Source organism: Talpa occidentalis, unplaced genomic scaffold, assembly GCF_014898055.3.
Source record: "Talpa occidentalis isolate TD23 unplaced genomic scaffold, MPIMG_talOcc4v2.1 talOcc4.12, whole genome shotgun sequence".
NCBI classification, from domain to species: Eukaryota; Metazoa; Chordata; class Mammalia; order Eulipotyphla; family Talpidae; genus Talpa; species Talpa occidentalis.
The window spans coordinates 5,343,842-5,893,326 of record NW_023601212.1 but is presented as its reverse complement, the minus strand read 5'-3'; the positions used below and the strand labels follow the sequence as shown (position 1 = coordinate 5,893,326).

At 56.1% G+C, this 549,485-nt stretch overlaps 27 protein-coding genes, 2 long non-coding RNA genes and 1 other non-coding gene across 68 annotated transcripts in view; 17 read left to right on the top strand and 13 right to left on the bottom strand.

The window, feature by feature from the left end:
• BSG (basigin (Ok blood group)) overlaps positions 1 to 1,858 on the bottom strand; it is an 8,881-nt gene extending 7,023 nt beyond the window's left edge. Inside the window, exon 1 of the mRNA XM_037504887.2 lies at positions 1,770 to 1,858. Coding sequence (XP_037360784.1) covers positions 1,770 to 1,836 — 67 coding nt within the window. The 5' untranslated portion in view covers positions 1,837 to 1,858. The remainder of the gene's footprint in view (positions 1 to 1,769) is intronic.
• Positions 1,859 to 2,081: 223 nt separating this feature from the next.
• On the top strand, positions 2,082 to 5,191 carry LOC129145451 (uncharacterized). The gene is made up of 3 exons (XR_008550995.1): positions 2,082 to 2,116; positions 4,361 to 4,506; positions 5,063 to 5,191. It is a non-coding gene; the product is annotated as an uncharacterized LOC129145451 (long non-coding RNA).
• Positions 5,192 to 17,553: 12,362 nt separating this feature from the next.
• Positions 17,554 to 25,046, bottom strand: CDC34 (cell division cycle 34, ubiqiutin conjugating enzyme). Its single transcript, XM_037504885.1, has 5 exons — positions 24,667 to 25,046; positions 22,178 to 22,264; positions 21,986 to 22,083; positions 21,143 to 21,277; positions 17,554 to 17,805 (listed from the first exon to the last, which is right to left on the bottom strand). The coding sequence occupies exons 1-5, from the start codon at positions 24,841 to 24,843 to the stop codon at positions 17,592 to 17,594; spliced, it is 711 nt and encodes a 236-aa protein (XP_037360782.1). The 5' UTR covers positions 24,844 to 25,046; the 3' UTR covers positions 17,554 to 17,591.
• A 4,390-nt stretch (positions 25,047 to 29,436) lies between these two features.
• TPGS1 (tubulin polyglutamylase complex subunit 1) lies at positions 29,437 to 33,252 on the bottom strand. Its single transcript, XM_037504884.2, has 2 exons — positions 32,879 to 33,252; positions 29,437 to 30,247 (listed from the first exon to the last, which is right to left on the bottom strand). The coding sequence occupies exons 1-2, from the start codon at positions 33,250 to 33,252 to the stop codon at positions 29,710 to 29,712; spliced, it is 912 nt and encodes a 303-aa protein (XP_037360781.1). The 3' UTR covers positions 29,437 to 29,709.
• Positions 33,253 to 34,328: 1,076 nt separating this feature from the next.
• MADCAM1 (mucosal vascular addressin cell adhesion molecule 1) lies at positions 34,329 to 38,634 on the bottom strand. Its single transcript, XM_037504703.2, has 5 exons — positions 38,565 to 38,634; positions 38,063 to 38,329; positions 37,276 to 37,599; positions 35,409 to 35,819; positions 34,329 to 34,707 (listed from the first exon to the last, which is right to left on the bottom strand). The coding sequence occupies exons 1-5, from the start codon at positions 38,632 to 38,634 to the stop codon at positions 34,598 to 34,600; spliced, it is 1,182 nt and encodes a 393-aa protein (XP_037360600.1). The 3' UTR covers positions 34,329 to 34,597.
• Positions 38,635 to 49,867: 11,233 nt separating this feature from the next.
• ODF3L2 (outer dense fiber of sperm tails 3 like 2) lies at positions 49,868 to 54,821 on the top strand. Its single transcript, XM_037504702.2, is given in 5 exon segments — positions 49,868 to 49,988; positions 50,906 to 51,013; positions 52,046 to 52,159; positions 54,286 to 54,510; positions 54,513 to 54,821. Coding segments are annotated over 5 exon segments (822 nt in total). The 3' UTR covers positions 54,767 to 54,821.
• Positions 54,822 to 59,511: 4,690 nt separating this feature from the next.
• Positions 59,512 to 88,934, top strand: SHC2 (SHC adaptor protein 2). Its single transcript, XM_037504883.1, has 13 exons — positions 59,512 to 59,973; positions 68,459 to 68,529; positions 70,017 to 70,077; positions 70,237 to 70,356; positions 72,095 to 72,148; positions 72,271 to 72,322; positions 72,416 to 72,542; positions 73,748 to 73,901; positions 74,478 to 74,535; positions 82,260 to 82,403; positions 83,166 to 83,470; positions 85,454 to 85,587; positions 86,969 to 88,934. The coding sequence occupies exons 1-12, from the start codon at positions 59,512 to 59,514 to the stop codon at positions 85,580 to 85,582; spliced, it is 1,737 nt and encodes a 578-aa protein (XP_037360780.1). The 3' UTR covers positions 85,583 to 85,587; positions 86,969 to 88,934.
• Positions 88,935 to 92,123: 3,189 nt separating this feature from the next.
• On the top strand, positions 92,124 to 95,771 carry C2CD4C (C2 calcium dependent domain containing 4C). Of its 2 annotated transcripts, none has more exons than XM_037504226.2 (2): positions 92,124 to 92,156; positions 92,726 to 95,771. In XM_037504226.2, exon 2 carries the CDS (start codon positions 92,764 to 92,766, stop codon positions 94,027 to 94,029), a length of 1,266 nt encoding a protein of 421 aa, XP_037360123.1. In that variant the 5' UTR covers positions 92,124 to 92,156; positions 92,726 to 92,763; the 3' UTR covers positions 94,030 to 95,771. The 2 variants fall into 2 exon arrangements, with proteins under 2 accessions (XP_037360123.1, XP_037360124.1); XM_037504227.2 differs by lacking the exon at positions 92,124 to 92,156 and adding an exon at positions 92,317 to 92,341.
• A 12,195-nt stretch (positions 95,772 to 107,966) lies between these two features.
• On the top strand, positions 107,967 to 115,791 carry THEG (theg spermatid protein). Of its 6 annotated transcripts, none has more exons than XM_037504876.2 (10): positions 107,967 to 108,341; positions 108,766 to 108,879; positions 109,109 to 109,131; positions 109,560 to 109,621; positions 110,386 to 110,516; positions 111,478 to 111,595; positions 112,700 to 112,859; positions 113,020 to 113,098; positions 114,308 to 114,414; positions 115,424 to 115,791. In XM_037504876.2, the coding sequence occupies exons 1-10, from the start codon at positions 108,016 to 108,018 to the stop codon at positions 115,660 to 115,662; spliced, it is 1,359 nt and encodes a 452-aa protein (XP_037360773.1). In that variant the 5' UTR covers positions 107,967 to 108,015; the 3' UTR covers positions 115,663 to 115,791. The 6 variants fall into 6 exon arrangements, with proteins under 6 accessions (XP_037360773.1, XP_037360774.1, XP_037360775.1 ...); XM_037504877.2 differs by having other exon boundaries at positions 109,060 to 109,131; positions 110,386 to 110,455; XM_037504878.2 differs by lacking the exon at positions 109,109 to 109,131 and having other exon boundaries at positions 110,386 to 110,455.
• A 12,137-nt stretch (positions 115,792 to 127,928) lies between these two features.
• On the top strand, positions 127,929 to 148,675 carry MIER2 (MIER family member 2). Of its 2 annotated transcripts, XM_037504873.2 has the most exons (14): positions 127,929 to 127,957; positions 136,093 to 136,183; positions 137,196 to 137,338; positions 139,187 to 139,312; positions 139,827 to 139,947; positions 140,442 to 140,533; positions 140,901 to 140,970; positions 144,344 to 144,492; positions 144,794 to 144,875; positions 144,945 to 145,039; positions 145,604 to 145,728; positions 145,951 to 146,078; positions 146,788 to 147,217; positions 147,649 to 148,675. In XM_037504873.2, exons 1-14 carry the CDS (start codon positions 127,949 to 127,951, stop codon positions 147,668 to 147,670), a joined length of 1,683 nt encoding a protein of 560 aa, XP_037360770.1. In that variant the 5' UTR covers positions 127,929 to 127,948; the 3' UTR covers positions 147,671 to 148,675. The 2 variants fall into 2 exon arrangements, with proteins under 2 accessions (XP_037360770.1, XP_037360768.1); XM_037504871.2 differs by lacking the exon at positions 127,929 to 127,957 and having other exon boundaries at positions 137,217 to 137,338.
• Positions 148,676 to 151,713: 3,038 nt separating this feature from the next.
• Positions 151,714 to 159,319, top strand: PLPP2 (phospholipid phosphatase 2). Of its 2 annotated transcripts, none has more exons than XM_037504870.2 (6): positions 151,714 to 151,766; positions 154,613 to 154,764; positions 155,036 to 155,313; positions 158,257 to 158,314; positions 158,533 to 158,709; positions 158,911 to 159,319. In XM_037504870.2, the coding sequence occupies exons 2-6, from the start codon at positions 154,729 to 154,731 to the stop codon at positions 159,058 to 159,060; spliced, it is 699 nt and encodes a 232-aa protein (XP_037360767.1). In that variant the 5' UTR covers positions 151,714 to 151,766; positions 154,613 to 154,728; the 3' UTR covers positions 159,061 to 159,319. The 2 variants fall into 2 exon arrangements, with proteins under 2 accessions (XP_037360767.1, XP_037360766.1); XM_037504869.2 differs by having other exon boundaries at positions 151,726 to 151,807.
• A 4,882-nt stretch (positions 159,320 to 164,201) lies between these two features.
• On the top strand, positions 164,202 to 165,591 carry ACTL9 (actin like 9). Its single transcript, XM_037504225.2, has one exon. It carries the CDS (start codon positions 164,212 to 164,214, stop codon positions 165,559 to 165,561), a length of 1,350 nt encoding a protein of 449 aa, XP_037360122.1. The 5' UTR covers positions 164,202 to 164,211; the 3' UTR covers positions 165,562 to 165,591.
• A 19,959-nt stretch (positions 165,592 to 185,550) lies between these two features.
• Positions 185,551 to 186,420, bottom strand: NFILZ (NFIL3 like basic leucine zipper). The gene has a single exon (XM_037504224.1). The coding sequence runs from the start codon at positions 186,418 to 186,420 to the stop codon at positions 185,551 to 185,553; it is 870 nt and encodes a 289-aa protein (XP_037360121.1).
• A 28,834-nt stretch (positions 186,421 to 215,254) lies between these two features.
• ADAMTS10 (ADAM metallopeptidase with thrombospondin type 1 motif 10) lies at positions 215,255 to 232,663 on the top strand. Of its 4 annotated transcripts, XM_037504868.2 has the most exons (27): positions 215,255 to 215,307; positions 216,611 to 216,674; positions 216,972 to 217,058; positions 218,302 to 218,487; positions 218,735 to 219,081; positions 219,392 to 219,548; positions 220,373 to 220,590; positions 221,428 to 221,511; positions 221,592 to 221,737; positions 222,077 to 222,120; positions 222,231 to 222,336; positions 222,415 to 222,561; positions 222,705 to 222,846; positions 225,520 to 225,627; positions 225,921 to 226,066; positions 226,149 to 226,212; positions 227,078 to 227,180; positions 227,377 to 227,510; positions 227,576 to 227,699; positions 228,899 to 228,979; positions 229,051 to 229,214; positions 229,320 to 229,446; positions 229,538 to 229,667; positions 229,981 to 230,185; positions 230,417 to 230,593; positions 230,668 to 230,827; positions 231,861 to 232,662. In XM_037504868.2, exons 4-27 carry the CDS (start codon positions 218,400 to 218,402, stop codon positions 231,968 to 231,970), a joined length of 3,312 nt encoding a protein of 1,103 aa, XP_037360765.1. In that variant the 5' UTR covers positions 215,255 to 215,307; positions 216,611 to 216,674; positions 216,972 to 217,058; positions 218,302 to 218,399; the 3' UTR covers positions 231,971 to 232,662. The 4 variants fall into 4 exon arrangements, with proteins under 4 accessions (XP_037360765.1, XP_037360763.1, XP_037360761.1 ...); XM_037504866.2 differs by having other exon boundaries at positions 229,051 to 229,437; positions 231,861 to 232,663; XM_037504864.2 differs by having other exon boundaries at positions 229,051 to 229,446; positions 231,861 to 232,663.
• Positions 232,664 to 233,858: 1,195 nt separating this feature from the next.
• MYO1F (myosin IF) lies at positions 233,859 to 262,535 on the top strand. The gene is made up of 28 exons (XM_037504863.2): positions 233,859 to 234,029; positions 242,266 to 242,403; positions 242,732 to 242,821; positions 242,901 to 242,995; positions 243,328 to 243,415; positions 243,517 to 243,606; positions 245,407 to 245,538; positions 245,670 to 245,804; positions 246,003 to 246,135; positions 246,276 to 246,472; positions 246,893 to 246,973; positions 247,070 to 247,156; positions 247,954 to 248,040; positions 248,520 to 248,687; positions 249,687 to 249,772; positions 251,890 to 251,971; positions 252,728 to 252,834; positions 253,286 to 253,384; positions 253,472 to 253,616; positions 257,581 to 257,695; positions 257,787 to 257,956; positions 258,563 to 258,708; positions 259,003 to 259,149; positions 259,319 to 259,467; positions 259,891 to 259,974; positions 260,920 to 261,115; positions 261,207 to 261,376; positions 261,866 to 262,535. The coding sequence occupies exons 1-28, from the start codon at positions 234,027 to 234,029 to the stop codon at positions 261,940 to 261,942; spliced, it is 3,297 nt and encodes a 1,098-aa protein (XP_037360760.1). The 5' UTR covers positions 233,859 to 234,026; the 3' UTR covers positions 261,943 to 262,535.
• A 3,367-nt stretch (positions 262,536 to 265,902) lies between these two features.
• On the top strand, positions 265,903 to 269,335 carry ZNF414 (zinc finger protein 414). The gene is made up of 8 exons (XM_037504862.1): positions 265,903 to 266,024; positions 266,691 to 267,003; positions 267,266 to 267,373; positions 267,482 to 267,587; positions 268,002 to 268,345; positions 268,425 to 268,475; positions 268,899 to 269,078; positions 269,160 to 269,335. The coding sequence occupies exons 1-8, from the start codon at positions 266,022 to 266,024 to the stop codon at positions 269,231 to 269,233; spliced, it is 1,179 nt and encodes a 392-aa protein (XP_037360759.1). The 5' UTR covers positions 265,903 to 266,021; the 3' UTR covers positions 269,234 to 269,335.
• Positions 269,336 to 273,734: 4,399 nt separating this feature from the next.
• On the top strand, positions 273,735 to 280,605 carry PRAM1 (PML-RARA regulated adaptor molecule 1; the record flags this gene model as incomplete). The annotated part of the gene is made up of 10 exons (XM_054692997.1): positions 273,735 to 273,794; positions 275,471 to 276,884; positions 276,966 to 277,032; positions 277,109 to 277,185; positions 279,424 to 279,478; positions 279,565 to 279,673; positions 279,807 to 279,969; positions 280,050 to 280,083; positions 280,189 to 280,223; positions 280,357 to 280,605. Coding segments are annotated over 10 exons (2,052 nt in total), but the record flags the coding sequence as incomplete, so codon positions are not given.
• Positions 280,606 to 281,724: 1,119 nt separating this feature from the next.
• HNRNPM (heterogeneous nuclear ribonucleoprotein M) lies at positions 281,725 to 545,074 on the bottom strand. Of its 11 annotated transcripts, XM_037504861.2 has the most exons (17): positions 319,479 to 319,620; positions 311,078 to 311,247; positions 303,951 to 304,003; positions 303,029 to 303,036; positions 302,850 to 302,943; positions 302,033 to 302,071; positions 301,880 to 301,915; positions 301,125 to 301,278; positions 300,335 to 300,384; positions 299,488 to 299,548; positions 296,903 to 297,004; positions 295,602 to 295,646; positions 295,058 to 295,135; positions 287,353 to 287,406; positions 284,593 to 285,395; positions 284,024 to 284,075; positions 281,725 to 282,149 (listed from the first exon to the last, which is right to left on the bottom strand). In XM_037504861.2, exons 1-17 carry the CDS (start codon positions 319,589 to 319,591, stop codon positions 281,986 to 281,988), a joined length of 2,076 nt encoding a protein of 691 aa, XP_037360758.1. In that variant the 5' UTR covers positions 319,592 to 319,620; the 3' UTR covers positions 281,725 to 281,985. The 11 variants fall into 11 exon arrangements, with proteins under 11 accessions (XP_037360758.1, XP_037360755.1, XP_054548966.1 ...); XM_037504858.1 differs by having other exon boundaries at positions 301,880 to 302,071; positions 319,479 to 319,625; XM_054692991.1 differs by lacking the exons at positions 303,029 to 303,036; positions 303,951 to 304,003; positions 311,078 to 311,247; positions 319,479 to 319,620 and adding exons at positions 291,087 to 291,185; positions 545,069 to 545,074.
• Positions 322,276 to 336,522, bottom strand: MARCHF2 (membrane associated ring-CH-type finger 2). Of its 3 annotated transcripts, XR_008550992.1 has the most exons (6): positions 336,474 to 336,522; positions 331,304 to 331,622; positions 326,698 to 326,893; positions 325,137 to 325,346; positions 323,505 to 323,755; positions 323,386 to 323,423 (listed from the first exon to the last, which is right to left on the bottom strand). XR_008550992.1 is itself a non-coding variant. In XM_037504856.2 (5 exons), the coding sequence occupies exons 2-5, from the start codon at positions 331,477 to 331,479 to the stop codon at positions 322,449 to 322,451; spliced, it is 720 nt and encodes a 239-aa protein (XP_037360753.1). In that variant the 5' UTR covers positions 331,480 to 331,622; positions 336,474 to 336,522; the 3' UTR covers positions 322,276 to 322,448. The 3 variants fall into 3 exon arrangements, 2 of the variants coding, with proteins under 2 accessions (XP_037360753.1, XP_037360752.1); XM_037504856.2 differs by lacking the exons at positions 323,386 to 323,423; positions 323,505 to 323,755 and adding an exon at positions 322,276 to 322,586; XM_037504855.2 differs by lacking the exon at positions 323,505 to 323,755 and having other exon boundaries at positions 322,639 to 323,423.
• RAB11B (RAB11B, member RAS oncogene family) lies at positions 339,950 to 352,154 on the bottom strand. The gene is made up of 5 exons (XM_037504854.2): positions 352,014 to 352,154; positions 344,400 to 344,595; positions 343,683 to 343,876; positions 343,289 to 343,369; positions 339,950 to 342,719 (listed from the first exon to the last, which is right to left on the bottom strand). Exons 1-5 carry the CDS (start codon positions 352,051 to 352,053, stop codon positions 342,574 to 342,576), a joined length of 657 nt encoding a protein of 218 aa, XP_037360751.1. The 5' UTR covers positions 352,054 to 352,154; the 3' UTR covers positions 339,950 to 342,573.
• On the bottom strand, positions 362,301 to 367,582 carry ANGPTL4 (angiopoietin like 4). Its single transcript, XM_037504852.2, has 7 exons — positions 367,189 to 367,582; positions 366,869 to 366,979; positions 366,630 to 366,747; positions 364,511 to 364,624; positions 364,311 to 364,406; positions 363,925 to 364,206; positions 362,301 to 363,227 (listed from the first exon to the last, which is right to left on the bottom strand). Exons 1-7 carry the CDS (start codon positions 367,453 to 367,455, stop codon positions 363,046 to 363,048), a joined length of 1,170 nt encoding a protein of 389 aa, XP_037360749.1. The 5' UTR covers positions 367,456 to 367,582; the 3' UTR covers positions 362,301 to 363,045.
• On the top strand, positions 383,564 to 394,925 carry KANK3 (KN motif and ankyrin repeat domains 3). Of its 2 annotated transcripts, XM_037504850.1 has the most exons (11): positions 383,564 to 383,592; positions 386,599 to 386,660; positions 387,450 to 388,721; positions 388,802 to 388,901; positions 389,418 to 389,624; positions 389,717 to 389,801; positions 390,282 to 390,498; positions 393,117 to 393,262; positions 393,384 to 393,584; positions 393,661 to 393,759; positions 394,468 to 394,925. In XM_037504850.1, exons 2-11 carry the CDS (start codon positions 386,627 to 386,629, stop codon positions 394,543 to 394,545), a joined length of 2,439 nt encoding a protein of 812 aa, XP_037360747.1. In that variant the 5' UTR covers positions 383,564 to 383,592; positions 386,599 to 386,626; the 3' UTR covers positions 394,546 to 394,925. The 2 variants fall into 2 exon arrangements, with proteins under 2 accessions (XP_037360747.1, XP_054548961.1); XM_054692986.1 differs by lacking the exon at positions 383,564 to 383,592 and having other exon boundaries at positions 386,053 to 386,660; positions 393,661 to 393,768.
• Positions 394,902 to 395,998, bottom strand: RPS28 (ribosomal protein S28). Its single transcript, XM_037504851.2, has 4 exons — positions 395,918 to 395,998; positions 395,783 to 395,830; positions 395,181 to 395,314; positions 394,902 to 395,009 (listed from the first exon to the last, which is right to left on the bottom strand). Exons 1-3 carry the CDS (start codon positions 395,954 to 395,956, stop codon positions 395,192 to 395,194), a joined length of 210 nt encoding a protein of 69 aa, XP_037360748.1. The 5' UTR covers positions 395,957 to 395,998; the 3' UTR covers positions 394,902 to 395,009; positions 395,181 to 395,191.
• NDUFA7 (NADH:ubiquinone oxidoreductase subunit A7) lies at positions 396,081 to 400,872 on the top strand. Its single transcript, XM_037504849.2, has 4 exons — positions 396,081 to 396,170; positions 396,581 to 396,630; positions 399,286 to 399,435; positions 400,618 to 400,872. Exons 1-4 carry the CDS (start codon positions 396,120 to 396,122, stop codon positions 400,706 to 400,708), a joined length of 342 nt encoding a protein of 113 aa, XP_037360746.1. The 5' UTR covers positions 396,081 to 396,119; the 3' UTR covers positions 400,709 to 400,872.
• On the top strand, positions 401,797 to 406,857 carry CD320 (CD320 molecule). Its single transcript, XM_037504700.2, has 6 exons — positions 401,797 to 401,993; positions 402,589 to 402,824; positions 404,998 to 405,123; positions 405,498 to 405,728; positions 406,029 to 406,181; positions 406,312 to 406,857. The coding sequence occupies exons 1-6, from the start codon at positions 401,797 to 401,799 to the stop codon at positions 406,452 to 406,454; spliced, it is 1,086 nt and encodes a 361-aa protein (XP_037360597.1). The 3' UTR covers positions 406,455 to 406,857.
• LOC129145450 (uncharacterized) lies at positions 408,643 to 424,717 on the top strand. Of its 2 annotated transcripts, none has more exons than XR_008550993.1 (3): positions 408,643 to 409,038; positions 422,095 to 422,669; positions 423,866 to 424,717. It is a non-coding gene; the product is annotated as an uncharacterized LOC129145450 (long non-coding RNA). The 2 variants fall into 2 exon arrangements; XR_008550994.1 differs by lacking the exon at positions 408,643 to 409,038 and adding an exon at positions 410,336 to 410,404.
• Positions 422,810 to 450,396, bottom strand: CERS4 (ceramide synthase 4). Of its 3 annotated transcripts, none has more exons than XM_037504847.2 (11): positions 450,343 to 450,396; positions 432,147 to 432,320; positions 429,932 to 430,049; positions 429,142 to 429,260; positions 428,991 to 429,048; positions 428,747 to 428,797; positions 428,330 to 428,422; positions 427,990 to 428,118; positions 427,377 to 427,483; positions 425,733 to 425,895; positions 422,810 to 425,610 (listed from the first exon to the last, which is right to left on the bottom strand). In XM_037504847.2, the coding sequence occupies exons 2-11, from the start codon at positions 432,317 to 432,319 to the stop codon at positions 425,434 to 425,436; spliced, it is 1,188 nt and encodes a 395-aa protein (XP_037360744.1). In that variant the 5' UTR covers position 432,320; positions 450,343 to 450,396; the 3' UTR covers positions 422,810 to 425,433. The 3 variants fall into 3 exon arrangements, with proteins under 3 accessions (XP_037360744.1, XP_037360745.1, XP_054548971.1); XM_037504848.2 differs by lacking the exon at positions 450,343 to 450,396 and adding an exon at positions 436,533 to 436,679; XM_054692996.1 differs by lacking the exon at positions 450,343 to 450,396 and adding an exon at positions 435,852 to 436,515.
• Positions 465,540 to 465,698, bottom strand: LOC119242487 (U1 spliceosomal RNA). Its single transcript, XR_005124495.2, has one exon. It is a non-coding gene; the product is annotated as a U1 spliceosomal RNA (small nuclear RNA).
• On the top strand, positions 487,891 to 535,189 carry FBN3 (fibrillin 3). 11 transcript variants are annotated; one of them, XM_037504839.2, is made up of 63 exons: positions 487,891 to 487,923; positions 490,171 to 490,378; positions 490,521 to 490,603; positions 491,049 to 491,147; positions 491,328 to 491,423; positions 491,666 to 491,761; positions 493,522 to 493,719; positions 493,830 to 493,955; positions 494,070 to 494,195; positions 496,245 to 496,397; positions 496,502 to 496,684; positions 497,039 to 497,182; positions 497,443 to 497,568; positions 499,187 to 499,309; positions 499,437 to 499,709; positions 500,548 to 500,601; positions 501,952 to 502,077; positions 503,280 to 503,399; positions 503,526 to 503,663; positions 503,808 to 503,864; positions 504,058 to 504,183; positions 505,415 to 505,639; positions 505,731 to 505,856; positions 506,160 to 506,288; positions 507,095 to 507,220; positions 508,000 to 508,125; positions 508,251 to 508,373; positions 508,537 to 508,662; positions 509,404 to 509,529; positions 510,724 to 510,846; positions 510,998 to 511,120; positions 511,535 to 511,660; positions 511,749 to 511,871; positions 512,588 to 512,710; positions 513,062 to 513,223; positions 513,990 to 514,058; positions 514,699 to 514,824; positions 515,414 to 515,539; positions 515,906 to 516,055; positions 517,308 to 517,379; positions 518,082 to 518,207; positions 518,452 to 518,577; positions 518,893 to 519,018; positions 519,356 to 519,472; positions 520,567 to 520,695; positions 521,155 to 521,274; positions 522,171 to 522,296; positions 523,159 to 523,311; positions 523,520 to 523,585; positions 523,772 to 523,897; positions 524,372 to 524,485; positions 524,613 to 524,735; positions 525,404 to 525,538; positions 525,695 to 525,820; positions 526,656 to 526,862; positions 527,590 to 527,715; positions 528,300 to 528,422; positions 528,609 to 528,725; positions 529,391 to 529,519; positions 529,617 to 529,736; positions 530,204 to 530,438; positions 531,090 to 531,234; positions 533,563 to 535,189. In XM_037504839.2, the coding sequence occupies exons 2-63, from the start codon at positions 490,218 to 490,220 to the stop codon at positions 533,905 to 533,907; spliced, it is 8,298 nt and encodes a 2,765-aa protein (XP_037360736.1). In that variant the 5' UTR covers positions 487,891 to 487,923; positions 490,171 to 490,217; the 3' UTR covers positions 533,908 to 535,189. The 11 variants fall into 11 exon arrangements, with proteins under 11 accessions (XP_037360736.1, XP_037360735.1, XP_054548958.1 ...); XM_037504838.2 differs by having other exon boundaries at positions 524,372 to 524,491; XM_054692983.1 differs by lacking the exon at positions 533,563 to 535,189 and adding an exon at positions 533,002 to 533,554 and having other exon boundaries at positions 524,372 to 524,491.
• CCL25 (C-C motif chemokine ligand 25) lies at positions 536,064 to 539,470 on the bottom strand. Of its 2 annotated transcripts, XM_037504223.2 has the most exons (6): positions 539,385 to 539,470; positions 539,152 to 539,250; positions 537,354 to 537,471; positions 537,141 to 537,268; positions 536,749 to 536,835; positions 536,064 to 536,496 (listed from the first exon to the last, which is right to left on the bottom strand). In XM_037504223.2, the coding sequence occupies exons 2-6, from the start codon at positions 539,219 to 539,221 to the stop codon at positions 536,489 to 536,491; spliced, it is 411 nt and encodes a 136-aa protein (XP_037360120.1). In that variant the 5' UTR covers positions 539,222 to 539,250; positions 539,385 to 539,470; the 3' UTR covers positions 536,064 to 536,488. The 2 variants fall into 2 exon arrangements, with proteins under 2 accessions (XP_037360120.1, XP_037360119.1); XM_037504222.2 differs by having other exon boundaries at positions 536,064 to 536,835.
• Positions 545,075 to 549,485: the final 4,411 nt, after the last annotated feature.

Below are 549,485 nucleotides of genomic sequence, written 5' to 3'. Positions count from 1 at the left end.
ACCTGTGCGGGCAGGCGGGCGGCAGTCAACAGCTCAGGCTGTTTTGATTATAATGAGGAGAGGACAGACTGACTAAGGTCTTCAAGTGGGTTAGGAGTAACAGGGGCCCTACAGGACAACCATCTGCTTCCTGCTTAGAAATGCACTCTCGCCTTCCCAGAAGAGACCCCAGCTCTTCTGCTCTGCACTTTGTCCCCCATATGCTGATCACTATAAATCTTTAACCCAGAAATGTCCCTTTAGCAGGCAAAAAAGACCCAAAACCCAAACAACAAACACAGCTATGCTGCTTTCTCTTAGAATAACACACCTTAATCCATGAGTATTCTCTAAACCGCTGTATTGAGAGAACTCTCTAAACTCCAAGCTGCGGGCCTCCCCGGTGGCGCAGCGGTTGAGCGCTGGGTTGCGAAGCTGCCCGCGGCCTCTGCGGCGCCGGTTCGATCCCCGGCTGCTCCCCGGCCACCGGAGGAGGGTCCCACATGGCGCGCAGACCTCTCCTGCCGCCCGCTGCTCCCCTCAGCAGTGTACTTCGGTCCTTCTGCCTGCTCTGCTCCCCGCTCTGGCTCTGGTGAGTCCTCTCACCCTCCCGCGCTTCTGACTGTACCCAGTGCATGTATAAACCAAAAACAAACAAATAAATAAATAAATAAAACATGCCTCTATTAAAAAAAAAAATAATAAAAAAAAAATAAACCCCAAGCTGCAGTCCACTTCCATAAAGAGCTCTGAACATGGGAGGCTATTTGAATTGTACAACCCACCTTTCTCATACTCCCCCCAGTTCCTGCTCTGAACTGGTAAGAGGGCCTCGGATCACCCCCCTGCCCCAGGCCTCAGTTTCCACCTCGGTAAAATGAGGCGGGTAGAATATACCATTTCATTCTATGCCCTGATGTCCGCGACAGCAAAACTGAGGGAATATGCTGAGCTCCTACACGGCCTTAAGTGTTTGGGGAACACCAAAAGGGAGGTGCATAACCAGACTGCAGACCCAAATCCAAGGAAGAATGGCAATCAATCCCCTTCAGGTCCTGAGGTCACTCACGTGCACTTGGGGCAGTGCCCCACTTTCACAATGAGCGCCCAGGGCAGGGACGTCAGGCAGGATGGTGGGGAGTCCGTGAGTCTGGGATCTCTCACTGCACCCCTTGCCCTACAAGGCGGGGGAGGGCAGGGAGGGGAGGAAAAACCCTGCCACCAAATCCAAAGGGTGTCCTAGAGTAGCGCCGTCTGGAAAATCAGCTCAGGCCCCTGGGACCAAAAGGGACCAAAGGCCAAAAGGGACCGACAGACACGAGACCAGCCTCCCTTCCCCTGGAGGGGGGGGAGGGGGCTTCCTTCAACCATCAGACCAGCCGACCCAGGTTCCCAAAACTCAGGGCTTCATGTCCAGTACCGCCCTGGCCAGAACCCGCCGACCGCCCCCACCGCCCCGGCCCCCCAGGGTCGCGCTGCGCTCGCACGCACCACCGCGGGGGCCGCGCGGGGGCCGCGCGGGTCGTCCGCGGCCTCAGGCGCCGCCGGCCCAGCATTCCGGGTGCCCTCTCACCCCAGACACCGTCCCTGCCGCGGGCCCCCGGCGCCCCTCACCCCACACACCACCTCGCCCCCACCCCGTCTCCTCCAAGTCGCCCCTTCGCCCCCACCCGCTCGTCCTCCCCGGGCGCCCAAGGTCCCCGCACACACCACCTCGTCTCCCTCCCCCGCGTTCCGGGGCCCCCTCAGCCCCCCACACTCGACACCCGCCGCCGCGCCCCGCTCCTTACCCGCCCCGGAGCCGCCCCGCGCGCCCAGCAGCGCCAGCCCCGCCAGGAACACCGCCGCGGCCGCCATGTCTCCGACCTCGCCGCCCGCTGCCGCGGCACTGGAGCCAGGCCCGGCGGGGAGCGCGCACGGCGACGTTGCGGGGGCGCGCGGAAGCGACGCTCGCGCGGACGCCCCTGCACATGCGCACGCCCGGCGGGACCGCGCGGAGGAAACGCGGCGGCACCACGTGACCGCCGGGGTGGGGCGGCTCGGCGTTGCTAAGAGACGGGCAAGAAGTGGGCGGGGCGTCGCCTGCCGGCTGTCAGAAAGTGCTGACACTGCCCCCTCCGCGGCTATGAAATGAAATGTGAGTTTTGCCACAATACAAAAGAGAAAAAAGGCATTAAGGGAGGCGATGGGGTTCGTCTCTACACAGGGAGAATGTGTTCCCCGGCGGGTCTGCCCGATTTAGCAAATAAAAATTCCTGGGTGCTAGTTAAATTTTAATTTCATACAGAAAACAAGTAAGTTCTTGGTATAGCTAGTCCGTGCACTATTCGGCTGTTGTTATGCCAGGAAATCATTTGCTTTTTACCCGAACTGCAAATTCAGCTGGTTGTCCTGTATTCAGATTGGGATACCTCCCTCAGTGTCCCCATGTTTTACAGCAAATATTTTTTAAAATGATTAACTTCAATCACAATCAGGATCATGTGACATTACTGACCGTGGATCAGACAATGATTTCTTTTACATGAAACCAAAATCACAAGCAACAAAAGAAAAATAGATAAAAGACTTCATCAAAATTAAAAACTTCAATTATTTTAATTCTGGGTGTTATATTTTTCTTGCACCACAAGTCCACATGTTTCAGTCACTCTCTACCAGACTGTCACCGGCCTCTCCACTGTGACTGGGTTTGACGGCCTTGGTGGCTGGGTATGAGGGCCAGCCCATGGCACTGCCCGCCAGCTCAGAAATACCTCAGCATAGTCCTGGGCTGCACCATGTCACCCCCCAGGCCGGCATGGCAGCTCCAACAGCAGTGGCACCGGAGACCCACTGCTCCTTGTTCTTCACTGAGGGCAACTCCAGCTGAGGGTCCCCTGAGCCTGTGGCCTTAGTGAGCCTGCCCACTTCTGCCACTATTTCATGTTTCACAGCTGTGTAATATTCCATTGAGTATATATATATTCCATAATTGTTTAAAAAGATTTATTTATGCATACAAGAGCTGGGGTGTAGGCCAGAGGCCCTTTACCTCCTATGTTACATTAACTCCCAGGTATTTCATTCTTTTTGGTGTGATAGCAAATGGGATCGTATTCCTTATTTTCCTTTCTTCTGACACATTGTTTTCCTATAGAAGTGCAACTGATTTTTGTATATCGGCTTTGTATCCTGCCACTTTACTGTATTCATCTATGATTTTTTGTAGTTTTTGGACTGGTTAAGCTGTCTATTTCATCTTGATTCAGTCTTGGGATGTTGTATGGGTCTAAAAATTTGTCTATTTCTTCTGGGTTGTCCAGTTTGTTTGCATAGAGACTTTTGTAATAGGGTCTTATGGTGGTATGTATCTCTGCAATATCTGTTGTGATGATTTCACCACTTCATTTCTGATTCTATTGATTTGGTTTTCTTCTCTTCTTTGCTTCATAAGCCTAGTTAATGGTTTGTCAATTTTGTTTATTTTTTTACAAAGAACTAACTCGTGATTTCACTGATCCTTTGGACTGTCATTCTGTTTTCTATTCCATTTATTTTTGTTCAAAATTTTACTATTTATTTCCTTCTATTGGTTTTTGGATGCTTTTGTTTTTCATTTTCTAGTTTCTTCAGCTGCAGAGTTTGATTGTTTCATATTTTTCTTATTTTCTTTTTTTAATGTGGGCCTGTATTCCTATAAACTTTTCATGTAGAATTGTTTTCAGAGCCTCCCATAGGATCTAGTAGCTTGTCTTTCCGTTTTCATTAGTCTCTGGATATTTCTTTTAAAAGATTTATTTATTTATGCATACAAGAGCTGGGGTACAGGCCAGAGATGGGGGGGGTAATGAGAGGATTCACCAGAGACAGAGTGGGGAACAGAACAGGCAGACTGACTGAAATACACTGCTGAGAGGAGCAGCGGGGAGACAGGAGAGGTCTGCTGCACCATGTGGGTTGCTCCCTGGCCGGGGATCGAACTCGTGCTGTGGAGGCTGTGGAGGCTTAACCCCTTGCACCACCAGGGAGGCCTCTGGATATTTTTTTGATCTCTTCTTTGACCAAGGAGTTGTTCAGAAGCATTTTGTTTAGTCTCCACTGTCTTGGTTTATCCCAGGATTCTTTTTGTGTTTGATTTCTAACTTTATAGCATTGTGGTCTGTGAAGATGCTTGATATAATTTCTATTTTTGTATATTTCCTGAGACATGTTTTATGTCCTAGTATATGAACTATTCTTGAGAATCTCCATGTGCACTGGAGAAGGAAGTATATTCACTTCTTTAGGGATGGAAAGCTCTATAAATGTCCAATAAATCCATCTGTTCTAACACTTCACTTAAGGTCTTTAACTTGAATTTGTTTCAAAAGTCACTCAGAAAGTAAGTAATGCCTTACAGATTTATTGGAAGCTACATGCTGCCTGGAGGCCACAATTTTCAGGACAAACGGAAAATGAATCACATCCTAAAGAAAACCATTGGTGAAACTATGCCAAGAATGCCATCTGCACTGGGATCAGGTCTTGTCCATCACCCTCCTTCAGGTAAGAGTGGCCCCTAAATCAAATACTATCCAAATTATTAAAAAAATAAAGCTTTTGTGCTACTTATATCCTAAAACAAACAAACAAAAAAAAACCCAACAACAAAAAGGGGTTCCCTTGAAATTGTTTTTGAAGACCATTCCAAACTTGAGTTGAACACCACGCCACAGAACAAGAGCACAGGATCAAACAGCATGTAAAACACACCCAGGAAATACTAGCTGTAACTCATAATTTTGCTCTCTTTAGGGCCTCTATGCTCCAGATGAATCATTGCATACCTTCCCACGTGGTGACCAGGTCCTCTTCAAGACCTGAAGGATGCATGCCCAGGCCCCACTGCCAAAGAAATGACCTGGTCACTATGAAATATGCTGACCCGCACACTTCTCGAGAAAACCTACAGACACAAAAGTCTGGGTGCATTTCTCCAGAGTGAAGAAAGTCTCAGAAGGCAATGACCCACAGACCAAAATCCCATGATCTTGTGAACCTGTCAAAGACATGAGATATTTGTTTAAAAGACAAAAACTTAAATGTTATCCTTTTCTTTCAGCTACTATTGCAAGATGCGATTGGACTGATTTCCTAATGAACACTGGAACCTGAGGTCATAAGCTGCACAAGACCACAAGGAAAGGGTGAGAACTATGTGCCTGTGGAATGAGGAAGGAAGATGGCAGCTGCCTTCAAAGCTCCTCTGTCCCGGGCGGAATTCCTGCCCCACTGAACTGAATCAGGAAACCTTTGTCTTTGTACAAAACACAGCTGCTGGTGCCTCCCTGGTGGTGCGGGGTTAAGTCTCTGCACTATGAAGCTATCCACAGCCAACGCAGCATGAGTCCGATCCTCGGCCAGGGAGCTACCCACATGGCACAGCAGACCTCTCCTGTCTCCCCTCTGCTCCCCTCAGCAGTGGATTTCAGTAGATCCACCTGTTCTGCTCCTGACTCTGTCTCTGGTGAATCCTCTCACCCCCTGCACCTCTGGCCTACACCCCAGCTCTTGTATGCATAAATAAATTTAAAAAAACAGAAATCTTTTAAAAACAAAATACAGGTGCTGTGACTCCTCCAAGGCCCTGTTTTTTGGTGCCATCTCTGCTCTTCTCACCCTGTGCCAGGAGGGTCCCTTGCTGTCCCCTTCCACTTCCCAGGAGATGCCACTCAGGACCCCTTATCAGCCAGGTTCAGCAAATGAAAATACAGTACTCCAAGTTAAAGTTTAATTTCAGATTTGAAAAAAAATCAGTCATGTTTTTAGTGTTAACTCTCTCATGTAGTAGCTGGGATAAATTTGTACTGAAACATCTCTGCTGTAATTCTGGAATTCACATTTAGCTGGGTGTCCTGTGTTCCATCTGGCCAGGCTCACCCTCTTTGTATCGCCCTCATCTGGGTCACTCTCTGTCCTGTATCCACTCCATATTCCTGACTGCTATATGCTGCCTGGGCATGATAACAGGGATAGCCCGGCCCTGCGCACCTGGCAGGTGTGAGCCTGTGACCAAGAACAGGGAGACTTGTTCAGGATCTCACTTGCTCTTCCACCCTGTCCCCGAGGCCTAGCAGGCCCCTTTGAGAGGGGTCAAGATTTCAAATGTGGGTGTCTTCCTCACACCACCAGCCAAGGAAAGCGGCACCCTTCCTGCGCCTGTCTCCAGTTTTGCTCTGCACGGCGGCCACACCCCTGGTGCTGGAGCCAGCAACACAGAGGAGTGGCTGCTTTTCACTTTCATTCTTTTGCAGTAAAAGACAACCCCTCCCAGCAGACCTCAGGTCCAGTTGGTACCTTGGACCTCAGCACCCTCATCTCCTCCACACCTGAGGCCCAACCTCACTGGCGCACTTTCCTGGCTCCAGTCTTTGCCTGGACCATGCTGCAGGCAGCTGTCCCTGCCCAGGGCGCTGTCTGGCTGTTTCCCTACATCCTGAAGCTTTTCCTGCAGAGACCTCTCCTGGCCATCCTGTCTCGACACCTCACCGTCCCATCACAGTTTCTGTGCTTTGATTTATGCTTTTTTTTTAAATACAATTTTTCAGACTCACAGACAAGCGGAAAGAAAATGACATAGGATAATGGATGTTTTCATTCCTTGTCACAACCATCCATCTCTAAATGTTCCAGTTTAATTCTTTATGTGCATTTTCTGAGGATGAAGCTTTGAAATCCAATATATCTCCAGGTCATGACAGAGAGGAAAGAGTAGATTTTATTCTCAGGATGTGAGGGAGCAAGGAAGGATTTGAGCAAGGAAAGGGCTATCTTGGGGCACGTGTAGAAACATCTCGGTTCCTGAGGGGTGCAGGACCTGGGAGGTAGGGAGTGGACCCAGATAGCAGGAGGGGTGGTGCAGTGGGTTGAATGGTGGCCTCAGAACCTGTGAATGGGAACTTATTTGGGAAAAGTAACTTTGAGATTTAATCAAGTTAAGGTCTTGAGATAAATTCATCCTGGCCTCCAAGTGACTCTGAATTCAATGACAGGTAGCCTTACAAAAGACAGAAAAGGAGACACAGGTACACAGGAGAGGCCATATGGACACAGGGCTGGAGACTGGGTAGGCTAGGAGCCCTGAGAAGCTGAAGGAGGCAGGATGAACTGTCTGGAGCCTCAAGAGGGAGCATGGCCCTGGACAACTTGACCTTGGCTTCTGATCCTCCGTGGGGATGACATTCCTATAGCTCTGAGCCTCCTGGTTGGTTCGTTACAGCAGCTCCTGGAGTCACCACTTATGAAACTAGAAAACCTCAATGGAAGATAGAAAACAACAAAAGAGTAAAGATAAAGAAAATATAATTAGAAACGAGAGCTAAGAAACACTATAGCTGATTTAACAAATACAACTGAGGGCCTCTCAGCAGACAAACAGAAGATGTGGAGAGAATGAATGGGCTCAAAAACTGAGTTGGAGAACAATGTAGAGGGGAAAAAGGAATAAATAATGAAAATAGTGTGAGAGCCCTTTGGGACGACTTAAAGAGAAACAACATCTATATCATGAAGTCCCAGAAGGAGAAGAGAAAGACAAAGGCACAGAAAATTTATTGAAAGAAATAATTGCTGAAAAGCATCTCAATCTGGGGAACGAACCAAACATTGCAATCTGAAAGCCCCAGAGAGTTCCAAACAAAATAATACCAGAAGACACACCCCAGACACCTGATAATAAAGCATGACACTAAAGATGGAGCTTCCATATGACCCAGCAATTCCACTCCTAGGTATTTACCCAAAGGACACAGAATCATTAATTCAAAAGGGCAACTGCACCCCTATGCTGATAGCAGCACTATTTACAATAGCTAAGCTTTGGAAACAACCCAAATGCCCAAAAATAGATGACTGGATCAAGAAGATGTGGTACATATACACCATGGAATATTACTCAGCATTCAAAAAAGATAAACACATGCAATTTGCAGCAACATGGATGGCGCTGGAAGGGATCATGCTCAGCGAAATAAGCCAGAAAGAAAGAGAAAAATGCCGGATGGTCTCACTCATAGCAGGAATCTAGAAAACCTAAATATGGACCAGGAAAAAGACTAATTATAATAAAGTTAAAATCAAAATCAACAAGCAACTATAAGCCAGAGACACACTATGGGGCGCGGGGTGGGGGGGTGGAGGGATTAGGGTCAAAATAAGGGGGGTGGGAATTGTATGGGGACTATAACCAAGATGAAAATGCAGACATTGTACAAAAATGAAAAATGATGTAAAAAATATATAAAACAAATAAATAAAGCATGTCAAGGACAAAATATTAAACACGTCAAGAGAAAAAGGGGTGACCAATAACGAACGCCAGTCAGTGTCACTGACTTCAGGGAAAACATCACCAGCGTGAAGGCACTGGCAGCAGGTATTTAAAGGACTTAGAGAAAACAAACGCTCCAACTAGAATGCCTAATCCTGCGAGATTAACGCTAAGATAGAAGGATGAGTAAGGAGCTTTACTGAAAAGCAAAAGCGAAAAGAATTTATCAACACCAAACTGTACATGAAAGAAATTCTAAATGGATTATTATAAAGCAACAGAATAATAAATATCGTAGCAACAGACAGCTACGTCACTTGGCATGAGAAGAGGAGGAGCCACAGAAGGGGTCAGAGTTCAAGTCATTTGATGGGTCTCTACTAACCTCAGCACAGTCCTAAGGCAGTAATTAATTGAAATAACAGCTGAGACAATGGAAATGCAAACGTGGACGCCCTCAAAATAAAAGACCTAAGCCTGGGCCTCCCTTGTGGCCTAGAGGTTGAGTCTCAGCACTGTTATAGCAGCGGCCTGAGTTCAATTGCCGGCCAGGGAGCTACCCACATGGTGCAGCAGACCTCTCCTGCCTCCCCGCTGCTCCCCTCAGCAGTGGATTTCAGTGGATTCGCCTGTTCTGCTCCCCACTCTATCCCTGGTGAATCCTCTCACCCCTGCACCTCTAGACTACATCCCAGTTCTTCTACATAAAAAATAAAAATCGTACAATAAAGGAATAATTCTTTAAAAATAAATAAACACCATGAGCACTCTGAGGTTGCGGGGGTGGGGCGCATAGGAAAGGACAAAGGGATAAATAAAAAATGAAGGGAGATGCTCTAATGGTCTGTATTTCGAAAAGGCTGTCTTGTTTTTTCTCTTTCTTCTCTTCCCGTGGGCAATATGCTGCTGTCTCCCAGAGTTGTACAGTCCAGAGAGTGGTTAGATTTGCAACTTCAAGGCACAAAGTGCGCCTTTCTTAGGGGTTTCAGGCGTGTGTTTCTAGTATTTCCTCATTCCTAGGGATTTCACTCCGAGCGTCCTGATCAGGTTTTGTCATAGGGCGTGAACCTTAGTCCACAGATTGTCTTTTCCCACCCTTGCAAAAACAGTATGCCAGGGCCTTCCATTTTTTAACTCTTCTTTAAGCTTCCTAACTCAAGCTTTCAACTCAAGCTGAGCATCTGGGCTCGGCAGGTGGCCCACAGGAGAGGCAGCCCGTTGAGGAAGCCATTTGTTTTCCCTCCTGGCCACAGAGAAACTCATTTATGAGGCTTTATCTTGGGCAGCTGCAGGATGAGTTGTTCTCCTGATCCTAATGTTTTCGGGGGGACTTGTTCTATTCAGTCATGTATGCAGCCCAGATAGTCAAAATGACATACATATCACAATTTACTTTTCTCAAGGTTCCATCCTAAGCACTTCTGAGAACACACTTTTGGGGAGGGGAAGAAAAATTCAGATTTTCTGAGTAATTTAGGTCAAATGTTCCTCCGCTCATCTTCCCCACATTCTGTCTCTCCCGACCTACTTTGTCTGTGATATGTACTGAGGGGTCAGCGAGAGGTTTACTATAGTTTACTATAGCGGTTTACTATAGACAGGGACGGCTGGTTTGGCAATGAACTGGCAGTGCTGGATGCAGATACCAAAAACCAGACAAGCACAGGCAATAGCTAAGACATGTCCCCCAAACCAGTGCAAGTTTTCTATTAAGAGCCTCATGATTCAGGGCCTCCCTGGTGGTGCAGGGGTAAAGTCTCAGCACTGTGAAGTTATTGGTAGCCACTGCAGCAGGAGTTCAATCTACGGCCAGGGAGATACCCACATGGAGCAGCAGACCTCTCCTCTCTCCCCACTGCTCCCTTCAGAGGGTATTTCAGTCAATCCGCCTATTCTGCTCCCTACTCTGTCTCTGGTGAATCCTCTCACCCCCCTGTACCTCTGGCCTGCACCCCAGTTCTTGCATCCATGCATAAATAAATCCTTAGGGAAAAAAAGAGCCTCATGATTCAGACTACTGATTTATGAATTCCTCTAGGTTAGGGGTTGAATCATTCAGGCATTTATTTCCGTCCTCATTTGATTTAACAAGGATGATACATGATCAAATTCATTCTGTTTGGATAATGGCATCAGTGTCTCAACTGTGAAGCAGGAATAATGCCTAAGGCCATTCTATTTTTGGAGGATAATTTTTGGGAGGGCAGATTCTAAGGGATCTTCAAAGGCATTAGAAAATTCCTTTAGAATAGTCTGTAATTCAGTTTTAGTCCAATGGACATAAGAAATGAATCAGTTTATCATTAAAAAAAAAGAAGCAGCTTCAGAAATCTTTCCAGTTTAGACAGTCTCTGAGAAAGATCACAGTCTCAAGAAAGCCCAGAGTTATCTTCTCTTTAGGCAGCAAGTTTTAACTCATATAACCACGTGGAGGTCTTCAAATTTGAATGAGTTATTCATTTGTTTAACTCTTTTTTTTAAAGATTTATTTATTTATGCAAACAAGAACTGGGGTACAGGCCAGAGGTGTGTGGGGTGAGAGGATTCACCAGAGAGAAAGCGGGGAGCAGAACAGGCAGATTGAAATCCACTGCTAAGGGGAGCAGGGGTGAGACAGGAGAGGCCTGCTGCGCCATGTGGGTCAGCTCCCTGGCCGGGGATCGAACTCAGGCCAAATCGGTGGTAGCGCTGAGACTTAACCCCTAGGCCACCAGGGAAGCCCTTTTCTTGTTTTAAAGTCTCAATTCCCATGGCTGAACTTAGTTTTACTCAAAGGAAAGTGACTTTCCTTTTGTTAAGGACCCAAGTGGGCTGCTTCTGACCTTGCTTACCTCAGCGTGACCTGAGGGCTGGTGCAGCCTTCTGTGTGCCTCGGTTTACCCAACAACTGTTAATGGCCATCATAGGGGTTTAGGATAAAGAGGCTCAACCTGTATCTCAGCCCTGGATGAGCACAGGTACGTGGAAAAGCTTTCCTGGTGGAACTGTCACCTGCCACGAGATGTAGTCTCAGCCCCTATGCCAGGTTTCTGGTCACACAAAGACGCCAAAGGCATCAGGGAGGGAGCATCTGTCCTTTTTCTTTGAAGAGAGCTGAATCTGCTCTCATACATTGATTGTGAATTTTGAGTAAACCTTCTTGTCTTAGCCAATTAAAAGGAATGCCCACTCCAGCCGTTAGCCCTTGCCAGAGACTGGATTTCCCAACTGGAGACTGGGACTCACCACCTGCCCTTGCAGAGGCTTCCTGTCCTGTCCAGGACAAATACAATTATTTAAAAACCTTAAGGACTATCGACCAAGCCCGGAGGTCCGAGACCTAGGAGTACTCACCAATCTGGATTTCTGAACAGCTGGATGGGCTCCAGGGGCCCTTGCTGAGACCACAGCTCCAGGTCTGCTCAATACTCCATGCCGGCTCAGGTGAAGTCCCTGGGTCCCATAAGTCTGCTTAAATAAATTGAGGCAATCAAAACTGAGTGTTAAAGAACCGAGAGCGAGGATGCTACTGAGCAAAGGAGTTCTGTACCCAACGTGCATGGATCTGACAACACCTTGTAGTCAAAGCTGAGGGGCACTTGCCATCACTGCTTCCTCTCCCCTCTCTCTCTGGGGTCCTTCTCTTGCCCCTGCTCAAACCCCCACCCCTGGGTTCACTCCATCCCAGACTTCAGCCCAGTCCTAGCCATAGGCAGGGAGCTGTGTGTCCCTAAATACAATCCCACCCCCAGCCTGAGGCTCCTTCAGGGGTTTCCAGCCTCATCCAATGCATGGTTATGACTCAACCTTAGTGGCTTACCAGAAGCTGCATGTGACCTAGGCTGGGCCTATCAGAACCAACCATCAAAGCTTTGTTTTTTTTTGTTTTTTTTTTTTCAAGTCCAAGCTATTGTAAATAGTGCTGTCAAAGCTTTGTGTAAACTAGCAAACTAGCTCTTTCTGCAGGACTTAAAGAAACTGATCGTGCCACTTTCTGAGAAAGTCTTCCTGATAATGTAGTAGATGATAAGCCAGCAGCCTCCTGAATAGCTCATGTGAGCACCTGAATCAAGCTATGCCTGAAGCCTAACCTTCTAGACTTTTCATATACATGAACCAAAAGGTTCCTTTGTTACTTTAACTAATTTGTTCCGGGGTCTTTATTACTGGTCAGAAGAGGTAGGGAAACTCCAGGACATGTTTATTTGGTGCCTTTGCAATGACATCGAGGTTCCTTCCTGTGTTGTTCTGCCACCTTCCGCAGGCCAGCTCTACACCCACAGACCCAGCTGGGAGATGCATTCCTGGGTATGACAGAAGCCCAGCTCCATCAATTGGAAGGTGCTTTATTGTAGCAAGTAAATTTTCCTCAGATATTCCCATAGCCTAATGTCACATGCAATTGCGTAAGGTCATTATCACTTACATGTGCCTACCACAGCTTTAAATCTTCAGAAATCCTATCTGGTGAGGACAGCAGCCTATGACGGACCCCAAGGAACTCCTGGGGTGGAAGGTTGGCCAGAGCAGTGTCACTCACGACTAGTCAGGCGCTGCGGCTGCTGTCATTTACTGTGGGTTGCACGAAGAAGCCCCCACAGATGGGCTCCTACTTTCTGCAGGGGAACCAAGTATGTGTGGGAGTGGGGGCTGCCTCTTGACTCCCGGTGGTGTGGGCTCAAATGTGTTGCCTTCTAGGGAGGAGCCACGTTAGGGTTGGGTGCCCCCACTCCCCCACAAGCACCTCCCACTATGTTCTGAGGCCTTGGGTCCCTAACATGTCCTTTCTGCTCCCTGAGATGCTTAGGTGGACAGGTGCCACTCCCTGTCCTGAGCTCCAGTCACCAGCAAGTGACACCTGCACTCCATCCCTTCCTCTGGCCCCCCCTGAACCTCCTCTGGGCACCAGCATAGCCCCTACTCTGTAGTCACGGAAGCTGGACCCTCACACCTGCAGGCTGGAACGTGAGGTGGTGCGGCTGCTGTGGAAATGGTCAGGCTTGAACGGAATTATTGCTCAGCCCAGCAATTCTGCTCCAAGAGCAATGAAGACACACGTCTGGACAAAACTTGTACACACACACGTCACAACAGCCCAAAGGTGGAAATAGTCTAGCCATGCACGGGAGCATCACTGGCCGGGAAAAGGGGGGCAGCTCTGACACTCGTGACCACAGGGAGGGCCCTGAACACACGACACTCAGGGAGAGAAGCCAGACACCCGAGGCCACACGGTGTGAGTCCACTGATGAGAAACGTCCATGTGCCACAGGCAGAGAGTGGTGCCAGGGGCTGGAGGGAAAGGGTTTTTTGGGGTGATAGAACATTCTGGCATTAGATATGATGGTGGTAGTTGTACAACTCTGAATATTCACAAATTCGCTGAATTGTACACTTTAAATGGGTAAACTGTGCAATATGTGAATTACATCTCAAGAAAGCAGTTGAAAGAATTAAAAAAGAAAGACAATCATGGGTTTAAAAGAATTGACTGATGAGATGCACATCCACCGACGCTGCCAACCTCCTTCACGCTCCCTCCCACCCACTCCAGCCAGATGTCCGCTGCCCTCATGCCCACCTCAGGGCCTCTGCGTGTGCTCTCTCAGAAGCCTCGCGTTCCTCCTCCCCAGACATTCCCAAGTCTGACTCCCTCACTGGGTATGTGCTCAAGGGTTTCCTCAGCGATCCCCGCCCCCAACAACTTCCTCAATGCAACCCGGCCCCCGGCTATCTCTGCTATTCCCTTGGTGGCATGCCTCCCTCTGATACTGCACCACACAGACTCACTCGCTGCCCAATCGGCCCCCTCACCAGTCTTATCATCAACACAAGGGAAGGCCTAGGACAGCGTGTGCTCGGCAGAGGTGGGCAGGTTGGATGCATGGGTGGGTGGATCGTGGGTGGGGATAGAAAAGGATGAATTGGGAGGTAGATGGAGGATGATAGATGAAAGGATGCATAAATGGATGCACAACTTGAACCCCATCTCAGGCCACAGCTGACAGGTCTGCACCCAGGGGGAGAAGGGTAGCCGCCCAGGGTGGAGCAGCCAGAGAGCACTCTGTGCTGGGTGTCTGTCCCCACAAAGGAGGTTACTGGGACAATCAGCACGCTCTGAGTAAGGCCTGGGAAGGAGGCAACAGCACGCAGGAATGCACGAACATCGAGAAGCACACTAAAGCCGTGTGACTTCCTTATTTGCAGAAAACACACACCCAAGTGTCTCTGGGTAAGGGGCAGAATGTCAGCGACTCACTCTCAGCTCAGAAAACCTAATAAGCTACACACGCAGCAGGGGGTAGAGGCGATGGTGGTGACAGGGCAACTATCAAGATGCTTCCAACTGAGGAAGCCAGGAGGACGGGAGTGACGTGTAGGATTCTTGTGCCTTCTGTGTGAGATTATGTCAAAATTAAAAAAATTTCACGAGTGCCATAAAGTGACTTGCCTGACCCCACCGCCCTGCTTGGACATGGTCACACAGCAGCTGTGTTCGCTTGCCCCGATGTTCACCCGTGTTTACAGCTCAGCGGTGTGCCCCGCACCCCAGCTGGCTCCAGAGCTTTCCAGAGCCCCAGAAGAAACCCCATGCCCATCAGCAGCCCTCTCCACACCTTCCTCACCCGTCCCCATCCCCTAGTTTCTCTCAAGAGATACCCTAGCCCATCTGTCACTGGCTCCCTTCTGGGGACAGTGGGGTTGTCTCCAATCTCTTCTGAGATGGGCTCCATCTACCACCCCTGGAAAAGCTCAGGGCTGTTTCCCCTCTGACCCCACTCCACTCACCTGCCTCCAGGACTCCCAGGGCCAGCAGCAGCAGCAGTGGGTTTGAGGGGCCCCCACCCCTCCTTGCCAGGGGCAGTGATGCAGCCCTGCACATGCTCCCCCCCACTGTAACTCACACAAGACATCTCGGAGTGTTTCTAAAAGATACAGTCTCTTCAGACAAAAACAGGGAACCATTTATCACATCCCAAAAGTTAACAAAAACTCCTCATTCAACATTCCACCAAGTTCAGAACCCCATCTTATAGATGGTTCTTTTTTTTTTTTTTGTCATTTTCATGTGATTCTTTGCCCCCTTTTCTTGTTGTGGATACACATGCAAACAAAATGTACCACCTTGGCCATTTTTCAGTGCTCAGCTCAGGGGCAGTAAGCGCATTCACAGTTTTGCAGCCACCCCCATTCTCCAGTTCCAGAACTTTCTCACCTTCCCAAACTGGAACTCTTATCTCCATTAAACACCCGTCCCTCTCCCAGCCCCGGGCACCCACCATCCACTTCCCGTCTTCACGATGTGGCTCCTCTAGGGTCCTCGTGTGAGTGGGTCACAGTGTTTGTCCTTTTGTCTGGCTATTTTCACTCGGGGTCCTGCCCTCCAGGTCCATCCATGCGGCAGAACATCATTCCCTTTTAAGGCTGAAGAACACTGTAGTGGGTGGATGGAGCACATGTTGTCTATCTGGTCATCTGTCAATGAGTATTTGTTTCTAATTTTTGATTGTTATGAATAAAGATCTCACGAACACTTGTGTGCCGTGGGCTCTGGGGACGTGTGTGCACACAAATCTGAGGATCTCAGCGAGGTTCCGGGGCAGAGTGCGGTGACACCCAGGCTGGCAACACCTGCCTGGGTGAGGCAGGAGGGGCAGGGGGCTGGGCCTCCTGGGGCGGTAGCCCTCTACTCCTTCCCAGACCACATGACTCATACTAACTACATGCTCCATTCCAGCTACAGGGCTGATTTAGAGCAAATATTTTTGGCTTTTTATAACAATTACTCAGTTCCAATGCCACATGTCAAAGCAGCCAGACACAGGTGAAGACATGAGCGTGGCTGCCACCCATAGAACGGGCAGTGACAGGTTTGGTTTGTGAAGACACAGGTCTCCTGGGCCCAAAGTCCCTGTGCCCGCAGCCTCCCTGATGTGGTCAATCATTTGTGGGGTTCACAGGAAATGCACCTGCATGACCCACAGTAGCTCCCACTTTGGGTGATGCCCCCTCCTGCTCTCAGGGTGCAGTGGAGCTCAGTTCACTGAGAAAGAGTCCTTGGGCCAGAAAAGGAGGCAGAGGAAACATCCCCAGACCTTGGACACCAGGGAGGCCTGGTCCCATGGAACTCTGGATGCCACAAGGGCCAGGAGCTCCGCCGCACACGCCCGGAGGACAGGGCGTTGGCAGTGGAGGCAGCGACACTGGGAGGAGGGATGACCGTGGAGCTGCCCGGGAGGCCCGCTCCATTCAGACAGGACCCAGGTAAGGGTCAAGAGAGCACGTTCTGTCCAGGGCACTCTCAGGGCCCCACACCAGCCAGCATTCCAAGTTTAAGAGTCAGACATTACGACATCTGTGCACAACCTTCCGTTTTAATACAGGAAAATGCTGTTATAAAGAAATGGAAGGCGAAAGCTTTGTGTGCAGGCCGGAGCTCAGTGGGCACTCAGGGCTAATGGTGCTTTCCTGGGCCCTCGATGGGTTCCCCTGGTTTGTGGCCTCCTGGGGAGAACCTCCTACCCCTTCAGCCCATCTCCACCGGTGGAAGGTCGTCCGGGCTCCAGGCACAGGGACTCGTCAAGGTCAGACCTTGCCCCAGTCTGGTTCACTGTGACCTCAAGCCTCAGGGATCCTCTGAGGGCACTTCAACCCGCTTGTAGCCCGCTCTGGACTTTTCAGTCACACAGCACCCAAGTGACAATGGCTTCCCCTGCCCTGGCAGCAAGGCCCCCAGCACTGGGGAATGTTGGGTGTGACCACATCTGCAGGTGGCCCTGGGAGGTGTCCCATCAACAGGGCCCCGGGGACAGCGGGGCTTCCTTCTGACCAGAACCCCAATCTCTATGGCTCCCTGCCACCGACCTGGCTGGGGAATTTTCAGGCGCGCGAGCACATCTGGTATGGGGACAAAAGCAGGCAGGGCCTGGGACGAGCCGCCCTCTGCAGTCCTTGGGCGGCTCAAGGAGTGGTTGGTTCTCTGGCTTCTCATAAAGTCCTTTTATTTAGATTCCAAACAAACCAAAGCAGAAAGAGGTGACCGAAGTGAGCGTGTCTACTTGAGAGCTGGGACTCCAAGCTCTGGCTCTGGCCAGGGGGCCCTGTGGACCGGCACGCGTCAGGTGACCAGCACAGGAGGGCCAGAGGGACACGTGGCAGCGGCCCCCTCACCGAAGCAGAGGAAAATCCAGAACAAACAGGAAAAGGTGAGAATAAGGAAAGAACCCGAGGGGACCGCACACACACCTCCTGTGAGGTAGTCTTGGCGTCAAGAGCCCCCAAAAGCCCACACAGTCTGGGCCTGGTGAGGTAAAATTTGTAAGTTTATTCGGGGGATGTGGTGTCAGGACTCCTCGTTGCCGGAGTCGTCCTCATCATCCCCGAAGCAGCTGTCGGCCTCGGCCTCGGCCTCGCCATCCTCGTAGTAGTCGTCGTAGAACAGGTCTGAGCCCTCGTCGGGCACCGGGGCCTTGGTCTTCACGCAGTACTCGGCCAGCGTGGTGGGCACCTTCACACCATCCCGCTCCGCATCCACCTTGGTCCCCAGGACCTGCTTCCTGGGGGGACAGATGGGCAGGGACTCAGCACCACAGAGGCCTGTCCCCACGGGGTCTCACAGCAGGTAGGAAGAGCCTGTCGTCCCTCCAATGGGAAGAAGGTGAGCAGGCAGAGCTCTCGGGAGTTGGCACGCAAGGCCGCCAGGACAGGGAGGGGGCATGCTCGGGGCCGCAGGGGGCCCCGCAGGCAGAAGAGCTCTGCACGCAGGGACCCTCCACCGTGATCCTGAGACACGGCATCCCATAGGGCAGGCGCCGCCAGGCTAGGTCCAAGTGCTGCACCAAACGACCATTTAACCTCCCAGACGGGCCGTCGGCAGGGGCGGGCTGCAGTCTGCTACCGCGGACGTGGAGCAGGGCACTTCTCCTTGCCCGCCAGCCCTCCTAACAGGGAAAGCTTGCGCGGGGGTGGCGATGCACAGGGAGGGGCCGAGGAGTGCCCAGGAGCGGGAGAATAGAGTCACACCCAGGAAGCCGCATCAGACGCCCCATTACTGTGTTCCTCAGCCTGCCGCTCTCCGGTGGAGCACACTGCCGTTCGTGAGGGGCTGGCAGGCCAGGAAAGCCTTCTCATGGTGACGGGGAACAGGCAGGGGCACAGAGTAGCAGCTCCTACCGGGGGGCACACACCCAACGTCTCGGCATGAACTATGTCTGAAACTGGAACCTCAAAGTTCCAGCAGGTGCTGAGACCTCTGAGCAGCAGAGGCTCCATCGCCGCAGCAGCAGCACCACGGGAGCACAGCCCCGGGAGTGAGCAGTCAGCACGGCGCTGCCATCGCGCCCGCTCCTGTGGCACATGTGCGCTGGCCCACAGGGAGCGCTGAGGATAAAAATAGACTGGTTTTTATTTTGGTGCCACGTGGGAGGCAGCCAGGAGAACTGGGGCAGGCAGCTGGGCACACGGGTAGGGCCCTCTGGAGGAGCCAAGCAGGTACTCACCCCAGCCCCGCGCCCCCCAAGCCCTGCCGAGGGCCTCCCGCTCAGGAGTGGGAGGGCACATCAGGTAGCAGGGGCACACAGCAGGAGGGGCCGCCCGTCCGCTTACAGCCCCGCCACCTGGTGTGTGTGGGTATGCGGACAAAACGCACAGGACTGACTCTGCGATCTCGATCTCGCCAGGAAACAGCACTGAACTCCGCTTATGTAAACTACCACATACAACCAGGAGAGCCAGGCCACGCCTGTAAGAGGAATTCAAACAACTGTACCTAAGGCTAAAGAAATGGAAATAAACCAGCGTGCGCTGCAAAGCAGGCGGGGCTGAACACTGCAAGGTCGTCAACCCATGAAATCTTGTTAACCCCGTTGACACACACACATGCAAATGGGCAGTAGGTCACCTGTACCATGTGCAAGGCCACCAACCCCACAAAATCCCCCACTTGTCTGGTGTGCACAGGTATACACCTGTCTAGAATGCACGAGCTCACGATGCAGCATCTGAAAGACAAAGGCCAGCTCACCTGCAGGATGTGTGCGAGGTGCTGACCCCAGAAGCCCTCCGGCAGCCTAGCGTGTGCACACTGAGCCTGAGAGCCTGTCTGCACGGGCACAAGTGCTCACGCACACCGCTACAGGTGCACAGACACAGCCACCCGTCAGTGAGCACACATCGCACTCACACATGTTTGGTACATGCACATGTTGTGCTCATATGTGTGTAGAAAACATGGGAACCAGCTTCCCGGGAGGCAGGGGAAGCAGCAGTGCTGCGTGGCTCTAACCAGAGGAATGTCACATGGGGAGAGAAGCAAGCACATGACACCATGTGGACAGAGCTCGGTGGTGAGGCAAAGGAAAGCAGCAGCTACACAGGTGGAGCCTCTGCATTTCCACCATGTTCTAGAAAGACAGTTCTGGGCAAAGGCCAGTGGTGCAGGCTGGGAGCGGCGTGACCGGCAGGGCAGAAGGGACAGTCCAGGTGGACAATGGGAAGGCACACCAAGAGGACACCAGGGTTGTGGGGCTTTTACTCTTATTTACACTTGGGTGCAAATGCACGTTCCCTTCTTAAGAAGCGTTTCTGCAGCATCAGCAACACAACTGCAGTGCTGGTCTGCCCGCGCACACCCAGGGCATAGTCCCCACCAGAGGTGTCTGTACCTTTCAAACTCCCCTCCTGACAGCCATGCCGCCTGAGCTCCCCACATCCCGGATGGCAGTCTGTTCTCCTTCAGCCTGGCTTCCTCTGGCACATACGGTAGAGATGCCGCCATTAGGCAGCCTGACCAGCCCACCCTTCCCAGGCTGATGGACATTTGGGATGTCGCCAGCCTTGGGCGAACCAGAGCTGCTGCAAACATTTGTGTGCAAACTAGTGTGTACTCAAGCCTCCACGTAGTGTAAACACCCAGGTCTGGAACAGCTGTAACTAACTGCTTATTTATTTTCTAATTAATAAGCAAGAGACAACCTAAGAAAGTACATGACAAAACCGTATGAATGGTGCAGTGTGCCACGAAACAAGTCAGGAACGCTGCGCTAGAGTGACACTGGCCGCAGCAGTTCTCAGAACAAAACAAGGAAGAGAAGGCGGTTGAGGGACCAAGCTGAGGCCCAGCGCTGCCAGGTGTGAACAAACCGCCCTGACTGGGCTCCTGGGACCCAAAGATTCGGTGTGTGAAAGGCCCCTTCACGGACGCGCCTGCACAAGGGAGAAGGCCGGAAACAGCTACAATGAGAATGGAGGGCAAATTCAGAGTAACATGTTGCTCTCAGAATCAGGAAAAGTTTTTTCTAGGAAAGACTACTACATGTACTAACTCCACGATGGCTTCTCTGCCTTTAGAAAATGACTCCAGATTTCAAAATTATACACATAAATGGTTCACAGCTGAGATTTATTAATGGAAAAGACGCTACAGAAACATGATCTCAGTAATGTAAGAAAAACATTTCCCTGACAAAACGACACGTGAAACAGAGTGCTCACGGAACAGGACATTTGCACACGCGCTGAGGTGGGGTCACACGGCATTTAAGAGCCAACAGTTGAGCTGCACACCCTAGTTACAGGCAGCGTGAGCAGGAAGGCCTGCTGTCCCGAGGAGGCACTGCCTGCATCGTAACAGGGAGCCAGCTGGGCAGAACAAGGACCAGGAGTCTCTGGTATTTTGGTTACAAAGCAGAGGGACAGGGCATGGCCTTGTCAAGATGTGATGGTGGACACCTGGTATTTACGTGCCCGACTTTCTGCCCATATATGACAACACATATGTGCACACCTAACACACGCATTACATGCGGGCCACTCTGTGCACTATGTGCCTTGAGCCACACACACCATCCCTCGTTGCCCCACCCCGTGGGTTGAGCCCCTCTGTGACCTCCTCACCGGATGATGTCTGTGTACTCCCGATCCCTGCCCTTGCTTTCTTTCCACTTCCTGTACATCACTGAGGCGTCTACGTTGGCCGGAGAGAAGGTGTTAGGCTCGTTGAGGAGGGAGATGACGCTCAGGAGGATGGTCCTGCAGGAGCACGGGGTCAGTGGGCAGAAGGTGTGGGGATGCCACTCTCTGGGAGGCCAGGACTAGCTTGCAGCAAGAAGCAAAGGCATAGCTTGCAGTGGCTGCCACTCACAGGAGCCCAGAACCCGCTGCTCTCAGAGCGAGGAAGCTTCTGGAGACACCCTCACCCACGGGGCACTGACATGGGCCTCTCACCACCACTGGCTGTGCTTTAGGTTCCCAGGACAGGGGGCTGAGCTCTGGCCTCTCCACCTGCCTCCTCCCCCACTCTGTTGCACACCCTGCTTCCAGACATGAAGCGTGTGGGCAGAGAACCAACCTGCCTCCCCCTGAAACCCTCCCACCCCCCGCGTGACTGGGTTCCTTCATGCTACCAAGTTTTACTATGGCCTGGGCTGGACAAAGGACATGTGGACCAGGAGACAGGGTGTCTGCATTCAGGAGCCAGCCTATTCAGGGTGAGGATGCAGGTGGCTGGGCTCTGCGGGGTTAAGGAAAGAGGGAGGCCAGTGAAGTGGAGCCGGGGGCCCCAAAGTATTCTTGGGGAGGCCAGATGCACTATAGAGCACGGTGGCCCTGAGAACCACAAGGTTTGTCTTCCCATGTCTGTGTCTCCAGGCTTGAGGAAACCCCACAGGAACAAGAAGTTCAAGGACACAGGAAGCGGGGTGGGGGGGAGAAGGGGCTGTGTGCCTAGCCCAGCCTCACCTGACATTCTGGGTGGGGTTCCACCGCTCCGAGGGCAGCTCCCCACTCTGGGGGTCATCGACGGGGGGGTGGAGGATAGAGATGCACACGTCCCCTGTCTGTGCGGGACAGGAGGGTCAGTGCCATACTGGGTCCTGTGACCCCAAGTCCCCTGCCCACCCCCACTAGAGGGGTCAGGCGGGGCATGCTCACCTCATAGATGTTGGGGTGCCACATCTTGGTCAGGAACCGGAATGCTGGCGGGGAGTAAGGGTAGTCGATGGGGAACTTGAGGCGTGCCTGTGGGAGTGGGGGAGCAGACAGCAGGGGGCTCAGCTAGGCCAGGCTGCCCACAGATGTGAAAACACGGAGGGACACTGCCTGCTGCCCATACTCCTCACAGGCCCGGGGTGAGGTTCACAACAGGCTGCCCTGGGCTTGTTCAGGATCACCTGAACCGAGCCCGTCCTCCAGTCTGCTGCTGAGGAATCAGTACCGGCCCAGGATCCTGTCCCCAAGACCCCAGGTCCAGGGAGTGTGGCCAGTTCACACCAGCACACAGCAGGACCCAGCACAGGAGCAGATACTCAGACCCAGTCTGAGGCAATGGAGAGGGTTGGAACTGATGCTGTTCCCTGGTGATCACTCCTGAAACCTTCCTGGGCTGCGCCAAGAGAGGAGGCGAGTCGGCTGCTGATGGACGCTCCACTCACAGGGCTCATCGTGAAGGGTGAGGGCACCAGGAAGGGCTGACTACCTGGTGACAAAGCCGGTGAGTCCACAGCAGGCAAGGAGACGCTGCTTGTGTCAGCCCCAATGCCCGTCATCAGGACTCTAGCTGGACTTCAGGCCCTCGGGGCCAAGCGGGGCATTGGGGGACATGGTGGGACACCTTTGCCACCTCTGGAGATTCACCCTCCAAGGCAGGGGGCACGTGGGGTATTTAAGGGAAGTCCCTGAGCTCTCTGGTGAATATGCTGCGTCCTGGGAGGAAAGTAACTTGTCAGCACCACAGAGCAAGCCTAGAACTCAGGTCTCAGAACTCAGCTGGAACTTAGCTTCTAAGTGATGGCCGCAGCTTCCTCAGCGCAGTAGGGGCAGGCTCCTCTGCACCCAGCACCCACCAAGCTCCAAGTCTCCCATTTTCAGAACTTGGAGATGTCTTGATCACGGGGCAATTGAGGCTCAGGGAAGAATAGTACCGGCCCAAGCACACAGCAGGGAGGGAACACTGGCACCTTTCCAGAGCTCTCTGCATTGTCCCCAGGGCATAAAGGAGGAGTTGGGAAGTGATGGTGCCAATCCCCGCATTTTCACATTTCCTGTGGGTCTTCCCCCTACAACTCCCCAACTAACCCAGGGGAAGGAGTTGAAAGTCGGGGTTCAGGATGACCTGGGTCCCTTAATGGCTTCTCTGAGGACAGACCCTATGGCAGATGTGACCCAAGTCTATGGCAGAGCCCCATCCCCAATCCATTCTTCTCTAGAAAAATCAGCATTATCCCTCAGCGCCAGCCTGGGAGGCTCTACTGATACCCCTGGCAACCTACTGAAAGGAAATCACCAGAAAACCGTACCCGTCCTTAAGAGATCTGGCCTGCTCTCAGGTTGGGGCCCTTATCCTGGCTCTGAGCAGCTCCAAGTCTCATACCTCTGCTCCCCAAAGAGGCGACAGGAAGGGGGCTGGTTAAATAATTAGGCTCCCAATCTGTTCTCTGCAAGGGGAGGGATGTTCACACTTATCCTCCATTCCGCCCCAGCAAAGAGGGAATCTCCACCCAGGAATCATCCCCCTGCAGGCCAGGCTGTTCCCTCCAGGCTACTGAGCAGGCACAGCTAAGACATTAGCTCAAAGTGCAAACACAGACATCTGTGCTAGTGGTGATGGGAACCATGCCCTGCCCGCCGAAGTCTGGCCTAGTGGTGCTTTCTACCCCTACCCAGGCAGAACGGAGTATGGCAGAGCTGCTGGGCTCTCTGCAGGCTGATGGGGGCGGGGAGGGGTGTGTGTGGCTAGGCTGAGGGCTTACTCCCCACCTTGTGTACAGGGAGACCGCCTGATTTGTCCTGAGCTCTGCAAGGCTGTAGCTCAGGTCTTGAGGTGCCCAAAGCTGCCCTGATTTTGGTCCGAATCCTTTGCCACACGAGACAGAAACACACCCAGTTCCAGGGAGGGGGCTCTCTGCTACCAGCAACAACAAGGAGCCACTTGGGACGAAACCCCACAGAGTACAGAAGAAACGGCCAGCGTGTGAGATTTGGGCCAGGGGAAGCCAGCTCCACAGCGGAACCTGAAAAAGGTCAGCTGGGGGGAGGCCAGGGCTTCTGAGCCGGGACGCGGGGCCGCTGGCAGGGGCCGGGCCGGCCGGGGGCGGGTGGGCGTGGGCGCCCGGCTTCACCCTCGCGGCAGAGGCCGCCAGAGCCCGGCGCTGGGGGCTGCTGCCGGCAAGGGCTGCCGTTTTCCAAGCGGGCTCAGCCGCCAAGGTCCCGTCTGGGCCCGCGGTGGAACCTGTCCCGGGAGGGCCGCGCCCCCCCGCCGCGGGCGGGCTCCGGGCGTCCCTTTGTCTCCCCGGGCGAGCCGGGACCCCCGCCCAGACACAAAGAGGGTGGAGGGTGGAGCGTGGAGCGTGGAGGGCGGGCGTCCTCTCCCGGAGCCGCGGCGGGCGCGGGCGGGTCTCCGGGCCGGCGGGGCCGCAGCTCACCTTGAAGTAGCCGCCCTCGTAGTAGGTGTTGGGGGGCCCGAAGATGGCCACCTCCCAGTTGTACAGGTCGCCCTCGTCCACCAGGGTCACCCGGAAGCCCTCGACCGGCTCTTCCTGCAGCCCCTTGAGCTCGAGCAGCAGCGCCTTCTGCGAGCTGGGCACCAGCGGCCGGGCCATGGCGGCGGCGGCGGCGGCGGCGGGGCCCGGGGCCGCCGCGAGGGCGCGGGACGGGCCGGGCCGCGGGGCCGCCGCCGGGAGGGCGCCGCCGGGGTCGGGGCCGCCGCCTGGCTCCTCTGCGCCGCCGCTGCCACCGCCGCCGGCGCCGCCGCCCTGGGCCTCCGAGCGCTCCACCCGCCCGGGCGCCGCCTCCCACACCGCGCCGGCCTCAGCCCCGCCCGGCCCGGCCCGGCCCGCGCCGCGCCTGCGCGCTGCCACCGGCCCGCGCCGCGCCTGCGCGCTGCCACCGGCCCGCCCGCGCCTGCGCGCCCGCCCGCGGGGCACGCCGGGACGTGGGGCGTTCCCTCCCCCGCCCCGAGCCCGACCCCCGGAGGGGACCCCCGGAGGGAGGGGGCCGAGCGCGCAGGCGCCTTGGCGCTTCCGACGCGCTTGGAGGCCGCGGCCGCCCGGCTCTGGCGAGCGCCCCGGACGCCTGTGCGCCGGGAGGCGGCAGGGCTGGGCCGCGCCCGCTCCCCGGCCCGCCGGCTTTTGGCCTTTTTTGTGACGTCCACAACGCGGGCGGGGCTGGGGCCGGGAATTGGGGTTGGGGTCAGTCGGGGCGGGGTCCGCGGCGGCGGGCGGGCGGGGCTTCGGCCGTCCCCAGCGGGCGCCTCGGCCCGGTGCCGGGGCCTCGGAGTCCCCGCCCGCGAGAGGCTGAGCCTAGGACCGACCTCTGGGCCTTAAAAAGGCTCCCGGAGGACAGCGAGGGGTCCTAGGGTTCCAGGGGTCGGCCAGAGTACTGTCAGCCCCTTGGAGGCAGGTCTGCAAACCGGCCAGGTCCGCAAACATGAAGCTGGCAAGATGCTCTTCCCCAGAGAAACTGGGGAGATGTCTCCCCTTTCCCTGCTGAGCCCCTAGACTTCCACCCACCCTCAGGTGAGCTCTAGCCTTGGCTGTACCCTTATCTCAGGCTGACCTTTCACGCTGACCTCAATTCTAGGTTCTGTCATGACCTTGGAAATGGCCCTCAAATGCTCAATCAAGCCTCTCTTTATCTGTAAAATGGGCTACATGAGATAATATTTGCAAAACTCAACATAGAAACTTCACTGTAGTGTATTTCTGCAGTTATGCCCTGTTGGGAAGGAAGATAGGCTTTCAGGAAGCAGAGGGGCTGCAGGAGTGAAGCAAAAGTGGATGCATGATGAAGAATGTGGACCCTAAGGGGAGAGGGACATGGAGTCAGAAGACAAGGCTGCCTGGGGGCCAGTGTACTCTGGCGGGCACAGACCCACTGTGGCTTTGCCTCCTCCAGTTCATGCAGATGGGCTTCGTTACTGACAGGTAGGGAATAATGCCTCCCACAGATGTCCATGTCCTAACCTTGGAGTCAGAACATCAGAGAGAGGGCGATGTGATGATGGAAGCAGAGGTTGGAATGATGTGCTTTGAACAGGGAGGAAGGGGCATTTAGCCCAGGATGCAGCCACCTATAGAAGCTGGAAAAGGTAACAAGTTGGGAATAAGCAAGTGACTGCTGGCCAGGGAGATGCGGCTGGCCGTGGGACTTCTGGGGAGGTTGAGCTGGGAAGACCTGGGCTCTGCTGATACTTTGGTTTTAGGATTTCAGAGCTTCAGAACTGTGAAATAATAAATTTGTGTTGTTGTAAGTCACTATCATTGTGGTAATTTGTTACAGTGGCCATAGGAATTGAATACAGTTGCTTCTATGAGTTTCAGGTTCTTCATCAGGAAAACTGACTCATTGATTCCTGGCCTTCCAGCCACGCTCCCAGGTGCTGGGGATAGAGCAGTGCACAGAACAAAAAATTCTTACAAAGAATAACAAGCTTGGTGAGGTGTTAGTAAAAGGACTGGTGCGGGGAGGTTATTTTGGCTTGGGCCAGGGGAGGCGTTTCTCACAAGTAGACATTCGAGCAGAGCCCAAAATGGAATGAAAGACTGGGACGTGCAGGCGTGCAGAGATTGCAAGGTGGGGCCAGGCCGATGTGCCGGGGGCAGAGCATGAGGACAGAGGCAAGAATAGAAACTGGAAGTCTCTTGGCTCAGCTTTCCTGAGCGCTGGCTGTGTTTACAGGCCTCGTGTCATGACATGATCCCATTACCCTGGCTGAGGTCCTCCTGGCTCAACCCTCCCCCCAAAAAAAGAGTCCCAGGCTGTATCTCACTGGCTGGAGGAGTCACATACCTAGGTTCCTGGAGCACTCCCTTGCGGGGTGTCACCCACATCACAGGGATGCTGGCTATACCAAGGGGTGAGCATCAGCTGAGGAACCACGAGAATTTGGGGTCAACTTATGGGGAGGAGGAGGGCAGTCAATCCTAGGCTCTGCCTAGCTGCCAGGAAGGGCCGGGAGCTACATGGAGGAGCCCAGACACTCCAGAGGAACCCCAGGTCTGGCTGCTGCCCACAGGTCTGCCCTCCAGGTTTCGGGCCCAGCAGGCCGTGGTGCTGGGGTGGGGGGAGGGCGGAGGTGCAGGGCCAGTCCACGACGTGACTTTAGAATCTTGGGGGACCAGGCAGCAAGTGAAGCCATAGATGCTAAGACACCAAGCGCAGAGCATTCTAGGGGCAAGGAGAGGCCCTGGAGGAAGGCAGAGAAGCTGGGAAAAGAGGAGACCTTCCTGGGAGGCCTGGGAAGAAGCATCATGGAGGCATGGGCAGGGCGTGCGGAGGCGTGGGACGCCGGGAAGGGGGGTTGCAGAGGGGAGGGCTGCACATTCCGTGTTCATTCTATGCGAGGGGCTTCAGGATAGGTCAGCTGAAGACTGTCGGCCACAGTCCAACTGGGATCATGACAAACGGGACTCTGGGCCCTGGGTCAGGTGTGGTGGTGACTCGGGCAGTGAGGAAGGCGGGGTGCAGGGGAGGTGGTCCTGGCTGGAGCTGGCCTCCGCCTGATGGGATAGAGCCTGGAATGTGAGCTGCCGAGTTCACTCTACCTGAAGCAAGGGGACAGTTTTTTGTACCTGGTCTCTACTCTGGCCACACTGCCGAGGGAGGTATACAGCCTGCAGGGCCACGTGCGCCTCACAGGGCAGCTGGGTGGGGACCGGGGGGCACCCGCAAGACCCAGTACACACTGGTGTCAGTTTCTGATCACCAGGAGGGAGTGATGCCCCTATGGTCCAGTTACCTACAAGGTACTTGGGTCCATGTGTTCTCGGAACCACCTATGCCGGCGACCCTGGCCTGGCCTTCAGGACAGTGGGGCACTTAATGCAGATCTGCCCAGCTGTGGGCTACATGCTGGCAGTGGCTTCAGCCCCCTTTTGTCCAGTGTTGCCAGCCCCATTTAGTGGTCCCCAGACTGTGGGGACCCTGTGCCCACACTTGTACCATCTCCACTGGCGGTCGTTAGAGCTTACACTGGCGAGTGGGGCACTGATCTTTAGTTTCCGGTCACCCTTTGCCGCGTAACAAAGCAACTGGTAGCTAAAACAAGAACATTTCTCTAGCTCAGGAATCTGCAAAGCAGGATCGGTTCCAAGCCTCCTTGTGACAGGCTGAGCCCTGGGCATGTCCCGTGGAGGGGGTTGCCTTTATGACCTTGCCTTGGGCATTGTACAGTGTCACAGAAGTCACGTTCAAGGAGAGGTGACACAGTTTCCACCACTTGCTCTGCCTTTTGACGGGAAGTAGTGAGGTTCTGGAAGAGTCAAACAGAAATGTGTCTTCTGTGGAAGACTCACGGGGTTCTGGGAGTGTCGAATATTGTATTACTTTGTCTACTGTGGAAAACATGAGCTTCTGGAAAAGTGAGCAAATGGAAATTATTGTCGTGGCTGTTGTGAAAACATGTGAGGTTCTGGAAGGGCGTGGGGTCTGGGATGTTGGCTCCTTGCCGGCCCTACACCGAGGCAGGGTGGGAGGTGGGAGGCAAGGTGGCCTGCCATGGTGTACTTAAGAAAGGCCCGGCTAGGGCTGACTCCTGCTCATGGAGGAGGGGACGGGGCGAGGATCACCTGCCAGCCACTGTCCCAGCCCCAGACCTGATCCTGCTCCCCTGGATTTTACATGTAAGGAACGGCCCCACTCCTGAGAGGGGACGTGAGGAGAGAAGGGCCATGGGGTCTTGGTGGGAGGGACTGGACAGATCCGTGTTGGTTCTGCAAAGACTGGACAGCGGGGGCAGTCACAGCATGGGGTGGGTTCTGGAGCGGGGCCTGGGTTGGAATCCTTACTTGGGCCCCTTGCTGACAGCATGACTCTTCACCTCCAGGGCCTCAGTTTCCCCACCTGCCAAACAGGGGAGTAATTTACCTTCCTTATAGGGTAGTGTTGGGCCGTGAACACTGCAGGAGCTGGAAGTGGCTACTCTGCTATTACCTGCCCAGCTGAGCTCTGCCTCTGACAACCTGGAAGCCGCGGGTCAGGCAGGAACTAACTGGGCAGGGCCTGTGGGGGATCCTAGCTCGGGGACTGGTCCTATCCAGAGCCTTCAGGCTGGACCTACTGGGTTTTGGAACTGGTGGGTACAGGGCACTCACTGCTCTCTGCTCCCAGAAAGCTGAACGCAGGGGCACCTGCATGTCCAGGTGTTGTCTGGCAAGTGTGGCAGGTGTGCGGTCTGAGTGGAGGAACATTTTTGTGGACATGGTGTTGGGAAGTGGGGGAGCACACACACCAGGTCAGCCTTGGGGATATACTTTATTATTACTGGGGTCCTGGGCTCCCCACCGAAGGGGCTAGGGCATCATTCCTGGCAGGAAGCTAGGTGTGGGGGAGGCTTCCTGCACTTCCTTTGCATGCAGGGCAGCCGGGTCCTGGCCCCGATCCGTGTTCACCCCGGATCCGGTGAGATAGACCTGTATGCCTACGTCCCCAGTCTGGGCAGAGGGAGCAGGCAAGTGTGAGGAGGGGGTTCAGCCCACCGGCTTGACCTTGGCAATGAAGAGGGTGGCCGCTTTCTCCAGGAACTCCTCCCGCGTCATGGGGTTGCTAGGTCGTCTGGCCACCACAGCACGGTCCATGGCCAGCGCCAGGCTGTCAGGCCCCAGGCGGGAGCCGGCCTCCAGGTAGCGGGCGGGTGCCGTGGCATTGTCGCCGGCCTGCAGGGCTCCCTCCAGGGTGTCCAGCACGGCCTGGCCCACACGGCGGTCAGCCACGGCCAGGGTGGGGTCCTCCAGCAGCTGGTAGAGCGCGCTGGCCCGAGCCACAAACTCCAGCAGCACGAAGCAGGTGAGCATGCCAGTGCGGAAGACATCTAGAGGCACCGCCTCGTGGTCCCGGCACTGGATCTTGCGTAGCAGCGGCGCCACGACTTCCTCGGGGGCCTCCCCGTCCCGGCAGATGCGCTTGAGCAGCTCACTGTAGGTGCGTCCATCCAGCCCTGGCTTCTTCTTGAGCCCACTGGCGCTCAGGCACTCGTAGGCCACGCCCACGTTGTTGTTGAAGGCCGTCCTGCGGGCAGAGGGGCATTGGGCCAGTGCAGAGCCAGCACCACCTGCACGGCTTCCGCCCCCCCCTTGTTCTCCAGCGCACCTGTCGTGGCTGGACAGGGCCCTCGCCCGGCTGTGCCCTCCACCTGGAGTGCCCTTCCTCGGGCTCCCGCGACTGGAGTCTGCTCAAATGCCACCTTTTCAGTGGGGTCTGCCCTGATTCTCTAGCCCCTCCTACATTTTTTCGTAGCAGTCACCGCCTTCTGACTGATTACATGGCGCAGGCCAGCGTGCAGGCCGATCCAGCACACGGGCGCCGCCCAGGCACCACTGCTGTGCTGGGCAGTAACTCCCTGGACTGAAGCCCCTTAGAGAGGAGGAAACCGAGACCCAGAGGTGGGAGTGCAGCTGTCTGGGGTCTCTCTCCCAGAGGGACTCGGTCCTCAGCCCATCTGGCTATAAACCCCTCTCTTTCCCCCCATCTTTGGGCCCTCATTGACACACTGTGGGGGGAGGGGCAGTTGTGGCTCATGAAAGGCCACACTTGCTCCCATCAACACAGTTGCCACCACTCCCCCAGATGCCTCATAACAACCCCGTGGGGGCTTTTATTCACTCTTTTCACCAGAAAAGTAAGTTTGGGATGGTCTGGTGTGAGTCAACAGCAGGCATCTGTGAGGATGCTTACGTTACAATGACCCAGTGGCCTGAAGCAGAACAAGCATCTATCACCTCTCTGTTTCTATGTCAGAGACCTGATGGGAGGCTCTGTCTCTCAGGAGGTTGCAGCCGGAGTATAGCCACACCATGTCAGGCCAGAGCCGGGGCCTCGTGCTCCCCACCTGGGGTCCTGGCCAATCATCAGCAGGGAGCCCCTATACAGAGTGCAGGCACAGCCACTCTCCTTGTGTCTGGGTAGCAAATCTGGTGCCATTGGTTTGCAGACATGGGAGGGGACGGGACGGGGCACGAACACCAGGGCTGGCAGCCATGGAGCCATCAACAATTCTCCACCGGCTCCCCCTACCACAGCCCTCGGGACCCCCAAGTGAGGCTGTGCCCTGAGCTGGCTTCGGCCACTGAGACTCAAGCATAGGACATGAGGTCCCCTCTCAATGGCCATTTTAACAGCATCTGCACTGTCCCCATGGCCTGCTCCCCACTGCCCTGACTGTAAGCTCATGGCAAGATTCTGTGAGCAGAGCCCCTGCTGACTCCTGAGGTATAGGCGAAAAGAGAAACTTCGGTGTGCTGAGGTCAGAGGTTTCAGGGTTGTCTGTAACCATGAGTGACTGCTCATCCTGACGGATACCCAGATGGCCTGCGATCACTGACTGCGCCAAGGCCTCTCTTCTGGAACCTGTTGGCCCGTTTTTGGAATTAGTTCATTCCTTTCTGGAGGCAGCAGTCAGAGCAGCCAAAATTGGGGTCCCTAAGTGTTCATGGAGCACCTCTGTGTATAGCTTTCCCTGGACCTCCCCCCACTTCTTCCAGGGATCCACATGCATGTCAGTCTCTGCCTTCCTCACTGGCACCTCAGGGCTCTTGCAGGACGCAGGCAGGGTGCTTAGGTTGGACACGTCCACTGGTTTAACCAGGGCTGGGATTCAGCCAGGCTGTGCAGATGTTTATTGGATGCTCCTGGCCTTGAGGGGCAGTAAAATGCACAGAGGGGTAATTACAGCCCAGTGAGATCAGAGTCATGAGGGAAGACTGGGCAGAGGCCCAGAGGCTCCGACACCCAGTCTCGAGGTGAGGTCTCACCTCCAAGCCCCAGGGGCTCCCCCGGCCCAGGAGGCTTGTACACTCCCTGTGAAATCATCTGCTGAATCATGGTGGCTACAAGCTCTGCACCTGGCAAGTCCGGGCTCAAATCTTGGCTCCATGGTGGGACCATGGGCTCTGGGCCTCAGTTTCACCATCTGTGATGTAGGCATTAGCTATTTATTGTAGGCGTCATCCGTGTCAGCGCTACACAGAGCAATTAAAAAATATATACATATATATTTATGAATGTGTCCAGAAAGTGACACAGGAGACTTCACTTTAGCGATTCTTGGTGGGGTGGGGTGGGGGGCAGAGGAAGCAACAGGGGAAATCCTGCCCCAAGGTGGACACTGGGCAATGTCTGGGAACGTCTGGGGATCTGTGGTTGTTAAACGGGGGGGGTGGTTCTAGTGTCCAATGAATGGGGCTAGGGATGTGATTCAGTCCCCCTCAGTACCGCGTATAGCCTTCCACAGAGAAGCCCTGATGTCAGCAGTGGGACCTTGAGTGAATGGGCTGCTCCATATCTCCCCAGCCCAGTCCTGTAAATACTCATTTTCTGGCTTAATGGATGCTGGTAAAAAGGCAGCCAGGAGGGTACTGGCTGACAGGACTTGCTCCGCTGCTGACCCTGGACCAAATCCTCCCTGGGCTCCATGATTTTCAAAAGTGGTGAAATTCAGAATTTGCAATAAGGCATCACAGGAGGCAAAGCTGGCTAGAGTTGCAAGCTACCCCGGGTGATGCACGCCCCGCACCCTTGTCTGGGTTCATCCAGCAGCCTAGCAAGCTCCGCGCGTCGGCCCGGGAGCCACGCGGGGCACTGGAGGTTGAAAGCCGGGCCGCAGCCCCCACCCACCCAGCCCGGCCCCGCCCCGCCCCGCACCTCTGGGAGTGATGAGCCAGGCGAAGGTGCCACAGCGCGCGGCCCAGGCGCTGCTGCTGCAGCAGGAGCTGGCCCGGGGGCTCCCCGGCGCCGCCGCTCGCCGGCGAGCGCAGTCCCATGTTCTCGAAGTAGTGCGCCAGGAAAGCGATCGGCTCTTCGGGTCGCGCCTCCAGCACCTTCAGCAGGGCTGTGCGCAGCATCTCCGTCACGCCGACCTGCCGCAGGAAGTCCTCCTCGCTCTCGGCCGTTGCCGTCGCTCGGGACACCGCCGGCCGGCCGCTGTCCGGGAAACTGGCCGCCTGGACCGACGCCGGCCGTCGCTTGTCCACTGCCGCCATCTTCGCTGAGGGCAGCGGGACCGGAAGCGCCGCCATATTTCATAGTGCCGTGGCGCCTCGGCGGCCATCTTGGTTAAGGGCAGGAAGTTCCCAGCTCCCGTGGGCGGGGGAACGCTGAACTGACCGCAGCCGGCCATCCTTTCCCGTAGGTTCTAACAGGAATTCCGAGCTTTCGTTTTCTCCGTTGCGTGCCGGCGGGTTTAGACCCCTAACGTGAGTCTTGCCAGACTCCAAGATGGCTACCTAGGAAGGGCTTAGTTTCTGGCATGAAGCCGCAAAGCAGGCCATCTTGGTAGTGGGCGAGTCCTTTTTTAGAGTGTTTCCCTAGCAACCAGTCTCCCTGGTTACCAGAGAAGCCCCGCGGGGCTGGGGAGGGAAGGTCCGCCCAGACGCCCGGCTGTGCGCCGCTCCCGCCCGCCCCCTTTTGTGATTTTCTTCTGGGTCTTCGCACCCAGCCCGCCCTTCCCCTCGCCCAGCCCGAGTTTATAGCCCGAGTTTGTGGCTCGCCGGGTGGGTGAAGCCCCGCCACCCCCGGCGGGACTGGGGATCTGCTCCGGGTTCCCACACTCGCCATCCCCGAGTGCGTGTTCGCGCGAATGGACCGTCTCCGATTCCGCTGCCCCTCCTGGGCTTGTACTCGTCTTCACCACCAGAGGGATCTTGCTTCGATGGAACCTGCGGTCCCGCGAGCCTCTGCCTCGGCTCCCCAGCGTCCGCGGGCTTCAGTCCCAGGCGTCGAGGGGTCCCCGGGGGCTCCCGCTTGCTCACCTCTGCCCGCTCCCCCGAGCCTACCGCCACCCAAAAGAGATGCAGCTCCCCTTAAAAAGCCGCTTCTCCGCTGTGTCTTTCCCCACCAAATACGTTCCCTGCTTTTTTGAGGACCCCTAGTGACTGCGTAAGCGCCCCTGTCCCCACACCCAGGCACAGGCGCAAGTATTTGTGTCCTCCCGCTCTTGGGCGGAGCAAGCCCCGTCTTACTCCCTCCCCTCCCGGATACCTGGCCGGCGGGGCTAGAGTCTGGCTATCTCCTTTCTGGGAGTCACCAGTACAGAGAATAGGTACACAGAGGATTGCAGCATCTTCAAATCACGACCGGAACCACGGAACTCAGACCAGATACCATTTATTCTCCAGCTCGGCCCTGTTCGGGGGTGTGTCTCCAGGGGCCCCACTGAAGAGAAACAGCCAGCTGAGGAAGCTGCGGGTGCTGGGGCTGTCAGTGCAAGGGTCCCCTGGCAACCCCTTGCCCTGTTCACAACCCTGCAAGGTCCTCTGGTTGCAGCCAAGCAGAAGGAAAGCCAGCCACGTGAGGAGGGGCCACGCCTGTTCCCGCCCTCGGGTCCAGGTGGGGCAGGAGGCCCAGGGGAGCTGGTAGGGGTGGTCAGCGGGCAGGCTGGCAGTGCTTCCTCAGGCGATAGGCGAGGAGTGCTAGGAGGAGCAGCCCCAGCACCAAGCTGCCTGTCCACAGATCTGGGGACGTTGAGGCGTAACCTGGGGAAGAAGCACCAGGTGCCCTGAACCCCTCTGCAGGTTTTGCAGAGAAACCCAGCACAGTTGGCAACGGGCTTCTCAATTCACCTGAAATTTTACAAAGGACTTGACAGTTTACAATTCTACAATTTAACTTTACATTTGTACCATTTGAAATGAGCACACCCCCCCCCCCCCCCCCCGGAAATAGCCACAGGGTTTAGAGCGAATCTTTTGAAATTTACATAAGACCTTCCAGTTAGAAGTGGGTTGTCCACTTCTAACCGCTCGCAGTGCCCGCATTGGAAACGTGGCCAGTCTGAACAGAAGGGGCTGTCAGATCAAACGCAGGGCACACTTTGAAGATTTGTGGGGAAGGTGATGTTGGAGGTATACTGGTTTAATAAAATACATCATCAAACTCAGTTTTACTTTTTCTCTGTGCTACTAGAAAATTCAAAATTAATTAAGTGACCATCCCGTTTCTATCACACAGACTTGTAATCTATAAAACTTAGAGTTTACCAAGTGCTGTGAAATGTGCGTGGCTCCAGTCTACATGGAATTCCACCGTGGTCTTGCCAGGTGACTGTTACAGCGTTGTTGGGATGCCCAGTGGACAATTGGGGAAACTGAGGCAGCACTTCCTTGCTTACAGTTTTATTGTGAGGCTTCCCTCCCTCCCAGCTCCCACCTGTTCCTTCTCAGCCCCTAAAACTCACACATTTCCGGAACCAGATAGAGGTTCGTCTTCCGGCCCCCTGGATCCAGCTGACACTGGAACCAGCCCTCAGGGCTGCACTTAGCCCACTGCACGCTCAGCCAGGCCCGGGTTCCGGCCTTCCGCCACTCATAGGCTGCCAGACCGCCGGGGGCCTGGGTCCAGTGCACGGTCCCCTCTGTGCCACAGGTGGCCTCACACAGCAGCTCCAGACCCCCTGGCACTGGCGACTGGTGGATCTCGAGGTGGCAGGGTCCGGTGGAGCTGTTGTCAGGTGTGAGGCCAGGACTCCAGGGGCTGGAGGGTGGAGGCTGGAGGGTGGAGGCTGGAGGGTGGAGGCTGGAATCCTGCTCCGGGGTGGTCTGCAGGGAGGTTGTAACCAGGGGCTCCTTGGAAGTGGAGATGGGCAGGACTGGAAAAGGGGGTGATTGGTTTTTCTCCTTGCTGCCTTACGCCCCTGTCCTGTCTCAGTCTCTCTATCTGGACCACAGGGCTGGATCAGAACCTCTCCTGGGTCACTTGGGCAAATCGGAGGGCAACCCAGTGGGTCCGAGGAGGCCTGGGGTTAGTCAGGGCTCCCCCACCCCAGCACTTTCCCCAACTGTAAAGGGGGCTGCCTTGGAGAGTGAGGATCAGTGAGTACTGGATTTTATTAGGGGACTGGGAAGTGGGAGAGGGGAGGGTTGGCCCCAGGAGTGAGAAGGTGAGAGAGGTTTTCTGCTCCATCTTGTGGCGCAGATGGGGAGACTGAGGGCGCAGGGGAGGCGGATTTGTATGTCCTACCATAAGACACCTTTCAACTCTGGTGGTTTTCATGGCGGGTCCTCCCACCACAGCCCTCTCTGGCCCCGACCTCTACCCTATTCCCCTGGGAGCTCTCTGCTCCAATCTTCTCAGTGACCTCAAGCACATTTAGGTGAGTTTCAGGGTGCCCTGACAGAGAACGAGAACCCCTGCCTTTCTGGTGTGTGGTTGGCAGGTCTTCATGATGTGGGCACTTCCTGCCCCAGTTCACACACGTGTTGCTTACATTAATCACATCTGGCTTGAACAGAACACCCACTGTGTGCTAAGCACCGGAACACTTCATTTTCTCATCAGAATGTACCTCCTGAGCACCTACTATGTTCAGCGTACCTACTGTGTACCTGGCACAGTTTAGCCACTGGGGATACAGCCATGAACAAGACAGACACAGGGGAGGGAGGCGTAGGCCCATCTCCACTTCCCAGGAGGTGATAGAAATAATAATGAGAACAGATGTTGATCAAAAGTGTCAAGAAACACAGCAGTGTGTTTGTGTACATACATGTACATGTGTGAAAAGGGGTGGTGACCCTTTAGATAGGGAGGTCAGGGGAAGCTTCTGTGGGAAGATGACCTGAGGGAGGTGAGGGGGAGCCAGTGAGAGAGCTGCAGTTAGAACATTCCAAAGGGCACAGCTCATGCAAAGGCCCTGGGGCAGAACCAGCCTGGTGTGATAGACAGTGAGGATCCTTCCGTGACTGGAGGGGGGGGGGGGGGGTGGGAAAGAGGAAAGAGGCGAGGGGGGTGATGGAGGGGCAGGTAATGCAGGGAGGATGTGGGCTCTTCAGTCGAGGGAACTGGGAACCCCAGGGGGCTGTGGGCAGTGGGGGACAGGACCTCATGGGGCCTGGCTCAGGGTCCAGGGTCAGTGCTTGGTCAAGCTGTTGAAATAAGCAAGTGAAGCACCACTCTGGCTTCCCAGAAGGACCCCCAAGGATGGAAGGCCTCTTCCCACCGTTGTGGGGCTCGTGGTCCATCTGATGGAGGCACAGCAGGTGCAGGGTTCCTGAAACTAGGGCCCTGTACCTGAGTCCACCTTTTAGGGAACCCTGTAGACTCACCTGGGATGGGGAGCCGGCGGCTCAGCTCCAAACCAGGCAGCCTCATGGTGGCTTGGCAGTGGAGAGTAGGCAGGATGGGGGGCTCGAAGGGGGGCAGCAGCCAATGCTCTGTCACTCGAAACAGCAAATCCTCACCGTCTTGGGGTTCCTCTTCCTCTTCCCTGCCCAGAACCTGAACTCCCTCCAGTTCCTGGTTCCCCAGGAGCAGGGAAAATGAAAGGGAGCCGGGGTCACAGGGAGTGACGTTGTGGGCTGTGCAGGCCACCTTCTGGTCCCGCCTGGCCACCAGCACTGCTGGGGACACGGTCAGCTGGTCTGGGAAGGCTGTGGATGGAGACAAACGCAGAGAAGGAGAGCTACCCGTAAGTGGGGGACCCACCCACAGAATTCAGGGGCGGGCTGAAACCATAGAGTCAGCCTGGGCCCTGAGGAGGGGTGTGGGGTGAGTGGGGGCTGCTGGTGCACCGGGACTGGGAAGACCCAGTGGTCACCCCCAACCCCCATGTGGCTATGTCCTGAGAAAGGCTCCAGAGCAGCAACAGCAAGGAGTCAGGGATGTGGAATTTGGGGGTGCTGGGGGCCCAGAGAATGAAAGCTGGGAGGCCTGGTGGTGGTAATGCAGAGAAGAGGGGACAGACTTGAGCCACCGAGGAGTAACTGGACTCAGGCTTTGGGGCCGTTGACAATCTGGGAAGGCTTCTGGGAAGAGGTGGCGCAGAGCCAGAGGTAGAGCAGGGCCGCTGGGTGGGCCTGGCCTGAGCAGAGGTGCCTGGAGGGTGGGGCTCACCAAACACTCGGATCATCACGGTCTTTAGGTGGGTGACGTTCCCGCAGGAGCCCTGGCACATCTGCGTGCCCTCGTCTGCCAGGGAGGCGTTGCGCACGGTCAGCACGCTGCTCTCCCCGGCCTGCTCCACGCAGCCCAGGCTGGTGTCCAGGCCCTTCCATGCCACAGAGGCCTTGGCAGGGTCCGAGCAGCTCAGGCGGCAGGTGAGCTGCAGAAACCCGCCCAGGGCCACGGCCGCCTCAGGGGGCTCCACCTCCAGGGACCCACCTGCGGGCAGAGCGCTTTCAGAGAGGCCTGGACCCCCAGGCCCCCCAGGCCCCCCAGACCCCCCAGGCCCCCCAGGCCCCCAGCCCCATTTGCGCGCCAGCCACAGCGCGCTCCTCCCCTGCCCCGCACTGCGCCAGTCCCTCCCCTCAAGCCCCCCCTTTGGCTGAGCCCCCTCTTCGCTGAACCCGCTCCCTGGGGAGCGCCCTCCTCGCTCCTCGGCCTCCCCTCTGGAAACCTCCTCCGTGGCCGCGGCCTGGCTGGAGGAGCCCCACGAGGAGGGGCAGGAGGGCCAGGCCCCGCTCCATGCTGCCGCCTTGCCCCGGCCGGGCCGGCGGGGAGTGGCTTATATAGCGGCGCCCGGGGCTCCTTCCTGGTGCCCCGGGACTCTACCCCCTCCCCGTCCTGCAGCTGCTGGGGGAGGGGGTTTCCAGAGGAGGGTTTCTCCGGCCTGATCCCCCCACTCCCTGGAGAGGGGGGGCTGGGGGCCAGAGATGGGGGGGCGGCAGCGATCAGGAGAATGGGCGGGAAGGTCTGGGCAGAATCCAGGTGTGGGCGCTGGGCATGGGAAGGGCGGGAGGGGGCGGCCCAGGAAGGTGGCTGCGGAGGGACTGGAGTCCCCACCCAGGCCCAGGCTGGTGCAGGGGCCAGCCCAGTGCCGGGGACTCTCCCCTTCACTGCCCAGCAGCCTGGGGGGTGAGTGTAGTCTTGCAGCTCCAGCTGCCCTGCTGGGGGTGTCTCTGGGAGCAGGGTCCTCCGGGGTGAGGGTCTTGGGGGTGAGGTCTCCTTGAGCCACCGGGAGGGGGGATCTTGGGGGTCATATTCTCTTGGAAAGGCTGGTGTCCTTAGGTGACTGAGGCCCACCAGCGCCTGGACTGTCACCTCCTACCTCTGCTCACGTCTCTGCTCTGTCAAGTGGGCACCGTGGTGAGGGCCTGCAGGCCTGGCCATGGGCTCCCTCTGCTCTGTGTTCTGCTTAGGGACCTAGTTTTGGGGCCACAGGAGAGACCCAGGAAGGGACCCTAGCCAGGCCCTCACCATTGCAGCAAGTCCCCTGGGCCCCTCAGCCTGGCCCCATTTCTTGTGTGCCCATTCATGGTGACTCACCCCCCGGCACCCAGAGTGCTTGCAGAGACATCCTTTGAGCACGCTGTCTCCCCACACCTGACGGTAGCCCCAGGGCCTTTGCACGGGCTGTACTTTCACCACACCCAGTGTCTTCCCATGTGTTGCCACCTTAGAGTGCTCCACACCCCCCACCGACCCCTCCTCTGTGCCACTTTCAGTGCATTTTCCTCATAGCCCTTACCGTGGTCATATAGCTGAAGTCCCAGCTCCCCTGAGCGGGGGGGGGGGGGGTGGGGGGGCGGGGGGGGTGTCGTCTGCTCTCTTGCCCCACCCCCACCATTAACCCAGACCCCTTGCCACAACAGGCAAGCAGGCAAGAAAGAACAGATTGGACTGCCCCCAACAACCTCAGGGTGTAGTGTCTGCCTCAGTTTCCCTGACTTTGGACTAAGAAGGGCCAACCAGGTGACGGGCCTCCAGCCCCACCAGCTCCGGCCTCTGTGTCTTCTCTGCTCGGCACCTGTGAGGAGCAGAAGTGAGGTCCAGAGGAGGGGCTGGGAGCAAGGGGGAGGCTGGACCCCTGGCAAAGCAAGGTGAGGGTTCAGGTGTGTGACCCGACTCTTCCTCGGCCCTCCCCCTCCGATGCCGGGAAGGCGGCACAGGAAGGTAGGCTCCAAGATGCTGCATCCCCAGGCCGGAGGTGTGGGGCCTCCTCGGGAAGCTGGGCTCTTAACCCGGGCAGGGGGCAGCAGGCACAGTGAATTGGCAGCGTCCCAGCTTCCTGCTGCTGAGGCCACTTGCAGGGTATGATCCAGCTTTCCCGGCCCTCCTCCCCCACTGCTGCCCCCACACCCTTCCAAGAAACCCCTTCAGAGCACCACCCTTGGGACAACCAGCCTTCACCTCCCACAGCTCTCACTACTCGAAAGTCAGTGTCAAGGAGAACCAGATGGGGTTGGGGGGCCAGGAGGTGGGTGGGACCCTCTCCAGGAGGGGACAGGTGGGCTGGCCAGGGGAAGGTTTTGGGGGGTGGGGGAAGGGGTGGGGGGGGGAGAGACACAGAGAGGGAGGGAGAAGGAGGAGGGAGGGAAAGTGGTCAGGGCCCTGGAAGGAGGGCCTGGACCCTAGGAGGTACAGGGGAACCCCTGGGAGCCAGAGGCTGGCGCTGTTGGGGACCTCCATTTCCTGAACCTCATTTCCTGCCAGCATCTGGCATTCCTGGGAGATGAATACGCTGGAGCTGCTGGGCAGGGAGGGGCTGAGGTCCTCCATCTATCCCCCTACCTAGCCCCCCCATCGGAGCTTCCCATGCACCAGGCTGCCCTTTGACCCCCCCCCTTCCCAGCATCATCCCCACCCAGAGGAAGTCCTCAGTGGCTTGGGCAGGAAGCCTTTTCCCAGGAGGGTCCCAGCCCCTCAAGTCCTGACATTCTGTGCCCTCCCCCCACCACAGCAGGGTACTGCAGGCCTCGGGCCAGGCAGGGGCCAGGAGAGGCTGGGGCCTGTTTCCCAGGAGGATAACTCTCCACACCACTGGCCAGTTTTGGGGGCCTCCTGGCCCTTTGTTTGGGGAGTTCTGGAGCAGTGAGGACAGGGGAGGGCTGTTTGGTTCCCTACTGAACTCCAACACTGGATGCCCCATCCCCCACTCCCTGCCTGTCACTTCCTGCCTCAGGGACAGAGAGAATGAGGGGAGATAGAGGTTGAGTGGCAGCCTAATGACTACACAGAAGCATCTAGATTGGAAGGGGCTGCTCCAGCTCATAGAGCCACCCTTTGCCCAACTATGGCCTGCCCACCCCAGTCCCTCTGCTCATTGTCCACCACGCACCAGTCAGCCAGCCCCTGAATACCCTAGCAGGGGTCACTGACATGTCCATTGTGGCCAAAGCCTGGGGGACTATGTCTGAGGGGGTTACTGCTCCACCACCCCCACTTCATCGTTGGTGGGTCCTGGGCTTCCCATGGGGAGGTGGGCCATTGCCTGGTGCAGAAGTGTTGGCGATGATGTCACAGCCCTGAGGGATTTGCTGTGTGTCACCAACATGGTGCCTGCTGCTCACCCAGGCTGCAGACACCCACAGAATAGGCAGGTCTGGAGCCGGGAGAGGCGTGTGGGGGAGTAGGGGGGTGTCCAGGCTTGGGGGGCTTGGACCCACGGGGCTCTGAGAATCCACAGAGATGAAAAGTGGATGTGCAGTGCCAGGGGCTAGGGGAGGGGGATGCAAAGACTGATAGACACTAGGCGTCCTTCTGGGGTGATGGAATGTTCTAGAACTAGACTGAGGTGCTAGGGACACAATACTGGGGATGCACTTAACACCAAAGAATTGCAGTGCTTAAATGGTTAGCTGTATTTTATGTGAATTAACCCACATTAATAACAGAAGTGATTACAGAAGAAAGGAACCCATTCCCTGTTCTAAAGCAAAGTGTGGTGGTGGTTCCACCTTGTCTATGTTGAATTAGAAAGACAGGCACAGGAAGTGGGGCTAAGGAAGCAGAGGGCACAGCCTGACCCAGGGCCCACCAGCTGGGTCCCTCAATCCCAAGGGGGGCCCACATGCAGCCAGCGCAGGGGGAGCTGCCACTTGCAGAAAGCAGAACCTGTTCACTTTCCTTCTGTGATCTCTAGAGTATCTGTCAACTATCTCGTCTGGAGGAGGGAAACAAAGGGGCAAAAACACCCCTACTTATTTTATTTTATTGTTTTTTTAAGATTTATTTATTTACTTATACAAGAACTGGGTTACAGGCCAGATGCACGGGAGGGTGAGAGGAATCACCAGAGACAGAGAGGGGAGCAGAACAGGCAGACAGACCGAAGACACTGCTGAGGGGAGCAGCGGGCGGGCGAGACAGGAGAGGTCTGCCGTGCCATGTGCGTATCTCCTTGGCTGGCCAGGAATTGAACCCACGTTGCAGAGTCTGTGACAGCTTCACAGCGCTGTGCTCAGGCCGCTGCGCCACCAGGGAGGCCCTCTGCAGACTCTTGAGCAAAAATACTTATATAACGACTGATTTCAAGCCACCAATGTGACATCTACCCGCTCACATAACTGCAAATTTAAGTCAATTCTCACGCGCTCCAGCCCGCGCTGCATCATCTGGTGACTAATGCCGTGGGAGAAGAGAAAAATAAGACGGCCGGGGGTGGCTAGTTGTGGAATTAAATTGGTGGTCAGAGGGCCAGAATTAGCGTCTGTGGGGGACAGGCGGTGCCCGGTGCCAGGCACGGAGAAGAAAGAAGCCCTGAAGCTGGAGCTGCCCCCTCTAGAGAAACGGGGTGAGAGGATCTGTCAGAGAAACAGAGCCAGAGAGGTGTGAACACACAGTGACATTTTCTGGGGTCCCCCACCCCACAGGTGGAGCAGGCAAGAGGACGACCTCGGGTGGCGGTCAGTTAGAACAGCTCCACCTTGTGGCCGCTGCTGGAATTTGCTGCCTGGAGGTAAAAGCGCCTTGTCACACCCGTGGGGTGTCACACTCGGTCACACCTGTTGGGGACCGAGGAGCCAGGAAAAGGTTTTTTTTTTTTAAATAATAAAGTGCATCCCCCAGCCTTAGCATGTCTGCAGGGCTGACTTTAGCAGGAAGAGAGCAAATCCTCTGGCATTGGCCTGTCGTTAGGCTGGGACAACCTAGACCGAGAAGGCCCTCTCCCCAGCGTCAGTCTGTTCCCAGCGTCAGGGTCCGCTTCTAGCTGCATAACGCAAAGCCCAACTTGTGCTCACTGGAACAGCTCCGCAGGGGACAGCCTGGGGGCCGACTTCCCTCACTTTGATTATCTAACAAGCCCATTGTCTGGTTGTCCTTGAGGCTATTTCCAGTTAACAGAGGGGAGAAAGGACTTCAGGGGCTACAAGCAAGCCCCCGGGCCCTCTCCAGCCCTCTCCATGACCTCGATGTCAACCCTTCCTGCTCGGAATCTCAGCCTCCTCATCAGTAAAACGGGGATGCGGCCGGCCGTGCAGCCAGGGACCCGGCCCTGCAGGAGAGTGGGTCTGTGCCGCCCCCTCCTGTGTGGAGAGCCCCACTTTCTGGGGTGGAGGCAGCAGAGGAGCCTGGCAGGTCCGCTGTGTCTCATCCTCAGGAAAGAACAAGGCTTCCTTGTTTGCGTCTCCACCACACAAAGGGGCAGGCGGCCGCGGAGGCGCGTGAGCCTGAGTCAGGGGCTGGCCCTGGACTGAGGACAGGGGTCCCTCGGGAGGTGGGAGGTGACGGAGGGGGGCAGAGCTTGAGCTGATGCTGCGTGGGGGTGGTGTCCCTTGCCAGAATCCCGCCTGATGCCGCTTGGGACAGAAAACAACAGATCACCCTAAAACCCAGCCCCGCGGGGGAACCTGCCCACCCAGTTCTCACCTTCACCCCCAGGCGATTTCAGAAAGGAAGCGGAAGTCGGGGCAGCCACAGCGATCGCGTGGATCCCCACGCCCACCAGCATTTTCCTCAGCCACCGAGTTGTGCCTGCTCCGGCCAGTGATTGGCCCCGCGGGCAGCGGAGGCTCCAGCCTCTTCCTGCGCCGGCTTCAGCGAGGAGCGCGGGAGAGTGGCCGGCACATGGCCCGGGAGCCAGCAGGTTCCTCGTGGACTAAGGTGGAATCTGTCCCGCAGGAGATTCAGGAGATGGACTCGGACCTTCTCGGCTGGTCTTCCCCCTTCCCCCTTCCCGCCCCAGTCTGACATCGTGTGAGTCCCTCGGGACAGGACCAGGCTCTGCCGGCCCCAGATGGCCTCCCAGCACTGCCCAGCTCCAGCCCTGCTGGCGCTCAGCCGGGGAGGTGCCCCCACGCTGCCTACCATCCTTCCTGCCCTTCCCATGCCTCCCAGTGACCAGGGAGCCCATCAAAGCCCCTCGGATGGAGCACGCCCCTCCCCTGCCCGCTGCCCTCCCCCGCGCCTGTGTCACTTGGGGTGAAAGCCTGATTGCTCCTCGAGCCCCCAGGTCCTGCATGACCTGCCCCCATCCCTCATGCCCTGCCCTCACCCCTCGCTCACTCTCTTCAGCTCCACCGGCTTCCTGATGTTGCTCCAACCAGCCAGGCCCTCTCCCCCCTACCAGGGATGTGCCTGGGGCAGGGATGTGCCTTGTCCCCTGCCGGGAACACCCCTCCCTGGGGTTTCTGCACAGTTAGACACCCCTAGGCACCCTCGTTTCCTTCTCATTTTTGTTGACATGATTTTGGATGGGGGGGGCTGTGCTGAGAGAATAAGCAGGATGACAAGGCAGAATCCCCCTCGGCGCCTCTGCTTTATTTGGGGGCTCGGGCTGAGAGGCTGACATCTGAGCTGGGTCCTGGGAGCGGAGGAGCTGGCCAGAGGTCTGGGGATAGTTCTCTGCGGCCCCAAAGAGGTCCCTGCCCTGCTCCTGGGACTTGGAGACATGTCACTTAATGTGGTCGAGGGATTTTTTTTTTTTTTTAAAGATTTATTTATTTATTTATAGAAGCACTGGATACAGTCAGAAGCGCGGGAGGGTGAGAGAATTCACCAGAGCCAGAGCGGGGAGCAGAGCAGGCAGAAGGACCGAAGGACACTGCTGAGGGGAGCAGCGGGTGGCAGGAGAGGTCTGCGCGCCATGTGGGACCCTCCTCTGGTGGCCGGGGAGCAGCCGGGGATCGAACCGGCGCCACAGAGGCTGCGGGCAGCTTCGCAACCCAGCGCTCAACCGCTGCGCCACTGGGGAGGCCCTGGTCGAGGGATTTTGCAGGTGGAATTAAATGGAGGACCTTGGGATGGGGAGCAGCCTGGATTCCCGCTGCCAGTGTCCGAGGGTCCTCACAGAGGGGGGAGGAGGGTCAAGGCAGAGAGCCAGGAAGAGGCCGCTCCCCTGGCTGGGAGGACGGAGGAAGGGCTTGGGCCAAGATTCGGTGCCTCTAGAGGCTGGGACAGGCAGGAGGCGGGCCCTGGAGCCCACCGGGCTTAGCCCCAGAAGCGCCCTTCTGGACTCGTGTCTGACGTCCAGAGAGAAGGTACAGCCCAGCCAAGGTCCTCAGGAAGAAACACGTTCAGTGTTCTGCAAACTTTTTTGTGCTCCACAGTAAGGAATACAGCTTACACCAAGACTAGCTCACACGTACGCCTGCACACACACACACACACACACACGCGCGCGCGCGCGCGCCTACACCCTTACAGTGACAGATAAACGCTGGCCCAGGCCAGCTGGAGGTTGCTAGTGGCTTCTAAAAGGCCTAGTCCTCACTCCTCGTGTACCCAGCAAGCCCGCCCCGTGCTCCCCAAGAGCCACTCCTGTTTGCAGTGCTACGCCCCCAAATGGAGACAACTTCGTGGCTCCCCAGGAGTGACTTCCTCAGGCCAAGCCCCAGGCCTGCGGCCCACGTGCTGGGGCGCTGAAGGTCACTTCCTATTTCTGCTTATCTTGCAAGAACAGCAGGGCAGGCGTGCAACAATGGGACAAAAATATCTCTACCCGTTTTAAACAAGAAAAAAACCCCAAATTTTTCACAAGTTGACAAGTGGAGTTCAGAGCGCAGGCCCACAGGAACGTTCTCTGGTCCTGAAGGTGACTCCTCTCTGCCTGCGCGGAAAATAGGCCCGAAGAGGGAGCGAAGAGGGAGGCCTGGCTGGTGGGCAGCTGGACAACATTGAGAAGGGAGGGGTCCCCTGTTCGTTGCAGTGCTGGACCCCAGTTCGGGTCACTACGCGGTTGAGCACACAGCAGCCCACCTAGCAACGCGCACTTTCTGTATTTGTTCTCCAGCCCCAGGTGAGGGCCCAGAGCCCTGCCGGGAGAGCCCCCAGAGCCCTGCCGGGAGAGCCCCCAGAGCCCTGCCGGGAGAGCCCCCCAGAGCCCTGCCGGGAGAGCCCCCCAGAGCCCTGCCGGGAGAGCCCCGCCTGCAGCCCCCACCCCGGGCCTCGCATTGAATGAATTCTTCTCTCCAAAAGCTGGTGGGAAGGTTTTTGGCTCCTGGGCCACCAGGTGGTGGTTGGGGGGGTTCAGCAACAGTCGTCCCGCCTCTCCTCCCCGCGGCGCCCCAACCAGGACGCCCCGCACCCCAGAGCGAGGGAAGCAGCCGCGGGGGGGCCGCTTCACCAGCGAGGAGGGGGAACCGGCTTCGTGTCCACGTCCTGATGGCGGCTCGGGCAGCGCGGAGGCCGCCGGGCGGGGGTGCTCCTGGGGCCGGGCGCCCCCAGACGGGCCCTCCTGAAACCTGCCCCCCTGCGCCCTCCCTCCAGGCCTTGCAGCCGCACCTGCTCAGGGCCTCGGCTCGGGTCCCCCCAGCCCGGAGGCGCCGCAGCCCGGCCCCCCCGCCCCCCCACCACAGCCAACCTGCGGGCGAGCCTGGCGGCTCCGGTTTAAGCGGACCCAGAATCCACGGGGGCGGGGGTGGGGGTCACCACCCTCCTCCCTCCCCCATCATCCCTCACCCCATCTCCCCCCCTTACCTACCCGCCCTGCTCCCCCACGCTCCCCGCCAGCCCCCCCAACCTTCCACGTGCTGGCCCTGCCCCCTCCACCCCTCGTGGGCCGCCCGTGCCTCCCCCGCGCCGCCCTCCGCCGCCGCCGGCTGCTCCCATCCCCCCCACCCCCGTCGGCCCCCCGCCCCCGTCGGCAGACCCCCGTCGGCAACCCCCGCGTCGGCACCCCCCTGCCCCCCCGTCGGCACCCTCCCTTATCCCCCCGCCCCCCCCCGCCCCCCCCGCCCCCCTGGACCGCCCCGCGCGCGCCTCCCTCCCGCCGCCTCCGCCCGAGGCCGCGGCCCCCGAGGCTGTTCTCGCGGGCGCCGCCAGGGGGCGAGTGTGAGCCGCGGCCGGCGGGTCCTGCTCCGCGCGCGGGGCCCCGCGAGCCCAGGGCCCCCGCCCCGCGCCTGCAGACGGGTCCCCCGCGCCCCTGGCGCTCCCCCCACCCCCGCTCTCCCCCCGCGGCGGCCACACCAGGCTCCCGCCCCGGGGCTGCCGCGCGCGCTGTGCCGGCCGGGCCGCTCGGCTCCCCCCGCCCCCCGCAGCGTTCCTCCTCGCGGGGACCCCCCACCCCCAGTTCAAGCTGCAGACTCCCCGTCGTCCCTCCCCGCCCCTTCTCCACGGCGCTCCTCGCCTTGGAAAGTGGATAATTTCACTAGTTCGCCCACCGCTTCCAGGAAACGCTGAAGGCGACGACGTTTTGTTCCCCGCTGGGTCCCCGGCCCCCCACACCCGGGCTGGCCCCACAGGCGCGGCTCCCTCGGGGGTGACAGGCTGGACGGCGCGGCTGTGCCCCGCCACCAGCCTCTTCCTGCGCTCAGGACCTGGGGCCGGGGCCGGGAGACCCTCCTGGGCGCAGCTGGCGTCGTGCTGGGGGCCCCTCTGCTGCCGGCGCGCGCTCTTTCCTCGTTTTTCCGATCTGCTGTCAATAAATTGGGCTGGTTTAAAAACCGTGGCTCTTGCCTATGTGCTCTGAATAAATTAGCGCCTCATTTGCATGCAATTTACTTGGCGGCTGGTGAAGTCTCTGGGCTAAAAAGTGAAAGTTCACAGAGAGGTGTGGGCTGCAGGGGCTGCAGGGGGCTGCAGGGGGCTGCAGGGGGCTGCAGGGGCTGGAGAAGGCTGGAGGGGGCTGCAAGGGGCAGGAGGGGGCTAGAGAGGACTGCAGAGGGCGTCAGGGGGCTGCAGGGGGCTGAGCTCAGCCTGGTTAGGTGGCTGGGACGTGAGGGTCTTCACAGGCTCAGTGGCTTCTCCCGCCCATGCTAACTTTGGCTCCGTCACATGTCACAAAAGCTATGTCAACCAAGGCCAAGTCCCTGTGAAAGAGTCTCCAGTTGCCGGTGCTCCAGACTGGCACGTAGCCAGGGGTTGGGAGGAGGCACGGGGTGGATGTGTGCGGGCGCAACCTCTGGACAGAAGGCACCCTTGTCTTCTCCTGCCTGCCTGGGTCCCAGAACAAGCCGAGGTGCGGCCCTGGGCTCCCGCACTTCTCGCCAGCTTTTGTCCCTGGACGGCACTGACAGCAGGAGGAGGGAGGGGGGGTATCCTTGCCGCCATCTCTCTCCAGTGCCCCCTCTGTGGCGCCCAAGTGTGTGCTGCTTCTGGAGAGAAGCAAATAGCTTCACCAATGTCAACGGGCCCACAGGCGAGAGGGCAGAGCTGGCCATGGCTGGTTTGTGGACCCCAGAACTCAGGTCAGTAGGTCATGTAGGGACACCCCACACCCTGGGTGCACGGACCAGGTAGAGATCCCAGGTGGAGTGGCTCAGGCGAAGACCCCTTTTCGGGAGAGGTCTGACAGAGACACCCCCGCAGGCTGAATGGCTGGTTTTATGACCTTTTAAACAGACCATGACATTTTGATTTAAAAATTACAAAATTACAGAATGCATTAAATTACATTGCACAGTGAATTGCATGGTATAGGAAATAAAACTCAATAAAGCTGTTAACAAATTACAGCACAAAAGGGCCTGGCAGTGCCGCAGAGCCCGATGGCTCAGCAGGGTTTCACAAGTGCCTTCTCAGAGCTGACACAGGGGAAGTCTCCGGCAGCTCCCCCTCCTTTGGGAACATCAGCTTCGTGTTCCCACAACCCAAACAGGACCTAGTCCATAGTAGGTGCCCAATGAGTGTTTCTGGGTATATATAAGTTCTATGTTTGACTTCTGTAAATCCCTGAAGGCTGCCGGGAGGTGGCGTCTATCCCGGTAAACCATCAGCACCTCCTTGCTGTCCTTGCTCCTGCCCCAGGGCCTTTGCACAGTTATTCTCTTATCCCGACCTTCTCTCACCTTCTCAGTGCAATGGCCTTGTACCCAGCCCAAACATCCAACTGTGCGCACACTGCCGTCTGGATGTCCTTCCCGGCTCTTTGTTTTCCAGCACATGCAGCATCTTCTGTATACTATGTGCTCTTTATCAATTTGCTGTTTACTTTCTTTCTGCCCCCTATTCAGGGAATGTTGGCTATTGATATTTCTCCAGCTGTTCCCATCTTGTATCCACTCACCCAAACTAGCACACAATACGTGCTTAGTTAAGTGCTTATTGGCTGAAGGAAGGAAGGAATGCTTCTAGGTCCAGAGTTGTAACTCCTAGAGTGGCAAACTATAGGCTGTGCCTCAGTTTCCCCAGCTGTAGAAAAGGGACCATGACCTCACCAGTCCTTCCTGCTGCAAGGTTGTGGGTGTCGAGTTTTCTCCAGCTCCCTGGGGCCTACTCTGGCCCCGACTACCCAGCTCAGCCGGCTCCCTGGGGAACCTGGTCTGCTGACATCAGATTCTTTCCTGGACTGTCCAGTCACCTGGTGACACTTGATCCCAGACCCATTTCCAGGCCTCCATCCATTGACCAGCTTGCTCAGGTCAGGGCCCTAAGACTCCATGCCAAGGGACAAGGGGCAGTCTGTGCTCCCAGGGAGGGTGTGGTGAGGCCAGGGCTCAGCCAACACGTGTAGAAGCTGGGCGGAGGGGACAGCGCCAGCACCACGGCCAGAGCTGCTGTGCTTGGGAGACAGCATCAGCCTGCGCTCCTCTCTTGCTCACCATGGGTACCCTCAGCTGCAACCCGGCTCTGCGGCTGACCTCTGCACCCCTGGGCCAGCGCGCCAGCGTGTGCCCGATTCCACAGCCGAGGAAGTCCTGCGGGATTGCTGCCTTGGAGAGTGGTATGGGCACGGGGCAGGGGCCATGGTGCGGGGTCCCTTTTCTGCTCCATTCTCCCACCCCACTGAGCTTTCTGGAATGTTCAGTGAGCTCAGCTGGAGGCTGGAACCTCTGAGGATTTCCTTTCCTTCCCCAAACCTCAGTTTCCTTAAGTTGGATGGCTGTTGGCTCCTGTGTACGCCTCCATCCTAAAATAATGGCCCAGACACCTTTCTGGGTGCTGAGGGTAGAGCAGTGATGCAGGTGGCAAAGGCCTTGTAGGGGAGCTAGGCAAGAGACAAGGTAAATAGGAACTTGTGGTGCAGGAATAGGTGCTCTACATCCGGGGAAAAATCAAGCAGCAGGGAGTGATTGGAAGGTGTGCAGAGTGGCAGACTCTGGCACTCCACGGGGGAGCTGAATTCTGTGGGATCTCAGTCAGGGCCTGGCCCAGGCCTCAGTTTCCCTCCGTGTACAGAACAGCTGCAATCAGGTCCCAGGCTAATTTCCATGGCAGTTATGATACTGCCACTCTTTAGAGGCCACCAAACACTGTAACTGTGACAGCGTGTCTCTGTGCAACTCAGGTCTCAGTTTTTCTACCCATGACGCCAACCTCTGTGTCTGGGTCTCAGTTGTCCCCACCTGTGACCATCTAGCTGTGTCCAGCCTCAGTTTCCCCACCTGCAACCAGCTGTCAGTGTCCCAAGGAGGGAGGAGGCCCTGACCCTGCAGCCCCTCCCTGCTGTGATCACATTTGAATCACAATGCCCGAGCCACTCACTTGGCCCAGGTAGGGAGGAGGCTTTTGCTTTCCTCACCCCTGCCCTTGAGGGTGGCTGGGAGCTCCAGTAGGGCCTCAAGGGCTGGCTCTGGGGCTCCTCACCCCCATCTCTGAGGGTACCGAGGCCCAGGAAGTGATCTGAGGCTTTGGTCCCAGGCTCTGGGCCCGGCTTGTATATGCTGCCGCCCACCATCGGCTATATCAACCACGACTGCACCCGGGTGGCCGGTCCTGCCTACTCATTCCTGCAGAGGCCCAGCGAAGGTAAGGCTGGCAGGCTGGAGGGAAGGGCTCAGGGAGATGGAGGGCAGCTGGGGGGCTTCCTTTGGTCTCTAGCACCCCCAGGGGCATTTCCTCACCCCACTAGATCCAGGCCTAGTCACAGGACACATCTGGGCACAGAGTGGAAGGCAGCCTGGTGGGTCGGGGCAGGAAGGCTGGTTAGTGTAGGCTCTGTTGAATGTACGAGGGGGACTTCTTAGAGGTAGAGGCATGGGTTCTGCGCTTTGTAGGATGAGCAGGAGTTTGGTGGAGTCCCCACGAGAAGGAGGGGACTCCAGGTCGAGCTTGCAGCACAGGCGATCATGGAGGGAGGAGAGGTCACGAGCCAGGAGGTGCTCATCCATTATAAACGAGATTCATGTGTGCACAATGGCACGTGTGCATGCACATGTATGTCGTGTGTAGACCAGCAACCTTTGTCAGGCCTACTAAACAAAGGTGCTTGTGCATTTATAGCTGAAGGTGCTTAGAATGTAGCGGTAGTAATGGTGATCATAGTCATCGGTTCAGTTCTTAGTTGGGTGCACCCCCTTCCATGGAGCCCCTCGTTTTTCAATCTTCTCCTCTTTATGAGGAAAAGGAAGGCTTAGGGTAAATAGCTCCCTAAGGACACAGCTCACTGAGGCCCTGCTGGGATTTGAATGTCCAACTCTCCTGCTCAGAGGCACCCCCCGCCACCAAGTATGTCCTGTACCCACGAGTCTAAGCATCAAGAGTCCCTCTCAAACTCCTCTTCAGAGCCCAGTTACTCTTGTTTATATCAAGTTCTAACCAGGCCACCAGCTGGTTCCCCAGCCCAGCAGGGCAGAGCCTCTCAAGGACAGACACACTCATCCAGACAGGCAAGGCAGAGGCCCAGGGCCCACAGCTAGGGCAGCAGACCTCAGTGGTGTGGGACCCCACTCTCCAGGATGGGTGGCGCTGGGTGTCTGGAGGGTGGAAACACCTTGCGGCTGGCCCGGGGCACTGATGGCCGTCAGATATGTCCACAGGACCTGGGGCTTCTCTCCACAGCAGTGCCTCAGGATGCCAGCCCTGGGCCCATCTACTTCCTGGACCCGAAAGTCACCCGCTTCGGCCGCAGCTGCACTCCTGCTTACTCCATACAGGGCCGGGGCAAGTCTCGGGGTGAGCATTTGATCTGTGCTGCCTGGTAAGGCCCCACCCTCTCAGGGTCAGTGACTCTCCAGACTCTGCCCCACACCTTCCCCCCATCCCTGAGTTCTTAGAAGGAATGAAATCCAAGAGGCTCAGAACAGGGTCCACAACTCAATGTCCACAGCCCTGAGAGAACCTGGAAGGGTGACGCGGTCAGGGTGACGGCGACCAGTGCACATGCGGTGTCGCCAGGGTGGCTAGGCTCGTCCTTGGGAGCAGGAGACAACAGGGAACTCTGGGGACTGTGGCAAACGTGTGAGCTCCTTTCCTCGCTCCAAGCCACTTCCACCTAGAGCACCTCATTTAATTACCCAAACCATCTCCCACGCACACACCCTGTCTTTTGACCTATCACCCATCTGTTGTCTACACACGATCCATCAACTCATCCATCCATTATTTGCCCATCTGTCTGCTTACTATCTAACCCACCCCCTCACTGTTCCTCATTGTTTTATCCTTCCATCAACACATGAATCCATCCATGATCATTCCATCCACCCACCCACCAATCAATTCATTTACGCACACATCCTGCTATCCATATATATAGCTCCATTCATCCACCCATCCATCCATCCACCCACCCATCCATCCACCCATCCATCCATCCATCCATCCACCCACCCATCCATCCACCCATCCATCCATCCGTCTGTCCGTCCATCCATCCATCCACCCATCCACCCACCCATCCATCCACCCACCCATCCGTCCGTCCATCCGTCCATCCATCCATCCACCCATCCATCCATCCATCCATCCACCCACCCTTCCATCCATCCATCCATCCACCCATCCATCCATCCATCCACCTATCCACCCATCCACCCATCCATCCATCCATCCGTCCTTCCGTCCGTCCATCCATCCATCCATCCATCCACCCACCCTTCCATCCATCCATCCACCCACCCATCCATCCACCCATCCATCCGTCCATCCATCCATCCGTCCATCCATCCATCCATCCATCCATCCACCCACCCTTCCATCCATCCATCCATCCATCCATCCATCCATCCATCCATCCATCCATCCACCCATCCACCCATCCACCCATCCACCCATCCATCCATCTACCCATCCACCCATGCACCCATCCATCCATCCATCCATCCATCCATCCATCCATCCACCCATCCATCCATCCATGCATCCATCCATCCACCCACCCATCCATCCTTCATCTACCCAACCATTTATCCATCTTCATTGATGAAATCCACGGATCCACGCATTCACCCATCCCACTCCCCATTCACGGCCCGTTCCCCTACACATACATCTGTTCATGATCCTCCAACCTACACAGGGATCCAGCCACTGATTAACCCACTTATGATCCATCACTCAATCCTCCACCATCCATCTATCCACAGCCCAGCCTTCACCCATCTATTGGTCCACCCTTCCACCAGTAGATGCATTACGTCTCCAACATCTTGTCTGTCTGTCCACCTGTCCCTCCACGACCCATCCACCACCTCCTTGTCCACCCATCAGCGGCCCACCCACGGGGCCACCCATCCACAATCCACCTATTGATCTAGATATGTAAATATCCACGGAGTCCTTCATCTGCTCACCCACTCCAACCCCTAACCTATCCACCTACTCACTTATCTATTCAAACAAGATTTAAGACAAACGCTGGGGTTGACGTACATTTGACATGGCCTTGCTTTTTACGCGGCCCAGTGTGATGGTAGAGGGGAGACCTCAGTGAGACCCATGTGGGGGCCATGTGGGGCCGTGCCTGGAGAGGGGAAGACCCAGGCCAGGGGGTCCCGGGAAGGATCGTGAGTTCTGCTAGGAAGGAGGGAGTGGGAAGCTCGGGGACTTGGGGCTGTCTTAAAGGATGAGAAGCAGCTCCTGAGAGGTGGGAATGGGACTTGGAAGCTATGTCTGGTGGAGGGTTGGGCTTGGCCAAAGGCCTGGACGAGAACAGGCGGTGAAGGGTGGAGGGGGCGGAGGAGAAACGGCTCGAGGCTGCTGGACATGCGTGTGGGCTCCTCGCGCGGAGATGGGAGCCAGGCCAGGTGTTGGAGCAGGTGAGGCCTGTCCGTTATCAACACTTCGGCCCATTCTCACAGGTCATGAGGTGACACCAGGCCCTGGGGCGTACAGCCCGGAGAAAGTAGCCCCTGTGCGCCAGCGGACATCCCCGGCCTTCACCCTGGGCGCCCGCCTCCGCCCGCAGCCGCTGGACAACTCCGTCCCTGCCCCCAACACCTACACCCTGCCCTCCCTCTGGGGCTCCCAGGTCTTCATCAAGCCTAGCAGCCCCAGCTACACGGTGGGGGGCCGCACGCCCCCTGCCCGCCCCCCCAGGACCCCACTGAGACACCAGGCCCGGGCCAGTATGACAGTCCCGACCCCAATGCCTACCGCCAGCGCCGGCCTGCCTTCACCATGCTGGGGCGGCCCCGGGCCCCACGCTCCCCGGAGACGCCTGGCCCTGGCGCCCACAGCCCCGAGCAGGTCACCGTGATCAAAGCCAGGGCCCCAGCGTTTACCATGGGCGTCCGCCACTCCAGATGGGCTGCCACCATGACCGCGGACACCACAGCCTGACGTGGCTGGGGGCACCCGCGGTCCCCGGGCGGAGCCTTCATTTCCTACCCCAGGGAGTGGGGTGTGGGCCTCTCCTGGGCTGGGCTTTGGCTGGGGGTGGGGGACACAGAGATGTGGGAGGGGGAAAGGTGCCTTGGTCCTTTCTGAACTGTCTGAGGTCCTGCTGGGCCACCTGCTCCTCCAGTCCCTGGGGCTGTGACCCTGAGGGCCTGTTCAGGGTGAGCTCCTTCCAGTGCCCCAGTTCTTCTCTCCAGGTCATGCCAGGCCAAGCCAGTCTAGGCAGAGAAAGGAACACCCTGGCCTTTCTCAGTGGCCAGCAGGAGGTGGAGCTTCCTGTGTCCTAGAACTCCGTGTCTGCCCCATCAGGGCTTGGGTCCCCAACTTGGGTTAATGCCAAACCTGGGCGCTTCCTCCCCGCTTCTCATGAAGCACAGCTGCCTGCCGTGGTCCTAGTCCAAACTCCAGCTGGAAGCAGTTCTGATCACCCCCCCCCGCCCCCCATCCCACCTAACAGCCTGCCAATAAATCTCTGTGACGCTGAGAGCCGCCAGCACCACACGGCTTCATTCCTTTAAGCTCATCTGCTCACATCATGCAAAGGAGACCTGAACACTGCTCTCGAGAGCAGACCCGACTCTGCAGCTCCTCTGGGTCTGCGTGGGACCAGCGGGGGATGGAGGCCTGGGAGGGGCAGGGCTCTGAGTGGGGAGCGCTGGGGAGGCTACTTAGAAGGGGGGCAGCGGGACATGGAAGCAGCCTACATAGCTTGGCTCAAGATTTAGTTTATCCACACTATGGAAAACTACTCAGTCACAAGGAAAGATGAAATGCAACCATTTTCAGCAAAATGGAGGGAATGGGAGGGAATGCGTAGTAAAGCAAGTCAGAAAAATAAAAAGTAACACTGGATATTTACACAACAGACAATTAGATCAAGTAAACTACTTGCAAAATCTAGTGGACATTTATATACATTTTGAGGGTTCTGAGGATAAGAGGGAGGCTGGCGGGACAGAGGAACAAGGGGGCAGAAAGGATGGTGGTGGGGAAAGAATTTGGTAAAGAAGGAGAAACATCTACGAATGACTGTGGCTTCATGGAGAACAGGTTGTAGGAGAGAGGGGAAACGTGGAGACAGATAAGGATGCTGCAGCCTCTGGTCGGGTCAGGACAGTAGAGTTGTGAGTGGACAACAAGCAATTTTAGAGAAAGGACCGGTAGAGCTTTGCAGGTAGATTGGATATGAGACATGAGAGAAAGGGTACAAGCCAAGCTTGGGCTTGAGTGAGTAAACAATGGTGCTGTTTACTAACAATAAAAGAGGGGACATTGTAGCTGGGTTTTGAAGGATGTATAGGAGTCTGGTATATTGTGATATCTGCCATCGGTAGGTGTCTACCGTGTTCCAGATATTGATAAAGATCATTTCGGGGCCTCCCCGGTGGCGCAGCGGTTGAGCACTGGGTTGCGAAGCTGCCCGCGGCCTCTGCGGCGCCGGTTCGATCCCCGGCTGCTCCCCGGCCACCGGAGGAGGGTCCCACATGGCGCGCAGACCTCTCCTGCCGCCCGCTGCTCCCCTCAGCAGTGTACTTCGGTCCTTCTGCCTGCTCTGCTCCCCGCTCTGGCTCTGGTGAATTCTCTCACCCTCCCGCGCTTCTGACTGTACCCAGTGCGTGTATAAACAAAACAAACAAACAAACAAATAAATAAAACATGCCTCTAAAAAAAAAAATCATTTAAGTATCACAACAACTCAGGAAGCAGGTGATGTTTAGTGAGAGGACATGGGCGTTAGAGAAATTAAACACTAGTCCCCATGATACTGTAACCAGAAGACTACAGCCAGGGCCACCTGTCACCACCAAATGCCAATAAAGTAGAGACAGGAATTGAATCTTGAAGGTGCACTTTAATCAGACAGCCCGTCGGTGGTCTGGCCAATGGGGAGGTTAACCCCTTAAAGAAGCCACCTTAACATTTCATTTCCAGCTGGCTTTTCATAATGAGTTGAACAAAGATGGTTCAGCAGTAAGCAGGTCTTCACCGGCGCCAAGAGTGATGTCCAGCCTCTCAGGGCTCCTCCTCGTCCTCCTGGATGCGTGGCCTCAAGTGTGTCCTATCCAGGTATGCTCAGTTGGTCTTCTGCTGGCATGCGCTCCCCATATGTCTCCAGATGTGTCCTGCAAAATTTTCTTAGAGTGGCCTTAAGCGACGTGTGTGTGTGCAGATCCTACTACATTGTGCAGTGTCTTACGTGCCCCGCACCCCCCTCGCCCCGATCAAAACTAGGATTTGAATCAGGCCATTGGACTCTGCTCCTGCCACTCTTTCCTCGGAATCGGAAGGAAACACGCGGATGGTGTCACGTGACGGGGCCCTCTATGTGATGACAAACCTTTGATCCAGAAAGACCCTGACCCGGGAGCTTGGAAGGGACAGTCTGTGCCACATGTCTCCATGGGGAGGCGGACCCAGGGGGCAGCACCGCAGGCGGTATGGCGTCTGACGGTCCCGATTCCTCGCCCGGGGACCCAAACTTGAAAACACGCGCATGCATGCGCGCACACACACACAGAGCTGATGGAAAAAGCAGTTACACACGGAACAGGCATTGCTGAAAGTGAAGACAATCTAACCAGAAAGCTTGAATCCTTGGCTAATGTTGAGGCTGAATATGATGACACGTGGGAGGACAGTATTCCTCTCCCTCCTCACTCTCCTTCAACAGAATCCACACCGGCCTCCTCAAAATCCTTCTTAATGGCAGCCATGTCCTCACGGGCACCAGAAAACCCTCCTTCGTCCCCCTCATCCCTGTGCCCCTGGGCTCAGGCACACCCGGCTTCCTAAAAAGCAGGTCGCTCTGGTCCGGCCAAGCGGAGTCAGCAGTGGCCGAGGCTTGCTCAGTGCGCACACTGCTGGCCCTCGGGCCAGGTCTCCGCCACAGTGATCAATGCCAACTTTGAACCCAGTAGGCACCAGTCTAAAACCACATGCTGGGCTTCCCGGTGGCGCAGGTAGTTGAGCGCAGCACTGTGAAGCTGTCTGCAGCCTCTGTAGTGCAGGTTCAATCCTAGCCAGCGGGCGAGAATCCTACATGGCCCAGCAGACCTCTCCTGTCTCGCCCGCTGCTCCCCTCAGCAGTGTATTTCAGTCAGTCTGCCTGTTCTGTTCCCCACTCTGTCTCTGGTGAATCCTCTCACCCCCCCCCACACCTCTGGCCTGTACCCTGGTTCTTGTATGCATGAATAAATAAATCTTATAAAAATATAAAAAAAATAAAACCACATGCTGCACTTGGCTTTGGTGGCAGTGGCAGCACTGATGCCTGGGAACCACGTCACCAGGTACAACAGGCTGCAAACTGTGTAGGTACCCTGGGGTACCCTGGCGAGGGGCACGATTCACCATCTGCCTGGCCCGCTCACAGCACAGACCTCAGAAATCTGCACACACACCCCTTTACCTGACTAAGACCCTTAGCACACACCTGGACCCCCAACCCTCGGACACACACCAAGACTCCTAACACACTTATACACACCTCTGGGCCACTACACACACCTGGCACACCAGGGCTCCCCGCCACACCTGCACGCAAACCCGCGCTCCCTCCCCACGGCCCCGCTTGGTGGCAACTGCACCTTCTCACGCGTGCACCGTCGGCATCTGCGCGCATGTGCGTAGGCGCCAACCGAGACACCCGTGGGGGTTCCCGGCCCACGAAGTCACCCCCACGGGCCCCAAGGCCACGCCCTCCACACGCCGGCCCGGCCCAGGGCGCAGGGACCCCGCCGCGGTCCAGCGTGACGCCCACGCGCCCGGCCCGGCCCCGCCCGGCGCCCGCGGCCGCCGCCAGCCAATCGCCGCCGCGCGCGCCTGCCCCGCGCCGCGCCCGCGCTCCAGCCTCGGATTTATCGATCCGGCTGCAGGCCCCGCGCGGGGCCCGCCCCGCCAGCCCGCGTCTCCCCGCCCCTCTTTTGTTCCCCGGCTGTCGGGCCCGCCGGGGCGAGGCGGGGGGGGGGGGGGGGGGGCTGGCCGGGCCGGGCCCGGGGTGGCCGCGACTCTGTCCCGGCGTGGCGGGAACGGCCCTGCGGGCTGGGAGGGCAGACGAGCCGGGAGTTCGGTTGGGCTGATGCCGGGCAGCGCTTTCCAGAAGCGCATCCCGGGCCGTGCGGGCTGCGCCCGGCTGGCGGCCCCGAGGCCGAGGTCCAGGCGCGCGCGGCGAGGGCGCAGTGTCCGCCCGCGCGGGCCCGTCGGTCCCCCGGGGGGCGGGCGTCGCGTCGGGCCGCAGAGCCGGGTCAGGAGCACAGCGGGGCGCGGTCTTCACGCGCCTCCGCCCGGAAGGGGGGTCGAGGGGGCGGACCTCGGGGTTTGGGGCTCCCCCGCCCTTCTCCAGCCTCACTCTCCCGGCCTGAAGGCGAGACCGCGGGGCGCCTCCCGGCCCCAGCCTGGCGCAGCGGCTCAGCCGCCGGGGAGGGCGCGGCTCGAGGGGTCGCAGCTGGACCTCGGGCTCGACGCGTCGCTCCCCGCGGCCCTGACCCGGCGCCCGGGCCCGGCGGAGCTCAGGCTCCCCGGCTCCGCGCTGGGCGCCGCGCCGGCGGGGGCCGGGGTCCCGGGGGGCGCCCCCCGCGGCTGCGCGCTGGGCCGGGGATGACATCACCGGGGGCGGGGAGGGAGCGGAGGCTCCGGGGCCGCCTCCGCCCGGCTCAGCGCCCGGTCGGGCTCGTCCCGCCGCCGCAGCCATGACGCAGGGTCCCGGCGGGCGCGCGCCCCCCGCGCCCCCCGCGCCCCCGGAGCCCGAGGGGCCCACCACCTTCTGCGCGCTGCTCCCGCGCATGCCGCAGTGGAAGTTCGCGGCGCCCGCCGGCTTCCTGGGCCGCGGCCCCGCGGCGGCACGCGCGGCGGGGGGCTCGGGGACCCCCGACCCCCCGCCCGAGCCGGCGGGCGCGGCCGGCGTCCCCGCGCTGGCCGCCGCGGTCCTGGGCGCCTGCGAGCCGCGCTGCGCCGCGCCCTGCCCCCTGCCCGCGCTCGGCCGCTGCCGCGGGGCCGCGGGGCCGCGGGGGGCGCGGGGGGCGGCCTCGGGCCCCGACGCCGCCGCGGCCGCCGAGTGGGTCCGCAAGGGCAGCTTCATCCACAAGCCGGCGCAGGGCTGGCTGCACCCCGACGCCAGGGTCCTGGGGCCCGGGGTGTCCTACATCGTGCGGGTGAGTGCGCCGGCGGGGCCCCGGGGACGCCCCGGACGCGGGTCCCCCCGCCCGCAGCCTGGGAGCGGGGGCGCGCGCCCACGCCTCTCTCCCGGGCGCGCGGCCCCGGCCGCCGGGCTCCCCGGCCGGCCCCCGCCCGCCGCCGGGACCGCCCCGCCCGGGAGGCGCCGGCCCGGGTTCCCACGGCGTCACGTGGGGGAGGAGCCGGGGAGGGCGCATGCGCAGCCCCGGCGGGAGCGTCTGGGGCGGGGAGATGACTTGGGGGGGCCCCCCTGCCACCCAGACCCCCGCGCTGGAACCCCCTTCGCTGACCTGCGGAGGCCTTAACCTGCGGCGGGGCGCGCCGGGAAGGAGCACCTGGGTAGGAGCCGGCGCCCCACAGGGCCCCAAGATTCCAGAGCCCAGGAACTTCTAATGTGGGGGGAAAAACTGGTCTTTATTGACCCCTGGTTTTTATTATGAACCTTTGAAGCATAGAAAGAAGTTGGACGGACGGATGGCCTGTGTGTCTGCCCCTGCGGACACTTAACCTTCTCTGCTCACTGTTTCTATCTATCCCTATATGTAGTTTTTTTTTTTTTTAAAGAATGTATCTACTGACTTTATAATTTTTGTCACTATCATAAAGTGTCCTTTTTTTTTTTTGAGATTTATTTATTTATTTATACAAGCACCGGGTACAGTCAGAAGGGTGGGAGGGTGAGAGAATTCACCAGAGCCAGAGCGGAGAGCAGAACAGGCAGACTGACAAGTACACTGCTGAGGGGAGCAGTGGGCGGCAGGAGAGGTCTGCGCGCCATGCGTGACCCTCGCCGGCAGCCGGGGATCGAACCGGCGCTGCAGAGGCTGCGGGCAGCTTAGCTGCCCAGCGCTCAACCGCTGCACCACCAGGGGAGGCCCCCCTATATGTAGTTTTTGGTGAACCGTTAAACAGTAAGCAGCCGGTGGGGGCACACTGGCCACTAAGTGCTTCCACACGAGTCTCTCAAGATAGCTCCAGCTCACTGTTCCAGCTGAGAAGACTTCAGGGACGCCAGCTGTCAGGTCCACACCTCAGTCCTCTGGGCCTGGAGGTGTTTGTGTTTGCTTTGGCTTGTTGGGTGACTTTGCTTCCTTTCCAACTCTCCCCACACCACTTACCACCCTGGCCTGGTAGAGGCGTGTTCCTGAAAGAGTCATGTCTGTTGGAAACTGTGAATGTGGGCTTACTGGGGATCGGGCCATTGTAGACATCATCAAGTTAAGACAAGGCTGCGCTCGAGTGAAATGGGCCCTGAGCAATGACAGATGTCCTTCTAAGAAGGGGGACATTTGGGCACTGCACAGAGGAAGACTACCAGGTGATGATGAGGGCAGAAGGTGCAGTCAGCTTCAAGCCAATGGACCCTACGGTGCTGTCCACCCCCAGAACCCGGGAGAGGCGGGAAGGACCCTCCCCAGAGTTTCCGAGTGAACACCATGGGCCCAGACTTTGATCCTCCAGACGGTGAAATAGTAGATTCCTGCTGTTTGTGGTACTTTGTCCTGTGGCACCAGGAAAGTTACGTGTCCCCAGTGGTGCTGACTTTTTGAATGTCCCAGACAGCTGCTCCTGCCTGTGAGCTTCCGGCTGGAGGGTCGTGTCGTTGAGCACCTGTTACGAATGCAGGCCTCCTGCATCAGCCCCACCTGGGGATCCTGTCTGATTTGTCTCTTCTTGTGGGGCCTTTTCTCTTGAGCCTTTGTCCTTTCCTGAACTGTGGCTGTTTGGTCCACAGGTGTAACTGGAGACAGGATTGACTTTGTAGCAAGAATGTCTCATGGGTGATGCTGTGAGGTTTTTTTTTTTTTAAAAGAGATTTATTTATTTATGCATTCAAGAACTGGGATACAGGTCAGAGGTACGGGGTGTGAGAGGATTCACCAGAGACAGAATGGGGAGCAGAACAGGCAGCTCTATTGAAATACACTGCTGAGGGGAGCAACGGAGAGACAGGAGAGGTCTGCTGCGCCATGTGGGTCAGCTCCCTGGCTGGGGATCGAACTCATGCTGCAGTGGCTGCGGCCAGCTTCACAGATTGTGTCTTATCCCCTTGCACCACCAGGGAGGCCAGATGCTGTGAGTTTTATATCACATCCCCGGTAGGACAAGCTGTGCCTGCCCATCAGCTATGGATGTGGGGGTTTAGAAAGCTTGGATTCAGATACTTGAGCTTGCAAGGTGCGGAGTATTAGATTATTGCAATAATCAGGGCCTTTTCACCAATGCAGCAAGTATTTAATGCATCTCTGCCCCTGCAAGGAGCTGATAATACTGCAGGAAATGAGAAAGAGGTGATCACTGCACTCAGCGGGCTTGAGATTCTAGAGGGACAGATCAACAGTAAATGAATAAGAAAGCAAATAAAATGGGAACTGGCAGATACTTGTGAGTGCTAGGCAAACATTTAAAATCAAGGGCCTCCCTGGTGGCGCAAGGGGCTAGGCACCACACTATGAAGCAATATGCAGCCTCTGCAGCACGAGTTTGATCCCTGGCCAGGGAGCAACCCACATGGCACAGCAGACCTCTCCTGTCTCGCCCGCTGCTCCCCTCAGCAGTGGATTTCAGTCAGTCTGCCTGTTCTGTTCCCCACTGCCATTGGTGAGTCCTCTTACCCCCCTGCGTCTCTGGCCTGTACCCCAGCTCTTGTATGCATAAATAAATAAATATTTAATGAAAAAAAATTAAAAATCAAGTGATGTCAGCAAGAGATGGATGGTTGTGGCTGGCATCTTTCGGGAGTTGACTTTTAAACTGACACCTGAAGCCATGGAGGTCCCCAGCTAGTGCAGAGGCCCGGTGCGAGGAATGATCTTGGCATATTTGGGTAATGCCAGAGACCACAGAGATCTGGAGCTATGGAGAGAGAAGAGGGAGAGGACTGACATCTGTTTCCTGTGATACTGGTATTTTTTTAAACAAATTATGTTTATTGTGGTAACACTGATTTACAATACTATACGTTTTAGGGTTATAGGTTCACACCTCAGGTGTGGGTGGTTTTAAGAAGGGGTAGTAGGGAACTTTGGAATTTTAAAAGGATCTTTCTGATGGCCCACTGGACACGGGACGGGGCGGGGCTGGAAGGGCTGCAGAGCGACCCAGGAGGAGGCTGGGCATTGTCAGGACTGGAGAACTGTCTGGGACCAGTGCGACTTGGGGTGAAGAGGGGTGTGTGGACCAGTGCGATTTAGGGTGAAGAGGGGTGTCTGTGTGGGAGTTGGAGCCTTGGGATTTGCTGATGACAGATGAGGGGCCCTGGCCCTGACCGGTCGGAGAAGCCGGCTTTGCTGAGTGTGAACCAGCCTCAGTTCCCCGCACTGTCCCCTGGACACCTCTGTCCTCCTGCACCATGTTACACCAGGTGTAGTAAGAGCCTGGTCGTTCCCTCCCGGTTTTCAGAGAAGTATGAGATCAGGCGGAGAGCAGGCCCATGCCAACCATGCAGGGAGTAGTCTGAGCAGGACTCACCCACACCAGCCCCTGGTTCTCTCAAGAAAAGATGTGCTGTCCCATTTACAGATGGGGAAACTGAAGCACAGAGGGAAAGAGTGGCATCTGAGGTTGTATAGCAAAAATCCAGGACAGTCCTGGAGCTAAGTTTCCTCCCGTGGGGAGCTAGAGCCCAGCGACACGTGTTGCATACCAGGGCGGTTGGCATCTATCGGGAAGACAGATGACGTGTGTCATCTGTGAAGACATCTGCCTGGAAAAGACAGCCGTGTGGAGATGGAGGCATGGATGGAGGGACGCCAAGGGTTGCCAGCTACAACAAAAGCTGGAAGAGGCAGTTGGGCTCCTGGTCTCCAGCCTCCAGAAGGAACCCGTCCTGCCAACACCTGGCTTCAGACTTCTGACCTCCAGAAGCATGAGAGGATACATTTCTGTTGTTGAAGCCACCCAGGTTTTGGAAATTTGTTACAGCAGCTCAGGAATTGGACGCACCACCTTTGACGTGACTTCTCTGTCTGCATCAGTTCTTCTCTGACCCAGAATGGTGGCCACCGGGGAAAAGCCCTCGCCCTGTGAAGTCACGAGTGAGGAATCTTGCCCAGAAACCCCTACCTGACTTCCACTGTGTCCCACTGGCCACACTCCCGTCCCATGACTTTCCCTAAACTGGGTGTGTGATGGGCTCTTTAACTAGAGAATGTTCTAGATTTGTGCTGTCCAATACAGGCTTACACTGAGTCCTTGAAATGTGGTCAGGGCAACTGGGGAAACAAGTTTTAATTTTATGTAGTTTGAAAAGAGAGTCAGGTGGCCACAGGAGGCACATGGCTACTGGACAGCTCAGTTCTAGAGGAATGTTGACCCCTGATCTTTGACCTTAGCTGATGGGGTAGATGTCTGAGCATGCTGGCTTGGCTGTTCTGTCCTGGGAAGAAGCCAGAGCACGTGCTGCTCCACTAGTTCTTGTGCCATCCGGGCCCTTTGAGCGCCTTCCTTCTTGTCCTCACTAGTTCTTCATGAGAGGTGTGCCCAGCTCTCCCGGGGTGCCGTGGGGCGGCAGGACGGTGACAAATGTGGCTGGGGCTGACTGGGGAGTGAAGCTTGAGGCTGGGCTCCGAAGTGACTCTGACTGTGTTGTTCAGTCTTTCCCGGCGTGGGGTTCTCATGTAGCGTGACGTGCGAGGAGGCCTGGTGGGGTCACTGAGTTGAGAAGTTTTTAGCAGCAATTGCAGCTTTTTCCTTGAAGTCAAGGGGTAGGGTGTGCCAGGGGTCGCTTGTCTCTGGGGTGGATTAATCCAGTGGCTTGGCAACATCCCTAAGGAACCAGGTCTTTCTGTCTGCACTGTCACCTTCAACACGCTGGCTTAGCTGCACACGTGGCCACAGAGTGATCTCCGCGACACCAGGCACCCTATGTAGACCCAGCCATGTCCCCTGGAGGAAAAAAAACAGTCTCTCCTTGGGTCTCTTTGTTAAGGACCCCACCTTCCCCCCACTTCATTGGCTAGAAATCGCAAATTCATTCACGACGAGGGAGTTGGGGCCATCAGGTTGGCTGAGACCAAGGATGAACTGGGTGCGATAGGAGCACATCTGGGAACTTGTCAGAAATGCGTTCTCTCGGACCTGCTGATTCAGAATCTCTGCGGTAGGGCAGCAGTTGGCGTTCGATGAGCCTTCCATGTGAGCTGGCATTCACGGCTGAGACCCCCCCCAGCTAAACCAACCGTTGGCAACACTGTAGTATGAATCAGTACTTATTTATAACCGGTATTTTGCAACTCCATCCTGAAATTAACTTCAAGTTTATGTAACACCTACTTGCACATTTGTTCCCCCTAAATCCATACCTTGTAATAAAACAGCGATAGGAAGGAGAAACATAGTGGCAGCAAGTCCTAATAACAGAATAGCTTCCGTGTTTAAATGTGTGGGCTTTTCTGTCCTGGAGGCGGGATGGTGGTGACAGGAGCAGAAGCAGCGTTTGCCTTCAGAAGGCCTCAGTCACGTGACAGCTACGTTGTGATACAGACAGCTGACACCATCACTGGAATTGATGTGGGCGGAGTGATTTTCAAAAATAGTGGACGACTCTTGAAAAAGTCTCCAGGACACAAAATAAAGAGTTCTGTCAATGCACATGACAGTGTCGTTAAATTCAGTGTGAATTAGGACCATTAAAAATCGTCACCATCACAGGGCCTCCCTGGTGGCACAAGGGGTTAAGATGCAACCTATGAAGCTAACCGCAGCCACCACAGCACGAATTCTATCCCTGGCCAGGGAGCAACCCACATGGCACAGCAGACCTCGCCTGACTCTCCCGCTGCTCCCCTCAGCAGTGTATTTCAGTCAATCTGCCTGTTCTGTTCCCCACTCTGTCTCTGGTGGATCCTCTCGCCGCCCGCGTCTCTGGCCTGTACCTACCCCCCGTTCTTGTGTGCATGGATAGATAAATCTTTAAAAAAAATAATCGTCACCATCACTAATATCTAAAGGTTAAACATGGAGTCACCTCTGACCTGCCGCTGGGCTTCTGGGTGTGCAGAAGCAGGTGTAGGTATCTGCACACCTACATTGACAGCAGCACGATTCACAGTCGCCAACAGGTAGAAGCAATCCAGGTGTCGCGGACAGATGGACCATTTGCAGAATGTGTCACCATCCACGGAATGGAATTTTTCTCAGCCTTGAAAAGGAAGGACTTTCTGATCTTCACTAAACATCAGTGGGCCTTGAGGATGCGACGCTCAGTGAAACAAGCCAGACACAAAGGACAAATCCTGTGTGATGCGACTCATAAGAGGTCCCTGGAGGAGTCACTTCCATATAGACCAGGGACTGGGGGAGGGAAGGGGAGTTAATGTTTGAAGGGGACAGAGTGCCAGTTGGTGAAGATGAGAACGTTCTGGGGAGGAAAAGTTTGTACAACAGTGTGAGTGAGCTTGATGCAGCGGAGACGTGCACTTTGGGTGGTGAAGGTGGTGCGCCCTATCTGTTATTATTTACCGTAGCAAAAAAATAAATAAACACATAAAAAATGCCCCCAAAGTCTTATGTTTTGGGTAAAAGAGTCAGTTGGAGGCATGGTCATGGTTACTTTTTACACACACATGAATGCCCAGTGCTGGGAGGTCACCGGAGACTTGCTGCACAGCCAGCCCCCGAGGATGCAGCTCCTACCTGCAGCCTCACCTGACTGTCCACTCACACCTGGGTGCAGGTGTGTGTTTTGGCAGCAAGCACAGAAGGTTGATGGTGTGTCCCCCAACACTAGTGCAGGCACTCAGACCACTTGTTCTGGAGAGAATGTGTCCCCAAGATTCATGTCCACCCGAACCTCAGAGCGGGACTTCATAGAAACACGGCCTCTGCAGGTGTCACCTGGGGGAGATGCGGCTGTCCTAAGTTAGGGAGGCCTAATTATAATGTGCTTGGAGCCCCCATAAAAAAGAGGGGATTTGAACACTGACACCCAGGGAGGCAGCTGTGTGGGGTGGAGGGGGGCAGAGACCGGGTGATGTGTCTGCGAGCCAAGGATTGCTGCCTCCCCCGAGCTGGAAGACTTAGGAAGGAGCCCCTGGGCCCCACCCTGCTCTGAGGCCTTACCTGGAGAGCGGCTCGCCATGCCTTGGCTTTGGACGTCTGGGCTCCAGCGCGGAGAGTAAAATTCCGTTGTTTTAAGCTGCCCGATTTGTGGTGCTTGTTCAGCCCGCCCTGGCACACTCACTTGGTGTCTGGCTTCCCTCCCCGTGCGTGATGTGTTCCAGGGTCCCTGCCTGGTCATGAGTGTCAGAGCTGCCCCCCTTTTCCTGGCCAGTGATGTTCCCGGGGAGGGGGGGACTCACTGTGTTTATTTGAAGGGTATTTGAGTAGTTTTCTGTGGTTTCCTTAAAAGTAAACTCAGTAATATTTTTAAATGGAGTTTACTTAGAATAAAAATAATTGAATTGTGGAGATGAGGCCTGAGGCGCACAGTTGGGGTGGGGAGTCTCCGTCCTGGAGTGGGGGACCTGGGTCTCGCCCTTGTGTGCCTGGCTGTGTGAGCAGAGCCGGCCAACCCCTTGGGCTTCTGCTTCCACAGCTGTGAATCGCTCCTTCCCCTGTGACATCTGAGGCTCTGGGTCGCCTGGGTTTCTGCATGTGCAAAGGACAGTGGGATGCAAAGCCCTGGGGTGCGCTGGCAGTAAACCCCCAGTCGTTGCCCCCCAGCTCCACCCCACTCAGAGCCCTGCGGAGAAGGGTGAGCATGGCCACCCCACGCAGAGACCTGCATACACAGGGCCCCCCCCGGGTTGACGTATCTGTGGGGTGAAGTCCTAGGATTAGAGTCTCAGGGTCGAAGCTTGTGTGTCTTTTTCATTTTTGAAAATTGAGGTAAAAATCACATGACAAAATTAATCATTAATTAATTTAGCACAGTCACTGATGTGTGCAGTCGTTCACATTATTTAGTTCCAGAATATTCCAAACAAGCAGCCTCGTCCCCACCAGTGGGTGCTCCCACCCTCTCAGCCCTGGCAACCACCAGCCCTTTTCTGGTGGTGGATTTGCCTGTTCTGGATGATTCACGCCCGTGGGATCTTCTGATAGAAGCTCCATCTGTGTTTCCCTCCTGGCAGAGCAGGTGGGGAGGCACAGGCCTCTCAGGCCCTCTGGCCCCCACCGCCGCTAAAGGTTGTGCTGTGCTTCAGTGCCCGGGCATGTGCCTGAGTGGGGCTGCTGGACCCCAGAAGGAACCCCTCTGGGAAGGGCCAGGCAGTTTTGGGCTCTGCCGTACACAATCTGTCCTGCATGCCAGGCTCTGTGCTGAGCTGTGTGGGTACCCAAGTGGACAGGACAGTTCAGCACTCCTGTTTTGTGTCCTGGAAGAACGGAGAGCCAGCAGTGGGGTCGAGGGGGGCAATGCCATGGGGCCTGAAGGAAACAGCTCCCTTGGAACAACTTATGTGTGTGTGGGGGACCGTGAGGGGACCCGGGCAGCCCCTAACACTTGCTCTCTCCCCCCAGTACATGGGCTGCATTGAAGTCCTCCGCTCTATGCGCTCCTTGGATTTTAACACCCGCACCCAGGTCACCAGGTGAGCCTTCGCGTGGTTGCTGGGGCCTGGGTCTGTGGGTGGGTGGCCCGGCTCTGTCCTGGCTCTGGGATACTGGGTGAGGGGTGTGGGCAGTGGCTCGGAGCCAGAGTATGGCCGAGGCCAAGGGTGGCGCCTCTGACATGGTGTGTCCTGCCTCCCAGCCAGGGGACAGGTGCTGTGCCGGTGAGGGGGGCCAGGCTGCCCCGGCGCCAAGTCCAGCTCTGTCCCCATGACACGTGCTGCCCGCTTCACAGAGCCTGGGCCTTGCCAGATGTGCGGGTGTGGGTTTCTGGGGAGTGTCAGGGGTGCTGTGTGAAGGGGCTGCAGGTGCTGGCTGGTTTCTCCTGTGGCTCAGAGCACCAGGGGCTGGGAGCCCGTCCAGATTGGGGTGGCACCTCCGTGGTCCCTGTTTTTTGTTGTATTTTTTTCAGCACAGAGAAGACACACGGGTCTCATGTGTTCTGAGCTGTTTGTAAGGGACTTGTGCTCGGTGGGCACAGCCAGGGCATCAGCCAGAGGCCGACATCCTTTGCATGTGACACTGATTTAGTCCAGTCACTGTAGACATAAAAAACCCTCAAACTATTGAGATACAATTCACATACCAAATAATTCACCCACTTAAAGTATACAGTTTTATTTTTCTTTTTGGTATCTTCAGAGTTATGGAACCACTACCTAGTTCCAGAACATTCCATCCCTCCAAAAGGAAACCCCATTTCCATCAGCCATCATCCCTATCTCCTCCCTAACCCCTGGCACCACAAACCCTGCCCGTGGCTGTGCCTGTCCTGGATGTGTCTCGTTGGTGGCCTCACACCGCGTGGCCTTGTGTGTCTGCTTCTCTCCCTGAGCATTGTGTATTCAGCGGCGGTGGTAGCGAGTGTCAGAGCTGCCCCCTTTTTGTGGCCAGTGATGTCCCCATGTGGGGGACACTTTTGTTCACTGATGGACATCTAGGTGGCGTCCACGTCTTGGCCGTTATGGGTTGTGTGAGCTGGTTTTTCAGTGCCCTGGGGCACACGCCAGAGTAGGGCTGCTCCACCCCGTGTTTGAGGAGCTGCACCCCCTTTTTACCCTCCACCCACCAGGATTGAGGCTCTTGTTCCTCCCCAACATTTTGAGAACATGTTGCACAGATGGACCCCTTGGCTGGTGCCCCTGCCAGTGTGCAGAATGTGGGGTCCAGGCTCTGTAGGGTCCAGTCCCTTGAGTCTGACTCCATGTCAGGCACATGCTGGTGACCAAGAAAGACACAGGCAAAGGGAGAAACCGAGGGGGGAGTGCCCTCAGATGCAGATGGAGTGGGGGCTGGGTGAACCAGGAGCACCCATCATGCCTTTGGCTCCCTCCTGGCTCCAGGTATCCTAGCATCCCCCTCCTCTGAGCTCCTCCCCTTCTAGGGCCACTGCACCCTTTGCTCAGCGCCAAGGTCCCTGCTGTGCTGCTGCCCCCTCCCCTCTGACCTTAGACCGTTCCCACCACAGGGAAGCCATCAACCGGCTCCATGAGGCTGTGCCTGGTGTTCGGGGCTCCTGGAAGAAGAAGGTGGGTGAGGAGCTTGTGTCCCCCCAAGGGGTGGTGGGTATGATGGGAGGCTGTGGGAGGACACGAGGGCCAGAGGACCCTCTTCGGCCCCCACCCTCCCCAGTGCCGAGCACCCCACCTTGCAGCGCCCCCTCCCGCTGCCCTCTGCCCCCTCACCAGGCCCCCAACAAGGCGCTGGCGTCTGTCTTGGGCAAGAGCAACCTGCGCTTCGCTGGGATGAGCATAGCCATCAGCATCTCCATTGACGGCCTCAACCTCTCGGTGCCCGCCACTCGCCAGGTGAGCGTTGCCTCCCCACCCAGCCCCCCCCCCACAGGCAGCCCCGAGGACTCCCCCTGGAGGTGGCAGGTAGGTATGCGCACCAGGTGTGGACTGGTGTGACTGTGTGTGTGTAGAGGCCCCGCCCTGAGCCAGGAGCCTAGCGGCCGCCGCCCCCCAAAAACCCTACTGTTGTCATGACTTGGGGTGCTCTTGACATTGAAGGGGCAGGGCCAGTGATGCATCCACAAGCCCAGCGTGGGCCCCCACAGAGAAGGACCACTCCCCGATGTCAGCAATGCCTGGGACAGCCCCTGGTTTGGGATCTTATGTGGAAATAAAGAACCAAAATAGAATCACAGAAATGAGGGAATAATGGCAGACTCTGAGAAGCACTGGGAGGCCAGGAAGGGCCGCGTGGGAGGCCAGAGACTCTACGTGAGCATGCACAGGGCGCTGTGACCTGGCGGGCATCATGGCGGGCTTCCGGGAGGGGATGCTGGTGTGGAGGTGAGGAGCAAGCGTCCCGGGTGGCGGGCTGGTGTCTGAGAGCAGAGGGAGTGGCGCAGGAGAGTTATGGAGAAAAATGGTAAGGGACTGAAATTTGTCCAGGGCGCAAGGGGGAGAGGAGAGCGGAAGCCAGGCCCGGCAGGAGCCGTGGACCCTGGGTGCAGGCTGCGTGTGGCGGTTGCCATGTGTTCACGCCATCTTTGCATGCACTCTGCCAGGCACAGGAGTTGCTCGTCTGTCTGCAGACAGGAGGGCCCTCCCTGACTGGGGAGAGCCCAGAGGATCCTGTCGGGGAGACGGGCCGACCTTTTGGAGGGGAGCAGGAAGGGCCTGGTGCATCAACTCAGCCCTGGCCCTGGCCCTGGGCCTGGGGCGCTCTGAGCTCGTGGAGGAACAGCGGGGCTCAGGACTGCAGTGGGCAGTGTAAATGGGCACAAATGGGCATGCAAATGGGCACATAAACAAGTATGGGGGTGTGTATTTATGCATGCAAATGAGCATGTGACTGCATGTAGGCGAGTATGCAAAAGAGCAAAATAATGTCAGGAGACACGCAAATGAGTCTGTGAACGCAGATGAGCATGTGCAGGAGCCGCTCGAGGGAAACTGGCCTGCAGACGAGCATGCAGGGGCGGCCGGTGCCGCAGCCGGTGCCCGCAGCCCCCTGGAGTCCCCTCCTCATGGCCTCCACAACCATAGAGGCTGTGAGTGTGGTGTGAACCTGTGTGTGCAAGTGGGTGTGTGTGAGGTAGGTGTGCGGGTGTGGGGCTGTGCGGGTGTGCGTGTGCAGGTGTGCACGTCTGTGTGTGCTGCACCTGGGCATCCATGGCAGGCGTGAGGGCCGATGTGTGCTGTGTCGGGTGTGACGGCGGGCGTGGGTGGGTCTGAGCATCCGTGGGAGTGGTTGTCTCTGCATGTGATGTGTGAAAATCTGCACATGGGATTGTGTCTGCCAGTGAGGGGGTGTCTGAGTGTGTGCAGGGTGAGTTTGTGGGAGGATTTTGTTGTTTGTGTGTGTGCATTTCTGTGTCGGGGCGTGGCCACCGACGAGGGGCGCCTCTTCCTCACATGTTGGAGGCCATCGGCCGCTGCACACTGGCCTGGGCTGGGGGCTCCCGTCTGGCTGGACTCTAGGTCACTCCATTGCCCAGATCCTGTTCTTCCCAGTCCCCGCCCCGTGGCCCTGTCCAGCCACTGCCATGAACCCCAGCGTCCCCTCGACCCTGAAATGGGATCTCTTTCCTGCCAGATCATCGCCAACCACCACATGCAGTCCATCTCCTTCGCATCCGGCGGCGACACGGTAAGGCCAGGGCCTGGCGGGGCTCCCCGCCCTCTGTCCGCCCTGCTGGCGGGGCAGCCAGGAAGCCTGGAGGGGTGTTCCGCGCCGGCCCAGCCCCTCCCACCTGCCCGCTCTCTCCCCAGGACATGACCGATTACGTGGCCTATGTCGCCAAGGATCCCATCAATCAGAGAGGTGAGGCGCCGTGGGGGCCGGTGGGGTCCTGCAGGCTGGAGACTCTTGGCTGGCAGGGCCCACCGATCCACATAACGGGGTGCCCCTCCCCAGCCTGCCACATCCTGGAGTGCTGCGAGGGACTGGCGCAGAGCGTCATCAGCACCGTGGGCCAAGCCTTTGAGCTGCGCTTCAAGCAGTACCTGCACAGCCCCCCCAAGGTGGTGGTCCCTCTGGAAAGGTACCAGGCCCCCCCCTTCCCCACCTTCCCTGGGGGGAAGTGTGCCCTGGCCCTCACTCTCCACCTGGGGCTTGGCCTGCCCTCTTCTCTCTGGGTGTGTGGGCTCGCTGCCAGCTGCCAGAGTCCCCATGTCCTTATCAGTAAAGGGGAGTAAAGCAGCCCCCCCACCGCCCCGCATCTACAGAAGGGCATAGGCTATCTCCACTCACCTCCAAAGGGGGGCAGCAGACCCATCCCACAGGGGGGGGTTGGGGTTAAGGGATCCAGCTCCCCTGCCAGGGACATTTCTGTTGGCACCATCTAGACCTGGCCAGGTTGTGCCAGGGCCAGACGGTCCATAATTTCAGTTTTGTGCGTCAGACAACCCGTCTCGGCCACGGGGGCGGGAGCCACTGGAGCACGTCTGACAGGACGGGCAGGCTCTGTGCCAGCAGCCCTATCCAGACACACCAAAATGTGAATCTCGTGTGACTTTCACGTCTTGCCAAATGTTGTCCGTTGGATGTTTTTTTTTAACCATTTAAGAGTTTTATGGCTTAAAAATATGGAAGCCGTTCTTAACTCAAAAGCTGCTGACACGGGTAGTACCAGATGCGCTGGCCCCTGCCCTCGGCTACTGAAATACCTGTTGGTTGTTAAAGATTTGGATTTACACGGAAGGGACTGGAAGACGTGCACACCCCACAGAGCGGCGTGAGTGTGCCCGCTGCCTTTCGGTGGCGCCTGCCCGGGGAATTACTCATGTGGGTTTGCACCTGCCTTCGTCGGGCACCTGCTCTGCCTCGTACGGGCTGCGTGCCTGCCCCTGCGACCATGTCAGAGCCAGGACAGGCAGTGGCACCCGCACAGGGAGCCACACATGCCTGCACAAGCATCTGTAGGGTTTCATGGGGGCATCGCCGGGCCAGGCAGCAAGGGCGTTTACGATGCCACTGTAATCGCTGGCATCAGTTCCGGGTGCAAGCCTGGTGTCGTCCCTGGCAGGGCTAGAGCTAGGCAGGAAGAAGTGGGGTCTAGCTTTCCTGAGGCCCTGCTGTAGCCACTGCAGCAAGTGGACAGGAGGGCATGTCCAGGATCTCTGCCTGACTTGTCCCACTCACCTCAGAGCTCAAGCTGCAAGATTGGGTACCCCCTGGAAAGCCCCTCTTCTCTCTACCCCAAGTGCTGGGGCCCTGCCTGTGCTCCTGCTGTCTGTCTGTCTCCAGGCTGAGTGGGCCCGAGGAGTCAGCCTGGGGGGACGAGGAGGAGATGGAACACAATTACTACAACAGCATCCCGGGGAAGGAGCCGCCCCTGGGTGGGCTGGTGGACTCCAGGCTCGCCCTCACACAGCCCTGCGCCCTCGGGACCCTCGGCCAGGTTCGCCTCTTTCAGTCTTCTGGGACAGGGCCAGTGGCAGGTGCTGCCTCCTTAAACTGACCCCTAACTTTTCCTTTTGCCTCTGTTCTCGAAGCTAGAGGGTGGTCCCTCGCCCCACACCTTTTCCTTCCCTCTTTCCCAAACTGCACAATCCTCTGGACCTGTTCTAGATACTTTCGATTTAGATACTACAGCCCTTCCAAGGAAGGTACTGAGAATGCACTACAGAAGCTGATTGTGGTCAGGAGCACTTCTTTGAGAAGTGCCATTTGGAGTGGGCTCTGATGGGTGAATACAGGTTCCCAGGAGAACAATGCAAGGAATAGCATCCAGGCACAGGGAACAGCATGTGCCAGGTGCAGAAGGCCTTGAGGCTCAGCAGAGGTGGGTGGCGGGCATGCAAGCAGGCCCTAGCGGGCACAGGGACAGCTTGAGACCAAGGGGCAAGGGCAGGATTTAGAGATGAGCTTTCTGACACGTCTATAGCTATGTAGGAGGGTTTGGGTGGGGAGATGGGGTGCTCTGCTGCCAGTTGGGGCATGCACATCTCAGGAGACCTCTTGCTCTGTTTTTCAGGGAGCATTTTCTACTCGAAGAGATGCCCGAGGTCTGCAGTGGGACCTGGGCCCCTCAGGTATGGATAGGAGGCCCTCAGGTTATAGGGGGTGTCCAGCCTCTCCTCACTGGATCCTGGCCCTCTGCTGTGTGCCCTTCTCACTCACAGCACCGCTTCACACGATTGTGTTACTTCTCATATGAGGTTTGAGAATGTCAGTTTCAACAGGGTGTCTTTTCAATCTTGTATTTTCTTTCACCATGTAAGATTTTTTTTTTTTAACTTGAGGTCATCCCAGTTGTTTTTGTTTTCACTTCCCTTGCTCTAGGGGTCCAGGCTCCAAAAACATCTTCATCATTGATGTCATGGAATGTATTACTAATGTTCTCTTCATTTTATTGTTGTAGGTTTTATATCTAATTTTAAAAATCCATTTGGACTTTATTTTTGTGTAGGGAGTTAGCAAATATTTCAACTTCATTCTTTTATAAGTGGTTTTCTAATTTTCCCAGCACCATTTATGAAAGAGGTTGTGTGGCTGTTTGTCATAGAGCAGGTGCTGTTATGTGTATGGATTTATTACGGGGCTTTTGATTCTAGTCCATTGATCCAAATGTCAATTTTGGTGCCAATACCATCTTGTTTTTAGTTAAATTTGCTTTTTAGTTAAATTCAATGTCTGGTAACATGACACTTCTATTTTTCTCTCTTTTTCTCAGGATTGCTTTTGTAGTTTGAGGCCTTTGATTGTTCCATATAAATTTCAATATTTTTTGTCCAACCTCTTTGAAAAATATTGTTGGTATTTTGATGGAGATTGCATTAAATTTACATATAATTTTAGGCAGGATAGTCATTTTGATTATGTTGATTCTCCCCATCCATGAGCATGGGATATCCTTCCATGTCCTTAAGTCACTACCTAAGTCCTTTAATAACATATTATACTTCTTGCTGGATAAGTCCTTTACCACATTAGTTAGGTTAATTTTGAGGTATTTAATTCTTTTTGAAGACATTCTAAGTGGAATTATTATTTTTATTTCTTTTGTTCGTAGTTTGTATATAAAAAAGTGAAGTTTTGTGTATTGATTTGTAACCTGCTACTTTGCTGTATTCTTCTATCATTTCTAATAACTTTTTGATGACATCTGTAGGATTTTCTACATGTAATATCATTATCTATAGATACTGGTAGTTTTACTTCTTTTCCAACTTAGAGTCCCTTCATTTCCTGTTTTTGTCTGGCCTACACCCTTATTACCAAGTGAAACAGGAGTGGTGACACTGGGCATCTTATCTTATTCCTGATCTTAAGGGGGAAATTTTCAGTTTTTCACCTTTAAGTATTATGTTGGTTGTTGGTTTGTGATCTATGGCCTTTCTCATAGTGAAGAAAGGCCCTATCTTATTTAAAGTTGTTTAAAAATCATAAATGAGTGCTGGCTCTTATCCAATGCTTTCTCTGCATCTATTGATATTACCATATTATTACCTTAACTTTAGTTGACATGATGTAGCACATTGATTTATTCACATATATTAAACCATCCTTATATCCTGAAATAAATCCCACTTACTCATGGTATATAATCCTCATGATGTGATGTTGATTTTGATTTTCTCGATTTTTGCATTGATGTTCATTAGTTATGTTGATGTGTTGATGTAATTATCTTGTGCTGTCTTTATCTGGTCTCAGTAGTAGGGTAAGGTTGGCGTGTTGTAAAATGATTAAGGAAACTTCTCTCTGGTATTTTTTTCGTTGAGGCAACATTGGCTTACGGCACTGAATATGATGTAGAGGTACAGGGGCACACCCTTCTGGTGTATGTCCCCACACCACCCCCCGACGAAGGCACCCATAGTCCCCACCATGGCCCATGGTGATCACCCTCCACTCTGTTCCACCCCCACACCCCCCTCCGGCATTTGGATCCATAAATTTCTTCTGCACAAGAGCTGGGAGGAGGAAGGAGCTGCTCAGAGACCATCACTCTTATAGCAGCCCTGGGCACAGCAGGGCACCTTTACAGCTGGATTATGGAGATTTGCTCCCTCTCTAGGGTGAAATATTCCCTTGAGGCCTCAGGGTGCCCCGTGTTGTATTTTTCTGTCTCACCATCTTGTCGCTGTCCAGGTTGCTATTTTTTCCAAGTGTCCCAAGGGTGCAGAGGGTGCTGGATGTTGAGTTGGGTGGGGGTGAGGCCCGGAGGGTCCAGTCCCCGGTGAAACAGTGTGCAGACGTGGCTCGTGTGTGTGGCGCTGCTGGAAGCCCTCCTCTCAGGGGTTCCAGACCCTCGTCTCTGCAGCCTGGGTGGTCCTGCTGTTTTAAGGCTGAATAACAATCCAGCGTGTGGATGGACCACGCTGTGCGTGAGCACCGTGGATCGGTGGTGGGCCCTTGGGTGGCTTCGACCTCTGGCCTGCTGTGATTCATGCCACTGTGAACATGAGTGCTTTCACTTCTCTTGGGCACATACCCAGAAGTGGAATTGCTGGGTCATAGGGTAGTTCTGTGTTTAACCTTCTGAGGACTCTATCTTGATTTTTTGAAGGTGAGTCAGGCTGAAAACACAAAACTGTACTTTCTGCTTGTGTGCTGATCTCAGGCTAGTGGGCCTCTGCTTGTCACTCTACACTCGGTTACCCTCCCAGTCACCCTTTTGCCCTGGTTAGGGCTAGAGTGGGGTGGGGACATGCCCGTCATCCACAGGATATTGGTCTTTGGCTTTCCATCAGCCAGATGCACGCTTACTCACCTCCCCAGGGCCAGGGTCAGGGCCAGGGCCAGGGCTCAACTGGGCTCTTGCTGACCAGCACAATGTTCTTCCTCTCCCCTATATGATTTAGGCAGCTCTTACCTTTATACTGGTTGTCCTGTTCCTTTGTAATAACCCCTTTAAGACTTTCTTTTTTAACACGAGGCTTGATATTGAAAAATTCTTAGTTTTTACTTTTCAGTGATGCTCTTTGCTCTTTTTTAAAAAAAAAGATTTATTTTTATTTATTTATGCATACAAGAACGGGGGTGTAGGCCAGAGGTGTGGGGGTGGGGATCGAATTCAGGCTGCAGTAGCTGGCCATAGCTTGGTAGGCTGAGACTCAACCCCTGCGCCACCAGGGAGGCCCCTAGGCTCCTTATTTTTCTTTCTCTCTTGAGTGTTAATCTTTTTTTTTTTTTTTAAGATTTATTTATTTACTTAAGCATACAAGAACTGGGGTACAGGCCAGAGGTGTGGGGGGTGAGAAGATTCACCAGAGACAGAGTGGGGAACAGAACAGGCAGATCCACTGAAATCCACTGCTGAGGGGAGCAGCGGGGAGACAGGAGAGGTCTGCTGCGCCATGTGGGTAGCTCCCTGGCCAGGGATCAAACTCATCCAGCAGTGGCTGCAGATATCTTCATAGGTTGCTCATAGGTTACGTCTTAACCCCTTGCGCCACCAGGGAGGCCCTCTTGAATGTTAATCATGTAGGTCAAAGGCTTCTAGGTTGGAAATCTTTTTTGCTTTAAGTATTTTAAATATCTCTTGCTAGTCCCTTCATGCTAGTAATGTTTCTGTTGAAAAGGCTGCTGACAGTCTGACCGATGACCCATGTGGGTCACCCTTTTCTCTCTTGAAGTTTTTAGTGTTCTGTCTTTGTCATTGACTTTCAACAGCTTTATGATGGGATTATGTCTTTTTGCTATCTTTGGGCCTCCTGGATCACATCTGCTTCATTTTCCAGAATGAGATGGTTTTCAGCAATTTATTCTTTAAATAAAACGTCTGTGCCTTTGTCTTTCTCGTCTCTTGTCCTTCTGGGATCCCCTCATACGGATGCTATTTCTCTCTAGACTATCCCAAAGGGCTTTGAAACTATTTTCATGTTTAAAATTCTTTTCTTTCTTTGTTCTATTTGTGTGTGCTCTGACAGTGTGCGTTCGAGCTCATTAATTCTCTCCGTTGCCTGCATTTATCTGTTGATCTGTTTATCCGTGGAGGCCTTTTTGTATTTAAAAATTTGATTATAGTATTTCTTAGCTCCATTACTTCTTATTGTAACTGCCTCCTGTTCTCTGCACCCTTGCTCTGCCTGTTTCACAGCCTCCACAAGCCTTGCTGAAACCGCCGCCTTGAACGCCTCCATCATGTCTGGCGGTTCTGCTGGATTGAGATTCCCCTCAGGGCTTGATTTAGTTCTTTCTGCAACATTTATGGTGTGTTGTTCTGTCTCTTCATAAAAAATAGGTGTAATAAGCATAGACTTTCAGACTGTTGTCTTTGTACCTGTTGTAGTAATCGGAGACTCGGTACTGTCAAGAGGCAGTGGGTAAAAACGTCCCGGGGCTATTGGGCACGGAAGGGTCACCTTCAGCGAGTCAGGACTCACCCCCCCCCCCCCCCCGCTCCCCGGACGTGCTGAGGGTAACAGGGCCATGTGGGGAGCCCCAGTGCCCCCTGCTCTGGGCCAGCGCCTCAGTCTGGTGTCTCCTAGTCTTCTGTCTGCTTCCACTTAGGCCACTTTTGAGCACCAGGTCAGGACGGGGGACGGATTATAGCTGATACAGGGTCACAGGCTGGGACTTGTTCTCTTGTCTTTTCCAGCACAGAACCTCATCCTGGAGTTCTTTGCTCTCGGTAACAGGTGCTTTAATTCTGTTTTATGCAAGTGTTTGTTGCTTTGGTTTTAACCCTGAATTGGGGGTGGGGTGCAGGTGTTTTGAATAGCCCAGCCTCGCTTTGGCTTAGCGTAGTAGCCTCTTCTAGGAGGAGATCCAGGTGATCCAACCTGCGTTCCCCACAGTTCCGTCTCCAGATGTTCTATACTGGGAGCCTCAGGCTCAAGCCGGTAACTGTCACTCTGCACCCTGCTCCGGGAGTCCCCACCAGCGCCGCTCTGCCGGTTGCCCATGCACTCCTGAGCAGGCAGCACTGGGCCCCCGCGCTGCGAGTACACGGAGGAGTTGAGCCCAGTGTCTTCATGCTGGCTCTGTCTCACCAGACTCCCTAAATGGCCCTGTGCACTTTTGTTTATTTATTTAAAGATTTTTAATTAATTAATTAATTTATTTTTAAAGATTTATTTATTTGTTTATACAAGCACTGGGTACAGTCAGAAGCGCGGGAGGGTGAGAGAATTCACCAGAGCCAGAACGGGGAGCAGAGCAGGCAGAAGGACCAAAGTACACTGCTGAGGGGAGCAGCGGGCGGCAGGAGAGGTCTGCGCGCCATGTGGGACCCTCGCCTGGCGGCCGGGGATTGAACCGGCGCTGCAGAGGCTGTGGGCAGCTTCTCAATCCAGTGCTCAACCCGCTGCGCCACTGGGAAGGCCCTTAATTTATTTTTGTGTGGAAGAACTGGGTGCAGGCTGGTGGTGGGGGTGGTGAGGTGAGAGGACTCACCAGAGACAGTGGGGAGCAGAACAGGCAGATCTACTGAAATCCACTGCTGACGGGAGCAGAGGGGAGACAGGAGAGGTCTGCTGCGCCATGTGGGTAGCTCCCTGGCCGGGGATTGAACTCAGGCCGAGGCGGTGATAGTGCTGAGACTAACCCCTAGGCCACCAGGAAGGTCCCTGTGCAGGTTTGTTGTAACAGAATGACTGGGTTTTCTGCCCTGAGCACGCGTCCCGTTGTAGGTGGCTGAAGGCGGTTGAGAAGACCCAAGTCCCCTTGCCTCCAGCTCCCTGGCACTCCGCAGCGGCCAGGAGTGCCGCACCCCTGGCACTCTGAGTCTTTCTGCTTCCCCTCTCCTACCCATGGTGGCAGATGCCCCCTTGTGCCAGCACACATCCACCTGTGGAAGCCGAGTCCTGAAGTGCTGAGCAGGGAGCGCAGCCCTTGTCACATCACCAGACGCAGCTGGAACGCGCCTCCATGCGTGCTGCTCCCCCGCCAGCCTCTGCGGTCGTCTGCTCCCTCACAGCCTCGCAGACATCTGCGATGGGCTGTTTTTAGATCTCCCCAAATAATCCAGACATTGCACTGGTAGGCTGGGGCCTGTGCCATCTCTGCATGGAGTGTGAAGCCTGGGCAGGGTACCTCTGCCCTCGCCACTGGCCAGGGCAGGTCGGTGTTGGCGCTCCTGTGAATCATGACTTTGGCAAGTTGGGCTGGCTTTGGCCATGCAATATATAAAAAGATCATTATTTCCCTGCCAACGACTAAAAACAGACATTCATGGCTTCCCTGGTGGCGCAAGGGTTAAATCTCAGCACCATCAAGCTATCTGTGGCCTGAGTTCGATCCCCAGCCAAGGAGCTGACCCATGTGGTGCAGCAACCTCTCCTGCAACCTCTGCTGCTCCCCGCAGCAGTGTATTTCAGTAGATCTGCCTGTTCTGTTCCCCACTCTGTCTCTGGTGAATCTTCTCACCCCCCGCACCTCTGGCCTGCACCCGAGCCCTTACATGCATAAATAAATTGAAAATAAATTTTTTTTTTAAAGCTTGATTACATCTTAATGAATTCTTTTTTTTATTTATTTGTTTGTTTGTTCTGTTTATACAAGCACTGGGTACAGTCAGAAGCGCGGGAGGGTGAGAGAATTCACCAGAGCCAGAGCAGGGAGCAGAGCAGGCAGAGGGCCCGAAGCACACGGCTGAGGGGAGCAGCGGGAGGCAGGAGAGGTCTGCGCGCCATGTGGGACCCTCCTCCGGTGGCCGGGGAGCAGCTGGGGATCAAACCCGCGCCGCAGAGGCCGCGGTCAGCATCGCAACTCAGCGCTCAACCGCTGCGCCACCGGGGAGGCCCTGAAAATAAATTTTAAAACAAACACAACTGAGACATTCAGCAGTGGACAGTTCTGAGAAAGAGATACACAGATGCCCTCTGACTTAGGAGAACATGCACGGCATGCTCAAAATGAAGACCTGGAAATTAAATTACCCCACGTCGTCCCCATGTCACCAGTTCTCACCCCTGGGGCCAGCACATGGTGATGCGGGCTGAGGCGGGGCTGCAGGGGAGGCGTGGATCGGGCCCCGCAGCTTCTCACTGCGCTGGGGAGACGCCTCCTTTCTCAGGCTGCCTTTTGCGTAGTTGTGGCTTTTGAACCATGTAATGCTTTACACATTCAAAAGTAAAATTTGAAAATGAAAGAAAAGGAAACCTTAAAATAGACCGCAAACAGAAGCAAATGACTTATGCATCATGATGATAACATAATTATAGGGAGAACAGATTTAGTATTATATTTTAATGTGGAGATTTAATACAAACATTGGGCTTTCTGGCTTTTCTATTATTTATTTAAGATTATTTATTTATTTATACATGCACTGGGTACAGTCAGAAGTGCGGGAGGGTGAGAGAATTCACCAGAGCCAGAGCGGGGAGCAGAGCAGGCAGAAGGACCGAAGGACACTGCTGAGGGGAGCAGCGGGCGGCAGGAGAGGTCTGCGCACCATGTGGGACCCTCCTCCGGTGGCCGGGGAGCAGCCGGGGATCGAACCGGTGCCACAGAGGCCGCGGGCAGCTTCGCAACCCAGCGCTCAACCGCTGTGCCACCAGGGAGGCCCTTTCTGGCTTCTTTTGAAGCTAGAGCATTTTGGACTGCCTTCCGTCCCGTGGGTACACTGGGTGGGCACTGGCCCCTCCCTGGGTGTGGGCATCTGGTGCCCACAGTCCCTGGTTGGGCTTTTATAGGGTTTTTACTCCTGATGGCTGTGCACATGGGCAGGTGACTTCCTTCCTGGAGGGATGCAGGTGTGGAGGGGGCTCCCAGCTAGGGTCTTGCCCTCTGGGCCGCCTCCATCCCTGTGAGCCCCTTCCCTGGGCTCCCCTACTGACCCCACCATGCCTCCTGCCCTCTCCAGGTTCACTTGGGGACGGCTACGTGCAGGCAGATGCTGGAGGCCCCCAAGACTATGAGGACCACCTGTACGTCAACACGCAGGGTCTAGACGCCCCAGAGCCTCTGCAGCCCGAGGACAGCCCCAAGAAGGACCTGTTTGACATGCGTATGTAGCGGCCAGCCTGAGGGGAGGGCCTTGCCCTGGCCGCCCTGCGCTCTGAGGCCGAGCACCTTTGGGACTCTCCAGGTTGATGGGTGGGGGCGAGGGTAGGTGTTCCTCTGGGACTCCTAGTGTGATGGGGAGCTGGTGGCTCCCCTCCATGGGACACTCTAGTTTCCTGTGGGGAGCACAGTTTCCCTCTATGGGGGTCCACACCCCAGGGAGTCTGAACTGTGTTGCTCCACACCCCCATTTTATCATGAAGGGACTCAGGTGAGTGGTTTATCCGGTGTCCCATGGGTGCCTGTTGGGGCCTCAGAAACCTCCCCCAGCCAGAAGCTATTCAGAGTTTGTAAAGGAAAGGGCTGCCCCCCACCCCATGGAGCCTGGGGCTGGGGAGGGGGCGCTGGCCACTGCCAGGTGACAGAAAGGGAGGCACAAACGCTGGGGAGGCAGCCTGGGTGACAAGACAAGGAAGTGTGCACACAGCACACACACAGCACGCGCGGCACACCCAGCACACGCGCGGCACATGCAGCACAGGCGTGCAGCACAGGCGTGCAGCACAGGCGTGCAGCACAGGCGTGCAGCACAGGCGTGCAGCACAGGCGTGCAGCACAGGCGTGGCACATGCAGCATGCGGCCACACTGCACTGCTGAGGCCTGGCCGGAGGCACTGGCTGAGGTCCGGCAGCCGCTCTGGCTGCTGTTCAGTCCCCAGGGCGCGGCCTCACCGGCCTGCTCCCCGCCCGCCGTCTGCGTCCACAGGCCCCTTCGAGGACGCCCTGCGGCTGCACGAGTGCGCCTTGGCGGCAGGGCCGGCCCCGCCGCCCCCGGAGGACCGGTGGCCCAGTCCCCCCACGCGCCGAGCGCCCGTGGCCCCCACGGAGGAGCAGCTGCGCCGGGAGCCCTGGTACCACGGGCAGATGAGCCGCCGCGCGGCCGAGAAGCTGCTGCGCGCCGACGGGGACTTCCTCGTGCGGGACAGCGTCACCAACCCCGGGCAGTACGTGCTCACGGGCATGCACGCCGGGCAGCCCAAGCACCTGCTGCTGGTGGACCCCGAGGGCGTGGTAAGGGGCCGGGGGGCCGGGGGGGGGGTGTCTGGGGGCCGGGGGGCTGGGGGGGAGGGCAAGGAGGAAGGGGGACACCTCCTCTCCACCTGACCCGGGGACCTTCCCTGCGCCCCCCAGGTGTAGGAAGTGCGTTCCGGATTGAAAGCCTCTGTGTGCTCAGATTCTGTTCATTTTTTCCCCCAAGTATTTTAGAATCACAAAATATTTTGCAGTTTAAGAATCGTAGGGTTTACAAAGGATGTCCCTGTCTGTAAAGCACCCTGGGAGTTACAAAACCCTTTACAATTTCAAGATCTTTCAGGGTTTCCAAAGCACCCTGTTTTATCAGTTGTGAGCAGCACTGTTTTTCACGTTCTGTTTTCACTAATTCATCTTTAAAATAGCGATGTTTTCGAGTGACGAATGTGGTATTTTTGGTCCGGTGTAATTTAGGGTTCATGTTTCAATTTATGAGGATTTTTAGTCTATTGAATTGCTTCTCGTACAGACGTTAATTTGCTCTCCTTTTGACATCGCTGAAATCTGAATTTTTTTTTAACCATCCATTGCATCTTTGCGTCCTTACCTTGGGAGGATTTGTTTCCATCTTCCCATGGTAAATAAAACAGCAGTGCCTTTCACTGTTGCTTTGAGTCCAGCGATTTGGTATTCCCCAGTTCCTAAAGCATTTTAGGGTTTACAAAGCATTTTCCAATTTACAAGCAGATCGAGGCTTTATTGTGCATTTTCCAGCATCCAAGGGCTTTGGGCTTTGCATGTAATTTCTCAAGTGAGAAGGTGCTTGGGGCATTAGAGCCTTCCCAGAATCCACCCAGCCCTTTTATCTGTCCAACCGAATCCTCAGACCATCCTGGCACCGCCATGCTCCTTGTCTCTATGACAGCATGCTGGAGGTGGTGGTGGGGAGCTGCCATATTCTCCCCTGTGTCAAACTGCTGGTCTGACTCTGAGACTAGTCCTCCTGTCTGTTAAAGGGACCTCCAGGATGAGATCAGCAGCCCCTAAACTTGGAAGAGCTTCAGAACTTTCACGAAGGAGATTCCACAAAAAAATCTGATTAAATGCAGATTCCCAGGTCCCATCCCCAGTGCTATGGAATAGGTGATTTTGCCCTCTTGCCATTGGGTCCAGGCGTGTGCATTTTAGCCTGCTCCCCAGGTGGTTTGTGCCTGGGAGCCCAGCACCACCCTGCCCTGTCAGCTGCGGGGCAGAGCCTGCCTGCCCTGCACCCAGCTTTGGTACCTGGTGCTGCTAAGACCTTCTCGTTCTAGGACTCAGATGGTTTTTGGATTTGGGGACTCTGGTTTTCGGGTCTGTCTCCAGGAGCTCATGTGTATATTCATTTCTGGGGCCGCTGAGCTGCATAGCCACAAACTGGGCAGCTTCAAGCCACAGAGAGTGCTTTCCTCACAGGCCCGGTGGTCAGGCATCTGAAATCAAGGTGCCTGTGGCCTTGGGTCCTCTGGAGGCCCTGGTGGAGAATCTCTTCTGCACCTGCTCCCTAGTTCTGCAGGCCCCCCAATACTTGGTTGCTTCCTGCTCTGTTGACATCTCTCTCTAGCCTCCACCCGCTCTTCACAAGCCTCCTCCTGTGTCTTGTGTCCAGGTTTTTCTCTTCTTGTGAGGACGCGAGTCACCGGGTTTAGGGCTGCCTGGGTAATCCAGGATGAACTTGCGTCAGCACCTTCATCTCATCTGCAAGGATGCCTTTTCCAAACAGTCATCTTCGCAGGCGCAGGGACATGCCTTGGGGGCTGCCTTTCCCCCATTGCAGGAAGTGTGTCTCCAGAATCCCGGTGGTTGTGTGTCCATGCGTAGTTCTGGCGTACGAGGCTGACGCTGTCCTGTGGTTCTCTGGCCCAGCGGTTCTCAGGCTTGAGCAGGCATCCTGGTCCCCAGGAGGCCATGCAGATTTCAGGGCCGACTTGGCCTGCCTGCCCCGCCGCGGTGGTGCTGATGCTGGGGCTTCTGGTGCTGCAGGTGCGGACGAAGGACGTGCTGTTCCAGAGCATCAGCCACCTGATTGACTACCACCTGCAGAACGGGCAACCCATCGTGGCGGCGGAGAGCGAGCTGCACCTGCGTGGTGTGGTCAAGCGGGAGCCCTGAGCCAGGTGTGTAGGGGGCCCGTCTGCTCCGCACGCGCCCCTGTGCTGCACTTTTCCCATTTAAACAAATTTTATCTAGAACTCACTGACCATGGAAGTCACCCATGTAAAAGCAGCATCTCAGCAGTTTTTAGGACATTCACACAGTGGGCAACCATCCCCCTATGGAATTCCCAAATATTCCACCTTCCAAAAAAAGCCCCACCCCCATCAACAGTCACCCCTTCCCTCCCCAGCCCCTGGCATTGTGCACCCCCTCTCTGGCTGTGGCCGAGGCTGTCCTGGGCGTCTCTCATCAGTGGCCTCACACTGTGAGGCCTTGTGTGTCTGCTTCTCTCCCTGAGCGTTGTGTGTTCAGGGCCCCTCCCCATGGTCTTGAGGGTCAGAGCTGCCCCCCTTTTTATGCCGAGTGATGTTCCCACTGCGGGGACGGATGTGTTTTATCCATTCATCCTTGATGGACACTGGCTGTCCACGTTCTGGCCCTTGTGAGTGGTGCTTGCGGCCCTCGGTGGGCATGTGCCTGGGAGTGGAATTGCTGGGTGCTGCAGCAGCTGTTTCACTGCTGAAGCACATGGTCCCTGCTGGGAGGTGGGAGTAGTGAGGTATGTGGGGGCGCTGGAGCGGAGTAGGGAGGGTGGGCAGGTCTGTGGACTTAGGGCCTCTCCCTTGACAGGGAGGCTCTGAGGTGAGGAAGAGGGTGGCCAGGCAGGGGAGGGCTGGTGGAGCTGGGGTACAAAGGGGTGGGGGACCTGAGCAGACTGCGGGCTTACACTCTGGACTGGGCTTGGGGAAGGAGGGGCGGCAAGGGGAGCGGAGCTGTGGAATTTCCCCAAGGGCTGAGCCGGAGGAGCTTTTGGACCAGGTTGGGCTGCTCTCCTGTCCCCATGACAACACCTCCTTCCTGCTCCTCCCCCACTTAGGAGACCTGCTCTGGGGGCCAGGCCTCAGGCTGCAGGCAGAGAAGCAGTTCCCAGGGGTGGGGCCAGCTCTGGGACATCTGGAAGAATCTGCAGGATAGAGGGCCTTGTGTCTTACGTGGCAGGGTACAACCTGCCTTTTTTCACCCCCAAAGGGGTTTGCGGCCTGAGAGAGAAGCCTTGGCAGTAGTAATAGCTGCGCACGTCGTCACTGACACCCACAGGTGCTGAGCAGGTGCTGTAATTAGCACTCATTGCATGAAGGAAGAAACAGCACAGAGAGGTTAAGGCGTTAATCTAGGTCACGCAGCGAAACACTAGGAACTGGGACTGAACTGCTGGCCCGACAGCGTGAGGCCCCTTGCTCGACTGCTGTGCGAGTCACCGAGGTCTGGAGCACTGACTGGGGCTCAGTTCCCGGGCTGGTGTCTGGCTGACCCTTGACAGCTTCTTCCTTTCTCTCCCAGGTGATGGTTCTCAGCCCCACTCCTATCCCGCTCCCCAGACGCCCTGTCGTGGCCTTCTCTGGACCCCCGCCAGGTGCTCAGGCCTGAACCACTGCTGTCTCTCCTTCCTCTGCATGGGTCTCCAGAATCTCTTCCTCCAGCCAGCCCTGGCTGGGCTGGTCAGTCAGGCCCGGGTACGGGGCCCAAGACCCTTGCCTGCCTCCACCCTGTGCCTGGAGTGAGGGTGTACATACCAAAGACAGAACCTTTTTTTGCCTTTATGAAAATGTATCAAAAATCAGTCTCTGTCTGGGAGCCCGTGCTGAGGCCCATGATGGGCGAGGAGCCTGGTCCTGGCTGCACCCGGGCTTGGGTCCCGGAGAGCGAAGCCCCAGGCCTGGGCCTGCAGTCGGGGTCCCGTCCTCCCCGGGCTCAGTTCTTCCTCCTGAAACATTGGTGCACAGTTGTCTTTTTTGGGGAGAACTGAGGTGCTCTGGGGTCCTTGGTCCAAGGCCCGCACTGACATTGAAGTGGGGGGCCCACCTGGGGTAATGGGGAACATCCAGGCACCTCCAAGACACTTGGTCTTGGGGGTGGGGGCTGCTGTCCCAGCTGGGAGCCTGGCCTGGAGGTGTGGAGTCTGCTCATATCTAAACCCGGGGTGGCCGTGGGAGAGTGACCCCACCTGCTCATGAAGGGGCCCTCTCGGGCTAGGAGGCCGGGGCCAGTCTCCCAGGAGGAAAACCAAGATGGCAATGGATTTGGCCTCCCTGGCGCTAGAGGGGTGGAGGGCCCAGGGCCTGGAGATAGAGCGGAGGGAGCCTGCCTGGGACGTGCCGTTGGGGGAGCTCGTGGGGGCTCCACTCTCTCCTGAATCCCAACATCTCTTAGATACCTCTGTTTACAGCTAAGATAAAGCACACCCCAACCTCTCTTTGCAAACACCCTAGTTTGTCTCCCAAGTGCTACATGCCTTTCTCTTAAAGATCGCCCAGCATACCTGGCTGAAAACCCATTTTCTTCACCAAATTGCTCCCAACTTAGCCCTAAATGAGCTCCTACTTCTCAGGTACCCCTGCTCTCTTCGACCTCCGACTCCCTCAGAGCCCCTTCTTCTCTCTGATGCCCAGCTCTGTTCTCAAGGACCTGGACCTTCCCTCACGTTATTTCTGAGACTCCTTTTCAGGGAGACCCCACCGCTCCCCAGGAACCTCCTCTGACTCCCCCCAAAAGGGTCTTCTACCCCTGCCAAGGCCCTGCCTGGTCCCCGACTGTCAGGGCTGAGGGCCGAGGCTGTCGGAGGCTGGGGTCCCTGGGATGAGACTGTAGCTTCTCTGCGGTCAGCCTGGTCTACCCCATGACCTGGAGGGGGTGCTGGAAAGGCTGTGGCGAATAAAAGCCACCCTGGCCTGCCTCTAATGAGTGGTGAAGCCATCACAAGGCAGAGCCGGAAGGGGGCTCTGATGTCATGTCTCTTGCTGCAGAGACACGGAGACTGAGAGCCGCGGGTCTGTCCTTCCAAATGCCATGCGCCCGTCCACTTACCCAGCTGTCCACTCGACTACTCCCTCGTCATCCACTACCCGCCCCCATCCGTCCACACTCCCCCGTACTCGCCCCCATCATTCATTCCACGTGCCCACACCTCCCCACTGCAACCTCCTCCAGCATCCTGCTTCCACTCCTCGTGTGTGCCGGGACGCCTGGTGGGAAGTGGGGGTGCAACAGTGGCCACGACAGACCTGCCCTCGCGGAGTTAATAGTCAAGTAACATTAGTCAGCAAGTCACCGCTCAGTGTATGACAAGTGTGCAGAGAGAAGGCTGGAACTCCGCAGTCCCGGAAATCCAGAAGGTTCTCTGTGGGGGTGAGAGAGCGAGCCCTGGGTGAGGAGAACGTTCTGGGCAGAAGGAACTGCACATGCACATGCACTGTGGCGTGCGGGGCACAGCCCGTTGAGGGTACTCGGGAGGGCAGTGTGGCTGAGGTGAGATGGGGGTGGGTGGGGGGCACGGCTGGGGTGAAGCCGTGGGGTCCTACTGGGCCTTTTAGTCGTAGAGGTGATATATTCCCAAGCGGGAAACACAGTGTTGGGGGCAGGGTCGGAATGGGGGCTGGCTTCCAGGGAGTGCCAGATTCCAGAGAATTGCAGGTCCAGAGCTGTACCTAGAAGCACTGCATCATCCGGTGCATTCACGGCCTGGTCCTCCCAGCTAGTGGGGGGGGCCCTCTCACAGTGGGGGGGGGAGGCCCCTACACCTGTCTTCTGGCCCGTTCTATCTTCAGTTGTTCAGCCAAGAAATCCATGGCCGCACCGCCCCCGCCTCCACCCCCCCTCCCACCCCCGAGTGGGTCTGCACAGAGTGTGTGGGCTGGGGTGTCCCTGGGACTCCGCTGGGGCAAGTGGCTGGGCACTGCCCTTGGCAGTTCTCACACACACGTCCACCTGTGCCTCAGCTGGAAAGCAGAGATGAGGCCTCCCCTTCTAGCAAGTTAACCTGTGACTGGTGGGGTCTGGGTCCCTACCGGGAGCCCCACTCTTTTCCAGGGGCGAAGATAGACCTTGAGGGAAAGCCCCCATGCCCAGAGCCGCATAGGCCGTGCGTTTGGAGCTTGAACCTCGGGCCCTTTTACTCTGAGACACTTCCCTGTACGTCGTCTCTCCCAGGGCAAACTAAAGCTCTGGCCCGGCTTCTGGGCGGCACCCTGTCCCGCCCCCCCTCCCTGGCACCCTCCATTTCCCCTCCCAGCGGGTCTCTTGGGGGGGCAGTGGAGGACTCAGGCCACCCAATGTGAGGTGGGGCTACTCAGAGCAGGGGGGCCGGCGAGTACATCCTGGTTGGCCTCCCTGTGGCGGCGGCGCTGCAGCCAGCCTGCCACCTGTGATCCCAGAAGGCCACAGTGCCCGTGGGGGGCTGGCAGTGCCGAGTACAGCAGGAGCTTTTGTTAGCCAGGAGAGGTTCCTGTGCCAGCTGGAAGGCGCCTCCCTGCCTCACCCCTTCCGTGGCCGCGGGGTCAGGCAGGACTCTGAGGTTTGCTTCAAAGCCTGTCAAGTCCCGCCCACCGCAGCCCCTCTCCTGGCTGGCAGCAGTGTCCGTAAGATGACAGGTGACACACCTGCTTTTCAGCTAGTAGCCTGTTGCATCCTCACTCTGACTTGACGCAGGGAGAGTTTTTATGCCCACGGACAGGAGGAGACACACACAAGTCCCCGCAGGAAGTGCTGGCATTAGGGTTTCAACCCAGACAGGCAACCCCAGATTAGTGTCCTGGTTTTCTTAGCCCAGGGACTGGAGGGGACCTCCCACCTCCTCCCAAACCCTACTGGGAGGAGAGGCGCCCCTGCAGCTGCCCTGGGGGAGCGATATGAGCCCCATCCCAGGCCTGGCCTGGGGTCACTCCCCCCACCTCTCAGGCTCAGTGCTCACTCCTCTTTCCTGGGTCCACTGTCCTGCCATGCAATGGAGGAAGGCGCCTGGTGGCCCTCAGCTCCCCCCCCCACCCCATTCCAGGACTCGCCTTCCCTTTATAGTGCTTATCTGTCCATGTGTTTGGCACGTATTTATTAAAGACCCCGCGTCCTGGGGACACTGCAGGGGTCACATCACCGCGACCTTTCCTCTGGGACAAGTAGCTGCTCGAGAATGTTCTTTATGGAACTGATGTGGGGATTCAGGGGACTCTCAGGTTATGATGTGGGCCAGCCCAGGCTTGCAAGTCTGCAAGTTGGGTGGGCTTCCTGCAGGTGGCAGCGAGTGACATGTTCTTTGACATGGGCTTCCCCCGTGCTCTCCACCCCAGTGCTGCCCCCAGGACAGAGAGAGAGGGGCTAGAATCTGCTGGCTGAGCAAAGCTGGGACGGGCCTTTTGGGTGAGTCATGGCCCCCTCTGAGCTGAGCTCTCGCAACTGGACAATGGGACGCTCCACTACGCCTTACTCCTAGTGCAAGAGGAGGGCTTGGAGGGGAGAGGCCTTCCTGGGGCCCACCTCCCCCTTCCCTCTCTCTCTGCTGTTGACCCAGGGGCCACCCCAGACCAGCGCCGTGCCTGATGGGACCATGACAAGGCTCAGGATATTCTCAGAACACAGGAGGCTTGTTGGACAATTGTAATTTCATAAAGCAAGGGGTTGGCCCGCCCCAGGGTAGCCCTGGAGCTACATTATCTTGTTGGCATCTCGCAAACTGAGACTGGATTCAGGGCTGATGGGCTTTGGGTCCCAGAAGGGGAACATTGAGGCTGGGAGGGTAAGCAAGGAGTGAGGGAGCAGGGAGTTGGGGCTGGCAGGATAGGTGGAATAGGGGGACCCCTGTGGAGCTGGGGGATGGGTAGGGCCAGGCCTGGTCTTGCTGCCCTCTGTTCACCTATGAGCCACAGGCTGGCACCTTCTCCCCCATCACATGCTATATTGTCAGGGGAGCCCCACACCTGCAGTGTACCCCCCCCCCCCGCTGGCACCCCTCCGCTGGCGATGCACCACAAGCGGGATGCTGTGTCCCTGGTTGCGGCTGAGCCCTGGAACCCGGATCCGTGTCCCCATCTAGGAGACGCTCCAGGGAGGCAGTGGCCCCTCCTGGCTTTGCTAAGTGGCTGCCCGTTAACCAGCAACCACCTTAGCGCACTTCCAGAAGGGAAGGAAACCATCTGCACAGCGGCCGGGCCAGTGGCACCTGCCCCTTGGTGGTGTGGACTTCAGATATGGGGGAAGGACCTTGAGTCCTGAAAGCGCTCAATAAATTCAGTTGTGGCTGTTACTACCGCTGTGATTTTATTCGTCCTCGCTAGTCGTGAAGGTTGCTCGCCAGGGACGCGGATCTGCGCCCCTCGCCGGGGAACCGAGGCAGAGATTTGGGGTTCCCAGGGGCCCAGCCTCCCGCGACCCTCAGACTTGAATGACAGAGGGGTCGGCAAGCGGCCAAACCCCTGCTTCTCCCCGCCTTCCCCCTCGGTCCCGGGGTCCCCAGGGCCAGCGGGCGCCGCCCCCCAGGACTGCGGGGAGCGGCCGGGCTCGGCGGGGGCGGCGCGGGCGGCAGTACTCGGAGGATTACGGCGGCGGGGCTGGGCGGTTTCCCGCCGCCGCCGGTGAATGAGCCCGACTGCGCGGCGCCGAGTGGAAGCTCCGGCCGCGTCCAGGTGCCGAGACCGCGCGTGTCCGTGTCCACGGGACAGCCCGGCCCGCGCACTCCCGGCGGCGCAGCACCCGCGGGCAGGTGAGTGCAGGCGCCCGCCAGGTTCCGCGAGGGCCACCAGGACCCCGTCTTCACCCCAAGCGGAGCTGGGGGATGGGGGACAGAAGGGGGAGGGGTCAGCTCGCTGGCCTGCCAGCCCCCCACCTCCGCTGCTTTCCCTTCCCCGGCCGGAACGCCGGAGCCCTGTGCCCTGGGAGAAGCCACAGGTGGGTGGGAGCTTGGGGGAGGGCGGAACTGGGACTCTGGGAAGGGGGTCCACCCACCCCCTGGGGTGCCTCCCCTCTGGACCGAGGTAGAAGCCTTTAGAAAGCGCTTTGAGATCCTCAAAAGGTGGATGGGGGCCAGAGGGGCCGCTGTTCCCTGGGGGCCCCCAAGAGTCAGGATGACCCCCCAGCTCCCTAGGCTTTGGTGCAGGGAAGCTAAGGGGACCCCCCTGGGGGGCTAAGCCCACCCCAACCCCATCTGGGGCTACGGGGTGACTCAGCTGGCCTTGTGTCCAGGTAACTTCCATAAACAGGTACGGGGACCTCCTCTTGCCCCCCCCCCAAACATGAGGGCCTGCAGCTGCTGACCCCTGCTTCTCTTCTCAGACGCTGCAGAGGCCCCCTGGCCACCTCCTGCCGCCCCCATGAAGAAAACCAACATGTGGTTCTTGGATCGGCTGCGGGTGTCTGGGGAAAATAGTGCCGCAGGAGGCGAGGGGGGAGACAAGGCCTCCAAGGGGCCCCTGTACAGCAACGTGCTCACCCCGGACAAGATCCCCGACTTCTTCATCCCTCCCAAGCTGCCGGTGGGACCCCCAGAGACGGAGGGGCAGGCCGAGGGGGGTCCATCCGCAGCAGAGCCGGAGCCGGGCCCGGCCCCGGCCTCCCCCCGGCGAGCCCCATGGAGCCCCCGGCTCCCCGCCAAGCTGGCGGCCGAGAGCAAGAACTTGCTGAAGGCCGCGACCCGGCACGTGATCCAGATTGAGAGCGCCGAGGACTGGCCAGCAGAGGAAGCCTCGGCGACCGACTCCCTGGCGGTGGGCGCCATGTCCCTGCCCTCAGTGCCCAAGGCCCAGACGGCCTACGGCTTCGCCACCCTGGCTGAGAGCCCGCACACGCGGCGCAAGGAGTCCCTGTTCCACAGCGAGCACGGGGCCCTGTCCCAGGTCGGCTCCCCGGGTGCTGGGCGCCGCCAGGCGGGCGCCAAGGCCAACGGGGGTGACGGGGCATCCAGAGAGGCCAGCGGGGCGCTCATGAGCCCCAGCCGCTACTTCAGTGGCGGGGAGAGCGACACGGGGTCCTCCGCTGAGTCTTCCCCATTCGGGTCCCCCCTACTCTCACGGTCCATGTCGCTGCTCAAAGGCTTCGCCCAGGACAGCCAGGCCAAGGTGAGCCAGCTCAAGCACTCGGTGGGCCGGCACGGCTCGCTGTCTGCAGATGACAGCACGCCCGACACCAGCCCTGGCACCCGGCGGCGCCTGCCCCGCCGGCCCACCCCAGAGCCAGGCCCCGAGCCGGGCCTGGCGCCCCGCGCGGAGCACGCCGTGCGCATGGGCCTGCGGGGCAGTGTGCGGCTGCTGGCCGAGTATGAGGCGGCCCAGGCCCGCCTGCGGGTGCGGCTGCTGGCCGCCGAGGGCCTGTATGACCGGCTCTGCGACGCGCGCAGCATCAACTGCTGCGTGGGCCTGTGCCTGGTGCCCGGGAAGCTGCAGAAGCAGCGCAGCACCATCATCAAGAACAGCCGCCACCCCGTCTTCAACGAGGACTTCTTCTTCGACGGCCTGGGGCCCGCCAGCGTCCGGAAGCTGGCCCTCAGGATCAAGGTGGTCAACAAGGGCAGCAGCCTCAAGCGGGACACGCTGCTGGCCGAGAAGGAGTTGCCCCTGACTTCCCTGCTCCCCTTCTTGTGAAGCCCTGCCCTCCCTGCGCAAGGAAGACCCCACCTCCCCTCCCCACCTGGGCCCTGACAGCAGGAGGCCCCTGGCCCCTGGCCCGGGGAGGCCCCGGAGGGAGGCGGGGAGGGAGGCCACTGCGCTGCGGCTGGGCCAGGATGCTGCCCTGGAGCTGGCAGTGGATATTGTTTTTCACGGATTGATTTTTTTTCAGGGCAGCCGAGAGGGGCCACCTTGCAGGGCTGTCTCTCTCCCCCCTCCTGCTACCCATCCCTGAGGTCCACACACCTCGATGCCACCCCGTCCCTCTCGGACAGAAGTGTCCGGGAACCCCTGCCAGGGGGCGGCCAGATGGCTGAGAGGCTCCTGAGGAGAGCGGTGCAGGCCTGGCTCCTGCCAGCGGGGCCCGTGGGACTGCAGCCTCCCAGCAGGCTGGCTCTGGGCAGCCCCTGTCCTTCCAGGGTCCAAAGTGGGAGTGGGTAGGGGGGCTGGGGTGCCCAGGGCTGAGGAGGGTTGGGCCCTGGCAGTGGAGGGTCCCAGGAGAGGAAGCAGGGCGATGCTTCCCGTCCCTCCAGGGAGACGGCCCTCCCGCACTTTGCCTCCCACCCTTTCTCAGTTTGCTGTTTCCGGCCAGGCCTGGCAGCCCCCGCACCTGCTGTGACCCCATGGAGGGGGCGGCTGAGAAGAGGCCAGAGAGCTGCCCCTCAGTCTCTTTGCAGCTGGGCCTGCTGCCCCTGTCACCTGCCCTGTGGCGCCCTTGGCAGCTGGATGCCGGGGGTGGAGTGGGAGGGGGGTGGCCCAAATGACCGAGCCTGTGGTGTTTACTCCACGTGTGTAAATAGATTTTGCTTCGGTGGGTGGGGCAGAGGAGCAGGCAGTGGGCACCGCTGGGCTGGGCAGGGCAGCTTTCAGTGTGTGGGTTCTCGAGTGGCTTTTGTGGAGTTTCCCAGCTTCCTGAAATGGATACGCCGCTGGGGGCAGGGGCCAGCCCAGGCCAGCCCCTCCACCTCTCCCGGGTGCCTGCGGGGCAGGGGTGGGCCGGAGAAGTCCACCGGGCCTCGGCGTGCCCCTCCCTGTCCAAGTACTGTCCCTCCTGCGCTCGGTTTCCACATCCCACGGTGGGGTCCACCCCCGCCAGGCAGGGGGAGGCACGTGTCCCCTTCTGCCCGTGCGCATCCGGTGAGAAACCAGCACAACCTGGGGATTGAGGTTGAGGGGCTGGGAGCTGGGGTGCCTTGCTGCACCCTTGCCGGCCTCCATCCTGCTCCTTCTTGCTCCCTGCTCCTGGGGTCTTGGGACTCCTCCTTCACTCTGGAATGGGGGACCAGCCAGGGTCAGGCCTGTGGGCTGGAAGAGGCGTGGATGGCTCCGGGTGGTCTGCGGGCCCCTCTGCTCTCCCACCCGACCTCTCCAGGCCCTGGTGTCCTTCCGGGGCCCACATTTTCTATTCCCTGCACTGTTTGATGTCTTTGTGTTTGAAGTTGACTGTGGGTAAATCTTTAAGAAACCCTCCCCCAAGTGTGTTTGTTTATAAATGCTGTTTTTAGTGCAATAAAGGTGTTTCAAGAACGCGGGGGTGGAGATCTGCCTGCCTTGCTGTTTAATAACAAGAGAAGAATTCTGCCTTGAATTCCAGGAGGATGGCGGGAGCCTTGAGGATGGCAGCGGCCCTCCCCCAACCCTTTGGAGCCCTCCAGCTTGCCCTCCTGCCCGGGGGTGGAGGCAGGGAAGCGAGATTCCAGCAGGTAGTGACGCTGCCCCCGCCCCCCATGACAATGACAGCCCTTGTCAGTAGGCCCGAGGGCATCTGTGCCCCACTCTGAGGGAATCCGGGGCTTCAGAAACTGGCCCCAGATGGCCCAGCTATGGAGAGCCAGGACAGGGGCCAGTGAGGTCCGGTCTGCCCCATTTGAGCTCTAGGTACTTGGAGCCAAGATTGGCCAGGCGGTGCCATCACCGTGGCCTCCCCTCTCTCTCCCGGAGAGCCTGCGCTGCCAGCCGGCCCGGGTCCCCAGGCGGTCGCCCGGCGGGAATCTGAGCCCAAGCGCATCAGCCAGGAGGGGAGCGCCTGCCCTCGTCACAGAACTTGGAGACCCCTGGGCCAGGGCAGCAGCGAGAGTCCTGGAGGCCTCCTGTTCGCAGCCGCTCCGTGGTCAGGGAGAGGAGCCTCTTCCCCGTGCGCCCGTGTCCTCCGGGGCTAGCAGAGCCTCCGGGCTCGGCCTGCACCTGGCACGAGGGTCGGTGCGGGTTTTTCGTGGCTGAAGGTGTCCCTGCCTCCGGCACTGCACCCAGGAGGCCCGGGCCGGCAGGGGAATAAATGGGAGGCCTGGGCGTCTCCATCTCTGGGCTCCCGCGTGGCTTCTGGGGAACCCGGAAGGCAGCCGTGGAGGGCGAGGGTCTCACACGCCTCCTCGCACCCCCACCGGCGCCCGCGTCTTAAGGAACTAGTCTGGCTGCTATTTTCGGTTGCTTTTCTGACCCGGCCTGTTTGCGTTGCCCTGGAGTGGGTGCGGTGAGCCCAGAAGAGCCCTTGACCTGGTGGAGGCAGGCCGGGAGGGGGTGCGCGCTGGGGGGCCCGGTGGCAGGGACCGCCACCTGTGTGAGCAGGAAAGGGCGCTGTGAGGAGGAGGGGGGGCGGGGAGGGGCGGGGGGGGGCTTCCCCCGGGAGTCGGAGCTCGGCCGGCAGGCCCCGTTCCTGCAGATTCAGCTCTGTCTGACAGGCAGGGAAACTGACGCCCGAGAAGTGCGTGCTGCCAGCCTCGCCCTCGCTGGCTTGTTCTACGGGGATGTGTCAGTTCCTCCTCGGTGCCCACTCGGGGGAAAGAGGCAAGGCTGGAAAAGGCAGCAGTTCCCAGGCAACAGTTCCCTCGTCTCCCAGACGGGGACTCTCAGGGACGCTGGGAATCAGGCACAGAATCATGCCATCCGGTCTGGGATGAAATTTCCGCAGCTGGGAAGACACGGAGGAGTCTCTGAGGCGAGTTTGCTCTTCCAGGGCCTGCACGGCCAAAGCCCCGTGGGGCCTTCACTGCACAGTGCCCAAAGCCCGCCCTGGGGCTCTCCCAGCCATAGGCCAGCACCAGCCGTGCAGGGCTGGCAGGACCAGGTGGCCCCTGCTGGACTGGGTAGCCTCCCGGAAGGGCAGACACAGCTGGGTATTTAGTCACTCTGCCGACGGGCATTGATTGAGCTCCTGCTGTATGCCGGAAACAAGACCCCCTTGGAAGCCTCACAAAAGCCCAAACAGGAAGCCCCTAGTCACGGGAGGAGCCAGGCTGGGGGTCTGGACGTAGCCCTACTGTGCACAGCTGCTGTCCCTTGCCTGCGCCTGCCGTTGTCCCCTGGCTTCTGCCTCCCAGCCTCCAGAGTGTGCCTGCTTCATGCCAAGGGGCAGAGGGCACTCAGCAAGGAGCTGGCCTCGAACTCACACCCCAGGATGGGAGTGCGGGCAAGACTGGGTGCTTCCCCTGGGGCCCACACTGTAGCTGGGTTTCTCCAGGACCGTGAATGCCCTGCCCCCCAGGGCAGAGCCTTGTCTCTCCCCAGGGACTCCAGGACTGAGCTGTGTCTCCCCCTCACACATGGCAGGGCAGGGGCCCCCGTTCAGGGCCTGGCTCCTGATCTGACCCGAGCCCGACACCTTCCTTTGTCCTCTTCTCCATGGGGCTTTGGTGGTCGGGGCCCTCAGGAAGCCACCAGGAGGCTTTGTGTGGGGTTGGGGTCCTGCACGACCTTCCAGCCCTGGCAGTCTGCCAGACGAGTTCCGCTAACAAGGCCTGGTCAGGGCCCAGGATGTGTTGCCAGGACAACCGGGCGCCTTCTCACTCCCCCCGTCACTAGCTGCCAGGCGGCCTGAGTGCATGCGGGTCCCGTGTGTGCCTGCACATAACCACGTGCCTCCGTGTGCACGCATGTGTGGGGTTGGTGTGGCTGTGTGTATGAGTGCAGTCGTGTGTGTGTGTGTGTGTGTGTGTGTGTGTGTATCAGTGAGGGCACATCCACACACGAGTGCAAGCATGTAGTATAGAGCATGCGTGGGACACATGCCTGAGTTTCTGGGTGTGCACCCATGTGCCTGCGATCTCACGCTGCCAGGTCTCAGCCTGCAGCCTCTCCTGAGGGCAACCCCTCCCCCACCCCGACAAAATCAGGCCCCTTTTATATTCCCTGCTGGTGTTATATGCCACTTTTCACGTGGATGCAATCAGATTGATCTGTTGCTTGCACCCAAGGCATCCCAGCTGAGGTTGGGTCGTTAGCAAATGAAGGAAGTGCCAGCAATTTCTCCTTCTGGCCCAGATGCCCTCCCTAGTTTCCCTATACTCAGGAGGACCCTGAGCCCACTTATTGTGGGCACCTAACATGGTGCAAATCACAAATTCGTGCTCCTTTCTCAGGCTGGAGCTGGCACAAGGAGCAGCAGTCAAAAATGAGGATTTAGGTGCCTGGTGGCCTGTGGACACCTGGATTCAGCTGTGCCTGAATCCCATGCCATGCACCATTTTAGTTCTGTGCTGTCAGAGAACACTGATACAGCAAGTCTTCAATCTGAGGAGGGAGGAACAGCTAGGGGTGCCCTAGTCTGACACGGAAAAGGGACGACACCTTGAAGGCGTGGGTTTGTGCATGCACAGAACTGGGAAGGTGCCCCGAGTGAGGCTGCAAGCTTCCTGCCAGGGGATTGACCACGATGGGCATTGCAGAGGAGCAGAACCTGAACCACGAGGACACAGGTGGCAGGGACATTCCCAACGTAGAGGGAAGAGGCCCAGGGTCCAGCTGGCTGCAGCCCTCCACCCCAGCCTCAGCCACACGCCGTCCCAGCCTGTCCCTGCCTTCCCCACTACCCTGCCCTGACCTCCTGTGGCTCGCCAGTCCCTTTCCTTGGCATCGGAGGCTCACCTTGGCAACCCATGAGCCTCCCGGGCCCTGGCACAACTACCTCCCTGGCATCTCCATTTCTGAGGCCCTGAATCCCAACCTGCAAGGAGCATCTGTGATGGAATCACAGCCCCGATTGCCCCATGACAGGCATGCCCTGGGGCAGCTTGGCTCCCACACGGAATGGAACGCTGGGCTGGGAGGCTGGGAGCTCCTGCGTGGAAGGGCCCAGTGCACAGCTGTGTTCCCCGAGGCTGAGGCCGCACAGCATAGCGGTGCTAATTAATATAATCACATTAGGGTGATAATTATAGGCTACCCTCAGCCCCACCGAGTCCAGGCGGGTCTCCCTTGGCCTCTCCGGCCTGCACCTGCCCCCCTTCCCCAGAGTGGGATTTAATTAAGCTTTTGTTTTCTTCTCAGCTCCACTGCCAGCCGAGGGCGGGGCGCCCGCTCCGCTGGCAGTCAGAGAAAAATGACTTCAATAAAAAAGGAAGCCTGAGACGGAGCAGGCCTGGGCACACCCCCAGAGAACAGCTGACTCCCCTCTCCCTGCCCCGCGCCCCCGAGGTTAGACTCAGGCACTGGTCTGGCTGCAAAGGCTGGAGCTCTGGCTTGGCTGCTCACAAACAGGCTGGCTACCTGCATCTCTGGGCCTCAGTTTCTCCCTCTGTACCATGGCGATGTTACAGCACTTTTCTCCAGGTGTGAGATGTGAACACACCCTGCAGGGCTGTGTGTTGGGTCCACACTGGGTGAGCAGAAAGGCCCACTAAATCCTCACCAAGACTGTGATCCCATCACAGTTAGGGAAACTGAGGCACAGGCAAGTAAAGTGCCCCCTGCCCCGAGCCCCCCAGCTCGCAGATGACAGGATAGGAAATCAAACAGGGCTAAATGCAGACACCAAGGCCTCAGCCTCAGCATTCTGGGTTCCACAGCCTCTGGCTCCCTAACCCTCGAGAGGCCCTGACTCCCTGCCCTCCAGGGGAGAGTGACCAGACCCTGCCTGGCCACACCATGTAGGGGGAAGTTCCCTTCTTGGTGACTCAGTTTCCCCTCCAGAACCCTGTATGCTAGCCTGTGCTGGTGAGGACGGTTGGGGGCTGACAGTGAGCAGTTTCTTCCCTTCTGACAATGACCCTCACCCAGAGAAGGGTCTAGGAGATGATCTGGGCGCCAGCACACCAGGCTGGCCATCCCAAAAGACCAGGCGGGGGTGGGCTGGGCATGAGCAGAGCTGGAAGTTGGATCAACACATGGGCCATGGTCCCGGTCATGCCTGTGTGGGTCCTCGAGGGAGTCAGCCCGCCAGGGAGATGGGCATATTTCTCCCACGGCCACGCGCTCTCTGTGGCCTGATCTGGAGAGAAGCAGCCCGTGAGTTCTGTAAGTCCCTCCAGGGAATCACAGAGCCAGAGGTGACGCCAACTTGCAGTTGGTATAAAAAGTGGAGGCTGTGGCCTCCAGTCCTCCTGACTCCCACACCCCCACCCCAGCCCCAGCCTTCCCTGGGAGTGCAGGGCCTGGGTTGCCATGGCGACACAAGACGCCTCTTCCCTCCAGGCTGGCTCCCAGGCTCTCTCCTTCTTCTGCCCTCCCTCATCCCAAAGCCCCGGGTCAGGCCCTCTTGCTCTGGCCTCTGACGCCTCCCCTTCCGCTGCCAGGAGGAGAAGTTGGGGAAGACTTGGAAGAGGCAAAGTAGGGGCAGTGAGTGGGTGGGGCCAGGGATGCCCTTAGGCCCCCACAGAGCCCCCAATGGCTGACAGGGTCTGAGCAGGGGGAGAGGAGGCCCTGGCCTGAGGATGGAAGGGCGTGCGGTGGTGTTTTTGCCCCTTTCCATGTCCTGAGTAATTTTCCTGGCATGAGGCTGATGTGTGTGTCCCTGTGAGCTGCCAGGCTTTGCTGGGAGCTGGGGGGCCCAGGGGAGGCCAAGACAGGATTCCTGCTCACCAGACATGGCTTCCGGGAATGCCGCCGGGGTGGGATTTCTGGACCCCCATGTTCCTCCAGAACCGCACCTGTCCCCGGCAGGAGGAGGGTCGGTGTGTCCCCACCAGAAATTTGGGTGGGCTTGTGGCTGCTCAGAGCAGCAGGGAGTGTCTGTGACCGCCAAGGTCAGCACGTAAAGGGTCCAGCCGCTTGGCTTTTGTCTCTGGGGACACACTTGGAAGCCATCTGGGAGGGCGCACGGTCACTTCAGAGGTGCTGGTAGGCGACCCCCAGACTGGGAGAAGGCACCTGACCCTCCCATCTGCTAGTTGACACCCCTGGACACTCGTGCTTGTCCCCGCCCCTGACCCACAGGATCGGCCAGCAGAGGGAGCTGCTGTTTCCCATCCCCAACCTGGGGGTTACCCAGTCCAGTCTACCAGGGGGGCCTCCTGGGGGCTTCAGGGGAGGGTCTGCCCAGACCTCTCTCCCAGGCTCCGGGGGTGCTGTGGCCTTTGGTACCCCCAGCTTGTGTCCGCATCACCCCAATTTCCACCACTGTCCTCCACGGTCTTCTTTTGCTTCTTATAAGAACCACTCACTGGATTTGGGGCCACCTGCTCCAACACGACCTCCTCTTGATTTGGTTGTATTTGCGAACTCCCCATTATCAGCTATGGCAGCATTCATGGGCTGGGGGTTGGGACTTGAACATATCAGGGCAGACAATTCAACCCTTTGTTAGTGGACAGACTGAGGGATCTCAGGGACCCCCAGATGTGCAGGCTCCAAACAGGTTCTGCATCATCCTCATAAAGACAAGCATACTCTTGATGGGAAAGAACTTTAATAGAGAACTGTGTATAGAGAAGGAAGAAGAGAAAGGATATAGTTGTAACAGGGGGGTCCCCAGGAAAGGGGGAGGGTCCAGGTTCCCTATCCCACCCAAGGGAGGGTGGAGCTGAGCAGAGAGAGAAGAGGCTGCAGAGGAGACTGAGGGAGGAAGGAAGCAGGATGGAGCCAGAAGGAGACCTGGAGGAGGCGCATGGAGCCGAGAGACACGTAGAGAAACTGCGCCTGCCTTTTGGTCGTGGACGGGGTGACACAGATGTGGGGGAGACCCGTGGGGAGGTGACCATGGTGGTTTTTGTCTTGCTTTTGATTTTGTTCTTTTTACTCCAGACTTATCTGGTTGTTTCTGACCCTTTTCTGTGGGTCCCCACTGGAAGATGCTTTAGACTGTGGCAGGCTTTGGGGCCTTGCTCTGGGCCGATCCCGTGTGGATGGACTTTTACCCACGAGGGGACGGGTAACTTTGGGCGCTTGATTTAGAAACTAGATTCTTTGCCTTTCCTGTATTGTTTCCTAGTTGTACTAAAGTTCCTTCCCATTAAAATCTCCTATGTTTTGTGTTGATGCGGCGGATGGCAGAACCCATTTAGAGCAGGCAGGTTTGGGGGGCCTGGGCTGCCCCTCTCCCTGCCCTGGAACATAGTTTCCCCATAAACACCCAAAGTTCCCATCCCCTCGTGGGCAAATGCTTGGACACATAGGTTTGGCCCAAAGTGGGGTCACTGAGGCCTGAAAACTTACCACAAGTCAAGGCACCTTCTGGGGGACCTCAGGAAAGGGGCAGAAGGGGCCGGGCAAGCCTGGGATGAAAGGAGCAAAATCAAAGTACAAATCAAAGTATCTGCTGCCATTGTCAGCGCCACCACCGCACCCCCCCACCCACCCCGGGGCTCTCACCCTTATTTCTCCCAAATGTCTCTATGTGTCTCGACTCCGTGTGTCCCCTTCTGTGTCCCCCATGTCCCTGGTACAAGTCCAGGCCTCTGGGCCTCCTCCAGGGCTCCCTGATCTCCTCCCTGCCAGCTCCCCGTCCTCTCTGGCGTTTCCCTCCCTGCCCAGCTCCACCCCTCCCTGGGTGGGCAGGGAACCCGCACCCTCCCTTCCCTGGGGACCGCCCTGGCACGGCCTCGTTGGAAATGTGACGCCTCTTCACCCGCAAACACATCATTACACAGGATGGACGCTTGGAGCAGGAAAATTTAAGATGGAAGTTTCCTGGAACTGGAGGTGGGGCCAGAGAGATGTTCAGGCAGGGGTGGGGGCAGAGGTTTATTGGTTACAGAAAACCAACCCAGCCCAGCCCCAAGGTGATAAACCCCGTGGTCATTTCATCCAGGAAGATGATCCGTGAAGCCCTCGCTCCGGCGAAAGGCAGCTCCTGCCCGCCTGTCTGTGCGGGCGTGTGTCTTCCCTTGCCTTCCTCCTGTAATAAACCTGCCTTGTGCTGATGAACGGGCACATCTGCATTCTTTCTCGGAGGGACCCAAGAGCCCCACGCACCAGACCCAGTCATCCGAGTGCCATCGCGTATGTTCTAAAGCCCAGGATTCTCTTCTCAGCCGTCGCAGCCACCACAACCAGGGGGTTGCAAGGGATGCGATGCTCGTAGCAAACCCACTGTCTGAATTCAAATGTCACCAGCTGCTCCAGTGATGTCCATCTGGGGTGGTGGGGGGTGCCTTGGTACCCAAGCAAGTTGCCATGGCAACACAAGCTGGTGGCCAGGTCAGCAGGCAACAGCTCAGATGAGCTTGGGTCGGGCCTCCTGGGAGCCAGCCCTGGAGAAGGTGCTCCAGAAAGGGGAGGGGGCGAGCCCAGAGGGAGAGCACAGCCAGACCCCACAGGAAGGGAGGGGCAGACCCAGGGGAGGGGTGGGTCCCCAGAGAAGGGCAGGGCTCCCTGGGAAGGGGTAGGCATCCCCACGGGTTTGGAGATGGTACTGGCCCTGGGCAGCGTGAAAGAGGCCACATTGCACTTGCAGGCTAAATTGTCACATGGTGTGAGTTTGTGTTTTCCTTTTTTTTTTTTTTAAAGATTTATTTATGTATACAAGAACTGGGGTACAAGTCAGAGGTGTGGGAGGGTGAGAGGATTCACTAGAGAGAGCCGGGAGCAGAACAGGCAGATGGACCCAAGACACTGCTGCGGGGAGCAGCGGGCGAGGCAGGAGAGGTCTGCCGCGCCATGTGGGTAGCTCCCTGGCCGGCCGGGAATCGAACCCGCGCTGCAGAGGCTGCGGACAGCTTCACTGCACTGCGCTCAACCCGCTGCGCCACCTGGGAGGCCCCATTTGAAGCCCATCTTGCAGGACTCACCTGGGGGAGGCTCACGGGTGGCGATGCCGGCAGCTCCGGGTCCCCGAAAACGCGCCCGCGGGGAGTCCCGATCCTCGTGCGGGGAGCGCCACCTGGCGGGCAGCGCGCGGTGCTGCTGCTCCCTCTGCGCGGGCGGACTCTGGATTCCTTCCTTCCCCAAGTTACTCTCGCTGGTGGAGCTCATAATTTAATGCCTAAAAAGACACTGAGTCTGCTAAAAGTGCAATGGAAAGGAAGATCATGATGCTGTGAAACGACAACAACAAAAATTCCTGTGGATTTAGGTATGGAATCAAGGAAGCCACTTCAGCGCGGGGGTCGGGGAAGCCTTCTAGAAGTGGTATTTCAGGAGAATCATGGAAAGTGAGGGGAGGGAGCTCCCGGATTAGGCTCCTGCAGGCCAACGTGGCACTGTGACAAGCTCAAGCAAGACAGAGGGGGCGGGTTCAGGTTTGCATCATGCATAACAGAGCCCCCGAGTTAGAGGCCTGACGTTGTGAAGGTGATTTTTTTATTTCCCATGATTGCGCATCTGGGCTGAGCCCCGCGGGACAGCGCTCTGCTCTGCGTAGGGCCTGTGCGGATTGGGAGATCCAGAGGGCCCCATCCCTCACTGCTCCGCGGCAGTGCTGGGAGGAAGGGGCGCTGGCTGGGCATCTTCCCTGTGGCAGCCGGGGCTGCTGCTCAGCCTGGTGGGTTCAGCTCTCGGCTTCTTTCCTTGACAACGGGGACCAGTGGGGCTGCACCCCAGGCCTCCCTCCCTCCCGCGCTGTCAGTCAAGCTACTCCTACCGGTTTTTTTTTTTTTTTTTTTTTTTTTTAAATTTTATTTATTTATTTTATAGAGGCATGTTTTTTTTTTTTTTATTTATTTGTTTGTTTGTTTTTTTTTGTTTATACATGCACTGGGTACAGTCAGAAGCACGGGAGGGTGAGAGAATTCACCAGAGCCAGAGCCGGGAGCAGAGCAGGCAGAAGGACCGAAGGACACTGCTGAGGGGAGCAGCGGGCGGCAGGAGAGGTCTGCGCGCCATGCGGGACCCTCCTCCGGTGGCCGGGGAGCAGCCAGGGATCGAACTGGCGCCGCAGAGGCCGCGAGCAGCTTCGCAACCCAGCGCTCAACCGCTGCGCCACCGGGGAAGCCCTACTCCTACCGGTTTTAAAGAAGGATTCTCCTTCTTGTTGGGTGGCACGTCCTGAGAGCGGGCATGGGAGGAGTTGATGGCAGTTAGGTCTAGGGGCCAAATCCCCGGGGATCCAGAAAGTGTGTGAGTGTGGCGGGCAGGGTACCAGGTGCTGGTCCATGCTCTGCCACCTTGGGCCCAGTGATTGATTTGAGCCCAGTGAGACCCATTTTTGACCGCTGCCCTTGAGAACTGTCAGTGCTTGTTACTGCTGTTGGCCTCGAAACGTGTGGTGATTTGTTGTGCAGCAACAGAAAACGAGTCAAGTTGGGATCCAGTGTTATTTCTCGCCATGTGCAGGCCCCGGGTCCCAACACCGTGCAGCGACTCTCCCTTTCAGTTTTGGTTTGGGTTATCTGACAGGGTTTTGTGTGTGGAAGCTCATCTTTGTCTTTTGGGAGATTCTGTGGGTGTACACAGGGGGATCATTTTCAGCCTCTTAGGAATTTTGCTTCTGGGGGGTTTCTTGGGTGTATATTGCAATAGTTTACACAAATTTGCTTTTGGTTCAAGAGCAGGTGAGCCTTCTCGTCCTAGGATTGTGCATCTGGGCTGAGCGCCACAGGACAGCGTAGGGTCTGGCCGGCTCGGCCAGTCTGGCTGATTGGATGAGGTTCCTCTGCCAGCCGGCGTCTCCCGGACAATGGTCTCTCTGCGCAGGAGGAGCAGTGCGGAGCAACCTCCGGGCCAGCAGATGGTGCTCACGGCCAACTGGATGTAGAAGGTGGCGCTTTAGACTCATGCCCTCATGTCAACTTGATGGGAGAAGGTGGAATTTTTCAAACTCCGCCACCTGAGTGGGGCTGATGGGAAACAGGGCAGAGCTGAGCTTTCGGGCAGGTAAACTGCTGGACTCTTGGTAGTTAAACCCCCTGGGCTTTTGGGCAATGAAGCTGCTGGGCTCCGGAAGCAAAGCTGCGGGCGAAGAGTGGTGCCTTTGGAGACTCCTGCCTGAGGGTGCCTGGAACAGCCTGGGTGTGGACCTCGGTCTCTGCTCAGTGTGTTAGGGGGAAAGGATGTCCTAAAGCTAATTCCACACAGGCTTTGTGGACTCCACCCCCACCCTAGGCCGCAACCTGTTCCATATCGGGGCTGCCCTATAACAAGTGGACACTATTGGAGAATAGGACAGACAGCATCTGGCCACACGCCAGCCTGTCAGTTCTCTCCCCCGCAACTCCCCTTTCTGTCTCTCGCACTGTGCTGCTTGGGGCTGTGTCCGGCATTCGAGCGTGCAGGCGAGGACCCCGGACCGGTTGTCCCCTGGGTTTGCTCAGGGTCAGCACGACAGACCGTGTGTGGCCTCACGCCGGCCTGCGAGTCTCTTTCCTCCCTCTCTCCGTGTTTCTGTCGCTGCCTCTCTTTCTCCCCAGGTAAATAAACCCTGTCGTGGTTGTTTTGAAGCAGTGCTTGCCTGCGCGCAACTGCAAGACCACTCAGGGCTCAGGGCTCAACGACATCAGGGTTTAGTTACCAAGGAGAGAGAAGCTGGGAGAAAGGAAAAAGTTAGAGGCAAAAAGTTAGAGGCAACTGTTGCCAGAAGCAGTGGTGACAGTTCTAAGGTCATGAACGACTCAGGTCGGGAAGGTCTCGCGGGTCTCAGCTGAGGTGGCACCACAGCAGCCGGCAACAGCAGTCCAAAGGCCGGGCCGGGCAGCACTGGACAAGGACAGCCACACCAAAGGCATCACAGCAGGGGGTGGTGCCCGGTGCATCAGAGGGACCCGTGTGACCGCGCTCAGGGGTGCTGGGCACAAAGCCCACAGCAGCCAGCTCTTTAGAGATACCTAGGACAGGACAAGTGGTGCCTGTCAGCGGGCAATGCCAGGGGCAGGCTCGGAGCTCAGGCCGGGGAAGGCGTGGTGCCAGCGGACAGGGTTAGTGTTAGAGCCCATCGCGGGCCTTCCCCATGAAGCCACCTCTCCAGCTGCCTCTTCAAGTCCTCTTCAAGCTGGTTGGAGCCTGACTTAAATATGCACCAGGGTGCCCACTTTTGAACCTGTTTGGTCTTTTTAGTTGATTGACACGCATGGGAGCTCCAGTCGGCATTGGGAGGTGTACGGTCCTCTGTTGCACCGCACCAGAAGGGGCTGAGGGTCTGCACTACTCTGCACAACTGCCAAACAGGAGGGGGTTGGTCTTACTGCAGCTCTTTGGTTGGTGCTGGTCAAGCTCCAGTTAAATCGGTCCATTCTGAGGTGCAGCCTGGAGCCTGATACCCCGGGGAAAAGTCCAGCCCCGGCCCAGACTGGACCTGCCTGAGGCCAGGCAGGCGCCGAGGAGCTCAGCGGGTCAGAGGCAACTGTACTGGACATCCCTCGTGGGCCTGGTGCTCATAACTTAGGGGGCCCTGCTTCTGCTTCACACCAGGCCTGCTCTCGGGTCCCGACCTGCTATCAGGCTCCAGGCTGCACCTGCTGCACCTACGCGGGTGAGGGCCGGACCCACCGACTGGGTCAGCCCTGTTTCCCTGGGTGTGTCCCTTTTCACGGGGACACAGGGAGACCTGGGGCTGGGCGCTTTCCTGAGCGGTCAGGGGAGGTGGATCCCACCGAGAAGTGCGGGCAGAGGGCCAGCCAGCACGGAGGCCCGAGGCGGGGGTGCACCGAGGGTGCGTATGGAGCAAGAGGAAGCCAGACAGGAGCGGACAGAGGCAGGGGCCACAGTTAGGGCAGCGATGGCCCCACACACAGCCTCGTTGGGCCCCCACCAGGGTCCTGAGAGTGTGCGGGCAGCGGAACGTGGAGCCGGAACACGGGCGGGACATTCTCGTGTCGCCAGGCGACCGCAGACACACTTGGGTGTGGAGGGAGCGAGGCTGCAGGTCCAGGGGAGCTGCTTATGGCAGACGATCAGCCAGGCTCACTAAGCAACGCCCACAGCGGCTCAGAGACCAAGGCCCCGTCTGAGGGCGGCCAGGAGGATGCCCTGAGCCTCCAGAGGACGGTGTTCGAGAGCCCTGGGTCCAGGGACTCGATCAAGTCCCAGGACCTGGAGGATGCGGAGCTGGGGTACGAGGTCCAAGAGGAAGAGGCCCTCCCGGAGGAGGAGGTGAACGCAGAGGAGTTCCTGGATGACCAGAGCCCAGAAGAGGCCGCTTCGGGGCAGGAGCTGGATCTGGACAAGGATCTGGACAAGGACACGGAGGAGGCCGTGCCTGAGATGAGGTGGGCAGCCGGGGCAGGGGTGAAGTACCAGGGGAGGGAGGCAGGCTTGAGGGGGAGGGGCGGCTGGTGGTGCGGGCGGCCCGGACCCTGGTGCAAAGGCCCTGCTTCCCCCGGTTGGGGGCCCCTGGGGGCGCTCCTTGTAGCCCCCTCTCCTCTGGGGCCGGCCTTGGTATGTGTTGGTGATGAGCAAACCTTGTCTTATTTAATAATCGCAACAATCCCGGGAGGGTTTTTCCCTTTCACGGAGGGGGCTGACCGGGGTCACCTCTGCCTGGTGGTCCAGGTGGGTCTCATCCGGGTCCTTGTGATGGCAGCGCTCTCCCCAGAGAGCTCCCTGGACGGAGAGGTCAGGGGGCGACGGGGTGTGGCAGTCGAGGCCTCTGGGTCTCCGAGGTGGTGACCTTAGCCTCCCGTTCTCCCAAAGCCGGCTGTCCATTTCCCCGGGGGTCCCCAGCATCTCCAAGCCCAGGTGCAGGAGGCGGCGGAGGATCTATGACCTGGCTAAGCCCAAGATCAACTGGCAGGTCCTGAAAAACAGGTGAGGTGGGCGGGGCTGCGGGAGGGAGCGGCCCTTGGCGGTCACCCTGCACCCTCCCCAGGCCACCCACGGCTCCATCTGTCACCCAGACGATGCCCTTGGGGGGGTGCCAAGGGAGGTCGGAGACTGAGGTGGGGCCTGCGGGAGCACGGCGGCTCGTGGGGGCCTGTCTTGCTGCAGGAAGGCCTTCTGCTGTCAGGGGTTCACCTGGGTCTCCCCGCGCATGAAGAGCCTGCAGTTCTGTGTCTACTGGTGAGTCCCGGGGCAGCTCCTCCCCACTCCTGCCATGTGGGGGGGTCCGGTCACTTGATTTATGCTCCTTCTCTCAGGGACAGGGTGGGTGACAGGCTCCCCCCTGGGGGCTCCCTCCCCCTGCGCTCTGGACTCCCCTGCTGGCCCCGCAGTGGGCCTGTGCCCGCCGAGGGCCCTGGCACTCCTCTTAGTTATGCCTTTTTTTCTTTCCAGCTCCCCTTTCTCTGAACATCAGCCCTGCTCAAAATAATCTACACCCCAGCCCCAGAGCTCCTTTGTGCTGCTCTCTCCCACCACCCCTTCCTCCCTCCACCAGCAACCCCGCCCCGCACCACCGTCTTCCTGTCTGTGTTTTGGGGTGCAGAGCAGGGCACGGGAAGTCTGTGCCTGGCTTCCCTCACCCTGAGCCATGCCTGGCTGTATTCCAGGCCGTCCGTGTACTGGACAGAGAAGTTCCTCGAGGACACCACCCTCACGGTCACAGTGCCAGGTAGGCGGAGCCCACCCAGCCCTGCTGGGGCCACCCTGGGTCCTGGGTCGCGCCACCCTGTCTGTCCTGCCGCCCCCGCCTCCTGCCTCACCCCCAACTCACCCACCTGTGCTTGGCTTTAGCGGGAGAGGCCAGGGGATCTCCCCCAACCCTAACTCTCCCAGGAGTCCCTGCAGCTCCTCCCTGCCCCCACATTTCCAGGAGTGTCTGTCCTCCCCCCTGGGGACTGTGCTCCCCAGTCTTCCAGGGTCTCATCCCTGGATTCTGTCTCCTGAGGAGGCTGGCCCTGGAAGCCAGGGCCCTGAGGCGAGCTCTCTAGGGGAAATCCTAACTTCCACGGCAGCTGAAAAGGGGGGTGGTGCTGACTTCACACAAAGTCCCATCCACAATGGCTTCTGCACTTTTGGAGAGCACGGAGGCCCTCCACATGGAACTTTGGAAAACAGCTTATTGTTGGAGAGAAATAACAGGGCAGCTTCCCCCTTGGGGGTTTTAGAGTCTCCCCAACAATGACCAGAGTCCCTGGAAAACTTAAGTGGAGTCGCTGCCTGGCCTGAGCTGCTGCTCCCACCCGCGTGGCCGCGCCAGGGGCTTCGGGCCTGTGGCTGCCGTCTCCACAGTGGGGGCCGTGGCCGGCGCTCCCCGCAGGCTGTCGGGGCCTCATGCCCTGCCTTTGCCCCAACCCGTGGGAAGCTGAATTCAGGAGGCAGGGAACCCTGAGGGTGGGCAGGTTTTAAAGTTGGGGCTGCTCCCACTTTTCACAGTTGTCTCCCGCCGAGTGGAGGAGCTGGCTCGACCGAAGAGGTTCTACTTGGAATATTACAACAACAACAGGCAAGGGCCGGGCGGCCATCTCAGGGCAGCCAGGCGGGAAACTGCTCTTCCCTGACAGCAGGTGGGGGGGTGTCTAGGGCCTGGGGCCAGGTGACCCCCGAGTGGGTGGTAGCGCGGGCAGGTGCACGCCGCCCCTGAGGGGTGCTGGCATCTCACCTCTGCTTTCCCTTATCACTGCGCGGAGTCTGCTGGCTCTGAGAAGTCAGCAATTGCAGGACACATTTTAATTTTATTTATTTTTATAGCAGAATTCTTTCTTACCACTAGAATTTTCACACCTGTCGAAAGTGATCTTTAGAGTTATTTAGACACAGATTTTAATCCCCCGTCCTCATGGATACATGACACGGAATCTATAACTGAAATAAATTAGCTGAAGTTTGTCTGAATGTTTTTGAATCACTTTCAACCCAGACATGTTGCTATGTTCCTCGTGCTGCTGTTAGGCCTGTCGTTGTGAGGAAGACAATTCAAACTGCAATTAGATTTAGCATCTGTAGCACAACAATGCACGTAACTTCATTGCGTTTATTCTGGTGTGAATGGCCACGTCCCAGCACACATCCGGCCGGCAGCGTTTATAAGCTGCGTCCCAGCCTCGGAGACATGAAAATATGAAAAAAAGTCTGCCCGTGGACTCACTGCCGGGGCAGAGGCACGGCTGAGACCTGATTTTAGGAATTGGGGGTCCAGCAAGTTCAGTGAAGTTCACTTTTCCCAGTATTCATGGCAGGATCCCTGGTGTCCAAACCCTGACCCCAGCCTCAGTGATGGGGTGTGGGGAGGAGACCATTGCCACAGAGGGGAACACAGGTGCTTGACCTGAAGGCGGACAGGGACAAGCTGGGAAGCGGCAGCAGCGCCCCGGGCCCTCGGGGCTTCCCTCAGGGGTTCTTGTATGATCCCCTCCTAGAGATGTTTCAAAGCCTCCAGGTCCTAGGCTTCCCTTATCCCCAGAATCAGGGAGGGGGTGAGAAGAGGCGCACCTGGCCCAGCGGGGGTCTGAAATGCCACATCCCTAGGACCACTCCCATCTGGCCCATCCCTCGGTGCACCCTGGAACACCAAGCGTCTGGTCGCCTGAGGGAGCTGGCTACCCCACGGATCCGGAATAACATTTGGAGCATAAACATGACTGAGGTAGGTTTCTGAAACTTTCTGTCCTGAGGGACTGGGGTAAAGGTCCAGGAAGAGAGGAAACTGGCCTCAGAGCAGCAGATACGAGGCTGTTTTACTGAAGGAAAAACTGTCTCTTGCTCTCATGGCCTTGAAACCTGCACAGAGAGCAGCTTCCCGGCCCCGTCAGTCAGATGGGTCTGGGGCACTCTGCTCACACACCCACTGCAGAGATTTAAAAAGTGCAGCCCATTCTGAAACAAAACCCTAATCTAATCCAGTTAAAGGCTGACATGTGACCTGGGGCACCGCCTGTGTCCTCTCCATGCCCACACACCTATAGCTCCCCAGTTCCCCAGGTGAAATTCAGATTCCTGAGCCCAGAATTCAAGGCTCAGCAGAGTTTGGCCCATCTTGAGTGTTCCTCCACCATGTGCCTCCTTGTCAGACCAAAGGCAGATTCCTCAGCCTCCCTTCTGTGTCTAGAACTCTCCCTTCACATCCAGAACCTCTTGCTCCAGAATCCCATTCCCACCACCCGCTGCACCCTAAATTCCCTCAACCCCTCACAATCTCTAGGGAGAGTGTGGCTTCTTCCACCCAGATGGTGGGCAACTAACTGTTTCTGATGGCTTGTCATGACTGCCAGGCTGTGTGAACATCGCCACACTTGTTGCCGTGTGGTCAGGTGTGACAGTGTCTTATGTGGCATCCTCAAGCGCATGCTCAACTTGACTTGAGAGGGACAATTTGCTCTCCAGAGTGTTTGTGCCAGATTACTCTCATCAGTTATGCATGAAGATTTTTCTCCTACATTCTTGCCAAGATGTCATATTTTTGCCGAATTTGTTGGCATAGAGTGTTATATTGTTGTTTAATTTACATTTCCCTGCTCAACAGGGAGGATTATTAGCCATTATGCTTACTCCTATGTGATTTGCCATGGCCGCCATTTTTTGTTGTTGATTTAGAGGAGCTCTTTATGTATGATAGATACTAATCCTTTGCCAAACACATTGCAAACTAAGTTCTTCTCATTCATCTTTAAATGTTTATGGGGTCTTTTTAGTCAGGACCCTATGAGGAATTACAGGCTATTTCATGCTTTTCTTCTAATTCTGTTTCCAGGTATCTCAGGTATCCCGGGCAGCCCAGATGGCTGTTCCTAGTCCGAGGATCCTGTGCTTGGCAAAGCCCAGGGTTCCAGCCACCCTGTTGGAAGAGTGGAACCCCATGCCAAAGCCTAAGCCACATGCGTCAGACTATAATCGTCTCCTTCAGTTGGCCGGTAAGTGGCTCCCCTGGGGCTCTGTTCCTTTTGAGGTCCTAGGCAAAGGGTGGTAGTCAGAAAACTTGAACTTTAGACCCACCTCTGCCAGATTTGTACTTCCCTTTCCCTCATCTCCTTCATAAACTGTAAACCACATCCCTGTGGACAATTCACACAGGCTGCTCCCCCAGGGAAGAGAACAGAAGCCAGAGGGGCTGTTGTGCAGATGCTGTTGCCTGGGGGACTCTTGGGGGCAGGTGGGTGTGCTGCTGATGTTTGACAGTGTCTGTCTGGCCTTAATATCACAAGAGGAATTTAGAGAGCGCGCCAGTCGATGATTCTAGCAGTTTAGTGAGGGTCACCCGACAGGAGAGGGGTGCAGCTGCCAGCCACACTCTCGGCCTGAGAGCGAAGGAGGTCCTGGCTGACCAGCAAGCCGGGTGACTTCTCACTGTGGCTTTCTGGGTGCTCAGCAACAGGAAGGTATCACATCGGGGCCGTGCTCCAGGCACCCTGTGACAGGAGCAGAATAGAAGTTTGGGGTACAGGGCTGGGACTAGGGAGCCATGCTGAGGGGCAGGGCAGCTTTCAACTGGTGTCATCTGCCTTTGTTCCCCTTTGCTTTAAGATAAATGACATTCCTATCCCTGATGACAAAAGCAGCACAAGAGCATATAAAAAAAGCAGCCCCACCTGAAATTTCAGCCATGTGTGTCCCCCCTGGGCGTGCACACAGGCCTCGGGTGCGTGTGTCATGTTCATCCCCCGGGCACACTCCTCCGGCCACACGCGGGCTCTGCCTTTTGCACAAGGCAGACCCTGCCCAGAGTGCACCCCATGGCACCCATGTCTGGTCACAACCCTGCACCACCCTCATGCTGTGCTCCCTGTGCTGCCCCCCACATTCCCTGTGGCAGCCAGAGTCTTGCTGAGCTTAAGCTGGAGTCCATCCTCCTCTGCTTCAACCTGCTGGGGCTACCACCGTGCTCTGTGCACCCTCCCACCCCGTGATGGTCTCCTGGCTTCCCTAGGCTCTCCCGCTGGGCTCGCTTCGCTATGGGCTGCACACTGGCCCTTCCTCTTGCTGAAACACTTGTCCCTGACGCTCACAGGCTCTATCTGCCTGGTGTCGCCTGCCCTCCGGGGAAGGCCCCTCTGAGCACCCTGTTTGGCTCCACACATGGAACCTGCCTTCCCATGTGTCTCTGGGCACCTGAGCTGACCAGGACAGGGGTTCCCAGAGTTGGGAGGTGAGGAGAGAGAATCTGTATGAACTTGTGTCTCTGCCCTTGAGAGGGGTCTGTCCACCTGGCAGCTGCTGACCACATGGTTATGTCACTTAAATAACTCAATTGAATCCATTAAAATTAAATAGAAAAAATCTTGAGCCCAATCCAGGCTTCAAATTCACATGACCAAGTCAGCCGTGCAGTTGCTCCAATGCAGAGGGCCTGGCGGGTTTGCAGGTGTGTTGGCCAGCAAGGCAGGAGCCCAGAGGGATGTGGTGGGAGATCTTTAGCCGACAGGACCCCACCCAGGGGGCAGCCCTACCTGGGTGTGCAGCACCACATAGGTAAGGATACCTCCCTGCCTTCCCCTCACGCAGGGTCAGAGGGGTGGAGGGAGGGCTTTGAAGGGCCTACCTAACCCCTTCTCACGTGGGCCACCAGGGCACTCCTGACCAGTCCCTGAGTGCCCCTCCAGCTCCCCATCTGGAACTTGTGGCCATTTGATTTTTTTTTTTTTTTTTTTTTGTTCTTTACAATTCACCCATTTGAAGCACACAACTCGAAAGTCTGAAAAATATCTTCACTGTGCAACCATCACTATTGCCCTGCGGCCCAAGCCCTGGGGCACGACAGGCTTGGCAGGCAATGCTCTAAGTGAGCAGAGATCCTGGAAGCCTTTGGCAGCAGTTTCCCTGCCCTGCTGCCCTGCGGGCACTGCTCTAAAAGCGCCATGGAGCATGGCAACTGCTGCAGGGGTGGCCGCCAGTCCTCAGAGCAAGCTGCCTGCTTTGGCAGTACCCCTGCCCTCCAGGGCCCCTGCCCCCAAAGCAGCAGCAGCAGCAGCAGCGCTCTTTGCGCCCAGGTTGCCCTGAGAGCAGCGGGCTGGGGCGGCTGCACAGCGGTGGGCATTTTATTGCCCCCATCAGCTTCCAGGGCTGCTGCTTTTAGAGCCTGAGCTTAGAACCCAGTCATGCCTCGGGGCTCTGTCTTCACCACCTCATTTCAGAGCATTAACATGCCCAAAAGAAGCCCCGTCCCCATCAGCAGCCGTCTCCTCACCATCCCCTTCCTGGGCACCACGAGCCTCTCTCTGGGCCTGTCCTGGACGTCTCTCCTCAGTGGCCTCACGTGTCTCCTTCTCTCCCTGAGCATCGTGTGTCCAGGCCCCTCTCCGTGGCAGCGAGTGTCACAGCTGCCTCCCCTTTCCTGGCCACTGGTGTTCCCGTGCGGGGGGACCGTCTCTGTGTTTCCACACTCACCAGCTGCTCACACGCCATCGAACTTGGCGTCTTAACCTAGAAGACCGATCCGTTCGGCATGCCTGAGGCCGTCTCTCTCCCCCGCCCCCTCCAGCGCCCAAGACCCAATCGGACAAGTGTATTCCTGACCGTGACCCGCGCTGGAAGGTGCTGGAGGTCACCAAGAAGGCTGTGGCCAGTCCCCGGATCATCTCCCTGGCCCAGCCCAAAGTGCGCAAGGACCTCAACGAGGGCTACGACCCCTACCACGTCTCCCCCGCTTCCTTGGTGGCGCGGGCCTCCCCACGCCTGTTTGAGCTCGCCACCCCCAAGAGTATCACCAAGAAAATGTGACAGCCAGCCTGCCTGTTCCCAGTAAACACCCAAGTGCATCCTAACCTTGTGTTCTCTGAGCGTTTGGCCTGGAAGAGGGAGGGAGGCTGGAAGGCGGAGGATAAAGACAATAATAATATTTATGTGTGCACCCAACCACATCTGTGCCGTTTTTCTTCCCACATCACTGCTCCCCTCGGTCTCGGGGCTCTTTGCTGTGAGACCCTAGCTTCCCTCAACTTCAGATTTTCCTCAGAAACCCTATGTCCAGACCACCTTATCTGGAGGCGTCTTTCATGTTCTGACTTCACAGTGACCTGGCTGGGGGGTGACTTTCCCCCTTTACAGAGGTGAGGACTGAGGTCAGGGAGCTTGGGGAAGACCACCGTCCCCACAGGCTGCCGGGACAGTCACCACACAGGGGGGCCTAGAACACATGTTTTTCCCTCCAACATTCCTTGAGCCCGGAATCCGACACAGCCCCAACGGGCTAAACCCAGGGAGAATCTAGCTCCTGCCTCTTCCAGCCTCTAGAGGCACCACATCCGGACCCAGGCCCATCCCCCACCCTCACAGCGGTGCAGGGTCTTCCCAACTCTGCCCTGACCCTCCTGCTCCCTGATAAGGCTCCTCGTGGGGACACTGGCCCCTGGGGAATCCAGGATCTTCCCATCTCGGGGGCCTCAACTCATGTCACCCTTTACCACATGAGGCAAGTGCCCCATGTCCAGGCTGGGGAGCTGGTGTTTGACTGACGGCAGTGGGAGAGACCGTGCCTCCCTCCGAAACCCCAGCCTTGTCTCCCGCAGGTTCTGACCCCGCCGAGGCCGTGTCTTGCGGGTATGATGCGCAGCTGACTGGGCCAGAGCATCCAGAGCCGCATAGGTCCCAAGCCCCGGCCTGAGAATCTATAATTATTGCTCAACCCCAAGTTCTCTGAGGATGTTACTCCACTCAGGACTTAGAGATCATCCACTGAGCTCTTACCGGTCCAGTCCTCCGAAGGTGTTCATAAGCGAAAGGCTAGCCAGCCCGCGCCCTTCCTCTCGAAGATGGCCTGAGGGTCCCGATGGACGAGCAGTGATGTTGAAAGAGGCTGGTCCCTCTGCTGGGAGTCTCTGGGCACCAGGAAATGATTCCTGAGGGTGGTGGGCAGGGAGAGCAGCAGGGGCCCCGGGGAGCCCATGGTGAGATCCGCAACGCCTGCTGTGCTGCCCTGGTGGGGGCCCAGGGAGACAGAGCAGCGTCCCCAGTGGCTGCACGGCCCCTGAGACTCACCTCCGAGCTCCAGCCGGGGAGTGTTGGAGTCTGTGATGCTTTGGGGGCATCCCAAATCAGGGCTCCTGTAAGAGGGGCACCCCTCGCTTAGGGGCACAGCAGAGACAGCCCACCCCAGGCAGGTCGGGTTTCATGTGCCACTGGGGTTCGGGGTTTGAAACCTGCACTGGTTTCGAAAATGCATCAAAAGGTTTGAGCCCGTGTCGGCACCAGCGGGGTGTGGAGACTGAAAACACGCCGACGAGGCTGGGAATCAGCACCGCCTTGGGAGCAAGGGGAGGCGCCAAGGGCCCTGGACAGCATGAAAGGCAGGGAAGCTGCGGCCTCTGCCTCGCTGGCCTGTGAACACCTTCACTTCAGAACACAAAGACTCCCTCCGGGGGAGACCAGGTCTCTGACTCAGCAGCGCTCTCTTCTGGGACGACCTTGTTCCCTCTGGGCTCTGACTCAATGCTCTGGAGCTTCAGTTGCTGTTCCTGCCTTGCACGCCCAGCGCTGCCTGCTGGCCTGACCACTCACCTGCGTTCGGCTCCTCTAAGAGCTGTCCTCCGTGGCCTGATCCTGCAGCAATACCTCTGATAGTCGCCCCACCACCTATAGGGCAGCCTCCTGTGGCTGGGTCTCCAGCCTGGGGGCCTGTACCACCTCAGCAGCCCCACCTGTGATCACCCCCAGCTGCCAGCGTGAGTTGGGTCCCAGTCCACTGCTAATAGGTGCGCCACCAGCTCCAGGCTGTAATCGGAGGGACACCAGCATCCTCCACAAGCGGCTTCGGGTTTGGATTGCTGGGCACTGCAGATAATATCTGGGGGAGGGCGAATGGACACTAGTGATTTTAAAAACTTTCCTTTTTCCATCTCTCTCAGTATCCCCGCTGTTGTCATACTCTGTGTCTGAGTTGTGTCTTGCAGTTGTAAGCCCACAGGTGAGGGCTCACCAACCACGGCATCCCCTAGATTTGCAGTTTCAACCCCACAAGGGTCGCATCTGATAATCAGTGTAATAGCCAGGTCCAGGGCCTCCCCGGTGGTGCAGCAGGCTGAGCGCAGCGCTATGAAGCTGTCTGCAGTCTCTGCAGTGAGGGTTCAATTCCCAGCGGGCCAGGGATCTACCCACATGGCACGGCAGACCTCTCCTGTCTCGTCTGCTGCTCCCTTCAGCAGTGTTTTCGATCCGTCTGCCTGTTCTCCTCCCCGCTCTGTCTCTGATGAATCCTCTCACACTCCCCGCACTTCTGGCCTATACCCCAGCTCTTGTATAAATAAATAAAATCTTAAAAAAAAAAAAAGCCATGTATGGTCATGAAGAGCAAGACCTTCATTGCTTGATAAGCAACAAAGAAGGGGAAAACTCAAGTTCAAGGTGTTGTAAGCACGCTCCCTTCGTGGGGCTGGGTGAGGGAGTGCCGGGGGTGCAGCAAGGGAGCTCCTTCTGAAGCAAACAAGTGGGCAGGGTTTTCTCCAGGAGGCCCAGCAGATCCAAGCTGGTTGTGGTTGGCTCTGTGATTAGACGTTTAAAAAGCAGGAGTACCTGCTCCAACAGCGGGACTAATGAGTTTCAAAATTGGCACATTTCAAAGTCCAGACCCCAATGGTGCTTGGAACCTCACCCATGCCAGGCCTACAATCTCACGCCGGGGGAGGGGTGGTCGGCACGGGGTGGGGGTGGAGGGTGCAGCAGAACCAGGCCTGCTCCCTGCACCCCACTGTTGAAAAGGCCTGCAGTGGAGCCAGGCACACTCTGGTACCTCCAAACCAGGAGCCTCAGAGCTTCTCTTACAGAAAGATATTTGGGTTGTGTCCAGTTTGGGGAGACTAAGAAGGAAGCCAGGAGAGATATTTGTATCCAAATTTTAACAGGAATTAAACGGTTGTGTAGTAAGTGTGTGTTTGCCTTAATAAAAAGGCACTCGGTCCTTCCTGGAGGCGCAAGAGGTTAAGATGCAACCTATGAAGCTGTCCACAACCACTGCAACACTAGTTCAATCCCCTAGCCGGCCAGGGAGCTACCCACATGGTGCAGCAGACCTCTCCTGACTCACCCGCTGCTCCCCTCAGCAGTGGATTTCAGTAAATCTGCCTGTTCTGTTCCCCACTCTGTCTCTGGTGAATCCTTTCACCCCCCGCATCTCTGGCCTGTACCCCAGTTCTTGTATGCATAAATAAATAAATCTTTTAAAAAATAAATATATAAATAAAACGGCACTCCTGGAAGCGGTGTATGTGTTCCAGGCATCTCTATCCCGACCAGGCCTTGGTATTGGCAGATTCAAAAATTCTGAATATGAGCCCTTATCAGGTAGATGATTTGCAACATTTCCTACCTGCTTGTGACTTAGCTTTTAATTTTCAAAGTGTCTTTCAGAGAGCGAAAGTGTTTAATTTTGATGAAATTTGACTTATTCTTTTATTTTACGGATCTATCCTTTGGTGTCACATCCAAGAAAATTTTGCCTAATCCAAGGCAAACACATCTGTGATGGATTTTGAGTTCTTTTTGTATGTTGTGATAGTCATCAGTCACGGTTGAGGTTTTTTTTTTTCTTTTTGTACGTGATGTGCAATGGTTACATTTTTGAAAAATAATTTTAAACACTTTGACAACTGAATGTTAACATGCAAACACACTTCAGAGATATTGTGGATTTGGTGCCATGATAAAGCAATGTAGACGATATCACAGTAAAGCAACTGACATGAATTTTGTGATTTCCACCGCATATGAAAGTTATGCATGCATTGTACTATAGTCTACAAATGTGTGATATTAGCATTATATTTAAAGAATAATGTCCATAACTTAAGATATTTTATTGCCAAAAATGCTCACATCACCTGAGCCTTCAGTGAGTTGTAATTGTTTTGCTGGGGGTAGATCTTGTAAAAATACTGTATCTGTGAGGTGTGATAAAGTGAGTTGTGCTTGTACTTGGTTCTGTTGTAGTCCTAAGTATTTTATTCTATGCTTTAAATAACATTGTCAGAAGAGGGATCCACAGACTTCACCAAATGCTAAAAGAGCGTGTGACACAGAAAAGGTTTGGCACCTCCACAGAAGGTCTTTATTTTCCATCCAAGAATAGTCTCAGGGACAAACTTCATGGCTCCTTATCAATACGCTGCTTGTTCTGCTCTCACTGTGGGTGCTGCAACTTTAAATCATGCTCTGATACTTTTGGTCTTTGTTCCACTTTGACAACACAATTAGTGCAGCTTTGTACTGGAAAATATTGTTTTGCATTTGTTTATCATTTGCAGATACATTAATCAGAGCATTAAATGTTCTAGTATTTTCAAACAATGGGTTGAGCTTTCCTGTTTGGGCCTGGCTGGGTGGCTCTTGCAAAGAAGGGAGCTGGGGGAAGGGCCACGCTGCCAGCACCGAGGGAGTGGGCAGCGGTCATGCCAGTTGCTCACAGGCGCCATCCAGAGCGGGCACACTGAGCGTGGAAAGAGATGGGATATTTGTTTATTTTATTTTTATTTATGCAAGAACTGGGGTACAGGCCAGAGGTGCGGGAGGGTAAGAGGATTCACTAGAGATAGAGTGGGGAGCAGAACAGGCAGACCGATGAAATACACTGCTGAGGGGAGCAGTGGGCGAGACAGGAGAGGTCTGCCTCGCCATGTGGGTAGCTCCCTGGCTGGCCGGGAATCTAACCGGCGCCGCAGAGGCTGCTGAAGCTTCACAGTGCTGCGCTCAACTTGCAGCACCACCAGGGAGGCCCGAGATGGGATATTTGTGATGAAGGAAACGCATGCTCCAGGCGAGTGCGCGGAGACCACTCTCAACAGCGCTGCCTGGCCGGGGAGGTAGGGGTGAGCACTATCCCTGTGCCGCTGTCCCGAAAATGTGAGGATGAAGGTTCAGCAAACTGTGTATATTGGCTGCCTGGGCCCATGACCACTTCCAAACATCCACAAATAGCCAGTGGGGATGCAACCAACCACCAACTGTCAAATAGTTAGAAAGTTGCCCCCCAATAAACAGTGCATTAATGTCATTGCTTCGGAGAGCAATTTGGCCAGATACAGAAAAGATAAAAATGTGCCTTCTCTACAAGCCCAGTCCCTTCCGGGTGTCTGTTCCAAAGCAACTGTTGCCCACACATGCAAGGAAACATGGATGCAAATGTTTATTGTGCCCTTATTATTATTTTTTTAAAGATTTATTTATTGTGTGGAAGAACTGTGGTGCAGGCCAGAGGTGCAGGGGGTGAGAGGACTCACCAGAGACAGAGTGGGGAACAGAACAGGCAGATCCACTGAAATACACTGCTGAGGGGAGCAGCGGGGAGACAGGAGAGGTCTGCTGCTCCATGTGGGTCAGCTCCCTGGCCGGGGTCAAACTCAGGCCATAGAGGTGATAGCCTGAGACTCAACACAAAGGAAGCCCTATGGTGCCATTATTTGTAACTGTGGAAAAGTAGGTCGCCATATTGCCGATCAGCAAGAAAAAACAGTGATGTATTCATACAGTGCATATCATTTTCTAGAAGAAGTTAAGAGACATAGAAATGCCTGCATCAATCCTAATCTGGGGCTTGAATGACAATACGTGAGAAAGGACTCTGAGTGAGGGAGGGTTTCTAGGGGTGTGGGAGATGCCCAGAGCTCACGCAGAGCTGGCAGGACCGTCTCCCAGCACCCACCTAAGGGTACAACCAAGCATTCTCTCTTGGCATGTTGGGAGCAAGTGCGTAGGTGTTTTCCCAGATCCAGCTGGACCTGAACCTCAGGTAGCAGGGCTGAATGGGAAACACCACGGGAAGCATATTTGCAGGGAGTGACCTTCTGGCCAACCTGACTCCAGGCTGGGCTGTGCTCAGAGCTGCGGTTGAGCAACCTTGCTCAGAGGAAAGCAGAGGCTAAAACGCTTGTTTTTACAACAACCCCATGTCATAGCAAGTTTCTTCCCATGAGAAGCAAGATCCTGGTCCATCCTAAGACTGGTGGTTTCGGGGACCCCACTTTATGCACAGATGAGTAATGAAAGGATGTAAAGTTAGCACAGAGAAAGTGAAAATTGTAAACAAACATATCACAGCAAATTTAAGTTTAAATGGATCCAACAGTTGTCCAATGCATGAGATCACAAAGCAGGAATACAGAGTTGATGAATGTATGGTTCCCCTTGGAATTCCATAGGGCTCGAGAGCGTTGAAAGTGTCTCTTGTTATGTTAATGAAGATAACTTCTGGAAAACACCTGAGGTTGGGGACCGGTTGCCAGGGAAACCAACCCGAATAGAGGGTGGGACTTTCAGACTCACACCCTGATTTCCTGGAAGGGGAGAGGGCCTAGAGGTGGGGTTTAATTGCCAATCACCAATGACTTAATCGCTCTTGCCTAGGGAATGAAACCGACATAAAAGCCCAAGAGGAAGGGACTTCAGGGAGTTTGGGGTTGGGGACACATGAAGATTTGGGGGAGAATGGCATGCCTCGAGAGGGCATGGACGTTCTGAACCTTTCCTACACATCGCCCTGTACGTTCTCTTCCATTTGGCTATTGATCGTGTCCTTTAGTATCCTCTGTAATAAATTTGTGATCAAGTGAGTAACGGATTTCCTGATTTTTGTGTGAGACTCTGGCAATTTAATAGAATCTGAGATGGGTGTCCTCGCAACTCTGATATAAAATTGTCACTGACCACAACAGGGTAGGCTGTGGTGATTGCTGGTCAGTTACTATCATGACAGCAAAGCAAGAGCAAGAACTTAATTGCTTGATGGCAGCAGGGAAGAGAAAAACTCATGTTCCAAGGCAACTTTCCTACTTGGACTTCCCTATGTGGGGCTGGGAGGAGCAGACCTCTCCTGTCACGCCCGCTGCTCCCCTCAGCAGTGTATTTTGTCAGTCTGCCTGTTCTGTTCCCAGCTCTGTCTCCGATGAATCCTCTCACCCTCCTGCGCACCTGGCCTGTACCCCAGTTCTTGTATAAAAAATAAATAAATCTTTTTTTTTTTAAAAAGGAGCTACTTCTAAAGCAAGCAGGGAGGAAGGATTTTCTTCAGGATTGAGGCTTTACTTGCAACTCACTGATTCTGCAATTTACCTTTAAACAGTAGCAGAGTTGGGCCTCCCTGGTGGCGCAGCGGTTGAGCGCTGGGCTGCGAGTCTGCCCGCGGCCTCTGCGGCGCCGGTTCGATCCCCGGCTGCTCCCCGGCCACCGGAGGAGGGTCCCACATGGCGCGCAGACCTCTCCTGCCGCCCGCTGCTCCCCTCAGCAGTGTCCTTCGGTCCTTCTGCCTGCTCTGCTCCCCGCTCTGGCTCTGGTGAATTCTCTCACCCTCCTGTGCTTCTGACTGTACCCAGTGCTTGTATAAACAAACAGACAAACAAACAAACAAATAAATAAATAATACATGCCTCTTTAAAAAAAAAAAAAAACAGTAGCAGAGTTTACAAAGCTTTCAGCTCCTCCAAAATTTTCAGCTACAACAAAACTACAGCTGGGAGAACATGTAATCAGTGAGATGTTCTGGTTTTATATGGGGATAAAGTTTTGCACGGGGTTTTAGTCTGTTTTAGTCTGTTCTTCATTGTTGAGGTACAGTGGGTACAGCTTGTCTTCTGTAGCTACTTTCTGCTAACAAGAGCCAGTGTCATCACCTGCTGGGTGGTAGAGCTGTTCCCCAGCTTATCTAACTTGTGGTCACCTGGGTTTGCTCCCCTACAGTCTCACCTTTGACTTCTTAAGAAGTTCCACAATTTGGAAGTTGAATTGTTCTTTCTTTTTTTATTTTTCTGTGTAGAAGAACTGGGGTACAGGCTAGAGATGTGGGGGTGCAAGGATTCACCAGAGACTGAGTGGGGAGCAGAACAGGTGGATCTACTGAAATACACTGCTGAGGGGAGCAGGGGGCGAGACAGGAGAGGTCTGCTGTGCCATGTGGGTCAGCTCCCTGTCCAGGGATCGAACTCGTGCTGCAGAGGCTGCCGATAGCTTCATAGTGCTGAGACTTAACCCCTTGTGCCACTAGGGAGGCCCTGATAATAAATTCTTTAATTGTATTGCAATAAGGAGCCAAATGTAGACTGAAAAGTTTTAGAATTTCAGTTAGAATGATCTAGCTATCTCCTGAATTCTCATTTTTAATCTTAGAAACACTTTGATTTACTAAAGAGTTTTGGGAAGCTACCTACGGTGTGGCAAAGGAACAGATTCAAGATGGAGCCCAAGGCTGGCTGGTAGGTGTGGGCAGCCCCGCTTACACCCTCGGGGGAAATCGGACACATTCTCAACCACACAGTTTGAAAGAAGTATGTAAACTGCCTTAATAATTGTTATGGTCAAAGTGCTTGTCTCTCCCCCTTTTATGTGCTGAATCCTCACCTCCAAGGTGGCGGTGATAGGAGGTGGGGGCCTGGGACTTGATTAGGAATCCTTGTGGATGGGATTAACTCCCCCATGGGGTCTCTTCTCCCCAGGCCCTTGGACTTCCAACACCCCAAACCGAGAAATACATTCCTGTTGTTTACAAGTCACCTGGTTTGTGGGATTTGTTATAGCAGCCTGAGTGGTGTAAGAGAATTTTTAATTGATTACAAGTTGAAAAGAGAATATTTAAAAGCTGTGTTGTGTTAAATAAAATGTATCTTACTGTTTTTTTAACATTTTAATATGGTAACTGGAGAATTTTCAAATTCATCACATTCTAACAGTGCTGGTAGGATTAAGTAGCTTATATAAAATTATACTCATGAAGGTAATCGCTAGAATAAAAGTACAAACCACTCCAATTCTCAGAATGAAATACAGAAATGAGAGAGAGTGCCGCGGCTGTCGGGCATCTGGGAGGGGCAGAAGCTGCCTCAGGTGCTCTTCCCAACCCTGCTGGCTGCCTGGCTGGTGCTTGACAGCAGGGGCCCTGCCCAGCGCTCTCGAGGGGGTGATGCCCAGCCCAGCCCAGCTCAGGAAGGCTCTGCCTGCCCGCCTGGCGGTCCCCTTTTCTCCCTGCCCTGCTGACATCCCTTCCTCACAGGCTTTGCTCTTCCGAGCCCTCCCCAGAGAACTTCCAGCGTCCAGATTTTCATCTCAGTGTTTGCTTCCTGGGGAGTTTGGGAAATCGGCCTCTAAAGAGGGATTTTGGAGCCTAGACTCTAGGACTTCACAGAACATGGTAGAACTTCGCAAACCTTCATTTCTGATCTCTGCTTCAAGCTGCCTCCTGACCGCTGCTCCTGCCTCCAACATCACCTGCTGACTGTGCCCACCTGCACTGCGCCTGGTCCTCTGGCACCCGTGGCTTATGCCCGGTATCTCTAAGAGCACTGTGCACTTAAGCCCAGTGTCCAGTAGCCTCTAAGAGCTGTCCACTGCTTCTGACTCTCTGGCACCATTGCCTGGCTACTGTTCCTGCCCATGGAACAACTGGCATCATCTCCTGGTGCTGCTGTGTCTGGCGCTGTCCAGCCTGGCTTTCAGATTCCTGCTTTTGGCTGCTGTGCCATCTCAGCAGCACCACGGGTGACCTCCCCAGCTGCCACTGTGGGCCGAATTCTGGTCCACCACTTACTTGGTGTGCCACCAGCTCCAGGCTGTCTTCAAGGGGACAAAACCATCTTGCACGAGTTGCCTCGGCCAACTGGACGCTATCTGGGGTAGGACTGTTCGCCTTTCTGTCCTTAGAGAGTCTTTCCTTCCTTCAATTTCCTTCTCTCTTTCACCCCTTTGTAAGTAAACCCCGTTGTTTGTTGTGCCCTGAGCCCGAGCGGTGTCTTGCAGTTCTAAGTGCTCGGTGAGGCCCAGTGCTCCGTGACACTCACCAATCTTTGCATCGTTTCATATCGTCATTTATATCTCTTGATAGAATAAATATTTGGTTTTCCTTCTTCTTCCTCCCATTAATATCATACTTTCAACTGGTATCACCTCTCTTGTTTGTTTTTTAAATCGTTCAAAATATGACTCATGTTTTGTGGCAGAGGCTAGGTCCCCTGAAAACAAACTTTGAGACAGATTATGGGCAGGAAGATTACTGGGGACCTCCCTGCGGGCAGCACCTGCCTGGCAGGACTGGACATAAGGAAGAGGCGCCAAAGAGGCAAGGTTCCAGCCCCTCCTCCGGAGCCTGCCCCTGTCAGTCACAGGTGCTCAGATCTCTGCACCCACAACCCCTGTGTATGGGTGGCGTTGGCTGCCAAAGGCAAGAACCAGGAGACTCAGCTGAGGACCACGAGCCGCCAGCACCCCCAGTAGCAGGGAGAACTGAAGTTTGTTCGTGTGTTTGCTCGCAGCAGAGGGTGAGGGTGGGGGTGGGCTGGTTGTGATGGGAGATGTGCCCACCCCCAGTCTGAAGCGCTCAGCTCCATGTGTCCTGGAAACAGTGCCTTCTAGGATCGTGTTCCTTCTGGGCCTCCTTTTCTGGAGGGAAACTTACAGGAAAGAGATAAATGGGGTGAGCCACAGCCCTCACTCTCTGCCTTGGAGCTATAACCCAGACTCATCAGCCCCTGCCTCTCCAGATATCCTCCACCCATTCTCCTTGGCCAGTCTAAGAGGCTGACCTGGTGGGGTGATCCAACTCATCCTGAGGGGCTGTGCCCCTCATCACTATGCCCTGCAGGTGCAAAGGTCAAGCTGAAGTCTGAAGCCCTTTCTCCTTCAGTTCACATCTATTTGATGATTCTCACCAAAGACTATCCTCTTGAGTCAGCCTTTTCTGCCATTCCTGCCACCTGTTATTCACAGAGCCCGACTCTCCTTGTATCTGTGGATGCAGCTCCCTGCATCACTGAACCTCTGGTTTTCCAGTGGGAGGGCTGCAGGGGACAGGTATTCAGATCATTGATGAGTGACTTAATAACCAATTATTCTCTGTACAAGTGACAAAGGGCTTTGAGGCTGGTCTCAGTCACAAAGGTGGGAACCCCCATCCAAATGATGTAAGAAGACACAGGAAGTGGGGAGGGGGATTCACTGACTTATACTGGTAGAGATCAGGATAGACTTTTCAAAGCTGGTTCTTCTCTTTCTGGCTAGAAGGTTCTCAGAGGGCTGGATAATGCTTTTAGATCAGGCATAGAGCATGGTCCATCTTGACTACTCAATATTCTGTTGGTTCGCATCGGGGAAAGGAATGGGGCTCTTGCATCCTCTGCCTCCCCAGTTTTATTCCTCCTGGCCTCAGCACAAACATGCACTCGTTTGTGCAAGCCAGATACCTTCTCCCCGTCTCGTCTGGCCTGCACTCCACCAGGGCATCTTTCTTTCGGAGTCACCTACCCTACTGTCTGCGCGTGTCTGTTCCCACACTGACATCTGTGCTGCCTCCTCCCTGATCTCCCCTACTCCCTCTCTACATCCCCTGCCATGACAGAGTACCTGTCAACCTGAAATTTAAAATGTGGTGAATCTGTTAGGACTGTCTTGTTCAATTTCCCCCTCAGCACCCAGCATAGGTGCACAACGTGCAAACGTTCCGAAAATATTTAATCAACGAATTAAAAAAACACCAATGGTTTTTAGAGTCAAATGACCCTGGGTTCGATCCCCCCCACCTGTTCACCAGTTGGGACGCTGAGTCCCAGTATATGGAGGCCATGTTCCTCAAAGCTCAAGGGGCATTTTTGCAAGCTACCCAGTAGACTCTGGCCCAGATGGACCATCACTGGTGCAAAAGTGCAGAAAGTTGCAGAACCACACCTCCCAGACTCGCTGCTGGCTCCATCACCTACATATTTGAGGCTGTGCCTACGGGCCTCGGTTTCCTCATCTGCACCTCGGGGTCCTGCTGGTGCTCAGCTACGACGTGACGGGAGGAACTAGGCCAGCGTTCCCCACCCGGGCGTGGTTGTCAGGAATCAGCGTTTTTATTTGCAGATGCCCCCAGCCCCGGGGGGCCGAGGCCGAGGTCCCAAGCAACCCCCGAGCGCGCGCCCGCCCCCGGGTCCCCGCGCGTGCACCCACCCGGGCGGCCCGGCCCCGCCCCGCGGCGCCGCCTTCCCCGGCGCTGCAGCCAATCAGGGCGCGGCCCCGCATCCGGGGATCCCGGCGCGGCCCCGCCTCCCGCGCACATACGGCCATGGCGGAGGTGAGTGAGCTGGCCGGGGGAGCCGGCCCCCCGCCCCCGCCCCGCGCTCCCGCCCCGGCCGCGGCCTCGCCGGGCTCTCGGGCCCGGAGACCCCCTCCCCGGGGCTCGGGGGCGCGCGGGTGCGCCGCGTGCTCCCCGGGCCCGAGAGCGCGGGGCTCAGACGGCGGCCGCCCCCGGCCCGGCCCCCCCTCCCGACTGCCACATCGCGGGCTGCACTGCGCATGTGCGGCGCGGGGCGCGCGGGACGGGGGGCGCGAGGTGGGGGGGGCGCGTCGGGGCGCTGCGGCCGACGCGGTGGGGATGCGCGCCCGGTGCGTTCCCCGTCCTGCCGGACCTGGTCCCTGGCCGCGACCCCCAGCCCTCGACCCCGACTCCTGGTCCCCAGAGCGACCCCCGCCCCAGACGCCTGCACTCCGGTCCCCCCAGTTCCCGCCCCTCAACGCCGACCCCAGACCTCGGACCCCGCTTTCCTACGCCCTCCCCGAGCCCCGCGGTCCTTCCCGCTCCCGGAACCCCTGCCTGCCGGGCGTTGGCTAACTTTGCCGGGCGCGCTCTGGGTCGCGGTCGGGGTGCACCGTTTTCGCCCCGTCGGGTCCCCGGGTGGGCCCCGCCCCGCGGCGCGCGAGCCCCCGGCCTGTGGGGTCCCACGCCCGCTGGACCCCTGGCAGAACTCAACTCCGGTTCCGAGCTATCCCCGCGCAAACTCAGCGGAGTTGGACCAGCCTTCATGGGCGGCTTGAGGTTACTCTCGGAGCCTCTTCGCTCAGTCCAGACAGGCCCGAGACTCCTTGATCCAAATACTTGGGGACAGTTGCAGTTTCTTCCGACTTGAGGACCTGTGGGGTTTCCAACTGTGATGCGTGGTTGCACTCACCGAGGACTGTCTGGGATAAAGACAGACGCCAAATCCTTAATGTTGCCGTACACCGGGGTGGTAGAAGGCTGCGGGGGGTGTGGTGGGTTGGGGATGGGGACAGTATTGGGCTCTGGGGACACGCTGCAGGTCTACAGACTCAGCAGTGAGCCTCATCTAAAGGGCAGGGCCGTCGAGGTGCAGAGAGGAGTGGGAAGCCATCCAAGAGGTACAGTGGGCTGGCTGGAGAGTGCCCTGGTTGTGGGGCCGCGCTGAGTGTTCAGGACTTAGCGTGGGTCTGTGTTGCCATCCTTTCCCACCAGTGGCATCTTCAGGAGCAGCAGGAGACCCTGCACTTGTGACTGAGAGGCATCTGTTTGCAAAGCGAGTTGAGATAGCAAGACCTCACCAGCCATTTTCTGCCTTGTCCTGGGTGCTGGGTCCCGGGCTTGTGAGTTAGTTCTCCTTCCTTAGAGACATTTAGGGAAACAGGACTCACACAGGGACTGACTGACCTCGAGGGTCAGAGGCAGTCAGGTTTCCCTGTGATCCAGCAGGGGCCTGGTGGTTGAGTGTGTGCTCCGGCATGGGAGACAGTCTTCCTGGGTGCTGGGTGTCATTTAGGCAGCACTCCTGGCCAGGCAGAGGGTCAGGGCAAACTCCCCAGGAGGAGATCCTCTGTGTTCCTGGCTCTGGGCCAGGCCCTGAGGTCCTGGCGGTGAGCAGAAACCCAATGGTTTTGTCCCAAAGGGTCTTAGAAATCTGGTCAGTGAGGGACCGTTTGTGTGCCGAGCCTGGCCTGGGCCTTGGCCAGCCTCTCCCAAAAGACCATGGCTGCTCTGGTGCCTCCTATTCTGTGTGGCCTGCCAGGCCCCAGAGTAACTCAGAGGCTAGGTTTCCTCATCTCTGAAATGGAAAGGACCTCGAGCCAGAGATCTCACGAGATCTCAGGGTGGAGAAGCTGAACTTTGCAAAATCGCTGTCTCTGACCGGTGAAAAATGGTGATTGTTACTTAGTCAGTGCTTGATCCGTGTTAGCGGCCTGACTTTTGTTGTGGCCACAGTAGCCGTCAGCACCACGAGGGAAGACAGGAGGCTCCGTGTCTGATGGTACAAGATTCGTCTTTGAGAAACCTACCACTGTGCTTAACACCTTCCAGGGCGTCTTGTTCACTTTGGTGTAAAGTGCATCTCCTCCCCACCCCTGGCTGGGTTGTGTGGGCCCTGCTGATCTTGCACCCCCCACCCCAGACCCTGGGCCTCCTGTTTCCTTGTGCACTCTTCACCCTTGGTGGGGCTGGGCTGTTTCACTGCTGGTCAGGCCCCCACCCCATTTTCTCCTTCCAGGACTGTACGTGAGCACTTGTGGTTAAACGTGACCCCAGCTAGACTGGTTAACTTGTGGGTGGAGACAGGTGGAACTTGTTTCTGGTTGATTTCGGAATACCTGCGGGGCCACCTCAGCGGCACCAGCCTGAGTTGGTGCTAATCGTTACTCAGTGGGCGGGGTGAAGTACCTGGTGGTTCAGGGGGCACCATGAAGCTGGGTGTGCCTGAAGGGTTTTCAGGTCAACTGTTGCTGCAAATCTTGTCACCATAAAACTCAACTTTCCAAAACTACAACAGTCATTTTATTGTTCTCTTTCCTGGTTCTGAGGGTTGAAGGGCTCTGCTAGGCAATTTTCACTCTCCGTGGGGTGGATTGTTGGCTGCAGCGGGGTGCAGCCTAGAGAGCTCCACAGCTGGACACATCATGCTCCTCTCCTCGTGGCCGTCGATGCCGGCTATGGCCGGGCACCGTCACATGCTTCTGCGTAGCTTGTGCTTCCTCACAGCATGGCAGCTGGGTTCTGGGCAGGGTTGTTCCAAGATGCCTGGGGAAGCTACTGTGTGCAACTACCCCTGGAGGTCTCGTGGAGCCCCTCCCACCAGCCACAGGGCCAGCCAGATTCCTGGGCAGGCAGGTGTCTCAGCGGCGCGCTGAGCAAGACTGGGGCGGGTGGGCTGCACGAGCACAGCGTCCTGGGGTATGGGATCTGCTCAGTGGCATTTGGGAGTAAGCCTGAGGGTGGTGCGGGGGAAGAGGTGCTTCCTGGGGCGAAGGCTGTTCTGCCTCGCCTTCCCATCATTGTGCTGTGAGCTTGCTGCCCCTCCGCTCTGCCCAGCCTGTGCCTTTGGGACCAAGTCTCTTGAGCTGTGTTCCTGCTCTTCCTGCTTTCCCGTCTGCCCAGGACACTCGTAACCAGCTCCCCATCCTTCTTCTTCCACATAGGCCAGACGAGGGCTTTGCCTCTGATGGAGACATCAGAGTGCTCTGAACAAGGGCCGCAGACCCTGGGGATGCCACTGTGTGGACTGGACTTGGCCTGGTAGTGGTATTGGGGCAGGGACAGGGAAGAATGTCCACGCGGGCTGCATTTCTTGGTAAGTTTTGAGTCACCGGGAAATGAACTTGGGAATCTGAGGCCCCATGGGGAGCAGGCTGCTGGCACCCCCTGGGAGATGCTGCCTTCCTCTTGCTGTTGCTCTTTCTACCATTCCCGGTGGTTTCTTTCTGAGCTCCATGTTGAATGGCAAGTGAGATAAGGACCAAGTCCTCCTCAGCCCGGGCAGGGCCTCAGGCTGCCATGCCTGTGCCTGCGATGCCATGGGCCCCGCACTGAGCAGAGTGCTCGCCTTTGCTCTGGAGAAGGAGCCTCCAACTCTGGCCTCACTGGTGGCCTCCCAGTCAGTGGTTGGTCCACGGTTGGCAAGAGATGGGGAGCCAGCCCCGCCTGAGGCGGGAGGGGAATTGGGAGATGCTGGGAGGGGCTGGGGAGCACGGGCTGGTTTCTGAGGACCTGTGGGATGTGGCTGTGCTGCCGTGCCCTCCTCCCTGCTCTTGGTGCTTCTTGCCAGTCCCGGCCCAGGCGCTGGCTCCTTGTCCCCATCTGCAGGTTGCCTTTTGCCACGTGGGGCTCAGCTTCCTAAAGCTGCTTGGTGGCTCTCCCCACTTAGAACACGGGCGCGCCGGCAGAGGCTGCTCGAGCTACGTTCCTGCCAGGGACTGGGCCCCCCAGGCTCGTGCTCCTCCTCTTGCGCTCGGCCTTGCCTGCCGCCGCCCGCCTTGTCCAGCGCCCGAGGCTGCCTTTGCCTCTGGCTCTTGCTTTTCTGCGCGCTCCTGTGCGTTCACTTGTGCTCGTGGGTGGTGTGAGGGCCGTCAGGGGCTTTGAGGTTCGGAGCCCGAGTTTCATGTGCCGTGTGAGCGGGGAAGTGGCTTGGCCTCTGTCACGTCCGATCCCCTGTTTCGCGTGTGAAGACCATGATGACGTCTCTTGACCAGTGAGTACATCAGCGGGGAACTTCTTGGGAGACTTTTTCTCTGAATTTTTGAACTATTTCATTAAGCATGCCAGTCTTTTCGATTTTTACTTTGCAAAAGCTTTACTGAGGTAAAATTCATGTCCCATAAAGTTCGCTGACTTAAAGCGTACTGTCTTCTGCCTAAGTCACAAGGCCCAGGCTGGAGAAGTCAAGAGGATGGACACCCCAGCACGTGTCACCCTGGCGTAGGGAGTGAGCTGAAGGCAACTGAGACGCGCTCTCTTGCCCCCACCACTGGTGAGCAGGACCTACGCCTGCTGGCGGCGTGCTGCTCCCCGGCTCACCCCAGCCAGGGCGGAGAAGCCACCGACTCACTGAGGCTCACAGAGTCTAGAGCACCAGGGACTGAACGGGGCTTTCTTCTTTCATTGAGCAGTGCCCTGCCCCCGGGGATAGTGAATGTGCGGTTCAGTATTCACAGGCTGGGCAGCGCCGTCAGCTAACTTCAGAACATCTCCAGCTCCCTGAGAGAAGCCTGGCACCCCTTGGTCACGACTCCCCCCACACCCCCTCCTCTGCCACCACGACCCACTTCCTGTCTGCGGCCGGGCCTGCCTTGGACACTTCTCATCGGTGGACTCATTTTGTGTGGCCTCCTGTGTCTGGCTTCTCTCCCTGAGCGTCATGTCTTCCAGATCCTTCCATGTGTTCATGGTAGAGCGGCGCTCCTTTTTCACCGCTGAGTGATGTTCCATTGTTTCATTTGATTTTCTTTTCATCAGCTGGTGGACATGAGGGTTTTCCCACCTTTGGCTGCTGTGAATCATCCTGTTGTGAGCATGGGACTTTTGCTGTGGGTGTTTTTCTCTTGGCAGTTGTAGGGGAGGAAAGTCACTTTTTTTCTCTCCTCTTGACTCCTCCAGCCTGGGCCCTGTGCTTAGACAAAGGACAGCTAGTAGCAGAGTGAGGCTGGCTAGGACACAGGCTTTCCTGGCATCCTGAATGGACACTCATTCTAGGGAAGTGACAGGGCCACGTGGAGGGGTCAGTGCCTGGGGGCCTGGGAAGAAAGCCCCGTTCAGTCCCTGGTGCTCTAGACTCTGTAGCCTCAGTGAGACGGTGGCTTCTCCGTCCTGGCTGGGGTGAGCCGGGGAGCAGCACGCCGCCAGCCAGGCGTAGGTCCTGCTCACCGGCGGTGGGGGCACGAGAGCATCTCACTCCCTGCACCAGGGTGGCACGTGCTGGGGTGTCTTGCTCTCTTCGCCTCCACTGTGAACCTGGGATTGGGGGTGCTGGGTGCAGTGTTAACCCTGTAACTTTGGAAGGAGCGGCTGGACTGTTCCCCCCCAAGGGCCGTGTTCCCACAGACGCGCGTCACCACCTGTCTCGCTGCCAGGGCTGCTGGCTGGCAGGCGGCTCTTTCCCCCGACGCGGAGCAGTTTGTGTGTGTGTCTCTGTGGAGGAATGTCTGTTCTCAGGAGGAAATCTTGAAATTGGGCAGTTTGTGTTTCTATTATTGAGTTCTTCATGCTCAGCACAGGTTCCTGTACAGCTGTGTGACCTGCAGATCATCCCTCCGTTCCGGGGTTGTCTTTTCTCTTCCTGGCGGTGTTCTCTGAAGCACAAAGGATTTTTTTATCTTGACGAAGTTCTGTTTGTCTCTTTTTTTTCTTTTGTTGCTTATACTTTCGGTGTCTTGCCTAAGAAACCGTTGCCTGAGCCAAGGTAACAAAGATTTACCTCCTGTTTTTTTTTTTTTTCCCTAAGAGTTTTAGCTCTTATATTTAAGGTCTTTGATCCATTTAAAATTAATTTTTGTATATGGTGTGAGAAATGTTGAACTGCATCCTTCTGCGTGTGGCAGCTGGTGGTCCCAGTGCTGTTTGTTGGAAAGACTGTTCATTACACTTGGAGTTGTTGAAACAGGCCGGGAAGGTGTGGGTCTGGTCTGTGTCCTCAGATTCTGCTCCTTTGGTCTAAATGTGTATGTAGCCTTACGACAGTGCCACATTGTTTTGGTAGGTTTATGCAATTATGAAATCATGAGGTGCTCTATTCAAGAGTGGTTTTCTCCCCCCAAAGATTTGTTTAATTTATTTATGCACACCAGAACTGTGGTATAGGCCAGAGGTGCGGGGGGTGATAGGATTCACCAGAGACAGAGTGGGGAGCAGTACAGGTGGAGTCACTGAAACACACTGTTGAGGGGAGCAGCGGGGAGACAGGAGAGGTCTGCTGCGCCATGTGGGTAACTCTCTGGCTGGGGATCGAACTCAAGCTGCAGTGGCTGCTGACAACTACATAGTGCTGAGATTTAACCTCTTGCGCCACCAGGGAGGCCCTTCAAAAGTGTTTTGGCGCTTCTGGATTTCTTGAGGTTTCATGATTTTTGGAATCTGTCAGTTTCTACAAAGGAGCCAGCTGAGATCCTGATAATGGGTTGTGTTGATTCGGCACATCAGTGGGGGTAGCGAGGTATTGACACCTGACTATTCGGGCTTTTGAGCTGTGAGTATAGAATGTCTTTCTGTTTATTTAGATTTTTTGTAGATTCTTTCAACATGGCTTGTACTTTTCATAGTATGAGATTTGAACTCATTAAGTTTATTCCTTAGTATTTTGTTTTGATGCGATTATAAATGGAATTGTTTTCTCCATTTCCTTTTTGGATCCTTCATTGCTAACATGTAGGAATAAAATTGATTTTTCATATATTGTTCTGATAGCCTGTATTCTTGCTGAATTCATTTATTACTACAAATAGATTTTTAGTGGATTCTCCAGTATCTTCTATGCCCAAGATCATGTCATTCATGCTCCCCTCTAGCTGGCATTTGCTGAGTAGAAATGGGAAGCAGGTCTCCTCGCTGCACTTGGTGCTGGTGCTGGACTCAGAGCAGCGTGGTCAGCGTTCTTGTCTGTCCCTAGTTGAGTGGTTTTTCCTGAAATGGCGTTGGATTTTGTTAACTACATCTCCTCTATTGAGGTGACTGTGTGGGTTTGTTCTGTATTACGTTGATTGACTTTCAGATGTCAAGCCAATTTTGCATCTCTGTGATAAATCCTTCTTGGTGATGGTTTAAGATCTTTCTTATATAGGGGCCTCCCTGGTGGTGCAGCAGGTTGAATGCCGAGCTGTGAAGCTGTCCGCAGCCTCTGCAGCATGGGTTCGATTCCCAGCTGGCCAGGGAGATTCCCACATGGCGCGGCAGACCTCTCCTGTCTCCCCTTCAGCAGTGTTTTCAGTCGTTCTGCCTGTTCTGTTCCCCGCTCCGTCTCTGTCTCGCCCTCTGGCACCTCTGGCCTATACTCCAATTCTTGTATAAATAAATAAATATATATATATATATTTTTAAAAAGATCTTTCTCATCTGTCCACCTTTGGGCGTCTGAGTTATGCTGCAGTGGACACACGTATATAGACGTCAGGAGGGACATATGTCTTCATTTCTCTTGGGCACATACCTGGAGTAGAATCGTTGGTTACTTGGTAACTCTGTATCTGCTTTTGGAGGAATCCCCACATTTCTCCAAAGCAGCTGATTACCTTGAAGACTGAGTGCCTGGAGGCCGGGCCCCTGCTGAGTTTTGGACTCAGTGGTAGCGGATGCGTTCTGGGTGTGCGTGGCGGGGCTGTGTGCAGGCTGTGCCGGCCTCAGCCACTCTGGGTGCTGTTTCCCCATTTGGAGATGAGGACACCGAAGCTCTAGAGCTGCTGTGTAAGCCAGAGTCTGCACCCTCCACGTGTGAACCTCAAACCCTCGGGGATGCTAAGCAGGTGCTCATTCCCAGTGGCCATGTGCCTGGCTCTGTTCTGGGGTTCTCCCTCTCCAACACACAGTACCTCACAATCACCAGGGAGCACAGTCCCTTGGGAGCTGGCTGTGACCCATGCTTTCTGGTCCGATACGGTACTGTGATGTCTGTGCTGTGGTGGGTTCTGGGCCCCCCAAGTTAACCCCCCTCTCTTCTTTTGCAGGCCTCCTCGCTGGAGAGGCAGAGCCCTGGGGTGGCCTCCTGCCTCACTCGTAGCCTGTGCCCTGGAGAGCCCGGCTTGCAGACGACAGCAGGTACCTCCTTCCCTTCTGCCCAGGCTGTGGGGCCTTTGCCGTTGTGAGACTGGCTGTTCCTGCTAGTCTAGGGGTGGCGCTGCACTGTCTCCCTGTTCTTTGGTGGGATACAGGGCAGCCCTGCCGAGGACCAGGGTGCCTCCTCCCAGTGGTCCTACCTGGCCCTCCTGGCTCTCACTTCGTGGCTGGGTGGCTTCCCGAAGGAGAATGGATGAAGTAGGGGTGAGTGTGGCATGGGCACCCTGGAGCCCTGGGCCATACCTCCTTCTGCCATACCTAGGTCAGCGTTGGCTTCCTCTGCGCCTTGGTGTGGCTGATTGAGCTCTATTCCTTTTTTGTTTGTTTCTTTTAAAACTCAACTTTTTGGATCTCATCATGGAGAGGTAGCGATGAACACACCCTAGTTCTTTAGGGAAAACCCCAAATCTGCTAACGTGCACCACCCGTGGGGGCCTGTGCCTGGCCCTGCTGAGGGAGATGGGATGGGCACTTGCTGCCCTACATGCTGCCCTGCAGTGCTCCCTCCCCCTAGCGACTGTGGAGGTGGGTATAAGCATCACCTCGGCTCTTCTGGAGCCCAGGGCCTCACACTCGCCGCCCAGGTGCCGGAGGCCAGGCATCGCCCTTCTGTTCTTTGCGCCTGTTAACCAGCGCTACCTCTTCCTTGTCCACCTGCTCCCCTGGAACATCACCAGTGCCTGTGGTCAGGGGGCCACGGAGCCTCCCCAGGAGAGCACAGCTCCAAGTACCGGCATGTGCCAGGTGTGCCCTCCCACCAGAATGCATTCCGTGGGGAGTCCCATGGTGGGTTGACCGCACACGGTATGCACACAGCCTCTCACAGCTGCACACACACGTGCACACGCAGCCTCCCTTTTGCACGCACACAGGGCATGAGCTGGGGGTTGGCCCTTTGACCACCCTGTTGCTCCTCTCTGCCCCAGCCTCCTCAGCCTCAGACACAAGGATTGGGGCCGGGGTGTTGGTGTGCTCAGACTGGCCCCCTCCACAGTGGTGTCCATGGGGTCTGCAGGCCACCAGTTCAACCTCGCAGAGATCCTGTCGCAGAACTACGGCATCCGGGAGGAGTGTGAGGAGGCTGCCAGTGGCCTGGAGAAGCCCGAGGAGGAGCTGGAGAAGCATTTCATCACCCAGGTACCGGGTGCCGCAGGTGGGCTTGCCGGGCTGGCCGGACTGGTGTCGGCCTCCGCGTGGCTGCCTCAGTGCCTGAGCCGCGCAGACGCCGGTGACAGCGCTGGTGTGACACGAGCTAAGGCTGTGGGGACGGCCAGCCTGGTCCAGCCTTCGTGGGACATCAGGGCTCTGGATGGCGAGCCCGCTGTTTTTAGACCTTTGGGCCTCAGAACCCGCTTTCATGCTCTTAAAAGTCGAGGCTCTCAAGAGCTTTGTCCACGCAGCAGTCTCATGGTTGAAAGAAACGACGTTTCTCTGAAAACTAAAAAATAACTTTCCCCAAACAAAAAAAAATAGGGAGAAGAGGGTGGCATTTTTCTAAATCTCTAAATAAAGTAGCCGTTACGAGATTCCAGCTGCTGTCTTTTGAGGCCGACGTTGATCAGTTACGATGCGGTCTTTTGGTTGAAGTGGAGATCTGGCCTCGTGCAGTGCTTGGAACAGGGAGGCGTGGTGACAACCCTCTCAGATAGTGGTGGGCATTCTGGAACGCGGCACCACCATTCCCTGCTGGTTTGGGAAGGGTGCTTGCAGAGAGGATCCTGCACCGTGTCCAGAGAACTCTCTGTGCTTGGTTATGTGACAGCCCGTTGGCCGTGAGCTGGGAGTGGGTCTTCATCCCTATGTGCTCTTGTTGTTTTCAAAACATTGGTTCCCTGACATGTTGATCTCCAAGTGTCGATAGAGTTCACAGCATAACATGTCAGCAGCACACAATTGTGAAAACCATGAAGTGGGGGCTTAAACGGTAGAGGTTTAGTTTCTCACAGTTCGGAGGCCAGAAGTCCAAGGCCACGGCCTGGTGGGTGTTTCTGGTGAGAAGCAGGTATTGACCCTCATGCCGTGTCCCCTGCCTCAGCCGCTGCTGGTTCTGTTCCTGGTGCAGACGGGCCATCGTTGCTCAGTAATGAAGGGGTCTGGAGAACTGGGGTCCTTCTTCACTGTATTCACCCCCCAACAAACCTATAAGTAGAAGCTGCTGATTTCCCCCATTGGGTCCTGTGAGAATAAAGAGGAACTTGGCCTGGGGGGGGGGGGCCCTCCTCAGAAGGGGGACAGGGGAATAGGCTGGGTGGTTTCCCACTTGACTTGAGGTCCCCACAGTGAGGGCCCGCTAAGGTGGAAGGTGGAGGGAGTCAATTGCCCACACATTGAGTGGATGAGGGGGTGAGTGTCCAGGAACTAGAAGCCGACAGCAGCGCGCAGGGTCAGTGGAGTGAGAGCGAACGGCACTGGCCTCAGGAGCGTGGTGTGCGGTGGGCTGAGTTGCTGCGTTGAGGGCAGTGGTGGCGAGGAGGGGAGAGAGAATTTTTGCCTTTCTCCCAGTAAGTAAGTGTCTTGTGTCTGTTTCTTGTCATGTTGCATCAGCCCAGGCTCATGGTGCCCTGGAACTCCCTGTCCTGTTGTGCTTGTGGCTACTTGCTGTCGCCCCACTGGCGGGCAGTGACTCCATTGCATGGTGGGGCCTCCGTCTCATTACTTAGTGTGCTGAGGACGTTTTAAAATCAGAAATGGATGTTGGCGTTCACTGGATTCCTTTCTCACCGTTGTCATGAAGCACGTATCTGATGTGTTGACCCATGAGTTGTGTCAGTGGATGTCCGGGTGTTGAACCATGCTTGCTTCCCTGGAATTAAATCTATGCTTGGCTGGTCTGGTCCTCTCCTGGGGTTGGGGGAGTCCTTGTGAGGGATTAGGCCAGGGTCTGGCTGGTGACCTGGCCCTGATTGTGGTGGCTGATGGGGCCCAGGCAGGGCAGGGGGCGGAATCCCCAGAGCAGACCTTCCTGACAGAGCCCTGTTCCCTCAGAACAGTGACATGCCCCTCGACGAGCTGCTTGCCCTCTACGGCTACGAGGCGTCAGACCCCATCTCGGACCGGGAAAGTGAGGGCAGCGAGGCTGCAGTGCACCTCCCGGACATGACCCTGGACAAGGTAAGTGGTCATGGCGGAGGCAGGGGATGGAGGCCTGGGACAGAAATACCCTGACCATGGGCCAAAGGAGGGGCAGAGCAGAGGCTGGCCTGGGGAAATGTAGCTGGGTGGGGGCAAGCCATTGGGCATGCTCCCTGGCCAGGTTCTCAGGTCCTGGCCCCCGGGTGCTGACCTCCGGGTGCTGACCAGGTCACGGGGTGAGTGTCAGGAGGGAGGGCCTTGTCACCGAACTGAATGCACAGTGCAGGATCAGTGATGGGGCTGTGAAGGCAGTCTCAGTGTCCCCTCCCAGACCTCAGAGTGTGGTTTCAGGGGCTGGCCCAGTCTCTGCAGGGTCCCCGACTGGCCCGTACCTGCACCTGGTCTCTGCATCTGCAGAGAGGGAGGAACAACCCACTGGACCCTTTGGGGCTGCCGGAAGGAGGCTCCCCCAGACTGGAGCAGTCATCGTTAGAATTACTAGTGAGACAGATTGTTAAACTGCAAAAATGTTCTTTACTCTCTTTGTTACAAGGAACAAATAGCGAAGGATTTGCTTTCGGGGGAAGAAGAAGAGACACAGTCTTCAGCCGATGACCTCACCCCGTCCGTGACCTCCCACGAGGCCTCTGACCTTTTCCCCAACCAGAGTGGATGTAGGTGTCCTGCCCTTTCCTCTCGTGCTGGCTGAGCCAGCTCTGGTGTGTGGGTGCAGACTTCGGGCTGCTGGGACTGTCCCATGCGGCAGGCCGTGCCCTGATGTGTGAGGAATCCAGGACTTGTCGCTTAGCGACCGCAGCTCTCGGAGGGTCTTCCTGGTCTCACCCACCGTCTGGGCAAGACCTGGGTCACCCTGCTTCTCAGGAGGGGCACAGCACGGGGGTCAGGTGATGGGGAGTGGGGTGGAGGCTGCAGGCAGTGGAGGCCCCGGGGTCCCTTCCTGCGGAAGACGCTGTGAGGAGGCCGCCCCAGGGAGCCAACACATCCCCCCAGTAAAAACTCAGCTCCCAGGCTAGGACTGGGGAGACAGGAGCCCCAGAAAGACTTAGGCTGAGAACGGACACAGGAGCACCCGGTGTCTGCGCATGAATCCTCTCATCTCCTCGCGCAGTGCCCTGGGTATGCCTCACCTGCCCTCCTTTCCCCAAAGCCTGCTTCCTGGTGGATGGAGCCAAAAAGCCCAGCTCCTCTGCCTCGTCCGACACGGAGGAGGACCCCTTGCCTGCCAACAAATGTAAGAAGGTGGGTGTCTTCACCCCGCTGGGTCCTCACCTTGGCCTCCTCTTGGGGCTGGGCCGAGCCTGCCGCGCGCCAGGTGTGATCTGGGCTGGACTCGGCCGCAGTGTTGGCACCTTGAAGTCCTGTTCTCGGAGCTGCTGGGCTGGGTGTGGGGAGCCTGGGTCCTCGGCCCCTGCCCCATCCCACGTGGCTGGCTGCCCTGGACAGATGGATGGGGTGACAGTCGTGCTGCTCCCCCCATCTCCCCATCCTGTCCCATCCTCTGCCTCCTGCCCTTTGACTGCAGGGCTTGGCTTCTCGGGGCAATTTGCACATGCTAAGTAAGCTGTGTCCAGTGGTCTGCCCTGACTCCAGACTTTTGCTTTTGCAGGAGATCATGGTGGGGCCTCAGTTCCAAGCTGACCTCAGTAACCTGCACTTGAACCGCCATTGTGAGAAGAGTAAGTGGCCTGGTGATGGGGCGGGGAGAGCTGGCTACATATGCAGCCAGGGCAGCTCCAGGTCCTCGGAGGGACAGTGAGGGCCCAGTTCGGGCCAGGTGACTGTCCTGCACTGCCCCGAGCAGGGGTGCTGAGCTTGCAGGGTGCTCAGGGCCAAGGCTGGGGTGGGAGGATGTGGAGAGACTTGCCCTCGCTGCCTCTGGGCCCCTCTATGTCCTTGCCCGCAGCTCGTGCTCTGTGGTCTTGCCACCCTGCACAGCCTGCACCCTTTTGCTTCCTTTGGCACCCCCACCCTTATGCTTCCCCCTCTTCATCAGCACCCATTGACCAGGAAGAACTGGCCAGCAGGTCACACCTTGCCCCGGTCCTGTCTCAGCACACACCATCTTGAGTTGATGTCTATTGATGCCATAGAATGTCAACCAGGCCTCTCTCGCCTTTGAGATAGGGATTGTCACCTCCACTTGCAGACAAGGAGTTGGGGCTGGTCCGCCTGGCACAGGAATCTTGCCTAGATGATTCGGCAGCCAGGTTGGGGTGGGAGGGGACAAGGGAGACGGACCCTCAGTAAAGAGATGAACACGTCTCGGAGCCAGGGGGACTTGGGCTTGGGGGATGTTTGCTGCGTCGTAAACACTGTTTTGGTGAAAGATGGCTGACGGGAAGGTGCAGCTAAGCTGGGTCATAGGAGCTGGTGGAATTGGGTCTCTGAGACTGACAACACCCAGGACATTCCTCAGAAACCTCGGCCCCACCTTCACAGGGCTCCAGGGCTGTGCAAACTCAGTCTGGGATCCTGCCTTGGGATCTGTCATCCGTCCTTTGCCTGCCCTGCAGGGAGCAGACGCTTGGGACGCAGAGGGAGAGCCCTCCCGCATCTGTGCTGCGGCTCGCTGTCCCCCATTGGCCATTCCTGCTGCCGGGGTGTCACTGTGATTTGCAGTGCGGGTGTCTTTCGTGGCCAGCCCTCTGTTCTGGACCCACTGTTGGTTTGTGATGCCTGCTCAAGGCTATCCCCACCCTGGGGCTGTCTGTCTTGTCGATTCGAGCCCTTCTGTGACGGAGTCTCCTGGTGCCTTCAGCATGCATTTCTCTGATGAGGAACTGGCACTATTTCTTCGGCGAAGGGCCCGCTCATGGCCGTTCCCACCTACAGTGGGTTCTTTTTCCAGTTCTGGGAGGTTCTGTCTTGGTTTGAGGCCTCAGTTAGCCGCAGCAGAGGTATTTATTCCACTTGTGGTCTTTCATTTCCGTGGAGTCCAACCTGTGATTTCTGCTTTACTGCAACATGTGCGCTCACACACAGCAGCCCGGCGGCCTCCCTGGCGCGGGACATGGCTGCATTTCCCCGTTCCTGCGGCGGAGAGTATCCCGTGTGGCCGCAGCGCACCTTGCCGCGGGCTCCTCTGACAGGCACGCGGGCGTCTCCCCTGCTGGGTGCTGGAGACGGCGCTGTAGGCAGCGCGGTAAAGTGCGAAGGTTTTGGTGTCTGGTCCGGGACTTGTTATTGGGGAGGTTTTTTATTGCCTCTTCAATTTCTATGCTTGTGAAGGTTTCTCAGCTCTTCTGTTTCTTTCTGGTTTAGTTTTAGTAAACTGCCCCTCGGGGGGCTTGTCCAGGGTGATCTCATTCTGCGGCGCAGCGCCGCTTTGTGGTGAGGCCCGGATCCTTCCCGCCTCTGCTCTCTGTGGCCAGTTCTCCTCTTCCGGGTCTGATTCTGTTTATTAGTGTTTTCTCTTCCTTTTTCTTTGTTAGCCTAGAGCTTTGTCTGTTTTGCTTATCTTCTTGAAGAATCAACTGTTAGTTTCATTGATCTTTTATATGGTCTTTTTCAAATCTCTTGTTCATTGTGCTTTTGTTATTCCTCCTGTGAACTTTGAGTTTTGCTTGTTCCTCTTTTTCAGTTTGCATTAGGTGTAGTAAAAATTTGTTTACTTTGGATTTTTTGCTTCTTCATGGGGGCCTGTACTGGGAGTATCTCCCCTCTCAGACTGCTTTGCGGCATCCTGTGGAATATGGTAGCTTGTGTTGTCATTTTCCTTCATCTCGGAGTATTTTTTTATTTCTGCTTTGATTTTCTCTTCTATCCAGTAGCTGTTATGTAGCATATTGTTAGGGCTCTGTTTATGTGGAGCTTTTCCCTATTTTGTTTTCCTACAGTTGGTCTAATGTTAAAGCATTATTGGTTTTATTGACAGTAGACGTGTGTGTCCCAAAAGGCAAGAGTTTGTCTCTTTCTCATAGCTGAGTAGTAGCCCACCGTGTGTTTATTCCCGGCTCGCTCTTCTGTCTCTGGGCCCTCAGCTTGCTTCCACAGCTTGGCTGGTGTGAACGGTGCTGCAGTGAACATAGGAGGGCAGGTTTCCTTTTGAATTGGTGTTTGTGGGTAGATTCCTGGGAGTGGAATTGCTGGGCCATATGGCAGATCCGTCTGTGGCCTCCCGAGGACCCTCCACACAGCTGCCCATCGGGCTGGGCCCGGCTGCCTTCCCGCCCACCACACACGGTGCTCCTTTCTCCACGCCCTCGCCGGCGCTTGTTGCTTCTGGCCTTTTTGACCTGGGCCGTTCTCACGGGTGTGAGCTGGTGTCGCGTTGTGCCTTTGATTGCTTTTCCCTAATCACGGGAGTGGACATTTTTCATGTGCCCGATGACCACCTGTGTGTCTTTGGGGAACTGCCCATTTTTTGACTGGCTTGTTTATTTTCGTTTTGTTGAGTTTTGAGCTCTTTGCAGATCTGCGATAGCAGCCCTGGCAGATGTGTGCGCAGTCAGCAGGGCGTCGCTCCGTGGTGGTTGCTGTTTCGGCCCCGTTCTGCGCCCCTCCCCTGTGGCGCATACGTAGCTTCCACTGTTTAGGATATAGTAGGATATAGTGGTATCTCCAAGCTTCCTTTTGATTTTTCTTTGAATTTTCTCCTTGCTCTCATGAACCACGTCTTCTGTGAGGTGCAGGGGCTGTTCGCGCCGTCGGCGGGCTGGTCAGCTCACTCGCAGGCCCTTCCCGCGGGGCGTGGGATGTGACTTGCCCGCAGGTTCAGCTCTATGCTGAAGTTTTCCATCCAGTCTGTCCCGCCTGGCCTTCGCTAACATATCACTTAGTTACTTTGGGTTCATGAAATCAAGAAAGAAAATTTAAAAAAAGCCAAAATGAAGCTTGAAGATGACGTCGTCGCCTGGGACACTGTTGCATCCTGAACCGTCATCGGGGATCTTCCGAGGCGCGCATGCACGATCTCAGCGGGGCACCCAGGCGCGCGTGCAGGGCCCCCTGACAGCCTGCGGGGAGGGGGGGCACCTGCTGGTGCTGTGGGCGTGTCGGGCGGGGCGCGTCCTTGTGCTGCGTTGTGACCCCAGCCCTCCTTCCACGCAGTCTATGAGAACGAAGACCAGCTGCTCTGGGACCCCAACATGCTCCCCGAGCGGGAGGTGGAGGAGTTCCTGTACCGGGCGGTGAAGCGGAGGTGGCACGAGACGGCTGGGCAGCTCCCGGAGGGGGAGATGGTGAAAGACAGCGAGCAGGTGGGGCTGCCTCGCTGGGGTAGAGGGGTGGGGGCAGCCCTCGGGGCAAGGGATCAGCAGGCCCGAGTGGGGGTGCAGGGAATGGTCCCAGAGTGAGTGGAGTCACACCCTGGCGGTGTAAACCTGCCTCATGTCTCCCAGCCGCGGTGGCTTGAACCCCTCTGAGGTTCCTTCCCTGGGGGTGGTCTGAACATGCCTGCCCCAGCATCCCTGCCCTGGCAGTGGGGTGCCTGCCCCTGCTGTGTGGGGTGCGGGGGCATCGGGAGTGGGGCAGCAGTGGCAGTGGTCTCTGCACCCCTAGGCCCTGTATGAGCTGGTGAAATGCAACTTCAATGTGGAGGAGGCCCTGCGGAGGCTTCGCTTCAACGTGAAGGTGATCCGAGGTGAGTAGCCGGACGACCCCCCACTCCGTAGCTCTTCCTGGGTGCCACTGACACCCCCTCTCCCCCCAGATGGTTTCTGTGCCTGGAGCGAGGAGGAGTGCAGGAACTTCGAGCACGGCATCCGGGTGCACGGGAAGAACTTCCACCTGATCCAGGCCAACAAGGTGAGGCCGGCTGCGCTTCTCCACTGCCGCGCTGGGGCCGTTGGGGCCGGGAGGGGCTCAGAGCTGGCACGGGCCACCCCACGCGAGAGGTCGGGCCTCACTGCTCCAGGCTCCTGGCAGGGTGCACAGGCGGGGCAGACATCTGGTTCTACCTTGGTGCTGTGTGCCCCTGACTGTTGACTGTGGGTGCCTCTGCCTCCTTTGCTGGGCTCTTGTCAGCCCCTGAAAGAAGGTGCCAGTTTGGGAAAGAATTTTCCTAAAGGTGAATTTTAGTAGTCGTGCCTGCCTTCCCGCTGGCATAGGCCCCCTGCCGTTTCTTAGGACCTGGCTTGTGGGGTCAGTGCCCGCTGCTGATCCGTAGCGCTGACCCCTTCTGGGCCTTCTGTGGGGACCAGGAGCTTGTTCTTCAAACCACGGTCACGGTTCTTTTGCCCCCCGTGATGCACGCTCAGGAGGGGCAGGTGCTGCTGCTTTGTCGGGCGTGGTGGGGGCACCTGGGGAGGCAGAGGGAGGGGCTGACGAGTGGGCGTGGGGCCCAGGCCGAGATGGTGCTGCTGTTCTCAGGTCCGCACTCGCTCCGTGGGGGAGTGTGTGGAGTACTACTACCTGTGGAAGAAGTCAGAGCGCTATGACTACTTCTCCCAGCAGACTCGGTTGGGCCGACGAAAGTATGGCCTGTCGGGAACCACGTGCGTGAGCTCCCCGCGGGAACTCGGGGTGGGGGGAGCGGTGGTCCTGGGTCCCCTCCAGAGTGTCGTGTGCTGCCTCTGGCGGGAGTGGGGGTACCAGTGGGAGTTTTGGGGCCTGTCCGGGACCATGTGAGTGCGGCTACCAATGGGAACTGGGGGTGCAAAAACTTGCATCGTGGGAGTTAATGCTCCTGTTTTCCTTCATGGCACCGTCTCCCACAGGGACACAGACCAGGATTTGGACGGTAGTGACCCCGATGGCCCTGGCTGCCCTCGTTCCTCTCTGTCCCTGCCCCCCACTGCCGACGGGCTAGACCCCGACCAGGAACCACTCGCACAGATGCGCACAGGTGAGACTGGGGTGGGCCCCACTGTGGGCACCCCTCCTCACTGGTGGACGCTGGGATTACCCCTTCATCCCCACTAGTTGTCACGCTGCCAAATCACTGAGGCTCGTTGGCTTTCCGTGTGTGGGTCTCACGCCCCGAAATGGGGTCTCCTCTTTGGGCCCCCATGAAGGGGGTGTTCAGCCCCTGCTGCCAAGCAGGAAGATCAGATAGTGTCTGCGCCACTCCAGAGGGCCGCTTGGGAGCAAGACGGCCTGGGCTGGGGCTTCAGTGTCTGAAGGTGACCCGCACTGAGGTCGGGGCCTTTGCTCCCTGGGCCTTTGCTCTCTGGCTCAGGTTACCCACGGTTACCCACGGTTGACCCGGAGGGTGCGGTTCCCGGATGGCCTGTGCACCTGTGCACCAGGGCCGTGGCACCCCCGCACTCGTGCTGTTGGTGCTCAGCGTCACTCTTGAGCTGCTGCGTTCCGACCTCCAAGCGGGAGGCCCAGCCTTCCGGAGCAGTTTCAGCACAGCCACTTCTCGCGTGTCTGTTTTGCGTATCTGTGTGCGGCGGCGTCCTGAGCTGTGCTGGGCCCCCTGAGCAGCAGGAGTCCTGCGAGGCTTGTAGCCTGAAGGCCAAGTGGAGGGTGTGCGCAGCTAGGGTGGCTCGGTCCCAGGATGGCTGGCGTGGCTGTGGGCCTTTGCCTCAGGTGGCATTCTCCCTCCACAGAGCCACTGAGTGTCGACAGCACGGCGGGCAGTCTTGGTGAGCCGCGGGAGGGCTCGCACGGCCTTCCTTCTTTGGAGCCGGGGCTCTGTCCGTTCCAGCAGCTGGACGCGCCCTCTCCTGTGCCCCTGCCCCAGCGGCCCCCGGCCCTGGCCGAGCCGGCCTTCTACCCCCCAGCCACCTCTGCTCTGGAGCCCGGCACGAGCCCGAGAATGGCCGTGGACTTCACCCTGCCCGGGGCCCTCCCTGAGGAGCTGCCCCTCATCTCTAACCACGTGGACATGAATGGAGAACCTGAGGAGGCCGAGGGCCCCGCGCAGGTGGCCTTGTCGGTCACAGAGTTTGGACTCATCGGCATTGGGGACGTGAATCCCTTCCTGGCCACCCACCCAGCGTGCCCGGCTCCTGGGCTGCACTCGGAGCCCCTGTCACAGTGAGTGTGCCCCTGCCCCTGCTGGTGCCCCCCACCTCACGCTGAGCTGGGGGATCGGGAGGGGTTTGCCTGAGGGCCCAAGGATGGCATGGCCCCACCGAGCAGATTCTGTTTGTTTCTTTAGTTTTATTCTCTACTTTTAATTTGGCTTATTTATTTTTTTGACTAGGTAATACATTCATATGGTTCAAAATCCAAACAGGTACAGACGGGCCAGTGCTAGGCTCCTCCCGCCCTGGTCCCCACCACCAGCCCTCCTGGTCAGGGACGGACTTGGCTGCCTGGGGCCTGTCAGGCAGCGAGTGTGAAGGACAGTCCTCGCGGGGGGGCGGGCGGGAGCCGTGTTTTCGGCCACGGCACCCGGCCGTGTGGCCTGCGGCATGGCACTGACCCGCTCTCGGTCTCTTTCTTGGTCTCTCCCACTCCCACAGCTGTAACGTGATGACCTGTTGATCCCTGGCTGCAGGTGGGCGTGTGTGGCCTGGACTGGACTTGGGGTCACCACAGGGCCTGCCTCTGTCAGTCTTTCCGACCCTTCCCCTCCTCATGGGCCTTGGGTATGCCTTCTCTGCTTCAGAACACTTCAAAGACTGGGGTGAACGGTGGCCAGGCTGCTGGCCCTCCCCCTCCCCCCTCACAGACTGGCACCCTCAACCCCCGGCACCACTGCCCAGCTCCAGGCTGCCGCCCCCACATGGGACCCGGGACCGCCAGGCACCTGGGTGCAGAGGTCCCAGCTCCGTCCAGCCAGCAGAGGCAGGAAAGGCGTCCCTGCCACACGTCCGGGGAACGGGAGACAGGGCAGGATGCCACCCCTTACCAGCAGCCTCGCCGGGGCGCCCTTGGCACTCTGCTTGGCTCCATCTCCCCACGGCTGGCAGGGCTGCAGGTTGCTCCAGCCCGGGGGTCGGTAGAAAGCTGCTACTCGGTGCCAAACCCAGTGGGGCACAGAGCCATATACCTCGATGTCGGCCCAGCCCCGCCCTGACCTCTGCCCGCTCTCTCCACTTCAGGAAAAGCCGCACTTTACACCCCACCTGCTTCCCCCCTTCTCCCCAGGGCCCCTCAGCAGCCTTGGGCATGGGTTCAGGAGACAGGTGACTTACACCCCCCTTGGTTCCACGGCCCTGTTGCCTGCAACACTGAGGGACTGGGCTCCAGCTGCTCCCCTGACCCAAAGGTCGTCTTTCTGTTGAAACTCCCCTTGAGATGGTTTGGGGTCCTGGTCCTTATCCTCCTGGCCTCCCTCCTTTTATTTATGCTTCTGTTTACAAATTGGAGTGGGGTCCTCCAGCGGGGCAGGGCGGTGCTCCCTGCCCCCGGGTGTCACCGAGTCAATGGCCGGAACCCATCTGCAGAGCCGGACTCAACCTTCCCTCTCACCCCACCAAGGACCACACTGTGAAGTGACAACTGCCTTGAACTCCTTGCTGTTTTATTTATTAAACTTGATTTGAAGCCCTTGCCTGCCTCATGTGGATCTGATGAGGCGGGCGGGAGGAGCCCTGGTCAAGCGCTGCCCACCATCGGGGGCGGGTGCCGTCCAGTCTCGCTGACAGCGCAGCAGGGCCTCTGGGCCCGAGGCACGTGCAGAAAGGCAGGAAGGGCCGAGTCGGGTGGAACCTGCCACATGCCCACCTCACTGCCCTTTCACTTGGACACAAACTCATCAGCCTGAGGTGGGCCAAGGGCCTGCCGTGCCCAGGAGCTCACTGCTTGGTGGGACACGGGCACCGAGGAGCCAGTCCCATGTCCAGGGGGCAGCCCAGTACCCAGCAGGGGCTCACTTTCCTCTTCAACTCTGTTATCTACAGGTTGGAGAAGCGCGCAGCTGGGCTGCCAGCCATGCCCCAACCCCCGAGCGGGCCTCCTGGCTCAGGTGCATCCTGAAAGCGATGCAGAGTAGATTCCAGGTGTGAAAGCGCCAGGCTAGCAGGAGCCTGACCCCAATCCTAACCCTAATTCTAATCTGTGCTGCTGACTGGTTTAGTCCTGACCTTGCACAGGGTTTTGAGGTCGGCAGGGAGGACTCTAGCTCACGTCTGCCCACAGCCTTGCTGCTCCTGTGGCCCATTGGGATTGGTGGGGCGCCTTCCCACCCATGCTCACCCACCACCCCCTGTGATGAGTCCCTCCCAGCAGCCTCCCTGCCCAGCATGTAGTAGGGACATGTGAGCCACAGATTTAGACTCTAGTATGATGTTGCACTTTCCCTACCCTAGTGAACATGCCTGGCAGGATCACAGAGGTCACAGTGGAAAGTGCAGTGACACCATTGGTGTACTTGTGCCAGGGCTGTGGGCGTGCTGCACAAGTGCCTTGTCCAGTATGCCTCGTGTGAACGAATGAACTACCTATCCCCCGCGCCTGCCCCATGTGCGGGCAGCCCGGGGAAGCCCATGGGTCGAGCCCCAACTTCCATGGCTACCTGCAAGATCAGCTGTGGAAAGGGTCCCTTATGATCGCACTGGCCCTGGTCAAGCGCTGCCCACCACTGGGGGCGGGTGCCGTCTGGTCTTACCAACAGTGCAGCGGGGCCTCTGTGCCCGAGGCACATGCAGAGAGGCCCGGAGTGCCGAGTGAGGTGGAACCTGCCATGTGCCCACCTCACTGCCCCTTTTCTTCACTTGGACACAAACTCATCAGCCTGAGCTGGGCCAACGGCCGTCCATGCCCAGAAGCTCACTGATCGGTGGTGACACGGGCACCGAGGAGCCTGCCAGACACCAGAGTAACCTTCCCTCCAGTGAATCTGATTGTCTAAGTCTCTTGGAGGAAGTGGGGAGGGTCCGGTACGGAGGAAGCTGCCAGCAGGATGTGCCCCTCCAAACTCCTTGAGTGCTGTGCTTCTCGGGAAGTGCTTCCGGCACCTGGCACATTGCAAATGGGAAAACCTGGTCTAGAAGTTTCCATCTAGGATCTTGTCATGTCTTGGGAATGGGCTGAGTTATTTTGAGAGAGAGAGAGTCTGGCAAAGAAAGCCGATATCTTTGCTGCCTTTTTTTTAAAAAAGATTTATTTTTAGTTATTTATGCATACAAGAACCGGGGTACAGGCCAGAGGTCCAGGTGTGAAAGGATTCACCAGAGACAGAGTGGGGAGCAGAACAGGCGGGTTTACTGAGAGACAGTGCTGAGGGGAGCGGCGAGTGAGACAGGTCTGCTGTGCCATGTGGGTCGCTCCCTGGCCCGGGATTGAACTCAGATTGATAGCGCTGAGACTTTAACCCTGTGCCACCAGGGAGGCTCTCTGCTGCCTTTTTAAAAAGTTGTTGGGCTCAGGGAACTTGGCTCAGAGATTACACCCCCAGCCCCACTGTCTAGCAAAGAAGTCGGATCAGCTATGCACTGCCCCCACTTCAACAGTTTCGGTCTTTCTGGGACCCCCACACCCCCCCAAGGGCCTCTTCATCCTCCTGGGAAGCAGGGTGGAGGAGCCAGGGCTCAAGTTAGCTGCTTGATCTGGGGCCATGGGGCAGGGGTTGTGCTCTGGCCATGGCTCCCTCCATTTCTAAAGAGGGCCAAGAAGCACCCTGTGTCTCCGGGTTTTGGGGGTGGGGCCGTGGGTGGGACGGTGACTGTGGTTTGGAGGTCAGGGGCTGTGACCCTGGGGCCAGGTGTACTGGGTTCCAGGCCCAGCCCTGCCACTTCTCTCTGTGCCGCCTGACTCCTGAGTGCCTTTCCAGGCCCAGGCGGGGCTTTTCAGGCGCCACTTCTCAAGGCTTCTCCGAAGGTTCAGCCCAAAGGTGGGTGTCTGAATGGGGCCCAGGGGGCCTCACTTTACACACCTGGGAAAGGTGGCCTTGGCCCTCGGACACCTCCTGGCTCAGTGTCGCGGGGAACTCAGTGTCCTCGGGGAGAGGACGCCGGCCCGACTCAGGGCCTCGGCTGCTCCTGCCTCCTGGCGCCGTCGGACCGAGCGCTCACCAGGAGGAGCCTGGAACAGCCTCCAGGGCAGGAGCCGCGAACTTGATCTTTTAAATGCCTGGGCTTAAGCATTAGAAGGAAAGGGAGAAAAAACTGCAATTAAGCCACGACGTCCCAATCAGTTTGCAAGCACTTCCCGAGCTCGGCGCGGAGCGGAGGCGCGGCCCTCCACGCGCGGGGCCGGGGGCGTCTTCGGGCGCCAGCCCCCCCCACCCGCCCGGCCCCTCACCCGCTCGCCGCCTCCAAGCTCGCGGCCCCCACGCCCCCCCATGACCCGCCGGCTCGGTCTGCGGCCCCAGGGCGCGCCCGCGCGCTCCGGGCGCCCCGGTGCCGTCCGCGACCGCCCGGCGCCCCTGCCCGGCTCGCGCACCCGCCGCCTGCGCGCCCGGCTCGGGCCCCGGGACCCCGGCCGCCCCGCGCGCGACGCCCCACCCCGCACCCCGGCGTCACGGGCGGGGCGGGGGCAGAGTCCACCCCTCCCCGCGCGCCGCCCGCGCCGCCCCGCCCCGCCCCGCCGCTCCCCGGCCGGTCCCCGCTCCCCGCCCGGCCCCGCGCGGCGGCCATGTGACCCGCCGCCGGCGGACGCGACGGGAGGCGCGGGGGTCGCCGAGCATGGAGCGGAGGTGGGTCTTCGTGCTGCTCGACGTGCTGTGCGTGCTGGTCGGTAAGAGCCTCGCGGGCGGCGCGCGGCCGTGCGGGGGCGCCTCCCGGCCCGCGCCCCCGGCCCCCCGGGTGGGCGGGGCGGTGGGGGGAGCCTGCGCCTCCACCCCAGGGCCCGGGAAGGGCTCCCCGCCGCAGACCCGCCTCCGCGCCCCTGCCCGCGCGCTCCCTCCCGCCTCAGTTTCCCCCGCGGCCGGCGGGGGCGGGCGCGGGGCGCGCGGCGGGGCGGGGGCCGCGGGCCCGGGTGGGCGCGGGGAGCCGCGGCGGGGGGCTGCGCGCCTCCCGGCTCCGCCCCGCCGGGCCGCGGCGGTGATTCACCCGGGCGGTGGCCGGACTGGGGCGCGTCGGGGGTGGGGGCGCGGCGTGGGGCACCGCCAGGTGGACTTGCGCGCCCCACTCCGGCACCGGCGTCTCCAGCGGGCGAGGGAGGGCCGAGCCCCGGCCCGGAGCACCGCCGCGTGGGGGGCCCGGAGCCCCGCGGGCGCGGGGAGCGCCGGGGCAGCCCTGCCCCTCGGACCTGAGCGGCGCGGAGAGAAAGGCTGGGCCCGAGGCGCGGTGAACCGGGGCCTCCGGGCTACGCGGACCAAACCTGTCCGGCGAGTTTGCTGGTCAGACTGGGGGAGGGGGCACCCAGAAGTCCCCTCCCGCCGCTTCCCTGGGGTCCGGAAACAAAGACCGAGTGTTTGCTCTGGGGCTGCGCGGACAGCGGCCGCGGGATTGCACCCTGGGCGCGGGGCGGGCCCTCGGGCCTGCGACACCCCCTCCCCACGTCTGGTTTCTGCTCCTCCTGTGGGATCGAGGAGACCGCGGGACAGGGGTCGGCCCTGGTGGACTGCAGAGGCCGGGCCCTTTGCTCATGTCGCAGACAGGCCCTTTGGGTGGGCCAGGTCACGGCAAGAAGTCCCCAGAGGATGTCTGCCGGCCGTCGGCCCTCCTGGGCACGCATATAATTTAAGTATTTGTGTGGCATTTAGTGTGTGTCGGGCACGAAGGGACTGCAAATAATTAAACCTTTAATTCTAAGCAATGTGTGCTGTCATGATCCCCAATTTCAGCCCGGAGGGGTTCAGCTGCCTGCTGGAGTCACACAGCAGTGGGTAGCAAAGCTGAGATCGGGTGGTGTGGTGCTGCTGTGTGTGCCAGCCAGGCCCTCCTGGTCTAGGCATACCGCGCTCACTCCCTTCTAGAATATACGAACAGTTCAGTTTTAGGTGGTGAGAAGGGTCCTGGGAGGAATTTGAGGCCAGGGGCCCTGGAGGTGTCTGCCTGGGACATTTGAAACTGAGCCCCAGAGGGAGGGAAGGGCCCCCAGTCGGGTGCTTTGAGCTCTGCTTTCCAAATCCCAGAAAATAGAAACCCGTTCCACTGGGGGTGGAGCTGGGGGTCTCCTGTGGCAGGGTTTGGAGCTGGGGGACAAGAGTTGAGAGACTGACCTGAGGCCCAGTTGGCCTTCGCAGGCTGCAGACCTGCTTTCTGTCTTCTAGCCTCCCTCCCTCCCGACCCTTGCCAACTCTGGGGTGGCCTCCGAGCCTGTGAGTACGGGCCCCACACTCTGCTGCAAACCCTCGGGTGCCTCCTGCTATGGCACCTTCGCCCTCTTGTTGGGCTCTTAGGAGGAGACCCACCCCTGGGCCTTTGGACTGACTCTTACCCCCGCCTGGCACACCTGCCAGCCCTCCCCAGAGCTTCTGCGTCTACTCCAGGCCCTCTTCTCAGTGGCCTCCCCGGGCCCCTCCTGAGAGCTGCTCCAGGCCTCATGTTCCTGCCTCTACGCTTGTTTCCTCGTTATTCTTCCTCTGCAGCCTCTGACCAGCTCTGGGAGGCCCACCTCGGTTTTCTTCATGGAGTCTGTCCCCAGACTCATCATTGAAGGTGTTTCACAGTGTCCCGAGTCCCAGGCCTCGAATATGGCCTGTGGTGGGGGCAGGGACCATGCCCTCCTCTCCTCGGGTACTCGGAGTGCCCCAGCTTTGCACCTGTCTCCTGCCTCGCAGGGGCAAAGGGCACGCTGCCTGGGGTTGCCTCTGGTCCGATCCTGTGGAGGGGGCTCCGCAGGGCCTTGGGAGCCCAGGGCCTCAGCCACGCCTTTCCTGAATCAGCCGTGACTTGGCTCCTGGATGGCTCTTTAGGCTGAGCGCCGCAGACTCAGGGCTAAGTCCTGTCTTGGTCGCCGCGTGGCTGGCGCAGGGACATGCTGGCATTGCAGCGCCTCCTCTGCTGCGCTGTGTCCCCGAACTCTCAGGCCAGCCCTTGCGTGACTAGCACCGTCGTCCCTTCTTGTAACGGATAGTTATCAAATACTCGCCTTGACCAGCACACTCCAGGAGCGAGCCTAGAACACAGCAGGCGCCCTGGGCGCTCGCGGATGCAAGGGTTGGGGGTACCGCATGTGGTTGCAGACGCACGCACAGGGGCGGGAGATGCGGAGAGTGGAAGTTTCCTTCCAGGAGGGTGACTGCAAGGTGGGTCGGGTGGAGCCGAGACTAGATGAAATCAGAGGCGGTTTGGGCCAAGAAGCACATGTGCAAAGGTCATGGGTGTGTGCTGGTTGGCTTCAAAGGGAAGTGCCGGGGTGTGGGGGGGCTGGCTGATGGGTCTGGGGAGGAGTTTGATGTTCATCTGCAGGTGATGGGGGCTGTGAGGGGATTTTCAGAGGGGACTTACCATGGGAAGAGTTGTTGTGTGGGGTGGAGGTCGGGGACCTGGGGGAGGCCGAGGCAGGTGTCCAAGCACCTGATGAAAGTTGGTCTGTGGGGCCCTGGGCTTGGCTGGTGGGAACACGTGACTCCTGGACTCCTTTCCCATCCAGCCGCTCTGCCCTTCATCATCCTGACGCTCGTGAATGCCCCGTACAAGCGAGGGTTCTACTGTAGAGATGACTCCATCCGGTACCCCTACCGTCCAGACACCATCACCAATGGGCTCATGGCCGGGGTCACCAGCACAGCCATCATCATCCTTGTAAGGCGGGGGAGGGGGGCGCCTTGGAGGATGGGGGTGGGGATGGGGCCCCTGGAGGGCCAAGTTCTGCCCTAGAAGGAATAAAGGGGATCTGGTGGGGTGGGGGTGGAGGCACAGCCCTGCCCGAGAGCTCTGTGTCCTCAGCGAGGCCAGGAATCTGAAACTCCCTTCCAAAGGCTAGAGCAAGACCCGGGGAGCCAGTGGGGCTGGGGGAGGCCCCTCAGTTGCTGCTCCAGCTTGGCCTTTGGTCTCTTGGTTCTTCCCTTTTTAGGTCTCCACGGGGGAGGCCTACCTGGTGTATACTGACCGCCTCTACTCCCGCTCCAAGTTCAACAACTACGTGGCCGCCATCTACAAGGTGCTGGGGACCTTCTTATTCGGGGCTGCCGTGAGCCAGTCGCTGACAGACCTGGCCAAGTACATGATTGGCCGCCTGCGGCCCAGCTTCCTGGCCGTGTGTGACCCTGACTGGAGCCGCATCAACTGCTCGTTCTACGTGCAGGTAGATACGGTGTGCAGGGGCAAGCCTGCTGACGTCACTGAGGCCAGGTAGGTGTGAGAAGCAGTCTTAGGACAGAGGCCTCAAGCCTGGGGCAGGGCTTCGGGCAGGGCTGGGGAAGGGCCCTCAGGTGTTGGGTGTGAGGAACGTGGTGTCCTGTGGAGAAGCACAAAGGGGCTCCTTGTTGGAAAGAAGATGAGGTGGGAGTGAGACCCAGAGACACCATGGGCCTGGGTCCTTCGGCCTGAGGGGAAGTGGGGCCGGTTGACCTTCGGAGCACAGCAGCCACTGTCAGAGGGGGTGACCTCTCTCCCCTGAACAGCAGGCCTCTCTCGTGCTTCTTGCTCTGTCTTCTCACTGTCTCCACTATTAAGCATATTAAACTTTTATTTAATTGACATTTTTCTTCTCCTTTTTAAAATAATGAGATGAAATTCCCTTGGCATAAAATTTACTATACCAGCCATCTTAATCTGTATTATCGTTGCTTTTTAGTACATTCAAAATGGCATCCTGGGGCCTCCCTGGTTGCGCAGGCAGTTGAGCACAGCACTGTGAAGCTGTCCTCAGCCTCTGCAGCGTGGGTTCGATCCGGGCCGGCCAGGGAGGTACCCACATGGGGCGGCGGACCTTGCCTGTCTCGCCCGCTGCTCCCCTCAGCAGTGTATTTCATCAGTCTGCCTGTTCTGCTCCCCACTCTGTCTCTGGTGAATCCTCTTACCCTCCCGCACATCTGGCCTGTACCCCGGTTCTTGTATAAATAAATAAATCTTAAAAAAAAAAGGGCCATCCTCACTGTCTTCCCGCCATCCTCACTGTCTTCCCCTCGCCCATTAGCTGTCATTCTCCCCGCTCTGCTCTCCGGCTGTCTCTGGATTTGCCCGTGTGGACATTTCATACAAATGGAATTATGCACTCTGGCCTTTCCAGCTTGGCTTTAATGTTTCAGAGTTCTCCTATGTTGTAGCTCCTGTCAGTTTTGCCTCATGGATTTTGGTTGCTGTTGTTAGGTGCAAATCTTTTTATTTGTTACATCTTCGTGATGAGTCTTATCACCATGTAGTGTCCTTTGTTTCTCCTAACAATTCTCGTCTTGATGTCTGTTGTCAGCTAGTTCGACCTCTTTTGTTTTCGACACATCTTTTTCTGTTTTTCAATTTTTTCATTACTGCCTTTTCTGTTTAATTGATGTTTATATGCAAAAACTTTATGATCACCTCCCTCCTTAATGATGTTATTGTCATAAATTATGTCTTTATCCATTGTATGCTCATATCAGATTTATGTGTGGTTGTTTTAAGCATGTAGGGAAAAAACAGGAATTCCAAACCTAAAGTACATGAATACTGATGTCTCTATTATATAATTACCTTTATCCTTGGTTTCTATGTCTTTGTGAAATTTGAATTACTGTGTATCATACTTCATTTTTCCTTGAAAGACTCCCTTTAGCATTTCTATAAGGCAGTTGTCCTAGCAGTGAATCCTCGTTAGTTTTTGTTTGTCTGAGAAGGACTAATTTTCTCCTTTATTTTTAGAGGATGCTTGCCATCCTCCAAATTCTTGGTTGATCTCTCTCTCTCTCAGTGCTCTGAATATGCCATCCCACGGCCTTCTGATTCCCATGGTTTCTGATAAGATTGAGGCTTTTTGGACACAATGAGTACCTTTTCTCACTGCTTTCAAGATTTCCTCTGACTTTGAATTTGGGATGTTTGCTTGTGCACCTTTTTAGTTTATCCTATTTGGACTTCATTGGGCTTCTTGGATGTGTAGAATTTCTATTTGGTTCTTTTTAATAAGTTAATATCCTTGTTAAAATTCTCTATTTAGTGAGGCATGGTTCTCACGGCCTCTTAGCTCTTTGAATGGTGGATTAAAAGTTTTGCAAGTCTAGTAGTTTTCTCCCTTCTGTTTTGGCTTCCTCTCCCCATTCCTTGTGATTTTTTTGTTGAAAACCCGGCCCCTTGGAATGTCATAATGTTGCAACTCTGGAAGTCAACTTCTGTTGCTCATGTTTGCTGTAGTTGTCATGAGTTGGTGGTTTAGTCACTTTTCATCACTCGTTTTTGTAAAGTCTCTATTCATCATCATGTGTGGCCGTGAAATTCTGTCCTGTTAGCTGGGTGCTAAGGCAGTGACCAGAGATCTGCCTTGAAACCTGGAAAACATGATCTCTGAGAGCTTGTAGCCACATTCCTTGTGCCGTGCAGGCTTCCCTTGCGGAGCCAGGGCTGGTGCCTTCGCCCTCCCTGCCCGTCTGCATCACAAGCAGCGAGCGCGCACATGGTCCTGGCCTCGACACTCCGGCCTTTCTCTCGCGAGTATCTGGGCCCCGACCTGTCCACCAGGCCGGGTGCTGAGTGTGTTTGTCTCAAGCAGCAGCAGTGCAACTGGTCCACTTGCGGGCCGCCTCTTAGAATGAAATAAAGACGAGTCCTTTCACCCAGGACTCTAGGGAGGCCATCAGAGTTCTTGCCCATGAGGACTCTGTACACCTTGCCGCCGACCGTCGGGTCTAGACTCTTCTTGCCCGTTTTTTCCCTCGCTCTTATGGAGCGTGGTGGACCTGCTCAGCTGTTTTCTCTCTTGTTCGTTGATGCGCTAAAACTCGAATTTATGTAAAAAGAAAATGTGAAACTTGCAGTTGCCACAGATGGGAAGTAATGCTGAAAAGAAACGTAGTGAGAACAAAACCGCGGTGCCCGCTGCTTGCCAGGCGCCGTGGTCCGCCCTGGCCCCTGAGCACGGGCAGGGCCTGCAGCGTCTTGTGGGTGAGGAGTCGAAGACCGCAGCTCCGGCCTGGGATTTCCTGTTGCTCCCTGAGAAAAGCGAGAAGGGAATGCTGGGCTTGTCTGGCGCCCGCCCGGCTTCCCGGCCAAGTCCTCCCGCGGGGTCCCAGCTGGGAACGCGGGGCTGAGACACGAGCGTGCGGGGCCCTGGCTCCCTCGCACACGCGTGGCCCCTGAAACCTGTTGCCCTCCCTGCCCCAGGCTGTCCTTCTACTCGGGACACTCCTCCTTCGGCATGTACTGCATGGTGTTCTTGGCGGTGAGTCTGGCCCCGCGTGACTTGCTGTCTGGGAAACAGCGGCCAAGTTACCGCCCTCAGGGGCCTCCGTTTCTCACCTGTCAGGGGCGGTCGGGAGGGGATGGTGGGTGGGCACCCTGGGTCTCCCTCTGCGATGTGTTCCTGGCCTCTGCTGCCGCCCTTGGGGTGGGCACCGGGTGCCGGGCGGCTGCGGGGCTGACGGCCCCCTCTGGCCCCAGCTGTATGTGCAGGCGCGCCTCTGCTGCAAGTGGGCACGGCTGCTGCGGCCCACGGTGCAGTTCTTCCTGGTGGCCTTTGCTCTCTACGTGGGCTACACGCGCGTGTCTGACCACAAGCACCACTGGAGCGATGTCCTCGTCGGCCTCCTGCAGGGGGCGCTGGTGGCCGTCCTCACTGTGAGCTCCTGGCCCCACCCCGCCGCCCCACTCGGGGATGCCCCCCTTGTCCTGGGACTCTGCTCCTTCCTCCCCCCTCCTCAGGACCCTCATCCTCCCGGTTCTGCTTTCCCATCCCCTACCCCATCATCCTTTCCCTCCCTCCCTCCCCCTTCCCTACCCCTCCGCCCCCCAGTGAGCCTCCTCTCTGCCCACCTCTAGGTCCGGTATATCTCTGACTTCTTCAAACCCCGGCCCGACCAGCACGGCCTGGAGGGGAACCACCCGGAGCAGAAGCCCCGCCTGTCACAGTCGCTGACCCCGAGCGAGGCTGACCACAACCACTATGGATACCAGTCGTCCTCCTCCTGAGGCCGCTGCCTGGTCAGCGACCCCACGGTGCCCGGCTTGGGATGGTGTTTGGGCTCTGCGCAGGTTCCAGGTCCCTCCTGGCTGGCACCTGGAGTGGGTCCTGCACACCCCACTTCCTGCACTGGGCCAGGGTCTGGAGGTACCTGGGGTAGCCCTAACATGGAGAGTCCCGGTCCTCATAGCTCCCCGAGTGCCACCTTTGGACGTTGTTTTTGTAAAATGTCCCGTATGTGTGGATTTCTAGTAAAGTGCAGTGTTTGCTGACGCGTGTGGTGCCTGTGTTCATCGTGGGGGTGCCCACGGCACCGGGGCGTCCCTGTTGGGCTCAGGTGAGCTTGACCGGGTCAAGCCGCGATGCCTGGAACTGCTCTGACAGTGTCTGCAAGGGGGGCGCCATCGGAAGCCTCTTTGCCCAGAGCCAGGGGAAGGGCCAGGTGGATCTGAGTAAAAGGTTTCTGTGTCGTGTGACCCTGATGTGGCAGGACACTGAGGAGTGGAGAAAGTGTCTTCATGGCTCCTTCCTCCCATGACAGGAGGCCTCTGAAGGCTCCGATGGAAGTGATGGGCAGAGGGCCCAGCAAGGGCAAGGAAATTGCCAGAGGCTGGAGTCCTTGCATGTGACCCCTCAACAGGACCCCTGGAGTGACCCGGCTCACACCCCCCCACCCCCACCCCTGCAGCCTCCTCCTGGCCTGGGAAGGCTGACTTAGCTGAAGGTCCCCTGTGCAGGGCCAAGACCAGACTGAAGGGCCTGTGAGCCTGTGGCCTAAAGGTCTGCTCAGGCGCACCAGCTGCTCCCTCTTTTAAAGAAGAAGACAGTCAGCATTGTTGCCACGGCGTGTAAGAGAGCGCCAGCTCCTTTCCCACGAGTCACCTGTGACGCTGGGAGGACGCGCCTTCCATCCCTGGTCCAGAGACAGCCTGGGTAAAAGAACTGGCCAGCTGGTGGGATGAGTTGCCCCAGTCCTGCTTGAGCAGGTCGGCCAAGCCGTGGATTGGAGCGCCCTGTGTGAACAATTCAGCCACCAGCCCAACCATGAAGCTCCATGATGGATTGAAAGCGTTAGATTCTCTTTTTTTTAATGTTTATCCCCCAAATGCTCAGTATTGAGTTGTTTTTTTTTTTTTTAAGATTTATTTATTTATGCATACAAGAGGTGCAGGGGGTGAGAGGATTCACCAGAGACAAAGTGGGGAGCAGAACAGGTGGACCCACTGAAATCCACTGCTGAGGGGAGCAGCGGGGAGACAGGAGAGGTCTCTTGCGCCATGTGGGTAGCTCCCTAGCCAGGGATCGAACTCGTGCTGCAGTGGCTGCAGACAGCTTCATAGGTTGTGTCTTAATCCCCTGTGCCACTAGGGAGGCCTGAGAGCATTAGATTCTGACCAAAGATCAGTTTCCTGGAGGGAGAAAGCCGAGCCGTTGAATGTAACCCACCTGCGCGTGCCCCACGCAGCCCAGAGCAAGCTGTGGGGCTGCCCCCTCCTCCCGCCTCCTGGACATCCCCTTGCAAGGTCTCCTCCTAACCCCCTTGGGGGAGCCAGGTCCCGCTCTCCTTTCCCCAACCGGCTCCCTCGCGCACGTGTCCCGGATAAAGCCTTGCCTGGTCCAGCTGCATCTGGAGACCGCGGGGAGTCCTTTCCCTGGGTGGTGCACCCCCCACCCCGTTCGCTCTGTAGCTGTCCTCGGCGGGTTCTCTCAGTGGGGGTCTGGACCAAATGAGAGAAACCGTGGAGGTGGGTGCGCGGAGGACAAGTATATCCCGTGACGTGACCAGCAAAACCTGTGCTCGAAAGACGCCGTGTCCTAGAGGCGTCTCTGGGCGGGAGCCTTCAGGTGTTGGCATTGTAGGGGTTCAGATGACGGGGTTCAGTGTGTGGAGTTCCTGGGCCCCTCTGAGAAAGAATTCACCAGACTCGGAGAGTGTATCCGGGAGAGGACGAGGAGAAAGCCGCGGGCACGGGCCCGGGCAGGTGGCCTTGGAGAAAAGAGCTGCGTTCGGCCGGAGCAGGGGGTGCTCGCTGATGAAATCGTTGAGCAGGCCGTTGGCCCTCTGTGACTGCTAGCCCTCCCTGACCCCACCTTAGATTGCTGGAAACATCCACAGTAGGATTCAGGTTAAGATGCCTGAGTCATCCGTACCCCGCCCCTGGTGTTTCTCCTCGTGACATTTTCCACCCTAAGTTTCTCTACTCTCGGCTCCCTCGGGCATCTCCGGTCCTTGCCGTCGCCCAGGAAGGTCTGTGAAACTTCCCTCCAGGAAACAGGAAAGGCTGTCGTTGGCAGGGTTCTTATCTCACCGAGGTCTTCATCGTCAAGAAGTTGGTACAAGGCGAGCTGGGCATGCTGACCTGTGCCAAGAGGGAGACCTTCTTAGCTCTCGCCTCCATGCGCCCCCAGGGAGATGCTGTGCAGCCTTAGGACAGGATTAGAAAACTATTTTCTGATAGAGAATGAGTCCGAGGAAATTGTCAAATAGATAAAAGCAAGTTACGTGAAAACAAGAGGCCTAGTAGAGCGCCATGTACTGCAAATCAGCTACACGTGATAAGTGTGCAATTCAGGTGTTTTTGATGTATCCGTGAGGTCAGAACCACAATTCAGATATGATGATGAAATAAGATGTAAGAAATGATCATTTCCGTCCTTTCTGAATGCTTCCTGCACAGTTCTTCCGTCGCGCTGTTACTCAAGCAATGACACCTCAGCTTCCTGTGAGTTTTTGGATTGTTCCCAGTTTTTTGATGATTATGAATAAAGTTGCTGTCAATATTTATAAGTCTTTTCATTCCTTTTGGATAAATACCCAAGAATGCAATGGTTAGGTCTTGTAGTAGGTATATTTAACTTTTAAGAAATTGCCAAAATGTTTCCAAAGGGATTGTATGTCAGCAATATATTAGAATTTTCGTTCCCCGGCCTCCCTGGTGGCGAGGGGTTAAAGTCTCAGTGCTATCAAGCTATCCACAGCCACTGTGGCCTGAGTTCCATCCCCAGCCAAGGAGCTACCCACATGGCACAGCAGACCTCTCCTGTCTCCCCGCTGCTCCCCTCAGCAGTTTTCTTGGTAAGTCTGCCTGTTCTGCTCCCCGCTCTGTCTCTGGTGAATCTTCTCACCCCCTGCACCTCTGGCCTATACCCTAGTTCTTGTATGCATAAATAAATCCTTTTTTTTCTTTTTTTTTAAGATTTATTTATTTATTTATTTGTAGAAGCACTGGGTACAGTCAGAAGCGCGGGAGGGTGAGAGAATTCACCAGAGCCAGAGTGGGGAGCAGAACAGGCAGAAGGACCGAAGTACACTGCTGAGGGGAGCAGCGGGAGCAGCAGGAGAGGTCTGCAAGCCATATGGGACCCTCCTCGGGTGGCCGGGGAGCAGCCAGGGATCGAACCGGTGCTGCAGAGGCTGCAGGCAGCTTCGCAACCCAGCGCTCAACTGCTGCGCCACCGGGGAGGCCCCATAAATAAATCTGAAAGAGAAAGAGAAAAAGAAAACTTCAACTATACCGTGATCCAACAATCTCATTTCTGGGTCTATCAACCAAAGTAAATGAAAACACAATCTCCAAAAGATACCTGCACTCCAATTCATTGCAGCATTATTCACAACAGCCACAGCATGGAAATAATCTAAATCATAAAATAAAATAATAGAGGCTTACAAAAGTCACACACACACATTAAGCTGTGATATTCCTATGACACACTCAGAACTAGTCCTGGTGATCTCTAGCCTCCACACAAACACACAGAAAAAGGTTAATTTTTTTTATTTAGCGGGTGATATCTAACATCACCAACCAAAAATAAGTTTTGAAGCAACTTTTCTGATCCATTGTGTTGTCCTTAGTTGAAACATTGTCCTCCTCTCCCTTTTTATCAATATTGAAGCCCCTTTTTTGTTTTTGTTTTGTTTTTAAAGATTTATTTATTTTTATACAAGAACCGGGGTTTAGGCCAGATGCACAGGAGGGTGAGAGGATTCACCAGAGACAGAGTGGGGAACAGAACAGGCAGACTGATGAAATACACTGCTGAGGGGAGCAGTGGGCGAGACAGGAGAGGTCTGCTTCACCATGTGGGATTCTTGCCAGCCGGCCGGGATCGAACCCGTGCTGCAGAGACTGTGGACAGCTTCATAGTGTGGCGCTCAACTGCCTGCACCACCAGGGAGGCCCTGCATCCCCTTTTTTGTAACTCCTCCACCAAGGTAAAGAAAAGGAAGCTCCTGGTAGACACCCTCTACCGCCAGTATGCAGCACGGAATGGGAAGGGAAATTAGGGAAGGCTTCCAGGAGGCAGTGGTTGCCCTCTGATATTTGAAGAGGCAAATTCCTGCTCAGCAGGAATGGGGCAGGGAGGCTTTTCCAGGCAGTGGGAAGAGCAGAAAAGTCAGAGACCCAAGCATGGTAGTGTCTGTGCCTCTCCTTGGCCCTCACCCAAGCTGACTTCTGTTCCCTCTTAAAAAACAGAACACGGGCCTCCCCAGTGGCGCAGCGGTTGAACGCTGGGTTGCGAAGCTGCTCGCAGCCTCTGCAGTGCCGGTTCGATCCCCGGACACCGGAGAAGGGTCCCATATGGCTTGCAGACCTCTCCTGCTGCGCCCGCTGCTCCCCTCAGCAGTGTACTTCAGTCCTTCTGCCTGCTCTGCTCCCCGCTCTGGCTCTGGTGAATTCTCTCACCCTCCCGCGCTTCTGACTGTACCCAGTGCTTGTATAAATAAATAAATAAATAAATAAATAAATCTTAAAAAAAAAAAGCTGCCAGGTCAGTTCTTATTAAAAAAAAAAAAACAACCAGAACACCATGCTAGCTAAGCTGAAGAGTATCCTCGATGAATGCTGTAAAGTTGGAAGCACTGTGACCGGCTCTCCTATGCCACGTGAAGGCACCTAAGGGCAGGGTTCCTGGGCCTTACTGGGTTCTGGGTCCAGGAACTGTGTCGAAAGACCCTCTCCAGAACTCTCTATCCTCCTCCCTCTCAACATTTAGCACTTGGGGGGAATCCAGAATAAATTAGTATCCTGGGAGCTTTCTGGGGCAGGGACAAAGAGGGACCCCACCCCCACACCACCCTGCATTATGAAATGAAGGGCCCAGCCGGGCAGGGTGATGTCATAGACCACTGCCCAGGCCTACTCCCTCTGCCCATGGCTTCCCCTGGCCAGGTCTCAACTTCTCCCCACAGCCCTGCACCCCACAGGAAAATGGTCAGCCTTGACAAGCAACTCACCTGGCCATTTACAGCCATGGATGCAAATTGCCCCAACCTCCCTGAGCCCAGATCCTACTCAGAGGCCCCCCGGCCTGACCTGAGCTCCAGCTCAATCCAGGTGAACAAAACCCTGCCGCAGAACTCCCCCAGCCTGGCGGGGGACAGGTTGCCACCAAAGACAGGGGCTGTAGTCATCGACATGGGCACAGGCGCCTGTAAGGTGGGCTTCGCGGGCCAGGCCCGGCCCATTTACACAGTGACCACCATCGTGGGCTGTCACCCCAAGAAGGCATCCAACTCCAAGCAGCCGGTGCTGGAGACTTTCATCGGCGAGGCCGCCCGCTCGCGCCCGGAGCTGACGCTGGTGCAGCCCATGCGCCACGGAATCGTGGTGGACTGGGACGCGGCCGAGCTCATCTGGCGCCACATGCTTGAGCACGATCTCCGCGTGGCCACCTGGGACCACCCCCTGCTGTTCTCCGACCCGCCCTTCAGCCCCAGCACCAACCGGGAGAAGCTGGTGGAGGTGGCCTTCGAGTCGCTGCGCTCCCCGGCCATGTACGTGGTGCATCAGTCAGTGCTGTCTGTCTACGCCCACGGACGGGTCAGCGGGCTGGTGGTGGACACGGGCCACGGGGTCACCTACACGGTGCCCGTCTTGCAGGGCTACAACCTGCCCCACGCCACCGAGCGCCTGGACCTGGCGGGCACCCACCTGACGGCCTTCCTGGCGGAGGTGCTGCGCGGGACAGGCTTGCCGCTGGGGCAGCAGGACCTGGACACCGTGGAGGACATCAAGCACCGCTACTGCTACGTGGCCCCCCACTTCCTGAAGCAGCAGGCCCGGCTGGAGCAGGAGTGCCGCAGGACCCTGAAGCTGCCCGACGGCCGGACAGTGACGCTGGGCAAGGAGCTGTTCCAGTGCCCGGAGCTGCTGTTCAGTCCCCCCAAGATGCCGGGACTGTCGCCTGTGGGCGTCCCCGCCATGGCCAGTCAGAGCCTCCACAAGGTTCCCCTGGAGGCGCAGGCTGAGGTGGCCCCGAACGTGCTGCTGTGCGGAGGCTCCTCGCTGTTTGCTGGGTTCGAGGCCCGCTTCCGCACAGAGCTGCTGCATAGCCGGCCGCACCAGGCCCCGGTGGCAGTGGTGGCGCAGCCCAACAGGAACTTTTCTGTGTGGATTGGGGGCTCCATCCTGGCGTCTCTGCGCACCTTCCAGCCCTGCTGGGTCCTGCGGGAGCAGTATGAGGAGCAGGGGCCCCACATTGTGTACCGCAAGTGCTACTGATGGGGAAGGGGGAGCATGGGCAATAAAACCTCTGCTGCCCCATCAGTTCTGTCCTGCCTTCTCCGGGGGCCCACAGGTCCGCTCCTGGATGCACCCAGATTCACCTAGATTCTGACCCCACCCTCACCCACCCTGAGCTCTCTCCCAAGACACCCCTAATTCACCTCCTGACCACTGGGGCTCCTCCTGACTCTAAACCTACCGCCCCCACAATCAACCTCCCACACACCACCACATCCTAACCTTGGCAAACCCAACTCCATGACCCTCACCCCCCAAGACACTCTCAGGTTGGGAAACCCACAAGACCACCCCTGAAATTCCCAGATTCTGACCCCCAAACACCCTCATGATCTGTTGCCTTTGATATAACCCCTTAGGATCCCCATTTCTAACCCACCCCATCCCAATTCATCCCTATGATGTATCCTTCAAGGTCCACCTCCATGCCCTGCTCCTCCCCAAGGATCCTGCACCTGGTGTGCTTCCGCCCCCCTCCCAGTAGCTTCCCACAAGTGTTCACATGTATAGCTGTACCCTCATAGCTGGCCCCAATTTCTAATGCCCTAAAACACACCACCAAGATCCATTTTCCCAGACATCCCCGGTTCTGAGCACTCCAAATCCAGCCCCTCGGTGGTTTCCTTCATGCGATTATCCAAAGTTCTAAACCCTGATATCTGATCATAGCCCCACAAGATCCCCTCAAACATGCACCCCCAAAATCCCTGTTTTGATCCTTAAGCTCCCCTTACACTGGCTCACTAAAAGATTCCTCAGTGTCCAAATACCAGCCCCCAAGTTCCACATTCCTCCCCAGCTTGCTCTTCTGGAATGATTTATTTGCTCCAGATTCCCCTCCATCCAGGTCTCTCCTACCCTCAAAGGATGCCATGTGCTGAGACCCCAAGCCCCAGGATGACCTCCACTGCTCTCAGGCCACCCCCTTACTCGGTGTCCCCCCTAGAAATATTCCCATATGGCCTGTCCCAGTGCACCTCCTGATCCGACTCAGCCTCTCTGACCTCCCAGGAAGCTCTGACCCCAGGACCACCCATGAGGGTTAGGCCCTCCCCTAAACCTTGACTCCCAACTCCCCAGTGATATTATCCAGGGTCACCCCATAATAAAATGCAGGACACTGCACCCCGAGCCCACCTCCAGGACCAGGTCAGGGCTCCATCTCTTTGGTGAAGACACCAGTGGGCCATGGTGTTGCCACGGCTGGCCAGCTCACCGTGGCCCCGGGCAGATGCGAGGTGGGCCCCACCCCCAGATTATTATTTCCTCCTACTCCCTCCATGCTGCATTCCAAGTTCACGCCATTCCCTACATCTCTCAGCCTATTCCTGCCCCACACTGTCCTGCCAGGGTCTGGGTGGGAGTCCCGGCTCTCAGGGCAGCAAGGTGGGCAGGAGCCCCGCAGGGCACCCTAGTCCCCTCTCCTCCCCACCCCTCCCCTGTCCTCATCCTTGGCCTCCCCGGGGCCCTGCTGGAGCCAGGCCCTCTGACTTCATGCCATCCAGCCCAGCCCAGCAAATGTCAGAACCCCCGGCCAGCAGCCTGGACGTGAGTTGTCAGAGCGTGTCCATGTTCACACCGTGTCCTTTCATCCCTCGGTTCAGGGAATCGGTCAGGCGCTGGTTCTTTCCGGTAGCCGGCATGTGTCGGCCACTTCTCGTGGGCTCTCTCTGTCCTTGTCCCTCCCTGAGTGTTTTTTGTTTGCTAGTTTTTATTTGCTCGCTTGATCTCTCTCACTGTCTCTCTCTCTCCCTTGCTCTTGCTCTCTCTCCCTCCCCTCCCACCTTTCTCTCCATTTCCTTTGGTGGTTCGCGGAGCCCACCCCAGTCACGGCAGCCCACGCTGCCATGGAACACGGGCATGGGTGGAGGCCCCAGCGCTCCTTTCACTTTATCCCGGGGACCAGGCAGTAGCTGGTCCTCAGCAGAGGAGGGATCCCCATAGTAGACACTTCGAAATCCCCAGATCACAAAAGGGCTTGCCTGCCCTGCACGGAGATAGCCTCAGACCTGGGCTTTGGTCTCCAGGCCCCAGGTTGCCGTGGTGAAAGGAAACTTCTCATTCTTCCCACCAGAGAGCAGCACCTTCAAGTTCAAGGAGTGAGGGCTGCTTCCAGTTTAGAATCAAGAATTTGAGCAAACCAGGCATGCCAGTCCTCAAGCGGCACCCACCCCTCACCGTGGTGTCAGGGCACTGCCAGTTACACACATACAGAAAGGATGTAGGCAGGCTGATTGCCGGATTCCACAGAAATGGAGGGGACACAAAACCCCCTAACATCCCTGGGCTGCTGGGAAACCCAAAGGACTCTCATTTAGACCAAACTAAGTTTCCCACAACTCCAAACCTTCATTGGCACAGAAATTTTCCCTCTATCCCTCCAGATGTGTCCCATCCACTTGCCCACTCCCAGGAGCAAGCCGTTGTACAGCTCCTACTGGAGCAGAATGAGGAGTAGGGATCCACATCACGTACTGCAAAACTGTGGTTAAGGAGGAACATATGTGTCTAGTTGGACTTGTGATTGTTGACTTTATGTGTCGACTTTGCTATGCTATTTGGGATCGGATGTCACCAATATTTGATCAAATACCATGTTGCCTTGAAGGTATTTTCTATGACATTAACATTTAAATCAGTAGTCTTTGGGTAAAACAGAACCCCTCTCTGCCATAGGTTTGATGGCATTCAAGGTTGGTGAGTGAGACTGTAGGATAATTGACAATCTCTTCCCTTGATGACAATGAAGGACAATGAATGACAATTGCTAAAACCTCTAGGCAGGATAAGCTGCAGTAGATTCATCTCTGGCCCAGTTGTTGCACTTCCAGGAACATGTACTTTAAGATAAAATCACATATGTGCACAATGAACAAATGTAGTAATCCATTGTCTCTTTCCAATATTACATGACCATCCATGAGAATTCATTAAATCAATTGTTTTCAAACAATTTATTATTTGAAATATAGAGGAATACTACATGATTTTTAAAAAATCAAATTTTTGTCACCAACGTGGAATTGTCACCAAGATATATTTTAAATGGAAAAAAAAATCCCAGGACACTGTTATTATTTATGAAAGATAAGAATAAATTGATATGTATATATTTACTTGAAAAGCAAAAACAAAATCCAAAATGTCTGCTATACCCAGGTGATCCATGTGTGCTCTGAAGATAAACATAAGCTAAAAGTAAAAGGTTGGAAAATAATCCTATAAACAGGCTCCTAATAAAGGCAGGGATAGCCATAATTATATCAGAGGAAACAGACTTCCCAATTTAAAAACCACAAGAGATAGGAATAGACGTTATATGCCAATAAAGGGTTCAATTCATCAGGAAGACATAACTCTCATCAGCACATTTGCAACAAAGGAGTAGCAAAATATAGAAGGCAATGACTACCAGACCTAAAAAGAGACATTGACAGCAACACAATAGTAGTAGTGTAATTCAACATTCCTCTTACATCAATGAAAAGAACAACCAGACAGAAAATCAACAAGCAAACAACAGCTCTAAATGAAAACTAGATGAGATGGACTTAATCGATATTTATAGGTACTCCATTCCAAAAAGGTTAAGCACACATGGAAAATTTTTCTCAAGCATACATGGAAAATTCTCAAGGACAGACCACATGCTGGGCTACATAATAAGTGACAACAAATTCATGAAAATTGAAATCATTTCAAGTAGCTTCAGTAATGGCAAGAAGCTAGTAATCAACCACAGAAAGAAAACAAGAAAAAAAAACACTCAATATGTGGGTGACAAACAACATGTTATTGAATAATTATTGTGTTAACAAGGAAATCAAAGGAGATATTTAAAAATACCTGGAAACACATGACGATTAAGACAATACTTATCAGAACCCCTGGGACACAGGAAGGGCAGTGCTGGGAGGGAAATTCTTAGCGATTAGGGTCCACATCAAGTAACAAAAAAGAACTCAAATAAATAATTTACTTGACACCTTAAGGCTCTAGAAAAATAAGAACAAATGGAACTAAAATCCACTAAAAGAAAGGAAATTTTTTCTTAATTAGAGCAGAAACCGATGAAATTATAAGTTAAAAGACAGTACAAAAAGTCAATGAAACCAATAGCTGGCTCCTTGAAAAAAAAAAAAAAAACTAGACAAACCTCTATCTAGACCCACTAAGAAAAAAGAAGAAAACTCTTACAAGTATATTCAGAAATTAAATAAGAAAGGTAGCAACTAACATCTAAGGAATACGGAGGATCATTAGACTTGCCTATGAATACCTTTAGGTGAGCAAACTGGACAATCTAGAAGTTATGGACAAATTCTTAGAAAACTACAACTCTCAGAGACTGAATCAGGAAGGAATAGAAAACTTGAACCGATGAACTATAAGCAAGAACAGGAAACTAATCAAAAATCTCCCAAAAAACAAAAGCCAGGACCAGATGGTTTCACTAGTGAGTTCTAACTAGCCTTCAGAGATGAAGTAATACCCATCCTTCTTCAACTCTTCAACTCTTTCAGATTTGAAGAGGGAAGTCTCCCAAACACATCTTATAAGGCCCACATCACTCTAATACTAAAAGAAGACACGGATGTCACAAAAAATGAAGACTACAGACCAATATCCCTGATGAACATAGATGCAAAAATCCTCAACAAAGTCTTAGTACACCAAATTCAACAGATTAAAACAATCAAACACCATAACCAAGTGGGATTTGTTTCGGGGATGCAAGAATGGTTTAGCATCTGCAAATCAATCATGTAATTCACATGAATAAAGGGAAAGATAGAAGTCATATGATCATATCAATAGATGCAGAAAAAGCTTTTGACAAGATGTAATATGCATTTTTGATAAAAACTCTCAAATGAGGATTGATGGAACATATCTCAACATAATAAAGCCATATATGAATAATCCATAGCTAACATCTTATTAAATGGTGAAAAACTGAAAGTTTTCCTTCTAAGATCAAGTACCAGACTAGGATGTCCACTTTTACCATTACTTTTCAACATAGTATTGAAAGTTGTAGCTAGAGTAATTAGGCAAGAGAAAGTAATAAAAGGAATATAATTTGTGATAGAAGTAAAACTATCATTACTTTCATATGACATGATGATATACATAGAAAACCCTAATATGCCCCCAAAAAACTATTTGAAATAATAAATCAACACAGCAAATTGGCAGGCTAAAAATCAACATACAAAACACAGTTGCATTCCTGTATGCAAACAAGCAACTTAGAAGAAAAAGAAATCAAAGAAACAATTCTATTCATAAAAAGAATTAAGCACCTGGGAATAAATTTAACAAAGGATGTGAAAGATTTGTACAATGAAAACTGAGAGACATTGTTAAAAATACAAAAGTCACAAAGAAATGGAACTATATCCCTTGCTCATGGATTGGAGGAATTAGTGTTAAAATGGCCATGCTACTTAAAGCAATATACAGATTCAATGCAAATACTATCAAAGTTTCAGTGGCATTCTTCAAAGAAATAGTGAAGACATTACTGAAATTCATATGCAACCACAATAGACTATGAGAAGTGAAAGTGACAAAAAAGAGGAAGATTTCATACTTCCAAATTTCAAATTACATTACAAAGCTATGGTAATCAAAACAGTATGGTATTGAAATAAAAACAGACAAGGGTTTGGAGAAAAGGAAACACTTGTGAATTGTTGGTGGAAATGTAGATTGATCCAACCCCTGTGGAAAATAGTATGGAGGTTTCCGAAATTTTTTAAAATAGATCTACCTTATGACTCAGGAATCTGACTCCTATGTATATGCTCAAATGATGAATAAACACTAACTTGAAGAGATATATACACTCCTGTGTTCATTGCAGCACTATTTACAATAGTTAAGTTATGGAAACAACCTAAGTGCCCAAAGACAGAGGAATAGATTTAGAAGAGGTGAGATATACACACAGTGGAATACTATTCAGCCATCAAAAGATGAAATCTTATCATTGTCATTTGCAGCCACATGGATGGGACTGCAGGGGATGATGTTAAGTGAAAAAAAGTCAGAAGGAGGGCCTCCCTGATGGCACAAAGGGTTAAGATGCAACCTATTTGATTCCTGGCCGGCCAGGGAGCAACCGACATGGCGCAGCAGACTTCTCCTGACTTGCCCGCTGCTCCCCTTAGCAGTGTGCTTCAGTCAATCTGCCTGTTCTGCTCCCCACTCTATCTCTGGTGAATCCTCTCACCCACTGCACCTCTGGCCTGTACCCCAGTTCTTATATGCATAAATAAATAAATCTTTAAAAAAAAGTCAGAAGGAGAAAAGCAAACACTGGATCACTTTACTCATATGTGGAATATAGAAAAACGAAACAAAGGAACAGAAAAACAAACCCTGGAAATCTGACTGTAGAACTGAAACTACCAGAGAGGGCTTGTGGAGGAGGGAAGCCAAGGGACCATAGTGGAGGATTACAGGTCTTTTGGCTGTGGACGTGGTGTTGTAACATACATGGAAAGAAGTGCTAACCTACCCCAAATTATATACAGTGTTGTAAATTTTTGTTACCTCAACAAATATAACAATAAAATAAAAAAGGAAAATGCCTGAGATCTCTCTGGAAGGTCTCACAATACACCTGGCAACAGCTATTTCTAGACGGGCTTTATTTCATTGGTATACCCCAAGAAGCCCTTATTCTTAGACATTTTTTTCCTAATTAATCCCCATAAAAGTTTAATACTACAAAATGTAATTTAAAAAACAAGAATAAATAAATTTTTAAAGTTTAATACTACAGATTTATTGTGTGTCTGTTTATATTTTCCACGTATATCTGTGCTTGAGACATAAAAACAAATTTTTGTATAAACCCCCAGAATCAATTTCATCCCCTTGGGCGTAACTGTCCCCCACTGAGGACTGATGCTCTAGTGAAGGAACCAGGACCTGGGCATCAGGTGGGAACATTTCTCACTCTCTACTCTTTCGAACTATTAGATTTTGAATCGTGTGAATCAGTACTTTTTAATATGGATTTTTTTTTAAAGAATCATTTTTTTATCATAAGACTTTCATTTATTTTAGCATAGAAGAGAGTGGGGTCTAGGCCAGCGATGCGGGGGCTGAGAGGACTCACCAGAGGCAGAGTGGGGAACAGAACAGGTGGATCCACTGAAATACACTGCTGAGGGGAGCAGCAGGCAAGTCTGGAGAGGTCTGCTGTGCCATGTGGGTAGCTCCCTGCCCGGGGATCAAACTCGTGCTGCAGTAGCTGGAGAGAGCGCTGAGACTTAACCCCTGCGCCACCAGGGAGGACCCTGGATGTTTATTTTAGGTTCTTTTACCATCCACCCTGGCAGCTCCATTTTCTTTCCGAAATCTCGCCCTCGTGGTGATCACGTGACTTCGGCTGCCTCCCTGTGAGTGACGGGACAGCAGTGAATGGTGTTGCTGCCTCCACTGAGTCTCAGGCGCCCCATCTGCGTCACTCACCCACCCCCCCACCACAATTCTGCCCAACAAGGGTTTGCCAGGCGACTAAAAGTTTTAAATGCCTGCATTAACTGAACAAATGGTCCGCAGCATCGGCTGAGCTTAGAAGGACCCCCCCCTCCACTACAGAGGGCCCCTCGACCTCTCCCCCAAGCCTGGGTTCCAGGCACGCCCCTCACACTGTGTGACCTTCTGACCTAAACTCTCTGAGCCTCACCGAACTCGCCTGCCTGCGAAGTGAGGGTGACCTGCTCACACCAGGGCCCCTCGGAAAGATTAAGATCACAGGCTCCGGGGGCTCCTCCTCCCCTGGCCTCTCTGTGGAGAGCACCTTTCACTGGCCCCCTGCAGACCCCTCTGCTTCACAGGAGAACACCCCGTTGAAATACTTTCTGAAACCTCTGAGGGACGCTAAGTGGAGTCTGGAGCCCCCCTGCAGGGTAATCCAAGTCCTCAGGCCTTCTCCCCGCTCTGTCTCTGGCCTTCAGGGTCCCAGGAGAGAAAGTGTCTGAAAGAGGGGATCCCGCAGACAAGGGCCCAGACCTAGGCATGGTGGACACGTGGGCCCGGAGGGCCCGCAGGGCACGGCCTGTGCATGTGTAAATGCTCACACTGGGCCGGAGAGCACAGAGGCAGCACGGCCAGGAGGCTCGCACTGAGGTGAGACCACAGAGGACATCAGAGGGAGAGGGGACGCAGCGCAAACCAGCAAATTGCGGGAGGCTGGGAGCTCGGTTGCCTCCCAAATTGGGCCTTGGAGGGGAGGGGCCTGCCCGGCGTGCCTGTACCTGGTTTCCCCCCAAATTAAAGTCTATAAAATCCACGAGCGGCCCAGGACCCTCCTTTGCGTCCTCCTGAACCCACAGTGAACCCGCCTGGGCCTGGGATGGTTGCAGGACACTCCCCCAAGAGCCTGGGCGGAGAGACACTCTACCCAGACTGCGGGGCCTTCAGGGTCCCGGGAGGAAGTGTCTGGAGGAGGGGGGCCTGGCGCCAGCCAGGGGTTGGTGAGTATCCCCCTCAGGAAGGGTCGGTGAGGAGCCTGTCTTTCTTTTAAAAATCCGCAGCTTGTTCATCATAGAGTGTTTTGCGTTACTTTTCATTTGAAAACATCACATTGGTGTCAGGGGCTGGGAGAGGTGAGTATGGGGGTGATTGCCAAGGGGTAGGGGGCTTCTGTTCTGGAATCAGACAAAGGTGATGGTCATTCAACCTTGGCAATGCACCGACCGCCTGAATCATGCACTTTCAAAGAGTGAACTGTACACTTTGGGGGACCGTCTCAACCAAAAACATTCACTGGGGGCCTCCCTGGTGGCCGGGGGTTAGTCTCAGCGCTGTCACCACGACAGCCTGAGTTCAGTCCCTGGCCACGGAGCTACCCACAGGGTGCAGCAGGCACCTCCTGTCTCGCCCGCTGCTCCCCTCAGTGTATTTCAGTAAATCTGCCTGTTCTGCTCCCCACTCTGTCTCTAGCCTGCACCCCAATTCATCTACACAGAGATAAAATCTTTTTTAAAAAGCTCATTGAAACATGTACTTTGTAAGCCCTACAGATGGAAGCACAGTTCGTGAACACAGACAATATTGTATCGTAATCATCAAATTGCTGAGACCAGACTTTAGGTATTCCAGTCACTGAAAAGACACCACGGCGCTGTGGTGAAGCTGCGGGGCACACAATCGCATCCACCAGACCAAGGCAGCAAATCAACACATCGTGCGCCTTAAGTGTACCCAACGGCCTAGGTCACATGTACCTCAGTCTAAAAAAGGAAAGAGAAGGAAATATTTGCTTTGATTGACTGAGACTCTGGGATCCTCCCCTTAAATTTGGCCTCGCTAGTCTACCCCAATGCCTGGCCTGGGGATAGCGGCAGCGAGGACCTGAACCTGTTTGCGTGAGGTTGGTCCAGGAAGGAGAGACCGGAAGAGCAGGCTCCCCTGTGACCATGACCGAGGGACCTGTTAAGAGCGAAGCCACAGGGCCTGCTTCCCACGGAAACCAGGAAATCACCGCGACCGCCACCCCCACGCACAGCGGGCACCTGCAGCCTCTGTCCCCCACCCAGGCCATTCCCGGAGCAGGGGGCCCTCAGCCCAGCAGAGGGGAATCAGGACCCAAGCTGGGGGGAGAGTTGACTTCTCAGCACCGGGAGCTGCAGTTTCAGCAGGCCTTCCGCATGGAAACCTCACCCTCGCCGGCACCTGCAGCCTCCGGCACTGCATAGACAGATGTGGCTGCCAGATGTGGGAAAGCAGAGAGGGAGGCCGGGGTCATGGCAGGCTGAGCCCAGTCCACCTGGCTGGGCCCACAGGGGATTGGTCTCACCTCCTGGGCCTCCTTCCACCCCTTCCCCAGCCACACCCTCCCCACCCGGGGCACCCACCCCGACTCTGCCACCACCTCAGAATCTCTTCTGCGCAAAGAACATCTGACCTTGCTCCTCTCCTTCCGTGGCTCCCATGGCCTGGGGGCTAAATGCTCTCCCCCGGCCCCCCTGACGGCTGGCCCCACTGGCCCCACAGCCCCACAGCCCCATAGCTCCCTGCGCCTGAGGCCTCCTCCCACGCCTCTCCCTCCCTCATACTCAGCACCTTCCCTTCCACCTCGGAACCTTCCAGGAGCTGCTCCCTCAACTGGCCACATTCTTCCCACTGTCTTTCCCTCCTTAATGCCTGTCCCTGCTTCAGATCTGGGGGAGCCCTCAGTAATAGCCTCGAGGGCAGGCCCACAGGGCACCCAACCTCCATCCAAACTGACACTTAGCAGGACGCACTTGCCAGCGCCCCCAGAGCCCACTGCGCAGCGGAAGCGACAATAAACACAAGAGGGAAAAACTGCAGGCTGTGAAGTGTCTGGAAGAAACTACACAGGGTTCGGGGACAGGGGGCGGGAGAGCACGGGCCCGCGCCCAGGTGTCTGGCCGTCGCTGTGCGTCGGAAGGGTCTGGCGACACCGCCGTCAGGGCCGGTGGGGGAGACGCAGGCCGCCTGCCGCACGGGCTCGGGCAAGGGCCTGAACTGCATCAAACAACGGAGCTCTCCCAAGTCGGACGGACTCGACCTGCCCGGCGGCCCTTGCCGGACACGGGGGCTGTGTCCCGGCCTTCGGACTTGAACGGAGCCATCGGCCGTTCCCGGGTGTCCAGGTGCCAGCTCGCCCTGCGTGCCTTGGGGCTTCTCCGCCCCCAGAGTGGCGTGGGCCCGTCCCTCACGATCCGTGCAGAGGCCACAGGCGCGTCTCGGGCTCCTGAGCCATAGCGGGTAGATCGGGGATCCGGAGCAGGAGGTGACAGGCCGGCCGGGCCGCAGCGGGCCCGAGGCTCCAGCTCAGCCGTGACAGGCACGAACGCCCATTTTCCTCCCACCCCACAGTGAGCAGCTGGGCTGTCGCCATGGGCGGCCGGCACGAAATGCTTGTTGACTGCGCTCGGGTTAAGCTTTCCTCCTCTGTCCGGGACCCTCCGGAGAACAGGCTGATCTCCCGCCCGTTGAGCTGCCCCCCCGGCCCTGGTTCTCCTGGCCCTGTTCACGCTTCTCCACACAAGAGCCCCTGGCTGCCCCCCCCCCACCCCGCGCGCTCTTGGGAGGCCGAGACCTTGTCCCCAGGAGGTCTCGATGGCATCGCCCCTCGCCCCCTTGCAAACATCCTTCCAAACAGACTCTCCATGCTAAGTGGAGTTTTGTTTCCCTCTGGCGGCTGCACAGAAGATGTGGGCTTGTCCTCGACGCCTCGAGGAGCCCCAGGAGGGCCGAGAGCCAGGAAGAGGGTAGTCAGGAAGCCAGGGGTTCGGGGAAAGTGGGAGCAGGCGAGGCAGCCGCAGGGCTGGGAAGACTGGATCGGCGTCCTGGAGGCCGGTGGGGCGGCGTGTCTGGAGGCCCCAAGCTCCTCCCGCGGGGGTCCCGGAGTTTGCAGTTTGCGACCAGGGCAGCAAGGACGGGGCTTGCCCTGGGAGGAGGAGAAGAGCTGGGGTGGAGGGTGTGGGTGAGGGCCCCATCGGGGGGCTCAGCACCTCAGAACAGCAGTGCCCCGCTGGGGAAACCGAGGCGCGGAGGCCGCAGTGAGGCATGCAGGCCCCCCTGCACGTCTGCAGCAGAGCTGGGATCAGCCCGCCCCCCCCTGCTGCCAGCTCTGCAGCTCGCCAGCGTTTCCCGAGGAACTGGGATCCGAGGCGATGACGTGGAGTGATGCTCGGGTTGAATTCCTGGTCTGAGGAGGGACCAGGGCCGGGTGATCTGGGCGCCAGTGAAGGTGAAGAGGCTGGCGCGGGCGCGGGGCAGGAAGTGGATGATCACAGCAGCCAGCGAGGCCCTCGCTACCTGCCAGACGCTGCTCTAACCCACAGGTGTTACTTCCCTCGTGTCTCCCTCGGGGGTAGGAGCTGCTGCCCCCCCATTCTACAGAGGGGAAAACCGAGGCCTGGAGCACGCGCGCCTCAGCAGCACGCAGGGTCCTCCCCAGAGCGGTCCCCAGCCTCCCTCCGTCCCGCCCCCACCCTCGCCCCTCAACAGGAAGACAGTGGCCAGGACAGCCCTGCTGCAAGGAGGGAGGGGCCAGGCCAAACCACGGACAGGATTTCTCAGAATTTACAGTAAGTTGGGGGAGGGGAGGCCGGGGCTGCCCCCAGGCCTGTGCAGCGGCAGGGAGGGGGTGGGGGCCTGCTCAGACCTGGTCTCCCCTACCCTGGCCTTAGTTGGAGGGAGGGAGATCTGCCTTCTCTTCCACCCCCCACTTCTTGGAAGCTTCAGCCCCCACCACAGTGCATGGGGGCACATATGGGGAGACTGGAGGAGGCCCCTGCACACGCAGGCTGGAGCACACATGTGCCTATGTGTGTCTCATGTCCTCACAAGTATGTGCCCTGAACACACTCATGGGTGTGCATGTGCCCATCGTGTGTGCACACCTGCAGATGTGTGAGTGTGAGCCTGTGTGTCATCCCCTTGAAGCAGGCAGGCCTTGGGGCCCAGTCACACACACACTACAAGCCAGGACTGGTAGGACCCCCTCCTCTGAGCCCCCAAGTGTCCTGTGTCCAGACTGGGACCCCACAGAGGGTCATGTCCCTCGGCCGCCCTTTGCTTCTATACCCAGTTCCCTGATTGCTCTGCACCCGGACACCCACAGTCCTCCGTGCTCCTGGGGCTCATTTTAAATTGAGGTGAAATTCATGTAACATTAAATTAACATGAACTAAATGTCATTTCAGTGGCATTTAGAACATTCACAATGTTGGACAACCCCCACCCTGATCCAGTTCCAAAACCTTTTCATCACTCCCAAGAGGAAACCTTGACCCCATGAGCAGTCACCGCCCCGTCTCTCCCCCAGAGCCCCGGGCCCCCAAAACTTGCTTGCTGGCTCTGTGGATTTATCAATCTGAGTATCTAGTATAAATGGAATCACTCAACATGTGGCCTTTCATAACTGGCTTCTTTTAGTCACTCATGTTTTCCAGTTCTCAGTTCAAATGTCACCTCTTCAGAGGGGCCTTCCCTGATCTGCACCATCTCAAAATGTCCCTGGCTCCTGTTCACAGCGCTCAGCAGCATCTCATAATCCTGTCTTGTTCATTCGAAGGTTCCCAGCTCCTTCTCAAAAGCACAAGCTCCAGAGAGCAAGGAATTGGTTTTAGTCTCTCTGGAAATTTCTGAATGAATGAATGACCCTCTTCCTTGTCTCCCTCTGGCCCATAATGTGGGCTCTGCTTCCTTGCAGACCATCGATGCACTTCCGCAGTGTTTATCACATGCTGCGGTATGACGGTATGACGGGTCCTGCAGACAGTGGAGTTTCTGCAGCAAAGACAATGGACAGTTCCCCCTCCCCGTGACGCCTTTGTCCTTCAAACCTAGCGACACAGAATTTAGCTGCAGTTGAAGTAGTTGCTACTAGGATGATTGGTCGTTCCTGTCAAATCAATTTATTTGTTCAACAGATATATACCGAGCACCTAGTACCTGCAGGGTCATTGTATGTAGCTGGAGTACTTTAGAATGGGTGTCTGGGAGGGAAAAGTTGCACTTCAGTCAAGACCTGAAGATGGAAAAGGAATCATTTAAAGACTCAGGGGGGCCTCCCCTGGTGGCGCAGTGATTGAGTGTTAGGCTGCAAGGCTGCCAGCAGCCTCCACAGCGCCGGTTTGTTCCCCGGCCGCCGGCGAGGGTCCCACAAAAAATAAATAAATAAATAAATAAATAAATAAATAAATAAATAAATAAAATAAAGACTCAGGGAAAAGCATTATGTAGAGGGAACAGCAAATGCGCAAACCTGCGGCAGAAAAAGACTTCAAGGCTGAGAAAGTTGGTTGGTGGGGCCAGTACAGTGATGAGGGAAGAAACAGTGCTTTTGCCAGCAAAATGATGTGATTAGCACTCCCAGCCTCAGTTTCCCCATCTGCTGATGAAGTTAATAGAAAGGAAGCCTTTGCAGACAAAACAAAATCCAGGGCACAAGCACTGGCCCAGACCAGTTGGCCAGGAAACAAGCCCCTCATTTGGTGACAGACCCTCAGGGGTCATGTCTGGGGTAGCGTCACCTTCTATCTCCTTCTCAACACCTGGCCCCGCAGCACCATCTTCCCCGCTGTCACTGGCTGGAGCCACATCACCTCCAACTTACCTGTAACCCTTCCAGTTCCCTGAGCCCTCCACGCAAACTCCACTCTTTCTGGTCACTTCCTTGCTGGCCTCCCCCCAAACTCAACCAGTCCGTTGCATTTCTGACACCCCCCACCCACACGTGTCAGCTGTCACACTTGTTCAAAATAGTTGTTGAGTGGAAGACAACCTTATAAAGAAGAAATGAGAAACCTGTGTATTTCCCTTCCATGACTCCGCCTCATAGTGCAGCTTTAGCTGTCCCACCCCTCACATCTCAGAAAGGGTCAGAAACCTTCTCGGAGCATTTTGGCTCCAAGGGCAGGGGGTGTATGGCTGCCCGTGGGGAGATGAGTCACAGCAACACTGTGGTCAGTCACCCCCTCTCTCAGACATGAACCAACACTCCTGCACTTGTGTGGTGGGTTTATTTATTTTCACTCAGCCTCATACACCACAGGATGGAGTGGGGAGGGGGAAGACAGTTACAGCAGAAATATGCTCAGAACTCCCCAGCACCCCCATATCACTCAGAGAGGAAGCCAGAGTCCTCACCTCGCCCCACAGCCCCTGCATGACCTGTCCTATCACCTCCCTGTCCTCGCCACTTCTCACTCTCCCCCTCACTTACTCTGCTTCTGAAACACAGGCCTCCTCCATGCTTCTCCAAGTGTTCAGGCCCAGGCCTGCCCCGGGCCCTCGCATGGACTATTTCCTCTGCCTAGGGAGCGTCTTCCCCTGATGCCGGCCTGGTTCCTGCTTCACGTCTCTGTTCACACGTCACCTTCTCAACTAAGCCCTCCCGGACCTCCCTATTTCAGTTATTACAAACCAGCCACCCCACCTCTCTCAAGCCCCCTGCTTCTTTCGTCTCCATGACACAGGCCCTGCCATATATTTTTCTTGTTCATTTTTTTAAAAAGACTTATTTATTCATGCTTACAAGAACCCGGGTACAGGCCAGACGTGTTGGGGGTTGAGAGGATTCACCAGAGACAGAGTGGGGAACAGAACAGGCAGATTGACTGAAATACACTGCTGAGGGGAGCAGCGGGCGAGACAGGAGAGGTCTGCAGCGCCATGTGGGCATCTCCCCTGCCAGCCGGGATCAAATCCATGCTGCAGAGGCTGCGGACAGCTTCACAGCACTGCGCTCAACCACCTGCGCCACCAGGGAGGCTCTTTTCTTGTTCATTTTTAAAAATTTATTTCCCCCAATTGGCCACCAGCACAACCAAGGCAGGAGCCACATCTGTTTTGTTCACTGCTCTTTCGCCAGTGCCTGGGACATAAGAGATCATCAATAAATATTAGTTAAGTGAATAAATTAACTTTAAAATGAATTATTATTACTATTATTATTATTATTGACATTAAGTTTAGCCCTGAATTCCTTGGTGGCCAAAGCAAAAAAGGAAAATAGGATTGGTTACATTCTCCATGAGGATAAAGCAATCCAGTTCCCAGGAACAGGTGCTGTGCCAAGTCATTTATATACTTCTCACTTAATTTTCACAAGACATTTCTGTGGGGTGAGTACGTTTGGAACCCCTACTTACAGACAAGCAGGGGAGACTCAATGATATGAAGGAAATCAGCCAGCCAGGAGTAGATGCTGGTCCTGCCCAGTTCTCAAACCCACCTGCTAACTACTAAGCCAGCTTTCCCCACACTGGCCTGATTATAAGAATCACCTGGCTGCTAGTGATTCTACAGATTCCAAGGCCTAGCTCCTGGAAAGTCTGATTCAGGAGCTTCAAATTAAACAAGCATTTTTTTGATCAAGGAAATTTGAGTAATAGCATTTCATACAACAGAGGGAAAGAAAGAGATGAGCTAAAATAACTAAATATGAAAAACAAAACCTGAAGACATCTAGAGGAATATTTAGGAGACTGTCTTTGTGACCTTGAGACATGGAAAGTTTCCTAAACCAGACAAAAATGTACAAATCATAAAAGATTGATAAACATGGCTACATCTGATTTTCTAACTTTTTTAAAAATAATATTTACGTGTTGATCTGCACCTTTTTTTCAAGTATTTTTTTAAAGATCTATTTATTTATTTATACAAGCACTGGGTACAGTCAGAAGCGCGGGAGGGTGAGAGAATTCACCAGAGCCAGAGGGGAGAGCAGAACAGGCAGACTGACGAAGTGCACTGCTGAGGGGAGCAGCGGGCATGGCAGGAGAGCTCTGCACACCATGTGGGACCCTTGCCGGCAGCTGGGGAGGGATCAAACCGGCTGCAGAGCCTGCGGACAGCTTCACAGCCCAGCGCTCAACCGCTGCGCCACCAGGGGAGGCCCCTGATTTTCCAACTTTTATACAACAAAACCCATCAGGAAAACATGAAAAGACAAGTCAGATGAGAAGTCTGTGGTGTTCATACATGATCAAGACTATGCAGAATAAATAAAGAGCTCTACGAAATCAATGAGAAAAAGGTAAATACACAGACAGAACAGGAAATTCATAGAAGAGGAAATCCAAGATTTTGGAAAAAAGGCTCGATGAAAGACTGTATATTAAAACCATTTTGCAAAAAAAAAAAAAAACCATTTTGCACCCATCAGATTGGCCAAAAAAAAAAAGAACCAAACCAAAGCGCTGGAAGAACATAAACTTCCTTTACAAGTACATGGGTATAAACTGGAAATATTGTTCTGCAGAACACTTTGGCAATATCAGGTTTGAAGACCGGCTCCCCAAGGATCTGCCATTCCACACCTGGAAACATAGCACCAACAGACTCCCAAGGCGAATCTGGCCACACCTGTTTCAGGAAATAAAGGTTTATTGAAACACAACTATGGGGACTTGTTCACATGTTGTCTGTGGCTACTTTTACATCACCACAACAGAGCCATCTCTCCCATAAAGCCAAAAACCTGTACTCTCTGGTCCCATACAGGGGCCTGGATCAGGACTCCTCAAACATTAATGTGCATATGGACCTCTGAGAGATCTCATTAAAGTTGAGGTTCTGCTTCAAGCAGTTCTGCAAGGGGCCTGAGGGCCTGCATTTCTATCAAGCTCCCAGGCAATGCTGGTGCAGCTGGTCTGTGGACCACAATTCAAATATTAAGGGTTCAAAAAAAGCAAAAACAAATATTAAGGGTTTAGAGAGCACAGGGTTCTGCCAGGGTGCGCTTGTGAATCCTTGAAGACAATACAGAGAAATTGGCCTCATCAGCATCTTCAATTTTCATCTCTGCCCAGCAATCCCCAATCAAGCAGGTAGAAATTCAGTGTTTATTGTACATTATACGTAGACCAGACACCCCTAAAACAGGAAAGGAATTTCACGCATTCATAGCCCAAAAGGAGGCACTGGCCTTGAAGGATGGGTGGAAAAAGAAACAAATGTGTAGCTGCACAATGTGCTAAATTCAGTGCCCACGTTAATCACGAGTGTGACGGACATAAGCCAGGGGGCCCGTGGATACCCCAGGCTGGGAAGTGGTGCTCGAGTTCTTACAGCGGCAGCTCCCAAGCAGCCACCTGGAAGGCTCCAGCAGCCCATGGGCTCTCAGAGTCCGGCACAGGAGATTAACCGACATCTCTTGGGTGAATGTCCTGAACATCTGTGCAAGTTCCCTCTTGCAGACCCCTCAGTCTGGAGCACGTTTCCCCGGCTCCTGCTTGACACACAGTGGGAGCTCAAAAGTATTTGTTGGGGAAAAACATGTATTTGATGAGGAAGAAATGATTCACAGTTCCAGGAGCCTTCATATATTAATAGCATTAACAACAAACAATAAGAGCCAGGCCAGGGCAACAGGAAAGGGTCTTGAAGAAAGAGAGGACAGCACTACTCTGGGACTGGGAACGTGAGACTTTTCTATAAAGGAATTAACATTTGGTGAGCACCTGTTAAAGATGAAGAGCTCTGCACAGTATCAAGGAGATTTAATCTTTTCAAACCATCTGAGGTAGGTGTGGCGATCTCTACTCAGAGAAGAGGAACAAGAGGTTCCTTCCACCACATCAGCCACCTCCGAGCAGAGGGAGGGAGGCTGGTGGGTGGTCTGACTGGTGTCCTGTGGAAAGCACAGGATCAGTGATGGAAGTTTACAAAAGTGGCGTCTCGCTCTAGAAAGAAGCGGTGATGGGGTTTTGAAGTGAGTTTTCCACCCCAGAGGCATCCAACTTCAGACCGCAGGGCCACTCAGCAGCAGAGGCTCAGGGTCCCTCCTGATGTGGACATTCTGCTTTAGGCAGACGTGAGTTTTTCCAACCAGCACTGGAAGGTTAAGAGGGCTGAGTGACCCTCGGGTGGCTAGCACCCCAGCCACGCCCACGGGGCACAAGTGAGCTGGGACACCTCTGACGCCGTGGACACACCATCGTGGCATCACGGAGAGGAAGCACCAAGCCACCCCCACCTCCCAGCAGCGGGATGTATGCAGCCGCCCCCACTTCCTCCTTCCCTCTCCCTTCACAGTTTTTAAAATTCCTCCAGTCGGCGCCAGGGCTGCATTAAAGGGCCCCTGTGCAGGGTCAGCTGCGGCTGGTGGCATCTTTGTGTTGGGGTTGGCTCCTCCTCATCCCCAGGGTACCCCCTCAAGCCTGTGGCCACTGACTGGAGCAGGATAGGCTAGAGTCACCTCCTCCATGCAGACCTCCTTTCTGCTTCCCCAGGACTTGGTATGTGACCAAGTCCAAAGTGAGGGGGCAGGCATGGCACTGTGGTGGGTAGTGGCACAGGTCCTCAGAGGGGTGAGGCCAGCCAAGCCCCCATGGCTGCTGCAACCAGCAGAGGAGAGGTCTGGCTGGGGCTTTGTTCCCTGCTCCTCCTGCTGGCTGAGCATGGCCCAGGACCAGAGCAAGCGAGCCAGGCAGCGACGTACAAGGCTCCTGTGTTGCCAGGAGGCGCTGGGCCAGGACACACTTGTGACCACGGTAAAGCCAGGTGGTGGAGAACGAGCCCAGCCTCCAGGTGTGGGGAGGGGACCAGCCAGCCTGGGTATCTAGTGCCCCAAGACTGCACTGCCCCAAGGGGCCACCCGTAACTCCCTGTGATTGGAATGGGGGTCTTTTATCCCAAGTCTAAATAAAGCTCTGAAATTAAAAAATAAAAAGAGGGGCCTGGGTGGGCAAGTGAAGAGGGAGGGGGCTTTGGTGGGATCTGGGACCCCAGGGTCCCTGGGGGGCCCTCTCTGCAGAGTCATCCTTTTTTCCATCCACTTGTGAGTATGTCTGGGGCTGATGGGGCCTCAGAGATGGCGAGCAGCCGGGGAGGGAACGTGGCACCACCCCCATATCGCTGACATGTTCTGGGGACTCAAGGCTCTGACCCGAGACAGAGAAAACCATCTGGACAGGGAACATCTAATCCCCAAAGCGGTGGTAAGGAAACCCCCAGAGGGACCCCCCAAAATGAGGATTCAGACATCCGGAGAGGTCACCTCCTCCTTCAGCATGACCCTTATATGTCATGCTGCCCACCCCCAGAATAGGAACCCCAAAGCCAGGAAGGTGAGGGCACACGAGTCACTAAGGGAGGATCCAAAGCTCAAGAGGACAGATGAAGGGACAAGAGCATCATAAATAAATGAGTGAATAAGTGATGACTAAATGAGCGCAGGAACGAGCGATTAAACGAGGCTGGGTGGGTGGAAGGAAGGAAGGAAAGTGACGACCCCAAGCACCGACTCCAGTGGGGACAGAGCCATGGCACGAGCCAGAGGCAGCCCTGTCCCCTCTCCCAGGTGCCGGCCCGGACGCGGAGAAGTGGACACCTGCTCCCAGCCGGGCCCTCCCCTAGGCCCACCTGCCTTGCCTAGTTCTGAAAGACACGTCAAGGCTCAGCCACCTGCCCCCAGACAAACCCGCGGTCAGGCCCCAGCACACCCCTGCCAGGGGAGGCTCAGAGGGGGCCCCGGTCGCCCTCCCAGCCCCGAGGTGCCCTGGCCGAGGCTCGAGACTTAATGCGCAGTTTGTGGGGCAGAGAGGGCTGGACCATGTCCTCCGGGTCAGTCCCTGGGGTGGAGCAGGCCGCCCTGGACGGCAACACCATGGGCTCAGTAGTGGGCGTCAGCAGCACATCCGAGGGGCCTGAGGCCCGACACCCCACGGCCATGGGGGACCACAAGCCCCAACAGGGCCTGAGCTCGTGTCCAGGGCCGCCGTGCCCATCCAGGAGGTGACAGCTGAAGAAGGTGCCCGGGAGGGCAGCCTGCAAGGCCACGTCCATTCTCTTGGGGGTGAGCGGTACAGGGTGCTGGGGCGACCTGGGAGAGGTGGCCAGGCCAGCCCACCGGTGCGCCACCAGGCAGCCCCGGCACCCGGGAACCCCGGCGTCCAGGGAACATGGTCTCAAAAGGCAGCCGGCGGGGTCGGGCAGAGCCGAGAGCGGGTCAGGCCTCGCGCGGGGGTCTCCGGCCCAGGGGGCCTCCCACAGCAGGGCCTGCAGGGGCAGCGTCCGGGGCCCCCCCACGGGCGGCAGGAGGCCGAAGCGGAGCTTGAGCGAGCGCAGCTCGGCCCTGAGCAGCGCGTTCTCCTCCAGCAGCGCCGCCAGCCTGCCCTCCAGCGCCGCGTCGTTCAGCCGCCGCTTCTCCCGGGACCTCTTGGCCGCCTCGTTGTTCTTCCTGCGCTTCTCCCAGTAAACCGTGTCCTTCTTCTCCTCGGGCATGAACTCCCGCTGCCGACGCACCGTCGGGCCCCGGCCCCGCGGGCCCCGCAGGGTCTTGCCACGACCCAGAGGTACGTCTGGCAGGCCCAAGAGGTCCACGTCCATGGCTGCGGGGCGCCTGGGGAGAGGAAAGACAGCTTGAGCTGGAGGCCGGCCGGGGGTTGACAGGGCCTCTGACTCATCCTGGGCCCCCACCGCCGCCAGCAGGGGAGGGGTGCCCGGTGGGGACGCCGGAGCTGGAGACCAGGCGGAGGCAGAGGATGGTGAGCCGGAGAGGGGTTTGATGGCCGGTGGAGAAGAGGCGCCCAGAGAGAGGCCACTGGCCGGGAGGGGCTCAGACGTTCTTGGCCTGCCGGCTGGACCCTCCCCAGGAGGACCCAGGCTCCTTCCCAGTGCGTTCTTACCGCTGAGAAGGTCAGCAGGCAGGCCGCGGGCTCAGTTCGGTCTGAGCTCCGGGATAAGATTCTTGGAGCCCAGAGAGCGCCGTAGGAAGGTGCGCCTAGGAGGAGAGAAGGTGCGTCCATGGAGCTACCCCAGCCCAGCCGGGGCCAGAAAGGAAGCGGCGGCTCAAGCGCACCATGGTTCCCCAGGTTCCCCTGGTCCCCCAGGTCTCCATGACCAGTGACAGGAGTTTTGTCCCTACCCGGCCAGCCAGACTTTTATCAGCGCCTCCGCTCGCCCACCTACTCACCCACCTGCCCGCCTGCCCACCCTCGGCCCACCCCCCCAGCCAGCTCCTGGCGCTGCGTGCAGCGTGCTCCGGCCTCGCTGCCCGCCGGCCACGCAAGCATCCGTGCCCGCCCCTCCAAGGGTCCAGCCGCAGGTCCATCTCCTGCCCACTCCCGCGCCCACCCACTCCCCCTTCACGTGCTGGAAGAGTCACCTACAGAAAACAGAAGCAAAAACAGACGATGGGCCTGCATGAAAGTATTTAAATCGGGGGCATCGCCAGACACCACCCCAAGGGAGAGGGCGGCCCGCAGGGTCGGAGGGAACATTCACAAGCCCCGGAGCCGGAGAGTCCACTTCTGGGCAGAGACCCACGGGAACAGACAGTGGGGTGTCAGCAAGACATCGGCACAGTAACCCGTCTCCGTGTCCACAGCAGACGGGTCACGACAGCCGGGAGGGGACGCGACTGGCGTGTCCGCTGGTGGAGGGCGATCGGCCCCCACGTGCACATGGGGTTGTTCATCCTTGAGAAGACGGGAGCCAGCGCGACAGCCGCTGGGTGACGTGAGCTCGTCACGAGAGCACCACGGGACGCAGGCCGGCGACCAGAGCCGGAGAGACACAGAGCAGACGGCAGGAGCTGGGACGGTGGGGGGTGGGGTGGGGGGGTGGTTAGTCTTTGATGGGGACAGAGTTTCAGTTTTACAAGGTGAAGAGAGTTATGGTGACGACCAGCGGCGACGGTCACACAACCGTGTGATGCTTGGGTGTCACTTTTTCATAAGCCTCCCCAAGACACTCAGGACAGGGCTCCCCAAGACGTTCGGCACAGGGCTCCCCAAGATGCGTCACTCTGGCAGATTATTTCAAGTTGAAGTCAGACAAGAAACCTTCACCACTCCCTGAACTACCTGGAAGCAGGAGGGCCGAGGGCGTTACCCGGTATTGGGGTTATTACCAGAAATCACCTCTGTCTGAACAACGTGTCCACGCAGCGGGGAGCACATCCCACTTCAGGAACACCCGGCCTGGGCCTCGTAAACCACCCTCTCCCTGTCTCCTGAGACCCCTTCTTTCTCCATCACCCACGCCTTAGCTCAGGACCGACGGCCCGTGTTCTCTCTGGCCCTGGAATCTACATCTAGAAGCGCCTGATGTCATTCGATTACTCACCCGGGCCAGGAAGAGCCCGAGGGGTGGGGAAATTTCCCCGCCTCCTGCCACGCTGAGCTGTACATGCAGAAGCGGTTCAGGTGGTCAGTGCTACGCTGCGCGTATTTTACCACAATTAAAAAATGAATAATAATAATGTTGTGTCTTGACTGAGCCCCCATCTTCGTGCTGAGCCCAGGCATGCGGCCTCCGCGCCACGCGCCCCTCAGCCCTCCGGGCGCCTCCCCACAAATCCCCTCCCTCATCTGTGTCTCCCTCCACGGGCCCACCTGCCCGTCACCCAGGCCCCCGCAGACCCCTGAGGCTGCCGCCTGGTCAGGAGCATCTCCCCGCTCTCCCCAAAGGAAACTGAGACCCAGGAGGCCACCGGCCAGCGGGCCTCAGCGGTGCCCAGAGCAAAGCGTCGCCACCAACTCTGACCCCACGGCCGCCGGCGACAGTCCTGGCGCCCCCCTCCACGCCCAGCCCCAGCCCCCCGCGCACTGCACCCACCTTTCCCCTCCTCTCCACGTTTCTGGCCCCAGAGCAGACGTCTCATAGCCCACCTGAGCCCCACTGGCCTCTAACCCGGTACCCCCAAATCCACCATTTCCCCAGAGGAGCCTTGTTAAAACCCTGCTTGCTCTCAGCTGGAAGCCCTCCCCCGGTGCTCGTGCAGGCGTGTCCTAGTCTCCGAAAAACAGGGCTCACGTGCTGCTCCGTTCACCCCCATCTCCAGCCCGGGTCAGGGAATAAAGGAGGAAGAACAACACTGCGTGAGAGATTTTCGGAATGAACCGACGAATGCACGGATGTTTGAATAAATGAAATGAGTGAAACGCAAGTGAATGAATGAGTGAGCAGGTGAAGTCATGTTCAAAAGGTGGGGACGGGGGGGGGGGGCGCGATCAGCCCGAATGGGCCCCCTGCCCTCCCAAAGGGCTGGCCTGGGCCTTTCACCGCCCAGGATACCTCAGCCCCAGGCGGACAAGCCCAGACAGACCCTCGGGGTCCTGTCCCTGCAGCCACATTACTCTCCCGACGCCCCCTGGCCCGCGCCGGGGCCCTCACCACATCCCAACTTCCAGGATGTGAATGGAGCCCAGAATTGACTGCACCTACTTGGGGGTCAAAGGTGCACACCGGGGCCCTGGGAAGCTTCTGGAAGGCATCACCCTGACTCTGGGGGCCAGGTCTGGGAGGCATGCAAATGCATCAGGCCTTCCAACTCAGGGGCCGGCGGGACTGGATGGAGGCACCTGCGAGAAGTCAGAGCCACAGGCCCCAGGAGGGAGGCCAGGCATCAGCTGGCAGCAGGAGGAGAAGGGACGGGGGCGCTCACACCAGCCAGTAAGAGTCCCTCTGCTCTGCGGCCTGGCCCGAGCTCCCCCTAACCACCGCCCCCCACCCCTCCACAGGAACCCAGAGGAGATGGGGCAGCAGATAGCTCAGCTGCCCGAGTTTATTTAGAGAAGACACAGCCAGCGCTGGGCTGGGCCTTCCTGTGGTCACAGAAGACGGGCTGGTGGAGAGTGAAGAGATGGGGGTGCTCCCTGTGAACAGGCCGGGGGGGGGGCAAACAGGAAAGGGGGGTCCCTCAGAGATGGCCCAGGCCAGCTGCAGTCCTGTCTGCCTTCACAGTCTTTCTAGCCAGCGGCAGTCGAAGTCCTGCTGGGTTCCCTTGAGTGATGGGGAGTCCATGCACTGTCAAGGCCACAAGTTTCCTGGGTGGGGCTGAAATCCACCTCACCGGAGCTCTCCCCGTGACTCCTGTGTGTCCATGAAAAACCTCTCCTCCCACATCCCCCTTAAAGACTTTCGGGATTTGACAGATCAGGGCTCACACCCCCACCTTCACTGCACTCTGCTCGGCCCAAGGGACGCAGCGGTGTTTATTGAGCAACTACTGTGCTGAGGCACAGGCAGGATCTCCTCTGCACTCGCCACCACTCAGAGAGGAAAATGTGACTATTATCCCCATTTCACAGACAGGAAATGGAAGTTCTGAGGGGTCAAGTCACCTGCCTGAGGCAGCACAGTCAGATGCCAGGTGTGACAGAGCCAGAGCCCACACCAAATCAAACCTTCCCAGGTGTCCCCACTTGTACCGAGGACACAGTTTTCAGCTCTTTTAGCACCTCTGAAGGGTGGTCAGTGTCCACAGGGAAAAAGGACACAGAAACAGCACCGCCAACAAGGGGCAGGGCTGGGACGAGCAGCCACGCAGCCAGCGTGATGCAGCGGGCGGATGGGGCTGGGGCTGCGGCCTGCTTTAACTGGGTTCAAATCTCCCTTCCAGCTAAATGTGTCTGGGGCACCTCTTTTGCCTCATCCAGAAAATGAGATTGTCAAGAATGAATGGGATCAGGTGTCTTAGGAGCTAAGTGACAGTAAGTAATCCACGAGCCCGTTTTTATTTTGGTGATGTCAGTGTTAGGACCCCCTCCCAGTAGACGTCTACTGCCAGGAACCCTGTGGGTATCTGTGTTGAAAATATCTCCGAGAAGCCTGAGACCGCCCAACACAACCCGATCAATTTGCAGATGATGACACTGAACTTCCATTCAAGATGGTGGACCAGCTATACACTGAGACCGCCCCTTACTCCCCCAAACACTTAGAAATGACAGGAAAATGTGAACTGCAGACCAAAAATGAGGTGTCTGATGACAAAGGTATCGCTGCCCTAAATGAGGTAAAAGCACACACTCTCAAAAGACTCTGACCAGGGAGAAATATCCTGAGCAGATAATGAATTCACAACCACTTCTTGATGGTCCCACAAACTCCCCAAGTGGAAGAATTTACCTCTGAGGAAACAGGACATCAATGCAATCTTAAAAGAGTTTTACAGGGGCCTCCCTGGTGGGGCAGGGGGTTAAGCACAGCACAGTGAAGCTACCCGCAGCCTCTGTAGCACGAGTTTGATCCCCAGCCAGGGAGCTGACCCACAGGGCGCAGCAGACCTCTCCTGTCTAACCCGCTGCTCCCCTCAGCAGTGGATTTAAGTCAATCTGCCTGTTCTGTTCCCTGCTCTGTCTCTGGTGAAACCTCTCACCCCCCGCACCTCTGGCCTGTACCCCAGTTCTTATATGCATAAATAAATAAATCATTTTTTAAAAAGAGTTTTACAATGATTATCAAAAAGAGAAAGAATGGATTAATCGGCATATAACAACAGGAGATTATGACACAAAAACAGGTAGACATTAAGACAGTTAGTTAGAGCTCAGGTATGCAAATGTAGTCGCTAAGATAACTGAAAAGATGGGCTGACTACTAGCAACAAGCCCCAGATCTGGGAAGCGACTTGCCAAGGCCACATAGGTTTTTTTTTTGTTTGTTTGTTTTTTAAGATTTATTTATGTTTGCATACAAGAACTGGGGTACAGGCCAGAGATGCAGGGGGTGAGAGGACTCACCAGACACAGAGTGGGGAGCAGAACAGGCGGATTGACTGAAATCCACTGCTGAGGGGAGCAGCGGGCGAGACAGGAGAGGTCTGCTGTGCCATGTGAGTTGCTCCCTGGCTGGCAGGGATCGAACTCATGCTGCAGAGGCTGCGGATTGCTTCACAGTGCGGTGCTTAACTCCTTGCACCACCAGGGAGGCCCCACATAGGTTTTTAATGCGGAGATGTATAACCTGGAGCCCAGGTTTTAGAAGGCCAGGGCAGAGATCTCACTCAGGAGCTGAGCCTTGAGGCTCCTTGTGGACTTCCCAGAAAGAGGTCTTCTCTCCTTCCTGATATTTTTTTTCCTTCCCTGATGGACAAGGTTGGTGCTTAGCTAGATTCCCTATCTGCCCCCTGATGAGAAACACGGTTTCTATGCCTGACTGGGCAAGGTGGGACAACGGTTATGGAGAATTGGTCAGCCTTCTTCCCCCACAGTAAAGTCTAATTACTGTCAGGAAAGGAGTTAACTGCGTGGAACTGAGAGAATTAGCTAATACCAGCCATGGGATCCTGGGCTGGTGATATAACACCTGCCTGCCCGTCAAATGGGTTCAAATGCAGATGCTTGGAAAATAGCCGTGTGACCGGCTGAGGGGGTTAGTCTCACACAAACACTTTCCTGGGGCTCAGCAAGCCTGTTCTTAGAACCCAAAAGCTATAGTCACTTGGGAACTCAGCCACAACAGAAGAAAGAAATTCAAATCTTTGAAAGGACAGGAAAAAAAAAAAAAGGTGAGAAAAAATTATGAATCAAGGAGGGTAGATGGCCCCGCAAATTCCCCACCCACACGGCCAGAGGGAAGCCCGCCGCCTTCCCTTCGCCAGGAGCCACAGAGAGCAAGAGGAGAGGCGAGCGGAGCTCTCCGGGGGGCGTGGGCTCAGCACTCACAGGCAGCAAGGAGCAGCTGTGCGGCCACTGCACATCTGGAGAAACTGTTCACACCCATCCCTTACAAGGGAAATATTCATTTGTTTTCATTTTTCCGTTTTTCTGGCTGAAATGGGCAAAGATTTCTTAAAATGATAAAACCTAAGACAGCAGAGATGTGGTGAGATAGAAACTTGTGCACCTAGAAGGTGGAGGTGTAAACGTGAATCAAGGTTGGACTCATATCCTGTTTGAGGAATAAAGGTGTTACTTCCCTCCCACCCGGGTCCCTGCTCCAGGCATCCAGCTAGGCCCTTCGTGGCCTTAGCAGCCCCCACCCCTTCTCAGACTCACCGTTCAAACCACTGAGACTCTCTTTCATGTCCTGAAAGCTGTTCTCTGACCTCCACATCCTGTTCCTTCTGCCTGAAATATATCCCTCTTCCCTTCCCGCTTCCCTGTGAAATCTCCACTCGTCCTTCACAACTCAACCTAGATGTTGCCTCTTACAGGAAGCCTCCCAGATTGACCCTCTCGCCTAGACCAGGAGCCCAGCTTCCGCGTACTTTGGATGCCACCATCCCTAGGGTGCTCACTCTGGGGGTGTGTTCCCATGTCCACAGATCTCCAGAACAACAGGCCCTCGATAAATATAGGAGGCTTGAGACGGTTGGAGAAGAGGGTGTATTCTGATGCAGCCCCAGAAAGTCGAGTGAAGACCACAGAGAGGGGTGGAGGTGCAAGTTGAGGCCAGCATCTGAAAGAATTTTCTAAGAATTCCAGCTCACCCGCACAGCAGCGGTAACTCCAAAGGTGATGAGTCGCCCTTCACAGGGGGTGTGAGAAATCGCCCTTCACAGGGGGGTCGGACACTGCTCTCTCTGTCCATCCCTCCGACTCCTCCGCCCCTCCTGCTGCCCTCCTGCCAGGATGCGCCCTGGCTCTCTGACTCAGAACGCTGTCCAGGGAGGGTGGGACGGAGGGAGGTTCCCACGCCTGCGCTGGGCGGCCCAGCCCATTCCTCGGAAGGGAGGCAGAGGCCTGGGAGACCACACTCTCCTGGGGCCCAGGGGTCCCCCCGCACTCTCGCTCTGAGCGAACCTCTGCGTCATGAAAGCCCCAGTGAAACCGAGCTCTAAAACCGAGAACCCTCTGCGGGACTCAGATTTCAAAGGGAAAATGCAAGCGACCCTGGGACTGTGGCCCACCCTGCCTCTGGGCTCCCACCCAGGGACGGAAGCCGTTGGTACCTCTGTGCCCAGCCCAACTGGAGCCCGCTGGGGGGCAGGAAGAGAGTGGAGGCAGGGGACCCCTTCGTGCTGTGCCAAGGACACCGCATGACACGAGACACTGGTCTCCTCCGGTGTCGGTCTTTTCAGCTGTGAACTGGGCACAGGCTCAGGGGTCCCATTCTTGAACTCCATGTACCTCAGACAGGTCCCTAGGGTGCATGGCGTCCAGCCAGTGCACAGGACCAGCCAGTGACAGGACCAGGTTGCGCTGAGTGTTAGCTTCACGGAAATTCACCTCCAAAAATTCCTTTGCAGAATAAAATTCATTCCAGGCCATGAAGCAAGAGCTTGATCCCTGGCTAGAGGGGTCCCTTGCATCCCACCTCGCCCTTCTCCAGACCAAACCAGAACAACCCCCAAATGACAGTACCTCAGACCCACCATGCCCTGACAGACTGCCCTCCCCAGCCCCGAGGGGCATCCCCAGGAAGAGACAGGAGCAGCTGGCCCAGTCACCACTCAGAGGGAAGGAAGCTCAGAGGCGGCCCATGTCCTGCCCAAGCCAGACCCATCTCCCTCCCAGGGCGCTCCAGACGCCTGAGCTCCCCTGTCGCCGAGCAGGTGGCCAGTCCTCACAGGCTCCACTCTATTCCCTCAACATGCAGCTCCGTCCTGCCCCAGGGCCTTTGCACGTGCTGTTCCCTCCTCCTGGAATGCTGTTCTCCCAGATGCTCACGTGGCCTCTTCCTCACCTCCTTTAGGTCTCAGCAACTCAGCAGGACTTGTCCTGACCCCTGGGCTGAACAGGCCCCTGGTGCCACCCGTGCCCTCCCCGACCCACCTTCTCTTCTTATCCACCTTCCTTTACCCAGGTCAGGGCATTTATCACTCCCTCCCTTTTTAATCTCTGGCTGATGCGCTTGGTGTCGGTCTCTGCTACCAGAATGCCAGCCCCTGAGTGTGGGACAACTCCCTGTGCCCCAGTGCCTGCAACAGCACCTGGCACACAGTAGGCACTTAATAACCACTGGTTGACTATTTGTTGAGTGAATGAACATGAACAATGTTGAATTCTTGCAGCTTCCCTGGGAGGCAGGTTTCCCTCTTTTGCTACAGAGACTCAGAGAAGGGCAGGGTCCTCCTGCCCGGGGTCCCAAGGTAAGTTTGAAAGCTGGACCCCAGAGCCCAGCCCCTCGAAACCTGAGGTCCCCCCAGAGGTGCTCTCTCTGCTCTCTCTCGGGGTAGGCCCCACGAGGGCCCGGCCGCGGCTGTTCAGCCGAGGGCTCGTGAGAGGGCCGATTCCAAAGGCGCCTTGAAGCCAGGGCCCCTCCCGGCTCAGGACTTGGTGCCCATGGAGCCCGGGGCCTCAGTCTCGCTCCTGGGAACGAGCCAGGTATCCACTGACAGAAGCCACTTCCGGCCCAGCCGCCATCCCTCCCGGCCTCGTGCCCCTCCCCCCCCCCAAACTGCACCCAAAGCAGAGCCCGCTCCCTTTCCCAGCCCCGCCCAAGCCCGGGAACAGCCCTGGTTCCCAAGAGGGGCCAGAGCTGTGTCCCTGGTGACCCGGGGGAGAAGGGGCGGGGGCTGGCCCTGGGACTGCCATGGGAGCCTGGACACCCACTGGCGTCATCTGCGCCCTTTCTGGGCGCCCAGCCCTGCCTGCGCTGAGCACTTCACAGGCTATCTGGCAGGGTGATCTTTTCACCACACAAATCAGATGATGCCACTTTCCAAATTAAAATCCTCAACTGATTATCAAGAACACCCTGCCCGCCCCTCCTCCCGGGCCCTGCCCCGCCACGTGTCGTGTCGCCAGCTCTGGCCTCCCGGCCAAGACCAGCACTCACCCCGGGGCCTTTACATAGGCGGCCCTGCTCCCCGGAAGCTTCTCTCCCCTCTTCTATTTCCCCCTCCTCATACTTTAATTGCAACTTCCCCACAAAGACCTCCCTGACCTCCCAGGCCCTCCTGTGCGCTCACTGAACACCAAGTGTTTCTGCTTCTCAGCCTTCGTGACCACAGACCCTTCCCGGTCACGCGTGTATTTAATTGACAGCAGCTCTTTACCCCAAGACACCGGGACCCAGGTTTCCTCTCCCTAGTGAACTGCCACCCCAGGCCTGGCACGAAGTAGGTGCTGGATAAGTACTTGTTGGATGAGTGGGCGCCACCCCAGACTTCCACTCTGCGGGCGAGGAGACGGAGGCAGCTCCAGAGCTCCTGACGCCCTGCAGCAGGACCCCCCCAAACCAACACCCCCCCCAGGCTGCTCCCACCCATCTATAGCTTAAGGACAGTGATTCTAAATCCAGGGGGCGCTCGTCAATGTCTGCAGGCAGTTGGCGTCACAACAAGGGGAGCCGGTACTGCTGCCCAGTTTTCGGAGGCCAGGGACACTGCCCAACACCCACAACGCACAGGACGGCCCGCCGGACAGAGGGCCAGTGAGCCCCAGACGCCAAGAGTGTGTTGTGAAGAAACCCTGCCTTCGGGGAAGGGCCCTCTTTAAGTCCAGCCTGATTTATAGAGACGCGCACCCAGGGGTGACGTGGCAGGACACTGGCTACCGTCGCCGCACCAGATCCGCGGGGTAGGCCCCACGAGGGCCCGGCCTCGCCTGTTCAGGTCAAAAGACACTTTCCACAAAGTCAAAGAAACCCGCCGAGCGGGAGAGAATATTGCAGATCACATGCCGGGAAGGGTCGGCACCCAGAACGTCGAAAGAACGAAACCTCAAGACCCCGATTCAGAAATGAGCAAAGGGCTGGGCTGGACCTCGATCCCGCTGGACGCCGGCGGCCGAGGGCCCGTGAGGACGAGCGTCCTCTCTAGGGAAAGCCCCGCAGGTTCACGAGCTTTGCCTCCACCCTGGGGCGCTGCCGCCCAAGGAGCAGGAAACAAACGGGGCTGGTGAGGACGCGGCTGGACCCCGGCGCACGGCGGGGGGCACAAAACGCTGCGGCTGCTCCAGTCCTGGCAGAGACCCCGGAGAACGGAGCAGGGTCTCCAGAGACACTTGCGCCCCGACGGCCACGGCAGCACGAGCCAGAGCCGCCAGAACAGGAGAGCGGCAGGGGCCTCCGAGCAGACCCAGGACGTGGCTTCCCTGTCGCTCATCTTGGAGCAGAACCTACTGCTCGCCCTGAGGGCCCCGAGCCTCACCGAGGCCCGGACTCCGCCCGGCCACACGGGGTTCTGAGCGCTGGCGCTTGGCCCCGCCACATGGGACATCCCCGCCAGAGCCCCGCGCCTCTCCCGCGAGGACCAGGACGCCGCCCGCCCGAGGGAAAACGCGGCTGCCAGAAGTCTGAGGACGCCACGTCGAGTGAAACAGGCCAGAGACAGAAACGCAAGCACCGCATGGGTCATGTGAGGGAGGTCCCGAGGGGGTCACGTCCACAGAGACGGGAGCGGGTGGTGGGGGCCCAGGCCGGGGAGCAGGGGGGGAGTAGCGTCTATGGACGGTGGGGTCGGCGGCACCACAGCGTGACGGAGCTGCAGGCCGCCGAGCTGTGCACGGAAAACGAGGAGACGGCAGTGTGTGCATCATGCATCTTCTACCACAATAAAAAGTTTTTTAAAAAGTGGGGTGCACCATGGTGGTGGCCATGTCTTGGACAGGGGCTGCTGTCTGCGGGGCCCCACATAAGTCCAGCCCCAGTGGTCCTGCCTCCCTCAGGGTAAGAGCCCAAGTCTGCCCCGAGGCCCACAGAGCCCCGCCTGACCTGCTCGGTCACCTCCCTGCCCTCACCTCCTCCCTCTACCCCTCGCTCTGCCCCAGCCACCAGGGCCTCCCACATGCCAGCCCTGGTCCTGCCCCAGGCCCCTTGCACTGGCTGTTCCCTCTGCCTGGAACGTTCTTTCACTCCAGTGTCCTCACAACTGCTGGCCCCTCTCTCAATACCTGCAGCCCGTCCCGTGTCCCCGGGAGTGTCCCTGCGCCCACCCAAGCCCTTCCAGCTCAGACTGGAAATTCAGATGACAAGGCCTGGCCAGGCGGTGGGGTGGGGAGGCGTCTCTGAGACACACACACGTCCAGCCCTTTTGCCCCAAGTGGACCAGAGATTGCCACTGCCCGTGTCACCATGGGCGGGGGGCGGGGGGTCCCACCTCACATCTGAGCAGGGCCCAGGGCCAGGACACCCGCGGCAGCCAGGTGGTAGGGGCACCGCTCCAATGAAGTGGTGATAGAGACACAGAAAAAGACAGGCGGGGATGGAGAGCCAAGAGGACAGAGAGGGCAAGGAGAGAGAGCTGAGCGGGGAGGGCAGAGCGGAGGGAGGGAGGGAGGCAGAGCGCGCCAGTGCCCAGGCCCCCACCCACAGCCAGCGCCCACGCGGGGCGCCCCGGGCCAGCGGCTGAGCTCCGGAAGCACGAGCTGCCTGGCCGCGCGCGTCCCATCCACCGCAGCCCTGGCGCCTCACACCAAGCCTGACACCTCCAAACCTCCACAATAGCTGGGTCCCCCCAGGAGACCCCACAACAGATGACCCCCAAGAACACGCACCCAGAGAACTCGCCTGGCAGCGGCACTCACCCACCTGCCAGCCACCAGATCCCGGACGCGGCTGGATTCCACGGCGACACAGCCAGCCCCCCACAAAACCAGAAGCCCCCTAACAGCCAGCGCCCCAGGCCCAGAGCACCTGCCACCGCACACACCCATACGAACGGGGTGGTGACCCTTAAGAGCCAGCGCTGCTTGGGCCTCTGTGGACGACCTCAGAACCCGCCTTGCTCAGGCCATTCGCGGACAGGGTGACAGCGGCTGGACGTCAGCAGGGGTGACCCCAGAGGATGCGGGGGTGTCAGAAGCCGGGTGACATAGAGACGGAGGAGAGAGAGAGGAGGCGGGTGGTGGGGAGACGGGGTGAAAAGGTGCTTGGGGAGAGGGAGGCTTTGGGGAAAAGGTGGGCTGGGGGGAAAGAAGGGCTTTAAGGGAAGGTGACTGCAGAAGGGCCCCCCAAAATGGAGGTCAATGCTGGGCTTGAAGCTGACGCTCAAAGCTCAGGGGAGCAGAGGGCCAGGAGGTGCCCCCGGGTATGGAAGCCTGTCCTCACCCCTTCACCCCCTCCTGGACATTCCCACTGACAATGACACAGAGGGACAAAAAGTGACGCGTATTAGGGTGACACAGAGAAAATCCCGAAGAGTCAGCACCCCAGAGAGAGAGGGCCTGGGAGGCAGAGCTGGGCACAGATAGAGAGTGGGGGGCTCAGAGACGCCCCCAAGAGAGAAGGGGCGTCTGGAAAGGGAGCAGAGACAGGCTGAGTCGGGCGGGGGAGGTGGTGCTGGGCGGGGGGGGGGGGTCCTGAGGACCCCACGCCCCGCAAGATGGCGGCGCGGCGGCGCCTCCACCTGCCCCGGGCTCACCTCCGCTTCCCCGGTGAGTCTTGCTTGAGCCACATCAGCCCCGGGCCTCCAGCTCCCCGGTGCAGGGAGACACCCCCTTCCGCCACGGTGACACCCCAGCCCCCAGCCTGCGCCCGCGCTCGCCCGCTGGGCTGTCCCCACCTGGTGCCTGCCGGGAGCAGGTGCCGTGGCCGGCCCAGGTCGCCGTGGCGCAGAGGGGCGCAGAGGGGCGCGGGGGGGTTGGGGGGCCTCCTGCCGGTCCCGGGGGCCCAGCGGTGGGGAGGGGTGTCTGGACGGCCCGAGCTCGCGTCAACCCCCCAGGCCCCTCTAGAAAGACCGGGGGAAGGAAAGGGGCCCCTCTCCTTCCACCTGAGGACACTCCTGCTCCAGCTCTGCGGGGTCTCGAGCCCCTCGCCCGGACGTGCGCCCCGCGGGCCCCCCGCCATAGGACGGGGCTGCGGCCCCTGAGTGACCGCCCGGGAGCGCGCCCCCCCCCCCCAGTGGACAGCAGGGCGTGGGGGGGGGCTCAGCACGCGGCCATGGGCCTGGAGGGGTGAGGGGCGCGGCCAGAGCGGCCTGTGGGAAGCCCCGCGTGCGGCGCGGGGTGGACGCGCTGGGGCAGGTGGACGCGCTGGGGCAGGTGGACGGCTCCGGGCGGGGCGAGGCCAGACCCCGCGCTCAGGGCCTGGACCTGGGACAGCGGCGCCTGCTGGTCGCTCCTGGAACTGCAGCCCCCGCGTTTCCGCTCTGGCGCGGGGACCAGGTCGGGGCCCGGGGTGGGGGCGCGGGCAGCTCCCCGCTCCCCCGAAGTTCGCGCATCTTCAGCAACAGCCACGAGGTAAAACACATATTGACAATGTCCAAAAAAGAAAGCAGCGAAACCTCATTGTTTCATATAATATTTGATGTGAAAATTGTCCAGGAACCAGTGAATTTTAATAAACCTGAAATAGCTGCAGGCAGCGCGAGCTGGGAGGCAGAGTCAGCAGGGATGTGCCGTTTGCTTCTCTTTTTTAAAATTTTTTTATTTTATCTATTTTTTACATCACTTTTCATTTTTGCACGATGTATGCATTTTCCTCTTGGTTCTATTCCCCGTACAACTGCACCCCCCCTTATTTTAAGCCTAACCCTTCCTCTGCTCTCCACAGTGTGTCTCTGGTTTACAGTTGCTTGTTGATTTCGTTTTATTTTCTTGATCCGTTGTTTAGCATTAAAACAAGGAACCATTTTAAAAGAAAGTTTAATACACTTCATGGCTTACAATTTGTCAATCATACTTCAATAAAATTGAAGAATAAGATAAAAATAAAAGAATAATTTTCCATTTTAAAGATGGCGTTGAAATTCAGCACAACAGTTCACGTATGAATATTTATTTACACTTGTCAATGAGAAATACTGTTTCATGGTTTGTAATGATTTGCTGTTTAAATAAACACAAAATTTCCCATAATGATTCGTTGTTTAAATAAACACAAAGTGGTCCCATAAAAGTAGAGCATTATTATTATTATTATTATTATTATTATTATTACCCAAGTGGACATTAATATCCAGCACTACTTTAAGCATTTTACATATAATAACCTCCTTTACTCCCTGGGCAAACTTGTGAAGCAGATCCTATTATTACCCCATTTTACAGATGAGGAGCACAGAGAGAAGGTAAAGGCCCAAGGTCAAGGCAGCCAGGAGGTGACGGGAGGGATCTGGCCAGGGCTGACTGCCCACAGGACCTGAGCTCCTGGCACCCGCGCCTGCCCGCCTGTCCTCACCAGTCCCTAGCGCTGCCACCAGAGGGCGCATGTGACCACCAGCCTCAGGTCCAGCTGTTTCTCCACCCATGGCCCTGCTGCCTCATGGTGGGGGGCGGGCGATTCTCAGCCCCCAAGGACCTGTATGGCATGCCCCCTTCACCTCCCTGTCCTGCCTGCCGCCCTCTCCCCACTCCCTCTGTTCCAGGGCACAGGCCTCTTGCTATTACTCCAGGACACCAGGCCCCGCCCTGCCCCAGGGCCTTTGCTCCAGCTGCTCCCTCTGCCTGGAATTTTCTTAGCCCAGATGCCATCATGGCTCCCTCCCCACTCACCTTCTCTCCTTGTCCTCCCCAGTGTTCATCCTCCTCACTGCCTCCTCCGTGTCACTGACTGATGCATCTGTGTCGTGTCTGTGTCTGCCTCTGGTGGGAGGGAATGACCCTCTCCGTGCCCCACCTCCAGACAGACCCAGTTGCGCGCATCGGATCTGTCCCCACCCCTGCCAGGGCAGGCCTCACCTCCTCCGTGAAGTGGAGACAATCGGCCCAGTCAGTGATTCAAGCCGCGCACATGGTGGGCTTGAAAGGCAACTAGCAAACAGTGGGTGCTCAATAAGTACACTCCTCTGCTGGGTACCGTGCTGTGTCTGTCAGCATCATCCAGAGGTGCGCACACAGGCAGGCGTGCAACTGTGTGTCTCCACACCTGTGTCTCCTCCCGCAGACATGCTATTCACACGGGTGGGGGGGGAGACGGAGTCAACTCTGCAGGCCCCCTTGCCCTCCCACTACAGACTCAGTGCCCCGGGACTCCGTTCCCAACCTGACTCTGTTCCCAACCTGACGTGCCCCCCACACCCCACCTCCGCCAGCCCACCCGGCCGGGGGTGGGTTCTCCATTTTGGCTGAGGGTGTCTGCCAGTCTGAGGCCAAAGGTGATGGGGTCCACGAAAGCCCAGCTGGAGGGTCCCCTGCTGTTCCCATGGGGTCCACGTTCTTTGTCCACGGGGGCCGTACTGGGGAGATGCCCTTCAGTTCCCCGTAGACCCCTCAGTGTGGAGTCAGGATCTAGCTCCAACTCACCCAGCTCCATCCCTGAGGCCTGCCTCTGAGAGTGGACGCCATGGACAAATGCGTCACAGAACACCCGGGCAGGTGAGGCCCCACTGCCTCACCCTCACCTGGAGCACTAGCGCTGGGCAGGCCTCCACCCTCTGTGCAGGAAATCAGAAAGAAGGTTCCTGCCCCCTAGCTGGGCACCCAGCACTGGGCAGGCAGACATCACCAGACTCCATCCCTCGAGCGCCCTGAGCCCACCTGATCCTGGCTGGTGAGATTTTCCCACAGACCAGAGACAGCCCCTGGGCCCTGGCCCTGTCGGGGTGTTACCACACCTCTCCAGTGCCTCCCAAGGCCTCCGTGTCTCAAACGCACCCCAGGCTGCTGACCCTCCTATGGGCCCTGCGGCTCACCTCCCCGGCTCCCCCTCTCTCCACCACAGGCCCCCAGCCAGCCCCTTCCTCCACGTAGTGGGTCAGACTTGCCTCACCAAGCCTCAGGAGCCCAAGCGCGGGCTCCTGCTTGGGCTCGGGTCTGCACCGCACAGGCACCGCCTGGGGCAGACAGACCGCACAGGCTACAGCCCCCTCCCAGTTGCCCTTTGCTCACTCCCCGTGTAAACACATTTTGCTGTTGTTTCTCCCCGTGTGTCTACTTTTGAGCCGTGGCCTGCAGTTGTCAGCCTGTGGGTGAGGCCCCGCCTTCCCCCACCGCTCCCGTTTGCTCCATTCCCGGGACAGTGGGTCCGAGACGGTCTCTAGATTGGGCGAGGCTCCCACGCGTATCTGTGACCCAGAAAAGGTTAAAAGACATCGGACAAGTGAACACTCCAGGGGTCTAGTTTCTCTCCAAGTGGCCACCAGAGTCCACGTTATGATTATGCAGAGCCAAGCAAGCCTTTACCATGGGACGCAACCAGCCCACGTCCCAGCAGGCCGGCGGGAAGCGAGAGCATGGCCCCGGCTTCGAGTCCCAAACTGCGCGGAGCGCATCTGCTGACACAGCCTGCTCCCTTGTCTTGGAACTAGACCGGTTCTGGGTTAGTCCCGGGTGTCTCGGCCCAAGAGGCTCCTCTCCCCCGACCCCATGCAGGTTCTGTTATTACAGCTTGGCCCTCTGAGCCTGCCCATGCACGCCCTGACCGGGCGGTGAGTGGTTATTACAACTGCCAAAAGACGGCAGCAGAGGCCGCCGCAGCAGTGCTGGCCTCGCTCGCCAGGGTCTGGCTCGCTGCAAATGTTTCTGGTGTCTCAGAGCTTCCCGGGGAGTTGTGGCCTCTCACGGTGCGGCTGCCTCAAGGCTCACCGTAGGCCTCGCTGTCCGGGCTGCACCAGCCTCTGATCTGGCCTCGCCTTCTGCCTTCTGCCTCCAAGTCTTCAAGCCAGCCTGACATCAAAGGCGCCTGCGGCTCCTCCTTGGAGCCCCCCTGCAGTGTCCTGTTTGCACAGCGGCCCTGCTAATTCTAAGCCCATCAAGCTGTGCTGTGTTGTGCAAGAAGTGTGCAAATATTGCCTGGGGTGCTGGAATTTGTGACGGGGAAACTCGGAAGCTCGATGGTAAAGTCATCTGAGCCGCAATCAGGTACGTAGGCAAACACGGCCCTGGGTGGTCTGGAAGAAACCAAGAAAACAGGGTCGTCCCCCCAAAGGGGTGGCTGCGGGAAGGTGGGTGAGAAGGAGGGCTCAGCAGGCAGAACTCGGGCCAAGAAGCAGCCATGAGAACACAAATGTCTCGCAGACATTTCGGGAAGGGCCCTGGGCTTCCAGCAGGTCATGGGAGTGAGGCAGGCGCCAAATCTCTGAGGCAGCTTGAGTGACCCCAGCTGACATCTGGATAACATCTGTTATACAAGAGCCTGCCCCAGCCAGAAGCAGTCACCCTGGCAGGGCTTTTTAAATAGCTTTAGGGAGGTTCTTCAGCAACAACAAACTCTCTAATAGTCACCCTGCTCAGCTGCAGCTCAGCCAGACCCGCAACACACATGTGTGCCACACCAGGATAGCCCAGAGCTTGCTGCACGCTTGGCACATGCCAGACACTGTGCCACATGTTAGTTCTCACAAGTCCGCGGTGTAAATGATATTATCACGTGCACAGCAGCCTGAGAGAGCTGCTTCAACACCTCCCCAGGGAAAACGCCTAAGTCCCCTCCCACCCAGGCCCACAAGACCCTGCATGGCTTGTCCCCCCACTTCCCTGCCCTCATCTCCTGCCACGATCTCCTTTACTCATTTTGCTCTAGTCTCCTGGGCTTCCAGCCACATGGTCTCCTTGCTGTTCCCTGAACACACCAGTGAATCCCTGCCTCAGGGCCTTTGCACAGCTGCTTCTCTCTGCCCAAAGTACCGTGACCCCTCAGCACCCCCACCCCTGCACTGCACAGCTCACTTGTCACCGCCTTCCACCCCTTCCCCAAATGTCCGCAGACGTCACCTTCTCGGGGCGGTCTCCCCATCTGAAACTGCATCGTCCCCACATGAACACCACAGCCCTTCCCACCACCTGACAATTTCCTCATCTTTATCGTCAGCCTGGCCCACCAGAGCGGGCCTGGGCAGCACCTGGCCCACAGCGGGCGCTCAGGAGACACCTGCCAGACACACCATGAAAAGAGCCGGCAGAGAAGGTGCGACTGGCCCTAGGACCAAGGCCTAAGAGGCGAAGCCAGACTCAGCCTCCACAGGCTTCCTGACCACTGCGCTGGCGCACCCACAGACCACCCAACAGGTAACACAGACACATGCTCAAGGACACACCCCGCTGCCAGCAGTAAGACCCGGGGTCTGCAGACACACCCTCTTACCTGCCCTCCTCAGCTGCGCCCCAGCTCTCACTTTCTCAAGGCTCCAAGCCCCCGCGCCCCAGGCAGTTTCTGGCTTGGTCTGCACCCCTGAGGCACATGCACTGCCTCCTCATAGTCAGGCTGGTGGCGCTGCTGGAGGACATCGGTGGCCCGGAGCCTCTCCCGGCGGGGGAAGGTCAGGGCAGAGGTCAGTGTGGCCTAAGGTCCTTCCACACAAACCCCCTTGCAGTTCCCCAGACCCCTCAGGCCCCCACATCCCCACAGCAGCTGCAGTCGAGCAGCTCATAGCCAGCTGATGCAGCCTGTGGAGGGCGGCCTTCCTAGTCCCCACGGCCGCGCCCCACCTCGCAGGCCCATGCCCCAGCGGACGCCCCGGGCCTCCTCCAGCTTCCAGGCCTGATCACCTCAACACCACACAAGGCAAGGCACAAATGAACACAACCTCCCCTCACCGCCCCTTCCGCCTTTGCCTCCCGGGCCCCCTTAGGCCCCTGAGATCCGCTCAGGCTCTGATCATACCCCAAAACCTGCTCCTGGGCCCCAGCACACCTCCATCTCCCAGGCGTGGTGCACACAATCACCCCGAGGCAGGAGATATTTTGTTCAGACTTTGTTAGAAAACCCCCACCTCCCCGCTCCCAACCGGTCCCTTTGGAGACCACGTCCACTAGGGGGTTGCTCCCAGGCCTGGCCCAATTCTCCAAGGGGGGACCCAACCCCACGGACCTCCCCTCCCCACCCCGCCCCCACCCCTTATCACAGCTTCCAAGCACAAGCACGAGCTCACACTGCAGTGTGGAGGAGCCTGGGCACTTCCGAGTGCCCAGACTCCCTGGGTTTCTTCTGCCCCTCGACTGCTCTTCCCCTCTCAGGCCCTGCCCCTGCCAGCCTTGCCCATTCGCTGGCACCTCTGTGTACCGTCGGCTGGCGCGGAGCGGAGTCCCGTCTGGGTGGTGGGTTGCGGTGGGGCTGGTGCCCATCGTGCCCGTGTTATAGAGCAGCCCCGATATTGAATGGGTTCCTGGCTGTGGGTCCTCACCCGCGCGCTTGAAAGGGACTTATGAATACTCCACGACAGACACACACAAAAGGTTCATACAAGGTTTATTTACAAGGGAAAAGGAAAGAAGGAAAATGGACAACTCAGGGAGAAAATAGGGAAATAAAGTCTTTCATGCGTCCTACCCGATCCGCCGACCTGGAAACCCAAAGTCACTCTCTGAGCTGGCCGGATGCTGCGAGCTGGCGGAGAGCCACAATGGGGGACCCCCCCAAAGCCCACGTGTCTGGCTTTATACCAACCCTCAGGTCCCAGCCACCTTCCCTTTGGTGGTGATGGGATTTGGAGTTCCCAGTGTCTTTGGCTTTGGCCTGGGGTGGGGGTGGAGTCCACAGAGCCTGTATGGAATTAGCTTTAGGACAGCCTTTTCCCCCTAACACCCGCACACGATCTCTAAGCGCGGGGGGCGCAGCGGTCTTGTTCTCCAACTCAGGTGCTCCTGCGCCCCCCCCCCCATCAAAGCAACAGAGAAAGAGGGACCAGAGCGAGTCCCGTGCGGAGGGCCGGAGGGGCTTTGAGTAACGTCGAGCCCAGAACCCCAGCTGCTGGGAGCCAGAAGCAGCCGGCCATGCAGCAGAGCTCGGCCTGAAGCCAGAGTTTATTTGGAGAGGAGCCCCAGCGGGGGCCCCCGCCCCACCTCTGGCTGTTCAGAGACCTCGTGGAGATGGCCCAGACACCCCCACTAGGCCCAGGACCCCAGCACCTAGAACCACCTATTCCTCGCGAATGCGTGTTGAACTCTTGCCTGCTCTAGCCCTGGCGCAGGGAGTGCAGGGTGAAGGCGTGATCACGGGCCTGCCCTCTGGAAACGCCACTCCAGGGCACCCAGGGGACTGTGAGGACGCGGGAAGAGACAAAGATGACGACGGAGTGAGGAAGTTGCCATAAAGACGCTGAGAGGAGACTCCTGGGAGGTGGCTTTGAGCTCGGAGCTCGAGGCCAGTGGTCAGAGGAGGCCTGAAGCAGAGGGCGCTGCAGGGGCTGGGCTGGAGGGGCTCTGCCCACGGCGGGAGGGGGCGAGGGGGCTTCCTCCTCGGTGTCCCTCCTTCCCCTCGCTGACTCTTCCCCAACAGCCTTAGAAATCCTTCATCTCCTGCAAATCCCTTCCCTGCCCTCCCCCCGCCCCCACACAAAGCTCAGCAAGAGTGAATGCCCGTCAACAGGGGAAAGAGGTGTGTGTTTGAGGTTGGCAGTGGAACATGACCACAGCTATTTCTAGAAGAAAAAACAGGAATTTTGTTTGGTTCTATTTGCCAGGGAGATGGCTAAATGTTCTTGGGTATCTAAACAGGCGGTGCAGGGGGTTAAGACGCAACCTATGAAGCTGTCTGCAGCCACTGCAGCGCGAGTTTGATCCTCGGCCAGGGAGCTACCCACATGGCGCTGCAGACCTCTCCTGTCTCCCCGCTGCTCCCCTCAGCAGTGGATTTCAGTAGATCTGCCTGTTCTGCTCCCCGCTCTGTCTCTGGTGAATCCTCTCACACACACACACCCCACCTCTGGCCTGTACCCCAGCTCTTGTATGCATAAATAAATAAATCTTAAAAAAAAATAAATAGATACTTAGCAGGGCAGATGATTCCAGTGATCGGCTTCCACTTCTGGAAAGGTGGCGGGTGAAGCTGGGTACACAAGTGCCCACAGGTCTTGCAATTCAGGGATATACACAGAAGACATGTCTGCTTCTAGTAGACAAATCCCCCCTACCCTAGTAGCAAATATAAAATAGTAAGCTCTAAGTAGCGGTGTGTGGGGGTGATGGACAGTGATGACTACATTAAAAAAAATAACATGAATGGGTGGGTGGCTGGGCAGGGGCGGAATGGATTGGAGGCAAAGCAACTACAGCGGCGTGTTCCCAGAGCCCCGGCGCTGGCGAGCCAGGGGGAATTCTAACCATTGTTCTGTGTTTGAAAGTCTTTTCAATGTTGAGAAAATGCGTGTCCTCACAGCCGCTGCCAGTCACTTCTTCATTAAAGTAGGTTCAGCAAGGCCACCCTGGACAGACCTGTTTTGGGAAGGGTCCTGGGGGGGGTCTTCTTAGTTCTCCAAGTGTGAGTACGGGAAGAGAGCGCTGAGTGTGGGCACAGGGGTGCCGCTGGGGCGAGGGACACACAGGCAGGGGTCGGGGAGGTCTGCTGAGGAGGGACCAGGTCTCCATCCCAAGCAGATCCACCAGCGTTCAGGTGGGCAAAGGGTCTGAAGAGACATTTCTCCAGAGAAGACAGACAGATAGTGGCAGTGAAGAGGCTCAACAGCACTGGCCATTAGGGAAATGCGAATTAAGATCACGAGGAGGTATTGCCTCACGTCCACTAGGATGGTTAGAATCAAAGTCACAAGTCTCGGGGCCTCCCTGGTGGCACAAGGAGTTAAGCACCGCACTATGAACCTGTCTGCAGCCTCTGCAGCACGAGTTTGATCCCTGGCCAGGGAGCTACCCACATGGCACAGCAGACCTCTCCTGTCTCCCCGCTGCTCCCCTCAGCTGTGGATTTCAGTCAATCTGCCTGTTCTGTTCCCCACTCTGTCTCTGGTGAGTCCTCTCAGCACCTCTGGCCTGAATGGGAAAGGGGCCCTCCAAGCTCTCCAGATCCATGTCTTTCCTCCCATTCACTCTCTCGTTTACCTCCGTCCGTCTCCACTGAGCCCTGTTCCCTTGACTGGCTGAGAACCAGAAATGGCGAGGTCAGCTTCCCCCCTCTCCCTTCTTGTTAATGGGTCATGCGAGCAGTGGATCTTGAGGCACACTTTCTCCTGCTCGACACGCCTAGCCCCCCTCGGGACCCTTATGCCCAGCTTGCTCCCTTGCCTCTTTCTCCCACCTCTGCCTCCTCCATTTCTGATGGCCCCGGGCCCGTTCCCTGGCTACCCTGTCTGTGAATGCACAGGCTGCCAACAAGCCAACCAAATCCATCTCTCACCAACACCCAGGTCTTTCTCTAGAGGCCAACTGATATTGCCATCACCTCCTTGGCTGTCCACGAGCTATTTCTATTAATATGACTGGGATTCGGATATGACTCATGCTGTGGTTGGCTGAAGCCCCAGTCTGTTTCCCCATGACCTGGTCTCAAGACACTTTTCTTGCTCAAGAACCTATCATGTGATCAAAGACCAAACTCTCAAACTACAAAACTCTTAGAAGAAACATCAGGCAAGAGATTTATGACACTGAATTTGGCAATGATTTCATGGATAGAACAAAAAAGCAGAGACAGCAAAAGACAAAATAGATGAGTTGTGCTTCATCAAATTGAAGAACTTGTGTCCATCCAAGGACACTCTCAAGAGAGCAAAAAGACAAGTGAGAGAAAAGGAGAAAATGTTATAGATCTAGAATATAGAACAAAGAGCAAGCAAATGATTAGCCTGTTTCAGAGCTGGGCAAAGAAGCAGCCATTTCTCCAAAGAAGATACGCAAATGGCCGATGCACACACACAAAAATGTGTGACACAGCTAGTCATAGGGAAACGCAGCTCAAAGCCACAGTGAGATACGTGTCGCATCTACTGGGATGCTTAGAAAAGGAATTGAAAATAACAGGTGCCCATGAGGATGTGGAGCTCTCAGAATCCTGTGCCTGGCGGGCGGGGCTGTGAGGTGGTACGGCTGCTGTGGGAGACAGGTTGGTGGCGCTTCAGAAACATTTGACTTAGGGTCCCCCTATGACCCAGACACTCCAGCCATCCCAGGTATGTCCCCCAAAGAATTGAAAGCAGGAACTGGGGCAGGTGTTTGCACGCAACTGTGCACAGGAGCATTGCTCACAACAGCCAGCAAGGTGGGGTCAACCCACTGTCCACCAACAAAGAGGCAAACAGGATGTGGTCAGCGCCCGACACAGACTGGGCAGGCTTTGAAAAAGTAGAATTCTGCTCCGTGCCACCGTGCGGCTAAAACCTGAAAATATGTGACGTGAAGAAACCAGATGCGAAAGGACCTGCCGCGCATGATTCCACTTAGGGTCTTCAGAGGACTCGAATTCACCGAGGCCGAAAGGAGAAAGGGGGCTCTCAGGGGCAGGGGGCGGGAGGGGGAGCTAGTGTTTCAGGGGACAGAGTCCAGTCTGAGAAGATGAAGGCCTGGAGACGGTCCCCACCACTTGGGATTACCACCACCCCGGCTGCTGCAGGCCCGTTAGGACGCGACTCTCCCGTTACCACAACTGAAAGCAAAACACCAGCCTGTCCTGAGTCCTCTCGCCCCCTTCGTAGAATCTAAACGTCTCCGGCCTCTGCTTCTTCTAACACACTCCCGGCTTTCACCCACGCTGTGCCCCCCACTCCGCTCCGACACCCCAAATCTGCCATTTGGCACCAGGGCAAGGCACTAAGGGGCGGACTTGTCCCGGGACAAGAGAAACACTGAGGTCCCCTAAGGGGGGCGGGAGGCCAGAGGGGGTGGCAGGCGAGGGCCCAAGGTCCCGGCTGCTCCAGCGCCCCGTCTGGCCCGCAGTAACCACGGCGATGGCGACGATGACCTCAGGCGGGCTGGGCTGTCCCATCAGCAACACGCAAGGGACAGGGCCTGGAGTGACCGAGCCCTGGGCCCCCAAGCCAGAGCTGCTGGGAGTGGCCAGAGGAGGTGGACGATGAAAGGCCGGGGGCGGAGGGGGGGGGCCGGAGCCGCCTCAGTAGGGGCTGGGGAGCCGCCTCAGAAGGGGCTGGAGAGCCGCCTCAGAAGGGGCTGGGGAGCCGCCTCAGTAGGGGCTGGGGAGCCGCCTCAGTAGGGGCTGGGGAGCCGCCTCAGTAGGGGCTGGGGAGCCGCCTCAGAAGGGGCTGGGGAGCCGCCTCAGTAGGGGCTGGGGAGCCGCCTCAGAAGGGGCTGGGGAGCCGCCTCAGTAGGGGCTGGGGAGCCGCCTCAGAAGGGGCTGGGGAGCCGCCTCAGTAGGGGCTGGGGAGCCGCCTCAGTAGGGGCTGGGGAGCCGCCTGAGAAGGGGCCGGCCGGCGGGAGGGCGGGCGAAGCCGGCCAGCGCCCTGTGTTTACTCTCGGAAGAGCAGGACCAGCCTTCGGCCTCCCACTGTGACCCTGGACCAGGGGCCTGGAGGGCTCAGATGTTTCTCTCCTGAGTTAACTCCGGGCTTCGTCCCAGGGGACTCCACAGACTTCCCAGAAGACACTCCCACTTTGAGAACCCCCGGAGGTCAAGAGGTGTCATCCAGCTCGAGAAGCCTGAGTCTCTGTCCCCATTAGCCGGTCACTCCTACCAGCCCGGCCCCCAGGGGCCGTCCCGCCTTCCTAACTGGGCCGCCAGAATCCGCAGCCCCACAGGCCGCGCCAGAGCGGGACCCCAGCCTCGCTCCGTGCCCAGGTCCCGGGAAGGGGAGGGGGGGAAGCTTTGATGCTTGGCCAGGCGGCTCTGGCCCGAAATTCCACCACTCAAGTTTCCCCTCTGTGTGAGGCGGTGTTCCTTTTATCTGTTCCAGAAACCCCGCGCACCCCAAAAATGCTTGAGAGGGGAAAAAATGTCCAGGAAACAAATAAGTTCTGGAAAGCCATACAAGGCACTGGAGCCTGTGAAACGCTCGGAGAGAAATGCAGCCGGCCCTTCTCCCCCCTGGATCCTCACACTTGGCCACACCCGTGGCACAGACTCTGGAACTCTGCGCACCCCAGGCCCCAGCTAAATGGGTACTAGGAGCGCCCAGAGGGACTGCAGCTGGGGAGGGGCCCTGCAGGCCGCCTTCCGCCAGAGACCAGGGATGGCCGTGCCCAGGCAGGGCCCTTGCTGCCACCCGCCCTCTCCCCCTCCAGCTCCTGCCCTCTGACCAGACCCCGCCTCCCTCCCAGGCCTCACATTCTCCCAGAGCCGCATTTCCTGCTTTTCACACAGGCCATGGTGGGGGCACGTTTGAAATTTACATTAAACCTCAAAGTGCTGGGCCCCAAGAAAATCACTGGTCACTTGTTTTAGGGGTGACAGAGGGGGCAGGCTGAGTCGTGGCTGCCCCAGCAGCAGAGGGGAAAGTGGGGCCAGCCGACAGCAGGGGAGGGGCCCCTGTGGGTGCTGCAGCGGCGGGGTGACGTGGGAGAGGGGGGGTCTCCAGGGGGGACGGTAGGAGGGTGGTGTTGCCTCTGCCCCCCAGTTCCGCAGTGTTAGGTGCACGACCGTGTTGATTGGACACACCGACGTATTGTGAGATGATCACCTCCTTGCAGGGAGTTAACACCTCCCCGTGGCCTGCTGACCACTTCTTTTTTGTGGCGAGAACACCAGAGCGCTTTTCTCGCTAGCTGCCTTGTACACAACACAGCTTTGCCAGCCGTGATCACAGACGGCGCCTGGAGCCCCGACTTGCTTAATTTTATAACTGAAAGTTAGACCCACACCTCCCCATGTTGCCCACCCTACCCCCAGGCCTGTAACCCCAATTCTATCACATATCCGTGAGCTCAGAGCATTTGTCTTTGACGCAGCCGCTGCAGTTTGAATAAATATTCACTCCAGGCACAGGCGTCCCAGAGGGAGCTGAGCACATGCCCTTCCCGCTCCACCTCCAGGCCTCTGCCCAGTGGCCTCCGCCTGACTCTCCCTGCCTCTTCAACTGCTCAACTCCTACTCATGCGCAGACCTCCATGACTTCCTCTGGGAAGTCCTCCCTGACTGACTGACTGCAAGAGGGAAGGAGACCAGATCACGTGACCGTGAGCAGCACAACCTCTCCCAGCATTTAAGGGGACACCAGATCTGCTGGGGAAAACATCTGACCGGGCCTAGAGATAGGGGTTCCAGCCCCCAGGAAAGGGGTCCCCTTCCTTGGCACAGCAACCCCAGGATCTCTCAGGGATCCCCTCCCTCTCAGCGGGTGCGGAGGGTTCTTCTGCTTCACAGCTCACTGCCTTCCCTCCAGGTGGTCAGATAACCCTGACTTTTATCTTGAATGTTCTGTTGTGGTGCTGCCCCTCCTAGCTGAGCGAGCCTGAGCAACTTACTCACCCCCTCTGTGCCTCAGTCTTCTCAGTGAGGAATGGGTACATAACGGGGCGTGCCTCAGAGGGCTGCTGTGAGGATGGACAGGCCTCAAAAACAAGCGTTCCTTCGGGCCGTCCTTATTAACATCCTTCCAGCACCCACTCCCACAGCCCAGGCCAATAGTGAGGGTCCGCTGCGCCCTCCCGTGGCAGTACTGAGTACTGCACCCCTCCAGCACCCCTTAAATGCTTGGACTCTAAACTTCGGCTCAAGTTACCAAAAAAATTGTCTTAAATCCAAGCTGGGTTAAATAAAAAGAGAATGTGCTGGTCATAGTCGCTTTTACACTTACTGTGCCCTCTTCGTAGAATGCCCTCACCCCTGCTGCCTTGTCAGCATTCAAACCAGAATGTCCATGCTGCCCAGGGAGCTCTTTGTCCCCTCCCTATTATTCAGTGCTGACCCCCCCACTGTGTAACCCCCACCCCGCTGCTCTAGGCTACAGGCACTGCTGGGGACCACACCGGCGAAAGCCCCCTCCCTCAGACCCGACGTTCTAGCGAGGGAGACAGAATCAACAAAAGCAGGTATTCCATGGAGTGTGTCGGCGGTGACTCACGCTAGGAGTCACATAATCCAGAGAATGGGAGAGGAGAGAGAGTAGCCCTCACTGGGGGGTGATGCTGGGGACTTGGAGATTGGGAGGAAGCCAGCCATGGGAATTTCAGGGGGGATCAGTGCAGAGGGAACAGACGCTATGAAAGCCCAGAGGCAGAGCAGTGACCTCTGGAGGGTGAGGATTACTGTTATTCCTGCTGTGTCTCCAATGCCTAGATCAGTGCCTGGCTCAAGACTGGTCAGTACAGAGTGCATGAAGAAAAACCGTGCCGTGGGCTTCAGGAACAGCTTGCTCAGGGCTGAATCAAAGGCCCTGGGGCCACTACCCTCCTCCACCTAGAGGCTTGGTCCCTGAAAGAGGCCTCTCCCTGTTGCCTAAGATGGAAACTCAGCTTCGCATGCTACCGGAGAGGCAAATGTCTGCTTCCCAGGGCTCCAGTCAATAACTTATTGCCTGAGGGCTGGTTACATCAAATCCCTCCTCTGAAGCAGGAGATGAGATGGCAAGTGACCGGGGGTGAAGCCACAGGCCACGGTGAGAGGGGACACGGAGATCCGCAGGGACATGTGGGGCTGTCGCATGGCACTAAGGAGGGGGGTGGATGCAAAAGAACCACGTTCTTTTGGTACCACAGTTGTGGTTTTACAGCTACTAAGTGGCAGCGCCTGGGAGCACCTGGCTCAAAGCAGCCCTGACGTGCCCAGTGCTGTCTGCCACCCAGGACTAGACTGAGGACTGGGCCGCTGATGGTGGGAGCAGCAGCATACGGGCAACCTGAGAAGTCAGAGGAGCCAGCTCTTGGATGCCGAGAAGGCAGCTCTCCGCAGGCTCCCCAGGAGCCCACGGGTGACGGAGGCACGGCTGGCAGAGGCAGAGCTGTTTACTTAGGCTGTTCCTCAATCGGGAGCTCAAGAGGCCCTGGGAGAGAGGGTAGGAAAGGCAAGGCTGGGGACGGCTGCAGGAGCCTGGGGTTTATAAACTACCTGCTATACGCGTGAGCCCCGACTTGCCATCCCCAGTTCAGGAGAAACAAAAGTGGTGATTGCTGTGGAATGACCTCCCTGCCCAGTGACCCTGGGAAGCTGTTATTATCCGCCCCCACCCAGCCCGCAGACGGGGAAACAGACTCCGCGAGGGCCCAGGGTCTGCCTTGCTCCTTGGGGTCAGGAAAACGCCTACAATTGCAGGTCCGGGGTCACCAGCCTGCCCAGTTCTGGAGCCCCCAGAGGCCCGCAGGGCAGCTGGGCGCGCTGGGCTGGAATCTCAGCCCGTCCCTACCGTCCAGGTCGCCCCACGTGTGCCAGCACCACCTCTCAGCACCCACCGGAGGCGGCCGGAATCCGCAGGGTCTCCCCTCCCGAGGAGCTCTGAACCCTCCCCGCAGGCCTCAGTGTTTTCTCCTGCGAATGGGGCGTCGGGGCCCAGGACAGGTCAGACTCCCCGAGGGACGCTCTCGCAGGGCGGGGGCGCTTGGGGCTAATTCAGCCTCCCGGGCACGACGCCGGGCACACGGGAGGCGCCCAATAAATGTCTGTTGAGCGACGAGCCCTCAATAAATACCAGCTGTTGTGGATACTGCCCATGCGGCGGGGAGGGGCTGCCCCGCCCCCCGCCCCCCCCCCCCCCCGCCCGCCGGGCTTCTCCCCCTCCCCCAGCCTCACCCCTTCCCCCTTTTCCGGTCAAGTCGCCCCGCCCCCCTGCACCCCACTCCTCTTTCCTCCTTTCCCCTCGCCCCCCTTAACGCTCCCTCCCCCCCGCCGGCCCCGCCCCGCCCCGCCCCCGCGCCCCCCCAGCCCCCGGGGGCGCCGGTCGGGGCGGGCCGCGCTCGCAGGTCCTGGCGCGGGGCCAGCCCGCGGCCCTGGCCGGGCGGCGACGGGCCGGGCGGGGTTTCTGGCCGCGCGCGGTTTGGGGGTTTTTTATAACCCTGGCAGGCGGCTCAGGAAGTGCCTCCCGCGCCCCCTCCCCCGGCCACGCCGCCCGCTCCCGCCCTTCCTGCGCGGCCAGACGGCGGGGACCGCAGAGGAGGCCGCGGGCGGCCGCAGGTAGGGCGGGCGGCGGCGGCGCGGGCGGGGCCGCGTTTCCGGGGGCGCCGGGGTCCCCGCGGGGGCCGCGCCGCCCGCAGCCGGGGCCGCCGGGCGCGATCGCGGCGCCGGGGCCGGGCCGGGCGCGGGGCTCCCGCGGGCCGGGCAGCTTTGTCTCCGGGTGTGTCTGCGCGGGGCGAGTGTGCAACGTGTGTAAGTGCTCCAGGGCGTGTGTCAGGTTCGGGGACTCTGAAAGCCCCCGCCGGCCGGGTGTGCGCGCGCGGGGGAGTGTGCCCGTGGCTGCGCCGTGGCTGCGCCGTGGCTGCGCCCGCTGCGCCGTGGCTGCGCCGTGGCTGCGCCGTGGCTGCGCCGCACCCGCGCGTCTCGTGCGCGCGTGTCTGGTGTGCGCACCGGTGCGTGTGCGGGGCTCCCTTTGTGGGTGTGCGGGGTCCAGTGGTGGGTCCAGCAGGGGGTCCCCATCTTCACAGGTGTGGTCGCCCCTCCCCCGCTGCCTCTGTGTGTGTGTCTGTCTGTCTGGTAACGGGAGCGGCAGCCCAGTCCAGTCCCCGAGCAGTCAGCAGGGCTGCTGTGGGGGCCTCCAGCCCTTGGGGCCCTCCAGGGCCTTTAGCAATCTGCCTGTTGGAGGACGGGGTGGGGTGCTGGCCCCTTCCTCCTGCTGCCTGGGGGGGTCCTTTGTCTGCACTCCTAGGGTCTGCCCTGCCTGCCCTGCCCGGCCAGATGTGCAGTGCCGGGGGCTGCCTGGGCGGAGGGAGGAGGCCTTGGGTGGTCCGCGTGTGGAGCGGGTCCCCCCAGGATCTGGGGGGGGGGGGTGGGAGGGAGCCTGTTTCCGAGGGCATTTCCTCCACCCCGTGGGTGCCCTCCCCCACACTGGCCGCCTCCCGCCGGGCCAGAGAGGTTGCCTGGGAATGGCCAGGCCTGGGTAGGGTACGCACACAGGATCACACATGAAAAACACCTACGTTCACATGCATACAGTCACACACTCACATACACCCGGTCACGGTCCTGAACCAACTTCCAGCGGAGTATAGACTCCAGCTGATATCCCCGCCTCCAGCCAGGCCTGGACCCTTCCCAGCTGGAGCCCCCGGTGGCACCCCCAGCCTCATCTACCCCAGACCCGCCTACCTCTTCATGGTCCCCCCAGAGCCCTGGGCAGGTCACACCTCCCACCTCCACAGAGGCTGGGCGCGTCCCCCTGCCTTGCCCCGGCCCAGGCCTGGGTGCCCTCTGCAGACTTCTCTCTGCCCACCCGCCATTCGGTGCACAGGTGACTTCCCTCTCCCTGTCCCCAACGCCCTAGGCCAGTCCTAACTGCCAGAGGGTGTGAGGTCCTTGGAGGAGGGACCCAGCCTCAGAGAAGAGTGGTGAGTACATGGGGGGGGGGGACAGCAGAAAGCAGGGTTGGGGAGCCCAACCAGGAAAGGCTTTGACCTGGAGCTAGCTTAGGCCTCTGAGGATGGATTCGGGGAGAGGAAGCAAGGTGAGGTGGTGGGGAGAAGCGAGTTTGGAGGAGGTGATTAGGAATGGAGTGAGGATGAAATCCAAGAAGAGGTTGGCCAGGGACAGTGGGGAGAAGGGCAGGATTTCCCCTGGAGCCTGCACACCAGAAGCTGCCCGGTGCCGAGGACCAGCCCAGTCCTCACCGCCCCCTCCCTGCCCAGGCTCCCGAGAAGAGGCAGCCGAGACCCCGAGGCCCCGGCAGGCAGGAAGGATCCGCACGGGGTGGCACTGACTGAAGCCCCCAAAAGGTAAAAAGGAAAATAACCAGGGTTAGACAGCAGCGCAGCTGAAGGGAGCGGCCGGGTCGTAGAGTGTCAAGGAGTAAGCTCCCCGTCACTGGAGGGGTCCAAGGAAAAGTGGGGAATGTTGGCTTGAAGAAGCAGGGAATGTTGGCTTCTAAGTCGGCATCTTGTTGAAACCTGGCTCCATCCCCCAGGAGCTGAACTGCCCTGTTTGGGGATCAACTCTCAGACTTGGCCCGGCCGCAAAGAAAACAAGACAGTGTGTGATTAAGGGGGGAACTGCGTGGAGGGGGAGGAGGGCTAAGCTGGAGGGTGGAGGGCCTGGCACACGGCGTGGCCCGAAGCGGTGTCTGCAACAGGCTGGTCTGGGGCAGAGGCGGCCGCCACAGCGCTGCCAGGTAGTCCTGGCACTTCAAGGTGGGAGCACCCTAGAAGAGAGGACGTAGGACAGGGCCCTGCTGGAGGTGTGAGGGAGAGGCCGCAGGACTGAGGTGTCCCGCCTGGGGTGGGGGGGGAGGGTGAACAGTGCCGCCCAGGGTAGGAGGTGGAGGCCGGGGATGGTGGGGTGACAGCTGGGGCACCCACCTGGCTTAGCCTGGCTTGGAAATTCATCCTGACCAACCAGCCTGTGCATGCGGCCCCTGCAAGCCCCCTGGCTGACCCCCCGGCCCCCCATGTTGGTCTTGGGGTCCTGGGCTTCCCCCCGCTATTCTTCTCCTGTGTTTTCAAGCGATTGCTTTCTTCTCACCCATGGACCTCTGCTTTGGAGCCCCCCTCTGCGCCTCCCAAGAGCTCATCCTATCCAGCCTCCCCACATGCACCTCCCTCTGCGGCCACCTGCGCTTGGGGGGCCGCCCCACTCCGTGCCTCGCAGTGCTGAGCGCCCAGCGTGCGGGCCTGGCACCGCGCTCTCACTTCATGACCTTAGGCCACTCCCGTGGTGTCCGCATCCAGTTCTCACCTGTGCAAGGAGACGCGTGAACATGACCTCTCCGGGTCATTGCAGAAATAAAGGGGAACGTAGTGAACATGCCCTAGCCAGTGGCACACTGGGTGCTCACAGAGAAGGTCCTCGTGTCCCAAGAGCATAGGGGTGGGGGGTGGCAGGGGCAGAGGCTGTGAGTGAGGAGAGGCATCGCGCATCCTCGAGCCGGGAGCGCGGGGCTGCAGGGCCCGTCAGCCTGGCAGGGCCTCGGCTTGACTGTCGGGCAGCGGGACCAGGCCCCACCTGACCAGCTCCCCCTCCCAGGAGCCTGGTGATGCTGCCCGGGCTGTGAACAGGGGAGGCGGCGCTGCGGGGGCTGCCAGCAGCCGGAGCTGGGAGAGACATGTGGACACGTGGCCTCTATGGCTCCCGCCTGCCAGATCCTCCGCTGGGCCCTCACCCTGGGGCTGGGCCTCGCGTTCGAGGCCACACATGCCTTCCGGTCTCAAGGTAGGGCTGGTTCCGGGTCAGTGTTGGGGAGGGAGTGAGGAGCTGGGGAAGCCGGTTGGGTCCCCAAATAAGATGGGTCAGCGGGGCTGGGGCTGTGGTCACTGGGAGGAAGTCCCTGGGCGAGTGAAGCGGGTCTTGAAGCCAGTGGCCTGTGCATTGGTGCCGGGACCAGCGTGGCCTGGCCTGCAGCCCAGCGGCTGGGAGGCAGAGGGGGTGCCCAGGCCAGCACAGACCGTGCCGCCCACAGAGGAGTTCCTGGCCAGTCTGGAGAGCTATGAGGTCGCCTTCCCTACCCGAGTGGACCACAACGGGGCACTGCTGGCCTTTGCGCCCCCCACCACCCGGAGGCAGCGGCGGGGCACAGGATCCACCGCAGAGGCCCGCCTGTTCTATAAGGTGGCGGCACCCAGCACCCACTTCCTGCTGAACCTCACCCGCAGCCCCCGCCTCCTGGCAGGGCACGTCTCTGTGGAGTACTGGACTCGGGAGGGCCTGGCCTGGCAGAGGGCCGCCCGGCCCCACTGCCTCTACGCCGGCCACCTACAGGGCCAGGCCAGCAGCTCCCGTGTGGCCATCAGCACCTGTGGGGGCCTGGTGAGTGGGGCTGGGGAGGTGCTCACAACTGCAGGAGCCAAAAACTTGTTAAAATAGGTCAGGAATCAAAGCGGAAATGGGTTAAGTATTCTAAGCTAATCAGTACGTTTGGGATGCAGCTAGCGCAGTGCTTGGAGGAAAATGTATTGCCTTGGCTCAAGCTGAAAGTTAATGAGCGAATGTCCGTCTCGAGATTTAGAGAAGTAGCAGCAACATAAATCCAGAAGATGGAGGAATGGAGGAATCATAGAGACGGGTCCCGGGGGTCCTGGGATCTGATCCAAGCCAGTGTGCCCTTCCCAACCCCCAGCATGGCCTGATTGTGGCAGATGAAGAAGAATACTTGATCGAGCCCCTGCAAGGTGGGCCCAAGGGAGCTCGGGGTCCAGAGGAGAGTGGCCCCCACGTGGTGTACAAGCGTTCCTCCCTGCGCCACCCCCACCTGGACACAGCCTGTGGAGTGAGAGGTACACCCGCCCGCCGGGGTGGGCACGGGGCTACGCGTCATCCTTGAGGCAGAGATCGGCAGGCCTGAGGACGGCAGCAGTCAGGCAGAGGCAGCAGGGCAGCCCAGCCGTGGCCACAGTCAGGAGGCCTGGTGGCGAGTGGGGTGGGCTGTGGACGGCCAGGCAGGTGTCTGGTGAGGACCCTCCTCCCTCCGGATGACCTTCTGGGCATACCTCTAAGCAGCGGGTGACCGTAGGAGACACAGTCACACAGTGGACACGCTGGGCAGCGAAGAGCTCGCCCACGTCAGGTCAGGTCTGCAGCCGGACTTGCAGGGTCAGCCACAGGGGGGCAGGGGAGGAGGGGGCAGAGGGCGCGTGATCCCGGGACGACCTCCGGGCAGAAAGCCGCGCTGCCCGTGGGGGCCGCACAAAGGCCCGTGCGCGGGCTGCCTGCTCCGAGAGTTGGGGAGCAGGACTCACACCAGTCACTTGTACAGACACAAAGATGGGTCAGTGGGACGGTCAGACTGGAGGGCGGGCAGGCACCGTCTAGAAAGTTGGAGTCAGCGAGCGGCCAGGAAGTCACCCCAGCGCCCGTCCGGGCAGGGAGGCAAATGCATACAGATTCGCTCAGGCGGTGGGCTGGTCAGGGAGCTGTGCGGTCGGGCTGGCTGGAGGGGGACCCTGGGCAGCTGTCAGGCCTCCCCGTCTGGCAGAGCCACACGTCACATGGCCAGGACCCCCGGCAGCGGACAGCAAGGTGGTCCACAGACCGTAGCCGGGGTGGCCGCCAGACAGGCGCTGCACGCCGCCAGCAGGGTGACCAGACACTGTTTACCCAGACGAGAAACCCTGGAAAGGGCGGCCGTGGTGGCTGCGCACCCTGAAGCCGCCCCCTGCCAGGCCCCTGGCCAACGAGACAGAGCGCAGCCAGCCGGGCCTGAAGCGCTCGGTCAGCCGGGAGCGCTATGTGGAGACCCTGGTGGTGGCCGACAAGATGATGGTGTCCTACCACGGGCGGCGCGACGTGGAGCAGTACGTGCTGGCCATCATGAACATTGTAAGTGCCTCCCCCTACCTGGCGCAGCGCCCAGCACCGAGGCCCCCTGGGGCTTCCAGAGTTGGCTGAAACCTGCTGGGGTTGCTGCGGTTTCCACATCGAAGGATGATGGCCCAGAGCTACAGGATCACCGGGGCCCGCTCAGTCCCACTGGCCACCGCCTCCAGAGCGTCCTGCCCCCTCAGTCCACCTTCCTGTGGTGACGCTCAAATTGGTACCTTCAAGTAGCTGTCAAGAAAGCCAGACATGCTCACCCTCAGGCCACCGCAGGGCAGATGCTTGAGGCACCCAGAGGGTACAGGGCGGGGGGTGAGCCAGCCGGCCAGTGGGGCGTCGGAGCACGCGTGTGGCAGGCCAGCAGTCCCTGCCGGCCTGTGCCTCAGTTTGCTCGTCTGAAATGGGCACAATCACGCTCCCCGCCCTTGAGCAGTAAACACACGGCCTTAGCGTGAGGCCCAGCACCCCACGGTACTCGGTAAAGTAAGCTGTTGCCGTCTCGTTTTTTGTCTTCTGGGCTCCCCCCTTTTTTTTTAAAGATTCATCTATTTATGCATACAAGAACGGGGGCAAAGGCCAGAGGTGAGGGAGGTGAGCTGATTCACCAGAGGCAGAGCGGGGAGCAGAACAGGCAGACTGACCGAAAGACACTGCTGAGGGAGCAGTGGGGAGACAGGAGAGGTCTGCTGGGCCACGTGGGTAGCTCCCTGGCCGGGGATGGAACTTGTGCTGCAGAGGCTGCGGGTAGCTTCACAGGCTGCGTCTTAACCCCTGCACCACCAGGGAGGCCCATTCGGGGCCCCTCTTAAGACTCGTTCTCTCTTGTTTCTTGGAGGTCAGGTTGCCAAACTGTTCCAGGACTCAAGTCTGGGAAACATCGTCAACATCCTCGTGACGCGCCTCATCCTGCTCACAGAGGACCAGGTACAGGGCCTCGCCTCCCCCACACTCGGCTGCCTTCCCCGGGGTGCCCAGCACCCATGCCCTCCCCTGCCCATCCTCAGCCCACCCTGGAGATCACCCATCACGCCGGGAAGTCCCTGGACAGCTTCTGCAAGTGGCAGAAGTCCATCGTGAACCGCAGCGGCCACGGCAACGCCATCCCGGAGAACGGCGTGGCCGACCACGACACCGCGGTGCTCATCACACGGTGAGGCCGGCGGGCTTCTGGCGCGGGGAGGGACAGCGCCCCACGGGCCACCCGGGCCAAGCGGTAGTCATCTCGGCCGGGAGACCGTGCAGCCACCTGCCCCCTTAGCAGGGAGCCGGGTGACGGAGGAGCTGCTGGACCCCGAGACAGGGAGAGGGGAGGTGTGGGCCATCAGGCACTGACGTTCGCTCAGTCAGTCGTGCAACCCCAGCGTCCCGCAGCCACCCGACTGACTCAGTGGGGGGCAGGGCGTAAGCCTCGGTGACCCCGATATGGGCCATGGGGTCAGCAGGGCTGAGGGAGGCGGGCAGCCCCTCACTGCCCGCTCCCCCCTCGCAGCTACGACATCTGCATCTACAAGAACAAGCCCTGTGGCACTCTAGGTACTCACGCCCGGGGGTCGCCTAACTCTGGTTGGGGGAGACCCTGCAGGGGCACGGGGCCGGTGTCCGCAGCCCTGAGCCCCTGGCCCACACCATGCGCCCGTCCCCAGGCCTGGCCCCCGTGGGTGGGATGTGCGAGCGGGAGAGGAGCTGCAGCATCAATGAGGACATCGGCCTGGCCACCGCATTCACCATCGCCCACGAGATCGGACACACGTGAGGCCAGGCCCGGGGGCGGGCAGGAGGCTCCGGCCAGGTCCCCCTGCACCGGCAGAACCACCCTCGTCTCCCCAGGTTCGGCATGAACCACGATGGCGTGGGGAACAGCTGCGGCGCCCGTGGCCAGGACCCCGCGAAGCTCATGGCCGCCCACATCACCATGAAGACCAACCCGTTCGTGTGGTCGTCCTGCAGCCGCGACTACATCACCAGCTTCCTGGAGTGAGGACGTGCCCCCCCCCCCGTTTGCTCAGAGGCCCACGTTGGTGTTGGAGGGGGTGCCCGGGAAGTCGGTGCTGTTCCGGGTCCCCCGGCTCCTGGGCCTGCAGCCCCCCAGCGTGACAGCTGCTTTTCTCTGGCCACAGCTCGGGCCTGGGGCTCTGCCTGAACAACCGGCCCCCCAGACAGGACTTCGTGTACCCGACAGTGGCGCCTGGCCAGGCCTACGACGCGGATGAGCAGTGCCGCTTCCAGCATGGAGTCAAATCGCGTCAGTGTAAATACGGGGTAGAGAGAGCCTTCCTGCTTTCCTTCCTGGGAGGGGAGGGGCCGACACCACCAGGGGGTGGAAACTGCGCACGGGCACCCCACCCCGGCAGTGGAGGCGGGAGAGCCAGGAAGGGGCTGAGCCCCCAGTGGGGGCGCCTGACAGAGGTGCTCGGGTGCGCGCGTGTCCCGGCAGTCAGGCTGGAGTAAGGATGGGGTCTCCTGGGTCTCCAGACCCTTGACTCGGGAGCTGGGTTGGGCTGAGGAAAGCCTGAGGTTGGGAGGCCTTTTGCTGCAGGAGAACTTATATCCCCAGGCCCCTTGTGGGCACTTCTTAACCAGCCGTCCCGATTTGGTATCAAGAGTGCCCCGGGATGAACCATCTTCCCCATGCAGCAAAGGGCCAGCCAGAGCCCCGACCGCAAGGCCTAGGCTCAGTGTCTAGAGCCTCATGCGCACACAGGGCAGCGAGTCTGGGCCCCACGCCCGGCTCCCCTCCTTTAGGAAGCTGAAGGCCTCTCAGCTTCCTGCTTCAGGGGCCACCAGCTCAGCTGGGGTAGCCCCTCCACTGCCACCTCCCGTGAACCCCTAGACACACTACCCCGTCTCACAGCCTCGGCCCTGGTAACCAGTGCCAGTCCCAGGCCGGCACACCCTTGAGACGCGAGGTCAGTTTGCCTGGTGTGGTGTGGCCAGCGTCCTGAACGTGACAAGGGAAACAGCCGCCCAGGGTGCCCTCACTTCCCTTCATGCAAACCAGGGAGACTCCTCTAACCCTGGAGCAACCTGTATGTGACTCGCTCTTTCTTACACGTACCCCCAAATTCACCTTCTAATGAATTTCTAAAGAACCCAGAAGCTACCTGTGAGTGTCTGCTGTGGCCCAGGTGTCTTCACGACGATGCGCGCAGCTGCCGTTGAGCGCGCTGTATGCCAAGCACGTGCCCTGCATTATCTCATTTGAATGCTGGACAGTCCTCTTAAGACCCGCGGACTGAGGCGCAGGAAGGGTGCTCTTCTAGCATCACAATTTGACAACACGGAGGAGCTGGCATTTGAACCCAGCTCTCCCTGTATAAAGGCACGTGGGGCAGAGGGAGTGCCAGGGTATAGACCTTGGACGGCACCAACTGTTTGAACTGACACTTCCTTTTATTTTTCAAAGGAACATCTTTCTCGCCCTCCTGGCAAAGGAGGGGATTGTTAGCTGCATGGAAATTGGTCAATATGTGTAACGGGCCGGGCCTTCTGCCTGGCGGGGTAGCTGTGGCCGGTGTTAGCCTCTAACAGGGTGTTTTTGTAACCCTCTCCTGTCTACCCTGTCACGGGCCTCTAGGCTTTTGACATAGGCAAGGCCCACCTTGTAGATGAGGAAACTGAGGCCTAGAGAGGGGAAGTGTGTTGCACGTCAGCGACAGTACTGAAGTGCCCCTGCGTGGCCCAGAACGTGTGTCCATATGGCAGCTCCTTGTGGAGAGGAGGGAAAACAGGCTGGAACAGGCCGCTCTTTATGAGGTGTCAGAATGGGATTGGGGCATGTGATCTTCTTACCAATGTTGGGTATAAGCCAAGCGAAGCCAAAAAATCAGCCTGATGCTTAGCTAAGAGCCCTCTGACGGGGAAGCGGCGGGGACCCCAAAGGTGTCTGAGCGCCCACCCTCGGGGAAGAGGTGTGAAGACTCCTCGAGTGTCCCCTGTGTGTGCGGGTGTTTCAGAGGTTGAGCTCGGGAAAGTCTGTTCCTACCATCACTACGTAATTTAATTCCAGACATTGAGAGCTTGGAAGGATTAGGTTCGGAGAGGAAATTGCATGTGATTATAAAAAGGAACAGAAAGCTCCACTTCTCAGAGGCAAGAGCCGGGGCGTAGGGCAGGGTCGAGATGCAGCCGCATCGGAAACACGTCCTTGCAGCCTGTCCGGGCACATGGACGTGAGCCTAACGGGTCAGAACGACTCCCTAAGACCCGTCCTGCTTTCTGCTATCCGTAGAAGCTGCCGCCCGGGCGTGGACAGCCCGAGCAGGGGTCAGCTAGGAAGAGGCTGGGCTGATTTTTCCCGTGGCAGGTGAGGTGAGGCCCAGCCCACCCAGGCCCAGCCTCGCCTTTCCCGCCCTGACCTCCTGTAGCCTAAAGGCCTTGGGAGCGTCCTCAGTTTTTGTTTTTGGTTTTTTTTGGGGGGGGGCGGGGGAGAACCACCAGCTGGAAGAAATTAGAGGTGGGGCCCTTGACCTGACCCATCTTCCCCGCCTGGTTCTTCTGAACTGTTGCACCTCCGTGGGCTGCTCTCCCACCCCCAGAGGACCCCAGAATCCTCCATCCCTCGGTGGAGCCCAGGATTCCTTCTAGAATCTCAGGAGGCATCAAGGGCTGAATTTCAGAATGATTAGATCCCAGGCTCTGCCATCAAAGTTCTGGACTAAAATCCATGCTGCCCCTTAGGAGCTGTGTCACCTCCAGGAGTGACCTCACGAGCCGACCTTGGTTTTCTCAGTGAAGTACAGATAAGAGGGCTGCGGTGTCCAAGCACCCCAGGGGGTAGAGTGTAGCTAGAGGCCGAGAGGAGGTCTCAGCCCGGCAGTGACACCTGTGAAGGGAGCCGGGGCCCCATGAGGCCGGCCGGTTGCTGGGTCCTGCCTTGCCCCAGGCTGCCCAGGCAGGAGGTGGGGCGAGCCTGAGCCGGTGCTTGGTCCTCAGGAGGTCTGCAGCGAGCTGTGGTGTCTGAGCAAGAGCAACCGGTGCATCACCAACAGCATCCCGGCCGCCGAGGGCACCCTGTGCCAGACGCACACCATCGACAAGGGGGTGAGCGTGAGCCCGGCCCCCCAGGCTTGCCTGCCCGCATCACGCCCGGGGCCCCGCCTTGGCCTCTGCTGCAGCCACGCCCTGTGCCAGCCCCGGGGAGTCTCAGCTGCGCCATGACCTGCTCAGACCAGGCCCCTCCGTGGGCAGCGTGCAGGCTCCTGGACAGGCCCGGGCCTTGCCTAGGTCTCAGCCCACACCTTTGTCCTCCTGCTTCCACCTGTGGGGGTGCAGGGAGGAAGACCTGGGGGGGCAGGAGACTGCAGCACCGGACTCACCTCTCTGTCCCCCTACAGTGGTGCTACAAGCGGGTGTGCGTCCCCTTTGGGTCGCGGCCGGAGGGCGTGGACGGGGCGTGGGGCCCCTGGACCCCGTGGGGCGACTGCAGCCGGACCTGCGGCGGCGGCGTCTCCTCCTCCAGCCGCCACTGTGACAGCCCCAGGTAAGCCCTCAGCCCCTGGCCGGGAGAGGGGCGGCCTGCGCCCCCATACCCCCATGCTCACCTGTGCCCTCACCCCTTCCAGGCCAACCATCGGCGGCAAATACTGCCTGGGCGAGAGGCGGCGGCACCGCTCCTGCAGCACCGAGGTGGGTGCCTGCCCCGCCCAGCGCTGGGCCCGGCCTGGGAGGAGCAGGGCCGCTTCCAGCAGCCTCGTCTGCACGTGCTCCCTGCACCTGTGGCGGCCCCCCCGCCCCCCCCAGCCCTGCCCAGGACTCCCTGGGGCCACCCCCACCCCTCCAAGGGGCTGGCTCCTGTTTTCTGAGGCCCCAGCCCCCGCCCTGAGATAACAGCTGGGCCCTGCACTGCCGCCACTGTGCTGCGCTCTCCCTCCGCAGCCGCTCTCCCCCTACCAAACCCAGCGACCCCCCAGTCAGTGCTTGTGCCCCCGTGACCCTCCCGCCCCAGACCCTCACACCCCACTGCCCGCATCTCCGGCACCGGCACGCCCGGCTCCTCTCGTACCGCTCCCATCGCCTCCTCCCTACTCCTTTGCCGACCCCCTTTTTTGTTAAAGTTGGGGTTCCCCATGGTGTCCGTGAGTCTGTGCACACGCCCGATTGGCACTGGGCTTACTGGAGGGGGTGCTCCCAAAAGGGGAGAACTGCTGAGGGGGGTGTGGCCTGCCCAACCCCGCACTGGGCGCGTGCCTGCTTCCAGGACTCCACCTGCATCTCCCTCACCGTGCCCCAAGTTTGCCTGGCTCTTCCCTGGGCCCTCACTCTCAGGAGGACACGTGGTCTGAGCCAGAGGCTGGGTCGCGCTTACTCCAGCCCTTGGATGCATCTCCCAGCCCCGCCTCAGAGCACCTGCCCCTGCACCCCACTGCCTGGGTGGCCTCGGCCCCCCACCCCACCTCACTGGACATCCTCGGCCCTCCCGGCCACCCACTCACCCGCCCTGCTCTGGGTCTCTGCCCTGACCCCCTCCACCCGCCTGCCTCCCTCTGCCCAGGACTGTCCCCCCGGCTCCCAGGACTTCCGGGAAATGCAGTGTTCTGAATTTGACAGCGTCCCCTTCCGTGGAAAGTTCTACACGTGGAAGACGTACCGAGGCGGTGAGTGGGGGCCCCGGAGGCTGTGGCATGGCCAGGGTAGCCCCGGGCAGCTGGGCTTCCCCAGGTCAGCCGGGCCCCCCTCCGCCCAGCCTGTCCATCTGGAGGGGCCCGGGGCCTGCCCCTCTAGGCCTCCCCTCCCCAGGGAGTGACGAGGCAGCCCAGGCAGCCCCCATCTGACAGGCCGTGCCCCCTCCAGGGGGCGTGAAGGCCTGCTCGCTCACGTGCCTAGCGGAAGGCTTCAACTTCTACACGGAGAGGGCCGCGGCCGTGGTGGATGGGACGCCCTGCCGCCCGGACACGGTGGACATCTGCGTCAGCGGCGAGTGCAAGGTGGGGGGCCTCCGGGGACAGGGGAGGGGGTGGGAGGGGCCCCGCTGACACCCCGCCCCCCCCAGCACGTGGGCTGCGACCGTGTCCTGGGCTCCGACCTGCGTGAGGACAAGTGTCGGGTGTGCGGGGGCGACGGCAGCGCCTGCGAGACCATCGAGGGGGTCTTCGGCCCAGACCTGCCCGGGGCCGGTAAGACCTCCGTTTCCCTCCCACACCCCACTTAGTCCAGGTGGATGGGGCAGGGCAACCCTATCACCGCAGCCAGATAGCTTCTCAGACCCAGAGGCTCTGTGGGGTGTTGGGGATCCCCAAAAAGTCCTGGAGCACAGTGATGCCCCAGATAAGGGCCAGGACTGACCGGGGCCCTGGCGCCTAAGCCTTGGTAACTTGAGCGTCCAGGAAGTGGGGACCTAAGTCTCGCCCCTCCCCCTGCCTGGGGGCCTCGGGGGTGCGCCAGCCACTAGAGCCCGGGGGTGGTGAACTGGAACCTGCTTACCAGCCTTGGGCCGATGGAGAGAGACCCCAAGGAAGGGGGGTTGGTGGGGCCTGGGAAATATGAGGACATTGGAGGGATTCCTACCAACGGGGAGGTGTGGCTGGGGGGGGCAAGAGGGTTGCCAAAGAACCAGCTCTCAGCCACCAGAAGCGGGGTACAAAGTGTGGGCCCCCTCCCATCCCCTGGGCAGGGTCCAGCGGGGTAGTGTCCAGTGAGAGAGGGGTGATCTAGAGTCAGGAGGGGGCTTTGAACCTCGAATCAAGATCAATGTCAAGACACAGGAAGTTAAGGATTTCAAGGGGGAATTGGGGTGAATGACTGTGGCTCTAGGAGAGAGGGGTGAGCAGAAGATGGAGGCCGGGGCTCCTCAGGACTGATTCTGACCCTGTGATTTCCCAGAGCCGCTCACCCCTGCCCTGGGGATAAGGGGTGCGTTAGAATGGGTGGGGTGCAGGGATCTGGCAGAGGGAGAAGCTCGGTTTAAGCAACAAACATACAGTGAGGCCCAGGTTGGAGGTTCCGAGGACAGTATGGGGGTCCAGGCAGGTGAGCCAGGGCTTACGGGGAGCACAGGCGGGCAGTGATGGTTCACAGGCCCTGTAGTCAGTGGTGGGCCCCGCTCCGCGCACTGAAACGCCACACGTGGCTGGGGCCTCCGGATGCGCCTGTCTCTGGCCAAGCCCGGACCACTGGGGTAGTACAGAGGCAGGAAGGCTTGGGTTTAAACCCCAGCCACCCTCTTCCAAGCTGTCGCATCTGAGCCCCGCACTGCCATCTGTCACCCCGGCTGGGGGCACGGGCGTGGTCAGCCGCCATCAGCAGGAGCCCCGGGTGGGGGGCAGGCAGGCGTGGGGGCTGGCGCAAATGCGTGACATCGGACTTCACCGCCCAGGCTACGAGGAGGTCGTCTGGATCCCCAAGGGCTCCGTCCACATCTTCCTGCAGGACCTGAACCTCTCCCTCAGCCACCTGGGTGAGCGCGGCCGGGAGGGCGAGGACTGGGGCCGGTGGGGCTGGCTTCTGACCCCAGCACTGTCCCCCCAGCCCTCAAGGGGGACCAGGAATCTCTGCTGCTGGAGGGGCTGCCTGGGACACCCCAGCCCCACCGCCTGCCCCTGGCTGGGACCACCTTTCAGCTGCGACAAGGACCAGACCAGACCCAGAGCCTAGAAGCCCTGGGCCCCATTAATGCGTCTCTGGTTGTCATGGTAACGGGGGGCTGGGGGCAAGGTATCGGAGGACACGAGGGTCCCATGGGGCTCGGGCTCGACTGGAGATGCCGGCCGACCTTCCATCTGATGCCCCCCGCCCAGGTGCTAGCCCACACAGAGCTGCCTGCCCTCCGCTACCGCTTCAACGCGCCCGTCGCCCGGGATGCGCTGCCTCCCTACTCCTGGCACTACGCACTCTGGACCAAGTGCTCGGCCCAGTGTGCGGGTGGTGAGGCCCGGGTGGGGCTGGGGAGCGGGTGCCGGTCACCTAGCCGGACGCTGGGCCAGGCGGCGCTGAGCCGGCCTCTCCCCCACGCCAGGCAGCCAGGTGCAGGCCGTCGAGTGCCGAAACCAGCTGGACAGCTCGGCCGTGGCCCCCCACCACTGCAGCGCCCACAGCAAGCTGCCCAAGAGGCAGCGTGCCTGCAACACGGAGCCCTGCCCACCCGAGTGAGTGCCCGCCGGGGACAGGTGACCGTCGCTCCTGAGATCAGAGGGGCTAGTGCCTGCAGCTTGGGGGCGACAGTCCTCCCCAAAGTGGGATTGAGGCTCTTCTGGAGCCCGAAAGATGGTGCTCTGTGGTCAGGTCCAGATAATCATCTCCCATGGGCTGGTGAACCTGCTGGCTCCAGGGTGGATACAAGTGGGGGAGTTTGGGGTGCTTTCTGGAGGAGCCCGGTGTTGGGGAGCTAGTGCTCGGGGTATGCTAGTGCTCGGGGCCGGGTGCCCTGCCCTGCTGTCTCAGACCCCGACGCCTCCACAGCTGGGTTGTAGGGAACTGGTCGCGCTGCAGCCGGAGCTGTGACGCCGGCGTGCGCAGCCGCTCAGTGGTGTGCCAGCGCCGCGTGTCGGCGGCGGAGGAGAAGGCCCTGGATGACAGCGCATGCCCGCAGCCGCGCCCACCCGTTCTGGAGGCCTGCCACGGGCCCACCTGCCCTCCAGAGTGGGCCACCCTTGACTGGTCGGAGGTCAGCTCCCTCTTCCCACCTGCCATCTGTGCAGAGCCGGGCGGGACCAGGGTGCCATGTGGGGTGCGCGCCAGAACACCTCTCTGCAGCTACAGTGCCCTCCTGCTGCCCCAGCCGGCTGCCCTCGCTTGTCCAAAGTTAGCTGTCCCCTCCCTAGCTCTTACGGGCCAGCACCGTCCCCAGTCCCTGTGTGCGCCCCCACTGAGCATGAAACACCCCCTCCAACTACAGTGCACCCCCAGCTGCGGGCCGGGCCTCCGCCACCGTGTCGTCCTCTGCAAGAGTGCGGACCACCGCGCCACGCTGCCGCACGCACACTGTCCCCCGGCGGCCAAACCGCCGGCCACCATGCGCTGCAACCTGCGCCGCTGCCCCCCAGCCCGCTGGGTGGCTGGCGAGTGGGGTGAGGTAGGCGGGGCGCCCTGGGGGCTGGTAGGGTGGGGGGACGTGGGGGGGCGGGGCTCAGCGACGCCTCCCCACAGTGCTCCACCCAGTGCGGTGTGGGGCAGCAACAGCGCACCGTGCGCTGCACCAGCCACACCGGCCAGCCGTCCCGGGAGTGCACTGAGACGCCGCAGCCGCCCACCACGCAGCAGTGCGAGGCCAAGTGTGACAGCCCGCCCGCCGGGGACGGCCCCGAAGGTAGGTGGCCTAGGAGAGCAGAGGCCCCAAGAGGTCCCTGGCCGGGGATACGCGGAGAGCGCGGGGTCCGGACTGCTGGCCCCAGAGCTTCACAGGCAGCTCAGTGCCTTTCTCGGGGCTCCGCCACACCCTCCCTGGCTGGCATTTTAGGCACTGGGTCCTTCTGTGAGCCCAGACTTTCACCCTCACCCCCTCTGCGGCCTGCACTCTATTTCTTGCCGCTTGTAGTAGCAGCCGCTGGTCGTCTTCCTTTAAATCAGGCTCTCCGTCTCAGGCACTGGCAGTGCTTTGCTCCTGTGGCCCCTCGGCCCAAGGGCTACCTCCTGGGACGTCCAGCCACATCCCTGAGCTCCCCTGCCAGATGCCAGTAGCCTCCCCCTTATAGTGGTGACACCTGACATGTCTCCAGGCAGAGAGAGGTGTCCCCTTCGGCCACAGCTATCCACCTGACACCCACTGCTTTAAATATCCCCATTTTATTTTCTTACCTAAGTTTATTTTCACAGAGCAATAGATTCCCTTCTCTAGGCACTGGATTCACCGTCCACGTCTGTGCCTCTGGTAGCTCAGCTGCAAGGAGTGCACGTGGTATCTCACTTGAAGGGGTGCGCACTAGGGAAACGCAGTAAGATCATGCATGTGGGTCCCTGGTTAGCACCAGGCCTCGTCCGTACATCACTGACGCCACACGGGAGCCAGGCCACCCGCTGTCGTGGACCACGGTCCATCCCCTACACAAACACACCGAAAAGGCCGAGCACGAGTGACTGCGCTGCAGCTTCGGGTCCAGCCTGTTAAACAGGACCCGAGCAAATGCGTTGAAAGGGGAGACTATTGGCTATTTAATACTGCGGCCAGGTCGCAGACCCTGCATCCTCTCTCGCAGAGGAAACCCAGTGACAGCGTATCCCGGGAGGCAGCCGGGGAGCAGCCAGGGAGCACGGTGCAGGCAGCCGCTCGCCCCGCCCCGCCCTGCCCCACCCCGCGGGGACAGAGTGCTGAGACCTGCTTTCCCTTCCCTTTGCCCCCCCAGAATGCAAGGATGTGAACAAGGTCGCCTACTGTCCCCTGGTGCTCAAGTTCCAGTTCTGCAGCCGAGCCTACTTCCGCCAGATGTGCTGCAAGACCTGCCAGGGCCGCTAGGGGGCGCGGCACCTGGCCCCGCAGTGGGGCGCCGGCTGGGGAGGCTGGGGAAGGGGCCGCCCTCCTGAAGGAGCCCCGGGTGACGGGGCCTGAACGTGAAGGGTGAGACGGAGCTGGAAGTTATTTATTGGGAACCCCTGGCTGAGGGGTAGAGAGGGGCTGGCGACGCCCAGGGCACCTGCTCGGCCCCTGTGCCAGTTCAGAGGGAAGCCCCTTCCCGGAGGGCTCGGAAGAGGGAACAGCTGGTCACCTGTCGCCCTTGCACCCACGCTCGGGAGCCTCCAGCACGCCCACCCCCTTTGATTGGAATATGTACTGTGACAAGTGGGGGTGGGGAGGGGGTCTGCCGGTGCTGTCACCCCAGCACTGCCCTGTCTCTCTCCTCTGAGCTGGGGGTGCGGGGCCTGCGGCTGCCTTGGAAAAAGAGGCCTGCACACCTCGCTGAGGCGCCCCGCCCGCCCGGAGTGCTGCAGGAGCGGGGCAGAGATGGGAAGAACTACCCCGGCCTCCACCCTGCCGGCCCCAGGGACCCCCCCGTCCAGGCTGCCCCCACCATGGTGCTACAGGCGCTGCCTGGGCCCCCGCTCGCCAGGAAGCCCTGCATCAATAAAGTCATCTTGTGTAGATCCCGCGTGCGGCTGTCGCTGCGGCCGGGGCCGCTCAGCAGAGGCCTCAGACGGGAAGTGGCCACGGCCCTCACGGTCATGTCAGCGGCCGGGGGTGGAGGGGCGGGGGCTGCCCCCGCAGGCGAGGGCCCAGTGATTCGGGGACAAAAACAGCTCGCGGAGGTCTTCAAAGTCGCAGGTCCCGGTGCCTGCCACCTTGGCCGCCACTCCGGGCCGCCCGCTCCAGCACCCGCATCCCTGGAAGTCACCCAGTCTCCCACCTTTTCCCATGTCGGTGCCTTTGCTAAGAGCTGTTTCTTCGGCCGGGTGTCCCCTCCCCACCCCGCTTCACCTGGTTCACCCCAACTCAGCCTTCGGTCTCAGCATGAAATCACCTCCTCCCAGAAGCCTCCCCTGATGCCTGCCCCCGGCGGGGTGGAGGGGAGGCCGTCCTGCTCGGCACTCACTCGGCCTGTGAGATGGAGGTTTGCCGCCAGCCCCTCAGCGGAGCAAACCTGAGCAGGAATTTCGGGGAGAAGCGAGCCAGTCCCGATGTGGCCGCTAGGGGCGCCGCCCACAGAAGAGCCTGTGCTGGGCCTGGACTTGGGGCATGGCAGGACACACCCTCCCGCCCCTTTCCTGAAGTTCCTCACGGGGGGGTGGTGGGGTGGGGTGGGGTGGGGTGGGGTGGGGTGGGGTGGGGTGTGGCAACCCCGGAATTGGCATTTACTCAATTGTAGGGCCACTAGCACGCGGCCCCCTGGTCTCCCAAGTGTGGGGGCACAGGCTGACACTGGATTCTGGGTGTTCATGGGAGGGCCCGTGGCCCCATTGAAAATGGGGAGACCCCAGAGGTGGCAGAGGCGAGGCTGTTACATCCACACCTGTCTCCAGTGTCCGGGAGCCCCCAGGTGCACGTGGCTCCGGGCACCCTCTGACATGCCGCTGCCCCTGCCGCGCACACAGCCCCAGGGCGGCTCAGGAGGAAGGACCAGCAGGGCAGCCGCGGAGGACCGGGGTGCCCAGAGCGCTTGCAAGACACCTGCCTCCCGCCGGAGCGTCCCAGGGCTGCCCGGAAGGGGACGCCCGCCCCCAACATCTGACCTCCTGCGTAGGCCGCAGCCCCTCCCGGGGCATGGAGAGGAGGCCCCGGGGACAAGCGGCCCCGTCCACCCCTGGACTCTCGCTAGGCTCGGCCCCGAGCCGCGGGCTACGGGGAGTCCCAGCTGCTGGAGGCTCTCTCCGCCCCCGGCCGGCTTCTCTCCCCACCCAGTAGCAAACAGCCCCTCCCGCAAAGGAAGTGAGAGGGGCTATTGCAAGAGGAACTACAGGGCTGGGAGTCCAGTGCGAGTCGAGCGGGCCATGTCCAAGCCGCCCCCCAGAGCCCCGTGAGCCTGCAACTCCACCACGACCCATTTGGACCCTCTAGGGTCCAGGCGACAGCCCCCACCATGGTAAGTCCTCCCCCGGTGGGCTCTGAGGGGCAGGGACGGGGAGCAGCAGCCAGGAGACGCCGCCCTGAGCCCACCATCAGGAAGTGGGGCACGGGGGAGGGGCACGGCGGAGCCTCTGAGGGTCCCTGGGTGCTGCGCAGGTGCCCCAGGTGTCTCCACCAGGAGCTGAACCAAACTCCCACTGGGCGGGGATAGGATGCCAGGTGGGGGCGCCAGGATGGAGCAGGCGCCCTGAGGAGTCACTTTCTGTGGTGACATGAGCACCCCCCCTTCCTGGGGCTCAGGGGACCCGGGTTCCAGTCAAGCTTGGTCCTCATCCTCCCGTGTGGCCTTGGCTAAGTCACTTCCCCTGTCGCGACCTCAGTTCCCACAACTGTCACATCTGGAAGCTGGTCAGGAGAGAGCCTGCTCTTCCGGGACTTACTGGACTTGGGATTTCCAAGAGGGTCCTGGCCGCCCTGGGCCCCCGCAGAGGGGGCTGCGTCGAGTGGGGGGACAGTGTGCCTGTGCCAGGGACGGGCGGTCTGGCCGTGACCACCACAGACGCCTGCCCGCCACCGTGGCCCCTTCCAGGCCAGGCCCCAGAGGCGTCCCGACCGCCGTGCTGGGGGCTGGGGCTGGTGACAGGCCTGGGGAGCTGTCACCGCCCGGGAGCCTCAACCTGGCAGCATCGCAGCACGCACATTAAGGGGGCGCCCGTGGCCTCAGCGCCGCGGTCTGCAAGCTTTCGTTTTTCCTCTATCAATGAGCGCGTGTGGCGGGGGCAGGGACAACCGCTGGGCCGGGCCGGGGCCGCGGCCGCTGACCAGGGTGGAGGCAGGTGCGCGAAGCAGGAGGCGGGCGTGTGTCCCGCCGAGGGAGAAGGGCTCTTTTTCTAGAAAGCTCACGCCAAATTGAGTGCCTGTGGCCGCGGGCCCCGCCGGTGATGCACAGTCTCACCATCCCACGGGGCTCCGGGTGTGGGCTGGGGGAGCCCCGCCACGGAGCCGAGCCAGGGGGACTCGGGGCTCCGATGGGCCGAGCACACAGGAGGCGTCCTGCCACTGCGGAGAAGCAGCCCCTCCCCGGGCGGCTCCGTGACATGCCGGCCGGCGTCGGGGGGGCCGGCGGCACCCGGCCTCTGGGGAAAGGGAGAGACTCCCACCGGGAGCACAGAGGAAGATGCGAGAGGCGGCCCTCCGGGAGGCCAACACTTTGTCTCGGGGTGCTGACACCCCCCGGGGGAGCCGGGCGTCAGGAGGGCTGGGGGCCAGCAGAGCCCAAGGCACTCTCAGAACAGCCGCCCCCGCGGGTGATGGCTGGGGTGACAGCCGTGGTGGCTGCAGAGGGGTCGCCGCTGAGTGGTCGCTGGGCTGCTGGCGCCCCTGGTCACGAGGGTGGCCCCGGGGTGAGCTGGCGGCGGTGCCCCTTGGCGGCGGGTGGCTGGAGCGTCAGCTGAAGCGTGGCCCGCGCGGGCGGGCGGCCCCGGCGGTGTTCGCCTGCTCCGGGCCCTTCCTTGGAGGGCTTGGCGCTGGTGCCCAGGAACAGCGGGCGTGCAGTGTCTGCTGAAAGGGGTCGTGGGGGGTGGCGTCAGTGGCGACTGGGTGTGCGTGGCTGTTGGTGGCGTCACGGTGTGGCGTGGCTGTCGAGGGAGGCGGGTTGCGACGGCCGCTGCGGCTGGGGCCGGGCGAGGTGGAGGGGGTGGCGATGGCTCTTTCTGTTGGACATTGGCCTGCGCTGCGGGCACTGGGGCAGCAGCAGTTTCTGTTGGCCTCGGGGGGGTGTAAGGGTGAAGGCAGCAGCTGGTCGTTCTCCGTGGGTGATGGTGTTTTGAAAGCTCAACATGAAGCGGGGAGAACGTGATGTGGCCCCTGGGCTCAGGCAGCAGCCACGGAGGGGACAGGAGAGGCTGGCGCGGACAAGGCCAGAGGGAGACGCCGCGAGGCCCGCAGCTGGCTGGGAGTGGGGGCCAGAGAAGAACAAGGTGTCGGGCACGGACAGTCTTCTCCGGGCTTCAGGGGGCCCAACGAGCGGAGAAGGGCAAAGTCACAGGCTTGGGCAGGCTCCGCGGCAGCCAGGGCCACTGCTCCCCAGCGCGGCCCTGCCTGGGGCGCAGGAGGGAGGACCGACAGCACCCAGTGACTAAACAGACGAGCAGGACTTGACACAGCAAAAGGCAACCGAGCGCCCCACCCTTAATGAAGCGGGAGTTGCAGGGAGCCGTGCATTGACAATTTTTGTCTTCACAGGCTAGGGGTGCAGGGTGTAGCCCCAGCAACCTCTTTGAGTGGGAAGGGCAGGACACAGGCTCCAGGGGCACACCAGGGGGCAGGCAGGGCAGGCCCAGGGGGCCCGGGGTGGGGGGTCGCTGCAGCAGCAGCTCCGCTTTCCTCCAAGCTGGCAACCACAGGACCGGGCGAGGAAGGAAGTGGCTGTTTCGCTGCTCTCGCCAGTCTCGGGCTCTGCTAGCCGCAGCCAGGAGCAGGGAGCCAGAGCTATTGGCAAATTGCAAAAATTCCCTCACCCGGCGCTTCCTCCTGGCCCTGCACTCCGTGTGCACCGCTGGCCTGTCCGTGGGGCTGCCACCCTCGGTACTCCCATGTTCTAGAAGCCGAAACTGAGGCGGGAGATGGAGTGAGCTGCACATCCCCAGAGTGGCAGAGGATCTCAACTCACTAACTCCTAAGGTCACTCTTTCAACATCTACCTTGATCTCTAACTTCCCTCTCCTCCTACAGGGTGGGGGGCCACCCACGTACCCCAGGCTACCCATTCCTCCTGCCTCATTTGGACCTGGGCTCTCAGTTCCAAAGAAACTAGAATCCTGGTGTCCCTTGCGCACCCAAGGGCTTCCTGACCCATGGCTCTATGGCCTCTGTCTGAGAAGTTCAAGGCCTGCCTCCTACAGGAAGCCCTCACTGATTACCGTACCGCTTCTCAGCAGTGTCTTTGCTGGCCCACAATCTCCCTTGGACAACTCACTTCACCCACTCAGGGTGCACGGAACTCCCCAAGAGTAGGTTCTGGGTCTGGGCTCCATCTCCTGCCGTGCTCAGTAGGGGCGCAGTGTTTTGACTTCAGGGCTCCAAAGCTTAGCCCCACAGGAGTCATCACCTTGGTGGCGAACAGCCCCTTCTAGCCCCTTCTGCCTCCAGCACCAGGGAAGCCCCACCCTCCACGCCCTGTGCCTCAGGTCAGGGGAGCCTCTTTGAAGAGCTGAAGTCAGGAGCTACCTGCCCCCTGCGCTGAGCACTGCCTTTCACAAGAGCGGGGTAGGTTGAGTCATACCCGGCTGTGGTCCCATGACACCACAAACTCTTTGGTGCACCCTCACCCAAAAGGAAGGGACTTAGGAACAAACAGTTTCAACTTGATCTATGGAGAATGGGGGGCCACAGAGAGGGATACTCATGACACAGAGCAGTGAGCCGCCTCATCCCAAGCGGATGTGTCCATTCAACAAGCGCATGTTGACCCACTCCACTGCTACTCTCAGGCTGCCATTCCCCGGGGCCGCCCAGCGCGTCTCTGCTCGGGGCTGGCTCATTTACCCCTGTCAGTGAGCCCTTGGAGGAAATGCCTATGGAATTCATTTGGCAGTTGGGGAAACTAAAGCTTCCCCAGGATTGTAGAGTCAGTCAACAACCAAGCCACGCCCGACACACACCCCCAGCCCAAAATTCTTGACTGTCCTCCCTCACGCCGCACCCACTGGAGTTAAACCCTCTCTCCCTTGTCGTCAGGCAGCCCACGTTTCGGTGACCCCAAAGCTGGGAGTGGGTCTGGGGCCTGGGGGCCTGAGGTGGGACAGAGACGAGAGAGGCAGAGGCGACTCAGCTGGAAGGGGAAGTGGATGAGGCACAGGAAGAGGAACTGAGTCCTCGGGGTCAGGAGAGTCGGCCAGATACAGCCACTTTGGGGCCTCTCACCCTCAGAGGAAGAGGCCTCAAGTCTCAGCTCAGCCTGAGGAGCCCGGAGCGCGGAGCCTGGTCAGTGCCAGTGCAAGCCCTGCACAGACCAGTCTTGCGCCCGCTCCTCTGCAGATGACCTAGCGCCGGAGTCCTCCCTGGACCCTCCCTCCCTGCTGTGTGGCCTTGGGAAGGACACCTAACCTCTCTGTGCCACAGGATTCTCGAAGTGAGACTAATCGCGGCACAAACCTCAACCAGTGCTGAGAGGACTGAATAAGGTGGTTCCCAGGCAGAGCCGAGACCGGAGGCTGGCGGAGTGCGTGCCCATGGCCTTAGCTGCTGTCCCTGCTGCCAGCTGCCATCCCTGCCTTCCAAGGCTGCAGCCCTCCAGCTCTTCAGAGGAAGAATCCACTTCCTGTCCACCCCCACCCCCACCCGGCTCAGGAAGAGCACACCCCCACCCCACGCCACCCCACCCCGGCCGCTGGGGGCCCCTGGGGGCCCACTTGTGATGCCACTTCACTCCCGAGTTTCAGTGTCTCTTCTCATCACTACACTTGGTTCCCTGTCTTGAAAACAGGAAACACGGCCCCCACTTCTCCACTCAGCCTCTCTCTCTCTTCCCCTTCCTGACTAGACAGCCCGAGAGGCCTGCTCATGACCAGTCCCTGCCTCCTGACCGTCCAGCCTGCCTTCTGCGCCTGCGTCCCAGCACTGTCCGTGGGCCATGGGGCTGCCAAGCTCAGGCGCCCCCCCTTGTAGCTCGGGTTTCTGTCCAGGCTCCGCACCCCACCTAGCCCTTCCCACCTGCGGCCCAGGTCCAGGCTTCCTCCAGCCTCTGAGCTAAGCCGGCTGTCTCTCCAGCCCACCTTGTTCTCTTCCCACAACCCTCCCGCCCTCCCTGCTGCACCCCAGGTATCCGAGTGTGTCACCCCAGCATCCCCTTCTTGTAACAAACATCTAGCAGGACCCTTAATACGCTGAAATGATGCTCACACTCTGATGTGTGCTTGAAGATGGTGGGCTCAGGCCAGCAGCCCACAGAAGCCCAGGCCTCCAGGTGGCTCGCCTGACCACACATGCCACATGTGTGCACACATGCATGCACACACCACACACATGCAGGCACGTCCCCGTGAGCTCAACACCACCCCCCACAGGAAGGCTATGCCAAGTAGGTGCCTAGTCATTTAACAGCAAGAGCAGTGCAAGCTCCAAAACGCTAAAGAGCTCTTAGTCAAATCAAAATAAAACAAAAATCTCCCTGATACAGCCGGAAAACACAACGTGTATCAGTGATGCCAAAGGGCACAGATTTTCCCTTTAAAAAAAAAAATTGGGGCCTCCCTGGTGGTGCAGGCGGTTGAGCGCAGCGCTGTGAAGCTGTCCACAGCCTCTGCAGCGTGGGTTTGATCCCGACTAGCCGCAGAGATACCCACGTGGCGTGGCAGACCTCTCCTGTCTCGGCTGCTGCTCCCCTCAGCAGTGTATTTCGTCAGTCTGCCTGTTCTGTTCCCCGCTCTGTCCCTGGTGAATCCTCTCACCCTCCCGTGCCTGGCTTGTACCCCAGGTCTTGTATAAATAAATAAATCTTTAAAAAAAAATTAAGGGCCTCCCTGTTGGTGCAGGCAGTTGAGCGCCGCACTGGGAAGCTGTCCGCAGCCTCTGCAGCACGGGTTTGATCCCAGCCGGCCAGTGAGAATCCCACATGGCGAGCAGACCTCTCCTGTCTCGCCCGCTGCTCCCCTCAGCAGTGTATTTTTTTATTCTGCCTGTTCTGTTCCCCGCTCTGTCTCTGGTGAATCCTTTCACCTTCCCATGCATCTGGCGTGTACCCCGGTTCTTGTATAAAAAAAAATAAATCTTTAAAAAATAAAAAAAAATTTAAATTTTTAAAAGATTTATTTATGCATACAAGAGCTGGGGTGTAGGCCAAAAGTGCAGGGGGGTTGGGTGAAAGGATTCACCAGAGACAGAATGGGGAGAAGAACAAACAAATCCAGTGAAATCCACTGCTGAGGGGAGCTGCAGGCGCAACAGGAGAGGTCTGCTGCGCCCTGTGGGTCAGCTCCCTGGCCGGCTGGGGATCCAATTCGTGCTGCAGAGGCTGCGGACAGCTTCGCAGTGCTGAGACTTAACCCCTTGCACAACCAGGGAGGCCCCATAGATTTTCCTTTGTGCATAAAGTAGAACCTGGTTCTCTGTGCCGGTGATTATGAGCCGGCTCCTTGAGCACCAGCGGGGATGGAGTGGGGGCTGGCGGGCCCTGAAATGCCTGCTGCGTCCCATCCCTATGACAACCCGAAGCACAGCGCTTCCGGGCAGTGTCCCCAAGGGCAGGCGCCGCCGCCCGCAGGCTCTGCGAGCCACTGACAGTCAGACCCCTGGGCACTGCCCCCCACGCCTTCACTCACACATTTCCTCTTTCCTGCACTCATTCATGCCTTGTTCAGCCAGGGGAGCCCCTGCCCTGGGGGCTGGAGCCTGGGGAGAGGAGGCTAAGGTGGGATATTCCAGAACACTGGTGGTGAACAGCAGGAAGCCTCTGAAGCTCTGCAGCATGGACACCCGGGGGCGTGAGGCGTCTCTGTGGAATGGTGGGGAAATGCAAACATGCTGTCAGAGATGAGACCAGACTCATTATTTGAGGGGTTCAAGCCCTAGCTCCCCACATTCTCCCCACCGCTTGCTCTTCCCACATGCCGCACCTCTGCCCCTTTGCCCAGGCAGTCCCCTCTCTTTTCATCCAAACGCTTGCTGGTTTTCCAGTGCACCCCAAGCACCCCCAGCCCCAGGCACCCCTGTGTGGAGCGTTAAGGGCCCGCTGTTTGCTGTCAGATGGACCCAGTCCCACATCCCACACTTTGGAAACCACCTGGCTGTGTCCCTCGCCAACTGTCAAGTGGCTGCCCCTCTTGAGCCTCAGTTTCCCCGCTAACTTACACTCCACTGAGGTGCCGTGAGGACTGGCGATACGGTGCCTCGCAGCCATCGTCGGGCCCATGTGGGGCCTTGGTAAACGTCCACTCTGGCCATCGTCCCCCTACCCAAGTGCGTCCTTGTAACCCTCAGCCAAGGACGAGCACCAGCCACCTCCTTTCTGTCGCCCGCCCACGCACACGCACGGAGTCACCTCAGCCCTGGGGAGCCAGGCGGCGTCTCTGCTCTGCCTCTGACCTCGTCTGCTCAGGAAGTGCAGCTGCCTGCTCTGGCCCTGCTGCCATGACCCCTGCCTGACTCTCTCCTGCCCAGCGGGCCCATCTCCAAGCCCTGGCACCCGCCTGGCAGACACTGGTCCTCTTTGAAGACTCAGCTTCAATTTCTAGAATCCTTGCTCTAGGGTTTCCTCTGAAGCTGGGGGGCCTCTTTGCATTCGTCTCTTGCTCACTGGTCGGGCCCTTCCTGCTAAGGCGGAGAAAGGATGCTAAGGGGCCTCCTCGGGGAGGGCCGGCTTGTGTGAGCCAGAGAGCGCCAGACCAGAGAGCCCGGGCAGCTGTCCCCCCTGCCTGCCCACCCTCCTACAGTGAGGTGTGGGGCACACGGGGGCTGGGAGAGCCATGTTCGTGAAAGGCACTGGATGCTTTCAGTTGGGCTAATAGGAGAAAATATCCTGGAGCTTTGGGGAAGCCAAAGGGCTTTGGGGGCAATCCTGTGTCTGAGTCTCCTTTGGGGGCACTCAGGGAGGTGACATCTTACGAGAAAGGAAATGAGAAGGGCTGGTGGGAGCCTTGGAAGGTGCTGGAACTGGCAAGGGGCACAGAGAAGGCTCTGACTGTGGCAGGTGGGCGAGGCTGCGGGGTGGGGAGCAAGGCCACAGCCACACGGTGACTAAGAGCTTCTCAGGGTCGCGGGGCTGCGCGGCCCGAGAGAGGAGGAAGGGAGTGGAGCACGGAGGCCGTCTGCAGGTGGAGGGGTGGACGGGGGTCAGATGCTGCAGAGGCCGGGACTGTTGCCACGTGGGGGCAGGAGAGGGGTCAGGAGTGGGGACCAGGGAGCCTGAGAGCAAAGTGGGGCAGAGCAAGTGGGTGCTCCGTCAAGCCTGCCCTGGTGCCCTCCCCTCCCCCTGAGCCCAAGCACACGCTGGGGCTGGCATCGGGGCCCCCATGGCAGGGACACCTGATGGAGGAATGGGAGACTCAAGTAGAGGGTGAGGGTCTGGCCCCCTCCCTGGGGCCACAGAGCTTGGATTTCACCTTCCCGGCCTCCCCTGGTGCCCCGAGATGAGGACGGAGGGTGAAGATGGCTGAGGGGCGCAATCAGCAGCTGGCGAGGATGGTGAGCGGGTGGGGGTGCGAGGCTGCGGGCCGCTGTCTCCTGGGGGCTCACACCCCCTGTCCACTCCCCAGGGCAGCAAGGAGCGCTTCCACTGGCAGAGCCACAACGTGAAGCAGAGCGGCGTGGACGACATGGTGCTGCTGCCGCAGATCACCGAGGACGCCATCGTGAGCAACCTCCGCAAGCGCTTCATGGACGACTACATCTTCGTACCCGCTAGCGGGCGGAGGCGAGGGCTGCACAAGGAAGGGGCAGAGGGATGGGGGAGGGACGGGCGCCCAGAAGTAGGTCAGGTCAGGGGAACAGCAGGGCGACAGGAGGCCGGTTGGGGAGGCTGCAGCCCGGCGCCCTCTGCCCTGGGGTAGGTCAGCCACAGAATGTCCCATTGTCCCCTCTTATTAAGACCGTGGTCACATCTGAGCATCCACCTCTTTGTGGGGCTCTAAGAGGTTCCCTGGGGAGCAAGATAAGGGGGCTGGGGCCTTTGAGGGACAAAGCCAAGCAAGACACCACTTGGCCCTTAACAACCGCCCGCAGACCTACATCGGCTCTGTGCTCATCTCCGTAAACCCCTTCAAGCAGATGCCCTACTTCACTGACCGTGAGATCGACCTCTACCAGGGCGCGGTGAGGCCGGGCGAAACAGGGAGGCCACCCCAGGACCCCCAGCCCCTGGCCCCAGACTGAAACCCCACCTCCCCACCAGGCCCAATACGAGAACCCCCCCCACATCTACGCCCTCACGGATAACATGTACCGGAACATGCTCATCGACTGTGAGAACCAGTGCGTCATCATCAGGTGAGGTGGGCCCGGCAGCCCTGCCCGGGCCCTCTCCAGCACCGCCTCCTCTAGGGAGGTCTGCTCAGAAGTCTGGCCCCAAACGCAGCCCTGCCATTCCGCTCCGCCCCGCCCGCCTTGTCCACTGCCCTTGTCACCATCTGCTCCTTTCATCCTGTTTTGTCCTCACGTCCCTTGCAAATGGGGGTGGGGGGCGGAGTCTTATCTGCCATGTTTGCTGTTGTGTCCCCAGTGCCTGCCGTGCCTGGCCCGCAGGTGCCCCACACACAGTGGCCCGAGGTCAGGCACTGGGAGAGGCACTTCCTCCACCCTGACCGCTGATCCCCCCACAGTGGAGAGAGCGGGGCAGGGAAGACGGTGGCCGCCAAATACATCATGGGCTACATCTCCAAGGTGTCCGGAGGGGGCGAGAAGGTCCAGGTGAGGCAAGAACGGGACGGGCTGGATCTCCCCCACAGCAGGGCCAGGCCCCCACCTCAGCCTGACCGCTTCCCGCCACCCGCCACCCGCCTCTGCCCCAGAACGTGAAGGACGTCATCCTGCAGTCCAACCCGCTGCTGGAGGCCTTCGGAAACGCCAAGACCGTGCGCAACAACAACTCCAGCCGCTTCGTGAGTGTCCTTGGCCCGCCAGCCCTGGCCTGCGCGCCCGCACACACGGCACACCAGACACACTGCACACACCACCACACACACCAGACATACACACACCAGACATACACACATACCCCCTACACCACACACACCCCATATACCACACATGAACACCCCCACAGACACCCCCCCCGACACACATACACACACACCGTGCACACCCCATACACCACACAGACAAGAAAACAAGAAACACCTCCCTGCTCCAACATGGGAGATGCACTTCTTGCTTGTGGCCCCTCTGAAAACTAGTCCCCCCTGGCAGAACCGTAGCGCCCCCACGGCTGGGTGACATTCTGAAGTGCTCCCCCGGCTGCACCAGGCTAAGTCTGTTCCTAGTCACGTGAGAGACAATTTACTCCTTCCTTTTTCCTTTCAGCAAATACCTCTTGCGCTCCTTTGAGTCAAGTGCTGTGCTGGGTGGGCCTAATGGAAGCAGCTCTGGATTTGTGGGCTGCTTCTGTGACTACATGGGTGCGTGGCTTAGACAAAACCACGTCAGCTCCTGAGATGCCTCTGTTTTCTCATCCACAAAGGGGGATGATTTTAACACCCCTCTCCCGGACCCCCACGATGGGCCTGTGTGTGGCCGCGGCCTGATACAATCTGTGTGTCCATAAGATTTCTTCCCTAGATATTATAAATTATATTTTTATTTTTTTATATAATAATATTTTAAGTATTCCCCAGCAGGTTGTTACAAAAACTTTCAAATGCACAGAAAAATTGGAAGACTATGAGTGTGAGCACCTGTCTCCATGTACCACAACATTTTTCTATATACTTGCTTTACTGTCCGTCCATCCATCCGTCCGTCTGTCCATCCATCCATTTTTTCTTCTGATATCCTGCACAGTAAGCTGCAGGCACCAGACCTTTCCCTCCAAATACTTCACCAAGAAGATCATTAATTATAGTCCAATAGAAATTGCAGGTCTTGTCTAGCTCTTTGACAGAGCAGCTTGCACACCACGAAGCACATAACCCTGAAGAAGAGCATTTGCCGCTTTTGGACACACGCCTGGTAGCCCACACCCTGTCAGCAGATACAACCATCCCTCGCCCTCACTCCAGAGAGTTCCCTCACCCCTTCCTATTCAAGTTCTGTCCCCACCCTACCCAGAAGCTGCCACACCTCTGGCCTTTTTCACTCCAGATTCGTTTCTGCTGTCCTAGGACTTCATATAAGCGGAATTACACAGTATTTATTTGCAAACTACTGACAAACACAAAAACATGGATGACCCTGGAAACATACCGTGACCTTTAATTTCATACGATGCTATTGTACAACAGAACAAGCCGTGTCCTACATGACAGGTGCTTGGCCGTGTGCTGCGCTTGCGTTGTTATTGGGTGGAGGTGGCAGAGAGAAGGAAGGGGGCTGGGCTGCCCTCTAACCTCTGGCCGGAGCAGAGCCCAGATGGTGTCAGAGAGCAAAGACGGGGCCTGTGGAGCCCTTGCTCCGCCTCAGGGATGGCGTCCAGGGACGCTGGAACCAGTACGGGCCAGACACGTGGAGGCCTCTGCCGTAGTGGAAACCCCGGGCAACTGGTCGATGAAATGGGATGGATACCCCGGGACTGGAGTCAGGAGGGACGGCGGAAACCAGGTTTAAGCAAAGGACAAGCCAGTAGGGGGTTGTGGGGAGAGAAAAGCAAATGGGTCACTTGGGGAAAAAGAAGCCAGATTCCTAAGACCCACCCCCAGTCTTTGCCCAGGGGACCTAGGGGAGCTGACGGGACTCTCCCTGTTTAGGGCAAGTACTTTGAGATCCAGTTCAGCCGCGGTGGGGAGCCAGATGGGGGCAAGATCTCCAACTTCTTGTTGGAGAAATCGCGCGTGGTCATGCAGAACGAAAACGAGAGGAACTTCCACATCTATTACCAGGTTCAAGGACGGGGCGGCCTGGGCATGGGGCGGGGGGACCGCCTCCTGGAGCCCACGGGGGAGAGTGGGAGGGCCGGTGTCGAGGGCTAGGCCATCCCAGCACCAGACGCACGAGCGTCGCTCCCCTCCAGCTGCTAGAAGGGGCATCGCAGGAGCAGCGGCAGAACCTGGGGCTCATGACCCCCGACTACTATTACTACCTCAACCAGTCGGACACCTACAAGGTAGACGGCACTGACGACAGGAGCGACTTCCAGGAGACACTGGTGAGCACCGCCACTCCAGCCCCTGCCAGCCCGGGGACCCTCTCACAGCACACATCAGAGAGATGCCGGCGCTTGGCCAGGGTCAGGCGGCGAGCAGGTGGAAGAGCCACGCCATGGAGCCGGGCGGCCTGGCTGCCGGCCTCTGTGCTGTGGCCCGGCAGGGACTCGGGCGCAGCTCTGACTCCCCTGCACCCGCAGAGCGCCATGCAGGTCATCGGGATCCCGCCCAACGTCCAGCAGCTGGTCCTGCAGCTCGTGGCAGGGATCTTGCACTTGGGAAACATCAGCTTCCGCGAAGACGGGAACTACGCCCGGGTGGAGAATGCGGACCGTGAGTGTGCGCTGGGGGCCGTGTGGGCGGCCCCCCTCGTTGGAGCCCGAGGCGCCAACCCCTGATGACAGATGGAGAGAGGGGAAGCGCCCCCCAAGGCCCGACAGCCCAACCCACCGCCCCCTTCTCTCCCACCGCAGTGCTGGCGTTTCCCGCCTACCTGCTGGGCATTGACAGCGGGCGGCTGCAGGAGAAGCTGACCAGCCGCAAGATGGACAGCCGCTGGGGCGGCCGCAGCGAGTCCATCGACGTGACCCTCAATGTGGAGCAGGCGGCCTACACCCGGGATGCCCTGGCCAAGGGCCTCTATGCCCGTCTATTTGACTTCCTGGTGGAGGTGAGTGGCCCGGGGCTGGGGAGCGGCTCGGCGTCCCCTGGGCCACACCAGTTCCCAGCCTGGGCACAGCCACGGGGGGTCCGACTTGACTCTCGTATCCTCACCAGTTCCCGGTAGTGGGAGGCATTCAGCGGGGGCCTTATTTCATTAGAGACGTCCCTATAAGGTAGTTGCTATTATTAGCCCATTTTAAAGATGAGAAAACAGAGGCGCAGGGGCGCTTCCGTATGGTCAAAGGGCAGGAACCTAGATGCTGGAACACCCGGGTTTCCCATAGGTGCAGCTGATTGGGAGGGCGGCCCGGAGCTGGGAGGGGAGGAGAGAAGCTGGTGCGAGGGCACAGACGCTGCCACGGTGGCTGGGTGCGTGAGAGGCCCATGGCGGGTCGGTCCTCACCTCGCGCCCCCACCTGCCTCGCAGGCCATCAACCGCGCCATGCAGAAGCCCCAGGATGAATACAGTATCGGGGTTCTTGACATCTATGGCTTTGAGATCTTCCAGGTACAGCCCCTGCCCCAGCCCACACCCTGTCCTCTCTGTGCCCCTGGGGTGGCCCAGCGCAGCCCCCGTGAACGCTCCCTCTCCCTCCCTCGGCAGAAAAACGGCTTTGAGCAGTTCTGCATCAACTTTGTCAACGAGAAGCTGCAGCAGATCTTTATCGAACTCACCCTGAAAGCAGAGCAGGTGGGCAGGGGCAGCCTCGGGCCACAGGCAGGGCAACCTGGGCGCGGGGGCAGCAGGACCGTGGGGGTGGCTGAGCAGCCAGGGTCGCCCCAGCCCGTCTGTGCACACCTCTCTCTGTGGCGTCTTCGGGCCCCCCGGGGGAGCGCCTTCCAAAGAGCTTAGCTGCCTCTGCAGCGTGGACCAGGACGGGACGTAGCCGCCTTGTTCGTTCATTCAACGGCTATTTATTGAGCACCTGCTGCTGCCAGGCACTGTTTGCAAAGCTAAGGACACAGCTGTGAACAGATGGACACAGCTCCCTGCTGAGTTTTTCCAGCCCCTCCAGCAAAAGCCTGAGGGAAGAATTCAGGCCAAATATCAGGAGAGGAATGGAGAAGTGAGGGATCTAAGAAGAGCAGGAATAGGGCGTGGGAGGAGCAGGTTACACTGTGGCTAACTTGGGCCCAATTCTACTAGGCCCTGGGGGAACCTCAGAGAGCAAACTTTGGAGGTGACCCACCAAGGAGGAGTGAGGGCCTGGGGTACTCACCCGCCAGCTCCCCCCTCTCTGTAGTGTGGACTCCTGGACTCTGGGAGTTGCACTTCCAGGCTGCCCCCCTACCCCGCACTTCCAGGCTGCCCCCCACAGGGGATGGGTTCTGTTACCTCCTAAGTGATGCGCTGGGACAGGAGCAGGGCAGCGGATAGAGCGGGGACGCAGCCCTCCCTCTTGCCCCCGCCCTGCGGAGTGTGCATTCTGGAAGCTCACATGCCTTTGCCCGGACACCTGTGTCCACCCCTGCCCCTCCCTCCCCCAGGAGGAGTACGTGCAGGAAGGCATCCGCTGGACCCCCATCCAGTTCTTCAACAACAAAATTGTCTGTGATCTCATAGAAAACAAGCTGGTAAGGGCCAGACCGGCGCTGGGGCAGGGGGGAGGGGGCTTCCCTGGGCCTGGAGCAGGCCAGAGCCCCCACTGGCCCTTCGCTACCCTCATGCTCCCACCTGGCCAGATGGAGCACAACGGAAGTATCCGGTCAGCCCGATCCATTCACGCTGCCCCAATGATCACCTTTCATTTATTCACTCAACAAACATTCCCCAGGTAGTGCTGCTCAGGGACAGGAGAGTCAATGCCGACACGTCCCCCGCCGGGCGATCTCTGTCTAGGAAAGGGAAAGAAGCAAGAATTTATGGGGTCCCTCACGCAATCCTGCACCCAACTGAGCTTCCATGGCAGCCCCCCACCACTACCATCTTTTGATCTTGTATTAGGAACATCCACCGCCCTGCCCTCTTGACAGCTCTGGGGGAGTAGGTGGGGGGGTATAGGGCACGGCTGGGTTGCATCAAGCCATCTCCCCCACCTGTCCTGCTCCTGCAGAACCCCCCGGGCATCATGAGCGTGCTGGACGACGTGTGCGCCACCATGCACGCCACGGGCGGCGGGGCTGACCAGACGCTGCTGCAGAAGCTGCAGGCGGCTGTGGGCACCCACGAGCACTTCAACAGCTGGAGCTCCGGTTTCATCATCCACCACTACGCTGGCAAGGTGCGTACCTACCCCTAGGTCCCCAGAAGCACCTCCCGCAGACCCCAGGGCCTCCCTGCTACAGCCTCCCAACCCCCAAACTGGAAGGAGCTCACAGACGCCTCAGCCGGTGCTGCAGGCCTGTCCCATCCCTCTCTGGACCAGAGGCTGCAAACCCCCCCACCAGGGGCCTCCCCACTTGCCTTTAGCCTCCCCCCATGTTCCTTCAGCAGAGGCTGCGGAAACCCACCAGCCCCTGATCAAGGCCACAGCTCCCCCTAATAGAACAGAAACTCCTTCTATTCCAAAATTAGGCTGGCCCAAACCCCAACCTGAGCTGTGAGCCTGACTCACCCTGTCCTGTGACGCAGCCCCAAGATCACAGCCTGGTACTGCAAACCACCACCGACTGAAATGGGCCAGAACCCCTGCAAGCCCCTGTCCAAGGCCTCTGAGCCCCCTCAGCCCCTCCAGCTCGCAGGGGGCTACACTCTCCACCCACCTCGCTGGGACGGGTCACACCCTTGGGGTCCCTGCTTTGCCATATAGCCCACAAATCCCAAAATTGCACTGGAGCCCCCATGTTCCCTCAGCCCAGAAGACCCCCCAGCCAGGACTCTGGACAGCCCCCACCTCAGATGGCAGATGCAGCCCACAAACCTGGCTGCAGCCCCCCCCCCCCCGTGACTCTCCCAGCCCCCCAGTGCTCTGATTGCCCCTGGCGGAAATACTGAGTCAGACCTTCTGACTCCAGATTAAGTAGCAGACCCCAGACTGGCAGGCCACAGTCTCCCCAGATCTGCTCTGCAGCTGTCTCTGCTCCTCCCCTCACCCGGGCTGCAGCCTCCGCCCACCAACCTCAGCTTGAAGTCAGACCCCAGGGACTGTTATGGAGTGGTCCCCTCCCCCTAGTCCCAACCCCAGTTAACCCCCAGTCCTCTCACACCAGAACAGACCCCCAGGGCCCCGGCCCCGGCCCCTCCATCTGTGCCTCACTCCCCCTTTGCCACCTTCCTCCAGGTATCCTACGACGTCAATGGCTTCTGTGAGCGCAACAGGGATGTCCTCTTCTCCGACCTCATAGAACTGATGCAGTCCAGTGAGCAGTGAGTGGCCCCAGGCCCGAGCCCCCACGGAGCCCCTCGCGGGAGGGAGGGAGGCCCAGGGATTATCCCACTTTCCCCAGAGCTCCCATCATGCCAACGACTCTGTGGGGGTGGCTGTGAGAGCAGGACAGAGTTTGCACTGGCTGGCTCTGATTGGGCAGGAGCCTAAGATCTGAGGGGAGAAGCAGGCCACCCCAGGAGCAGTCCCTGTGCCTTCCCAGGTCCCCTCCACATAGCCAAACACCCAGGGGGCCTGCAGCCCTGGGACTGTGAAAAGGCTCTTCCACGTTTCTCTGCATTAACACGATGGCTCCGCCTCGCCAGCCAGGCTGTGGAATGGGTCGTCTGTGGCTTTTGAAACCTGAGAATCTCATCCCAGCTCTGCTGTGTACTGGGCACTGTTTAAGCTTGTGGGGCTGACCAGGTCCGAGAATGCCATGCTCTCCTTGAGTTGAGTCAGGTAGGGAGACAGACACTGAGCTAGAGAAAAAGGCAAAGAGAATATAACATCTGGGGACAGCCGTGGATCAACAGCCCTTCAAGGGTTGCAGTGTGGCTGCAGGACCAGCAACCCGAGTCCCCTGAGCTGGCTAGAGGCGGAATCTCAGACTCCGCTCCAGACCTATGGACCAGAGCCCACCCCACCCCCCACCCCCAGCCCACCCCCAGCACCCCCCCACTCTACATCCCACCCCCCAGCACACCCCCACCCTCCACCCCCACCCCCCAGCACAGAGGAGCATTTGAGAACCATTGATCCAGGGCTGAGCACCGATCTAGCGCATGTTCTAGAGACTTCAAGTCACGTATGTAATTATTTTAAAACAGCCTTAGGCATAATTTACATTTATAAATCGCACAGCTTGGGGATATACCTGTGTGCGTCTAAGCTACACACCGTCAAATGCACCTGTAGAATACGTGATACTCAGTGAACGCACACAGTGCGCACAGCCAGCCCCTCCACCCAGTTTGGAAAAACTGCATCACCTGAAAAGATTCCTCGCGACAAACTGCCCTCGACCCTCACCCTTTGTGTAATCTCCTAGGACGTCCCCTTGAGACAGAAGAAGAGACACAGATCAACGTTAAAATGTTCTATTTAACTCACCAGACCCACAGCATCACCGCACCATGCAATCAAAATTAAAAAATGATCCATGGAAAGTTATACACTTTCTCCCTCCATCCGTCCATTTGCTCTTGGAAATCCGCTGTGTGTTTTAGCGCTCAGGGCACACCCGCTCAGACCGGCCTCCTTCCCCGGCCTCGGGCGCCCCCTGAGGACAGCAGGCCAGCCGCGTGGCCCAGCTGCTCTCCAGGACCGAGGATTTGTGAGAAATTATTGGCCTCCAGCCCCCGCCTGAGAATGAGAAACTGGGCAGGTGGGGCGCAGCCCTTTGTGTTCCCTCGAGCTCTGGGCGATCCCGGCGAAGTCTGAGAACCCCGGACAGTGTGAGGGAAAACAGCCAAGAGCAGAGAGGACGCTGTTCATTTTCTCAAACTTTCTTTTAATGGTGATCAAATCCACCTAATACAAAATCTACCTTTTAACCATTTAAAATTGTAAAACCCAATGGCATTTAGTACATGCACAATATTGGGCCACCCTCACCACCCGCACCACCACCTCGTTCTAGAACTTTCCGCCATCCCTCTCCTTGAGGACATGAGGGAGGGATTTGCGAACGTACCAAAGTGCACGAAGCCAGCCCCCTGCCGATGGGCACTTAGGCTGGGGCTCTGTCTGTCTGGCACAAACAGGGCTGCCGCTGCGGGCATCCTCGTCTGTATTTCTTCGCACACCCATGCCAGCCCACGGGGATGCCCCTCCCGCCTGCGGGCTGCCTCTCTAGATCTCCTTTGCTGCTTCACTCAACTCCATTCTGTTGCACTCGCTGCCCGAGTGGCGCGTGCCCACGGAGGAAGACGTCACGGAGCAAATGAATCATGGCGCCGAAGGACCAAGCCGGCGCGCTGCGCCTCACCCCGCACTCCCGCGCTCAGGGAGAAGCCTACTGCCCGGCGTGCCCTCTGGTCTTGGACGCCAAGGCAGCCCGCCCCGGGAGAGGGCACCCCGCGTCTGCACCACTCTGACCCCTTTTATCACCATGCAGGGTCTTCCTCCACATGCTCTTCCCCGAGAAGCTGGATGGGGACAAGAAGGGCCGCCCCAGCACCGCGGGCTCCAAGATCAAGGTGGGCCCGGGCCGGAGGAGCTGGGTGTGGACAGCGCGGGGGTGTCTTTCCCCCGCCCCGGGGTCTCTGGCACGCTCTGTTCAGCAGAGGGTCTGCCTCCAGCTCCAGGCCTGGGGGCTTGAATTAGATTTAGATTCGTTGAGGCCCCTGGCCACTCCCTAACTCCAGACATGAGCCATCATCCTAAAAATAATGTTGGTCATTGCTTTTCACTGTGGCGCAATACACGTACCAAAGAGTTTAAACAAAGTCCACCGGCAAGCGCAGGACGCGTGACACCTGTGGAGCGGTCGCACCTGCTAGGCGGGGACGCGGACCCTCACCAGGTCTCTCCTGCCCACCCCCTTCCCCCCGGGAATGGTTTCCTTCCCAGGCGCTCTCCCACCCCCAAGGGGCTAAAATGGCTGGTGTCTCAACCACACAGTTCTCTGCTTCCCAAGTGCCTGTCCCCGAGGACGGGCAGAATGTTCTGGGCGTGTGATCTGTTACTCTACCAACAAACACTGGCTAAGCACCTCCTCTGTGCTAGGCTAAGTGGCGAGTCCGGCAGAAGTGAGAGCTGCTAGTCTCAGGTTTAAGAGCCCAGGGGACGCACGCTAGAAACTCCACGTGGCGGGAGCAGGGACCCCTGAACTCCACGGGCCGTCAGGTGCCGGCCTCCCCTCTCCTGGCGTGCCTGTCTCTCTCGAGCGAGAGGAGAGAGGGGTCAGTGGGTCCCATAGGTCAACCCCCACCTCTGCTTCTCCTTCAACTCAGAAACAAGCCAATGACCTGGTGGCCACGCTGAAGAAATGCACGCCCCACTATATCCGCTGCATCAAGCCCAACGAGACCAAGAAGCCCCGAGACTGGGAGGAGAGCAGGTGACCCCCTCCCTGGTCTGGCCAGCCCATGCTGCCTGCCCCTAGACTGACCCCCCTTCCAGAGCCTCCCCGGATCACATCACCTATCCCAGGACCAGCCCAGGCTGACTCTGAGGACCAGCACAAAGCCCTCAGTGTTCTAGGGTTACTCCTATCACTGGCCAAGAACCCCCAGACCCTAGGATGACCCCGGGCTGACTGTGGGGTGACCCAGGGACTAGCACAGTTCCCCTCATTCCCCGCTCAAAGAAGTGGCCCTGGACCTGGCCCCCAGCTGACCTCTAGGGTGGCAAGGAACCCCCTCCCAGACCTCCAGCCCCACCCCCAAACTGCCTGCAGCACGACTCCAGACCCACAGCTTCCAGGTCTGCTTTTCCAGTCCCCCTCAGCAGCAACCAGCCTCCCCAGAACTAACGAGTCCCCCAGGGGACTCAGGCTTCCTTCCCCCCAGGGTCAAGCACCAGGTCGAGTACCTGGGCCTGAAGGAGAACATCAGGGTGCGCCGCGCGGGGTTCGCCTACCGCCGTCAGTTCTCCAAGTTCTTGCAAAGGTGAAGCGCCCTGTCCCCCTCCGTGCCCTGTAGAACCGCTGCCCATGGGCATCCGCTGCAGCATTCCCACCCGCCCTCTGCCTCCAGGTATGCCATCCTGACCCCCGAGACGTGGCCGCACTGGCGTGGCGACGAGCGCCAAGGGGTCCAGCACCTGCTCCGGGCGGTGAACATGGAACCGGACCAGTACCAGATGGGGAGCAGCAAGGTCTTCGTCAAGAACCCTGAGTCGGTAAGTGCAAGACAGACACACGGACCCCACATCAGCTGCCCGCGGGGACACAGGTCCTGCTCCCAGCCCACTGTGACCACAGGTACATCTCCTCACCTCTCCAGGCCTCAGTTTCCCCACCTGGAAAGCAGGGAGGGTCACAGCTGCCCTGCAGGACTAGGCGATGGTCAGACAAAACCCAGTCCCTACCCAGTGCCTGCCTTGAGGGAGGTGCTCAGAACAACCAGGTTAACTGGAGAGTTCGCGGGGGACAGGAAGGAGGCGGAGAGGCGTGTGAGCTTGTGAGGACAAGCCTCGTGCAAGGGAGAAGCACTCACAGCTTATCCAGGACACCGTCTTGTCCCTGGTTCCTGCCTTCTTTCCTCCATTCCTTTCTTCTCTCGCTTCATTCCTTCACTTACGGACACCTTGAGTCCCTGAGCCTGCGACTCAGGCCAAATTCTCTTGTTCCAAGGCCTGCCCCGGCCCAGCCTGTCAAACAAACCTCATTCCACACCCTGAGACTGTCAACAAGCTTCCCAGGGTCCCTCAGCAGCCCTTGGGCCTCGGGAGGCTGGAAGCACCCCCTCCCACGGGGAAAACAGAGCAAAGATGACAAGCAAGTGCTGGGGACCTGGGGACAGAAGGGGGGGCGAGCAATGCTGAGTTACATGCTGGCAAGCAGCTACGCGAGCACCCTTCAGGGTTCCCACCACAAGAAAGAGACAGCGATTCCGTGCTGCGGTGGAGGCGTCAGCTGACGCTCGGGTAGTTATTTCACCAAACACGTGTCTCAAATGAGCACATCGTGCATCTCAAGCCGTGCGATATTTTGTCAGTTACATCTCAGTAAATCTGGGGTGATTGTTTTTTTAAGCCACAATGACAAGGACAAAAATCGAGAGCAGGAAATCCACTGAGGGCCAGCTGGCCATCTGCTGCTACTTGAGGAGGAGCAGAAAGCTGCTTCACAGACTCCCCAGGGAAGCCAGGTTCCCCAGGGGAACCCCCAGCTCACCAACCTGCAGGGGTGGGGAGGACCGCGGGGGGGGGGGGGCGAGGGGGTGGAGCTGGGTACACCAGGTGCCTCACCAGCTGCTCTCATGGCACCTCTGGGAGCTTTTGAAGATGCCAGGGAGGTTGTTGATGCGGTTCTCTTGATGTTGGTGGAACTTGCAAGTGTGTGTTCTTGCACCAAACCAGAAACATACCCTGAGGCGTGGGCCCTAGAGATTTCATAGCTATGGCTTGGAGGTTTCTGTCCCTCCAAATTTGTCTGCGTCTACCTCCCTAAAGCTTTTCCCGGTGGATGCACTTTACTCGGAGGGATAAGCAGGCGTCTAGAAACCACATTCTAAGTAGATATTATGACTGATAGAAATTTCTCCCAAGCCACAGTTGCCCATGGTTAAAACCGCACCTGGAACAATCGAATTAGTAACTAGAAGGAAGGCGAGGAAGAGCAAGAAAAATAAGAGAATGAGAGGGAGTGAGAAAAAGAAAGAATCCATGTTGCCGATTACTGGCAAATCGTGCAATTTGACTTTTGAAGATATAAAAATTGACACTGAGGAAAAAAAATAAACCAAATAAAACTAGCACTGGCTATGGCCACAGAAAGTGAAATCCAATTGTAACCGAAATTCCCATCTTTACAGTTTGAGGTGAAATATCTGAAATAATAACACAAAGGACATTTTTATAAAGACAAAGATACCCTGAAAATTGACACAGGAAAAAACAATTGCGATGAAAATAATTTTAGTAAAACGAAAAGAGAGAAAACACAGCAACAGCTTGCCTGTGCTGTGTGTAAAAAAACCCAAGAAATCAAGGGATTAAATTATTGTAATGGAATTGGGACCTTTCTCAACCAAAACCCGCTTGTGTTGAGATCATTCTGATTTGGAATTTTCTTTATAAACGTGCACTCAGACATACCCCCCAACATTTTATACCCCCATTGAGCTGACACAATCGCAGGTGCATCGGTCTTCCAAAGCACCACAAACCAGACGACTTAACACAACAGAATTTTTTTTCACGTATTTCTGGAGGCTAAAAATCCAAAAGCACAGCTTGGGGGGCCGTACCCCCGCTGAAGGCTCCGAGGGAGAGTCCTTCTCTGCCTCCTGCTGCTTCTGGAGATCTCGAGCAAGGAGCAAGCCTTAACTCCCATGCGTCCTCCGTCGTCACGTGACCCCCTCAGCATCTGGGCCAGTGCTCGCTTGCTGATCAAGACATCAGTCTTATGGGCCTCCCCTGGTGGCTGAGCACTGGGTTGTGAAGCTGCCCGCAGCCTCTGCAGTGCCGGTTCGATCCCCGGCTGCTCCCCGGCCACCAGCAAGGGTCCCACGTGGCGCACAGACCTCTCCTGCCGCCCGCTGCTCCCCTCAGCAATGTATTTTGTCAGTCTGCCTGTTCTGTTCCCCACTCTGTTTCTGGTGCATTCTCTCACCCTCCCGCGCTTCTAACTGTACCCAGTGCTTGTATAAATAAAATCTAAAATAAATAAATAAATAAAGACATCAGTCTTAGTAAAAGTAGAGTCCACCCTAATCCAGGGTGACCTCCCTTTAGCTTGATTTCATCTGCGAGCACCCTGTCTACAGAGTAGGCACATTCACAGATCAGGGTGAATATGAATAGGGGCCACACTACTCAACCCAGTTCTTACCAGGATAACCCCAGATGTGGGGCCTGTGTGCACACCCTTATGCACACCCATTCCTGCCCTCTGCAGCATGAAATGCATTTAAGCTCATTACACCCAAAGATTCCCTTCCCAGAGTGAAAACAGGGCCTCACCTCCAGGCGGAAATAGGGAAGCCGGAGGCACTTGTTCCATCTGCCCTGAATAGCTAAGGGGCTGGGGGCCTGGTTCACTGACCCCCTCCCAGTTCTGCAAGCTGCCTGTCATCTCCCTGGCAAGCCACAGCCTGCACTTCCGTACCCCCAGACACACTAGACGAGGTGTTGGACATGCCTGGACAGACCACAGACTGCGGCCTGAGGGGTGAACAGGACGCACCCCACTCCCTGAGACGGCATTGCTGGCTTTCTCCTTTCTGGTGAGAAGACGCCCCAGCTTTCATGAAGTTATAAGCCCTCCACGCCCCAGTGGAGGGTTTTAAAAGTCCTTGAAGGTGTTTTTGAAAGTGCATTTGAACCAGTTACCTGCAGAAATATTTTAGTCTTTGCAGGGAGCCTGGTTTTTTCCTAAATAAAGCTCAATCTTATTTTCATAATAATTTGCACCTTCCCGGATGGACAGGCTTTATCACTGCACGCGTAGGAGACGGGGTGTTTCCCAGTTTGTTGTTCGTCCTATTCTGGTTGGTTGTTTTCATCTTTGCCCGGCACGCCATGGCTTCGCTCACTCTGTGTTTATCATATTTCCATTCCCAGGGCTCCTCTCCTCAGTAAGTTATATTCCATATGATTAATATCCTTCACGGCATTTCCACCCTAACTTGCTCCAAGATAGCTTATTTGCTAAGTGCCCTCTGGCTCGAGACACTGAAAGCTCAAAAGCCTTTTCTCTGCTTTCTGCAAAAGCCTCCTCTCTAGGGTCCCCACACCGCCTCGCAGACTGTGCACAGCCAGTCGCCCCTCACAGCGGATTTCATATTGATGGCACTTTGTCGACTAAGATGCCCATGGGGTCACCCCCCACCGGCTCTGAAATCTGCAGGCCAGGGTGGCGCACCAGGCCTACCCACCAGTGTGAGAAACACCATGCCGAGCTGCTCCCGGCAAGACCACACAGCTAGCCGGGGGCAGAGCTGGGATCTAATTCAGCAAGAAAAACGCACAGTTAGAATTGAACGCAGGCGCGTGTGACCCCTAGTGGGAGGGCCCCTGGGCACAGGCATTTAGAGAAAAGTGTCTGACCCCAGTGCATGAGCTTGCATGCGGTGGGTTTGGGAGAACCGAGGCTGCGAGCCCTGAGGAGCCCCGACCCACTGCCCGCCCTCTGCCCCAGCTCTTCCTTCTGGAGGAGATGCGAGAGCGCAAGTTCGACGGCTTCGCGCGCACCATCCAGAAGGCCTGGCGGCGCCATGTGGCGGTCCGGAAGTACGAGGAGATGCGGGAGGAAGGTGAGAAGCTGTACATGGGGCCTCAAGGTGAGGATTCCAGAACCTGGAAGAGCCAGGCCATGACCTCAGACCCCAATCCCTGTCCCCACAGCTTCCAACATCCTGCTTAACAAAAAGGAGCGGAGGCGGAACAGCATCAATCGGAACTTTGTCGGGGACTACCTGGGCCTGGAGGAGCGGCCCGAGCTGCGTCAGTTCCTGGGCAAGAGGGAGCGGGTGGACTTCGCCGACTCGGTTACCAAGTATGACCGGCGCTTCAAGGTGAGGTGCCAGTAGGTGGGCACAGCTGGGAACCTGGTCCCAGGCTGGCACCCCCAACAGTACACCATCACCTGGCCCAGACACGACTGTCCATAAGTATATACCCAACAGGCATGGACACATCTGTCCATCAAATATGTCAGACACACATATCCATCAGATACATCTTTACCTGGCCGGACACACCTGTGCAAAATTACACACCTCACCTGGGAGCCCTGCCCACAGGGTCATCTCACTTATCTGGACACACTTATCCATTAGGGACACCCTCACCCGGTCTAGGTAGATCCGTGACCCAGATATACCTGTGCACAGGTGTACTCTCACCTGGCCTGGGCACGCACATCCAGTAGCTACTCACCTAGCTTGCACCTGCTCACTGGCCCGGACACCCCTCCCTAGCTGGTATACCCTTCCTGTTTTTTACATTCCTATTTTTTATGTAATGTAACCACCGACACACCTGCGCATGGAGGGACACCCTCACATAACCTGTCCTGCGCCTAACCTGCCAGCACTACCCCTTGCCTGGGGTTGACTCCGTGGGGCCAAGCTGCCATGCCCAGGTTACTGCCACCAACCTCTGGTTCTGTGTCCTCACAGTCCATCAAGAGGGACTTGATCCTGACCCCCAAATGTGTGTATGTGATCGGGCGGGAGAAGGTGAAGAAGGGACCCGAAAAGGGCCAGGTGCGTGAGATCCTGAAGAAGAAAGTGGAGATCCAGGCCCTGCGGGGTGTGTCCCTCAGGTGAGGCCAGGCCCCCACCTGCCCACAGTCACGGCCCCCCATCCTCCGCTGCCCTCATCCTGGTTACCCCACGGCACCCTGACCACCTACCTGCTGCTCTACCTGTAGCCCTCTCCGCCCTGCCTGTCACCTCCTGCGCCCACACTCAGGGCCAGTAGCATCCGGCCCTCCCCTTGCCTGGCCCTCTGGCGCCACCAGCCCAGCGCCACCGCACCGTCCTCTGGCCTGTGTCACCCTCCCCTGCGGCGCCACCCTCGGTCCTGCCGCCGCCCTCACCCCCCCACCCACCCCCAGCACGCGGCAGGACGACTTCTTCATCCTCCAAGAAGACGCGGCCGACAGCTTGCTGGAGAGCGTCTTCAAGACCGAGTTCGTCAGCCTCTTGTGCAAGCGCTTCGAGGAGTCGGTCCGGAGGCCCCTGCCCCTCACCTTCAGTGACATGTGCGTGCACCCCACCCGCACCGCCACCCCCGGCCGGGCTGGGCCCAGCGCCCCTTCTCCCCGCCCCCGTCGGCCAGACCGTGCTCTGTCCCGGCTTCCCCCGCCTGGCCAGGAAGGGATGGGGTGGTGAACCCCTGGGGTACGCCTCACAGCTCCCCCTCTCCCACAGACTACAGTTCCGGGTGAAGAAGGAGGGCTGGGGCGGAGGTGGCACCCGCAGTGTGGCTTTCGCCCGCGGCTCTGGCGAGGTGGCCGTGCTCAAGGCCAGCGGCCGCACCCTCACGGTCAGCGTGGGTGACGGGCTGCCCAAGAGCTCCAGTGAGTCCGCGCAGAAGTAGGGGCGGGGCCGAAGGCTCTCCGGGAAGAGCGGGGCTGGGGGCGCGGGGGGGCGCGCGGGCCCATCCGGGTGGCGGGCGGGAGAGGGTCCGGGAGTGGCGCGGGCCGTGGAGGGGCGGCTCTAGAGACACAGTAGACGAGCGCTCGCGGCGTCGCCGGGGCTAGTGAAGTGACCAGCGGGTGGGCGCGAGATGTCCAGAGGGTCAGCACGGCTGATGAAGGTGAGGGAGCCCTGGGGCCGGCCAGGAGCAATTACTGGGGGAGCTGATGTGCTATTACCTGGGGGCGGTGCTGGTGGGACAGGCAGAGAGCCTGGGGCATGGGGTGAGGAAGCCCCCCAGAAGCACGACGTGGACTGGGCTTGTGGGAGGGGGAGCCATCCCTCAAACCCCCACATCCTTCCAGAGCCGACTCGGAAGGGGGTGGCCCAGGGAAAACCTCGAAGATCGACCCAGGCCCCGTGCCGGGCAGCCCCCACGGCCCCCAGAGGTGAGATTTCCCACTCAGCATCTCCCCCGCCCCTCCGCCCCGTGACCTGCTCGGGACCTCCGTCAACAGGATCTGACGGGCAAAGCTTGACACCAAGCAAAGTTGAGGGGGCTCCCGGGTTAGGGCCCTCATTCCTGCGCTCACAATGGCAAGACACCACTCAGGCTCAGGGCGTGACAACGGGTTTACTGACAGAGGAGAAACCGGTTGAAAAGGTTTCTAAGACCACAGATGGCTTCTGTCCTCCCCAGACAGTGCCACGGTGTCCGGTAGCCCAAAGCAAAGGCTGCTCATGCAACACGGCATTATTGTCCCTCCCACCCCGGAGCAGGGGAGCGGGGGTGGGTGGGGGGAGTATGCAGACAGTGCTCGCCCCAGGGGCACAGCAGAGTGGGAAGCAGGGGCGTAAACACTTGATTGAACCCCTGAACCAGGAGCCATGGGGGGGCGCCTCTTCCAGGTCGACCACACTCTCTTCTCTGTGCTGAACTCGCCATGCTGCTCTGGCTCCCACACAGCAGAAACTAAGCACAGTTTGGTATTCAGAGCCCTTCAAAAGCTGACCCCAACTAAGCACGGACCCCTCTCTCCTCCACTTACACCCCCATCGTGTAAACTTTATCTTATTTTGCCAACTTATGAAATTTGTTCTTTCCTCCTCGCCTTTGCTTGGGCTGTTTGGTCTTCCTGTCTCCCAAATGCCAAGTTCACCCGAGCTCCTATTCAGCCTTCACAACCCGCCTCCAAGAACCCGCCTGCAGAAGACCTTCCTTCCCCAAAGGCCCTCCAGGTTCCCAAAGTTCCCAGGTCCCTCCCTCTGGCTCAGTCTTCACCGTGCAGGCTTGAGAGAGGGGCTGCTTCTTCCTCCAGACCAGAGCTTAGAGCAAATTCTCCCCAGCCCTCATTTTAACACCCTGAGGGTTGCCATCCTTATTTCTGCCACAGGCCTGGACCGAAACGGAGTGCCCCCTTCTGTCAAGAGGGGTCCCCTGCCTATGGAGATCACATCTGGAGGGGTTTCCCACCGGCCTCCACAGGGCCCTCCATCCTCAGCCTTGGGGGCCAGCAGACGCCACCGGGCACGGCCCCCCTCGGAGCACAACACAGAATTCCTCAATGTGCCTGACCAGGGTGTAGCTGGGTAGGTGGTTGGGAGGGCAGCCCGCGCGTGGGAGGGTGTGGGAGGGTGTGGGAGGGTGCCTGGGGCTGTGACGGGCCCCCTGTGTCCGCAGCTTGCAGAGGAAGCGCAGTATGGGGCAGCGCCCCGTGCCCCCTGCGGGCCGACCCAAGCCCCAGCCGCGAGCACATGGCCCACGGTGCCGGGCCCTGTACCAGTATGTGGGCCAGGATGTGGACGAGCTCAGCTTCAATGTGAACGAGGTCATCGAGATCCTCCTGGAAGGTGCGTGCGCCAGGGCAGAGGCAGGAGGCGTCAGAACCACCAATACCCTGTACCCTCCTGTGGGCGAACGAGCTGACCGGCTCCCAGCCCCTGCCAGAGAGCCCCTCCTCACGCCAGCGGCTGCACAGACTAGAGCCCTTGGGTAGAGGGTCACCTCCTAAGCCATCCTGGGGGCTTCACAGTATCACACCCGATCCGTGTCTGTCTCGCTGTCAAGCCCAGGGCTAAGAGCGGAGCCCAGCACCTTCTGCTGAAGTCATTCCTGGCCCCACCACGGCGATGGCGGGAAGGGCCTGCAGGGGTGGATGAGGCAGGAGGACCGCAGTGGTCTAGAAGTGGGCAGTGCAAGTCGGTGGCAAGGAAACCCATGCGCCCGCCCCTCCCTCCCTCTGCCCGTCAACTCCCGGTCTCCGCCCTGCGCCGGGCCAGTGGAAACGAGTAAAGCAGACGCGGAGCTGGCAGCGCCTCACGCTCGCTTCTCTCCCACAGATCCCTCGGGCTGGTGGAAAGGCCGGCTGCATGGCCAGGAAGGCCTCTTCCCGGGGAACTATGTGGAGAAGATCTGAGAAGGGGCACCTGGAGGCCTGCCGCCCACCTGCCTGCCGCCACCTGGGCAGGCCTGCTGCTGGTCTCATTTTCCTTGGCTCGGTTGTCCAAACGGCTCCATCCTGCGGCTTCCAGTCCAGCCGGCCCATGTCCTGGGTCTGGCGTCAGCACTGCAGCCGTCCGGAGATGCCGGCCTCCCCGTCACACTCTCTGCCCGCGTCCCTGTCTCCTCCTGTGCCAGGCGGGCTAACAGCAGAACCTACCTCCCAGCTACCTTGCAAATGCTGAAAGAGGCCATCCTGTGGGGAAAGTGCAGACACAGTTGGGGGATGGGGCTTAACAAGTATGACTTCCCTCCTCGCAACACTGAGGCAATAAAAGCTTGACAGGCGAAAGCATGAATGACTTCCTGAATGCCAACTGGAAGGCCCACCTCTCCCACCTTGTGAGGGAGGAGCAGAAGCATCCGTGTTGCAGGTGCAAAATGGAGGCTCAGAGACATTCAGCCTCTTGCCCGAGACCCCACGGCGCCCGCGCCTCTCCCAGAGCTGCAGCTGGCCAGCCAGGACCAGCTCCTGTGGAAGATGGCCCAGTGGTTCCTGTCAGCTTTGAATCTGTGGCCCTCAACGCCCCTGGCACCCAGCTGGACCCTGAGGAAGGAGGCAGGTCCCACATGATGCCCCACAGTCCATCCTGGGTCACCCCCGGCCCCTGCCCCCAGCCCATGTCTGTATCTTCTTAGCCCCTCTCACCTGGAATCAGGACTGGTTCCGACATTCAGGGCCCCGACTCTCTGCAGGTTCTGCCACAGGTATAGAGGCTCAGTCTAGCTCCTCACCCCCCCAGCGGTCTCCCAGCCAGTGCTGGGGTCTGAGCCCGTCAAAGCCCCCTGTAACCGGGAGTCTGCACAGGCTGAATCTGAGGCTCCTGACTTTCCAAATGGTCCTGCCTCTGCTCCTGGCCCCTCAAAGAGCAGCCAGTCTCGGGAAGACAGCTGGACGGGGTCAGAGAAGCAACACCGGCTGGGGTAGTGGGGAAGTTTGGGGGTGCAGAGAGAGTGGGCATTGCTGGAGGTGCAGGAAGTACAAGGGTCAGTCTCAGCAGATCTTGATGGCAAACACAAGGTGCGGGCTCAGCCGTGACTCCAGGCAGAGGCACCCAGCAAATGGAGTGTGGGGGATCGCAGACGCCTGCGGAATGTACTGCAGGGGTGCACCTTCTCCCTCATGCTCTGACCCACCTTGGGGAGCTGGGTGTGGCTGGGCAAAAATCCCAAGGCTGCAGCTGAGTCCCAACAGCCTTGTTATTTGTCAGTCTTTACACAAAAGCCTCGAACCAGTCCCTTGAATGTTCCTGATTGCTTCCATTTTCGATTTTTCGAAAACCACCGGTGCCTCTCCCGAAACGGGGTGAGGACGGGCTTAGCATCATTAGTCTCCCAGCTGGGCGTGTGTGGGGCACAGTGGAGGAATGGGGGCTCTCTCTCCCTTCTCTGCCCTTGACATCACCATGCAAGCTGCCCCCCGCCACTCTCGGAGCTTTGGAGTATGACCCTCTGGCCCCACTGACATGCCGGCACCACCCCGTTTGCAGGAAGTAGGGCTTCTGGGCAGGACAGTTAGGTGAGGTTAATGTGGTGCGCTGGATGGAGGAGGCAGCGGGTTTGACACGCTCTAACAGCACCTCCCATCTCGGCCAAGGCATCCTCAGACTGCAAACCTCAGTCACTTCGGTCCTGCCCACATGGCAGCTCCACATCCTGTTGACTTTTATAACATTTCTTAAAGCCGTCCCCTCCCACAGCCTCCTTATGTTCCTGTCCTTCCTGAGACCTCACCCACCCTTCCCTGGGTTGCACCACTCGCCCCTGCATACTCATGTGCGCGCGCACACACCTCAACGCAGCCTCAAAGCCATCTTTGGGTTTTTTAATCATTTTTCCCCCCATCATCATCCTTTCTATCCCTTGTCGCCCTTCCTTCCTCCCCCCTTCTTCTTGACCTCAGAAGTCTCACTTCCTTTATCAATATCTGCTAGTTTCAATAAATTATTGTGCTTTGTGGGATCATCTGCCTTGTGATTATTTGTCTTTTGTTATTCTGACTCGCTTCACTGCACATTATTCCCTGAACTCCTTCCATTTTTTAAAAAGATTTATTTATTTATGCATACAAGAGCTGGGGTACAGGCCACAGGTGTGGGGGAGTGAAAGGATTCACCAGAGTGAGGAACAGAACAGACAGATTTACCGAAGTACACTGCTGAGGGGAGCAGTGGGTGAGTCAGGAGAGGTCTGCTGCACCATGTGGGTAGCTCCCTGGCCGGCTGGGGATTGAACTCGTGCTGCAGAGGCTGTGGACTGCTTCATAGGTTGCATCTTAACTCCTTGCGCCTTCAGGGAGGCCCTGAACTCCTTCCATTTTGCGGTAAATGGGAAGGTTCCACCTTTCTTTATGGCTGAATAATATTCTGTTGTATGGATCTACCACACCTTTTTTTTTTAAAGATTTATTTATGCATACAAGAACTGGGGTACAGGCCAGAGGTATGGGTGGTGAGAGGGTTCACCTGAAAGAGTGGGGAGCAGAACAGGCAGATCCACTGAAATACACTGCTGAGGGGAGCAGCAGGGAGACAGGAGAGGTCTGCTGCGCCATGTGGGTCACCTCCCTTGCCGGGGTTCGAACTTGTGCTGCAGTAGCTGCAGATTGCTTCATAGTGCTGAAGTTTAACCCCCTGCGCCACCAAGAAGGTCTCTACCACACCTTCCTGATCCAGTCTTCTGTCAGGGCACTTATGTTGCTTTCATGTTCTAGCTGTTGTAAATGGTGCTGCAACAGACACTGCAAATTCTTTTGAGTTGATGGTTTCATGGTCTCTGGATGGACACGCACGAGAGGGACTGCTGGTTCTCATGGAGGAGTCTGGAACTCAATGCCTCATGAGTGGACAAAGAATGGATCATAGAGATCTGAGATCCAAGACTTACTTTCCCACTCCCCATAGTTTATTCTGGAAACAAACCACCTCCAGAATCAAAAAGCATATGTTGATCTGCTGAAAATCTATCAGTGCTTAAAACAAATCACAGAACCTTCCACAGTGCAAAGATCTGCATAACCTTCCCTGTGCATGTTCACCTTCTGACTTCCCACCTCTGTTCTGCTCCAGTAGTGCCCTGGTGTCCTCCCCAAACCTTGAAAAGGACAAGCCTGTGGCTCCACACCGGGGACACTTGCCTGGACAGCGGCTCTTCCCAGAGTGTCCGGCCCCTCCTTCCTTGGCCATCAGGTGACAGCTCAGCAGTAACCTCATCAAAGAGACTTCCCTGATCCATCACTTCTTTTTTTTTTATTGTTTGTCGTACTTAATACGACTCAAATTTGTTGTCTGCCATTGTTAATGTATTGTCTGTTTCCCGATTTTTAAATGTGAGCGGCCCCTGAGGGCAAGGATTTTTTTTCCCTGTCCCACTGGCCTCTGGGCGCTGGGGTACACTCAGGGCGGGGCAGGGCCCTGCTGGGGGCCCACCTCTCCATCCCGGGCTACACCCGCCTCATCAGCGTGAGGACGGGCAGGGAGCTCCGCCCGCCCCGGCTATTCCACAGGCCCCGCTGCAGCTGCGGCCCAGGGGCGCGGGCAGCTCCGACCCCCGCGGGCAACCTCCCTCCCAGGAGGCGGCCCCAGCAGCAGGACCCTTCGAAACAAGGGAACCGCTGTTACCGGCTTCACAGGGCTGGTGACAGGATGGGCGAGCGCAGGGATGCCCACTTGGCAACGAGGACCCCGCAGAGAGGCCCCCTCCGCCCCGGGTCTCCGCGAGCGGGCGTCGCTGCAGACGGCCCGGGGGACGCGCGAGCGCCCCGACGGCGCCCGGCCGCAGGCCCCGCCCCCAGGAGCTCGGCGAGACCCCGCCCCCAGGAGCTCGGCGAGACCCCGCCCCCAGGAGCTCGGCGAGACCCCGCCCCCGCTCTCGCGAGACTCAGGAGGCGGAAAATGGCGCCGACATGAGCGCGAGCCTGCGGCCGCCTTGAAACTCCCTGTAACCTCAATCGGAGCCACCGGAGCCGCAGAAACAAAAGACCGAGCCGGGCCGAGGATGGTGAGCGCGACGCTGTGGGCGCGGGTGCGGCGAGCCACCGGGGACTGGCGGGGAGCGGCCCGTGGCGCGCACACCCCCGGCCGACCCCGCCCCCACATCCGGGCACTCGCCCGTCCCTGGCTGTCACTCGGCGGGCGCCCCACCCCGCACTTCCGGGCCTGTCTTCGCTGGGCCCCGCCCACCGGGCTCGGGATAGGCCCCTGAGCACTGGACTTCCGGGCTCCCCGCGCCGAGCTCGGCTCCGGTGGGGCGCCGGGGGGCGCGCATGGGGGCGGCCGCGCGTTTGTCTGTCGCCGCCCGCAGCCGCTCCCTGGATCACCTCCGAGCCCTCAGCCCCTGGCTGCCCGCGCTCTTTCCAGCGCCTCTCCGTCACTCACTGCCCGCCCACCCCCAGGCCGCGCCCCGCTGCGCAGGCGGCCCCCCACCTCCCCATCGGGGGCTGGGGAGGCCTCGGGCGGGTAATCGGTTGTGCGCTTGGGGCACCCCCAGCTCTTCCCAGAGGCCAGGACACGGGAGGCGAGGGCCGTACCCGCCCAGGCTGCCCCCCGTAGGGTGACTCCTTCGGATGGCGGCCCCTGGGCACCCGCTGCTGAGGGAGGCTGGGCCCTGTCTTCGTGGAAGGGATCCCCAGGCACACTGAGAGGTCCCCCCTGCCTCTTCCACCAGGAGGGGGACCCCTCGGGGCCCGGCCCCGACATACCGACCACCGCAGAGTCCAGCTCCACTGAGACCCACACGGAGGTGCTGCCCCCGGTTGAGGCTGCTGCGGCCGCGTCCTATGCCATGGGGGAGGAGCCAGGCCCGGACCGGGCACCCACGCCCCCAGTGTGGGACCTTGGGGGGCCTGGCGCGACGCAACAGGATGCCTCCCCGGCGCCAGACAACGGTCAGCCTGGCCCGGGCGCCAGCTTTGGCCCGGCCGGCACGGTCTCCGGGACCAGTGAGGACCTGCGGCCTCCCAGACGACGCCCACCACCAGGTGACCTGTGACGGGCCTTCGGGGGAGCCTTAGGCTCTGAACAGGAGGAGTGAGCAGCGCAGATTATCCGCAGGCTTGAGGCCCATCTAGAGGGAATTGCCATCTGCTGCGCGCCAAGTGTATGCCGGACTGTAACCACAGCAGCGAGCCAGGCGGGCTCAGCCTGTCTGCTAGCAGCTCAGGCCGGTGGGGGGCAGAGCCCTGGACAGGGCCCTATGGGTGAGGACGAGAGAGGTAACCCCCTGCTCTGTGCATCCTGCAGGGAAGCAAATACCCTGCTCCAGCCCTGGCTGCTGCCTCAGTTTCCCCAGCGTTCGCGACCTGGCACAGCATCTTCGCACCCACTGCCCACCCACACAGTCTCTGGAAGGTAGGGCCCGGGTAGGAGGTGGGACCCGAGTGAGCGCGGGCGCCGGCAGAGCCGGGAGCCAGCCCCGGCCACCCCACGGCACTCCTCTGCCCCCTGTCCGCCCTGCAGGCAAGCTCTTCCGCTGTTCGGCCCTGAGCTGCGCCGAGGTCTTCCCCAGCATGCAGGAGCTGGTGGCGCACAGCCGGCTGCACTACAAGCCCAACCGCTACTTCAAGTGAGCCCCTGACCGCTCGCCGCCCGGTGCTCCTCCCCGGTGCTCCTCGCCAGGCAGGGCCTCGGGTCTGGAAGTGGGCGCGGCCTCGGGCGACCCCTGCTCCACCGCCCGGAGACGCCTGTGCCCGGAGTGTGCCCGGGGTGTGCCCGGGGGCGGGGCTCCGGGGGCATGCGGGGCGGGGCGGGCTCGGAGGCCAGCCCCCCATTACCTGCCACGACGAACGCTGACCGCCTCAGTCAAAATTGAGACGTTTTCGTTTTCCTAGAGCCCCGGAAGGGGCGCGGCCACGACGGGGTGGGGGCGCCGAAGGCAAACCCCTCCCCTCCGGGGCGGGGCGGGTCCCCCGGTGGCGTGGGACGGGCCGCCCCGCGCCGGAGAGCCAGCCCCCCCACCCCGCCCCGTGCCCGCCCGCAGGTGCGAGAACTGCCTCCTGCGCTTCCGCACGCACCGCTCGCTCTTCAAGCACCTGCACGTGTGCGCGGAGCACGCCCAGAGCCCGGCCCCGCCGCCGCCCCCGGCCCTCGACAGGGAGCCGCCCGCGCCCGAGCGCCCCGCGGAGCCCGACCCCGCGTCGGCGCCGGGCCTGCCGTTCCCGCTGCTCGAGCCCTTCACGACCCCCGCGCCCGCCCCCGCCGGGCCTTTTCTGCCCTACTTGAGCCCCGCGCCCTTTGGCCTCAGCCCCCCGCGCCTGCGCCCCTTCTTGGCCGCGGCGCCCGGGCCGCCCGCCTCCAGCGCGGCCATCTGGAAGAAGAGCCAAGGTGAGTGCGCGGGCCGGGCCGGCCGGAGGGCGGGGGCGCTCCCGGCCGCTCCTCACCCTCGCCCTCCCTCTGGCCGCAGGTGCTGGCGGCAGCCCCCGAAGACCCCAGGGCGGCTCCGACGCGCCCTCAGGTGCGTGCAGGTGATCACCAGGGAGGGGTGGAGGGAATTTCCTGCGCCCCTGTCGGCCCAGGGGATGCCGGGAGGCAGAGCACCTGCCCCTTTCCAGGTGGTCAGAAATGCCACCCCCGAAATACAGGATTTTGCCTTTAAAATTACTGGCACCTGCGCCTTTATCTGCGCCGGCGTTTCTGTGTGAAACTCGCGCCCGTTTCCCGAATCCTTTGCTCTGCGGTGGGCCCGGGATGGGAGGGGGGTGCAAATAAGTGCTCCCAGTTCAAGGAGAGAGCACGCCCAGGTGCAAGGCAGCCAGCCACGGCAGACGCGTGGGAGCCGATGGGGAGGCGGGGAAAGGCCCCCACTCTCCTCCGCCCGCGGCCGCGGCCAGGTCCTCCGGGCTGGGCCCGGGACTGACGGGCTCCCGCCTGCCCGCAGGGCACGCGGCCCCGAGCCGCATCGTGTGGGAGCACACGCGGGGCCGCTACTCTTGCATGCAGTGCGCCTTCTCCACGGCCTCGCGGTCCGCCATGACCCTGCACCTGGAGGACCACCGCCCCGGCGCTCGCGCCCCCGTGGCCTCGGCGCCCGGGCAGCTGTGCCCCGACGCCCCGGCGGGTAAGGCCTGAGGCCGGGAGCGACCTGGTGGGGAGGGCGGGGACCCTGAGGCTCAGGTGCTCCCTGCTCCGCCCCACCCAGACCCCGCCCTTCTTGCACCCAAGGTGTCACCGCTGCTGTCAGAGAGGGAGTATCCGGTTTTTTCGCCGCGCTGAACCCCTCCGCTTTGGGGGTGGGCTTGGGGGAGTTTTGTAATTTTAGGGAGCCTGAGATGGAGGGGCTGAGGGGACAATAAAGGAGGCGCAGTGAGCCAGCCTGTGCTGTGTCTGGGTCCCTTGCCCCTGATCCGCAGTGGGCCCGCCTAGCAGTCCTGGGGCGCTCCCACTGGGCGGGTACATGCTTCCCCTAGAGGCCCACCCGTGGCCCCCTCCACCTCTTCCAACTCGTTTCGCTGAGACCCATCTCTCCAGCTCAGTACCACCCCATCCAGTGCCCACGGCTCTGCCACTCCCAGGAACCGGATGGGATGCAAGTTTCCAACTTTGTTTAAGCAGCCCCAGAATCAGGCTAGGCAGGGAGGCTGGTTCTGGGGTACAGGGTCTCCAGGATGGAGCACTCCAGGTGCTTGGGGTCCGGCCTTGTCATGGTCATCCTCTGTCCTCCGGACTGTCATCTTCCGCTGCCTGCTTCCTCTTCTCCCCCGCCCCAGGCCTGAGGAGCATGGCGAAGGCCAGCCTCCAGAGGGGTCTGAGCCCCTCCCTCTAGCCACACAGACTCCTGGTCACTTTCCAGATCCGGTGCCACTGCTGTCCCGGCCCGCAGCCCCTGCAGGGACTGGGTTCACCTCCTGCGTTTCGCTCCCTCTTACAGTTCTTGGTTCCCTAGCCCAGGCCTCTACACCTGAAGTAGCCCTTCCTGTCCTCTCCCCAGTCTGCCCCTTCTCTACCTAGTACCTGGCTTCAGTGGCTCCTCACAGCCTTCTGTGGGGAGGCCCATCTTGAACCTTCCACCTGCTCCCAGGACCAGACTCGCCATGTTCCTCATCTTCCTGGGCAAGACATCCTGGGAGCAAGAGCTCAAGGATCCCCCTTGTCCACACCACTGTGTCTCTCTACCTGCTCCTCATTTTCTGTGTCCTGTCCCCTTTTTATCCTCAGTGCCCTCCCACGTCCCTGCCCCCTTACTGTCCTCGCCTCTACCCAGACTCTTCATCCCCAGCACTCTGGCCTCAGGCTGAGCTGGGCACTCCAGGATCCTCAGCGTGGGAGCCATCTGTCCAGTAGATGAGCTGGGATGGCAGCTCTGACACCTGCTTGCCGTAGCACACCTGGTGCCTGCTTGCTGGGCCACCTTGACGCTGAATATTGAATATAGTGCCAGGCTCTGAAGGCCCTTCAGCTTTTCTTGGGAGGGGCATCCAGGCACCCTTTGAGGCTCCACCTACCTGCCTGCCCTGTTGCCAGGGACTTCGAGGCTGCTGTGTCCTTGATGGGATTGCAGCGCAGCTCAGGTGCTTCAGGCCAGGTGTCTGTTCTTCTACAGCCTTTCCAGGCACCCCTGAGGTGCTAGCTGGGGGCCACGAGGCCCATCAGGACCCTCCCAGGCTCCCCCTTTCTTAGTTGGAAGCCTTGTTAACGACAGCTGTCACCCCAGGGAAAATGCTACCTCCCAGCAATTCACTCTCCTCATGATGGATGTCAGAGTGATTCGCACCTTGGAGTCCTCGTGAGGGTTAAGAGAAGCTGGGAAGAGGACAGGGCTTGAAAAATGTGTGCTGAGGGATCCGCATCCCTTGGCTGCCTGGGCGGTGGTGAGGGAGGGCCCATTTTGCAGATGGAGATGGTGGGGCTAGCACAGGAAGCTGACTGAGCCGGAACCAAGCCGGCCCGGTTCCAGGTAGTGCACTCATTCTCTTCACCCTGGACGGTTACTACTGATGAGAAAACACAAGCAGCAAGGCCTCCAGAAGCTCCTTTTCCAGAACTCCCCGGGCCTCCAGATGCTCTTCAAAATCTGGCCCTAGCCCCAGCCTTCCCTGCATCTTCAGGGCAGGACTGTGTGTTCACTGTCCGCAAAGTCCCCGACTCATCTCCAGTGTACCAGGATCCCCGGGCCCTAGGTATGCTCCAGTCAAGCCTCTCATTCAGCCGTCCCCAAATCCAACCAATGCCACATCCCGGTCTGTCAGGACCTTTCCAGAAAGCCCCAGAGCCAACGCCTTGGCGCAGATACTCCCACCCCCACCCCCACCCCCACCAGGGTCCTCTGTAGATGGAGGCGGTCCCCACCCCCGCCCCCTCTGGAGCAAGCTGCAACTTCACCTTGAGGCCCATGACCTGGCCTGGGCGCCTCGCCCACTCTAAAAACTCCCTGCTACCTCACTCCCTCTCCACTCGGGTCCAACTGTCTCTGCTCCCCTGGAAAGCCTTACTACTCCTGTTCATCCTGGGCTCCTGCAGCCCCTGGCTCCTCCTAGCCAAGCTGTAGCCCCAAAGAGGGTCCTCCCTCTTCACCTCAACTCTAAAGGTGTCTGAAAGCTGAGTCCTCAGGACCCCTGCCCAGCAGAGGGCGCCAAGGAGTATCAGTCTGAAGACAATAAAAATGATGGGCCCAGTCATGCCTGCAGGCCACCCCATCCAGCTATCCCAGCAGGTCTGGCCAGAACCCGCTGAGCCGTTCCTGGCGGCTGAAGTTAGCAGTGCCGCCGACCTCGTCCCGGAGCCCAACACCAACTCCACCTGCAGTTACCTTTATGGGGGGGGGGGGTGTGTGTGTGAAGGCTCCCTGCTCTGCCCTTCCACCCAAACACCCCCATCCCAGGCTCCTGACTGTGCTCCTGGGGGCCCCTGGATCCACTGCCCACATGCGCGGTCCTCCCCACCTGAGAGGTAGGCCCACTTGTGGTTGAGCCTGATGACTAGAGGCAGCCGCCCAGGCCCAGGCAGCCAAGTGCACTGTCCAGCTCTTGGGCAGGGACCCGACGTGCCAGCCTCAGCTCCCCCTGTGCATTAGAACGCTGGCACTCAGATTCCCAGGCCTAGCTCCCCTCCCTGGCCCAAAAAGTTCCAGGCGCTTGCCCTAACGAACACCCATCCACCCCGCTCCCGCTGCCCACACACTTCTCAGCCCGGAGCCACAGGGAAGGCTCCCCACGCTCCGGGGCCTGGGAGGACATGCACCCTGACCCCGGCGCTGGCACCACAGGGCTCGGCCCAGATGAGGCCCTCCAAGCTGAGTTCCCACCAGGCTGTCCTTACAGGGGGCCTGCCCAGGAGCCCGGGGTGCCCGAGCTGTCACTGTCCTCCAGCGCACCTGGGCCGGCGTGCCTGTTTGCTCCCGCCAGTATCCCTTGTTCTGTCATTCACTCTTCCCTCACTCACCAAACGCTGCAAGGGGCCGCTCTGCAGCAGGCCTGCAGTGGCTGGTCCGGGACACTCAGAGGGGGCCCCGATCTCATCAACCTTGGCCTCCTGGGATTCCTATTTGGAGGGAACATGGCCCAGTGCACATCCGTCCCTGCAGGGCAGGCACATGCGGGCAAGGCTGCAGGCCCTCACGCAGGGGCACAAAGCAGGCGGACAGGCAGCCATGCCTGGCCCTTGCCCCGTTAAGAAGGCAGCGTCAAGTCAAAGGAGCCTCCTTCCCTGCCCTACCTGGATCCTCCTGTGGGCTTAAAAAAGCGTCGCCTTTGCAACGACCACCTGCTTCCCACTGCTCCAAGGGTGGCGACAGCAGCAACATGGGCATCACCTAGGGTGTTGGGAACCTGCAGCTCCACCTCTCACCTGAGGCCCAACCTGTACTTGAACTGGGTGTCGGGGTGACTCCTTGGGCACCAGTGTTTCCACTGAACTGCGTCAGAATCACCCCTCACTAGCTAAACCACTGCCCGCCTCCAGCTCAGGCCACACCCCAGAATAACTAAATCAGAATCTCCAGGAGGTTCTTTCTATAAACTCCTCAGGCAATGCCAGCTTGTGGCCAGACAGAAATCAGCGCACTTGACTCCCCCAGTGTGTTTTCCCCCTTGTGCAGATGCGCTGAAGGTCACTAACGCCCTGGGGACCAAGCCCCGTGGTCACCCATATCTGCTCGGGCCTCACACCGCGTCTAGCGGTTCCTGACCCAGCCGTCCCCACGTTCCCAGCTCTGTCCGCTGGGAACCTCTCCCTATTCAGGTCAGGCCCTGAAAACCACCAAATCCCCCCAAGTCTGCATCCCAGCAGGGCCGTCTGCCCAGAGGCCCCAGTAACAGAAGTCCTGCTCAGAGCAGGAAAATGGTGAAATGGGGAAGGCAGGTGTGGCAACAAGAAAGGGCGGCAGACCCTCCCCCAGCGCACGCAGCCCTGACTCCAGCCGGAGCGGGCCCTGGCCCTGGCCCTGGCCCACTGAAAGCCCCACGCTCGCTGAACACCCCCCTCCCGTGCAAGCCCTGGCTGGCGTTGGCCTTGGCCTGCTCCTGAGGCGGAGGTCTGTCTGCGCCTCCCTGGAAACCTAAGGTCCGCACACCCCGGGCACACAGCAGGAGTGAGGGGGCAGCGGAGGCGAGAACCGGGAATGTGCCGATGCCCGCGCGGGCGCCAGGGACACGGTAGCGAGGACAGCAACAGAGTGTCTGACAGGATCTGGGGCCAGGCTGGGGTCATCCCCGCCCCCTTTCCTTCCTCCTCTGTCCTCCCCACCCTGATGGGGTCAGAAGCCACAATCACTTCCTGAAGGCAGCAGCCCCGGCTCTGGTCCCACTTGCCCTTGGCCCATCTCTTGCCTGCAGCCATGGTGAGTGCCCAGGCCCCCGGAGAGCCCCTCACGGGCTGGAGACAAGGGGTGGGACTAGACGACATTTTCTGAGGGGACAGAGGCGAACCAGGTGGATCCTGTTGGGGCAGGGGAGGGAATGGCAGTGCGAAAGGCCAAGAGAAAGGAAGCGGTCAGCACACTCCCCAGGGCAGCCCAGACCCAAGGGTCTTGGGGCCCAGCTGAGGCTGTGACCATGAGCAGCCCCGTGGGCTGCCCAGAATGACTCCCTGCCCCCAGCCAGAATGAACAGCAGCCTGGAAACAGGGGTCAGGATGAATGCAAGGGTTTCCTGTGGGGTGTTAAAGTGGGTCACGTATCTACTGCGCCCCCCACCATGAAGACCCCGTCATCCAGAGGTGACCTGCTGATGCAGACTTCGCTGGCCCAGTGGGTCACCGAGAAGCCCTTGTTCAGACCCACCCAGGAAGGTCTTTCAGAGTACTTCAGGCCGCAGGTGCAGAGAGCCTCCTACGCCTTCTTTGGAGGGGAAGTGCAGCACAGACAGGGGCAAAGGTCCTGCGTTTCTGCCTGTCTGCGACCGGCTGGCTGTGGCAAGCGACACGCGTGCCTGTCCACTTCTGGCCGCCGGCAGCCAGGGGTCTGTGACTGAGGGGGCACAGCATTGGGGTTTCTGCCCGTCTACAGTCAGACTGGATGTGGCTGGGCATATGCCTGCACCTTTGCCCTAGATTTCCTTCGTTAGAAGATTTGTGAGCACCTACTTGTGCCAGGCCCTGGGAGAACAGCAGGGAGCAGGCCAGGCCGCTTTCCTTGTGGCACTGATGTCCACAGGACTTGGGGGCTGGAATTAGAGAGATTGGAAAAAATAGTAATAAAGCAGCGAAGCAAAACCTGAAAAACAACACAGACAACCAGTATGCTGCACGGCAGCAGGTCGGCGAGGGGCAGCGTACTGGGAATGTTCTTTAATGTTCACTAAGGAAGTACTGGAGCAGAGGCCGGGGGCAGGGGCGCAGAGGTGGTGCGGTGAGGGCAGGGTCCCACGCAAGGGGTGGACAGGAGAACGGTCACTGCTCAGAAGGCCTGGAGGAGAGGGCAGGGGAGAGGTGGCCGGCCCAGGGGATGACGGGGAGGGGCCGCCAGGGCCCTGCCACAGACAGGGCCCTCAGGCCTGCGGCTCTTACTGCGGGGAATGAACCTGCAGGATTATGAGCAGCAGGTCGCAGACCCACTTAGTGTTCACAGCTGTCTGTCTGCTGTTCTGGGGGGACTGATCAGGGATGGGGGGACAGTTACCACACAGATGACAGTGGTGCACGCAGTAAGTAGTGGAATTCGAGAAATATTCTGAAATTAGAACACAAGTGAATTGGGAACATGGGGAGCTGAAAGAAGGCAGGGTCCAATGATACTAGGGAAGCATCTTCAACCGAGGGGAGAGCTGTGGGAGCACCAGGGGCTCCTGTCCTGATGGGGGGAGGGGTTGTCCCAGTGAGGTTGGGTGCAGTTTAGAGGCGCGAGGGACTGGGGGAAGGTGGGGATAGAACAGCCAACAGAGAAGGACTGGGGACAGAGGGCGGGTGAACAAGGCCAGCAAATTGGGAGCCAGGTGGGGGTGTGTCTGTGACCATGTCCCTGTGCCCCCGTGACCCTCTGTGCCCAGGCCCCTGCCTGACTGGCTCTGTGTTCCCTAGGGGAGCCATCAGGACTTCCGGAGCCTTCAAGCAAAATTTCAGGCCTCTCAGCCTGAGAAAAGCGAACTCCCCCAAAAATCCCCAAAGCCTGAATTCAACAAACTCAAGAAGCCCCCACAACCTGAGTTCAGTGCAGTGCCCAGGAAGCCGCAGCAGCCCGAGTTCACCCATCTGCCTCCAAAGCCCCCCAAACCTGAGTTCGGTGAACTCTCTAACAAGTTCCCACAGTTAGAGGCCACCCTATTCCCCAGGAAGCCCTCACAGCCTGAGGCCAGTGAGGTCCCGCAGAAGGCCTCGCAGCCAGAGCCCAGTACACTTGCCTGGAAGCCCCGGAAGCCCGAGCTCAGCAACCCCTCCAAGCTGCCTGCCGAACCCAAATTCAGTGCATCCTCCAGGAAGTTCCAACAGCCTGAGCCCAGTGAGGCCACCCTGAAGTCCTGGCAGCCAGAGTTCAGTACCTCTCCCAAGAAGCCCCCACCTCCTGAGTTTTGTGTGCCCCCCATAAAGCCCTCACAATCACAGATCGGTGGCCTCCCTAAGAAGTCCCTTCCACAGCCAGAGTTCAGTGAGGTCCCGAAAACGCCCCCTGGGAAGCCTGAGTCCAGAGAGCCCCAACCCCACCCCCTGAAGCCTGTTGACAGTGCCCTTCCCAAGAAGCCCCGGCAGCCAGAGTTCAACTCGAACCTCAGAAGGCCCCCACTGACTCAGGTCGGTGGCCACCCTAAGTACCTGCCACAGCCTGAGCTCAGTGAGGCCCCTCAGATGCCCTCCTGGAAGTGCGAGTTAAGTGAACCCCACCCCCAATCCCCACAGTCTGACTTCGGTGCATTTCCCAGAAAGATCCCACAACTTCAGCTGGGTGACCCCCCCCAGAACCCCCCAAAGCCCAAGTCTGGTGACCTTACCAGGACATGCTCGGAGCCCGAAGTCAGCTTGTTTCCCAAGAAGCTGCAGCCTGAATTCAAAGCGCTCTCCAAGCAGCGCCCCCAGCCCAAGCTGGGTGGCCTCCCTAGGACATCCTCGGAGCCCGAGTTCAGTGTGTGCCCTAGGAAGTCTCCACAGTCCAAGTGCCAGGTTGAGCCCAATTCTTTGCCCAAGAGGCACCCTCAGGCCGAGTTCTTCAATGACCTCCCTAGAAAGCCCCCACTCCCCGGCTCCGCTTCTGAGAGCTCCCTGCCCTCGGCCACCGCGGGCCCCCGCGCCAGGCTCCCACTCAGCCTGGGGCTCGGAGCCGGGTGCCAGAGGGCAAGCATGCTCACTCGCAGAAGCGGGTCGAAGCCGGGCCTCACGCCTGGCCGCACGCCCCGGCGGCGACCTCTGCCTCCAGTCAGCAGCCTGGGGCCCGCCCCAGCCAAGCCCCCGCTGCCCCCAGGACCTGTGGACTTCCAGAGCCTATGGCGTCCAGCAGCCTCAGGTGGGTCAAGGCGGCACAGGCAGAACGCAGGGGACAGAAGCTCCCTTGTGCCTGCCTCCCTCCTACTCTCTTCCTCCACAGCCCTGAGGAGAACCCGCTCTGCGGCCGGGACTCTCTCCCAGGCCAGACAGCCCGAAGACGCCCCTGAGTGAGTATGGGGAATAATGGTGGACAGGGGCAGGTCATGGGGCTGAAAGAGGCCCTCATTTCCGGTATCCCTGCAGGAACCCGGATGAGATCTATGAGCTGTACGATGACGTGGAGCCCACAGAGGACTCCAGACCCAGCCCCAAGAGCAGAGGTTTGTTGGTGGCAGGGCTGGGCTATGAGCCGGCCTCCCTGCCTGGGCATCTGAGAAGCGTTCCTTGCAAAGGCATTTTCTGCCTTGCTGCTGCTGAGGCTAAGCAGCAACCCCTCTCCCTGACAGCTGCAGGGGAGGGGAGAGAAGGGTGGCAGGCCTTTCAGAAAGGTCATACCAGCTCCTGGTGAGGGGAACAGTGTGAGGAAGGGCATCCCAGATGCCACCAGTATGGTGGGGCCAGGGCAGGAGTGTGGAGAGAGGTGTGGAAGTCAGGTGAAAAGCAGGAAAGGATTTAGTGGTGGCTTGTGACAGGGCTCCAGACATCGAGGAGTGCCCAGTTTTAAGTCGACTGCCTGGACGCAGGATGCAGTCACCCCCGAGCGGGAGACAAGGGGTCAGGGCTCACCACGGGCATGTCAGAACTCAAGAGCAGCACAGGCTGGCAACAAGGCGTGGTGGCGCACGGCGGTGTCTGCTGTCCAAGCCCTCTCCGCCCTGCCCTGCTGTCCAGGACGCAATCTGCACTCCTTTTGTCCCAGTCTCTGCTCTGAGAACAGGACGACCTAGCAGTCCTGCCCCTTCAGCCCAGCTCCAGGGTTAATTCCTCCACCAAGCTGACGTGAAAAGATGGCTGCCATGAAAACACTTTACATGCATGTGGCTCTGCACATCCCCCACCCTCCAAGGCCACATTAACCTCCTTTACAGACACGGAAGCTCGAGGGCCCATGAAATAACCTGGCCCAGTTCAGTCAATACAAGGGAGCCAGGCACTCTGCTGCCAGCATGCATCCCTGCCCTCTCCTTGGGAAGAGCCTGACAGGTGAACACGTCATCACAGGTGTCCTGGACATGTCAGCACTTGCCTCCCTCCCTCTCCACTAGTGCCTAGGTCTGCTGCTCGCTTGCCTCTGGCTATCACTCCTTCCCAGGCCCCTCTGCTTCCCCTGGGCTTGCTCCAGGAGTGACTTGCAACAGGTCTGTTAGCACAGATTTACCTCCTGCTTCTTTCTCCTGAGGCCCTATGGCTCGTCTTCTCCAGTCCATTCTATACCAGTCATTCTAGATGATGCTGATCAAAAACCAGACCTCCTCAGATCTCTTCCTTCCTGAGACGCTGTGCGAGTCTCACAGGTAGTATACACCGTCCCTTGCTTGAAAGGCTGCTTCTTGGCTCTTTTCAAATGTTTCCCCTGAAGGATGCAGGGCTCGTCCTTCCCACTCTGCCACATTTAGCAATGGCCGCCCCAGTCCAGAACTTTCCCTTGCAGCTGGGGGAGTCTTCCCTGGAGGAGAGCTAGGATCTGAGCTGGCTGGTGGGGGAGGACAGGCTCTGCGGACACTTGGGTCCCACGCCCGGAAGCACGGCCACAAGTAGTCCGAGCTGCGGGGTGGTGCCAGATGTCCTCTTAGCTGCTCTGAGTGTGTAAGGTTCCTGGGGGGGGGGGGGGGGTGGAGAGATGGGGGTCCTGGAGTCAGGACTGCTCCCAGCGGGACGACTAGGAGGCAGGAGACTGTGGATGGAATGTTCTAGGTAGACTGTAGCAAAGGCTGGAGATTAAGCCCAGCTTCTGAAAGGGTGGAGATGTAACACATAAACACCCCTCCATGGGCTGCGGGCTGCAGTGTTCAGAGTCCACTTGGGGGGTCCAAACTCCGGCCAGCAGCTTTCTTGGCTCATACCCGTATGTAGACTGGTCCTTTACCAAAAAGTCAGCCAGAGTCCAGCTCATCAGTTCAGCCAGTCAAGAAGCCCACCCTATTAGTCCTTTCTCAGAGCAGACTACATGTGCCTCGAGGAAATGCTGCTATTTTTTGACCCAAATCTCATTTCAACTCCCAGAACCCAACCTGCTCTAGGAGGCAGACAAGACACAGTCTCAAAAACCTACAAATACTGCCAGCTGGGTGACCTTGAGTAGGTTGCTTTATTTCAGCATTAGCCAAGTTGGGAACAAAGGTATCGCCTGGCATCAAGGCAGTTGTGAGGGCTGAAGTTACCTCAACTCAATAGAGTTCATGCATCCTTCAGAGGGTGGCAGGAGTAAAGATAAAGGCAAGCTACTAGGCCACACAGGTGAAAGCATGAGGAAGGTGGCCCGGGGTGGGCAGGGCTGCGAGTTTGCAGGGGGTCTAGGTGCAGAGAAGGGACAGAGGCAAGGCTCCCACACGAGTAAGCCACCAGGTTGAGAGGCTGAGTGACAGCACGTCCTAACTCAGTGTTCTAACTCCCCTCAGATGAAGTGTCATCCACCTGGCAACCCACTAGGAAGTCACAAGATCCAGAGCTCAGGTACCACAGGACAGAGTGTGAGGTGGGTGGGGCCAAGCTCTGGGTGGACCTCTCACTCACAAACACCCAATTCCTGTGAGACTTAGGAAGGAGAAGGCTCCCCAACAACAGCAGTTGACACCTACAGACCAAAAGACCCAGAAGCAGATCAGAAAGGCTGAGAAAGCGGAGAGGGAGTTCCGGAAGAAGTTCAAGGTGTGGACACAAAGAGAGGCCAGGGAGAGCGGGCGCTGCCCAGTTAACTGAGGCACTAAGAGTCCACTGGGAAGAAGCCGGGGGTGGGGGTGGAGGGGAGTACAAGCAAAAGTTCTAACATCTCACTCCCCAGTTTGAGGGGGAGATCGTGATTAAGACAAAGATGATGATCGACCCCAACGCCAAGACCCGACGTGGGGGTGGCAAGTACCTTGGGATTCGGCGTGGGGAGATCCTGGAGGTGATCGAGTTCACCAATGAGCAGGAGATGCTGTGCCGGGACACCAAGGGCAAGTGTAAGTGAGGCCAGCCTGGTCATCCCTGGGGAACTGGGCCACCGCGGAGAGAGCTCACCCATCCCTGCTGTCTCTTCCAGATGGCTATGTGCCCAGAATGGCTCTACTGCCCCTGTGAGTGCTGACCCTCATGGTGGGGCGGGGGTGGTGAGGTAGGGAAGAAAAGGGGAGCCAATGGAACATGGTCACCCTTGCTAATGCAACTGTGCTCTCCACCAGGGAAACGGAGGTGTATGATGACGTTGGCTTCTGGGGTATGTAGATTGCCCTGGGTGGGTTAGGAGGGACCACAAAACTCTGGATAGGGATAAGCCGCACCCCACTCCCCCAGAGGCTGCTCACACCCTGCTTATGGGGAGGTCACCGGAAGTCATCTTTCCTCAGCAGATCCTCAGGAGAGTCAACCATTCCCCAGGGGACAATGATAAGGCCTGCAGGTCTGGGGACCTTGACAACCCACCAGCCCAGCCACCCACTTACACAGAACTTTGGATTCCAGCTTGGCAGTCACAGAATTATCCAGTTCTGACCACATACATGGACACATAAAGTTCCTCTTTGACACAATCCCTGCTTCTTGTCTCTTCTTTTCCCCCCGATTAGCACACACACTGAAACAGGATTCTTGACCAGACACTTGAGGGGTATCTATGGGGCTGCCCAGACTCACCCCCCTCCCCCCAGCCTCACGCCTCAGGGACAAAAGTAAGGAAGAAGGAAAGTGTGGCAGGGAATCAGTAAAGTAGGAGGGAACAGGTACTTTTTGAAGCTTCAAAGTGAATGGATTCTCTGAGATTGGACCCCAAGTCAGCTGCCAGCCAGGTCAGGCGAGACAGGACATCCCACACGCAGCAACCCTCCACACCCACGGGACAAGCAGCAGCACAAAATATAAATCCCTGTCTAGTCCAAGTGAACCTATGTATGAGATCATATGAGCTGAGGTGATGGAGGTGGGGGAGGAACCATGCAGTTCTGACAGAGCCTAATATCAAGTTCAGTGGGAACCTCTGACATTGATATGCTCAGAAACTTGCACTCTGCTTGGTCTGTTAGCAAAGAAAAGCTGCTGTGGACTGAATGCGCCCCCCTCCCCCAAAGTTCCTTTGTCAAAAAACGTAATGTATAATGGGGATGGTATTTAGAGATGGGGCCTTTGGGGTGATTTGGTCACAAGGATGGAGCCCTCGTGAATGGAATTAGTGCCCTTAGAGGCCTGGGAAAACTTCCTCCCCACGTCCACCATGGAGGACACAGCCAGAAGGTGCCATCTGTAAGCCAGGAGCAGGCCCTCACTATAGTAAATCCACTGGCACCTCGGACTTGCCAGCCTCCAGAACTGCTAAGAAATAAATGTTTACCGTTTATACACCGCCCAGCTTATGGTGTTTCTGTTAGGGTAGCCAGAGCAGAGTAAGACAAAAGCTAAACTGGAAAGGAGCCTGATACAGTCTGTGCCCTTTCACAACAAACTGCACAAGAGAGAGACTGGCTGGCTTTCAAGAGCGCTCTGAAGAGCCATGTGCTCCATGACCAGCACTGAGGAAAATTCAAGTCCACTCAGATTCTGCTTCCATAGAAGAGCTTTCCTAAAGTAGCCAGGGCCCATGTCCTCTCAACCCCAGGTTCCACGGTCAAGACTGGGAGTGACATTGCTGATGGTCACAGCTCCAAAGGTAGAAAATGAAACAGAGACTCTAGCTCCCCCAAACTTCACATGGTTGCCCCACACAACACAAACACAAAAACAAGCAGTTTTCAGGAACTGGTATTTATTATCAAAGTCATATTTGATGTCAACAAGATGCCACAACTACAAAAAAAATTGCGCACATTGCAATCTCAATGCAAACAGTCAAATGGAACCCCCAGTCATTAAAAAAGTAATTCAAATTACCCCAAAAAGCAACTGAATTTTTTAAACATCTTTATACATCCAGCCAACAAATTAAAATGGTTAACAAGAAAAAATACAAATTCAGAGGTCTGGTATCGATGTTTAAAAAAGGCAACTGCTTAAGCATTTCTATCGATTCGAACATCAATCTCTCGGCCACTCAGCTTCATCCCATTCATCATCCGGCAGGCTCGCTCAGCCACCTCTGGCGACTCAAACTTAACCACACCGCACCCCTTGGACTTCCCATTCTCCATCTTGATGTCGGCATACAGCACGTGGCCTGGCACAGGGAGGGAAGAAGAGACCACAACTCATCAGGCAAAGCCAGAGCTCAGCCTCAGTCTGGGCTCCACTCAGTCCAGATCACCTGTTGGATTTTGGTTGACAGAGTCAAAAGGGAAAGAGGCCCTCGCGCCTGGAGCACGAATGCTCGAAACCCCACAGGAGGAGCCCAGCCACTACACCCAGCCACATTGCCATTCTTCTGCCAGCAGGACAACACTGTGACCATGGCCCATGATCACTTCAAATGCATACCTTTACACTTGAAAGGGTAAAAAGGAGTTGTGTAAAGCAAACTTCACAGGTAAATTCAGAGGCTTCATTTTCAATACACCACGCCACCCAATGACAAGGCCACTGCCAATACAATGTATGTTCCTGTTCTCCAAACAGAAGCTGTATAATAATGAGCAAGCAGGCAACACATATTCAAGCACCTATTAAGCATCCGGGTATGTGTCAAGCACTATGGACACAAGTCTACAGGGGAAAGTCATAGAAACAAAGGCCTCTACTTCAGTGTCAAGGTCAAGACTGTGTGTCATGGGCCCATATTTCTAGTCATTAACTCTGCCTGAGGGAGGGGCAATAGCCTGGAGGGCTTCTCACAGGAAAGTTCTGAAGCTGTCTAAGTAGAAGCTGACCGTCTAAGTAGAAGATGACCGAAAGAAAACACTACTGCCAGGAATAGCTACCAACAGAGAGCTTCTGGGAAACACCACCTGCAACTCAGGAGCAGGGGGTAGCTAAAAGAGGGACCAAGTTGGACAGAGGCTTGTGAGTCTGGACTTCGTCAGCAGAGGAGCACCTCCAGGCACCTGTGCAGGAAGAGTGGCATGATCCGATCTGGCTTTTCAGAATACTTAGCTGCAATGTGAAAATCAAGGAGATGGGGAAAAGGGAAAAAAAAACGAGGCAAGAAAGCAGGCTATGGCTCAGCAGCTCACCCCAGAAGAAGCAGGAGAAGTACAGCAGTGGTGAAATCTAAGCCACCACTGAAATAGGAAATGAGAAAACACTTGCCTGACCCAGCAAAGCTACCCGGACCTCAGGTGAGGCTTGACATGGTTACAAAGAACAGTAATCATGGGGGAATGAGAGCTTTGTGGTCAATTGGAGGGCAGGGAAAGGAAACAACATCCTGTCTGTTGCAAAATGAGTCTTCCAGCATGGTTGCTGGGCGTCAGGAAATCAGAGACCCTCAGCCCCACAAGCTGCTGCATTAACAGAATCCACGCTGTACCTTATCCTGAATTTGGACACTGAGAATTCAAGCTGAGAATTCAAGCAAAACCAGGTCCCCAAAGAAGACCATTTCATACTATGTCAGCCCCACAAGCTGCTGCATTAACAGAATCCATGCTGTACCTTATCCTGAATTTGGACACTGAGAATTCAAGCTGAGAATTCAAGCAAAACCAGGTCCCCAAAGAAGACCATTTCATACTATGTCATCCAGGACTCCCCACCCCAAATCAACATAATAACAAAGCATTCATTCTTCAAGGATCTGCTGTGTTTATATAACTGTCACTTAAAAGCCATTTGACCCTGGGAATGTAGCTTTCCCTGATTTATCTGTAAAATGGGGACAAACTACTGCTTTTTTAAAACCCTAAAAGGAGAGAAAAAGGATGAAATGAAAAGAGAGAAGTGTCCGACACACAACAGGAAACTCAACAAACTGCTTGAATATTTGCATGGCAGAAAAATGGCAAGTCCCATCTGCTCTCAGAGTCCATCTACTGTGGATGGAAAGTGGCTGGAGGACTACAATGGAAGCTTTGCTGCACAACTCAACCACATCACTAATAAGCTAACATTTCTGCAGCCACAACACATGGAAGCACCTAGAAAGTCTCAAACACTTACCACATTCGTTGAATTTGTCTTTTAGCATCTTCCATGTAAAATCAAATGGGAGCTGGGGGGGAGGGAAAGGAGAGACCAATTAATGACTCAACCGAATCCCAACGCATGAACGTCACAATCACCTGAGGGGTGACTTTTATTACAAAGGATTTATTACACAAAGAAACTGGCTGGTCTTCAAACTGAGACAGCAGAGAGAACAAAACAGGTCTGTCAAGAATGAGGTTCTAAGCTTAGCGAATCACTTCTCGGTATCTAAACTGTAGTGTGCAAGTGTCCATAGAACGACGAGACAGCAGCGAAAGATAACCGATTTGGTAAAGATTATTCAGATACAGCTGCTTTCCTTCTGAATTCTCATACCAAGGTGCAGGGTAGCTCTCAACACTCCTTCCTCAGCCTCCCCAGCACCAAAGTCTAGGGGCCAAGAGAAGGTAGTTCTGCATGCTACTCAGTGCATGCCACCTGTCTGAGGGCACCACTTCTGACTTCACCATCAGCCCCTCTGACCTCCTGACTCCCTCCTCCCTTGTGTGCAAGATTATTGAAGCTCCTGAAGAGTCACTTACATTTCTCACAAATATCTGGCAGGCCTTCCTGGCCACCCCAGGAGCATGGCCACCGGCTCCACCAAAGGAACCTGCGAAGCTTCCTCCAAAATTGCCACGTTCCATCTCGATGGCACGATCAAAGCTGGCACCGCCGCCGCCACCCATGGCCAGGCCCATACGCTCAATGCCAGCGCCCAGGGCTGGGCCCATGGCAGGGCCCATGCGCTCCAGGCTGTTGGCGCCCATGCGCTCCAGGCCCATACGCTCCAGACTGTTGGCGCCCATGCGCTCCAGGCCCATACGCTCCAGGTTGTTGGCGCCCATGCGCTCCAGGCCAGTGGCCATGCGATCCATCACAGGGCCCATGCGCTCCAGGCCAGCCCCCATGCCTGCGGGCACCATGCGCTCCATGCTCAGGCCCATACGCTCGATGGCAGGGCCCATACGCTCCACACCTGAGCCCATGCGCTCAATGGTCTGGCCCACTCGGTCAATGGGTGCGGCCATGCGCTCAAGGCCAAAGCCCATGCCGGCACCCATGCGCTCCACGCCAGAGCCGATGCGCTCCATGGTCTGGCCCATGCGCTCGATGCTGGAGGCCATGTGGTCAAGGCCCAGTGGGCCCATGCGCTCAATGCCGGAGCCCATGCGCTCAACTGAGCCCATACGGTCCATGACCAGGCCCATGCGCTCGATCTCGGAGCCCACACGATCCATGCCGTGGCCCAGGCCTGCGCCCATGCGCTCCATGCCGGCACCCCCAATGCGGTCAATGCCGGGGCCCATCCTCTCGATCCCGGGGACACTGCCTCCGCCTCCACCTGAAACAGGGCCACAAAACACAGGCAGATGTCAGGGAGATGCGCATCTGTGCGCACACCATGCCAGGAGTGACCTGGGTGCGGAGAACTGGGCACTTCACAAGCTCAAACACAGATCAGGAATTACGCCCCACAATAATTAACCATTAGACATCCCTTAAAACACTGGCAATCACTAAAATTGTGTACTAGTGAGTATATCATTCTTCCTAATTCTATGGCACAACTGAAATTTTTAAAAAAGGGAAGAACTATCCTGGAGGACTTGCGTCAACAAAGTTACTTCAAAGTGCTAGCATTTCTTTTTGTCAGCTTCTGCCTGAGAAGACAGCTGTTTCCCACCACCAGACATGAAGAAATACTCAAGGGAAGAGGCACAAAAGCCCCAGGCTCAGAGGGTCACCTAGTTTAATGGGTTACAGGGATTATATGGTGACGATTTAAAATCTTCTCCCAACTGTTCCTCTAAGATGCCCTGCTGGTGGGCAAATCTGGCTGCATTTCTCCTTAATGCCCCCAGAGCAGCGAGACGCTATTATATAGCCATGTAATCAAGAAGGTAAAGAAAACAAACACAACAGATCCTCTGTGTATAAAGGAACACAGACGGTCACTTCCAGGTCACTTTACTCTGTCAATGAGACAGCCAACCGACTTGTATTAAAGTTTGCTGTCTCTGTAAAAAAAAAAAAAAAGTCGATGGCATTGCAGAGTGGATTCAGGAAGAGGCCCAGGGCTAGGCTCTCGCTGCCACAGTTCAGCTGGACGCGCCAGTAGGTCAGCAGTGGATAGGGAATCTGTGCTGCTTACAACTGGTGAAGGAAGGTGTGGTTTCACCCAGATCACTGCACTCAACTGCTCCACACACAGTGCTCAAGGGTCTCCTTACTAAAGCTTCACCATCACCACTGCTGTCCAGCTGCTTCTGAAAAGGGCTGCAGCTGAGCCCTCAGCCAGCTCATTACTAATCCAAGCAGCCCCATCCAAGATGCAAATACAAGAGAAAACTCAATTTCTATGACTGACTCTCTAGATGACCAATGTTATGACCTCAACAAGTCACTTCATTCTCCATGCCTGTTTCCTTAGCTGAGTTAACAGCACACCGAGTGGCAAAATGTAAACACAAATTGACATTAGATTTTCAGTTAAGAAATTTCTCAGAAACAAAAAAGGGAACAGACTTAGGCTAGGGAGCATGCCCAAGAATCATCAGAAAGGTGGCTGCAGCCCCCCCCCCCCGCCCCCAGATGCCACAGCAGCATGCCCACATGGAGTTCTAGAATCAGCCCACCATAGCAAAGATCAATAAATGAAGTTACCAAGGAAATGCCTCAGAACTATGGAAAAACAGCTGAGCTAAAGCTCTTTGGTCTTATGTATCCACTTCCAAAAATGTGTATTAGTGGAAGGACATGTACCAAAAAGTTTAAGGCATTCATCCCTAGGCAGCAAGATTTCAGATACTTTCTTCATGCTATTTTTAATTTTTTTAATTTTTAATTTCTTTATGAACACGTGCATATTTCAAAAAGCATGCCATATGAAAGACTATATGCTATTTTTTATAATCAGATAAAAATATTTACTTTCAGGAATTTACAATTTTATAGTATCAAAAACAAGAGCCCCCAGATTAAGTGGACATTATAATGACAATGGCTAGCACACAGCACTTAGGCAAGTACTCTTTTTTATATGTATTAACCATTTATTCTTTTTTTTAAATTTTTTTTTAACCATTTATTCTTTATGACAGTCCCATTGGGTGGGTACTATTATATCCCAAATGTTACAGTATGAATAGAGGTTCAGTAACTTGCCAAACATCAAACAGCTAGAAGAGGCAGAGCTGGTTCCCACCCCAGTACCCAGGATTTTCATCACTACACTCTACTATCCCCAGTAATAACAGCCTATTCTAAAAATCAGAACATCAAAACTAAGTGTTTCCTACCTCCTCCCTGCTTTGCAATGATCTCTCCTCTCTTCAGTGCATTACTTAGGATTTCTAAGGAAATCAGGAAGAAAAAAAAATTAGCCAAATTTCTCTATGGTAATAGAAATTTGTTTAATACAGATTCCAGAGTAGGAATACTACTGATTATTTTTTTAAAGGGAGGGGGGAGTGGAGGGGGAAGGGCTGAGAAATATACACATAGACAAGATCACTTTATTAGAAAAAAATGGTTAAGAGTCCTTGATGATGTTCACGATGCCAGGATCCCATGAAGCTCCAGAGTCTGAGGCCCAGTTTCGGGGGTCATCTGGGAACGCCCCAACAGAGCACTAGGAAGCAGTGTGTACCTCTCAGCTGAACTCTAAGTCACAACAAAAATTAGGCTGGCAGCAATTTTCTGAAGCTGGCTCAGACCCTCAGTATCAAGACTGCACTCACCCACCCAGATCCAAGCAATACTTGCATTTATCCCTCAGCAGAAGTTATAGCTACACTTACACCCTATAAACCCTAATATTCAGCAAAATCAAATGGAGTGCTAGAAATATGGCCTGATGAACAGAAAGGTACATCAGCAAATTGAGCCCACCAGTCCTGCCCAGAAGGAGCGGGGCTTGACTGAGTCACAAAGCCTCAGGAATAAGAACTCAGCATCTCTGCGGTCCAAAATGGAAAACACTGCTGCTTGCTTGCCAAAGGTTCCTCTTTAAAGTTTGTCTAATGCTATGGTTAGTGCTTGCTCTTAGAAGTTCATTTTGGTATTCCATTATGTAGAAGAAAGCCACCCCCTCTCGTCCTGAAATACGGCCAGAAACATGGACAACAATCAGAGTCATAGCGCCCATCCCCTATGACCACAGCCACGAAGGCTAGAATCTGCCCCACAGCTGCTCTGAGCGCTGATACCTGCTAGAGGAAGGAGGTGGGAAAGCACACCTAGAAACAAGACTGTCTAGCCTGCAAGCCAAGTAAGTACAGGGTTTATTTTTCCGTGATGCCTACAGTTTTGCTCAGCATGCCAGAGTCTAGGTTCACGTCTCTAAAACGGCACATGGGTCAAACGATTCCCTTCAAGTCTTCACAGCCGGTACACCACTGGTTTGAAGAGAAAGGCCAGATTCTTTTCATGAACAATCACAGGCCTCCCAGTGCTGACTCTGAAATGAATCTTTTCTTCCTGCCCTGGGTAGACAGAGCCTCATCTCCCCCAAGCCTCTGCACCCAACAGCAGCAGTCACTTGCCTCCACCAATACACCCTGTACCTAGACCGAACATCCTCAGGCGCAGTCCCTATCCAGCTTAAACCACGTCTCTTGCATGATCTTCTCATGCTCAGATTCATTATTCTCTCGGCAGGACACTTCCATCTGCCATCCAGAGGGAGGATTTTTTTTTTCAATTGTAACAGATAAAACATTACCTCTCTGTGGTGCTAGCGGGACTGCTCTGAGGGCCCCAGGAATCAACAAGTCCGCTAGCTCCCCGACTAGGCAACTTCTATATATTGGTCTCTGGTATCCTGAGCCACGCATTATCTCCACAGCTGCCTAACTGTCCTTCCAAGGTCAAGGACCACATCTCTATCTACATCCCCACAGCACCTTGTTGAAAACAACAAGGAGTTGTTTACAAAGAAGTGCACAAAGGGACACTGAGTAAGGAATCACTATAGAAAGCAGCATGATTTCAACTGTCAAGTGAACGAAAGAGAAATTAAGAACTGAATCTGAAAAACAAATGAAGCAGCAGGTGTGAAAACCCAAACTGAACCTTTCATTTGGTACAAAGACCTTTTAAGTAACTTGTGTCTGATTATAAAGTAGTACACCAGAGAGTCTAACAAAGTCTTCTGTGTGTGTCCATGGTCATTCTGGGAGACCTCAGGACACATATCCTTAACCAGAAAGAAGGTGTCAAAGGGCCTCCCTGGTGGTACAAGGTGTTAAGTCTCAGCACTATGAAGCAATCCGCAGCCACTGCATCACGAGTTCGAACCCGGCCAGGGAGCTGACCCACATGGCCCAGCAGACCTCTTCAGTCTTGCCCACTGCTCCCCTCAGCAGTGTATTTCAGCAGAACCACCTATTCTGCTCCTGGTGAGTCCATTCACCCTCCCAAAGCTCTGGCCTACACCCAAGCTCGTATGCATAAATAAATAAATCTTTAAAAAAAAAAAAAAAAAAACAAAGCAAGAAAGAAGGTGCCAAGTCTCAGGAGACAGCAAGGTCTGCAGATGCCATGGCTTCTATTTCGGTCAGAACAGGAACAGGAAGTTTCTTGTCGCCACAGCAAGGAACTTCACCAGATCCACCACTTGTGCCACGGCAGGAACCAGGGTAAGGCCAACAATCTCATCACAAAGGTGCAACTCATCAGAGCAGGAAAGGAGTAAAGGCCAGAGCAAAGCCACGTCTCATCTTGTTCTCAACCAGATGCCTATAAACTGGTATGTGTAGTCCAATGACAATAAATTTTAAAATATTTTTTAAAAAACACTACCATTTCAAGACACAAAATCAAAGCTTGTTAAGGCAATATAAAACTTACTAACTGACCTACTCACACAGATTATGAATTCATAATCCCTCCCACCCCAAATTCCAAAGTTTGGAATAATCTGGTATCAAGCTATAGTCTTATTAAGTATGGGGGGAGGAGGGGAAGTAAATCTTCACTTCCTGTCTAGTAAGATGCAAGAAAATCATTCAAGTTAACCAAGTAACCATGATTAGAAAAGTAAGTCTCTACTTAACTACAGAGTCTGCGAGAAACAGTTTCTAGAAGTTCCTGATTTTCATGAAAGACAAAGTTGAAAGTCTTGAAGATAATTTGTAAAATTAAGAATCATGTCTCACTGATGAGCTGAATAGCCAATCTTTCTAGAGCCTTCATGAATTCTTTAGCTTATAAAAACTAAACATAAAAAACTGAAAATTCTCACAACCCAGCCCAAGATGTCCCATAGAAACAGGGTCTTTGACGCTGTCACCTTGTGGACTTGGATCCGCACAGGATAAACAGCAGGTTAAGTTGGGAGGCAGAAGTAAGTCATGTTCTAAATCCCATTTGAGAAAAACAAACTAAGGTCCGGGAATAGACATTACCTTTGTGCCATACTAATGAGGAAGAATTAGGCTGACAATCTCAAAAGCATCTAAACCCAAAGCAGGAGAAGACATCAACGGAAAAGAAGTAGCTGCTTAGCAATCTAACCAAACCAAAACCGCTAAGTTAATTTCTCTACCTTCAGACAAGTCAAATACACAAGGCCTTCCAATGTTAGAAAACTTGTCTAGTTCACCAAGATCTCTTTCAAAGGCTTCATCGACAAGCACACCATGCCATCCTTTTTATCTAGAACACCCTAACACCCTGGGCTAAATAAAGACTCACACCCCCACTTAACATGGCCTTGAAAAAACTCCAGCATGACTTGAGTCAGTGTTATGTAAATGCAGCAGCAGCAGTTTTAATTCCCACAGCAAGCAAACACCTTATACCAACATTAAAAAGAGAAGCCACCTGAAAAAACGAGAAGAAAAATAGTGCTATTAACACCAATAAAAAAATTCAAGGACCAAAGGTCTTATCTAGGTTGAGAAAACGTACAACTTTTTAAAAGCCTAAGGAAAAACAGCCGACTCTGTCTAAGAAAGAGCCTCCATATCAGGATGACCCTACACTCCTGGGGGGTGAACCTGCACATATGGGGCCCATAGGGCCTTCTTACCCATTCCTCTGCCAAGGGGCTCTCCAAAGCTTCGAGACATTCCCATCTCGTTTCTGGCAAAGTCTCTCTCAAATCCTCCACCCATGCCACGCTCCATCTCTGTGGAAAAAAATATTACCCTAGGCCTTTCCAGGAATACCATTATGTTTTAGACATTAAAAACAAAACAAAAACTACAGACACCCAACAGCCACCACCAAGTCAGCATGTTTAGAAACCAACATTCATCCTTACTCCTTAAAAAAGATGGCCACCTCTAGTGAATCCCTGAAAACATCCTCCCTTTAGTCCAGTGAGAAGGACTAATTCACAACTGACATGACAACCACGCAATGGGCACGACCACTGCTACTGCAGCAACCTGCATGGAGAGGGCAGCAGCACATGCTGAGCCACAGCAGGAAAATCTGCTAATGTAGATGCAGCAGCAGGTTCCATCTATGAGGCACTTCCCAAAGACCCGCCATGCTGAGGGCTTACATGTGCTATAATTTCATGGAACCCTCACGACCAGCCCACACACACCTGTGATACCCACCACCACAACTGCCTTTCACAGAGAAACTGAGGCTCAAATGACTCAGTAACTTGACCAAGGTCACATGCCTATAACAGGGTGAGGCCAAGGTCAGAACCTAAATCCAATGCAAAAGCCCAGACTCTCACACACAGGAAGTAGCTGCAACGGGGCTTCTCTTCTGACAACTGGAGTGGGTTTCCTCTACACAATGGGATTTTACCATCTTCATTTCTATGCTGACAGCAGGAATATGTGTTATTTTTTATCATGTCTTTTTTTTTTTAAAGATTTATTTTTTATTTATTTATACAAGCGGTGGGTACAGTCAGAAGCGCAGGAGGGTGAGAGAATTCACCAGAGCCAGAGCGGGGAACAGAACAGGCAGACCGATGAAATACATTGCTGCGCCACCAGGGAGACCCTATCATGTCTTTTAAATAGAAAGTCTTAGCAACTTTGGGGACAAGTCCCACCGGCCCTGGCACCTGAGTGAGAAAGCTGTCCACGACCTCTCACAGGCCCCTCCCGTCCCTCACACAAAACTTAAAATGCGCAGCCCTTTATATCCTCCTACACTGACAGAGCCTTGAAGAATCCAGTTTTTCTCTCACTCCTTAGAAAAATCAGGTACAATTTACTGTCTGCTGCCAAGCTTCCCACTTAAGATGCAAGTAAAGGTGTGTTTGTGCTTTCTGTCTGATTTGGCAGCCAAGACTGAAGGGGGGAATTATAAGCAAAAAAAAAAAAAAAAAAAAATCAAGGAAGTTCTGCTATTCAACCTTGTAAAAAGTAAGCTGCTTTGCTAAGAATCTAAACTTTGACTTAAAATAAAAAAAGAAATATCAGCTAAACAAGTGCTAACTTTATTACACAAACTCAGATGGTTATATGCAGCTCAAGTCCCTATACTTTCACTAAAGTTGTAAGTTTTACTAGACGTGCAAGCAGGCTGGCACAAATAAAGAAATGCAACAGATTTTGGAAATGGTAGGTTTTATATTCTACATTTTATATAGTTTGAATCAACTCAAATGAATCCCAAAGGTTGGTGGCATGTTATCTACCAAAAACATGCCTAATGTGTGCATATCTGGTTCTTCTAAGTAGACAACAGATGAAGCTCTGAGGCAGTCTCTTCCTCTGTATCATAGACCATGAAGGTGGCAGCATCACCCCTTTAGATGAGAAGTCATATGCGTAGATTAAATGTGTTGGCAAAGGCCTCAGAACTCATCTTCCCAACTGCTGTCAGCAGGTCCTAAATTCAGGAGATCCCGTATAAACTCAGGGGGAGGCAGTGGGACACTTTCATTGTCAAAACAGTCCAAATAATTGTTCCACATTTCATAATCTTTTCCTTTGGGGGAAAAAGAAAAAGTGGGCCTCCCCTGGTGGCACAGCGGTTGAGCGCTGGGCTGCGAGGCTGCCCGCAGCCTCTACAGCGCCGGTTCGTTCCCCGGCCGCCAGCGAGGGTCCCACCAAAAAAAAAAAAAAAAAGTATCTACTCCATCAAGATTTGTCCATATTGGTTAAGACTGGCCCTGAATTTGACTTATTTCTAATCAATATAATATTGTCAGGACCTGCATCCATATTGGATGTTATCATTATCGACCAAATTTGAAACATCTTTATTAACCCCCCCTCCCCCATTGATTTAAACCTTCCCTGGACTGTGGTGGTAGCCTGTGGGTGCTTTGGTGGTGCGTACATTAAGGCAACAACACCTAAGAGGGGGGCGGGGGGATGTTTCCTTATACTTACAAAATACAATGATGTAAACCACTAACTACCATGATAAAAAATACGTAAGTTGTATGCGTATATATAAATAACACCTTCCTTGGACCCAGCATCCAAGGGCTCTCACAACAGAGATCAAGGATAGGAAGTCCCTGTTCTCTTACCACAGAGGATTCAGCGGGAAGACTGAGTATCTGAGTCTTGAGAACATCTAAGAACACAGTGTCAGAACACATCCTCCACTGTGGCCCTCACAGGGAGCAGCAATGTGAATCTTTGCAGATTCCTAACTGTAGCACTTTGTCAGGTTACTAAAGACTGTGTCATGTGACTCAGTACAGCCCCACCCACTTCCATCAACTTCCAAATCACATCACTCCACTCCTCAGAACCACTACCCAAATTACCTTTCTAGTGACTAATCTGTGCAAACGTATCAAACCAGAAGTCTCCAACTCTCACTTTTTAACTACCTCATACACAAGCTAGTGGTATAGGTCGGTCTGAAAGCACACTGGAAACAGGCATGTGCTGTTACAAATGTTGAGGACCCATACATATTTTTGCCACGGCTAGAATAGGGCACCCCATGAAGAAGGTGAAACAGGCAACTGCGCCCTCGCATTCCTACACTTGGGGAAGAGCGGTTTACTTGTTAACAGCATCTTCCGGTTTGACAGTATGTGTCTCTTCTCTTGCTTGGACTGTCAGAAAAGTCATGATGTATTTTTTCTTTGAAAAACATAGAAAAAAAATGTGTCGTGACTTTTCCAACAACCCGATAGTTAAGGAGCTTATCTGTTCTATACTATCTTGACATAATACACCACCATGGACCAGCAAAAGAAATGACTTAAACCCAAACCCATTTCAGGAATTCAGGTGTACAAAAGCAGCAGCAGTCCCATGGGTGAAGTTCAAAGTAGTCAACCAATACACACAGGATTTCACAAAAAGTGCAGGTTTCTCCCTGGCAAACTCGACAGCCCTGCTAGAGGGTAGGGTGAGGGTGGGCTAAAGCCCATGATGGAGGCAGTTCTAAAAGGTGGGATGCAGCATGATTAAGAGCCAGGCTCTGGAGTGAGCGAGACTGGCTCCATATATAACTAGTACTAGCCATGTGACCTTAGGCAAGGCACTCTCTGTGCCTCCATTTCCATGAAATGGGGACAACAGCACCTACATGTTACGTGGGTCTTAAAAGGACTAAATGAAATTATATATTTTTATTGTACTATTCAATTTGTTAAGAGATTGAGAGGGCTGCAGGAAAAGAATGAGAGGACAGAAAAAAATTGCATTTATGTAAAGGCTGAAGTAATGCCTCTGCTCACAGAGCAGATCAAGACTTCATCCAATCCAGCACTGGGCAGACATGAACTTGATCAAAAACTCCCAAGAAACTTTAATCCTTTAAAGTTGGATACTATATTTGAGTGTGAAAAACACAACACAGGTATCTATATGTTGATTTTTACAGGACAAATATTGGGGAGATTCAACTATAGGACATCCCAAGAATTTAGTGACAAAGAGAATACACAATGACTATAAATCTAACTTCTGAAATACAATTCAAAGACAATCTGATTCAGCAGAAAAGCGGAAGGGGGAATCTTTTAGTAAAATTGGTCTGCTGCCTAAAGGTCAAGCAAGAGTCAACGGCCTGCAAAAGGTAGGTGAAGCAGAAAGGAAACAGGAACCTTACCATTTATTCTGCCCATGTTCATCCCAGATCCAAATCGACCCATATTTTCCATGCCACCACCAAAAGGCCCCTCCATGCCTGAAAGAGAGACGTTCTAATTGTAGTTTTACTGGCACCATCCCACCCAGTAAGAATGCTTGGGTTGACGAGGGAAAGAAGTGTTTTCACATTTCACATTGGGAATTTTCCCCCAGAAACTGAGTAAGTATAAGGGCTTTTGGAAAAAAATGCTAGTTCCCCTGCTTAAATATCACCATCATCAAAAAGGTGATCTGAGCCAACCCCCCTCAATGAATATACAAGCAAAAGAGAGGCCCAGAGAGATGGAGTGAATTGCCCAAGGTCACAGAGTTAGTTAGTGAGAAAGCCAGAACCAAAAGCCAAGACACTCACTGGAAGAACTGAAAAGTAAAAGTAATTACTACACTCAAACTTTCTAGAAACCAAAGTGAGAATCCATGCAGGGCTTAAGAGAAAAGAAAGAAGAAAAAAGAAAACCACACCTAAAAGTGACTTTATTTGTACTTCATTTTAAAGTTCTTACCTCCCATTTTATTTATTCCAAATCCTATGCCTTCCATTCCCATTCCTTAAAAAGAAAAAGTCAATGCAAACTAAAATTATGTCAAAGCAATAAATAACATTAGAACTTAAAAAGCACACAAAATTCTAAACCAGCAAATGTATGACAAAATACCCCTAAATACAAATAGTTTTAATTGTCGAGGAAAAAAAAAAGTGGGGGGACTATGCATTTCTACTATCACATGATCACATTCCAAGAAAACTTATTTAAGCCTTTAACAAAATCAACATGTGACTCAAAATTCTGTAGGGTCACAGTTGTATTAAATGATCAAGTCATTTTTTAAAATGAGAAATATAATCATCAGGGTCAGACTAAGAACATACACTTTGTAAACTATTTTGGGGAACAGAAGTAGACTTAAAAGTCCTCTTAAAGGTAAAATTCTCCAAAGAAAAAGCAATTCCTAAAAACACTGAGGCCCCCAGCCCCTAACCACAGCCTCCCCTCTTCAGTGTCAGGGGTGTGGTGGTCAGACTGGTAGAGTCATTTGATCTAACGACCCAGGACATTGTCAGTACCAGAAATTATTCTGGGAGGGAGACAAGGGATATGCACAACAGGAATCTATGTTGTAATTCAAAGGACTTCTAGAAATAAAGACCCAAGTCTGAGGTCATAAAACTTAAGTATTTTTTAATAGTATGTAAAATTCTCATTGCACAGGAATGAGAATGCTGGACAGTTAAGTTTCAAGATTGTTTTACATGTCAAAGATTTTATTCATTAGCTATTTTTTGTCTTCTTTAACAAGGACAACACTTCATCACTGTCCTTGTGACCTCTGACAGCTATGTGGTCACACAATGAGGCCCTCATGCCTTTTTTTGCATCCAACACCACCCACCTCTAGAAGCAGCATCACCCTAGGTGTGGGACGCAGAGACCCTGGATAGCAGGCTGTGAGAGTGCCGTGGTCCCAGAGTCAGGAGACCTATAGTTTCTGTCACTAACTGATGTGACCTTGAGCAAGACCAACTCTCTGGCTTGCCTCCTTTTATCAAATAGCTTAACTATCTCAGCTCAGAAGGTCATGCCAGGATAAAATGCAAAGGTTTAAGAAAAATGGATTCAACTCAGTAAATACAAGACTCCCTTTATAAAAATGAATCTGAATTGAGTAAGGAGGAGTTTTAGTCTCAGGTAAATTCTTATTCCATTTTAACTATTCAATGTCCATTATCCCAGCAATAAACTTTAGTAATAAGTAACTTTAATTTCCTCAGAAACCCCCAATTAAGGTACACAATAATTCTCACCTGCAGGTCCCAAGTTTCCCATGCCAATGCCTTTATTCAGATGATTGGCATCAATAGGTTGTCCTCCTGGTCCTAACCCCATCCCAATACCACCAAGTCCATCTAGAAACAAAGGAGAAAATCAAAAGTATAGATTTATTCCACTTAAAAAATTGTTCCTCAAAGGCAAAAAGAGTTTTTGTTTACTGTGTGGTTGCTGTAACTCCATGCCACCCAACCACCCTACTAGCAAACCTAAGGTCTAACTTATAATTCGACATTGACACATTCTAGGGTTTCCTCTTTTAAGGTGTAGCCTTTCATATGCAAATACAGATTGGCGTTTGTGGTATGTATAAAACAAGGGCAATTAAAAATCAGTCCAGTGGGAAGTTGTAGAGAAGAACTATGAATCCACATATTAAGATCTGTGGACTTACCACCTTAATCAGAAACTGAAATTTCTTATCAGAAAAGGCAACTCAAGACATGAGGTGGCAAGCAACATAAACATGCCCAGCTCCCACTTCCCAATCTAGTTACCTAAAAGACCTTTCTCACGGGGGGGGGGACGACGGGCGCCCCCACAAACCATCCAATTAACTAGGCATACATTATTCTGACTCTGTTGCAGGTGATTTTAATAGCAATGAAGCTTGTGTAAAGAACTTATCTTCGGGCCTCCCTGGTGGTGCAAGGGGTTAAGACGCAACCTATAAAGCTGTCCGCAGCCTCTGCAGCACGAGTTCAATCCCCGAACAGCCAGGGAGCTACCCACATGACACAGCAGACCTCTCCTGGCTCACCTGCTGCTCCCCTCAGCAGTGTACTTCCGTCAATCTGCCTGTTCTGTTCCCCACTCTGTCTCTGGTGAATCCTCTCACACACACCCCACACCTCTGGCCTGTACCCCAGCTCTTGTATGCATAAATAAATAAATCTTAAAAAGAAAGAACCTATCTTCTACCTAAAATGCCTCCTAAGCCATGAATCCACTCTCAATTCCACGCTCCACAAACACAAACAAGGAGGCAAAAATACGGACAGCTCTTAAAATAGCCAACAAGGCCTGGCAGTGTAAGATACTTGCAGTGTTCGGGGTGATAATGATCTGAGACTTAAAGCAAAACCAGCTTAGATTTTTAAAAAACTTACAACACAAATTCCCAGGTTATTTAATCTGATTAACACCCTGTTTTTAAATTGCATTAAAAAAACAGCATCAAAAGATCCCCAAGGTTACTCACTCCCCAAGGCACTGAAGAGGACTTCAAAGGCAACCTACAAACTGTGCCTCAATAATGGGATCCCTGGGGCCCAGTGTGTGTTGGCCAAGGCTGCCAAGGAGCCCTCCCTCAACTCCTCTAAGCACAGAAAACAAGAGCTACTACACAGCCTGGATTCTGGGTGATCACTGTCCAGTGATGACAATAATTATGAAAGGAAATTGTAGTCCTCTAATGTTAACTTTCAACAGAAAAGTTATCTCCTATTCATAAAGCCATCAACCTCTCCTCAAAACATGCACTATGTTTCTATAATCCATAATTTCAAGGGTGCTCAAGAGTTAAGAATTCTGAGCTTGGCACTCCTCCAAAGTACAGACTCCCTGGCCCTCCTCTAAGCAGGTACCTCCCTCCAGCCATCCCCCAGGAATGCCTCTGGGGTGAGGAATCCTCCCTAGCACAGCACAAGCAGCCCCCAGTCCCCACTCACAGCTTAGCACAGTCACTCTACTACCTACTGGCCCCACCTGCATGCCAACATGATGGCAACACTCCTACTTAAGGGCTGACATCAGATGAAGGGCTTTAGGATTTCACTAGCATGTGTAATTTGCACCAACATGGCAGCCAAACAACTAGTGTTCCCTATTTCGATATTGCAAATAACCATTCCCTCAAAATTTTTGGTGGTTGTACTTCACATACCACAAAATTCACCCATTTAATGTGTATGGTTCAGTGATTTTTAGTATGTTCACTTATGCAACCACCACCATTATTCAATCCCAGAACATTTTCATCACCCCCAAAAGAATCGCCATCCCCAGCAGGGGTCACCTTCATTTACCCCTCTGCCCAGTCCCTGGCAACCACTCATTTATTTATTTATTTGCTACTCTGGACCTTTCCTATAAATAAATCAAGCTTTATTCGTGGCTAAAGTATATATCAACACTTCATTTTTTTCATGGCTGCATATTCCACCATCAATTCATCAGTTAAATCATGCCACTCCGACACCTGTGTACACATTTCTGTGTAAAACTAAGTTTTTTAAGTTCTCTTGAAGTATACCTAGGAGTGAAATTTAGGGGCCACATGGTACTTTAATTTCCTTTGCAACTTCTGGTTCTTCCTTCCCCAGGAATAAGCAAACCTTATCCTCAGCAGCCTGCCTTACCAGAAAGTAAACCTAGTAATTCCTACTAAGTTGTAAGTCTCTCTACCCATTTTGCCATTTTGTCCACCCCCCCAAAAAAGGGGGGGGGCCACAAATCTTTTTGAACCCTTTCCTCAAAAACAGTCAAGAGAACTGCAGAAAAATGTGGCCCAAAGCTCAAGTGTAATTGTAGTTTTGTTGCTTTCTGTTGAAATACTTACGGGGAAGTTGTTGTGGACGCTCAGGAGGGAAAAAATCTCCCTTAGGTAAGGCCCTCTCATCCTGCAAAGGAAAGTGAACAGTCTCAGTATTTGCTGCAGCACTTCTTACAACAGCAAAAATGGAAGCAATGCCCATGAGCCAAGGACTAGTTAAATAAATTATGAAACATCAGGGCCATGGAATAACAGAAAAGGCTACACAGAAGAGTGCCTGCTGCCTTTGTGTAAAGGGGTAAAGATAAAAACATACATTCATGCATATTATCAGAAGGGACCTCGGCAAGAATGGTTTTTACACGCCTTTAAACTCAGTCTTATGACACCACCATTTTTAAAAAATTAAATGTTTAAAGAAAAATGCTTAATAGTGCCCCCCACCCCCATCTGAATCCTAACTAGGCTACCTTCAGTCACACCTGTGTTGACTATTAACCTGACAGTTACAGTAAGACTCATGTTTTACACTGACTGAAGTGCCTGAACAGAACTTTAAAGGCTGTCTGAATCAAAAAATTATATTCACAAAAGATACGATGTTAACTAAACATACTACAATAGTTTGAAATCCATACATGAATATAACATTCTTTGAAAGTGAAACTTCTGGGCCATATGGTACAAGTATCCACTTGCTCAAGGAGGATACTCTAGTACAATGCCAACAACAGCCAACTGTACAAAAGAAAAAATATGTGAAGAGTTGCATGAGCAAAGTATTATTCTCTCATAAATTTGCTCAACACACTGTACCTCACCTAACTTAGAGTGGTTTGTGTGTGTACACTCTTAATCTCATGTTTTTACTACTTACTTGAGTACACTGTGGAGAAAGATCCCATCAACTTACCATTTTCACATGCATTGGTCTATCAAATAGCAGTTGGCCATTAAACATAGCTGATATTACAATTAAGGCTATTTCTTGCATTTCTAAAAACATGCACAAGCGGGAAAAACAATTCAAACTGCAACAGTTCCTTTAGGTGAATTTATAAGCAATTTTAATGTATTCCTTGTACTTTCAAGTCATATGTTTCTAAAGTATAAAAGAAACAATAAAATCAAACTCAGGGAAAAAGGTAATTCAGCTCACTCCTTAGGTGCAGAGCTTCATTCATGTAACCCTTCTCACAAACCATCCCTTAGCATTGACAACAGCTTTCTGTGCATGCCCAGGGAGCCAGGTGTCCTACCACCTTCTGAAGTAAAAAAATTTCTGGTGAAGGCAGTGACAGTTCTGTCTGCATTTACTCAGTATGGTCATGTGCAGCACTCTCCGGTGCAACCACAAGATGTAACTCTAGGGCAGGCAACCTAGGATCAGAAAAAGGTGCTTCTTCCAAAATGATGTCTACTCACGGAGAGACAGCCCTTTATGGAATTATGTGAAGTAACAACTGTGCTTCTCTGCAATGGTAACTTCCTTGCACTTCCCTCTTTACACCAAACTCCTCCAAGAAGAGAACACTGGCGAAGACCACCCATGGGCACAGGTGAACTTTCAAATCCCTTAGAATGTGTTCCCTTTGGTCAATGAAGAAACACTAATCACAAGATTTCCTCTTCCCCACACACACTACTAATACAACATTGAGGCCAAAGTGGTCATCAAGAATGGGCTTCCAGTGAAAGGATACATATAGCTTGCACAGCTTCAATAGACTGCTCAAAAGTAACAGTGCCTATTCCACGACTTTTTCCATCTTTATCCTCAAGAATGTCTGCACGGACCACCACACCAGCCATACTAAAAACTTCCTTCAGTTTCTTCCAGCCAACTTTATAATCCAGCTAGAGAAAGGGGAGGAAAATCTCAATGTAAATATCTTTAGAAAAACTTTTTTTTTACATGAACATGACATGCTTCAGTTGGAAACAGCATCAGAAAGTGTCTCAAAAATCGGTAACCTCTTATCTTTCAAACCAATGTTTATTTTAACATTAAAAAAAAAAAGGTTGTACAAAGAAAGCAATTAAATTATTTGTTTCCCAAGCTAAGGTGTACTGCCATCCTTCCCAACCCACCTTCTTTTAAATACATTTACCTTTGCAGCAAAAAAGACAAAGTGTTTCTAGTCATCCTAAGCACACGAGGAGAGTGTTGGAGATAAACCTCTGTTCACATACTTTCTCACCTTAACCTAAAAACTCCCCGCAGAGTACAGACTTAGGTGCCACTTTTGTAAACATCAGCAAAACTCAGCAAACATGGCCTTGAGATCTCTATCAAACTTGTAACTTATGACCCAAATAGTTATTAGGGGACAAAGCCCAATTCCAAGGTTGGTTTGAAAAAACAGGTCAAGAATAACCCTCTTCCAGTTTTTCTTTCCAAATTGTAAAAACTATATTGACATGTATTGACAAAATCAAAATGTTTCCATTTACTTACATTTGCTACAAATACTGTGCTTCCAAGTCTTCCAGCCTGTAATGCATGGATAATCTCATTTGGGATGTTAGGATTATTTAGGATACTGGGTGGGATATTAATCATTCCTGGGCCACCTGGTCCCATACCCATCCCACCAGTCGTAGCCATCACCTTTTGCATCGCTCTCCTGGCATGTTCACCATCAGGATCCTAAAACAAGCACAGAAGCATTGCATTTAACTGCCCCAACCATGACTAAAACCTTGCCTCCTCACTAAGAAATATTCCCCAAAATTCAGAGACTGAGCGATTGTTTGGAAAACATGTCTTGAAATCTGTAACAAAATCCAACGAGCTAAACACCAGTCTGGGAAGATTTGAGCCAAAACGAAAGAGGACGAGTGTAAAAATTAGCTCTCAACTGAAAAATAACAAGGGGGGGGGGCGCCCCGCGCACAACACTTAATATGTATAATTTCCAGGCTGAAATAAGACCTTCATGGGCTTGGTATAGTTAATCTTACTAATTTTTTAATTTCTGTAAACCCCTCGGATGATTTCTCCAAAAGTTAAAAACAAAAACAAACAACAGCCATAGATCACCACCCTTTTAGTTATTCAGGCATGTGAGGCTCAGGCATGTAAAGTCCGGACAGGTATGTGAAGCACTGGTGTTGACACTATTATTGCCTCTTTGCCCTTTCATGCATCACCTTCAACACAGGGACCTTAGACCCTACCATGACTTCATCTCTGAGGAAAGGCAGACGGAAAGTGTCAGGGAGGCAGCCACCACTCATCAGGATATGCTCCACCACTACACCTGAGTTCCCAAGAGTGACTGCTGAATCCTGCAAATGTCCCTCTTCACGAAAACCAGGTTAGCCAGCTCCGTAAAATGCAGCCCGGGACTACTGCCGTCTTTCCCTAACTCCAAGCAGGGACAATTCAACAATTATAATTGGCATCCAGTGTTTTAAGAGCTTACTTCTTTGACTTTCAGTGGTCTTCCACTCAGACTATGCTTGTTTAGAACTTCTGCAGCTTTTTTCATGCTTTCTTCCATCTTGAATTCAACGACACTATGAAGAGGCAAAAGGAAATGTATGAAACCAGTCCTAAAACTTAGAAGACCCAAATGCCAATAAGTCACTAAACAATACTTACGCACATCCCTTTGGAAGTCGTCACAGACCAGTCAGAAGAGCAAGGAAAAGGGGAGGAAAAAGAAAAAAAAAATAGTAAATATCAATGACAACTAAAAATTAAAAATGATTTATGTAACAAAGTTAATTTTTTTTTAATCAACCCTTGTCTAAGGGGAGGCTGACAGAAGTATCTTTCCTAGCTTTCCTTTATAAAGAGCTGGGCTCCTTAGTATTTCCCTATGCCCACACATTACCACTGCACTAAAGTTGCTAAGTTATAATAAGCAGACCTAAATTCAGGTTCTCCAAGAAATCACACAAACTTTAGATCTGCTTTCCTCTATAATCAATCAATTCCTTATCATACTAGTCTCCTAAATCCATCCCTTCCGTAGTTAAGCTCATCCTTTTGATTATTCTCAGCCATTCTATTGCACGACAGAAAGTAGTTAATTTTCTCTTTAAACTAGGCCAATTTTAAACATTCAGGTTTTAAATATTTGTTTTACAATTTACTGGCACAAAGGCAACTTTTCAGAATCTTTGGTTCACACAACTTTCAAATTCAGCAAACAACCAAGAGTAACATTTTCTAGACAAGAACACACGTTTTACATTAATATACCACCACTGAAATTCCATGCATAATTCACACACAGCCAATTCCTCTGTTAACAAAGAGACAATGCTGCTATTGGTCCCCAGTTACCCAAAATGGGCATCCAAACAGAATACCAAAAAGCTCTTTGGCCAGCCATTTGGAAAAGCGGGACTCCCGTTTGCAGATCCCCTCCCACCCCACTCAAATGTTTGGCAAAATCAAACATAGCTACTGTAACGTGAGCACTCACTGCCTTCCTGATTTCATTCGATTCCACGCCACCATACAGTTACATTTTTCATGTAGTAAATCCACAGAAGAAATTCTCTCAGACACTTACCCTTGACTTTCCTTCAGCGTCCATTAAGAGCTCCACGTATGTTACCTCACCAACTACAAATCAGTTTCCAGACGACACATAAACCAAGGGAGAAAAGCCAAGAAAACAATGGGAATTTAGAACAATCATCAGCAACCTTGTATGGAGCCTCTGCCTTATAAGAAAGCCCAGAAACACTCCATGTTCTCTAAACCACCAAACTAGGCATTACAGGTGTGCAGTAAAAGAAGGTGAAACTTGTTAACAATATGTCCTTGATTTTCCTCCCACCACAAACAAAAGCTATTTCCACAGATTTCCGTATCAGTTTCCCTGCCTGGAATACTCACTCATGACTAGAGGCAATCCAAATCTATAGGAAAGAAGTCTGCGTGGTTCACTTTTGGGGGAAGGGAGGAAAACAGTTTTACACATACACTCTTCCTGATGAAAGCAGGTTAACAGCACACAAATGGCAAAGTCACTGACCTTGGCTCAGAAGCTAAATACAAGGATGTGTACATATACTCAAAGGTGCACACACAGTAGGACCGACTTATCTGGGTATGCATGCTGTACTGCAGCCCGGAGGCCCCAACACTCCGTTTACGCTTCCATTCCAACTGTCTTGAAATGCTGAATAATGATTTTAACAAGGGGCCCCCGAGTTTTCATTTTGCAATTTGGGTCCCACAAATTCTCTAGGTGGTCTTGCGCACAGCACTAGGTGCCTTAAGTGTTAGAAGTAGAATCTTTGAGTAGACATCACAAATCCAGAGCAGCACCTGGATTCTCTTCAGTGAATTATAAATCCATATTCTTGCTGCTTTCTCAACTTCCCCATTAAAAAAACATAAACACAAATTTAGAGCTCAGTTTTTGGCTAAACAGTTAAATTCACTTAATTCTAACCAGACAAAGGGGATAAAAACAAAATTTCAAAGGATTCTGCAGCTTTTCCTCAAGGTTTGGATTGCCAACTCATGACCACCATGACCAGATATTAGAGCCCATCCAGAAAACCACCACCAAAATGGCTGCTGAACTTGAAGATGGCACACAGAAAACAGAGAAGTTTAACATGTTAACTTGGAGAAAACGATCTCTAAGCAGCGTCTCCAAAGTCAACAAAGGACTTTTGTTCTCAGGAATTTTTTCTTACTGGAAGATGTTTTCAAGATGGTAAAGCCTTCTCCAATGCAATTTTCAAGTCTGGTTTGCAGCACAAGGGTGAAAATAACCCTCTTAATGCCTCAACAAGTCCTACCTACTCTACTCCTTTATTCAAAGAATATTAAAATTATTTAGGGAATTTAAAAATTAGTATAAGACTGAAATGTAAAATAAAATTCAAATAAAAATAACATTTTGAAGGTCTGTTTGTTAGACCTATATATTTTTATGCACAGCAGCTGAAAGCAAGAAGGCAAGTGTTCACAGCGTAAGTATCGCCTCACCTCCACTGTCCTCCCCTCAAATGTTACAGAACGAAACCAACATTTTGCACAAAAGGCAGGACAGAGAATTCGTGCAAAGAAATGAAAGAAGAGAGGAGTGACTGGTATAGTTAACTTTTAGAGGATGTACTTCTCAGGGGCAAACTGATAAATGATTCACGGGACCATGTCCACGTTGGCTTTATTTTCCCCTTACAGAAATAAATCAAGTTGAAAAAAGTTACGGACATTCCTGAAGCCATATTAAAAGCCATTTGTTTCAACAGCAGCAGCCATTTGAGGACCAATAGCCCGTGTCTCCACTTTGATGAAAATGTCAAGTAATGTCAAGACAGTGAAAAGAAACCCACATTTATTTCCTACCAGCTATGACTACCGCCTAACAGACCTTAAAAAATAAAATCACAATATCTAACTCAAGACAGATATAACCATGTTATCAGAATTCAAATACTGTTGCAAATTTTAAGTTTCTAATGAATGTCCATAAAGACCCTTTTCCAAGGTATTGTTGCAACTCAGAAACCAAGCAAGTCCAAACCAAATTTTTTTCCATGGTCATAACCATTTTAACAAAAAGCCAGGTTTAGAAATTAGGACTTTTCCCAGTTAACATTCTAGTGATGGCACACACATCCAACTTCAATCCTTTGTACCATAAGTTTGCTTAAAACATTTCCTTTGTTCCCCCCTAAATGGTATGGTTATTTAGCAAGAATAAAAAATTACAATAAAAAACCCCTCCATCCTATGAGGTAAGCCATAGGTACGCATTCACTGTGGCTCTAGCTTGAATAAGTGCTGTTCCCAAGCATCATCTATAATACCCATGGCACCTCACAAATTCTTAAAATTCCAGTGAATTCTTAAAATTCCAGGCTCTACCTTAGGAGAGACAGCATGGACATTATGACTTGCAGTACAAATCACTGTTACAGGAACTACAATGGTTGCTAACTCATATTTCCCTACAGGAAGACAATAATGAAGGCTTCAAAGACCGCCTTTCCTTTAATTCTACAATATTACAGCAGAGACCTGTTTAGTATAGTCAGTGCAAATATCCAGAATTTGAAGGCAAACCTTGCTAACTATGCATAATCTGGTCACATTCAATGATGTGGTTTAAAAGGCCAAATCAACTAGAGCCTATCACACAGGACTGAGGCAGAGATAAATTGGCATTAGCAAGAGCCTCACAGAAATGGAACTCATAGGTATTCAAAAATACTGCCCCTCCTCTCCCTTCCTGAAGGTGGAGTGAATCCATGGAATCCCAAGCTGAGGCCCAGACAAATTATCCAGCAGCTTTCAAACATCAAAACAGCTAAATGAAAGCCAAGACTGAAAAATCTAACACTAAATGTTATCACCTACCTGTATTTTAAAATGCTCCAAGAAATCATTTTTGACTAACATTTAGGTGAATTATTTTAAAAACTGCCTCAAGAATAAAGCACATCACCAGGATAAGTAGATGAGCAACCAAAAAGAACGGAGGCAGTCCCTTGGAGGTATTTTTAACACTCCTGCACACATTTTTAATCCTACCAAGAGCATCTGCTTTTTTGTGTGTTCTTATTTAATGCCGAAATCTGAAGGGGGGGTGGGCGGGTAGGAGGGGCTAAAGCTTAGGTGGAGAGAGCTTCATATGTGAAAAGACCTAAATACTTAAAAAGGGGTTTGGGAGTGGAGGGGGCTCAAAAGCAAGGCATATCATCAAACATTTTTTACCTCTTAGTAGTAAATTTCCACTTTAATGGAGGGGTACATGAAAAAAATGCATCTTTTAATTTGGAAAAGTTTTTCTTCAATATATAGACTACTTGTAATAAGGCAAAATAATCAGTCTATAATAGTGACTGCTTGACTTGCAGACAAGTTAAAAAATTATCTCATTCTTGCTCCATTTCCATGGCAGGAACCAGGAGAGTACTACCTCTCTCAACTAGACCAAATTCACCAAATAAAAGCCAGGTTAGGCTGCATTCTTGGGGTGTTTCAACTTAAGTACCCACCATTTTCAAATAACAACCTTTTCTAAAATGCAGGTTTGAAATCTACAACAAGAAAAAAAGGGGCAGACAAATAGACTGGGTAGGGAGGGGTTTTTACTTAAACAGAAAATGAAGTTCTGCTCCTCAGACCCACATGTAGATTATGTCTAAGAGCCAAGGGAGATTTTCTATAGGACTACACTTGCCCTCTGGGCCTTGGTTTTCTGTCAGCTGGAATCTGAAAGTTAAAGTGATGCATTAAATAAAAACAGAAGGATTAAATGATTAAAGAAATCTTTGCTCACACAAGTTAAACTGACTGCTGCTAAACTGGGATTGATTGAGAGTAAACTACATCACTGACCTTCCTTTATTCCTCAAACTGTGCTCCAGTGTTTGCTCACTGCTGGTGCAGCACAGTCCTGCCACAAAACAGCCAGCGCCCTGGTTAGGCCAGGAGCAGCAGCAGGCCAATGCCACACTTTCTTCATCCACACAGGACTTGCCAGTAATTTAATGCAACACTATTTAAAAGTTTAAAATCCCCCAGACCACCCTTTGTTCTCAAAATCTTAATTTTCCCACCCAAGCCTTACGGTCAAACACTTTTAAGATTTGTATACCAATTATGTGTCAAGTGATGACAATTAGGAAGTTGTGAGGACTGTTAAATCACTTTCAAATCTGGCTCTCAATTTCTTTTTCATTTGAACTCTTCAGAGTTCCCAGCAACCATGTAGTATCTCCATTTAAAAAATAAGCACGGTCAAAAGGAAGGACGTGGGAAACCTGTTGTTAAAGCCCAGAAACTGACAGGATGTGGGGGAGTAGAGTATAAGCAAAAAACTGCCTGGCTTAGAACAAAATAAAGTTCTCAATATATTACCTCTTTAATATCAACAATGCTGATTTCACAATAGTGCCAAAGAGCTGGGCACCAAGCAAATCCGGGGAAAAGGTTTAAGTAACCAGATTCACAAAATACATGCATTAACAGGATTTCCAAAAATTCAGTAAGGTGCCAAAATTAATGATGGAAAAATATGCATGTTGCTGCCCAAAGGGGGCTTGCGGGGAAAGGAGACCAGAAATTAATGGGTGGGGTGGGATGCAGGACACAAGACAAGCTCAGACATGACCATCCTTAGGAAAGCACTGGTAAAAGCTACTCCAATTCTGAGATGTGGTGATTAGACAATGCTGCAGTAACAGAACATTTTTTCAGAATTTTAAGTTGAGGAAAACTAATTCTGCTCTTATTCTACTATTTTCCTGAAACACCACGACTACTCAGGATACTCTTGAAATGTGGACCAACTGAAGAGTGGCTGGATCAGGACAACCCAAAACTCTGTGCTTTGTCTGGTCCTGAGATATTTTGAAACAAACACTCTTAGGGTGTAACTGTCTCTTATCTACATTTTTTTTCTATGCAATAACAAGTCTTCAGAAATGTACAACTTAATTTGCAACAGATTTCAAATAAATATTCCAGATTCCAAATAACCATTTAAGCATAATTTGGGTGTACCAAGACAAGAATAACACATATTTTTAAAACCTCAACATGAAAAAGACATTTCTTAAGGAATCATATGTAAACGCAATAATTTTTTTTTTTTAGATTTCACATACTGAGATAAACATTACCATAAAAAAAAGATTACCATTCTCTTACAAATTCTCTTTACCCACAGTCCAATATGGCAAGTAATTTAATTGAGCAGAGTATTAATTTAACCTGTACAGGGGAGCTCTAAACAAGAACATTTTAGAATTTCTTAAAAATAAGTGATTTACTGCACACCTGTAATTCTAAATTACACCACCAAAAATACACGGAGAGGGCTGAGCCAGGGCATTCATAGCAGTATGCCAGGGGAATATGAGAACCAGTTTGGAAGTATCTAAGTAAACCAACAGGCTGGCGCCACACTTAATGCAGCGTAAAATAGGAAATTGAGGTGAACTGCTTCTACATCCAGAAACGTCATGGCGGCGGCGGCTGTTGCTACCAGCTTTAAGGCTTCCAAAACTGAAGTACTGAATGGTAAAGCAGTAAAAATGTCACCTACTTTATCCATCATGTCCCAAAACTGGTTCACACACTCCTAAAAATGAAAAAATAATTTGGCCAGCAATCTCTTACAAAATTCTGACAATTGCATTTTCAAAGCCACATTCCTGGTTCTTGGAACTACTATACCTTATTGGCAATGTAAGTATCAATTCAGCGGTTCAACCAAATCACGAGAACACAAATTTGGGGGTTATCCCAAAAACTAATTCAAATGAGACCCAACTGGACTGTACAGAAATGCTAAGCTTGTATTGAAGCAGCAGTCCCAAAAACCAAGAACACTGCATCTGGGATGCCACATGACACGCCCTTCAGACAAAAAGAAACTTCACTTTTGCCCTAGGAACATTGGTAGGAATGATTTGGCTGATCAAGGCAGAAGACAAATCTCACACCAAACGTTTGGAAATACTACATGGGAGCAGCATACATAACTGCACAGAGAGGTTCAAGGTGCCCAGTCATCTGGCACGTCATGGTTGGATTAAGTGATGGGACAATGATGGCAGTGGGCCATTCAAAATTTCAAAACCCAATGCTGGGAGCACCAGTACACATACCAGAATGGCCTATCCAAGTGGCATCTGTCACTGAAGTGTTAATCATTTGACAAATCAAGCTCAAATCTCTTTTCATTATGAATGCTCCAGAAAACCAATACCTCTCAGTCCTTCAAAAAGATTCCATTTAAGGGTAATTTGATTCTAGGTTTCCTGTGGGTGTGGGGTGATGGGAGACCTCAAGGCATTAAGACAAATTGTTCTCTGTCGATAGTTTAAACAGGGCAGAGCAATCAATCTCTTTAGCCCTGAGTGCCACCAGCAGGGCCAAGAATCAGGAAAAGACAAAAGCAGCAGAAGAGTGTGGAGAAAGAAGATGCACATGGGGTGGTGGGGAAAGGGGCAGTGTATGAGGAGGGGACAGGCACAGGACCAGGGGGGCAACCAACCTCCTCAGACCTCCTGGTGGCAGCAGAGCTTCAGTTGCTTCCCCTGCCTAGCCACAATTTAGACACCAGAGCTGTGACTGACGTGCTCCTGAGGCACTGCATTACACAGCAGATGGTTTCTTTTGAGCTCAATTGCCAATCTACTCTTTTTTCCCAGGGGTGGAAAAGTCTAACAGTTTGATGTTTTCTAATTTATAATCTGAGCAACACAAGTTCTACCTACCAAATTTGGTCCCAGAAGACATCCACAAAATTTAAACAAACAACCTTCCCACCAGTTAAAAAAAAAAAAAAAAAAAAAAAAAAAAAAAAACCTAAAAAAAAACCTCTCCCACCTAAAATGAAGAATTCAAAAAATTTCCTTGACACAAAGAGGCTCCCCTCAAGCTTAATCAAAGCCCTATAAACCATATTAAGCCAGTAAAATCATTCGGAGGGCAAGGGACCGTACAAACCACCCTGTCTGACACACAGGTGCATGACCACAAAAAAAAAAAAAAAAAAAAAAAAAAATTGGGCTGGGTAGAGGGACTTAACTCTCAAGCCTGGACAGAACACATGCTCTACCCAGAACAGCTTCCACTGACAAAAAAATAACCAAGGAATTAGCCACAGAAAGATGACACAGCAACCTTCTTACCCTACTCAAACACCAGTACCATTACCTTTTTCTTTAACCAGGTCTTTAAGTGACTGCCACTTCACATCAAAAGGTATATTTGTAATGAAGGCTCTGTATCTTTTAGTTGGATTGGCATATGGTTCAAAGCGATTGCCTCCTCTTTTTATGTTTTTCTCCTTCCTCTTCTCATTCTGAGTAGGCCGCTCTCCTTCACTGAATACAAAAAAAGGAGGGAGAAAAAAGGTCCCCATGTTAGCACAATGTGAAAAATATTTGATTAACCAGGTTTATTATGCCAGATTAATTCCACACACAATTACATACCACACAAACTAACACTGTTTCATTAGGACATTCACACTTAAGTGCTTCACAGGGCTGAAAAAGTTGAATAAGTGACACCTTAAGACCCACCTATCCAAGAAACTATCCCCAAAGTAAGCTCTCCTAGATCTCTGCATATTCCTATGGGTCTGTAATAGAGCTGGGAGATGCCAATTCCCTGCACCAAGGTGTTTTTATTCCATCCAAGCCAAAACAAGAAAAAAGGGAAGATTTACAAGATTTTATGGGAGAGATATGAGGTGGTGCACATAGGTCCAACCAATTTTGGCTTCACAAATGAAAGTGTTTTTTATTATGGGGGGGAAAATGTCTTTTTTAAAGTGGGAATATAAAATGGTACGGCCTCTACAGAAAACAGTTTGGAAGTTACTAAAAATGTTAAAACATATACTAATTATACGTGACCAAGGCATACACAAAAAACACTAAAAACAAGGACCCAGGAACTTGAATACCAACAGCAGCATCACACCCAAGAGCCAAAAGGTGGCAACAACCTGCAAGAGGTCACCACCAGGTGACAGGGACACAATACAGTGTGCATCCACGGAACAGTATTACATCATAAAAAGGAAAGCAGCACTGACACACACTGCAACACAGATGAATTTTGAAAATCTTACGGTAAGTGAAACATTCCAGACAGAGGAGTTAAAAGGTTACAGGGGCTGGGGTGAGGTGGGAATGGAGAGTTTTGTTTAATGAGGACGTTTTTTGTTTGGGATTAAAAAAAAAAAAAAGTCTGGAAATGGACAGTGGTATAATGCACAACACTTAACTAATGCCACTAAATTGTATACTTAGAGTGGTTAAAGTGGCAAATTTTATATTTACCACAACAAAAGATCTATTTTGAAAGGAAAAAAAAACATTCTCTACACAACCCTACTTCATTCTCTACACAACCCTACTTCTTTAAAGCCACGTAAATCCAAGTCTGAGCTAGCGTGGGAGGCAAAAGAGCACCCAAAATAAAAATCCCGTTTTTGGCAAAGGCAGGCAAATGCTTCTTGGCATGCTCTTTCCTAATACTCTTTTCCTACATATTAGGTGCCTCCATGTGTTAACATTCGTTTCTGAGCTCTACAGGTACTTTCTTTCGAAACTCAAATATTTTTATTTACACTAAAAACCAGTGACACAGGGTCCACGACATAGTAATGGTTCCAGTCTGTGTTTTCAAACCGCTTAGCTCACCTACTGGTTACAAAATGTATAAATAATTAATTACAGCCAAAGCTGACAATAAAGTGTCTAGTCCACACACAGCCCCCCCCCCATTATTATTACAGGTAAGAATAAGATACCCAATATAATCAGAGAGCCTGCGGTATTTGGCTGGGTTTAATGACTGACCATCACGGGTCTCACCATCAAGAAAGCAGCTCAAGGATTATGCCCAAAGTGTGGGCAAAGCACCACTGTACCCAAATTCCTCTCTCTGAGAAGTGTCCTCAAAGTATAAGGAATTAGAGCTACCACATCACTTCCAATCTTTTTAAAAATTTGACCATTTCATAAATCTAGTGACTACAGTCAATCCTATAACAGAATTATAAAGAACTCTCAAAGCCACTAAAACACAAAGTATAGACGATGTCATAGTTCAAGAGTAGTCTTTTAAAAAGTTCATTTTTAAAATGTCGAGTGCGATTTTCTCATTTATCTTCAAGATAAAATTAGAAGACTATTTTTCTCTAGCTCTAAAATATTTGTAACAAGGGCCTCCCTGGTGGAGCAAGGGATTAAGTCTCAGCACTGCTATGAAGCTATCGGCAGCCAATGCAGTGTTCAAATCCCCGTCCAGGGAGCTGACCCACATAGCGCAGCATCTCTCCTGTCTGTCCACTGTTCCCCTCAGCAGTGTATTTCAATCTGCCTGTTCTGCTCCCCACTCTGGTGAATCCTCTCACCGTGTCCCCGCCCCCCCCACACCTCTGGCCTGCACCCCAGCTGTTGTATGATAAATAAAACAAATCTTAAAAAAATAAAAGTCTACTGGGCCTCCCCGGTGGCGCAGCGGTTGAGCGCTGGGTTGCGAAGCTGCCCGCAGCCTCTGCAGCGCCGGTTCGCTCCCCGGCTGCTCCCCGGCCACTGGAGGAGGGTCCCGCATGGCGCGCAGACCTCTCCTGCCGCCCGCTGCTCCCCTCAGCAGTGTACTTTGGTCCTTCTGCCTGCTCTGCTTCCCGCTCTGGCTCTGGTGAATTCTCTCACCCTCCCGCGTTTCTGACTGTACCCGGTGCTTGTATAAATAAATAAATGAATCTTTAAAAAAAAAAAAAAGTCTACTAACAGGTAATAAAACGGTGGCATATCCATACACTGAAGTGTGTGCACATCTCTGGGATATGAGAGGAAATCAGACAGTACCTAGAGAAAACCCAGATAGGGCAGCAGAACTTTCCTGTCTTGCCGGCTGCTTCTCTTAGCAGTCTATTTCAATAAATCCACTTTTTCTGAAAACCCAGAGAGACAAGGGGAGAATGTTCAAATTTCAGAGTGGCCCTGGCCAGGAGTATCCTCCCTCCCTCTGCTCTCCCTCTGTGTTACGATGAAATGACCCGGAATGGGATGTTAAATATCTTCCACATCATTAAACTAATATTATTTTTAATATCGCTTTGGGTTTATGTCTGTGTTCTGATAATTTTATGGTGTCACTGCTCCACCACTCTGGAATTACACTGTAAAGATCACACATAACAAAAAGACTGCGTGCTTACTGCACAAAGGACTGCTACCTTCACTGTGTGATGATGAATCCCTATCCTCATATGCCTCCATGCTCATACCACACAAATTTGAAATGGCAAACCCAAAAACCTTGAGAACCATCCTTAAGTAAAGGGAATCTTCAGGAAACCCTTTCAAGTCTGAGCTGCTCTAAGGCACGTAAGCTGTGGAGAGCACTATCTCTGATTCTTTACCAGCAAAACCAGCTGTGTACTGCAGCTCAGTGATACTGTATAGACTCAACAGCCTAAAAGCTGCTTGGTAAATGTAAAGCACCATACCTCAGTGGCTAAGAAGCAGTGTTACTCATCTAGGTCTGAACCCCAATATTACCACCCCTTTGCTAGGCCTCAGTTCCTTCATCAATAAGTTTCTATCCAGGGCCTCCCCGGTGGTGCAGAGGTTGAGCGCTGGGCTGTGAAGCTGCCCGCAGCCTTTGGAGCGCCGGTTTGATCCCCGGCTGCTGGCGAGGGTCCCACATGGCACACAGACCTCTCCTGCCGCCCGGCTGCTCCCCTCAGAAGTGTACTTCGTCAGTCTGCCTGTTCTCTTCTCCGCTCTGGCTCTGGTGAATTCTCTCACCCTCCCGCGCTTCTGACTGTACCCAGTGCTTGTATGTATAAATAAATAAATAAATAAATAAATAAATACTTTTTTTTTTTAAAAAAGAAAGTAGAAAAAAAATTTTTTAAATAAATAAAAGTTTCTATCCACACTTAGAAAGTTAAAGGAAAGTCTTGGCACACAATAACTGTGGCAATGATATATTTTTGTACCAATATTTTCTTGAGGGAAAGGAACTTACTTGATTTCACTCCTAGTGATTAGAGCTTAAAGCCAAGCCCACCAAGACTAAGTCTTTAACTCTTGACCATAAAACATGATACTGAGAGTCCATCTGAGAAAAAAAACAAGCAATCTAAATTTGTGGACAAGTATCTCTCTGCCTAAATATAAGCAAAAAGCAAAGTAAAATCAAAAGAGCTGGCAGAATTCATTCAAATAATCCAGAGCCCCTCCCCTTTCTAATTGTTAATGCATTCTGACATGTCTCAAAAATTCTTTTTACGAAGTATACAATCACGTATTAAAGTACAGCAAACAGGGCCTCCGTGGTGGCACAAGGGGTTAGACACAGCACTATAAAGCTATCGGCAGCCTCAGCAACACAAGTTGAATCCCTGGACTACACCAGGGAGCTGCCCACATGGTGCAGCAGATCTCTCCTGTCTCGCCTGCAGCTCTCCTCAGCAGTGTATTTTAGTCAGTCTGCCTGTTCTGTTCCCCACTCTGTCTCTGATGAATCCTATCACACACACACCCCACCCCCCACACCTGTGGCCGGTACCCCAGTTCTTGTATGCGTAAGTAAATATCTTTTAAAAATATAATCAAGTACCGCAAACAATTGCAAAGCAGAAAATCTGGCTTAAATAAAACAATTCTTATAACTTTTTCATGAGGTTGATTATCAAGACACTACTGTGGCAGCATCAAGGACCTTGGAGTCAAGATTCCTTAACCTGAGTTTTACCAATTGTTTTTAGAAAAATCTTTTTGTGGGGCCTCCCCGGTGGCGCAGCGGTTGAGCGCTGGGCTGCCCGCAGCCTCTGCAGCGCCAGTTCGATCCCAGGCCACTGGCGAGAGTCCCACATGGCGCGCAGACCTCTCCTGCTGCGCCCACTTCTCCCCTCAGCAGTGTTTTTGGTCCTTCTGCCTGTTCTGGTGAATTCTCTCACCCTCCCACTCTTCTGACTGTACCTAGTGCTTGTATAAATAAACAAATAAACCTTTTAAAAAAAAAAAATTTCTGGTTTTAAAGCTAGAATCAACACTTTGCATTACCTCTATGATAAATACAAATTTTCCACCTTCTGATTTGCTCATAAAATTAACGTGGAGGAAAAAGTAAGCTAAGTCACTGACTTTAAATATATAGTGCAACATTAAAAAAAAAAAATCCTCTCCCCCCCCAACTAAATATACACTGAGTTAAGACTGAATTGAGGGAATCAATTTCTCATCAAAATAAAGATCCTCAAAAAAAAATAAAAATAAAAAATAAAGATCCTCCTCAAACACCCAGGAGAAAAGGCACTACAAAACAAACTTTCTTATCTGTGTCCTCATCCAAGCTTGCTGGTTCACTGCTTGTGGTTTGCAGCACACTCCACTCCTGGTGGAGACAAAGGTCAGAAGCAGCTTCACTTACATTCCATACCTCAAAGGCTCAAGATAAAAATCCAAATTCCTCTGCCTGGAATTCACTGCCCACCAGCTGATCCCCAGTATAAAGCCGCTTCAGTTCTTCATACAGACATCAAAACCCAGTCTTTAAGACATCTTTCCTCTCTGCCTGTCTCCAATCATCTCCATCTCCTCCAGAATGGCCTCCCACCACCTTGCCTTGCCTCCAGCAAGTTAGGTGGGGGAGAATCCTTCCTTGTCCCTACTGGGTACATGTACCCCCCCCCAAGATTATGCATTAGGCAACTTACAAAAGACCTGTTAGTACTTATTTTCTTTAATGGCAAGAAACGCCAAGAGGATTTTCATTCTTACTACAAAAGGTGAAAAGTGAAAATAATACTCAGTGTTTGTTTCGCAGTGAGCCTTACAGAGGCGACTCGCACTTATACCTGGAACAGGGCAAGCAGCACCGCCAAGCTCCTTTCCCAGGAACTACTTCATACAGGCTGTGTATTTATCATATCATTCCTGCTTTTGCCACATTAAATATTATTTTAGGTTTTATATGATATTTGGAAGGCTATTTTTGGGAGGAATAAGGTGAAGCTCAAAAAATTTCCATAGAAATAGCAATTGCAGGCCTCCCCGGTGGCGCAGCGGTTGAGCGCTGGGTTGCAAAGCTGCCTGCAGCCTCTGCAGCGCCGGTTCAATCCCCAGCTGCTCCCCGGCCACCAGAGGAGGGTCCCACATGGCGCACAGATCTCTCCTACCGCTCGCTGCTCCCCTCAGCTGTGTACTTCGGTCCTTCTGCCTGTTCTGCTCCCCGCTCTGGCTCTGGTGAATTCTCTCACCCTCCCGCGCTTCTGACTGTACCCAGTGCTTGTATAAATAAATAAAAATAAATCTTTTAAAAAAAAATAGCAATTGCTTCTTCTCTTTACACCATTTGGGCTTACAAGCCACATCATAGGAAACTACTTTTGGGTAAGGAAAGAAATCTGGGGCCTCCCCAGTGGCGCAGCGGTTGAGCGCTGGGTTGCGAAGCTGCCCGCGGCCTCTGCGGCGCCGGTTTGATCCCCGGCTGCTCCCCAGCCACCGGAGGAGGGTCCCACATGGCGCGCAGACCTCTCCTGCCGCCGACTGCTCCCCTCAGCAGTGTACTTCGGTCCTTCTGCCTGCTCTGCTCCCTGCTCTGGCTCTGGTGAATTCTCTCACCCTCCTGCGCTTCTGACTGTACCCAGTGCATGTATAAACAAAAACAAAACAAACAAACAAATAAAAATAAAACATGCCTCTATAAAAAAAAAAAAAAAAAAAAAAGGAAAGAAATCTGTAACTCCTCTTCTAGCACAGCATAATTGTAACAAAATGTAGTTGGCCGCCTTTCTGGACTCCCGCTTTATTCTGAAAGGCTTACTTCAAGAACTTTATAATGCAAAAACAAAGTTTTCTACCTGTCCTACCTAGACATAAGTGTTGTTAGCTTCCTCTCATCTCTAGTAAGCAATCCTAGACACTGAGGTTCTTTCCAACACTGGCTGTTTTTAAAATCTTAAGGTTCTTTCTAATAATAGTTCACATTTAAAGCTTCTCAAATCAATCACAAAGTTACTTGAAGATGGACAGGGATGGAAAGGTGAAACTTGCAACATATACCCCAGATGCTATATAATCTGTAATGCAACTTCTCACCCAACACGGTTCTAGCTGCACTCCATCCTAAAACTGCTTTGAAAGAAAAAAAATATGTAGGAAATAAATGTATCTTAAAGGCCTCAGTAATCCTATAGCCATTCCTTTCTAGAGTGGTCAATAGACAAATGCTGGGAATATTTCCAGGGTACCTTTCTCTCCATCTGAGGACCAGCAATCACCTAAGCTAATTTACATCGCTAGTAACTCAGGGAATGCTCATTAACATAAAATGCCTTAACTACCTTCACTTTTAATCCCCATAAACTCTGATTATTCATATTTAAAAAATTGTAATAAAGTCAATTCATAAGAGAGAACGTATAACAAAGGTAACCAAGGGGGCTGGGGGCGGGGCGGTGGGTGGACACCGGAATAGGGAGTTACTGTTTAAAGGCAATAGTTTGTTCGGGATGAGAGTGATTCCGCATATGGACAGTGGTACGGGTTGCACAACGCTGCGAATGCACTTAATGGCACTGAACCACATGCGGAAATATGGCTACAATTGTAAATTTCATGCCACAATTTTTAATAATTTGTGGGTAATCATTTGTGCGCCCAACCTTCCCCTCCTCCTCCCCTAGCCGCATCTTTCTTGCAGGTTGACTGTAATGAGGGTGAGTGGGTTCCACGAGGGTCAGAAGACAATGCTTGGAAACTCAACACCAAGGCCTGAAGGCCGGGCTAGAAAAGGTGACGGAGTTTGGAAGCGGGTGAGCCCGCCTTACTGAGTAAAATCGTTCCTTTGGAACACGGAAGAGATGTTTCTTTTTTTATTTTAACCCCCCTACTCTGTCTCCGCGGGTGAGCACTAAGCAGCAGATCCGATCTCTCCACAAATACCTACTGCGCACCTGGGGAGGTGGCCTGGGACTGGCGCCCGGGCCCGAGCGTGGGGCGAGAGGCGGTTCCGACCGCGGCGCTCCCCGCAGGGCGAGGGCGAGGGCGGGGGCGGGGGGACGCGCCGCGGGCCCCCCCTTCCCGGGCCGCCTCGCGCCCTCGCCGGCTCCTACCCGCCCTGGCTACAGTTTGCCCCGCCGGCCGCGCGCCGGAGCCTGCGCGCGCACTGGCTCCCCTCCCCCGCCCGCCCGTCTCGGGAAACGGGGACCCCGGGCGGGGGCAGGAGGAAGCGAAACCACGCGCCCAAGGTCACCCGCCCGGCGAGCGGGGTTCGGCTCGGCGGCTCCGGGGCCCGCGCCGTCGCCTCGCGCGGAGGCCGGGCCTGCGGCCTCTTCGTCGGGGTCGGCCCCAGCCCTGGGGGCCAGGGAGGCTGAGGCCCGCGGCCTCGGAGAAGCGCGCGGCCGCTGGGGCGCCCCTGGGGCCGACGGCGACCCCCGGCACGGCCGGGCCGCCCGCGCCGCGCAGGCCCCGCGGGAAGGCCCGGCCGAGGCCGCGCCGGGGGAAGGCCCCGAGGACCTAACGGGGCGCCGCCGGCCGCAGCGAATGCGCCCGCTGGGGACGGGACGCCGTGAAGGACTCACCCCTTGGGCCCCGGAGCCCCGTTGCCGCTCGGCACGCCGGGCGCGCCGCTCTCCTCCTCCATTTTGGGCTCCGTCGCCGCCACCTCGGCCGCCGCTTCGACCCCTGCCGCCATTTTCTCCGCGTCTGGGCTTTGTGTGAGCGAGCGAGCTCCGCGGCGCTGCGCATGCGCGCCCACGTGACCCGGAGCGACCAGTAACGCCTGCGCGCGCCGCCGCCGGCTCCCGCCCGCCCCCGCCCCGCCCCCGCCCCCGCCGCGCGCAGGCGCGGACGTGACGCTAGTTTTCATTCATTCCCTGCAAAAAACTTGTTCGGCACCTACTGGATTGGAGAAATATCCCCAGCCCCGCCTAACACCCCCCTCCCGACACACACACACACTAGCTCCTAGTCGTTCCCGGCTTCCTGCCATCGGAACTGGGGCGGGGCGGCGAGGACATTTCTGTCGGGGGATTCCTGCAAGTTTTCCTAGAGTATCAAGGAGACCCCCGTCGCCTAAGACTTTCTCACTGACCCCAGCAACCAACACACAGACGCAAAGCTGGGGACTTGGATGTTTCTTGAGTGAATGAACGAGCACAAACCCAAACGTGATGGGAGAAATAAGCTACAGGCCAGGAGACCCCATCACCCTAAACGGGACGCCTTCCTGTCTAAACCTGCAACCCTCCGCCCTGTTCTCAAACCTGATTTCAGGACTGCGTGGAGCAGCCGCCTTGATCCGGCTGGAGGGCAGAGCCGAGGCGTCAGGCTCCCTTCCCCAGTACCTTCTCTCTCTGGAGTCTTTAGAACATTGAAATACCTTACTGGATCTTGCAGAAATTCCCGTCTAACCACCAAACGCGAGTCTCACAAAGGGATTTTTTTTTTCCCTCACAGAATAACTACATTCCATCAGGCTCCAGGGGGTATTTTATCTGCCAAACCCTCCCAACTGCTTAATTCTGCAAGGTGATTTTGATCCAGGTTAAGACCTCCAGGCCCAGAGAATACAGTAAATCCAGCAGCCCAGCCTAATCCAGACACTGAGCCCCACCCTCAACACTAAGTTCCCTTCTCGGCATTATTTCCCAAACAGCCTATCTCACAGAATTTCCTTATCCGCTCATCTTCAAGCCCCTCCTTTTCCCATGCCCCTCCTGAAATCTTCTCTCTTAAATCCCCTTTGTATACCAACACTTCCTTCTGCCATGACCCCACTGAAAACTATTTTAATTCGCCATCCTCCCCAGCAGAACTCTCCTAGACTGGAAGGGCCCCTGGGCCAGGAGCCTCACAAAATTCTGAATCCCCTTGCCCTGCAGAGCACAGAGGTGGGAAGCAGTCAGGATTAGGGAGAGGAATCTGAATCAAAGCTGCTGTACAGGGCCTCCCTGGTGGTGCAGCGGTTGAGCTCTGGGCTGCGAAGCTGCCCACAGCCTCTGCAGCGCCGATTTGATCCCGGCCACTGGCCACCGGCCACCGGGTGAGGGTCCCACATGGCACGCAGACCTCTCCTGCCGGACCCGCTGCTCCCCTCAGCAGTGTATTTCGTCAGTCTGCCTGTTCTGCTCCCTGCTCTGGCTCTGGTGAATTCTCTTACCCTCCCGTACTTCTGACTGTACCCAGTGCTTGTATAAATAAATAAATCTTAAAAAAAAAAAAAAAGCTGCTGTACAAAGAGTCATCTCTCTGATCCCTTTTCCAGTGTGGGTGTGATTGTAGATTAGGGAGGCTGAAAAGACAAAATCTCTTCAGCTTTAACCCAAGCACTGCCCAGATGCCCAGGTTTTCCATATGCTGAACTATTATTTCTTTCACACTTTACCTTTATTTTTTTTTTAATATTTATTTATTTATTTATACAAGCATTGGGTACAGTCAGAAGCGCGGGAGGGTGAGAGAACTCACCAGAGACAGAGCGGGGAACAGAACAGGCAGACTGACGAAATACACTGCTGAGGGGAGCAGTGGGTGGCAGGAGAGGTCTGCGTGCCATGTGGGACCCTTGCCATTGGCTAGGGATCGAACCGGTGCTGCAGAGGCCGCAGGCAGCTTCGCAGCCCAGCGCTCAACCGCTACGCCACCAGGGGAGGCCCGATATTATTTTTCTTTACAGAAGTATATTTTAAATTTTTGCTCTACATCACAGCACATACTGAAAATGATTATTGTAAAAAGTAAATAAGAGGTTGGTGCTATTAAATGTTAAGTTCAGAATGCACGTTGTCAAAGACTCTGAGCCTAGGACTGTTCTCTTTGCTAAGGTCAAGCAAGGGTCATTAAAGACAGTTTGGCACCAAATTTCCATGTAATTGAAAATATCAGAAGAGATATGCAAAGGAAACTGTTTTCTCTTTTCATGATGGCATATCCTGAGGTTCTCTGTATCATCTACAGGGCCACCTCACTCCAGTGTAGGCCTGAGAAAATGACTGCCAGGCCTGTGTGGAGTGAGCAGCTGCAGAATTGAGAAGGGCCCTGAGCACCAGCCAGGCTAATGCCCCTGGCCACGATTCTGTATCTCTGCAGACCATCAGATGCCTACAAGGCCCTGCTTGTCTTTCTTTCCACAACCCCTCTACCCCTGGATCACCCCGGTTCTCTGTGCCACTCTTCCTGCAGGCCACACAGGTTCCCACCTCCAGGCCCTTGCCCTTGACTCTCTACCCCCTCCCCTCCCTTTGGCCTGGCTGGCTTCCCTCATCCTTCCTGTCTGGGACAGAAAAGGTTTTTTTTTTCCTCTGTGGGCAAGGGATTCATGCAGACAGGGATTCATGCAGAAAATAGTACAACATGCCAGACACTGCTAAGCCCATCAGGGATGTGTGACAAGCAACCCCACTACTCTCAGTTTGCTCATCTGCAAATGATTTTAATAAGGGCACCCAGAACCCACCTTTCAGGGCTGCTCTGACTGTTAAATCTGGCCCACTGCAGAGAGCCCTCAAATGTAAAAAGCTCAGAAAATGCTCAAAAGAGAGGTGCTGTTATTAGCATGACCCTAAACTGCTACTTTTCCTGGGTCCTCCTGGTGGGAGAAGCAGAAAGCTCAGCACTGGGTCAACTCCAACTCCATAGGGCTGGGGGACTAAGCCAAAGGCTTCCCACTTCCCTCTGGGTCTTCTCATCTGTAAAACAGACGGACATTACTAGCCACAATAGATGCCTAGCAGGTGAAAACTGTTCTTACGTATATGTACTTTGTAATCATTTCTTATATAACCCTGCTACCTGCCCTTCACTTGAAAACTCCTTTCAGTGTCATAGCAGACCCCCACAAAACCAGTCTCTGGGCAGCCCCTGTCTCCCCACAGTTCCCAGGTTCCTCACTTTGAGACCTCAGTTCAGAAATGTAATTGACAAGTCCATTTTGTCCAGCAAGGGCTCCTTTTATTCATTCGGGGGTAGATTTTTGAAACGCAGTACAACTTGATAAAGTTGAGGGTGCCAAGAAAGCAAGCCTGCCAGGTGCAGAGAATTGCAAGAAGCTTGCGGAACCTCCCAGCCTATGGGTGCCCTCAACTCGCCTCTGGTCACGGCTGCTGGCCCAAAGGGGCCGAGTAGACCTCAGAAAGAGATCAAGGTGCCTGCTCCATCCAAAGCTCAGGACCACATCTATCTGTCCTCCTCGGGTACAAGAGTGTGCAAAACAGCCTGAATGTAGATTCACACAGGATCGCAGAATAGGCTCCGCTCGGCATCTCTTGGCCTAAGAAGCATCTGGCCGTGCAGGAAGGGTCAGGCAGTTTCCGTCCTTCCAAGCGCCAGGGCATTGCTGGCTGCCTCTGGCCCTGCCAGCCCCGCCTTCACACAGGTGTCTCCTCAGCCACCTTCTTCAGGAGTCCAGCTGCCAGTGGGGAGTGCAGAGTGCCCTCAGTGCCGTCTGTGTCCCAGATCTTCAGGCGCACTTTCTGGTTGGTCCTTCTCCACTCGGAGTACAGCTGGCAATGGTAGCGGAAGGAGACCTGGAGGCAGTGTGGAGGTCAGAGGGGGCGCTGGCCAGCCTGCACCCTCAAGAGAGGAAAACTGGGCCCCATAGCACCTACCTTGACCCATACCGGGGCCAGGCTCATGCTTCCAGAAGCAGAGGTGGCATCTGGGCACTGCCACACAGACTGTGCACAATTCACTTGCTTCACTCTCCTGGGCAAACTCCCAGCCAGCATTCAGGGCTCCACTAAGGCAAGAGAGCCTCCAGCAGGGAGGAAGCGCTCTTTCTGTCTCTCAGTAGGTGGGAGTGAAGCGCTAAAGTCTCTTAGAAGGGGTCAAATGTCAATGCATCACGTAATTGCCAAACCTGGGATGCCACCAAGATGTCCTTCAGTACACGAGAGGCTGACTACACGGTGATATAGCCAGACAACGGGATAGTGAGTGCTAAAATGATGGCTTGAAACGAGCTACTGAACCATGGAAAAGACATGGAGGAAACTCACATGCATAACACCAAGTGAAAGCAGCTAGCCTGAAAAGGCTGTCTACGGCGGGCCCAACTATATGGGCTCTGAAAAAGGCAAAACTGGGAGACAGTAAAATATCGCTGGTTGCCAGGAGCTGGAAGAAGAAATAGGCAGAGCACAGGGGATACTCTGGGCAGGCAAAGTCCCTGGCACTCTAAGGGTGGATACAAGTCATGATACATTTGTCAAATCAAGTGGACCCTAATGTCAACTGTGGGCTTGGGGTAATCCAGATGTAGCAAGGTGGGTCTTCAGTTGTAACAAGGTGCCACACTGGTGCCCAGAGGTTAGACTGGGGAGACGGGTAGGGGCAACATGACAACTTGCTACTTTTTGCTCAGTTTTGCCATGGATTTTAACCTGCTCCAAAAAAACCAGTCTGACAGTTTTTTTAATATTTTTTAAAATTAATTTTAAATAAAATTAAAATTTTTAAATAAATGTCCATGGTTCACACCCTTTGGCCAGCAAGTCCCAAAAACATTTGCACTAGTTGTACCCAAAACACTACTCATAAAGGCAATAAAAAGGAAAGGGAGAAAAAAAAGACACTGGAAAGACTCCAGTGCCATCGGAAGGGACTAGCTGAATAAACACGGCACGCCCGTGACTGCTGGCAGCCGCCTTCTTTTCTTTAAAGGACATTAGTAAAGTGCATACAAGCAGCTTGCAAACGGTAGCTACGATAGCTTCGATTTCATCCTATTTGTTGTTGTTGTTGTTGTTTAACACCGGTAGATGCACTGAAAAATAATCGTTGAGGAGGGCAAGTCCCCTCCGCAGGAGGACATTGTTATACCCGAGGGCCGGGCCGGGACTTCGCCCTCTGGCTGCCAGGAACCTGGAACACCAGTCCCACTCCAGCCACTCTCTCCGTCCCAGTTGTTTTTTCTGTGTCTCTCCCCCTCTCCCCCATTTGCTTTCATTTCCCCGCTCTTTCTCTCCAAAGCTTTGAGTCAATCTCCTTTTCTCCCTCCCCAGCCCAGGCCTATCTCAGTGGGCTCAAGATGGCGGGGTCTGCACGCAGCACTGGGGACCAGGAGCCCTTGTATCCGTGGAACAGAAAGGTCACCAGGACCCTGGTGGGGCTCAGAATCTGGGAACTGCAGGACCCTCTGCAGAGACAGGCAGGGAGGCCCCATGCCATGGCCCAAACCCCTGGCCTGACTGCTCCACAGCCAGACCCTCAAGGCCTGTCCCTGGCTGGCAGCCACTCACCAGCGTCCAGAGGACATAGATGGTGAACAGGGCGATGGTGAGGGCGATCAGCCCCACAGCCTCGAGCCTGCTGTGGACCCGGAGGTGGTCCTGGGCCCCGCGCAGGCACAGCCAGCCAGAGATGGCCGCCAGCGGCGTGATGAACAGGAAGCACACCATGTCGCAGCACAGAGTTCGCTTCTCTGTCCGAGGCCCTGGATCCTTCAGCCACTGTGGGGGAGACAGGAAGAGGCTGCAAAGGGGGCTACACTCCACCCTCCATTAGTCCCTGTCTGGGAGCAGGGTGTGGACCTGTAGGCCCCATGCCTCCCTCTGCTGAGGCCCACCTCGATGGGGGGGACCCTGCCGGACCAGCTCCCTCCCGGCACCTCCCTCCAGCCTTTCCTTCTTTCAAATACTTGTTGGGCCTCTCTTGAATCAGGCCTGACTGTGAGGCATTTTTGCCCATATTACAGATAGGGAAACAAAGGCACAGAGGAGCCGACTCCTTTGTGCAAACTCACACCGCTGGTCATCCACAAAGCCAGGACCAGACTCAGGCAGTCTCACTCAGGACTCCGCGCGCCCCAGCTGCCACTCCATGCTGCCTGCCCCAGAGGACGCACCCATGGACCCAGGCTTCACTCATGAAATGATGGTGAAAAGGAAAGAAAGGGTTCCCCACCCGCCAGGATCCCATGCCTGCGAGGGGAGGGATGACATAGGGTGTGTGGTCAGGAGGGGAAGGCCTGGCTGAGGAGGTGACAGGGAGGAAAACTGAAGGAGCCACATGAAGAAGACAGGAGACAGTGCTCTAGGCCGTGGGAACAGCAAATGCAAAGGCCCAAGGTGGTCTAGAGAGGTACAGCAGGCAGGACGCCCAGGCAGCTGGGGCATGAGGACCCAAAGGGGGCGGGGTGCAGGCCAGGTCTGGCTCGCTCTCTCCCAATGCTTTCGTATGCTCCCCGCTTCTGGGTGGGCTGGGGGCCTTTCCAGGGCCGCACCCCTCAGTCCAGTGACATCATCCTGCAGTTCTCAGCCGACCCCTGCCAAGCTGGGCTGGGGGGGAACCTGGAGGGTGTCCAGGCTGGAAATGGCCCTGTCAACCAGATCCATTCCACTAGGGCTAAAGGCTAAGGTCCTGAGCACATGCAACAGAGCCCAGTGTGGCCGCTAATGCCTCCTTCTGGGCCACTCTCCTCCTGCTTTAACTAGCTCCACTCCAGCCACTTGGCTTTCATCAAGAACTCCAAACTTTTCCGGTCCCAGGCCTTTGCACTTGTGCCCTCTGCCAGGACCATCCTTCCCCGGGGTCTTGGCATCGCCGGCTCAGGTCTCAGCTTCAGGGAGTCACCTGAAGTGACCAAAACAGGGAGCGTCATCGGGTCTCTCAGGGCTGGAACTTTGGGCAGGGTTCCCACCCCCATTGCAGATTCACACCTGGGTAGAGAGAGTCTTGAGGGCCACCCAGTCAAGAAGTTGCTGCCCACCCCACTCCCAGCCCCCCAGGGCTGTTTCCTCTTCCAACCCAGCCCTGCCTTCCTCCCCTCTGCCCACTCCAAACTCAGGCTCCCCAGCGTACCTCTGTGAGGGGCCGGGGCCGCTTCTCTACCGCAAACTCCGTGTGGCACAGCTCGCAGTAACTGGTGTTGGACGAGGACAGCCACCTCTCCAGACAGCTTTTGTGCACGGCGCCCAGCGTGCCGGTGCAGTCGCACGGGGACAGCAAGCTCTCCCCATTGGCTCCCTCATGGCAGATGCGGCAGAAGGGGCCGTCACTAGACACAGGTGGAAGGTGTGAGCAACGATCGGCTTCCCGCCCGCAGCGCCTTCACTACCAAGGGGGGCGTAAGCTCAGCGTCGCTGTGTTGCTGCCCAGCAGCTCCTACTCATCCTCTAGCACTGAGTTCCTCGTGTCCTTCCCTTTGGGAAGCCTTCCCAGACCCCCACAGGTAGTGGTGGGGCTCTCCCAGGATTCCTGTGGCAACTTTGTAGGCCAGAGGGAAACACCTCTCCCACTTGCCTGCTCAGTGTCCACTCCTTTTCCTGTAATGCCAGCTGACTGTTTGTCCTGGGTAACCACCCCGCTCTCTATTGGTTCTCAAGGACAAGGGCAGAGCTGGCGACATCCTGGTGACCGCAGGCCACAGTCACAGGGACCGCTCAGGGAAGCACAAGGGTGATGCAATCCGAGCCCTGAGAATCAATTCCTGAAATCGCCCCCTAGTCTCCACCACTCCAGGCAGCAAGGCTGATGACAGTCTGCAGCTGCTGGCGGCTTGGTCACCACATGGACTCTGTGAAAGATGCCACGTGGAGAACAGAGGAAAGTAGTGCTAGGAGGAGGGGGAGGCAGGGACTTCAGGACATCATCAGGGCCCTGGACGCAGCCACGCCTGAAGGCTTCCTGGCCGGAACCCCGTGCTCCTCTGTCCCAGAGAGGGTGGGAAAACAGACATAAAAGACATCCACAGGAAACCACTTTGGGGAAGTCTCAGCCCAGCCCAGTCTCTGGGGGTGCTGGGTCCTTCCTGGGGCAGTTCAGGAGGCAGGGGGTGTGGCCTTGGTGGACCCAGAGGCTGTCCAGCGCATGAGTCATTGTTTTCCAGTCATCTCTGCCTAAGAAAGCAGACTGTGGGAACATACAAGGAGGCGCGGCCAGAGAGCTGTTTTCCAGATAAAGCCAGGGTCCCCTCTGAAGTGTTCTTCCCTCCTTCTCTCAGTCTCCCGTGCTGTGGGGCAGGGCCCAGCTGCTCTGAAACCCGACAGCCCACAGACCCTTCCCGTCTACTTTTTCCTATGTCAGAACACTGATCCCTCAACCTGACACCCTCCCCCACCCGACCACCACCCACCACCACCCACATGAAATAGTAACAGGAAAGAAACTCCTGCTGCGGAAGCCAACCCTGGGAAGTAGAAGTGATGAGAACCTACAGGGAGAATAACGTCAGTTTGGGTTTGTCTCAGAAAAGTCTACCTTGGAAACCCTACCTTGCGAGGTCAAAGAACACAAGCTGACTGACTAGCGAGCGCTTCTGAGGTATCGCGAACTACTACAGCGAGACAACTTGGATTCGTGTGTCTCATTCTCGCAGGGAGCCTGTGAAGACGCGGCTACTTTTGCCCACGTTTTACAGCTAGGACAGCTGAGGCGTTGAGGGCCTAACTCATTCACGCACACTCACGCAGCTGGCAGTCTACAAAGCCAGGATCTAACCCAGGAAATCTCGCCCAGGGCCCTATACCCAGGGCCACTGCGCTCCACTGCTGTCACAGGGGCAGGGCCGCGAGAAATGGGCTTCGCTCGTGACATTCCAGCAGGGAGATAACTCGAATGACACCTATGAGGAGGAAAAGGGGATAGGGGAATAAATGAGACATTCACAGACGCCCACCGGGCTGTCCAGAAAATGCCCCAAGAGCAAGAGGGGAGAGAGTGAGCAGGAAGGAAACAGAAGTCATGGGAAAGCAGCAGCAAGGGGCAGCCGGGAGGAAGTGCTGGGCGTGTAGAGATGCTCCGGGAGCTTCGAAAATGGTCTGGGCCCCTCACGGCCTGGTGGGCACAGCACCAAAGGCTGAGAGGGACCAGAGGGGGTTCAGCTGCTGGCCCCAAGCCTGAGCCTTTGTGGACTGTCCTGAGCTCCAGAGACACTTCCTGAGCCTTCCTTTTTGGCCTTCACAGGTTTCAGGATTCAGAACTTTCTGTCCCACCTCATCCCTGACATATGCCACTAAGAAACAAGTCTGCTTTGAAGCAAAATGGAAGGCTGATATTTAGGGTCATGTGACCAACTAAGGTGCTGGGTGTGAGATCTTCAAGTGCCACCCCCGATGCTCTCAAGTAGCAGAGGCTGGCTAGGGGGAGGAGGTACAGGGTGAGAGAAGGGAGTGTACTGACCAGCTTGCATCACCTCTGCCAAACCCAGGATGTCCCAGTGACAGCAGAAGCATCCTCATTTACTCCCTGGGAGACTGGCCAGAGGGCTCCTTGGAAGGCCCGATCCCTGGATGACAGGTGATGGCCCTTGGGAACAGCGGCCTTCTCTCTAGGAAGGGCTTAGACTGAATTCCATCAAAAGGCAGAGAGGAGAAGCCACTAGCAGAGGCCAGCCGCCAGGGACCTGGAGGCCCTGTGGTTTCAGTGGGTGGGGCCATCCTGGCCATCGGTCAGATCACAGAAGGGTTGACCTGCTGTCCCACACTTGGGTCTTAAAAAGCTGCAGGAGAGGTTTGGTGAGACTGAACAAGCTTCTCCCTGAGTGGGAACCCTAGGTTCAAGCCACACCTCTGCTCAGTGACACTGGCAGATGTCTGCCTCCCCCAGATCTCAGTTTTCCCAAGTTTCAAAATGGAGTGTGGGGCAAGGTGGTCAGCTCAGGAACCCATGGAAAGACACATGAGCTTCAGGCAGCCTCCTCCCTGACCCCTACTCAGCAGCCCTGCCTAGGACACCCCTGGGCCCACCAAGGGTCCCTGCACTTCCAGCCTGGCTAGGCCATCGCAGAGGCCATCCTGCCTTTAAGGTATCTGATGTCGATAGAGACAGAAAAAAACAAAACCCTAGAGGATGCCCAGAGGCCTCCCAATCTCCTCTGGGCTCTGGAAAGGCGTCTTGCAGGAAGTGACGCCAGGCAAAGACTGAGGGGATGAGTAGCAGTGAGCGCCCTCCAAAGCACAGCAGTTTCCATCTGTTCCTTTTTATGGCTGAGTGAAAAGTTTATGAATTTATTCTGATACATGCTACAAAATGGATGAACCTTGAAGACACTATGCTGAGTGAAATGAGCCAGACATAAAAGGCCAAATCATATGAAGTCCCTAAGTTGTCAAATCCATAGATACAGACAGCGCAGGAGGTGGCAGGTGTGTGAGTGTATGTGTGTGTGTTAGTGTTTAATGGGGAAAGAGTTTCAGTTGGGAAGATGAAAAGTGTTCTGGATAGGGAGGGTGGAGGTGGCTGCACATCATGAAAGTACTTAATGCCACCGGACTATACACTGACAAATGGTTAAAATGGTAAATTTATGCTATGCACATTTTAACACAACCAAAAAAGAAAAAAAGTTGGACAAAAGAAGTTTGTGGATGACATCTTCAAGGTATGGAACTGACCTAAGTGCCCTTAAACAGACGAGTAGATGAAGAAATGGTGGAATACTACACAGCTGTCAAAAAGATGAAAGAGTGTCTTTTGGGACAAAATGGATGAACCATGAGGTGATCTGTTAAGTGAACTAAGTCAGAAACTGAAAGATAGATATTGGACAGTATCACTCATCTGTGGAATATAAATTAACCAAAAAATATACACAGGCAAAATACAGCAGGAATAAATGTTGGACCCAGTGAAAGAATTTAAAGGTTACCAGAGGGAGCAGGGGGAAGGAACATGGTGTGTTTGTGGTGGGGGGGGTTGGCACCAGTGATTTGGTGGCAGGTGACTGGGACATGTACACAAATGGAGCAGCAAAAATGTACCCCCAAAAGTGAAACAAAACAAAGTTTGCGAATTAAAGCAAACATAAAGATAATGACAACACTTCAAACCTGAAAAACTGGTGTCTAAATTGTAGAGCGTTAAATGGATTTAAATCTGCACAGCACTTCCTTACAACTCACCCTCTTGGAACTGTGGACAAAGTGGTGAACGGGGCAGACCCATGTCACAGACAGGCTGAAAGGCGGTGCCCAGGCTTAGCCACGTTTACCTAGTGCTGATGACGTGGCAAAGCTCCTCTCCGGCACTTGATGTAAACCATGGCAACGGACTGTCGGAACAACTCATAAGGAAGGTGGCCCCGTTTCAGACATGTGCAGATGAAGTAACTTGTCCCAAGCAACACAAGGAGAGAGGCCTACACTCAGGTTTGAGCCCAAGTACCTCAAATGCACCATCTACAAGCCTAACGCTTCCCTAAATGGTCTCCCCAAAGCACTAACAACTGGGCAACACTGCAGCTTCACAGTTTACGTAATTATCTGGAATGTCACCTTCTCTTGAAGAATCCAACCTGCAACCTGCACGTCCACTCCCAGTGGGGACCACTGTTTGGCTCCTTGCTCTGGCTTATGTGCCCACCTCTCCCCTCTAGAGGGGTGGATTTCTAAGCCCGCACTGGAAGGAAATCACTTGGCCCGGAGAGCAAGGGGGCAAAGGCAAGGTCACCTGCTCAGTCACCACTCACCTTGGCGTGTCCAAGGCCCGGATGACGGTCGAGAGAAGCCGGCCGTCCCTAGAAGTCACCTGCGCCACATACTGGGGTGGCCCAAGGCCAGTGGCCTCCACAACCTTGGAGAAGGCGGGGCTGCTGGAGCAGTCACACAAGGACCCTGGGAGGTGGCAGCAATCACCGGTCGTCATGGCCACAGGGAGCCCCAAGTCCTCAGGGCCCGAAGCCCATGGTCCCAGGGGCCTGGGGAGAGCCCAGCAGGGAAGTTAAGCGCAAGGTCAGCCAATTGACAGCCTGGGTCTGACTCCAACTCTTGGAGCTTCAGTCGCCTGATCTGTAAGAAAGGGTTTGGAGGCAGCTGTGAGGATTCACCGTGACGACACACACAGCTCGGGCCACAGCAGCAGGTGGTGCTATCTTTAAATCCTACCAGAAAAGCAAGCCTGGCCAACTCCTCAGAGTTTGCAGCCCACCCCCAATATTACCTTTCCAGATGGGGAAACAATACCTAACAGTTAGTGAGCACCTACTGTGTGCCAGCCCTGTCCTTGGAATCTCCCAGGGCCACAACCGTGTTCGCCAACCACATAGAACTTGCTCTGTGAGGACGGGCTCAGAGCACACACGCCTGCCTGTGGGTGGGGCAGAGCTGAGCCACAGCTTGGCCTACAGGCCAGGGCAGCCTCAACTTCTTATACCACAGGCCATGGAAGAAGTGGTCCAGGCTGGGGGGCACTGTGGCAGCCCCTGTCCCTAAGAGAGTCAGTGGGAGCCTTGGCAGCGACCTGAGTCAGCCCTGGATGACGTCAGCAGGACTCTGTCCCCCACCCCCGGGTCTGACCAGCCTATGGGACTCTTGGCAACTCCTCTTCCAGCCAAGCAGCAGCCAATGAGACTTCTGTGTCTCCCTCTGAGGACATTATGAAAGTCACAGAGGCCTCTCTAGGTGGCCCCATGAAGTCAGTGTGGGTGCCCCAGAGCCAATGCAATACAAATACCCCACTTGTTTCATCCTCGGCCCTTTGTCTCCCAGAGAGGATACCCCATAGTCAGCTTCCACCAGCACCTGCAAGTCGAAATCTGAGGCCCAAAGGAGAGAGGGGAGCAGCTTAAGTTATTTTTTTTTTTTTTTTATAGAGGCATTTTTTTTATTTATTTATTTATTATTTGTTTGTTTTGTTTTTTTTTGTTTATACATGCACTGGGTACAGTCAGAAGCGCGGGAGGGTGAGAGAATTCACCAGAGCCAGAGCGGGGAGCAGAGCAGGCAGAAGGACTGAAGTACACTGCTGAGGGGAGCAGCGGGCGGCAGGAGAGGTCTGCGCGCCATGTGGGACCCTCCTCCGGTGGCCGGGGAGCAGCCGGGGATTGAACCGGCGCTGCAGAGGCTGCGGGCAGCTTCGCAACCCAGCGCTCAACCGCTGCGCCACCGGGGAGGCCCACAGCTTAAGTTATTGACCAACTTTTTGCACCAGGGTCGGCCCCGTCAGATCAATGGCCTCTGAACAGCTGAGCCAGCAGGCCTTCCCAGCCCAACATGTCTTCCCAACCTCCACAGTTGGGCGCCTGCAGGCCAGATAAGCAAACATCAGCCCAGAGGCAGGAGGAGCCCAGGAGGAAGGCTGCAGGACCAAGATAACGTCCCTGGGGCTGTGACCAAGCCAGCAGCATGGTGGATGCTGCCGTCCTCCCTCCCGAGTGCCTGCACCCAGAACGCACCCAGAACGCACCCAGAACGACCAGCTCAGGGCTCAGAGATGGGCTAGGAAGCCGCTGGGCTCACCACGAGCATGCGGGAATGCAGGCAGAGGAGACTCCATGCCTTCTACCCCTTCAAGGATCAGTCTTAACATTTCTGCAAGTAACTGGGCATGAGGACAATCATCACAACTCCTGCACATCAAGTTCAGCTGCTTCTTTTACTACTTGGGGCAGGCGGGTGGGTGGGCAGGGAGGAAACCACTGTTAAATCTGCTAATGCAAAGTCTACAAGTAGCCACAATAGTAATAGCAGCTACTGTTTATTAAGAACCTACCGCATGCCGGGCACTCGCTAAGCTCACTGAACCCTAAACAGTTGCTCCAAGTGTCCTCTTCAAAGGTTACCTGCTGGAGAAGCCTCCCCTGACCACCCTGGCCAAAATGTCTCTGCTGTCCAATTACTGCCCAAACTGAATGTACCCCTCTCTGAATGTTCTTTTTTTTGTTAATCTACTTGTTTAACCACATCTACCTTCCACTCTTCCACAAGCCCTGCAAGGGGGCGGGGGGGCTGGCTTGGACTTGCTTGTTACCCTCCCCAGTAGCTAGCCCTGTGTCTGGCAGAGTCACTGCAATAATTTCTGAGCCTCAACTCTGTGTAAAAGCAGGGTAAGGGGCGCAGCGGTTGAGCGCTGGGTTGCGAAGCTGCCCCGCGGCCTCTGCGGCGCCGGTTCGATCCCCGGCTGCTCCCCGGCCACCGGAGGAGGGTCCCACATGGCGCGCAGACCTCTCCTGCCGCCCGCTGCTCCCCTCAGCAGTGTACTTGGGTCCTTCTGCCTGCTCTGCTCCCCGCTCTGGCTCTGGTGAATTCTCTCACCCTCCCGCGCTTCTGACTGTACCCAGTGCATGTATAAACAAACAAACAAACAAATAAATAAATAAAACATGCCTCTATTAAAAAAAAAAAAAAAAAAAGTAACCTCCCTATTTAAAAAAAAAAAAAAAAAAAAAAAAAAAAAGCAGGGTAAGGGAACTAGGTCTCTTGCCCTCCCTACCCCGGCCTCCATGGCGGCGATGAGAGAGTTTTAGAGATTAGAGGCCCATGCAAACCAAAGAGTCCTGGGGGCCTCCCTGGTGGCTCAGGGGTTAAAGTCTCAATGCTATCAAGCTATTGCCAGCCACTGCAGCACGAGTTCAATCCCCGATCCGGCAGGGAGCAACCCACATGGCGTGGCAGACCTCTCCTGTCTCCTCACTGCTCCCCATCAGCAGTGTATTTCGTCAGTCTGCATGTTCTGTTCCCCGCTCTGTCTCTGGTGAATCCTCTCACTCCCCCACACTTCTGGCCTGCACCCTAGCTCTTGCATGCATAAAACAACAACAACAAAGAAGCCCGGACTTGGAAGATGTCAAACTTGCGGCTGGCGCAAGGAAAGGATGGCTACAGACTAGACTTAGCCCTGGAGCTGCTGAGATGGAAGAGTGAGCTAATGCTTCAAGCAAACTTGGCCCTGTGCCCAGAAAATGGATTTCAGCTAGTCTTCATAACAAACATACACAGAAGTCCAATAATTACCACCATTTGACAGCTAAGGAGACTCAGGCTCAAAGAGAGGCAGCTACTTGCCCAAGGTCACACAGCTAAGATGGGACTGTGCAAGAATTTGAACTTAGCCCAGTTAGTGGGTTCTTTTTTTTTTTCTTTTTTATGTTTTCATTTATTTATTTGTTTGTTTGTTTGTTTGTTTATACATGCACTGGGTACAGTCAGAAGTGCGGGAGGGTGAGAGAATTCACCAGATCCAGAGCGGGGGTCAGAGCAGGCAGAAGGACCGAAGTACACTGCTGAGGGGAGCAGCGGGCAGCAGGAGAGGTCTGCGCGCCATGTGGGACCCTCCTCCAGTGGCCGGGGAGCAGCCGGGGATCGAACCGGCGCCACAGAAGCTGCGCGCAGCTTCACAGCCCAGCGCTCAACCGCTGCGCCACCGGGGAGGCCCAGTTAGTGGGTTCTTTAAGTCCTGACTGTCATTGATGCTGTGTGTCATGGGACAAGTCACTTTGCTTCTCTGGGTCTCATCCTTCTCCTAGGTCAAATGAGTTGACAGAGCTGGTGGATAGTGTCTGCTGAGGGGCTTCGTGAAAAGGAGCCCCATAGCTCAATTCCACCAACAGAGCTCATCCTTGGCTAGACCTGTCCGGGGGCATTGGGGCACCTCAACATTTCCACACCAGCCTAAAACTGAGGCAAGAGGAGTCAAAGGGCTCTAATTCCCACAGTTTTGGGCAAGCTGTTTTACTCTCTGGGCTTGTTTTCTCATCTGCAAAATGGGGGACAAGGCTTCCCTGGTGGGACAAGGGGTTAAGATGCAACCTATGAGGCTACCCAGAGCCACTGCAGCACGAGTTCCATCCCTGGCCAGAGAGCTATCCACATGGTGCAGCAGACCTCTCCTGACTCACCCGCTACTCCCCTCAGCAATGTATTTCAGTCAGTCTGCCTGTTCTGTTCCCCACTCTGGTGAATCCTCTCACCCCCCACCACCTCTGGCCTTTACCCCAGTTCTTGTATGCATAGTAAATAAATCTTTAAAAAAATAAAATAAAATGGGGGACATAATGATATGCAGCTCATACATCTGTAAATATTAAGAAGTTGATGAGTATTAGCTCTTGTGATAATTAGTGTCATTAACTTAAAGAGTTGTTGGGAAAGTTGAATGAGACAAGACACAACCAGTACCTGGCAAACAGCAAATGCTCAATAAACTATAACTTGTTTTCTAGGACAAATGTGGAGCCTGTGAAATTCATTCATTCCGCTTCTCTCACCAGAAGCCCCCCCCCCCCCGCCCCTCAGTACTTCCACCACCCTGTACTGGAGCCAGGTCCTAACCCCAGCTCTGCTCTTTATTGCTGTGCAGCCCTAGGGAAAGCACTCTACTTCTCTGAGCTTCAGTCCCCTCGTCGGTATAAGAGGGAACATTTCCTGCATCTATTTTTGTCCCTAGAGAACCAAATAAGCTAATCATGTAAATTCTGGCTACCCCATTTTTAGTTACCCAGGCACACTGCTAAACTAAGTCCTTGGCACACAGCATCTGGCTCACTATAAAAGTCACTGTTTTCCGGCAGAGCCCCTGGGAGAACGCGGCTGGGGAGGACGCGGCTGCCCACCGGCCGCCGGCACGCAGGGCGCCCTCCTCCACGCCGCCTCCGGGCCCCCAAATAGCCCCACTGCTGGGCGCTGGGATGACCCGGTTTCACAAACAGGGAAACCAAGGCTCGGGGGCAGCTCCTGTGCGCGGACCCCCGGGGGCCCCCGCCGCCCTGGAGGCGGGACGGCGGTGCCCCGGTTCCGAGAAGGGCTGAGGCCGCGGGTCCGAGCCCGGCCGTCCCGCCCGGGGGGCGAGGCTCGGGCCTCGAATCCCGGGCCAGCCCGCCTGCCCGCACCTCTCCCGCCCCCCAAGCGCCGGCCCGTGCCTACCTGCCCCACGGCCGGGCCGGGCGGCCGCGCAGGCGCCCCCGCTCGCTCTGGCCCCGGTCCCGGCCCGGCCGGTCCCGCCTGCGCTGCCCGTACCGCTCCGGCCCGCACCTGCGTCGGGACACCGCCCGCAGGGCCACTGGGCCGCCGACCAATGGCGACCGCGTCTCGCCAGCATTAGCCAATCGCCGTGCACGTCCCGCCTCGGAAGGCGGGGCTGGAGGCGGTAGGGACGTCCTGGACCGCACGGCCCCGCGGCGCCGCAGCTGCTGGCTCCGCCCCTGCCGCGTCCAGGCCGCACCCCCAGGCCCGGCCCCGCCCCCAGGCCCGGCCCCGCCCCCGGCTCGGGGCGCGAGCGGAGCTGGTGGCGCCACCTGCCGACGACTGGGGATTGTTCATAAAACCGTTAGCGCGCGCAGAGCGACACCCCGCACAGCGAGGTGCAGAGTTGATCGCCTCCCCCGTGGGTCCCGCAGTCTTGGGGTCATACGATCACATGTTACAAGAAGAAACAGAAGCCTAGAGAGGTTAGCGTTGTCGACTAAGATAAATATCTTTGCCCTCATGGGCTTCAAGCTAGGCACTGAGACATTAAACAACAATTTGCATTTGTCTAATGTTGCCTCAGGATTTATGCATTTGGCACAGGAATTGCAAAGTGAGATTGTGTTCTTAGTGCATGTGTCAGGAGGCACAGGATGTTGATTTCTTCTGTTGTCGATTATGCCAACTTGGTTAAAATGATGTCTGCCAAGTGTTGCACTTGTCAGTAAGTGCTCTATGTGAAAATACTTTGAAACTAATTAAATATCCTTTTCTTCAATAAACTTTCGCCCACCTGATTTAATGTCCATTGATGAATCTAGGCTTGGTTAATTTTTATTGCTGTTGTTGGCTTAAACAGAGAGTTTTATTTTTATAAGAATTCTGGAAGGGGATAGCTGCCGCCATTGGCTTGGTCAAATAATCATAACGTTAATGACTCTGAGATTCTCTTGGTCATTTTCTCATGGTGGCAAAATGGGTGCTGTGACTCCAGGCATCACACTCTCAGTCAAGGCAAGAAGATTAGAAGGGGAGAGGGGCATTAGCCATGCCTGTTTGTTTTTTCTTTTAATCAGGTAACAGTTGCCAGATTATGATTTTTCTAATTCTGTCTTTGAGCACTTCTCTATTACTGGCTCAACTGGCTTACATATTTATTTACTGCCTCAGTAAGGTATTCCATGGAACATTTTCTTGAATTTTTACCTGCCTGAGTTATGGAATCAACCATTTTCTGAAGAACCTTAATTTATTTGAGTGGAGAATTATATTTAAAGATGAAGATCTGGGTGTCAGTGTGTTCATTGCTACCACAGTATCATTAATTCTTGGTTCTCACATCATAACATGTGTAACTCTCACTACATCCAAGCTTCTGTCTATCATCCGTTTCTATCTGTGTATCTTTAAAACCAGGTGCATAGCATTACCTCTAATTCTAATCTAGTATGAAGATTTATTGCAGCCTCTGTATGGGTTTGTAACTTCCTTTCCTTTGAGAAATCTGGCTCCATGGTCTTCAATGTATTTACTCATTTTTGCACCAACCCCTCCCCATGTGTAACCAAACTCTGAGATAAGCTGGTGAAGACTCAGCTCTGGATGCACTGCCTCCTGCTCCATCCCACCCCCATTGGACACACCAGTTGAAAGCTTGCTCCCAGCAAAGAAGCTAAATCCATGAATTTTAACTAGAAAAACTAATCTTAGTCACTTTTGAAGGCAACTTAAGGTCAATTCAAAGTCTTGAAAATTGTGAAATCTGAAAATTGACAAGCAAAGAAAGAATTAGTGTTTATGCTCACTTATACAATCTGTACCTCAGGGTAACCACACAGACAAGGTCTTCTCTTCGTAACAGTATTCCGGGATTAAATGGAATTTAAACATCACCATTTAATAGGCCTTGATGACTTTTGAAACTAGATGATGCTTTGCAGCAGCTAATATCACAAATGAGAAACACACTGACATTATCTGTCTCCTAGTCTATGCACATAACTTACAAAGTGTTCAATACTAAATTTGATGGAGCTTCTAGATCTATTAATTTACAGGAAATGCGAGGGACAAAATAATGACATCATTGGTCTATAGAGAGAGAAGTTATTCGTGGCTACTAGAGGGAGGCTGTAGGAGGCAGAAACAGGAAATGATTGTTTAATGGGTACTGCGTTTCTCTTTGAAGTGGTGACAAAGTTCTGGATTAGGTATGAAAATTGCGTAACATCATGAATACACTAAAAATCACTGGACATTTTAAGCTGTTACATTGGTCAATTTTATATGCATGTCATCTCAATCTTTTTTTTTTTGTCTGCTTTATTGTAATTTTTCTTTTTATTTATTTATACAAGAACTGGGGTACAGGTCAGAGGCACTGGAGGGTGAAAGAATTCACCAGAGACAGAGTGGGGAGCAGAACAGACAGAGGACCGAAGACACTGCTGAGGGAAGCAGCGCAGAGGCAGGAGTGGTCTGCCACACCACGTGGGAATCTCCCTGGCCGGCCGGGAATTGAACCCGCGGACAGCTTCACAGTGCTGCGCTCAACCCACTGCGCCACTGGGAAGGCCCATATCTCAATCTTTTAAAAAGCAAAATCCAGACTGAGACATCCCAGTGCAAATGATCCTTATTAAAAAAAAAAAAAAAAGGCAAGAGAAAGGAGCAGCTCTGGTTCAGGCTGGAGAGACATCAACCAATTAGAACAAGTGAACTATGGTACTGAGTCAAATCATTAAAAAATTACTATAGGGAGCTGCGAAGTGGCTTGTTATTTGACAATTCTGAAGAGTAAGTGTTCCTCTTTTTAGGTGTGATAATAGTAGTGAGGTTATGTTACCAAAAGAAGTCTGATTTCAAGATAGCTACTGAAAAATTTAAAGCTGGAGTACATTTGGGACAAGTGGGCAGTGATTAGGGAATGCAGATGAATCTAGATTAAAGTAGATGATGGGCAGATTATTCTCTTTGTCTGTGTGTGTTTTTTTATAATAAAACCGAAAATTTAATTTTGGTAACTTCTTTAGTCTTCCTTCATTTAGATGGGGTTTTCTGGCTCAAGTCAGGCACTCAATACTCCAAGAGATGCCCCAGGTTAATAGTTACAAATACAGGGGCCTCCCCGGTGGCGCAGCGGTTGAGCGCTGGGTTGTGAAGCTGCCCGCAGCCTCGGCGGCGCCGGTTCGATCCCCGGCTGCTCCCCGGCCACCGGAGGAGGGTCCCACATGGCGCGCAGACCCCTCCTGCCGCCCGCTGCTCCCCTCAGCAGTGTTCTTTGTCAGTCTGCCTCCTCTGCTCCCTGCTCTGGCTCTGGTGAATTCTCTCACCCTCCCGCACTTCTGACTGTACCCAGTGCATGTATAAACAAAACAAATAAATAAATAAATAAATAACATGCCTCTAAAAAAAAAAAAAAAATAGTTACAAATACAGCTCTGGGTTGAAACTGCTTGCTTTTAATTGTGGGACAGTTATTTCTGTCTCTCATCCATAAAACGGGACTAGTAAACTATGCCTGTCCTCCAGGGCTGTGAATACTAAAAGACATGTTAGAGACTTGTTTTTTTGTGGACCTATGTTGTCCTCTTCATGTCAGAATTTATTCAGGTTAACAGGGCTTCTCAATAAATTAATCAAAGAATTACTGTCTGATCCAGCAATCCCACTTCTGGGTATATATCCAAGATTTAAAAGTAGGATTTTGAAGAAGTATTTACAAATCCAGTTCCATAGCAACGTGATTCACAGTAGGCAAGAGGTAGAAGCAACCCAAGTATAGCAGGATGAATAAACAAGTGCAATGGTCGTGCGATGGAATATTATTTGGCCTTAAAAAAGGAAATTCTGATACACGCTACATGAAGCTTGGAAACATCTTGCTCTGTGAAATAAACCAGCCACAAAAGGACGCATATATACGATTCCTTTGATCTGAGGGGCTTAAGAGCCAAATTTATAAAAATTAGAATGGTGGATGCCACGGGCTTGGGGTGGGAGGGATGAGGAGTCAGTGTTTAATGGGGACAGACTTTCGTAAGATGGAGTGTTCTGGAGATGGATGGCGGGGATGGCTGTACAGCACGAAGGGACTCAACGCCATGGAACTGTGTACTTAAAAATGGTTAAAATGGTGAATTATGTGTACTTTCTCCTTAAAAAAAAGACCCAAGAACAGGGCCTGGCATAGAGCGAGCAAGCTTGCCTCGCTGCTTCACCTGGCTCTCCTGAAGCCCTAGCCTGGCCAACCCCTGGGGAGTCAGTGCCCTCGCGGTGTGTGTGCACAGGCCAGGAGCTCCAAGTCCCCCAGACTCCAGCCAGACTGGGGCAGTCACCCTGCTCACTCTACTCCCATCTGAACAGCCCCCCGAGAAATGAGTCTGGGTTTGCGCATTCCTCCGGGCAGGGTGCCGAGCCTGGGGTCAGCAGGATGGACCTCCCTCTTGGTGGCTCTCCTAGATGGCAAGGGCACAAGTGGCCTCTTCAGCCAGGGGCTAGAGCTTCTAGAAGAGCTGCCAACACTCTGGTGAGAGGATACACACTGGTCAAGTGGTCAGTGCAGGGGTTGGGGAGGCCAGCAAAGGTCTGGGCTAGGGGATGACACTCCCTCCTCCACAGTGGGATGTTGCTTTGGGGCCGGCCCTGCCACATGCACAAGGGGAGAAGCTGGATGCTGGGGAGTGGCAGAGGAACCCCAGGCCACCTACCTCCTCCTCACTAGTGTCCCCCCAGCGGTCGGTCCCTCCTCAAAGATCAGTCTGGAATGGAGACAACTGAGTGAGGCCAGCATTGCCAACATCACCTGGGTATGCCCATTCCTAACCCTGAGACTTGGAAGGGGAGCAGTGGCACAGGTCACCCCCTCCAACGGGGTACCCTCCAGTCCCAAGGCTAGTAGGTGGTTGCCAGGCCAGGGAATATAACATACACTGCCAGTCTTCCCCACCTCCTTGCCCCAGGGGGAGCTTGGAGAGGGCCCATGCCACCTGGACCCCCCTGGTCAGCTCAGGGGCTCTCCACATCGTCCTGGGCAGGGCTAGGGCTGACAGTCACCCTGGGCCCTGGCCTGGTCTTTCAGCTCTTGGAAGGCTGAGCTGGGCAGAGGCCTGCAGCAGGGCACAAGCGGCAGGGTCCTAGGCTCAGAGTGGCCACCTGGCGGAGAGAAAGAAGACAAAAGGCGCAGCGGCAGGTTTCTGTACAGGAAGTCGGATTATACATTTTAGTAACGGGCGAGAGAAATGAGGCAGGGGCAACAGTGCAGGGGCCACAGGGAGAATAAGAGATCGAGAGCTAGGGTTTGGCGTAAATCTTACAAAGTGTATAAAGAATCTGTGTTTCTCTACAATAACAAAAAAACAAAGGCTACAAGAGCAGTTATATATACAAAACACGGAGATATTGCTTCACTTGCAAACGGGTTCCTGACCAGACAGGGAGACAAGACAGAGAGGAGGGCACAGGGAGAGTGGAGAGCGCGCCACGTGCAGAGGAGGGGAGGTGGGGAGAGGGTCTCTCCCAGCTGAAATCTACAGGCAGGAGCAGTCGAAGGCGTGCCGCTGCTGGCTGCGCGCGGGGGAATAGGGGTGCCGAGGCTCAGAGTGTCCACCTGCCCGGCCCCCTGGTGCCTTGCTCTTCGGGCTTCAGCCTGGAGGAGGGTTCTGGGTGGGGGCTGGGGGCCAGCTGGGCCAACTGGCCAGAGAGGGAGAGAGGCAATCACTCCCTGGAGTCTGCCGTGGGAAGCTGGAGGAGCCTGCTCGGTGTGCCCGACTCCTTGCTTCTGGTCGGCCCTGTCCATCCTGCCACCCTCCCTGCCCTGCTGATATGCCCACTGGGACCCAAGAAGAGCAGGTGCAGCAGCCAGGCCTTCTAGCTCTCCTTGGGCGAGACTGGAAGTGCCACTCGACTCCTGTTCTTCTGGGACCCCGGCCTGGCTGCGCAGAGTTCAATGGCGGGCGGGAGCCAGTCAGAGGGACAGAGAGGGGGGGCAGGGAGGACAGTGCGGTGAGGGGCGGGCTGCGGACAGGGGCTTGTGCGCACACTCGGCTGTGTGCGGCAGTCACAGGTTCTGGCAGCACTGCAGCTTGTTGGGCTTCTGTCCGTCGGTGGTGGGCGGCACGCTGATGTCCACCACGTTGTTGCCGGGCGATTCGTCATGGGCTGCACGGTCTGCGATCTGCTTCTGTGACACGATGCGGTAGATCTCTGCCAGAGGGGGGTGTGGGGTGAGTGCACAGCGTGCCCCTGCCTTCGGAGGCCTCGGCCTTTCAGGCTCTACCTGAACATCACCATGTCACCACTTCTGCAAGTGCCCGCCATGCCAGAGCCCCTGGCAAAGGCCCCACCGTGCCCTGCAACCCCCCATCATGCTGGGGAAGCCCTGGCAGGGGCTGAGCTCCTGGAGCTTCCCGTCCACTAGCTCAACGCTGGCTGTGAACTCAGCAAGGGCAGGCCCCGCTCTGGCGACGTGCCCTCTGTTTCAGTTCTCCTAGCTCCACAATCAGAAACTCTCCTCCTTCAGGAGCAAACTCCAGAAGGTCTAGCAGCTCTGGGCCCGAGACCTGCCTTCCCCCTGATGCAGACTGTTCTGGGGTGGGGGGGGGGGGCGGGGGCCGGCATCACAGCAGGGTCCACTTACAGGAGCTGGGGGCCGAATGCCAGCAGGGGCAGGATCTAGCCCGACCCCATGATCACGCTACATCTGTCCCTGTTCCTAAACCCCCCTCAGCAGGCCTGCCGGGGTTACCATGGCCCCAGAGAGGCCCTATAACCACCTGTAAGGATGTTCTTGAAAGCTTCCTCTACATTGGTGGAATCCAAGGCTGAGGTCTCAATGAAGGACAAGTTGTTCTTCTCTGGAACAGAAAGACATTGCCAGGTAAGCAGGAGGGTTTCCCTGTACCCTCTCAGAGAACCTGCCTGTCTGCCTGCTCACCGGGCTGGAGTCAAAGGGGTGGGACCGGGATGCCCACTCCTCAAGGGGCCAGAGTTGGTGCTGTGACCTTGGTACAGTCACAAAAGATGAGAGGGAATTGGGGGGTGGGGCTACCTGTCCTCCAGATGCTTCTCTGACGCCTCAGTTGGTCCACTCTCAGGAATGCGGGCCCTGGGGTCACAGCCTGGGTCTGGCAATCCCCTGCCCGCTTCCTCCAGCCCAGTACTGCTCACCTGCAAAGGCTCGGGCCTCGTCGGTGGGCACAGCCCGCAGGTGGCGCAGGTCGCTCTTGTTGCCCACCAGCATGATGACGATGTTGCTGTCAGCGTGGTCCCGCAGCTCCTTCAGCCAGCGTTCCACGTTCTCATACGTCAGGTGCTTGGCGATGTCATATACCAGCAGTGCGCCCACAGCGCCGCGGTAGTACCTGTGGACACAGGCGGGCAAGAGCCACATCAGCACGCACGGGGCCTTCTGGGTTCTGTGGCAGAGCCGCTCCCCAATCCATTCCCAGGCCCATCCTGGTGCTGAGGGAGCAGGGTGTGTCCTGATGTCTGGACGCTGCTCCCCAGGTTGAGCTTAGCTCTACAGGGGGCTAAAAAAGGAGGGGAACTGAGGGGACAGCGGGGCTGGGAGCAGGCAGTGTGGAGTGACCCACGTCAGGCCTGGGGTGACAGTCCTTGCCGTGAAACCAGCACTCACGGGGACCAAAGTGCCTCAGGGAGGACTCGGGGCTCAAAGGGGCCATGGTACATGCCCACACTGGTCACAGCGTGGCCAACAGCACCTGAGGGTCACACACTAGCAGCTCACTCCAGGCTCCCTGCAGAGGTGCCCAAGAGAACAGCTGTGCTCCCACCCTGGGAGTGCGCGCCCACTTCCCCTGCTGAGCTCCTACTTATCCTCTGGACCCACCAGCCTCACGCCCCCAGCCCCCGCGGCCCACTCACGCAGAGGTGATGGCGCGGTAGCGCTCCTGGCCTGCGGTGTCCCAGATCTGTGCTTTGATGGTCTTGCCGTCCACCTGGATGCTGCGGGTGGCGAACTCCACGCCAATGGTGCTCTTGCTCTCCAGGTTGAACTCGTTGCGGGTGAAGCGGGACAGCAGGTTGCTCTTCCCCACGCCCGAGTCCCCGATGAGCACCACTTTGGGGGCAGGAAGGGGTATCGGTGAGGATCCATAGGCCAGAGTGGGGCAGAACCCCGAAGCAAGACCCCACGTCTGCCCATGGAATCTTCCAGCCGCCTCTCAAGCACTGTGCAAACGTGAGTACCGCAGGCAGGTGGCGTGAAGCTGCCTGAGGCCCCACGCTGCCGTGGAGGAGGATGGAAAGAACCGCTGTGCTGCACCACCGTCCCGCCGGCCTCTGGGCCTTCAGAGCAGGGCTTTGCAGCTGGGGCACGGGGCACAGGACCCAGCAGGCCGGTCCCCTGTTCACCTGGTTCTCAGGCATTGGGCAACCTTGGGCAGGTCACTTCACCTTGCTGGGCTGCCTGTTCCACGTGAGTGAATTAGACATTAAGGAGGAGCCGCATCCGGGGCAGATGAGGGCCCAGCCAGCACTCAGCGCACCTTAGCATGGGTTCCCGTTTCTACTGCTCCACCCTCTTACTCACAAGGGTCTATCTCCAGTGCTCACCCCCTGCCCCCCAGCTGCTCCCGGGAACGCTGTCGTAAGCAAACCCGCTTCAGTCTGCCACCTAGTGAAGAACAGGAATGTGAGGCCTCCCTGGCGGCGCAGGCAGTTGAGCGCCGCACTGTGAAGCTGTCCGCGGCCTCTGCAGTGCAGGTTCGATCCCTGTTGGCTGGCGAGAATCCCACACGGCGAAGCAGACCTCTCCTGTCTCACTCGCTGCTCCCCTCAGCAGTGTATTTCATCAGTCTGCCTGTTCTGTTCCCCGCTCTGTCTCTGGTGAGTCCTCTCACCCTCCCATGCATCTGGCCTGCACCCCAGCTCTTGTAGAAATAAATAAATCTTTAAAAAAAAAAAAAAAAGAACAGGAATGTGCTCTCTGGATGAGAGCAGGAAGGGACTACGCCTGCCACCGCTCCCCCATCGCCCGCACCCCCAGGGCCGGATCAAGACAAGGGCCTCCCCAGAGGAGAGCAGGTGGGTCCTTCCCTTTATCCAGTTTCCTGCCCCGCCCCCCTCACTGGAGCCCTGGCTCTAGGGGCCCAGACTCTGGGGTAAGAGGATGTGAGATGGTTCAGGAGGGGCCTGGGCTCAGGCAGGCTGTCCCCAGACCCAGGACACATGGAGACATGTCTGTGTATGTGCACGTGGGTGTGTACATGTGGGTGTGCGCGCGGCACAGATGAAATAACACACAGCCACCTGACCAGACGCCTCAGCAGGACACCACATGCGCCAGCAGTAGGCGTGCCCCGGCTCCTGGCGCCTGAGTGGGCCTGCCTGGAGCCTGCAGCCCTGGTCACCCATGGCCCCGATGAAGTTTCTCCTTGTGAAGAGGGAAGGCAGGGAGGGGGTGGGTGCGCACCACCCTTCCTGCCACTTCTTACCACCTGTGCTGCTCCGGGCCCAGCCCAGGCTGCAGCCATCTCTCCCTGGGTGGCTGTGCCAGCTTCCTCCCTGGTGTCCCTGAGTTACCCTCCTCCCCGTCCAACAGGCTGTTCCCCTCCTGGCAGCCAGAGGGCACCTGTGAGCACCTGAGTCAGGTCCTACCCCTCCTCTGCTCCCCAACTCTGCCCCCCTCCTCCCGGGCTCCCACATCCCTCAGGAAAAAGCCAAGTCCTCCCTGAGGCCGGTAAGGCCCAGCTCAACCTGCCCTGTCACCTCCCTTGCCTCGCCTTCTCCCCCTCTCCTCTTGGCAGGCCGCCTCCGTGGGACTTGAAGTTGCAGGGACATGCGCAGGCTCACTCTCATCTCCTGCCTGTGCTTCCTCCAGGGGCACTTGATCAAGGTCTGCCCTGTTACCCCCTTAAGCCCCACTCCCTCAACGCTTCCCACCCCCTCCCTGCCTTCCCTCTAGAGTGCTCACCAACCTTTCACACTCACCACCCTTCGCTTATTTGTTTTCTGCCAGGCTGCCTTGAGGGTGGCATCTCAGACAATGCTGTTCCCTGCCCTGGCATGTCCCTGGCACAAAACACCCATCAAGATCAAGACCTGTTGGGCCTACCCAGTGGCGCAGCGGGTTGAGCACAGCGCTGTGAAGTTGTCCGCAGCCTTTGCAGCGTGGGTTCGATTCCCGGCTGGCCAGGGAGAGTCCCACATGGTGCAGCAGACCTCTCCTGTCTCCCCACTGCTCCCCCAGCAGTGTATTTCAGTCAATCTGCCTGTTCTGTTCCCCGCTCTTGTCTCTGGTGAATCCTCTCACCCTCCTGCGCCTCTGGCCTGTACCCCAGCTCTTGTATAAATAAATAAAATCTGTTGACAAACAAAGCCAAAGCAACTGGCAAGGCCACCCAGGCCCAGCTGTCCCCACACCAGCAGCAGGTGAGGAGGGCGTCGACAAGCAGCCCCCACCTCCCAGCACCGCCTCTGGCCTGGCTGTTTTAGAACCAAGAGTGATAAGAAGATCTGGTAAGCGTGTGCTGGGAACCCTTGAACACACATGACTTCACAAGGCCTGACTCTACCCATGTTACAGATGAGGAAACTGAGGCCCAGACAAGAGAAACGTGAGCCCAAGGCACCAGGTGAGTGGGACAGAGCAGAAGAGGGCTCTGAGGCCTGGCGCGTCTGCAGGCTGGCTCCCACCTCCCGACCACGCTCACCAAGCAGTGACTCCCTGGGCCGCCTGGCTGGGAGGTGGCTCTGGCAGACTTGAGCTGGGTCCCACGCTGAGCCCAGGGGTCTTGGTTCAGCCTCCTCCTCTCCCACTACCTGGGACATCCTAACCCCTAGGGAGGCTGGCGAACTCCTGTTCACCCTTCAAACTTCAGTTCAGGCCTCTCCTCTCCCTCTAGACGACCACTGGCCTGGCCCCCAGGTTCATGATAACAGGCCGAGTGTCCTCTCGTGCCTAACCTAAGACTGCCAAGGTAACTTTGGAGCAAGGTGCAGAGAGGAAGACGGACATGGGCCTGCAGCCCAGGGCAAAGGGCTTCCAGCCGTGTCGGCAGGGCCACTAGTCAGCTCCTGGGCCACGGGGACTGACTGTGGGGCCCACAACCACAGCACCCCTTTCCACGGCAGCCCCAGGCTGGAGCAATTTGCTTACAGTTCGCACAAGCTCAGGAACCGAAGAGGAAATAAAGAGGATGCCCTTCCGGCCCTGCCCTGTTCCTGCTACCCCTTTCTTTCCTTCCCAGCCTCGTCTCAGCTGCAAGGCTCAGGGGCCCTGAGCCCCACTGGTTCCAGGCTCTGCCCTGGCCTAGCTAACACTCTCCTCAGCCCTCTGCTGGGCCCAGCCATGAAGTCTCTGCTGAGTAAGTTCTCAGGATCACCCCAGGGACAAATGCTCACATTACCACCTCCATTGTTCAGCTGGGGACAAAGCCCAGAGTCCCTAGCTCCAAATCCCTAGCCCAAGGTCACCGAGTAGTAACAACAGAGACCAGAGCAGGACGAAGGCCACCAGCCACTGTCCAAATGACTGTCGGGAAGGCCGGGCTGTCCGAGCAGGTTCGGGCACATGGTGCCCGATGCAGAGGTAAGCGGCAGGGTAGCAGCTAGGCTGGCCAGGGCGGGCTGGGAATGAGAACAGCTTTGTGGACGGCACAAGTGACCTGTTGTCTTGGGGAAATAAAGGGCCCTTGAGGACATGGGCCCCAGCATTTCCACAGAAGTTGGTGCCACCACTGCCCGGGAAATGGCTGCCCAGGACATGCTACTTGGCTGGCAGAACAGGCAAGCCTAGTTGGCAAAAACAAAGAGCTGGCACCTCTTGAAAGTCTTGGGTTCTCTGATCTACAGCGTGACTGTGTGGTGGCCCTGGAGTCCTCACTCTGACACTCACATGGACTAAGTGACCGTTCGGGGGGTCTGGCTCCCTTCCCTCAGGAAGCCAGCTCTGGCCAGCCCTGGGGGACCAGCCCTGGGGGACAAGCTTGCTAGACCTATTCCCTAGGGACCAGAGGGCAGAGAAGGGCCCAAAGCCAGGTGAGAAGAGGGACCCCAAGCACAAAGGAGGAAATTGGTGTGATGGGTCCTGGACCAGGCCCGGGGGGCGGAGGGGCCTGTCCAGGCTAGAATGAATGGAAGCTGCCCCAGGAGCAGCCAGCAGAGGGGCCTTACCCTGGGCTGCTGTTCCCTGGGAGCCAGGAACCACTGTCTCCTCACCCCCATTCCCAGACATACTCCTAAATGGGGCAGGGGTAGCACAGGCCGGGGAACAGGGCCCTCCGCCACTGCGCAGTTTCCCACATGAAACAAGTTCTAGAGGGCCAGGCAAATGGCCCTCCATAAGGCCCATGACCCTTGGGGACACAGCTGCAGTCACTGTGGAACCCACAGTCCGGTCATATCAGGGGAAAGGTTGGGTGCCCCCAGGAATCGATGGGCAGGTTGGTAAACAGACATGACTGATAAGATGAAGTGTTAGCAGGATAAATGTAAGACTCTATAATTAGGAGCAGATAAACAGCCTCCCTCCCGGGGGAGGGGAGCGTGTGCAAGGAGGGAAATAAACAGCACTGGGGAAAACACCAGGGGGATCTGCTGGCCTTGGCTATAGAGGCTGGGGGAGCCAAGTGTGACGCCAAAAAAAACAAAGCAGTGGTGGGAAGACTGGGCAGCAGGCCCCAGGGTCCCAAGTGAAAGGTGTGGCCTCTCCGTGCCCAGGGCAGGTCCAGGGGACAGTGACCAGAGCCTGGGGGAGGCTGGGCCCGGGGATTGGGGAAGGGAAGGACCACGTGTGAAGGGGCCCCCACCAGGTGGCAGAACCAGGGTTGGGTGTTGCATGGTGAGAAAAGTTGGCATAGTCGTGCCTTGGTCACCTCTGTGATGCCAGGCTGACCCTCTGCAGGCCACAGGGTCTCCAGCACAGGGTGTGGCGCAGTCAAGATACTGTTACCCATGGTATTTATAGTAAGTAACATGCTTGTGTGTCTGCTGGCTTCCTTCCTTCCTTCCTTCCCAGGTAGGTTTCTGTTTCCTAGTTAAGTGGATTTAAAAACAAGTATTAAAAACAAGGGGCCAGGGGGCCTCCCTGGTGGCGCAGCGGTTGAGCACTGGGCTGAGAAGCTGCCCGCAGCCTTTGCAGCACCGGTTCGATCCCCAGCTGCCGGCGAGGGTCCCACATGGCACACAGACCTCTCCTGCCGCGCTCGCTGCTCCCCTCAGCAGTGTATTTTGTCAGTCTGCCTGTTCTGTTCCCCGCTCTGGCTCTGGTGAATTCTCTCACCCTCCCGCACTTCTGACTGTACCCAGTGCTTGTATAAATAATAATAATATTTAAATATAAATATTATATAATATAAAATATAATATAATATAAAATATTATATTATATAATATAATAATATAAATAAATAAATCTTTTTTAAAAAAATAAGGGGGAGGGAAGACGTCCACAGGTGTGTGAGCTGAGACCTGGGATCACCAAGTTCAAGACATGCTGACCTTGTGGGTTAGACTTTCACTACCAATCAGCTTGAGGTCAGCAGATTACCTGATTAACCCAGAAAAAGGGGTTTGTGGGGGAGGGTAGTGGGGTAACCAATAATCCCCCAATGCCAGTTGCTGCAGAAGCCTGCTCGATGCTTCCAGAAAGCAGACTCTGGAGATGAATCCTAGGAAGCTCACAGCTGCTCCACTGCCCCTGACCCAGTAACTGTACTTCTGGGAATAACTTCAAGGAAATAACCCAAAGGGCAACAATATGACTTGTGTAAACCCTGGAGCTGAGTTATTTATAACATCAAATGGTTGAAAATAACAAACGGGGAATGACCACAGAAACTCGGAGGTGGAGGATGGGGCGGGGGCACATCCCTGCCCTGGCAGCGCTGCCCAGGAACAGCGGGCACCACAGGCTGAGTAAGACAGGCACTGGCGGCAACAGGAATGGAGGCCAGTCCACCTGTCAGCAGCTTCTGAAGCTTCCTCTGCCTTTACGGTGAGACCCCAAGGCCCAGCTGGCACCAAGACCGTGGGCCTGATGCCCATCGACCACACAGCCTCACCTGGCAGCAACATACCAGCCTACATGCAGCTCCCAAAGCCCACAGTGCTGAGCAACAAACCTGGCCTTTGCATGGGCCCTCCCTCTGCCTGGAAGCCTTTCGCCACGAGGATATGCCAGGTAGGGGGTACTCCATAGGTCCCTAGGTCCCTGGTCCCAAGCTGCTGGATGATACATGCCAGGCAAGGACAGCTCCAGATACTGAACACACTCCCAGGGATTGCTGGCTTCCCCAATGAAGGGATGAAGCCAAAGCCTGAAATGGGAGGGAGACCCTCACACAGCTGGCAACAGGGCAAATATGTCCCATGTGGGCTCAGGGGTTAGCTCTCAAGGGCAGCCACTGTCAGCCAAGAGGCCGGCATGGACAGCAAAGAACCTGGACAAAGCCCAGCTTGGCACGGAAGGCACTGTAAGCCATCGAACCCTTAACTGTTTCCAGCTTAAGGGTCAGGATTAGGAGCCTCCCCGGTGGCCCCAGGCATGCAATGGCTGCCTGGCTGCCTAGCCCTTCCCTGATGCTGTTCCTCCAGCAGGCTGCAGAGGCCCAGGCCCGCCAGGGCACGTGTAGGGAAGGTGGTCTGACAAGCAAGCCCTGGCCTCCAGCTCCCCCAGATACACTCCTTAAGCCCCCTGGCCTGGGTGCAAACACGGCTCCAACACTTAGTAACTGTCCCTGCCTCTCTGGGCCTTAGTTTCCAGGTCTATGAAGACACGACGGGTAATACCGACCCAACAAGGACTGGCGAGGCCGCAGCGAGCTCGCGCGTGCGGTGCTCAGGAACGCGCCGATATCCCAACAATGCTACTAGTAACCCCCAGCCTGAGCCCAGCATACTCAGTGCCCCGCCCCCAGGTGCCCCTCCCCTGCCCCAACTTCTGCTGTGCACGCCAATCCAGGGTCCCCCATTACACGCTTCCCCTCCACTCCCCCAACTTTTGCAGCACACGCCGATCCCGGGTTCCCCCCGCCCCCCACGACCCCTGCACGACTCCGCCCCAGACGCGCGGCCACCAATCAGCCATGGCCCCGCCCACCTCATAAAGCACCGTCCCCATTCGCCCAGCCCACACCTCGGCCACGCCCACCAGGTCCTAGCCCCGCCCCTAACGGCCTCGCCCCCACACCAACGGAGCGTTCCACGCAATCCGGCCCGCCAAATACAAGGGGCCCCGCCCCCCGAGGCCCCGCCCCTAACGGCCTCTCCCACCGCTCAGGCCCCGCCTTCCCTCGGCCCCCGCCCCGCCCCGACTCGTCCCGGGCCTCTAGCTCCGTCCGGGCCGCCCGCGCCTCACGGCCGCACGCTCCCGCCTGGGGCCGACGGAGCCCGGCCTGCCCCAGCCTTCCCGGCCGCCTGGCGCTCCGGGGCCCAAGCCCGGGCTCCCGCTGGGCCCAGCGGCCGGGCCGGGGCCTCGGCCACACTGCGGGGCGCCTCGTAGCTGCGCCCCCGCCCGCCCACGCCCACGGGCCTCACCTTTGAATAGGTAGTCGTACTCGTCGTCCCGGGTCCCCATTGTCCTGGCGCTTCCGGCGGGATCGGCGACTCCGCAGCCCCACCACAAACACCCGACGGGGGCGGAGCCGGCGCCGCGCAGAGCGGCGGCCAGAGGACCAATCAACGGCGGGTGGCGTAGAGACCGGCACTCAGAGGAGCCAATCAAAGGCGGAAGCTGAGGCCCCGGGGTGGGCGCCTCCTGGGATCCACCCTCCTGGCCCTCGAGCTCCTGGAGAAAGGCGGAAGGAATGCGGACCTTTCTGATGTGACAGACGAGCCAGCCAATCAGAGGCGGACTCAGGAAGACGAAGCGACAGACTGGCGGAATGAAAGGGATTGATGGCGCGAGTAGCCAATGAGAGGCGGGATTCAAACTCTAGCCGACGATCGGAGGACCTGTCCGGGAAGAGACTTAGGACTACGTCCAGGTGATGCTACGCTGTTCAACGTCCTGATGATGTCATAGGTCAACGCGCGCTGCTTGCCCATCCACCCTTACGTGACTTTTGTGGGGTTGGGGGGCGGCGGGGCGGGTAGAGCGGCCTCCGGCCGGGCCTCTCTACCCAGAGATTACCTGTCTCTCGGTTGTGGCTTCTGACCTTGCCCCGTGACTCCCTCGGGCACCCCTTGGCCTCAGTTTCCCGCCCCGTGTAACAGGAAGGCAGCTCGGCCATGGCTCCTGTAGAGGCTAGCCAGAGCATTCCTCACGTGCATAATAAATCCACCGCCCGCCTTCTGACATTCAGTCTGTGTTTAACAAATATTTGTACATCCCCAGCCAGCATAACGGCCTGGCCGAAGCCCTGGGCCTCCGTCTCTCTCCAACAAAATCTCCCCTGTCTGTTCGCAGCGCTCACCCATTGGACTTATAACTTATTGTGTTTCTTTCTTGACCTCTTCGTCTGTGTAGCTTCTGTCCCCCATCAACAGACCATCTGTCCCAAGAGAACAGGGACCATGTCTTATCACAGTCACTGCGGTGCTCCCAGTGCTCAATAAATATTTGATGAGTAATGTAAGCTTAGAGCTCATGTGCTAGTTATGATAATTATTATCGCCTCCTGGACCTCATCCCTGGGATAGCCATCAGGCATCCCAGACACAGATTTCGCCTCTTCCCCACATCCACTCTTTCGCTGTCTCCACCCCCTACCCCATAATCAACGTGCAGATCTTGACTCTTGTCCTTTACTCCCTTGCCCTCTTTGAGTGTTCTCATCCTGTCCCTCCTCCCTTTCAAGTTGCTGCCACTTCTCACCCCCTCTACTACAGCCATCCCAGTCCTGGTCCCCATCAATACGCCCTGTAGCTGCTGCTCCCAAATTTCCCTTCTCTGCTCTCACTCCCACCCCTCCTCTCAGTCTGTTCTCCCACAGCAAAGGAGTCTTTTAAAACGTAAGTCAGATAATCTCACTCCTGTTTAGACCTTTATCAGTTACTGGACACGTGCGGTGTCCCAGGTGACACTGTAGGTGCTGGGGGGATTCAGCAGGCAGCAAGTGAACAACGACAGACACAAGATAATTTCAGAGTGGGAAGCGTGTAGTGAGGGTGCCATGTGCACAACTGAGGCTAGGTAATGGAGGAGTTACTTAAGGGAACCCGGGAAGGCATCTTGGAAGAGGTGGCATTAGCACTGAGTCTGTGGGAGTCTGAGGAGGTGGTGGGAAGAACATTTTAGACCAACAAAACAGTGAGTGACGGAGAGAGCACAGTGGGTCAGAACAGCTGGGAAGCTGTGAATATATTGTAAAATTTTCTGCCTCCCTCCCTTCCCTGGTCTAGCATGCAAGAGGGCAAAGCCAACTGCATAGATGAAGCCTAAATAGGCTCCCTTCCTGTAGCCTTTGCTGGAATCTGCTACCTGGAGATAAAGCCAGTCTTCTCCCACACACTGATGACGAAGGAGCCAGATGAAGAAGATTTAATAATGGCCACCCAGCCTTTGCATCTTTACAGGGCATTGGAAAGGAACAGATTAAATCCTTCATTTTCTTCCTCCAGCATCAGGGTATCTTTAGGTCTGGACGGATTAGAACTGGAAGCCCTCCTGTGAAGATTACATTCTTAATGTCAGTGACTCACTGTCCTACCTGTATAGACTAAATTCAAACTTGTGTTTATTGGAACAGCTCTCAGAGAAAAATCTGCTGGACTGCTCCCCAGATTCAAATTCTCACCTTGGTTATCTAATAAACTCTTTTTGTCATTGAGCCTTTATTTCCAGTTCACAAAACTATGGTGGTTACAGAGTGGGCTCCTAAAGAGACAGCCTGGGTAAAGGAAATGGCCAGCTGGTAGGATGAGTTGTTCTAGCCCTGTTCAAACAGTTGAACTAGGCCATGGACTGGAGACCCCTGTCCAAGCAATTCAGCCACCACACCGACCATGATGGATAAAAAGCAATAGATCCTGACCAGTGATCAGGTCACAGTTTCCTTGAGGGAGAAAGCTGAGCCCACTGAGCAGTTGAATGTAACCCATCTGTGCATGCCCCACCCAGCCCAGAACAAACTGTGAGGCTGCACCCCCCTCCTGCCCCCTGGACCTCCCCTTGCAAGGTCTCCTAACCCCCTCGGGGGAGCCAGGTCCCACTCTCCTTTCCCAAACCAGCTCCCTCGTGCACAAGTCTCTAATAAAGCCTTGTCTGGTTAAACTGCAACTAGAGCTTGTTGGTGAATTCTTTCCCTAGAGGGCAAAGGACCCACTTTGTTGGGGTGAGGCCTATAACACAAGGAACCAGAGATGAGATTGACAAAAAGGTGAGGCTGGAAGCAAGGCCAGGGAGGATACTCTGGCACTATTGACTAGAAGCCCAGCACACTCCAACTATCACTTCCCACCTCACCCCACCGCCCAGCGTGGTTCATGGTATAATAGTATTGGAGATGAGGCTAACTTATATAGTGTGCTCATTTTGAGCCACACACTGTGCCAAGCGTTTTTGCAAAAAGCTGCGTGAAATCCTCACAGAACAGGAAGGAGGGTGGGGGTGGGTTGGTCGAGCAGCAAACCCACCCCCATTTTGCAGATATACATACTGAGGTCACAAGTCCAATGGCCTGTTCCCAATCACCAGGGAGAGAAAGCTGTTTAAGAGCTCAGGCTCTGGAGTTGGGATGGTTCTGCAGTCATATCCTAGTTCTGGTTGGTTCGCAACCATGGTGGTTATTCTTTATGTTGTGGCCCAGGATTGGAGGGGTGGGAGATGCAGCATTGGGAAGGGGGAGTGATGGCAGGAGAGGGTACCAGGTCCATGAGAATAGCACTCAGCAAAGCTTGAGAGCTGAGGGCATAGCTGGGAGACACCCTAACACTGCGAGCTGAATTCCCATTAGTTCCAGCCTCCATGGGCTCAAGAGATACTCTCCAAGCCTGACTGATACAGGACACCCCCAAAAAGGAGCCTGGAGAGGATCTGACCTTCAATACTAAGGAGGACCTGAGAGAAGCATCTTTCAGAAAGAGTGACAAGGAAACATGTAGAAGGAGTATTTGAAAGATCGATTCCTCTATTAAGAGAGTAGCTGTGACTAGGGCACAAGCAGATGCTATTTTTCCCAACACATGTCCTGGAGACAAGGGGCCACTAGCCATATTGTTACGGAGCAGGGAGAGGGGCACCCCAGGGCCCCCAAACCTGCCCTCTCTAAATAGGTTCTGTCATCCATCGCATCAAGACAAGACATATAAGACCTTTAATGGAAAGGAACTCTAATACAATTAGTGTGCGATACAGAGAAGACAAAGAATGTAGTTTCCAAATCAAGCACCCGAAGTTACCCATCCCCTCATGGATAACTGTCCAGCCAAACAAGGCTGGCCTGAAGCAAGGCCTGAGAGCCTGCCGTAGCCTAAAGCACCTTCCAGCGGGGATCCATAAAAAAGGGTCAGAAACAGCCAGACAAGTCTGGGAAGAAAAGAGCAAAATTAAAATCAAGATCTATGCGACCATCGTTAACCTCCCCATGGTCTCTCTCCCACATCTGTTTCAACCAGTCCAGGACCAAGAAGCAAGTGCAGCTTCTTCACGTGTCTCTCTGCTTCATGGGCCTCCTCCAAGCCTCCTTCTGGCTCCATCCTTCCTCCTCCCTTCCTCAGTCTCCTCTCCAGCTGCTTCTCCTCCGTGCTCAGCTCCACCCTCCCTTGGGAGGGGCAGGGAACCTGGAACCTCCCCTTTTCCTGGGGACCACCCTATTACAGGATGACCTGGGGATAATTTTAGGGGGTGCATTAAATAATGTTGAACCACATACTGAGAAAGTCCTACCTCTTTTCTGCTGCACCTCCCCCTGCAGTGACCCTCAGGGCTAATGGCTGTTGCCATGGTCCCTGAGGTCCGGCGTGGGCAAGGAACCATGCGCGCAGGGGGAGAACAGCAAACTCCCTAAGATGCAGAGAAGCCGAATGCCTGCCAAGAGATAACAACCACCAGAAGCTGCCACAAAGATGATTAAAAGAAATGCTGACCACCTGAAACCTTATCTCGCTTTCTCAAGGCCCATAAACTTTATTCTGCTACAACTGTCTCTCTAAAATCTTTCCTTTTTCTGGTCATTGATTGCTAATTAAAAAGCATACGTAATTTAATAATTAGGCCAATGCAAATGAAACATTACTAAACACTGTGTTATAATAGAATTGTAGTTTAATAATCTTTCTATTATGTGCTTGACTTTAGTACCTTTGATATTAACTGCATTATAATATAAATTCACCCATGACAATTAATTATGAATAAACATGAGTAAGTAGTAGTAGTAGTAGTAATTAGTACAACAAAAATATAAGAAAGAGTTAATAGCCTGTCTACTTAGGAATGTGGCTAGGTCCAGATGTATTTTGGACATAAATCACTGCCCTGTCAATGATAAGCTAAACCTATGAGCAAGCTGATTTCTTTGATGTTCACCGATCCTATGCCTTTAAAAAAAACATATATACTGGCCACTAACAAAAATAAAGCGCACTCAGATTTACACTCTCTCTTTTTTTTTTTTTTTTTAAACAAACTTTATTTTTTTATTTTTATTTATTTTTTTTTATAGAGGCATGTTTTTATTTATTTATTTATTTATTATATTTGTTTGTTTTGTTTATACATGCACTGGGTACAGTCAGAAGCGCGGGAGGGTGAGAGAATTCACCAGAGCCAGAGCGGGGAGCAGAGCAGGCAGAAGGACCGAAGTACACTGCTGAGGGGAGCAGCGGGCGGCAGGAGAGGTCTGCGCGCCATGTGGGACCCTCCTCCGGTGGCCGGGGAGCAGCCGGGGATCGAACTGGCGCCGCAGAGGCCGCGAGCAGCTTCGCAACCCAGCGCTCAACCGCTGCACCACCGGGGAGGCCCCACTCTCTCTTGAAGTGTGTCTGTTTGTCATTTCTTTAACCGAATCCCTGACCACCCTGCGCAGTTGGGCGGCCTCATCGTCTACTGCTGTGCTGGTCCGCGGCACTTTTCAATTCTGAAAATCTTTTATTACCTATCAAGGAGAGATTATCTCCACATCTCTGCCTCTCTCTCTACGCACACACAGTTTATTCTAAAAATTTTTAACATTTAGAAAAATAGAATTTTACAGAGGATGTTCACACTCTACTACCTGTGCTCCACTATTAACATTTTGTCTGAGTCCACGTCCATTTCTCTACACTCACCCATCATCTTTTCTGAAGCATTTGAAGGGAAGATGAGATTTGGTAGCTCAGGTGTACAGCACAGTGATTAGAGTTAACAATGCTATGTTATATTCTTGAAAACCGATAAGAGTGTAGATGTTAAGTAGTCTCGCTACTGAAAAAAATAGTGACTGTGTGACATGTTGGAGGTGTTAGCTAAGTCTAGGGTGGTCATCATTTCACAACATATAAATGTATCAAAAACACAGTTGTACACCCTAAACATAAATAATGTTATGTGTCAATTACAGGTGACTTGAATAATGGGGGCCGGTGAGGGCTTAGGGATGGGACCCTGCTCAGTTGAAAATCCCAATGCACAACCGGGCACTACAATTATTTATTTCATATCATTGCAGCTCACTTAAAGAGCAATAAGCGAGCGGGTGCTACCATGTTAGACAGCACAGCTGTGGGTTCCTCGGAGAACAGGGCACCATCAAAGACAAGGTGGGGGAGCCCCGGTGTGGGATTCTCTGCTACAACTGTGTGCTCAGCACTGTTCCTGCAAGCTCTGCTTTGCCTTTGTCACTCACCAGGAAAACCCAGGATTTGAAACTGAATTTTTTTCCAGCGGGACAAGCAGCATCCGAAGATGACATCATTTCCCGAGCCAGGTCATCGCTCAAGCTGACCTCAGAGGTGAGAACAGATGCTGTGGAACAGCATGGATTGACGCCTGTGGACGGATTCAATGAGTAGTTTGTTCTTGCAGGTCCTGTGAGATTTATCATGGTTCGGGGCAGAAGGCAAGATGGAGTAAAGACCTGCTGTACCCATGGCCACGAGCTACACATAACGTTTGCAATGAATCCCTTCTGAACCCACTTCTCCTATGCGATCAAGCGCATTTGACAGAGAAGTTCAGTTTCTTGGGAAGAAACATCTTTGACGCTGAATGCAGAAAAAATCAGAAACGGTGTCCCTGAAATGGGGTATACTTGGGAAGGTGTACATTCTTAACTACCTTGATTAAATAGCTGGCCTAGAAAATGAAGCAAATCATAAAGACAAGGTCAGAATGAAGGGGTCACTTTGTGCACCAACCCTGGCCTGGGCTCTCCAGGACCCCTGAGGATCATTAGCGCATGTCCTTGGGTGTAAAGAACTTTTATGATGAGCCGCATTCCTTAGGCTATGTCTTAGCTCATCCCTACCCATCGGCACATGCTGTGTTTCCAGAGTTATAGCTCCGCAACAGTTTTGATATCCTGCCTTGGTTACGCATTATGATGACTTAATTAATTTTTTTTCTCATTTCTGTATCATCCTGCTTATCATTTAAAGGTTGCTTAAAAGCCCACTAAGTAAACCGTTGTCTTACTGAAACCAAGCCTAAAGGGTTAAGTTGCTTTCAGACCTTAAATGCACAAAAGGAAGAAAATAAAAACTTACCTAAACTTTTCTCCTTGAGGCTGTACTTACAGAAATAGTTTCTCTGACTTGCCAACACCGTGAGCTGAACTCCAAGGCAGCTGGAGACCTTGATCACAGGGGAGGACGGCGCCCAGCGGTGGGGCCATCGACAGAATTCAAAATTGGTTTGTGGAGAAAAACCATGTCATACTTCACCTACGAAGCGCCAGGGGCTCGCCAATGCACTTCAGCCAAGTCCACATTTCTTTGCCCTGAATCTGCTTTCAGTCAATAAAATTTAACTCCTTTGTTCTCAACTCTGGTCCCCCAGACCCATATAACCTGATTTCCTTTCTTAGGGAAGCAGATTTGAATGGGTTTTTTTCCTCTCCTGTCTCCTGGCTTGTCTCACTTACAATAAACCTTTCTCTGCTTCAAGCCCAATGTTTTAGTAATTTTTAAAAAGAGTTATTTATTTATTTGTTTGTTTGTTTATTTGTTTATTTATACAAGCACTGGGTACAGTCAGAAGCGTGGGAGGGTGAGAGAATTCACCAGAGCCAGAGCGGGGAGCAGAACAGGCAGAAGGACCGAAGTACACTGCTGAGGGGAGCAGCGGGCGGCAGGAGAGGTCTGCGCGCCATGCGGGACCCTCCTCTGGTGGCTGGGGAACAGCCGGGGATCGAACCGGCGCCGCAGAGGCTGCGGGCACCTTTGCAACCCAGTGCTCAACCGCTGCGCCACCAGGGAGGCCCTGTTTTAGTAATTTTAATGTTTTTTTAAGATTTAAAAAAAATTTATGCATACAAGAGCTGGGGTGTAGGCCAGAGGTTGGTGGGGGGGGAGGTGAGAGAGTGGGGAGCAGAACAGGCAGGCAGATCCACTAAAATCCACTGCTGAGGGGAGCAGCGGGGAGACAGGAGAGGTCTGCTGTGCCCTGTGGGTCAGCTCCCTGGCCGGGGATCAGACTCATACTGCAGTGGCTGTGGACAGCTTCATAGTGCTGAGACTCGAACCCTTGCGCCACCAGGGAGGCTCTAGTAATTTTAATCTTAAGTAGGCATTGGGTACATGCGCCTAATTTGTAGAGGTCAGCAGCACTACCGTTGAACATTTACATTGTTTCCACTTTTTTTTGCCATTCTTATGGCTGAATGTGATGTGATCCTAGCACTTTAAATAAAATAAAAAGGAAATCCACATAAAACTTTTGACTCCCCCCCTCCCCAACTAACTACAGTTGTTGTCCCTGGTACTTGTTTCAGGACCCACACACCCCCTCAGATATCAGAATCCACGGGCGCTCAGTTCCCTGTACCGGGCAGGCCTCCTCATGCACAGGGGTGACTGTATCTGTGAGTGCACAGATAGAAAAAAAATCTGAATACATGTGAACCCTCGCTGTGCAAACCCACGCTTGTCTATGGCTCTTTCACACCTTTTTTTTAAAAGTAAAATTCACATACAGTGATATGTACAAATCTTAAGTGTACACACTCACCAAGACAAAAAGGCATACACCAGAGTGTCCCCCCTCTGTCAGAGTTCCAAACTGACATTACTCTGGACAGTTTCAAGCTCCTTTCTAGGCTATTCTCACTCCCCCATCCAACCCCCCATCCATTCTGGGGCAACTGCTTTTCCTTATTTTTCCTCCCACCATTCTAGCTGGAATGTTAAAGCATTGGTATCGTTTCATTTTCAATGACTTTAGTTTACTGGCCTACTTGAGACTGGTGATGTGGTTTTCCACATGTACTAAAGATTGGTGTTTACATTTTTAAAAAGCTAGTTCCTTAAGTCCCAACATGCCTGGGAGGGAGCTGCTTGGCCTCGGCTACCCCGCACTCCTCTGACTCCCAAAGTGCTTGAGTTTGTCCCATCAATTACAGATGCCCTGGTTTGTCATGGGAGAGACTTGAAGGGGGCTCAGTGAGGGCGGGGGCCTTCCTGATCACTAGAGCACCTCACGTACTGGCACTGGTACAGGACTAGCACGCAGCCCGTGTTTAACAAATATGAGTTGAATTTAAAGGATAATTTGTGCAGATGTGGTAAAAGATGAGAACCCCCAAACAATGCACCCTCATACCCCCAGGAATGTGCTGCCCAAGATGGTGGCCGTGGCCCCCTGCAGCTCTTGAGGGCCTGAAACTGCTGAGATGTACCGGTAATGCGCAGGGCCGGCCACCTCCGAAGTCTCCCTACAGAGGAGAGCTATCAAAAATCTCCTTACTAATTTTTATGTTGATAAAATGTCAAAACAGTAACATTCTGAATATATTTGCTTGGGTAAAATTGACTTCTAAGACTCTAAGGCCAAATCTCTGATTCCTGGAAGGGAGGTAAGGGTGGGTAGTCAGGTAAAAGTCAGGGGTGTGTGGTGCAGGATGGAATTGGACTTTTTGTGGTGAACTTAACATATTTCATTTATATATTAAGTTTTTTTTTTAAGAGTTATTTATTTATTTATACAGGCACTGGGTACAGTCAGAAGCGCGGGAGGGTGAGAGGATTCACCAGAGACAGAGCGGGGAACAGAACAGGCAGACTGATGAACTACACTGCTGAGGGGAGCAGCGGGCTTGGCAGGAGAGGTCTGCGTGCCATGTGGGACCATTGCCGGCCGGGGATCGAACCGGCACTGCAGAGGCTGTGGGTATATTTGCAACCCAACGCTCAACCGCTGTGCCACTGGGGAGGACCTATTAAGATTTATTTTATTAATTTATGCATACAACAACTGGGGCGTAGGCTAGAGGTGCAGGAGGTGAGAGGACCCAGCAGAGACAGAGTGGGGAAGCAGAACAGGAGGATCCACTGAAATACACTGCTAAGGGGAGCAGTGGGGAGACAGAAGAGGTCTGCTGCGTGCTGTGCACAGGTCAGCTCCTGGGCCAGGCACTGAACTCTTGCTGCAATGGCTGGCAATAGCTTGATAGCGCTGAGACTTTAACCCCTGCACCCCCAGGGAGCCCAAGTTTTATATACTTGAATTTGATTTATAATGATACACACCTGAAAGTTATAAGGCAATGTTACTTCAACAGAATGTTTTTAAAGTATGTATTTCTAAAATTAATTTTACTTTTTTTTACATTTTACTGTTTTTTACTTTATAAATGTTTGTTTGTTTTTTTTTTTTAATGTGGGCTACTAGAGAAAATTAAACTAGCGACCCATGAGGTTTCCATCGGATGACAGAGCACCGAAAGGCTGAACATGGCTCCCTGCTGCAGGTCAGGGAGGGCCCTCCGTCTTCTCTCTCACCTGCTTGCGGAACAATGACTCACACAACGGTTTGGTTTTGAAATTTCAAAAATACACACGACAGATAACACATCACGAGATAATAAATGGAATTAAAATCAGTTGTTGAAATGGTAGGAATAACCACTTGGCCTCAAGGGACCTGAGAACACTCGCCCTCCACCCTGGGAACATGTTTTTGTGAACTTTGAAACAGCCCGTTTTTAAAACAAACCAAAGGACAAAGAACGAGATGTTCTGAGGTTGCTTTTATTCCAAGAATTCTATGAGCTCCACCCAGATCATCGGTGCCAGTTCACCCTGTGGCACCCACATCCCCATGGCACCCACACAGTGGCTCCACGAGGGTGCCCGGGGCTCAGCCAGTCAATGTGACTGAATCCACCACTGAGGGCTGGTCTGACGGCCCCCAAGCAGTTCACCTGTGTCCACCCTGGGCGGGCGGGGAGAGCGCCTCAGCGCCACTCAGGCCCACGCTTCCCGGGTCTGTGCGCGGCAGCCTGACAGCTCTGCCAGCTCTGCCCTTCTCCGAGACAGCGCCTGTAGCCCCCACTCAGAATGGGGACCTCTGCAGTGGTAGGCGTCTCTGACCACGAGGTTCCAGATGGCCTGGACCCAGAGTTCCTGCCCAGGCAGGGGGCGGCCACATGCTGGGCCACAGTCAAAGTCACTGTCCTTTAGGAGCCTGCGGCCAGGCCCCCCAAGGAGGCTATGATGCTGCCCAGGCCGCGGTGGGCTGGATCAGTATGGTAGTGGCCTGCAGAGGGTAGTAGCGGCCCCGCCAGGTCTTCCAGAAGATGCCCTTCTTGCGCTGCTGCCGCTGGCGGGGAATGGAGCGGAAGTACTGGCCATTGAGGTTGGAGTGGCTGCAAGTGCCGAACCACCAGCCACCTGCGGAGATCGCAGGAGAGGGGGTTGGGTCAGGCCTGAGTCCCTGGGTGAACGGTGGGGCTGGGACAGGGGAGGCTGGCGCTGAACTTGACCAGCTTCAGATGGGAAGACGGAAGCAGTGGTTGTCAAACTGTAGTCTGATGAACCCCAGATTGTGACAAAGGAACCTCAGGGGCCCCTTCCAGTGACCACAAGAGACCAGTATTCTCATGGAACCATGGCAAGCTGCTTCTCGGGGCCTGGCACGTGGTCAGTGTTTATTACTTCCTGTAACTGGCATCTATTGGTATCTGTTTTTAGTCGATGAAACCATATAAAACTACCAACAGCCCTTTGATTTTAGATCCACCAAAAAGCAGTTTCTTACAGTTCTACTTCAAAGGGCCCAGGGTTTGTCTCCAATTTCATTAGAACAAGGTGGGGTCTATCTTAGTGACTTTGTGCCACGCCGGCCACCACCCAGGGAATGTCATCTCCCTGGACTTTCCTGATAGTCCTGAGGAGCGGGGGCACCGTGATTATACTCATTTTCAAGCTGGGGAAACTGGAGGTCAGCTGCCCAAGGGCACACCGCAGGGAGGGAGAGAGGAGACAGCAAACAGATGGACCGGGGGTTGAATGCAGGACAGGGATGCAAAGGCAGGGAGGGGAGGCCCTGGTCTTTGGGCCAGGACAGGGAGGGACAGGGCTGGCTTACCAGAGAGGCTCTTGGCACAGTTCTTGTCCCCCTGGAGGTCATGGTCCTGGTCCCAGGTGGAGAAGGGCAGGGAGAGCCCGCTGGGGGCGACGGCAGAGGCACCCAGTTTGCTGGCCACGGGCGCGGTCAGCTGCAGGCTGTAGGCCGTGTCCTCGCCGCCCAGGTGCATGGGGAACTGCAGGGACTCAGCGTTGCCCTCCCAGTCCTGCAGCTGCACAGCCAGGCGGCTGTCCCGGTCCCCCACGATGCTGTGCACCTTCTCCAGGCCCAGCCAGAACTCCCCTGTGGAGGGAGAGGCTCGGCGAGTGAGACGGACTCCTCCTAGCTCCCCCTCCACTGGGACCCCCACCCCTGACCCTCATCTGATCCCTATTGGAAGCACCCACCTTGGAGGTCTCCGAAGCCAACCTTGTAGGCTTTCCAAGGCTGGTTGAAGTCCACGGAGCCATCGTGGCGCCTCTGAATTATAGTCCAGCCTCCATCTGCCCAAAGAGATGCCAGGTCACCAGGAGAGCCCTTCTCAAAGGGAACCCCGACTCCCCGCCAGCCTCCCTAATCACCTCCAATTCAGTGAGGCACATCCTACCTGAGGTCATTTCACAGTTCACCAGGAATGGCGGAGACCCCTGAGGCTGGATCTGGAACAGTCCACTTTGCCGCTCACCAGTTTCAAAGAGCTCCTGGCAGTCCCTGGGCAGTCCTGCAGAGAAAGAGGGGGGCAGGGAGATTGAAACAGGAGAGCAGCCCATTTCTGGGGGTTGAGCAGAGGATGACAGGGACCTGAGGGGGCAATCCTGAGTTCCTGATGCTCCTCCTGGCCCCCCATAGTTGGCCCCCCAAAGTCTCCCATGGCTCCCCATGGTCTTCCTAGCTCCATCTAGAAGGTGCCAGGACCCAGCCCCACACCCACCACCCTGGCTCTCCTTGTACACAGTCGCCTGACCTTAGGGAGTTGAACCTGCTGATTCCTATGCTGGGCCCCTCCTCCCTCCAAGCCTTTCTTCCGCCATCTTCCGGAAGCTGCCCATCCTCCTGAACCCCAGGCCAAGCCAGGCCTCCTGACAGGTCATGGAGGGCTTCCCACTGCCCAGACCAGGGTTGCCGCCCACTCGTGCCCACAGTCTGACACCAGTGCCCAGGGCCCTCCCCAGAGCGACTGTAACAAAGACTTGAGCTATGAATAATGAAGGTGGCTGAGAGGAGGGGGCAAGGCCGGGGCCCACGCAGCAGGCCTGGCTCTGCTTTGTCCGGTAAGGGATGGGGCCTGGGAGGAGCTTGCAAGGGGAGAGGCCCGCTCTGGGGTCCCAGGTGTCAGAGTGTGTGTCGGGAGGGGGACAGAGGAGGCGAGGAGGGCAGAGGAGGGCCAGGCAGGCTGGGCCAGGCGGGCAAGTCCACACCCCCAGCCCAGCCGGGAAAGTAAGGGAAAGGTCGCCAGGGGAGGAGCGGCCCAGGCCTGGGGGAGGGGAGTGAACAGGAGGGGGTGAGCTGCTGTTCGCGGGTGGGGCAGGCCCAGAGTGTCTGCAGACACTTTCCGCCCCGGGCAGCTCCCCTTTCCCCTACTTTTCTCTCTTCCAATCAGGACAGGCAGCCCGCCAAAGCCCCGTGTGGCTTCCATTAGCACCAGCTGTTTGTCTCTCCAGCGCTGACCTTTCTCCTACTTGGCAGCCCAGAGTCTGGGAGTCCCCAGATCTCACCCCCTCACACGCCCCAACCATCGCCCCCAGTCTGGACCTAGGCCAGCAGCCCTGACCCAAAAGCCCCTCATTTCGGGCTTGGGGGGGTGTACTGGACCCTTACTCGGGGGCAGGGGGAGGAAGGCTCCCTCAAGACTGGGGGTGCAGCCAGCAAGCAGCCTGAGGGTGTGAACGGGGTATCCAAACTTTCACCCAGTTGGCAGCTGACAGCCGCAGATTCCCCAGCCGGCAGAGGGGTGGAGGGACCTCAGGGAAGCCATCCGGGTCTGTGGCCATGAACTTGAGGATGGGCCATGGCGCCTGGGCCTGACGCACAAGGACACGCCGTGGTTGGGGGTTGTCACGAAAAAGAACCTACAGCTGTGCCAGTGGTGAAAGTCCCCTCTCTTTGGGGGTGGGAGCGTGGAAAGGGGGTGTCAGCAACTTTGGGTCCAAGAGATGGGTGAAGGACTAGGTGTGTGGGCCAGGAATCCTGGACTTACAAGAAATGCGCGAGCCAGCGTGACTGACCAGGGAGGTGGGGGTCCCCGCCCTAGCCCCCCAGTCCTGGACCACACTCCAAGAGACCAGGGGCACCCAAACCTCAGAACCCCCTTCCAGGCGGCCATTCCCCTTAAGCTGGAGGACTCCATGCTCCCTCTCACCCTCCAGTCCACCACTGTGACCTCTTAGAAGGTTCCCACCTTCCGGAAGGTGTCCGAGACCTAAACCCCCGCCTCTTCCCCAAGCCCCTCAGCTCGCGTCCCTCTCAGATCCTCTTTCGCAATCCCTGGTCCAGCTGGTGGCCAGCACAGCTCCGGGGAAAGCCCATTGGCTTGCTGGGAAGAAGGGCGAGGTGGCCCAGGAGGGCAATCAGGGCTGAGGAGGGAGGGACCCTGTGCACCCTTCACTAGAGACCATAGGGTGCAAGCCCAGGGCTAATGTCCCTCCCAGTGGGGTGGACCTGACAGGGAGTGGGAGAAGAATGCCAAGTGGGGGCTGCCAGAGGACAGCACGGGGCTGGACACTCACTGTGCGGGCGGCTGGTGTTGTGGGTTGGGCCAGCAAGCTGGGCCATCTTCGGGAGCCTCTTTCTCCTGGCGGCTTTGGTCAGCCTGTGGTCCAGGTGCGCGGGGGCCAGGAGTCCCACCTGGGACAGGACGGGAGGCGGTCAGGTGTGGCTGGCTCATACTGCTGGACATGTGGTCCCGCATCTGGACTCCCTGGCCCAGCTGCCACCCCCACCCCCCACTGGGGCCAGCATCAGGCACCTGGGTCTGTAGTTTCTGGATCCTCAGGTTCTGCTTGTCCAGGTGCCGCTGCTGCTGGGCCACCTTCTGGAGGAGCTGCTCAATCCTGGTGTTCTGGGCCTTGAGCTGAGTCTGGAGAGAGTGACACGCTGGTGAGGACCAGCCTGCGCTGCAAATCGCTCCATTCTTCGCGATTCTCCATTCTTCGCCAGTTCTTCCACCTCTTCCTCCCTCGGGGCCACAGGCAGGAGGCCATCGGGGGTCCTGGCTGCACCCCCTTCGCGCCCAAACTTTTAAGAGAGCAGCTGGGGCGCCGGAGAGCCACCCCGGGGCGCACTTACCTGCAAACTGTGGAGGGTCTCCGGGTCCTCGCACGCGGCCCCGCACGCGCCCAGACGTCGCTCCAGCGCGCCCAGCTGCCCCCGGGTGTGCTCCACGTGCTCTCGCAGCCCGTGGCCGAGCTGCAGGAGCCCGTGCGCCAGCACGTTCACCTCGTCCCAGGACGCGAAGCGGGGCGGCTCGGGCGGGGCGGGGCCCTGCGCGCTCAGCAGCCCGGCGGTGGCCGCGCACAGCACCAGGGCTGCCCCGGCCGAGGGTGCGCCGCGCATCTTAGGAGGGCTGGACGCGGCACGCGGGACGCGGGACTCGGTAACCAAGGGGCGCGGGGACGCAGGCCCGACGCGGGCTGGGGATGAGCCGGAGACGCGCTGGGGCGCGGCCACAGGGAAGCCTCGGAGCTCAGCCGCGGGCCCTCTGCGCTCGCCTTCGCCCCGCGACGCCCCCTTTTATAAGCCTGTTGGGGCGCCACGGAGGCGTGGTCGGGGAGTGCTGGGGGTGGGGCATGCGCTCGGAGGTGGGGTTCCGTGCGCGGGAGGCCGGGGAGTTGGGGGGGTGGGAGGGTGCCCTGGGGGTAAAGAACTCGGGCTCCGGCTCCGCCCCGCAGGCCCTGACGGGACTGCGCTCCCCACCTCCGGGGCCGCCGCCCGCCCTCGCCCCACCGGGGCCTTCCAGGCGCCGGAATTCCGTCCCCCCTCCTCGGTCCCGCACTCCCTCGCTCCGTGGGGGAGAGGGTGCTCGCGTGGTGGGGTGCGGGGAGACGGGGCGGACAGGCGGCTTTCCTGACCCCTCCCCACGCCACACACCGGGAGAGAAGACCAGGGAGAGGCGACTAAGAAAGGGTATGTAGAGTTCAGCGGGTCCGCGCAGACAGTGGGGACCCCTCAAGCACCCCCACTCGGCAGGGTCCCTGCGAGCATCCTAAGAGCAGACCGGACACCCACCCCAGCCCGCCCTGGCTCCCGACTCCTTCCCCGCGTGAGCCAGGGCGGGTGGTCTTGTGTCACTGCCCCCACCCCCACCCCAACTGAGTGCCTCGCTGCTGCGCCCTTGTCTGTCTTCCCTTTTCAGTTCAGCACCCCACTTCCACTGTGCATCCTCTGCCCCCCAGTCTGCAGAGTCTGGGTCCTTGCCTGTATTCAAGCAGGACCCTCAGAACAGAAAGAGGGGACCATGAAGACCTCTCTCTCCCTCACTGACTGAGTGATGCACCCACACCCCTCCACCCAGGAGTCGTTCTTTCATTCACTCAACACTCTCCTGCTCTGGGGTCTGGAGTTCCCAGTGCTGGTGGGGAGATGCCAGCACCGTGAGCCCTGATGGGGGAAAGTTGGGACAAAGAACTGAGTGAGGCAGTGGGACTGGGCCCTTCTTCATTCCACAAGGGTCAGCATTCATGCAAAAGCTCTCACTGAAATTCTGCCCTGCCCCACTTCTCCTGAACTCCCCTGTACCCTGTCAGGACAGCAAGGCTGGCACAGAAACCTTGCCTGCCAGGAAGGATAGGGCAGGTTGGCCCGGAGCACAGGCAAGAACAGAGTTGACTCAGCAGGGCTGGGAGCCAGCTTGGCCTCTGGAATCTGAAACTGCGTGCCCCAGGGCTGACGTGCGGGTCACCACTCACACATTTTGGCCTGGCCGGGTGCCAGGATGGCAGATCCCAGCAGCCGTGACTGGCAGATGGGAAGGGCAGGAAGGGAAACTTACACGAGGAGTAGGTCCAGAGCCTCTGTGTGGCCTGGTAACCAGCCAGTCCACAACCCTGAGCCCCTGGACACCCTGGAGTGGGGGACACAGCGGGCACTCCTCCACCCTGGATTCTTGAATCCAAAGAAATAATCAGTCACTTTCCTATGATCCACTTTCAGCAGCTGCTTTCTCCGCACCATGTTTTCAGAGAGCACAAAAATAAGCCAAAGCTCCCTAGAGGCACCTGCTATGAACAGGCTGCAAAAGAATTCATCCAGGAACCCTGCATCGGTTCTGGATTGTAGCCTAAAAACTGCTCTGTGGAATGTGCTCTCTGACCCAGCAATGACACAGTTACCCCTGGCCACTTACCCTGGGGGACTATTGCGGTGGGGGAGACCCCATGCCTCCATTTGGGCCGCTCTGGTCAGAGTCAGCGGTGCTGGAAAGGCAATGTATGGGTTGGAATCTCTCAGAGAAAGAGAAGCAGTGACGTTCACTGTTGTTGTTTAATTTTGTCTTTGCCTCTCCATGGGCAGCTGGGTGAAGTCCCCGCCCCCTTGCAGATTCCATTCTCAGCAGGACGTGGTCTATGCACAACTTCTTCCTGTCTGTGTCCCCTGGACCTGTACTGGGGGCTCCTCGGACACTGTACCTATCTCTATCTTTGGCGCTTCTGGTGGGTGGGACGGGAGGAGCTAGTCTGTCGTGGAGGAGCTCCTTATAATAAAACAGCAGCAAGCACCTACTGTGTGCTTGATGTACACTAAGTATGGCTCCAAAGTCATTGCATATTCACTTAATCCCAATAGCAACTCCCAATGAGGTAGATACGGTTATTACTCTATTTTATAGGTGAGGACACAATAAAAAAAGAAGTTAAGCACTTATTCAAGTTTTCACGGTTATCTAAACGGAGCTAGGATTTGAAATCAGGCTGGCTGGCTCCAAGCCGGTTTTCAGCAACCATGACGCTTTACTTTATTCATAACAGCTGGTTGCCCCTGCCTCTGATCTCACGCGTGGTGGCCTAGGGTTGAGTCCCAGCACTATCACCGCAGTGGTCTGTATTCGATCCCCAGCCAGGGAGCTGACCCACATGGCGCAGCAGACCTCTCCTGTCTCCCCACTGCTCCCCTCAGCAGTGGATTTCAGTGGATCTGGCTGCTGTGCTCCCCCTCTGTCTCTGGTGAGTCCTCTCACTCCCCACACCTCTGGCCTACACCCCGTTTTTCTATGCAAAAATAAATATTTTTTTAAAAATGCCCTGTCTTGATTAGATGGTGTGCGCTGGGAGAAGCCAGCTGCCATGCCGGGAGGAAGCTCAAGCAGCCCTTTGGAGACATCCACACAGCAAGGAACCCAGGCCACCACCCCACCACCAGCCATGTAGGGAGCATGAAACAGATCCTGCAGCACTGGTCAGGCTTCTGGTGACCCAGCCTCAGCTCACATCTGTGTAACCTCACATGGTCCTACATCAGAGCTACCCAGATAAGCCACTCCCAAACTCAGATTCACAGAAACTATGAAATCAGTGTTATTATTGTTTCCAACCACTTATTATGCAGCTAACACAATAAATAACTAATACTAGCAGTTAAGTGATAGCCACTCGGGGCAGGGCACTATTTTGGGTATCGTATGTCTGCTTACTCACTTGACATGCACACCCCATGAAGTTGGCACAGTACTATTTAAATCTCCATTTTAAAGAAAACGAAACTGCGGTGCAGAGAGGTCACGTGGTCTGAGAGGACATGTGAGGGACACTTTCCCAAGAAGACTGGACGCTGTTGGTCTTAGAGCTGCCCCTGTTGTGTTTATCTGGAGTTCTGCCTGGGGCTGCTGTCAAATCCAGTTAATTCCACTCCCAGGAGTTACCTATCACCTGTTCAACTCGGGAAAAGGTCAAGCCCCCTACCCCATCTCTCCCCTGGCAGCCACCCTCTCTCTCACCCAGGCTTTAGCACACAACTTGCAGATACTACACTGGTCCCCACCAGCCAAACCTTACCTGAAGGTATGCTTCAACATCAACTGTCTTTTTTTAAAGATTTATTTATTCATGTATACAAGAACTGGGGTACAGGCCAGATGCGAGGGAGGGTGAGAGGATTCACCAGAGACAGAGCGGGGAACAGAACAGGCAGACTGACTGAAATACACTGCTGAGGGGAGCAGCGGGCGAGACAGGAGAGGTCTGCCTCGTCATGTGCAAATCTCCCTGGCCAGCCAGGATCAAACCCGTGCTGCAGAGGCTGTGGACAGCTTCACAGCACTGCGCTCAACCTGCTGCGCCACTAGGGAGGCCCTTGAACATCAACTTTCTAATGAAAATCTAGATTTGTGGTGTCTCTTGCAAATCAGAAGATCCACCAAGGGTGGTCTGCAACCCTGCTTGTTTGTAATGGGCGTGAGCTGAGGGGGGCTGCCCCCATTTGGCCCAGACAAGCCCCCACCACCCTGTCACTGGGGTTCTCTACCTTTTGCACATGAAACTTGAAACCTCCGGTCATTCACTGTGGCTAGTGTATTTTTATTGCCAGTGCTACCTCAGGTCCAGGCAGCAGGCCTCTGTAAAGCCACTGAACTTTATAGGGTGACTCCTTCCCCAGCCAAGGAGGCCAGGAGGTGTGAGAGCAACAGGTACATTTACTGGAGCCCACGGTGTTCCTTGTAAACCAAGGGTTGGGGATTCCATTGTGGATGACGAAAGGCTTCTGAAACTAGGTAGTGGTGATGGTTGTACAACATCCTGAATGTACTTAATGTTCCAGAATTATATACTTTAAAATGGTTAAAGTGCTCAATTTCCTGTTATGTGTATTTTACCACCAAAATTAATCTAAAAAATATTTCAGTAAGCAATCCCAGGGAGCGTGTGGGAGCAGTGAGGGGGAAGGGAGTCAGTGGACTGTAGTGGAGGATTATGGGTGTTTTGCTGGTGAGTGTGGTGTTGTCATCTTCTGAGGAGGTGTGAGCTATACCCCCAGCTGACATACAAAATTAAAAATTAAACGTTAAATAAAATAGGGCCTCCCCAGTGGCGCAGTGGGTTGAGCACAGCGCTGTGAAGCTGTCTGCAGCCTCTCCCGACTGGCCAGGGAGCTACCCACATGGCACGGCAGACCTCTCCTGTCTCGCCCACTGCTCCCCTCAGCAGTGTTTTCAGTCCGTCTGCCTGTTCTGCTCCCTGTGTGAATTCTCTCACCCTCCCTCGCCTCTGTCCTATACCCCAGTTCTTGTATAAATAAAATAAATCTTTAAAAAAATTTTAAATAAAATAGAAGAAATCTTGGTAAAACTAGAAAGAATCAATAAATTTAAGCTGGCCCTCCATATTGTTTTGAAAGTACGTTTAATAAAGGGCACGCTTTATTATCTAACAGGGGTTACTGTGTCAGTTTTCTGTTGCTGCATAACTAGCATTCCCATAACTTAGTGGCTCAAAGCCACATCCAGCCGTCTTGGCTGAGAAGTCCTTGTCCCCACAGCCAACTGCAGTGACCTGGAGCTCGACCGGGAATGGATGGTCCAAAGTGGACACTTAATGTCTGAAGGTTAGCTGGGGCTGTCTGCGGGGACACTTCAGTTTTCTTCTGGGTGACCCTCCAACAGGGTGTCCCAAGTTCTTCACATGGCAATGGCAATGTTTTAAGAGAACCAAGATCCAAGATGTATTAAATCTCCACTTGCATCACATTTGCTGATGTCCCAATCACCAAAGCAAGTAACAAGCTGGGTTCTGAGTCAACACAGAAGGGACTCCGCAGGGGTGGGGCTGTCGGGAGGCACTGGGGCGGTCATAGAGGAACAGCCTATCACAGCGTGATGCAGAACTGTATTCAGACATATAGAAGGCGGTCCCCACTTGACATTGGGGTCAGCGGCTCTGTACCACCAGGGACTCGATGCACGTCAGGGGATGCCCTCAAGGAGCTCTCAGTCCTGGAGGTTGGATGTAGCCTTACCTCACTTCATTCATTCTGCAAACATTGCTTAAGCACCTGCTGTGTACCAGGTTCATATACTGTGTCATATACTGGGGACACAGACCTGAACAGATAAATATGGTTTGGGCCTCAAGAACTCAGTTCAGGGCCTCCCTGGTGGTGCAAGGGATTAAGCACCGCACTATGAAACAATCCGCAGTCTCTGCATCACAAGTTTGATCCCCGGCCGGCCAGGGAGCAACCCACATGGCGCAGCAGGCATCTCCAGTCTCCCCACTGCTCCCCACAGCAGTGTATTTCAGTCAATCTGCCTGTTCTGTTCCCCGCTCTGGCTCTGGTGAATCCTCTTACCCTCCCGCGCTTCTGACTGTACCCAGTGCTCGTATAAATAAATAAATAAATAAATAAATAAATAAATAAATAAAAAAATAAAAATTTTTTTCTTTAAAAAGGCTTATTATACTTTAGTCTCTTCATGACAAGCTTATCCCAGGGGAGACAGACCACATCACCATGTTCTTTTTCTTTTTTAAAGATTTATTTATTTATGCATATAAGAACTGGGGTATAGGCCAGAGGTGTGGGGGGTGAGAGGATTCACCACAGACAGAGTCGGGAACAGAACAGGCAGATTGACTGAAATACACTGCTGAGGGGAGCAGCGGGGAGACAGAAGAGGTCTGCTGTGCCATGTGGGTAGCTCCCCGGCCAGAGATGGAACTCATGCTGCAGTGGTTGCAGATAGCTTCGTAGGCTGCATCTTAACCCCTTGCACCACCAGGGAGGCCCATGCCATGTTATTTTTCATTTTAAATTTTGAAAGTTTCAACTTACAGATATGTTGCAAGAATACAGAGCCCATGTGTACTTTCATAGAGCTGCATTAAGAACTCACTCCATCAGCTTTATCTCTTTTCTATCTATCTAGTGCATGCATAGAGACATATAGAATATACATACAAATACATAGACATGTGTTTATGCAACATGCACAAATATAAATGCGTACATAAAAACCAAACATTTGGGACATCCCTGGTGGCGCAGGCGTTTGAGCGCAGCGCTGCAAAGGCTGTCCGCAGCCTTTGCAGCTCCGGTCCCATCCCCGCCAGCCCGGAGCAACCCACATGGCGAGCAGACCTCTCCTGTCTCACCCGCTGCTCCCCTCAGCAGTGTATTTCGTCAGTCTGCCTGTTCTGTTCCCCGCTCTGGCTCTGGTGAATCCTCTCACCCTCCCGCGCTTCTGGCCTGTACCCAGGCTCTTGTATAAATAAAAAATACAAATCTTTTTAAATAAATAAATAAATACCAAACATTTATGAAGACATACCTGTGTGTAACACATTTATATGCAGAGAGCTACATATTATAATACACACACAGATGTATATAACACTTATGTATGGAAATGTATGTAATATGCACAGATATATAAATTTATGGAGTCACATGGACAGAGAGACACGTGATGATACATTTCATATATATATATATATATATATATGTATGTGCACAGTTATGTAATACACACATAGGTTATTTATACACACATAGGTGACACACACGGAGAGAATGGAGGATAATGCACACTCTTTCACTCCTATGCTGGTTTTTCCCACCCGGGTCTGTTGTAGACGTGCTGGGCACCGGTGCCTTTCACTAGGAACAAGGGCATTCTCTTACATAACCACAGGATAGTTCGCAGCTCTGGACATGTGACAATGCTGTTATCTAATCTACAGTCCATATTCCAGTTTCGCCTGTTGTTCCCGTGCTGTCCTGAGAGCTGTGCCCTTTCCTGTGGCCACACCCCCTGGACTAGGGGTGCTGTTTTGTTGTTGTATCTCTTTAGTCTGTTTTAGTCTGGACTGATCGCTTGGCCTTTCTTTGTCCTTCACGGCACTGACAGCTTTGAAATGTGCCCATCAGGGATTTGCAGGCTGCCCCTCACTCTGCATTTGGCTGTTTCCTCCCAGTTGTGCATTTTGGGTGATCTTGTGTCCTCTGGTGTGTGATATAGGGAGGCACGTGATGTCTGCTTATCCTTTGTCAGCAACATTAATCATGATTGGTTTAGCACTTAAGTTTCATACAGGATGGTCAGCGCTGTGATGGGGAAAGCACGTGGACTGCAAGTGCCTGGAGAAGGGACCATCCTTTCGGGGAAGACTTCCACTGGTAAGAATTCTAAGATTTCTAGACAACCAGAGCTGGGAATGGGTGACTCAGGTCAGGGTAAGAGCATGACAAATGCGCTATGAATGGAACGTGTGTTTGATTCTTCCCAGCAGAGCCGGAAGGGACACTGGGACTACGCATGGCCTCTGTCCAGGGAATGGCCCCACCACCCCAGCAGCAGGCCGTGCCCTTTCCTGCCAAACTCTGGTCACATCCAGGTCACCAGGAAAGGTCAATTTTAGGGCAGGGGCCTCAGAGGTTCAGACAGAAAGGATGACTCACATTCTGGGCTGGGGTCCCAGAAAAGAACAGAGCTGCCCAAGCTCAAGACTCCCTCCCCACCAGCACTGCGCCTCCTGGTCTTCCCAGCCCGGGAGCCTGTGTGCATCAGCCTGGCAGCCTTTGCACCCCAGGCACGCCACCCTGGACTCGCTCAGGTGACCGTTTACCTAGCACGCACCTCCACGGCACCCGGCACACGCAGCTAGGCCCAGGTCATCCTCGAACCCCCTCGAGAAGAGAGACTCCTGTCCTTTTTGGACTCCTGGGGGAAGAACTTTCAAGAGGTTCAGATACTTGGCCCAAAGCCACACTGCTCAGAAGAGTAAGGATTTGAACCTAGAGCCATATGCTGAAGCCCTAACCACTTTCCCCCACAGTTTGAAGGTATTTGGAAGTGGGGCCTTTGGGAGGTGATTAGGTGGTACTGGTGGGAACCTTATAAAGAGACAGGAGAGGGGCCTCCCTGGTGGCACAAGGGGTTAAGACACAGCACTATGAAGCTATCTGCAGCCTCTGCAGCCACTGCAGCATGAGTTCAATCCCCAGCCCAGATGGCACAGCAGACCTCTCCTGTTTCCCTGCTGCTCCCCTCAGCAGTGGATTTCAGTAGATCTGCTTGTTCTGCTCCCTACTCTGTCTCTGGTGAATCCTCTCACCCCCTGCACCTCTGGCCTGTACCCCAGTTCTTGTATGCATAAATAAATAAATCTTAAAAAGAGAGACAGGAGATAACCCACTGCCCGGTCAGGGCACAGGGAGCAGGTAATGCTGCAAACCAGGGAGAGAATTCTCACCAGGAACTGCTTGATCTTGGACTTCCCAGCACTGTGGGAACTAAATTTCTGTCGTTTAAACCATCCAGCCTGGGGGCCTCCCCGGTGGCGCAGCGGTTGAGCGCTGGGTTGCGAAGCTGCCCGCAGCCTCTGCAGCGCCGGTTCGATTCCCGGCTGCTCCCCTGCCACTGGAGGAGGGTCCCACATGGCGCGCAGACCTCTCCTGCCGCCCGCTGCTCCCCCCAGCAGTGTACTTCGGTCCTTCTGCCTGTTCTGCTCCCTGCTCTGGTGAATCCTCTCACCCTCCCGCGCTTCTGACTGTCCCCAGTGCATGTATAAGCAAAACAAACGAACAAATAAATAAATAAATAAATAAAACATGCCTCTATAAAAAGAAAAAAAATAAAATAAAATCCAAAAAAAAAAAACCTTAATAAAAAAATAAAAAAAAATAAACCATCCAGCCTGTGGTATTTTGTTATAGCAACCTTAGTTGACTCATACAAAAGTGGGGAGAAGTTTTCAGCAGCACATTAAGTATAATGGATGATGATCAAGGGCCCCTGCTTCAAGGGCACACTTATTTTTTATTTATTTAATTATTTATTTATTTTTATAGAGGCATGTTTTTTTGTTTTATTTATTTATTTATTTGTTTGTTTGTTTTGTTTATACATGCACTGGGTACAGTCAGAAGTGCGGGAGGGTGAGAGAATTCACCAGAGCCAGAGTGGGGAGCAGAACAGGCAGAAGGACCAAAGTACACTGCTGAGGGGAGCAGCAGGCGCAGCAGGGGGGGTCTGCGCGCCATGTGGGACCCTCCTCCGGTGGCCGGGGAGCAGCCATGGATCGAACCGGTGCCACAGAGGCCACGGGCAGCTTCGCAACCCAGCCCTCAACCGCTGCGCCACCGGGGAGGCCTTAATTTTTTTTTTTTTAATATAATCTTCAAGGTATACTCTTTAAAAAAAAAAGATTTATTTATTTAATACAAGAGCTGGGGTACAGTCAGAGGTACGGGAGGGTGAAAGGATTCACCAGAGACAGAGCAGGGAGCAGAACAGGCAGACGACTGAAGACACTGCTGAGGGGAGCACAGCGGGCGAGACAGGAGAGGTCTGCCGCACCATGTGGGTATCTCCCTGGCCGGCTGGGAATCAAACCTGAGCTGTAGAGGCTGCAGACAGCTTCATAGTGCGGCGCTCAACCTGCTGCACCATGGGGGAGGCCCCAAAGGCACAATTTTAAAGTGTTAAAAAAAAGCCCATGGTGGAATTAGAGCCACAGTCAAGGTGACAGAAGTGTCTATCACACCCAGGGTCTTCCTCGATTCTCTGGGAATCCCTCCCATGGGTTCCTCCCAACACCCCCACATCATCACAATTTGCTCTGTCATAGCAACTTTGTGTGCATCTTCTAGAATGTTTTAATAAATGAAGTCATAAATTTTACAAATGGAATCTTTTTGTCTGGTTTCTTTTACTAAGCACAATTATCTAAAGATTTAGTCCTGTAGATATGTGTCAGTAGTACATTTATTTTATTGCTGACATGGATAAACCATGGCTTCTTTAGCCGTTCATCTGTTGAAGGATATTTGGGTTGTTTCCAAACATTAGTTGTTGCAGTTCACACATATTCACACCCACACCTCTCTCTCTCTCTCTCTCTCTCTCTCTCTTTCTCTCTCACTGTGCTTAGTTCCTACTCTGTTCTTCTTGCACTTATACAATATGTCCCCACTCTTTACACAGAAAGAAATTCAAAGCAAAATCAGAGATAAATGACAAGCTGGAAAAAAGATACATTTACCAGTACTCTTTTGTCCTTTTTTTTTTCACTTGACACAAATCTCAAAGCTTGTATCAGCCCTAGAAGCATCCTCAGCTTTGAGAGTTGTGTAGCATCCCATGTCACGTTTGTCCTATAATCTAGTTCACTGGTTCCCTACTGAGGGCCATGTCTTTTGCTATTACAATCCACAAGTAATAAATAATCTTTTTTAAAAAGATTTATTTATTTATTCATACAAGCACTGGGCACAGTCAGAAGCGCGGGAGGGTGAGAGAATTCACCAGAGCCAGAGCGGGGAGCAGAGCAGGCAGAAGGACCAAAGTACACTGCTGAGGGGAGCAGTGGGCTCTGTCTCTGGTGAATCTTCTCACCCCCTCCCCACACACCTCTGTCCTGTACCCTGGTTCTTGTATGCATGAATAAATAAATCTTTAAAAATTAAAATAAAATATTCTTTACAATCTAAAATGCACTCTGAAATATTTACAGATGATGCTACTTGTGGGATTTGCTTCAAAACAGTCCAATTGGGGAGCAAGTGGGAACATGGAAGGAGAGGAATCAAGACTGATAACTGGTGTTCCCGTCGTACAAGCTCCTTTTTTTCACTCTGGGAAACTACACATATTGTAAAATTTACCATTTTAACCATTGTAAGTGGACATTTAGCTGTATTAAGTACATTGTCCTGCCTTTTTTTTTAAATTCTCCCAATTAATTCAAATAAATATTGAAAAGCAAATAGTAATCAGATTAACATATTGGTAGATCTAATTCTGAGTTCCCAGGAGGGCTAGTGCAGCGACCTCTATTTCTCTTTTTAGTTTTTTGACTTTATATAACAAATTTCTAATTTTTAGAAATTATTTTTTGTATCAACAAAAAAGGTTAGAGGGCCTCCCTGGTGGCACAAGGGGTTAAGCACCGCACTATGAAGCAATCTACAGCCTCTGCAGCACGAGTTCAATCCCTGGCTGGCCAGGGAGCTACCCACATGGCGCAGCAGACCTCTCCTGCCTCTCCCGCTGCTCCCCTCAGCAGAGTGTTTCAGTCAGTCTGCCTGTTCTGTTCCCCACTCTGTCTCTGGTGAATCCTCTCACGCCCCGCATCTCTGGCCTGTACCCCAGTTCTTGCGTGCATAAATAAATAAATCTTAAAAAAAAAAAAAGTTAGAGACGTCTCCACCCCTCCCCTCCCCTGTCCCTGCCAAAAGAAAATTCCTGCCAGCTGTTTGCTCTGGGGGCAGCTGGACTCCAGGGGATTTGGTGGGAGCGGCGCCCCCTGCTGGTACATCCGAATGCAGCGCTTTCGCGGCCTTTCTTCCCTCCTCTCCTGGTGGCCTAGCGCCCCCTTCTGGACGCCGCTCCTCCAGGCCGCGGGCACCCAGGTGCCCTCAAGGTCTTGTCCTAGAAGTTGAGAGAATCGTCAGAGGAGTCAAAAGGGAGATTTGGAGATGGTGGCCACTATGCTCCTCCTCCTCCCTCACCCCTCCGTCTGCATGTCAGGTATCTCATGGACCAACTATTCCTTCACCCGCTCATTCAACGGTTGTTGAGCACCTACTGTGTGCCAGCCGGTGCTCCAAGTACTAGGGGCGCAGATTCTGACCCTAACAGAGCTGGCACATTACTGGTGAGAGAGACTAAATAAACGTAGTAAGAAAGGAAAATTTATGGCACGATACCCGGTGACGAGTGACAAGGAGAGAAATAAATCCAAGAAGGAAGACAGAGAAAAGATAATTACAAGTAGGGTGGGGAGGACCCATCTGCTGAAAAGAGGCCCTAGGCAGAGGAGCAAAGGCTGTGGAGGGCTGTCCTGTGCAGGGCAGGGTTTTAGCATTCCTGGCCTCCACACACTAGGTGTCAGTAGCACACTGCCCCCCACCCCCCCCACCCCCCCCACTGTCCCCGGGATGACAACCAAAAAGTCCTCAGATACTACCTAATGCTCCCCAGAAGACAGGAATACGCCTCCGCTCATAAACTACTGTGGTCATAATCAGGAGGTGTGATATGAATATAATATTGCTATTTGAAGTACAGCTCTTATTCAAACTTTGTCACTCAGTAATGTCTTGCACTTTCAATTTTCTGGTCTGGTCCCATCCCTGATGATGTGCTATATTTAGATGCCATTCCTTTTCACTTTCATTCACCTGGAACATTCTTTCTCCTTTCTTTGTCTTTCACGACACTGACCTCTTTGAAGTCCTAGGTCAGTTATTTTGTTGAATGTCCCTGTTTGGGTTTGTCTGACTTCTCCTGATCAGATTCTGGTTACACAACTTGGGAGAAATGGCACTGGGTGATGTGTTTATTGGGAAACACATCATTTTTGCCCCATTATTGGCCATTTTAACCATGATCCCTGGTTAAGGTGCTGTCTATTTCTCCTCTGTACAATTAGAGTTTTCTTCTTTGCAATTAACATGTGTCTTATGGGTCTAGCAAATACTTCTGTTTCTCACGATCCTTCCACACACTCATTTCAGCAGCCACTGGTGATGCCTGCCTGAGTTGTGTCCTATTGATTGCTTTTATTTTATTTTTTTAAAATGTATTTCTTTTTTTAAGATTTATTTATATATGCATACAAGAACTGGGGTACAGGCCAGAGGTGTGGGGCGGTGAGAGGATTCACCAGAGACAGAGCAGGGAACAGAACAGGTGGATCAACTGAAATACACTGCTGAGGGGAGCAGCGGGCAAGACATAAGGGGTCTGCTGCGCCATGTGGGTTGCTCCCTGGCCAGCCAGAGATCGAACTTGTGCTGCAGAGGCTGCAGACAGCTTCACAGTGCTGTGCTTAATCCCTTGCGCCACCAGGGAGGCCCATATTGATCTAATTTCTAGGCAGGCTAAGAAGGAGACACATCAGAACGTGTGAAAACCAGCATAAGTCCAGCCTGGTGAGAGATATAAATAGTTCAAAGCCAGGTAGCTGATGGTGGGAGGGCAGCAGGGCGGTGGGGATGGGGGCTTGGATTGCTAAAAGTACAGACAGGGATCAAGTCCAGGATGATTCTGGCAGTGAAACTAACAGTGTGTGGACCAGCAGGATAAGGAGCTTGGGCAGGAGGGTGGAGGGTGAGGCTGGGGATGAGGTGGAAGGAGCTGCTCCCCTTTGAAGCCCACAAACTTGGCATTCAGCCCTCAAGGTTGGGGTGTAAGGTAGAGGGGCAGAAATAGCCTCTCCAGGTCCCCTGGGCATTCCACAGCAGGGCAGGGGCTGTTCTGGTGTTTTCTGGAGCCCTCAAGCTGGCGAAGTGGCTCCCAAGGACTCACGAGTGTCCTGGAGTGGCCAGGAACCTCCTTCTCCCTCCCTCCCTCCCCTCTCCTTTGGCTTAAGCCTCTGCCTGGAACAGGGTGGGACAGAGAAGGGCGGCATTTTGTACCATGAATGATGCCAGGAATCTGGGAGAAAAAGTTACTAAAAGGTGTAAGATAATTGCATCTCCTTTCCTCACCCGCCCAGTCAGCATGGCCCCTCCCGGGCACACCCCCCCACGCTGGCTGGCTGGGTTGGACACCCCTGAGGCCTTGGAAATTTTGGTCTTTATGGAACTCAACTTCCCCTTTCATTCCTTTCGTTCAATGAACAAGTGTTCATTGAGCACTTTTCGTGTGTCCAGCGTTGTTCCCGGCTCCGAGAACCAGCCGGTGAAGAAGACAGAAAGGGTGGCTGACATTCCAGTGGGGAAAGCACAGGCTGTATAAGGCTCTGAGTGCTACAGGGGAAAATAGTGCACGTGGGCCTCCCTGTGGCGCAAGGGGTTAAGTCTCCGCACTATGAAGCTACTGGCAGCCACTGCAGCACGAGTTCGATCCCCGGCCAGGGAGCTGACCCACATGGCGCAGCAGACCTCTCCTGTCTCCCCGCTGCTCCCCTCAGTAGCGGATTTCAGTGGATCGCCTGTTCTGCTCCCCACTCTGTCTTTGGTGCATCCTCTTACCTCCCACACCTCTGGCCTGTACCCCAGTTCTTGTAAGCATAAATAAATTAAATAAATCTTTAAAAAGAAAAAAAAAAAAGAAATAAGCCAAAGTCTGGCCCCAGCTCCAGAACCAAGTGCCAATTGACAGGGGCTGTGGAGGACAGAGAGGCCCTGGAGTGCAACGTCCGTGCGGCATCAGCGACACCAGACCCCAGGAAACACTTCAGAACAAACAGCCTGTGTTGTGCAATGGACTTATTGTGAGCGGGGGAAGAGGTTGGAGGGGCAGCCTGGGAGTGAAAAGACTTAACATATTGTTTTCTCTTGTGAGTGGACAAGACGGAACTCTGCTGTGAGACACTGTGCTGGATTCTGTCCTTCCCGCAGGTGCAGGCACTCTCAGGTGACTATTCAGAAATGCAAGGTAGCAGTTGCTGCAGAGGTCACTGCAGGGATGTCGCAGAGTGAGGATGTGGCTGTGCCTGGGATGTGGCCCATGAGGAGCTTCTGGGGTAGCTGATTAAGTGCAGGGGGAGGTTATACCAATGTTCCCCCTTGAGCTGGATTTCTGTACCCCAGCTCTCATACACATAAATAAATCTTAAAAAAAAAAAAAAGAAAAAAGAAAAAGAACTGGAGTACAGGCCAGAGGTACAGGGGGTGAGAAGATTCACCAGAGACAGAGTGGGCATCAGAATGGGCAGACTGACTGAAATCCACTGCTGAGGGGAGCAGCAGGGAGACAGGAGAGGTCTGCTGCGCCGTGTGGGTAGCTCCCTGGCCAGGGTTGGAGGTTGTGCTGCAGAGGCTGCGGATTGCATTCATAGTGCTGAGACTTAACCCCTTGCGCCACCAGGGAGGTCCCTGTAATTGTTTTATTATGTTGTTGTTGTTCATCTCTTACTGTGCCTAATTTAGAAATTAAACTGTACGGTAGGTATGTATGTGTGCACAGGGAAAACCACAGTGCTTGGGGATCTTGGAATGACCCTCCCCTGGCTGAGAGGAACGTACCTATATTCCAAATGGGTTAAAATGCTAAATCACTGTTTGACCAAATCACTATTTCAACATACATTTATTAAGCACCTACTGTCAGGGACACTGGATTAGGCAGTGACCGATACTGACCAGTTCCCTGTCCTTATGGTGCTGACACGTCAGATGGAAAACAAGTAAACAAATCACAGGTTCTATTAATCTCAGGTAGTGACAGCAGCTACCGGATTGAAAGAATGCCGATACAGGTACGGCTGACTGGAGAGGGGCCCTGCTAGACCTTCAGGGGACTAGAGCACACAGGTTGAGGCCCCTAAAGTAGAAGGTGTCGGGTGAACATGTGCGGGGAAAGGCAGTTCAAGAAAGTGGAACAGCATGTGCAAAGCCCCGGTGGTGCCGAAGCTCCAGCGTCCGGGCCCCTGGCTCAGGCTCTGGGCCTGCAGCACCCGTCCGTCTCTCCAGCTTCCACCCGAAAGAGCTACAAACACAAATCCCACCGGGTTACTCTCCCGCTCAGTTTTCCCAGGGCTCCCGAGTGGCCAGCGGATCGCACGCAACCTCCGTAGCCCTCGCCCGGCCCCGCCGCGCGGCCCACCCTTGGGGACCCGCGCTCCAGCCCCACCCCACGGGCCGCGCCCGCCGGCACGGCCCACCCACCCCGCCTTGCCATTGGGCAGCTCGCGGGCCTCGGGCGCTGGTTGGCTGGCGGGGCCGTCAGTTAGGGCCAAAGCCTTGATAATCTTGCCCCGCGCCCCGAGGGGGCGGGCGCGGGTGCGGGAGCGGCTGGGGCCGCGACTTCAGGTAAAGCACCAGCCTCCGGGCCACCGACGGGGTCCGGGTGGGGGGATCGGGGACGCAGCGGGACGGGGCGCTGCGTTTCCAGCCCCCCTGCGGGCTCCGCGCTGCGACGGGGTGGGCGCCCTGTCCGCGGGCTGGAACCCCCTCCCTCTCTGCGAGCTCCAGGTGGGTAGCGAACGGAGTGGGGGGCTGTGGATTTGTGAGGTCGCCCTCCGCCCGCCCTTCAGGAGCCAAGTGGGGGGGTTGCTCGCCCCCTAGCGCCCCAGCCAACTCCGGAAACCTTTGCCAGCTTAACTCCTGGACAACTTGGGGACCCGGGTCCAGCCCCTTGCGCTGGACTTGGGTGTGTGTATATGGGGGGGGGTGCTGCGGAAACGGGGCTGCGGGGAGGAACCGACTGCCCCCGCCAGCAGACAATGGGGAGCGGATGGAACCGCCCGGCGGCGTTTCCTGCAGGAAACTGCTCTGTCTTTGCGCGAGGCTGTCCTGGGTCGGGGCTGGGGCCGGGGAGAGCTTTAGGGGGTGGCGGGTGCTGACCTGACCCCCTTCCACCATTATCAGCTTCCACCCCATTTAGGGCCTCAGAGTCCCGCCCCAGCACAGGTAGGGAGCGCCCACAGCTGAAGCCCAGCGGAGCCCCCTCCCCAGGACTGGGATCCGCGCTGACCGCCCCTGTTCCCCACCCTTTCGTGTTTGTAATCATAGCTCCGAGTCCCGAAATAGTCCCTGGGGCGGGCGTGGGGGCGTGTGGCGTGGGCTCTGACGGCCTAATGAATGGGTCTCAGGCGGAGGATCCGATCCAGCCCTGACAGCTCGGCTGGGAGCAGAGCAGAGGGAGTGTTGCTGCGAGCTCCCGCGCCGGTGGGGCTGCCGTGCCCAGTGTCACCGGGCAGGTGCGGGGCACCCACCCCCCCTTTAAGGCGCGCACTGGGATAGGCATGGGCGCAGCCTGGGAGAGCTGAACCCCCTCTGTTTCTAGAAGGCTGTCTAGTGGCATGACCCATGCAAAAGCACCGGCCATTCCACCTGGGCTCAAATCCTGCCTCAGTTCCCGTGTGACCTGGGGGAGGGAGCCCACCTAGTCTTCGGTGGACTCAGTTTCTCCATCCTTTAAGTGGGGGGAGGAATAAGGATAATAAGAAAACTGATGTCAGAGGGTTTCACTAGGATTAAAAAAGTTAATATCTGTAGATTGGTTAGGGATTGCGGCTGGTCGATTAAGTGGCAAACATGTTGCTTGCTGTGGTTAGGAGTTCCCATTCCTGGGGTGCCCGCTAGTTCTCAGCCCAGCTCTGGGCCTGGCTGCTCTCCGGGCGTGGGTCTTCCAGGTGGCCCGCAGCTGTGCTTTGTGTTCCCAGGACCTGGGTTTGGGAACGACCAGCTCACCAGAAGAGGCGCTGACCCCACTGGGTGACACAGCCGATGTGTGAGAGGCAGGCCTAGACCCCCAAGCCTGGGCCCAGGTTTTTTCCACCACCTGGTTCCTCCCTGACCATTTCCTGAAAACAAGTCAAGAGAGGCACTGGCTGTCCTCTGCAGTGCCCTGCTGGCCTGCAGGCCCCCCCTTCTCAGCTGGCGTGAGGAGATGGGAAACAGCTGTGGGGACCGACAGGAGGCCCTCCAATCCCTGGCCCGAAGTGGGGTAGAGGAGGTGCCAGGGACCCAGGCCACACAGAGGGACCCTGGGAGGGTCCCCCCAGCAGAGGAGCAGAGTGAGTCAGGTTGATGGATACCCAATTGCTGTGGGTGTTAGGCCACAGGTGCCATCAAGGTGCCAGAGGGCAGAAGGAGTGACTTGGGAAGGTGTCCAGGTGCTCGGCACAAATGAGTGGTTGAGTCAGAGAGAGCACCTGCCAGTGGAGGCCTGGGGAATTGGAGTGCCCAGAAGATGAGTGGGGTTCAACCAGAGGGTGTTCCCCACAGGCAATTGATGTATTTGCTTTGTGCCTTCGTTTCTCCATCTGGAAGCTGGGAATGACAACACCTACCATGCAGGACTGCGTGGTGTCTACCTGTGGTCGGTGGGGCACACAGTCGGCACTTGATACCAGCTGCTTGTGCTTCTCGAGAGTTTTTCATGAGGCTCCTCAAAACCCCACCTTTCCCACCTGTGCTTTCAGAATCCAAGTTTTGGAATTCTGCACTCAAAATTTGTCCTTGATAAACAGATTCCATTAGTAGATGTGTCCCAGTCTCCTCAGCTTCTTAAAGCCTCCGGCCTCCCTCAGCCTCTCAAGGATTCACTCCTCGCCTTGCCCCGTGCGTGACCACCGAGGAGGTCCCTGGCCCCTCCTCCACCCCATCTCGGGCCAGGATTGGAGGGTCTCTGACAAGCTGGGTGCTTGTGGTTCCATTGCAAGCTCCCCAAATTCAGGGCAGAGCCCGGACACCTCACTAGTGACCCCCAGGGAGACAGGCATCCGTGGATTTTGCAAGTTCTCCACACCTCTCCATTCCTACGAGGGTCTTACCAGTGACCTGAATAAAAATTCAGATCACAAATTATATCTTGTTTGCATTTCTCTGAGAAGGAAAAAATCAAGAGATTCTTTGTTGTTAGCAGGCAGAATCTAACCAGATGAGTTTTTAATGAGCCCACGAAGGGCTTCCAACTCTCTTTCCTCTTCTAAAGGTTCACAAACCCTCCCCCTTTGAGCAACAATTTGTAGGTTTTCCAGGGGCTGAAAGAAAACGCAGCAGGTCTAGAACACCCCCCTCGCTGCCACCGCCAACTACTTTTGTTTTCTCGAATACCTTACTCTCTTCTTTTTATGCCCTTCCTGCCTCCTCCTGCCCTCCTGGCACCTGGGGGTCCCCACATTGGTTCATTCCAAAGTTTTAAGGTCTTTTGAGGAAGGAGGTAGGAGAGGGCATGCGTGTGGAGCGGGGTGGGGGAAGGCAGGAGCTTTGGGGTTTGTTTATTCACTCGGAGTCCAGGCTGACCCCCAGAGGTACAGGCACAGGGACAGGCCTGGCCCCACCCTCACTCTCTCTGGGGACATTTTTCAGGGTGTGTCTGGCGATTACTCCAGGAAACATGGCCGAGTTTGCCCTGAATCAGAGTCTGCCTGGTGAGTGTACAAAATGGGATACGAGTGTGCACAGATCCGCACTCAGCGCCTGTTGTGGACCCGGGTCTGCAGTTGTCTGCTTTCCCCAATGGCCAGGAGCCTTTCCAAATGCCCGTTGGCTAATGTCATGGCCTTGTTTAAAACCATCTGCCGTGCCCCGTGTCATGGCGGCTGTGTAGCTCTCCCCACTCTGGTCTCCAGCCCATCTCTCCACTGTTCTCCTGCCCCCCTCCCTGCTTGCTGGGTTCACCCTGGCTGGCATCCTTCTATCTCTCCTCCTGCACACCCTGTTCCCTGTTCACGCTAACCCAGGGCCTTTGCATGGAAACTGTTTTCTTTTAGGGAACTTCTCTCCCTGGTTTCTTCCTCCTCATTAGTGAACTTTTAAGTCCCCTCCGCAGGAAACCTGCCCTGACAACCAGAGCCAAGCTCAGCCTCCTCCAGTTATAATCTTTACTCCATCTTTTGTGATAATTACCCTGTGCTGTTGGAATGACCATGTTTATTTATCCTCTCCAAGCGGGCAGGGATGTTTGTCTTGGTCATTGCTGTGGCCCCGGTGTCTAGAACGTGCTTGGCATATCGGCGGCACTCAGAACGCACCCGACTGAGCAACTGCTTGGGTACAGACAGCTTTTGCGCCAGGGGGATGCTGTGCGCAATGGCAGCTGTGCAGAGTTTGGTGGGGCCATGCTGGTGTGTTGTGGGCGGTGGGGGACGCTCTCTGTTTGTCGGGTGTCTCCCGGTCTCCCAGTTTGACCACCTCCCACGCTCCCATCATGCCCGCAGACCTGGGCGGCCCTCATCTGTGCCCGGGTCCGACCCAGGGCGCCCGAAGCCCGCGCTCGCCCTACTCAGTGGAGACACCCTATGGCTTCCACCTGGATCTGGATTTCCTCAAGTACATCGAGGAGCTGGAGCGCGGCCCTGCAGCCCGCCGCACCCCAGGACTCCCGTCTGCGCGCCGCCCGCGAGCGTCCAGGGCCGGCCTGGCAGGCGTGCGCAGCCCAGGCGCCTGGACATCCAGCGAGTCCTTGGCCAGTGACGACGCAGGAGCGCAGGGCGCACTCTCCCCGGGCGCGTCCTCGGGGCTCCTGCTGTCGCCGCGCTTACCCGCGCGCAACCCGCGCGTGGAGCACACGCTCCTGGAGACCAGCCGGCGCCTGCAGCTGGCGCAGGAGCGCGCATCCAGCCCTGCCCGCGTGGTCCCGCGCAGCCCGCGTGGGTCTGGCGGCTGCAGCCCCGCCGCGGGCCCGGCTGCCAACCCCGCCTCTCCGGGCCCCGCGCAGCTGCAGCAGGTGCGCGAGCAGATGGCCGTGGCGCTGCGGCGCCTGCGTGAGCTCGAGGAACAGGCGCGCGCGCTGCCCGAGCTGCAGGAGCAGGTGCGCGCTCTACGCGCAGAGAAGGCGCGTCTGCTGGCGGGGCGCGCGCAGTCGGAACCCGAAGGCGCGGCAGAGGCGCGCCCGGACAAGCTTGCTCAGCTGCGGCGGCTTACCGAGCGTCTGGCCACCTCCGAGCGCGGCGTTCGCGCCAGGGCAAGCCCCCGGGTTGATGGTCCCGACGGATCTCCTTCGCGGCGCAGCGAAGAGGAGCTCCAGGTCCTCGACAGGGCGGACGGGACCCCAGACGGGGAGCCCCAGGCGCGCGAGGCCAGCGTGCAGGCGGTGCCGGAGACCCAAGAGACGGGAGCGCAGGCAGTGCGGGAGACCGAGAATGCCAGTGTGGCGGCGGCCCCCGACACCGTCGAGGCGGACACATGGGTGACAGAGGCGCTGCTGGGGTTGCCCGAGGCCGCAGAGCGTGAGGTGGAACTGCTGCGAGCCAGCCTGGAGCACCAGCGCGGGGTGAGTGAGCTCCTGCGGGGCCGTCTGCACGAGCTGGAAGAGGTTGCGGGCGAAGCCCTGGCGGTGGCCCCGCCCCAGCAGCAGGAGGCTGCCACCCAGACCTCGTGGGGCTGTGCCGAGAAGGCCACGCAGACCGAGCCCCCCGCGGAGGCCCCGTCCCTGGCACAGGAGAACCTGCCCGAGCCCACGGATGGGGACAGGGCCGCGGCGCCCGCGGGTGAGTCCTGAGCCCTCGCTGAGCCCGGCCTTCCTGGCAGCCAGACCCGAACTTAGTGCCCTGGCCCTGATCTCCGCCAGGCATCTTGAAATCCATCATGAAGAAGAGAGATGGCACACCCGGAGCCCAGCCCAGCCCGGGCCCCAAGAGCCTGCAGTTCGTCGGGGTCCTGAACGGAGAGTGAGCGCTTCCCCCTCCCCATGGCGGCATGGGGGGGGGAGGGGGGCAGGGGTGGGCATGGACTGGGGCTTGAATCCCAGCTCTACCCCTTCCAGGCAGGGTGGTCTTGGCTAGCCTGTTTGATCGTCTGTAAAACGGGGTAGTCTTTTTTTTTTTTTCCCCAAGATTTATTTATGTATTTGTTTATACAAGCACTGGGTACAGTCAGAAGCGTGGGAGGGTGAGAGAATTCACCAGAGCCAGAGCGGGGAGCAGAGCAGGCAGAAGGACCGAAGTACACTGCTGAGGGGAGCAGCGGGCGGCAGGAGAGGTCTGCGCGCCATGTGGGACCCTCCTCCAGTGGCCGGGGAACAGCCGGGGATCGAACCGGCGCCACAGAGGCTGCGGGCAGCTTCGCAACCCAGTGCTCAACCGCTGCGCCACCGGGGAGGCCCATAAAACGGGGTAGTCTTACCTTGTGGGAGTCCAGAACGCGCTCCCAGGGGAGGCCCAGCAGCGCCCGCACCCCGCCCGCAGGTATGAGAGCTCGTCCAGCGAGGGCAACAGCGACAGCGACAGCGAGGAGGGCGCCGCTGAGGCCCCCAGGAGCAGCTCCTCGGACGACGGCGGCGGGGGGTCCGACTCGGGTGCCCCTGGCTCTCCCGGCCACGGCCACGGGGATGCGCGGGAGCCCCAGCGGGAGCCCGAGGCGGAGGCAGAGCCCCAGGCCGGCGCGCCGGGAAGGTGAGTGACCCGCGGTGGGGACGGCCGCTTCTTTCCTGGTCCGGTGGCCCCGCGCCCCAGACCCCTCCTGAGCTCCTCCCGCCTCCCGCCAGGTGCGAGCTGAGCCCGCGCGTGAAGGAGGCCTGCGCGGCGCTGCACCGGCAGCTGAGCCGGCCCCGCGGAGCCGCCCGCGACGGCGTGAGTGCGGGGACAGCCCTCCCCGACGGAGCCAGGAAGACCCCACCAGGCACCTCGCCCTCCCTCCTCTTAGCGAAGCGATGGGTTTCCTAGAGTTGAGGGGCCCCCAGTTTCGTCCCCTGTCGCCAGGACCTCCACTCACTGATCCCAGGCTCTGGGACGGCACCTCTGCCCCAGGAGAGCGCTGATCTATCCCTGGTCCCCCCAAAGCCCTTCCTCCCAGCAGGGACCCAACCCCCAGTTCCAGCCCCACCGCCCTCCCCTGCAGCATCTACCGGTCTCCTCTCCGGAAGGGAGGACCCTCACTCCAAGCCTGTGCCCCCCCCACCCCCTCCTGAAAGGGAGGGTCTCCGCCTCCTCGGACAAGCAGAGCCATCTGTCCACACAGCCTGAATTGCCAAAGGGGTCGCCCTGGCCGGGCCCCACACCTTCCCTGCAGACGTGCCCCGGGCCATGGCTGAGGCCTCCTCTGCCCCGCAGGGTGCAGCGCGCCTGGTGGCCCAGGAGTGGTTCCGCGTGTCCAGCCAGAGGCGCTCGCGGGCAGAGGCCGTGGCCGGGATGCTGGGCGCCGTGGCCAGCCTGGGACCAGGGCTGCTGGAGCACGTGGTCAACCTGGCGGACGGCAATGGAAACACAGCGCTGCACTACAGCGTGTCCCACGGGAACCTGGCCATCTCCAGCTTGCTCCTGGACACGGGTCAGCATCGAGGAGGGCGGGCAGGGCACCGGGGAGGAGGGGTCTCGGGGGTTCCGGCTGCGAGAACGCAGCGAATGCAGAGGACTGGCCAGGCGACGGGGCCCACTGACTCCTTGGGTTACAGGAGTCATAGGTGGGTTGGCCTCCTCTCACTTTGCAGGGGGCGGGGACCTGGCTTCCTATAGACTGCAGCGTAGACTCCATCCCACCCGCCTTGGTTGCTCATCTGTAGAACGGGGCTGCAGTGCCTCCTGCCCCGGCAGCTGTGAACTCACGTGCAGAGCGGGCCAGGCGCAGATTAGTCAGTGGTATGAGGCTGTCCCTGAGCCTCTAGCCTGCTGACTACCTCATTCTGAGCACCAAGGTCCAGTTACCTGCCTCCTTCAGGGGTGGGTGCTTCCTGGCCAGCACCCTGGCTGCCCTCCCGAGGTGGGCACCAGTCTAGTTCCCACTTTTCTATCACCTGCCTCTTGCCGGCTCATCCCTGCATCAACTTCCTCCCTCTGGAATATGTACACACACCAGGTGTGGCTGAGCCCCAACATGTATGCGCAGTACAGTGCCCACGGTGGGAGTGGGCCCTGGCTACAGGGGCTTTCCCCAAGGGACTGTTTTGGTTTTTGTAAAGATTTATTGATTTATTTATACAAGCACTGGGTTCAGTCAGAAGCGCGGGAGGGTGAGAGAACTCACCAGAGCCAGAGGGGAGAGCAGAGCAGGCAGACTGACGAGGTACACTGCTGAGGGGAGCAGCGGGTGGCAGGAGAGGTCTGAGCGCCTTGTGGGACCCTTGCCCAGTGGCTGGGGATCAAATCCCCGCTGCAGAGGCCGCAGGCAGCTTCGCAACCCAGAGTTCAACCGGTGCGCCACCCGGGGACCTGCCTGCCAAGAGCCCCTGAGTGCTCCTTCAGGTGCAGTATGCCCCAGGGTCCACCCTTGGGGACTCTCACCCTCACTGCAGGCTGAGAGGCACCCTAGTGTCCCTACCTTCCTCTCACTTCCCCAACACAACAGATCCCTGTGGGTTCTGATGGCTGGGGAACGGACACAGCTGCTCTGCCCTGGCCAGGTACTGGGAAGTGTCACGAATTAAAATTTCCTAGTCTCCTGCCTTGGAGGGTGGGGACAGGGCTGTGGCAGATGGCAAAGCAGGCACAAGTCCGTTACAAGAGGCCCAAGGCTCCTTGGGCCCCTTTATTCTGTGCATTCAAGCTCCCATTTAGCTCCAGTGTCCCAGGCTTTGTTTCTTGAACGGGTCATCCCATCCCTGCCTGCTTGCCGTCATGCCAGCCTTGCCCTTCGGGTCATGGAAACCCTGGGCGCCTCAGGGCGCCCCTCATGCAGGGACTGTTTCCTTTCATCTGGCTTCGCAATTCTGAGCTGTGCTCCTCTCCCTTCCCCTGATCCACGCCACCCTTCCACTTGTAAGGCCACCCCGTAGACTACGCTGCCTCCGGTTTCCAGCACCCTCTTCTGGACTCTTAACCTCCCACTGTCTCAGCTGTCTTCTGTCCAACGCTAGCAATCCTTGGACCTGTTGGGAAGCCCATTTTGCCGTCCCTGCCTTTGTCTCCTTGCCTCCACCAGGTTCACCAAGCTTGTGGAAGGAATGGAAAAGCAGCTGGACAGCATGTCCAGCACTGCAGTGTACATGCTATGCCATGCATGCCTCCCACCCACCCATTAGCCCCCCAATTGTCCCTAAGCTCAGGACAGTGGGGGTGATGGGCAGTAAGTCACTCTAGTCACCAGTCCAGCAGAGGTCCCTGGTGTGGGGATGAGGGCCAGGATGGGTACAGAACCGATTTCAGAGAAGTGGAGGCTAGTGTTGGCAAACAGTTGTTTCCAGGGCTACTGTAACGAAGCGCCCAGTTGCAGGTGGCTTAGACCAATTCAGGGCAATTCAGAAATCAGATCATGGGCAGGGCTGGTTCCTTCTCAGGAGCTCGGGAGAAAGCACTCCCCGTTTCCCTCCAGCATCCAGCAGCCGCACTCCTTAGCTTTCCTCCACTTGTGTCAACTCCATTCTGCCTTCGTCATCACGTGGCATCATCTGCCTCTCTTCTAAGGATGCCAACCATACAGAATCGGGGCTACCATAATGATCTCACCCTCATGATCATTCTTACGAAAACTATTTCCAAAGGCCACATTCAAAAGTACCGGGGGCTTGGGTTTTAAATAGGCAAGTGACTGGGCCAAGCTCCTTTCATCTGCTGCTTCTGGCTGTTGCACAGAAACGAAAAGATTTGGATACCAGGGAGGACAAGGTGACATTTTTCTAGGGGGGAAAAATGGTAGGCTTGATGGTAATCACTATGAAAACAAACATTCATTTAGTCAGCCAACAGATGTTTACTGAGTACCTACTAAATGCTAAGTATTGGGGGGGGTACAGCAGCCTACAGAGCACAAGCCCCAGTTTAGCAGAGAGTAAGGCGTGATTCCACCCACATGCGATGGTTAATGGGGAGAAAAGACTGCAGAGGAAGAGTAAATTCAACATCCAGGTGACCTGCAGGCCATATGATGAACTTGAGGCTTGGAGGGAAGTGAGCTGACTGGGTTGGGCTGGAGGCACCAGCTTCTCTGCTCACTGACACCTCCCCCGGTTTCAGGTGTCTGTGAGGTTGACCGCCAGAACCGTGCCGGCTACTCGGCCCTCATGCTGTCTGCACTCACCTCAGTGGGGCGGGAGGAAGAGGACATGGCTGTGGTCCAGAGACTCTTCCACATGGGCGATGTCAATGCCAAGGCTAGCCAGGTGTGTGGACACTCCTTCTGGCTCAACTCCAAGATCCACTTTCACTTTGGACACCAACCTATCTGATGTCCCTTTCCCCAGAGCCTACCTCATCCTTGTACCCTTCTTTCCAACACATCAGACAGGGCAGACAGCCCTCATGCTGGCCATCAGCCACGGTCGCCAGGACATGGTGGCAGCCCTGTTGGCATGTGGGGCAGATGTGAATGTGCAAGATGCGGATGGGGCCACAGCACTGATGTGTGCCAGTGAGTACGGGCGTCTGGACACCGTCCGGTTGTTGCTGGCCCAGCCAGGCTGCGACCCTGCCCTCCTGGACAACGTGAGTCACCATGGGGCTGAGGACTATGGCACCCTGGCCTTGGTTCAGCAGCCTGACTTGTCTTTACATTTCTCAGGAGGGTACCAGTGCCCTGGCCATTGCATTGGAGGCTGAGCAGGACGAGGTGGCCGCCCTGCTGCACACCCATCTGAGTTCAGACCAGTCAAGTCCAATGGTGAGTGAGGTCCCCAACCCCAGGAAGGGGGTCTGCCTTTGTTTCTCCAGGGGAGTGGAACCTGGGTCTGAATTCTGTGGCTGAAGTTTGATGTTCAACCTACAAAAAAAACGCCCATGAATTGTACACCTCTTCATCAATCATGAGGCTTCCAGAGGGGGCTGACCAAAGGCTGGGGCAGAGCTGAGGCACTCCAAGCTCTTCCACATCAGTGGGTTTTTATTACTGACCCCAAGGAGGCCCTCAGCAAAGGATTAAGGAAGTCCTCCAGCATTAGGCAGGATGGGGAAGATACAGAATCCCTGCAAGCCAGAGCGCCAGGCCTGGCGCTAGATGAGAGTCTCCCAGCAGCACACACAGAACTTATCTCCAGGGGAAAGAGGCTGATACTCAAAAGGAAGTGTCAGGATGTTCTCAGCACCTGTGAACAGCTTCATAATTAGATCCATCCCATCAGCCTGCCCATTCCACACTCACCCTGCTGTAGAGGGAAAAGAGGCTTGGGGAACACATACATCCTCCGGATTAAATGGGGCAGAAGCAGGATTCTTACCCTGGTCCTGCCATAAAGGGCAGGCCTTCCCTTCAGGAACCATCACAGCAGAAAAGCAAAGCTTTTCATTAGGTTAAGTGTCCTGGAGTCTGAAACCTGGAACCTCCGGCAGGCAGCACTGTGACAAGAACCTCCTCCCCCCAATCTCTCACCAGTCACCTCCTGACTCCCCCTCGGCCACGCCTGGTGAAGGAAGATGCAGTGACAAAGAAGAGGATTCCCAGACTCAGTAAGCGGCCTGGAACACTGGACCCAGCATCTTTCCCTCCACACTGTGGACTCTGGGTTACAGCTGGGGTAAGGGTCTGCTGGCACAAGAGAAAAGCTTGGATGACTCAGTGTCCCCTCAGAAGGGGATCACTTTGGATGAATCAGGGTGAGATGGGGGCCGAGGAGAGCCCATAACCCCCATACTCCCCCAAACTTTACTAATAAAACATTCCTATTTCTATCTTGTTTTGGGGGATACACAGATGGATGGCTTCCCCTCCTCAAAGAAAGGCCTTCTTAGGGAAAGCCACCCCCACTCCCCTCAACTTCCAGAGTGACCACCTGGAGGGCCCACTGGAAGACTTTATAATGCTAGTGATAATGCAAGTCAGGCAACAAGCAGTTTACATACAATATAAATGGTTTATTGACAGTGGCAGGCTCTTCCCAGGAGGCCAGGTGGTGGACCTAGACATCATCCAGAACCCTGTAAAACAGACCCAAGCAAGACGCGCTGACAACCCCCTCGAAACAGGAAAACTCCTTCCCTGGGACTTGCCTCTTTAATCCCTCCCTCCCTCAAGTAATTAGGGAAGCCCCCGAATCATCCCTCAAGGGTCTAACAGAAGTTCCTCCCGTGCCCCACTCCTGCACTCACCAGCACCAAGCTCAGCGCAGCCTCCTAGCTTCTCGCTCTGACTCCAAAAGGGTGAGCACGTCGCCCTCACGAACAGGGCCTTTCACGTTGCGGATGATGGAGCGACTCGTGTCGTCCATGAATTCCACGCGCACCTACCGAGCCATGGGGAGGGCGAAGAGTTAGAGTCTGTCATGGACAGGGTGGGCGGCTGATTTCGATTCGGGGGTCTTGTCGGAGCCAACCCCAAGACACTTAAAAAAAAATAAAGGGACTGGAATATTGCAATGGGCTGAGAAGCCAGGATCGAGACACGGAGAACAAAGCTCTTGAGCGCCCTAAGCGACCGGGAGGAGGGGTCACTGCGGCTCGGGGCCCCCCGGGGCCGGGGGTACACTCAGCAAGGGCGGAATCACACAGGCTGAGTCAAAAGCGCAACACCGGAGCCCGGGGAATGGAGTCGACGGAGCTCAGACCCGGGTGCAGGGCCTTGGGTGAGGGCTCGTACCCCCCTGGGGCCATATGATAAAAGGGACGTCAACTCAGACTCCAGCTGGCAGGACCCAGGGCCTACGAAGGGGACAGTACCAGGGCTCACAGCCGGGGCGCCCCCAACAGCTCACCTGCGTGCACTGGCCCTGCGAGCCGGTCCTGCCCAGCACTTTGGTAACCTGGAGGAAAGACGGGAGGGTCAGACTTAACCCACCCAGTTCCCCTACTTCCTCCCTCCTCATCGGGGCCCCGAAATGCCGCCTCACCCTAGCCAGTTTGATGGGCTGCACGCGGCTGGTGTCCATGATGGCGGCGCGGCGGCGGTCCGGCGGAGAGGAGTCACGTGTTCCGGGAAAGGCTTATATACCACCCGCGGCGCCCCGCCCACTCAGCTCTCGCGAGACCAAAACACCCTTCCCAGCAGCCCCTGCGGTAGAGACGTCACCAGCGCCCTTCAGCAGAGGAAACATGGCGTCTGCTACGCGCTTCATCCAACTGCTGCGGAACTGGGCGTCCGGGGTGCGGTGGCGGAAAGGGCCGCACTGGGCGGGCTGTGGGCTCCGCGCGCCCCCTCTCCTCCCGCTACTTATTTCCCTCCTGTGCCTCTTTGCCTGAGGGTATTAGTGTCGCGATCCCTCTAGGCCGGGACCCCCAGCCGTGACCCCGTCAACCCTGGACACGCCCCCCTCCCCCAGCCCTCAGTCCGGAACACATTCGGATCTGGGATCTGTGTAGTCCTGGACCTTCTTAACCCAGGATCTTGTCTCCCCGTCCCCGGCTTTCCCCTCCACCTCAAGCCCATATCCATGTTCACGACTACCCATCTCCCGCCTTCTCTGCAATCCTCTATCCCCGGGCCGCCCCTGTTGCCCCGCCCTCTCCTTTCCCGAGGTGCCCTGCAGGCTGACCTCCTTCCTCTCCTCTCACAGCATAATTTGCAGGCGAAGCTGCAACTGCGGTACCAGGAGATCGCCAAGCGGTGAGCAGACCCCGCTCGCTGCCCAGACTCCTGCCCGGGTCAGGCCTTCCTCCATCATAGGCCAAATCCGTATGCTTTAGGTCCCTGTAGGAGTAGTCCAAATCCTGCCTCCAGTCTGTGGTTGGCTGTGGAGGCAGAGCTGGGCATGAATTCTCTGTGCTTTGCATGCAGTGTTAAGTGTGGCCCTGACAGTGTTATCCCCAAGCTACAGATGAAAAAAATTTGAGACTTGGAGATACTAAATCATTTGCTTAAAATCACTCAGGAGCTAGAAAGTGACAACTGCGATTTCAAGCCAGAAGTCTTGATTTCAAACTAAGGTTATGTCGGAAAACTTGATATTTCCAAGCCTTTGTCTGGTGTCAGCTTTGGGGGGAAATCACTGTGAACAAGTCCTAATTCTTTTCAGGGAGCTCATATCCTAGGGAGAAATTTAGGGAAATAAACACAGCAGATAATGTTCTGGGACGCTCTGAAGACAAAACAAAAACGAATGAGAGTTAAGTGGAGGGTGGTTACCTCAGGTCAGATTATCAGGAAAGGTCTCAAGAGGGATTGACATTTGAGTCGCCTGAATATGAGAAGGAGCCACTCAAAAGATAATTACTGCAAAACATTCTGGCCAGAGGGAGTAGTGAGCACCAAGTCTGTGAGGTCCAACAGAGCCAGAGGTAGGAAAGAGGCTGGTGTGGCTGAAGTAAATAGAGGAGGTGGCTGAGCAGCATATATAAAGTTAGAGAGGTGGGCAACGTAAGGCCGCCATTGAGGAACATAGCAAGAAAAAATGGCATTGAAATAACCAGATTTATGCAAACGCATGCATGTTGTAACTAACTACATATATTAAAAGTCTAAAATTACTTTTCCATCAGAGTTGGGTAAATTACTTTTCCATCAGAGTTGGGTAAATTACTTTTCCATCAGAGTTGGGTAAGTTCACGACATGGTTTTTTAAAAATTTCAACTTTAGGACAGTGGCGCCCTCTAGGGATCACTTGGGCGTTCTGGCTGAGCTCACACTGGTTGGTTTTACTTTTTCTGTATTAGGTTCCAGAAAACTGGCCACATTACAGGGTCATCTCTGCACTCCAGAGGTTCAACACATTCTAACTTACACACAGGATATTGTTTTTAATATTAAAAAGTGTTAAGCCTTATTTTTATCTGTATTACTTATTTTTTGAAAATGCAATGATTTTTTTTTTTAATAGAGGCATGTTTTATTTATTTGTTTGTTTTTTGTTTGTACATGCACTGGTACAGTCAGAAGCGTGGGAGGGTGAGAGAATTGACCAGAGCCAGAGCAGGGAGCAGAACAGGCAGAAGGACCAAAGTACACTGCTGAGGGGAGCAGCGGGCGGCAGGAGAGGTCTGCGCGCCATGTGGGACCCTCCTCTGGTGGCCGGGGAGCAGCCGGGGATCGAACCGGCACCGCAGAGGCTGCGGGCAGCTTTGCAACCCAGCGCTCAACCACTGCGCCACCGGGGAGGCCCGCAATGACTATTTTAAGAAAATTTTAAGTCCTGGCCAAGCAGTTACCAGACAAAAAGTTATCTTAAAGCATGGTCGAATGAAAACCAATTTTTTTTTAAAGATTTATTTACGCAAACAAGAACTGGGGTACAAGCCAGAGGGGTGAGAGGTGGGGGGTAAGAGATTCACCAGAGACAGAGTAGGGAACAGAACAGGCAGACCGACTGAAATACACTGCTGAGAGGAGCAGTGGGGAGACAGGAGAGGTCTGCTACACCATGTGGGTAGCTCCCTGGCCGGCCAGGGATAGAACCTGTGCTGCAGAGGCTGCGGATAGCTTCACAGTGTTGTGCTTAACCCCTTGCGCGACCAGGGAGGCCCTGAAAACCAATCTTTTCATGTTTTTCTCCCCCCATTCTGCCCGCCCTCTCTATGTTTTCCACGGCAGTTCCTTGTATGTTTTGAGGTTAGCATTTCCTTTAATGGTATCAGGATTCTTTGTAAATTCATCCCAGAGTTCAGCATAAGTCAGGGCTGAACTCCCTCCCCTCTCCACTCTGATAGCAGCAACCAGAGGTGGCAGGAAGTGCAGGGACCTGGGAGGCTTGGAGGACAAGGTGCTCTTTGAGTAGTAAGTAAGCTCTTGATCCCAGTAGGGTACTTCAGAGAGTTCCTGCAATAACAGGAAACACAGGAATTCTGAAGCCTGGTCTTTGGGGACAAAACCCTGCAGAATGAGCTATTTCTGGGGCTGTTGCCAGAGCTTTTAAAGACTGTGACTACCTGGTAAGTGGTGGGCAGAGCCTTACTCTCCAGCCTCTTCATTTCCTGGGCACCTGCAGGTGGAAATGAGACCAGCTGCCAAGCTCCCGGCCATGAGGTGGTGGGAACATGTTGGTGTCCAGTCTGAGCCTTTGCTTTCCTTGGGGTAGGTGGAGGACCTGAAGTTGCGCAGACGCAGGTCTCACTTTCTAGCACCTTCACATGCAGAGTTGGGCTACCACATCCTGGGCCCTGGACCTTCCCAGATACATGTGTAGGACTGTACCTAATGCTACTCCTGACCTACAGCTGGCCCAGGGTTGCCAACCCCAAGTCTTGTGACGGAGGTGACGGCGCCCATGTTCCAGCCCTGCCAGTGAGTGACTTGGTTGCTTCATTGCCTCTGCTCTTTTTCCTTAGGACTCAGCCTCCTCCCAAGCTCCCTGTGGGCCCCAGCCACAAGCTCTTTAACAATCACTACTGTATGCGAGATGGCCGCCGGGAATCTGTGCCACCCTTGGTCGTCATGTCCTCACAGAAGGCACTGGTGTCAGGCAAGCCAGCAGAGAGGTGAGGACACCACAGCACCCCCTCTTGCTTGTGCATTTCAAGGGCTCATTTTGCGAGCATCAGCTGTGTCTGGAACTGGCCTGTCCGGGTGGGTTGGGAGAACCTTTTCATTTGTGAGTTCATTTAATCCCCGCCCAGACCAGGTTAGGGGTTAGGACCTCAGCCAGGGTGGTCCTCCTGCAAAGCAGATGAAGCTGCAGGGTCCCTTCAGGGGCCCTGTGAGAGCCCAGGTATTGTATCTATAACTTTGTATTTTTTTCCTAGAATTATTTTTTTATGCATACAAGAACTGGGGTACAGGCCAGAGGTGCGGGGAGTGGGGGATGAGAGGAGTCACCAGAGGCAGAGTGGGGAGCAGAACAGGCAGATCTACTGCAATCCATTGCTGAGGGGAGCAGTGGGGAGACAGGAGAGGTCTGCTGCGCTGTGTGGTTCAGCTCCCTGGCTGGTTGGGGGAGTCAAACTCGTGCGTGCTGCAGTGGCTGGCAATAGCTTGATAGCGCTGTCTTTAACCCCTGCGCCACCAGGGAGACCCCATAACTTTGTATTCTTGAAAGAATTGTGCAAACCTCAGGTCCCTCAAAACCTAATCACTGGCTTCAGGTGCTTTAATTAAACTGGGAAAATAAAAAATTATAGTATCTACCTTAGAGAGTTCTGCTGTGACAGGATACCATAAATAGGGCAAGTAGCGTATTTTGCAATTGTGCATTGATTCTTGGCTCTATCGGACTGAGGCTGGAGCCCGGGGGCCAGTCCTGTGCCCCCTCGCTGTGTCTGCTGGTAGCAGGTATTGGCTGTGTATTTGAGAGAAGAGCAGTGGATGTCTGTCGCCTGACGACGTGGGCCTTTGCCAGCATTCTGTTATGGGGCAGCAGGAGTGGGGTGCTCCCTACCCCGAGGCTGCAAGTGGGCAGGTGTGCTGGGGGCAGCTCAACTGTTCATGGTTGGTTTCCAGCCCAGGAGTCAGGGCCGCTAACCAGGGATTCACCTGGGGCTCGAGGTGGGAGCCAACCTCGAGTAACTCCCAACAAGAGTGGGCTCTTTGGGGCACCCTATTGGAGGGGTTTGGCCTCAGCACAGGTGTTTGTGCAGGGGGTAGGGGGCAGGTATAGTCTCCCTCATGTATTTTTACCTTGTTCTTTGGAAACCTGCCCTAACCAAAGTTTGTTTGTTTTCTAGCGCCTCTGTGGCAGCCACAGGGAAGGTGCCCGTGACTCCAGCTCCTCCTATGAAGAGATGGGAGCTGTCCAAGGACCAGCCTTACCTGTGACATCGCCCGGGGACAGCCGGCTGCGCCTGCAGGGCCACTTGTGCTTTCCCTCCTTGGATTCCCTCTGGGGAGAAAATGACCTAATTTATGACAAATATATGGAGCTTCAGTGTATCACTTCTGTCTATACTTTGAAGCAACATACGGCTTGCCTAGGTTTCCAGGTGAATTTTGTCCTGAGTCCTCTAGTTCTGTCAGCACTCCAGGGTGGTGTGGGGAGAGGGGTGGTAGATCTTGACCTCCGGGGTGGCATGTGGTGACTGGGCTCGGTATCAGAAGGCATGGTAAGGCCTCCAGGATGTCTCTGTTCCTTCCCCAAGGACTTGGCTCTGTCCCTGGGGGTGCTGGTGTGGGTTCTGGGACCTCTGGCCATTGGGTGGAGCATAGCTGTGATGGACAACAAGGCCAAACACACACTGACCCTGGCCAGCCCTGAAGCTGGGGGGATGAGAGCAGAGGACAATAAAGGCAGCTCACAGAGAAGGCTTACCTGGGGCAGGTGAGGAAAGGCCTCCTGAGCCAGAAACTGCGCAGCCCTGGGGGTTGAGGCAGAATCGGTCTGGGACAGGAACACTGACTGGTGGAGGATGAGCAGGAGTGAAAAGCTAAAAAGGAAGTGGCCTCAGGGCTGCCGGAGCCATAGAAAGAGCCTGAGCAGGGTGGCCTCTTGAGGGTCTCCACATAAAGCCGAGGGACCCAGACTTGAACCTTTCAAGGAGAGGAGGAAAGATCTGACCCCTCCTGAGTGCTTCCTGTGTGCCAGGTTCTGTTTGACGGTTTCTCTCCATAGCTCCAGCTCACACCTGGAGCCATCCTGTGAGGTCATCACTTGACGTGCTCTGTTGACAGAACTTAGAAGCTGAGGAGTCGGAGCTCATGGCTTCCTCAGCTTTCAACCCTGCACCCAGATGCCTCTCTCCAAGATGCTGAGCTAGAGGGGAGGCTGTGCCTCCCCCCCCCCCACACACACACCTGGGAAGGTGGGCTGTGCACCTCCTTTGCTCTCACTCCTTTGCCCTGCGGAATCCGGGAGATTATTATGAAAACATGCCAAAAGCATAGCGCCTTCAACATTTTTAAACTGAAGCATGCCTTCAGACTGCAAATACAGCCCCTTCTGTGAAAACCTGCACCCTTTGGGGTATTTCACGGGACACTTGGCGAGCGGCAAACATTTGCACACCTGTGTTACCGCTGAAGACAGCACCACGTCTGAGGTGCTGCTGGCGGCCAGACAGGCTACTGCTGAGGGCAGCGCTGCAGAGGAAGACAACACTGCAGGCAGGTTGGCCAGAAAACCCCGAGGTTTGTGTTTTATGTGCCAACCCGGTGAGCCTGAGAAGATGGCTCCCGAGGCCTGCCTCCACATCTTGTTCCTAAAGTGAAAAGCACTCAACTCCCGCCGAGGGGGCTGTGAGAGCGAAGTGAGGCGCTGAGACGTGAGCTTGTCCGTCTGCTGGGAGGGACAGAATGGAAGTCTGGAGTTTCATTCATTTATTCGTCATATATTCAATAATTTATTCATCAAACTGTTAAGAGCCTACTGTGTGGCGGGCACTCTTGTAGACACTGCGGACGCAACGGACCAGCGGGTATTCCCCTGACGGGAGCCGACTTCTTTCCAGCGGGCATCAATCAATCAAAGTAAAAGCGATAAGCGAAGGGGCGCGGCTGCCGTATTTAATGGGCTAATCGGGCAGTGCATTTGCCGCAGGTGCCCACGGGACGTGAGGACTGGAAGGCCACAAGTGCCTCCACCTGTCCAGACGTTTGCAGCTTCAAGTGGCCCCACCTCTTCTGTTAGGTTTGTCACTGGGGAAAGTGGCGCGGAGCCTCACACCCCGCGGCTCCTCGCTTTCGGCTATTTACGGTACGCGTAGCCGCGGGGACTCGGCGGCCCCACCCCGGCCCGGGCGCGCGCGTGCGCGGAGGGGAGGCCGGCGGGACGGCGCGTGGCCGGCGCCGCGGCGGGCGGTGCGCAGGGGCTGGATGGCGCGCGGCGGAGCGCGCCCGACGGCGGCCCTGGGCCTGGCGCTGCGCCTGCTCCTCGGCTTCGGGCTGGGCCTCCATGCCACCCCGATCCCGGTGCCGACCCGGTCCTCCGCGCGGGCCCAAGGTGAGTGAGTGCGCCGCGCCGGCCCCCCCGGCGCCCGCTCCCCGGCCATTGGCTGCGCCGCGCGCCGCTCCCCGACTCTCCCCCGCACGTGCTCGCGGGCCCCGAGCTGGCCGGGGGCTCCGCGGCGGCGCTGCCCGCCCGGGCGCGCTCTCCCTGCCCGGGCACCGCGGCCTGTCACTGCCCTTGCGCGCCCTGCGCACCCCGCTCTGCGCTTTCGCGCTCCGGCTTCGCCTCCCGGCGACCTTCGGCGCGGCGCGGGCGCTGCGCTTCCCCGCGGGCTGCCCGCCCGACCTCTGCTCGCGCGCCGCCCGGCGCTTCCTGCGGCGGAGGTGCCCTCCGAGCCCTCGCGGCAGCCCGAGGCCGGTGGCGGGGGGGCCGCAGCCCTGCCCGTCGCCGCCCGCGCCGCCTCGGCTCGCACAGGAAAGCCTCTACCCCGACCCAGGGTCTCGGCGAGTCCATGCTGCTGACAGGACGCCGGTGCGCGCCCCGCTCCCAGCCGTGAGCTGTGCGCTTGGGTTCTTACAGCCTCTCCTCTTACCTGCTTCCTTCTCACCCCACATCTGCGGGGTGAAGGTTCCTGATCCCTTAAAGCAGCAGGACTCATGTTAACCGGGCACCAAACTACACACCAGCAGTTACTTCTCAGCACGCAGCGGGGCTCCTGGCCACCACCTTCACAGGTCAGGAGACTGAGGTTGGCAGGGGAAGTAGCTAGTAATCTCAGCTTGCTGGCGTGACCAAGGGGCACCTGGTGTCCTCTAACTTAGTGGGTACACACTCAAAAACGGGGTCCTGCCATCTGCTTTATAAAATCAAAAGCAGCAGACACTTTAGTGTGAATGATCTTTAATAGTTACTGTGCATGGGAAGAAAGAGGATGTACTTAATGCTTTCTTAATAAATACCGCCCCCCCCCCAATTTTCTGTCTTTCGGTGGGCAAGTGCCTGGCCAAACAGGGTCGTCCTGAAGTAGGGCTGCTGAGGTCCAAAAGCTCGCCACACGGCTGAGGCACCTTCTGGCCGGGAACCATGGGAAGGGGCTTCTGAAGCAGGTCCCAAGGCGCTGGGACAGGAGATGCCACATTAAGAGAGTGGCTGCCTGCCACTGTCAGCTCCCCACGTGTCTTCCAGGTGTTTCCACATGTCTCTCCACACGTCTCCTTTCAAGTCCCCTCCCCAACCCCCTGGGTGCAAGTCAAAGCTGGGGGAGCAAGAGCCCTTCCGGTCATTGTCATGGTCATGGTCACGTAGCTTCACCTGACTGCTCAGCTCCTCCCCCAGTTCCTGGTAGCTCCTCCAGGCAGCTTCCTGGGAGAGGGTGCGGGGGACATGATGCCTCCCTTGACAAACTTTCTTCTGACCCCACTGTCCTGAGCAGGCCACTCTGAGTCCACTCTGTTCTGCTGTGAGCTCTGGGAGGAACATTCTCCTCACCAGGCCAGGGAGGGAGGTCAGAGGTTGTCAGCACAGATCATGGCAAAGCTAGGGGAGGAAGCCTCACCTAGAGGCGGCCAGACCCTTGTGAGCAGGGAAGGAAGCCCCTCCAAGGTGACTGCAGGTCACCTTGATGGTGAGCTGGATGGGGAGGATGCAGGGACGGGATGGTCTGAGCAGAGGGGAGGGGGCGGGGTGATGGTGGCTGTGGTGTCTGAGTGGAGACAGTAGGGACCTGGTGACAAGGTGCCACATTCATATTGGGGGAAAGTGGTCAGATTTGGGAGGAACTTAGGTGAGTTGACAAAGATGGGTGGCCTAGTAAGTCCTCAGCTCAGGGCCTCAGTGTCCCCTTTGCTAAGGAGGTGGGATATAATGGACTCTGCTGACCCCCATGGGCCTGAAGCTGGGCAGGTTCAGAGATGGCGCCTCTCCAAGTCCTTTTAACCATGAGCTTGGGGCTTGAGTCTCTTGGGTCACTGAGACTTGGTTCCCACCCTGCACCTGCCACTTCCAGCTCTTCATTGTCTTTTTTTTTTAGAATGGGGATGGGGTGGAATCTGCCTCTGGAGCGCCCAGTGAGGCTGCAAACTGCTCAGCCTCCAGCCCCACTGGTAGTGGGTCCCTAGCGAAGAGGCTGCCGGTGTAGTTCCAGTGTCCTGGAAGCTGGCCCACCTCCCCGCTCCTGCAGGAGGGTGCAGATTCTACCTCAGAGTGCTCACTCGTGTGCGTCTCACAGACCCCAGCACAGGCTCGTGCCCGCCCAACAGTCTTCAGTGCCGCACCAGTGGCTTCTGCATGCCCCTCTCCTGGCGCTGCGATGGGGACCGCGACTGCCTGGATGGCAGTGATGAGGAGGAGTGCAGTGAGTGGTCACGCCCCGGGGTGGGGGGGTGGGGCAGGGTGGTGGTGATTGGCATGTAGGGTGGGCACTCGAGGTGCTGGTGGGAAAGGAAATAAGGTGCTTGTGGAAGGGTGTGGGTCCAGGCAGGAGACCCTGGGATGGGGTGGAGGTGGGCTGGGCTTGCAAGGAGGGCCGTCTGGATTTCCACTGGAGCTGGTGGGGCCTGGGGAGGAGGGGCTTGAGGGAGGCTTGGAAGGGGAACTTACTAGTAGGGGGCAGAGCCTTTAGAATGGATGAATACTACAAGGGCAACTGTTTTTAGAAGACAGGGCTCGTAGGGGCCTGGATAGTGGGAGCACAAGAGACCTTTTGACCTGATCTGCATTGTGCCCTAGGGATCGAGCCATGTGCCCAGAATGGGCAGTGCCCACCACCCTCTGGCAGCCCCTGCTCTTGTGATGGCAATGACTGTCCCGATGGCATCAACAAGAACAGTGGCAACTGCACCCAGCAATCCTGTCCTGCAGGGGAGCTGCGCTGCAAGCTGGGCGGTGACTGCATCCCACACACATGGCTCTGCGATGGTCACCCGGACTGCCCGGACTCCAGTGATGAACTTGGCTGTGGTGGGAGCCCAGGGACTTCAGCATGCCTGGCGGGGGCGGGTGTGGAGGTGGTCATTAGGCTAGGCAAGGACACCGGGCACTACCCTGTGTGTGATCAGGCTGGGGCGTGGACACACGTGTGCCCTGCCTGCTTCCCAGTGGGGTTAGGGGAGCAGCAAAATGTCACTCGGGGGGTCAGTGCTTGGCAGCTTCAGTCTAGGGTAGAGGGTGAGCCCCATGGTTCCGAGGGCTCCTGGAATACCTGTTCACCCCCCACCTCATGCTCCCTTCCCAGCTACTGAATGCCTGGGCTTATTGCAGGAAGTGAGGCCCTCCAGGAAGAGAATGCCACATCCATGGCGACCCCGGTGACCCTGGAGAGTGTCACCTATCTCAGGAATGCCACAACCACTTCGACTGGGGACTCAGACCAGTCTGGAACTCGAAGTGCCTATGGGGTCATTGCAGCTGTAGGTGAGACGAGGCTCCTGCTCCCGCTCCAGGGAAAGGGATGAGTGAAGACTCCTCATTCCCACGTGTTAGGTGCTTGGGGGTTTGGGATTCCCGTCGCCCCTCACCCACTCCCATCTCTTGTCCCCCACAGTGGTGTTGAGTGTGGGTGTGGCCGCCACCGCCATCCTGGCATTGTCCCGCCTCTGGGCCCCGGGGTGCCTGCACCCCCTGGGGCTGCTGCTGGTGGTGAAGGAGTCCCTGCTGCTGCCGGAGAGGAAGACCTCGCTGCTCTGAGGACACGCCCTTCCTCAGGCCCCTGGCGCTGAGTGTGGCAGCTCTGGGACACACACTAGGCTGCTGGGGTGCAGCCCTTGCACCTGGGTGCCTCTGTCCATGCAGCACCTCCGTCCTGTGCTCCTGCAGATGTGGCCCGGGAACCAGGAGACCTGGCTCTCCCTGGGTGCAGCAAGCCTGGGTGGGAAATGTGCTCTGATCGAACAGGGTGCTGGCTAGACCCCTCTAGGGGTGACCCTACATTTAGACACTCCTGCTGCCCGTTTTGGGAGTGGTGATTAAAGTGCTTCACACCCTCTGCTTGCCTCTGGCCTTCTGTGCCTTCTCCGTCTGCTGAGACAGCCTGGGGTCTCTGCAGTTCCCCTTCTGGAGCCCCAGCTCAGGGCACCCCTTGCCACTCTGCCTCCGGCTTCCTGGGATCAGGGCAGGCAGGGGCTGGGGTAGCTGCGCAGCATGGCAGCTGGCTTCTTTGAAGAGGAGCAGGGCTGGGGCTCTGTCCCTGTCCACTGAGGCTCCTCCCGTCGACGTGCAAGCCAGTGTCCCCGGTGGGTCTTGCTCCGCCCTGGCTGAAATGCTGGCGCTGTGGTCCAGGCTGCTGAGGGCATCTCAGGTACCGAGGGAGGGCCCAGCCCTGCAAAGCCACACAGGGACGTACCAACAGTCAGGAGCCGCGGGCGCAAGAGGACAATGTGGGTAGGGGCTTTTATTGTGGTTTCCGTTGGAAGGAGTGGGTGAGGCCGAGTGGGGCAAGCAGGCTTCGGGTTGACTAGTCTGAACGATTTCAGGGGACCCTGAGGTGGAGGGACCAGTTGTGTGGGTATCAGCCTATGAACAGTTTGGCTGGGGTGCCCAGGGCTCTCACCTGGGCTGTACCACTTGTGGGGCCCCCAAGACCTCTCCCAGCCAGGACAGTGTGACTGGAGCAGCCCCTGGGGTGTTAGGGTCACAGGAGCACTTCAGCATAACCATCAGGAGACCCTAGAGGAGTTACCCCTCAGGCCCGGAGTGAGGAGGGGGAGCCTGGTCCCAGGGCTGTGCCTTCATCAGGATCTGAGAGTCGGGGGCCTGCATTTTCCCGGGTTCGCTCTTGGTGCTAATGCAAAGCATTAAAATGGAAACTAGGGTGTGGGAAGGGGGAGATGGGTCATGCCACTCATGTGGCCACAATCTGGGCTGCATAGGGCCTTCCCAAGGGTCTTCATGGGGGTGGGGGGGGCAGCCTCACTCCTGCTGACGGCTGCACCAGTGGTGTGTACAGTTGGGGGTGGCTGCTCGAGGTGCAGATCTTTTGAAACCAGCGCCCCCATCTAAAGCTTGATGCCAGGCTCCCCCCATGTCCTGGGGTCACCAGGGCAGGGGGTGGCCTGGAGTGGACAGAGAGGAGCATGTGGGCTCTGGAGGGGGCTTGCGTGGGAACGGTGTGCTTGGTGAGGTGTTTGCTGTCTCCAGAAACTGGCTGACCCTGCAGGGGACAGTCCCTCCTGGTCAGCAAGGCCATAGAAGCCAGGGCATCAAGAACAGAAACAGAACAGTCGAGGCATCCCCGGACTGCTGATGCAGGCATGCGTGCCCCGGCTCTGAACAGGGGGTGCGGGCCCTCGGGAGCTCCTTGCGGGCAGTGCCCTCCCTGATGTCCCTGGAGTGGGGCCGGGTGTCTGCCACCAGCTGATGTCATGTGGCTGGGGAGCGCTGAGGGCCCAGGAAGGTCTGGGATCCCCGATGTCCAGCAGGCGGGGAGCTGGCTCCTGAGGAAGGGATGCTGGGTGGGGATAGAGTGTGTAGGGGCACTTGGGGGGCTCCCTGGGGGGGTAAGAGTTGGCGTTGGTACCCCCCTACCGTGGAGGAAGGAGTCTGAACATTGGACAGGGCAGCGTGTGGGGTGCTCAGTGTTCTCTGTTGCAAATGTTGAGGCCTGCAGAGCCGGGATGGGGCGCTGCTGCCAAAGGCAGAGCAGAGGTGCCCGCTTCCCAGGGTACAACAACTGCCCTGACCTGGCAGGCTCAGTGGGCTGGGCCCTCGGCCTGCCCTCTCAGCTCAGCCCCCAGCTCTGCCCGCCGTGTGCTTGAGCCCAACCCGGGGTCTTGCTGTGGGGAGGGAAATGGGGGGGTCTCCGGGGGACCACCGGGAGTAGGCTGCTTTCCTTCTAGGGTTTCCTGCCTGACTTCAGGTGTGGTCAGTGGTGGCCACGTGTAAGCACATCGGGTTCAGCTCTGTTCCCTCAAGCAGAGGAGCAGAGAAAGAAAGCAGTTGGGGCCAAAGGACCGTTCTGACGCTTTCTCCTACTGTCTTGCCACAGTCTGAATTTCTGCTTTTATACAGTTCTGTGGATTGCATGACTGAAGTTCTTCCTTTATTCAGAACGCATTTGTCGGATGGGAATGTTCATAGCAGCACGATTCTAACAGCCAAGAGGCAGAACCAAGCCGAGGGCTATCTCCGGAGAAGGGGACAGCACACGTGGTCTGGACAGCGGCACGACTCAGGCCCACGGGGGGACGGACGCACTGGACGGCGTGGGCGCTCAGGGAGGCCAGCGGGAAGCGCCATGCTGTCGGCATCCACTGACGGGACGCTGTCACCGTAGGTAAGTTCACAGAGTATCGGGAACGTGGGGTGGGGCAGTTAAGGGCATAGGGTTTCTCTTTATAGAGATAAAAGTGCTCTAAAATTGTGGCGGTTGAACATATCTCTGAATTTACTGAAAACCACCAAATTGTACATTTTTTATTTTTTTTTAAAAATATTTATGTATGCATACAAGAACTGGGGTACAGGTCAGAGATGCAGGGAGTGAGAGGATTCACCAGAGACAGAGTGGGGAGCAAAACAGGCAGATCTACTGAAATACGCTGCTGAGGGGAGCAGCCGGGAGACAGTCTGCTGCGCCATGTGGGATTGAACTTGTGCTGCAGAGGCTGCGGACAGCTTCACAGTGCAGGGCTTAACTCCTTGCGCTACCAGGGAGGCCCCGAATTGTACTTTTTTTAAAAAAATATTTATTTATTTATGCATACAAGAGCTGGGGTACAAGCCAGAGGTGTGGAGGGTGAGAGGATTCACCAGAGACAGAGTGGGGAGCAGAACAGGCAGATCTACTGAGATACACTGCTGAGGGGAGCAGCGGGTGAGCCGGGAGAGGTCTGCTGCGCCATGTGGGTAGCTCCCTGGCCGGCTGGGGATTGAACTCATCCTGCAGAGGCTGTGGACAGCTTCATTGTGTCTTAACCCCTTGCGCCACCAGGGAGGCCCACCAAATTGTACATTTTTAATGGATGAATTCTAAGGTAAATATATCGCTACGGGCGACTCTTAGGGTGCCCTCCAGATTCACAAGGGGTCCTGTGAATCCCCAGGACCTCAGAATGTGGCTATATTTGGAAATGAGGACATTTGAAGTGCTAGATGAGGTTAAATGAGGTCATCTGGGTGGGTCCCAATCCAGCACGACCTGCGTCCTTATAGGAGGAAATCAGGACACCCCGACCCCAGGGATGCCGGGAGGGAGGACCGTGTGGGAACGGGCGCGCCCGCCTGCTAGCCAGGGGTGGCTCAGAGGAAACCCACCCGCCACTCTCTCATCTTGGACTTCCAGCCGCAGAGCTGGGGGACGGCAAGTTTCTGTTGTTTAAGTCACATAGTCTGTGGCAGTGCCCTGAGCGGGCCGAGATGCGTTTTATGTTCCAAAGGACATTTGCGGAATGTTGTTGTTGCCTAGACATTGTTCCAGGTGTTCAGGGTAGAGCAGGAAACAAAGGGGAGCAAGATATGGGGGAGGGTGTTTGCGCTCCGGGGGAGGTGGGCGGGGAGCATAGAGGTGGAGCCCCGGACCAGGAAGGGAAGGCGGCCACTGCCCAAGGAGGGCCCGCGGGGCGGCACAGGCCGTGGGGTGCCTCCATCTGCCTCCTCTGTGGAAGAGCTTGGCGGAGCCGCAGGACTGGCCGGCGGACCAGGTGGGCGTTGGAGGCGCGAGGGAAAGACAAGGGCAGGGCGTCCTAGTGTCTGGGCTGAGCCACCCCAGGAAGGGGGCCAGTCTCGGGGCCACCGAGTTTGGCTGGTAGATCTGTGGTGCCCCCACGTGGAGGTGCAGAGAAAGCACCGATCTTTCCACCCGTGTCCACTGAGGGAGAGGGACACCAGGGGTGCAGCCAGTCTGGAAGAGAGGGGGTGCGGGAGGAGAGGAAGGCTCAGGAGGGGAGGGAGGAGGGAAGGGGGCAGAGTTTCGGAGAGCAGAGTCAAACAGACAAAAGGGCAGCTCCCCTGGGCCCAGGTTGCAGTGGGTTAGGTAAAACCGTTACAGGGCAGGGTGAGGGGCACCCCAGGACTCCCAAACCTCCCTGCTCTAAGGCTCTGCCATCTACTGCATCAAGACAAAACGTACTCTAGTGCCTAAGACCTTCAGCAGAAAGTCACTTTAATATCCTTAGTGTGCAGTCAGAAGAGAAGGAATAGTTTCCCCGGGACACCCCAAGTTCCCACCCCCTCGTGCGTCCATGCCCAGCCAAGAGTTGGCCCAAAGCAGGACCGCTGAGGCCAGAAAACTTCCCACAAGTCAAGGCACCTTCTGGGGGGACCCACAGGAAAGGGGCGGAAGGGGCCAGGCAGGTCTGGAAGGAAAGGAGCAAAATCAACATCAAGGTAAAGGCCGCCATTGTCAGCCCCCCACACACACCTGCCCCAGGTCTCTCCCCACGTCTCTCTTTCAAGTGTCTCCTCTGTCCCCACGTCCCTGGTACCAGCCCAAGGCCGAGGAGCAGGCGTGGCTTCCATGGGCCTCCTCCAGGGTTCCCTGATCCCCTCCCTGCCAGCTCCCCGTCCTCTCTGGCGTCTGCCTCCCTGCCCAGCTCCACCCCTCCCTGGGTGGGCAGGGAACCCGCACCCTCCCTTCCCTGGGGCGTACCCTCTTACACTTGATTTTGCTCCTTTCATCCCAGGCTTGCCTCCTCTTCTTCTTCTTTTTTTTTTTATAAAGATTTATTTATTTATGCCTACAAGAGCTGGGGTACAGCCCAGGGATGCGGCGGGGGTGAGGGTGGTGGTGAGAGGACTCACCAGAGACAGAGTGGGGAGCAGAACAGGCAGATCCACTGAAATCCACTGCTGAGGGGAGCAGCGGGCGAGTCAGGAGAGGTCTGCTGCGCCCTGTGGGTAGCTCCCTGGCCAGCCGGGGATCGAACTCATTGAACTCCTGCTGCAGAGGCTGCAGACAGCTTCATAGTGTGGTACTTGCACCACCAGGAGGCCCCCAGGCTTGCCTCTTCTGTTTGGGTTTACTACGATGTAATCATCCTGTCACCTTCTGAAGGACATTTTGTCTGCTTCCAAGTTTTAGCAATTTTGAGTAAAACCTATAAACATCCGTGTGGAGGTTTCAGTGTGGACCTGTCTTCAACAGCTTTGGGGAGAGACCAAGGAGCACAATTACTGGATTGTGGTCTAGTTTAGTTTTGTAAGAAACTGTAAACCCAGCTGGGTCATCTCGCGTTCCCAGCAGCAGTGCCCCCGAGCTCCTTTGGCCCCACATCCGGGCAGTGTGGGTGGCTGTAGATTTGCTGCCCGAATGAGCGCTGTAGTGGCATCTCTGGATGGTTCTATTTTGCTTTCCCTGTCTGTAAATGATGTGGACCGTCTCTGCATAAGCTTACTTGCCGAATGAATGTGTTTCGGAAGTAGGTAGTGTAGGGGTGTCACTACTATATAAACTAAGCCCCACTCCTTGCCCAGCTTGCACGCTTGGGAAACTTGGATAAAGGGATGCACACGGCTGCCATAGGAACGGAAGAGCCCCTTCCCCCTTGACCTTGACAAGCAGAGCTCCGGAAAGGCAGAAGGGGAGTTGGGGCACATTCTGTGTCAAAGATCAATGCCTAAGACCGCACATCCTAGCAGATAACTAGTGCAAACTGGCACCCCAGGAAGAAAGCTCGTGAGAACAGACTATAAAAGACAGCCTCAAGCCCCCTCCATGCACAGCTGCTCTAGGGGCTCCTCTTGCCTCAGACCCTGCTCCTCTCACCAGTGTCTTTTGCCCTTCTGTCTCCCATTCTGTCTCTTGGGGGTAATTTTACACCCCCACACCTCTGCCCAACACCCCGATTTCCCCTGCAACAGATAGCAGTGAATATACAGAAGGCCCTTGAAGTTTGCTTTCTGCATGGTAAATTTTATGTCATGTGGATTTCACCTCGGTAATAAAAACCAAGGTGGAAGGTGAGTCAGCATATTTGTGTGCTAATGGGAAGGACTGAGCAGCAAGAGAGCTCCTGGGGCAGTGCCCACATAGCCAAGTAGGGTAGAGGCGCCCAGCCTGAGGCTTGGCGCTGAGCGCGTGCTTGTTCAGAGGAGAGAAGACTGGTGTTGGCAGACAAAGGTTGGCAGGTTGGCGGTGGGGGTGGGCGTGACAGGTCTGCAGGTTCAGTTCTGCTGGTGTCTGTTTTCTCAGCGATGCGCTTGGTTGGTAAACACTGGGGTGTCGGTGCAGAAGAAATTACCGCTTTTCTGCTCAAGACAAGGACTGCAGAAAGCGGCCAGTAGGCGGCGCTCTCCCCGCGCCTGGGGCCCGTCCAGCCCTGCTCCTGCTTTGGCTGCGGTTTCACCTGCTTATTTTGCAGAGCTCTGCCATTTATGCATTTGCTTTGGCCTCAGCCCTTCTCGCTGTCTCTTCCATCAAGTGACCTTCATCTCTGCATTTTTCTAGTTGTAAAATATATGTAACATGAAATTTACCACTTTAACTACTTGCAAGTGCACAACTCAGGGGCATTTGTAAGTATTCTATGTCCATCTTGTGCGAGCCTGGCCAGCTGCCGCCCATCCCTGGAGCTTTTTTTCTCTTGAAAAGTGAAACTCTGTCCCCGTTTAGACACTAACTCCCATTCCCCCAGCACCCCCGGCACCCACCTTTTCATTTCTGTTATGTGGCTTTGACTTCTCTAGGGACCCCTGTGGCACTGATTTCACTTCCCATAATGCCTTTACATGGTGAATTTTATGTTATGCAGATTTCACCTCAAGAATAAAAGCAAGCAGCAAACAAACGGATGTGTCAGAAGTTCTGAAATTTTTTTAAAGGTGAATTCCTAGGTTCATGTGTTTATACTTAGGATTTAACACGTCTTTGTGACTCTGCTAGTGTTTTTCTTAAGACTGTTTCTGTTTTTGTTAATGTTCTGTTTACACACTCAGGAGGGCGTGAGTGGGTTGTCCTAGACCTGTGTCTGCAGGAGTCCTGTCAGCTCCGATTGTGTAGAATCTGTGTCCTGGCAATAGCAAGTGTCCGTCTATCGCTTACAGAGAGAGATGACCCAGATTTTCCGAGGTGACCCTCTGTGCTTTTCTGGCCAAATTGTGCTAGGTCATGATGTCATTCTGCCCCACACGGCTAGATTTGGGTAGCGGTATTTTATTTAGGATTTTTGTGTCTCTGGACACAAAATTGAAAATTGACCTGAATTATTCTAGCTTGTTCTAGCCTTGCCTGTTTTTGTCTTTATCGAGGTGAAACTCACATAACAATTCAGCAAGATTCAGCTCATTCACAGCGTTGGGCCACCACCACTTGTCTAGTTCTGGAACATTTCCATCACCCCAAAAAGAACCCCATCCTGATTAATCAGTGGTTCCCATCCCCTTCCATCTCCGCACTCCTGGCAACCACCAGTCTGTTTCCTGTGTGTCTGGATTTTCCAAGTCTGGAGAGTTCATGTAAATAGAAGTGTGTTGCCTTTTGTGTCTGGCGGCTTTCCCAGGGTGTGTTCTCAAGGGTTATCCATCTTGCGGCCCTGTTTGGTTGTGGTTTGTAGGTTAGGTTATCCTAGGAAAAGAAATCAGGTATTCTCCCCTCAACACACACACACACACACACACGCTCACACGCCTTTTTCTATATTGTTATCAACCTGACTAAAATGGGAATTATTTATTTGATACTTACAAAATTTGATTATAAAAAATCCTCTTCATTTTCTTTTTTGGGAGAGTTGGTTTTTTTTTTTTTTTGGGAGAGTTGGTTTTTATCTCCTATGTACTCATCTCATTAGTATCAATGAGTCTAGGCAAATGTAATATTTTCCTATAAATGTATTCATTTCATCTTGACTTTCAGAATTACTGGCATATATTCATGTATGTTTTGTTTTGTTTTGAACCACATTCATCCTTCCCCCCACTCTCTACTCCCACCTCTGGCAACCACCTGTCTGTCCTCTGTATCTGTGAATTCAGTTTTTTAGATACCCCAGAGATTGATAAATGAGATCAATATTTGTCTCTGTCTGATATGTCACTTAGCATAATGCCCTCAAGATCAATCCTTGTTGTTACAAATGACAGGACTTCATTCTTTTTTATGGCTATGTAATATTCCACTGTGTATGTATACCATAGCTTCTTTATCCATTCATCTGTTAATGGACACTTGGGTTGTTTTCCACCTCTTGACTGTTGTGAATAGTCACTGAACATGGGGATGCAGGTATCTTTTCAAGATAATGATTTTGTTTCCCTCATCTAAGTACCAGAAGTGGAATTGCTGGATCACATGGAATTTTAATTTTTAATTTTTTGAGGAACCGCCATACTGTCTTCCATCATGGCTACACCAGTTTGCATTCCCACTAGCAGTGCATCAGAGTTACCCTTTACCCATATCATTGCCAACATTTATGTCTGGTGTTTTTTTTTTTTTTAAGATTTATGTTTATTTATTTATGCATACAAGAGCTGGGGTGTAGGCCAGAGGTTTTGGGGGTGAGAGGATTAGCCAGAGACAGAGCGGGTAGCAGAACAGGCAGATCTACTGAAATACACTGCTGAGGGAAGGAGCAGGTGAGACAGGAGAGGTCTGTTGTGCCATGTGGGTTGCTCCCTGGCCAGGGATTGACCTCAGGCCACAGTGGCTGGTGATAGCTTGATAGTGCTGAGACTTTAACCCCTGCATCACCAGGGAGGCCCTATATCTGGTCTTTTTGATATATAGTTATTCTTAACCTCATGTGATTTAAAAAACCCTTTCATTTCCTCCTTGCTCATTCTTTCCAGGTGTTTATTTACTAGCTTTCCCAAAGAGTCAGAGTCTGTTATATTCTTGCCCTCTGTTGTCTTGACTTGTGCTTTAATCTGTGCAATTTCCCTAATTTCTTGTGTCATGGAGTTTTCTCTATTGTGCTCTTTCTGGTCTGGTGCCATGTCACCTGTGTGACTGAGCTCAGCCTCCCTCCATGATGATGGAAATGTTCTGGAACTAGACAGGGGTGGTGAATGGGCTGAATCCTGCTGAATTGTTATGTGCGTTTCACCTTGATAACATGCTGACTGGAGGCCTGTTGTCCTGTTGAGAGCTCCTGGCCAGCTGGTGGACTGAGTCCTGTATTGTGAATCTAGAATCTAGATCTAGAAAAAGCAGGTTTTTCAGGGCAAGATGGCATGGTCAGTGCTAATGTGAGGACAGGGAAGGCGGGTCAAGGCGGGTAAACTTGGAATCCAGAGGAACTGGGAGATCAAAGGAACAGGCAAAGGATGTTGCACCCACCAAGGAGATGAAGCCAGTTGAAGAGGAGATGGAGGCAATCTGAAAAGGCTTCCTGGAGGAGGAGCCTTGCCTGGGCTGGGAGGTAGGGTTGAAGTGGGTCTTGAATGGTGAGCTTTCAGCACCTTGGAGAGGGCACACAAGCCCTCCATATAGGTCCCCTATAAAGAACACACATGGATCTTCCATATAGAATGAAACATAATCCCTATAAGAAAGCACACAAAAAATACATGTGATTATGTGTGTGTGGGGGGAACACATGAAGATACACAGTGGGGAAATGACATGAGCATGGACAGGCTGTGAGCAGTGTGGGCCTCAGTGGACATTACTGCCCCCAGAGCACGTGTGCAGAATGTCCAGCCTTACAGTTGCGGTGTGCGCGCCTGCTTGGGTCAGGGTGGCTGGGCTGGAGGTTAGACCACAGAAATAGCTCCTCAGAGAGAAGCTGGCCTGGAGGAAGAGGTAGTGTTGTGGTTCTCCTTATCAGAACTTCCTACAACATCCAGGATCCAGAAATCACCATAATTCCCATATCAGGCAGAGGGACCAGTGGTCCATGGGCACCTGGCACTGGATGCAACAGGATCACCTTCATGTCAGGCAAGATCCAGGAGTGCTGGCTCAGGCTGGGCAGGTAAACAGGGAAAGGACATGATGCCCCAAACTTATTTCTCACTGGGAGGGTGCCCGGGCATCACCATTGAGTTTCAGGAATCAGAAGTGCTCATTACCTGGGTTGGGGTGGGTGAAAATTGAAGTGCTGAGGGTGTCTGCATGTCCTGGGGAAAGGAAAAGCCCACAGAGGCAAGGGGGAGGACTGCCTGGAGGAAGAGAGCAGAACTAGAAGCACCATTCTTTGTGAGGAGACAGAGGACTGTCCAGATCTTTGATAAGTTCTAGCTTGCTGCCCACCAGCCACACTGGCCCTTCTCCTGGGCCTACTCTCTCAGAGACCTCAGACCACAGCTGGTCCCACACAGGTCTGCCCTCCAATTGAAGCAGTGCCCCCTAAGTTGTAAAACCCAGCCCCGCTGAGGGGCACCAGGTGCATTTTGCCTCTAGCCCCCAGCAAGCCTGGCTCTGGCTGTGGTTCTTGGAGCCTCCGGCGCAGGATACAGTCCTGACCTCAGTTCAGGTTCATTCTTGGCAGGGCCCAGACTTTTCCCTTTTATATCTGGTGCCACAATCCCAAACGCACCAATCAGAGGCGCAGGTTCAAGCTAAATGGGCCAGTGAGGTTCGAGCTTGCACCAGTGCTAAAGGAACTCCTGGTGTTCAGTGTGAAGCCCAGCCACGGTGAAGATGGGCCAGCGCGAGATTGAGATGGGCTTGAAAATGGGCCAATTTGATAGGAGCTTGACCAGCACCAATCAAACAGCTGGGACTAGACCCTCCCCTCCCGCCTACCCCGTCAGCTCCCCCCCCGCCCCCCTCCCCGTCCCCCCCACCCCAGTTCTCTGTTATGAAGCCCAACCTCAGCCCAGATCAGGCTGGGCACTGACCCACAGTCTCTTGGGAAGCAAGTGACCCTTTGCAAGGCTTTGTGTTTTCATCTGGGTGTGATACTGTGGTTTATAAGAAATACTTTTCTCGTGCATATTTGGTTTTTATCACATTTTCTGGAAATTACTAAGTGTCATGAGTGATAAAGAGGACTTCTGCTATGTGAATGAAGGCAATTTGGAGAAAACACCTGAGGATGGGCTTTGGTTGCCAGGGAAACCGGCTGACTACAGGATGGAATTTTCAGTCCCACCCCTGACTTCTGGGAGGGAAGAGGGGTGAAAAGTGGAGTTAATTTGCCAATGACCGATGATCTAATCACCCACGCCTATGTGAGGAAGCCATCATAAAAGCCCAAGAGGGAGGGGTCTCAGAGCCTCTAGAAGATTTGGGTGAGAATGGTGTGCCAGGAGAGGGCATGGAAGGGTCACACCTCCCCTGTGTATCTCTCCTGCCTGGTATATCTTTGATTTGTATCTTTCAGTATCCTTTGCAATAAGCTAGTTATCTAGCGAGTACATGGGTTTCCTGAGTTGTGTGCCGTTCTAGCAGACTAAGCAAACCTGGGGTGAGTCTTCTGAATCGCTGATTTATAGAGGGTTAGTTAGAAGCACAGATAATGTAGGTGAGGAAGGAAGAAAGGAAGGAGATTAAACAAATGTGGTGAGATGTTAGAGAAATCTTGATAAGAGTATGGAGCTTTTAATAATATAACAGCTTTCTGCCTCTGAGATAATCTCAAAATAAAAATAAAAACAAAGAAATAAGCCAAAATAAATCAAGTTGCTTGGGGCCTCTGTGTCCAACCCAGAACTCTTTGAAACTGATGACCAGGGACTGGACAGAGAAGAGGGGTCAGAGAGAGTGAAGACTTTAAAAGGAGAGCACATGCTTTGGCGTTGTATGGAATTAAGCCCAGGTCCTGAAGATGCGACCACCCCATTCACCTGCCAGTAAGTCAGGGCAGGGTTTTGTTGGTCTGCTAGTTTCATTATTGCACCCTGACTTTTGTGTGGTAGTTTGACTGGGTATAGAATTTTCAGTTCCCGGTATTTACCCCGTCATGCTCCTTGAACAGGGTCCCATTGTCCGGCATCTGGTCTACTCATCAAAAACTCTGCTCTCCCACTGCTGATCCTCTGTAGGGAAGTTGTCTTTTTCCCTCTGGAAGCTTTTGAGGGTTTGCTCTTACTCCTTAATGACTTGGGACTCTGTTGGGTAAATGAGGTTATCAGGCTTTTTTATGCCCTCCCACCACCAGCCTCTGACCAGCACGCTCGTGATTGTGGATGCCTGGGCCAGGAGCAGGGGCCTGCGCCTGTGTAGACGTGCACACCCAGGCCTAGAAGGGAGGGATAAAAGGGCGGTGCCACTCTGGGGGCAGGGGCTCAGTTGCTGTCTCCCTGCTGGCTGGTTTCCCTTGTTCACCCTTAGAAACCTGTGAAGATGATGCTGAGGGATCCGAAGTGCTCTTTAAGGCTGCTAGAGCCCACAGCGACCCTACCTGGCCTGGGTTGGTTGCACAACACACTTCACACAGTAAATTTCAGTGGGGGTTTAAGAAATCCATTTGGTTTGGCTACAGCAGGTTTCTTGAATCTGGAGTTCTCATGGATTCCTTAAACTCTAGAAATGTTTCAGCAGTCAGTCAGTTAATTAGTGATGGGTTGTAATGCATTCATTCATTCATTCATTTATACATTCTGCGGGTTTCAAAAATGTGTGGTGACGTATCTATTACTATAGTACATACAGAATAGTTTCTTTGTCCTAAGGATCCTCTGTGCTCCACCTGTTCCTCTTTCCTCTCCCACCCCCGGCAATCACTGATCTTTTTAATATCACCATAGTTTTCCCTTTTTCAGAAAATTTTAGAGTTGTAATTATCCGTTATTTAGTCTTTTCAAATTGACTTCTCTCACTTAGTAATATGCCTTTGTTTCCTCCATATCTCTTCAGAGTTTGACAGCTCATTGTTATTTTTTAAGATTTATTTTTATTTATTATGCATACAAGAACTGGAGTGTAGACCAGAGGTGTGGGGTGTGAGAGGACTCACCAGAGGCAGGTTGGGGAGCAGAACAGGCGGATCTACTGATATACACTGCTGAGGAGAGCAGCAGGGAGACAGGAGAGGTCTGCTGCGCCATGTGGGTCAGCTCCCTGGCCGGGGGTCGACTTCATGCTGCAGTGGTTGTGGACGACTTCATAGTGCTGAGACTTAACCCCTTGCACCACCAGGGAGGCCCTCTTGTCTATGCTTTTGCCATTCTCACACACCTGTGGTACAAGTGTAACTGTGTAGTCAGTCTTGAAGTTGGGTGGTCTCAGTCCCCTGACTTTGCTCTTCTCTTTCAATGTCACGTGGGCTATTTTGTGTTGTCTGCTGCTTCATGGAACCTGTAGAATCATTTTTGTCAACATCCACAAAATAACTTGCTGGGACTGACTAGAGTTGCATTGGCCCTGTAGATCAAGGAGGGAAATGACATTTTGACGATATTGAATCTTCCTTCCTATCCATGAAATGGGCTAGTTCTCCATTTATTGGGTTATTCTTTGATTTCTTTTTTGTTATTTTGCTGATATAGTTTATACATTTTTTAAGTCTAAACGAAAATACTTAATTTTTGTGCTAATGTAAATGGTATTGTGTTAATTTCAGTCTTATTTTTTTATTGCTTATATATAAGAAAATGATTGACCTCCGTATACTTGTCACATTGCTATTATTAGTTCCAGGAGGGTTATGGGCGTGTGTAAATTCTTTTGTATCTTTTACATCGATGATCACATAATCTGTGAACAATGCGTTTTATTTCTTCTTGATTTATTATGTTCCTTTTATTTCATTTGCTTTTCTTTCCTAGTACAATGTTGAAAGGCAACATCCTTGCCTTGTTCCTGATATTGGCAGAAAAGCTTTGAGTCTCTTACCGTTAAATATGACACTAGTTGTAGGGATTTCCTATCAAATTGAGAAAGTTTCCCTCTATTTCTAATTTATTGGCTTTTCACATTTTTTTTACATTCTGGTAAAATACACATAACAGGGCCTCCCTCGTGGCACAGAGGTTAAAGTCTCAGTGCTATCAAGCTATTGCCAGCCAGCCAGCCGCCGCGGCATGAATTCGGTCCCTGCCAGGGAGGTGACCCACATGGCGCAGCAGACCTCTCCTGTGTCCCGATACTCCCCTCAGCAGTGTATTTCAGTAGATCTGCCTGTTCTTTTTTTTTTTTTTTAAAGATTTTATTTATTCATACAAGCACTGGGGTACAGGCCAGAGGTGTCGGGAGTTAGAGGATTCACCAGAGAGAGTGGGGAGCAGAACAGGCAGAAGCACCGAAATACACTGCTGAGGGGAGCAGTGGGCGAGACAGGAGAGGTCTGCTGCGCCATGTAGGAATCTCCCTGGTCGGCTGGGAATCAAACCGGCACTGCAGAGGCTGCAGACAGCTGCACAGTGCAGCACTCAACCCGCTATGCCCTGAGGAGCACCTTTTTTTTTTTTTTAAAGATTTATTTATTTATGCATGTAAATACTGGGGTACAGGCCAGAGGTGGAGGGGGGGTGGTGGTGAAAGGATTCACCAGAGACAGAGTGGGGAACAGAACAGGCAGATTCACTGAATTACACTGCTGAGGGGAGCAGCGGGCAAGTCAGGAGAGGTCTGCTGCGCCCTGTGGGTCACCTTCCTGGCCGGGGATTGAACTTGTGCTGCAGTGGCTGCGGGTAGCTTCATAATCCTGTGTCTTAACCCCTTGCGCCACCCGGGAGGCCCAGATCCTCCTGTTCTGCTCCCCGTCTGTCTCTGGTGAATCCTCGAATCCCCTGCACCTCTGACCTACCCCCCAGCTCTTGTATGCATAAATAAATAAAAAATAAATCTTAAAAAAAATAACATAACGTAATAATTACCATCTTAACTATTTTTAATTGTGTAGTTCGAGAGGGTTAGTATAATCACCTTATTGTGTAACCGATCTCTAGAACTCTTTTCATCTTATAAAATTGAAACTCTAAACCCTTTAAATAACTCCCCCTTCCTCCTTCCTCCCACCTCTGACAACCACTGTTCTACATTCTACCTCCATGGATTTGCCACTTTTAGACACCTTATATAAGTGGAATCATACTGTATTTGTCTTTTCATGTTTGGCTTATTGCACTCAGCCTCATGTCGTCAAAGTTTATCTACATAACATGTGTCAGAATTTCCTTCCTTTTTAACACTGAGTAATATTGCATTGTATTTTTCCAAGGTTTAAAAATTCCATTCCTGTGACTTGCCTGTTTATATCCTGCTGGCTCCGTTTCTGTTGGGGGCTCTTTTTCTCAATGATTTTCAGGAATTCTTCATTAGGGTCAGTTGTGGATAGTCCTGCCTGCGCTCTCGATGTTTACTGTCTTTGAGAGACTCACCTGTGGCCCCTCACCTGTGATTGCCTGGGAATGGCCCCAACTCCCAGTTAGAGCCGAGCTCTCATTAGCCGGAAACTCAGGCCCTGGCTGCCTGATCAGGTCACAGACAGTACGTGATCCGGCTGGTGACGCTTGGGAAGTGTTCCCTGGGCCTTTTAGGAACGTTTTCTCTTTCCTGGCATAGGGGAGGAAGACTGAATCCTGGAACCAGTGCAGCCACCATTCTTTCAGGACTGGTTCTGCCTCAGGGCATGGGCCTCACCCACAGAAAGAAGCCAAGAACACAGAGAAAGTCGGAACCTGGATGTTGTGAGCCCCTGGAGCAAACCATTCTTGAGGCTGGATCTGCCTCTGAATTTTACAGTTATGGGAGTCAATAAAACCTTTTCAAATGCACATATTTTTTGGGGGGTAAGTGTAGCACCCATGATTGTGGACAGGTGGGCCCGGAGAGTGCGGCGTGTGCGTGTGTAAGTGCTCACACCTGGGCAAGAGGTGTGGGCTGAAAGGGAGGCGTCTCTCTGAGGCGAGATGATGAGAGGACGCGAGACTGAGGGCGAGAACGCCAGAGAGAAAGCAGGTCTGTCCCGATGCAGCACTAGAGGCCTGCAAAATCCACCGACAGCGCCGAAATTCTCTTTTCATCCGTGAGAACGAACGAGGATGGCGGCACGTCAGTAAGTTTCCCGTCTCTTGCAACCAAAAACTTCCCGACTCCTGCAGTCAGTCGCCTGTCGTCTTGCTGAGCTCCTCCAACTGGTAAGTTTTTGCTTTCTGGTTTGAGCTTTTGTTTAAATTCACTGCCTTAACGTCAGACTGATAGTTTTCTAGAATTTTAGTAACTTAGAGCTTTTATTCTTTTAAATCAAAGTTAAATTGACGAATCCGTCCAACTGTCCCTTAAGGCTTGTTATGAAAAATCGCTCTGTTCGCGTCTCTTCTGTTCTGGCCTCAGCCTTCCCTGCGGCGGGGTCTGTTGTGGTTTTGGGTTCTGTTTTGCTAGGGTTAGTGATGTTGGTTGCTTTCCATGCACTGTTGGCTTCTTGTATATATTCTTCCGAGAAAGGTGGAGCCAAGTCTTTTGTCCTTTTTTTCGTTGTTGGTTGTCGAGTTCTAGTTCTTTGTCTATTCTGGGTAGATGGCCCTTTCAGGGACAAGGTTTGCCAATAGTGTCCCCATTCTATGGATTAGCTTTTTCCTATTTGTAGGTCACCTTTCTGCAGCTCACTTTTAAATTGTATTTGTCAATAAGTATCTATTACCCCATCTCACCACCCCAGAAGCTACGACAGTCAGTCATTTATATCTACCTGGAGCCCGTCACCTGCCTCCCGGTATCACTGTTCTGAATTTCGTGTTTATCTTTTCTTTATTAAGTCGTTCTGCTAAGCATTCATGCCTAAACAATTCATTTTGGGTTGTTTTTGAACTTTATAAAATGGTCGACAAGCTATATGCACCTGAACGGCTTTCTGCAGTTTGTGCCAATTTATACTCCGCCCGATACTTGGGAGGTTTTTAGTGATTCCTGTCTTCTCCAACACTTGCTTTGTCCAACTTTTTTAAAAAAAGATTTTATTTTATTTATACAAGCACTGGGTACAGTCAGAAGCGTGGGAGGGTGAGAGAATTCACCAGAGCGGGGAACAGAACAGGCAGACTGACGAAATACACTGCTGAGGGGAGCAGCGGGCGCAGCAGGAGAGGTCTGTCGCGCCATGTGGGACCCTCACTGGCAGCCGGGGATCGAACCGGTGCTGCAGAGGCTGTGGGCAGCGCTCAACCACTGCGCCACCAGGGTAGGCCCGCTTTGTCCAGTTTTTTAACGCTGGCCAACTGATGGATGTGAAATGGTGTCTCATAGTCTTGCTTTGAATTTCCCTGATTATGTCTTCATACATTTATTGGCTTCTTTTTTGTAAATGTTCATTGTGTATTTTGCTCTTTTTTTTTAGGCTGGCTGTTTTTCTTGCTGATCCGTAGACGCACTAGTGACACTTAGAAGTGCCTTCAGGGGTAAAGAGATGCTTTTGCACCACCAGCTATTATTAAATCCACCTCCTGGGGTTACACTGGTGCCAGGCCCAGGGTCCCTGCAAACTTCACCAACAGGGGGTGCCGTCACGCCATGTACCCACCCGCTCAGGACAGCCAGCCCGAGTAGCTTGGACTCGCATTTTGCTTTCCCTGAGCGAGGCCAGGCATCCTTTCATTTGCTTCAAGGCGGTTGGTGTTGTTCTCCTGCGGGCCAACCACCTGTTGCACATTCACCTTCCCACCTCCTCCCGGCATCTCTCCTGCTGTAATATCCCCTTATCCCACCGTCGTCCTTCTGACATCTCACCCTCCTCAGGCTCTAGTCCCGGCTCTCACCCGACTCCTCTCCCGCAGCTCTTTGCCTCCCCCGCCCCTTTCTTTCCTGCTTTCTCACTCTCGTGCCATCTTTTCTCCTCTGCAGCTGCTGCTCCCGTGCCTGCTGCCTGTCTCCAGCACCGTCCTCTCACCTCTGTTCTCTCCCTCCTGTTCCCTCTGTCACAAAAGGTGAGCCTCCCCCTTGTGGGTCTGCCCAGTGTGGACGCTGTCCTCTCGCTTCTCCACCCCCTTAATCCTTTTCCTCCTCCGTCTCGCTGCTGCTGCTCAGAACTGCCGCTCTTGGGCTGTTTTCTCTCTCTCCTTCCCCGCCCCCTTCTCTCTCCCGCGTCCTCTGTTATCTTCTCTTTTCCAAGACTCTTCCTCTCTGACTGCTTCTGGGTGTGGGGACTGGTCATCTGAGCTTATGAGGGGCCCTTCCCGCAGCTCCCAAGGAGACTGTGATCTCATTGAGGTCGACCCTGGGAAGCTTACAGGGCCCCGTTTCACTGTCTCCGGGGTGGGGCCTGCTGGCCTTGCTCGAGGGAGAGGCACGAATCTCCCTCCGCCTCTGCTTGGCCTCTGGCCTGTGTGACCTTGGGCCTGGGACTCCATCTGTCTGAACCCAGCACCTTCTCCCCGTAAGCTGCATCGGGAAGTACCTGGCCAAGGGCAGCTGGGGCGGGGGGAGGAGGCAGGCTGAGGCCTGGGCTGGACACAGGCACCGCTGGGTCCCCAGGAGTGGGCACATGTCTCAGGGTGCCAGTGAGTGCCCCATCACTGGGGTCTGTAAGCAGAGTCCTGGCTCCCGGCGGGCCCGTGGGGATGGACAAGGAGCTGTTGCAGGATGCAAAAGCTCAGGCAGAAAATTTGGCTCCATTCAAGTTTTATTGGACCCCTTTCAGCCCAGGGCTCCTCAGTCCCCAGGCTGGAGCCCGGATGCAGTTCCATTGGGTTCTAGCATCTTGCTGTGGGCCCCAGATTCTGTCTAGTGCCCAAGGGAAAGAGGAACGGGGGGCAGAAGGAAGGGGCTGGAGACAGATCATCAGCCCTCACCCCCACCTGGGGTGGGGCCTTCCCTGCTTCTGCGGGGCTAACCCAAGGGTCGCGTGTCCAGTCGCACTGCCTGTCCGGGCTGTCGGACTCTGCTGCCCCAGGCCCTGTCCTCGTCAGGTCACATGGCCGACGTGTGCCCATTGGCCAGCCGCCCAACTGTGCGGCTCCGAGGGCCATCCGCGGAGGTTTCCCTGGGCCCGTGGGCTGCCCCGTTCTTTAGCGGTGGATCCTCCTTGTCTGTCTCCCCGTCGCTGGAGTCTGGCTCCTCCACGTCGCTTCGAACATCCTTCTCCATCTGGGGAGCGAGGGAGGGAGTGGGAGGGGGGCAGAGCTCAGAGCCGGAGGAGGACTGAGGCGCGAGGTGGGTACAGGGGGGGCTCCAGGGAGGGTCACACAAGCCGGCCCTCACTGTCATACCTGGCCCTGGTTGGTGAAGCTGAAGAGCATGCGGACGATGAGGTAGGACCAGAACACGTGCAGCAGCTGCAGCAGCATCAGGAGCGCATTGAAGAAGTAATAGCCGAAGAACGGGCGGGCCTGGATGACGGTGATGGACTCATAGAGCGTCGTGTAGAGGATCCTGGGGGGCGGGGGTGGGGCGCAGGGCTTCACCAGCGGCTTAGCCCCTGTCCCTGCAATCTCTACCCTATGATACCTTCCCTGTTCCAGAGGCTTCTGTGGCTCCCTCTACCCCTAGGATGACACCTACCTTCTCAGCTGGCATTTGAGAGCCCCTCACCTGGGTGTATTAAATCAGTAGAAAGCAAAAGTTCGCAGACTGGCTGCTCGTGACCATTTGGCAGCTCAGCTGTTCCCCTGGGTGGTCCTCTCATCCTTGTCCCCTCAGATCACCAGCAACCCCGCCCCCAGCAGGTGGCTGCTCACTGCCCGTGCAGCTGGAGAGAACGTCCTGGGCCACTCACCACCTGGGCATCCTTCCCCCTCCGCTGGCCCTGGACGTACTGTTCTTGATCCCGCCCTGGCTACAACTTTCCCCTCAAGAACATGGCCCCTGCTCCCTTCACCCCCCCTCCTGCAGGCTCTGCCACCAGTGCCAACCCTGCTGTGAACACAGGAGGCAGGAAAGCAAAGGCCAGAACCAAAAAAGCTCTCGTGACCCCACTTTGCCCCTCTGGCTACTGCCTCGTTTCCTCTGCCTTGAACCCCCTTGAAAGAACAGGCTCCACCTCTCCCCCTGTCAAGCTTCCCCCCACCCCACACAGCCTGGTCATGGGGTCACCCGTGACCCACTTTGCTCAGGCAGTAGACGCTTAGCTCCTCTTCGAGGTCCTTTCCTTGTGCCTTCAGAGGCCCTTCTCTCCCTGTCTCTGCAGCCCCTCACCCTGCAAACGTTGGGGCCCCTCTGGCCTCTGTCCGCGCCTGGTGCTCAGGTGACCTGTCCTGCCATAGCCGCAAATACTGGACATGGACATCTCTCCCGAGAAATTCAGGCTGGCGTGCCTGCTGCATCCCCCGACTTTTCTGAAGGGCCCCTCAAATCTAGCAGAGCCAGAACTGGGCTCCCTGATTCTCAAGCAGCAACTCTGAGCTCATTCCAGCTCCTGGCCCTGAAGTCATCCCCGGTCCCCAGCCTGGTCCCTGCCGGCCCGGCCCGGCCCGGCCGTCAAGGCGCTGCTCTTCGCAAGCCGAGCACGTAGCTGTTCCCGCCGCGGCCACCAGAGGGCGCCTGTGGGCACCCGGGTCAGGTGCTGCCCCGGGGCCTCGGAACCCGCCGCGGCTCGGGTCTCAGTTTTGATAAAAGCCCAAGGCCGCGCCACGGCCCACACAGCCTGGCAAGGCCGCCCATCGCCCCCGCCCTGCCATCACCCCCCGCCCCAGCCCTCACTCTGCGTCAGCCGCCCGGCCTCCCGCTGCTCCCCTCCGCGGGGCCGTCTGGCGCGGGCCCGGCAGCCTCCGCGGACGCGGCCCGGCCTGCCCCGGCCACCCCGTGGGACTCCGGCTCCCGCCTGCCCTGGGCCCCGGCGCCTTCCTCGGCCCTCCCCGCGGGCGCCCGTCGGGGCGAGGCCGCCCCCGCCCCCCCCGCGCCCCGGGGCGGCTCACTGGGTGGGGAAGAGCACGAGGCGCGTGTAGATGAAGACCAGGGCGAAGAGCAGGAAGAGCGCGTCGCACACCTTCCGCGACTCCGTGTAGTTGAACATCTTGCAGGCCTGGGGGCGAGAGGGAGGTGGCCCCGGGCCCGCGGGGGGGGGCGCTGCGTGGGGCCAGGTGGGACGGGGCGGGGCCTTCGCGAGGAGAAAGCACCGCGGGGCCGGGCAGGTGAGTGGGGGTGGGGCGTGGGGCGCGCATTCCCCGGAACTTCGAGAGAAGTGAGAAGTGCGTAGGGGGGGGATAGTCTCTCAGCGCGCCAAGACGAAGTGGGGCCCAGTCTAGCAAGGCTGGGGGGCGGGGCCTCGTTCCCAGGTAAGCCGAAAGGGGCGGGGCCTCCGGGAGGGCGGGGCGGGGCCTCCGGGAGGGCGGGGCGGGGCCTCCGGGAGGGCGGGGCGGGGCCTCCGGGAGGGCGGGGCGGGGCCTCCGGGAGGGCGGGGCGGGGCCTCCGGGAGGGCGGGGCGGGGCCTCCGGGAGGGCGGGGCGGGGCCTCCGGGAGGGCGGGGCGGGGCCTCCGGGAGGGCGGGGCGGGGCCTCCGGGAGGGCGGGGCGGGGCCGGGCGGCGCACCTCCAGCAGGTAGTCTGCGCAGTCGTGCAGCAGCAGCACCAGAGAGCCGATGCGCAGCAGGTTGGCGCTGTAGGAGAAGGTGACCAAGGTGATGGTCACGAAGTGGTGCACCACCTGTTCCTTGAAATCCTGCGGGAGACGGCACGTCACAGCCGGGACTAGGCTGGGCGGCCAGAGGCCCCACCGCGCGGGCGGAAGCGGGCCCTCTGAGGCCGTGGTGTCTGGACCCGGTGGACTCCGTGCCTCCTGCCTGGGGTGGATCTTAGGGTGAGGGCGAGGCTGCCCCTCCCCCACCAGCGATGGGCATCACTTTCCCACCAGACTCTCGGGGTGGCCTCACCTTCCGCTTGATGTCGAAAGGCAGCGTGAGCAGCAGCGAGATGTAGAAACTCAGCTCCAGGAGGTACCAGTAGTACAGGGCTGGCTTCAGGGGCTGTGGCAGGGCGGGGTGAGGTTAGCTGTGGGGGGTGGAGGCCCCGCGGGGCGGGATTCAGGGCCCTCCCCACTGACTCAAAACAGGACACTTGGATCCCAGTGAGTGAGGAGCTGAGTTCCCCGTCCCTGGAGGTAATCAAGGACAGTAGTTTCGTGGCCGCTCCTGCTCTGGTTTCTTGCCTCCTGGCCCCTCTCTACTCCGTGGGGAAGGTACAAATAGAGTGGGGGACTCCCATGCGACGTCCAGGTTTCGCTCTCCAGCTGTGGCTTCAGGAACTCTGACCGCCCCGCCCTCCGAGTTGAGCCCCCCCCCACTACTCACCTGTTTGGGGTAATTGTCCCAACACCTTACTGGAGTCCACAGCCATGATTCCTGTGGGGGAAATGGGAGTCTGAGGCTGCCCGAAAGCCCAGCCCCCATCTGGGTATGGGGCCTCCTTCACTGCAGCACCCCAGCTCCGGGAGTGTGACAGGCACCCACTGAGCATGACCAAGCCGAGCAGGGGTGCCTGCGACATCGGCGTAGAGGGGCAGGTGCAGGGCAGGGGTGCAGACGGCACACTCACGTGGTAGAGGACGGAGAGGCCGCCACCGAAGGAGCACAGGTAGAAGACGAACCTCCAGCTGCAGGGAAGGAGCCGGGAGCAGCTGAGGCAATAGCAGCCCCCTGAGCCCCTAGTCACCCGGTCACCCTTTCCCAGTCCCGCCTGCGCCTACCTGGCCTCACAGAACTTCTTGGTCAGGCTGGGCCGGTTCTGGTTCCGGCGTCTGCGGAACCAGTGTTGGATCTGTCGCAGTGTGAGGCCACACTGGGCAGCGAGGAGGGCCATCTGCGGCTGGGGAGGGACAGGCCAGAGTCGTGGGGCGCCTCCCCACCCCTGCTCCGGACGGGTGGACCTAGCCCTGCTCTCCTTTCCCCACAGCCCCGGAGCCCACTGTCAGGTCGCCAAGTCTAATGATGGAGATGGAGAAGTTGGGGGCCATGGGCGGGGCCCCGCCAAATAGCTGGGCCTATGAGAACTCAGCCTGCTCGCAAGACAGGCAAGTGGCTGATGGGGGCAGCTCCACATGGGAGTTTCCCTGAACCCCTTCCAGAATGGTTTTACCTCCACCACGGGCAGGCAGTTGAAACCTCGCCCCCTACTCCTGCAAGGACAAGGGGAGAGGGGACCAGAAGACTCCCCTGTAGAAGCTGCCCTTGCCCTCCCCATCCGATGGCTCGTTGGCTTCCACCTTTCCCCCTCAGGACGCAGTCCAGGGCTGTCTCTGCCCCGCCCCCACTGCACCCTGGAATTGTCAGGCACTCCCCCCAGAATAGGAGAGCAACCTCCCCCAGCCCAGCCCCAGGGGATGCTCGCTGGGCAGCTGAGCCCAGTGATAGGGTCCCAGTGGCGTGGGGGCCCTACAGGCCACCCTGAGCTTCCCCTGTCCCCAGCAACTAGGCCCATCCACAGGTGGCCGTGCTGGCCGATGTGGAGGTGGTTGTGGTGGGGGGGGGAACTCTCACCTCTTTGGGCCTCTGGCTTTCCCTGAGGAAGTATTTTTCCAGGGTTGCATTGGGCTTCATGGGCCTCCGGGCCTGATCCCGCACGCCCATCCACCGGCTCAGGGGCAGGGCGATGCATCTGGGTGCAGAAGGCAGAGCTGTCAGCCCAGGTGAGGCGGGGAGAGCAGGCTACCGTGCGGAAACTGAGGCTCAGAGGGGTGTAGGCTGGCTGCCGCCCTGGATCAAACCAAACTGGACTGGCCTGGCGCTGGGTGTGAAGGTCACCTCTTGGGGTACCCAAGTACCTTCACTTGACCCAGTCCCAAGCCAGAGAAAACAGCCCCTGGCTGCCTTCCTGGCGGTGGCCTGGGTCCTGGTCAGCCCCCACCAGGCTGGGGCTCCTGCTCAGCATCCGCCCACGGGGTGAACACCTGGAGGAGCTGGGGCCCTGGACAATCACCCCACTCCCCACAATGGGGGACCCAGGGCCAGGGGCCTGGCCCAGTGTTCATATCCACCAGCCAAAATCGCCCTCCCTTTGGGATGCCAAGGCTCAGAGCAGCAGCCACGGCGGGCGGGGAGGGCGGAGAGCAGGGACGGTCACTCGTGAGTGCTTCCACGCGCCACGCACGGGCCGCGGCCTCACTGCTCCGTGGCCCCCTTAACCCCTTTGTCTGCGTCCTCATCGTCCAGACGGGCAAACTGCCAGGACACAGTGAGTGAGTGACCGGCCACCTGGAATGTGGACCCAGGATTCACTTTCCCTCAGCATGGGGCAGCTTCTGCCTCTGTCCAGGGAATAGCGGCCTCCACTCCCGCTGCACCAGGGCAGGCGCCCTTGGGACCGAGGAAGCCCCCACCTCAGAAGGAAGCCAGCAGCTGAATCTGTGCAGACGCCTCTCGGGGCGGGGTTTCCGGTGTGGCCTGGCATACCACCACCCCACGCCTCACCCCGCCTGGGAGCAGACCCTGGAGGCCTGGGAGCAGACCCTGGAGGCCTGGGTGAACTCAGTCTCCCAGGATCCCTCAGGCAAAGCCTCAGGCCCAGCTAGCTAACCTGCTGGCTGTGTGACCTCAGGCAGGTCACTTGGCCTCTCTGTGCCTCAACTTCCTGTTCTCTGAAAAGGGGAGTGTGTCACCCTGTCATGGGTTTGCATGGACAGCACAGTGCGTTAAGGCTGCTTGGAATAGTGGCTGCATGTGGTCAGTGCTTAAAGGGTGTCTGTGAAATCAATCAAGGCCACAGGACATCCCCTGGGGAGCCCGGGAGGTGCCTGGAGAGTGGAGAGAAAACAAGCTGCAGAACACACCGTGTCCCTGCAGCCAGGGCGGGGCTGGGAGGGAGCCGCAGTAGGCAGTGGAGGATGGATTTCTGCCAGGAGGAGCAAGACAGGCTTCCTGGACCCTAGTTGGGAAGGAGCTGTAGAGGCAGGGTGCCGAGGCCATGCAGCCGCAAAGAGGGGGTACACTTGAAATCAGGTGTCAGGAGTAGAGGGGGAGGGGCTCTTGGACATAGAAGGTAAACCTGGGGTCAGGTCAGGGGCCTGCCCAGGTAGGTCTGGCAGCTGTGGCCACAGCACTGGTCATATGGGAGAGGACAGGACCAGCTGGGGCGGGGAGGAGAGGCCTGGAACCAGACACCCAGGAAGGCAGAGGGACCCCTGTCTGGAGCAGCATCTGGGTTAGGAGAGAAATGATGAGAAATCCAGGGAGTGCCACCAGGAGGGTACGGCGAACCCAGACAGGTGGCACACCTAGGGTGGGGCCCCAGCTGCCGGAGGTCAGGGTTGACTGGGGGGGCGGGGCATCGGGGGTCCCTGTGCTTCTTCCTTTAGCTACAGAGGGGAGGAAGGAGGGGACATGATAGAAGGAATCAAGAGGGGGTGATGGGGTGAGGGAGATGCAGTGGGGGCGCAGCAGGGGCTTTCCCTGGGGGCAGAGGGCGGAGGCACACGCGGGCGTTTCTTCACTGTCCGGCCCCTGCAGGCTCCCAGCAAGCGGGCACCTACCCCCCGAGGCATCGGCTCCCACAGTCTTCTGAAGATGCTGACACACCCAGACCCAGGTGCAGCCAGTGGCCAGTAAACCAGTCAGAAGAGTGGGTGGTGGCAGCGGGGGGCAGGACGGAGTCAGAAAAAGCACTTTACTTGAAAGCCTGGCCCCCAGGCCCCCGCGGGACACCAGGGTAACCAAGGACGCAGGCGGCGGTCGGCACACCCAGCCCGGCGGTACTCACCTCTCGAAGGCGAAGCGCAGGACCACCATGGCCAGCGCCAGGGGCAGGGCGGCCAGTAAGTCCCGGGGGTGGGCGTAGACCAGGCCATCCCGGTCCTCAAGGTCAGCCCACGAGTTGTTGGCTGGCAACCAGAACCTGTCCTGCCACAGCCACTGGGTCAGGCTGGACCACATCCTGTGGACACACGCGCCGTGAGTGGAGCGCGCAGCAGGGCGGGGGCTGGGGGCTGGGGGGGCTGAGCCGCGGGGGCAGTGCGGGAAGGGACCCCGCCTGGTCAAGGGCAGCCTTTCGGCCTTGGAAGGGCAGGTTTTGTCTATTACCCCCAACGTCATGCCCCCTCCAGCACGAGGCAACCTCTGTCTTATTCCATTGTCAGGATGGACTTGGGCTGTGTGTCCCCAGGCAAGTGACCTGACCTCAAGTTCATCTGTCAAGCAGGGACAGCAATGCCCGCCTCTCATCCCAGCCCGGGGCGCAACAGCACAGTTCATCACAGTCACTCTACATGGTTGTGGGATTAATGCCTGAGAGGTAAGGGAGTGGGTGACTGGGGTCGCTTCTTGTCATGGTAGGATGCTGCCTCTGAAGCAGCCCAAAGCTGAAGGGTTTATTTTTTTTACACGCACAACATTTTTTATTGTATTATATATATTACATCATTATTCATTTTTAAGCAATATTTGCTTCCCCCGACCCCTCAGGTTTAGTCCCCATAGAACAAAGCCAAAGGATATAAGGAAATCCATGGTTCCTTCCCTGGCTGTGTCCCACAGGCGCCCCTTGAGGTGTGCAGGTCACGATCTGGCTCACTATTCCAGAGCCCAGGGGCTGCACTGTCGCTGGGCAGGACAGCCCACCGCACGACAGATGGGGCCTGCTGGACACTGGAGCAGCCGCCAAGGGAACAGCCCCAACCCGCAGAACCCAGATATCTAGGGAGCCCAGAGAGCTTCTCTCTTTCCAGAGATATTAAGCCAAGTTCTCACACCCCTGCATTAGTCTCCACTTGGGATGTTTATCCATCCACCCTCCAGCCTCCCTCTCACTTGTCCATCTACCCATCCATCCATCCATCCACCTGCCCGTTCATCTGCCCTTCTGCCTTTCATCTTTCTGGAAATAAGCAGCAGGTGCAAAGGCCCTGAGGCAGGACCAATTTTTGAATGTGGCAAGATCAGTAAGCAAGGTGGTGCAGCGGGAGCAGAGGGAGACGGGGGGAGGGCGGGTTATGCGGGCCCTGGGGAGGAACCTGGGTTATTTTTTCCACTTTGTATGATGAAAGATTTCAAACTTATAGAAAGTTGACAGAACCTACGGTGAACACGTATATACCCACCACCATTCCCATTTCCTCCCATTTGGTCTTGTGCATCAATTCATCCCTTGCTCACGCAGTAATCCTCCCTATTTTACTGAACGTGCTTCAAAATCAGCAGCAGGCATCACACATCACCCCTAAATATTTCAGCATGCCAATCATTAAGGTTCAATATTTGCTTATTGGTTTTTTCCCTTTCAAGGTAAAATTTACTAGTGCAAAATGCATGAATCTCAAGTGTTCGTTTTTTTTTTTTTTGACAAATGTGTAACCAACCTCCTACCACCAACACTCCTGTTCCTCTACAAAGGCCCCGACACCCCTTTCACTGCATCTCTCGGGTCCAAAGTTACGCTCCTCCAGTGTTCAACCGTGAAGCCCTGAGCCTCCTCCTTGTGGGTTTTCCTGGAGGCCTGGTTACATAAGCACAGCAGACCCGCTGGCCGCTGACACCTGCCCTCAGCCTCCAGTCCCCTGCCTCGCCCTCCCAGGCCGGGGTCCACACTGCAGTCCAGCCTCTCAGCACAGGGCTGGGCCCAGGGCCAAAACCCACGCATCAGCATAACAAAAGACGCTCCCCGTGGCTCTCTTCACTTAGGAAATGCAAAGATTTTAAAAGTCCAGTGCCAGCCAGGAACGTGCCAGCCAGGAAGGGCGAAGACCAAGTACATCTTATAAGTGACGCTCTCACGAGTCAGATACAGAAAATAAGAGTCCTGAGTCTGAGTGAGTAGCTGAGCCAGAACCCTGAGGGGGTGTCAGGGCAGGAGCTGGGGTGACTGCTGGACAGACAGCAGGGGGCAGCCTCAGCTACCCCACAGACATGGGGGAGGCGGGGGCTCCCCAGTCACAGCCTGGGGTGGGGTTGGGGATGCCCACAGAACTGTCCAGCATCAGCATGTGGCTGATGTTATCCACGGAACGTATGGAAGCCCCCAGGGAAGGGGCAGACGCGGGAGTAGCCAGGACCTGCGGGAGGAGGCCCAGCATCTGGGCATCTGGGCAGCCACTGGCACGGCTGGCAGCTTCGCCCTTGGACTCTGAGTAAAGGGCAACAGCCTGTGATCGCGGAGCGAGCAGACAGAGGCTGTCCACAGGGCAGAGGCACGTGCCCAGCTGACATTCCTGGCCCCACCCACACACAGCCTTCCAGCCAGAGTGGTGCCCTCAGAAGGATGGCTCCAGCCTCCTCCTCAGGGCCTCCCCTCACAGACCCCACCCCGGTGTGGATGGGAGTGGGCCGCCACCCTGGGGACGCCCCCAGTCATCCTGAGCTGCGGTCAGAACCCAGAGTCCAGGTCCCCAGCCCCATGTTCTCGCCGCCACTCAAGAGTGACCAGACTGGGTCCAGCGCAGCCCCAGTGCTCGTGAGGGGAGGGCGAACACGGCGGAACGCCATCCTGTCGTCCTAGGTTGCGGCCTAAATCCTCCGTCTCAAAGCCCACCAGCCTCTGCCTGACGCTGTCCCCGCCGCACCCTCTGACCCCACACAGCCCGGCCTTCGCAAGTCTGTTCTCTGCCCAGAGCGCCGTGGCGGGTGCTGATGACACACGGCGGGGAAAGTGGGCAACGTTTCCACCCGCATACGGCTCACAGGCCTTCCTGGCCTGGCCCGCACACTCCTGGGAGCGCGTTAAAGCCAGTGTCACTTCTTCCTCGAGGCACCTCTTGATGGGCTCTACTTTCAGTTCAGTTCGGGTGCCCTCCCTGGCCCTCCCTGGCCCTCCCTGGCCCTCCCTCCGTGTGACCTTGGGAGCTGGCCAGGCAGTTCCAAGTGGGGGAGGTAAGAGCACCTCCCAGACCAGAGCCCTCCAAGGTGGTTCGGGACCGACACGCCGTGAACAGAGGTCTGTGCCCTGGAAGTCTCACCCTCTCTCTACCCTGCCCCTGTGCCCCGCCTCCTTCACCCCTGGATAAAGGAGGCAGGCTTGAGAACAGAACCGGGTCTGGAGCCGGCCACGGGCTGGAATCCTGGCACCAGGGCTACCCGGCCTGGAGTCTCCATTTTTTTTTTTTTTACCTACCTATTGGGACGGGCACCCTCCTGGCAAGGTGGTCAAGTTAGAGAGACCCCTCGTGTGGGGGGCCGAGCAGAGCGGCGCTCGGAGGCTCAGGCAGGACGGTAACAGCGCCCTCCTGACTGGTGAGGCCCAAACTGCTTCCCCGGCCCCGTCTCCCAAGGGACAGGGAATCTGGGCAGCATGCCTCAGTTTTTGTTTTCTCTCTTTTGAACCCCAGCTGCCCCCCTCAGTCCCCATGCCACTCTGTCTCCCTGGGTCTCAGCTGTCCCATCTGAAAAATGGGCACAACGTGGGGGCGGGGCTTGCCAGTTTGCAGATGCTGCTGCCGGCAGAGCAACTGGTTCGATTCCTGCCTCATCCACCTACCAATCCTATGCTCTTGGTCAGGTGAGCTGCCTTCTCTGTACCTCAGTTTTCTCATCTGTCCAGTGGGAATAACATCCCCTTCCACGTGGGGCGGGAATGGAGCCCAGGAGAGGCGCGCTGAGAAGACAACAGGAGGAGATCTCAGCCAGCTGGGGCGGGTGAGGCGCAGTCTGGAGAGGAGGGGCGCGCTGGCCTATGGGAGGGTCTGGGGGACTCTTCCAGGAGGCCTCCTCACCTCCCCTCTCGGCCTTCCCTGAGAGCTACCAGGGGCTCAGGCTGGGCTGAGCCCAGACAGCCGAGGGGTCCCTTGGAGAACTGCCCAGCAGGCGGCAGTCCGGCCAGCTTTTATTCTCTGTCGCCCCCAGCCTCGCCCTGCCCCCAGCTTGGCCTCTCTCCCAGCCCTGCCCCTGCCACCTGGGAGCCAGACTGATAATCCTTCTTAGTGGCTAAAAATATCCTGGGACTGGAGGAAGAGCGAGGTTAGAGCTCTGCTGACATGGGGCCAGGGATGAGGAGAGGATCGTGGCCTCCCCTCCCCCCGGAATCCGGATGAGCACACGAGCACTCCTGATAGCCGCTGCTCCCCTGAGCCAGACCCCCGGTGCGGCGCAGCAGAGCAGGGCCCTGCACACAGGTTCTTTTTGTTGTGTCTTAAAATCTAGCCGGAAATGTAGGACTTACCCAGGTTGTGAAAAAGGAACAAAATTCAGATCCCAGATGTCTGGACTGCTGGGGACACGCACGCACGCACGCACCCGGCACACTCGGGCCTGGCCCACTGCCTGGGGTCACCTGACTCCTGCGGCTGGAGCCGAGGAGCACATGATGTGCCAGGCAGGGGTTATTTGCAGATAACCACAGCAGCCCTGGCTGGGCCCAGCTGTCCCTCCAGACGGCCCTGGCTGCCCCTCACTTGGCTCCTTTGAGCAGGTCACCACGGCGGGCTAATGACCAGGGCTACAGCTGGCCCTCGGGACCATCGTGCTGCTCCCCAGTCCGGGGTTTGGCCTCCTCCAGCCTCTCACAGTCACGCAGCACCTCCCGGTTCCGTCAACAGTGGGCTGCACAGACCCAATACCCGCTTTGCCACATACGCAGGCATAGTTAGGTAATTACTCTCCGTGATGTTCCCACAATGACAAGATCACACCACAGCACACTTGTGCGAACATACCCTTCCCTCACACTCTGACCCTGCTGCTACAGGCTCTACTCCCACCAGCTCAATTCCCTGCAAGGGCTGCCGCAGGCCTGGCTCCTTCCTGCGCCAGGGCCTTTGAATGTGCCGTTTCCCCATCACAGCCTGTGTCTAGCTTGGTCTCATCACTCATATCCCAGCTCAAATGCTGCCTCCTCAGAGAAACCTTCTTAGGCCACCGCCAGAGAAGGCCATGGCTTCATTCCACCTCACCCTGTTCATCTCTTCAGCCCTGTTCTGCCTCTTGATGCTTTCTTGTCTGCCTCACTCCAAGGCATAAGCCACATGGAGGCAAGAATGCTGTTTAGTCCCCGCTGTGTCCTTCAGCCGGGCCTGGCACCACATCAATGGCCAACTAACTGTTTGCTAAGTGGACGAATGAGTGACTGTAAAACAAGCCATGAGCAGGTATGTGGATGTGAGAACTTTCGTTCAGGTGGTGGAACTTCCTAGAAATTAAAGAAATCACCCCCTTTAGCAGTCAAGGACATCTTGATGCCTGTGAAGTAGGTTCCTTGTCCACCTACTTTGGAGCTGAGATGACAGAGGCTCAGAGTAGGAGGCAGCTCAAAAAGCCACACTGGATGCAGGTGACCCACTCAGCCGAGGAGGGGCCAGTGCTGGAGGTCACAGGCTGGGAGGGCACCTCCCACCAGCAGGCTCTGCTGATGCTGCCCCAGGCCACAAGTTCCTACTCCTACTCCTAAGGGAGTGTCCCCAGCTACCCCCAGCCAGCAGCGCCTCCTCAGTCTGCTCTTCAACCTCCACCTACTCACCTGGCTGCATCTGCTCAGAATCATTCTTGGTAACCGCCCCCACTTCCCATTTGCCAAATAAAAGGCCCCCCAGGCAGGCCATGGAGCTGGCTGGGCCTGGGGCTGGCTGCCACCCGCCCTCCAGAATCTGCAGCTCTACTTCTGCCCCCCCCCCACCCCCACCCCGCACTGTCCTTCATCCAAGTATGGGGGTTCACAAAAATCTTCCCTCCAGTGGTCCAGCCTCCAGGTCTTTGCATCAGCTGTGCCAACTTCTGGACCTGCTCCTCCCTCTCCCACCCACAGGGCCAGTTCCTACCAGTCTGGGATCAGATTAAATTTCCCTACTTAAGAGACCTTCCCTGCACTTCCCACCTTCAGCAGAGCCCCCTCCCCACCCCTCCCCCCAGGGCCTCTGCAGTTTTTCCAGTTCTGGATCCTCCCAAGCACCTTAGGTACAGGCTGGCTCCATCTCCCTTTGCACAGAGAGGGCCAGGCCAGAGAGAGACCTCTGTGGCCCCTAGTATCACCGTGTGTGTGTGTGTGTGTGTGTGTGTGTGTGTGTGTGTGTGTGTGTTGGAGTGGAAGGAGGCACTTAGGGAGGTGTCAAGAGAGGGAAGAGAGAGGATCAGGTATCTGAAAGTTTGAGGGGGTAAATGACCAGTCCCAAGGTGGAGGGGAAAGTTGTTGGGTGGGAGGATCTGATTGTTACCTGCACAGGGATTGATTAAGCACACAGGTGAGAATGTAAGAGGCATTCACTTGAACTATTACAATTAAAAAAAAACAAAAATGGTATCATCAAGACACAAGATACCACTTGTTTAAAGTGTGTGATTCAATGCATTCTGACATATGTACATAGCTGTGAAATCATCACCTCAAACAAGATAATAAAAATACCCATCATTTCCTGAAATGAGTCCACAGTGGTTAATTGCTTGGTAAATTTCCTTGTGCTCCTTACTCCCTCTCTATCTCCTGGTAAACCCTGGAAGCAACCCTGATGTTTGTTCTATAGCTGGGGATCCGAAACCCCAGGATTCTATACTATGAAATATTACATAAGAGATTAAAAGGAACAGGAAGATACAATATGGATGAACGTTGAGGACATTATACTCAGTGAAATAAGCCAGTCTATAAAAGGGTGGATACTGGACTCGGACAATCCACTTACAGGGGGGTCTGGAGAGTCATCAGCACCATAGAGACAGGAAGGAGAAGGTGAGTGCCAGGGCTGGGAGGGGATGAGGAGTTAGCGTTGAATCTCAGTCAGGAAGAGAAGAAACTTCTGCAGACAGCTGTATTCACTTCACGGTGTAACTAAGCCATGTTCAATAGTGCACTTAAAAATGGTTAAGATGCTACATTTTAAGTTACGTGTATTTTATCACGATTAAAAATTTAAATTTTTTAAAGATTATTTATTTATACAAGCACTAGGTACAGTCAGAAGGGCGGGAGGGTGAGAGAATTCGCCAGAGTGGGGAACAGAACAGGCAGACAGATGAAATACACTGCTGAGGGGAGCAGCGGGCGGCAGGAGAGGTCTGTTGCGCCATGTGGGACCCTCGCCAGTGGCCAGGAATCAAACTGGCACTGCAGAGGCTGCGGGCAGCTTCGCAGCCCAGCGCTCAACCGCTCTGCCACCAGGGGAGGCCCAAAAATTTTAATTTTTTTTGTAAAATATTAACAAAGTCGGGATTGGGGGAGAGAAGGAAAGCCATACTCTCTGACACAGAGGGCCATTGAGCTAAAAAAATAAAAGCAACATGTAGAGAAACACCGATGACCTGACATGCAAATTGCACAAACGAAATCACTTCTGCTTTGGTAATTGTAGAGTTAGCAGCCATCAGACCAACTTTCCAGAGATGATGATGATGTCTGGACTGCAAAGAAAAAACAATTACCTGAATTTGTTGCTTTGATGTTGCAATGTCCAATGTAGTAGCCACTAGCCATATCTATCTATTCAAAATCGAATTAAAAACAATGCAAAATTCAACTTTTCAGTGGCACTAGGATCATTTCTGTAGTTAGTCACAAGAGATTTGTGGCTATCATACCAAGCAGTGCATCACTGCAGAAAGTTCTGCTGGGTGGTACTATGTAAAAGAGTGACCCAAATAGGCAGAAATTTGACAAGAGTCTATCACTGAAAGAAGGAAACTGCACAAGGTGTTGACAGTTTTTATTGCAACACCTTGAAAATGTGTTCACTGGAGGTAGCAGCTAGCTTGAAAAACGAGAAGACAGAGCCCAGAGAGGCTGCAACAGTTTAGCAATGAGATAGAACAAGTAGGAAAGAGTCAGAAATAGGAAGCTCTAAATTCTACACAACCACTGCAAGGCTCTTGCTAACCCTTGAACCATGAATGGGCAGGGCAGACTCCAACCAGCACAGCTATGGCTGAAAGAATGATACTGACCCAACAGAATCTCTGGCCTTAAATATTTTTCAACTGACATTTTAAAAAAATATTTAAAACAAACCAACAAATATCAAGCAAATTTTTTTACATGAGAATCTCACTGAATTAGATACCACTTACTCAAAATTTGTAATAAGAAAAGAGACATACGAACAGACCTATAAGAGTGAGAACAAAGCATGTAGATCTTTTGTTCCTGTCCACCAGAGTAGGCTCTGTATAAGCAGAAGGAAATAAGAGAGTGAAACTGAGATTTCACCAACCACCCACCACAAGGAAGTAGACTTTGAAGCTTGATTCCAGACTGGTTCATTGCTTGATAAAAAATAAATTAAGAAACAAATCAATTATCTTCTGAGCAATACAACAGAATCCAGAGTCCTGCAACATATCTTGTGCAATGTCCAGAATATAGTCCAAAATTACTTGACATATGAAGAAACAGAAAAGCATGACTCATCCTCAAGAAGAAGAATGGGGACCGACCCTAATTAGGTGACTCAGATTTTGGAATGAACAGATAAGGACTTTGAAGCTGCTATTACATGTATTTTCAAGGATGTGAAGAAAAATTAGCTTCAAATGAATGAAAAATAAGAAACTTCAGCAGAGAAGTGAAAAATGTAAAAATGAACCACATGAAAATTCTAAAATGGGAAAATATAATATTTGAGATAAAAATGTCACATGTGGGCTTGATAGCAAATCAGAGGTGACAGTCAATACATTTGGAGATAGATAATTGCAAACATCCAAACTGAAGAGAAGAAAAAAATTAAGACTATAAAAACATACATCTGGGAATGGAAAATGGAGATAGTTGCACAACATTGTGAACATAATGCTTCTGATTTCACGTTAAAAATGGTTAAAATGGTAAAATTTTATGTTATATATTTTGCTACAATTAAAAAAAATAGATGGTCTCAGTAACTTTTGAGGCAATACCAAAAGATCTAACATGCATGTAATTGGAGAGCCAAAGAAGAAAGAAGAGATTCTCACAGAATAATATTTGAAGAGACATTACCAAAGGGTTTCTGTGCTTGTCCAGGGCGACATATGTGCATATAAACATGCAGAAAAATGGTGTAAGGACATCTGCCACACTTTTTCTTTTTTTTTTTAAAAGAGATATTTATTTTTATACAAGAACCAGGGTACAGCCCAGATGCGCGGGAGGGTGAGAAGATTCACCAGAGACAGAGCAGAACACAGAACAGGCAGACTGACGAAATACACTGCTGAGGGGAGCAGCGGGCGCGACAGGAGAGGTCTGCTGCGCCATATGGGACGCTCGCCTGCCGGCCAGGATTGAACCAGCACTGCAGAGGCTGTGGACAGCTTCACAGCGCGGCGCTCAACCGCCTGCGCCACGAGGGAGGCCCCATACTCCACACTTTGGAGTGTTCTTGATATCAGGAAATCGGGTGGAGGGGAGAGCTGGTCAGTTTGTTTTGTGTTTTACTGATTTTTATGAGGAGTGCACTTGAAGTTGACTACATCTTTTTTTTAATATGAGGTAAAACACAGATAAAATTTATCATCTTAACCATCATTATGTGTACTGTTTGGGGGTTTTCAGTACAGTCATAATGTTGTGCAACTATTTCTATAACCTCCACCCATCTACAGAACATCTTTCATCTTGCAAAACTAAAACTCCGTCTCCATTAAACTCTATCTCCTCAGTCCCTAGCACCCACCATCCACTTCCTGTCTCTGTAAGATGGACTCCCCTCGGGGTTTCTTGGGAGGGAACACACAGCTTGTGTCCTTTTGTGTCTCGCTTATTTCACTGAGCACCAAGCCCTCGAGGTCCATCCAGGTTGTGGGCAGTGTCATACTTCCCTTCCTTTTAAGGTTGACTATTCCAGTGTATACATAAATTAAGGGTAATTTTTTTAAGTAGAAAATTATATTAGTACAAGAGAAAGGGTTTCCACTAAAGGGGTGGCTGATAGGAGGAATTGGGGGAAGAGGGCACTGGGAACATTTCTGGCTGGCAATGTGCTCCCTAGTACCCAGCTCACCATTTAAGAATGCCACGAATCCAGGGTAGAGGAAAAGGTGGCATCCAGCTTGCACTCTGATGCCTCCCTCCACCATCTTTCCTGCTGTAACACCTCCTGCCTCTCCCACCAGCTGGCTGCCGGGCTCTGAGGCTACCCTCTGGTGATAGTGTTCACCGAGGCCCATTCATGAGGGCCAAGTAGTAGCAAAAGTCAGTTTTCTGGGACAGCGGACCTTGCCTACATCCATCACGGGGGTTGCCTAATGTACTGGTAATCAATGGTTTTGGTGCCATGCCAACAGTTACCCACAGACGCCACATGGCAGGCCCTGCTCCAACTGCCCCACTGTCCTGCCTCAGTGCTGTTACTACCCACTTTTCACAGGTGACCTGGGTCTGGAGACACTGAGTCACCTCCCTAGGATCGCATATCTGGGAAATGCCGAGGCTGGAGTTTGACCTTGGCTGTCCACCACTCGGCAGGTGGACGGGGGCTCTCAGACCCTCAGCCCATCAGGAGCAGCCTCGGTCTTCTTGGAAAGCAGGACTCGCTATGCTGGTGCCTGCACCGAGCCCCAGGGCCCTCACTACTTTGGCTTTTGCTTGGGCCAACAGGGTGTCCCCTTCCACCCCAGCCCCAGTTCAATGCCAGGGACTGATTGCCTGGGCATGGCTCTGTAACCTGCTAGCAGCCTGTGCCCTCGTCCGTCTCCTTCCCAGGACAGTGGCACCCTGCCTCCCCTTCTCTCACTGCCTCTAGTCTGGGCTGCCTTTCCTCCCTGGTGGCCCTAATTCATACCAGTCCTGCATCCTCTTGTGCCATCTGCTCTCTCGAAATCTCACCCACCCAGAAACTGTAATCAGTGCACATGTACTGCAGTCCCCAGGTCTCTCGCGCCCAAACCGAAGCTGCTCATCCAGTGTCACCCGGCTAGGCCCTCCCCAGACATGTCGCCCTCCTCCCCCGAGCATGCTTTCTCCTGTGGCAGCTTCCTGGTCAAGGTCCTACCACCCACCCAGTCCTTTGGGACAAGGACCCAGGAGTCGTCCCAGACCCCTCCTCAGCTGAACACTCAGCTCCTCTCCAACTCCTGCAATGCCTCTATTCTGTAAGCACCACGAGGCCCTCCTCTGCTGGACGCCCACTGGCTTCTGTCTCATTCATTGTGGCTGCCTCTCCCTTGGTATCCCTGCCTCACAGTTCAGCCCAGCTGACTCCCTCCACCCAGGACTCTAACGCACAAATCATATCCTCAGCTATAGATCTCGCAAGGGCCCTCACAGAGCCAGCACGAAGCATTCCAAGCATGCCTCTGGACCTTTGCACATGCTGTTCCCCTGCCGGTTGTGCCCTCTCTCTGCCCACCAAACCAGTTCCAGTTCTTCACTCTGCTCTCCAGAAAGCCTGGCCAGGTGCCCTGGAGCTGGCTTAGGGGTCCCTCCCCAGGGCTTCCCATATTCCCCTCTTAGAACTTTCATTTCCCCTCCCCACTAGCCTGATGATGGGGCCTGGCCTCATGTCTCCTCTCCTGGCACCCCACACGACAGGTGCCCGGAGCTGCCCTTAGTGGACGGCTGGAAGAAGGCTGGGCGGAGGCCCTCATTCTCACCATGACAGCCAGGACGCTGAGGACAACTCGGTGCGTCTCACAACCCAGCACAGCACCCCCCACCCCAAGCCTGCCCCTGGGTGGTCTCGCACCCCCCATCTACTGTACAGGCTCCCTTCCCCCTTCTCCTTATTCCTTCTTTTTTTAATTCTGAAGAAACTTTTTCCTCCTCCCCTTACAGAGAAAGCCCACATGGCATCACGTGCAGACAGTGGCCATAAAACAAACACAATGAAAACAAAACCACATTCAGGCCCAGCCAGTACCTGACGCTGGCGAGGCTGCCAGCTGAGGCCGAGCCTTCCTTGTTCAGGGGCAGCGGCTGCGCCTGTCACTTGGGCCTTAAAGACACAGCGGCAGGGGCCGTGGGTGTGACAGGCTCCAGGCCCTGGGAACCCTCTCAGCGGGCGGCCCTTGCGATGCTGCCAGGACGCGGGAAGTGTTGCCCTAAGAGGTCGCAGGGTGGCACGGGCAGGGTGGCACGGGTGTGTGGGAGGTGGTAGGGGCAGGACAGGGCTGGGCAGGGCCATCTTCAGGGGTGGGGGTAAAGGATGTTGGGGTGGGAGGCCTGTTCTGGGAACTCTCTGGGCAGGAATTTGGGGCACACAGCTCAGGGGCGGGTAGGGATAAGAGCCCTCTTGGGGAAATCCAGGTGTGGGGCTCAGAGACTAGAGGCCGGAGAGGTGGTTACATGTGAGAGTGAGGAGGGGTGACAGGAGGGACACAGCGCAAGAGCCCTGGGGCCCTCGGCCTGCAGGCAGGTCCATGCTCTCCCATTTGGTGTGTCCCCAAACACCAGCGCTAGCTGGGTACCACGGCGAGCTAAGAACGTCAGGGTGTGTAGGCCTGGGTGGATCTGCTTCTGCAGCATCTTCTGTGGAACTGAGTCACCACCCAGCTCCTGCCTACCTGCCCAGGTAGGGTGGAGAGTCCCTGTGCAGACACACGTGAGCGCTGGCCCTGGTGGGTGGATGCCAGGGCCAGGTTGTGACTCCAAACCCAACGTGGCTGGTGCAGAGCAGGACGCTGAGGCATCTGTGGGCCCTTTAAGGGCCAGAGGTGTTTGTGTAACTGGAGGGGAAGCACTTCCTCTCAATGATAGCTGAGGGGCAGTCCCTCCTCTTCAGGCCAGGTGCAGGGGGAAGCCAGCTCCACCCCAGGCTCCCTGCATGCCAGGCCTGGCATCCCTCACCCCTCACGTTGGCGGCCTTTGTGGTCTGGCCCTGCCACCACGGCTGCGAGGCTCCCTGCGTGCTCAACCCCTGTAGCCAGGCAGCGCCTGACACAGACACGGTTTGCAACCAGGGGCGGTGCTCAGAGCCCCAGAGAAACATCTCTCCAGGCAATCCCAATGCCAGGTCTATGGGGCTGTGCCCTCCACCTGAGCCCCTATTCTCGGCCCTCCTAACCTTCAAGGAAGCAGCTTGTCTTTCATGCTCCCAGGAGGGACCCCAGCACTGGCCTAGGGGCCTTGTTTTGCTGGGATTACTGCCGCCTTCTAACTACCCAGGGGCCATCTGCCCAGCAGACAAGGGCCGGGGAGGGCAGCGGGAGGGCAGCACCAGCAGGGGTCCAGTCTCAGCTGTGACTGTGTTCACTCTCAGCACATTTCTGGAAAATTCTAGGAATATGTGGGAAAGTAAAAACGTCCCATTTTAGGGTCTCTCACTGGCCCCTAATTCCTTCCAGTCTCCCGACAGACCCAGGGAGCTACAGCAGGTGCCCAACTCAGGTGTGTCAGCACCTCACAGCTGGGGAAACAGAGGCACAGGGCGGCCCCAGGGCACAAAGTAGGACGTGAGAGCTGGGATTGAGCCCAAGCCTGCTCGGCTCTTGAGCGGCTGCCAGGTGCACCCCCCTTTCTGGCCACGTGGCTTCTCAGGGGCGTCTGGAGGGTGTGGCACATTCACAGACATTTGCTCTGTGTGCCGGGGACCTGCCCGGGGTCCGGCAGGAAACAGGCTGGATAAGGATGCCCGCTCTGGTGGCGCTGAGGTGCTGGGCAGGGCGTGGGAGGATGTGGTTGCGGGTTTTTAAAAAAAGATTTATTTTTTTATTTAGGCACACAATAACTGCGGTGTGGGACAGAGGTGTGGGGGGTGAGAGGATTCCCCAGAGACAGAGTGGGGAGCAGAACAGGCAGATCTACCGAAATCCACTGCTGAGGGGAGCCGCGCCATGTGGGTCGCTCCCTGGCTGGGATCAAACTCAGGCCGCAGTGGCTGGCAATGGCTCGACAGTGCTGAGACTTAACCCCTGCGCCACCAGGGAGGCCCAGCATGGCTGCAGTTTTAAAGAGGAAGGTCGGCAGGCCTCCCCGAGCAGGACACCTGCACAGCAGGGGTGAGGCAGCCCCCACACTCTAGGCAGAGAACAGAGAGAAAGGCCCCAGGCACGCACCAGGGCTAGACAGAGGGGCAGCGGGAGGCAGCCCAGCCTTCTTTAGGCCTCTTAGCCCCTCAGATACAGAGATGACCCAGAGGCATTTCCACTCTTCCTGCCGCCACCTGTCACCTCTCCCGCGCCACCTCTCAGAACAACCCCGCCCTGCTTATCCGACTCCTTTGCCCCAGTTGCGGCCCCCCTGTGCCTGCCAGGATCATCTCGCAGCTGAGCCCCGGCCCCTTGGGCCGGTCCCTTAGGTACAGATGCAGGCTGTTGGGCCACACTGTCCTGGCTCAGCAGAACCTGTGAGCTCGGCTCCAGCATCCCAGCGTCCACGCCCCCTCAGTGAAGCCTCTGCCATGGGAAGAGTTGGGAGCACACCTGGGTCAGTGAGGGGGCGGGGGGTGGAGAGGGCCATCCAATCCTTGTCCACTTGGGGTACAGGGAGGGAGGATCAAGTCCTTTCTCTTCCACCTGGAGAGAGACAGCAGACAGGTGGCAGGGCCGCTTTCAAAACACGCCTGCCCAGAGGCCACAAGGCCTGTCTGCCACCCCTGCAAGCCTCAGGGCTCCTGCTCCTGGCTGGGTACATCCTGCTCCAACACCCAGTTCTGGGCCTGCCCTCCCGCACCCTCCCCACCCCCCTCAGGGTTGCTGCATCTTCCTGAGAACATCCTGCTCCAATACCTAAGCCCTGCTCTGCCTGGCTGCTCCCCAGCTCCAGCCCCAGGTCAGCTGGGCAGCACATGTGCAGAAGGGGAGAGCATTGCCCCCCGGGGTGCCCTATCTCCGTCTCTGCCCCTCTCTGGTTCTCAGTGCACTCTGCTCCGGCCACGCCGCCTCCACTGCGTAGAATGCTCTTCTCCGGATGGCTGCCTGGCCATCCGTGGGTCTCATCTCCCTCGCAACCCTCTCTCCCAGAACACTAGCTCCATGGCGGGGGGCGGGGTGGTGCTGGGCAGGGAGCTGCTGAGACTTTTGCTCTCAGCTAGTTCCCAGTGCCTCTCAGTGCAGGCACTCCAGAGAGGCGTGTTGGATGAGTGCTGAATTCTCACCGAATGAGTAAATGACAGGTGGACAGGGGTAGAAGGCAGGTGGAATCAGTCATAAGGCAGAGGGGTTCCCCAGGGTGCAGCTGGCAGGAAATCGGTCCCTCCTCAGATACACAGTCATCAGACTCTGGGGCAAAATATGGTCTCGGAAGCACAGGAGGTGTGGGGAGAGAGCCGAGCAACTGCTGGTTCGGGATGGGAACTGGTGTGCCAGCATCCTATTAACAAAGGTATTAAGTCCAGACTGAGGGAGGAGAAAGGCCTCCTCTGAGTGACTCGGATCAAAGCCAGGCTACCCAATTGTAACGGCTTGGGCCCTGGATGGGACAGGGAGATGGAAGGGCAGCGAGTAGTGAGATGCCTGCCACTGGCTTACTCACGCAGGGGCTTCAAACACATGGCTGCCCTCCCCCTTCTTCCTGAAGCCCTGGCTCCCTGGGCTTCTGGCTTGCCACCCTCTCCGGCTTTCCACCCTTCCATCCTCTCCCCACTTCAGGATCTAGGACTAAGTCCTGAGCTCCAGCTCGCTGCTCTGAAGCCTGCCCTGCACCTCCCCTCCACCTGGTGTCTAGCGGCACGGCCATTTCCAAGGCTGGAATCAGGCTGCTGACTTGCACCTGAACCTGCTCCCAGTCGCGGCTACTCCATCCTCCTGCTTCACGTCCATGCAGGATCCACTCCCTTCTCACCGGCCCTGCCCCTGCCCGCTCCAGCCCCATCCCTGCATATCTGGACAGTGCAAGGGAGCAGGGGCCTCACGCTGACCCCTGGCCCCTGCCCTCGCCCCCCTCCCCCACCTCAGGGTTTATCCACTGACCTCAATAATGCCCAAACACCCTGGTTTGGCTCTGCCTATCCCCACCCGCCCCCTTCCCCTGGCCTCACAATTCCTCCATGGCTACTGGCAGCGCCTGTGGCTTCTCCCTTCCACATCTTTGCTAGCTGGTCACTTGCTGGCCTCTCTGTTCATTACATCCTTAATGGTCCTCAGTAACCCAGCCAGGGTCACCTTCCTCAGGAGGCCCTCCAGGACTACTCCCCAGGTGGAACCAAGCCACTTGCACGACTCTCTCCCGCCCCCACCCCCGCCCCCAGGCATCACCTTTGTTTTACCAGGTGCTCATTACCCTCGCTCACCTCTGAAAGATGACTGCTATTATGTCCATTTTACAGGTTAAAAAACCCAAGCAGAAGTGGGTGAAGTCACTAGCTTGAGGGCACTGAACTCAAACAGGCAGGACAGGTCAGAGGCAGCCTCCAAAGAGCAGGAAAAGGGACAGCCTGTGGTGCCCAGATAAAAGAGGCGCGTGCCCCAAAGTGTCTGCTTTCCTGTGGGCATCTTGGGTGTGGGGGTGAACACTAGCCTGCTCCCCTTTGCCAACTACAATCATTCCAGCGGCTTCTGTGCACACTCCCGGCCAGGCACGGTGCCAACCAAACACTTTGTAAGCCTGACTCACTCCATCTGCAGATGGTGCTGGGTCTAGGGGGGCACAGCAGGCGCCACTCCCAAGTCTCAGGGCAGGAGATGGAGGCTTGTGGGCGCTTAACTCCTATCAGAGCTGGAGCCCGCCCCACCTGCAGGCCCAGGGCTGCCCGGGGTCTGCCTCTCCTAGCCCAGGCTGCCTTTGATCCGAACAACAGTCCCGGGGCTAGGTCTCACCAACCCATTTTACAGATGGACGGACCAAAGCCCGGAAAGCATCCCCTGGGGCCACGAGGCCAGTTCAGCCGCCCTGGCTCCAGCCCGCGTTGCAGTCCGCATCTCCTCAAGTGTGTCATCTCCTCAAGTGCCTCGGCCAGGAGATGCGCAAGGCGGTCAAGGAGAGTCCCAGCGGATGCCTCCCCCTGCAGCCTGGGTTCGCCACCCCAGGTGTGCTGAGCTTGGCTTCCCATACCCGCCCCCACCTGGATTCAGAGCAGCTGTTCCCGGAAGGGGCTGAGTTGAGCCGGGGCTGCTGGGGGCTTCCGACAACTCCAAACTCCAGAACCCCATGGTGCCATGAAACAGATCGGGGTGCCCGCGGGGGCCAGCGGGGCCCCTGAGAGGGCACTGGAACCTCCGCGGGGCTGGGTGTCGGGTCTGCAGGGACCTCCCCATCAGTGGCTGCAAGTCCCCGTCATCACAACACCCCCTGCCTCAGCTCTCCCAGCAAGGAAAGGCCCCGCCGCACCCCAGCTGGCCCTGCCAGAACCCCCACGTACCCCCCACGTACCCTCCTCCGCCGCGGAGGGGCAAAGCGATGACGCGCCCCGGGGAGGGGGAAGCCCCAGCACCCCAGCAGCGCCCCTTCTAGTGGATCCCATCGGCAGCCTGGCCTGGCGCCCATCTCTCCTGCCCGCGGCAGCTACGGGCTCTTCTCAGGACACCAGCAGCCACGTCACTCCTGCCCCAGGACTCCCGTGGTCCCCCGACTTGAGAAGGGACCCCGCACGCCTCGCCACCGTGGGGGCCGGCGCGGCCCAGCCGGGGCTTGGCCGAGATTCCCCCCCCCGCCCCGCCCCCCCCCCCGGTCTCCGGTCAGCTCTGCCCCCCCCGCGGCCCTCGGGATTCCCCGTCTGCGGCCTCAGGCGCCCGGGCGGGGGGTCCAGGGCGGCGGACGCCACCGCTCCGAGCGCCCCCGCCCGCCCCAGGCCCCGGCGCGGTCCTCGCCGGCGGGAAGGGTCCGGCTGCTCATTGTGGGGCCGCCACCCCGCCCGCCGGGCTCCGAGCTGGCCCGGGGCATCCCCAGCCCCGGCGCGTCGGCGGCCCCGCGGGGAAGGACCCAGCCCCGCCGCGGCCGCCACGCGGGCCCCCGGGTCACGCCGCCGCCCTCCACCCGCCGGGGCGCCGGCCCTGGGGGCGCGGGGCTCTCCGGGGGTGGCCGGGGCCGGGGACCAGCCGGGGAGCCCCGGGAGGCCGGGCCGGAGGGCGATGGGGGCCGCAGCGCCGCGCTCGGGGGCCGCGCCGGGGCCGCGCCGGGCGCCATGGCCGCGGGGCGGGGCGGGGGCCCGGCGGGGGGCGCCCCGGGCGGCGCGCGGGGCGCGGGGTCTGCCTACCTGGGGCGCCGGCAGCCGGGAGCGCGAGGGCAGCGGCGGGCGGGGGACAGCGCGCCCGAGGCAGAGGCCGGGAGGAGGCGACACGCGCAGCCCGCGCGAGGCAGCGGACTCTGCTCCCGGCGCCGCCGCGGCTGGGGGCCGGGAGGGAGCTGGGGGGCCGGGGCGGGGCGCGGGGCGGGGCCGGGGCGGGGCCGGGGCGGGGCCGGCGGGGCGTCGGGAGACTCCGCGGGCCCCTCTGCGCTCCGGGCGGCTTCCCGGCCCCCGCCCCCGCCCCCGCGCCCGCGCCCGCCCCCAAAGGCCGGTTTCCCGACCGCCCAGCCCCGAGGCGCGCGGGCCGGGACCCCGCGGCCGGCCTTGTCTCCCGCCTTTGAGCCCAGTGCCTCGAGGGGCACGTCCAGTCGAGCCCCAGCTTCTCCCCTGCTCGTCCCCAGGCTCCCTCCCGGCCTCCGCCTCTGGCCGGACTCCCCCCCCAGCGGCCCCGCACCTGCCAACACGCGGGGCGGCCCCGTCCTCAGGAGCCCCGCACCGGGCATGGCGGGGGTGGGGGTGCAGGGGGCCGGGGTTGGGGAGGCCCGGGACGACCTCTGGCCTCCGAGGCACCCCGGGTGCCCAGCGTCTGGGAGCCGGACCCAGCTCACAGGCCCAGTGAGCGGCTCGAGGCCGGCATCAGGCGCAGCGGCACCTGCGGACGGGAGCCCTAGGCGCCGCCCTGCAGCCCGGAGGCCGGGAGAGCATCCGAGCAAGGGCTGAGGCTTGGTGGGGTGCAGCGGTCAGCGGGGAGCTGGAGAGACAGGCCAGCGTGGACGGCGCGGCAGCCCCGGAGCCCCCTCTTGCCAGTGGAGCTGGAAGTGACCCGGATCCGCAGTGCACAGGGACGGGGCGCCTGAGCGCGGGAGGGGAGGACACAGGCCCGAGCTGCCCCTGGGGACCGGCCAGAGAAGAGGGTTCCGAGGCTCTGACCAGCTGTGTCACCTGAGCAAGAGGCTTCACCTTTGGACAATGAGCCTCTCGTGCCCAGGGCGCGGTGGGGAAGTACCGGCTTCCTCGGCCGCGGGGCCCTGGGGAAATTGCTTCGAGCGCTGTGATTTCCTTACTAGGAGGGGCAGGGCCGGAGGCCTCTGTTGCCTGTGTGACAGCCTGTCCCTCCCAAGCCAGCTTCTGAGTCTTGTTCCTTCTGCTGCCCTATTCTTTCCTGCACTGTCACCTCGGCCCCCCCTCCCCATTCCCCTTCTCTTCCCTTCCCCTCCCTCCAAGACACCTTTGCACTTGGGGAAAGGGAGCTGATCGCGTCCTCGGAAGCTGTTATTATCACACCTTGTAGCTGGACTTGCTCAGAACATGACAGTGAATGTATTAATAGTAACGCAGGAGACATTGTGGAATGGGAGAGTCCAGGCCCCGGGGGAGAAGCTGCAGGTCTCTGGAGAGGAGGAAGAGACCTCAAAAATGATTTGGGTGGGTCAGAGTCATGGGAGATTTCAGACAGGAGATATTGCATGGGCAAAGGTGGGGAAGCTGCTGAAGAGGTCAACTAGGCAGGACCTTCTGCAGTTGGGCTGCTACTTGGCTACCAATGTCCTCTCTCCTGGATTTACTCCCCCATCATTAAACATGGAGTGTTCAGGGAAGGCTTCCTGGAGGAGGTGACATCTGAACCCTGAGAGATGAGTGGGTGGGGCATTAAGCCGAGTTAGGGTCTGGAGGTGAGTGAGAAGAGAGCAGCAGGGCAGGGCCTGTCATTAGCCCTCTAGAACCCTCTCAGGAGATGCACAATTAGATTTAAAATTAGACACAATCAGATTTTAAATTAGATGCCAATGCCAGAGTCTACAGACAGTGGTCAAAACAGGTACTCCAGAGGGATTTAGAGGTAAAATTGCCAGGGTTTGGGGGAATCAGAGGAAGCCAGCATATGGTTGGTGGAAGTAGAGAGGCAGAGCCATTTCTAGGTTGGTGACTCAGTGTGTGGGGTGTGTGTGAGAGAGGTAACGGGAGACCCTTGGGAGCACCAGAGCTGAGACCTGAGGGAAAGAGTGTGCCCTTCTCACCTCCTCCTCATCGCAGGCCTTCACCCCTTTGTGCTTGAATACAGGGCAGGGAGGTAGGATTGAGGAGGCTGATATGCCTTGACCTAGGTGATCAGTTCCAGACCTTATTTCTGTCCTACTACTCCCCTCTGGTCAATGTGTCTAGACTGTTCCTAGACACATCAGCCTTTTCTAGACCTCAGGTCATCACAGCCAGCCCGGGAGTGTGGACCGTGGCCCCTGGCAATGGATCTGCACCAGGGCGAATAACCATCCAATAAAACCCATACGTCCTAACCCCTGGAACTATCATTTACGAGACCTTACATGGCAAAAGGGACTTTGTAGATGTGATTAAATTAAGGCTCTGGAGGTGGTGAGATACTCCTGGATTATATGGATGGCCCAGTGTTGTTACAAGGTTTCTTAGAAAAGGGAGGCAGAAAGATCAGAGAGAGAGAGATTGGAGGATGTTAAGCTGCTGATTTTGAAGATGGGGGAAGTGTGCCTCTAGATGCTGGTAAAAGCAAGGAAACAAATTCTCCCCTGGAGCGCCCAGAAGGAACAGAGCCCTGATGACAAGGACACTTTGATTTTAGCCCAGTGACACCCATTTTGGACTTTTGGCCTCCAGAACGATCAAATAATAAACATGTGTTGTTTTAAGTCATCAAGTTTGTGATGATTTGTTCCTGAAGCTGCAGGAGATTCATATAGATCCCAGAGTCCTGCTCACTCTCAGGCCCCCTTCCCATCCTCACTCAATTTCCAGATTAGCACCCTGAGGCCCCATCTAGGTCAGACCCACATTCTTACTATATGGCTCCCTTTGCTCACTTCCCTGCCCCCCCCAACCCCCCCCCCCCCGTGATCTCTGGGGTAGCTGCTCCCCGCTCCAATGAGGCAGGGGCTGAAGTCTCAATGTCTGTCACTGCCTTAATGTGCCCTGGAGTGTCCCATTGTGTGACTAGTGCTCCAGCCCTCATGCCGGGCAGGCATTAGCTATTGCAGTGCCCTTGGCTGACCATCCTCCCCAGCACAGCCTTTGCCAATCAAGGTTTCTGCCCTCCATGGGGGATCCTGAAGACAGATATCCCCAATTCAGACAGACCTGGGTCCACGTGTGCTCTGAGACCTCAGGTGTGTGGCACAGCTTCTCTGAGACCTGTAGTGTCTTCATTTCTGGAACGAGGAGTGGGTGTCTGGAGTGGGTATCCTGTTCACAGACAGCGCCCCCACCCCCTGTCCCACTTGAGCAGGGGAGTCTGTTTTGATCCCCTGTGACCCTAACATCTGAGGTCAGGTACACAGCCAGCGCCTCATAAATGGTTATCTAGGGCAGAGAAGAGAGACACTAGGGAAGACATGAACTTTATCAGAGAAAGGCTCAAAAAGAGGGCCTGCTAGGTGTGTCTGTCTGGGCGAGTCTGTCTGTCTATGTGATATCTGTCTGTCTGTATGCCTGTCTGGGTGTGTCTCTAGGTGTGCTTCTGTGTGTCTATCTGTGGGGGCTTCTGTGTGTCTGTCTGTGTCTGGGGGTACTCTGCCTGTCAGTCTATCTGAGTTTCTGGGGGTGTCCGTCGGTGCATCTGAGCACGGACACACATGGCCTCCTCCTCCCCAGTGCCCGCCTTGCTTTGTGCCTCGGAGTCCTCACTGCCCAGAGCAAGTGCTGCTGCCCAGTCCCTCCCTCTCCCCTGTGGCCCCCCCTGCAATCCCAGGCTAACCGGTTTAAGCCAGGCCATGCTGGCCAGCCGGCCTGAAGCTCCCCAGCAACGGGTGGGGAAACCCATGACCCGACCCAATTGGTGCCAGGGCTTTGCTGAGGGCGCTGCAGAGATGCCCATGTCCCGTGAAGCCAGCGCTTGCAAAGCTCCCATTTCACAGATGCTGACGCTCACCACCAAGGCCGCAGGAGGCGGCGCCCGGGCCCAACTTCTCTGACAGCCGCTGTTTTCTCTCCCTTCGGGAGGTGGGTGGAAGCTCCAGCATGGGGCTGCAGAGGGCCTCACCCCTCACCTCCTGACGGATCAGACCAGACTCATTCTCAATGTCCACCCCCTGTGCCCAGGCAAGCTCTGTCCTTAACCTTCCGCCTCTGTCCTCTGGAGGTCAGAGCTGGCCTGGCCCCTTGCCGGTGAGAAGTGCATGATGGGAAAGGCCCCACACCTGTTGTGCGCCAACACTTTCCACCCACCCCTGCCCTCCTTGACCACAGGAAGTCCAGGCTCAGGGATTCCTGCTTCCTACCCAGTACCCCGAAGGGTGTCTGGGAAACTTATTTTTCTCCATCCTTGCCTGAGTGCCCAAAAGTCTGTGAGATTCAGCAAATATAGAAGCCTGGTCCCAGGGGTACCGTGGCCACATCTGGTGTGCTGGGCACAGGACGGGGCCAGCTGTGCTGGCTGTGACCCTTCCAGGGAGTGAGGGGCCTTGGATGGGAGCCCCGCAACAGCACAGCCAGTATCTCTGCACCCCGGTTTGATGAGGAAGAACTTGGGGAGCCCAATCTTAAAGGGCTTTTTAAAATAAGAGATGCCAGTCTCTGATTTGCATGAGGTGTTTTTCCTTTGGAGCAGTTAATACGTAATCCCCAAGGGCTGCAGAGGTTGACCAGGCCGTTAAGTCTCCTTCGCTGCACGGCCAGAGGTGCCCGCGGTCATTCGACATCGACTTCCTGAAACAGTCTTTGCATAATGTGCACCTTCTTTTTCTTCCCTTTTCCGTTTTTAGAAACATTGCACCTTACAAATTCTCCTGCACCGGTCTCTAAGTCGAGGCACACCACGCTTAAAGTAAAACCCCCAATTCTGAGTGCAGCTAGGTGGCATTTAGTGTGTCAACCCTTGACCTCCCACCCCCACCACCCAGCTCCAGAACCTTTTTACCTCCCCAAACCGAAACTCTCCATTAAAACACTACCACCCCCTACCGCCCCACTCCCCAATAAGCACTTGCCCTCTAGAGGCGGAGCCTCGCAGTGTTGTTGCTTTAGAGCCTGGCTCCCCTCACTTAGCAGGCCTCAAGGGCCCACTGTGTGGTAGCAGGTATCAGAACCTTGTTCTTTTTACAGCAGCATAACATCTCTTTTGTTTATTCACCTGTTGATGGACACTCGGTCTTTCCGACCACGGAGCTGGCGTGAATGTGGGCGACGGTACAGTGCGTCCCTGCTTCCAGTTCTTTTGGGGACAGGCTGTGAGTTGAATCGTTGGGTCATATGGAAAGTCCATGCTTAACTTTTTGAGAAAACTGAAACTCGTTTGTTTTTTTTTTAAAGATTACTCTATTTATTTATTTATTTATACAAGCAGTGGGTACAGTCAGAAGCGCGGGAGGGTGAAAGGATTCACCAGAGCCAGAGCAGGGAGCAGAGCAGGCAGAAGGACCGAAGGACACTGCTGAGGGGAGCAGCAGGCGGCAGGAGAGGTCTGTGCGCCATGTGGGACCCTCCTCCGTTGGCCGGGGAGCAGCCGGGGATCGAACCGGCGCTGCAGAGGCTGCGGGCAGCTTCGCAACCCAGCGCTCAACCGCTGCGCCACCAGGAAGGCCCTGAAACTCGTTTTTTAACTTAATATTCTTGGAAATTCTTTATTATCATTACATAGATTCTTTACCATTTTTTAAAAGATTTATTTATTTATGCATACAAGACCTAGGGTGCAGGCCAGAGGTGTTTGTATGGGGGGACGATTCACCAAAGACAGAGTGGGGAGCAGGACAGGCAGATCTACTGAAATACACTGCTGAGGGGAGCAGCAGGGAGACAGGAGAGATCTGCTGTGCCATGTGGGTCAGCTCCCTGGCCAGGGATTGAACTCATGCTGCAGTGGCAGTGGATAGCTTGACAGCACTGAGACTTAACCCCTTCTGCCACCAGGGAGGCCCCCATTTTTTTTGAGACATAACTCACATGCCATCCAGTCCCCCAACTTATAGTGTTCAAATCTAGGGCTTTTAATACAGTCAGAGCCTGCAGACTGCCACCACCTTGTTCTTTTTTTTTTTTTTTTAAGATTTATTTATTTATACATATAAGAGCTGGGGTACAGGCCAGAGATGTGGGGCTGAGAGGATCCACCAGAGACAGAGTGGGGAACAGAACAGGCAGACTGACGAAATACACTGCTGAGGGGAGCAGCGGGAGAGCCAGGAGAGGTCTGCCTCGCCAAGTGGGTTTCTCCCTGGTGGGGATCGAAATGTGCTGCAGAGACTGCAGATTGCTTCATAGTGTGGTGCTTAACCCCTTGTGCCACCAGGGAGGCCCACCACCTTGTTCTTGTAAAGGGAGCGAGTCTCTTATTGATGGACAAGAAGCTTATTCTAATCTAATCGTGATGGGTAACCTGGCACAGTGGTGACTTGAAGCCAGGGCAAGAAGATCTCCATAAATTCCTAGAAGTAGAACAGCTAGTCAAAGCTTGTGTGCAGACAGAGCTCTGACAGCCCTGCCCTGGGGCTCCCCACCACCCTCAGCACCCACAGCCGAGGTGCTATCAAACTTGGCTAATCAGAGAGGTGAAAAAGAGGTTTTTAATTTACATTTTTATTACTTTGGGTGAGGCTGAACATAAGTTCTTTCTTTCAAAGCTGCATGTCTGTTCTTTTCATGAAAACTTTTTTCAGCACTGAGAGTTATACTTCCTTATTGGTTACCTTTTTTGTAATTATGGTGAACTGTACACAGGAGTTCTTTTTAACATCAAGGAGGTTACTCACTCGATGATTCACTGCAGTGTTCCCCTCGCCCCCACTGTGTTGTGTTACACCTTGTTGATAATATTTCTTCCCCTTGGATCTGTTTGGATTTTTTTGAAGATGAACTTGTTGATCTTTAGGTTTAATTTGTTTTTTCTTAGAACGATATTACCCACTCTCAAGTTATTATTTTATTTTTCAAAGAATTACTTAATTTTAATATTCCCCCCCACCATCTCCTATACCCCCTAACCCTTCTTCCTCCCTCCTCCCCTCCCCCCCCACCAGAAACCTCACTTTAGAGGCTCCCTCCTTTTCCAACTGCGGGAGGAGGACATTAGAGGGTGACTGGGCACCTGGGGCAGGGCTGGAAACCACAGAAGGAGATAAGAGGAGCTGGACCGACCCCCTGCTGGTGTCTGTCCCCAATGGGAACTTCACCAGCCACCTACAACAGCCGGGAGCCGGGTCCCCAGCGCAGAATTGTAAGACTCAGAAGCAGCAGCCTGGGACAGTCACCGGAGTAGATGGGACAGTCAGAGTGAATGAGGACGCAGGGAACCCAGAGACCACAGGGGTCTGGAGAAAATGGGTCATTCAGTCTCCCATGCCACAGGAGGCTCCAAAACCCAGGAGTCCGAGAACCACGCCTCACCCCTGCCCAAGAGGTTCCTGGACGGCTCTGCCCTGCTGCCTGCCTCCAGCTCTCCTGGGGATCCTAGCAGCGTGGTCTGCTGCGGAACAGGAGCCCAGATCATTGCCCAGGAAAAGGACAAGGCCCCTGGGTCCACGATTGATCTAGAGCCATGTCTTGCAGCAAGGGCAGAGCAGGTGTAGCCGGGGCAGGGAGGGAGACACTGGGAGCAAGGATGTTCGTGGGTAGGTTATTGGTGGGAGGGTCACACCTAAGGGGAATAAAAACTGCAGGAAGATGACCCATGGTGTAAGAAAATAAAAAAAGAAGAAGAAAGAAACCTACTTTGTTTATGAGTGTCAGCTGGTTTTTATATTTTGCGTCGCCTGACTGTCTGCTTTGTAAATGCCCAGGATTTGCCTTTGTCATCCTGACTTGCTTTCTATGCATCATTCCCTCCAACTCCTTCCATTTTGCTGTAAATGGCAATGTGTCGTCTTCCACTTATTGCTGAATAATATTTCCTGGATATACCATATCTTCTTGATCCAATCCTCTATCACAGGGCACTTAGGTTGTTTTCATGTCCTAGCTAGTATCAATAATGCCGCAGTAGACATTGCAGAGCACGTCATTTTTTGAGTAGATGGTTTCATGTTCTTCAGAGAGATGCCTGAGCGTGGGACGGTGGGGTCAAACAGTACTTCCATTTGTTTAAGGTGCATCCGGATGGCTTTTCAAAATGGCTGCACTGTTTCCACCCCCACCAAGACAGAACAGGCTCCTGTTTCTCTGCATCTGCTCCAGCACTTGCTGCTGGGTCTCCCAGAGGTGAGACAGTAGATCATTATGGCTTTGACCTGCATCTCTTTCCTTTTTTTTTTTTTAAGATTTATTTTTATTTATTTATGATTACAAGAACTGGGGTGTAGGCCAGAGGTGCAGGGGGTAAGAGGATTCACCAGAGACAGAGTGGGGAGTAGGGTCACCTCCCTGGTCGGGGAGCGAACTTGTACTGCAGTGGCTGTTGATCTTGCATTGATAGTGCTGCATTATCCCTTGCGCCACCAAGGAGCCCGACCGGCATCTCTCTTCTTGGAAGTGATGATGAACATTTTCTCATGTGTGTGTTAGCCTCTGTGATATCCTCTTTGGTGAATTGTCTGTTCACACCCCAATATCAGACCACCACAATATCTGCTGCCATTTATTAGTTGTAGTGTTGATTTTTTTAATTGTTAAACCCTATGTTTGTTTATACATTTTGGATATTAGAACCTTGGCTGTCATGTAATGTGCAAGTATTTTGTACCATTCAGTGGGCTGTCTTTTTAGACAACTGACATTTTCTTTCAATGTTAAAAGCATATTTATTTATTTATTTATTTATTTTTCAGAACAGAGAACTTTGGCTTTTTATTCCTTTGAAAATTTTCTGTAATTACTTCTTTATTCTTGCTATGCCACCTACTTTGGGTCTGTATTAACTCAGCTCTTCAGAGATAAAACAGAGTCCTTACTTAATAACATTCCCTAATTTTACATTTTGAAAGTTAATATTTACAAAGAAAAACCCTCTTAATCCTCCATCCCTAACTCTATCATAAATAATCCAGTGTAACACAAGTTAAGTCCATAAATAATTTTTTCCCTAGGACTTTCATGATTTCACTTTCTACATGTGAAACTGTCATCCATCAGGGATTGGTGTCAAGATAAAGTGTGAGGTAGGGATCCAATTTTACTCTCCCAGTTGTTCCAATAGCATTCATTGTGTCACCCATCTTTTAGAAATGGATCTCTTTGGCAAGATTAGGGCTGTCACATGCAAGGAGGGTAATTTTGAGGTGTGGAAGGATGCTGGAGTTGTTACGACATGGAAACTGCTTACTGCTAAGTTGACAACTTTGGAAATCGTCCTCACCCAAGCCTTGAGGTCCTTCCAGCCAAGTTGCATCCATGAAACACGACTTTTTAAATTTGGATCAGATGTTTGCTGGCTGTGGGATGTTATAAACATTCCACAAAACAATGTTAACACAATGTTCATTGATTACAAAATGATAGGATAACGCAATTCTTTCAACTTGGCACAGTGTCATGTGGTGGAAGTAAGTGGCTGTGGAGAGGGGTCAAAACCCAGGGAGGTCATTGACAAAGGAAGGGCTGATGGTCAGTCCGAGAAATTAACAAACATGGAGAAAGAGCTCATTGGTGAAGGTACGTGGGCTTCCCGGGACAGTGACCTGAACATCAAATGAGTCAGCCTGACTGAGACCTATGATGGCTTCCTGAGGTCACTGTAACGAACCCCACAAAATGATTGCCTTGAGCAAAGGAATGTATTCTTTCACAATTCTGCAAAGTCTGGACAAGGCTGGCCTTTCCCCAATGGATCTGGAGAAGAGCCTTTCCTTGCCATTTCTAGCTTCTGGGGGCTGCTGGAGATCCTCGGTTGTAGATGCCCCACTCAGATGCCTTCCCTTGTCTCCACACAACTGACTCTCTTCCCATGTCAGTTTCTCTGGGCCCACGTTTCTCTAAGATCACAGGTCACTGGATTCAGTCACCACCATACTCGAGTGTGACCTCATTTGAGCTCACTGACATCTGCAAAGACATTATTTGCAGGCCAAGTCATATTCATAGATACTGGGGGTGAGAACCCCACCCTATCTTTTTGGGGAACAATTCAACCCACAATACCCTCCAAGCATTTTATGGTCTTATTGTCTCTGTGTATCTATGTCTGTTTCCCACCAACCTGATTCCCCAGTCACATTAATTTTTGTTTGTTTCGAGGATGAGCCTGCAGTTTCAATTATAACCAGGTCTTGTTAACTGTAAGGTAGGATGAAGTGGTCATCGCTGGTACTTTTTTTTTTTTTGCAAAAGACGCAGTTAGGGCAGATCATAGAATAGAATCATAGAATAAGTAACTCCCTTAATATTAAAAAGAATTTCTGCAGATATTTCGCTATACCTATAAAAAAGACATCCTATAAGTAAGTAAAAGTCTGAGGACTGAAAAAAGTTTTCCTGAAAAGAACAGACATGCAGCTTTGAAAGAAGGAACCTGTGTTCGGCCTCACCCACCGTAATAAAAATGTCAACTAGAGCGGTCTCCTCACCTCCTCCAGGAGCCAAGTTCGATAGCACCGCGGCTGTGGGTGCTAAGGGTAGTGGGGGGACTCCGAGGCTTTTTGTTCCCTGCTCTGGAATTTTGGTGCCTGATTTAATTGGAGATGCTTTTCGCTGGGCCCGAGTTGTAGCTAATGAGGAAGCTGCTTCATAGATCCAGGTCATGAGGTGGGTGTGTGACGGGAGGGCGAGGACAAGACTTTCAGGATGTGGGTAAGAGATCAGACTGACCTTCCTCAGGAGGGAACATGCCTTAGCTGAAGGGGTAGGTGGGCAGGAATGTGGGCAGTTGGGGGAGAGGGGACTCTGTTGAAACCAAAGCATGGTGTGACCTGAGGGGAACAGACCGAGGGAGACTGTCTGCTTAGCCTCGGGGCCCCAGACGTCATGGAGCCAGCAGGGAAGCTCAGAACGCTCTGCTTTGCAACACCAGGGACACTGGCCACAGCATAGAACAGAACAGAGCAGAGCGAATGGCCATCTGGTTTCTGCGATGAGGGTGTCCAGGGGCTGCTAGGGTGGCAGAGAGGAGACGACAAGCTAGGCCTCGAGCATGCACCTGGCGCGACTTCTGTCTCTGGCGGGTGGCATGGGTGTCCCTGATAGGGAGAGGCACAGGACGACAGCAGATTTGGAGAGAAGGTGCTGGATTGGACATGGTTCAGAGCTCCATGGTAGGAGCACTGTTGGCCTGTCTGAGCTGGAGCTGTGTTCCCCCTGGTGTTGGCCAAGGGGAGACATGCGGAGGAAGGGCAAGAGGTCTGCATGGGTGAGGCAGGAGGAGGGAGTGGGGGGCAGGCGACTGCAAGGGGGCCACCTGGCTAGCGCTGGCCTCCCCAAGGCTCCTTGGGCATCAAGGCAGGGAGGCCATTAAGCATCTTCACTGGGCAGATACAGCTGCAGGAAAGTAGTTGAAGTATCAGTTGAGACCTTGAGCTTGGCCTCTAAATCAGCCTGGGACAGGTCCCCTGTGGGGACAGTCGGAGAGGAGGAACTGGGAGGATAAAACAGCATTTACTGCCCACTTACCAACTGCAAGGCATGTCCTTGGCTTCTGGCCTGTTAAAAAATAACTAGCTACACATTGTCACAGGGCACTTATGTGGCACACCCTACTTTATTTTTATTATTTTAAATTGAAAGATGATGCAAAAATATTTATAAGATATCATTCTGGTTTTGTACATTTATTTTTATTTATTTATGCATACAGAAACTGGGGTACAGGCCAGACTTGGGGGGGGGGTGAGAGGATTCATCAGAGACAGAGTAAGGAGCAGAACAGGCGGATCCACTGAAATCCACTGCTGAGGGGAGCAGCGGGTGAGGCAGGAGAGGTCTGCTGCGCCATGTGGGAATCTCCCTGGCCGGTCAGGGATGGAACTCTTGCTTCAGAGGCTGCGGACAGATTCAAAGCGCTGCGCTCAACCCGCTGTGCCCCCGGGGAGGCCCCTGCATTTCTTTTTTCTTTTAACGGTAAAAATATTTTATCTGCTTTTTCTGATTCTGATTTGGCCATTGAAGTCTATGCTGTTTTTGCACACTCAGATTTTCGATCATTCTCCAGCTTCATGACGGAAGTTCTACAACATGGCCGACACAATTTTAAATGAACTCACCTAATCCCCCAACAGCACTGCAAGGTGGATACTCTTGTTCTTCTTCTCCAGAGGAGGCAGGTGAAGGACAGAGAGCTCAGGGCACTGGCCCGAGGCCGCACAGCCTGTTGCTGCTGAGCTGGGGCGGGAGCCCTGGGTGCTGTGTCTCTGTGACCCTGGCAGTGACTCGGTGGGGGGTCAGACTTAGTGACGTGAGTGGAACCTGCCTGGTATCTGTCTGGTGAGGATATGGGCTGCGAGGTTGGGGCATGGAGAAGGGCAGCTGGAGGCAGGCCTGGCAGAATCTCTTGGAGCTCTGCAGGAGCACTGGGGTGTGAGGAGCAGCTGACCTAACTGCCTCCCTGGAACCTCCCCAACCCACACCCCCTTGTACAGCTGTAGGTGTGTGTACGCGGGTCCACAGGTGTTCGTGTTGGACTGGGGGAGTCCCCTGGAAATGGGCAGAACTGAAGTCTGGACAGGCAGAGCAGGGAAGAGGGTGGAGATGTAGGCAGGAGCTGAAGGGAAAGAGAGCATTACTGTTTCAAGCTTAGGACCTTAGGGTGCCCGCCCTGCCCTCCCTGGCTAGATGGACAGAGGAGGGCTAGTCTTTGGGTGGAAGCCTGAAGTATTTCTATTCTCCCTAACTCAGAAGACCTCTGGGGTGACTCCGATGTTGGGGTCCTTTCTGTAAAAAAGGACCTGGGGTGAGTATCTAAGCACTTGGTGAAGACGTGTGTGTGTGTGTGTGTGTGTGTGCGCGCGCACATATGTGTGTGTGCATACACACACACAGAGGCAAAGAGAAGGGTCTGAGAGAAAGGGAGCTTTCCTGGAATGGGCACAGGTTGAACATCAGAAGGCAAGGATGTGTCAGGAGAAGTCAGATACCTGGGCAAAACAACAATAGGTGCAAAGGCCTGGGGGTCTGAAGCTGCCTATTCTGGACTGAAAGTTAATTTGATGGTTCAGGGACTAGAGGGTATAGGTAGAAATGAGACTGCACAAAAATGCAGGGTTGGTTGGTACCAAGAAAGTCTTGAACTTAAACTTGGAGGCAATAGGGAGCTATGGAAGAATTTAGAGGAGGGAAGGCCATGATCTTAGTTGCCCCTCCTGCTGTCTGGAGAACAGGCTGCACAGAGGAGGAAAGTAATGCAGAGATGATAAGGCCTGAATCGAGTGGAGGCGTGCAAGGAAGAGGGAGAGTTTTTAAACTTTAGGACCTTTTATTCAAATACAGCATGCACACAGAAGATTCACGAGTTCAGTACCTGCTTGTGTCATCACCTCAAAGACAGCATTACCAGCCCCTAGAAGCCTCCACTGTGCCTCTCTCTGGTCACCCCACCAGGGTAACCCCCAATTTGACCTTGAATAACACAGACTCGTTTTGCCTGGCATTTGGACTTGATACAAAAGGAAGAAGTCACGCGTCCTCTTCAGGTCTGGCTTGTCTTGCGCAGCTTGTCAGGTCTGGCTTGACTCTGCTGGTGAGTCTCATCCGAGTTGCTCCAGGTTGCAGTCCTTGTTCATTGTTGTTGTCTAGCAGGGTTTCTCAACCACTGTTGACATTTGAAGCTGAATAATTCTTTGTGTGTCTCATGCATCGTAGGATGTTGAGCAGCAACCCAGGCCTGTATCCACAAGATGATGGCAGCAACCCCTCCGAGTGTGACAACACAAAATGTTCCTAAACATTGCCAAATGTGCCCTCGGGGCAAACATCCCCTCTGGTTGATATTCACTGCTATATAATATTCCATTGTGTAAAGTCATCACAATTGATTGACTCATCCTTTTGCTGGGCATTTAGATTGTTTCCAGTTTGGGGTTGTTTCTAGCAGAGGTGGTAGAATATTTTTGTAGGTTTCTTTGGATGAATGTGAGTACAATTTACTCTGCCTTTATTCCTTGAACAGATTGGTGAGTCATAGTGTGCTTATTTAGGCTTTATGAACATTGTCAATTTTCCAAAGCTGTTGTGCCATTTGTACTCCCATCAGCAACGTTGAAGCGTTGCTTGGTATTGTCTTTCTCACATTAACTATTTTAGTGGGTGTGGAGTGTCATTTTGATGTTAGTTTGCCTTTCCCCAATGACTCATCATGTCAAGCATCTTTTCATTTATTGGTCATATGGAGATTGCCTTTTGTAGAAGGCCCATTTTTTCCTTTGGGTTTTCTGCCTTTTTCTTCTTTATTTGTAAGCACTCTTTATATAAGTTGTTATATGGTAACACCAGAGACACCTTTACTCTAGTTTCTCTGGCCCCTCTGGTCACTTCTATTAAATGGACACTCCCTGGTTACATTGACCATCAGGTCACACTCCACTCTGGCCCCCAGACTCCAGTGGCTGCCAATTTGTAGCGACCTGATCTCTCCAGCCACTGCAGGGGGACACAGTTGAAGGACAAGGACCCACACAAAATCATTGCATTCCCCATAGGGACAACCACTTCCTAATCTATATCTTCTTTCACAGGCAGAGATGCTTTCATGGACAACAAATAGTGATACTGGGTGTGTTTTTAATTTATATAGCGTCACACTGTACTATTGTTACATAACTTTTGTTTCACTCAGCAGTATGTTTCTGAGATATATTTATGTTGATATAGAAATGGTGTTGAGAGTTATTTGTTCATTTTCTCTTCTGCCCCCACATGCACAGCCTCCCCTCACTACAGGAAAGAACCAGAGCGGCAGCTTTCTTATAATCAGTGAACTCACGCTGGCATATCATATCATTGTCACCCAACACCTGTAGTTGACACTAGAGATAACACTTGTTTTTGTACATTCTGTGGGTTTAGACAAATATATTATGATGTGCATCCACCATTACAGTATCATACAAAGTAGTTTCACTGCCCTAAAACCCTTCGTGCTCCTCCGATCCATTCCTCTCTACCTACCAGCCCTGATCCTTTTACTATCTCCCCAGTTTTGCCTTTTCCAGACATATGCTTGGAACCACACAGTACACAGCCCTTTCAGACTGGCTCCTTGCACTTGGTGATAAGTATGTAAATTTCTTCCGCTTTGGTGCATGACTTGAGAGGCCATTTCTTCTGCCATCCACCCCTTTTTTTAACAGGAGAAAATTCGCACACAGTCCCCACTATCACAAATCATGCAGCTGAATTTCTCACATCTGGGGAAATTGCAGGGATCAGCACATCCAAAGTGCAATGGGTCAGCATCAGCCTGGGAGACCTTTATGATGAAGGGATCTCCCCAGCCTGGTCAATGTGCATTCCTTTTTCAGAGCTGAATAATACTCCGGATGTACCCCAGTCTGTTTATTCACTCACTTACTGAAGGATGTCTTGGTTGCTACCAAGTTTTGGCAATTATGAGTAAGGCTATAAACAGCCATGTGCAGGTTTTAGTGTGGACATAGATTTCCACTCCATTGAGTGATTATGAGGCCATGTGATTGCTGGGCAAGATGGTAAGAGTCTGTTTTCTTTTGTAAGAAACTGCTAGACTGTTATCAGTGGCTGGACCATTTTACATTTCCACCAGCCATGGATGAGTGTTCTGTTGCTCTGCAGACAACAAGATTTTAATTAGAAAAATCTCGAAAAAGAAATCGGGTTCTATCTGTAGGCAGTTTTTTTCCTAGAACATTATATGAAAATACTTTGCATATTGTTAGAAAAATCTTTCCATAGTACGTCAAGAATATTTTAAATGACAAATAATAGATTTTATCATGTTATCATAAGGCAGCTTACTTAACTATTCACCTTAGGCTTTGTACTAAGTGAATACTAAAATAAGGCTACCGTGATATTGGTAGGTGTAAATATTTGTCTACTTCTCGTATTTCTTCGGAATGAATTCTCAGAAGTGAAAATACTGGCCTGAAAAAGACAAACATTTTATGATTCTTTGTACACGTTGCCAAATGCTCTCCAGAAGGTTGCAATTTATGCTGAAAGCAGCAAGTCAAAATAAGATTCTGTGATTTAAAAGTCACTGTTAAAATAAACAAGACGTCTCCTTGTTAATTAGCAGTTAGTATCTGAGCATTCACGATGGTGCTTCACCTCTTGATCTGCTCTTTTCACCAGGATCTTTGTGACTTTCCTGCTTATGGACTTTTTCATCTCTTGGTTAGAATATTAATAGAAATTGATCCATGTAACCTCTTTAAGTTTCAAAGAGACACATCCCAGTACATTCCCTTCCCATTTCTCCAATGAGCTTCAATTTAGAAAGCTTTGACATCTCAGATTGAAATCCATTTTCTTTTATTTCCTTCTATTTATATGGATGTGCCTAGTTTGGTTTTCAGATATTTAATTCTTCAGATCACCTGGTATTTCTTAGCTATTGTCGCCTGACAAATGACTTCCTACAACTTAGCGGTTGGAAACAGCTGTAAGTATTTTTTGTCTTCCCAATTTCCTGTGGGTTAGTAGTTTAGGAGTGACTTGGCTGGCAGGTTCTGGCAAGGGGTTCCCTGGGAGGTTTTTACAGTTAGGTGCTGCTTGGAGCTGTGGTCGTCCGAAGACTTGACTGCACTCATTTGGGAGGAGGCTGTCTGTTGGTGGGGTCTCCTCTGCTTCTGGCTCCCCATCACACAGGTGTCTCCCCAGGGTGACCGGGACATAGCACCCCTGGCTTCTGGATCCCTCCAGATCAAACAGTCCAGAAGAAAGACTGCTTCTCGGCCTTTTGGCTAAGATCAAGTGCAAACAGTCCAGAAGACCGGAGGTGGTCAGCTCTAACCTGTGGGTCAAATCTACCGTTTTCATAAGTTAACCTGTTGGGACACACGCCCGTTTGTCCACGTGTTGAGTGGCTGCTTCTGCAAGACAAGAAGCCAGGTCGTTGTGACAAAGATTGTGTGACTCACCCAGGCATCAGATATTTACTATCTAGCCAAGCAATCACTTGCCTATCCCTGCAAATAACCATGGCAGAAACTGCAATGCCTTTTATGACTTCACCTTGGAAGTCACCTTGGATTCAATGTAGGAGGGGACTTGGGTGCCGGGAGGTGAGGCTGATGGCAGGTGGCGGTGCATCTTCATGGCTGACTGCCACACCCCTGGAATTTGTTTGCAGAGATTGTGAGAAAGATGCAAAGAATTCAATTTCCTTTTTCTGTCACTAAACATCCATTTGGTCTGGGACAGCAATATGTTTAAAATATAAATGTCCCCAGAATCCCTCCCATCTCGACGTGGCCACGTGGCAACTTCTGTGGTTCACTCAGAGATAAGTGGACATTGATTGTAGGGCTCCCGAAAATCTATTGTTTTGCAGCTTAGAAAACTATTTCATCCCATCCCTTTACACATGATCCTTCCCCGCTGCCTGCAACACGGTCGTGATGCCTGGAAGCACAGCAGCCCTCGTGACACCCTGAGGACAAAGCCACTTGGGAAGATGGTGACGCCACGGGGGGCATCCTCGGTCCAGTGATCAGAGCCTCTGCATCAGCGCTGGGCTCTTCCTGCGCTGATCCTTCGTTGGGGAGAACAGTAGGAATCCACCAGCCTGCGTCGGCCACCATTAGTAAGTTATGTGTTTCTTACACATATCTAAGTGCACCCCAAAGTGGTTCCTGTGTAGTATGAGGTCTGATTTTTTTCAATTCCCAGATAGATCACTCGTTGTTGTTGTTGTCGTCTTACCACCATTTATAGAGCTGTGACCCCATCGCTGCTATGCAAGAACCACGCACATGCACACACAAGGGCTTCTCAGTCCATGGATCCTGTCTCAAATCTTTTAACTATTTTAGCTACAAAATTGTGTTTCCATGCAGTGGAACCAGACTAAGATGGAGTCGTCATCAGGGGCAAAAGGGATGTGGCCCTTGCCACAGGGCCACACAGGGCAGCTGAGCTAACCTCGTGGGAATTCCCAGAAACCCGCGGTCCCCAGGCCCTGAGCCCATTCACACCAGCGCTGGAATTCCTCGGTCCCCTGGCTCAGCCACCCTGATCCATAGTAAGAGAGACCCTCCCCCCCGCCCCACACTCCGCCCAGGTGACCGACCAGCCAAGAAACCATATCACCCGGTGTCCGGCCCAGCAAAACCCCTTAGTTTGAGAGCAACTGGGAACTCTGTCTCCTGTGACCTGCACCCCGCCCCTCCCCCCTCCATCTCCTTTGAGCTTGGGACTGCTCCCTGCAAAGGAAGCAGCAAATCCATTCGGCTATTGCTGGAGCAACAGGCACTAAGGTTGCTGCTGTGGGTCGGCGCAGGCCCAGCTGGTCACCACCGCCTCCGGGGCGACCGTCTGGGGGCACTCTGAGCATCATGCTGCTGGACGGCTCCCCGTGCTCTGGAACCTCTTGCCCAAGGAGTGAGTGGTGGAGGCTGTTCCTGCCGTCCTTGCTGATCAGCCTGAGTCTGGATCATCCCGTCCATTCACCCACCCCTGGGAGCCCCTGGCGGGTCCGGGGTCCCCTGGTGGGGACCGAGTGCAGCCACAGGCCTGGGGGCGCAGACCCCGAATCCTCTGGCCGCCGTCCCCAAGGCTCCACCAGGCTGGCTCCAAGGCGCCTGCTTGGCCTGCACGGGAGCATGGCGGGTGCTTGAAACTTGATTTCTTTTTTTTTTTTTAAAGATTTATTTATTTATTTTAAGAGTTATTTATTTATTTATTTATTTGTTTGTTTGTTTGTTTGTTTGTTTATTTATACAAGCACTGGGTACAGTCAGAAGCACAGGAGAGTGAGAGAATTCACCAGAGCCAGAGCAGGCAGAAGGACCGAAGGACACTGCTGAGGGGAGCAGCGGGCGCCAGGAGAGGTCTGCGTGCCATGTGGGACCCTCCTCTGGTGGCCGGGGAGCGGCCGGGGATCGAACCGGCGCTGCAGAGGCTGTGGGCAGCTTTGCAACCCAGCGTTCAACCACTGCACCACCGGGGAGGCCTTGAAACTTGATTTCTTTTAAACTCGGAAGAACAGAGTGCATCAAAAAGACCTGTAACAATAAATCCAGCCTGGATTATATTCCCTTTTACACCAACACAGCTCTGAGTATAATTGCCACTATTTTCTGAGCTGTTCACTCCCGCAGGACGCTTTAGCTGTCACGTGCAGGGAAGATGGGCCGAGGGTGGGCGGGCGGCCGAGGCTGGACGGTCATCCTGTCTTCTCTGTCATATCCTCACTCACAGCCAGGATCCGGGGTTTTCTGGAGGGAGCAACACCCTCTAAGAGGAGATCCACGATTGGATACGGCTGTCACCACTCCCAGCCTTGCCAACAGTGAGTTGAATATCAAAAAGACAACCCTCTCACCCCCACCCCAGACCAGCCCCACCTGTAGGAAGCCAAGTGGCTCCAAAGAAAAGATTCCCCGAGGAAGACAAGAGCACTGGGAGCCCAGGGTGCCTCTGGGGTCAGGACCCAGCCGGGGGCTGACGTGAGGCCAGCCGTCAGAGAGGGCCTGGAACCCGCTACTGCTCTCCCCAAAGGAAAGCATTTTTGGCGTCCTTCAGTGTTTTCTTGGAAAATAAGATTTTCGTATACTGTTAAGACTTTCCCTTTAATCATAGCAGTGCTGGGGGGAAGCCACAGGAGCGCGAAGCTTCTGGGTTACCCCAACATCCTTCTCTCCATCAGTGCCCAGGGGGCAATTGATAGGCAGGAGGCACACGGAGCAGAACAAACTGGGCTTCCTGAACGTGTCTGCAGGGCCTGGAGCCACAATAGCTCCACAGAACCCTGCGCATGTCTCCGAGGTGCAGTTCGAGCAGTTTATGAGGTGGTGGTGCCCCAGCTGGGCACGCTCAGGCAAACTGCTTTCTTGTTTCATCACATGTTAAGTGCAGGAGCAGAACCGGTTCGACATGCTTGTGACCGGCACAGCCGAGGGTTCTGGGCTCAGCTGCCCGGCGCTTGCTTTCATGCCCTGCTCTTGCCTTCTGGAAATTTCTTCTTTTTCCCCTTCCAGGTTTTTTTTATTGTTGTTGTTTAAGATTTATTTATTTATGCATACAAGAGCTGGGCTGCAGACCAGAAGTGGGGGGGGGGGGGTAAGAGGATTCCCCAGAGACAGAGTGGGGAGCAGAACAGGCAGATCTACCGAAATCCACTGCTGAGGGGAGCAGCCGGGAGACAGGAGAGGTCTCCTGTGCCATGTGGGTAGCTCCCTGGCTGGGGATCGAACTCATGCTGCAGTGGCTGCAGATAGCTTCATAGTGTTGCGACTTAACCCCATCAGGGAGGCCCCTCCCCTTCCAGTTTTGTTGATACATATAATTGACACATATACCATGTATAAGTTTAAAGTATACAGTATATTAATTTGCTACATGACAAAAGATTACCACAATAAGAACTACTTTGTTTTCTTTTTTTTTTTTTTTTTTTTTGCTGTGAGAACATTTTTGATCTACTCTCTTAGCAAAATTCAAGCGTATGATACAGTAGCATGGTCTATGGCTAACTATACCTGCTAACTCTCCAAGTTGTTAATCTTGTAACAAAGGTTTGTACCCTTTGGCCAATATCTTATTTCCCTCCCTCCATCCTGGTAAGCACGATTCTGGCTGTTTCCGAAGCATGTCAGTGAGATCAGATAATCTCTGCTTTCTTTGATGTATTTCACTTAGCCTCCAGCTGGACATTCATCATCTTTTATCTGTGAACTTGTACTCTGTGTATGAAGTGCATGGATGGCAGCGCTGCCCGCAGGCCTGGGCGGCCGACTCACCACCTGGTACCACCCACGAGCCCAAACCCTGAAGGACCCCAGATGAGCTCCGAAGTCCAAATGGGCTCATGGGACTCGCCAACAAATCAGATGCACTTCCATCGGCATTTCAAGCTGGCATTGGGCCATATGAAGATGACTGGTAAAATTCGTATTAGGAATATAGCATTTTAAGTCCTCGTTACTTATAATGACACGGGAACTAGAAAATGATGAGGAGTTGAGAGAAATTTGTTTCGCAGTGTCTGTGGGTTTTTTTCTTAAACTTCTTTTCATGTCAGGCTGGGTCTCCCAATGTCGTAGCGGGTCTTCTGCAGAACCTGCCCCGCCGTTGCGTCTCCTTCCTGTCAGCATCCCTGGCCTCTCGTGCAGCCCCGGGCCAATGAGTCCCCCGTTTCCCAGACGTGACCCCGCCTCAGCACTGTCCCTCACTCCAGGGAAGGGCCTGAGTCTCACCCCAGAGGCACCTTTCCCCTCACCGTAGCTGGTTGGTCTCCCACCCCAGTGCTTCGTCCAGGCCTCCCGCTTATCCTCAGGGCGCCAGGTCCAGACAACAAGGTCCCTGGGAATCAGGTCCGGAGCTAGAGGACCCGGCTCCTGCCTGGCGCTCCTCGCCAGCCCACCTGTGCACCTGCCAGCAGCCCGGGCGGCTCTGAAACGGACGGGGTGGCATGTCTTATCCCTGCTTAGACTCCCCTTTCTTTGCTGCACCCTCAGGACAGCGCCAGCTTCTTGGTGGGAGAACCAAGCCCTGGGCAGGGGCCTCGCCGGCCTGCGGGTGATTCCTTCCTCCCTCCCTCGCAGCGGAAGCAGGGCCAGCCCCTGTGCGCTGCCGCCTCTTCCCCACAGCAGATCCTGGCCGATCTGCAGACCAGCATCTCCTCTGTCTGCCTCAAGGCCACGGCCCCTTATCACCCTCTCTGGTACGATAGGCAAAGAGAGCGTGTGGAGGAACAGCGGGCGGGGCTGCTGGGGCCCAGCCCTGACGGTCTTGTGGGTGCAGCGGAAAGTGAGTGAAGGGGAGGGGCGGGAGGGGGTTTGTCTCCCAGGGAGCCTTCACCTGTGCGCTCACAATTACAAGACACTGCTCAGTCTCAGGGTGAAACAGGGTTTATTTGCAAAAGGGAAGCTGAGGAAAGGCCACAAAGACCACAAAGGCAGCTGTCCCGAGCGTCCACAGGCCCAGGAGCGCACCCCAAAAGCTGCTCGTGCAAGACGGTGTTGTCCCTCTGATGACTGGCAGACACGTGGAAGCGGCGGCCCAGGGCGCAGCTCTCCTGTGGCTGCTGCGGTGGTCACGGGTGCTGCTCAGGCCGCACCCCAGCAGCGGCTCTCCTGAAGCCGCCGTCTCAAGCTTCCTCCAAGTGAGTCAAACTTTCTCGTGCTTCGCCTCCTCCCAAGTGGGCAGACGCCTTCCCGAGCAGCCTCTCTCACAGGCACCGTCCCCGTACGTGCACAAGGCTGAGTCAAGCCCCTGCTCACATCCCCCTTCGGGGTCCCCACCTTTCAAAGCCGGCCCACTTTCCAGACCAGCTGTCCCGAGACTCCCTGGTGCTGGAGCGCTTCCATCTAGCTGGTGCCAGCGGGAGCTCCACCAGGCCCCTTCTCAAAACCAGCTCAGGATTGAAAACCAGACCCTGGCAGTGTACCCCAGATGCTCTGCACCTCTCATGAAGGAGCCGGCAGGCGAGTTCTGCCAAATCTGCACGGCGCTGGCCAGGTTCAAGCCTGACCCGCGTGTCTCCAAACCTGCCGTGGCAGCTCCAGGTCAGCCACCGGGCCTGGCTGCTGTAGCTTTGCAGGCTGGTGGCGCTCGGCTGGGGGCTGCTGTTGCATACCCAACCCTGGGGCAGCCAGGGGACACTCCAACTCCAAGCCCTTGAGCTCAGCCACCCCACAGAGGCTCCCGCAATGTGTCCTGTGCTCTGCCACCAGGTGCCACGGGGCTGAGCCTGGAGGACGTGATGCTCAGTGAAATCGGCCAGTCACAAAGGATGCATCATCCTGTGTGACCCACTCACAGGAGGGCCCAAGGGGAGCCACAGCATAGAGGCAGGTGGGAGGTGGTGGGTGCCAGGGCAGGGGGCAGGAAGGGAGAGGTGTGTCTAATGGGGACAGAGTTTCAGTTTTATAGGATGAGAAGAGTCTTGGAGCTGGATGGTGGGTTGATCGCACAAGACACAGGTTTGCGGGATTTTGTGAGCACACACCCACACGCACAGTATAAATATAGTGTTTCTGGAAAACGACAATGGCAGTTTTCTAGAAAGAGAAACTGGCAACCTTTGGGTGAAGAGCAGAGGTCAGGGGCAATTTAATGTTCACTTGGAAGTGCTTGTTGTATTAAAACATTTTTACAGGTATGTACTGCATTACAGTAAACGTCTCCCTCCTCCAGGAAGTAAGTCTTCCTGGCTGGCTTCCCCACTGCCCCGGGCTCCCCCTTAGTCCCGCACTTCTTCCTGCTCCCCACCCTGGCCGCTCGTGTCTCTGTTCTGACCGCCCCATGTGCGAACTGGCCAAGCCTCCTGGCCTCAGGCCTGCCTTGTGCCCACCTGTTCCTGTAAGGTGCCTGGCCCAGAGCGCCATGTGCTCCAACCAGCTGGCATGGGATGGACATCAGCCAGGGCCAAGTGGGTCAGGGAGGATGGCTGATGTGATCCTGACACCGATTCAGGGGTGTGGGGTTTCCGCCTACCACCACGAGTAACGCTCAGGCGCCAGCTGGTGTCCCGCGGCTCGGCCAGCGCTGACAGGACGGTCCCGCCTCACTCCACGCGGAGACGTTCTGACAGAGGCGTCCTTAGGGGATTTCATGGTGTGGGGATTTCACGGTGTGGACGGCACGGCCTTCTCTGCCCCAGGGCCCGGCCATACAGCCTGCGGGCCACGCCAGCCGCGCCGCCCACCGTTGACCAGGACATGACACGGAGCATGACGGCGTCTACCGGAGGAACAGCAGGCCCGCCAGGAGGGGCTCAGGCCACAAGACTGTCCCTCCTCGCTTCGGACACCAATTCCCAGCTGTCACCCGCGCTTCTGCGTCCCCACGGCCCTCCCTTGGGTTTGAATCATTTGCTGCAGTGGCTGCGGATGTCAGTTTATCACTCGGTGACTGTTTTATTACAAAAGGCTGTACAGCCCGGGAACAGCCCACGGAAGAGACACCGGGCAGGGTGTGGGCAGGGTGTGGCGCTCCGTGCCCCCTCCAGAGGCCATGCTCCCAGCACCCCTAACTGAAACCCTCTTGCCCCTTCATTTGGGGTTTCCTGAGGCTTCAGCCCACTGGCATGGCTGGGTAAATCCTCGCCGCTGGTGGCTGTTCCACCTCAGCCTTTCTCCCGTCTCCAAAGGCCAGCGGTGGGACTGAATGTCCCACCCCCACGTCACTTGGTTGGTTTCCCAAGCAACCAGCCGCCAACCTTAGCTGCCCGAGGTGCTTTCCAAAGATCGCCTCGTTAACATATCTAAAATATCTTTATTTTTCTTATCACCTGGGAAATTTCAAAGGTTTTAGGACTCTGTGCCTGGAGTGGGGACAAAACCAAATCCGTGCTTCTTACTATAAAGCGCAGTGTCACAGGTGCCCGCAGCCCAGCGCCACCAGCGTGGCTTCACTGAAGTGCTGGTCCCCTCCTCACCTGGCTCCCACGTCCCCAGAGAGCGGCCAGTCTGCCAGGAGAAGGGGCTTCGCCCACTTGTCTTACTAGGGTTAAGGGATAGAGCACAAATCGGCCACCCACCTGTGCCCCTGGCTACTAGTCCTGAAAGGGGCGCACCAGATCAGATCCCAGTCCCGTCACCCTAAATAGCAGGGCCTGTCACCTATTCAGACTGGCCGGGGGCGCAGAGCAGGAAGGAGGAGCTATGGGGGAGACAGAGGCAGGCCGTCAGTCTCAGAGGCTGGGAGCAGGTGCGGCAGGGGAGGCCCCGGGAGCCTGAGAGAGGTGGCCTGCTTCGTTCTGGGCTGAGATGCGGGCGGGGGAATGAAGATTAGGACGAGTTCCCAGATGGAAAAATATAACAGTAGGAAGTGAAGCAAGAAATGGGCTGGGAGGGTGATCCAGGTGGAGGGCACAGCTTGGGCTAAGCCCAGGTACAGAAAGGGGATGTGGCAAGAACTGGATATGCCAGCTGGGGCCAGGTGGCACTTGGGCAGCCCTTCAACTGGGCAAGGTCAGGCCTGCTCTGTGCAGAGGGCCAGTAGGGGGCACCAAGGATCGTCTGGGGTTGCCAGCTGAGTCACTGATTCCCTCCAGTCCTACCAAGACCTGTCTCCTGCCCTTCTTCATGTTCCAGTACCAGTCCCACCCCTGGGAGCATCAGTCAATATTTGTCAGTGATAATATCTACCAGGGCATCAGCGAGGGCGTTGTTGCACAGAGGCTGGGCACTGATGGGCCAACTTTAAAGAAATCTGAGTTCTTGCAACCCCTGGCGCCCAGAACACAGGCACTCTTGTCTCTGCAGATTCTCCAGGATGGAGAAAACTTAGTGTCTGGCCAGCTGGGAACAGAGCAAACAACCAACGCTTCCTGAACAGAGTAACGAGTTGTTTTTGTTTTTGTTTTTGTTTTTGCAGGAAACAAACCACAAAGCAAGCAGGTGGGCTGGAGTGTGGAAAGACTCATACCCAGAGCAGATGGAGGTTCCCAAAGACCAGAAAGGGCATCACTTTTGCAAGCACATAAGCTGCACCTTACCAGCACCTGTGGAATTTTGGCATAGTAGAACTGATGGTCATGATTATAAATAGCCACAATGTAGCTAAACTTCCCCATCAAAGGCGAGGGAGGGCCTCTTTGTTTAGATTGTGAAAAAGGTGCTTCCTAAGGTGCATATTTAGGGTGACCCTTGGGAAAGATGACCTTTTCTGATGCTCCCCATTGGCATGAACCCTTCCCCCCCAGTCATTTCAGTCCCTGTACCTCACGTTTAAATACAAAATTTAGGGGAACCTCCGAATGATAAGGAGAGACCAGAATAAAGGGGGAAAATCAGGAAAACAATACAGTCCAAAAGGAGGGGAGAAAAGGGACACAGAACCGTGTTTGCAGTTGCTGCCAGGCCACCTGGCAATGCCAGCAGGGCTGGCAGCGCCCAGAGCTCAGTCCTGGAAGAAGGTGGGTCCTCTCTCCACTCTGGCATCTGCAAACACACTCTGTAGAGCATCAAGGCCACTCGCACGTTTTTGCCCTCTACTGGGGAGAGGAAGACATCTCACCATTGCTGCCCAGCCTGAGGCGCCCGGTGAAAGCAGCCCTTATCCCAAATACACTGACCTGATTCACAAACTATCCTCCAGCAGCTGGTGGGAGAACTTGCTCAAGACTTCAAAACGGATCACGTTTTGAGTGCAGCTTCGGTGCTTTGCAGGAGGCGTAGAGGCCTCTCTGGTGGGACTTTTTGAAGACACCAAACTCTGTGCTGTCCATGCCAAACATGGAACAACTATGACGAAACCCGTCCAGTTAGCGCACCGCTAAGGGGAACCTGCCGAAGACTCCACGAAGATGGGAAACATCTCATTCTCAGAAAAATGTTTTCCCTCTTCTTCCTGTTATTGGTGGCTGTGAACATTTGATATTTCCCCTCCAAGGAGTCAAAAGGCACCTAAGTATATGAATGCACATGGATGGGGAACAGAAATCAAATATTGGCAATTTTTTCATTTTCATTTGTGTGTGAATTTTTAATATTAATGCAGGGATGTAAAGCATTAATGTAAATCTAAATGTTACCATGAACAGTTTCAGCAATTCAGCTTGATGGCAGCTATAAATACACTTGCTAAGTTTTTCTCAAGAATGCCAGCGTTTGGATTTTTAAAAAACAAGTAAACTTGTTACTGATGGCAATGGGAAAAAACAAAGGCAACACAATCTTGTTGAAGGAAGTAACGAAAAACTCTGGGCCCCTGGATGATGTCCTGAGTGAACTCCACCTCCTGACATTTTATAGATTCCACCCCCACCTCCATGCTGAGGTGCAGAGGACTACGACTCCCAGCATGCCCTGGGGGTTGCTGAATGGGGATTGCAGGGAAGGCAGAATGGAGTTAAGCCGCCATGTTTGGTCTATGACTGCATGTTTGTGGGCTCAGGCTCTGTTGCTTCTCCAGCCTGACTGACACCCTGGTGCTGCAGGGAAGGAGACTTGGAAGAGGTGTGTGGAGGAGAGGCATGTAGAGACGTGGAAGAGATATGGGTGAGAGGCACCTGGGGAAGCTGCTCCTACTCCTTGGCAGAGACAAAGGCAGCCATTGTCTTGACTTCATGGTGGCTTGTTTGGTACAGTTTGAAATTATGGCTCCCCCCTTTGGTCCCAGCTCTTTGGAACCTGCCTAACTCCTATCCCATGCTCCCTATCAGAAGGTGCCTTAGACTTGTGGCTGTTTTCAGGCCTCAGCGGCCCCACTTTGGACCAACCCTAGTTGGCTAAGCATGAGGGGATGGGTAATTTGGGGGTTTTATTGGGAAACTATTATTAGGAATATCCTCTCCTCCCTCTCTAGGCACACTAATTCTACCAAAGATCCTTCACACTAAGAGTCTACTTCTTTTGTCTTTGTGCATGCGGATGCCGATCCCTTACAGAGCATGCACCCCTTAACAGTTTGAGGCCCTTGGGTGCCCCCCAGTTACACACTAACAACCTCATAGCTATTGTCAGAGAAATAGTAGAAGATTCACTGATTAGACGGACAGCACAAGAACAGGATGCTGTTTTAAAAATCACAAAGAAGGGCAGTCAAGTTCATTGCATCATTGTTTTGCCTGGTGGGAGTTTGGGGTCTGAGGTCCATGGCGGGAGACGTGGGCTGCCGGAGGGAATGCACAGCTTGTGCAAAACACTGTGGACAAATCTTCCTAACCAAGTGACTCAAAATAGCCAAAAAAAAAATGGAAATTTAAGACGAACAATGAGGAGCAGCTTCCCCTCACACCCAACTCAGTCACAGCAGGTGGAGCTTTCCAGACTCCCCCCCCCCCAAGGGGTTTATGGGAAGAGGCAGAGCTGGGAATTTTGGCAATTAAACTGCTGGGGCTTCTGTAGTTAAACCACTGGTGGTGATGGGGGGGTGGGGGTGGGGCTTGTCTTTGGAGAAGCTGCCAGCTTGGCAGGTCACTTCAGCTTGGACTTCAACCTGCTTAGCAGACGCTTCCTTTCTAGGGTGGAACAGATATCTGGCCCCTTGCCAGTCTACAAACACTCTCTCTCTCTCTCCCCCTCCCTCCCTTTTCTCACTCCCTGTGAAAATAAACCTGTTTTGGTTGTTTCTCCCTGTGTGTTGGCTTTTGGGTCATGTCCTTTGTTCTTATGTGCGTGGGTGGGGACCCATTGACTGAGTCAGCCTGGCTCCCCCAGGTTTGCTGTTTCACACCCCAAAAGTCTATCAACTGATAAAGGGATAATGAAATGTGGTCCTGGCTTCAGTGCAGGACTGACACCCAGCAACCGAGGTGAAACTTGAGGGCATTATGTTGAGACACAGAAATCTTAGACTGTGTAGTCCTTTTATGTGGCGTGTCCACAACAAGCAGGTCAGTGGGGGCCAGGGAGGGGAATGAGGGACAAGCCTAAAAGGCAGTAGTTAGTCCAGACATTTGTATTTGCTACGTGTTCTGGAATTAGATTGTGGTAATGGCTGCACAACCTTGTAAATGTAGTAAATGTAAATGTAATGTAGTAAAAACCACTGAACAGTGCACTTTTAGGGATGAGTTTTATGGCCTGTGGATGATATCTCCCCCAAACGCAGATTCTGATTCAAATAAAACAGTAGAGGTGGGCCTCCCCTGGTGGCGCAGCAGTTTAGCGCTGGGCTGCGAAGCTGCCCACAGCCTCTGCAGCACCGGTTCGATCCCCGGCCGCCAGCGAGGGTCCCACATGGCGTGCAGACCTCTCCTGCCGCCCGCTGCTCCCCACAGCAGTGTACTTCGTCAGTCTGCCTGTTCTGTTCCCCGCTCTGGCTCTGGTGAATTCTCTCACCCTCCCGCGCTTCTGACTGTACCCAGTGCTTGTATAAATAAATAAATCTTTTATAAAAAAAAAACAATAGAGGAAGAAAGAAGGAGGAATGATAACAGAGGACTATTTGGATAAGTGAAACGCACACACAGGATGATAGATAGCTTACACAATCAGAAACAAAGCAAAAGACGGCTACCAAATTCTCTAGAATAGCTGGGGTTCTGGAATTGAATGGATGACATCATAAAGAAAATGGCAAATGTTCCCCCCATAGCCCCTCTCAAAGCTCACCATTACCCTCTCACCCACCCCCAACAGGCCACCAGCCAAACCGGACAATGGCTTGAAAGACCCGGGAAGCCAAGAGGGAACTTGTAAACTAATCAGAAAACAGTGAAAAGGACATCTCGCTTTGGAATCCTCGAATTTGCTAAAACTAAATTTGGAGAGATGTTCACAGCCTTAATCACCCCATTATTATAGGAACAAAAAATCAGAAGTCACATACTTGTCAAACTGGAAAAAGAACGAAAAAGCTGCGTGATGGAGCAGATAGAGATGAAAGATGGAAATGAACCCAATGGGGAAAGGATAGAAAATGGGGTAAGGAAGTAGATTATTTGAAAAGACCATGAAACAGATAACCCATCACAAGCCTGATGACTCTGACAAGGTTGGAGTGGAAAGTAAACAAAATCAGGGACCGTGAGGAGATAAGGCCCCAGCACAGATGTAACCAGCAAGCCAGAAGCTTCCACACGCAGCTCTAGGCACCGTCCTGAGGAAGCCGGAGGAGGTGAAGGACCTCTGAGAGAACACCCCCTCTAATAATTGACCCGAGTGGGCATCTGACGAGGTCACTGCCAGAGGACACAGGAGAAATTAGAAAGACCAGTCAAGTACCACCTGCATGTTTTTCCTAAACTATAAACAAACAAAAAATCCAAATCATTACACATATTTCATAGAATAATACAGAACTCCCCCAGCACATCTCTGACTTCATTTCATGACTTCAATTCCAAAATAAAATGGTGGGACAGAAAACTACAGACACAAAGAGGAAGCCTGCGGTGTCCAAGACACAGGCCGGCAGATGCCCTGGACGCCATGTCCTCCCGACCTCCGCGCTGCTACCCCCAGGCTGCTGGGACCAGACTCCCTCAAGGAGGCTCTGCTGGGAAGGAGGGAGGTGCTGGGGGCCATGTTGAACGGGGACAAGATGGATGCTGTTGCAGGGCAGGGAGGTGGAAGCCACGCGGGCAGACGTATCTCCTGGTTGTTTCTTTTCTGGCTTTGGTGTTTTGGCAGGAGGCAAATTCCCTCCCCAGAGATCGTGGCTGCCCCACCGTGACCTGTGGTGGCTTGGGCTTGGGCGCTACATTTTGAACTTTGTGAGCTGCACAGCCTCTTGCTTGTGTTTCTGCTGAAATGTGCCTTGAATTTGTTAGCACACGACAGAGGGGTACCCAGGGGCCCTAAACTGTTAGGGGGAGCACACTCTGAGAGAGGCCCAGCCATCCCCCTCCAAAGGCAAAGGAAGGAGACTTTTAGGTTGAAAGACCTTTAAAAGAACTAGTGTGCATAAAGAGAAAAGAGGAAAGGATATTCCAATAATATGTTCCCAGTAAAACCCCCCAAATTAGCCATCATCCCCTCATGGGCAAATGCCCAGTCAAACAGGGTTGAGGGGCCACCCTGGTGGTGCAAGGGGTTAAGTCTCAGCACTGTGAAGCTGGGCATTTACCCATGAGGGGATGTGTGACGTTGGATGCTTAATTGGAAACTATTTTGAACTATGTTCTTTCTCGTCTATGGCACACTAATTGTATTTAAGTTCCTTTATGCAGTGGATGGCCGAACCCATTTAAAGCGTGCAGGTTTGGGGTCCCAGGGTGCCCCTCACCCTGCCCTGTAACAAGGTCTGCTTCATTGACCTATGTGTGTACTTTTGCCCCACCACATTATCTTGATGACTGTAGCTTTATAGAAAGCCTTGACTGAGTAGTGTCAGTCCGCCAACTTTTTTTAAAAAAGATTTATTTATTTATGCATACAAGAGCTGGGGTGAAGGCCAGAGGTGCAGGGGTGATGATGGGAGGATTCACCAGAGTGGGAGCAGAACAAGCAGATTGACTGAAATACACTGCTGAGGGGAGCAGCAGGCGAGACAGGAGAGGTCTGCTGCGGGCCACCTCCCTGGCTGGGGATCCACTCGTGCTGCAGTGGCCGCAGAGAGCTGGATAGTGCTAAGACTTAACCCCTTGTGCCACCAGGGAAGCCCAGTTCTCCAACTTTTTTAGCTTCATATTGAGTGTTAGGTCTCTGTCTTTCTGTGTATACTTTGGAATCAATTCATTGATATCTAAAACCTGACACAATTTATTAAAATTAAAAACACATAAACTTTTTACCTGGAAATGTCAAGCCTAGAAATCTTTTCCTTAGAAATAAAATAATCAGCACTCACAATCAATATTAAAGGCCCATTTTTTTTTTTCCTTTTGGGAGCGTGGAGGAGTGGGGGGAAACCTGTGAAACAGTGAATACCTGCCAGGGGGTGCAGGTCTCCACACCATGGCAGATTGCCAAGCAGTTCGGAAGAGCTAAGTCAGGCCTGAGGTACCCTAAGTTACCTTAGGTCTGTTATTGTCTTTTACTTTGTGGGTAAGAAGTGGCTCCAACATGACTCCATATTTATAGAACAGTGACCCCAGCCTTCTATTTTTGGTATACTTATTTATCTGCCTTTATTCAGTGAGCAAGGAGAACAATCTGGTAAGAAACATAGTTGATGATTAACTTGAAGGATAACCAAACACGAAGAAATTAGACAAAAAGAATAACTACTGTTGAAAATAGTGGCTCTCTCTAAACCAGCACTGTCCAAAAGATAAAGTCAACCCCTGTACGCAATTTTAACCACGTTACAAAAAAGAAAGAGATGAAATCTAGTAATTTATTTAACCCCATGTGCCTAAAATAATATCATTTTTGTCATTGAGGTTTTTAAAAGCATGGATATGGCATGTTACATTCTTTTCCTCTTACAAAGACTTAGGAATCGGTGTGTGTTTTGCACTCACATCTCCACATGGTGCTTGGACTCACCAAGCCCAGCCAACACTTGTGACCAAGGAATCAAGGTCCACCAGCGCCTTGCACAATGCAGGTCTGACCACAGTTGTAAGAAGGACTTGAGCGCCCCCTAATGGCAGAGTCAATTAGCACCGCCCTTCTTGGCAACCATCTGGCAGACCTAATGGGACTGACTGACCCTCAGCTTAGAATACTCCATGGCTCCCTACTACCCCACGTCAGAGTCAGGTCCCCCCCTTTGGCTGTCAAGGCTCTTCTCAGTCCAAGCCCTGCCCATCTCTCCACAGCCAACATCTACTCTCCTGCCAGTTGGACTTGTCCGCCATTTATTTACTCATCCATTGAATCATTCAGCAAATGTCCACGAGGGCCCTCAGGCCCCGGGTGAGAGTCAGAGATGCTTGAGTATCTGGGCCCAACAGTCTCCACTTAACCAACAATACCCTTGGGCTTCGGCCTTCATGTTGACTGTGGACTCCACAAAATCCTCACAGGATTATTGGGGGAATGCAGTATAACGTGCTTGGCACACAGTAGGTGTCTAATAGATGCTGAATGAATTAACAGCATCCTCCAAGTTTGGTGGGGTGGGGGCAGGAAGCTGCAATTAGAGACTCCAGAACTTTGTCATCTTGAACACCAACTGCCCATACCCCCTCCTCTCGACAGCCCTGGAGGACGAGGGCCGCTCCCTCGTCTAATATATCTGGGTTTGGTCCAAGTCCATTCATGGCAGCACCATTCACAGTTGCTGGAGGTGGAACCACCCCAAAGGTGTGGTGACCCAGTGTCCACCTGGACACACTGCTCCTGTCCTACAGTGGACCCTTCTTCAGTCTCAAAGAGGAATGAAGTGTCCATGGGTGCCACAATGTGAATGAACCTCGAAATCATCATGCAGAGTGTCTGATTCCCTTTATGTGTGACATCCAGAGTGGACAGAGAGACAGAGAGCCAGGGCTGGGGGCGGTGTGAGTGCATGTTTTGTTTGAAGGGGCAATGAAAATACCTTGGCACCAGATAGAGGGTGCACAGCACTGTGTTTCTACTAAATGCCATCGACTTGCACACTTTATTTTTTTTAAAGATTTATTTATTTATACAAGAACTGGGGTACAGTCAAAGGCGTGGGAGGGTAAGAGAATTCACCAGAGCCAGAGCAGGGAGCAGAACAGGCAGATCTACTGAAATACACTGCTGAGGGGAGCAGGGGCGAGACAGGAGAGGTCTGCTGTGCCATGTGGGTAGCTCCCTGGGCAGCCGGGAATCGAACCCACGGCTTCAGAGGCTGCAGACAGCTTCACAGCACGGCGCTCAACCCGGGGAGGTCCCACACTTTATTTTAAATGGCTTTTTTTTTAATTAATTAATTAGTTTGTTTATTTATTTATTTATTTATACAAGCACCGGGTACAGTCAGAAGCGTGCGAAGGTGAGAGAATTCACCAGAGCCAGAGCAGGGAGCAGAGCAGGCAGAAGGACCGAAGGACACTGCTGAGGGGAGCAGCGGGCGGCAGGAGAGGTCTGCGCGCCATGTGGGACCCTCCTCCAGTGGCCGGGGAGCAGCCGGGGATTGAACCAGTGCTGCAGAGGCTGCGGGCAGCTTCGCAACCCAGCGCTCAACCGCTGCGCCACCGGGGAGGCCCTCCCACACTTTATTTTAAAAGATTTTTGTGCACTTTAAAATGGTTAATCTTATGCTATGTGGATTTCACTTTCATTAAAAAAAAGTAAAAAAAAGATAACCACTTGGAGGACTGATCTAGTTTACAAGTAAAATAAATTTGCAAAGGGGGGTAAAAGCCAAGGAAGGAACAGTGGGCACAGGCTCTAATATTGGTGTTACCTGCTGAAGGAGAAAGAAAATTCCGCAGGTACGCACCGGACCTCCCCTGACTTCCCCTGGCTCCTGCCCTGGAGACAGGTTTGGGGGTGTGTGGGAAGCAGGGGACCGGACGTTTCAGGCTTTGTGCCATGGGGGGTTCAGATCTGCCTGCACTCTTCACTAGCTAGTCACAGCAATGAGCAGCTTGGAGCTGAGTCTCAGTTTCCCATCTGTGCAATAAGGGAAGATAGCAGAGCCTGCCCTGGGGGTCTGTAGGGGGGGGTCCAGTCTGGGACACAGTGAAAATTCCACACCCAGGGAGGCCTGTCATCCCCTGAGCCCCGGACGGGGAAGCCCTTGAGGCCCAGCTGCTACCCTTGCCACTTCCTGGTCCTGCCCTGACCTTCTGGGGCCTTCCTGAGACATCCATGACCCGCCACCCCCTCAGCTGCATTTCCAGGCATTCAGCCAAACTCCCCGCCCATGTGCTCAATCTGTCCTGCGCCAGCTGCTTCCTGTGCTCAGACAAAGAGAGCTCTGTCCCCAGGCCACCCCAGCAGGCGAGACAGGCCCCGCACGCCCCACACGCCACTGCAGGCACACCTCCCCAGTGTCTGTGCCCAAGACGATCCTGCCCTGTCTACCCTGTGCCCACCCCTTCTCCAGGCCTGTGCCGTGGGCTTTTGGAGTCCTCTAGCCCTGGACACACAGCTGAGCCCTGCCGCGAGAGGGTCTCCCGGTTGCACAGAAAATCCAGAGGAGCATGTGGGGGGCAGATGGCGCTGGACGGACTCAGAGGGACTGTAACAGCATGACAGAAACAGGAGATGATGCTTAGGGTCCCATAATGGTGCGGGTGACAGTGGAGACAATGTGACAGCAGCAGATAGTAATGAGACACGGTGACAGCAACAGGTGACCCTGTGATATGAAAGTGATAATTGCTGTAATGTCCGTAGGGAGCCAAAGGACAATAGGACAACGGACAATAAAGGGACAATATGTGAAAATGACAGGCGACAACAGGGTGACCGCAGGACTGGCGGTGACAGCGATGGAGACAGTGAGACAGAAGCAGCAGCTGACGACAGGCAGGCACGGCCCTGTTCAGCCCCCGGGTGCCCGCGCCGCCCCCTAGGCCTGGATGCCCACGTCATGTGGCAGGCCCCACAACAGACCCTCAAGACACTGGTTCCCCATTTTCCAGCCCCCTCATGCAGTAAGGCAGCCCCTTCCCACATCCCTCCAGCCAAGTGCCTCCACCCTGAACTTTGACAGGTGGTGCCTCACAGTGGGCCCTGGCACTCTGATCTGCTGAGCTGGTTGGCAGCTTCCTGTGTGCACGGCCACCAAGCTCATCTGAGCTCAGGGGAGCAGAGAGGGGGTGGGTGCTGCCTTTGTGGCACCAGGTCTGTGTGTGATTTGGGGACCACTCTGCTGGCTGCAGAGACCCCAAGTTTGGTTTTCCAGTCTCCTGGGGAGTTTGTGTGCCCCCAAGTGCCTTTCTGCTGAGACTAGCCAGTGATGATTTCTGTTGCTTGCAGCTTAAGAATCCTGACACTCTGGTGACAGCACGATTGTTAATGGGCAAAATTGAAGCATGACAGTGACAGGAGACAACATAAACATCACAGGCATCAGTGTGAGGAGGAGGTGGAGCGGTGTCTGGGTGACTGGTGACAATGAAGATGAGAGCGGCGGGTGACAGTGATGGGTTTGGTGGAGATGCAATACTGGTGGGGAGACCCTGTGACATGGGCTGCCCTTGTGACAGTTCTGGGGTGGTGATGGGATGTTGGGGAGAGCCTACTGGCCTTTGTGACAGTGGGGTGCAATGGAGTGTCCACACAGGTGACACTCTAGTTTGACCACATCAGTAATGGACAGCAGGATAACAGATCCAGGCAGTGGTGCCATCGGAAGGCAGGATGGTGAGAAGGTAGAGGGGGGTGCAGTGACAAGGGGCACCCACTCTGCTGATGACACCTGCTGGTGCATCACAGCACAGGCTACGTCATGTCCCTGGTATGGGACTATCCCTCCCCACCTTCTGCACAGGCGCCAGACAGCTCTGGACAACCTAGAGCCTGTGCCAGTGTGCACGGAAGACACACCTGCAAGCTGACGAGCAGCCCAGGGTGGACCTTGGCAGAGGAGGCCGGGAAAGCACCATCGAGGCATCCCCCCCACTGAAGCTGGCCTACCCCACAGCCCCTGGGCCCTCCCACATCTCTGTCACTGCTGTTCTAACATGATTGTGGGGTTCCTTCCTATGCCATCCAGCCCTCCTGGCTCTTCTCAGACTCCAGAAACCCTGCCTGGGTCTTGTTCTCTCTGTCCACGCGCCTCCCAGCCCAGCCCAGCCCTGGGACCCTCATTGCTGTCCACTCAGTTCTAGACCCCAAGGTACAGCCCCAGGGGGGCTCCCTCGGAAGTGGGGGAGGTGGTGCCGTGGGGAGTGTGCCGTGGGGAGAGTGTGCCGAGGGCTCCTGGTGCTCCAAGCCTCCCGCCTTCCCCCAAGGTTCCAGGTGTATCCAATTCCAGCACATTCCATGCCCTGTGGTCTCTAGGTCCTTCCCAGGCAGATTAGACTGTTCCTTTCTCTACCATTCCTGGGGTTCCTCTCTGGCCTGGAAGTGTCAGGGTCCCAGTCTGATTCTCCCTCATAGTGTGTGTGTGTGTGTGTGTGTGTGTGTGTGTGTGTGTGTGTGTGTGTTAGAGAGAAGGAGCGAGAGAGAGGGAAAGAAATTAGATGTGAAACTCTTAGCACCAAACCTGGCATGTAAGCACTGAATACGTATTAGCTCAAATTGTTATTTGTGAGCAATAAAAATTACATTTCAGATGTGCCATGATGGAGCACAGTCAACACAATCAACTTTGGGAATTCAATAAGGTAAATTGACAATTTGGTGTGGGAAGGGATTTTTTGAACTGGGTTTTGCCAAATGCATAGGAGTTTGCCAAGTACAATAACAACTTCAGATCCGACAATTTCTGATCCCTAGTTGAGGATAACTGATGGTTTTTGATTTCAAGAGTGAGAAAATGGTAATGAAGCCTGGAAGTGTTCACTTGGCCTGCAGACCCTCGATGGGGAGTGGAAATTCTGAAGTTGGCCTCCGCGACTGATAGAGAAATTGAGGCTCAGAATCTAGACTTTTAGGATTCTTAAATTTTTCATTTTTGAGAGTCAGATGAAAAATGTAGACCTTTTCTCCAAGAAAGGCATTTTTTTTCTTCCCAAAGCGTTGCCTGCATTTTTAGGGGCTTTCGGATCTAACTTAGCTCAGAATCCAGGTTCCAGGCCGAGGAGGTGAGTTACCAACTTCTCCCTCGGAATTCGCACCGAAGCGGGGTGGAGGCGAGGCGGCTGGGGGGCGGGTGGGGGGGCGTAGGAGGGCCTCCCAGGTGAGTCCCGGGACCTCCCCACCCTGGCTTTCTCCCAGGCGGCCCACGCGGAGCCCCACCTCAGCGCCACCCCCAGCTCAACTCCCATCCCAAGCCGCGCCCCCCCGGTCCTCGCGCCCAGCGCCTGAGAACTGCGCCCGCTCGCCGGGTTCCAGCCGGTCTCGGCTCTGCGACCACCCATTTCTCCAGCCCCTCGGAGTTCGAGCCCAAGTCCCAGGCCCTCCCCCAGCTCCAGCCCCTCCCCCAGCGCGGGAGTGCAGCCCCGGCCCCCGCCCTGCGAACTTCGAGGTGCGAACGCGCCCTCCCAAGCCCTTCCCTGCAGCGCCCCCCGGCCCCCCGCGGCAGCGCTGGTCCGGAGAGGCGGCGGGTCGGCCTCTCGGCTTCGAGTTCCCGCCCCGGGGCCCTGGCGCCCCGCCGAGCCGGTCCTCCCGCGCGGAGCTCCCCGCGCCCGTGTCCGCGCCGCCCCGCGCCGGCCGGCAGGTAGGTGCGGGGCCCCGCGCGGGGGGCGGGCGGGCGGGGAGCGCGGAAGCCGCGCGTCGGGGGAGGCGGGAGCGCGAGGAGAGGGGCGCGGGGGGAGGGGATTCCTTTGTTTGCAGCCGGCAGCCCCTGGCCCAGCCCCCTCCCCTCGGGCGCGCGGCTCGGCGCGGGAGGGGGGCGTCGGGGGCGCAGTCGGAGGGCGGGGCGGGGCCCGGGGCGGGCGTGGGCGGCCGGGGGGCCGACACCGCGCGGGGCGCTCCCCCCCACCCGCAGGTGAGGGCGGGGCCCAGGGAGGTCGCGGCTCGCGCGCCCGCGCCGCCTGCCCCACCCCTTGGGGAAGGGGCGGACGCCGGCGCTGGCGCCCCCTCCTCGTCGGGCAGACCCAGGCCCCCAGCCTCCCGGCCCAGGTCCTCGCCCCGCGGCGGCGCCTGGCACGCTCCTTCATTGGACAGCCTGGGCGCAGCTCGCGGAGGCGTCAAGCCGGTCGGGTTGGGCGAAGACAGAGACCTATAGGGCCGGCCAGGGCGCGCAGGGACGCCACGCGGGCCCAAGGGTGCCTGGCGGAGACCTGCCAGCAAGAAGAGGGTGCCGGTCCCTAGCGGGGCCCACTGACCCTGGCCTCCCAGCCAGCGTTGAGCAGGACCTCTCTTTCCCGAGGGCTTTGGGAGTACCTGGTGCGGCTCTCATGTCGTCCCGAGACCAGAGAGGGTGGCCGAGGCCAGGGCCACACAGCACGCTCTGCCCATTCCCCGCCAACGGCCAGTTCTTCTCCTTAGTCCTGAAAGTGGAACTTGAAGGGGGTCCGCGCAAAGTCCACTTGAACTGCCTTTTGTACCCCGAGTTCTCAGCTTCTGTCCTAACATTTGCTTGGTTAGCTCCGCAGCGATGGCCCTCTTCTTACCCTGTCAGGTCCAGGGGAGAAGCAGCCACCTCCTGGGGCGGTGGGGGCACCCTGGTCCTCTTCCCCTCTCTCCCCTCTACCTGGACTTCCGTTCCTGCTCAGCCCTCACTAACTGTGTCATGGTCTTAGTTTTCTCACCTGCGAAATGGACACAGAAGCTGTTCTGCCCTGCTGGGTGAGGGGGGTGTTCCACATTGGGGAGCTCAGGCCTCTGCCGGATGCCCAGAATGCCCTGCCACCTGCCAGCTGGCCTCACCTTCCCATCCCTCCCTTTGCCAGTCCTCACAACCAGAATTCTGGGAATATCCTCGAAGTCTTCTACCTCTTTTCTTTCTTTTTTTGAAGATTTTATTTATTTATTTAATTTAAAAAAAGATTTATTAATTAATTTATTTATACAAGCACTGGGTACAGTCAGAAGCGCGGGAGGGTGAGAGAATTCACCAGAGCCAGAGCGGGGAGCAGAGCAGGCAGAAGGACCGAAGGACACTGCTGAGGGGAGCAGCGGGCGGCAGGAGAGGTCTGCGCGCCATGTGGGACCCTCACCCGGTGGCCGGGGATCGAACCAGCACTGCAGAGGCTGCGGGCAGCCTCACAACCCAGCTCTCAACTGCTGCACCACCAGGGAGGCCCAAGATTTTATTTATTTATACGAGAACCAGGGTACAGGCCAGATGCGCGGGAGGGTGAGAGGATTCACCAGAGACAGAGCGGGGAACAGAACAGGCAGACTGATGAACTACGCTGCTGAGGGGAGCAGCGGGCGAGACAGGAGAGGTCTGCCGCACCATGTGGGATTCTCGCCAGCCGGCCGGGATCAAACCCGCACTGAAAGGCTGCGGACAGCCTCACAGTGTGGCGCTCAACTGCCTGCGCCACCAGGGAGGCCCACTACCCCTTTTCTAATAGTCTTGGAATCCTATTAATTCCACCACCTTGTTACCCCCAGAATCCTTTCCTCTGTCCGTCTGCTTCCCTGTCTGGCCTCACCCGCACCCTTCCCGTGGGCCCAGGCAGCCCTCCCTCACCCCATCAAAGACCTGCCCCTGCCCTCGTTCCTCCCGCATCAGGTCCTGCAAAGGCTCTCCTTCTCCTTGACGTGCAAGCACAGTCTGTCACGTGGTTTTGTGCCATCGCAGCCGGCCCCTGCCCCACTGGGTGCTCCATGCCCCTACTCCCTGCTGGCTGAGCGTATTGCCCAGCGCCCGTCTCTTGGCCTCCTCCATCCGGAGACTTCACCGCTCCGTGAAGCTTTCCCTGACTCTTCACCTGACTTCCCCATCCTGGCAGTCGTGCCACTGCTCCTGGCCCCCCGGAGCCCGTGACCAGGGCTTCTGCTTCCTCTGCAGTGTCTCAGGGACACGTCACGGTCCTGGAGGGGCTGTGCTTCGCCAGGATGGGCACCCTCACCATGGCCTGGAGCCCCCCGGCTCAGCTTCTGCTGGTCTGGACGGCCCTGGCGTGCACAGCGGGTGTCCAGGGCCGCTGGGATGGGGCCTTGGAGCCTGCGGGTTCCAGACGTGTGCGCCGGTGGGGCAGCCCGGGCATCTTGCAGGGGTGAGTGGTACCGGGATGCCGAGATCCTGGGATGCGGGCTGGGCCGAGCTGGACGGTCTTGCTGGGGTGGGCAGAGCGGGGATGAGGCCCAAGGGTGTCCAGCCAGGCAGGGGCTCACCAGCTGTGACATGCTCTCCCCAAGGCCCAATGTGTGTGGCTCCCGCTTCCACGCCTACTGCTGCCCCGGCTGGAGGACGCTGCCTGGAGGGCACCAGTGTGTCGTGCGTGAGTGCTGCTGCCTTTTGGAGTTGGGGGCGCTCAGGCAGGGTACTCTGGGGCAGTTGGTGCTTCCTGCCTGCAAGTCCAGCCTTGTTAGCAGGCCGATAGGCCAGGGGTGTCTGGCTGGACCCCTGGAATGGCCCTCGTGGCCCTTGGGGTCCCGGCCACTCTGCACATGTATTTCCTTTGTCTTACAGCCTCCCCGTGTCTGTCCGCCTGTCGGTCCATCCATCTCTCTCTCTCAATTGCCCCCTCTCTCCCTCTCTCTCAAACCACCGTCTCGGTCAGTGCCGCAGCTTCCGTCCTTGCTGTTGAGTGACTCTGGTCCAGCGCGTGCCTCTCTTTCAAAGGCTGCAGCAGCAGTCAGGAGCCTCTTCCCGGGCTCAGCGGGGTGGGGCTGGCGCGGGGTCGGGACCCGGGCCCTGATGGTTGCCTGCTCCGTCCCTGCCAGCTGTCTGCAGGCGTGCCTGCCATGAGGGCTTCTGCTCCCGGCCCAACCTGTGTGCCTGTGCCAACGGGGAGCTGGCGCCCAGCTGCGCGCTGAGTCAAGGTGAGTGGGAGGTGGACCCAGAGGCGAGAGAAGGTGAGAGGTGTGAGGTGCCACCTGGAGGGAGCCCAGGTGGGCTTGGCTGAAGGGCCAGGGCCTGGGTGGGCGTGCTCCTGCCAGCTCCTCACACCTGCACGCCGGGGCCGTCTCCACCTCCCTGCACGACCTTCCTCCTGTCCCCAGGGCCCGGGTGCAGTGTGAGCTGCATGAACGGGGGCAGCTGCCGAGGGGAGTCCTGCCTATGCCAGAGGGGCTACACCGGCACTGTGTGTGGGCAGCGTAAGTAACCCACGCACATCCGGGCCTGGGGTCCCGGGTGGGGGATCTCTGTCGCCACATGCCTGCCGCCCACAGGTTGCTCTTCTGGGGCCGGGGATTAGGGGGCCGTGCTCATTGTCAGTTTTATCTTTGAGTCTGGACCAGATCATGGGGATTCCTGGGTGAAGATGGGCTGGTTGGGGCCACGGTCCCCTCAGCTGCTGGGGGACCTCTGTCCACCCCCCTCCCCTCTTCCTTCACAGCGGTGTGTGACCAAGGCTGCCACAACGGGGGCCGCTGCATTGGGCCAAACCTCTGTGCGTGTGTGTATGGCTTCATGGGGCCTCAGTGTGAGAGAGGTACCACGTTGGCGGTGGGGAAAGACTATGGGGAGAGGGAGGGAGCGAGGGAGGGAAGGAGGGAGGGCAGGAGAGCTTCCCAGCAGCCCTTGAGATGTGGCCAGGGTCCAGCTGGACTCTTTTCTGGTATAAGGGACAGAGGAATCATCTGCTCCAGGGAGGGAGCCAGGAGGGCTTCCTGGAGGAAGCGATAGGTGGATGTTCACGAGACAGACAAGTGCGCTCTTATCACGCCCCACTCCAGACCTGATCCTGCGGGCTGAGCTGTGTGGGGTCTCCCGGTGGGAAATTGTTACCAAAACTCAGACGGTGGAAACTAAACGATGTTTTGTGAGAAGTTGGTTGTGAGGCGGGAGGGGAGGGACAGAGTCAAGGGTGAGCCCCAGTTCTGATCTGGGAACTGGGGGTAGGTGGTGGGAGCAGGGAGGGAAGAGTATGAGCTCAGTGCTGGCTGAGCGGCTGGTGGGTCATCCAGCAGGCAGCTGTCACCCAGGCGACTGGTCCGGCCATGGGTGAGGTTCTTGAGGAGCAGGGAGGGCCACTTAGGGTGGCCAGGGAAAGATGGAGCCCAAGGAGGCTGAGAAGCAGAAAGCAAACAGGATCCGGTGGTGTTGGGGTTCCCTGGACACTCAAGTTTTTCTGCTGCGGGAGCTGTAGGAGGAGACGGTGTGGCCTGGAGCCCGGGGTAGGGATGATGGACAGGGCCCTGGGCTGACCCCGTGAGGGTGGTGCTGCTGGGGGCGGGCAGCTGCCAGGCGGTCCGGAGAGGGTGCAGGGATGAGCAAGAAGCTGGGGGTGGGGTGGGGGCTACTGGAGTTGATGGGTGGGCTTGGGGAGACTGAAGTTGACAAGGAAATGGATTGAAATTGGGGCTGACCGAGGGGGCACAGCTCGGGGTGGCTGAGGGGGAGTGAGGGTCAGTGGGGAGGGCGAGAGAGGAGAGGCTGGGGTAGGTGTGGACAGTGAAGGCCCGGAAAGAGGTGGGGCCGTGTGTCCAGGGAGGGGCAAGGGAGGCTCCGACTTCTTGGGTGAGTCGGGTGAGATCCTGAGAATGCCGTTTGGCTCGGGGCGGCAGGACCTCGGGTCTCTGCGCCCTCCTTCACGTGAGGCCTGGGAGGCTGGCTGCAGCATCTCCTCCTGGGCGGGCTTTCCTTGGTCCAGCGCCAGCCCCGTGATTGGAACCATCTGGAGGATGGAGCCAGGAAGTCACATCTGGGCCTCTGCACAGCAGTCGGGGAACTGACTGGGCCACTTTTGACTGAGTGCAGGGGTCACAGATGTAGTGTTGTGGGTCCCGAGGTTGTGGGCAGATGCCGCGCCCCTCCCAAAGTCCAGGAGGGTCAGCAGAGCCACACATGTGCTCAGTGATGAGACATTATCTCCAACTGGGCATCTGTGGGTTCCTGCCTAAACCTGAAGGGAGGCTGGACCTAGGGGGAAGGCGGGGGCGTCCAGACTTGACCTGGGCTTTGTGGCTGTGAAGGTTCTGGCCTCTCTCTTGGAGGTTGCTTGGGGAATGCTTTGGAGAGAAAGGGTTTTGAAGGGTGAATAGGAGTTCAGATGTGGGGTGGGGACAGCATGAGTAAAGGCTTGTGGTTAGGAAAGCCCGGTCTGTTGGTAAAGGGAGATTGGGAGGCAGTTACTGCAGTGGTCCAGGGGAGAGAGGTAGAGGCCTGAGCTGGGACTGCAGGGCTAGAAATGCAGAAAGTTCTGGGATGTGGGCAGCCCAAGACCAAGTGCCCGTATCCGTCCACCCACAGACTACCGGATAGGACCCTGCTTTGGCCAGGTGGGCACGGAGGGGTGCCAGCGCCAGCACACGGGCCTCCTCTGCACCAAGGCACTTTGCTGTGCCACTGTGGGCCGTGCCTGGGGCTTCCCCTGTGAGCTCTGCCCTGCACAGCCACACCCCTGCCGCCGTGGCTTCATCCCCAATATCCACACCGGGGCCTGCCAAGGTGAGCTGACTGTTGGGTGTGCAGGTGGGATCGGGGCCGGTGGGAGCCCTCGGAAGCTGTGGCTGCTCCCTGACAGGCCTCTCGCTTCTTTGCTGAGTGTTCTCCTGTAGATGTGGACGAGTGCCAGGCCGTGCCAGGGCTGTGCCAGGGCGGTAGCTGCGTCAACACCATGGGCTCCTTTGAGTGCCGCTGCCTGCCTGGACACCGCTTCAGTGAGAACAGCGCCAGCTGTGAAGGTGGGCGATGGGCAGGGTGCCCGGGGCGTCCTTGCTCTGGGCACCTCAGGTTGCCTGCGGGGGGCAGAGGAGCCGAGCTGGGGGTGTTCGCACTGACGGGGCGTCTCTGCACAGATGTGGACGAGTGTCTGTACATGCCAGGCCTCTGCTCCGGGGGCGGCTGCACCAACACGCCCGGGGGCTACGTGTGCACCTGTCCCCGCGGTTTTGCCAGAAGCCAGGATGGCACCCGCTGCCTGGGTGAGCTGAGCTGGGGGGCTGGAGGGGTAGAAGGTGGCCGGGAGAGACCCCCATCTCCTCAGTCACTCACCTCTGCCACCCCGGGGCCCTGATCCGACTCTAGCCTCCCAGTCCCTGTGCCCTCTAACATTTGGGCTCCCTGCACGTCAGCCTTTGTGCCCCAGACCTGGCCTGCAGGCCTCACTGACTCTCCAGCTCTGTGCCCTTTCGTTCTCTGATCCCCTAGCATCGCCTCTTGGCTCCCCTTGCCTCCCATGTCCTGCTGGCCCTCAAACTGCTGCACCCCACCCCTGTGCACTGGCTACCTTCCTTTTGCCTCTGTGCCCCTCTGACCCTCTAGCCTCCACCTCCAGGCCCCTCTGCCATCTGTCTCCTGGAACCCCCATCCCTCTGTCCGTCTTTGCACTCCCCAAACCTCTTTCAGGAGAGGCGAGGGGAACCTAGACCCCCTGACCGCATGTCTCCCCTCACACCCCATGTGGGAGATGGGGACACTGAGGCCCAGAGAGGAGCAGCCTAAGTCCACAAGTCCAGAGCAAAGAGACGTCCCTCCCCTGACCCCCAGACCTCCGGCCCCTCGGCCCCCCTCCCTCTCCTGCTGTCTTGGGGGTGCATCGATAGCTTCTAGAAGCTGCTGGTCCAAGGGCAGCCAGGATGTGGACCCTGGGGTGGGGCCTGGGCAGAGCCCTGCTTTGGTGCCTCCCGGCACCTCCCGGGCCCCTCTGGCTGGGCCTCTGCCAGGCCGGGCCGGGGATGCTGTTTGGGGCTCTGCCTGTGTGCTGTGGCCACTCTGGGGGCCAGCGTGCCTGCGCGCGGGGTGACTCTGGTCACATGCCCCGAACGGGAGGGCTTCTCCAGCTGCAAAACAGCAGAGCCCAGGTTTGAGCCAAGGCCAGGTCGCCTCTGCCTTAGAGTCGGCCCTGGGCCCCGGCTGCCAGCTGAGCGACTCAGAGACTGATCTCAGGCAAGGTGGGCACACACAGCAGCTACCCGCTCAGTGCCTCAGCTGCCGCGTCTGTCCAGTGGGGTCAGGTCACCCCTGCGCCACAGAGTCAGGAGACGAGTACAGCTATGGGGTGATTTCTCCAGGGCCCGAGCAGGGCGGGTGCTTTGGTTCAAGCCCCCCCCCCTCGTGTGTCTTCCCTACTTGGGGTCAGGGGGTCTAGGTTCCCTCTCCCTTCCCCTTTTAGCACCTGCGTGGCCTGGAGCAAGTCTGCTGGCCCAGCCCCCCTCGAGGTTCTGGGAGTGCAGAGCCCCACGTCCCACACACATCTGGGGGGCCCCCAGGTGCACGGGTGGGTGGAGCAGGTGGACACGTTTGCGTGATTTCTCCACCGGGGCAGGTAGGGGCGGCTGGTAGCCGCCCTCCTGGTGGGAGCAGTTTCTCCCCCGGGCACCAGCCGAGACTTGTGGGTTTTAATCTAAACACCCGCGCCGTGAGCCCGAGCCCGAGCCAGCCGCCCACACGCAAGGGCTCGGGACTTGCAGGCATGGGAAGCGGGAGCGCGTCCCTGGTTCTCAGGCCTGGGGCGCCTCTGTCTTCTGTTCGCTGGGGTGCTCCTCTGGCCCCTCCTCGAATCACTCTCCTCCAGGGCCTCCCCAGTGCCCAGACTGGCAGGTGGCACACACAGCTATAGAAACTGGCATTCCCCACTTGAACGTCCAGCCTGACCTCCCACCGGGGGGTCCCCTCCCTATGGGTCTTCCTTAGTGCGGCTGAGCACCGCAGCGACAGGGAGCTGATGCCCAGTGCCAGCCTTAGTTGCCCAGACGTGCCTGCTTGGTCTGAGACCAGATCCATCTCCATGGAATAACATGAACGTCTTGGTACCAAAACCAGCGGTCAGTGGAGCTCGGCCGTGCACGACCACCGGCGCGCTGTCCTCTCACCCAACAGCTCTCCTGAGGTCGGGCGGGTGCTCAGAGCATCCCCGTCCCATGAGTGGGGAAACTGAGGCACGGAGAGGCGTGGGACCTGTCCTGCGGTCAGTGCTGTGGGGCTGGGATTTGAGCTAAGTCTAGTCACTGACTCCTCACCCCCCTCTGCAGACCACCGGGCTGGCACCTGCTTCTCGGTGCTGATCGGGGGCCGCTGTGCCGGACACCTGGCTGGTGCCCACACCCACAGGCAGTGCTGCTGTCACACGGGCAGGTGCTGGGCAGCTGGCCCAGCTCCTGAGCTGTGTCCTCCTCGGGGTTCTGGTGAGTGGCCTGGGGTTTGCCGCTCCCTCCTCCGTCCTGTGGTTCTGACCGAGCTGCGGCCCCGGGCGTGACTAAGGGCCTGGCCTCAAATTCTCGTCCTCTAGATGAGTTCCGGCGACTGTGTGCCCAGGGGCTCCCGCTGCTGCCCTCCTATTCCGGCCCCTCCCCCAGCCTCCCTGACTTTGGGTCCGCCGGCATGGGCCCTGGCCTCGGGCAGGCTCGACACAGCCCTCACGATGCCAGTGCGCATGGGGCCCCCCGCCCGGGCCTCGGGGACGCCAGCATTGGTGAGGGCTGGGAGCCCGGGAAGGCCATGGGGCCCCTGTTTCAGAGGGAGGGTCAGGGCCCAGAAGTGGGGGGTCTAGGGCTCGGGTGGAGGATCTGGGCTGCTTTGGATCTGAGTTTGGGGGTGTGCCCCGGGTAGGATACTGGAGCTGGGTTGGGGGTTCTCTGGGCCTAGGTCTCAACCAAGGTGGGATTCTGAATCCAGGAAAGAAGTCTAGGCTGAAGTGGGAGAATCTGGGCAGAGAGGTTTGGGTCCCAGCCTCAGAATGGTGTCTGAACCCAGAAACAAAGCCTAGACGTGGGGCCAGCTCTGGGTCAGCCAGTTCAGGCGCCGCCCCCCCCAACTTCTCCCACAGGCACAGCCACCCTGAACCAAACCATCGACATCTGCCGACACTTCACTGGCCTGTGTCTCAATGGCCGCTGCCTGCCCACCCCTTCCAGCTACCGCTGCGAGTGTAACCCCGGCTACGCCCAGGACGCCCGGGGCCAGTGCATCGGTGAGTGGCAGCAGGGCCCAGGGAGCTGCCCTGCAGGCTGGGGCTCAGGTCCGCAGATTGGGACGAATGTGCCAGCCATCCCTGCTCCCACAGACACTGCGTCAACATGCCTGGCTCCTGCCACTGCCAGTGCCACGGGGGCGTCCAGGCGACGCTCTCTGCTGCTTCCTCTGCAGAGTGGGGGGCCAGTGACGCCTGCCTCTGTGCTCTGGGTTAGTGCCTGGGCCGGTGGTGCCTGATTTCGAGCCTCCCTTCTTCAGACGTGGACGAGTGCACCGGTAGCCGTGGTCTCTGCCGTCATGGCCGCTGCGTCAACACAGAGGGCGGCTTCCAGTGCGCCTGCAACGCGGGTTTTCAGCTCAGTCCTGATGGCAAGAACTGTGTGGGTGAGCTGGGGGTGGGTGACCGGGGAGGGGCCTTCGGGTCCAGTAGCTGCCCTTTAAGGTCACCTTGCCTCTGTTCCTGCTCCATCACCCACCTTCTACCCCGAGATGTATCCCCGCTCACCTCTCTGAGCCCAGCCAAGCTACTTGAGAGCCCTTTTGTGCTCTGTCTGCTCCCAACTCTCTCCTTCGCTCCCAACTCTCTCCTTCCGTCCCTCCTTTCTGAATCACTTAATGAATTCATTAGGGCTGTTTCACACTGGGCCTGCAGCCCCGCCCCTCTCCTGCCCCCCAGCGCACTCCAGTCTGGCAGATGTGGGATCAGCACCACGGAGAGCACCCACTCTGGCTCCCTGTGGGGCGCGGGTGTGCCACCCAGGCTTCCTGCAGCTAGTGGGGGCCTCCTCATCCTCTTCTCTTATCCTGCCTCAAGAGGCCTGCGGTAGAGCCTTCCTTCAGCAGAAGGGTTTTCGGATCCCTGCATTCATTAGTAAAATAAAACCTTTTTAGCATCTTTATTGATCTATAATTCACACACCAGGGAAGTAGCCATTTTGCAATTGAGTGGTTTAGTCTACTCGCGGAGTTGGAAAGCATCACCACAACCTAACTTCAGGTTATCTTTATCCTATCTTTATCACCCTGAAGGTCAGCACCTTCCCCATTGGCAGTCATCCGTGATCCCAGCCACCCGCCACCCCCCCCTCCCCCGGCTGCAGGCTGATCACTCATCTCTGGACTTCCTGTCCTGGCCATCTTTGAAGCGTGCCTCTCACTTAGCATGTTCTGAGGGCCCTCGTGTTGCAGCAGGTGCTAGAACTTAGTTCCTGTCATTGTCAGATAGCGTCCTGGTGTGTGCTGGTCTCGTTTGGCTCTTTCCTTTGCTGGTTGGTGGGTATTTGCTTTGTTTCCACTTTTTGGATAATGTTGCTGTGGATGTTCACGTTTCCAAGTTTTGGCATCTGGTCTATTTTTCTCTCCTCTTGGGCTCAGTTCTTCATTCAACAGTTATTTATTGCTCAGAACTGACACTTTGGTAATCAGCTAATTTCTATACTTACTACCTTCCTTGAAATCAGACTGTTTTCTTCTGAACTATTTTCTGCCTATATTTTATGAAGGTGAGATTCACGCAAGATGAATTTAATCATTTAAAAGTGAACAACTCAGAGGCATTTAGTCCATTCCCAGTGTTGTGCGATTGCCACCTCATTTATTCATGGTTTTTGCACTTTTTTATGATGGCAGAATATACATAAAGAAAATACACCCTTTTAACCATTTTTAAGTGGCTCATTAGGGGGAATTTAATACAGTGTTGTACAACCACAATCTCACTTATTAACTGAACAGGTATTTATGGAGCCCCTACTGTGTGCCAGAACTGGGGTGCACACGTGAGCAGACAGCCCCAGGGGGTTCTGGGGAGCTCGTGCTCCAGCACAGACACGGCACGAACTAGTCACAGAGCTGGGCTGGGGTTTTCACACACCCACACCCCTGACAGGGGCCCTGGGGGCTCAGCTTCCGCTCTGCCCTGGGGAAGTTGTTGGGGGGGTTGGCCAGGAGAGGCGGGCTCTGGCCTCACTTGCTGGCACCCAGCCTCTGTGGGTGTCCCCAGACCACGACAAATGTGCGGGCTTCGCTGTGTGTGCCAACGGAGTGTGTGTCAACGAGGATGGCGGTTTCGCGTGTCTCTGTAAACCTGGCTTTCTGCTGGCTCCTGACGGCCGCCACTGCCTGGGTGAGGCTGGAGGCTGGGGTGAGGGGGAGGAGGAGAGGAGGAGGTGGGAAGGTTGGGGGGCCGGGGAGCCGGGGGAGGAGGGATATGAGCCTGCGAGGCCCCAACACAGTGCCCCCATGACCTCCAGACATGGACGAGTGCCAGACGCCCGGAGTCTGCGGGAACGGCCCCTGCACCAACACCGAGGGCTCCTACCACTGCCGCTGCCTTGGGGGGCTGGTGCCGGGGCCCGATGGGGTCTGTGTGGAGAACTCCCTGCGTAGCACATGCTTCGGAGGCTTCACACGGGGGACCTGTGTGCGCCCCTTCCCCGGCGCTGTCACCAAGTCTGAGTGCTGCTGTGCTAACCCGGACCACGGGTTTGGGGAGCCCTGCCAGCTGTGTCCAGCCAAGAACTCTGGTGAGCGTCCAGCTGCCTGGCCCCACCCCGTCCCCACGACCCCAGCTCCTTTGTCCCTGCCAGTTCCCCACCCTGGGGTGGGAGGTGATGGGTCGTGGGGTGGGGCCTTGCTCTCCCAGGTGTGCCTGCCTGGAGGCCGAGCTCCACCAGCCCCTGCTGGCCTCCGGCGTGCCCATGTGCCCTGGACACGGGCATTTGTGGGTACCTGGTTGCAGACGCCGCCAGCTGTGACCACCAGGCAGCTGTAGCTGAGAGACAGCTTTTCATGGGGTCCAGGCCGTGGCGGCCCCTCCCCGCCTGCGGCCAGCAGCCTCCCCTGGCCCCTGGACTGGGCTCGGCTCAGAGGCTGCTTGCTCCCGACACGCTTCAGTGTCCCCAGCCCAGCACCTGTGTGGGCCTGAGGCTGGACAGCCCTGACTCTGCGTCCTCCAGGGTCCTGCTCCTCTTTGGAGAATGATTTTGGGGTTCTGGTTGTGAGCTGAGAGAGGGTGTTCTCTCTGGGGCCTCCCCAAAGGCAGACTACTCGTGCTGCAGTTGGAGTGGGGGCCGCTGCCAGGAGGGTTGGGTCCCCATGCACTGTGGGGCCACCCTGGTTCTCTGTCCTCACCCAGAGACCACCTGTGCCCCAGCTTTGGGGCGAGGGTGTTGTTAGGGTGCACTCATGCAGTAGGCTTGGAACTCAGAGAGAAAGAGGGACGGAGGGAGGGAGGGGGAGAAGAAAAAGAAGTGGTTGCGGGGCATCTTAGTCCTAGACTCTGGCTCAGCACTAAGGGCCCAGGCCCCGGTGTGGTCTGGGGTCAGCAATGGCCAGTAACTCCTGCCGCCTTGTCCCCCCCAGCTGAGTTCCAGGCTCTGTGCCGCCACGGTCTGGGCATCACTGCAGACGGCAGAGGTGAGTGGGGGCAGGCGTCGGGAGGGGGAGAGCTTGTGCCAGGCGGGGTGGCGATATGCTGGGGCTGCCACAGCAAAGTACCACAGCCTGGGCAGCTCCAGTAACAAACGTACCTCTGGGATCCTGCGGGTGCAGTCTGGGCACGGCATGGGCACAGCGGTTGCAGGGGAACCTGCCTCAGGCGTCTGCAGCTCCCCGTGGTTGCTCGAGACCCCTGGTGTTCCCGGGTTGTGGAAGCAGCGCCCTCGTCTGCCTCCGTCTTCACATGGCGTGCCGGTGTGGGTGTCTGTGTACCAGTCTCCCCCTTTTGTGAGGACACCATCGTATTGGAATGGATTGGGGACCCACCCTAAAGGCTTCATTTTAATCTCACCCCTCTGCAAAGACCTTATCTCCAAATAAGGTCACGTGCTGAGACCCTGGGGTCAGGACTTCAATGTGTGAATTTTGAGAGAACGTAGTTCAGCCTGGAACAGATAGACACAGTGGGTGTGTAAGACTGCCCTTCCCCCACGCCTCCTTTCCTCCCCCAGCCTGCCTCCAGATGAGCCCCACTTCTGGTTCTGTTCACTCTGCAGCCTTGACCCTTCTGGTTCCCCCAGGAACAGGCAGCCCCACCAGAGGATCCCTGGCTGAGCTGCAGCCAGCAGTTCCCCCCAAAGTGCCTTATCTGCATAGTTGAATCAGATGGCAGGTGTCTCTTTTTTTTGCTGATTACGCATGCGCGTGCTCTCTCTCTCACACATGCACACACACACGCACATACACACACACATGCGCGCACGCACGCACGCACACACACACATTCACACAGAGTCCCTTCCTGAAACAGCCTTTTGCCCAAGTGGAAATAAAAGGACAAGTCAGTGGAAGACAATAACTTGCCCTTGCAAGTCACTGACTCTCTTTGGGCCTCAGTTTCTGAGTCTATAAAGTGGGGATGATAATGAGGTTTCAGGGGCTGTTGTGAAGCTCCGGTGAGTGAATGTTCTCGGCGTGGGCTGGCAGGCACCCTATGGCATCAGTGATTTTGGTTTATTACCTTATTATGTCGCTGCTGTTCCACGGGTTCCAAACTGGGTTCTGCCCTGCAGGGGACATTTAACAAAGTCTGGAGATACTGGGGTGGGAGTGCCTGAAACCGCACAGGTAGAGGCGGGGACAGGGCTCAGCATCCTATAAGGCACAGGGCGGCCCCGTGGCAGAATTTGGCTCCATCGCCAATGCCCACTGGGCCAAGCCGAGGACCCCAGGGTTGGGGAGAGGAGGCAGGGGGCCTGGAGCTCTGCCCCCAGGGGACCTGGTTTGCCGAGAGCCCAGGCAGCAGCTGACACCCTCTCCCTGCCTCAGACATCAACGAATGTGCCCTGGACCCCAACATCTGTGCCCATGGAGCATGCGAGGACCTGTGGGGTGGCTACCGCTGCAGCTGCGGCCTGGGCTACGAGGCGGGCGCTGCCGGCAGGGAGTGTACAGGTGAGCGGGCCCGCGGGGTGCGGCCCCGCTGCTGCAGACGCCCCTGTGAGGCGGTGGCCGGTGCCAGAGCAGCCCTGGCAGCCACAGCTGCTCCTGCCCTGGGGCTCCCGCTGCCGGGTGGACATGGAAACCTGTGACGGTGCAGCCCGGCATGCTTGAGCGGGTGCACACGCACACACTCGGGCGCTTACTCATGTGCATGCTGTGAGACGCAGGCGTGCTGCATCGGGGGTGCACACACGTGCACCACCATGTGTGGTGTATGCACAGACAGGGTCAAAGATCTGCATTCACACACACCCCAAGACACACACTTGCACAGTCACACTCGGACTCCCACAGTTATCCAGGGGTGCACACTCAAAAGCGCCTACATTCACACGCTTCTTTCTTCTCATTTACACATTTGTGCTCACCCTTGAAGTTTATACATTCAGACACTTGTACATTCTCACATGTGTGCATACAGTCAGATGGTCTTGCACACTGGTACTCACTCGGACACACATACACACCACACTTACACTCGCAGACTCTCGTATGTGGTCACACTCAGGTGCACACACTCAAAGGTGTGCGTATTCACACTCACATTTTCCCACACACAGGCTCACACATCTGCATTCACATGCTCTTACACACCCAATAGAATATGTCTGGTGTACACACACACAGCGTGTGGAAGTACCTATGCCCTCCAGTGTCTCTCACACTGGCAATGCTCTTGCCTGTTCCCCATTCTCCCAACGCTCATAGACATGTGCAGCCTCTCACACACACACACACACACACACACACACACATGCATTGAGTCTGACCCCTGTCTCCTTGCCCCACCCCACCCCCGAGGTCACCAGAGCCCCCTTATTTGCTGTCCTGTTCACCCGCACAGCCTGCGCCTGCTCCCTGGCCGACCCCCACATTTTCACACTCGTCCTCTTTGGGCGCCCCTCCCACCTCCCCCTCTGTCCTCATGGGGGGACCCCTGAGGGCCGGGTCCCTCCCCGTCTGTCCTCTGCACAGCAGCTTGCGGGATGCACAGTTCAGTGAAGACACGCGCATTCTGTGTGCCCTGCCCGCGTGTGCACACCCGCCATGCGCATGTGTGGCTAGGCATGCACCTGGGCACACCCCCAGCTGCAGGGAGGGGGGAACCGGTGGCGTTCTCACCCCACAGCTTCAGGCCGGCTCTGTCTTGGCAGACGTCGACGAGTGCCTGTCCCGCCCGTGTGTGAACGGAGTGTGCCGGAACCTGGCCGGCTCCTTCTCCTGCGAATGTGCCCCCGGGAGCTGGCTGGAATCCTCGGGCACCATGTGCCTAGGTGAGAGGCCCCAGGTGCACTGAGTTCCAGCTGCCCCGCCGCCCCCCGTCTCCCGTCCCAGGAGGGCTGGGCCTCTGGGTGGGCTGGCAGTGTGGGCCGCGGTGACACCGGCGTGCCTCCCCCCAGACAGCGCTCGGGGCACCTGCTGGCTGCAGGTCCGGGACGGCCGCTGCGAGGCCAACCTTCCGGGGACCTCCCTGCGGTCCGAGTGCTGCGCCACGCTGGGGGCTGCCTGGGGGAGCCCCTGCGAGCTCTGCGAGATAGGTAACGCCCTGGGGGCCCCTGGTGGGCTCTGGGGGACCTCCCAGGGGTGGCCGCTGTACCTGCTGGTGTCCTTTGAGAGACTGTGTGGGACAGGAACCCCAGTCTGGATGGAGGGTGACCCCCTTCTCACTCCACTTTCCCCAGCCACAGACCCTGCCTGCGCCCGGGGCTTTGCCCGAACGAAGGGGCTCACGTGTGAAGGTAACTTCCTGCCTCCCCGGCTTTCCACCTGAACCCTCCCTGATGTCTTTTGAGCTCTGGAGAGAGAGTCCCCCTCCATGGCTGGGGTTTGAAATTCCCCAGCTGGCTCTGTGCCCTCCCAGCTCCTCAAGGAGTATCCGGAGCCCCCAGGCGGCTCGGGAGCCTCCAGCCCTTGCCTCTCCTCTGTCGGCAGACGTGGATGAGTGTGCGGTCTTCCCCGGGGTCTGCTCCAACGGGCGCTGCCTCAACACCCCCGGCTCCTTCTGCTGCGAGTGTCCCCAGGGCTCGGTGCTGGACGCCACCGGCCGGCTCTGTGTGGGTGAGTCGTGGTCCCGGCGAGGGCTGCCGGCCCTCCGTCACTGCCCCACCCAGAGCCTGGACACCCCTTCTGGGAACAGGAGGGTCCAGGGGTTCTCAGGCCTCCGGCCCCGCCCACATCCTGCTGACACATTTCCAAAGCTGCTTGTCTTTGGAGTTGCCTCTTCACTTAACTGAGGCTCACTGCAAACGGTAAGATCTTGAGAAATATCATCTGCAACTTTGGTTTATTTTTTCTCATTGCCAAACAAGGTTGGTGCGGCCTGGGGTGAGCACAGGCCTCTCTGGCCTGCGGGCCTCCTCCAGCCTCAGGTTCGCTGGCAGCTCTGACTTTGCCCCCGGACGAGGGTTCACAGACTGCCCTGTAGCACCTCGTTTGGGGCGTGTCTGGCCGGGAGTGTCTGCAGGCAGCAGGGAGGACTCTGCGTTCAATCAGGTCCCCCCATCCCCCTGTCCCATGAACCCCTCGGCAGTCTCCTGGTAGCGCCTCGGACCCTAGGGGGTCCCGATGACCTTCTCAACTGTGATCCCTGCTAGGCTGAGTTTCAGGTGTTTTGAGGGTCTCCTCACTCACCCCAGATTGTCAGCACGGGAGGAAGTTACTGACTCAGGAGGACAGGGCCACTGCGTGGCAGGGCACCCGAGCTTCACTCGGGCCATTCATTGGCGCAGGGGCGAGAGGAGACGGCGTGGGCTTTCAGGCCTCGTGGTCTCTGCTGCGGCTGCTGACTGAGCCCTGCCGCGGGGAACTGCGGGGACAGAGGGGGCTGTGGCCAAAATAACACTTAGTTTACAGACCCAGGCGGCCAGCCCATCGTGCCCCCGGTGTCTGGCTCTAAGGAGAGTCTATTCTGAGGGGTTTCCATTAAGCGTGTGAACACGGGAGCCGGATGGCCTGGTTTGAACCCTGCTCGACCTTTTACTGGCCAAGAGGCCTCTGACATGCTGCCTGACCTTTCTGGGCCTCAGTTTTCCTGTCTGCAAAATGGGCATGATAGTTTTTTCATCTTGTGGTATTTTGAGGATCAGATGATTGGATGAACTTAGAACAGCGTCTCGCCCAGCAGACGTCCTAATGACGCGAGCTGTTATCCAACTGTTGGATGACACTGAAACTCAGTGTGAAGACTCGCCCCCGCTTCCTGGGCATGGGGGATGTTTTGGGGGTGCCGTCGGGTGACCCCATATCGCAGCGGGCATGCGGGTGGAGCCTGCTGACTGTCCCTGTGCAGACATGCGCCAGGAGCCGTGCTTCCTGAGCTGGGCCGAGGGCCAGTGCGGGGCTGTCCTCCCCGGCCAGTACGGCAGGGACATCTGCTGCTGCTCCGTGGGGGCCGCGTGGGGAGCTGCGTGCGAGCCTTGCCCAGAGCCCGAGTCCCCGGCATTCAGCGGCCTGTGCCCCTGGGGGCTGGGCTTTGTCAGCCGAGACCCCCTGTCCGGCCAGCCCTTCTATAAAGGTGTGTGGGGACGGGCGGGAGGGACACGGCGCCCAGCTAGAGGCTCTGGAATGGGGGCCTTGGCGGCGGTGACAGGCTGCTCCGCCCGCAGACCTGAACGAGTGTGCGCTGTTCCCCGGCCTGTGCGCTCACGGCGCCTGCCACAACACTGCGGGCAGCTTCCGCTGCACCTGTGCAGGCGGCTTCGCCCTGGACACCCGGGAGAGGAGCTGCACAGGTACTGCCCACGCACGCCCGGCTGCTGCAGCCCCAGGACCTCTAGGGGATGTAGCCGAGGCCCGTCCTCTTGGCACCCCTTATGTCTCTGCTGCATAACTGAGGACACATCTTCATCTCTGGACCTCAGGGGCCTGTGACTAGAAAAAGGGGATGGCTGAGGTGACCCCCAGGGGCTCCAGGCAGGGAGGAACCCCCATCCCTGCCCAGCAGGCAGCATTGCCGCTCAGTTCAGTAGCTCAGGGCTCTGAGGGGCCCAGGTGACTGTGGGTTGGGGGGTGGCCTGTGCCCCCTCTCTCCACAGACATCGACGAGTGCCGTATATCCCCTGACCTCTGTGGCCGGGGTGCCTGTGTCAACACGCCAGGCAGCTTCGAGTGCGAGTGTCTCCCTGGTTACCAGAGAGGCTCCATGCTGATAAAGGCCTGTGTGGGTAGGTGGGGGGCACTGGTGGGCCAAGAAGGGGAGGGGTGGCAGGGCCATTGCTGTGGTGGACGTGGGGGAGGGCACCGTGGGGAGCAGCCTGATCCAGCCAAACCCGGTGAAGCACCCCCAGAGGGGAGCCACGGGAGTTGGGGAGCAGAGCTTATGATCTAGTGGAGGGACAGATATTAATTAATAAAGCCCCAGAGAAATGCAGAATAGCTGCTGGCAAAGAGCGCGAAAGGGCCGGACAGTGGGGTAGGAACGTGGAGCTGGGTTTGTCCCTTCCTGCGGGGCTAGAGGTGGTGCTGGAGAGAGTGGAGTGAGTGGGTAGAGGAAGGCGCAAGAGCCGTGTGGAGCAAAACCAGTGTGTGCAGAGGCCCGAGTGGCCTGAGGCTGGGAGGCTTCCCTGTGCAGGGGAGAGAATGGCACATGCACAGGCCCAGGGCAGGCCCGGCAATGAGGGAGCTGGGGGTGGATAGCATGTGCAAAGGGCCTGGGGTGGATCGAAGTATTGGAAGAAACATGCGAGATGGGGGTTTGAGGAGATGGTGAGATGGGCGAGGAGACTGCCTGCTTCCCTGCGGTGTCCTGGGGGGACCTCTGTGGGCTTCCTTCAGTGGCCCCAGGATGCTGGACTCACAGCCCTGATTCTCTCAAGACTCCGTCCCTGCTCCTTCCAGCTCAGACTCTGCTCCTTGGGCCATCCAAGCCCCAGGCCCCCGCTCGCTTGGCTCCAGCAGGGGTGATGGGTGGGGCTGCAAGGGAGAAGCCTCCCGGTCGGCGCCTTCACATGGCCTCTTTGCACACACCCAGATGTGGACGAGTGTGCCCAGGACCCGTCGCTGTGCCGTGGAGGCGCCTGCACCAACACGGAGGGGAGCTTCGAGTGTCGGTGCCCCGCTGGACACATGCTGACCTCCCGGGGCACTGCCTGCGAGGGTGAGCATGCAGGGGCATGCCCGGGCAAGTGTGAGCAGTGTGAGTCAGGCAGTGAGTGTGCATATCTGTGTGCCTCTGAGTGTGTACTCGTGCACATTCAACCTCCTGTGTGCCTTCCAGTGCTCCTGCGTTCATGCATGAGGGGGTGGGAGAGTATTTGCATGTGAATATGTCAGTGGTACAGCTCCTGTGTGAGGTCAGTGTGTGTGTGACATGTGACTGCACGGGTGTGAGATGGAGTCATGTCTGAGCATGCAGGGGTGTGTGTAAAAGAATTTATGTGGGTGTTCATGAGTCTCTGAGCGTGTAGGTGTGTGTCTACACGGGTGACCATTCTGGTGTGTGTGTTTGCATGAGTGTGCAAGGGTGTTTACCCAGGGATCAGATGTGTGCAGGCAAGTGAATGGAAGGGTGTGCTTGTTTGTGTGTCTGAGAGTGTACAGAGGTAATGAGTGTATACTTATGTGGAGATATATCTGCTGAGTGTGTTCATGTGTGAATGTAGGTGGTTGGTGAGTATACATGATGTGGGAGAGCATGAGTTGTGTATTTACACAAAGGCCATTTGTCTGTGTGAGTGGGCTTGTGGGTGTGTGTTTCTGGGTGTGGGTGGGTGTATCACCACGGTGGGTGTGTTTGTGAGTGGGGCTGCAGATGCTGGTAGCTGAGTGTGTCAGCGTGCCGTGCATGTGTCTGAGTGTGTCGGGGTCTCTTGAATGGCAAGTGGGGTGCAAGCTCGCTCTCCACTCGGCCCCCCACCAGCTGTGTGTTCCCCACAGACGTGGATGAGTGTGCCCTGAGCCAGGGCCTATGTCCCCACGGCCGGTGTACCAACCTCCTGGGTGCCTTCCAGTGCTCCTGCCTCGCCGGCTTCCAGAGCACCCCGGACAGCCAGGGCTGCGTGGGTGAGACTGGGCCTCCTGCTGTCCACGGGCGCCACCCTTCAGCCCCCACAACAGCACCCCAGGCCCCCTCCTGCCCACGTCCACCTGTGCTTGACCTGCCCCTCCCCCCCCGCCTGCCTTGGCAGACATTGACGAATGCCATGTGGGTAACGGCGGCTGTGCTGGGCATTGCGCCAACACCGAGGGCAGCTACCGCTGCAGCTGCAGAGAGGGCTACACCCTGATGGCGGATGGCAGGACCTGCACAGGTGGGGTGCCCAGCCTGCTGCCCCCGGGGGAGGGAGGAGGTGTTTGCTGGACCCAGCCTGACCTGGCCCAGCCAAGCCAGACGGACTTGGCAGGGTCCAGCCTGTGGCAGGGTCTTCTGGGGCTTTCCCTCTGTCTCCACACCCGGCCCCTTTGCTCCCCCAGACGTAGATGAGTGTGAGGAGAGCCGGGACATCTGTGATGGGGGGCAGTGCACCAACCTGCTGGGTGGTCACCGCTGCCTGTGCTTTGACGGTTTCGTGGCCTCCGTGGACATGAGGGCGTGTGTTGGTGAGGAGCTGGGGGGAGGCCTCGCCGTGGCTTGGCTCGTGGCTCCTGGTGCCCCAGACCCAGGCTCCCAACCTGCGGGCTCGTTCACGGAGGGACAGTCCCCCGGCCGCTCTTGTGTGCCCAGTGCTTATCAGCCCCGGGCCTGTTCGGGGGTCCACACTACACCCCGCCGCCTAAGGCGTCCTGTGCAGAGGAGGGTGAGCCGGAGAGGGGAGGACACTCAGAACTGTGTTGTCTGAGCCTGCTTGGGGGCCCGGGCCTTGAGAGCCGTGGTCTCACCTCTCCTGGCTGCAGGGGGTCCTGAGCCCCTGGGCAGATGTGTGTTGTGCGCCCCAGCAAGGCAGGCAGGGGCCAGAGCCTGGAAGCGAATGTGTAACCCCGTCCCGGGAATGTGTGTCCTGCCCAGTGCAGCGTACAGCTCAGACCTCAGGAGGCTTAGGAAGCACTTAAGGGCGTTGGGGGAATCAAAGAAATCTAGGGGATACAGCCTGCTCCACGCTCCTCACGGGCATAAGGCCCCTGGAAGTCCCGCAGGAGAGGGATCTGGTTGCCGGGAACGCGTTTATCGGCCTGGAGGCAGCGGCTGCCTGCGGCGTCTGGTGTGAGCCAGCACAGGGTTAGGGCGCAGCGGCCTGCGGTGCCACCGGAGGGACCCCCACCCCCAGGGAGAAACAGAGACCCTGAGTGTGGATCTGAGTGGCATGGCAGTCAGCCTCCCTCGCTGTTCTTGTCACCCCACAGACGTGAATGAGTGTGACCTGAACCCCCACATCTGCCGCCATGGAGCCTGTGAGAACACGAAGGGTTCCTTTGTCTGCCATTGCCAGCGGGGCTACGCGGTCAGCATGGCGGCCACGGGCTGCGCGGGTGAGAGGGCCGACGGTCGGCTGCAGCGGCTCAGGCATGGGGGAGGGGGTGTCCCAGACGCTGGGAAGACCACCCCAGACTCCCACTGGGGACCCTGCATCAAGTGCTCTGGGCTTCACTTAAATGGCAGAGCAGGGAGCCCTGGAGCCCCAAGTGTCCCCAGCATTGTCTCCAAATCATGCAGGCCCGGCCATGCCAGGACCAGTGTGTCCACATCCCAGCATTTGGCTTAGCTCCCCAGGCCTGCTCACTATTGACCCCAACTCTGGTGGCTTAGAACCGCAGAGGTTGACCCTTGAGGATATCAGAAGTCTGATACCCAGGCAGGGGTTCCTTCTGGGGCTCGGCCAGCGAGTGAGCCCACGTTTGTCTCTGGTGGTGGCCCCGTCTGTTCTTGACTTTCCTTGGCTTACAGACGTGTCACTTCTGTGCCCATTGTCACCTACAGGTCTTTGTGTCTGTGTCGAATCTCCCGTCATTGAATTAGGGTTCCTCTAAGCCAGGATGACCTCGTCTTAACTTGGTCACCTCTGCAAAGTCCCTGCTTCCTAATGAGGTCCATTCCTAGATTTTGGAAGTTAGGACTTGAACATACCTTTGGGGGGAGGGCACAATTCTACGCAGTATGACTCTTAGTTGTAATTAATTAATGAAAATGTGCTAGAATCAAACATTATGTAACAGAGCATCAAACCCATGACTTCTTCGAGACTGTTGGTGTTATCAAATTTTCTTTTAAAAAACTTCCATGAAAGTCAAAATAGGAGGACTGTAGAGAAATACTCACTAAATAGCAGTTCACTTAGGTGCTGTGTGGGTGGCAGGGGTTGGAAGGGGGGTGCAGAATTGGCTGAGGATTGGAAATGCCTCTTTAGAAGGAAATCCTGCCGGAGACAGTCACTCTTAACATCTACCCTAAGTCTCTCGTGCTGCATTTGAGATTTTTTTTTTTTTTCCCCTGAGGACTGCTGGCCATCTCACCTTGGATTTGGGGGTTTCTTCTTGGGCTCTGGGTGAGGTGGAAGTGCTTTCTGGGCCACTGGCCCCTTCCCGGGGAGGGTCTCCACACTGTCCCCTGCTACTGCTCTGAGTTTGCCCACCCTGCACCTGCAGCCTTGTTTCTAGCAGTGCAGCCTTCAGGGGGTGCTGTCTTCCACCTCCTGCCCCTCCTGTGACTGGTCCTTCTCCTCCTAGATGTGGATGAGTGTGAGCTTGGTGGGCATGGCTGTGATGGGCACGCCTCCTGCCTCAATACCCCCGGGAGTTTCAGCTGCAGGTGCCAGCTAGGCTGGGAGGGGAATGGCTTCAAATGCCATGGTGAGTCCTGGAGGTAGGAGGTGTGGGGGCTGGTGGAGTTGGCTGGGCCCAGGGGTGTCTCCAGGATCGTTTCGAGCTGAGATTGGAGGGTCTGCCTCCCTGCAGCCCCCAGCATGCACTCCTGGGGTGTGTGGGGCTCTGTCTCCCGCAGACCTGGATGAATGTGCCTTCCAGAAGCACCCGTGCAGTGCAAGAGCCGACTGCCTCAATGTCCCCGGCTCCTACCGCTGCACTTGCCGCCCGGGCTTCCTCGGAGACGGATTCTCCTGCGAAGGTGATGCTGGGAGGGGTAGGAGGGCAGCAAGGGTCCTGGGGACAGCCAGTGGGCTGGATCCTGAGGCGGCTGTGGCCATCAGCTGGCTTCCGACTTGTGCTGACCCCCCTCTGCTTTTAGGGTGCTGAAGGGCGTGCCCTGGTGGCGCGTGGGTCAGGCCGAGTCTGGGGCCACCTTCCACCCTGGACTCTGGGGCCCTCTGGGAGGAGGAGCGCTTGTTTGCTTCCTGGAGACCCTTGAAACCTGAGTGCCAGGTCCCCTGTCCCCTCACTGGCTCTACTTGGTCCTGACTCCCCCAGTCAGGGTCTGAGCTCCCAGTGCTACTTGTGAGCCCCCTCGGCCCCGGGGACAGCGAAGGGTCTGAGGGCCGAGGGTGGCCAGCCGGCCCAGCCTCTGCCTCTCGGGGTCGCGCAGACAGGGACGAATGTGCCGAGGACATGGACCTCTGCGAGCATGGCCAGTGCCTCAACGTCCCCGGCGGGTTCCGCTGTGAGTGCGAGATGGGCTTCGACCGCACAGAGGACCTCCGGGCCTGCCGGGGTGAGTGGGGGGCTCGGGTGGCGCCCAGAACGAGGGCCTGGGGCCCCGGCTTGGCGTTCGGCAGGTCGCTGACCCGGGGTCCTCGCAGACGTGGACGAGTGTGTCCTCGGGGACGTCTGCCTGTTCGGGAGCTGCGAGAACCTGCCGGGGGCCTTCCGCTGCGCCTGCCGTCAGGGCTACGAGCTGGACCGCGGTGGCGCCAACTGCACGGGTGAGGGGCCGGCGGGGGTCGGGGGCAGGGGGCACGGCCCACCCCTCCGTGCTTCTCTCAGCCGTGTGCTCCGGTGGGGGCTGGTGCCCCATCATTTCAAACGTGCCCCCGCTGATCCCTGTTCCCTTTGGCCTCCGTCACGAGTGTCATCTCCTGAGTGCGTGCAGGGGCGGGGAGGCCTGTCCTGCCGCCCGGGCGCCCCGCCTGTGTGACGCCTGCGTGCCCCGCCGGGTGTGAGACTTTCTCGGGGACTGAAGTGAATGGTTGTAAATGTTTCTGGCCCGTGGCCGGGTGGCTCTGTCAGGTGGGCACAGCTGTGCGTGGCCCCATGGTGGACATGGATGTGGACAGACAGGGTAGCTGGGGCAGCCGTGCCGAGTGCAGACGGGCAGGGGCCAGAGCCGGCCCGGGGCTTGCCAGGCCCTGGCTGACAGCACGTTCGAAATGTAGGTTTTGGTGTTGGTGCTGGATGTGTGTCGGCTGCGGGGATGCTGCAACAGGGAGACGAGGGGCAAACCTCCGTGCCATGAGAACAGAGCAGGGGAGGGGCCCGGTGGGGCAGGCCCGGAGGCCCCTGTCCCCTCTGGCTGGCTGTCGAGAGGAGGGCGCGGCCTCACCCTGCAGCCTGGCCCTAGCGTTGAGGGCTGCAGCTTCCCAGCAGCAGGCGGGAGGGAGGGGGTCAGGAGGACCCCCGCTGAGGGAGCCTCCACCTGCAGACGTCGATGAGTGCATGGACCCCGTGAGCTGCATCAACGGCCTGTGCGTCAACACTCCTGGCAGCTACCTCTGCAACTGCCCCCAGGATTTTGAGCTGAACCCCAGCGGGGTGGGCTGTGTGGGTGAGTACGCACTCGGCTCCAACTGGGGCTGGGAGGGCGGGGGTCAGGGATGGTGGGTGGGGCTGGGCCTGCATTGCCCTGGCTTGTCCACCTGTTTAAATCCACCTGCTCCTGACAAACGCAACCTTTACTGGCCCCTGTCAGAGTGGTGGCCCCTGTCACCTGTTAGGCGCGCGCGCACACACACAGACATACACAAAGTCACATATGCACAGAATAACAGCTGTGCACAGGCACACACACACCCACAGTTGCGTGCCTAGCTGCACACACTGTTACACATACAGGTGCAAACTCACACACACCAGTTCTCCTCTGTCCCTTGCTGACTGACCCTTTCTGCCGGTTCAGACACCCGGGTCGGCAACTGTTTCTTGGACACACATGGCCGAGGGGATGGTGGTGTTTCCTGCGGTGCTGAGATTGGGTTTGGCATCACCCGAGCCTCCTGCTGTTGCTCCCTGGGCCGGGCCTGGGGCAACCCCTGTGAGCTGTGCCCGATGGCCAACACCAGTGAGTGCTGGGGCAGGGGCGAGCACTGTGGTCCAGGCCTCTGTTGTCTAAGCCTCTCTCCAAGGCCCCTTCCTGCACACTCTTCTCGTGTGTTGTGTTTACTCATCCACTCAGTCATTCAACACACAGAGTTCCTCTGAGTCCTGTGCTAGGGGCTGGGGGCCCAGAACAGGAGGACCCCTGCACCTTGCCCCTCGCCTGTAGACCAGGGGTCCCCAGACCGTGAGCGCAGAGCTCCGGAAGGGTTCGTCTCAGGAACAGTGATGACTCAGGAGAAAGTTGTGGAGGGGACAGAGTAAGGTAAAGGCTTCCCAGGGCAGGAGGCTTCAATGAGGCTTTGAAGGATGAATAGAAGTTTTCCAGGCAAAGTAAGGAGAAGGGTGTGCAACACTGTGGGAACAGCATGTCTCAGGTGTGAAACGTGAAGGCATTTGCTCACTTATTCAGGTGTGTGGTGTTTCAATGGGGATTAGATTATGGTCACACTAGCATCTGGTTTGGGGTCAGAAGAAACCCCCTCCCCCAGCTACTGCCATATGATTCATTTGCTCAGGTGTTGAGTGTAAATGCATTTGCAGATACTGGATCCTCGGGACTGGCCAAGGTGTCTTGGCCCCAGGAGGCTGAGGAGGTGAAGGGAGGTAGTTGGTGCAGTAGGGGGTGCAGGACCCGCCCTTGAGCCCTTCTTGGGGACTTCTCCGCCCCCTGCTCTGGGCTCTGCCCCATTCTCCCTGCTAGTCCTCACGAGAGCCCGCCTCTCCCACAGCTGAGTACAGAACCCTGTGCCCGGGCGGCGAGGGCTTCCGGCCCAACCCCACTACTGTCATTCTGGAAGGTGAGTTTCCACCGGCTGCCCTTTCTCACCCCCACCTCACCGCAGTGTGGAGCTGGGCAGTTTTGCGGGGGACAGATCCCCCCACCTGGAAGCCAGACGGCGTGGGGCAAGACCAGACAAGACTACTTCCAGGCGTTCAGCCTCGTCGTCTTCCACCTGTTGGTTTATCGTTCCTCCCCTGCGCCTTCCGCCATCGGTCCATCCACCCACTCACCCACCATGCCCCACCCACCCGTCCCTCCTCCATTCCCATCCGTCCATCTGTCCGTCCGTGCACAGAGGACAATGAGACTGAGAATTTTATCCAGAGGGAAGACGTGATGAGCGGTGGGGAGCCGGGCGAGGCCAAGGGGATGAATTCAGGGTGGCCCTGACCCAAGAGAGTTTGGGTACAGCCTCCACAGTGGGTCCTGCCTGAGCCCTCAGATATCTAACAGCTCCTGGGTATTTTTGTTCCCTATTGTACGATCTTTATAGAAAATAAATAGGACAAAAAACAAGGCAAATGCTGGAAGGCTCTTGGAACTGTTGAAGAAGCCCTGGGCACCACTGCCCTAGGGCACCTAGGGCAGGGTGCAGGTATCCCCCAAGGCCACTGTTCAGGTTTACCTTGCAAGCGTGACCTCCTCACCTTCTGCAGATGTCGACGAGTGCCAGGAGCTCCCGGGGCTGTGCCAGGGTGGCGACTGTGCCAACACCTTTGGCAGCTTCCAGTGCGAGTGCCCACCTGGTTACCACCTCAGCGGAAACACCCGCGTCTGTGCAGGTGAGCACAGACCCTTCTTCCTGCCCCGTCTCCCACCCAGCCTCTCCTCCCGCTCAGATTCTGGGGCCCAAAGTGCTCCCAGGCACCTCCTCTTTCCTTTGCTGCCTGGGTCCCTGGGGAGGGTCTGACACTTCGTAGTCCATCCCCTGCTGTGCTGGCCCTCCCCACCTCCTCCCGCTCACCTCCCACTGCTCAGATATGACCTGGCTTTGCTGTCCACCCTTCACGGAGAGTGCGTGCTGCCCCTGCACTAGAAAATTGACCAGGCTGAGTCCACTTACTTTTCTCAGCGAAACTACTCATGCAGCTCCTCTTCTCACCGAGTCACATCCGGAAGGATCTTCGCCTCACTCTTGGGGATGCTAGAATTACTTCCTGGGCTCAAATCATGTTTTCTCTTAAAAGAAGTGGGATCGTAGTACCTTTATTTTGAAAACTGAATGCCGGACCGTGTCTCTCCGCGTCTCCACGAGGGCTGTACGCTGTAAAGCAACCTTGGAACCCAGCTCAGTCCACACTGAAGGACACCTGGGCTGGGGGTTGGGGACTGTCCCATCACTTCCCGATGGTGCCTCTCCCTCCCCTGCAGACATCGATGAATGCTCCGCCCACCCAGGCATCTGTGGCCCAGGGACCTGTGACAACACCCTGGGGAGCTACACCTGTGTCTGCCCCGCAGAGTACCTGCCTGGCACCGGTGGCCACAGCTGCTTGGGTACAAGTGCCAGGGCTGGGGACTGGCAGTTGGAGAAGCAACCTGGGGGTGGGGGAGGGACTTGAGGAGTCTGTTAGCCTCCAAAGAGGGTGGAGAGGCACATCTGAGGGAGGCGAGAAGGCGAGGGGGTGTCTGAGATGTTGGTGTGGTGGGGCAGGGCCGTCAGCGCGCAGGGCCAGGCTGCCGTGAAGTTTGTCCCGGCTGTGCCCTGCCCAACAAAGGCTAAAATGCCAGGGGCCCGAGTGTGCTGGGAGCGATCAAGCCCGTTGTTTTCGCACGGCTGTGAATGAGCTCCCGTGGCTCGGTCTGTCTGCCGCTGGCTCACGTTTCCCTGCCCTGCCCGCCTCTCCCCAACTCAACTTACAGACATGAGAAGGAACGTCTGCTTCCGGCACTACGGCGGCGCGTGTGAGGACGAGCTGGCCGTCAGCGTGACCCGGAAGACGTGCTGCTGCTCCTACCACGTCGGCCAAGCCTGGAACAGACCCTGCGAGGCCTGCCCCTCCCCCACCAGCTGTGAGTGCCCCTCCCCACCGTCTTCCAGCTCGGCTCTGGCTCTGTGTCTAAGGAGGAATAGCCCCCCCTTAGAGCTCCCCGGTAGTTTCCGTTGCTCTGGGGTGAGCTGAAGAATTCCGCTTGTGTCCCAGTTCATGTATGGAATCAGCACTTCTAGGTGGGCAAGGTGCCTCTCCTTCCACTTTGTAAACTTAGGGGATTCAGAAAGAATCCGTGGGGCTTGCCATTGTGCAAAAGCCCTTGAAGACTCGCAGACAACTGGGGCAGGGGCTGGTGAGTGCCTTGGGTCAGGGAGAAAGGGGAACTGATGCGAGGGACTGGGTCCTCATGAGCTGGGGATGGGCAGACTCGGGCAGGCTCGGGCTGACTGCTGAGATGTCCGCGAGGAAGAAGCAATGTCAGGGAACAGCGTGAGCGAGGGCCCGGAGGCAGGACTGAGCAGGAACCATCCTGGCAGAGTGACCTGGAGGCCAGCCAAGGGGTCAGACACAGCCTCAGACTGGGACAGTGGTTAGAAGTAGGCGTCTGGGGCTTGTAGTTGTGTTAGGACTGTGGCCTCGGGGTGTCTGCCCCCCGACCCGCACTCAGTTCATATATTGAAGCTATAACCGCAACGTGATGGTATTTGGAAGTGGGCAGGTGAGAGGTAATTAGGCCATGTGGGGGATCCCTCGAGGATGGGACTCGTGCCCTTATAAGAGACACAAGCAAGATGCTCTTTGCTGAGTGAGCCCATAGCAAGAGCCAGGAAGCAGGCCTCCACCAGACAGCAGGTTTGCCAGCACCTTGACCTTGGACTTCCCACTCATCTGCTGCCTGGGTTGGGGGGGCTCCGGGGAGCTTGCCTGTGGCTGCCCCGAGTCCTCAAGGCAGAAGTGGACTCTCCCAGGGGGCAGCACAGGGACCAGCACGTGCAAGGGCCCCGGGGCATGCAGAGCCGCACACATCCCTGTGTGCAGCAGCATCAGTGTGATGGGAAAGCCATAAGCGCAGCCGGCAGAAAGGGGGTGCAGGTCCTGAGCCCTCACCTGAAGAGCCGGCGTTCTCCGGGGAGGAGAGGGGGCTGGTGGGTGGAACTCAAAACTCCACGTTGAAGATCGCACCACACAATGCATGGTGACCTTAACCCTCCCGGTGCTGCTCAGTGCGGGAGGAAGAGGGCCCAGGGAGGTTTGGACTGCAGGGGTGGCAGAGACGTCCCCCCAGGGCCCTGGCCTGCAGCCCCGGTATCCCCGCCCTGTCCTCTGCCCAGTGGACTACCAGGTCCTGTGTGGAAACCAGAACCCAGGCTTCGTCACCGACGTCCACACAGGGATGCTGCTTGGTAAGTCACCCCCTGTCCCCTGATCGCCCAGGCGAGGCCTCCCTTTTCCTTCCGCCTTCCCCGGCAGGGGGCATCCTGCCCCACAGTACTTCCCTGTACTACAGAAGCAACAGAGTGTTTCTTATTAAGTTGCTATACTTTTTAAAAATTCTGATGAAATGCACAGAACATGTCGTTTCCCAGCCTCGCTGCTCGTGGGTGTCCAGCTCTGGCTTTAAATGCTCTTGGTGTCGGGCCCCCAGCCCCACCGTCAGCTCAGCTGAAACTGGCCCATGAAACTGGCCCCCTCCCCTCCCCTCCCCAGCCCCGGCTCCCACCTCCTGCCTCCTGAGCAGGCGATGCCTCGAGGGCGCCCCGGAGCGGAATCACACGGGCTCTGTCCCTCCGTGCCTGCTTATCGCACTGGCGCCGTGTCCCCCCGGGGTCGGCTCTCACCGCGGGGGCTTCAGTCCACCAGGCCAGGAGAAGCAGGTCTGCTAGGCCCAGAAAATGTGCATTTTCTAGAAAGATGCTCCCCCACGGACCCTCTCGTCCCTTCCCTCCCCGACGTCGGGCTCTCTCACGCGGCGGATGTGTTTGGCAACAGGATTTTCCGAGCATGTGGTTTGTGTTCACATGTCCCCGACTGCGTGGTCCCTCCGTTGAGGGTCCCCGGAACCCCCCAGGGGCCAGGCTGTCCTGACAGTTGCTGCCTTTCCCCAGACATCGACGAGTGTGGGGAGCTCCCCGCCGTCTGTGCGCGCGGCGTCTGCATCAACCAGTTCGGGAGCTTCCGCTGCGAGTGCTCCCGCGGCTTCCGCTACAGCGGCTCGCTGCTGGCCTGCACAGGTGCTCGCCCTGGGAGCCCCCTGCTCCTCCCCCACCCATGCTCCCTGGAACGTTCTTCATCTATAAACTTGGCTTCCCTGTCCGTTCTGGGGCTGACACCCTCCCAGGGGCTCCCTCACGTCGTCAGCCTCACTGGTTCTGGAGGCTTCCGGAGAGGCCACCTGCTCCGAAGCCCAGGGCTGGGCTTGGGTGGACTCTGGCAGGAAGGGCTACTCCCTAACCCCCTCGCTGGCCTGTCGCTCAGATGTGGACGAGTGTGCCAGTGCGCAGAGCCCCTGCCCGCGCAGCGCCAAGTGCGTCAACGTCCCGGGCAGCTACCACTGCACGTGTGCCCGCGGGTACAAGCTGTCACCGGGAGGGGCCTGTGTGGGTAAGCAGGGGGCCCGAAGGACACAGTTTGGGGATGAGGGGTGGGGTACAGGACAAAACCAGGCTCTCTTCACTCTGACATGGTAGGTGCAACTGGCGGGCCTTTGTCCTGGCTATGCGGGGCGGGCGTGCAAAAGGCTAGTGTGAGTGTGCGGGGATGGGGAAGGCTGAGCGTGGTGCTGGCAGTTCGGGGCCCTGACAGTATCTTAAGTGGGGGGCTTTCGGGTAGGTTCTGGCTCCCCCATTGCTGCATGCACAGGCTCAATAAACCAGTGGGGGCAGCTCAAGCCCACCTGCCTGCCCCCCTTCTTCTCAGGACAGAACGAGTGTCAGGAGATCCCAGATGTGTGTGGCCACGGCGACTGTGTGGACACTGAGGGCAGCTACACGTGCCTGTGTCACCGTGGTTTCCAGGCCTCTGTGGACCAGGCCCTGTGCGTGGGTGAGTCCTATTCTACTCCTGCTTCACAGGCCAGGCTGCCAAGAGCAGGGGAACCCCTGGGTGGGGTGGGAATGATGCTTCTGTCCATCCTGATTCAGAGTTTGCCAGGTTTGATTCCTGGCAATTAAGACCTTGGTTAAAACTGCCTCCTGACACCTCACATTCTCCATTTGGAAAGTGGGAGCACCAAATAATACCCAGGGTCCTTCCCAGCCATCACCCCCAGGGGTTCCTGCCCATTCACCTGGGCAGAGCTAGCCGCAGGGGCGCAGGCTGGGGCCAGGCCCTCACTGCCAGAGCCATGGGTAAGGCAGGCTCTGGGGATTGGCTCCGGCAGACGTGAATGAGTGTGAGCAGCAGCCATGTGGAAACGGGACCTGCAAGAATGTCGTCGGCTCCTACAGCTGCCTTTGCTTCCCCGGCTTCGTGGCAGCACACGATGGGGACTGTGTAGGTGAGCAGGCGGGGCAAGCAGGTCTCAGTGTCCCCAACTGAAAGCTGCATCCTTGGCTTGAGGGCACTTCTGAAATAAAGTATCTCACCCAGGGATCCTATCAGAAAAAGAACCCCAGGGGTCCCCTATATCCCTTTGATTGTCAGGTTGCCAGGTGCTCTCAAGCTCACATTCAGGTTAGTGGGAGGCAAGTGGGGAGTGTAGAGCAGAAGGTGAAAGCAAGACTTGGGTAGTGTTGTGCTGGCAACTTAGTGCAGTGGCTAAACTACAGTTTCCAACATTAGGTGGTATGAGTCCAAATCCCAGCTGTGCCGCCTGTGTGACTCTAGACAAGTCCCTTCTAACTCTCTGCTTTAGTTTCCTTATCTGTGAAACGGAGATTAATAGCAGTGCCTACCTACTTTGCTTTCAGACCAGGCTTCCAAACAAGAATCCATAGGTCAAGGAAGAAATCATAAGAGAAATTGGAAAATATTTTGAATTAGGGCCTCCCCGGTGGCGCAGCGGTTGAGCGCTGGGTTGCGAAGCTGCCCGCAGCCTCTGTGGCGCCGGTTCGATCCCCGGCTGCTCCCCGGCCACCGGAGGAGGGTCCCACATGGCGCGCAGACCTCTCCTGCCGCCCGCTGCTCCCCTCAGCAGTGTACTTCGGTCCTTCTGCCTGCTCTGCTCCCCGCTCTGGCTCTGGTGAATTCTCTCGCCCTCCCGTGCTTCTGACTGTACCCAGTGCTTGTATAAATAAATAAATAAATAAATCCTTAAAAAACAAACAAATAAATAAATAAAGGGCACCAAACCAATATTTAAAAAAAAAAAATATTTTGAATTAAATGAAAATGAAAACTCAACAAAATTTGCCTGGTGAAGCTAAAGAAGTACCTAGAGGCAAATTCGCAGTATTAAATGCTCCTATTAGACAACATTGGTATCTATTTCAGAGGATAGTTGGAAAGTTAATATACAGAGCCTGGGCACATGAGTGCTCGATAAATCAAAGTCACTGCCATCAACTTACCTTTATTCGGGACAGAAATGCAAGGGAGGCTCAGCCCTCAGATGCTGTGGGGTGACCCCACCTGCCCATCTCCTCTCTGCAGACATAGATGAGTGCACCACCCTGGCAAGGCAGGTGTGCCGATTTGCCCAGTGTCTCAACACAGCTGGTTCCTTCTACTGCCTCTGCCAGGCTGGCTTTGAGCTCACAGCTGATGGGAAGAACTGCATAGGTGAGTCTTGCCACGTTTCTGAAAGCCTTCTTAGCCATGTCCTGGTCCAAGTTTACCTGCAGTGGGCACTTCTGAATCAAAATAGTTCTATTTCATAATCATGCATTTATTTTAAGGTATAAAAAGAAGAAATAAAACCAGTAAGTCACTGTTTCCATAGGGCTTGTTTAGCGTGAGGCTGTTCTGAAAATATAAGTTTTTTGAAATATATAGTAGAGGCTCAAAATGGCTGCCTTGGAAATGGTTAGAGTCTGCAGGTGGCTCAAGAGTAGGAGCCTTGCTCTTTCTCCCCCCAGAGACCACTTGGCTCCTCCCATGACTTTCACCGAGATCCAGAATATCCATATCTAGCTGTCCCCATTGTCGTGAGGCTCAGCCCTGCTCCTGGGTCCAGGATCTCCCCTGAGAGAGCTTGTTTCAGGTCTTCAGCCATAATGCTAGGACCTCTTCTCTCCACAGACACCAACGAGTGTCTCAGCCTTGTGGGAACATGCTTGCCAGGCACTTGCCAAAACCTCGAGGGCTCCTTCCGCTGCATCTGTCCCCCTGGCTTCCAGGTGCAGAGTGACCATTGTGTGGGTGAGTGTCTGGCCCCATCTCCTAGCTTTGAGGCCAGGGAGGTGCTTCTGGGGTTCTGTTTCCCCATCTGTGAAGTGAAAATATCATCTGGGGTCGTGATGAGGGTGGAAATGCACTTATCCCAGCACTCAAAACAGCTCTGTCCACTGTGACTGTGCTTAAAAGGTAGTTCGGGATTCCCAACTCAGGGATTTCTCTCTCTGGGACCCAGAGGCTGCCTTGCAAACCCTATAGTGGGCCTGGCATTACCCCCATGTAGGCGGCGCTCCACTCCATGCGTGGTGTGTTCAAGGACCAGTCTGGCTTGAGCTCCACTGCTGTAGTCGCCGGTTAGGGTGACTTTGTACAGTGTCAGCTAGTGGGTCCAGTCTGGCCTGAGTAGCCAGGTTAGCCTCATACATCGTGGGCTAACGTGGAACATTCTGCCTGACCACGTCTGCTCCATTCATCCACCTGCGCGAGCCTTGTCTGGGCTAACTGGCCGGTCTTGCCTGAGCAGGGGGACTAGCCGCTTCCTCTGGGCTAACCTGGGTTAGTCTGGCCTGACCTCCTCTGGTCTGTGCCATCTGGGCTAGCCTTATACCAGCTGAGCAGCTGAGCTAACTCTGCCCAGTGTCTTCTAAATTTATCTAGTCTCAGTTAGGTTTGCTCAAATGTAGTCTCTAAAGGTGAACTTTTCCTGATTATGACCCCCACCCTGGAGATATCTTCTAGGGAAGATTCCCCCCCTCCTCCCTCTACCCACCGGGTGCTCCAGCTCATACCAGGCCCTGGAGATTCCTGCCCTGCTTCACTCCCCGGAATGGGCCTCCACCCCATGCATCTGCCCTTCCTGACAGCCTCCGCCTTGGAGGAGGTCCTGTTTGCCCCCCACCCACTTGTGTCTGCCCTTCCAGACGTCGACGAGTGTTCACAGGATCCCAACCTCTGCCTCTTTGGCACCTGTACCAACAGCCCTGGCAGCTTCCGGTGCCTCTGCCCAGCTGGTTTTGTCCTTTCTGACAATGGGTACCGTTGCTTTGGTGAGTCTGTGGCCCAGGAGCCATAGGGGTGAGGGAAGAGTCGGGAGGGGGAGTGGGGAAGAGGTGGATCACCCAGAGCGGGGCTGCAGTTTCTTTCAAGGAGCTCTGTCCAGACAGAGGGGCCTCTTGGCCAGAGAGGCCACTTCTGCAGAGGGCTGGCCTGGGCCAGTCTGGGCTAGCCTGGTCTGGTGGCCTTCCTGTTTTGGTCCCAGTTGCCCTACCTGGGCAGGCTTCATTCATTCTGAGCCTGCCGGGAGCACTCTGGGCTGGCTTCGTCCCTGCTGGACTAGCCTCGTGCCGTGCGGGCTAGCCTCACCTAATTTGAGCCAGCCTCGTCTCTCAGGCTAGGGCCAGCAATGTGGAGGGCAGGACAACACCACCAGTAACTGTTGTCCCCATGGTGACAACAGACCCCAGCCTGACCTGAGCACTGCTTAGGCTACAGGGAGTCTGCAGCTAAGGACTTGGGGGTCAGCGTCGAGAAGTTGGGGTCTGACCTTTGGGTTCCTCTGACTCTCTGGAGTCAGTAACTTTGCCCCTCCAGGAAGGGGATTCTGATCCAAGAATAATTGGCTGAATTTGTTTACCTGGCGTGGATGGGTTCCCCCATAGCAGTGAAGGTGGGTTTGCTGGAAGATTCCCTGGCATCGAGCAAAAGCCCGGGCTGGCCCAGGGCTGACCCAGGGCTGACCCAGTGGAGGGCAGATGTCCATCCCTGACCCATCACTACGGCCAGGGGCGGAGTGTTCTGATTGGCTGCAGTAGGGCTGGAGTTGCCCCTTCGCCAGGACTGGGGAGGCTGCCAGGCAAGTGGGCACTGCCGAGGGCCCTTCTGGCATTTCTCTGGAGAATCATCCCACAGACACACGGCAGAGTTTCTGCTTCACCTATTTCGAGGCTGGCGAGTGTCTGGCGCCCAAAGCTTTCAATACCACCAAGGCCCAGTGCTGTTGCAGCAAGAGGCCCGGCCAGGGCTGGAGCCACCCCTGTGAGCTGTGTCCTCCAGAGGGCAGTGGTGAGCGCCCTGCAGCTGGAGGGGGCTGGGGTGCAGGGTCTCTCCGCTGTCCCGTCTCCCCTCTGATTCTGCCTACACCCCCCACCCCCACCCCCGTCTACTCTCCTTTCCCGCCACTCCCCAGCCCGGTCTCCCCTGCCCACATTCAGGGGGTTCCTGGGGACTGCATCTGGCCCTGAACGTCACCCCTTTCCCTCTGTGTGTCCAGCTGCCTTTCAGGAGCTCTGCCCCTTTGGCCACAGGGCAGTCCCGGGCCTGGACAACTCTTGGAGAGGTGAGCACTTTGCCCAATGCCAGGCAGCCCCTCCCGGCCGTCCACCCGTTCTTTCCTGCCCAGCCTGACTGGGCACTGCCTCCGTGGGTGAGACCGGACCCTGCCACCCAGGAGGGAGGAAGAGTGTGACCCCGACTCTGACTGAGGCAGGACGGAGACCTTGCCTGTCACCCCCTATGCCCGCAGATGTGAACGAGTGTGAGGAAAACCCCGGCGTCTGTAACAACGGCCTTTGCGTCAACATGGACGGCTCCTTCCGCTGTGAATGTCCCTTGGGCTACCAGCTGGACTCCACGGGCAGCCGCTGTGTGGGTGAGTGACCAGCCCCCCTGGGGAAGGGACGGGGCAGGCGAGGGCAGGCAGACACCCCCGAGGCAGGATCCTGTCCACAGCCACTGTCACCCCCATGTCCTCTGATTTCTTATGTCCCTTGTTGACTCACTCGCTCACTCACACATTTTCCTATTCATTGACACACTCGTTTGTTCACTTGTTCATGCGTTCACACACTCAGTTACTCCTTCCTTCACTCAGGCACTCTCTTGCTCATTCATTTTCTCCTTCACTTACCATTTATTCGTTTGTTCACTCATTTACTCACTCACCCTCCCGCCCACCCACCCATCCCCTTGCCCCCCACGCACAGTGATCTGGGGCGCGCCTGCTCCGCGGCGGCCTGCAAGCGCGCCAGGTCAGACTGCGGTCCGGCCCGCGCAGTCACCGCGAAGGCAGGCGCGGTGACTGGGGCAGGGGTGCTGTGGGCTGACTCCCTGCCCCCCGCTGCAGACACAGATGAGTGCTCTGTCGGGCATCCCTGCGGGGAGGGCACCTGCACCAACGTCATCGGAGGCTTCGAGTGTGCCTGTGCTGACGGCTTTGAGCCCGGCCCCACGATAACCTGTGAGGGTAGGACCCGGCTGCCCAGGACGTGGCTGTATGATGGGCACGTGGGGGGTGCCCTGAGCCAGGGGGCAGGGGCCTGCCGCCAGGCCCTGCTGCTAGCCAGCACCCCCACCGGCCTCCCCAGACATTGACGAGTGCGCCCAGAACCCCCTGCTCTGCGCCTTCCGCTGCCACAACACTGAGGGCTCCTATGTGTGCACCTGCCCAGCTGGCTATGCCCTGCGGGAGGACGGGGCCATGTGCCAAGGTAGGGCAAGGACAGGCAGGGCCTGGGGCTCTCCACTTCTTGGTCCTGCGAGAAGGGCCTGTGCGTCTGAGGGTGGGAACAGGCGATCGTGACAGGGAGGGCTGAGCTGGGTGAGTGGGCAGTGGCCACTTGGTCTGCTGGCAGCCTTGTCTGTGTGAAAATGGGGTGCTAGCTGCCCCCGGGAGCCCAGGTCTAACAGTGTGGGTGTGACCTGGAAATCTCTCCCCTGGGGGCCGGACGTGCCCTGAACGGGGTGGAACAGCGGGGAAAGCAGTTGGTTTCCCAGAGCCACGTGGTGGTTTCTGGAGACATTTAGTTGTTGTTCGAGCTGGGGGAGAGGACTGTTACCCGTGTCGGGGCAGGGATGCCGCTGAGAAACCCTGGGCCAGGACTTGGTTCTGCAGGGCTGTTTCAAGTCGGTGCTCCATGGAGCATGGGCGAAGGCCACGCAGGGTCACAGACCCTAATGTGGGCAGGAGCTCCGTGTTTGGGGTGCTTCTGACCCCTCTGGCTTTCCAGGAGGCCTGGCCTGGGTGGAGGAGGGATGGGCGGAGCTGCAGGGACCTCTCTCTAGCCCCACTGAGGCCACTGGGGTGGGGTCCAGGCCTCCACGGCTAGAGCTGGCCGCGGGGCCTGGACTTGGCCGCCACCATCCCTGACCGCCGTAGATGTGGACGAGTGCGCTGACGGGCGGCAGGACTGCCGCGCCCGGGGCATGCTGTGCAAGAACCTCATTGGCACCTTCGCTTGCGTCTGCCCCCCGGGCCTGAAGCCCCAGCCTGGCTCCGGGGAGGGCTGCATAGGTACGGGGGTGCTCCGGGGGTATAGGGATCCCCACTGAGGGGAGAGGTCAAAGCAAGAGGTGTGAGCAGACCTGGAGGGGGGCCTTCCAAGCTGTGGGAGGCTGGCTCGGGGACTCTTCCCACCCACCCCAGCCTGTCTCAACCCTCCCCACTCAGATGACGACGAGTGTCAAGCCCAGCCCGGCCTCTGCGCCAACGGCCACTGTGTCAACACGGTGGGCAACTTCCGGTGCAGCTGTGACGAGGGCTTCCGGCCCAGCCCCACTCTCACTGAGTGCCTTGGTGAGTGGGGCCAGGCCAGGCGCGGTGGGTACAGACGCCCGTTGCCGCCTGGGAGCTCCTTGAGGCGGGGATGGGGCCTGGGGCACTGAGGGGTAACAGCCGATTCAGATACATGGGTCGACCGTAGACCTCCGCTCTTCAGCCCGACACCCCGGGAGCAGACCTCCCTCCTCCCCTGCTCTCTCCTCCCCCTCACATCTCTCACACCCAGGCACAGCCTGGCCCGCCTCAGGTTCGCCGCTTGCTGGGGCTAAATTTGTGCCATCTGCCCTGTGACTTGTCTGTCCCTGTCCCCAGAGTCCTCGCCCTTCCCCTTCACTCTCCCCTGCCTCCAGCACGGCCCCACCCACAGCTTCAGGCCAGATGTGCGTATCCAGCTGCCTCCCAGAAGCCCACCCCCCATATGGTTGACGCCAAAGCAAGTTCAGATTCTTTGCCTCAAGCCCCTGGACGTCACCCTCTGCTCTGTCCCCACTGTCTGTTCTGGACGCCACCACCCTTGCTTCCTCCCCAGTGTCTCCGACCTCGGTGCGGCCCTTGACCAGTCATTCTCTCCATGGCCAGACAGATACCACCTTTGGCCCTTTAGGAGGCTTCTGGCATCTGTAGCCCAGAGGTATCTTTGATCTTTGGGGCTGCAGCCTCTGCCGTGACCCCAGGCCCAAGCCAGAGGGGGTGTCTGACCATGCTAGTCCTCAGTGACTACGATTCCGCCCTGGCACGTGCACAGGCATGTCAGCGACGTGTGGGACCTGGGTGCCGCAGTGCCTGGAGGGCCCAGGGGCAGGGGGCCTGGACGCCACGTTTCTCCCCCAGCCCTGCCCGTTCTCCGCAGATATCCGCCAGGGGCCCTGCTTCTCTGAGCTGCTGCAGGCTGCGTGCCAGGCCCAGGCCAGCGGCGGCGAGGCTGTCACCTGGGCGGAGTGCTGCTGTGGGGGCGGCCGTGGCTGGGGCCCCCTCTGTGAGCTCTGTCCCCTGCCCAGCACCGCCGCCTACAGGAAGCTGTGTCCCCACGGCGCAGGCTACACGGCAGAGGGCCGAGGTGGGTGGTTCTGCCCGCAGTCAGGAGCCGCACGCCTGGGGTGGAGGGGGCGGGAACCAGGACCCCTGCTGCTCTGCGTGTGACCTTGGTGCACTTGGGTGCACGGACTCGTTAATGAGCGTGTGCAAGTGTGTGGGCTGGTGCACATTCCCCATGTGCAAGCGGCTAATGAACACGTGGCGGTGAGCGTGCGCGTGCTCGTCCTTGTGTGTGAGTCTCTGGGGCATGTGCTGGTGAGCACAGCAGCTCGCTGGGTGCTGGGTGCTGGGTGAGGCACACGAGCCCGTGGGTGAGTGAGCGGACTGAGCCCGTCTGCATGCTGTGGGTGTGTCTGTGAGCAAGAGTGAGTGTATCTGCACGAGCACATCGTTGAGGCGAGGGGGCCTTCCCAGGTGGTCAGTGATGACAGGTGGGGCTGGGAAGGAAGTGCCTTTTCCAGGGTGTGCCTGGGGGACAGAGGAGCCTCTTGTGTGTGATTTTGCAGGAGCACAAGTGTGTCCCTGTGTGTGAGTGTCCTGAGATGTCCTGGCAAGGCTGTGGGGTGGCGCGTGTCTGCCAGGCTGTCCTCAGTGCCCAGGCTGGGCAGCTTTGTCCGTGTGTCCTGCTAGCCGAGGGCAGAGGCCCCCAGGATTGAGGGGGAGCAGGGGCTCCAGGGGAGGCTGATGGGCAAAAGGGGGCACCCCACTGCCTGCATTGCCCTAGCCGCTCCCTGATTGTCTATCCCCAGACGTGGACGAGTGTCACATGCTCCCTGGGCTATGCCACCACGGGGAGTGCATCAACAGCCTCGGCGCCTTCCACTGCCACTGCCAGGCCGGGTATGCGCCAGACGCCGCTGCCACAGCCTGCCTGGGTGAGCCCCTGGCCCCTGCCCCCTGACCCAGCCCAGCCCCTGCACATGGTGACTGACCTACACTTCTGTGGGGCCCTCCAGTTTGCAACACCTTGTTTCCCTTTACAAAGTGATGCCCATTCCATAAAGAAAGCTGAGAACGAGGAAATCGTAGCAAAGCATCTGAGGTCCTTCCCCCACCTCAACCCCACTGGGGCCATTTTCCTCCAGCTGTTTTGTTTATCTGAAGATTTTTAGTCACATTGTGCAGCATCTAGGTCAGAGGTCAGCAAACTCCTTCACACAGGTAGAACCTGAGCCTGCGCATAATTGTGTTAATAAAGTTTTATTGGCACACAGCCGTGCTTGTTCCTTACTGTCTGTGATTGCTTTACTGCTACCAAGGCAGAGTCAGACTTGTGACTGAGATCATGTGTTCTGCAGAGCCAAACATATTTACTCTCTGGCTTTTTATAGAAAAGGGCCAGTTCCTTATGTAAGTCACAGATTCTGAATGCCTAGGGTCTGGGAAGGAGGCCTCAGCAGGGCCTGGGTGAGCCCCCAGGAGTGTGTCTGACCCCCCTGCGTGCCATCGCCCCCTCTAGATGTCGATGAGTGCAGCCAGACCCCCAAGCCATGTGCCTTCCTGTGCAAAAACACGGAGGGCAGTTTCCTGTGCGCCTGCCCCCGAGGCTATGTGCTGGCGGAGCCCGGCAGGACCTGCAGAGGTGCCACCCTCCCGCCCTGCCTGCACCCCTCCCCATCATGCCCCATGGGGGTCTGTCCCCATGCCCCAGGCTGCCCCAGGCTGCCCCTCCTCCCTGCATGTGTGGGCACCATCTCTAAGGTCACTCCCAGGAGGCCCCGGCACTGGCCGGGCCTGTTCTGAACGCACTGGGCCGTCTGTGCCGCAGACCTGGATGAGTGCGCCTCCAGGCAGCACAACTGCCAGTTCTTCTGCGTCAATACCGTCGGCGCCTTCACCTGCCGCTGTCCCCCTGGCTTCACGCAGCGCCACCAGGCCTGCCTCGGTGAGTCCCGCCTTCAAGCAGCGGTTCTTTTGTGACCCCAGCCTTCATTTGTTTCTGAACCAAGTGAGTAGCCAGTGCCCAGTGTGTGCTGGGCGTGCGGGCGCGAGGGTGATCCTTGTTTGCACATGTCCCGATGCCATCAGGCTCCCTCCTTTCCCTAAGGACCTGGGAGGCCCGCCCTCAGGAGTCCCTCTGATCTTGGTGTAGGACATTCACCCTTGGGTCTTCTGGCCTGGGGAACAGGATCTCCCCTAAGGGATGAGTCCAGGGAACAGTGGTCCCAATCAGGTTAATTAATTAATTAAATAATTCTCACAAAACCACAGTGAAGTGGGTCTGATCATCTCCATGCTACCACTGAGGAAACTGAGGCCCAGAGAGAGCAAGTGGCTCCAGGTCATGCAGCTCTAAGGTGGTACAGATGAGATTCACACAAAGCCGTGTGTGTGTGTGTGTGTGTGTGAGAGAGAGAGAGAGAGAGAGAGAGAGAGAGAGAGAGATCTCAAATGCCAGAGGCAGTTCTGTGAGGTGGGAACCATTCTGGATCTCATTTCACAGAGGGGAAACTGAGGCACGAGCAGGTAAGCCACACTGTGGATCAGCTGGTGGTGGGCCCCGACTGTGGTGCCGGCACGAATTCCCTAACTGCTCTCTGTCCACTGCAGACAATGACGAGTGCTTGGCCCGGCCCGGCCTGTGTGGTGCCCACGGGCGCTGCCACAACACCCCAGGCAGCTTCAGATGTGAGTGCTCCCAAGGCTTCACCCTGGGCAGCTCCGGCCATGGCTGCGAAGGTAGCGCCAGCCCTTGGGTGGGGCTCAGCCCGGGGGTGTTGCTGAGGGCCTCTGATGTACCCATTCTCTCCCTCTGCCCCCTCCCTCTGTCTCACAGATGTGGATGAATGTAATGGGCCCCATCGCTGCCAGCACGGTTGTCAGAACGAACTAGGGGGCTACCGCTGCAGCTGCCCCCAGGGCTTCACGCAGCACTCCCAGTGGGGCCAGTGTGTGGGTGAGTGGTGGGGCTGGGAGGAACCCGGTTCTCCACTAAAATCTGTCCAGAGTAGGCAATTAGGAACGACTTCCTGAGGGATATGTCACGAGCACCACTGTGTAGAGGTCAGTGGGCTATCCTGCGTGGTAGCGAGTCCTCTACTGCCAGGGAGACTGGGGAGTTAGGGGGTGCAGAGCCAGCACAGCCCCCTCAACAAATGACAGTTTCCAGTGTCAGTCGGTGAGCAACTTGGTTCCAGATCAGCTCACAATGTAGGACTTTGGGGAAATTTTAGGACTATTTGAAGGAATTTCAGGGCTAGGGGTGGGGCAGTGTGAAGGCGTGTAAGGGGGGTGCAGACCAAGCCCGAGGACACGGGAGGCGGTGACAGCAGCCTGAGCTGTGAAGGAGGAACCGAGTGGGGAGAGGATGCCACGGCTGTCTGCTGCCCCCACCGTGTCCTCCCTTCCCCCTCCCACCCGCAGATGAAAATGAGTGCGTCCTGTCGCCCGAGGCCTGTGGCAGCGCCTCCTGCCACAACACCCTGGGGGGCTTCCGCTGCGTCTGCCCCTCCGGCTTCGACTTCGACCAAGCCCTGGGGGGTTGCCAGGACGTGGACGAGTGTGCCACGCGGGGCGGCCCCTGCAGCTACAGCTGCACCAACACCCCCGGTGGCTTCCTGTGTGGCTGCCCCCGAGGCTACTTCCGGGCTGGACAAGGGTGAGGCTCTGGGAGCGAAATGGACATACACACTTGAACCCCACAAGCGTGAGCACATGTGGGCCCCAGAGGCCAGCAGACCTGGCGTGTGCACACGCTCCCTGGGGCATCTTTGTCCTCACTGAGCACCTTACGCTTGCACGTCCTGGGCGGTAGGTGCACACGTCCCTGTGAAACATGAGTGTGTGCACGGCTCATGCCTTTGCCAGCACACTTGTGCCCTCTTAGTCTCGCTGTGCTCGTATGCACATGCACGGCAGCATCCTGGGGTGCACGGTGGCTCGCACGTTCACACACTCCTAGGTACACTCAGGTATGTTCACACAGGAATGTTCACACATGCCGGTTCACACCTGAGCCAGTAAGTCCTAAGCAGGCGAGGAAGGTGTGCACACCTCTCATGAAGGTGCGCGACGCCTCGGGATCGGTCCTTAGCTAAGGTCTCCTGCTGTTCCTCCCTCTGGCCCTGGGGCTGGGCACATCAGCACGTATGCTGGCAGAGCCTAGCTCTCAGCCTGCCTGCTCCACGTCCTTACCAGTACAGTGGCACGCCGCCCTTGCTCACAGGGGCGCTGTGCTGAAGCGTGGTAGGTGGCGGTGGGTGCTGGAGCTTGCACTGGCCTGCCTCTGAAGGCCACCATCTTGGTTCAGGCACTGCGTCTCTGGCCTGGGCTTTAACTCCAGCCCTCAGCACACCCCGGATGAGGCGCTCTCCCCGGAAGCCTGCTATGAATGCAAGATCAACAGTCTCCCTGCTCAAGACCGGACTCGGCGCAGTGCACGCGGGGACTACCAGGTGCCTCGGGGTGCGGTGGGCATGGGACACAGCAGTGGTGGGGGCTCTGAACCCCATGTCCCAGCTTACCCCCCGTCCTTGGCAGTAGATGGCGGGGGCTCTCTGGGGACCCAGGCCTCCATGCACCTATCTCACTCCTGGTAATGAGTCAAGCACTTCCCACACACACACTGAGTGGGCTGCTTTCCGGGGATGCCTTCCATAGCAGTTGGATGCAGGAGAAATACCCTGGGATCCCCAACCCTGCCTCTGCCTCAGAACTCGTGACCTCACAACCCTTGACTGCAAAGCACTCCCTTAGAGCTCCTTTGGATTTAGCACCAGTCGGGGCCTGGAAAGCCAACTTAGCCCCTGCATTAATTAACCCCCTTTAGACCTGCCCATACCCTTTCCCCTCTTCCTATGTCCTGAGCTGTGCTCAGGCCTCCCACGCCTCTTGTGTCTAGGCCTTAGCTTTGTCCCTCCTTACCCTGGCTGTTCTTGACCCCACCAGGTTGTTCAGGGAGGATGGTTTGCCACAGATCCAGCCTGTCCATCCTTCACCAAAGAATCCCTGAAGCTATTGATCATTCTTGCTGCCATCCTTTAAGGAATCTGAAAGCTAGCAGTCCTGGAAGGTGGTGATGCCATTTTACAGATGGGAAAACTGAAGCTCAGAGGGATTAGATTACATGCCCAAGTTACATAACTTGAACGTGGCAGAGCAGGGATTCCATGACTGTGTCACTCAGCCTTTGTTACAGGCAGCTGTGGCCTTCACGGTCAAGCATCCCTCTGGGGTCATCAACTTCTGAGGCCATTGATTTACATTTTTTCAAAAATAAAATCATTGAGCACAGAAGCCATTACTCAGCAGCTCACCTCCAGCAGACATCTGGACCCAAACTCACTCAACATATTTTGCTAAGCGTTGTGTGCTGGGTTCCTTAATATAGTTATCAGTGAATTAAAGGGAAAAAAAAAAAACCTTGCAAAAGTCCCCATCCCTATGTGGCTGGTTTTCTAATAGAGACAAACAGGAAATAAGTAAATCATATTTTATAACACATGATACATAATAATACATGATAAATGTGATGGAGGAAATGAAGGCAGAGTGGGATTAGAATGCTGGGCCTGAGGGGCTTTCAGTATTAAATTAAGTATTTGTATTTTACTCTGCTTGTTCCCCCTTTGCTGGGGAAAGAAACTATGATGGTATGTATTATCCGATCGTTACTGTTATTTTTTCTTAAGTATATGTATTATCCCATTGTTACTATTATTTTCTCTTAAGTGTCAGAAGGGTACAATCCTGTCAGGCTTGCTGCTGTTTTTCCAGCCTTTGGTACTCAGTAAGAGCAAGTGGAGGGGTTGTCGGGGTTCCTGGGATGGGCACTGGCAGATCTGGGCTGAGGAAGAACAAACCCTGTAGCTTTGCTTGCAATACCCATGGGCTGCCAGCAGGTGTCAGTAAGAGTGCATATCTGAGCAACACTCGGAAACGGTTGAAAGCTTCACAATGGAGACAGGGAAACAGGAATAGCTTTTACTTTAATGCAGCAGCAAAACATTCCATAGGCATATAAATTAAGCAGATCAAAGGCAGCACTGCCCAGAGTAAAGGACGAGAAAACACTCATATCCTCCTGTAGAACTTGGTCTGGCACCCTGGCCGTTAGCCTGCCACAGAGGCGTGCTGTTTTATTCAGGGTTCTGTCTAGCTGCCAGGACTGGCAACTCACTCAGAGGAACTCAGATAAAGATGGGTTTGTTATCTGCACACAGGGGCTCTCAAAAAACCCAGATGCAGGAAGTGCAGCAAGCCTCTGGGAACCGGAAAGCTCTCTGGTGGCTCTCTCTCTGCCCAAGTGGGTCCTGTATTTTCACCACACTGTATCGACTTCAGCATCCTTTCCCCCAAGACTTAGAGGGTGTGTGATCCTTGGTCATAACTCCAGACAGCCCATGTCCTCTTTGAGTGACCTTAGGGTCTGGGACCTGCTACCATCTGACTGACTCCCTGTCTGAGGGCAAATGCCTTCCCCCCAATCAGACAGGGATTTGAGCCCCCTCAGCTGAGACTCCATATCTGGAGTCTGTGTGTAAAAGTGGCCACCTATATTACCCTCTTGCATTCCACTTGGGAACCAAACTCTGCTTTTGTCTGTAGCCTAGGCTGACCCCTGGCCTTGTGGATGGAGGCCTGGATGGAAGTCAAGGGCAGAGTGCTCCAGGTTTTCTCCACTTTAAAGATGGGCTGGAATCTCCTTTTCACCTTGGGCCCATAGCTCTCTACCCTCCACATTTCAGTTGTCTCCTGATGATCCGCCTGGTCTTTCTCCCCAGGTGAACCTAGCTGGCATTGACTCAGAGGCCCCTCTGACCTTGGGCCTGAACCTGTCGTGCCTGGGCCAGGCAGAGCACATCCTGGAGCTGCGGCCTGCCCTAGAGAACACTGGGGGCTGGGTTCGCTATGTCATCTCCCGCGGCAACAAGCAAGGTTTCTTCCGCATGCGTCACCTCCGCGGCCTCAGCTCCCTGCAGTTGGGGCGTCGGAGACCAGGGCCTGGAACTTACCAGCTGGAGGTGGTGAGCGTGGTAGGGTCCTGGAACCCCAAAACCCAGTCAGAGGGGCAGACAGGGCCAGGTGTCCGGGCCCTACGACTGAAGGTACAGCTACAGCTGCTGTAGTGGGAGGAGCCCGTCCTGCTGCCCAGCCTCAGGTGCCTCCCATGCCCCCTCCAGGCTCCAGCATGGGCCCAGCCAGGCCCTGTCTCTTTCCATGGGGTTTTGGGGAGACTGATGACCTGCTTACTACATGCCCTAAGTAGTACACACCGGGGTGACAAGCCCTGGCCTCAGCAGGCTCCAGGACCCCATGCCATCCTCTTCCCCAGCGGTGGGAGATTGTGGAGCTGGGATGGACTGCTCCCCAGCAGCAGTGGCTTGCCAGGTGGGACCCCAAAACTCAGGAAGAATGAAATGCTACACAATGACCTCAGACAGGTCTGCCTAGGGGATCCCAGTATGCGGCCTCTCCTGGAGACAGCTGGAAGCTTCAGTGTGCACCCACCACCTCCAACAACCAGGGTCGAGGAGGACCCTGTTTCACTGTGTGGTCAGTCTCAGGCTTGAACTTATGCACCGCGCCGTGGCTGCCCCAGGGGGTTGGCAGGACTGGGCAACAGTGACTGGGGTGGGGTGGGGGTGGGACTCATCTCAGAGCAGAAGGGCCCACAGGGCCTTTACCAGAGTGGGTGACTCATGGCCATGTTCATGCTTCCAGGAGCTGGGCTAAGGGTTCAAGGATGCTTTTATATGAGAAGCAAGGACAATAAAGTTATTTTGCGTTAAGTCTGCTCCCTGGGGAAGTTCTGGCAATCAGTAGACATTGCCCACAAAAAAAGGCCAGGTTCACATTTAAGAGATCCCTGTGGCCCCAAAGGGCAGCTCTGAGAAGGACGAGCATGCAAGTGAGAGATGAGTGAAGACCACCCTCCACCTAAGGGTCAGGGACTGATCCCAGGATGCAGGCCCAGTGGGTTCCACCAACCTCAGTCCCCTGAGGGACTGGGCGCAAAGCCGACTGTGGAGGTCAACCACTGGGGGGCACTGTGGGTTCACCATCCTGAGATGTCAGCTCACGCCTCCTGACCAGTGCTGCGGGCGTACCAGGCACTGCTGCGTGTTTTACAATCACTGACCCTGTGGCTGCGGAACAGATGCCACTATTGTCATCCCCTCTCACAGCCTGGAGGCCAGACTCAGAGGTCAGGCAACTTGTCTGACGTGGCTCAAGTTGCAGATAACAGAGTGGGGTTCAAAGCGGAGCCGCCTGGTTTGTCCCATTCATTGCACCATCCTGCTGGTTCTAGATCTACATGGGTACTTGATTCAGAATCCTTACCTGCACTGTCTGTTGTCTGGAGGGAGGTCCTTGTTCTGTTCATGGAGGGGTTGCCAAGATATTTCTTTTGCGATATGATGATTCGATATTTTTATATATTGTAAAATGTTTATCACATTTAGTCTCATTAACATCTGTCCCCGTAGAGATCAACAGAAGCCAATGGCTGAGCTCGGTGACCATCAGCGAGTGTGTGTGTGTGTGTGTGTGTGTGTATGTGTGTGTGTGCGCGCACGCGCGTGCGCACGCACTGGGCATGTCACAAAAATAGTGTTTTGAGTCTCCAGCAAGCTTGTATGAAGCAGACAGGATTATCCCCAAGGCTTGGGGGTGGGAGGGGCCAAGGCTTAAAGGGTTTGTGGAATCTGCCTGGGCCCCCCTAGCGTGGCAGGGCCTGGAAGTGACCCAGCTTCCTCTAAATCTGTGCCCTGGCCCCAAACTGCAATTTGTGCTCTAGAGATTTCCACCTGAGAGGCTTTCTATTGTGGTGGGAACTGAGCTGAGTCTGGGTGAGCCCCCAGGCCCTTATCTGTAGTCTTGCCTCCACTGCCAACGGGCACCATGCCTGGCCCCAGCTCTGTCCTTGGCCTGGGCCTGGCCTTCCTCATTGGTCAGGAGCTTCTGGTTACCCATCTGAACTTCTGGAGGGCTTGCCCTCCAATAACTGGTCTCCCCATAGCACAGAGCAAGCACAGTGGCCCCCATTTTACAGAGGGAAAGAGGTGCGGAGGTGAGCAGATGGTTTGCTCAAGGTCATCAGCTGGGACCCTCAGCACTAGACTCACATGGGGACTGCAGCCAGCATGCCCAATGCTCCCTGCCCCAAGCCATCTGCTGCCGAGGCTGAGACCACAGCCTTCTGGGCGTGGGGCAATCGTGGGATCCACCCCAGGCTGGGCAGTCACTTGCACATATAAGGAAATGTGACAGATAGCAGTGATGTTCCACCGAAGATTTATTTGAAAGTTAGCAAAAGTACACTGTGGAATGGACAGGAGTGGCCCTCCAGTAAGCAGCTGTCAGGGGGGCACAGACAGATGTGGTCTGGAGTGGGTGGCAAGAGGCTGTGGGTGGATGACATAACCTAATTCTCTAAAAAAAAAAAAAAGAAAAAAAAAAGAAAAGGAAAAAAACCTGTTGCCTGGGCCAGGCAAAGAACTTGAAATAAGGTCAGCTCCCTCCTTCTAGCTGCCTGAGGAACTGGGGTGATTGGGTAACAGGGAGGGAACTAACACAGTGGCAAGCACAGGTATTGAGATTTGGCCTGAAGGATAGAGCGTCTGGGACAACGGGGGCTGCAGGCTGCAGTTTCCAGGCAGAAAGGCCCGCCGATCTCTGGCTGGCTCATCCTGGAGACGTTTGTGCTCACTGTCCTGCAGGAAGAATTGGAGAGGCTGGCAGGTGATCTGGGGTGGAGTGGGACCCCTGCAGCTCTGGCCCACCCATCTGGTATTTCATCTCTTGCTGAAGCTTTGTTGGAGACCCCTGGGTTGGGTCAGGTGTGAACCTTCAGGCTGACCAAAAAGTTAGGCCTCGTTCCTGGAGGCATATCTTCTGAGCCAGTCAGGGCTGCTCGTGAGTCTCAACTTGGGTGGAGGGATGGGTACATGATCCAGAATCCTTACTTGCACTGTCTCTTGTCTGGACGGAGGTCCTTGTTCTGTACACGGAGGGATTGCTAGGCTTGGATGACAGTAGCCTGGCACAAATAGCTGTCCAAGAGATACAAAGAGAAATAGATAAAAGCTCCAATACCTTTTGAGTGCCTGGGTCCAGCCAAACCTGAAATCTTTGGCTGGGTATTTCAGTAGAAGAGTTGCCACTTGTTTCAGTGTTCCAAGTCCAGCAATGAAGTGTCTTGACAGGGAGTCCCCCACTCAGTCAGCCTCCCACTCACCAGCAGCTGGCATCTGGGCGAGGGCATCTCTGAGCATGCTGGACTTTGGGTGTTTAGAAGCTCAGGGACCCACAGCAGGGAGATCCAGCCCCCGAGAGGCTGGGCTGGGGTTTCACCCACCTGAGAGGTTGCCAGAGCTGGGCTTTGGGTGGGCATCCTTCCGCTTGTCCACGAACTTAACCCAGTCTTGCACCCACCTGGCCTTTGGGTTCGCACACACCGTCCATTTTTTCTGACCGAAGAAGAATCTGGCAGGCAAAGGAGAGGGTGCTCAGGTTCACGTAAGAGGAAGCAATGGTGCTCATGCCCACCTGACCCCCAAGTCACACTCACATCACGGCCGGCAGGTTGCAGCTCCCGCTCACATGCTGGATCTGGTAATCCTGGACACATTTTCTCAGGCCCCACCTAACGCGGTGCTGATATGCCAGACAGCAGTCCTCGAAGACGCCTGCCACACAAGGCCGCGCCAGGGTCACACCGCTGCAGCGAGCTTGCATGCTCCGGGGCGGCGGCATCCATACCATGCCCCGTGCCCAGCGGAGACCAAGGGACAGCCCAGGTGGCTCGGAAGCCTCCGGGCCCACCCCCAGCCCTTGATACAGGGACAGCTGAGCAGGTGGAGAGGGCCTCAGCTGGGCAGTGCCCAGTGCACCAAATAAGTGGGGGGCCTAGGCCACTCCAACTGTTGCTCAGAGCAGAGAGCCGCAGAGGGGGGTTTCCTCCCCAGGAGGGCTGGGGGCCACCCCGCCTAGCCCCCTCCTGAAATGAGTGTACTGGTCAGCTGGTCCTAGTGTCCCTACTTTTGCTCCAGGCTGGCCCTTCTCCACCTGGGACAATCTCAGTCCCCCTTTCTCTTTGTGCCCATGAGAGTGGCCACTCTGAGACACCGGGGCAGAACTGGGAGGTCTAAAAAAGCATTTAAAGAGCTCGCACTGGTGCCGGGTGTCTAACCAGATGAACAGACCCATAAGGGATCTCCTGGCCTAGGGAGGCATGGGAGTTGATCTGTGCTTGGAGGGAAAATGCAGGGACCTGGAATTGGGGGAGAGGTGCCTCCTTAGGAGGAGGTGCTGGTCCAGTCAGGTCTTGGGGGGATGAGCAGGTAGAACGAGGGGAAGGTGCATGAATGTCGGAGATGGTGCAGGGAACCTGAGGTCCCTTGGATCCACCCCGGTGCTGATCCTTGCCTCCAAGGGGCGGTGAGGTGGGGAGGAGAGGGCCCCAGCTTTCCCTGCACCCCCAACCTTGGCCCCAGAGGGCAAGGAGCAGTGGATCATATGGATGGACCCTGAGCTGCCCTGATAGACCGTCAGCTCCGCCGGCTGGAGGGGCACCCTTTCCCCAGGATCAAAGGGCCGGGGCAGGGCCTGGCTCCCTGATTGGGCCTGTGATAGCAGGACAGTGGGAACAAAGCCCAGGCCCCTCCTATGCTGGGCAAAGGCTAAGGTCTGCTGGGGGCAGGGCCAGGGCCTCTTAGACCTAGGATTCCTGGGGGACATTGCCTGACCAGAATTGGCCTTTGGTCACCAAAATCCTCAAGGGCCAGATCTAGGGAGAAAAGGGAAGGGATTTCCCCATCAATAAAGTGATGGTTAGTATTGCTGCTGGCCCTGGGCCGGGAGTTCTGCAGGCGTCAGCCCACCGGAGCCTCTGTCCTATGTCCGCAGGGGAGTCCAAATAGCCCCATTTTGCAGATGAGGAAACTGAGGCTCACAAAGGCTGCAGATCCTTTCTCAGCTGGAGCACACGGGCAGCTTGGGCGGAGGGAAACTGGGGAGGGCCCCCACTCCTGTTGGTCTCTGGGGCTCCACCTTCTAACACTGCTCCTGGTCTGCAGGGCCGGATCACTACAGTATTCCCTGGCACTGAACAGCTGCACACACCTGGGAGTCCCCTCTGCCCCCCACAGTCCCTGGCCAGTGGAGTCCGGCCGGGAGGCTTCGGGTCTTGACGGGAAGGAAGGCCGGAGCGGCGCGTCCCCAGGCAGGCGGCAGCTGTCCGCGAGAGCTCAGTGTGGGACTGGGCCGTGGGGGCCCCCGGAGGAAGGGAGGGGCCGGGGGCGTTGCAGGGAGGATGAGGGGTTGAGGGGTCTCTAGGAAGGTGGGGTTGGCAGGGGCCAGGACGGTACCTTGCGTGTGGACGGCAGGGGCCCAGGCACTCACGAAGCAGGCCACCAGGCCAAGGAGCCACAGATTCATGGTTCCGGCTGCTTCTCTAACTTGGGCACCTTGAAGGTAACGGGAAGTTGAGGGGTGAAGAGGACCCAAAATGGATAGCAGGATGCAGCGGGAACACCCTCTGCAAAAGAGGCAGGCGGCACTGGGCGCGGGGCCAGGCCGCCTGCTCTGGGGTAGGACTCACCAAAGCCTCCTGGGTCCTGCTGGGCGGGTGCCAACCCTCCTGCCTGCCAGGCCCGCCCGCTTCACCCTTTATACGTGGAGCCCCGCCCTGTCGCCACCCTCCTGCCTCCCACCGCCTCCTCCACACGGCCCTGCCCTCCTCCTCTCCCCGCTCTCCCTCTCGCTCCTCCCCACTGGCAGGGGAGCCTGGAGGGAGAGAGGCACAACTAAGGGCTGAAGACCCCACATCATCGAGCCGAACAGGAAACACAGACCCCCCTCAGCTAACTGCTGGGACAGAGAGGGGGTCCCTTGGGGGTGGGGGGTGAATGAACACAGATGGACAGACGGAGCCCTGACTGGGGCCCGTCTCATGAGCCCGGTGCCTCCTCCTTTGTCCACTCACGCTCCCCCCTCCCCAGGGCTCTGGCCCGGCTGTCCCCCTGAAGGGCCTCTGCACCTTCTCCCACTCCCTGCCTGCTGGACAGCTGGTGGACAGGGCCTTGCAAGGACAGCTCAGGCCTCCTAGAGCCCTGGGAAGAGCCTTCGTCCCCAGCCCACTCCTGAGCCACGTCTTCCTGGGGGACCCTGACTTTGCCCACGTATCTCTCCTTCTCCACAGCGGGGGACTTACTAGAAATATCCTGGCTTTGAGAGCAGGCAAATCTATAGAAACAGGAAGTAAAATGAGTGGTGCCATGGGCCGGGAGGAGGGGAGAAGGGGGATCCTGTGGCAGGGGAGGGTCCCTTTTGTTCTGAGACTGGAAGGGGCGCCTCCGTAGCACACACACTGGATCGTCCACCTCCCTAAGGCGCGGTGTGGGGAGTGGCTATTTTCTGAAAACTACCTTGAGAATCATCTCAACAGAACTGCTATTAACAACCACTACCGCAGAGAAAGGCTCTGGCTTGGGAAGAAAAGTGGGATCCCCAGGCACCCCAAAGCAGACCCAGCCAGGAGGCATGTTTCCTCTTCCGCTCAGCGTTCTGGAGAAGGCAGTCGGGAGCGCGTGTCCACCTGGGGACCTGGGCGCTGACAGGGCAGTAGTGGCCTCTCACCTTCCTGCTCCCAGAGGCTGCCCAGGCCCCCAGATGAAATGTGTTGCCAAGACCCTCTCGCAGGGCACGCGACGAAACCCAGCTAGAGCCCTACAGAAGCTTTGGCAGGGGGGAGCACAGGGAACCGCTTATCTTGTAGCTGCCCTGGACGAAGCCTCCAAGTTCTCTCAGTTTTGAAAATGGCCACTTACCCGCCTGGGGGTCTGCCTTTTCCCTGGTCTCCTTGCTCTCCATGTCGGGGCCAGTTTCAGAGAACACCTGGCGCGACCAGCAGTTTGTGAGCCAGCAGGAGACTGAAGAAAGGACCCCGGGGAAAAAGGCGCTGGACGCTGGGCCAGCCGGGGCGCTCTAGCTGGGGAAGGGGAGCCGCGCGGCCCACATCTGGATGTCCCGGCAGCGCCGGCCATTTTGATACGCTGGTGTGGGAACTTGGGCAGAGTGCTCTCCAGCGAGCAGGAGAGAGGGATGTGGCCTGGGCGGTCTAGCCCCTGCTGTGAACCGCTGAGCGGCCAGGGATGCCTGGCCAAGGTGGAAGCCGCGGCTAGGATGCTGCAGAAGGCCTGAGGCTGGAGATCTTAGTGGGCCATTTTGCAAAGGTGAGGAGCACAGCTGCTCTGGGTCACGAGCGCTTGCTACAGAGCGTGTTTGGGATGCTAAGGGGAAAAGTCAAGATGGCTGGGCTCGCCTCTTCCATCCAGTCACAAGTAAATTGCAGCACAGCAAAGTCAATAGCCCCCAGAGACGCATGGGCGGCTGCACACACAACAAAGGCCTGGCAGAACTCCGCAGCGGCCCCGTGCTGAAAGTGACCCTCTGTCGTCCTGCTGCCCCTGTTCCTCTCTCCCTGCCAGTCCTCCAGCCGCCCCACCAGGTGCAAAGGCAGCATCTGAAAGCGCTTGCCACTGCAACCTATAAACACGAAAACTGGAGAGACAGATGATCTTGTCACAAATACAGGAGCGAAAAAGAAACAAGCGCCTCAGTGCAGCAGAACCGTGGGGACGCCTCAGGAGCTCGAGAGGACATTGTGGCACTGCCCGGAGCCAGCCACCAAGTGAGCCCCTCAAGTGCCAGCCCTTGCTGCCCGCGCAGGGCAGGGAGCCTGCGAGCTCCAGGCCGAGGAAGGCAATCCGAGGAAGGGGCCTGCCCGTTGACCTGGGGGCGCCCTCCGGGCGATGACAGGCCCTGGCCCCCACCCTCGCAGCCCGGGAACGCAGTTCCTCTTGCCTTTCTGCGCCCAGAGAGAGAAAATGTGCTGCTGAGACCCTGCCGTGCGGGAGCTCCTAAGACGGGCGGGTGGGGGAAGGGCAGAAACCGGCTTATCTTGCAGCTGCCCAGGAGGAAGCGGCTCAGTGAGTTTCCTGAGTCGCGACAGCGGCCACCTGCCCTGCGCTGCCACCTTGCGCTCCGAGGGGGCCAGTTTCGGGGGACGCCTGGGCTGTGGCCCAGCTGCAGAGGGGCCGGGGGAAGTAGGGACCGGGGGCCCCGCGGAGGCCCGCGCAGCTGGCGGCTCCCCCTCTTCCCGTGCACTGTGCGCGCCTTCGCTGTGGCCACTCCCGGCCTTTGGTCCACGCGGGCGCGGGGGAGGGGGCGGCCGGCTGGCGGGGCTTGTGGGCGGGGCTTGTGCCCGGGGCGGGGCTCAGGGAGGGTTGTGGGCGGGGCTTGCTGTGGGCGGGGCTTGTGGGCGGGGCGGGGCGGGGCTCAGGGCTGCCACCTGCGCTCGCAGCCGCCCGCCCTGCGCGCCCCGCGGTGCGAAGGCTAAGGCCGGGGCTGCTCGCGGCGGGCGGCGGGCGGCGGGCGGCGGGCGCGCCTCCTCGCTCCGGTGACTGAGGCTGGGCTGGGACGCGGCTCCGCGTGGCTGCGGGCGTGGGGAAGCGGCGTGGCGGGCGGCGGCGGCTGCGGCCAAGACGGGCTTTACCCAGACCCGGCGCAGGAGCCTCCTCCCCTCCCCACGCTCAGGGTGGGCCCCCCCCTCCCGCTCGGCGGCCTCAGCAGGGGCAGGGGCTGCGGAAGCCGGGCCCGAGCTAACCCGGCGCTCCCGGAGGCGAGGCAGCGTCTCGAAAGCCGGAGCCCTGGAGACAGCCGTCGCGAGTGTCAGCTCCCCGTGGCCAGGGCTGAACCCGGAGCGCGAAGGCCACTTCGGTTCCTATAACTGCGGGAGGTGTTAAGGATAAACGACTTGGGGGACCCCTTTCTCCGCATGTGTGAAGTGAGCACAGAGCGGAGGGAACAGAACCTCCCCCTCCTGGTCTCCAGCAGCGCGAGGCCCCGGGGCAAGGGGCTGCTGGAGGCGGGTGGTCTCGAACCTGTAGCTGAGTCAATTACAGGGACTGACCATGCCTGCAGTTTGGGGGGCGAGAAGGGCTTCCTTCGGCGGGCTGGCTGCAGGGCTCACGTGTTGGGCAGGGGTACAGGCACGGTCAGTCCTGGGAGGGCGCCCCTGTGGGTGCACACAGATGACCCACTGCAGAATGAGGCAGGTGGTGGGCGTGTGGGAGGAAGCACACATTGCCCCAGCTGGAGCGGCTCCTCTGGGGCCTGAGCATGGCTAGCTCCCATTTATTTCTGTCCAAGGACCCTCCCTGGTGCTCCATATTGAGTCTCTTTACAAGAGGAGAGGGCCCCGCAGGTCTCAGTCCCTCCACCTTTTCCATGCGGGCCCTCTGGGTGTCCCTCCCAGCCACCTGCTGGGCCCAGGGTGACAGCAGTGAGCCAGCAGATGTGTCTCAGCCACGAGAGGTGACAGCAGTGTCCCTGGTCTTCACTGAATACCTGTTTGGACCTACTTGTTTATCTCATTCATTCAGCAAGCACTTAGCAAGCACCTACTGTATGCCAGTCTCTGGGCTGGGCGTCAGGGAAAAGCAGTGAAGGAGACAGGTGGTTCCAGTCCAGAGCAGTCAAGACAGGCAGCAAATAAAGAAGTAAGGTGCTTTGAGATGAGGTCACTGCTGCCAATCCTGGTGTGATGGGGGGGACACTGGGACAGTCTGGGTTCCTTTAAAGAAAGTGAGTTTGGGTGAAAAATAACCTGATAGGATTCATAGTTATCCCACTTCACAGAGGCAAAACCATGAACTGAGGCCTCGAGGAGTTACATTCCTGGCCAAGCCCAAGGCCTACGCTTTCATTCCACGTATACTGATCCCATGCTGTATTCAGCGTGCCTCTTACATTTTTAATAATGTATTTTATTTGACCCTATGTATATGAACTCTTATCATTTTATCATGCGATCAAATAAAAACAAAGGAGTATTTTCCCCTTTTTTATATAGCCAAGCTACAAAGTATGGCTTATTGAATGCTTGGAGCAGATTTCATATTCTCCACCTTATTAGACATGCAGTTCTGGTACAGGTAATTGTTAACTTACAATTTATGTTGTTTCTTTGTATCTTTATTTTTTGCTAAGACTTGATTTAGTTCTCAGCAAATCAGGAAGATGGTACAGCAATTTCCCACATAGCCCCTGCCCCGAGTATTCCTAAGCTCCCCCCCTCAGAGAGGTATACTTGTCACATCGATGAACCTCTGTTAACACATCATCATCACCTTCAAAGCCTAGTAGTTTGCATGAGGGTTCACTCTTGGGGTTGTACATTCTATAGCTTTACACAAATGCATCATGACATCATGTGTCATGATGGACATCATGTGTCCATCATTATGGTGCACAGAGTATTTTGCAACCCTAAAAATCCTGTACTCCAAGCATGTTTTCTTAAATTATTATTCTGATGTTTTGACAGCTGGACAATGCTGATCCTGGTCCCTTCCTGTCTGTCCCTACCTGTCACACTCACCACCCCCCAGGCCTCCCACCCCACTCCTGAACTCCTATACTGACTCCCCTAAAACCTAACAGCCACCCCTCACCCTCAGGCTCCTGGCCATTCCTTCCTGAGGGCTGTCACCTTCTTTCACATCACAGGCTCATTCCTGTCCCCTCTTTTTCCTCACGTCTGAGACAAGAGCCTGTCTACCTCCAGGGTCCCGTCCCTGGTCTCTCTCGGAAGGCTGAGGCTACACAAACCTGTGCTGGTATTTTAGCTGCTGATAAAGCCACATGAGCTACTTATCCATTTGACTATGAACCATAACTATGAATTTAAGCTTCATTTTCCCTTTTCTGTGAACTGTAGAAATCAAAGATGTTTGTGGGGTGAGGAATTGGTCCAAGACATGCTAAAGAATGTGAAAAGCCTTTCAAAGTCAGTTACATAAAGCAAAAGTTGGTGCTTTTTGTCTTTATGTGTGTAACTTTTGGGGTAAGTGGGAGGGGGGGGTGGGAGCTGTCATTTGATCTACTTCTCACCAAAGTATTTTTAGCCTGAGAATGTCCGGTCCATGCAGGCCCTGACTGCCCGGCCTTTGTGCGTTGAGTCATCCCCACCTAGTGTGACAGGCAGCGGCTCTGCCGTGCAAGGTAGCTGGTGCCAAAGAGGCAGATACCAGCCGGAGCACCCAGCAACTCTCTCTACCTGGGGTTTTCAGAGTAGATGCCTGCATGTGTTCCCGGTGGCTGCTGTAACAACCCTAGTGGCTTAAAACAACAGAATTATTCACTGTACAGTTCCAGAGGGGCCGGCGGGGCTGGTTACTTTGGGGAATCTGTTTCCCTGCCTTCTCCAGTTTCGAGAGGCACCCACATCCCCTTCCTTACCTTCCAATCTCGTTCTCTTCAACCTCGGCTCTGTCATCACGTCTGCTTCGCTGACCCTCACCCGCTCGCCTCTCTCACAAGGACCCTTAGGATTACAGTGGACCCACCTGGTCATCCAGGGTCATCTCTCATTCCCAGAGCCATAAATTAATTCCACCTGCAAAGTCCCCTTTGCCATGTAAGGCCCGTATTTCCAGGTTCTGGCAACTGGGACGTGACCGTCTTGGCAGTGTGGGGCTGGGGGCATTATCCTGCCTCCTGCAGCATCCGTGGAGGTCCAACTCCTAAGGTGGGGGCTCGGGAAACACCCTCGGGGGGAAGTGATACGTGGACCCCATTGTGGAAGACAGCGGTAGAGATGGGATTGGGAGGCTGGAGAATTCCAGCAGAAGGAACGGTAGGCATATAAACCATCGACCCCCTGAACGCCTGGCCTGGATGTGACCTTAACAGCATGATCCGGGCTCAGTTCTGTGAGGTGGTGGTTCTCACTGGGGCTGGTTTTGTCCCCAGGGGATACCTGACCATGTCTGGTAGTCACAGCTGAGAGGATGGCACAGGTGCTGCCAACCATGACCCAAGTGCAGTTCTGCCCACACCATGAGGAGCCTCTGGCCAAAAGTCCCAGGTGGGGTGAGGAGTGGCTGCTGACAGCCATATGCGGGCCCTGCTTCTCCAGGCCCAGAGTGAGTTTCTCTCTGGTGACCCTTGGTCTTTCTTCCCTGCCCTGCCTCCCTTGGGAAAGAGCTTTCTGGTTGCTCGTAACCCTTGGCCTGCTCCAGAAATGGAAGCCAGTGCGTGGGCTGAGGACGTGCTACCTCTGGAATGTGAAGGCCAGGCTCTGGCCTCGGCCCCTCAGATCTTGGAAAGGGGAGAGATGGTGTCCTGAGGACACTTGTGGAGACCGTGCCGGCCACTGGGTGGGGAATTAGCTAGTTTGTTCACAGGGTGCGGGTCAGCGGTGCAGGTTCCCCAAACGGAAGAGGGCTGACTGGGTGGGGTCGCCTCGCCACCACCTGCGGTGCTGAGGGACATGAGCGACATCCCTCTGCAGCTACTGGTCCCTGGGCCCGACAGGTCCTCCTTGGATTGTGGGCAGGAACTGGGGTGCCATCTCACCCAACATGGAAGGGGCCCCACATTGGGGAGGTCTGATTAAGGGGGTGTGGCTGTGCTGAGACAAGACAACCAGGGCTGGTGTCTTGCTGCTGTTGACCCTTGCGAGAAGGGTTTACTGCCTGTTCACTTGGTCACAAATGACAACACCCATGGTTGCCAGTTGTTAGGCTGGCGTGGGGACCACAAGACTCAGCTGTTCCCGCCCGAGCTCACGGTGACAGGCCTCACGTTGGCCAATGACTTGCGAGAGCCGGGCCCTGGGAGATGCTGCTCTCACCTCTTGAGGTGTGGTGGGAGCCGAGCATTTCTGGGGCAATGGATGAGGGGGTTTGGCCAAGGGAAGGGAAGGGAAGGCAGTGGGGTCTGGGTAGAGAAGGCCCCAGGTATGGCAGCCCGGAGAGGAGGGAGGGGCACACGTAGCCGCTGGATTTCCCTGGGGTGAACGCAGGGAAACCCCGCTCTTGGAGGTGGGAGGGCTGGCATGGGGAGATGGCCTCTCCCTGGACGCCTGCACCCACCTCTGTAGCTGCTTGGCATGGTCCTTCCCTATGGAGGGAGCCTCCTGCTGGGGCTCCAGATCAGCCATCCACCAGAGAAAGGGGTGTCCCGCCCCAGAATGCTGTCTCTTTGAACTGGGAAGACTGGAGAGTACCTGCTGGTGACACAGGCACTCCCTGGCCACCCCGGCCACCCCAGTGGCTGTGGAAGGACATGTGCCCTCCAGGGCCCCCTGCCTCTAACACATAGGTTGAAGCCCTTACCCCCAGGGACTCAAAATGTGCCTGCATTTGGGGAGGGGCCTTTGTAAAGGTGATTAAGTTAAAATGAGGCCAATCCAATCTGACTGGTGTCCTTGTGCAAAGGGAAATTAGGACCCAGGCGCGAGCCACAGAGGAAAGACGCTCTGCAGGCTCGAGGAGGCGGCTGTGGGATGCCAGGGGCAGCCTCAAAACGAAACCAGTCCCGCCAGCACCTGTTTGGGGACTTTTCACCTCCAAAACTATGAGGAAATGGATTTCTGTTTATAAGATACGGGTCTGCGGTACTTGTTACGGTGCCGGAAGAGATGACTACCTCCGGGGTCTCTGGACAGAGCCTGGGGATGAGGGACGGCACAATGAAGACAGTCTGGCCTCTTCTCCCATGTGGATCTGAAGCCACAACTTAAACTGCGCTATAGAAGACACCCCCTTCCCTCCATACTCAAGCATCTGTAGCTGCTGGACCCTGGTTGGGGGGGGAATGGAAGTAGCACCCCACAGATGCCACCACAAGCCCACAACCTCCCACCTAGCTAGGGCCTCCTTCCCCAGAGTGGCCCCTGCAAACGCCTCTGGGCCCTCTTCTCTCCCCAACCCCCATCGACCTCGCATCAGCTGTTGCCCTGCTCCGGAGTGGCCCCGCATGCCATCCTGGCCTTCAGTGAAGGGCTCAGTGCCGGCGCCCGTCCTCCCTCTGGGCCTCCCCCCACTCTCCTGACAGCAGGAGGCGGGCTGGACAGAGCAAGGTGTGGTTTTATGTCTTGCCTTTTCTCTTGCATCACGAGTATTTCAGCACCAAGGTCATAGGCGTGAGTTCTGAGGTCCATTGGTCCTGGCCCCTCTCTGTCCCTGTTCTAGAATATGCAACCCCAGCCCACTGATCCTTTTATAAAATGGGGCTCACAGAATCCAACTCGTGCAGCACCTGGCCCAGGGCCTGGGAGCCATGATATTCCACGTGATTCGGCCCACTTGACTTCATTCTAGCAGGTAGGCCGTTCCCCTAGCCGGCTTGCCACCAGCTGGGCATAACTCATTAAAGACTAACAAGGGCCTCCCTAGTGGCACAGGGGTTAATGACAGTGCTATCAAGCTATCACCGCCACTGCAGCATGAGTTCAATGCCCGGCCAGCCAGGGAGCAACCCACATGGCGCAGCAGACCTCTCCTGTCTCCCCGCTGCTCCCCTCAGCAGTGTATTTCAGTCGATCTGCCTGTTCTGCTCCCCACTCTGTCCCTGGTGAATCCTCTCACCCCATCCCCTGTATCTTTGGCCTACACCCCAGTTCTTGTATGCATAAATAACTCTTGGGAAAAAAAAAAAAAAAGACAAAGAGCCGTCGTCTGTGGCTAGCTCTGAGATTGGAGGCTTAACTTTCAGTGGCATAAGCACAGGGTCAGCACAACCCTTTAACATGCGGGGCATCCCCCAGAGGATTTTTCCAATCAATATGGCCACCATGCCCAGCGCCAGTGCTGGGCTCCCCGAAATCCCGGAATGATCTTCACCTTGACCAGCCCTTGCCCGAGGGCAACCCTGACACCCCAACGGTCACTCTGAAGTTTGCTGACTCTTTCTCTTTCAGTGAATTATCTGTTTCTGATCTTTGCTCCTTTGGCCCTTATCAATGGCATGGGCTTTTAATAGGCTGATAACGCCTGGCTTGTTCATCTTGGGAAACTTGAGCTGCACAGCACTTGTCGGAGCCTGACGTGTGGCTCTCAGAAACGCTGCTGTGTGCTTTTGAAGCACTCTTCGGGGGAGCTGGGAAGTGAAAGGGAGTGTGATTCGGGCAGTGTGTGAGATGTCCGGGTGGTGCAGACTCAATAATGGCAACACCTGTCCACATCCCAGCTCATGGGGGCAGGCGGGAGGCACCTGGTAGACAGGCCGGCCAGCCCTGAGCCCTGCCTGCTTCCTGTAGTTCTGGATGGGAACAAAGGTGGGGAATTGTCACAGCAAATGAACCGCCCGTCAACCACTGAATGAACAAATGAATAAAGCTTCTACTTCATGTATAAAGAATGGGGAAAAACAGTCTGCTGGTTCCGCAGGAAGTTAAACGTGGAGTAACCACATGACTCGGCCGTTCTGCTCCCAGGTATCTACCAGAGGGAGTGAAAGCGAACGTTTCCCACAAATGTCCAGAGCAGCATTATCCACAGTAGTCCAAAGGTAGAAGCAACCCAAGAGTCAACAGACAGGTAAGTGGGTTCGCTCCATGCAGTCCATGCAGATAGCGTGATAATGCGTAGCCACAAAGAGACACGCGGTGCTAATTCCTGAAGACACAGGTGAATGCTGAGGGATGTATGCTCAGTGAAAGGAGCCGGAAACAAATGCCACATGGAGTGTGACTGCACTCAAATGAAGTGATCGGAATAGGCCAGCCTGCCACGTCAGAAGGCGGACTTGCGGTGCCAGGTCTGGAAGGGCCTGCAGGTGGATAGACTGTGTGGAGGGTCTTTGCGGGGTGATGAAAATGTCCCGGAATGAAACAGCGGTGGTATTTGCATAG

Excerpts from the sequence above, each read along its gene's own strand:
- CDC34 (XM_037504885.1), bottom strand. The coding sequence starts at position 24,843 with ATGGCCCGGCCGCTGGTGCCCAGCTCGCAGAAGGCGCTGCTGCTCGAG. Across the intron at positions 22,084-22,177 it reads GGCACCCCAACATCTATGAG|ACAGGGGACGTGTGCATCTC; the intron begins GTGAGCATGCCC and ends TGTCCCGCACAG. Across the intron at positions 21,278-21,985 it reads AACCCCACCCAGAATGTCAG|GACCATCCTCCTGAGCGTCA; the intron begins GTGAGGCTGGGC and ends GTGCTCCTGCAG.
- TPGS1 (XM_037504884.2), bottom strand. The coding sequence starts at position 33,252 with ATGGCGGCGCTTCCGGTCCCGCTGCCCTCAGCGAAGATGGCGGCAGTG. Across the intron at positions 30,248-32,878 it reads CTGGCTCATCACTCCCAGAG|GACGGCCTTCAACAACAACG; the intron begins GTGCGGGGCGGG and ends CTCTGCCCGCAG.
- MADCAM1 (XM_037504703.2), bottom strand. The coding sequence starts at position 38,634 with ATGGAGCGGGGCCTGGCCCTCCTGCCCCTCCTCGTGGGGCTCCTCCAG. Across the intron at positions 38,330-38,564 it reads AGGCCGCGGCCACGGAGGAG|GTGGGTCCCTGGAGGTGGAG; the intron begins GTTTCCAGAGGG and ends CTCTGCCCGCAG. Across the intron at positions 37,600-38,062 it reads CGTGATGATCCGAGTGTTTG|CCTTCCCAGACCAGCTGACC; the intron begins GTGAGCCCCACC and ends CTCCATCCACAG.
- SHC2 (XM_037504883.1), top strand. The coding sequence starts at position 59,512 with ATGACGCAGGGTCCCGGCGGGCGCGCGCCCCCCGCGCCCCCCGCGCCC. Across the intron at positions 68,530-70,016 it reads ACCCGCACCCAGGTCACCAG|GGAAGCCATCAACCGGCTCC; the intron begins GTGAGCCTTCGC and ends TTCCCACCACAG. Across the intron at positions 70,078-70,236 it reads GGGGCTCCTGGAAGAAGAAG|GCCCCCAACAAGGCGCTGGC; the intron begins GTGGGTGAGGAG and ends CCCCCTCACCAG.
- C2CD4C (XM_037504226.2), top strand. The coding sequence starts at position 92,764 with ATGAAGAAAACCAACATGTGGTTCTTGGATCGGCTGCGGGTGTCTGGG.
- THEG (XM_037504876.2), top strand. The coding sequence starts at position 108,016 with ATGGCAGACGATCAGCCAGGCTCACTAAGCAACGCCCACAGCGGCTCA. Across the intron at positions 108,342-108,765 it reads GAGGCCGTGCCTGAGATGAG|CCGGCTGTCCATTTCCCCGG; the intron begins GTGGGCAGCCGG and ends GTTCTCCCAAAG. Across the intron at positions 112,860-113,019 it reads TCGTCTCCTTCAGTTGGCCG|GCTGCTCCCCCAGGGAAGAG; the intron begins GTAAGTGGCTCC and ends CAATTCACACAG.
- MIER2 (XM_037504873.2), top strand. Across the intron at positions 140,971-144,343 it reads GAACCGCCATTGTGAGAAGA|TCTATGAGAACGAAGACCAG; the intron begins GTAAGTGGCCTG and ends CCTTCCACGCAG. Across the intron at positions 144,493-144,793 it reads TGGTGAAAGACAGCGAGCAG|GCCCTGTATGAGCTGGTGAA; the intron begins GTGGGGCTGCCT and ends CTGCACCCCTAG.
- PLPP2 (XM_037504869.2), top strand. The coding sequence starts at position 151,756 with ATGGAGCGGAGGTGGGTCTTCGTGCTGCTCGACGTGCTGTGCGTGCTG. Across the intron at positions 155,314-158,256 it reads GCTGACGTCACTGAGGCCAG|GCTGTCCTTCTACTCGGGAC; the intron begins GTAGGTGTGAGA and ends TCCCTGCCCCAG. Across the intron at positions 158,710-158,910 it reads CGCTGGTGGCCGTCCTCACT|GTCCGGTATATCTCTGACTT; the intron begins GTGAGCTCCTGG and ends GCCCACCTCTAG.
- ACTL9 (XM_037504225.2), top strand. The coding sequence starts at position 164,212 with ATGGCTTCCCCTGGCCAGGTCTCAACTTCTCCCCACAGCCCTGCACCC.
- NFILZ (XM_037504224.1), bottom strand. The coding sequence starts at position 186,420 with ATGGACGTGGACCTCTTGGGCCTGCCAGACGTACCTCTGGGTCGTGGC.
- ADAMTS10 (XM_037504864.2), top strand. The coding sequence starts at position 218,400 with ATGGCTCCCGCCTGCCAGATCCTCCGCTGGGCCCTCACCCTGGGGCTG. Across the intron at positions 229,668-229,980 it reads ACGGAGCCCTGCCCACCCGA|CTGGGTTGTAGGGAACTGGT; the intron begins GTGAGTGCCCGC and ends ACGCCTCCACAG. Across the intron at positions 230,186-230,416 it reads CCACCCTTGACTGGTCGGAG|TGCACCCCCAGCTGCGGGCC; the intron begins GTCAGCTCCCTC and ends CTCCAACTACAG.
- MYO1F (XM_037504863.2), top strand. Across the intron at positions 245,539-245,669 it reads ACTTCCACATCTATTACCAG|CTGCTAGAAGGGGCATCGCA; the intron begins GTTCAAGGACGG and ends GCTCCCCTCCAG. Across the intron at positions 259,150-259,318 it reads CCCCTCACCTTCAGTGACAT|ACTACAGTTCCGGGTGAAGA; the intron begins GTGCGTGCACCC and ends CCTCTCCCACAG.
- ZNF414 (XM_037504862.1), top strand. Across the intron at positions 267,374-267,481 it reads ACCCACACAGTCTCTGGAAG|GCAAGCTCTTCCGCTGTTCG; the intron begins GTAGGGCCCGGG and ends TCCGCCCTGCAG. Across the intron at positions 267,588-268,001 it reads AAGCCCAACCGCTACTTCAA|GTGCGAGAACTGCCTCCTGC; the intron begins GTGAGCCCCTGA and ends GCCCGCCCGCAG.
- HNRNPM (XM_037504858.1), bottom strand. The coding sequence starts at position 319,591 with ATGGCGGCAGGGGTCGAAGCGGCGGCCGAGGTGGCGGCGACGGAGCCC. Across the intron at positions 304,004-311,077 it reads AGACCTGGTTAAAGAAAAAG|TTGGTGAGGTAACATACGTG; the intron begins GTAATGGTACTG and ends ACTGATTTGTAG. Across the intron at positions 301,279-301,879 it reads GCACAGTATTTGTAGCAAAT|CTGGATTATAAAGTTGGCTG; the intron begins GTAAGTAAATGG and ends CCCTTTCTCTAG.
- MARCHF2 (XM_037504855.2), bottom strand. The coding sequence starts at position 331,479 with ATGACGACCGGTGATTGCTGCCACCTCCCAGGGTCCTTGTGTGACTGC. Across the intron at positions 326,894-331,303 it reads CGGGCCTTGGACACGCCAAG|TGACGGCCCCTTCTGCCGCA; the intron begins GTGAGTGGTGAC and ends ACCTGTGTCTAG. Across the intron at positions 325,347-326,697 it reads GGCCCCGGCCCCTCACAGAG|TGGCTGAAGGATCCAGGGCC; the intron begins GTACGCTGGGGA and ends TCTCCCCCACAG.
- RAB11B (XM_037504854.2), bottom strand. The coding sequence starts at position 352,053 with ATGGGGACCCGGGACGACGAGTACGACTACCTATTCAAAG. Across the intron at positions 343,877-344,399 it reads TACCGCGCCATCACCTCTGC|GTACTACCGCGGCGCTGTGG; the intron begins GTGAGTGGGCCG and ends CTGTGTCCACAG. Across the intron at positions 342,720-343,288 it reads TTTCAAGAACATCCTTACAG|AGATCTACCGCATCGTGTCA; the intron begins GTGGTTATAGGG and ends CCCCTCTGGCAG.
- ANGPTL4 (XM_037504852.2), bottom strand. The coding sequence starts at position 367,455 with ATGCGCGGCGCACCCTCGGCCGGGGCAGCCCTGGTGCTGTGCGCGGCC. Across the intron at positions 366,980-367,188 it reads AGACCCTCCACAGTTTGCAG|ACTCAGCTCAAGGCCCAGAA; the intron begins GTAAGTGCGCCC and ends CACTCTCTCCAG. Across the intron at positions 364,207-364,310 it reads TGGCTTCGGAGACCTCCAAG|GGGAGTTCTGGCTGGGCCTG; the intron begins GTGGGTGCTTCC and ends CTCCCTCCACAG.
- KANK3 (XM_054692986.1), top strand. The coding sequence starts at position 386,462 with ATGCGTGTGGAGCGGGGTGGGGGAAGGCAGGAGCTTTGGGGTTTGTTT. Across the intron at positions 388,722-388,801 it reads CAGGGCCGCGGCGCCCGCGG|GCATCTTGAAATCCATCATG; the intron begins GTGAGTCCTGAG and ends GATCTCCGCCAG. Across the intron at positions 389,802-390,281 it reads GCGGAGCCGCCCGCGACGGC|GGTGCAGCGCGCCTGGTGGC; the intron begins GTGAGTGCGGGG and ends TCTGCCCCGCAG.
- RPS28 (XM_037504851.2), bottom strand. The coding sequence starts at position 395,956 with ATGGACACCAGCCGCGTGCAGCCCATCAAACTGGCTAGG. Across the intron at positions 395,831-395,917 it reads AGCCCATCAAACTGGCTAGG|GTTACCAAAGTGCTGGGCAG; the intron begins GTGAGGCGGCAT and ends TCTTTCCTCCAG. Across the intron at positions 395,315-395,782 it reads CGCAGGGCCAGTGCACGCAG|GTGCGCGTGGAATTCATGGA; the intron begins GTGAGCTGTTGG and ends ATGGCTCGGTAG.
- NDUFA7 (XM_037504849.2), top strand. The coding sequence starts at position 396,120 with ATGGCGTCTGCTACGCGCTTCATCCAACTGCTGCGGAACTGGGCGTCC. Across the intron at positions 396,171-396,580 it reads TGCGGAACTGGGCGTCCGGG|CATAATTTGCAGGCGAAGCT; the intron begins GTGCGGTGGCGG and ends CTCCTCTCACAG. Across the intron at positions 399,436-400,617 it reads TCAGGCAAGCCAGCAGAGAG|CGCCTCTGTGGCAGCCACAG; the intron begins GTGAGGACACCA and ends TTTGTTTTCTAG.
- CD320 (XM_037504700.2), top strand. The coding sequence starts at position 401,797 with ATGCCTTCAGACTGCAAATACAGCCCCTTCTGTGAAAACCTGCACCCT. Across the intron at positions 402,825-404,997 it reads GTCCTCCGCGCGGGCCCAAG|ACCCCAGCACAGGCTCGTGC; the intron begins GTGAGTGAGTGC and ends TGCGTCTCACAG. Across the intron at positions 405,124-405,497 it reads CAGTGATGAGGAGGAGTGCA|GGATCGAGCCATGTGCCCAG; the intron begins GTGAGTGGTCAC and ends ATTGTGCCCTAG.
- CERS4 (XM_037504847.2), bottom strand. The coding sequence starts at position 432,319 with ATGTGGTCCAGCCTGACCCAGTGGCTGTGGCAGGACAGGTTCTGGTTG. Across the intron at positions 429,261-429,931 it reads AAAGCCAGAGGCCCAAAGAG|CCGCAGATGGCCCTCCTCGC; the intron begins GTGAGAGTTCCC and ends GTCCCTCCCCAG. Across the intron at positions 428,423-428,746 it reads GGGACAATTACCCCAAACAG|CCCCTGAAGCCAGCCCTGTA; the intron begins GTGAGTAGTGGG and ends GCCCTGCCACAG.
- FBN3 (XM_037504838.2), top strand. The coding sequence starts at position 490,218 with ATGGGCACCCTCACCATGGCCTGGAGCCCCCCGGCTCAGCTTCTGCTG. Across the intron at positions 491,424-491,665 it reads CGGCACTGTGTGTGGGCAGC|CGGTGTGTGACCAAGGCTGC; the intron begins GTAAGTAACCCA and ends CTTCCTTCACAG. Across the intron at positions 511,872-512,587 it reads CGGTGGCGCCAACTGCACGG|ACGTCGATGAGTGCATGGAC; the intron begins GTGAGGGGCCGG and ends CTCCACCTGCAG.
- CCL25 (XM_037504222.2), bottom strand. The coding sequence starts at position 539,221 with ATGAATCTGTGGCTCCTTGGCCTGGTGGCCTGCTTCGTGAGTGCCTGG. Across the intron at positions 537,472-539,151 it reads CCCTGCCGTCCACACGCAAG|GCGTCTTCGAGGACTGCTGT; the intron begins GTACCGTCCTGG and ends CTTGTGTGGCAG. Across the intron at positions 537,269-537,353 it reads TGCAACCTGCCGGCCGTGAT|ATTCTTCTTCGGTCAGAAAA; the intron begins GTGAGTGTGACT and ends TTTGCCTGCCAG.